This window comes from Capricornis sumatraensis, chromosome 13 (assembly GCF_032405125.1).
Source record: "Capricornis sumatraensis isolate serow.1 chromosome 13, serow.2, whole genome shotgun sequence".
In the NCBI taxonomy this organism is placed as follows: Eukaryota; Metazoa; Chordata; class Mammalia; order Artiodactyla; family Bovidae; genus Capricornis; species Capricornis sumatraensis.
Genome location: NC_091081.1, coordinates 60,690,175 through 61,266,890, shown reverse-complemented (window position 1 = coordinate 61,266,890; position 576,716 = coordinate 60,690,175). Strand labels below are relative to the sequence as shown.

Genomic DNA, 576,716 nt, shown 5'->3' with positions numbered 1-576,716 from the left:
GGGCTCGATAAAGGACAGAAATGGTATGGACCTAACAGAAGCAGAAGATATTAAGAAGAGGTGGCAAGAATACATGGAAGAACTGTACAAAAAAGATCTTCACGACCCAGATAATCATGATGATGTGATCACTAATCTAGAGCCAGACATCTTGGAATGTGAAGTCAAGTGGGCCTTAGAAAGCATCACTACGAAAAAAGCTAGAGGAGGTGATGGAATTCCAGTTGAGCTGTTTCAAATCCTGAAAGATGATGCTGTGAAAGTGCTGCATTCAATATGCCAGCAAATTTGGAAAACTCAGCAGTGGCCACAGGACTGAAAAAGGTCAGTTTTCATTCCAATTCCAAAGAAAGGCAATGCCAAAGAATGCTCAAACTACCGCACAATTGCACTCATATCACATGCTAGTAAAGTAATGCTCAAAATTCTCCAAGCCAGGCTTCAGCAATATGTGAACTGTGAACTCCCTGATGTTCAAGCTGGTTTTAGAAAAGGCAGAGGAACCAGAGATCAAATTGCCAACATCCGCTGGATCATGGAAAAAGCAAGAGCGTTCCAGAAAAACATCTATTTCTGTTTTATTGACTATGCCAAAGCCTTTGACTGTGTGGATCACAATAAACTGTGGAAAATTCTGAAAGAGATGGGAATACCAGAGCACCTGACCTGCCTCTTGAGAAATCTGTATGCAGGTCAGGAAGCAACACTTAGAACTGGACATGGAACAACAGACTGGTTCCAAATAGGAAAAAGGAGTACGTCAAGGCTGTATATTGTCACCCTGCTTATTTAACTTCTATGCAGAGTACATCATGAGAAACGCTGGACTGGAGGAAACACAAGCTGGAATCAAGATTTCCGGGAGAAATATCAATCACCTCAGATACGCAGATGACACCACCCTTATGGCAGAAAGTGAAGAAGAACTAAAACGCGTCTTGATGAAAGTGAAAGAGGAGAGCGAAAAGGTTGGCTTAAAGCTCAACATTCAGAAAACGAAGATCATGGCATCTGGTCCCATCACTTCATGGGAAATAGATGGGGAAACAGTAGAAACAGTGTCAGACTTTATTTTGGGGGGCTCCAAAATCACCGCAGATGGTGACTACAGCCATCAAATTAAAAGACGCTTACTCCTTGGAAGAAAAGTTATGACCAACCTAGATAGTATATTCAAAAGCAGAGACATTACTTTACCAACTAAGGTCCGTCTAGTCAAGGCTATGGTTTTTCCTGTGGTCATGTATGGATGTGAGAGTTGGACTGTGAAGAAGGCTGAGCGCCGAAGAATTGATGCTTTTGAACTGTGGTGTTGGAGAGGACTCTTGAGAGTCCTTTGGACTGCAAGGAGATCCAACCAGTCCATTCTGAAGGAGATCAGCTCTGGGATTTCTTTGGAAGGAATGATGCTAAAGCTGAAGCTCCAGTACTTTGGCCACCTCCTGCGAAGGGTTGACTCATTGGAAAAGACTCTGATGCTGGGAGGGATTGCGGGCAGGAGGAGACGGGGACGACAGAGGATGAGATGGCTGGATGGCATCATGGACTCGATGGACGTGAGTCTGAGTGAACTCCGGGAGTTGGTGATGGACAGGGAGGCCTGGTGTGCTGCGATTCATGGGGTCGCAAAGAGTTGGACACGACTGAGCGACTGAACTGAACTGAACTGAATGTTGACTATATAGTTCCACAGATAAGCAATATAGTTATACGAATAGATCAATAAAATTAAGCAACAATTGCCATTGCCTTCTCCATGATTTGCCCCTAAAAGGCATCAAATAAAACTTGTAAGAGTAATGTTTTTTCAATAAGAAAATATATAAATTATTTGATTGTTACAAAACTCAGAACTATATCAAATTTTAGCATCTATTTTCCCCCTAAAGAATGAAGAAATATGATTTTCATAAAGTCACAAGATACTATCTTTCAAGAATTAATTAACATTGAAGAATTGTGTATTTGGGGCTTCCCTGGTGGCTCAGACAATAAAGAATCTGCCTGCAATGCAGGAGACCTGGGTTCAACCCCTGGATCAGGACGATCCCCTGGAAAAGGGAATGACTACACATTCCAGGAAATGGCAACCCAGTCCAGTACTCTTGCTTGGAAAATCCCATGGACAGAGGAGCCTGGTAGGCTACAGTCTATGGGGTCGCAAAGAGTCAGACATGACTGAGCAACTTCACCTGCTCACACATTCCAGTATATTTGCCTGGGAAATCCCATGGACAGAGGAGCCTGGTGGGCTACAGTCCATGGTGTCACAAAGAGTCAGACATCACTGGGTGACTAACACTTTCACTTTTTAGTTGTGTGCTTTATCTTCGGACTTTTTGGAGTCAGAAAATAAGGATTAATTTTGTGCTTAATTAGTGGAGAGACAAACAGCAGATGGACTGGAACCAATGTGACCAAAAAGTGACAATGCTGTCACAAAGTAACTATGCTTGGAAACAGTATACTTGCCAATTTTAAACTAATTTCTGGCACTAAAAGAATCCTTCATAAAGTGCCATTTCCACCTCCAACCAAGTTTATCTGTATTCTCATAATAATACACTCTCAGTCATATCTTTACTTTTTCTTCATGACATTTGTGATATTTTAAATTAAGCAGTCATTTGCATAATACCTAAAGACAAGAGACTGTAAGCTCCATTGGGGTGGGGCTCTCCATCTGTCTGTGTGCTCAGTCCTGTCCAACTTTTTGCAACCCCAAAGACTATATCCTGCTAGACTCCTCTGTCTACGGATTTCTCTAGGCAAGAATACTAGAGTAGGTTGCCATTTCCTTCTCCAGGGGATCTTCCTGACCCAGGGACTGAACCTACAACTTCTGCACTGACAGATAGATTCTTTACCACTGAGCCATCTGGGAAGCCAGGGTGGGGCTACATCTATCTTGTTCACAGTTGTTTCACTGGTACTTGCAACAGTACGCTTTTAATAACTATTTGTCACAGGAGCATGTATAACTTAGTAGACCTATGAATGAATGCAATACAAACAGGTGAGGTTGTCAAAATGACAGACACAACAGAAAGAAGACCATAGTTCAAGGTCATTTGTCTGTCAAAAAGTGAAAAAAAATTAAAAAACAAACAACCTGAGGCCCTTCGGAAAATGATTTATTCTATTTCCTAGTGGAAATCTACCACCTAGTAAATTCAATCTATTTTTAAAAATAGCAAATACCTGGTTCATACTGTTTGGTCAGGAAGCAATCTGTAAGACTGTTTTTCTTTTCTTTTTTTTTTTTTTTTTGTAAGACTGTTTTTCATATTACTGTATGACGTAGCTTCAGGGTTTACAAATATTTCAAAATAATTTAAATGAATGAATCAGGAGTTTTTGAAAACTCAAACTGTAGCACAAAAAATCATGGCATACTGTAAAGCTTATGAGAGAACATTAAGTCATGATTTAAATATTTTCTTACTCACTAGATTATTAACGAACTTGATTCTTTGTGAAAGATGTATTATTGAGAGAATTTTCTGAATGAAAGCAGTCAAATCATGAAAATGTATCCTAAAAGTTTAAATTATTTCTCAGTGTGGATAACAGAGTTATTTAGTTTTAAAGAAAAATTCAATGCAACTATTCAAAGACATCTTGTAAGAAAAGAGATTGAAGGGACATTATATGCTTCATAATGCAACGCATACATTATGTTTTCCTTCTCATCCTACTTCTTTTTTGGTTTCTTAAAGCTGATTTTTGTTTTGTTCACATGGAATATAGGAAAATGGCAGAGATAAACCTATTTGCAGGGCAGGAATAGAGACACAGACATAGAGGACAGACAAGTGGACACAGGGTAGGGTAAGAGGGATGGGATGAATTGGTAGATTGAGATTAACATATGTACACTATCGAGCATAAAATAGGTAGCTGGTGGGAAGCTGCTGTATAGCTCAGGGAGCTCAGCCTGATGCTCTGTAGTGACCTAGATGGGTGAGATGGGAGGTGAGAGGGAAATCCAAGAGGGAGGGGATGTGTGTGTGGTAGTTGCTCAGTCGTGTCAGACTCTTTGGGAGCCCATGGACTGGGGCCCACCAGGCTTCTCTGTTCATGGGATTCTCCAGGCAAGAATACTGGGGTGGGTTGCCATGCCCTTCTCCAAGGGATCTTCCCAACCCAGGGATCAAACCCACATCTCCTGCGTCTCCTGAATTGCAGGCAGATTCTTTACCACTGAGCCACTCTGAAGCCCTAGTATGCATAAAGCTGCCTTACTCATAAGAATTCATGCTAGATAATCCACCCCCAGTTTTGCTTAGGTTTTTGCAAATAATGTATATTTTCACTGTTAGAATTTCAGCCTGGTAGGAGACAGTTTAACTTGCTGCACAGGTGAACGTGGACAGTTGCTGTGCAGATGCAATCTCTGGACCATTTTGACTTTTCTGATCTCAGTAACTTCCCTTCTTCTGAAATACTTAGTCAATCACAAAAACTCAGCAATAGCTATAAGAAGTCCTGAAACAAACACTCAAGGGCATGAGAATAGCAACTGTTTAGCAGGGCCTCGACAGGAAATTTTGACTTAGAAAGGCAGGAAACAGCTGCTGAAGATAGTTCATGACTTAAAAATAAAAAAACTGTATGGGAGATTAATAAAAAATAATTTGGTCTCAAGCAAATGTTTGAGCACTTACTATACGATGAACCTCACAGAAATATAATCACATACAGTAAAATAACAAACATGAAATGAAATGCCTATTTATTGTGGTAAGTTTTTACAATTATATATACCCATGAAACTGAAATTCCTATTGAGCCTATCTATAATCCTATCAGGGCTCCCCTCATGGCTCAGATGGTAAAGAATCTGCCTGCAATGAGGGAGAACTGGATTCAATCCCTGGGTTGGGAAGATCCCCTGGAGAAGGGAATGGCAACCCACTGTAGTATTCTTGCCTGGAGAATTCCATGGACACAGGGACCTGGCCAGTTACAGTCCATGGGTTCAAAAAGAGTAGAACATGACTGAGCAGCTAACACACACAACACACATAATCTTATCTATAATCCCCAAATGTTCTCTCAAGCATTTATGCCCTTCACCCATAGGTACCGCCATTCTCATATCTTCAATCATAAATTAGCAGAATCACACAGTATATAGTCTTTTGCTTCTGGCTGCTTTCACTCAACATAATTTTTTGAAGTTTATCCACATTGTTGCTAATATCAGGAGTTAGTTCTTATTACTGATGAGTTGAATCAATATATCATATGATTGATTATACCATAGTTCCTTTATCCATTCTCATGTACTTGGATATTTGAGTTGTTTCTAATTTTTATTTATTTATGAAAAATTTGCTTGGAACATTTTCATAGGAGTCATTTTATGTGCATGAGAAAAATATTTCTCTTGGATAAATGCCTAAGTGTAGGATTGTTGATCATAGGGATGGATATATAAGAAACTGGTAGACAAATTTGCAAAGTGGTTATATACCAATATACAAGTCCTTTTTGGCAATGTATGACAATTTTTGTTGCTTCATATCTTCTCCAACATTTGGTGTTGTCATTCTTTTTAATTTCACCATTTTAGTGGATTTAGTCCTATCTCATTGTCATTTTAATTTACACTTCACTGATGATTAATAGGACTGATCACTCTTAATGTGCCTATAAATTTTGTGCATATCTTTCTTTACAAAGTATCCATTCAAGTCATTTACTTATTTTTATTGGATTGTTTGTCCTATTATTTTTGAGTTGGAGGTATGTTTTTAGGTTTTAAATCAAAGTCCATTGTGGTGCAAATATTTTCCCCAACCTGTGGCTTTCATACTTATTTTCATAATGTTAGCGTGGATAAGAAGAAATTTTAAATTTTGATTAAGTCCACTTTATGGCTTCCCTCGTAGCTCAGTCGTTAAAGAACCGGCCGGCAATGCAGGAGACCAGGGTTTGATTCCTGGGTTGGGAAGATCCCCTGGAGAAGACAATGGCAACCCACTCCAGTACTCTTGCTTGGAGAGTCCCATGAACAGAGGAGCCTGGCAGGCTATAGTCCATGGAGTCGCAAGAGTCGGACACGACTTTATGATTAAGTTACCTCCACCAAAGTCCACTTTATCAAAATTTCCTCTTATGATTAAAACATTTTATGCTCTAAGAAATTTTAGTCTCTTCAAGGATTGCAAAAATAATCCTCTGCTTTCTTCAAGAAGTTTTAGAATTTTATCCTTTACATTTAGGACTACAATACGTCTTGAATTAATTTTAATGGATGATGTGGGGTATAATTACAGGTGCATTTTTGATTTCTTAGAAGTTGTTATCTTTTGTAGGACCATTTGTTAAAAAAAAAACAACTTTCTTTACCCTATTAAATAATGTTGGTACTTTGATTGAAAATAATAATCAAGTGACTATGTAAATATGGACATGTTTCTGGATTTAATATTTACTTGAATCTACTGTAAGTCTCTATGCAATATCACACCATCTTGATTACAGCAAGTTTTGAAATCAAATAGTATAAATACTTCAAAGCATTATTTTATTTCAAGATTGTTTTGAGTATTCTGAGTAGTTTTTATTTCCACATAAATTTTAGAATCATATTGTCAACTTCTATTAAAAAAAAAACCCTGCTGAGATTTAGTTTGGGAATGCTTTGAATTTATAGATATATTTAGACAGAATTCACATCTTAAAAAAATCAAGCCTTCGTATTCATGAACATGTTATATATTTCTATTTATTTAGGTCTTCTTTAATTTTTCCCAGCAATGTGCTTTAGTTTCAGTGTAACAGATCTTGAATGTATTATTCTTAACTATTTTACATTATTTGCTACTATTATAAATAGTATATTTTTATTTTATTTTCCATTTGTTTTTTGCTGGCATATAGAAATAAAAGTGGTATTTTTATATTGACCTTGTATCTGAAACATTGCTTTAATCACTTGTGAGCATCTGTAGTGATTTTTTTAGATTATTTAGAGTTTTCTACCCACATGATCATATTTAGTTCAGTTCAGTTTAGTCGCTCAGTCGTGTCTGACTCTTTGTGACCCCATGAATCGCAGCACGCCAGGCCTCCCTGTCCATCACCAACTCCTGGAGTTCACTCAGACTCACGTCCATCGAGTCAGTGATGTCATCCAACCATCTCATCCTCTGTCGTCCCCTTCTCCTCCTGCCCCCAATCCCTCCCAGCATCAGAGTCTTTTCCAATGAGTCAACTCTTTGCATGAGGTGGCCAAAGTACTGGAGTTTCAGCTTTAGCATCATTCCTTCCAAAGAAATCCCAGGGCTGATCTCCTTCAGAATGGACTGGTTGGATCTCCTTGCAGTCCAAGGGACTCTCAGGACTCTTCTCCAACAGTTCAAAAGCATCAATTCTTCGGCGCTCAGCTTTCTTCACAGTCCAACTCTCACATCCATACATGACTACTGGAAAAACCATAGCCTTGACTAGACAGACCTTTGTTGGCAAAGTAATGTCTCTGCTTTTCAATATGCTATCTAGATTGGTCATAACTTTTCTTCCAAGGAGTAAGCATCTTTTAATTTCATGGCTGCAGTCACCATGTTACCTGTGAATAAAGAAACTTCTTCTTTTCTAATATTTATTAGAAATCAAAATACTTCTTTTCTACTTTTTCTTTTTTGTTCATCTTCTAGAACTGACTGAAACTTTTAGTAGGATCTTGAATATGCTGAACAAAAAACACATTCTTGTCTATTTCCCAATATTTGGGGAAAATTTTGTGTGAAAGAGATGGCCAGATATATATTGATACATGGACTGTGGCTAATGGCTTAGTTGGATGATCATCAATGAAAGGGAAGATGATTAGAAAATTGATGATAGTGAGATCTGAGAAGAAGTAGGTGGATAGATCTAGGCACAGATCATCATCAGGATAGTTCAGTCCTACATCAATGCTCGCCAAAGAGTTGTTGATTTGTAAACTGGCCCCCGACAGGGAGTGAAGAGAGACCAAAGAAAGAAGACTTCAGGTTGGGAGGTGGTAGTTTTAATAAGTAAGGGAACCTACTTAGGACATTTCTCTCCACATCCACCTGCCATAACCTTAAAAGTTTACATAGAGGCCTTAACCAGGTTCAGAAACATAAACAGTTCAGATGGGCTCAATGACACATTACTTTCTAAAGGCTAAGTCACTGGGACACCTTCTACAGCAGGGAAGGCAAGTAGAATGCACATGCCAAGGACCCAGAAAGGGTGGGGAGACGCAGACTGTTTGGGTCCAGCTCACAGCCTATCGACTGGTAGTTACATCGTCTCATGAGCTCCTCCCACAAGAGCCGCTTGAGCAGCAGAGGACATGATGATCCACTCTGTGGGCATAAATGAACCTATTTTTCAGCTATCCTTGTCTTTGTCCAGTGGGCTTAGAAACAAAGGGGCTTTGGGGAGCAGGGAAAGAGGTTTTGCATAGGCTAAGCAATGTACACTTTCTGCATCAAATCGGATTTGACGACAATTACTGCTGAGTGCCCAATCAGTGGTCAGAGATTAACACTGAGTCTCAATATGACACCATTTCTGGGAAGATCAGTCCAGCTACAGGGTAGTAAGAAGATTATATTATTTCCATCCTAAAAGGTGGATACTTTATTCTCACTGGAATAGAAGCTTAGTATGAATATGCATTTGCCTTTCCTGTCTACAGTGCTTCTGCCAAAATCACTGTCTGTGGACTAATGGGATGCCTTATTCTTTACCATGATATTCTACACAACATAGCTTCTGACCGAGGAAATCACTCTACAGCTAAGAAAGGTCAGTCCGAGGTCTGTGTGCATGAAATTCACTGATATTATCTTCTCCATCACCCAGAAGCAGTTAACTTGATAGAATGATCTTTTGAAGACTGGGTTATGATGCCAGATGGAAGACAACACCTTGAAGGGCTGGAGTAATGTTATCCTGGAAAGGGTATACAGTCTGGACCAGTTTGGTGCTTTTTCTCTCATAACAAGGACTCATAGGCCTGGGAATCAGAAGAGAAATGGAATGGCTCACGTCACTACTGATTGCTAATGAAAGTGAAAACTGAAAGTCAAAGTCATTCTGTCCTGTCCAACTCTTTGTGACCCTATGGAGATAGTCCATGGAATTCTCCAGACCAGAATACTTGAGTGAGTAGCCGTTCCCTTCTCCAGGGGATATTCCTGACCCAGGAATTGAACTGGGGTCTCCTATGTTGCAGGCAGATTCTTTACCAGCTGAGCGGAGTCACCAAAAAAAGTATATCTTTTCATCTCCATAAACTTTGGTTCTTCTCGTTTAAAGGCCTTAGTTTTCAAGAAAGGAATGATTCTACTGGGAGACACAGAAATGGTTCCATTAAATGGGAATCTGACACTGTCATTTGACCACCTAGAAATACTCATAGTAGTGAATCAGTGAGTTGAGAAGAGGGATTTTAATCTGGCTGAATTGATTGATTCTATCAAGAGGATAATGAAGTTTCCACTGCATTTAGGATGGTAAGGAGGAATATGTCCGCAACTCATGAAATCTCTCAGGACACATCTTTGTACTTCCATGCCCTGTGGTAAAAGGCATTGAAAAACTGTAGCTAAACTGCTAATGGTTTATATCCTTCAGGAGTGAAGGATTGGTTTATCCCACTAGGAAAATAATTATGACCAGGAAAGATGCTTGCTGAAGACAAAGAGGATATGGATGGCAAAATGAAGCTTACAAATACTATGTGAAAACATACGACTAGTAGCAGAAATTAAGACTGTAATAGTTGAGCATTTCTTTCTTACTTTTATATGAATAACTTGCATTTTCATTCACCAGCTATATTTTTTCTCCCCTTCCCCCCTAACATATAAGATATATTAATAGCAGCTAAGCTTGTATCTCAGGATTTAAGTCAGAGAATATCAAAGAGCATCACGGATGCAATGGACATGAACTTGGGCAAACTCTGGGAGATTATGAGGGGCAGGGAGGCCTGGTGTGCTGCAGTTCATGGGGTTATGAAGAGTCAGACACATCTGGGCGACTGAACATCGACAGAAATATCAAAGAGAAATGAACATTAACCAAAATTGAGTAAAGGGATTTGTATCTTCTTTTCAGGAGAGAGTTAGCATTATTTTATTTGTAGATCAAATACTTTTATCATGTATGGAGAAAGATGTTTTTACTGTTATCTTTATTTGGAAATTAAGTATGGTTAAAAGAGATATATATGGCAGCCAAGTTGTGAAGGGATGGAGTGTGCTAGCTTTGGTTTGTGTCAGTTTATCTAGATTTGAACTTTTTCTCAGAGTTACACTGCTTGTATCATTGGCCACAACAGAAATAGGCATGAGATTAGGAAGGCAGAAAAGAGAATAGCCAGTTTCCACACAAGGAAGGTTGGCATAGAGCAAGGCATGTTGCAGCTTGTGTGTGCAGTTACTGGTCTGCTGGCCCACCTTACTGGTGTTGAGGGGCAACAGCAGGGCTTACAATTCTAACCAGAGCTCCTTTTTCAGATCCTGTGAACCGCAGTCCTCATCATGCACATTTTCATTAAGAAAGTTGCCAACTTAGTGTGCAGATCACTCACATTATCAAAATTGAAGAGGATGAGACAAACACGCATTCATATTTGTTCTAGTGGGTTCTAGTTTTTCCTCATGGATTTCAGTTTTCTGCCACAGGTTTCTTTAAGGTTCATCTTTGCTTTCTTCCACTTCACATCTATATTTCCTTGTAGACTTCAGGTGCAATATCAGCACAGATGCAACGGTCTTATTGACTGCTAACCAGATCCCATAACTGAATAAGATCAAATCCTCAAAATAAATTCCTTATGTATATCACTTACCCCTGGCGTGGAAGTGTTACCTGTTACCCCTATGAAAATGCACCCTACTCCAGTATTCTTGCCTGGAAAATTTCATGGGCAGAGGAGTCTGGCAGGCTATAGTCCATGGGGCCACAAACAATAGCACAGACCGAGTGACTGAGTGTCGAAGAATTGATGCTTTTGAACTGTGGTATTCGAGAGGACTCTTGAGAGATCAAAGCAGTCAATCATAAGGGGAAATCAACCCTGTATATTCATTAGAAGGATGGATGCTGAAGCTCCAACACTTTGGCCACCTGATGCAAAGAACTGACTCATTGGAAAATACCCTGATGCTGAGAAAGATTGAAGACAGGAGGAGAAGGGGATGACAGAGGATGAAATGATTGGATGGCATCACTCACTCGATGGACATGAGTTTGAGTAAGCTCCAGGAGTTGGTGATGGACAGGGAAGCCTGGCGTGCTGCAGTCTATGGGATCGCAAAGAGTCGAACATGACTGAACAACTGAACTGTACTGAACTGAGTGACTGAGGACACACACACATCACTTACAGTAGTTCTTTGACCTGATTGGATCTTGCTATTCCCTGGTATGGTCTTCTTTGTGTTTATTTTGCTTGGAATTTGTTGAGTTTCTTCGATATTCTTGAAATTATACCATAAGTTATGGAAACGCCATTACTATGTTTCAGCTGGCTTTTTTCCATGTTTCAGTTTTGATAATTTCCACTGCTCCATCTTCATCTTTACTGCTTGCCTCTTCTGCAGTATTTAGTCTGAGGTTAGGCCCATTCACTGAGTTTTTAGTTGTTGATATTGTATTTTTATCCCTAGTATTCCTTTTTTTTCTATAGTTTTCATTTCCTTATTATTTCATATTTTCCTTTTTAAGCCTTTTTTTCCCCCCTTTAAATTCTTCAATATCTTTATAACAGAGCTTGTAAAGGCATGGTCTACTAATTTCATCATCTGTGTAATTTCTGGGTCTGTTTTTATTGAATAATTTCTCATAATGTTTATGGGCTATATTTTCTAACTTCTTTGAATGTCTAGTTATTTTTTATTATACACTGGACATTATAGATGTTTTACTGTTGACTGGATTTTATTATTTTCTTTAATGGAATGTTGAGTTTTGTTCCTATATGCAGTTAATTTACTTGCAGTAGAATTTGATTCTTTCAAGTTTGTTGTTAAATAGGTCAAGAATAACATATTTCTAGGACTAGATTAGCCTTTTTGGAGTTTCTACATAACCTGCATTGTTCATAAAGTGCTTTCATCTTGGCAGGCAAGAACACAAATATCTACCTGCTCTGTCTAGTTCTAAATCAATCCTCGGCCCTTTGGTATTTTTTCTTTGTCCCACCTCAGGGAGTTTCAACCTGCATATACACTGCTTACTATGCAGTCAAAGATTCCAGGGGCCCCATGCATATTTCTGGAACTCCTTCTTTGCATAGCTCACATCTCGCAATAACTGTTGTACACATTCCAGCCACCTCAGTTCAGTTCAGTCGCTCAGTCGTGTCCGACTCTTTGTGACCCCATGAACCACAGCACGCCAGGCCTCCCTGTCCATCAGCAACTCCTGGAGTCCACCCAAACTCATGTCCATTGTGTCGGTGATGCCATCCAACCATCTCATCCTCTGTAGTTCCCTTCTCCTCCTGCCCTCAATCTTTCCCAGCATCAGGGTCTTTTCAAATGAGTTAGCTCTCTGCATCAGGTGGTCAAAGTACTGGAGTTTCAGCTTCAACCTCAGTCCCTCCAGTGAACACAGACTGATCTCCTTTAGGATGGACTGGTTGGATCTCCTTGCAGTCCAAGGGATTCTCACCTCACTGACTGTGAATTTTGATTTCTGTCTCCTTAGCTCAAGGAGTGCTTGAAAGGGTGCTTTCAGATGCCCTGGCCACAGTCTAGAAAGTGATGCCAGGCAGAAAACCAGTAAACTTGCAGGGTTCATTTCATTTTTGAAAAAAAATTTTGCTGTTCTTTCAGGAATCAGTCTTGTGCTGCCTTTTGTTCAACATCTAAAGGAAGTGATTTCATATATTTTTTCCAGTTTTATAGTTGCTGATGACAGGAGGCCTACTGTGATACCAATTCCTTCATCATGGCTACAAGTAAAATTTATTTGCTCTACTCTTTTTTAATCCTGACAACAAATAAATCTATTTACATATATCTGTTTTTAGAGACTTAACATTAAACCAAATGGCATAAACTTTGCAGCAAGAAGAATCACTTAAGATTCATCTCACACCTTCCTCCTCACCCCAAACTGCTGAGGATTTGGTAATCTTAAAAGCAGAATCATTTGAATGCTCAGATATTTGCATGTAAATTTTTATTTTGTTCCTTTTGTTCTGCTCAGTGGTTGTCAAATTTTACCGTGCATAAAAATGACTATACAAATCAATGATCCCCTACTTAATGGAATAGTTAAAGGTTGTTCTAGGATAGTTTTAACATAATGTATTCAATTTTAGCCCCAATGTAAAATGTGAGTTTGTTGTATGTCTCTTGTAGATGCTGGGGTAGACTACATGCTGATTTGTTTTTCCTGAGAAAACTATCAAGGACAACTCATTTCTGTGGATAGGAAATTTTGTGTGTGGAGTACTTAGAGGGAAAAAATCCACAGAGGGAAAGCTAGAACTGAGATAGTAGATCTTAGAAAGAAAAATATAATCTAGGCCTTAATTTCTCTTCCAATCTAGATTTAAGAGTATATATGTATATGAAGATGCTCTAGAAAAGCAGAGTTAAAAATATTCACCTAGACATGGAGGAAAATGAACGAAGATGTCTGATCTTATCACTATATGCCACTATGAATGTATGTGTATCCTTAGTATTTGTTTTCCTGTTGCTGTTTCTCAACAATCTTTTTGATTATTTCAGCTTCCAAGCAGCTTTTAAAGAATTCTTTAGTTTTTTTCAAAGTATAGCTTGAAATAATTATAGACTTACAGAAAAAATCGGATAGTGCAAAGAATTCTAACTTTGACTCAGATTCCCCCAATTATACTTCATCTTATTTGCTTTCTATGTATATATGTATATGTGTAATTTATCTGAGTTTTTGAGAATAAATTAAAAACATAGTAACACTATCCTTAAATGCTTTCATGCCCAGTCACTCAGTCATGTCCAACGCTTCATGACCCCATGGACTGCAGCTCACCAGGCTCCACTGTCCATAGAATTCTCCGGGCAAAAATCCTGGAATGGGTTGCCATTTCCTACTCCAAGAGATCTTCCCATCCCATGGATCCAACCCATGTCTCCTGCATCATAGGTGGATTTTTTACCACTAGCGCTACCTGAGAAACCCAAATGCCTTCATGCTGTTTTCTTAAAAATAAGGATGCTCTTGTATATAACCACTGTACCTGATCTAGGATCCAATCCAGAGTCACAATTTCCTTTTGTCTTTAATCTTTAATTTATGTATTTAATCTTTTTTAATCTATTATAGTTCCTTAATCTTTCTGAGTCTTATGATCTTGGTCACTTTATAGAATGTAGGTCATTTATTTTCAAGGATATCCCCCAACTTGGCTTTGTCTGACATTTCCTCACTAGATTCAGGCTGTACATTTTTGGCAGGAATATCACAAAAATAACCTAGGTGCATCTCATCAGGACATTGCCATATGGTGACCAGCTCCACTTAATTTTTTAGGAAGAACATTTTTATCATGATTTACAAGGTCCCACATGATCGGGCCTCTGCTCAGTGTTAGATTTCACTCACTGTGCTATCTCCTCTCACTCTATGATCCGGCACTGGACATACCTGTTACTTAAAGAAAAATGTTGCTGGAAAAACGCCAGCTTCTACAATGGTTACTGTCTCTAATGAGATCTAACATATGTTAAAGTTATGTTTTAATTTGGCACACAGCATGTTCAATGATGGCTATTCGCCTAGCATGAGAAATGGAGAAGAAACCTTTGGATACAAAGCAGATGATATCTCCTTCTGGTTTGTAATATATTCTGGCATTATTGCTATTTTTTGTTGTTGTTGTTCTCTTTTGATGCAATGGGAGTGGGCTAAAGCCATAGGAGGAAAAATGTGGTATGTGTGTGTAGTATGTACTATTTTATCTTTTTTTTGTAAGGAAAGTTGAACTGTTTTTGAAAACATGAATAAATGGTGGAAAATGCTAAAAAAAAAAAAAAAAACCTCCTTGAAAATACCATGTTCTCCCGCTTCCCTGGTGGTACTGTTGGTAAGAATCTGCCTGTCAATGCAGGACACCTGGGTTCGATCCCTGATCCAGGAAGATCCTACATGCCATGGAGCAACTGAGCCCCTGAACCACAACTGCTGAGCCTGAGCTCTAGAGCTTGGGAGCTGCAACTACTGCTAGAGCTGGTGCTCTGCAGCAAGGAAAGCCACCACAATGAGTCCCACATACCGCAACAGAGTAGCCCCCCTCCCCACAACGAGGGAAAGCCCATGCAAAGCAGCGAAGATCCAGTGTAGCCAAAAGTAAATGAGTTTAAAAAATCCCAAAATACCATGTTCTCTGAGGCCCTTTGTACTTATGGCCTACCTGAGCTACTTCTCCCTTACCCCTCCCAGCTCCCTATTTACCTGGCTGATTGCATCATCTGTCAACTCTTTATTCCCTGGAAGAGTTTTCCTGTCTGTTCTCCTACCTGCTCTAACCCTAGCAAATTCTTTGACAATTTTAACTACTTGTTTTATGTTTTTCATCCCTGGTAGACACTAAATTTAAAAAGAGTGATATTGATATATTCTTAGCACCTAAAATCCTAGTACTGTATTTGGCACATAGAACATTTTAAAATATAATTTTGAGTAAACTTCTTTTAGGGCGTAATTCTTTGGGATGTTTGGGAAGAGGAAGTTCAGGTGTAAAAATTAAGGATGCAGACATTGAATTAAAGCTGAATTTGTACCTACTTCTACCACTTCTTAGTTCAGTAACCTTGGACAAGTTCATCAGTCTTCATGGATCTCTCTTTTTCTTATCTGGAAAAGTGAAAATAATGACTCTTATTTGGGATTAAATGAGTCAGTGTATGACAAATGGTCAGTATAAATGCAGATAATTTGAATAGTGCTCCATAAGCAATGGCTACTAATACACTTGTTATGAGTCTACCGTGCACACTTGGACCATAATGTGAAAAATAGCGTAAAAACCTGAAGCCACAGTGAAGGAAGTGGCATCTAACAGGTAGAAACCTTAAAGCAAAAGCAACCTCAGGGATGCAGAACAGTCCTATGTGCAGTCTTTCTGTTCCTGCTTAGGCATTCTCTTGCACGAGTCAACTTTGAAGTGAAGGGTTTTTGATTATTGCAGTTAAAGGTAGCCATATGATAAATGCTAACTCTAGAACAGTGATGATTAAACAAAAGACAAAAGACTTGGTGTGATCAAGCCTACTCAATCCAGAGTGACATCATGCTGGAGGGCCCACTTCCTGAGTTCAGTTCAGTTCAGTTCAGTTCAGTTGCTCAGTCGTGTCCTACTCTTTGCGACTCCATGAATTGCAGCACGCCAGGCCTCCCTGTCCATCACCAACTCCCAGAGTTCACTCAGACTCACGTCCATTGAGTCCGTGATGCCATCCAGCCATCTCATCCTCTGTCATCCCCTTCTCCTCCTACCCTCAATCCCTCCCAGCATCAGGGTCTTTTCCAATTAGTCAACTCTTCGCATGAGGTAGCCGAAGTACTGGAATTTCAGCTTTAGCATCATTCCTTCCAAAGAAATCCCAGGGCTGATCTCCTTCAGAATGGACTGGTTGGATCTCCTTGCAGTCCAAGGGACTCTCAACAGTCTTGTCCAACACCACAGTTCAAAAGCATCAATTCTTTGGCACTCAGCCTTCTTCACAGTCCAACTCTCACATCCATACATGACCACAGGAAAACCCATAGCCTTGACTAGACGGACCTTAGTCGGCAAAGTAATGTCTCTGCTTTTGAATATGCTATCTAGGTTAGTCATCACTTTTCTTCCAAGGAGTAAGTGTCTTTTAATTTCATGGCTGCAGTCACCATCTGCAGTGATTTGGGAGCCCAAAAACATAAAGTCTGACACTGTTTCTACTGTTTCCCCATCTATTTCCCATGAAGTGATGGGACCGGATGCCATGATCTTCGTTTTCTGAATGTTGAGCTTTAAAGCCAACTTTTTCACTCTCTTCTTTCACTTTCATCAAGAGGCTTTTTAGTTCCTCTTCACTTTCTGCCATAAGGGTGGTGTCATCTGCATATCTGAGGTTATTGATATTTCTCCCGGCAATCTTGATTCCAGCTTGTGTTTCTTCCAGTCCAGTGTTTCTCATGATGTACTCTGCATATAAGTTAAATAAGCAGGGTGACAATATACAGCCTTGACGTACTCCTTTTCCTATTTGGAAACAGTCTATTGTTCCATGTCCAGTTCTAACTGTTGCTTCCTGACCTGTGTATGCCTAATCTATGGTAAGATTGTCTGGTTGGTGTCTGTATTCTCTGCATCAGAAAGTGAATGTATGTGACACAGAACCGCATAACACAGTATGGGCTCAGAAGTCAAAATGCCTTTGAGACCTTGGACATGTGTGACATCCAGTGTCCCTCTTTTTTTTTTTTTAAATTTCTAAAATCATTAGAAGAATAGTTTCCGGGTTGGGAAGATTAAATGAGCTAGTCTGTGTAAACTGCTCAGCCTTGACAGAGTAAGCATTCAAACATGTTAGCTATTATTTTTCTGTGTGTGAGTATATGTGAGTTTGTGTGTATGCAGCTACAGTCAGTATCACTGGTCTTTAAGGGAGACACATCATGCAGCGATGTCCTTGCTTTTCAGCTTTATGTAAACATCCTGGTCTATTGGTTTAGCATCCATGTTTAGATTGATTTTCTCAAATATGCTCATTTGTGGATTTAACATTCTTCGTCAGAGAAACACTGTGTTTTTTAATGCTTTGTTTTGGATACAGTAGAAGCATCTGATTGGAAATATGCCAAATTTTCTGTCATAAGCCTATAATCAGCAGCTGGTATTCTTGGCTAAATATTTGTGGTAATGTTAATGTGAAGTCTTTCAGCGTTTAATAAACAAATAAAAAAATACAAATAAATTTAACTTATGGAAGTGAAGTTTCCTAAATAATTTTTTAAACTATTTCAAGATTATTGTCTGCAATACACATTAGTTCTTTAGTCAACACATTATATACTAGGTTTGTAGAATGTAGCTTTTTCATTCTTTTTCCCTGGAAAGAAAATTTTTGGATATGCTTATTCCCAATGGTCTGGGAAAATATTTGTCTTCAAATCCTCCAAGATCAGAACTTTTACTTCCAGTAATTGGAGTCTCAGCCAGTTTTATTTGTGTTTTCTGAGAAAAAGGTGATGTTATTTTTAATGGGTTTAGTAGAACCATTTTTGCATATACTATCTTTTTTAAAAAATATTTTTGAGAGAACTATATACTTTTTACAATTCCAAGAACTCAACTGCTGTGAAAGTCTGTGCTATAGAGGAGAAAAACACAAAGAATGTAGAGAGGTTTTCATACACTTGCTCATTATATTAATTTAAAGAGAAATATTCCATATGGTTCTGAAACCTTAAAAGTGCAGTTAAATCACGAGACACAGAAAAACTCTCTTGGTCTTCCTAATGTACTCTTGTTTCTGGTTGAATCGAGACTAGAAATCAAATTTTCTAAAGCAAATTTCTCTTGTCTTTGTGCTTGCAGAAATTTATAACTCCTAATTCTGTTCTACATCCTCAACAAATAATTAGAGTACCTGGGATAATTTTAGGATTCACTATTCTTATTACATCCAAAATATGATGATATATTAATGAGAATATTTAGTGGAGTTTCACAGTCTGAGTCATTATGCAATAAAATTTTATTGCCTTAAAATGAAAATTCAAAAATTCAGGTTATACAGAGTCTTCCATTAATGAATAATTGAGCATTAGCTAGCAGGGTGATAGGTATTCTTCAAAATAGATTATTTTGAAGAAATAAATGAATAGATAGAAATTTGCTAATATTTATTATGATTCTATTTTCTATAATCTGATAGAGATAAGCATAGCAAACCAAAATCCAACTTTTGGGCTATGAATCTGCTATTGAAATAATAAAATACTGATTTTAAAAGTGTGTTATTTAAATAACTCTCCATATATATTTTTTGTGTGTGTTTTGAAAAAAATTATCATAAGCTAGATTAAATTCTAGTCTTTTTCAGTTCAGTTCAATTCAGTCACTCAGTCGTGTCCAACTCTTTGCAACTCCATGAATTGCAGCACACCAGGCCTCCCTGTCCATCACCAACTCCCGGAGTTCACTCAGACTCACGTCCATCGAGTCCGTGATGCCATCCAGCCATCTCATCCTCTGTCGTCCCCGTCTCCTCCTGCCCGCAATCCCTCCCAGCATCAAAGTCTTTTCCAATGAGTCAACTCTTCACATGAGGTGGCCAAAGTACTGGAATTTCAGCTTTAGCATCATTCGCTCCAAAGAAATCCCAGGGCTGATCTCCTTCAGAATGGACTGGTTGGATCTCCTTGCAGTCCAAGGGACTCTCAAGAGTCTTCTCCAACACCACAGTTCAAAAGCATCAATTCTTTGGTGCTCAGCCTTCTTCACAGTCCAACTCTCACATCCATACATGATTACTGGAAAAACCATAGCCTTGACTAGAAAGAGTATTTGGTACATGTTTTTTAACCAGAAATAGAAACCAATATTATGACATATAACCTAATGAACAAGGCAAAATATTCACAATTGAGAAATATGCTAACCATAAATTTAATTTCTCTGTGATGGCACTGCCCTGTGGGAAAATCATTATTTTTCAGTAAAATAGATGATACTCCTTGAATTATGTTGGCTTCAGAACACACAGACTCTCTTAAAACTGGCATTTCTCATTAGTGGGGAACATTTATCTCAATCTGTGGAATTGGCTTAATAATGTGAAAAAGCTCTGTTTTTTATTAGCTTCAAAATGGGTGTGGTAATAAAATTAAGCTTATTTCAGTAATTATAGTTGATATAGGTCAACATTTTTAAACTTATGATGATTCCCCCAAATAGGGTTAAATTTATCTGCTTATTTTTAAAATGAAGAGCCTTATGAAATATAGTTATTATTATTATTTTCAACTCTTTTCCCATGATATTGTATAAAGAACATATATTGTCATGCCTAGCATTTGATTGATATTTTACATTTTTCAAACGGTTTTAAAATATGTAAAACATTTGATCCTTACCACATACTTTAGAGTAAACTAACATAGATATTGTTAGCCAGATTTTATAGATAGTATATTATTCTAGATGTATATGCTATTTTGTTCCCTAGATATATCTGTGTGTGCATGAACAATATACATGTAAATGACAATGTTTGTTCTACTGTAGAAATTACCAATGGAGGAAGAAATGGCAACCCACTCCAGTATTCTTGCCTGGAGAATCCTGTGGAGAGAGGAGCCTGGTGGGCTGCTGTCCATGGGGTAGCACAGAGTTGGACACGACAGGGGTGACTTAGCATGCATCCATGCATTGGAGAAGGAAATGGCAACCCACTCCAGTATTCTTGCCTGGAGAATCCTGTGGACAGAGGAGCCTGGTGGGCTGCCGTTTATGGAGTTGCACAGAGTAGGACATGACTGAAGCGACTTAACAGCATCAGCAGCAGAAATTACCAAAATTATATGAAAAGCTCCAAATTCCATTAATATTAGAAAACTGATTTTATCACCTAACACTTAATGTTAAAAATTCATTCTATAAACATTTATTATTGAGAGGTCAAAAGCACTTTTGCTTATATCTAATGGAAATATATATTTTACAAAAGATCTACCAAAATTCTAATATTTACAGAAGTAAGGAAATATTCTGGAATCTTTGGAAGAATTCATGTATGAAAACAGATTGTAATCCATTCACTTAGCCAACAAATATGTTTGAACACAAACTGCATGCTGTTAGTATTCTAGGTACCAGGACCAGAGTAGTGAACAAAAACAGACAAAACTCCTGGTAATCATGGAGCTTGAACTGTTTCCTGGTCAAAACTGGCAAAAGTGATTTTCTGGGAAGTGTGTCCATAGAAAGGATCAATGTAAAGTCTTAGTTAGGATCACATTCCTACTTTCTCTAACTGGCAGGTCCTCTAGCAGCCCTTCCCTGGTGGCTTAGATGGTAAAGTGTCTGTCTAAAACGTGGGAGACCTGGGTTCGATCCCTGGGTTGGGAAGATTCCCTGGAGAAGGAAATGGTAACCCACTCCAGTACTCTTGCCTAGACAATCCCATGGACGGAGGAGTCTGGTGTCCATGGGGTTGCAAAGAGTTGGACATGACTGAGCAGCCCTAGGAAGCAAATATTTAGGAAGAAAGAAACCAAATTTTACCCCATCTCTATAAATATGCAGACTGATCCCTAAATTGGTAACAGAAGTGGCACTATTTCAGGAATGTTACACCAAAACATAAATGTACACACTAACAACTGATAAACAATATTGAAGAAATGTTTGTTCTTTCTATACTTAGAGAACAGAGCCTGCAAATACCATCCTTTATTCAGAAATACTAGAGTGTTACAGATCTAATCGAAATCCCATTTCCAGGTGGAGGATCAGGTTAAATCTTGTCTCAGTAAAAGAGATAATGAATACGGACAGTTTGCAACAATCTCAACTAGACACAGAAAGGGAAAAACAAAAGATCAAGGTCTTTCCAATTGACTCTATCATTTGGCTGATTATTTGGGGATATCGTTAAGGTCCTTTCCCAGGAGACTTCCTATACAAATAAAAACTTCAATTTAAAACACTAAATGAAAACACACTGAAGATATAGCTGGTTTGCTTAGAAAGCATTTCTAATGATAAAGAACAAAAGTGAAAAAAGAGACTATTTCCAATGATGTTTATTGTTTGACCTTCCTTATGGGCTTTGATCTCTGGTATTTGTATTCAAAAATGTTCCTTCTTCCCTCTTCTCTTTTCTCACCTTGAACTATTATCATCTTACAGTTAAGAACTGAAAAGCTACAGGACATAGGGAGGTGATGTAGTCATGTAAGCTTGGGCCATCCAAACTTTTTGAGAAAGATAAGAAGCCAGCTTCATTCTCAAGATGTTCAGAAAGAGACACAGAAACTTTTCTTTGCAACCTATGGTAATGTTTAAGAACTCATAAAATTGGGGAAGTGAGCCTAACTAAATCTCCATTTGTGAAGGCATAAAACAGTTCTCATGTATCACATAAAAGCTAAATCACTTTTCTAGCTTCAAGCTAAAAAACCTTGCTCTCTTTAAAGTTTCTTACTGTGAAATATTTCAGAAAAGCCAAAAGGTAGAAAATGCTTACTGTAATAAACATCCCCAAATCTACCACCTGGTATAAAAATGTTAAACATTATCAACATAATTGAATATTTCTGTCTTTCTCTCATTACAATTCTCTTTTCTCTTCCCTAGCTATTAAAACAGTATCATACCAAGTGTATTGGGTTTCCTGGATGGTGCTAGTGGTAAAGAACCTGCCCGCCAATGCAGGAGACATAAGAGACATGGGTTGGATCCCTGGGTTTGGAAGATCCCCTAGAGGAGGGCATGGCAACCACTCCAGTATTCTTGCCTGGAGAATCCCATAGACAGAGATGCCTGGTGGGCTACGGTTCCTAGGGTCGCAAGGATTTGAACATGACTGAAGTGACTTAGCACATATGCATCAAGTGTATCTCCGTGCAACTTTGTTTTTTTCAATGTAATGTTTTGGAGATATTGTTATTGAACCAAACTGGTCTCCAAATTGGTGGAACCAATTTATATAACTACATCCTTCTTTGTGTAATTTTTTTAAATTCCAGGTATTTAATACTATTTATGTTAAATAGGAAAGGATAGAGAATCATAACTGAAAAATAATGAATCCATTTTCCCTTTTGTCTTTCTTTACTTGATCTAATTTATTGGGGTTGGGGAATGGAAGAAAGATGACTAGAAAGTGATATCATTTCTATTGGATACTAAATTTTCTGTCAGATTGGTGCTTACATTCTTTATGTTTTGTTCTCAATATTGAAACAAAACAAAATCAAACAATGATAATGACCAGGAATCTCATAACTGAAAGTGACATGAACATGACTTCTGGGTTATTATTACATATTTAGACTACATATTTTAGGATCGTAGAATAATGATATTTGAATTCAGTGTACCTGACTAGTTGAGTTGCCACATGTTAGTGATGTGAAGACAAAGGAACAAAGAGGCTACAAGTCAGCACTTTGATGTCTGTTTGGGACAAGCACTTGAGCCATTGAGAAAGAAATGATAAATGCTTATTCCTGATTCTACATTAAACAGTACTATCTATAATTTATGATGTATATCTCACTTAATTCTCTTATTCAATGGTTTTTAAACTTGTTTGTTACCATGTAAATCAGGCTTCCTTGGTGGCTCAGATGGTAAAGAATCTGCCTGCAATGCGAAAGAGCAGGGTTTGATCCCTGGGTTGGGAAATCCCCTGGAGAAGGGAATGGCAACCCACTCCAGTATTCTTGTCTGGAGAATCCCATGGACAGAGGAGCCTGGTGGGCTATAGTCCATGGGGTCACAAAAAGATTTGGACAAGATTTAGTGACTAAAAAACAACAAAATATATAAAATACATTATGTATAATACATAATGTATATTATATACATAATCTTTGAGTATGATATATTCATTGGTGTGATGTTCAAATGCATGGTTAAGATGATAGGCAGGTACTTTTTCCTTGTTGAGTCTTAATATTCATGGGGTTGCAAAGAGTTGAACACAGCTGAGTGACTAACACACACACACACACACACACACACACAAACACGCCATCTGAATCAGTGTAGATTCAAAATATGGGGAAGTATCTTTTCTTAGTTTCCAGCACTCTTCATTATATGTTCAGTGAATGATTCATGAGATCTGTCTTTATATTCTCACATTTCTTACATGCAGAAACATCACTACACCTGAGTTATCTTTAAAGAGGATTTTTGACCTGATAGTTCTGATAATGATTGAAAATTTTGATAAGAAATTGTTCGTCTACACTTGGAAACTTTCATTCCTAATGTGAAAGTGAGAGTGAAGCTGCTCAGCCGTGTCTGACTCTTTGCAACCCCAAGGACTGTAGCCTATCAGGCTCCTATGTCCAAGGGGTTCTCCAAACAAGAATACTGGAATGGGCTGCCATTCCCTTCTTCAATTCCTAGTACAGGAACAGAATAAAATCAAAGTAGCTTTGGGGAAACTGGCACATTTGGAAGCATTTAGCTATTTAAGATAATCTTAAACTTGGAGGCTGACATATCTCTAATTTTTGGCTTCTCTGGCTCTTCAGGATCCATGAAAAATGGCCCTTTTCGCATCACTAGCCATGGGAAGCATTATGTTCTAGTGTTTATATTGTATCTGGGTTGCTTCTGAACTACTGATCAAAACCTTGACTTGGTGGTTTTCATATAATTTTCACAGAAACATTAAGAACAGATGTATGGGCCAATCAAAAGGCAGAAAATATGTAAATATGACAATTAAATCAGCATAAATAAAAGAGTAGTCTACATTTTTCCTGATTACCACAAAGAAATATACGATTATTATTTACTCGTTGGTATAGAAATACGTTCTGAAATAAAAGCAAAGGCGACATGCCTATACTTTTTACAATCTTACATAATTCAATGGTATTAATGGAAATTACTATAACTAAACTATATGCTTTTTCCTAAAATATAATCAGTATCAATTTCTTTAACATTACTTCAATATAAAAAATGATTTCAATACACGGATCACATGTCAAATGTTAAAAATTGTTGTATATCTGTATAAAGTATATGAATATAATTTAAGTAATTTAATAAATTCTCTAAGTAAATTTTCATCACATGTGTGTGTTAGAAAATATTTTGAAATGCTCAGTAAGGAGCAGTTACTTTTGAAATTAGTTTTCTTCTACTCTACATCACAATTTCAGGTAGTGAGAGGATTTTAAAAGTAAAAATGTCCTTCAAGATTAAATTCAGCTACTTATTTTAGAAATCAGACAGACAGCTGAACAGTTAATTGAGAAACAAATAATCACATTTTAGTTAACTGACCTCTGGTTCTCTGGTACCTATTATTTAGTACCTGTGAAAGGGTACAAAATAAAATTCTAATTATTAAGTTTTCTTCTTTGATCACAAGTCTAATAGCTTGTTTGTCTGGCAGTGAAGGGAGAAATTTCAATGATCCATTAAACTTTACAGTTGTCAAACATGAATTCAATTACTTCTTTACTTTCTATGTTTCCTGTTGATACAGACAATAGGAACGAAGTGGAATGAATGGCTCATAAAAAGTAATCAAAACCAGGGGGCAGAAGTAAGCAGTACTTACAGACAAACAGATTTCTTGGTATTTTTTCATTGCCAATAATGACCAACTTTAATTTTAGGTCACGTGCAAGGCAAATGATCTCTGTGTGTTTTTAAAAAATTGACTTTCACACCAAATGCAAAAACCTCTTTATAGCTGACTGATTCCTGACACCTGCCTTATTTCAAACTCAGCTGCCGAAGAATTGTAATACTTATTATATACTATCATGCTGATCAGACTTTCTTGAGTAGTAAAATTTCAGTTAATCTCCTTTTCATCCTTCTGTGCATTGAAGCAGTCAAAAAAATGCTTAGTTCACTGAAAGTTGAGCACTTGTAACTACAGTTTCTTCATTCCACACATATATGTAATTCTCACTATATGAAACATTTGAGGAAATTTGTGATTTATTTATAACTAATATGGAGGTTTGAAAGATATTTATTAATTGGCATTTTGGTGAAGGAGTACTGGGGCAAGAGGAAATTGAAGGGACTACCTCAGATAGACATGGAATTCTTCACATTTGGCAGTTTCTGATTCAAATAATAAGTGGGTCACATTAATATAGAATAATAGCTTACATATACCTTAATTATTGAACGTATTCTACTATACATTATGACTCAACTAAAATCAACTCTATTGAAGTATAATTTACATCAATAAACTATGACATAAAAAACTCACACTGTACTCATTTTATCTGTATAGTGTGAATTATGACAAATGTAAGCATTTGTGCAACTACTCAAATCAAGTTGTAGGACATGTCCATCACATCATCAGGTTCTCTCCTGTCCCTTTCACGTCAGTTCCGTACACTTCCCTTCTCAGCCCTAGGCCACTACTGATATGTTTTCTGTCACTACAGATTAATTTTGCCTGATATAGAATTCTATTTAAGTGAAATCCTGGAAGACAGACTTTTAAGGCTGGCTTCTTGGGCTCACCGTAATATCCTCTCAATTCATCCATGTTGTTGCATGTAACAAGAGTTTCTTGTTTTATTGCTATTATTGAATTAATAAACCAAAAATGTTTATTCATTCCTCTATGCATAGACATCAGAATTGTTCCCACTTTGGCTACTGTGAATAAATCTGCTATGAATATTGTTGAATATATCTTTTAATGGATATGTATTTGGGGTAAATACTTAGAAATGGTCAAAAAGTAGGCATATATTTGACTTTATAAGAAACTGCAGAGTTCTCCAAAGTGATTGTAAAAATTTATACTTCCATCAGCAATGAATGACAGTTCCAATAGCTCCATATGTTTTCAACAGTTGTGCTGGCTTTTTTTTTTTTTAATGTAAGTCATTCTTGTGGGTATGTAATGGTATGTTATTGTGGCATTAATCTGTACTCTCTTGATTACAAAGGATATAGAGTATTTTGTAGTCTCCCTTTTGGCCATTGGTCTCATTTGCTTTTTGTTTTTGCCTTCCTTCTTTCCTATTTTCAATTAATTTTTAGTATTCTACTGTATTTTCTATTAGATTATTAGCTATATACCTCACTGCTTTATTTTTAGGTGACTATTCAAGAGATTACAATTTTTAACCTTCACCTTTTCACAACGGACCATAAAATTTTATACCAATATTTGAGACAATGTGATTAAAAAATACTATACTCGTTTCTCTACTCTTGCCCTTTGTAGTATTATTTTCATACATTTTAAACTACAATATAATATTATTATTTCTTATGTACCAATTTAAACTTAAAGAAACCATAGAAAGAAAAATTACTATTTAACCACATATTTGTAGGTAAAGAAGAATCTTCGTTCTGTAAATTCAAATCTCCATTTGGTAACATTTTCTTCAGGTTGAAGAAAAGTGACAAATTCTCTCTTCTTTTGTTTATATTAAAATGCCATTATGTTATCTTAATAAGGATATTTTCACTGGATATAGACTTCTAGGCTGGCAGTTTTTTTATTTTATTGCATTAATGTTGTCATCCCATAGCCTTCTAGCTTATAATTCAGTTCAATGATAATTCCTATTTTTGTTCTCCTGTATGTAATATGTTTTTTTTCCTTTGTTTCAAAAGATAGTTTCTATATTACTGGTTTTCAAAAATTGATGAAATATGCCTTGTATGTCAGAGAAGGCAATGGCACCCCACTCCAGTACTCTTGCCTGGAAAATCCCATGGATGGAGGAGCCTGGTAGGCTGCAGTCCATGGGGTCGCTAAGGGTTGGACACGACTGAGCGACTTCCCTTTCACTTTTCACTTTCATGCATTGGAGAAGGAAATGGCAACCCACTCCAGTGTTCTTGCCTGGAGAATCCCAGGGATGGGGGAGCCTGGTAGGCTGCCGTCTATGGGGTCGCACAGAGTTGGACATGACTGAAGTGACTTAGCAGCAGCAGCCTTGTATGTAGCCCATTCAGATAATTTTTCATTTCAGCTTTTTTAACTATAGAAATTCGACCTTTAAAAAATATCCTTCATTTCTCTCATAAACAGCTAAAATTTCTGCATAATCATTTTTAAATTTTTATATTTATTTAGCTTTTACTTTTCTACAGAGAAAACAATGTTAAGATTTATTCTTTAAAAACTTCAGTTCAATTCAGTCATTCAGTCGTGTTGGACTCTTTGCAACCCTGTGAACCGCAGCACGCCAGGCCTCCCTGTCCATCACCAACTCCCGGAGTACACCCAAACCCATGTCCATTGAGTTGGTTATGCCATCCAACCATCTCATCCTCTGTCGTCCCCTTCTCCTCCTGCCCTCAATCTTTCCCACCATCAGGGTCTTTCCAAATGAGTCAGCTCGTCACATCAGGTGGCCAAAGTACTGGAGTTTCAGCTTCAGCATCAGTCCTTCCAATGAACACCCAGGACTGATCTCCTTTAGGATGGACTGTTTGGATCTCCTTGCAGTCCAAGGGACTCTCAAGGGTCTTCTCCAACACCACAGTTCAAGAGCATCAATTCTTCAGTGCTCAGCTTTCTTTATAGTCCAACTCTCACATCCATACATGACCACTGGAAAAACCATAGGCTTGACTAGAGGGACCTTTGTTGACAAAGTAATGTCTCTGTTTTTCAATATACTGTCTAGGTTGGTCATAACTTTTCTTCCAAGGAGTAAGCAGCTTTTAATTTCATGGCTGCAATCACCATCTGCAGTGATTTTTGGAGCCCCCAAAAATAAAGTCAGCTACTGTTTCCACTATTTCCCCCATCTATTTGCCATGAGGTGATGGGACCGGACGCCATGATCTTAGTTTTCTGAATGTTGAGCTTTAAGCCAACTTTTTCACTCTCCTCTTTCACTTTCATCAGGAGGCTCTTTAGCTCCTCTTCACTTTCTGCCATAAGGGTGGTGTTATCTGCATCTCTGAGGTTATTGATGTTTCTCCTACAATCTTGATCCCAGCTTGTGCTTCTTCCAGCCCAGCTTTTCTCATGATGTACACTGCATATAACTTAAATAAGCAGGGTGACAATATACAGCCTTGATGTACTCATTTTCCTATTTGGAACCAGTCTGTTGATCCATGTCCAGTTCCAACTGTTACTTCCTGACCTGCATACAGATTTCTCAAGAGGCAGGTCAGCTGGTCTGGTATTCCCATCTCTTTCAGGATTTTCCACAGTTTATTGTGACCCACACAGTCAAAGGCTTTGACATAGTCAATAAAGCAGAAATAGATGTTTTTCTGGAACTCTCTTGCTTTTTCCATGATCCAGCAGATGTTGGCAATTTGATCTCTGGTTCCTCTGCCTTTTCTAAAACCAGCTTGAACATCTGGAAGTTCACGATTCACTTATGCTGAAGCCTGGCTTGGAGATTTTTGAGCATTACTTTATTAGCGTGTGAGATGAGTACAATTGTGCGGTAGTTTGAGCATTCTTTGGCATTGCCTTTCTTTGGGATTGGAATGAAAACCTTTTCTAGTCCTGTGGCCACTGTTGAGTCTTCCATATTTGCTGGCATATTGAGTGCAGCACTTTCACAGCATCATCTTTTAGGATTTGAAATAGCTCAACTGGAATTCCATCACCTCCACTCACTTTGTTCATAGTGATGCTTTCTAAGGCCCACTTGACTTCACTTTCCATCATGTCTTGCTCTTGGTGAGTGATCACACCATTGTGATTATCTGGGTCATGAAGATCTTTTTTGTACACTAGTGTACTTTATTTATTTTTATTTATTTTTTTACTAGTGTACTTTAAACAATAATGCTTATAAAAATTTATGTATGTATTTATTTATTTTTACTTGAAAGAAAATTGCTTTATAATGTTGCATTAGTTTCTGCCATACATCTGTATGAATTAGCCACAGGTCCCCTCCCTCTTGAACCTCCCTCCCACCTCCTACCTTTTCCCACCCCTCAAGGTTGTTACAGAGCCCGTTTGGGTTTCCTCAGTCATACAGCACTGGCTATCTATTTTACAAATGGTAGTGTATATGCTTCCATGCTACTCTCTCCATTCATCCCCTGCATAGTCATTTTTTTCCAACTTGGCCAAAATGTCCACCACTCCATAAAAGAATCTTAAATAGTATGTTTATGGTTAGCATTAAGTTTTTGTTTGTATGTTTGTACTGCAAATTGGAATTCCTACCTTTTGGAATCAGAAAAGCTGTCTGTGATTTGGCTACAACCTTTACTATTCATTGACCATGAACAATTTAACTTAAGTTTTGGTATCCAAAATAAGTGTAAAAAATCCCATTCCGGTATACTGATTTGACAGAATAATATGTGTGAAACTATTTTGTGCAAGGGCTTGCTCAGTAGGTAAAGAATCCGCCTGCAATGCAGGAGACATAGGAGATGCGGGTTCAGTCTCTGGGTTGGGAAGATCCCCTGAAGGAGAGCATGGCAACCCACTCCAGTATTCTTGCCTGGAGAATCCCATGAGCAGAGGAGCTTGCGGGGCTACAGTCACAACAAGAGTTGCACAAGACTTTGCGACTGAACAACAACAAAACAGATAAAATACATTACATATAATACATAATGTATGTTATATACATAATCTTTGAGTGTGATATATTCATTGGTGTGATATTCAAATGCATGGTTAAGATGATAGGCAGGTACCTTTTCCTTGTCGAGTTTTAATATTCCAGGGCAACAAAAATAAGGATATGTTTGAAAAATAAAGACATGTTTCTTTTCATTTTGAGTTTCAAGAAAATTCAAAGACAAATCTTAAAAACCGCAGAAGGCAGGTAGGAAATGTGTAGCATTATTTGACACAAAATTAGGGCTATTTTGGGATTAGCTGGCTTATTACTATATATTCCCAGGTCCTATAAAGCTATAATGTGTGGGAAGTTACACACTTTCATGTTTTTTAATAAAGGTTAATGTTATAAAAGGGTTTCTTTTTCACAAACAGTTGCCGTCAAAGTGACACAGACTCTGTCCTTCTTTGAGGGAGAAACATTCTCAGCCAGAATCCTTCTAAGTATCCTGCGTTTACTGTGTTATCAGTGGCAAGATTTCCCTTGATGCAGTTGAACTGAATTTAGGCTTCTGAGTCCACAGAACCCTTGACACATGAATCAAAGAAAAATTGAGTGGAAAAGATCCTGAGACATAACAAATCTGCTCACAGTTAAGTTAAACATCCCATGTAGGAAGTTAGTTCCATTCAAAGATAGAACTGTAGAATATGTTACACAGAGTCAGGCCAAATTCAAGGTCTTAAAAAAATATCATGTAGAGTATAAAATTGCTTTGTGTCTTGTAAATGTACAATGACCCTTGGTCGTATAATAAAATGAAGTATAGCATTTCTCTTTTTACTTGAACTCATACAATAATTTCTATCTACAATTCTGAATTTGTACCTATACTCCAAATTACTTTACACATTAGTTGCACATAAAGATGATTCTTTTGTTAAAAGACCGAGGTAATTATTTCTATTTGTCTCTTCCTACAGTTTTCTTTTTCTTGTCATCTGTGATCCAATCCCCAAACCTAAAGTTTTGTTTTGTTTTTTTTCTCTTTAAAACACTTCGCTGGGCAAACCAGTGTGATTCTAGTTCCCATCTGTATGTTTGGATCTGTCTGCAGATTGATTGTCTGAATAAAGAGAATGTTCGCAACATAGAACTGTGACTCTGCAATACCCCATTCTCTGTGCTTGTGCCTGCCCGTGATGTTACATAATAAAACATGTCACTGCAGCACCAATGGACACATGTCCCAGAAATTCCCTACTGGGCACTCTGCCTTAAGATGTGGTGCTAAGATCTGCATGCAGGTGATGACAGAATCTATAGCACTAGTCAAGATTTCTTCCAATCTTCAAGATTGCTGGCTTCTCGAGGCCAAATTTATGTGTATGACAATACAAGGTTAAATATTTCTCTGCTTAAAAGTAATATTTAAGAAACTATTTCTACTTTGACCTATCAAACAGCATCCTGTATTTCCTCTGAAGTCCTGATCTTTCCATTGGCAGACTAAGTGAAACACTTCTGAAAACGGTGATTAGTAGTGCATACTTTTTCCTCCTGCTTTCAAATTGTCCACCAGAGTAGCTGAAGCATTTCTTTAATTACCTTTTCTGGTATTCTCCACTCACATTCCCTGTAATATTTTAATATGGATGAGCAATGAATTGTGAATACTGTGTATATCTGAGGTGCATGTAAACTTGGAATCACAGAAAGCTTACTGAGTTTGAAACTATCCTCCTCAAATAACTGGCCTTTGCTTGGATCTCATCTAGCCAAGTGGCAGTTCTGTAGACATCTGCCTCTCCTTTCTTTCAGTCCTCTCCTGCGGGTGCCCCTCTCACATGGCTCACCAACTCCAAGCCTTTGCAAATGTAAAAAATATTTGAGCATTCTTCCTTGGCTTCCTTCAGCCTGCTTTCCGGGATTCAGTTTGAATCCTCTTCTCCCCTTGATCCAAATATCCACAGCCCCAGGAGAGAGGCAATTCTGCCTCTGTTTTTGGCCAAGAGGACCCTTGTTACATAGGTCAACTTAATCCAGCCTCCCCATCTGGGGCAGGGAAGCCAACCAACACATGCTTACTGATGTATAGAAAATCATTATTGGTTACACAAAATTGGAACATCTATAAGGTAAATGTTTCATGTAACTAATATTATCATATAGTCAAGGGAAGTGTTACTGTTCTCAGTTGATACTATGAAGGAATAGATGGAAAAAAATGTAACAGATCAAGAAGGGGTTCTGAGAATCCTTTAAAGACAATTATATTCATAGCTCAGTGTATATTAGTTAGCTGTCTCTATCTTTCCAAAAGAGATGCTTTTTACATTCAATACTGGCATAGATATTAAGCAGAGACATTACTTTGTCAACAAAGCTCCGTCAAGTCAAGCCTATGGTGTTTCCAGTGGTCATGTATGGATGTGAGAGTTGGACTATAAAGAAAGCTGAGCGCCGAAGAATTGATGCTTTTGAACTGTGGTGTTGGAGAAGACTCTTGAGAGTCCCTTGGACTTCAATGAGATCCAACCAGTCCATCCTAAAGGAGATCAGTCCTGGGTGTTCATTGGAAGGACATGCTGAAGCTGAAACCCCAATACTTTGGCCACCTGATGCGAAGAGCTGACTCATTTGAAAACACCCTGATGGTGGGAAAGACTGAGGGCAGGAGGAGAAGGGGACGACAGAGGATGAGATGGTTGGATGGCATCACTGACTCAATGGATATGGATTTGGGTGGACTCCAGGAGCTGGTGATGGACAGGGAGGCTTGGCATGCTGCGGTTCATGGGGTCGCAAAGAGTCGGACATGACTGAACAACTGAACTGAACTGGCATAAAGATGGCATCTTTGTCAGTCACATGGCTGTACCCAACTGCAAAGGAAGCTGGGAAATGTAGTATAACTCCATGCTCATGAAGAAGAGGAGATATATGTTGGTGAACTACTGATATTCTCTTTCATAGTTTTATGCATTTACCATATACGCTGATTTTATGCCTATGAAAATATACTTGTCCTTAAAATATCACACCATAATAACAAATTAACACTCTATCTACATAAATGTTTAAAAAATCATGATAAAAAGATAAATGAAGATCAAAGTAACAACAGTACAGAGAGTCTAACAACAGAAGAATGTATTTTTCAGGCTAGCACACATGCCCTGATTAGATGACACCAGACACTTTCATCACACAAAAAAGACAAATACTTTATCAAAATACAATTTCTAACCCAAGATTATCAAGATAATCTTCCTTATTTAACGTTTTAATTACAGAATTTCTTCACAGCATGCAGTTCTATTTTTCATTTATTTTACACAGAATTTCCTGAATATTGAGACTACTTATATACTTTTTCTGACTTTAGTGAATTCTGTATTTTTACTGGCAATAGTATTTCATTCTGTAATTCTATGAAAGCTCTATTCATAAAATGTCAATAGACTAATCTTTATCAACATCACATATACTTCATACACTAATATGTAAAATATGTGTTCCAAAGGAAAGTTTTCAATGCATGCACAAATTATTTTCTTCTATAATAAAGAGAAAACAAAAATGTTCACTGAAATTCCTGTCTCTCGTATCCCCTGAAATATTGTAACACAACTCTCTTTTTGCTCTTGGTCCTATAGGTGGCCTATAGTTTCACCCTCTTGAAAATGTGATTTCATTCAAAAAATAATTACTGCTTGGAGTGCCAGGTTCTTTATGTTTCCCTTCTTGCTGCCAGACTTACTTAGTCAGTGTGTTACAATATTAGCTTTTGTGTTTTAAATGTATTTGTTATACACACTTCAAAAGCACAAAAAAGAAAACAGAATATCGCCCCTTCTAAATAATCCAAAAATTGAACACAGCTGAAAAATGGAAATAAGACAATATATTGCCTTCAGGAATCTAGTCAATTTTGAAAAATCAAAGCAGATTGAATAACCACAAGAATATCATAGAGAGCTCTGAAACTGGAGGAAGAGCTTCCTAGAAAAATAAATAACTAAATGGCTTTCAACATGTGTCTCATTAAGTATGAAGTATTAAAGAACATAAAGACACTAAGAATAATTTAAAAAAATTAGTTTAAAAGCCAGCTAAAAGAAAGAGTCATAGGTACAAAAGGGATGCCAGTATTTTGTCTCCCAGGCCTTTTTTCATCCCATTTTCTTCAACTTTCTCTTTTGCCAAGTAACATGTGTCATGATCTAATTCTCTCTCTTCTTTCGGTCTTATTTTCTTTGCCAAAAATTGGAATGGAATGTTTCCTTCGGAAGTTTCAGTTTCCATATGCTCCATAATGTCATGCTTAAGATTATGAACCTCTCTGTACCAACCATAAACTTTGCCTAAAAACATAGCTTTGACAGCAGTCATGCTGGGAAGGGCAGACTCCCACTGCTTTTACCTGGCGTCCTTCTAATGAAGCCAGTGGCTTGAGCAGGAAAAATAAACCATTCTCATACATATCCTCCCTAGAAAGGTGCAGGGACGAATAAATAAAGTACACAATTATCTTAGGCAAAAGAGCACTCTAATAAAAGGAAAAGAGAAGGGAGTTCTCTGGGATCCGGGAGGGGGTGTGTATAATCGACAAGGGAACAAGGTATAGGAAGGAGCCAAAGCCTCAGTGAAAATAACGTATTTGAAAGTTCACAGAACATGGCCAAGTAGCTTTTCTGAGTGTGTTGAGCAATGTCTTTACTGTTTCACTTTATTTGCTGAATGTACATTTTGTACTTTTTATCCCCAAATGCATACACATCATTGGAATGCCAATAAAATACATTTATAATTTTAAACTGAGAAAATATTTCCATGGCTAAAGTTTTCACACACTAAATAATTACTAAATATTTAGCAGCCCACATTTCCCTCTTCAGTTGGCCCACCCTGCCACATGGGGCTGCTCTGTCAAGTCAATGAGCTCACTCCTCTTTTCTACTTGCTCGGTACAGTTGTTTAAATCATCTTTATTTGTACCAGCTTACTCCTCCTTAAAATGGTGTCTGTGACTGTCTGCCTGATTGAGAGATCAGTTGGCTATAAAATGCTTCCTATGCATTTTTCATTCAGATTTCTAAAGACATCTTTTTTTTTTTTTTAAAAAAAAAGGGCATTGTAAATGCCACAAAGCCTGCAAAAACCAGGGAACCCATAAAGTAATTTAAATTTATTTCTAGCAAAAGTAGGCTTAATGCATCTCCAACTGACTCAGTATTAGTTGTTCAGTAGTGTCCAACTCTTTGCAACCCCATGAACTGGTAGTGCACCAGGCTTCTCTGTTCATGGAATTCTCCAGGCAAGAATACTGGAGTGAGTAGCCATTCCCTTCTCCAGAGGATCTTCCCCACCCAGAGACTGAACCTGGGCCTCTTGCATTGCAGACAGATTCTTTACTGTCTAAGCCACCAGGGAAGTCCATGCTTGATCCAGGCGAGGATAAAAGGGAGTAGAGATATAGTAGAAAGCAATGAGCAAGAAGAGATAAAAGTTGGAATCTCTCTCATCTAAATCAAAACCCATTTAAGACAAAATTTTGAAATAATAAGTTGGTCTGCCACTAACCTCATGCCTTTTTCTATACTCCAGTCCCAGTATCATGCTACCCTAATAACTTCACGGTCTTCCCAAGTGGCTTAGTGGTTAAAAAAATATCCACCTGCCAACGCAGGAGACATAGTGTCAATCCCTGGGCCGGGAAGATCCCTTGGAGAAGGAAAGGGCAATCCACTCCAGTTTCTTGCCTGGGAAATCCCATGGACAGAGGAGCCTGGGGGGCTACAGTCCATGGGGTCACCAAAGAGTAGAACACTACTTAGTGACTAAAACAACAATAAGAACTTCACATACTAACATCTTTTTACCATCCTATCTTCCCTGTTCTTTCTCTCAAATTAAAAATCTTATTCTCTCAGTGGGTGATCTCAGGTAGGAATTCAGAGCAATTGATTGCTTAAAATAATTTATACAAACTTAAAATGATTATAAAATTGTATTTGAATGATATTTGCAATTTTAAAAGAAGAGACTAGTTAGTCTAAATGGTTCATGAATTTGAGATGTTTCAACTGATTCAATAAAATAGAAATTCCAAAATTTCTAAGCTTTTTCTAGAAGACATCAATTTCATTTTAGGACTGAGAGAAAACATGATAGGGTAAGGCTATGAACAGAATGGAGGCAATCCAATAGTGGTCTTTGAAAGTAGATGAGGTCCCTGTTACTGGTTTTTTATAATAAAGGACAAGAGAAGACTGTATGGTGTTTTGTGTTGTTTTGTTTCTCAAAGATCATAATATTTCTTCAAAAGGAAAAATTAGTGTCTAGGGGAAAATATTATCACACAACTGATCTTCCAGACTTAGAGATGGTTGCTTATATTTTGCAGGAAAACTTTTAGAGAACATCTAGAATAAGGCTAAATAAAAAAGGGATGTATACAATGAGATAGATGACTATAAGTTATTTGAAGCCTACCCTGTCTGAGTGAACTCCAGGAGTTGGTGATGAACAGGGAGGCCCGGTGTGCTGTGATTCATGGGGTCACAAAGAGTCGGACAGGACTGAGCGACTGAACTGAATTGAACTGAACTGGAATTCCAGTTGTGCTATTTCAAATCCTAAAAGATGATGCTGTGAAAGTGCTGCACTCAATATGCTAGCAAAATGGAAACCTCAGCAGTGACCACTGGACTGGAAAAGGTCAGTTTTCATTCCAATCCCAAAGAAAGGCAATGCCAAAGAATGCTCAAACTACCGCACAATTGCACTCATATCACATGCTAGCAAAGTAATGCTCAAAATTCTCCAAGCCAGGCTTCAGCAATACATGAAACATGAACTTCCAGATGTTCAAGCTGGTTTTAGAAAAGGCAGAGGAACCAGAGATTAAGTTGTCATCATCCCCTGGATCATCGAAAAAGCAAGAGAGTCCAAAAAAAAACCAACAACAACAACATCTATTTCTGATTTATTGACTATGCCAAAGCCTTTGACTGTGTGTATCACAATAAACTGCGGAAAATTCTGAAAGAGACGGGAATACCAGACCACCTGGCCTGCCTCTTGAGAAATCTGTATGCAAGTCACGGAGCAACAGTTAGATCTGGACATGGAAAAATAGACTAGTTCCAAATAGGAAAAGGAGTACATCAAGGGTGTATATTGTCACCCTGTTTATTTAACTTCTATGCAGAGTACATCATGAGAAATGCTGGGTGGGTCAAGCAGAAGCTGGGATCAAGATTGCTGGGAGAAATATCAATAACCTCTGATATGCAGATGACACCACCCTTATGGCAGAAAGTGAAGAACTAAAGAGCCTCTTGATGAAAGTGAAATGCGAGACAGCAAAAGAGACACGGATGTATAGAGCGGACTTTTGGACTCTGAGGGAGAGGGAGAGGGTGGGATGATTTGGGAGAATGGCATTGAAACATGTATAATATCATGTAAGAAACGAATCGCCAGTCTATGTTTGATGCAGGATATAGGATGCTTGGGGCTGGTGCATGGGGATGATCCAGAGAGATGATATGGGGTGGGAGGTGGGAGGGGGGTTCATGTTTGGGAACTCATGTACACCCGTGGTGGATTCATGTCAATGTATGGCAAAACCAATATAGTATTGTAAAGTAAAATAAAGTAAAAATAAAAATTAAAAAAAAAGTGAAAGAGGAGAATGAACAAGTAAGCATAAAGCTCAACATTCAGAAAACAAAGATCATGGCATCTGGTCCCATCACTTCATGGCAAATAGATGGGGAAACAGTGGAAACAGTGTCAGACTTTATTTTTCTGGGCTCCAAAATCACTGCAGATGGTGATCGCTTACTCCTTGGAAGGAAAGTTAGGACCAACCTAGACAGCATTATTAAAAAGCAGAGACATTACTTTACCAACACAGGTCCATCTAGTCAAGGCTATGGTTTTTCCAGTAGTCATGTATGGATATGAGAGTTGGACTGTAAAGAAAGCTGAGCACTAAAAAATTGATGCTTTTGAACTGTGGTGTTGGAGAAGACTTTTGAGAGTCTCTTAGACTGCAAGGAGATCCAACCAGTCCATCCTAAAGAAGATCAGTCCTGGCTGTTCACTGGAAGGACTGATGTTGAAGCTGAAACTCCAATACTTTGGTCACCTGATGGGAAGAATCGACTCATTTGAAAAGACCCTGATGCTGGGAAAGATTGAAAATGGGAGCAGAAGGCGACGACAGAGGATGAGATGGCTGGATGGCATCACCAACTCAATGGACATGAGTTTGAGTGAACTCCGGGAGTTGGTGATGGATAGGGAAGCCTGGCATGCTGCGGTCCATGGGGTCACAAAGAGTCGGACACGACTGATTGACTAAACTGAACTGAACTGGTGGCTCATTCAGTAAAGAATCTGCCTGCAATACAGGAGACCATGTGCAGTGCACATGACCTGGGTTCGATCCCTGGGTTGGGAAGAGCCCCTGGAGAAGCGAATGGCAACCCACTCCAGTCTTCTTGCCTGGAAAATCCCATGGACAGAGGAGCCTGATGGGCTACAGTCCATGGGGTTTCAAGAGTCGGACATGACATAGTGACTAAACCACCACCACCAGATTGATTTTAGGCTTCAGGCTTAAGGTCAACACTGATCAAAACTATATATAAGAGACTTTCCTGGAAGTCCAATGGTTAGTACTCCATGTTCCCAATGCAGGGGACACAGGTTTGATCCCTGGTCAGGGAACTAAGATCCTGCATGCCACATGGTACAGCCAACGACAACAACAAACACTATATATAACTACAACTATGGTCTGTTTTATTCAGTTTTCAAAGCTATATTTTATGCTTTCAGGTCTCTATTCCTGCGCTTTACTCCAATTAAAGACACATTTATTTTAAATAATTGATGAGTGTTTTCTTAGGCATATGTGTATTTTAATTGAAAATATTAATCAATCAAAGTGATAAATTCTTAACTATGGTATTTCAGAATTCACAGTGTTTGGACCCACTAATGGGGGCGGTGGCACCTGAAATCACCCCTTTTGCGTGGCTGTACCCTCACCTACCTAAAGGATATCCAAGCTATTGTACTGATCACTTTTATAATGTATTTTGGATGAGTTACCAGTAATGCACTATATGGGCCCATTATGTCCTTTGCTGAAGTTTTAGAGCATAAACAATTTTTAACTTTATTGACCCTTAATCAGTGTTAGAAATAACTTTTCACACTGATTCTCTGGCAGTACAAAAATAGTAAAACTTGTTCACATAGGAAAATTTTCTCCACTGCACGTCTTTTGTAGTTTACTTTTAAACTTCCCTTCTCTAAACAAAAAGCTGGATCTAGTGCTATTTATCCTAAGAACACAACCCATCACTGATATGTTAATTTTTTTGTATTTTTAAAATGATAAATCTGGCAGGTTTTCTTTCTAAGAAAAGTTCAACTTGCAATTGCAAACTCTAAAGGATGCTGGAAACCTCATTCAGGCATTTCTGTTTGCTGCCACAAAATCTTCAATGCTGTTAATATGTCGTTGTTTAGTCGCTAAGTCATGTCCGACTCTTTTGTGACCCCATGGATGGTAGCCACCAGGCTCCTCTGTCGATGGGATTTCCCAGGCAAGAACACTGGAGTGTCATTCCCTCCTCCAGAGCACCTTCCTGACCCAGGGACTGAACCCCGTCTTCTACATTGATAGGTGGATACTTTATTATTCAGCCATACTTACTTTCAATTTTCATGTTAGAAACAAGCTCATCTTCTTATTACATTTTCTGCTCAGTAGATTCTTTTCTCAAGTAACTTAGATTTCACAGAAGTCTGAGTTAAACATATAAGGTGTTAGCTATGATATTTGCCATCAAAGTTCAATATAAGTTTATTACACATCACTGATTTGCTTATGTTAGTAATTAAAGGCAAAGTTCTGGAAACTAATATTTTGTTGCTTAATACTGAGGAAGGAGGAGAAGAAAATTAGTATCACTTTTTTATAGGAAATTACTTTATGAAACATAAATTGAATCACAGTTGCTACATCTTACCATTATGATTTCCTTTCCTGCTAGGAAATCCATTTGGTGTGGCACAGAAGTAGAACTAACTACATTTTAAACCTTGACTAGTTCACTTCCACAAACATGGAGCACTTATTATGTGCAAGGCACCATGAAATACTCTGCGGGGGATTCAAAGATAAATAAGACAAAATTCCTGCAGCCAAAGAATTCACCATTTACCAGAGAAAACAAGAAAAGTACAAAAATAATAAAACACAAGGCTGCCTACAGAGAGCTGTTTGGCTCAATGCAAAAAGCACAGTCTTTATACCCAAACACACTGCTTTCAAACTTGGCTATGACATTTGCTAATAGAGTGTCTTTGCACGAAATACATACATATTTTGAATGTCATTCTCATCTTTTGAAAAACAGACATGTCAGTGATTACTTACATCTTATGGCAAAACTTTTTGGAAGCAATAGACATAAAGTGTCCAGCAGACAGAAGATGTTCCAGGTTAGTTTCCCTGGAAAGAGCCTCTGAAATGGAAACTTCCATTTAGGAAGTTTATTATGGTGTGCTCTCAGAATTGACGTTGCTGGGAGGGAAGGAAGCAGGACGAGACAGAGGGAGAAGATGGGATATGAAGCAATTTCAACACAGACTTCAGCACAGCGAGCTCTGGAGCTAGATGGCCCTGCAGTGTGCTCTCAAACTGGGTCAAGGGAGTTGGGCCTTTAGAGCCCTACAAATACAGCCATGGGAGGTAAAAGTACCCACAGGCCAGGAGCCTGATCTTGGAAAAAGCAACTCTTCAGCTGCTGCTTAGTTTTGGTAAAGGGGAGTTGCTGGTGTTGAGGGAAGGGGTTAGTCTTCAGGACCTCCAGAAGCAGGGGAATAAGAGCTTTGGTCCTAAGAGATGAAGTAGTGGGAGAGAAGAGGGGGAATCTGGGCAGTATACCAACCATAGTTCAACTTTTCTGCCACTTTAAAAAATTTATAAACATGACTGGTTGGATGGCATCATCGACTCAATGGACATGAGTTTGAGCAAACCCTGGGGGATAGAGATAGGGAAGCCAGGCATGCTGCAGTCCATGGGGTCACAAAGAGTCGGACTCAACTTAATGACTGAACAACAACAATAACACGTGCTCAGGAAAATTTGGAAAATGTAGAAAAGTGCAACATTTAAAAAATTTGTGTAACATTAAAAAATGTTAATTTGCAACATTAAAAATGTGCAACATTAAAAAATTATCTGCTGTAATCCTATAACATTATTGCTAACCTTTTGCTGTATGTCTTTCTGGTATTTTAGGTACAGTTACCTTCTCTGAAATAATGGCACTATACTGGGGAAAAAAATTATTTTATGTCCTTTCTTATACTGTGAATATTTTCTGATGTAAAGATTTTATAGGATTGTTTTGGTTTTTATTGTCTTCTATTATACTATCTTCCAAAATTTGTCAAACTGAAATCTCTTTAGGAAAAATTCACAGAAATCAACATTGTTATGTCAAAGACTATTTACATTTTTAAGGCTTTGATACATGTTGTTGTTATTCTCTATATATTTTTTTTATTTTTATTTTTTTTTTAAATCTTTAATTCTTACATGTGTTCCCAAACATGAAACCCCCTCCCACCTCCCTCCCCATAACATCTCTGTGGGTCATCCCCATGCACCAGCCCCAAGCATGCTGTATCCTGCGTCAGACATAGACTGGCGATTCAACTCTTACATGATAGTATACATGATAGAATGCCATTCTCCCAAATCATCCCACCCTCTCCCTCTCCCTCTGAGTCCAAAAGTCCGTTATACACAGCTGTGTCTTTTTTCCTGTCTTGCATACAGGGTCGTCATTGCCATCTTTCTAAATTCCATATATATGTGTTAGTATACTGTATTGGTGTTTTTCTTTCTGGCTTACTTCACTCTGTATAATCGGCTCTAGTTTCAAGTTATTCTCTATAAATTCTTACCAACAAAGTGTGAGACTTTCTTTTCCCTAGCCCTTACCAAGATTGGGAATTATCATTCTTTTTAATCTTTGCCTGCTTTAAAAATAGATTTTCATTATTAATGAATATATATGCAATGAAAGGAGCAGAAATCAAACAGTATGAAGATTCAAAAGTGGAAGAGATTACATGAAATCAAGTAAAATGAGAAAAGACTGCCAAGAAAAAAAAGGACTTTAAATAATAGACGGAATTTCAACAAATAAAATGTAAAGGATCTAAGAGAAGACATCAGGAACAAAGACAACATTAGGGAACAGTGAATACCTTCTTTGGTTAGAATGGAAGAGGGGAATAAGACCAAAAGTAGAGTGAGACTATAAAGTCAAAGTGAAGTGAAGTCGCTCAGTCATATCCGACTCTTTGCGACCCCATGACTGTAGCCCACCAGACTCCTCCGTCCATGGGATTTTCCAGGCAAGAGTACTGGAGTGGGGTGCCATTTCCTTCTCCAGGAGATCTTCCTGACCCAGGGATCGAACCCAGGTCTCCCGCAATGCAAGCAGATGCTTTATTCTCTGAGCCACCAGGGAAGCCCCGAGACTATAATGAAGCACAAAAATGGCAAGTAAGTTCAAATTTGAATAATAAGCAGTAAGTGCCTGACACTGGCGTTGATAATGAGATTCTCTGATGCTCAGCTGGTAAAGAATCTGCCTGCAGCGCAGGAGACACAGGAGACGTGGGTTCAATCCCTCGGTTGGGAAGATCCCCTGGAAGAGGCAAAGGCAACCCACTCTAGCATTCTTGCCTGGAAAATCCCATGGACAGAGAAGAAGCTATCATGAGAGTCATTCATTTGTCTAAGAAGCTTTTATTCATCACCTACAATATGCCAAGTGCTTGTATTACTGATGGAGGCACATAGGAATCCTTACCAGTCTGGAGTGAATAGGAAGAAAGCACATAGAAAGAGAAGGTCATTCAAGAAGAAGAGCATTATGTTTGCAAAATGGGAGAATAACAAGCCAGATAAGAGGCAAAGAGAGTGTAATAAAAATGGCAGCCAAGAGACTGAAATGCCATGGACACAGAAGGAGGAAAATTTGAGAAGGACTAGGAATCAATGTGGAGAACTGAGGAAGAAAAAATTGAGGAAAAATGATAGGACTTGGCAATTCAGGGATCACGTGTAGCAATTTAAAGAGTTCTTTTTACAGTGATGGAAAAGGAGGCCACTTGGTATGAGAACAAAGTAAATAGTGTGGGAAAGGGGGAAATACTAATAGAATCTCCAAACTGGTCATTCAAAAAATGGGCAGTTTATGGAAGTAAGAGTAGCAGAATGAGGGCAGGAGAAGGAGCTATGCTGAAGAAAAGGTTTTCAATTAAATACGAAGTACCTAGGGATAAATGTAATAATACCAACAACAAGGAAATCAATCATATGACCTACCTGACAGGCATAAAAGAAGACTTGAATAAGTGGAGAGGATACTATGTGCACAGATGAGATGATTCATCACATTAAAGATGTCATTTTTCTCCAAACTAATATACAAAACAACATAAAACTAAACAAAAATGCCAACAAAATTTTTCTTGGAAGAAGTAAACTTGGGTGGGTAGGGATAAGGCAGACTTATTCTACTAGATAGCAAAACACACAAGCAACAGTGTAGGATTGGTGCAATATTAGATAAAACTACCAAACAGAATAGACTCATGCCTATAATGGTATTGATATATGAAAGGGGTAGCATTTCAAGAAAATGGTAAAAGATGAGCTATTAATAAGCATGAGCTTCCCAGGTGGCTCAGTGGTAAAGAATCTGCCTGCAATACAGGAGACATGGTTTCGATCTCTGGGTTGGGAAGACCCCCTGGAGTAAGAAATGGCAACCCACTCCAATATTCTTGCCTGGGAAATCCCATGGATATAAGAGCCTGGCGGACTGTAGTCCATGGGGTCACAAAAGAGTCAGACATGACTTAGCAATTAAACAACAGAAATAATTAATATGGATAAAATAAAAATTAGACACCTACATTAAAATATATGAAAAAATTAATTTCAGAAAGCATAAAAATAGAATAAAAGGTTTTTAAACCTAGAAAAGCCTCAAAAGGGGAGCTGTAGTATCAGTTCATGACCTCAAGTAGGAAAGGCCTTTTGTATTAAACAGGATACAAAAGCCAAAAAACTATAGTGTAAAAGATTGATTACCTTGATTATATTAAGATGTTAAAAAGATACCATATATATAGTTGAAACACAAGAAATAGACCGTCAGTTCAGTTGAATTGCTCAGTTGTGTCAGACTCTTTCCAACCCCATGGATTGCAGCACTCCAGGCTTCCCTGCCATCCCAGAGCTTGCTAAAACTCATGTGCATCAAGTCAGTGATGCCATCCAACCATCTCATCCTCTGTCGTCCCCTTCTCTTGCCTTCAATCTTTCCCAGCATCAAGGTCTTTTCCAATGAGTCAATTCTTCACATCAGGTGGCCAACGTATTGGAGATTCAGCTTCAGCATCAGTCCTTCCAATGAGTATTCAGGACTGATTTCTTTTAGGATTGACTGGTTTGATCTCCTTGCTGTCCAAGTTTTCTCCAACATTTTAATAGACTGTGATGAAATAAAAATTATACAGCAAGAAATGAAAGATTAGCACTTAAAATGTGTAAAAATTTGTATCAATCACTGAAAAAGAGACAAACAGATGTGAGATTGATAGCTCACAAAAATGAAAGGCAAACAATTGATAATACTGAGAAATATGTTCTGCCATACTGGTGATGATGGAATAAAGTAATACACCAATTGAAAAAGTGATATGCAATTTTTAAATGAACAGATTATTTAAAATTTTAAAATAACAAAAACTGATGAGGCAGAATTTGAGCTTAGGTGTCTTTCATTCCAAAAATCCTGATTTTAACCACTTATTTCTCTGAGCGAATATAAGTTTTGTTACTGAACAAGAATAGTGACTCAGAGGGCAGTTTCCAGAGCCGCAGCAACATCACTCAAAACCTGTTAGAACTGTAAATTCTCAGGCCCCGTCTCAGACTTATGGAATCCAAAACTCTGGAGGTAAGGCCCACAGACTATAGTTCAACAAGTAATTAGGATATACACTAGCGTTAGAGGGCCACTGAACAAGAAGATTGGAGGATCATTAGGACCTGAGGCAGAAAAGATGGATATCCAATCGACTAGTAGAAGTAAGAAAACAAATGGAGCCAAAACAAAAAAGCTTTTGAGGGGGAAAAATTTTAAAAATGTAGAGTTTGGGATACTAGCAATAAAGTAGGACTAAATGATGATGAAATTTAAATTATTATCATAGAGTGACTAAATTGAATGGAGATAGAAATCGTGTGTTTTATAAAGATCAGAGAGTTGGAAGAAAAACTGAGTAGTGTTGAAGTCATTGCATTGCCAAGAAGGATGAAAAACAGGTGTGTGCTTCCATATTGAAACTACAGAGAAATGGTGGAGTGTTCCCTGGATATCAGCTGACTGTGCCAATAAAAGACAAGTGTTCTGTTATTGGGCTTCCCTGGTGACTCAGCGGCAAAAAAAAAAAAAAAAAAAAACCCACCTGCCAATACAGGAGATGCAGATTCTATCCCGGGGTCAGGAAGATCCCTGGAGAAGGAAAGGGCAACCCACTCCAGTATTCTTGCCTGGGAAATCCCATGGAAAGAACCTGGCAGGCTACAGTCCATGGGGTCGCAAAGGGGTTGGACACGACTTAGCAACTAAACAACAAATCTCTTGTTAGATGAAATTCACTTAGAAAAGTCTGGGATGTTTAGTGATGTGGTTGAGCAAATATGCAGGGCATGAGAACCTCATCCCCATGGTTCATGAATCTATAAAAGGGACAGATTTCCACTGGAACGATCTTTTTGCAGTATTCCATGACATCGAAAATTATAATAATTTAATTATTAATTATTAATATTAACTAACATATAATAGCTAGTTATTAACATTTGTTAAGATTAAAGACTATAACATAATATTGACTTCATTTTATTTTGAAAGTGAAGTCACTCAATCGTGTCCAACTCTTTGCGACCTCATGGTCTGTAGCCTGTCAGTTTCCTCCCTCCATGGGATTTTCCAGGCTAGAATACTGGAGTGGGTTGCCATCATCCTGACCCAGGGATTGAACGTGGGTTTCCCACACTGCAGGCAGACTCTTTACCGTCTGAGCTACCAGGAACACCATAGTAAGTTTACATCTATTGAACATCAGTAGTTGGAAACTACATTTAACACACAATGGAATATGTTAACCAAATGTACGCCTTCTCCATACATTGCTGCCAATTCTCTGTGTCTCAGATTTTGAAAAGTTTAAAGCTTAGGAAAAAGTTGAAAAGTTTTTTTAATTTTTTTTTCAAGTTGAAAAGTTGAAGTATTTCTACTCTTAAACTTTATTCTGCCAAACATGGCAAAATTACCAGCAGTCTCTTCAAGGAAACTTCTTCCTTGTGTTCTCAGATCTTTGGTTTCTGCCCTTCTGCCTTGCTATTCCTGGTGGCCTAATCAGAATCTGCTGATCATAATCCTAATTATAGACCTGGGAGACAAATTCTTAGAGTGATGTCTCTTAGAACAATATTTTTAATCTTTAAGAGTTAAAGATTTATACTGAAAACTTCAGTGGTATACACTGTAGGTCCTGGGCAGTTACCAAATGCAACCAGGAAGTGAGTGTGTCACAGCAAGGCGGCACCACCCTCTCTCATCAATGGGGTAGTGAAAAGGACATTGCAACGTGCAAAAATCCACAAAAATGTCACCGTTTTAGAGAAAATTCTTCAAAATCCAAACTGACTGCTGTGCATCGGGAAGAACTTGTTTTAAAAGTTCTTCCCCCCAAAGACTATGGAGGCAAGTTTCCAATGTTCACCATGAAACAGTGTGTGTAAAGACTGCAAGATCAACCCTGGAATTAAAAAGCAAATAAACAAAACACTTTATAGGGTCAGACTCAAAAAGGCTGTACTGTTCTCTGGACAGAAATGAGGCTGCAGGTTGGTATTTCAAAAAAGCCACAAATTCTGTATCTGTCCCACATGGGAAATAATAATTTTATTGAATAATAAATTAAAAATGAATCCACTTCTTTCTCCTTATAACTTTAGCAAGTACTTATGATGTGGTCTTTGTAGCCAGAGTGCAGTTCATCAGTTAATGAATGAAAGAAGTGTTTTATGAGTTGTGTGTACAATTATCCAAAGTAAAAGTTAAGAACAAAGTAAAAAATATTTCAAGCAACTTAATTTTTGAAAGAAAAACAAACTAATGTCCTTCAGGGTTTCAAGTATGTGGGTGGTGTTGGCACGGGCCCCATATGATTTTAGGCTCCACAAGCAACAAGCACAGGACAGCTTTGAGTCCCTTGCTATCTCCATTTACAGGAGGAAAATACAAATAAGTTCATAAAGATCAGTTTAGGATTTTATCACTTTCAGCCAAAGACCATTTGAACTCTTGTAAAGTCAATGTCATATGGTTATTTAAGTAAATAAAGAGAGAACAAAGATGAATGCTTCCTCAGTAGGTAATGCTTCAAAATAAATTTAATAAGAAAGATGAATAACAGTAATAAATGATTAGGATATTTAGTTGTAATATGAAATTTTGATTCTTACTCTTATAAGAATCAAGATATATCGGCATTTTGATGATAAGATATAGTTTTTATCACACAATAAATAATTTACCTTTTCTACTATAGTTTCCAGTAAATGCTAATTTTATTTATGTTCTCAAGTATTCTGGCTTTGTTTCAAATACACATAGAAAGTTAAAATTTGATGTGAAAGGCCCACTTAGCCAAAGAGCTTATATACATAGAGTTTTGAAATAAGAAGTGTGGAGACACCTATTTTGAAATGTCATCTTGAACAGGATTTAGAACAGGTTACCAGAAAGCAGTTTTCCTTGGGCCTTAGAGGGTCACAGACCACTTTAAGAATTCAGTGAAATATGGATCCTCTTCTAAGAACAATGACTTCCCTGGTGGCTCACACAGGAAGGAATCTGCCTGCAAATGGGGGAGATCCAGGTTCCATCCCTGGGTCAGGAAGATCCCCTGCAAAAGGGAATGGCAACCCATTCCAGTATTCTTGCCTGGAGAATCCCATGGACAGAGGAGCCTGGCAGGCTACAGCCCATGGGGTCACAAAGAGTCAGACACGACTGAGTGGCTAACACTTTCACTTTCATTTTTCCAAGAACAATATATGTACAAACACAACATCCTGCACAGCATCTCATGGGGTTCACAAATTCTTTGACACCTATCCATGGACCTTCTTAGAGCTCAAGTACTCTGGGTAAAGAATGCCTGATGGCTTGACTAGGTTCATATTGTCAGCCTGTCTAAATAGGACAATCTGCTGAAATATATACTCATTGTAGAAAACGTGGGAAATACTAAAAAGCACATATGATCCCACGTAAGTAATAAAATCATGTTTCCAGCATTCTGCTGAACAATTGGACATATATTCTTCCAGTCCCTTTTCTAAGTAAAAATACATTTCTCCATAAATAGATTCATACCACACATAGTAATTTACTATAGCTTTTAAATTCAAATATTGTGATAATATTCTCATGCTATTAGCATTCAGTGATATCACTATACATTTATATTATTTCTAATTTTTTTTTACTTCAACAATCACTATTGCTATGAAAATAACTTTTGTGTGATCCATGCTTATTTACCAGAATCATTTTATCTTTTATCTTCTAAAGTGAAAGTGAAGTTGCTCAGTCATGTCCAACTCTTTGAGACCCCATGGAATGTAGCCTACCAGGCTCCTCTGTCCATGGGATTTTCCAGAGGAAAATGGGCTGGAGTGGGCTGCCATTTCCTTCTCCAGGGAATATTCCCAACCCAGGGATTGAATTCTGGTCTCCTGCATTGCAAGCAGATGCTTTACCATCTGAGCCACCAGGGAAGCTAGTCTTCTAAAATCACGTCATAAAAAATGACCAACCTATTGAACACAAAGTTTGAATCAGTCTTTGTTACATGTTCATGTAATACCATGTAAATATAAGAAAGGAAATAATAAAATTTGTCCCCAGTGGGTTTCCTCTAAGAACTTACTAATCAAGATTTGGTATAAACTGAGCAAAAAATCCTCAGTGATCACTTTGGTGGCAATGGGGGGGAAAGGCGGGATGTTTGGTTGGTTTTATTTAATTGCTGTGACATAGTCTGGATTTTTAATTCTGTAATTATTTACCAGTGGGTTCTAATTGAGGGGAGTTCAAATTGAATCTATACAGATTCAAGTTCCTTTGACACTAAAAAATAAATAATGAAAGTTTGTGTTCTCTTTCTTATCCCTTTTTATGCTTTTCATATTTCCAGCCTGGTTTATCCTCCCCAGCTTGTTCTTTCTTTCATCCTTTTCAGAACATATTTAAATTCATTCCAAGGGCTCTCTTAGTGCTAAAAATTTTTATTCTAGACTGAAAGGAAATCGATACATCAAAAGAACACTGGTTGTTTCTGAATAGGGGAGTATGTGTAATATTTTCTTTTTAATATGTTATATTCTAACTTTTCTAAACGAGCTTGTATAAGGGTGAACATCAAAACACACACACACACACACACACTCACACACACACACAAGGCAAATATTGCATTCGATGATTCTACTGGAACAATACTAATTTCATGTTTAATTGGTTTTTCAGTACTAATATCTCATAGCCATTTGATACCCCAAATAATAGGGTAATTTTCCATAAAAAAACAATGTTTTGCACTCTAATTAATGAGCAAAATCTATGAACCTATATATCTACCCTAGTTTTAAATTTCCAGAATAGGTCTATCCAAGACACCATGACAGAAACAGGGAACCATTAAATGCCAACGTTATGTCCAGTCTTTTCTTTATTCTATATACATGTTGGGTCTGAATGAAGATAAAAGAAATGTACATGATGAAACTGAAAGCTCTTGAACAAGAAGAAAGATATTGTCTTACACAATCAATCAGCTGGTCCTAAAATTTAAGGTGGGTTCATTCCAATATTGGTCCATTCATTCTTTCATTCACTGAATATTTGTTTGAGTTTTCTAAGTGGCAGGTGGTGTGCAAGGTGTAGAATATAAAGTAGTGAACAAAACTGACATGGCCCTTGCCTTCATAGCAATAAAATATTAAACAGGTAAATATGTATATGAACATATAAATTCCATTATAGATATAAATGGCTTACATTGCTCAAAAACTTCTAGGTACCATACCTGGGAAGTACACTATCTGGTAGGGAATATTTAGCATTACTGTAGATTTCAAAGTGTCCTGACCTCAATTTCACCCAAATTAATTATTTATAAGTAACTTCCTTGGAAGGAAAGTTATGACCAAACTAGACAGCATATTCAAAAACAGAAACATTACTTTGTCCACAAAGGTCCATCTAGTCAAGGCTATGGTTTTTCCAGTGGTCATGTATGGATGTGAGAGTTGGACTATAAAGAAAGCTGAGCATTGAAGAATGATGCTTTTGAACTGTGGTGTTGGAGAAGACTCTTGAGAGTCCCTTGGACTGCAAGGAGATCCAACCCATCCATCCTAAAGGAGATCAGTCCTGGGTGTTCATTGGTAGGACTGATTTTGAAGCTGCAACTCCAATACTTTAGCCACCAGATGTGAAGAGCTGACTCATATGAAAAGACCCTGATGCTGGGAAAGATCAAGGGCGGGAGAAGGGGACGACAGAGGATGAGTTGGTTGGATGGCATCACCAACTCAATGGACATGGGTTTGGGTGGACTCTGGGAGTTGGTGATGGATAGGGAGGCCTGGCGTGCTGTGGTTCATGGGGTCACAAAGAGTCGGGCATGACTGAGCGACTGAACTGAACTGATTTGCTTTATAATACAGCTCTGAGATTTATTAACTATAATAGATTTGGAATAATGAGTCAAGAGGTCTTAGTTTTGCAGGGCTTTTTTTTTCTGTTATTGCTGTGCTTTAAAATAGAGTCCTCTGCAGGGATGGCTGTCTGCCCAAATCCCAAGTGGTCACCTCCTCAATGGCTATCTGGGGCACCGTATCATCAGTGGTCTCTTGAATTCATAACAAAGTCTACCAACCCAATGCTCTCAATCCAAGGCAGTGCATCTAACCATAACCTGCAAGGGGGATGGTGCTTGAGGATGATGTATTAGAAAGCAAGCAAAATATGTTCAATATTCACATCTGTTGAGTACTTGATATCAAAGGATTTAGGGCTGTCCTTGTAGAGACAAAAATAAATGAGCTGATGGACAATTAAAGAAACATGTATACAAGCACAGATTAGAAAAGAACCTGAAATCTTTCACATGCAGTTTTCCCAAATGAAAACATATTCTATATCATGAACCATATAAGTCCTTCACAAATAGTCAGATTTTAATAATCAATTATTATATGTTTAAATGCCAAAAGAATTTACTGTATACAGCATATAAAGCAATATATTCTGTTTTTTCTTTCACTAAATACTATTTTGTAAGCATTCTTCTCTTTCATTAAGTAGTATTTTAAAAATTCTATCACACGGTATTATAATTTACTTATTGATTATTCCATCATTGAACATAATGATTTATTTCTGATTTAATTTATAAATAAAAATAGGATCTTAAATATAAGTATTGGTATACTTCATTTTTTTTAAGAATAGATTGATAACAGTTCAAATGTATGATTTTCTTAAAGCTCACTTTCCAGAAATGATGTACTCATTTCTCCTCCTAGCAGCAGTATAATAAATGACCATGTTATTATACTATTGCCTGAATTAACTACTATTATAAGCAATTCTTATATTGATAGAGGAAAATAGCATTTTTACATACGTATTTTACTTAATAGTACATATTTTAATTGGCTCTTTGTATTTATTTAAATTGCTTTCTTTTTATAAGGGTGTTTTCTTTCTATCAGTTTTTGAAACTCTTGATATATTAATTATATTAACTCTTTTGCTAGTCATATTTGGTGCCTTTTTGCATATTTTTGTTTGTTGTCCTCATGTTTAGTCACTCAACTGTGTCTAACTCTTTGTGACCCCATGAACATAGCCCACCAGGCCCCTCTGTCCATGGGATTTTCCAGGCAAAAATACTGGAGTGGGTTGCCGTTTCCTCCTCCAGGGAATATTCCCGACCCAGGGATCAAACCTGCATCTTCCACATCTCCTGAATTAGCAGGCAGATTCTTTACCACTGAGCCACCTGAGCTTCCCATTTTTGTTTATTCCATTTAAGTAAAAAAATTCTGGAAATAATTTTGGTTTGTAATATAAGTTTAAAGTCTGATTTGAGTTTTTTCTGAAAAGCAATTTCTAGCATCATTTATGCTGTGGCCTTTACATCATCACTGTTTGAATGTATATGTGCTGTGGTATATAAACTAGGCTGAAGTGTTCAGGAAGAATTTTTAGGATGAAATATTGTATTCAGCTGATCTACAGATTGATGTACTAGTCATATACTTTTTTCTTTATGCACTGTATCTTGCTTTCCAAATTTTTCATGTTATTTTCATATATTCATTCTTCTCAACAATCCATTTAATATCATGTTGATTATAATTGAGTTCTATCAATAAGTTGACTTGGGAAATGTTGCTTTTTTTTTTAATATATATTCAGTTTTTTTTTTTAATCCAGAAAGCTTATTCTAAACTTTCTATATATACCTAAGTAAAATTTTGTAACTTTCTTCAAAATATTCTAATTTAGTTTTACTGTAAATTTTTCTCTACTGTTTTTGCCATTGTGAAGGCAATCTATATTTTATAATTATTATTGATAAATATAAAAACTTTTATGAATTTTGCACAATTTTCTATACATGGCCATGCTACTGATGTAAACTATCGATTCTAAGGAATTTTAGTTGATTCTATTGAGTTTATTGACTATCAAAAATATTAATTTGACCTCTACATAAATTCATTCTGTAAATATTCACCGAGCATTAGTGGCGACCAAAACGGATCCGTGGAGGCTATTACCCTTTAAGATGAATAGACTTACTGTATTTAAAGTCTTGTCACACTGAAGAAAACATGCACAAAAATACCAGTTCAGTTCAGCCACTCAGTCATGTCCTACTCTTTACCACCCTATGGACTGCAGCATGCCAGGCCTCCCTGTCCATCGCCAACTCCCAGAGTTTTTTCAAACTCATGTCCATTGTGTCAGTGATGCCATTGAACCATCTCTCATCCTTGGTCGTCCGCTTCTCTTGCCTTCAATCTTTCCCAGCATCAAGGTCTTTTCAAATGAGTCAGTTCTTCTCATCAGGTGGCCAAAGTATTGGAGTTTCAGCTTCAGTATCAGTCCTTCCAATGAACATTCAGGACTGATTTCCTTTAGGATGGACTGGTTGGATCTCCTTGCAGTCCAAGGGACTCTCAAGAGTCTCCTCCAATATATCAAATAATCAAACACCACAGGCATTGTTGTGCTATCTTGATTAAGCAGCAACTCCTATAGTATTTTTCTTTCTAAATATGATGTTGGGTCCTGACTTGTGGGTAAGACTGCTGTCCAAAGCTGCTGTGCAGTATACAGTCGCAGGGACCAGATTCACAAAGATCATGACTCAATCGGGACTTTTGCACTTATATCTTTACATAAAATGAATCTAATGTTTTGTTTTATGTTCTACTTCCAACTCCTTTTTTACATACATATTTTCACACAGACAGGTTACTACCTACTCATCATAGCACACTCTTATGGAACTGTCCTAGCCACAGCTCCTAGTATTTAGGTGATCATCTTGATGGCTAGGACTCTTCTCTCCACAGCAGCCAAAGAAGGGCAAAATGTGATGATCTGAGCCAATCAGACTTCCTTCTTAGGAATCTGAATTCAAACAAGGCTCAAACAGACAATGGACACTGTGGAATTAAGACTGGTGGTGGTCAGGCGGGGGCGAGGGTGGTCAACGAAGCTGTATACATAAGCCAAGTTCTGAGAAAGCAGAAATTCAGAGGGAGGAGAGGATAGGACTGGTAGAGAAATTCAGAGTGGAACAGCAATATTAAGAGAGAAATGATGCAGCCCAAGAACGAAGATCTAGTCCCAGGGCTGGTGCAAGCTTACTTAACAGGAAATGCACATTTTTGTGACATAATGTCATCAATTCTCTCTTCCTTTAGAGAAAAAAAAAAAACCTACATAGAACAAAAATCTTTGCAACTTCTGAGAATGAACTGGGCACTCCGCATACTTTCCTAGGGTGTGGGATTAGTTGTATGTTTCAGAGTAGTCATAAACCTTGAGAGTAATCACTGGCAATAATACTGATAACAGGTAAAACTTTTCCCACATTACCTGGCAGGCTGCTCTAAGTACTTCACATAGATGAACTCTTTTAATAATTACAAGGGGTGCTCCTTGCAAGGGCAGCAGTCACAGCAAGAATGCTGGAGCCACATGGCTTACTTGACGTGCTGGCTCTGCAGTGGAAAAGAATGTGTATGAAGAAAAGTCTTGACCAACAAAAGACTAATCTGATAAAAATCTATAAAAAATGTAATTGAAAGTGAACGTTAGCAGTATTCCTTCTAAAGTCAGGAATAAGATAAGGATGCCCTCTGTTGTGGGCTGTATTGTATCTCCCTGCCCCCAAATTAACTGTAGTCTTAACTCCCAGGACCTCAGATTGTGACCTTATTTGGAGATAAGGTTTTTATAGAAGCAGTCAAGTTAAAATAAGGTCATTAGGGTGGACCCTAACCCAACATGACTGGTATCCTTTTTAAAAAGGGGAAATTTAGAGACAGATGTTTACAGGAAGAGTGTTACTATAAAGCCAGTCAAGGAAAGAAGCCTGGAAGAGAAACTTTCCTCATGTTCAACCCTGTCAACACCTTCATTTCTTTTCAGTTTTTGGCCTTACCCCACAGCACTTGGGACCTTATTCCCCAAATCAGGGATGGAACCCTGCACCCCCTGCATTGGAAAGGGAGTCTTAACCATTGGACCACCAAGGAAGTCTCAACACCTTGATTTCCAACATCCAAAATGGTAAGAGAATAAATTCCTGTTATTTAAGCCAATCAGTTTGTGGTGCTTTGTAAACTGCAGCCCTACTGTCTATGAGCTACCCAGGTGGCTCAGACCGTAAAGAATCTGCCTAAAATGTGGGAGACCCAGGTTCGATCCCTGGGTCAGGAAGATCCCCTGGAGATGGAAATAGCAACCCATGCCAGTAATCTTGCCTGGAGAATTCCATGGACAGAGGAAGCTGGCAGGCTGCAGTTCATGGGCTGCAAAGAGTCGGACATGACTGAGCTACTACCACACTTTCATATACACTACCCTCTACACACTCACAACTTCAGTGAAATATCTAACTGGAGGTATTAGTCATCTCAGTATAAATAGAATAAGAAATTAAAAAGTATAAAGATTATAAAGAAACATTCAGTTCAGTTCAGTTCAGTCGCTCAGTCGTGTCCGACTCTTTGCAACCCCGTGAATTGCAGCACGCCAGGCCTCCCTGTCCATCACCAACTCCCGGAGTTCACCCAGCGTCCATCGAGTCAGTGATGCATCCAGCCATCTCATCCTCTGTCGTCCCCTTCATTACTGTTACTGCAGAAAATATATAGAAAGCCCAAGAGGATCTACCAAAGAATCATTAGAATTAATACAATGAATTAGAGAGTTCAACAAGGTGACTAGATATATATTAGTATAGAAATCCATTACATCAATAGAAATCTGCAACAATAGAAAATGAAATTATAATATACTATAATAATTACTTTCCATAATGATTCATAAAGTACTTTGGAATCTAAAAAGTGAGCATGTCTTTATAGATATAATTATGAAACATTTTTGTAAGTCTTTAAGAAGACCTAAAAGTGAAAATTAAATAATCCACATAGTTTAGAGAAGATGAAGGACCTTATGAGCACTCTGTAAATTATAGCTATTATGTTTGTTATATTTTTATAGTTGTGATTTTTTTATTAAATATTTAAAGTCATTTTGTTTTAGGTGCATTTCTTATAAGCAGCAAATAATTGTTACCATTTTGCATTTTGGTTTTACTAAATTTACTAATCTTTCTAGCCTTATCACACACAGTCTTATTACAGGGGCTATTACAGGCCAAACCCTCTAGGCAAATATCTTTTGTTACATTCCTCAAATACATTTATATAAGGCTTTAAAACATGCAAATAATACTTCCTATGCTTGAAAAAACACAGAAATATGCAGCAAAACTGGAAACAAATTTACATTAGAGATAGCTCTGTAGAGAGAAAGAAACACAAGCAGAGAGCAGTACACAGCAGGTCCAACAGAATGTTTTAAGTTTCATTTTTCAAGCTAGAGGCAGATATCTGGGTATTGATTATTTTATCCTGTGTTTTTTTGATATTTGGTATATCTGATATATGTCATAATAACTTGATTGGAAAGAGACCTGGTCATGGCTCATGTGAAACAAAACAAAAGTTGGGGAATTCCTTTTAACCGTAAGCTCAGTATGAGTCATCAGTAAGATGTGGTTTTTCAAAACTACAGCAGTCTTGGGCAGCACTAAGGAAACCACTGTCTCAGTCAAGGCTGATACTAGGGACTCTGTTATTTACACATTCTCATTTATTTCCTTCTGCTAGACTGTAAGAGATCTCTGTGTATGTGTTCTCTGATGTATGATGTGTCTAAAGTTGTTATGTGGCTGCTAGGCACATACAGGCTCAAAAATGTTTGTTAAACGGTGAATGAGTTTGTCCATGTGTATAAATACAAATATGTTTTTGTTTGGATTGAATTTGCTATTATGCTGTTTAGAATTTCTCCATCTATTTCATAAATCATATTATTTCTTTCTCATACAGTTTTCTTTGGGTGTTGGTATTAATGTTATTTTAGCCTTATGTGTGTGTGCTAAGTCACTTCAGTCATGTCCAATTCTTTGCGACCCTTTGGACTATGGCCCCCAAGGCTCCTCTGTCCATGGGATTCTCCAGGCAAGAACACTGAAGAGGGTTGCTGTGTCGTCCTCCAAGGGATCTTCCTGGCTCAGGAATCAAACCCGTATCTTTCGTCTCTTATGTCTCTTGCTTTGGCAGGCAGGCTCTGGGAAGCCCTGTTTTAGCCTTATCACTCTCTTGCTCTGGAATAATTTATGCAAGTTTAGAATGAAGTGATCCTTGAACACTGGTCAGAGTTGTCTATGTAATTGGGATGTATGTGCGTGTGTTTCAGTGGGGAGGATTATAACAGCAGCTATTGTCAACATTCCCTAAATATCATTTGCTTCCCACACAGAAAGTTTCTTTGTCTATCTTCACGTGTGTAGCAATTGGATGCTAGTCTCAGCATCTCTATTCCATAGCTCTCTTCCTGCTTTTTCTATTGGATGGCTCTACCATCTAAACTTTTTTTTCACCTTCAGCTGCAAGTGAAAGTAAGCCAAGAACTCTAAGAAAGATTTTGGGTGGCAGTCCTTGTGAGTGTTATACTCATTTTTGTACTCAACTACTACATGGCAAGAGTGAACACCAACATTTTAGGAATCAGTGAATTAAAATGGACTGGAATGGGTGAATGTAGCTCAGATGACCATTATATCTACTACTGTGGGCAAGAATCCCTTAGAAGAAAAGGAGTAGCCATCACAGTCAACAAAAGAGTACAAATGCAGTACTTCGATTCAATCTCAAAAATGACAGAATGATCTCTGTTCATTTCCAAGGCAAACCATTTTATATCATGGTAATCCAAGTCTATGCCCTGACCAGTAATGCTGAAGAAGCTAAAGTTGAATGGTTCTACAAACACCTACAAGACCTTCTAGAACTAACACCCAAAAAAGATGTCCATTTCATTATAGGGGACCGGAATGCAAAAGTAGGACGTCAAGGAACACCTGGAGTAACAGGCAAATTTGACCTTGGAGTACAGAATGAAGCAGGGCAAAGGCTAATATAGTTTTGCCAATAGAACGCATTAGTCATAGCAAACACCCTCTTCCAACAACACAAGAGAAGACTCTACACATGGACATCACCAGATGGTCAACACCAAAAACAGATTGATTATATTCTTTGCAGCCAAAGATGGAGAAGCTCTATACAATCAGCAAAACCAAGACTGGGAGATGACTGTGGCTCAGATCATGAACTAATTGCCAAATTCAGACTTAAATTGAAGAAAGTAGAGAAACCCACTAGACCATTCAAGTATGACCTAAATCAAATCCCTAGCGATTATACAATGGAAGTAAGAAATAAATTTAAGGGACTAGATCTGATAGGCAGAGTGCCTGATGAACTATGGATGGAGGTTCATGACATTGTACAGGAGACAGGGAACAAGACCATCCCCAAGAAAAAGAAATGCAAAAAAAGCAAAATGGCTGTCTGAGGAGGCCTTACAAATAACTGTGAAAAGAAGAGAAGCCAAGAGCAAAGGAGAAAAGGAAAGACATACTCATTTGAATACAAGTTCCAAAGAAGAGCAAGGAGAGATAAAAAAGCCTTTGTCAGTGATCAGTGCAAAGGAATAAAGGAAAACAATAGAATGGGAAAGACTAGAGATCTCTTCAAGAAAATTAGAGATACCAAGGGAACATTTCATGCAAAGATGGGCTCAATAAAGGACAGAAATGGTATGGACTGAACAGAAGCAGAAGATATTAAGAAGAGGTGGCAAGAGTACACAGAAGAACTGTACAAAAAAGATCTTCATTACCCACATCATCATGATGGTGTGATCACTCACCTAGAGCCAGACATCCTGGAATGTGAAGTCAGGTGGGCCTTAGGAAGCATCACTACGAACAAAGCTAGTGGAGATGGTGGAATTCCAGTTGAGCTATTTCAAATCCTAAAAGATGATGCTGTGAAAGTGCTGCTCTCAATATGCCAGCATTTTGGAAAACTCAGTGGTGGCCACAGGACTGGAAAAGGGCAGTTTTCATTCCAATCTCAAAGGAAGGCAATGCCAAAGAATGGCCAAACTACCGCACAATTGCACACACCTCACACGCTAGTAAAGTAATTCTCAAAATTCTCCAAATCAGGCTTCAACATTACGTGAACCATGAACTTCCAGATTCAAGCTGGTTTTAGAAAAGGCAAAGGAACCAGAGATCAAATAGCCAACAACTGCTGGATCATGAGAAAGCAAGAGAATTCCAGAAAAATATCTATTTCTGCGTTATTGACTATACCAAAGCCTTTGACTATATGGATCACAATAAACTGTGGAAAATTCTGAAAGAGATGGGAATACCAGACCACCTGACCTGCCTCTTGAGAAACCTGTATGCAGGTCAGGAAGCAACAGTTAGAACTGGACATGGAACAATAGACTGGTTCCAAATAGGAAAAGGACTACGTCAAGGCTGTATATAGTCACCTTGTTTATTTAACTTATATGCAAAGTACATCATGAGAAATGCTGCCTAGATGAAGCACAAACTTGAATCAAGATTGCTGGGAGAAATATCAATAACCTCAGATATGCAGATGATACCACCCTTATGGCAGAAAGTGAAGAGGAACTAAAAAGCCTCTTGATGAAAGTGAAAGGGTGAAAAAGTGAAAAAGTTGGCTTAAAACTCAACATTCAGAAAACAAAGATCATGGCATCCGGTCCCATCACTTCATGGCAGATGGGGAAACAGTGGAAACAGTGGTAGATTTATTTCTGGGGGGTTCAAAATCACTGCAGATGGTGACTACAGACATGAAATTAAAGACTCTTACTCCTTGGAAGAAAAGTTATGACCAACCTAGACAGCGTATTAAAAAGCAGAGACGTTATTTTGCCAACAAAGGTCCATCTAATCAAGGCTATGGTTTTTTCAGTAGTCATGTATGGATGTGAGAGTCGGATTGTAAAGAAAGCTGAGCACTAAAGAACTGATGCTTTTGAACTATGGTCTTGGAGAAGACTCTTGAGTGTCCCTTCGACTCCAAGAAGATCCAACCAGTCCATCCTAAAGGAAATCAGTCCTGAATATTCATTGGAAGGATTGATGTTGAAGCTGAAACTCCAATACTTTAGCCACCTGATGTGAAGAGCTGACTCATTTGAAAAGACCCTGATGCTGGGAAAGATTGAAGGCAGAAGGAGAAGGGGACGACTGAGGATGAGATGGTTGGATGGCATCACTAACTCAATGGATATGGGTTTGGGTGTACTCCTGGAGTTGGTGATGGACAGGGAGGGCTGGTGTATTGCAGTCCATGGGGTCGCAAAGAGTCAGACACGACCGTGCGTGACCGAACTGAACTGAACTAGCTGGCACCCTACTTATGGATTCAACCTAATTGGAAGGCAGATATATCAATATTTCCAGGAAAAGGAAATAGCCTTGCTCAGTATCCAGCCCATCTCTATCATATGACCGATATCAGTTTCCATATTACTTATGATTCTACTTAGGCCTTCTCTTTCTTTCTGAGTCAATTTTGTAAGCTATATCTTTCTAGGGATTTTTTTCTCCCGATTTTTAAAATATACTGCCATAAATTTGTTTTTAGAATTACATTAAAAAAGGATAAATCTTTGTTGTTTCTATAGCTATGCTGCACTTTAAAAAAAATATTATTTGTGTCTATTTCCTATTTTTCCTTTGCCCAAATTCATTACAGCTCTATCACTTTATCAGCTTTTTAAATCATATTTTATCATTATGCCGTGATCTTCTTTGAACCTAATAATATTTTTATTTCAAATTTTCATTTGACTGTAAAACAGCTGCACTAGGAACATGATTCATTAGTGTTTTCTAAGTATAATTTTTCTCTAGTTTTATTCTCAATCTATGTTTTTACACCTTAGGTAAATCACTTTTAAACAGCAATAATTGTACTCTGACTTTTCACTCAACTTGACAATCTAAGTTGAGAGTTAAATACATTTATAGTTTTATTATCACTACTAATATTTTTGGAATTATTTCTACCATTTTATTCTGTAACTTCCACTTCATTTTGCTTTTATTATTGTTTCTTATTTTCTCCATCTATGATCACTTTTAGATTTTTTATACATTTTTCCTTCTGTATTTAGGAAGTTACATATTCTATCTGTTCTTTCAAAAATGGTAGCTCATAAAGTTTAATATGCATACGTCATTTAAAATGTTAATCAGCGTTTCTACCTTCCTGCAAAAAAGCACATCTTAAAATGCTTTCATTTCAAATGCCTCCCTCCCTTGCCTTACACTTTTGGTATCGGTAGTAGTTTTCTGTTGCTGCTGTATCAAAATTTCACAAACTTAGCAGCTTAATAAAAATTTTATTATCTTAGCATCTGTGGACCTTAAATCTGGCACAGATCCCAGCAGGCTAAAATCAAGGTGCTAGCAGACCTTAATCCTCTCCTACAGCTTCTTGCAGCTGTAGCATCTGAGTAGCATCTTGTTCTGTGCTTTTTTATGCTTCTGGAGGCCACTTGTATGCTTTAGCCCAAGGCCTTTTCCTCTATCTTCAAAGTCAACAAAGGCTGTCAACCCTTTCCCACAGTACATTCCCTCTTACTTTATCTATAGTCACATTTCCCTCTCACGGACTCTTTTCTGTTTTCCTCTTCCATGTTCAAGAACCTTTTTGATTATATCGGATCCTGGTGATAATACAGAATGTGTGTGTGCGTGCACACACACATGTGTGCTTAGTCAGGTCTGTCTCTTTGTGACCCCATGGGCTGCAGTCTGCCAGACTCTGCTCTCCATGGAATTTTTCAGGCAAGAATACTGGAGTGGGTTGCCATTTCCTTCTCCAGGGGATCTTCCCGATCCAGAGACTGAACCCTCATCTCTTGCATCTCCTGAATTGGCAGGCAGATTCTTTATCATTGTGCCATCTGGGAAGCCTTTATACAGGATAATCTTATTTTAAGGCCAGCTGATCAGAAACCTTAGCTCCATCTGCAACCTAAATTTCCCTTTGCCATATAATGTAATGTTCATAGATTCTGAGGAGTGAGACATGGACATCCTTGGGAATTCATTATTATACCTACCATGGTAACTTATCTTTTTTAACTTCCAAAAATAACACATTCTATAATATGCTTGTTTAGCTTTTCTACAAGTTTACAAATTTCTTTGTTCTCTATTCTTGTACCTCATTCTTTTCCTCTGCATTTATTTTTCCTCTTTTAGAAAAATATTAATTATAAAACGACTAGTGATCAACTCTCAGTTTTGGTTTATCTGAAAAATTTCACAGTTTTTCCTTGCATCTTGAAAGTTAGTTTTCTGAATATGTTAATATAAGATGACAAATTTTTCCTCTCAAAATTTGAAAGCCACTATTACACCATCTTCTGCTTCCATTTTTGTTATTGAGAAGTCAGCTCTCGGTCTAATTGTCATTCCTTTGTAGATAATCTATCTTGTCTGTTTAAGATTTTATTCTTGCCTCTGATATTCTACATATTTTTATCATAATTACTCTTTGTGTGCGTTTCTTTTAATTTCTTCTCTTTGGGATTTGTTCTGCTTTCTGAATTACGGATTAAAGTCCTGCACTGCATTTCCTAAATTCTCACTTTCTAAAATACTGAGATGTTAATTGCACCAAATAATTTAACTCTTCACATTCCTTAACCTCTCCTTCCTAGTTTTCATTATTTCCATTTCTCTCTGGTGCACATTGGAAAATACATTTAGAATGTATCTTATATTTAATTGTAGCTTCCCTGATGGCTCAGTGGTATAGAATCCACCCCTGTAATGCAGGAGTCCCAGGTTCGACCCCTGGGGCAGGAAGATCCCCTGGTGGAGGAAATGGCAACACACTCCAGTATTCCTGCCTGAAAAATCCTATAGACAGAGGAGCCTAGAGGGCTACAGTCCATGGGGTCGCAAAGAGTCATACACGGCTGAGTAACTGTGTATATGTATATGTATATTTAATTAATTCTATTCAGTTCTATTTATTGTGTAACCCATTCAATGAAAATTTCAATAATTTATGTTAATTTTTAGAAATTGTATTTGGTTCTTACATTTGTCAGTCTTTTTTGAAATATCCTTTTCCATGCTAATGTTATTAAATTACTGTATAATTCCCTTAAGTATTTTAAACATTTTTATCTTGGCTATAGCTTACTCCTTGGAAGAAAAGTTATGACCAACCTAGATAGCATATTGAAAAGCAGAGACCTAACTTTGCCAACAAAGGTCCGTCTAGTCAAGGCTATGGTTTTTCCAGTGGTCATGTATGGATGTGACAGTTGGACTGTGAAGAAGGCTGAGCACTGAAGAATTGATACTTTTGACCTGTGGTGTTGGAGAAGACTCTTGAGAGTCCCTTGGATTGCAAGGAGATCCAACCAATCCATTCTGAAGGAGATCAGCCCTGGGATTTCTTTGGAGGGAATGATGCTGAAGCTGAAACTCCAGTACTTTGGCCACCTCATGCGAAGAGTTGACTCATTGGAAAAGACTCTGATGCTAGGAGGGATTAGGGGCAGGAGGAGAAGGGGACGACAGAGGATGAGATGGCTGGATGGCATCACGGACTCAATGGACGTGAGTCTGAGTGAACTCCGGGAGATGGTAATGCACAGGGAGGCCTGGTGTGCTGCAATTCATGGGGTCGCAAAGAGTCGGACACGACTGAGTGATTGAACTGAACTGAACTGATAATGAGTTCAATATCTGGAATCCTTGGAATCAAATTGTTCTCAAGCAAACAAGTTCAACATTGTAAGCTTGCTTTGTCCTGCGAGTTCACGTTTTTCTGAGCTCTATCTGTGTTAATCCTGCAAGGCGTTCACAGTAGGTGCATCCCTCCTGGACCTAGTTAGATTTTTTTCAAAGGGAACTCTGGGGCACTACCAGGTCAGCACCACCTGAAGTCAGTATCCTCACTTGGGGCTTTTCAAATTGTGCTATTAAGACAAGCTTGCAGTTACCAATTTTTAGAAGGGGATTTTCACCCCCTAGATTCAATGAGTTGAGTCTTCTGCCTTTATTAGTAGTTAAAAAGTTTTTGTAATCCACAATTTCACTGACTAAATATGTAGTTTTAGAAGATTTTGACTTTATATGGGGTGACATTTCTTCACCTTGCGCTGACCCAAAGCTTTAACAAGTGCACCCATAAAAATCCAAGACTCTCAGTTACTGAGAACAATTTATTCTCCCAAGATAGCTTTATATCGAGTGTAAGTTTACCATTCTGGTTTCAAACTTCCCCTTTAATCCCACGCTATTTGCAATTTCACCTTACTTTTTTGCATGCTCAAATATGTATTTAATATCTGTCATACTTTATCCTGTTTTCTAGTATTTTGTGTGGAAAGGTTTTAGAGCATCTTATCCACACTGATTCTGGAAAGGAGGCCCCCTCAGATGGGATATTTATATTCTGTAATTGGCTATAATTTATTCTTGAACATTTTATAGCTTTTCTCCATCATATTCTGGCTTGTACTATACCTGTATTTTTATACATCTTTGTATCCCTATGTGGTGGTTAAGTTTCATGAAAAGGAACAAAATAAAAGAGCAATGCTTTCCATTTACTTTGCTCATTTCAACTGTGACCATGGAGAAGTGAATGTTTGCATCTATTTCTGAAAATTTGACATTTTCATATTTTATTACTCTATTCTTTCTATTCTGGGGCATTTTAAACTGAACTGTTCTGCTCTGTAATTCAAACCATGTCAGAATAAAAAGATCCTTAAAGAAGAAATATTACCAAAGGCTAGACTGGGACATGAAAGTAGGCTAGAGAAGGGGGAGTCTTTTATTCTTTCAAAATATTGAACTTTTATGTGATATACAAATGTGACCAAGAAAAATTTTTACCAATAGCCTAGAGGTGGGTAAGATGAAATTCTATTATACATGGCATGCAACCAGGCTGCAATCTAAATGCTATTTCTGTTCCTCTCTCATACAGAAATTTGATCATGATTCCATTAAACCTTATACACTGGTATGAAAGGTACATGTAATTTAACCACATATAATGCTGCCCTAGTGCTCAGAAGCGTTTTCTGCTTCAAAGATGGAGCCTTTTGTTCCAATACCACCTACAAGACAACTATTTCAGCACTTTTAAAGCTGGACCAGAAAATAAGCATGCATTTGCTAAGCAACAAGAGTACCTCAACTGCCTGGGATTTAAGCCACTGACGTCAGTACACATTAGCCAAAATACTTTCCCCTCCTCCACACCCCAACTGTAAACACCCAGCTTGTATGAAATTGGCCTGACAACAATTTTGGAAGAGTGAACAAGAGAATGTGAAGTGCACTTTCCCAGCATGACTGCCAGGTTGCCAGAAAGCATCTTCATTCCACTAACTCACAAAACTGTCCATGTTTACTGGTGCACAGTATGTAGCAGAGAGAGAAAAATCTAAATGACACAACCCTGGACACAGATGTAAGACCTGACCGAAAGCCCCGTCCAGGCTGAAAAGAATGCCCTTCATTTACAAGCAAGCATAATTTCTTCATTTCAATATTTCTGCATCTTCTTATGCTTTCTGTCTTAACATTTTAGGACATTTATGTTAAAGGATGAGTATATTATATTGCTTTTATGCAGCCTGATCACAATGACTTGTTTCTCACAGGATTTTTATTCACAGCATTGCCTTTCTTATTTTATTTTTTTTTTTTTATTAAATTTTAAAATCTTTAATTCTTACATGTGTTCCCAAACATGAAACCCCCTCCCACCTCCCTCCCCATAACATCTCTGTGGGTGATCCCCATGCACCAGCCCCAATCATGCTGTATCCTGCGTCAGACATAGACTGGCGATTCAATTCTTACATGATAGTATACATGATAGAATGCCATTCTCCCCAATCATCCCGCCCTCTCCCTCTCTCTCTGAGTCCAAAAGTCCGTTATACACAGCTGTGTCTTTTTTCCTGTCTTGCATACAGGGTCGTCATTGCCATCTTTCTAAATTCCATATATATGTGTTAGTATACTGTATTGGTGTTTTTCTTTCTGGCTTACTTCACTCTGTATAATCGGCTCCAGTTTCATCCATCTCATCAGAACTGATTCAAATGAATTCTTTTTAACGGCTGAGTAATACTCCATCGTGTATATGTACCAAAGCTTCCTTATCCATTCATCTGCCGATGGACATCTAGGTTGTTTCCATGTCCTGGCTATTATAAACAGTGCTGCGATGAACATTGGGGTACATGTGTGTCTTTCACTTCTGGTTTCCTCGGTGTGTATACCCAGCAGTGGGATTGCTGGGTCATAAGGTAGTTCTATTTGCAATTTTTTAAGGAATCTCCACACTGTTCTCCATAGTGGCTGTACTAGTTTGCATTCCCACCAACAGTGTAGGAGGGTTCCCTTTTCTCCACACCCTCTCCAGCATTTGTTGCTTGCAGATTTTTGGATCGCAGCCATTCTGACTGGTGTGAAGTGGTACCTCATTGTGGTTTTGATTTGCATTTCTCTGATAATGAGTGATGTTGAGCATCTTTTCATGTGTTTGTTAGCCATCCGTATGTCTTCTTTGGAGAAATGTCTATTTAGTTCTTTGGCCCATTTTCTGATTGGGTCGTTTATTTTTCTGGAATTGAGCTGCAGGAGTTGCTTGTATATTTTTGAGATTAGTTGTATGTCAGTTGCTTCATTTGCTATTATCTATAAGGAATGCACATTAGGAAATTCTTGGCTTGTCATTTACTGCAATACAACACAGATTACATCAAATGTATGAATAATCTTACATAAGAATGGATCATGGGAACAGAAATTGAAATGACCTGTTGGAAACCTAAAGGTGTTACCCAGAAATGAGGAGGTCTCAACCCTCCTGCCAATTTTCAAAACTCTGCCTAGTTCCAGAAAAGATTGAGTGGTTGTTAATATAGAAGGATGGGAGATTACTCTTGAGGTTTCTTTCCCATAGCCAAAGAATACCTTCTATAGTTACCTGTTAGGAATGGATGCATGTCTAGTCACCATGGAAAGAGGAGTAGTAAATGTCAAAGAGAGAGGAGCTTACCATTGGAACGTTTTGTTTAATGCTAGGTTCTTGAAAACATACAATATTTCTTCTCTCTTCTACATGCAGAGAGAAAGTTTACTGAATCTTTTCCATTTTTTTCTCCTTGTCAGTATTAAAGTACAAATCTCAAAGGATCCACCAGCTAAAATATCATGAGAAACAGACACAAAATTCTAGTATCATCTCACAATTCAAAGTCCTTAATAGCACAAGAGAACAGTAATGATATTGATACTTAAACGGCATGCTAGACATTATTGGGACTTTTTAGAATACAGAACTCTTCTTACTAAATGTGCCAGAATCAAACCCAATACACACATGGTCAGGACATTTGTGGGAAATCAGAACATTATATCTGTGCTATTCTGAGAGGCTCACAAGCCCCAGAGTTAAGCAAAACTATATTGGAATCCTCACTCTGCCTTTTACTAACTCTACAAACCTGCTCTGCTAAATGAGTTATAGTTTTTAAAATGAGAATAATAATTTCAAGAAGCATTGCTGTGCAGATAAAGAAAACACATGTCAATTTCTGGTATATGGTACATGCAGATAAGTGATAGATTTTATTCACATGTTGTTGTTGTTCAATTGCTAAATTGTGTCTGACTCTGCAATCCCACGGACAGCATGTGCCAGGATCCTCTGTCCTCCGCTATCTCCTGGAGTTTGCTCAAATGTCTACTGACTTGGTGATGCCATCCAATCATCTCATCCTCTGTCACCCCATTCTCCTCCTGCCTTCAATCTTTCCCAGCATCAGGGTCTATTCCAATGATTTGGCTCTTTGCATCAAGTGGCCAAAGTATTGGAGCATCAGCATCAGTCCTTCCAGTGAATATTCAGAGGTGATTGCCTTTAGAATTGACTCTTGATCTCCTTGCAGTCCAAGGGACTCTCAAGAGTCTTCTCCAGCACCACAATTCAAAAGCATCATTTCTTTGGTGCTCAGCCTTCTTTACGAACCAGCTCTCATATCCATACATGACTAAGAGAAACACCATAGTTTTGACTAGATGGACCTTTGTCGAAAAAGTATGTCTCTGCTTTTGAATACGCTGTCTAGGTTTGTCATAGCTTTCCTTCAAGAAGCAAACATCTTTAAATTTCATGGTTGTAGTCACTCCTCAGTGATTCTTGAACCAAAGAAAATAAAATCTGTCACTGTTTCCACTTTTTTCCCCTTCTGTTTGCCATGAAGTGATGGGACCATACACCATGATCTTAGTTTTTTCTTTCCTTCTTTTTTTAATGTTGAATTTCAAGCCAGCTATTTCACTCTTCTCTTTTATCCTCATCAAGAGGCTCTTCAGTTCCTCTTCACTTCCTTCCATTATTCATACAACAAATGTTAATAGATTACTTGGTGTTGAATATTTGATGCACATCTCTGTTATGCAAGGTTTCTCAAACACCTGGAGAGTTTATAAAAGCAAGCCAGATTCCCAAGGTCCATCTTAGAGATTCTGAGATTCTCCAATCTGAACCCGTCATGAAGTTCCACAGATGTTCCTGCTGATTAGCTAGGTTTGGGGATCCCAGGATAATGAATCCATATGAGAACTAAGTTCTAAAATTTGGTTTGCAGATAGACAAGAATTCTGGGAAGTGATCTGGGGATACACATTAGAGTGCAGTCTTGATGCAACCAATAAGAAAGATAATTGTATTTATCAAAGTGACTTAATTCATCTCCAAGGGCTAATTTCTCATCAAGTTCCTATTTATTAATATAACCATCTTTATCCATTGTGATAGCCTGAAGACAAGTGTCCATGCCTCACACTTATTTTAGGAAAGTTATGCTCACCGTTTAAAATTTCTAGAATAGCATATGTACTCCAAGCCCATCACTAATACTCTTAGTATGAGTGCCTTCTATGATTTTTCAAGCACAATTATGACTAATAATATGAATTTGAAAATTATCAGCTATTATTGGAACTTTTGGACATGCTGTTGCTCTGATTATGTCTGATCCAGGTCTATCTTTTCTATGTTTCTACTTCTCACAACCTTCTTCAATACTCCTTGGTTAAAATGCTTCTTCTATCTTCTGGCTTTCCCAATGGCCATTTCCATTTATAAGATCTCCATCTCTGGTTACTAGTCTGAAATTAATAAACTTTTATTCTAAACATCTCAAAATGCTCTGCAAACTTTAACATATCCTCATATCCTAAATGTAGCAGTGATGGAGGAACAGATAATCACTCTCTTAGGAGCAACTCTGGGCTATCATTCCAGATCATATGTTTCAAGATTGCTGCAACATCCAAGATATATTTATAAAAATCATAAAATATGACTGTACATTTACATTAAATGTGAAGCAATTACAATGGAAAAAATCATTTCAATGTATTTTTTAAAAGTTTACTTTAAATATCCAGTTTTATCGAATTCTTAAAATTTTGGAAGAACATTTTTGGGTCCAAACATTTATATTTCTGATCCCTGGTCTTTTTCCAATAAACAATTGTTCTGGAAAATTTGAGTAAGGTCTGTTTAGTTGTTTTCAAATATATAGTGAGCCAAAACAGAAAGCGAACAGGGATGCAATAGGATAATTCAAAGCATATTTTTTAAATCGACATTTTGAGTGGAGATCATTTCTCACAGGGGAATACTCTTTTAGCAGTATTTTTTCACAGAGAATTTTCTTTCAAGGTAATATTTTTGAGAGGGAAAACTCACATCTGAAAGCACAATACATGAGGCAGAATAACAAAGCTGTTCTTATTCCAAAGTAACATTCAAGAAGATAGAAGAGTTTTTAACTTCTTTTCTCAGCATAAGCAATCATTTGCTATTAAAAACATATTTCTCTTTGCATAAACATTAATACAGATGAACGGCATGTTGATTATTGCATCCAATAGAAAAATTTCAGGACGATCTACCGCACATAAATGTTCCAAATTTACACTTCAGTAAAGTAAGAAAAAACGTTGGTTACTTTTAGAACGAAGAGTTCAAAGTTTTTATTTAAAGCAACACACTCACACAGACACAAAACCACACAGCCAATATAAGGTCTACTTGACAATCATATGTAAATGTCCAAGAATATTTGTGTGCTTTTTTTGGCTTCAATTCTCATTCAGTATTCTCACGCCACATAATGTGAATTGAATGGAAAGTCCTGTGGATTTGTATTCCTTCCAAGTTAGTGCTATCACAATTGATCAAGGGAGTCAAGGGAAATAATGAGATTTGATATTTTTAAACCTTTTATCCCAAGAGTACTTTTTAATAGATTGTAACATTGTAACTTCTAGGAAATAAGAGATATATATTTATATTTATGAACTAACTTTTTTTTTTAAATCACTCTTGATGCTACCAAATGAAGTCTATATGAAACAGACTTTAGCCACTAACACATAGAATAATAGAAAAACATTCATGTTTTCACCAATAATTGAAAACTGGTAGCATTTTCTCATATTTGCTTTATCCCCCAACAAATACTGCACATGAAGTTGAAGTCTTCTTTGACCACCATCCTTTCCCTATCCCTCTTCCCAGAGGAACCACTAGCATGAGTTTGATGGGCCACAGTCTGGCCCTCTAGGTTTCATGGCTCCAAACTTGGGCTTAAATTAGAGCCTTGGGGATCCTGCTCCACACAAATTGTGTATTTTGAACCCCATGTAAAGGAATTGGGCCAGGAGCCAATCCTTCATGGTGATTCTTTGTTCTCACTGAGTGGAAATAATTCAGTCCCCCATTCCCCATAAGATTCCACCCCCCTCAACACACACACACAGCTTTCCCTGGTGGTCCCCCTCCACTCCTCCACTTTGGCCAGCAGACAGACAGCTCCGTCTCCTGAGTGGACACTGAAGCCCCAGCCCCTTCTATCCTAAACTGGTCCTGGCACGATGTCAGCCATGCAGTTTTAGGCCCCACTCTGATGGACTTTCTCTTTCCTGTTGTTTTTCAGTTGCTAAGTTGTGTTCAACTCCTTGTGACCCCATGGACTGCAGCACACCAGGCTTCCCTGACATTCACTATCTCCTGAAGTTTATTCAAATTCATGTCCATTGAGTCAGTGATGCCATCCAACCGTCTCATCTTCTGTGGGCCCGTTTGACTCTTGCCCTCAATCCTTACAAGCATCAGGGTCTTTTCCAATAAGTCAGCTCTTTCCTTCACTTCAGTTGCTCAGTCAGGCTGACTCTGCAATCCCATGGACTGCAGCACACCAGGCTTCCCTGTCCATCACCAAATCCTGGCATGTACTCAAACTCATGTCCATTGAGTCGCTGATGCAATGCAACCATCTCATCCTCTGTCATCCCTTTCTCCACCTGCCCTCAATCTCTCCCAGTATCAGTGTCTTTTCAAATGAGTCACCTCTTTCCATCAGGTGGCCAAAGTACTGGAGTTTCAGCTTCAACATCAGTCCTTCCAATGAACACCCAGGACTGATCTCCTTTAGGATGGATTGGTTGGATCTCTTTGCAGTCCAAGGGACTCTCAAGAGTCTTCTCCAACACCACAGTTCAAAAGCATCAATTTTTCAGCACTCACCTTTCTTTATAGTCCAACTCTCACATCCATACATGACCACTGGAAAAATCATAGCCTTGACTAGACGGACTTTTGTTGGCAAAGTAACATCTTTGCTTTTTACTATGCTGTCTAGGTTGGTCATAACATTTCTCCCAAGGAGAAAGCACAATTTCATGGCTGCAGTCACCATCTGCAGTGATTTTGGAGCCCCCCAAAATAAAGTCTGAAACTGTTTCCCCATCTATTTGCCATGAAGTGATGGGATCAGATGCCATGATCTTTGTTTTCTGAATGTTGAGCTTTAGGCCAACTTTTTCACTCTCTTCTTTCACTTTCATCAGGAGGTTCTTTAGTTCTTCTTCACTTTCTGCCATAAGGGTGGTGTCATCTGCATTTCTGAGGTTATTGATATTTCTCCCGGCAATCTTAAATCAGGTTGTGCTTCTTCCAGCCCAGCGTTCCTCATTATGTACTCTGCATATAAGTAAAATAAGCAGGGTGACAATATACAGCCTTGATGTACTCCTTTTCCTATTTGGAACCAGTCTGTTGTTCCATGTCCAGTTCTAACTGTTGCTTCCTGACCTGCATACAGATTTCTCAAGAGGCAGGCCAGGTGGTCTGGTATTCCCATCTCTTTCAGAGTTTTCCACAGTTTATTGTGATCCACACAAGCCAAAGGCTTTAGCATAGTCAATAAAGCAGAAATAGATGTTTTTCTGGAACTCTTCCTTTGCCTTTTCTAAAACCAGCTTGAACATCTGGAAGTTCACGATTCACGTATTGTTGAACCCTGGCTTGGAGAATACTGCTGAATTTTCCAAATTTGCTGGCATAATGAATGCAGCACTTTCACAGCATCATCTTTTAGGATTTGAAATAGCTCAACTGGAATTTCATTACCTCCACTAGCTTTGTTCGTAGTGATGCTTCCTAAGGCCCACCTGACTTCACATTCCAGGATTCTGGCTCTAGATGAGTGATCACACCATCGTGATTATCTGGGTCATGAAGATCTTTTTTGTACAGTTCTGTGTATTCTTGCCACTTCTTCTTAACATCTTCTGCTTCTGTTAGGTCCATACCATTTCTGTCCTTTATCGAGCCCATCTTTGCATGAAATGTTCCCTTGGTATCTCTAATTTCTTCAAGAGATCTCTAGTCTTTCCCATTCTATTATTTTCCTCTATTCCTTTGCACTGATCACTGAGGAAGGCTTTCTTATCTCTCCTTGCTCTTCTTTGGAACTCTGTATTCAAATGAGTATATCTTTCCTTTTCTCCTTTGCTTTTTGCTTCTTTTCTTTTTTTTTTTCGGTGAGTGAGGCCCGTAACTTTATTTTCAAAAGGGGCTTTTATACCCTGACTTGTACATAGAGGAAAATGAAAGATGCAAGGTCATGCAGAGTCAGCTCAAACACTCCAGCAGTTTTGCCCTTATCGAAACCAGTAAGGCCTCCTCAGACAGCCATTTTGCTTTTTTGCATTACTTTTTCTTGGGGATGGTCTTGCTCCCTGTCTCCTGCACAATGTCATGAACCTCCATCCATAGTTCTTCAGGCACTCTATCAGATCTAGTCCCTTAAATTTATTTCTCACTCCCACTGTATAATCGCTAGGGATTTGATTTAGGTCATACTTGAATGGTCTAGTGGTTTTCCCTACTTTCTTCAATTTAAGTCTGAATTTGGCAATAACTAGCTTACTCCTTGGAAGAAAAGTTATGACCAACCTAGATAGCATACTGAAAAGCAGAGACATTACTATGCCAATAAAGGTCCATCTAGTCAAGGCTATAGTTTTTCCAGCGGTCATGTATGGATGTGAGAGTTGGACTGTGAAGAAAGCTGAATGCCAAAGAATTGATGCTTTTGAACTGTGGTGTTGGAGAAGACTCTTTTTTAAAAATTTCATTATTATTATTTTTACTTTAGAGAGTCCCTTGGACTGCAAGGAGTTTCAACCAGTCCATTCTAAAGGAGATCAGCCCTGGGTGTTCTTTGGAAGGAATGATGCTAAAGCTGAAACTCCAGTAGTTTGGCCACCTCATGTGAAGACTCATTGGAAAAGACTCTGATGCTGGGAGGGATTGAGGGCAGGAAGAAAAAGGGACAACAGAGGATGAGATGGCTGGATGGCATCACCAACTTGATGGACATGAGTTTGAGTGAACTCCGGGAGTTGATGATGGATAGGGAGGCCTGGTGTGCTGTGATTCATGGGGTCGCAAAGAGTTGGACACGACTGAGCGACTGAACTGAACTGAACTGAGTTCATGATCTGAGCCACAGTCAACTCCCAGTCTTGGTTTTGCTGACTGTATAGAGCTTGTCCATCTTTGGCTGCAAAGAATATAGTCAATCTGTTTTTGGTGTTGACCATCTGGTGATGTCCATGTATAGAGTCTTCTCTTGTGTTGTTGGAAGAGGGTGTTTGCTATGACCAGTGCATTCTCTTGGCAGAACTCTATTAGCCTTTGCCCTGCTTCATTCTGTACTCCAAGGCCAAATTTGCCTGTTACTCCAGGTGTTTCTTGACTTCCTACTTTTGCATTCCAGTTCCCTGTAGTGAAAAGGACATCTTGTTTGGGTGTTAACTCTAGAAGGTCTTGTAGGTCTTCGTAGAACTGTTCAACTTCAGCTTCTTCAGTGTTACTGGTCAGGGCATAGACTTGGATTACCATGCTATTGACTGGTTTGCCTTGGAGACAAAGAGATCATTCTGTCATTTCTGAGACTGCATCCAAGTATTGCATTTTGAACTCTTTTGTAGACTATGATAGCTACTCCATTTCTTCTAAGGGATTCTTGCCCGCAGTAGTAGATATAATGTTCATCTGAGCTAAACTCAGCCATTCCAGTCCATTTTAGTTCACTGATTCCTAAAATTTCAACGTTCACTCTTGCCATCTCCTGTTTGATCACTTCCAATTTCCCCTGATTCATGGACCTAACATTCCAGGATCCTCTGCAATATTGCTGTTTATAGCATCAGATCTTGCTTCCATCACCAGTCACATCCACAACTAGGTATTGTTTTTGCTTTGGCTCCATCCCTTCATTCTTTCTGGAGTTATTTCTCCAGTGATCTCCAATAGTATATTAGGCACCTACCAACCTGGGGAGTTCATCTTTCAGTGTCCTATTTTTTGCCTTTTCATACTGTTCATGGTGTTCTCAAGGCAGGAATACTGAAGTTTGGAATACTGAAGTAAGTTCAGGAATACTGAAGGTTTGCCATTACCTTCTCCAGTGGACCACATTTTGTCAGAACTCTCCACCATGACCCATCCTCTTGGGTGGCCCTACACAGCATGGCTCATAGTTTCATTGAGTTAGACCAAGGCTATGGTCCATGTGATTAGACTGGTTAATTTTCCGTGACCAATCCAATCAATCTAACCAATTGGTTAGCGCTCTTTCCTAGCCCCTGACAATTGTCTTCTCTACTTCTGAGCAGAATGGCTTGTATTTAACATTTGTAAAAATAATTCTGATTTTTTGTGTCAGAGGATGGCAAGTGGTTTTACTATATCTTCGATTCCCTTCCTGACCAAAAAGTCACTTCTTATCTAAAGAATTACAATGGGTTTTAAAAGTCTAGAATGAAACAGAACATCTTAATTAAAATACATACATATATATTTTACAACTACTGTAAATACTATCATTCACTCATCAAACAAATAGTTATGGAACATTTATTATGTCCCAAGGACTTAGCAATGAAATAAACAAGCGTAATAGTGATGAAATATAAATAAAACTGGTCTATGTTTGGTATAGCAAAGTTAAAAGAAGTTTACTAATTCAGACAAATCAATCAAATCCAATCAGTTTTCAATCACAGAAGGATAATTATCACTGTATTAACCCAAATAACTGAGTAATAATATTTGTAAAAAAACAAATTTCAGATTAAGCTTTATATTCAGTAAAAATTATTTTATGAATTAATAGATTAGATCTTACAGTTTCATTTGCCAGTTCCATCTGACAAATACTTCCACAAGCATATTTTCATCTTGTCAGAATCATAAAGTTACAAAAGAAAATAAAAAGCAAACATTCATTGAGTGTCTCCTATATATTCCTGGTGCTAGGCTGGTGACTTGCCACAATTTGTCTCTAGAAACTGAAGCTCAGAAACTTCTCATAGTTCAGAAATTAGAAAGTCTTCAAGTTTGCATTGTAACTCAAAATCTATAATACCAAAGCTTTCTCCCTTAAAATACCATGTGTAAAACTCTTTATGCAGAAGGATAAAGAGCAAGTATGTTCAGAGGCTTCTTCTAATGTGTCAACTTGACATTTTCTAGAATGCCTATTGTATTTGAGAGCTTTTAACTAAAACTTGCCTAACTAAGATATCTTTTGCCAAAGTTCCAGGACGTGAGAGAGTGATTTCCTGCTAATAACTTCTAACTCATCTGGGCACTGAGAGTCTAATAGAGTGCCTGGAACATCGGAAGTCCTAGTTCACTGAATGGATGAGAAAATTGGAAAGATCTCAATCACTGGATTTGGTGATAATGGAGCCAAAGGTTCTGTTCGTGTTCTGTTAATTATTATTATTTTTACTTTCTGTTATTTTGTTTTCTGTTATTTCCATTCCACCTTCTGTGAAATAAGACAACTTAGACAAGATGGTACTTTCCAGTTCCATTTAGATTCTAAATGTTGGTTGGATAATTAAGAATCTTAAAGACACTCAGCCTAGATTTTAAAGATCTAGGGGATGAAGATTTATTTGGTTGGGGATTTACTGACACAAAAATCTCACTTACAACAAAAGTTATATCCAACATTCCTGAGGTTAATCTGTAATCAGAATGTTTATCCAAAGTGTATATTTGGAAGAACCTAAGAAAGTTGATTTTTTCCCCTGTATTAAAGTTTACCCCTAGTTCAAGAATGAGGGCAAACTAAAAGACATGAATGTATAAAACTTCTAAAATGTCTAAAAGCCTATTCAAAAGTAATTTATTTCCAAAGTATTGTTAGCTTTTCCTCCCTACTTGGGCTGCTTTTGTGATGTCTATAATTTCCTTTGGCCCCAACTGTGCAATAGATGGGTTCATAATAATTATTTGACTCATTTGTCATGCTTCTTGGGCTATCCTTGGTAGCTGAGTTGGTAAAGAATCCACCTACAATGCATGAGATCCCACTTCTATTCCTGGATTGGGAAGATCCGCTGGAGAAGAGAGAGGCTACCCACTCCAGTATTCTTGGGCTTCCCTTATGGCTCAGCTGGTAAAGAATCCATCTGAAATGTGGGAGACCTGGGTTTGATCCCTTAGTTGGGAAGATCCCCTGGAGAAGGGAAAGGCTACCCACTCCAGTATTCTGGCCTGGATTGGACATGATTGAGTGACTTTCACATTCATTTTGTCATGCTCCTCTACCTCACCCCACCCATAGAGGGGTCCCTGGTCTCATCTAGTTACCCTCTACCTATAATTTCTTTATTCTTTTCTTCATTAAATACCATCTACATTTACCTTCTTTATTTATCTGTTTATTGTTCTCTTGCCTCTCCTTTCACCTAGATGAAGCCTACCAAAGCCTTTATTCTCTGCTGCATTTCCACACTTTTAGTAGATACTAAGTGAATATTTTATCGAGTGAATGAATTTCTCTAGAGAAGAAATTACCCTTGGATTCAGACGCAAAGCACAGTAACTGACATGTGGTGGGCACCCAATAAATGCTTAGGTGCCATAATATGAGATAATTCTAAAAGTAATTTTTAATAATGACAAGTTTATATGTGGAAGCAAAGAAATATCATTTTGGAGATTTTAAAAAATTCTTCTCCTTGAAAAGTATAATTAGTTTTATTGGAGCAAAATACTTTTTTCCTGAGTGGGGAAGAGATAAGAGAAAAAATTAAGTCTACATAATTATCTTCATAATATAAACAATTTATACGTTGCAAAATTATGTGACTCTTCTATCTCCTTTCATAATAATAACTTCTATTTATTGAACAAAAACTATATGCTGGGGACTACTATATATATTACATATATATATTAGAATTGTCTCATTTAACCATAAAAGTTCTCTAAAGTGGATATAATTAACCTCAGTATGGAGCTCAAAGAAGTAACATGGTGAAAGTCACAGAAATTTGGTGAGTTTGGGTTCCAACACAGGTCCCCGCATGCCACAAGGCCATTCACCTACTCGTAGTCCATGCTTCAAAATCAGAGCTGCAGAATTCTGTACACTCCACACAACCTGATTTCTGCAGTTTTTCTCAAAATTCATCTCCCTACCTCCAGAATGGCTGAACTGGGTATTCAGCAATCTAAAGGGGATATTCCAAAGAAGGGTCAGTTTTTAACAGTTTAAAATGGGGAGAGTTTTTAATTGACTAACTGCTGTTTCCTCTTCTATTATCTTACTCCTTTATATGATTCCAACAACTCCTTATGTGCTACCAGTGACCCCCAATGCCTGCATCCACACCTCATTGCCAAAACGACTCCAATCTCAAAGAAAGGCAATGCCAAAGAATGTTCAAACTACCCTACAATTGCACTCATTTCACATGCTAGCAAGATCATGCTCAAAATCCTTCAAGCTAGACTTTAGTAGTACATGAGCCTAGAACTTCCAGATGTACAAGCTAGACTTAGAAAAAGCAGAGGAATCAGAGATCAAATTGCCAACATCTGTTGGATCATAGAAAGAGCAAGAGAACTCCAAAAAAAACTATTTACTTTGGCTTCACTGACTACACTAAAGCCTTTAACTGTGTAGATCACAACAAACTGTGGAAAAGTCTTAAAGAGATGGAAATACCAGACCACCTTACTTGCCTCCTGAGAAACCTGTATGTAGGACAACAAGCAACAGTTAGAACTGGACAGGGAACAACAGACTGTTAGAAACTGGGAAAGAAGTCCATCAAGGCTGTATACTGTCACCCTGCTTATTTAACTTATATGCAGAGTACACCATGCGAAATGCCAGGCTGGATGAAGCACAAGTTGGAATCAAGATTGCCAGGAAAAATATCAACATCAGATATGTAGATAATAGAACTTTAATGGCAGAAAGCAAAGAGGAACTAGAAAGTGTCTTGATGAGAATGAAAGAGAGTGAAAAAGCTGGCTTACGACTCAACATTCAAAAAACTAAGATCATGGCATCTGGTCCCATTACTTCATGGCAAATAAATGGGGAAAACAGGGACAGACTTTATTTTCTTGGGCTCCAAAATCACTGTGGATGGTGACTGCAACCATGAAATTAAAAGATGCTTGCTCCTTGGAAGAAAAGCTATGACAAAACTAGGCAATGTATTAAAAAGCAGAGACATCACTTTGCTGACAAAAGTACACATAGTCAAAGATATAGTTTTTCCAGTAGTCATGTACGGATGTGAGAGCTGGACCATAAAGAAGGCTGAGTGTCAAAGAACTGATGCTTTAGAACCGTGGTGCTGGAGAAGGCGCGTAAGAGTCCCTTGGGCAGCAAGATCAAACCAGTCAATCCTAAAGAAAATCAGTCCTGAATATTCATTGGAAGGACTGATGTTGAAGCTGAAGCTCCAATCTTTTGGCCACCTGATGCAAAGAGCCAATTCACTGGAAAAGACTCTGCTGCTGGGAAAGATTGAGGGCAGGATGAAAAGGAGGATTAAATTGTCAGATGGCATCACTTGATTCAATGGACATGAGTTTGAGCAAACTCTAGGAAATAGTGAAGGATAGAGAAGCCTGGCATCATGGGGTCACAAAGAGTTGAACACAACTTAGCAACTAAACAACAACAACTCCAACTTTATAAGACCCAGAGACACATCCAGAATTGAACTTGACGTCCTCACCCATAAACTGTCATACTCCCTATTTTTCATACTTTGGTCTATGCATTGCTGTACAGTCATGAAGCTAAAAACTTTAATTGTTCTTGGGTCTTTTCAATCTTTATGTTATAATATCAATCAGTCATCAAGCCCTATTCATTCCACTGCCTAGATATTCCATTTATCTATTCAGAAATATATTTATAGAGCACTCCTTCTGTGTCCAAAATGCTGCCCTGGTCATCTTTATCTGCCCTCTGCCGCATCCTCACTGTCTCTGCCCTGATTAAGGTTTTCACCGCCACTTCTTTCAATCTATAAAATACTGTCCTAGTTTGCACACAAGCTTCCAGTTTCCTGACACACCTCGTGCACATTTTCTCCTGTCGCAAAAATTATCTTCCTAAAACACAAGTCTAATAAGTTTTGGCTGGCAACCATTCCTCTCTTCTCTGGAGTCCATAAGGTTATGTCTTGGAACAGCATTTAAAGTCCATGACATTTTGATTCCAAGCTTTCTTTCCTGGCTCATCGTTTGCTCCCCCACCCTCCTAGGCTCAAGCTTCTCTCAAAGGTCACTGCTTCCCAAACACTACTTGCCTGTTTGTCTCTTTGCAAATGTTGTAATCTCTGGTAGCAATTTCTTTTCATATTCCCTCTGCCTTAGATTTCAAGATTTATCTCAAATATTGCCTTTAGTGTGAAGTCTTCTCAAATATCCCCAAGAGAACAGAATCACTCTTTTCATTATACACTCAGAAGAAAGAGTGTATCACTATATCATTTATTACTAAGGCACTGAATACACAAACAGATGATGGCCAGACCATATGTGAAAACAGAACTTTGACTCAAAACCTGGCCAAAAAATCAACCCCCTTATTCACAAGAAGTAGGCGAGGAAGCCAGCTTACCATCCATCAGACAGTTATCTCTAGTAACTATCCAGGAAGCTAAACAATTACTTCTCTAACAACCAGCTTCGAATGTCCAGGACTTGATTAATAACTGACAGTTTCCTTATTTTCTGTCCCTGCTTCCAACTTAGGATAAACCAGATTAAGTAAAATTTTCACCCTGAATTAATCATGTAGAATGTTTTGCTTCTAGCTATTCAGCCTATAGCTTCCCCATGCCAATAGCCTCCAGTTAGGACATATCTGAAGATTTCCCTTTTATCCAGTATTAAGTTCTATGACTCTTCTGCCTGTCTTTGAGTATCTGCCAAAATGCAATTAATAGTGATTGGTTCTCTTGGTATAGGAATCTCTGAATAAAATAGCCTTTGCTTTCCTCTTTTGGTTGGTCTTTATTTCTACCTTGCTTGGTGGCTCACATGGTAAAAAATCTGCCTGTAGTGCAGGGTATCCGGTTCCATCCCTGGGTCAGGAAGATCGCCTGGAGAATGGAATGGCTACCCGCTCCAACATTCTTGCCTGGAGAATTCCATGGACAGAGAAACCTGGTGGACTACAGTCCATGGCATCACAGAGAGTCAGACAAGACTGAGCAATTAATGCTTTTGCCTTTCACACTTCTGACTGGTCTTTATTTCTACCTTGCCTATTCAGGACCTGCTGCAGAAAATCATTCAATAAATGCTTTATTGTTGGCATCTTGCTGTTTTTTGGATGGCTACTGCCATCACAGGTTATTTTCGACAACAACTTTACAGTCATAATTTTTAAAATTCCCTTTTTATCCAGTTGAAGTCTGTAGGGTCTATAGTTATTGTCCTTTGATTCCTGATACTGACAATTTATGTCTTCCCTCTTTTTCCTTCATCAACTTAGTTAGACATGTCAAAGACTTGGCTTTGGGTCATGAGTTTCTTCAATATTTATTTGTATTTTGATTTCTGCTCTTACATTTTTAATTCTTTCCCTTACAATTAATTTACATTTGATTTTTCTTCTTTTCCTAGTTTCTTGTGGCAGAGACTAATAGACCTTAATAAATTTAAAACATTTTTGTTGACATTTATTCTTTTCTAAGAATACTTACTTACTTAGATCACTTTGAGGCTTGTTTTTAAGTTTTGTTTGGGTGGGTATGAAGGAACATTTGGGCTTCCCAGGTGGCTCAATAGTAAAGAATCTGCCTGCCAATGCAGGAAGCGGCAAGAGATGTGGGTTTGATCCCTAGGTCGGGAAGATCCGCTGGAATAGGAAATGGCAACTTGCTGCAATATTCTTGCCTAGAAAACTGGATGCACAGAGGAGCCTGGTGGGCTACAGTCCATGGGATCACAAAGAGTCAGATACAACTGAGGGACTGACAAAACACACACACACACACACACACACACACACACGGGACATTTACTCCAGTAATAATTTACCCTACTAGTAAAATACAGCCCTTCTAGAGTCACTACAGCATTCCTCAAGGGATCAATGAGGGCTCTTCATTCTATCTGATAGTAATATAAGTAATTCCCAGGCCTGTGTGAGTTGTGGAAACCTGTTCAGCTCACAACTTTCTGGTGATTTTTCTAGTCTTGCAGAGTTTCACCCTATTCATGCACGTCCTAATATTTTTCAAAGACTCACAGGCCCCCATATATGTATTTCTAGAATTCTTTCCCTACGTAGCTCCTTACTCTGCCCCAACATTTACAAACACCGCAGACTTCCTAAACTATTTAAATCCACTTCCTCATTTACGTAAGACAACTGTTCCTCCCTGCTCTGCAGTGTTGAATGTTCCCCCAGAAAGAAATCCTGCACAGTCGTGGGGCTTACCTCCTTCGTTTCCCTTTCCTCAGGATTCCCTGTCCTGTGCTGCCTGTCATCTGGTGTCTGAAAGAGTGGCTTTTATATATTTTATTCAGTTTTATGGTTGATTAAGACAGAAGAGTAAATACAATCTCCTTCGTTCTTGATCCCCCAAGTACAATCCCCCCAACGCTGCTTTCAGAAGGATTATTCTAAAATGAAAATATTAATATCTCACTTTCTTGCTTAAAGTTGCCAATCATTCCATAATCTTACAGGGTTCATAATCTTGGATAAGTGCCAAATACCTTCGTACACCATGAAAGATAGTTATACTTCAAACCCTGCCTTCTCTTCTAGCCTGATCTCTTGCCAGGCACCCCTTCCCACTTCTCTCCCCATACCTTAAATTTTGGCCACATTTTTAGCTCTTCATATTCTAATCTTTTTTCATCTTTGGTCATTTCTGTTTGTTTCCTGCTCCATTTATCTGGAATACAACTGAGGGACTGACAAAACACACACACACACACACACACACGGAACATTTACTCCAGTAATAATTTACCCTACTAGTAAAATGCAGCCCTTCTAGAGTCCCTACAGCATTTCTCAAGAGATCAATGCGGGATCTTCACTCTATCTGATAGTAATGTAAGTAATTCCCAGGCCTGTGTGAGTTGTGGAAACCTGTTCAACTCACAGCTTTCTGGTGATTTTTCTAGTCTTGCAGAGTAGAGTATCCACCCTTGAACTAAAACTGTGGAACTAATGCTAACTACTAGTTCTTCCAGGAAGATATAGCTGATCTCTGAAGTCTACACTCGAGCTCCCTTCCATGTGCTTCCACAGAACACTGTGATACTGGGCTAGAACACTTGCCACACTGCCCTGTAGTTATCAGTGGTCTCTCTGATTCTACAGGACTATAAACTTCTTGATGCAATGTCCTTGTCTCATTTATTTTTCTAGACCAGGCACCTATACAAATGACTCACACCTATCAAGAGCTACATAAGTGTCTGTTGAGTAAATGAAAACGTGAACATATTTTTCAGTTACAATAGGCATCTAGTTTCCAAAAGGCAGGCTAAGCTAACAGGATAAGAGGAAAAATAGCTCTAGAACAGCAGTCAGCAAATCTGTTCTGTAAATATCCAGATGTATGTATTATAGACTTTGAATAGTCTTCTTCCCATTTTTAAAACAACTCTTTAAAAGTATAAAAAAATTCTTATTTTGCCAACCCCTATTATACAATTACACAGCCCGATTTGAACCTTGACTCTTAATCTTGTTAGCCACACAAATGTTGCCATTTACCAAACTTTTTTCATCTACCATATGGGAAGAGTATAATAATACTTATCCTCCAGGGATATTGTAAGGATCAAATAAAATCATGTACGCTAAGGGTACAACAGGGCTTGGCATGTAGTGGTTACCCACCCGACCCCTCCCCACCACCCTCTGCCCAGGCTCCTCTGTCCATGGAATTCTCCAGGCAAGAGTACTGGAGCTGGTAGCCATCTCCTTCTTCAGGGGATCCTTCCAACCCAGAGATAAAACCCGGGTCTCCTGCATTGCAGGCAGATTCTTTACTGTCTGAGCCATCAGGGAAGCCCATAGTGGTAATGTCTGCTATTTATTGAACACTTATCATGTGCCAAGTACCATCCCAAGCCTTTTATATCATTAAGCTATCACCACAACCCTGTGAGATAAGCACCATGGTTATCTCCATTTTACAAATGAAAAACAAAAGTAGAAATGATGTAACTTGCAAAATGACAAATAATAAATAAAAAAAATTGCATACAAACTTAGTTTTATCTTTTAACCTTTCAGCAATAAATTTTTTGGAGTAAAAGTTACTTCTGGAAATCTCTTTCTGTCTCATGATTATATATTCCAGGGCTTTCAGTTCCTATCAACTTCCTATAAAGATCTTTCTAGTTCTTTAAAGACGGGGAAGAGAAACAAGATTTAGTACAACGATTATGTATGAATTTGAACATTTGAGTTCTAGTCCGTCATTCTGTAATTTTGAAAAAAGCACTTTACTTCTATGAACTTCAGTGATCAGAAATCAGTGTGTGTATCACAACCTAATTAAAAATAACACAGATGTATTATCAGGAGTATCATATATATGTGTGTCTTGGTCTCTCAGTCATGTCTGACTGTTTGTGATCCCATGGACTGTGGTCCACCAGGCTCCTCTGTCCATGAAATTCTCCAGGCAAGAAGACTGGAGTGAGTTGTCATTTCATTCTCCAGGGGATCTTCCCAACCCAAGGATCAAACCGAGGTCTCCCATATTGCAGGCAGACTCTTTACCATCTGAGTCACTAGGGAAGCCCCCAGGAGTGTTATAAATCTATTTAAAAAACAAATCTAGATCTATGGCTTTATTACAAGTCACTGATCACTATTATCTATTTTAATGAAAAATTTATGTTCAAAAAATCAGACTATTGTGGTGAATTCTGGAGCACACACAGGACACACTTAATACTGAATTACTCATGGTAGATCTCAGCATAAAGTTTAGCAGATTTAGAGGGATTATCAAGTTTGCCTAAATTTGGCAGCATAACTAGAAATCACAGGTTGATTTTACATAGCCAGTTTTAAAAACTTCAGGGTTTGTGTTCCAGTCAATCACATGCTATAATATCGACATTTTTATGAATACTCATCTAGTATCATGTATTTTCATACCCAATCTTTTTTTAAAAAAAAAAGTATTAAAATAACTTTCTAAAAAAAAGTTTTTTTTTTTAGAAAAAAACCCAGTCTTTCCTTTGCAAATGTCTTCCCAGATTCCAAAGAGTGATCTCAACTTTTCCATGTTAAGGCCATGCTTTGTTAATTTGCTTCTAGAAATATGGTTAGGTCTTAACCATGTGAACTTGCTAATTTGCTTATTAAAAGTGAATTTCTGCAGTTCTCACCTGCAAGGACAGATGCCCCTGCAGTCTGCTTATGTGGCCCTTTCCACTGATAACATTCTGAGAACTTGTTCTTTGGCATGGAATGTATTCCAGTTCCTCATCGCTTTTCACATATTTAAAATACTGTATACTAATCAGGGTTACCATTTATATTTGCAACTGAGATATTTATATCATTCTTATATTGACATTTGAAATATATCACATTCTTAGTTGCAGTTTACCTTGCATTTTTGTTTCTTGTCATCATCCCTCCTACTTTCCATCCAGAAGACCCAGGGAAAAAGAAGCAGAGATTATTGATAGCATGTACCAATGTATCCAAGAGTAAAATGCAATTTGATTTCATTTCAAACTATCATAATTTGGAACTTGATTCCAAATGAGTAAAAATGAACTTCATTCTCTTTTTGATGGCTCATTTTCTAATAGACTTGCTCCCCTGTAAATACTACTTACAGATTTATCAGCCAACCTTTATTAATTGCCATTATATTTCCGACATTCATAAATTTCATTGAGAAATACTATACATGTGTAACTTTTTCTTCATGGGCAAAAACATTAAATGATCATGGCACAAGTATATTTGATACTATATAACAAATATATATTTGATACTAAACAATGCATCAGCATAGGTAGTTCCATGAAAAACAGCCACATTTTCAGTGGTAGAAAACTGTCTTTTTCTCCCCCTGGCTTCTGTTCCCTCCTTGCCCAACAGTTAGACCACTTTCATTCTTACCTCCATCTCTATTTGCTCTAGTTCCAAAGATAGGTCTCAACCATAGATATGGAGGATTAACTAGCTCTAAACTATCAGCCTCTTCAGCGTTACTGGTTGCCAACAAAGGTTCATCTAGTCAAGGCTATGGTTTTTACAGTGGTCATGTATGGATGTGAGAGTTGGACTGTGAAGAAACCTGAGTGCCGAAGAATTGATGCTTTTGAACTGTGGTGTTGGAGAAGACTTTTGAGAGTCCCTTAGACTGCAAGGAGATCCAACCAGTACATTTTAAAGGAGATTGGTCCTGGGTGTTCTTTGGTAGGAATGATGCTGAGGCTGAAACTCCAATACTTTGGCCACCTCATGCGAAGAGTTGACTCACTGTAAAAGACTCTGATGCTGGGAGGGATTGGGGGCAGGAGAAGAAGGGGATGGAAGAAGATGAGATGGCTGGATGCCATCACCAACTCATGGACATGAGTTTGGGTGAACTCCGGGAGTTGATGATGGACAGGGAGGCCTGGCATGCTGCAATTCATGGGGTCGCAAGGGGTCAGACATGACTGAGTGATTGAACTGAACTGAACTGAAACTATCAGCATGGGGCTCAACATCATTTTACCCCTTTGCCTGGTCTCAGGCTTTAACAGATTTTTTCCTGGTTCCTCAGCCTCAATTCTCATCTTGCCTCCAGGCCTGACAGCTAGATTACTATCTTTTCTCTGTGTATGACAGGCTCTGTCTTGGAGATCCACCTCCTTATCTTTCCCAGGACCTTCCTTCCTTTGAAACCTACTAGGTGGCTAAGACCCTGTTTCACACTAGCAAACGTCCCTAAAGTAGTAGCTTGCCTATGTAAATTTCTTAGCCCCCTTTGTAAATAATCCAATTTTTTTTAAAAGGTGACCCTATCATTTCATATGTCACTCTCAATACATACTTTTTCTATATCTATGGACACTGTATTCTGCTAAGTAACTTCCACATCTTCAGTTCAGTTCAGTTGCTCAGTTATGTCTGACTCTTTGTGACCACATGAACCGCAGCACACCAGGCCTCCCTGTCCATCACCAATTCCCAGAGTCCACCCAAACCCATGTCCAATGAGTTGGTGATGCCATCCACCTATCTCATCCTCTGTCATCCCCTTCTCCTCCTGCCCTCAATCTTTCCCAGCATCAGGGTCTTTTCAAATGAGTCAGCTCTTCCCATCAGGTGGCCAAAGTATTAGAGTTTCAGCTTCAACATCAGTCCTTCCAATGAACACTCAGGACTGATCTCCTTTAGGATGGACTGGTTGGATCTCCTTGGGACTCTCAAGAGTCTTCTCCAACACCACAGTTCAAAAGCTTCAATTCTTCGGCACTCAGCAGCTTCCCATATCCCAAAGCTAGGTTCACCCTCCCCACCACTCTCACTCTACCTTCGTGCCTTATATAGCTGACCAAGTTCTAGCTCCCAGCTTTTCTGGCTATGCTCAAGAAGGCTCCTTGAGTATTCGGCCATGCACTGAGAGGAAAAAACTGAATACCTCTGAAATTTTACACTGAAGATAATTTCTCTAGGTATCCCATCTAGCACAACTATCAAATATTACAAAATTACTTTCCTTAATACAAAGATGTAATCTTCTGACCAGAATGTCTTTCTGGAGTCTACAATTATTCCCCAATGGCACATACCTCCACGAGGGAGCCTCATTACTGCTGTGGGGGCTGGATAAGGTGTATTTTGAGTTTCCTGAGTCACCATCAGATGCATTATACTTTGCCAGAAAAATAGTATAGTATTATAAAGTACTGTTATGTGTAATTGATAGCACCATTCTTCCTATCCTGAATCATATAATATATAAATGTGGGATTTGTGATAAGGCCCAAGAATCTAATCAACATTTGAAATATTGTTTCAGTGGAATATCATTTTGATTTCCAAATAACCAACTAAAGACTAACATTTTGTCTGTAACATTCATGATATAAGACATTTCCCAGTTTGGTTTCATAGGTAGCCAAAATTATTTCCACAGTGATAGCTGTGGATGTATATTGTTGAAAATAGTTCAGTTGAACATTATAAGAGAAAGCAGAAGCCTTGATGCAGGCGTACATGAAATGGTTAATTTGAATCTGGGTTTGTCTCATTAAAGCAAACTACCTTATAATCCATGTTAGTCTTAATTGTCCCATTGAGACAAAAATATAATGATGCATGAAGGCTTCTAAGTAATGAGAAAGAAAATTCAGATTTAGCTTTCAATCTTTCTACCAAAAGCCATAGATGGTACCCAGTAAATATTTATTATCCCTATTTTGCAAATGAGAAAACTGACAATAAAATAGAAATATCTGAATCAGAAATGAAATGGACACAAATTTAGTATTTTATACAACAATTATACTTTAGTACACTGTAAAGCATTAAAAGAATCAATTCAACCAAAATTAAAATGCAAAAATTTAAACCATCAGTTCAGTCAGTTCAGTCGCTCAGTCGTGTCCAACTATTTGCGACCCCATGAATTGCAGCACGCCAGGCCTCCCTGTCTATCACCAACTCCCAGAGTTTACCCATACTCTTGTCCATCAAGTTGGTGATGCCATCCAGCCATCTCATCCTCTTTCGTCCCCTTCTCCTCCTGCCCCCAATCCCTCCCAGCATCAGAGTCTTTTCCAATGAGTCAACTCTTCACATGAGGTGGCCAAGGTACTGGAGTTTCAGCTTTAGCATCAGTCCTTCCAAAGAACACCCAGGGCTGATCTCCTTTAGAATGGACTGGTTGGATCTCCTTGCAGTCCAAGGAACTGTCAAGAGTCTTCTCCAACACCACAGTTCAACAGAGAATTCTTAATAACTTTACTGTGGGAAGACTAACTAAGAATGATACAAACACAAAGCTGTAAGTAAAAAAGAAATTGATGAATGTGACCACATAAAAATGGATAGTTTTAAACTACTAAACAGCGGGGGGGAAAAAAAGCGAGAAAGAGAAAAAACATTAAAAAGTCAAAAAAACAAATGACACATTGGAAATAAATATGTGCCACTCACATTCTTGTAAAGAGCTAATTTCTTTAATTGCTAAAGAACTTCCAGTTATTAATGAGGAGAAAAAAAGACAAGCCCAAATAAAAAGTGGGCAAAATTAAGTATATGTAGTTGATAGCAAAATAAATGAGGGAATTTTAAGCATTAAAATGAAGTCCAACCTCATTTACAATAAGAGAAATAGAAATGAAAGTACAACTGTAGACCGTTTTGTTCACATAAAATCGGCAAACATCAGGTGGAAACCTCGTGTATTGTCAAGGGTTTGGAGAAATGGGCACTCAGATTTTCACAACGGCAACAAATTGATTTCCAGGAAAAAAGAGAGATTTACTTTGCAACCATAAACTTTTGTACCTTTTACATTTTTCATCATTTGTATATATTAATTATTCCAAAAACTGGATAAAATCTGTTTACTTGTTATTGAACAGAGATACCTGAATTATGTAAGACATACAATTTTTAACTATAATCCTGGAGCCTAGAATAATTAGACAAGTGAAATAACACCCTCAATAAATTTTCTCCAACAAGCCCTTTCCCTGTTTGTCTGTGATGACCCATGAACTCTGGTCTTTCATTACAGATGACGCTGCTGTCTGCAGAATGAGCCATTACCTATAGCTTAGTCCCAGCCCCAGGTTTACATCTTGGGAAGCAGGTCTACACATATTGCCCTAGTTTAATTTTTTAAATTTATTTTACTGAAGTACAGTTGATTTATAGTGCTGCATTAATTTCTGCTATACAGCAAAGTGATTCAGTTATATACATTCTTTTTCATATTCTTTTCCAATATGGTTTATCACAGGATATGTGGGACACTTGGGTTTGATAACTGGTTCAGGAAGATGCCCTGGAGTCGGAAATGGCAACTCACTCCAGTATACTTGCCTGGAGAATTCAGTGGACATGGCAGGCTACATGGGGTCCATGTGGTCACAAAGAGTCAGACACAACTGAGCAACTAACACACACTTACCACAGGATACTGAATATAATTCCCTGTCCTATACAGTAGTACCTTGTTTTTTATCTATTTTACACCAACTAGTACATATTTTAAAACAGGCCCATACTTTTTGATATCCTTTCTTTCAAGAGGTGGAGTTTAATTTCCCTTACTTTGAGTGTGGGATGGACGTAGTGACTTTCTGGTGACTTCCAGTGGAGGTGATACTGCTTCACTTCCAAGGCTAGGTCATAACAAAACCCTGCAGCTTCTGTCTTCACCTCTCTCTCAAGAGTCACTCTGGGAGAAGCCAGTTTCATGGTTTGAGGAGAGTTTCAAGGTTGAGGACCTGAGGCCTCCAGTCAATTGCTGTATAAGTAGGCCATTTCAGAATGGAGGTGTCAGTCCCAGCTTCAGATGACGGTGGCCTCAGCTGACTGCCTTGACTGTAACTCCATCAGGGACTCTGAGACAGAACCGCTCAACTACAGCCTTCTCGATTCCCGATGCTCAGGGACTGCGTGAGATAAATGACTGTTGTTTTCAGCTGCTAAATGTTGGTATAATTTGTTATGCTGTGGTGGATACCTAATATACCTATCTTCTGCTCTCCTGCCTGCTTCCCAGAGAATAGATGTGTCTTTAAACTCACCACATTGCTTGCCCATCTGTTTGATCCATTTCCAGGGACACTGAACTCAGATAACTTCAACAAAACAAGTGGGAGAAGAAGAAAAGGTCAAGAGAAGTGATATAATCACTATAGGTTCTGGCAGAAGAGGGAAAAAACGAGGGGAAAATACATGTCAGAACATTTCTGACCCAATCCTCAATTTACTACATAATAAGTTTTCTCAGATTCTGCTGACTTGAACAAAACATCTAGTTGGTTTCTTTCAGGACACTTCCAATCATTTGCTTCCCCAATTTCATCTTCCTCCTCCTAACCCAGGTAGTATGCACTCTTAGATAAGAGCTACAAATGTGGTAAGATTCAGGGCTTATATAATATTGCAACATCAACAAAGAAAACAGATGCTAGCACATTTAGCTACTTTTTCTAAACTGCATTTTGTTATCAATATGTAAATTTTGTTCCAATAAATTTCACTCTATGCATTCTGGGAGTCATAGTCCACAGCGTAAGTAGCAATCAACACTTTGCCTTCTGGCCTTCATATTCTACCCCTTCCCTGGCCATCCCCCTTCTCCCTCTCCCCATGATTTGGCAATATTCATTCTGAAAATTCCTCTCTCTCTCAATGGAACTGCACTTTTAAAAAACTATAGAAGCCTTCTGGAAGTTCAAAATTGAAAGACATGTATTTCTTGCTACAGAGGACCATTCCTAAATGTACAGGAAAGCATGGAAAACTGTAAAATCACTCCCTTTGGCATGCACACTTCTATTTTTTCAGTTTGCTTACTACTAGAAAAACAACACTGTCTAGGCATTATTTCTGCTGAGACTCACACATCATAGTTTGTCCTTTGGCCCAGCTGCTGTTTTACCTGACAGAGGAAGGAAATCAGCAAACTCATTTCTACCATCTAGTGAACTGAAATCTCACCATCCTGCCAATAGAGCCCATAGCCAGAGTGCCAGAAATGAAGCTGTCCCCAAGCAGTCAACAAACTGCCACCATACTCCTCGGGTTTTTACCTAGTATCTAGGTCTAATATACTACGTCTCTATCAAGACCACCGATCTTGCTCAGAACCCTTACCTGCATGGTTGGGAACTGATTCAATAAACCAAAAAGATCATGCCTACTTCTATATATCTGGCATCACTCCCCTGGAACATTTCCTCCTCCTATCAGGCTGGTTCTAATGTCTGTGCTTATTGGGACATCCTGCTTTGAGCTGCAAAACAGCAGAGGCCCAGACCCTGAGGTAACCTGGGATCCCAGCTCTTGGACTCCAAATCTCCTCCATCCTCTTCCCTGTCTACAACCGAGTGCCCAGCATGTTTTGTACTCAGCCTCACTCCCATTTCATCACCCCTGCCCCCAGACTGAAACTGACTCCAGCCATCCTTCCAGGTACAGGCTGGTCATGAAAGCTTAGTCATTTCCCCCACTGTCACAACAGGAAAAAATTCACTAGTGCTTCAGAAGTTTTGTTTTTAAAAAAGGGATATTTGAAGGAGAGGAAGAAGAAGAGAAGGAAAATAAAACTGAATATGAAGAGTAAGCAAGCAAAACAAGAGCACAGAATAATGTGAGCCCTCTACTCTTACAACCACCTTCCAGAAAAGTGTCAGGGAGAAGACAAAGTGTGTCTACATGTGGCCTGATTATTTTAACTTTTTTCACATTAGGCATATTTCTAAATATCAAGATGAATAAAAAAAAATTATGAATATCAAGTTTATTAGCATAGGCTTCCTAAGCGATGCAGTGATAAAGAATCTGCCTGTCATTGTAGGAGATGCAAGAGACCTGTGTTCAATCCCTGGGTGGGGAAGATCCCCTGGAGTAGGAAATGGCAACCCACTCCAGTATTCTTGCTTGGAAAATCCCATGGACAGAGGAACCTGTCCATGGCAGGCTACAGGCTCATAGGGTCCCAAAGAGTCAGACACAACTGAGCGACAAAACATGCATGCACACACACACACACACACACACACACACACACACACAGAGTTAATAAGCACTTCTGCAGTAGTAATGTCCCATCAGCAAGATAGTGACCAGAATGCTTCTGTTCACAAAGTTTCCAGAGCTCACCATTGCTCACAACACAAAACATCTAAGCCTCTGCATGTCTCCTCAGGCCTCTGACAGCTTCTGACTCATCTTTCCTGACATTCACGCCCTCCCATTCCCACCAGACTCTCTGTTCTTACACACAGAACGATTTGTAATTCTCAAAGAGGGCCATGCTCTTCTGTCTCTTGGCCTTTGCATGCTCTGTACTTTCTAAAAGGCTCACCCTTCCCATCATCGCCACCCCTCCCAACCCCACCTTGTTTAGCTGGGGAACTGTCACTTGTTCTTCAGGGCTCAGCTTCTGAGTCAGGTCCTCGGTTAAGGCTTTCCTGACACTTCACGCTCTGACCTGAAAGAGCCCAACATTCCCTTCACATCAGCTTTATGCCTGGCGCATACCTTCAATACATACCTACCTGCCTCCATGTAGAGAGCTTCCCAGGTGGCTCAGTGGTAAAGAATCTGCCTGCCAATGCAAGAGATGCGGGTTCCATTCCTGGGTCAGGAAGATCTTCTGGAGAAGGAAATGACAACTCACTCCAGTCTTCTGGGTCCTCTTGTTCGTAGCTCTGAAACCGAACTCTAGCTCTGATAATCCTTAGTAACATCCATTTTCCCTATCTTCAGGAATCAAGGTTGTCTACAAGACTTGCTGCGTCTTCCAAGTGGCACAAAGCCTAAACAGTAAGACCTTTGCCTGAGTTATTTTCTAGGAACTTGGAGTCCGCTGCAGCATCTAATTGGAGTTAGCTTGCTGAACCGTCCAGGACCACCAACTCTCCACCTGGGCACACGTGAGCTTCTGCTAAGTGACCTTTTGACACAGAGGACTGAAAATTCCACCCTCGGGTGGTGTTAAGCGCCTGCATATTTTGCAGACCTATAACTGTTACACATGTGCACAACACCAGCACCACTTTCTCCAGTCCACCCCCCACGCTCTGCACACCGCCCACTCCCCCTATGTGCCCACGCCCACGATACCACCCCTCGCCCCAACCCCCACACTCAGACGGCCCTCTTCTTTATTTTTATCTCATGTAAACCTCCAGGCCGGAGAATCCCAGAGGGGCCTGGTGGCCTACAGTCTATGGGATTGCAAAGAGTTGGACACAACTAAGCAACTAACACACACACACACACACACACACACACACACACACACACCTCCAGGGAGGCCGATTTGAGAGTTGTTCTGTCTCCTGGCTTGGCCGCCTTGCGAATAAACCCTCTTTGCCACAAATCTGAGCATCTTAGTGCTTTGGTTTACTGGGCAAACTAAACATGGTCCGGTAACCCTTTTTAGTGGCTAGCTGGCACTTAAAAGTGTTCAGTAATCATTTAGTAAAAGGACGGGTGGATTTAGTAAAAGAATGGTGAAGAGTAAGGATTTTCAAGGTTTTCCAAACTAGCAGACACTGAGATACTGTGCTAGGTTTTAGAGAAATGCTTTTTACCTGTATAATCTCAGCGAAAAAATAAGGAATCTGAGGCTCAGAGAGGTATAGTCACATGTTAGGTTCACAATTAGTACACAGTGGCATTGGAAAGGTAATAGTAACAATAATAGTAAGTAGTAGAGTAGGTTAGTTTTTCTCCAAAGCCAATAGCCTTTTCACAGCACGATAATTTTTTATCCTACTGAGTATAGCTGTGACAGAAATAATACATTCAACAGGGTATTTTAAAACATAAATGTCCTGAGAAAAAGAATGTGGGGGGAGGGGCTGCTATAGCTTAAAGGAAATAGTTACTACCTAGCTGGGTTTGCTTTGCATCTTTTCACACCAACAACTTACCAAACTGTAAGGTAGCCAGCCTCCTGAAAGACTTTCCTATCAGGTGGTCATTCCTGAAAATTACTGGTGTCCAGTGTTAACTCTCACTACAAAGTCCTAGGAATCTTGTCACCAAGCACATATAGGTTGCCAGTTTTTAAATCAGGTTTATTTGTCTTAATACAAAGTGATGGTCTATAGGGCCATCAGTAGTGTATGAACTGTGGACAGAAAGAGGCTAGGAGACAGAGCTGCCTCCGTTCCAAGTGTGCAGGGTTAAGGACCTGATTGACAGTATACCACTTGAAGCCTGGTCTGAAAAGTAAGCTAGTGGGCACCATTCTCTTCCAGATGCAAAAGTCTCTTAGCTCTGACAAGCTGGAGGGCCTGAAGAAGTGGTCAGCTGCACAGCAGTTTGTTTCTAAGATGACAAAGAGCAGAAAATACAAACAAGGCAAGGTTGGAGACCTTGGTCAGAGGCCCTGGGTGATCCCAGTGTTGCCAAGAGCCTGAACTTGGTAGTGTAACTTCTTTGCTTGAAAGCCCTCAATCAAGCGGGACCTCTGAGGCATACAACTGTAATTTCAAACCACAAAAGAAAACACAACCCTCTCAAACTTTTATTTTGCTGAGGAAGCGGATGATTTAAATAAGTCTGTTTGACACATGCCTATCTGACTTCCCAGTTCCCTTAGGTTTCTTGCAAGTCAGCCATAAAGCTATTCCCCACTTGTTCTGACAGAATTTATGCATTCTACATCTGGTATTCAGCAAGCATATTTTTCTTCCTTTTTCATTGAACTTCTGCCCGTACACACATACAGGGTCTCATTTTAATAGTGGGATTATTCCCTGTGTATTTAAATACACAGGAAACAGGAAATCATCTAAAAGAACACAATGATCTCATGGTTATATCACTTTCCCCCACAAGTCCATTTGGAATCAGAGACAAAGAGAAGATTCTGGAGCTTATAGCTTAAGAGTTTCTCAACCTGAGAGGCTGACTGACCTTAAGTTCCCTCTTCTGGTTCTTAACATGGCTCAAATTAACAAAATGAAATAGCACATTATTCTAAGACAAAAAAGGGCTTTTTAAAAAAAAAAAATAAATCTGTGTTCAGCTCTCAGAAAAGGAAAGAGGCTTCTCACATTTGGTTGGCTGACTAAAGCAGGAGTCTAAAAGTCTAGCAGTAGCCCTCTCCCAAGGAAGCAGCGAAGGTCCCCAGACATTCTAACATAGTTCACAGTTGGATATAGGTTCTCTCCAAGACATACTGAGAATGTAGAAACCTGTGTTTACTGAGCACTAACATGTCTTGACCGGGATTCCCTTGTGGCTCAGCTGGTAAAGAAACTGCCCACAATGCAGGAGACCAGGGTTCGATCCCTAGGTTGGAAGGATCCTCTGGAGAAGGGAAAGGCTACCCACTTCAGTATTCTGGCCTGGAAAATTCCACAGATTGTATGGTCCATGGGGCCACGAAGAGTTGTGGGCTTTCCTGGTAGCTCAGAGGTTAAAGCGTCTGCCTGCAATGCAGGAGACCTGGGTTCGATCCCTGGGTCGGGAAGATCCCCTGGAGAAGGAAATGGCAACCCACTCCAGTACTCTTGCCTGGAGAATCCCATGGACAGAGGAGCTTGGTAGGCTACAGTTCACGGGGTCGCAAAGAGTCGGACATGACTGAGCAACTTCACTTTCACTTTTCAACATGTCTTGACCAGGTTCCATTTAATCCTTACAAAAGCCATATAAGCTAGGTATTATTAGACCCATTTAACAGGAAGAAACCGAGGTTGAACTCCTAAAGACTCAATACATTTTAAGGGAGAGCGCTTCCCCCAACTAGCAATTCTCTCCATGGGATAGAGTTTCTTAGGATGCCGTTACACCACAGCCCTGGGAAAAGGCTTGTGAGCATTCTTGTCTTATAGCACCCTGGGAACAGAACTTACAAGCTCCATGCCTGACTCTACCAGAATCTCACCAAAAGTGCTCAAAGTGATGGCTATGAGAAATGGCAGCTCTAGAAGTCTTTTCTTCATTAAAGAAGAAAGAAATTAAGTTCTGTATACTTCATAATTTAAATGAATAGTTTTTCCAGTAGTCATGTATGGATGGGAGAGTTGGATCATAAGGAAAGCTGAGCACCAAAGAATTGATGATTTTGAACTGTGGTGTTGGAGAAGACTCTTGAGAGTCCTTTGGACTGCAAGGAGATCCAACCAGTCCATCCTAAAGGAAAACAGTCCTAACTGTTCTTTGGAAGGACTGATGCTGAAGCTGAAGCTCCAATACTTTGGCCACCTGATGTGAATAACTGAATCATTGGAAAAGACCCTGATGCTGGGAAAGACTGAAGACAGGAGGAGAAGGGGACGACAGAGGATGAGATGGTTGGATGGCATCACTAACTCAATGAACATGAGTTTAAGCAAGCTCCAGGAGTTTGTGATGGACAGGGAAGCCTGGCGTGCTGCAGTCCATGGGGTCTCAAAGAGTCAGACACCACTGAGCAACTGAACTGAACTAAACTGATTACTTTATATATTGGTATCTCTTTTTGGCATCTGTGTCTACCCTGTTAATTTGGAAGTTTGATTAATCTGAATATTTTGTTCTCTAATCATGCCAGAGAATAAAACATCTGTGAAAGCAGGATACCTTTGTTTTGCTTCTGGAACAACCACCACCCTACTCCCAACTCCTTAGTAATGCTAAGGTCTATCCCCATCTCATCTGATTCAGACATTTTGCTGGTTCTTTCCCCACTTCCTTTTCTGTGAATCTTCTTTTCTATTCATCTGATGCTGCCAGCCTCAAAACCTGGTTCAAATCTCCCTCAAAGTTTCTACTATTGGCCCCATGAAATTTTTAACGTTTTAAACATACTCTCTAATTCAGTCTATATAATCTGGGAACTATATTACTTTGAACTGATTCTCAACACTTTGTAATTAATCTCTGGTCATTTTCCCTACAACATTCTTTGTCTCTCTAACCTTATTAAAATTCTTTGCAGAGTGGAACCACATCATTTGCTGTTTTGAATATTGAAACAGGGTGTGCTTGAAGTCACGTAGAACCAGTGGTGTGCTGGGGCTGGGCTGTGTCTGCTTGGGAGAGTCCATTGTGTGCAATACGCTCACAGTCTCTTCTCAACTTAATTTTCAGTGACATCATGCTGGTAGCTTGAACTTGGCCATTGTAGGAGTATTTATACCAGGGAAATTAGCAAATGCTACAAATCAAGGCTTTGTTTTCCTCCTTTGAGGAGAGCCAGTTTACCAGCAGCATCCTTCAGAACAGCAGCCTCTATCACTTGGGAGCCTGTTAGAAATACGAAGTCCAGGATCTCACCTCTCACTTCCTGAATCACATTTTTGCATTTTTTTAGCAAGGGCCTTGAGGGATTTTTTTGCATCAAAACATGAAACAAGGAACTTCTAAAATCACTCCTTAAAATCTAGAATTGATTCACTATATATAGATGGTGCCCCATAAGTTTGTTACATTGATTGAAATCTACAGTGAGAAACTGTTTCAGTTCTCAAGGCTGCTTGCCAAAGGCTGATATGTATTTGTCCTATTTACATAGTTGTTGTTCTAAAACTATGATAATTTGTTTTTAAAAGTTTGAAATGGGACGATGTTAAAGAGCTGGAAGAAATCTGGATTTTTAGTACTGAATTAAGGGCACACCAAACTAATAAAGGGAACTATAAAGAGTCTTAGACATGAAATGTAACAGAGATTTGGGAAGGGACATAGAGACTCTTTTCTTGCTTTTACATGCAACTCTGATGAATTTTACAGAATGTAACACAAATCAAAGAAATTTTGAAACCATGGGCTAATATTAGGAAAGCAACTGTAACATCACTTTATTAATGGCTTCTCCAGTGCAGCAGAATATTTAATTTAATTCAACTAAACATATCCAAAATATTATCACTTTAATGTATTTTCAATATAAAAATTGAGAAATTTTACTTTTTTTTGGTTACTAATTCTTTGAAATCTGGTATTTACCACACATGCCAATTCAGACTGGTCATTTTTCATGTACTCAGTGGTTGCATGTTCTTGCTGCTGCTGCTAAGTCTCTTCAGTCGTATCCAACTCTGTGCGACACCATAGACGGCCACCCACCAGGCTCCGCCATCCCTGGGATTCTCCAGGCAAGAACACGGGAGTGGGTTGCCATTTCCTTCTCCAATGCATGAAAGTGAAAAGCGAAAGTGAAGTGGCTCAGTCGTGCCTGACTCTTCGCGACCCCATGGACTGCAGCCTACCAGGCTCCTCCATCCATGGGATTTTCCAGGCAAGAGTACTGGAGTAGGGTGCCGTTGCCTTCTCTGCTGCATGTTGCTAGTGACTACTATGTGGGTAGTGTAGTTTTAGGCTATTTAAGTGCATATCTTTTGGGTCTCTGCTTATTCTCTCCTTCCTCCAGGAAGCCATCTCTTTCTGCCTTCACACGCTGTTCATAAGGTGCCCCTTCTCTGTCTCTTTCCATCATCAGTGCAGATCTCTGTGTACAGAACTGAGGGGAAGGGCTGTGTCTCCTTCCACCATTAAATCTTTACTACTGCACCTGCCAGTAGGTACCAGGTACATATTTGCTGGACAAGTGAGCAATCCTAGGTCACTAGTTAGTTGCAAAAGTTGAACAATAATGTCATGTGTGCTAGTAAAGTAATGCTCAAAATTCTCCAAGACAGGCTTCAGGAATACGTGAACCGTGAACTTCCAGATGTGCAAGCTGGTTTTAGAAAAGGCAGAGGAACCAGTGATCAAATTGCCAATATCCGCTGGATCATCGAAAAAGCAAGAGAGTTCCAGAAAAACATCTATTTCTGCTTTATTGACTATGCTAAAGCCTTTAACAGTGTGGATCACAATAAACTGTGGAAAATTCTGAAAGAGATGGGAATACCAGACCGCCTGATCTGCCTCCAGAGAAATCTGTATGCAGGTCAGGAAGCAACAGTTGGAACTGGACATGGAACAACAGACTGGTTCCAAATAGGAAAAGGAGTATGTCAAGGCTATATATTGTCACTCTTCTTATTTAACTTATATGCAGAGTACATCATGAGAAAGGCTGGGCTGGAGGAAGCACAAGCTGGAATCAAGATTGCTGGGAGAAATACCAATAACCTCAGATATGCAGATGACACCACCCTTATGGCAGAAAGTGAAGAAGAACTGAAGAGCCTCCTGATGAAAGTGAAAGAGGAGAGTGAAAAAGTTGGCTTAAAGTTCAACATTCAGAAAACTAAGATCATGGCATCCAGTCCCATCATTTCATGGGAAATAGATGGGAAAACAGTGGAAACAATGGCAGTCTTTTATTTTGGGGGGCTCAAAAATCACTGCAGATGGTGATTGCAGCCATGAAGTTAAAAGGCACTTACTGCTTGGAAGGAAAGTTATGACCAACCTAGTCAGCATACTAAAAAATAGAGACATTACTTTGTCAACAAAGGTCCATCTAGTCAAGTCTATGGTTTTTCCAGTGGTCATGTATGGATGTGAGAGTTGGACTGTGAAGAAAGCTGAGCCCCGAAGAATTGATGCTTTTGAACTGTGGTGTTGGAGAAGACTCTTGAGAGTCCCTTGGACTGCAAGGAGATCCAACCAGTCCATCTTAAAGGAGATCAGTCCTGGGTGTTCATTGGAAGGACTGATGTTGAAGCTGAAACTCCAATACTTTGTCCACCTGATGCGAAGAGTTGACTCATTGGAAAAGACCCTGATGCTGGGAAAGATTGAGGGCAGGAGGAGAAGAGGACGACAGAAGATGAGATGGCTGGATGGCATCACTGACTCAATGGACATGGGTTTGGGTGGACTCTGGGTGTTGGTGATGGCCAGGGAGGCCTGGTGTGCTGTGATTCATGGGGTTGCAAGGAGTTGGGCACAACTGAGCAACTGAACTGAACTGAGCTGTGTGATCTCTCACTGTAGAGTTCTTTCCATGGTTGCCACCTCCTTTGGTATCATTGGTCACACAAGATCTCAACTCATGGTGGATTCTGGCTGGAGAGCTGGATCCCAGATCCATCTTGACAGCATCTGCTCTTCACTGAGCCCTTATCAGGGCCTGGGCACTGTGGTAAGGATCTGACATACATTCTCATCTCTAGTTCCGCCATGTTGGCTCTACTGTGATTAGTCTTACCTTTTAGATAAGATGTTCCACAAGGTTGTAAGAGAGATTGCTGAGATTAGAACCAAGTCTTTCTGGCTCTAAATCATTGTTCTTAAATAAACAGCTCCTTTGAAAGATACCTTTATGTGTATCCTTAGTCAAGTTCCACCCTCTCTTCGATTTCCTCAGCTATAAAGTGACAGGTTGGAGTAGACAGGTGAAGCAGCAGGGGTCCATAGACACCCAAGGTCTTAGAACTTTTGGTAAAGATCTGTAAGACTCATGTTACACAGTCAGTCCATGGGTCCACATACTGTCTCTGAAACCCCAACCGCCATATCGCATATTTAGGCAAAGAGCAAAAGTCATCATTATGTGAAAGTAGTGGCTACGAACTGGCCATTAAAAACAAAAAAAACCATTTCCCCTTCGAACATTTCTCCTCACTAACATCAGTATCCAATCTGAGCCATTGAGTCATTATACACAAAAGATATGCCTTTTGCTGAGTTTTGCAGGTAAGTCAAGGTAAATTCAGCCTTCCCCAATGGCTCAAGTGGTAAAGAATCCACCTGCAATGTAGGAGACACAGAAGACGCAGGTGTTTGATCCCTGGGTTAGGAAGATCCCCTGGAGGAGGAAATGGCAGCCCACTCCAGTATTCTTGCCTGGAAAATCCCATGGACAGAGGAGTCTGGTGGGCCTCAGACCATGGGGTCGCAAAGAGTCAGACACGACTGAACATATACGTGCAGACATGCAAGACAAATTCTGTCCAATATAATGGACTGCATAGAGAAGTTTCATGTTTTGCAGAAGATCCAGGATGTCACGTGCTCAAAGGCACTGACAACTTAGGATCCAACAGGCTTAGGCCAGTTAACTATAAAGATACGAAAACCAACAAGGATTAAGATACAAACATTTCGTTAAAAATGAATTAAAGCCCTCACAGGTAACAAAAAGAATTTTGTGTGCTGTGTAATTTAACATCAGGCGAAGGATATTGATTGTGCTGTCAAACCATTTTGAAAAAATTATGATTGCTGCTTTGTTCAAATCATTGGTGTGTAGTTGCAGTTAGAATCTAAGTATTTAAATATGAAAAACTGTAAATTTCTATTTCATTTTTTATTTATTTTTAAAAAACTTTTTAAATTTAAATTTATTTATTTTAATTGGAGGCTAATTACTTTACAAGGATGGGGATCACATGTATACCTGTGGCAGATTCATGTTGATGTATGGCAAAACCAATACTATATTCTATTTCATTTTTAAAGTAGAGCCTCAATCAAATTTTTCAATCTACAGCCTACTCTTTTTTTATTAATTTTTATTTTTATTTTTTTATTTTACTTTACAATACTGTATTGGTTTTGCTATACATCAACGTGAATCCACCACGGGTGTACACGTGTTCCCAATCCTGAACCCCCCTCCCAAATCCCTCCCCATACCATCTCTCTGGGTCATCCCAGTCTACCAGCCCCAAGAATCCTGTATCCTGTATTGAACCTGGACTGGCGATTCGTTTCTTACATGATAGTATACATGTTTCAGTGCCATTCTCACAAATCATCCCACCCTCTCCCTCTCCCACAGAGTCCAAAAGACTGTTCTATACATCTGTGTCTCTTTTGCTGTCTCACATACAGGGTTATCGTTACCATCTTTCTAAATTCCATATATATGTGTTAGTATACTGTATTGGTGTTTTTCTTTCTGGCTTACTTCACTCTGTATAATCGGCTCCAGTTTCATCCACCTCATTAGAACTGATTCAAATGTATTCTTTTTAATGGCTGAGTAATACTCCATTGTGTATATGTACCACTGCTTTCTTATCCATTCATCTGCTGATGGACATCTAGGTTGCTTCCATGTCCTGGCTATTATAAACAGTGCTGTGATGAACATTGGGGTACACATGTCTCTTTCAATTCTGGTTTCCTCAGTGTGTATGCCCAGCAGTGGGATTGCTGGGTCATAAGGCAGTTCTATTTCCAGTTTTTTAAGGAATCTCCACACTGTTCACAGTGGCTGTACTAGTTTGCATTCCCACCAACAGTGTAGGAGGGTTCCCTTTTCTCCACACCCTCTCCAGCATTTATTGCTTGTAGACTTTTGGATCACAGCCATTCTGACTGGTGTGAAGTGGTACCTCATTGTGGTCTTGATTTGCATTTCTCTGATAATGAGTGATGTTGAGCATCTTTTCATGTGTTTGTTAGCCATCTGTATGTCTTCTTTGGAGAAATGTCTATTTAATTCTTTGGCCCACTTATTGATTGGGTCGTTTATTTTTCTGGAATTGAGCTGCAGGAGTTGCTTATATATTTTTGAGATTAGTTGTTTGTCAGTTGCTTCATTTGCTATTATTTTCTCCCATTCAGAAGGCTGTCTTTTCACCTTGCTTATAGTTTCCTTTGTTGTACAGAAGCTTTAAAATTTTGTTCCATGTTTTTAAAAAGTGAATCCACTTTAAATGGCCTTTATCTTGGTTCTAATTATTCTCAGCCAACGAGCCTCTGGTCTGCAGGTGGCCTTCTCTTAGCCTGGAAGGTGAGAGTAGAGGCCAGGGCTAAGGTCAGGGCAATTCCCAAGTGGTTACTAAGCTTTCTCTCCCCTCTCTCCATAGACTGTGAACAACATGAGCAGGGAGGAGGTGAACAGTGGCTGCTCTGTGTGAGACAGGGAGGCTCTGGTGAAGGCGAAATATCAGAATGAGCTGAACCTCAAATTTGAGCAGATGAAGCAGTTACCAGGTGAGCCTGATCTCCATGTGTGGAGGGTCCTGAATGGGACTCCTTCCTCTAGTCCCACTTGGGAACCTGGCTCAGGGCAGGAATAAATCAGCACTGAGCTATTTCCTACTTTATGTGTAAGAATGGAGAAATGACACAATGCAATTGCCCAGCTGTAGGGGTGCTGGTTGGGAGTGCTCTTGGCTTTTTAAAGACTTTTTTAGAGCAGTTTTAGGTCTGCCTCCAATGCGGGAGACCTGGGTTCAATCCCTGGGTCAGGAAGATCCCCTGGAGAAGGAAATGGCAACCCACTCCAGTATTCTTGCCTGGAGAATCCCATGGGCAGAGGAGCAGGTGGGCTACAGTCCACGGGGTCACAAAGAGTCGGACACGACTGAGCGACTTCACTTCACTTTCACTTTAGGTCTATAGTAAAGTTAATAGGATGGTACTGAGGTTTCCCACATGCCCCCTGCCCCCACTCATGCAAAGTCTTTCGCATTATCAATACCCTCCACCAGACAGGTATGTTCATTACAACTTATGAACCTGTATTGACAATAATATGTATTTAAGTTTCTTCTATGTTTTTTAGGGCTTAGTAGATCATTTCTTTTTAGCTGAATAATATTCCATTGTATGGTTGTATCAGTATATCCATTCATCTACTGAATAACATCATGGTTGCTTCCAAGTTTTGGCAATTATGATTAAAACATACATATGCAAGTTTTTGTGCAGATGTTAAGTTTCCCTTTGGGTAAATTCAGCATGAGCTGAAATTACCCAAATTCCTTTGGGTAATTCCTTTGGGTAAATATAAAAGAGAGTGATTGCTAGATGTTACTGTAAGATTGTATTCATTTTTGTAAGAAACCATTAAATGGCCTGCCAAATAGGCTATAAATATATATATATATATATATATATATATATATATATATATATATTCATTGGACTTCTGGTGGCTCAGATGAGAAAGAATCTGCCTGCAACGGGGGAGACCTGGGTTCAGTTCCTCGGTCTGAAAGATCCCTGGTAAAAGGGAATGGCTACCCACTCCAGTATTTTTGTCTGGAGAATTCGATGGACAGAGGACCCTGGGGCCATAGTCCATAGGGTCACAAAGAGATGGACATGACTAAGTGACTAACACACATATATTCATAAAACATAATGCATCAGACTCACCCAAAGCAATTACATTCAGAATCTTGGAGCAGAAAAGGAGGGTAGAAGGGGAAGATGCAGAAATCTTTACTTTTATAAGCTCCTCAAGGGGAGTATACTTTACCAAAGGTTGAAAATCTTTGCTGTAATTTCGTGCCCTGCGTATTTTTATTGCCTAAAAGTTCGAATAGAGTACTAGTGACAGCAACGTCCTTTATTTTTCATGTAGCATGGCATGTTTGTATTTACAGGGAACCAGAAAACTGCTTCTTTTCTTAAAACACATTATAAAGGCCTATATTTTCATTGGAGTGAATCGTAAATAACAGCAAGAGAAGGTTGGAAGGAAGTTTAAAATGCAGTCAGTTGATACCCTGCTATTCCATCTTGAAGAGTATAGGTAAGAAAATTTTAAGGACCTCTAGAGACATTTCAAACAAAGCTAGAGGAGGTGATGGAATTCCAGTTGAGCTGTTTCAAATCCTGAAAGATGATGCTGTGAAAGTGCTGCACTCAATATGCCAGCAAATTTGGAAAACTCAGCAGTGGCCACAGGACTGGAAAAGGGCAGTTTTCATTCCAATCCCAAAGAAAGGCAATGCCAAAGAATGCTCAAACTACTGCACAATTGCACTCATCTCACACGCTAGTAAAGTAATGCTCAAAATTCTCCAAGCCAGGCTTCAGCAATACGTGAACCGTGAACTTCCTGATGTTCAAGCTGGTTTTAGAAAAGGCAGAGGAACCGGAGATCAAATTGCCAACATCTGCTGGATCATCAAAAAAGCAAGAGAGTTCCAGAAAAACATCTATTTCTGCTTTATTGACTATGCCAAAGCCTTTGACTGTGTGGATCACAATAAACTGTGGAAAATTCTGAAAGAGATGGGAATACCAGACCACCTGACCTGCCTCTTGAGAAACTTATATACAGGTCAGGAAGCAACAGTTAGAACTGGACATGGAACAACAGACTGGTTCCGAATAGGAAAAGGAGTACGTCAAGGCTGTATATTGTCACCCTGCTTATTTAACTTCTATGCAGAGTACATCATGAGGAACACTGGGCTGGAAGAAACACAAGCTGGAATCAAGATTGCCGGGAGAAATATCAACAACCTCAGATATGCAGATGACACCACCCTTATGGCAGAAAGTGAAGAGGAACTAAAAAACCTCTGATGAAAGTGAAAGAGGAGAGTGAAAAAGTTGGCTTAAAGCTCAACATTCAGAAAATGAAGATCATGGCATCTGGTCCCATCTCTTGATGGGAAACAGATGGGGAAACAGTGGGAACAGTGTCAGACTTTATTTTTGGGGGCTCCAAAATCACTGCAGATGGTGACTGCAGCCATGAAATTAAAAGACGCTTACTCCTTGGGAGAAAAGTTATGACCAACCTAGATAGTATATTCAAAAGCAGAGACATTACTTTGCCGACTAAAGTCTGTCTAGTCAAGGCTATGGTTTTTCCAGTGGTCATGTATGGATGTGAGAGTTGGACTGTGAAGAAGGCTGAGAGCTGAAGAATTGATGCTTTTGAACTGTGGTGTTGGAGAAGACTCTTGTGAGTCCCTTGGACTGCAAGGAGATCCAACCAGTCCATTCTGAAGGAGATCAGCCCTGGGATTTCTTTGGAAGGAATGATGCTGAAGCTGAAACTCCAGTACTTTGGCCACCTTGTGAGAAGAGTTGACTCATTGGAAAAGACTCTGATGCTGGGAGGGATTGGGGGCAGGAGAAGAAGGGGACGACCGAGGATGAGATGGCTGGATGGCATCATGGACTCGATGGATGTGAGTCTGGGTGAACTCTGGGAGTTGGTGATGGACAGGGAGGCCTGGAGTGCTTCGATTCATGGAGTTGCAAAGTCGGACATGACTGAGAGACTGAACTGAACTGAGATGGGGAAACAGTGGAAACAGTGTCAGACTTTATTTTGGGGGGGCTCCAAAATTACTGCAGATGGTGATTGCAGCCATGAAATTCAAAGACGCTTACTCCTTGGCAGGAAAGTTATGACTCACCTGGATAGCATATTTAAAAGCAGAGACCTTACTTTGCCAACAAAGGTCCATCTAGTCAAGGCTATGATTTTTCCAGTGGTCATGTATGGATGTGAGAGTTGGACTGTGAAGAAAGCTGAGTGCTGAAGAATTGATGGTTTTGAACTGTGGTGTTGGAGAAGACTCTTGAGAGTCCCTTGGACTGCAAGGAGATCCAACTAGTCCATTCTGAAGGAGATCAGCCCTGGGTGTTCTTTGGAAGGAATGATGCTAAAGCTGAAACTCCAGTCCTTTGGCCACCTTATGCAATGAGTTGACTCATTGGAAAAGACTCTGATGCTGGGTGGGACTGGGGGCAGGAGGAGAAGGGGATGACAGAGGATGAGATGGCTGAATGGTATCACCGATTTGATGGACATGAGTTTGAGTGAACTCTGGGAGTTGGTGATGGACAGGGAGGCCTGGCATGCTGTAATTCATGGGGTCGCAAAGAATCGGACACGACTGAGCAACTGAACTGAACTGAGAGACATTTTCTAAAGCTTTCCCAGTAATAAATTCTGTAGTTGACATAATTTAATTTGCAACAGTTTATTTATAGTAACCTAATTTCTTTTTTCTTTTCTTATCCAAAGTTCTCTGAGTTTAAAAATAATGTTTTCAACAAATATGAAATTCAATATTTAGGCCTTCACTGAAGAAAGGGGGAAAGCATTGACCATATTCTTCCCTTAAATAAATCTGCTCTAAACATTATAAGCTTTTCAGAAGTCATAGTTTCCAAACTTTACTCCTTTGCCAGTCAATATTTAAGGATACAACTCTCCAAGAAAAAAATGACAAACAGGGATTCCAGGCACACAGGATGATTTGTGATCTGTCCCCACATAGCCAGCAACAGGGTTTCAGCTTGTAAGACAACCTGGATTGGATTGTGGGTGAAGAGAGCAGAGTATACAGGTATGATGGACCAGCTAAAATGGATTTGGGAGTCAGTGTTTTTTAATTTACATTTAATCCATATCAGATGTGTCCACGTTCAGAGAGTGGTTGGAAGCCATCCTTTTAAATCTAAGATTAGTGGTAATAATGGAGTTTCCAGAAAGAGAGGCTTAGAGGAACTTTATAATCAAACTATGACAAAATAGAAAGGGCTTGGGTTTAGACTGCCAGCAGGTTAACCAACACTGCTGTTTTCCCTCTAATTCCAATAAAATCTAAATTCTCCCAGAGAACCCTAGTCAAATGTTTCTAATGTAGGGTCATAGGAGGACAGTAAGTTTCTTAGTAGCTTAAGACTACTTTGTGACTGGAGCAAGTTAACTAACACTTCTGAATCTCAGTTTTATCCATTTGCAAATGGGAAATAACTATTGTAATGATACCATAGGGTATTTAGGTATTAAGTAAGACATTTGTGAAGAATAAGAACATAACTTCTCATAAGAAATTATATAATAGATGTTAGCTAATATTTTTACTAAGGTACTATCATATGATAGGGGCACTGTGTGTTTTATTCACAAAGTATGGGAGAGCAGGGGTTGGCCCAGCATATTTGTATCTGGAATTAAAGGTCATTTACATACACTTATGACTGGAAAGGTCCTAACCTTACCTGAATTCTATTTTCTTCGTAGACTCTGTTACTATAAAAAGACATCCCTTAAATTTCTACCAAATTACACATCTAGGACTCTTTAGAACAGTGTGTTTATTTTTAATTTGAAGGTGCCCTTGGGTGTTCCCATGTTCACAGGCAAAGCCAAAGACCTCAAAGTGTTCAAGTTTTTATTGGTTGGTTCTTGTTGGAATGTAACCTGCATCCCATACCTTCCTGAGTTCCTTTGGACTGGAACTCAGAAGTAGTTCCCTGTGAAAGTGACTCAGAAGATCAGCTGGTGTTAGTTCATTTACTCAGGACCAAATCTAAGCAGATATCTGCAAAAGTAGCTAAATTTCCCCACTAGTTTAAGACAGCTTCTCTTGTTGGCACAAACACATTCCCTTCAGATTTTATCTATTATATTAATTCTATACTGCTTGAAACAAATTCTTTCTGTTCTCCTTCAGTAACCTAGGACTTGGAAATCTCTCTGGCCTTATAAATTTATTAATACAGAGTAAAATGATTAAACATGAAACAAAGGAAAACAAAATTTGAAAAAGAAATCCTGTTTTTCTGGATACTTGGATCTATTTAAATTAAACCTGAAATACTGCAAACTCTCCTAGAAATGGGTGATATTAAACATCTTTTCACATGCATGTTGGCCATCTATGCATCTTAAGAAAAACATCCATTCAGATTCTCTGCATATTTTTAAATCAGGTTCTTTGTTTTTTGCTGTTGAGTTACATGAGCTCTTTCATATTTTGAATATTATTATATATATGATTTGCAACTATCTTCTATATTCCCACAATGAGATATTACCTCACACCCATTAGAGTTGCTATTATTAATATTAAAGGGGGAAGAAATAACAAATGTTGGAGAAAAGGAACCTTCATATACTGTTGGTGGGAATGTAAACCTGTGCAGCCACTGTGGAAAACAGTATGGAGGTTTCTCAGAAAATGAAGACTAGAACTACCATATGATCCAGCTATTCCACTTCTGGTCATTTATCCTATGAATATGAAAACACTAATTAGAAAAGATATATGCACCCTTATGTTTATCACAAAATGATTTACAATAGCCAAGGTATAGAAACAATCCAAGTGCACATCAGTGGATGAATTAATAAAGAGGCTGTGCAATGAAATACTACTTTGCAATAAAAAAGATAAAAATCTTGCTATTTGTGACAACATGGGCAGACCTTGAAGCTATTATGCCGAGTGAAATGTCAAATGGATAAAGACAAGTACCATATAATTTTACTTATATGTGGAATATATATAGAGAGAGATGACCAAACCAAACAAAAATAAACACATAGATACAAAGAACAGATTGATGTTTGCCAGAGCAGAAAGGGATGGTTGGAGGGCAAAATGGTTAGAGGAGTTTAGCTGCATGGTGACAGATGGAAACTAAACTTTTGGTGGTGAATCTTGTGTAGACAGTGTAAACAGAAGTCAAAATATGATGTTGCATGCATGAAACTTAAAAAATTTTAAAATAAAAGTATAATAGTATAAAATGATTATTTCTAGTATATTTTTTATTTCAGTCATTCTCACACTAGAAAGTATTTATTTGAATACCCAATTCTATATATATATTACTGTGGAGAAATTCAAGAAGCTTAAGAAATAGCCCCACATCTCAAAAATTTTATAATCCCACTAGAAGACAAATAGTCTGAAAGCAATTATTTAGAAAATATTAAGTATCAAAAGATGTAAGAATCGAATTGCCAGTCTATGTCCGATGCAGGATACAGCATGCTTGGGGCTGGTGCACGGGGATGACCCAGAGGGATGTTGTGGGGAGGGAGGTGTGAGGGGGGTTCATGTTTGGGATCACATGTACACCCGTGGTGGATTCATGTCAATGTATGGCAAAACCAATACAGTATTGCAAGGTAAAATAAAGTAAAAATAAAAAGTTAAAAAAAAAAAAAGATGTCAAAGGAGTACAAATAAGGAAGTGATTAGAGGTTAATTGGTCCTTGGAGGGGGAAAAAAGCACTGAAGAGTTTACCTTTAGCAAGCCCTCAAATCATGGAATGTTAGAATAAATTTCCAATGGGCAGTGATAATTGGAGAGATTATTCAAAATGGAGATAACAATAGAAACAGAGGACTACATATTTAGACAGTTAATAACTACTAATAGTAGGCAGTTTTCCAGCTAAGATCAATATGTAAATTCCCAACTATATAGAAATAAGGACAATGGGCATTTTTAGATATTAGATATATCAGTCAATTCAGCCGCTCAGTTGTGTCCGACTCTTTGTGACCCCATGAACTGCACCGCGCCAGGCCTCCCTGTCCTTGGAAGAAAAGTTGTGACCAACCTAGATAGCATATTCAAAAGCAGAGACATTACTTTGCCAACAAAGGTCCATCTAGTCAAGGCTATGGTTTTTCCAGTGGTCATGTATGGATGTAAGAGTTGGAGTGTGAAGAAAGCTGAGCACTGAAGAATTGATGCTTTTGAACTGTGGTGTTGGAGAAGACTCTTGACAGTTCCTTGGACTGCAAGGAGATCCAACCAGTCCATTCTGAAGGAGATCAGCCCTGGGTGTTCTTTGGAAGGAATGATGCTAAAGCTGAAACTCCAGTCCTTTGGCCACCTCATGCGAAGAGTTGACTCATTGGAAAAGACTCTGATGCTGGGAGGGATTGAGGATAGGAGGAGAAGGGGACGACAGAGGATGAGGTGGCTGGATGGCATCACCAACTCGATGGATGTGAGTTTGAGTGAACTCCAGGAGCTGATGATGGAGAAGGAAGCCTCAGTTCAGTTCAGTTCAGTCACTCAGTCGTGTCTGACTGTTTGCGACCCCACGAATCGCAGAACGCCAGGCCTCCCTGTCCATCACCAACTCCCAGAGTTCACTCAGACTCACGTCCATCGAGTTGGTGATGCCATCCAGCCATCTTATCCTGTTGTCCCCTTCTCCTCCTGCCCCCAATCCCTCCCAGCATCAGAGTCTTTTCCAATGAGTCAACTCTTCGCATGAGGTGGCCAAAGGACTGGAGTTTCAGCTTTAGCATCATTCCTTCCAAAGAACACCCAGGGCTGATCTCCTTCAGAATGGACTGGTTGGATCTCCTTGCAGTCCAAGGAACTGTCAAGAGTCTTCTCCAACACCACAGTTCAAAAGCATCAATTCTTCAGTGCTCAGCTTTCTTCACAGTCCAACTCTTACATCCATACATGACCATTGGAAAATCCATAGCCTTGACTAGATGGACCTTTGTTGGCAAAGTAACGTCTCTGCTTTTCAATATGCTATCTAGGTTGGTCATAGCTATATAGCAGAACACAAAAACAAAAAAAGAAATCTCCACATGCTAGAAATAGAAAAATGAATCAGGAACAGGAGAGATTACAGGTCGCAAAGTCTGGTATTTACATGGACATTAAAGGCCAGAATCTGGCCCAGGAAAACATGTGCATGGCTGGCATCAGAACTGGGATCCCTGTGCAAAACTGGCAGAACCCCAGAAACCAATACAGAAACCATGAAGGACCCAGAACATCTCTGCCAGCAGACCCAAAGTAGCTACTGGAAATAAGCCAACAGCCCCACCCTGTGGGTAAAAAAGGAGTCTTCTAGGAATATTAGAACCCCAAGACTGAGCGATTATGGGAGTGGGAACTGGATTCTTATTACAGGTTGTGCTCTCAAGAACTAACACACAAAATAATTTGGAATAAATGTCTTAAAAGTACAGATAGATATATCAGTGGAAATCACTCCAACATGGTTATCAAGATCTCCAGAAAAGATAATTCCCTCTGAAAGAAAGCTCATGTATGATAACCCTAGAACAAAATAGATCACTCAACATGAAAGACAGTTCATAAGACATGAGGAACTAGCAACAGCAGAACAATATTAAAGGGAGTTTACAATAAGTATGTTTACAGTATTTAAACTATAAAGGAAGAATTTTCATCTGTAAATTAAAGCCAGAATGTTATGAAAGATCTCTGAAACATCAAGTTACAGTATAACCATTAAATTTAAATTTCAGGAAAATGATTATAAAGCAGGTAAGTCATATTCAAATGCAAACTCAAAGGTAGAACAGAACATCTCACTAGTATGTTGGAGAAAGATAAAACAATGAAGGACATAAAAAAGAAGTCAGGGATCATGGAAATTCCCATATCTGCCTCACAAAAATTCCACATGTATGAACAAAGATTGGATATATAATATCTAAGATGTAATGATGGAGAATTTCCAGAAATAAGAACATATAAGTCCTCAGGTTGAAAAACATCCACTAATAATCAAGTAGAATAACTAGAAATACTATGGGGGAAGATCTAAGTGAGGCAAAAATAATTGTGTCAAAGATTAGTGAGTAATATGCCTGAGGAAGTCACTTGGGGTCAAATTATAGAGGATTTGGAAACCAGGCTAAGAAATTTCAACTTTATCTTGTGGGTGATATTAAATCTGTGGCTGGGCCACTACAAGAAAAGAAAGATATTTTAAACAGGAAGACTGCAGTGATATTTTTCATTAAAGAAGATCTTTCTATCCAAATTTTTATTTTATAATTTCTATTTTATATTTTAATTTATATTTTAAAGAGTCAAAAAGTCTTACCTAATATTCTGAAATGCTATTTCCAAACATTATGTTTACAAGGGTTATTGAATTCTAAAAATACAAAAAACAAAGAATCAAAGCAATACAAACAAAACCTTGAAGCCATTTTGTCTATATTTAATGACCAAATCTTTTCAAATGAATCAAGGAGATAAAAATCTATTGCTTTCAATAATCTCTACAAAGGAAAACATTCATTCATGTATTTGTTAAAAAAAACAAGTTGACGGCCAAGTACAGGGCCAAGGTCTCAGGAAACTGAGTTGATGAGCCAGCCCCTAACCCAAGGTGCTCTCTGCAGTGGGGAGACAACCAAAACATCCATTAATACAACAGTGTGGGAAATTCACTGTCAGAGAAGAATGCATTTCATTGCTATGAGAGCCAGGGTGGAGGACTCCTGAGTAAAGGAGCAGAAGTAGAGGAACATTCTAACAGTAGGTTATGCTGATGCTGCCTCTGAAAAGTTGAATTAGCCAAGCCGACAGCATTCTGTACCTTCAAGGCATTACAAGTGCAAGTCATTTGCCATGGCTGATGCACAGGCAACAAATGAAGGTGCCTTGAAAATGGAGCAGGAGAGAGGGAGGTAGAGGCTGGTCATGAAATGCTTTCTAAGTGCCCTTCTATAAAGTTTCATTTTATACTGAAGGTGATAGGAAGTCAATAAATACCGTGGAGAAAGAAAGAAATGCTAGGACTGGATTTGTGTTTGAGCATGATCCCTTTAGGAGCAATATGGCGGGTGGATTACAAAGGGAACATGAGGTAGGGGGACCAATTGGAAGAACAATAAAATCATCCAAGCAAGAAATGTTGAAAACCTCAGCTAAGTCTTCTAAACCTTGTAACTGGAGAAGCAAATGTTTTTGTTTTTGTTTATATTATTGATAGTGTGGAACTGTCTAGCAAATGAAATCTTAAATGGTGTGAAACAAGTAACTGCCGAGCTGGTGGAGGTGGAAGTGGAAGCCATGAGTCGCTCTGCTCCACCATCCCCTGCATCCCACAGCAGCTACTGGGGACCCTCCAAGAAACACAGTGTGAAAATGTACATGTACAGAGAAGGAGCATCAGTGTTTCGACCCATTGTATTTAATAAACTCTTCTAGTGTCTAGTAATCTGTAGTGTCAAGCTGTTCTTCGTTATCTAACATAAATCTCTACAAGAGTTCATAAGAACCCTTGCTTTATTTCATTAGGTATCAAATAAACACTCAATAAATCTCGCAGTGTGTCTCTGACCTCTGTAACCATACATCAAGACCCAGTTAATGATAGTCTTGAGTAAGTAGACGTTCTGACTCTCGACTTCCTGCATCAATCAGAGAGTGATGACTCTGGATCCAGAGTGCATGAACAATGTAGCAGTTTAGATCTCACTTATTCTCATACTATATCCTCTCCTTTAGAAGAGTCATCCGCCTGTGCCTTTTAAATCTCCACAAATATCAAGAGCTAGCCCTGACTCAGTTTTGAGCTCCAGACTTGCAGTTACCACTGGACATATTTCATCAAGCTGCACAGGTACCAGTACTGGCCAAAATGAACTTTATCACTCTTCACTCCACAGCTGGGCCTCTCTCAGTTTTACTAACTAAGTTGAGGACACTGGCAGCACTTAGTACTTATGCAGTAATCATCCTCTGTTATTCCTCTCTCCTCCCCACAAAATTACCTTGGTTGTTGTTTCTACCACCTGAAGACCACTCATGCTGACTGTGTTTTCTCCAGTCCCATGTGCTTAGTTGCTCAGTCATGTTCAACTCTTTGTGGCCCCATGGGCTGTAGCCTGTCAGGCTCCACTGTCCTTGGAACTTTCCAGGCAAGAATACTGGAGTGGGTTGCCATTTCCTTCTCCAGGGGATCTTCCCAACCCAGCAATCAAAACTGCATCCCTTGCACCTCCTGCACTGGCAAGCACATTCTTTACCATCCCATAGCAGCCTTCATCTTGTTATCTGAACTTACTGTGGCAAAGACCATGGTATTCGGCAAGCATTCCATCTGCTCTCCTCCATTTCTCAGCCTCCCGTGATCAGGCAGAGCCATGTAACTTGTGATTATATGAAAATGACACTTATGACCTTCATCCCAAAGCATCCCAAAGAGCCATTGCACAACCTTATTTTTTTTAGTTAACTTTTACCTCATTCTGGTGATGGAAAAGCTGTGTGTTCCAGATGGTGCAGCCAAAACATGGTGGAGCCTGCGTCCCTGAGTGACGTTGTGGGACAGAGACCCAGAGATCTGTGTAGAGCTCACAGAACAAGTGGGTAATACCCTTTGGTTGCACTGAGTCACTGAGATTTAAGCAACGTTTGTTACCACATCATGACTTAGCTTATGCTGACTAACACAAGATTGGTCTCCTCAGCTTTGGAACAGTCCTGCTTCAGTATTCTACACAAGCTCAGAAGTGATCTTTCTAAAATGAATATATTAACGTGTTTCAAGCACTTCACCCGCATGTCCTGCACAAAACTGTTCAGGAACTCACACCACCTACACCACATATTCCAAAATCTCTGCCCTGGTTTGTGAAGGGCCATGGTCTGAAACAGCTTGCCTTAACGGCTTCACGTCCCAGGGCCATGGACACACTCGCTGAGTCCAGCTACCTGCACATCCTCAAGTGGGCTAGTTCGCTCACCTCTGGGCCTTGAAGTGTGTTGCTGCCTGCATGTAACATTCTCCCCCATCCTAGCCCTAGACTGCCTGGCAGACTTTGATCCCATATTCAGGACTCATCTCCAACACATCTTTCCTAGGGATGCCATTCTGACTCCACAGGGCCAGGAAAGCCCCACAGTATTCTGTTCTGAGCTCTGCAACCCACCACACAGAAGCTCAGTCCCTTATTTTCTTTCTTATTCCCTGTCCCCCTGCCTTTTGGGCTTTTCCATACTTAACGCTAATTCCCAGTCACACAGAAATCCTTATAATGAGTGCCATGAAAACAACCCAGCAAAACAAAAATCAAACACAGAAACCAATACTAAAGTTTTTACTAACTACATTTCATAGGAATGTAACAGGTTGCTTTCCTTTCTTTTCAATTCAATTTATTAAAAATAGGGAACATAGAAAACACAGGATAATTTCATATACATCTAGATATTTGGTTAATTTCTTTTTAATGATGAGCAGAATTATATAGAAGGGAATCTGAAGAAAGAGGAATTAAGTGGAGATATGATTTTATCTATCTGACTACAATTTGCTACTGATGTGCAAAGCAAAGCTCAAGCAATTATCATTATCTATATCTGGGAGCTTCCCTGGTGGCTCAGATGGTAAACAATCTGCCTGCAATGCAAGAGACCTGGGTTCAATCCCTGAATCAGGAAGATCCCCTGAAGAAGGGAATCATTACCCACTCTAGTATTCTTGCCTGGAGAATTCCATGGGCAGAGGAGCCTGGTGGCTACAGTCCATGAGTTGCAAAGAGTTGGACACAACTGAGGAACTAACACTTTCACACATCTAAAATTTAACTCTCACAACAATGCTTTTGGCTTGGTAATGAGGAGATGTGCTTTTAAAAAACTTGAATATTTTCTATTCTCTTAGTCATTATGAAATTTAAAAATAACTTATGTTTAAAAATACAATAATTTTGTCAATTTTTGATCCATCACAAAAATATGTAATGCTTTGTCATGAATATGTGTAGAAAATATGTCTTGGAAAAATAAGAAGTTGATTAATTTTTCCTTATTTCTGGCCAACCAATTAGTGGAACTATAACCATGAAATTGATTCTCCTTCTGCTTTAATTTTCTGACCAGACACTTCTAAGGATTTCTTATCTAGGGATCCTTAAAATCACTTGCTTTTCAGCAAGAAAATGGGATAGCCTCTGAAACTAAAGTCTTTATGGCTTGATAATAGTCTAAAGAATCAAAGGTCTATGAGTTTAAAAGTCCTTTATGAGTTTTGACTCTAAAACAAATGCATATAAAACAAAACTTTGAAAAAATGCAGAAAGAGGGAAAAAAACAATTTAGAAATTAAAATCAGTTGAGGGAAAAGACCAACTTAGAAATTAAATCAGTTGATGTCTACTAATTGGTCATGGAATCACCTGACATGGTGTGTGAAGTTGCTCAGTTGTGTCCAACTCTTTGCGACCCCATGGACTGTAGCCTGCCAGGCTCCTCTCTCCATGGGATTCTCCAGGCAAGAATACTGGAGTGGATTACCATTTCCTTCTCCAGGAGATCTTCCCAACCCAGGGATCTTACCCGGGTCTCCTGCATTGCAGGCAGACGCTTTATCCTCTGAGCTACCAGGGAAGCCCAAGACATAGTGGTAGGACTAGTTAAAATTAAATCATAACAGAAAGTGATATCTATTCTAAATCTAATAGAATTTCCCCTCTGTGGGGATGAGGCAGGGACAGAAGCAGACTCAAATGGTCAAATTGTCCTTACTCTTTATTTCTGAATTCTGATATTCACCTATCTATTTGTATTTATAGATCCACGTCCTTTCTTTCATTAAGTGACTATCTATTGACCAACTGTATTGGATAAAACACTGGAATAGACCCCTTCAGCCTGGATAGCACCTGACCTAGTTCTAGGTTGAAATTTATAGGCATTTTTAATATATTAACACGTAAAGACTTATATTCTCCAACACTCAACTACAGTCATGCAAAAGAAATGCCAATGATCCTCAGTGATTCCCTCTGCCCACTCTCCAGGATATGCCTCATTCTCCATGTCTCATCCATTTAACTGTAATTTACAAACCTTCTCATTAGCTTGGACCATTTTGGCAGGGATTTGATTTGGCAGCTTAATGTAAAGGCTTTTTATGCCCTTGAAAATGTAATGTAGTACTCTGTAGACATAATATATTACCAGCTTTCATGATCCATATGACATATCTGAGTGCAAATGTAAACACACTGGAAAAAGATGGAAGGACAAAGGAGCAGAACTGCAGAGAGAGAGCATGTCCACAGCTCTTGTCTCTCATTCTGAAGTCCTGGCACGTGAAAGAGCCTTGTGCAGGGTGAGTGCCAGCTGGCCAGCAGCACCTCTGACTGCGGAGGCAGAGGCCATTCCACCAAACTGCATCCTCTCTAATCCCACAGCTTATTATCCAGTCCCCTCACTTGGCTGTCCTTATGCTCTGTTTTCCTCATTTCAGTATAGAGGAAATCAATGTTAAAAGTGTTCTATGCATATCACATTGACTTTATTTTATCCTGATTTATACTTTTCTCTCTCTCTCTCTCCCTCTCTCTCTCTCTCTCTCTCTCTGAGGAAAATGGCATATGGTCTGGTTTTCTGATTTGTGTCCCTAAAACTCTCTGTTCTCTGTCAGGTCACTTAATCCCAGGGAGGTTCATGATAGGTGTCTATGTGCTGCTTCAGGTTATTCTGTACCCTGTCACCTTCATTTCCTCTTGGAATCATGTTTTGTTGATTCTACTTCAAATTAGGAAATGGATTGCTCCCCAGAGTATATGACATCATTGAATTTTTAATGGATGTGACATGGAAATTAAATGCTTTTAAACCCTTCTGAAACAGTAGTAGGATGGATCCATTACCACACTGATTCCATTTCTTGTAGAACATTTAATTTAAAAATTTGTAGCAACATGTCAGTAAGTGGCAGGCTTCCAGCTGGGGCTTTGTGGAAACCACCGTCTGGAAAGAACTGTGTGGACAGAAATGGAAGACACTCTTGTCAACCTGCCCTCCTGTTGTATATGACACAAGGGCTCCTAGAGGACAGAGAACTACCTTTTTCCTTTGCCACAGCCCTAACACCTGGCTCAGGATCTAGAGCATAGTGGGTGCCTAATAAAAGTTAACTGAAAGAAGAAAAACTGATGGAACACATATAACTTGAATACTCATTTATGGATGGCAAAAATGATGAAAGATTTTTTTTCATTTTCTCAAGGCAAACACCTTAATATGATAAAAAGCTTTCTTTTTTTCCTTTCAGAAAATGAGAATACATGATTGAATAGTTTCCATCTCTCTGATCTTTCTGGATAAAGTGTCCTTTGGCTACCTCTCTGACCTAATTCCCTACTGCTCCCGCCCCTACTCAAAATTAATTCCAGGCCCCTCGCCTCTTTGCTATTCCCTGCAAACATGCCAAGAACACTGACACTCCAGAGCCTTTGTTCTTCCTGTTCTCCTGTCTGGGACTGTGCTCCTTCCAATATCCCTCTGGCATGCTTCCTGGCTTCATTCAGGTCTCTGCTAGAGGGTAACTTCAGAGATGTTGTCCCTAATCACCCTAATTAAAAAGCATACTTTTCCCATCACTTTCTCTGTGGTACTTGTTGTCATGGGACATCATATATAGTTATTTTCTGTTTCTGCCTCTAGGACATTAACTCCATGAGATCAGAGACTTATCTATCTTATAGTATATACTCTGCATCCAAAACAGTGCCTGTCAATAAGTACTTGGTGGACATACAAATAAATGTACGTGTTTTCAGTTAGCAAGATATTTAATGAAGAGGTAGTATTTATGTTGGGAAGAAAACTAGTCTGTGGTGAGAAGGATTCCATTTACCACTTACTACTTGCAGCCCTGAGACTTGTAAGAGAATGAGAGTGAAAAAGGTAAATAATGTTTTGAAATTGTTATGAATGTATGTTCAAATTTTTGTACTCTCTGAAGGGCCTCAGAGGTGCTCAGACACATGCAAACGTTTGTTTGTAAGCTACCTGATTACCTGCTGGACCCACTAACTTGCACTAAGTAATCAGGCGCTTACAAGCAAATGTTTGAAACACACTACATTCTAAACTGGGGCCATCAAGAATTGTTACCACTGTAAAAATGTGTATGTTTGTATATGTTTGTGTGATGTATATGGTATTCATTCTGTTACAACACAGTAACAATTTTTAAAGTACTTCTGAGACTCTTTCAGAGAGTACATAAGGTTGAACATACTTTCATAGTAATTTCAAAACATTATTTACCTTTTTCACTATCATTCTTATACAAGTTTACAGTGGAGTTTTCCAGAAGCCTAATGATGTATGATGTCATAATAGATTAAATGAAGAAATAGATGAGAATCTAGTGTATCCTACTGAACTGAACTGAAGAGATTTGCAAAATAAAATATCAAACAATGACACTCTTTGAAAATTATAGTTATTCTTCATAAAATATATCTTATTTGTACTAACATGAAGTGATTATATTGTCTTTTTAAATGAGTAATAAATACAGATTTTTAAAAATTTATCAGTTTTAATTTCTAATCTGATAAATATTGATGGGTATAGCTCACATTAATAAAAGAGTCTTGAGGTTCTCAATAATTTTTAAGATTGAGAAAGGCTCCAAAGATCAAAAAGTTGAACAACCACTGAAAAAAGATTCAGGTAAATATTTATTAACTAGATATTATAGAATTTAGCTACAAAATATAAATTCTCTATATTTTTAGAAGTCTAAAAGTTACTTGTTGAGAACTTCAGAAAGAGATTCTTATTATAATTTATTAAAATGGTTACTTTACATGTCTAAATTGACTTTAAAGTGTCTCTATGAGAAAACACTCATTTGCTAGAGCTTACTGTTATCTTTAACACACCCGTATTCTTCAAAAGAAGTTATTACTGTTATTATTACCATTTTGCAGAGTCAGAGGCCAAGCCTAGCAATATCATTGAGAGCAAGTGTTGGCAATTGTTTGTTTAAAAAGACCAGGTTATAAATATGGTCATCTTTGCAGGACATGTGACTTTTTTCTTCAAATGCTCAAATCTGTCACTGTAGCATGAAAGAAGCCATAGGTAACCCATCCAAATGTACATGGCTGTATTCCAGCAAACCTTTATTTATGAACACTGAAATTTGAATTTCTCATAATTTTCATGAAATGTTATTCTCCTTTGGCTTTATCCATGTCGTGAAGTATTATTCTTTGATTTCTAATCACCTAAATACCTAAAACCGTTTCTTGGCTCATGGGCAGTATGAAAACAAGAGGTGGGTTGAATTCATTCTGCAGGGTGTAGTTCGCCAACTGCTGGTCTAAAGCATGTTCTACGGGACTTTAATCCTTTGAATCCTCTGTGACAAAGGGTTCCATGTCTAAATTAGTTTGGGAAATGTCACTGTGGATATTTAAACTGCATGCTATAATTCAAAGTCTCTGAAATATCCTTCAAAATTTGCTTTTGTTTCATTCAAACCTAGTGGATCATAGAAACATTTTTTCAGTTAACACTTGATATTTCCCTCAAAATATTCTCCATAGAATTTACATTGGGAATTACTGCTCTTAAGGATTCCACCTCTTGAGAAACCTGTATGCAGGTCAGGAAGCAACAGTTAGAACTGGACATGGAACAACAGACTGGTTCCAAATAGGAAAAGGAGTACGTCAAGGCTGTATATTGTCACACTGCTTATTTAACTTACATGCAGAGTAATCATGAAAAACACTGGGCTGGAAGAAGCACAAACTGGAATCAAGATTGCCAGGAGAAATATCAATAACCTCAGATATGCAGATGACACCACCCTTATGGCAGAAAGTGAAGAAGAACTAAAGAGCCTTTTGATGAAAGTGAAAGAGGAGAGTGAAAAAGTTGGCTTAAAGCTCAACATTCAGAAAACTAAGATCATGGCATCTGATCTCATCATTTAATGGCAAATAGATGGGGAAACAGTGGCTGACTTTATTTTTCTGGGCTCCAAAATCACTGCAGATGGTGATTGCAGCCATGAAATTAAAAGACACTTACTCCTTGGAGGGAAAGTTATGACCAACCTAGACGGCATATTAAAAAGCAGAAACATCACTTGTCAACAAAGGTCCATCTATGACTAAAACCATAGTCAAGGCTATGGTTTTTCCAGTAGTCATGTATGGATGTGAGAGTTGGACTATAAAGAAAGCTGAGTGCTGAAGAATTGATGCTTTTGAACTGCGGTGTTGGAGAAGACTCCTGAGAGTCTCTTGGACTGCAAGGAGATCCAACCAGTCCATCCTAAAGGAGATCAGTCCTGGTGTTCCTCGGTAGGACTGATTTTGAAGCTGCAACTCCAATACTTTGGCCACCTCATGCAAAGAGCTGACTCATTTGAAAAGACCCTGATGCTGGGAAAGATTGAAGGCAGGAGGAAAAGGGGACAACAGAGGATGAGATGGTTGGATGGCATCATCGACTCAATGGCCATGAGTTTGAGGAAGCTCTGAGAGTTGGTGATAGACGGGGAGGCCTGGCATGCTGTGGTTCATGGGGTTGCAAAGAGTTGGACATGACTGAGCAACTGAACTGAACTGAACTGAAGGATTCCACACTCAAATGCCTCTAAGTATGTTGTGTGATACCTATGTATGATATAGAAACTGTGTAAGAAGATAGGAATAAATCTTTTCACACTTGCCCATTAACACTGCCTTTTAATCATGCAAGACAAACAAAATAACCAACAAAATATATCTTCATTCTATTCGCAGCCCTGAGGCACCAGTTTCCAACCATTGTTATATTGGTAGCGGGAATAACTTCAATATTTCACGATTCAGTACACAAAGAAAGGTAGCTCAGACAAGCTACAAAAGTGAATGAGCCAGGCTTCAACAGTACGCAAACAATGAACTTCCATATGTTCAAGCTGGATTTAGAAAAGGCAGAAGAACCAGAGATCAAATTGCCAACATCTGCTGGATCATCGAGAAAGCAAGAGAGTTCCAGAAAAACAGCTACTTCTGCTTTACTGACTACACCAAAGACTCTGGATCACAAAACTGTGGAACATTCTTAAAGAGACGGGAATACCAGGCCACCTGACCTTCCTCCTGACAAACCTGTATGCAGGTCAAAGAGCAACAGTTAGACCTGGACAGGGAACAACAGACTGGTTCCAAATTGGGAAAGGAATACATCAAGGGTGCATATTGTCACCCTGCTTATTTAACTTATATGCAAAGTACCTCATGCAAAATGCTGGGCTGGATGAAGCACAAGTTGGAATCAAGACTGCAGGGAGAAATATCAAAACTTCAGATATGCAGATGACACCACCCTTATGGTAGAAAGCAAAGAAGAACTAAAGAACCTCTTGATGAAAGTGAAGAGGAGAGTGGAAAAGTTGGCTTAAAAGTCATCATTCAGGAAACTAAGATCATGGCATCTGGTCCCATCACTTCATGGCAAATAGATAGGGAAACAATGGAAACAATGAGAGAATTTATTTTGGGGGGGGCTCCAAAATCACCACAGATGGTGACTATAGCCATGAAATTAAAAGACTCTTGCTCCTTGGAAGGAAAGCTATGATCAACTTAGATAGCATATTAAAAAATAGAGACATACTTTGCCAACAAAGGTCCATCTAGTCAAAGCAATGGTTTTTCCAGTGGTCATGAATGGATGTGAGAGTTGGATTATAAAGAAAGCTGAGCACCAAAGAATTGATGCTTTTGAACTGTGGTGTTGGAGAAGACTCTTGAGAGTCCCCTGGACTGCAGGGAGATCCAAGCAGTCTATCCTAAAGGAGATCAGTCCTGAATATTCATTGGAAGGACTGATGCTGAAGCTGAAACTCCAATACTTTGGCTACCTGATGCAAAGAACTGACTCACTAGAAAAGACCCTAATGTCAGGAAAGACTGAAGGCGGGAGGAGACGGGGATGACAGAGGATGAGATGGTTGGATGGCATCACTGACTTGATGGACATGAGTTTGAGTAAGCTCCACAAGTTGGTGGTGGACAGGGAAGCCTGGAATGCTGCAGAGTCGAACACAACTGAACTGAATTAATGATACTATATGCAGCCATGTCCTCATGGAATATTCAGAGAAGGACTCAGTAAAGATAAAATGAAAGAGGTTATAATATTAATAATTGTGCTTTTGCCAGATTCTGTGTGATTTTTAGGATGATGTTTCCCAAACTTTGATGTACAAACAAATTACCTGGGATCTTGTTAAAATGCAGATTCTGATTTAATAAATGTGGGTGGTACCCAAGTGTCACATTTCTAACAAACTCCAGGTAATGCTGGTGATCCTTTGGGTCAGAGTTCAGGAAGGGACTGCTTACATTGCACAAATTCAGTAAAATTCAGTGACCTACTGAACAGAAGAATTTGCATGTTCACAAGATTGCCGGGCAATTTATGTCACATTCAAATCAGAGAAGCACTGCTCTAGAGCCAATTTCCACGAACACATTCTTTGTGCATTGGCAAGTCAGTCCAACTGTACAAAATAATCTCCACCAATAGAGAAATATAGACTGAGTATCTTCAAATAAGTAAGGAGAACAGAAAAGAAGAAAATTCTTCCCTTCCAAAACTCTGTTAAGGGAGAATTGCTTCACCTTGAAAGACTGGTTTAACATCTAATGAATCCACGTTTATATTCAAGAGACAAAAGGAAATACAGAGCAAAAACTCAGAGGTCAGTTAAAGAAACTTTTGATATCAGGAACTGGCAAAGAGGACTCCATAGTAGAGCCACAAAAAATCATTTTAGGAATGCAAAGTTTTGATGGAAATATCCCCATTAATGAAAACTGGCAGGGTCACAAGTAGTGAGTAATCAGTAAAACCACACCCTACGCCTACAGCACATCCTTTAGGAACTTGGCATGAGGTGGTCATCAAAAGCTAGGTGCTTTTTACCCAACCAATGTCACTGAATAAGGACACACATGCTGAAAGGCTTACAGATATTATACAAGGCACATGTACATAAAACAGAAACCATATGAGGATACTTGATAAATATTTGTTGAATGAGCTCAAGAATATCTGACTTGTGTTCTGAATAAAAGAGTTGTAATTTGTGTGATTGCTTTTCTAAATTTTTGGGTGACAACTGTAACATTCCTTGGACTCTGGAATGCTGTATCTTGGCATTTTGATTTGGTGGGTGCTGAAAGCAGGACTTAGGAAGGATATTGTGTTTGTTAACCAAGTATTAAAAATCAGCAAATAATGTTTGAGACACTATGCTAAGATGCTATGAGGGAAAGCCATGTTCTTGTTGATAAGAATACTAAAATGTCAAGAATGGGACCAAGAAAATTGATCTGTTGAGAAGTGGTCGCTTATGGGCAATAAACAAAGGCACCCACTCAAATGACAGAGAGCAGCACAATTATATTTAGCTTAGAGTCTAGCCTTACAGAGTGGTGCCTTTGCAGGCCACTTGAACCCTGGAAAGCTTTCCTAGAGCCCTGCATGAAGGAAGGGACTTGTACATTCTCTCTGTTCTTAAGTCACCTAACTCTTTTATTATCTATCCCTTCCTTTGGTTTTTTTTTCCTCCTTTGGCTTCAGGCCTGACTTTTCCCCCTCATCACAATCAAGTTTTTATCCTTACACTTAAAGCACATTCTCCCTCTTCTGCTCATTACCCCAGTCACTCATGACAATAGTTTAACTCCAGTTTTTTCAGTGAATTAATGAACTTCTTTGGTAATGTCTCTCTTTATTTCACCTGCTGCTGCCAAGTCACTTCAGTCTTGTCCAGCTCTGTGCAACCCCATAGACAGCAGCCCACCAGGCTCCCCTGTCCCTGGGATTCTCTAGGCAAGAACACTGGAGTGGGTTGCCATTTCCTTCTCCAATGCATGAAACTGAAAAGTGAAAGTGAAGTCACTCAGTTGTGTCTGACTCTTAGCGACCCCACGGACCACAGCCTACCAGGCTCTTCCGTCCATGGGATATTCCAGGCAAGAGTACTGGAGTGGGGTGCCATTGCCTTCTCCGTTCACCAGCCTCAGCATCCTTTAATAATTTGCGTCTGGTCCACTTTGTAAGCAGGGTCAAAACAGATTTCAGGTCTGATCAGAACAGACCATTTAATAGTCTATTATCTGTAGTTGACCCTAAGCTCTCATTTTGCATCTTTTCTTGTATGTTTTCAGTTGTATTTCTCTTAATTCCACCATTAGATCGTTTATTACATGGGAAGTCTTCTATTATTTTGTTAACTCACTCAGAAAGCATATAGACATCCTATATTCAACCAAGTACATCCCAAACTTTGATGATTGAGTGATTCTTTGGAAACAGAAATATATCTTGTATATGTACTGTGCTTAGCCCTCAGTCATGTCTGACTCTTTGCTACCCCATGGACTGTAGCCCACCAGGCTTCTCTGTCATGGGGATTCTCCAGGCAAGAATACTGGAGTGGGTTGCCATGCCCTCCTCAAGGGGATCTTCCTGCCCAGGAATCAAACCCTGGTCTCCTGCATTACAGGTGGATTCTTTACCAGCTGAGTTAACAGGGAAGCCCTGGCCTATATTGTACACAGGCCCAGACTGAAAATAGTTACATAGCCTTTGGCTAACACGTTCTCTAAAATACAGAGAGAAATCATTCATTATGAAACAACATACCTTCATCAATGGCTAACACATTAGTACATTTTTATTTAAAAGTGGTTTTTCTAAAAGAATATATAGATAGAAATTTTATACAGTCTGAACATCTCTGTCTTTTACTTGGAGTATTTAGTTGGCGTCAATTTAAATTTAATGTAATTACTAATATGGTTACGTTTTATTTTCCCATCTCGTTGTCTATACCATGTAACCTTTATTCCATTTCTCTTTTCTTGCCTTATTTTTGAATAAAGTAGTTTTCAGTATTTACTCTATTCCTATCAGTTGACTCTTTTGATATGCTTCTTTGCTTTTTATAGATTGCTTAGTCTAGAGATAATAATATATCTTCAGGTTTTCACAGTTTAATCTGAATAATATTATGGCACTTCACAATGTGAGAACATGATAGTTGTAAGCTTGTAATTGTAAAATGTTCCCACTTTCTGACTTTTGTACTGTTTTATTCTACACTTGAGATAGACCCAATAGATTGTTATTATTATTGTATATAGTCAATATATTTTTGAAGAAACTATAGTTTCAGTATTTTAATTTTCATTAAAATATTGTTTTAGCATTCTTATTTTTAATATGTGCATATATACATTAACCAAATATTTACTCATCCTGGTGCTCTTCACTACTCACTGTAGGTCTAGAGTTGTTCCATCTGTTATAACTTCTCTTAATTCTGAAAACCTCTCAGAATTTTGTATAGTGCAAGTTAACTGAAAACTAAAACGCTCACCTTTAGCCTGTTAAAAATGCTTTGGGCTTCTTCTTTTTTTGCTTTCAATTATTAGGATGTTTTTTGGAAATAAAACTCTAGACTGATTTTTTTTCTTTCCGTACTTTAAAGATTGTATTTTACAGTCATTCATTGTTTCCATATGTAATATGTCTTTTTCCTCTGCTTACTTTAAAATTTATTCTTTATTCTTGGTTTTCTGCCATTTAAGTGTGTTGTACCAATAAGTGGTTTCCTTTATATTTGTTCTACCTAGGATTTATATGCGTATTAGGCAGAATTTTTCTAGGAAATGCATTGTACAAATTCGAATATATTAAATAGAACGTAATGAGGAATACTTTCTGTCCCAGATGTTCTACAAATCCAGGTTTGTTTTATTAGAGAGTAAAAGACTTGTAGGCACAACAGGTCTCTGAGAGCGCCAGGTTATGACACTCTTAAATCATAGTGGCCAGAAATCTCTGGAAAACAAATTGCTGTTTTGGAAAAGACAAGACAAACTTTTAAAATATGTTGATCTCTTATATTAACATTAGGAAAATGAGAGGTCAGACTAGCAATCCAAAGAACTAATTTGCATATCTGATATTCTTTAGGAGACTTTGTTTTGGTTGTCACATATGCATTCTTGGAGCTGGTAAAACAAAACATTACACTTTGTATGGTTGGATGGCATCACCAACTCAACGGACATGAGTCTGAGAAAACTCCAGGAGATGGTGAAGGACAGAGAAGCCTGGCAACCCACAGTCCATGGGTTGCAGTCAGACACATTGAGCGACTGAACAACAGCACTTTCTATAAGTATGGTAGGTAGTTCTAGTCAAAATACCCTTCAACTGATGCAGTCATGTCCAGGCAACCAGCAAGGAGTTAGCCCTTAGCAGTGGACAGCCACAGTAGCACGTCAGCCTGGATCTGTGGTGTGTGGAAAGAAAGAAAAGACTAAATAGGTATAAAACAGACCTTAAAAGGCATGTTCTTTTCTACCTCTGATTTTGTATTTCTCTTAGATAAATTATTGTTGTTGAGTCACTAAGTCATGTCTGACTTTTTGTAACCCCCAGAAGCCTGCCAGACTCCTCCGTCCATGGGATTTTTCAGGCAAGAATACTGGAGTGGTTTGCCATTTCCTTCTCCAGGGGATCTTCCCAGATGAGGGATTAACTCACATCTCCTGCATTGGCAGGCAGATTCTTTACCCCTGAGCCACCATGGAAGATCCTTTAATAAATACCTACCTTGTTTCTCAAAAATATGATTGAGGAAAAAAATATGTAGTCCACATTAGGAGTTTAATTTTTAATCTTTATACTTAGGCAATAATTGATCACATTTTGACAACTTTTGTTTTGCAATAACTAGTCAACCTAAGTGATTTCAAGGTGAAATAACAATATTCTTTAATATTAGAACTGCTAATTAATTTTTTTTAAGTCTTGATATAAATCCAGTCTGGAAGAACGAAAGCCAAAGTGAACATCCTGTGAACTCTAAATGAACAGTTCATTTATATCTGGATGTTCTGATTGAATTTGAATAGTGCTTTCTTTTATCCCAGGAGAAAAGAGCTAAGTTCATGTCTATGCTGGTTTGTATTCAAACAGAAAATAAAATAAATATTAATTTTGGCATATAAATTTATTAAAATTATATATTTTTGTATTTTTCTCTATAAGAAATGCTGATTTGAAAATATCACTTTGTAGATAGTAGTAGGGAAACATACTATGGAATAATTGTTCTATTTTCCTTGAACTTTCAAAAATTGTGTCTTGCAATAATTAATGGGCCCTGAAATACTGAACAGCTGCAGTGCTAATCTCAAATCAATATTTATATTTGCTCTTACAAATAAATGGGATGATTTTTCATGCCAATAAATTCAAACCACAAATAACTGTTGTTATAACTTAACATTTCATGTTGTTCTTTAATTTGCTATATATCAAAATATATTTTATCACATAAAACTTATAACACATGAGATGGTAAGGTCGACACTACTTTAAAAATAGTCTCAAATGTTGAGCAGTTTGCTTACTATAAAAAGTGTAATTTACAAAGTCAAAATAAAAATTCAGGTTTCTTTCTGTAATGGTTATGGAAAATTCTATTCCTCAAAAACAGAGCTATAGCAAAGGAATGAGTTTAAGGATTCATTCATTTACTCATTTATCCCACCAATTGTGTTTAGCATGTTTAATGCTGAAGATAAGGTGGTAAACATAACAAATACATTCTCTGCCTTCCACGAGCAACCAGAGTTGCCTCGGGGATAGATAATAACTAACACATTGTGCAATTAACTGTGTAATTAGAATTGTTGTAAGTGAAATTAGGCAGAAGTGCATAGTCCCAAGGAATTTCCAGTTTCTCTTGGAAAATGACATTTCAACTCAGATCTGAAAGATGGGTAAGAGTGAGATGAAAGGAGCGGGAGGTATTTAGGCAGAGGGTAGATGACAGGAGCAGGCTTTCCCAGGTGGCGCTAGTGGTAAAGAACCTACTGCCAGGGCAGAAGACATGAGATATAGGTTCGATCCCTGGGTTGGGAAGATCCCCTGGAGGAGGGCATGGCAACCCACTCAAGTATTCTTGCCTGGAGAATGCTAAGGACAGAGGAGCCTGGTGGGCTACAGACCAAAGTGTCACAAAGAGTCAGACATGACTGAAGCAACTTCTCACGCACACGCACGGGTGATATGGGCAACAGTGCAGCCACTAGAAGGAGCCTCGAAGAATAGAGTATTTTTAGGTCTATATGAGTGGAACGCAATGATAAAAGGGGGTATGTCAGAGGTGATGCCTGTGAGGTTAGCAGGGGCCAAATCCCACTCCTAATAAGTCACTACATGTCTTAATAGGAATTTCAGTCTTTATCGTCAGAGCAATACACTGATGGTTATTAAGGAATCTCAAGTAGGGAGAGGCATGATAAGATTAAGCATTGTAAAAATCATCCATTGGCAAAATAGTGGAGAATATAGTGGTCTGGTTAATAGTAGATGCGGGAGACCACTTAAGTGTGTTCTGGAAGTGCAGCCCAAGAGAGGAGAGTAGTCTGATGAGGGGTGACAGGGATACAGATTAAGAGCAATGTTCAATTTAGAGATACTCAGGAAGTAGAATCACGGAGAAGGCAATGGCACCCCACTCCAGTACTCTTGCCTGGGAAATCCCATGGACGGAGGAGCCTCGTAGGCTACAGTCCACGGGGTCGCTGAGTCGGACACGACTGAACGACTTCACTTTCACTTTTCACTTTCATGCATTGGAAAGGAAATGGCAACCCACTCCAGTGTTCTTGCCTGGAGAATCCCAGGACGGGGGAGCCTGGTGGGCTGCCGTCTATGGGGTTGCACAGAGTTGGACACGACTGACGCGACTTAGCAGCAGCAGCAGCAGCAGGAAGTAGAATCAACGATAACTGGAGACTAGTTAAATATGGAGGTTAAGGAGACTGAGAAGAGAATGATGCCCAGGTGTTGATGTTTGCAATTAGTGGATATTGGTGTTATTTCCTGGGTAGCAGCATGAGCAGTGGCTCACAATTTGCTTTTTTTGAGCAATGGGAGATAGACAGGAGACCTAGTCAGGAATTTGGGTTTTGGCACATTGAAACATTCAAGTGGAGACAGTAAGTAAGCAATTTTATACACCCAGAACTATGAGGAGACATGAGTTTGAAAGAAGTGAAGCCTATGAACAGGTGAGATTGTCTCTGCAGAGTTTCTCAGTAGACCTGCAGCATCTGAGGGTCTGTGAGATATCACAGCTCCTATGTGAAAGAATGATTGAAAAAACACTAAGCATCAGTTTTTGAACTTTACATGCTGCATGATGTAATGGGTTGTGGCTGAATATTCTGATTAACAAATTTTTTTAGAGAATATTTGGCCCCAACAGCAAGTAGCCAGGGGGATAGATAGCATCCATCAGGATGAATTCATGCTCAGAATTTGATGCCAAGTTGGGGAGGGTTTTGAAGTCTGATGAGTGTGCTTGTTACACAGACTAGAGGAAGGTAAAATGATGTCAATATCTCCTCAAATTACGTTCTGCAACTCCCTTTATGTACAGCCAACCGACTTAAGAAAGCAAGTAAGTTTTACTCATATAATAGAAAATCAAAGGGAAATTGTCATTCTAAAGAAGACACATTCACACCAACAGTAATATGCCTCCTGCTGCTTCATATCAAAAGTAAAGGCTGCCAAATGGCGACTCCATTGGTTAAAAGTAAACTGTATTGTGAGGTTTTCCCATTTCTTGATATATTTTCTCACTTAGTTGTTATTGTGCCTGTTTCATATTATATTTGCATTTGTGTTTCACAAATATGCCTGATGGTTAGAAAGGGTGATTTCTAAAGATGAGGTATGAGATGGAAAAAGAGGCTTCTAGGCTTAAGTCTATGGACAGTTTTGATAAGGTTGATGAGGAGTTATCTTCTGAGTCAATTCACTGGAGGAGTGCAGCAAGGGACCCAGAGGAAGTTCACATTTATGACAAAAGCTACTTACTGAGTTTTACATCCCAGCTGTCCTATCCATTGTATATAGTCTATGGCGAACAGCTAAGAAGGCAGCAATAACTCTAGTAAAATTGAAAAGATATATAAATCACAATCATTTGACAAGGATTTGAATTTTGAATCTCAAATAAGATAACGATTTTGGTTAAAAAAAGAAAGTTGCTTTCAGTGAAAATTTTCTGAAAGTAATTTAGGAGTTTTTGTTCAGTCACTAAGTCTGATTCTTTGTGACCCCATGGACTACAGCATGCCCCACTTCCCTGTCCTTCACTATCTCCTGCAATTTGCTCAAATTTATGTCCATTGAGTTGGTAATGCTCTCTAACCATCTCATCCTCTGTCGCCCTCTTCTTCTTTTGCATTCAAACTTTCCCAGCATCAAGGTCGTTTCTAATGAGTCTGCTCTTTGCATCAGGTGGCCAAAGGACTGAAGCTTCAGCTTCAGCATAGTCCTTCCAGTGATATTCAGGGTTGACATTCTTTAGGACTGACTGGTTTGATCTCCTTGCAGTCCAAGGGATTTTCAGGAGTCTTCTCCAGCACCATTGTTCAAAAGCATCAATTCTTCAGTGCTCAGCATTCTTTATGGCCCAACTCTCACATCTGTACATGACTACTGGAAAAAAACCATAGCTTTGACTATATGAATCATTGTTGGCAAAATGATATCTCTCCTTTTTAATAGGCTGTCTAGGTTTGTCATAGATTTCCTTCCAAGGAGCAAGTGTCTTTTAATTTCATGGCTGCAGTCAACATCTGCAATGATTCTGGAGTCCAAGAAAATAAAATCTGACACTGCTTCCATTTTTCCCCTTCTATTTGACATGAAGTGATGGGACCAGATGCTATGATCTTAGTTTTTTTAATGTTGAGTTTTAAGACAATTTTTTCACTCTTCTCTTTCACCCTCACCAAGAGGCTCTTGAGTTACTCTTCGTTTTTTGCCATTAGAGTGCTATCATCTGCATATCTGAGGTTATTGATATTTCTCCCTGCAATGTTGATTCCAGCTTGTGCTTCATCCAGCCCAACATTTCGCCTGATGTACGCTGCATGGAAGTTAAATAAATAGGGTGACAATATACACTATTCCTTTCCCAATTTTGAACCAGTCAGTTGTTCCATGTAAGTTTCTAACTGTTGCTTCCTGACCCATGTAAATTTCTAATTGTTGCTTCCTGACCTACATACAAGTCAGGTGGTCTGTATTCCCATCTTTTTAAGAATTTTCCAGTTTGTTGTGATCCACACAGTCAAAGCCTTTAGCATAGTCAATGAAGCAGAAGTTATATTTTATTTATACTGTTTTGGCTTATGATTTAAGGAGGTTTATTATTCATCATTGACAATAAATCTTTGTATTATAAAGAACAATTAAAATCAATTTAAATTTTATTTGAATTAAATGGATCAAGTTTACTTTTTTAAAAGTAAGTCTAGTTTTGGCTAAATTTGTTATTTCATAGAAACTTATCCTGTTTGCCTTATGAAGTTTAAAAATTAATGAAAATAAAGCAATTAATTTTGTAAAGGTAAGCTAATAGCAAGGAGAGATAAGAAAGCCTTCCTCAGGAAACAATTCCATTCACCATTGCAACGAAAAGAATAAAATACTTAGGAATATATCTATCCAAAGAAACTAAAGACCTATATATAGAAAACTGTAAAACACTGATGAAAGAAATCAAAGAGGACACTAATAGATGGAGAAATATACCAAGTTCATGGATCGGAAGAATCAATACAGTGAAAATGAGTATACTACCCAAAGCAATTTACAAATTCAATGCAATCCCTATCAAGCTCCCAGCCATATTTTTCACAGAACTAGAACAAATAATTTCAAGATTTGTATGGAAATACAAAAAACCTCGAATTGCCAAAGCAATCTTGAGAAAGAAGAATGGAACTGGAGGAATCAACTTGCCTGACTTCAGGCTCTACTACAAAGCCACAGTCATCAAAACAGTATGGTACTGGCACAAAGACAGACATATAGATCAATGGAACAAAATAGAAAGCCCAGAGATAAATCCACACACATATGGACACCTTATCTTTGACAAAGGAGGCAAGAATATACAATGGAGTAAAGACAATCTCTTTAACAAGTGCTGCTGGGAAAACTGGTCAACCACTTGTAAAAGAATGAAACTAGATCACTTTCTAACACCGCACACAAAAATAAACTCAAAATGGATTAAAGATCTAAATGTAAGACCAGAAACTATAAAACTCCTAGAGGAGAACATAGGCAAAACACTCTCAGACATAAATCACAGCAGGATCCTCTATGATCCACCTCCCAGAATTCTGGAAATAAAAGCAAAAATAAACAAATGGGATCTAATTAAAATTAAAAGCTTCTGCACAACAAAGGAAACTATAAGCAAGGTGAAAAGACAGCCTTCTGAATGGGAAAAAATAATAGCAAATGAAGCAACTGACAAACAACTAATCTCAAAAATATACAAGCAACTTATGCAGCTCAGTTCCAGAAAAATAAACGACCCAATCAAAAAATGGACCAAAGAACTAAATAGACATTTCTCCAAAGAAGACATACAGATGGCTAACAAACACATGAAAAGATGCTCAACATCACTCATTATCAGAGAAATGCAAATCAAAACCACAATGAGATACCACTTCACACCAGTTAGAATGGCTGCGATCCAAAAATCTGCAAGAAATAAATGCTGGAGAGGGTGTGGAGAAAAGGGAACCCTCCTACACTGTTGGTGGGAATGCAAACTAGTTCAGCCACTATGGAGAACAGTGTGGAGATTCCTTAAAAAATTGCAAATAGAACTACCTTATGACCCAGCAATCCCACTGCTGGGCATACACACCGAGGAAACCAGAATTGAAAGAGACACATGTACTCCAATGTTCATCACAGCACTGTTTATATTAGCCAGGACATGGAAACAACCTAGATGTCCATCAGCAGATGAATGGATAAGAAAGCAGTGGTACATATACACAACGGAGTATTACTCAGCCGTTAAAAAGAATTCATTTGAATCAGTTCTGATGAGATGGATGAAACTGGAGCCGATTATACAGAGTGAAGTAAGCCAGAAAGAAAAACACCAATACAGTATACTAACACATATATATAGAATTTAGAAAGATGGCAATGACGACCCTGTATGCAAGACAGGAAAAAAGATATAGCTGTGTATAATGGACTTTTGGACTCAGAGGGAGAGGGAGAGGGTGGGATGATTTGGGAGAATGGCATTCTATCATGTATACTATCATGTAAGAATTGAATCACCAGTCTATGTCTGACGCAGGATACAGCATGCTTGGGGTTGGTGCATGGGGATGACCCACTGAGATGTTATGGGGAGGGAGGTGGGAGGGGGGTTCATGTTTGGGAACACATGTAAGAATTAAAGATTTTTAAATTTAAAAAATAAATAAATAAATAAATGATAAAAAATAAAAAAAAAGAAAGCCTTCCTCAGTGATCAATGCAAAGAAATAGAGGAAAACAACAGAAAGGGAAAGACTAGAGATCTCTTCAAGAAAATTAGAGATACCAAGGGAACATTTCATGCAAAGATGGGCTCGATAAAGGTCAGAAATGGTATGGACCGAACAGAAGCAGAAGATATTAACAAGAGGTGGCAAGAATACACAGAAGAACTGTACAAAAGAGATCTTCATGACTCAGATAATCATGATGGTGTGATCACTCACCTAGAGCCAGACATCCTGGAATGTGAAGTCACGTGGGCCTTAGAAAGCATCACTACGAACAAATTTGGAAAACTCAGCAGTGGCCACAGAACTGGAAACGGTCAGTTTTCATTCCAATCCCAAAGAAAGGCAATGCCAAAGAATGCTCAAACTACTGCACAATTGCACTCATCTCACACGCTAGTAAAGTAATGCTCAAAAATCTCCAAGCCAGGCTTCAGCAATACCTGAACCGTGAACTTCTAGATGTCCAAGCTGGTTTTAAAAAGGCAGAGGAACCAGGGATCAAATTGCCAACATCTGCTGGATCATTGAAAAAGCAAGAGAGTTCCAGAAAAACATCTATTTCTGTTTTATTGACTATGCCAAAGCCTTTGACTGTATGGATCACAATAAACTGTGGAAAATTCTGAAAGAGATGGGAATACCAGACCACCTGACCTGCCTCTTGAGAAACCTATATGCAGGTCAGGAAGCAACAGTTAGAACTGGACAAGGAACAACAGACTGGCTCCAAATAAGAAAATGAGTACGTCAAGGCTGTATATTGTCACCCTGCTTATTTAACTTCTATGCAGAGCACATCATGAGAAACGCTGGGCTGGAAGAAGCACAAGCTGGAATCAAGATTGCCGGGAGAAATCTCAATAACCTCAGATATGCAGATGACACCATCCTTATGGCAGAAAGTGAAGAGGAACTAAAAAGCCTCTTGATGAAAGTGAAAGAGGAGAGTGAAAAAGTTGGCTTAAAGCTCAACATTCAGAAAACTAAGATCATGGCATCTGGTCCCATCACTTCATGGCAGATAGATGCGGAAACAGTGGAAACAGTGTCAGACTTTATTTTTGTGGGCTCCAAAATCACTGCAGATGGTGATTGCAGCCATGAAATTAGAAGACGCATACTCCTTGGAAGGAAAGTTATGACCAACCTAGATAGCATATTGAAAAACAGAGACATTACTTTGCCAACAAAGGTCCATCTCGTCAAGGTTATGGTTTTTCCAGTGGTCATGTATGGATGTGAAAGTTGGACTATGAAGAAAGCTGAGCACCGAAGAATTGATGCTTTTGAACTGTGGTGTTGGAGAAAACTCTTGAGAGTCCCTTGGATGGAAAGGAGATCCAACCAGTCCATTCTGAAGGAGATCAACCCTGGGATTTCTTTGGAAGGACTGATGCTAAAGCTGAAACTCTGATACTTTGACCACCTCATGCGAAGAGTTGACTTATTGGAAAAGACTGATGCTGGGATGGATTTGGGGCAGGAGGAGAAGGGGATGACAGAGGATGAGATGGCTAGATGGCATCACTGACTCGATGGACGTGAGTTTGATGAACTCCAGGAGTTGGTGATGGACACGGAGGCCTGATGTGCTGCAATTCATGGGGTCGCAAAGAGTTGGACATGACTGAGCGATTCAACTGAACCAAACTGAAGCTAAGTTTAATTACCCTGTTTTTTCCAATAAAGGTAAACTAAAAATTCATTTTTGGTCATAAATAGGGAAAATACACTCTTGCCATACACTATATATCATATATCACATCTAATTCAAAATTTGTGTAGCAGAAACTTGTTAAAAATCATTTAGGTCTCGGATGAGGTTTAAAAAAATCAAGTAGGAAACTTGAAGAGAAAGAAAAAAATGAATGTTTCTTCTATTACCATTCAAATTGATATCTTTAGTGAGAACAGGAATGTACAAGATAAATAGGCTGATAATAAGTTGGTCAAAATAAACATATCAATAGAAAACTGTCATTCTCTCCTCAAAGAGCATTAATGTTATTATTGGTTTATTATACCTACAATTTACTGATCATACTAATTTACCAAGAGATGTAAGAATAATCATTTTTACGTAGGGATTCCTCAGACTGGGAAACTACTGAATAAGGTTGGTATAGGGAAAACAAAAGAGGTCTAGGACTGAAGATTTAAGTTTAAACTCACAGACCAAATGGATGAAGATTCACTGGTAAAGGAGAATGAGCAAGTAGAGAATTTGTGGAAATTTGAGGCTCTGGTGTCATGAGAACTAAGGCGGTAAAGTTTTCCACCTGGATGGAATGATTGGGTTTATTATACTTTGTTAGGAGGTCAAGTGATATGAAATGTTAATAATGTGTGCTGGACTTAGCACTGATCAGAGAAGTGATTAATGACTTTGGTTTAGCCTTTCAAAGGAAGGTTAATTAGTAAATGCAAGCTAAGGAAATGGAACCATTCAGTTAAGACAAGTGTTTTCTTTCTATGTTATTTGCTGTGTGCAGGTAAATAAAGAGTAAGGGTTGTAACTGGAGGGAATGAAGAGATGTTTAAAATTAAAATACATGTACATGTGTAAATACTGATAGGAAGGATCAATTAGAAAAAGAGATGAGAAAAAGGATAATAGAAAGAAGAGGGATGGAATTTAAGCATGGTAGGGTGGTTGGCCCTGGTGGCAAGGAGGGTCCCCTCCTCCACAGAAGTGGGAGAAGCAGGGATCAATGGGTAAAAAGGAAGATAAACTTTTATGGTGAAGGATTGTTGGATTTAGGAGACTGGAACCCCATCTTCTTAACTTTTAACTGTGTGCTCTATTACATAACAATGCCTAAGTATAAACTAAAAATGAAACTTTCAGGTTTAAAATAACTTCATTTTACAGTGTTCATAACCCTCTCCTTGTTTGCCCTCCTTATCCCTCCCACTGCCCTTCTGAGCTCCCCGTGTCCCCAAGGGACCAAGAACAATGAACTCTTTTAAGGCTGTTAAATAGAGTCAATAATCAAAGCCTTTTGCGGACTTCTGTAGTGGTGGACACATTTGCCAGGATTCATAACCACAATCAGACTTGAACAAGAACAAAATCCATATGTGGTTGCTTTATCAAGCTTAAATCAAAAAGATGGGGAAAAAAGCTCTGAATTAAAGTACACACGTCAGTCCCCATTCTAGTACCATTCTAATTTCATGCCCCATGTCTGTGTATATTATGAAAGCTTTGGCATTGTAAGTATCTGGTAAGTGAAATTGTGCTTTGAAAAGGGGATATGGAAAGTTAAAGACTAATTGTTTCTACCAAACAGGAAAAAAACCTGGTCTGCTATTTTTCTCCTCATTTTAATTTTAATTATATATTAGTTTTTAAAATCACAATAAAGTAGACAAATAAGTAATTCTTTATGATACAGCACAAGGATGAAGAAATCATATGTTACTCTGGGATACTTAATGTACGAAACAAGTTCCTCTAAATGAGACTCGGTATCAGGGAAACAGTTCCATTACACAGAAATATTTTTGACCTACAGAATTTTATATTCCCATGGCCACAAAATTTTAAGTTGGTATAAAGAAAGCTGAGCACCAAAGAATTGATGCTTTTGAACTGTAGTGTTGGAGAAGACTTGAGAGTCCCTTGGACTGCAAGGAGATCCAAACAGTCCATCCTAAAGGAGGTCAGTCCTGGTGTTCACTGGAAGGACTGATGTTGAAGCTGAAACTCCAATACTTTGGCCACCTGATGTGAAGAGCTGACTCATTTGAAAAGACCCTGATGCTGGGAAAGATTGAGGGCAGGAGGAGAAGGGGACAACAGAGGATGAGTTGGTTGGATGGCATCACCGACTCGATGGACATGGGTTTGGGTGGACTCTGGGAGTTGGTGATGGACAGGGAGGCCTGGTGTGCTGTGATTCATGGGGTCATAGAGTTGGACACAATTGAGCAACTGAACTGAAGTGAAAAGTAAAATTTTCAAAGACATTCCTTTGTTTATCCGTCTATTTTATATTCTACTGAAAGTTCTTTAAAGGAGAATTTTTTAAAATAAATTGAACTATTACAAATTTTTTTTATTTTTCAGGCAAAGAAGGCAGAAGTATCAACCTAATATCACAAGCACTTGGCACATGAGAGCCTCATGATAAATTCTTAATAAATGGATCAGTCTGAGAATTCAGGCATGTAATCTACTCTATCTGGGAAACTCATTATAGAATAGGACATCATCACCAAGTCAACTTCAAATATTCAACAAAACAGTATATGATTATAAATTAACTACTATACAAACACAAAAACTTATAATAATCCAAAGAGTTCTTGAGAATTTCTAATAGTGTCAATGAAAATCAACTGGGGAGAGGCCAGAGTAATCACTTGGTTGGCATTCTAGAAATGCCAGAATTGTAGAGGGCAATGAAACATTAGCCAAAGGGAGAAAAATCCATGCTTAACGATTTACCTTCAATTACTGAAAGTAACTTTGTTTTTTTTTCCAATTTCATTTTCAAATGAAAGGAAGATAAAACACCAGAAGAAGTCCATGAACTCTGAGATAAATAAAATTTAACTTTTCACAAGCAATTGTTTAATTTATACTTGAAGTATTTATTATACATCTTCTGACAGTTTTTAATTTAGACATACTAAATAGGAATTTCAGTTTTCAAACAATTTGCAAATTTAGACTTTAGAACTAGCACCCAGTTTAAACTTGAGAGCATCAACCCCTCCTTCACACACACAGCCCACTCAGTATCACATCACCCTACTTTACTTTTTTATAACACGTATCACTATTCAAAATAAATGTTAGTTGACTAAATGGGTGAAGGTGAAGATGAAGTCGCTCAGTCGTGTCTGACTCTTTGCAACCCCATGGACTGTAACCTACTAGGCTTCTCCGTCCATGGGATTCTCCCGGCAAGAATACTGGAGTGGATTGCCATTACCTTCTCCAAGGGATCTTCCCAACCCAGGGATCGAACCCGGGTCTCCCGCATTGGAGGCAGACACTTTAACCTCTGAGCCACCAAATTGAGGGAGGTGGGAGGTAGGTTCAGGAGGGGAACACATGTACACCCATGGCTGATTCATGTGAATGCATGGCAAAAACCACCACAATATTGTAAAGTAATTAGCCTCCAATTAAAATAAATTTTAAAAAATTTACTGAGACCCTATCATATTAAAATAACCATCTCCATTTCTTAATTATAAAATGTGTTTCTCAAATGATACTTCTAATTCAGGAGGCAGAAAACCTTTCTTTTCTTTTGATCTCACTGTGTTGAAAATATAAACTGCAGGAACTTCCCTGGTGATCCAGTGGCTCCCAGCACAGGGGGCCTGGGTTCAATCCCTGGTCAGGGAAGTAGATCCCACATGCTCCAACTAAGAGTTCATGTGTCACAATTAAGATGCAGCACAGCCAAATAAATATCTAAATATTTTTTAAAATATAAACTGCATTATGTGACAAAAGCTGATTATATCAATGGTATTTTGATAGAGCCACAATAGATTATAACACTAATTTTTAACAAAAATTTTTAAAAGCCATGTGTGCTCATTTTTGTAAGCAAGTACTATGCTGAGATGCTTCAGAAGCTCCTCTAGCTGGTCACTGTTGAATCTGGACCCCCACAAAATATTATGAGAAATGTGATAATCATACCTGCCTCATCTCTTACAATTCTTGTAAAAATCCTTTTTAATTGGTGCTAATATTTACCACTATTTAATTCATGAGGAAATAGAAGCTCAGAAACATTAAGTAACTTTCTTAAGGTGACTTGACTGTAATTCATATCCACACTGCATCCCAATTCCTGCCTTTAATCTTTATATTATATGGCTTCTTATTAAGAATAAAAGAAAGAGATGTTTAAATAATTGAAATATTTTTCCCTATAGCCTCACTCTACTTCTTGATATATAGTGTTTTATACCATGTTTAAGAACCTGAAAGGTTTACCCAAGTTCTTGGCTCCCATTCACATATCATTCTCTTTGCCTCAGAGCTCAGGTCTGCCGCAGTTCTCTTTAACTAGAATGACTGCACCCTTCTCTCCATCTAAACATATTGTTATTCTCCTCAACTTTTCTCAAGACTCTCCTCAGTGAAAGGATTCCTGAATAGCCTTCCCTGACTCCGGGGCAAAATAATGTCTGCTTATCACTACTGAGCACCAGCACACTACAAGGCAGTGAAGGTTGGATCTATCTTTGTTTTTCTCCCCTGAATTAGCCAGTAGTTATCTTCTCCACCTTATTAAATTGGAGATTTTCCCTGGTGGCGCAGATGGTAAAGAATCTTCCTGCAATGCAGAAGACCCAGGTTTGATCCCTGGGTCAGGAAGATCCCCTGGAAAAGGGAATGGCTATCCACTCCAGTATTTTTGCCTGGAGAATTCCAAGTACAGAGGAACCTGGTGGGCTATAGTCCATGGGGGTCACGAAGAGTTGGACATGACTGATTGACTAACACTTTTCTTGAAAGTAAATATCCTGCAAGAAGTGGGTTTGTTGTTATTGTTTGTTGTTTTAGTCACTAAGTCATGTCTGACTCTTTGCAATCCCATGGACTTCCCAGATCCATGGGATTTCCCAGTCAAGAATACTGGAGTGGGTTGCCATTTCTTTCTACAGAGGATCTTCCAGATCAAAGGATCAAACCTGCATTTTACTGCTGAGCCACCAAAGAAGAGCCAGTAAGTGTTCCCAGTAGTTATTCGCTGAGTTCAGATTGAAGTTTGACAAGTGATTGTATCATTCTGCTGAAAAGCAAAACTCTGTTGACAAGGTCACCAAATCCCTTCCCACTTCAGGCTGTTTGCTTTTACTGGCTGCTCCATATCCCTGTGCCACCTCCAAAACCAGGAAGCACATGGTGTTTCCTGTCCCTCCTGCTACCTTGCAGGAAATTCCATGCTTTGGGTCATCTGAGATTCACTGGCTGGACATGCCAGCAGACGAGACAGAGGAGGAGCTGACAGCAAATGCAGACAGCGGAGGGACTTTTGCCTGGCCAGGGGTTTGACTGTCTCTACTATCCTTTTGCTGGCCCTCCTCAAAGTCATGTCTACATATATATAGTGATCCTGTACACCAGTGTAGATTTTACTTGTCCATTTAGATGTAAAGTCGAAGATTAAGTGATATGAAATACTTTCACTTAAAATATTCTTCTTAAAATTCTTCAGTAAATTCTAAACTATCATTCTTCTAAAATAATGAGTTGCTTTGTAACAGAAAGGAAGATCATTCCTACTTTTTCCATTAAAAATTAACAAAATTCCAACCCACTTTAACTATATATCCATCAACAGGAAGAAACTGTTCATAGAAAGAAAGCAAATTAATTTGGAATCATAAAGGGAAGAGTAAAACAGCTAAAATTCAAATAAATAGGGAATGTCTATTGTTCATTTATCCCTATGTCAATTCAGATCATCCAAGAAGCAGACATCAAGATAGGATAAGATGGGAAAGACACATGCTGAGAGAAATCCTTGTGAAAGAAAGAGGCAGAGGAGCTGGTGAGAACCTCTAGATTGAGTTGCAGCTTCTTATGCTTTTCCTATTTAGATCTGAATGGAATTCCCAGAGTTTTGACAATTTTTAATGTATTTCTAGACCCTGATGCCGGGAAAGATTGAAGGCAGGAGAAGGAGGTAACAGAGGATGAGATGGTTGGATGGTATTATCAACTCAATGGACATTAGTTTGAGCAAACTCTAGGAGACAGTGAAGGACAGGGAAGCCTGGAGTGCCGCAGTCCATACAGTTGCAAAGAGCTGGACACGACTGAACAACTGAACAACAAACAACAAAGCTTATTTTATTCCTGATTAATCAAAAAATACCCAGGTAGTGTGCCTTAAAAATAGTCACAACTGAAATTAGTATGTGAATTTTTTAAATTGTAATTTCAAAACTAACACCAGTATTCATAAAATCATAGGATGGAAGTAAGTTTGAGTGCCTGGGACCCTTGAGGTCATGAAACTGAGTTTTCCACCCAGACAGACATGGCTGTTCAGCTTTTCCCTAAACATTACCCTTGTGAGGAAATAGCTTCATCACAAAGCAATCCAAATTATTACTAGAGAACTTTAATCATTAGAACATCTTATTTTATCTATTTTTATGTAGCCTTTAGGAAAATCTTATAACCTTCTGCCTAGAGCTTCAAGAAGAGACATTAGAAGAAAGTTTCTGGGAGCCTCCTTCTCTGGCCTTGGATAATGAACCCTAGTTCATCTTACCATTCTTTCCATAATATTGTTTCCAGAATCATAAACACTTTAGTCACCCTCCTCCAGATGTGCTATTAATTTTCCAATATCCTTCCAAATATATGGCAGCCAGAACTTGATTGTCCAGCCAAATGAAGTGACTGGTGTTGAATACTGTGGGATGATCTAGTCTCTGTATTTCTCCTAATGAATTAAATTTTGGGCATCATATGTCACAGCATTGCTTCATGTTGAATTTATGCTTAATGAAAACCTCTAAACTATAAAATTATAAAATTAAATCCAGCTAGAACTCCAAAGATGATCTTATCCTACATCCTCTTTCTCGGATAGAGAAAGTAAGAATCTAAAAAGATTTGGTGCCAACAGTCACACAGTTAATTTGTGACCTAAACAAGATTAAGTTTTAAACATCTGAATACAACGCTTCATTTCGCTTTTAAAATTTTTATTTTCATAAGTGCCTTGAGCTTGTTCTTCCTCCTCATTTTCCACTTAAGTAGTTAGTCTCTTAAGCTAACTGCAAAATTTTCCCTTCTGCATGTGATATTTATGGCTTTGCAGACTCCATGAAATTTCTAGTCACTGGAACTTTTTAAAAGGTTAAGTGAAGAAGATTAAGAAAAGCTAGTGAAAAACCCATAATCTTTGTATTAAAATGGTTTTCTGGTTTTTCGATGGGAAATGTTATTTAATCCCATTCGCCTCTTGAGGGCAGCCCTGTGTACTGCTCTGTCTGGGTCAGTGCCTTCGTCTTGCTTGATCTGATAGCAAAACATCTAATATTAGATAATACTTCTCATTCACTTGTTAGCCACTGACTATCCTTGTCTTCATCCAAGGAACATATGCCGTCCTAGAAATGACTTCGCCTCTGTTAACCTTTGAGTCCTTAAGTAATATCGCCTCCTACTAACTTCATTCAGTTGGATCTCAGCAATGATTGAGCATGATGTTTTATTAGTTCACTCCACCTTCCCAGAGGCCTGGGTCTCAATCCTCCCCAGTAAAATCTCAGAGTTTGGCACCATGAATCCATCAGTTTATCTCCACCTATTCATGCTGCTGCTGCTGCTGCTAAGTAGCGTCAGTCGTGTCCGACTTTGTGCAACCCCATAGACGGCTGCCCACCAGGCTCCCCTGTCACTGGGATTCTCCAGGCAAGAACACTGGAGTGGGTTGCCATTTCCTTCTCCAATGCATGCAAGTGAAAAGTGAAAGTGAATTCACTCAGTCGTGTCCAACTCTTTGTGACCCCATGGACTGTAGCTCACCAGGCTCCTCCGTCCATGAGATTTTCCAGACAAGAGTACTGGAGTGAGTTACCATTGCCTTCTCCACCTGTTCATGTCCACCTACATTTTCTCAATTACTTGTAGCATGTCAACTATGTAGAGCACATATTAGATGTCATCCTATTTCACTTAGTTCCTTGCTTTGGCTCTTTAAAACTATTGTCAAAGCTACGAATTTCTTCTAATTAATATACAAATACATATTAAATCAAAGAAAACCAATGTGTTATGCATACATCTTGAATGTATACATTATCAATTTTTTGCATTCAATTGCAAACATTGTCTTGTAAAGTATTTCATAGTACTCTTGCTAGAGTTCCTTGCTAGAAGATACTGACGGGAGCTACCCTATAATAAGGAGAAGGAAATGGCAACCCACTCCAGGATTCCTGCCTGGAAAATCCCATGGACGGAGGAGCCTGGTAGGTTACAGTCCATGGGGTCACAAAGAGTCGGACACGACTGAGCGACTTCACTTTACCCTATAATAACATGGCCTGCAGAGCCCATAGATTAAGGTGTCATGACATAGTTCCCAGTTGCTAATTCAATGACTTCATTTTACCTACTGTGTGCTTATTATTAGTCTAGTTTCTATTCCTGTTTATATTCCTAGCCCCTCACCAAGAATAGCATGGAGATTATTTCTTTCCATATTTTGTGGCAACTATGGTTGAGAAGAAGAAAGAAAATGAGCTGGATAGCACCTCCTCTCTCTACAGCCCCTCTTCCTTGCCTATCAAGGATTGACTGTGTGTGTGCTCCGTTGCTCAGTCATGTCCAGCTCTTTGTGACCCTATGGGAGGTAGCATGCTGGGCTCCTCTGTCCAAGGAATTTTCCAGGCAAGAATACTGGAGTGGGTTGCCATTTCTTATTCCAGGGAATCTTCCCAACCAGGAATCAAATCCATGTTTCCTGGGTCTCCTGCATTGGCAGGTGGGTTCTTTACCACTGAGCCATCTGGGAAGCCCTTATCAAGGATTGAAGTGAAGTGAAGTGAAGTCGCTCAGTCATGTCCGACTCTTTGCGACCCCATGGACTGTAGCCTACCAGGCTTCTCATCCATGGGATCCTCCAGGCAAGAATCCTGGAGTGGGTTGCCATTTCCTTCTCCAGGGGATTAGGAGAGGACAAAAATATTAAAATAAAAAAAAGAAAATCATTTAAAAATTGCTTCATAGCCTCAACAAACCATGGCAAGTTGAAATGTTATGTACTTCAGTTCTCTTTCACTTATCCATTCATCATCTATTTATCCATCCAAATCTACAAGCAAAAATATTTTGAGAGCCCCGACTGTGGTCTCAGCTGTTTGATCTAGTTGATTTAAGTGAATATCAGGGTGAGATAACCTTTTAAGATTCTGAAATTTATCAAAAATTCACATGAGAATTATGAGAATTTTGCCCTTGTTTTTAGAAAAGATGGTTCCTATGAAACATGTCAATTACTGGAGCCTGATATAGTTAGTAATCTCAGCTCAATGCTCTCTGCATTTGGTTGGCATTGCCTGGTATACCCTGATCTGCCCTGGTGGGCTAGTGTGGATTCTTCATTCTGACTTGGCTGATCCTCTACGTAGAAGCATTGCTAACCCCACACTATTGGTCCTTAGGAATCAAAAAAAGGTTTCCACTGGTTGAGAGGAAGTCAATCACACATTCAAACAGAAGACTCACAGAGGCATGTGTCACTAGAGGAATCCTGAAATCACAAATTTAGTTAATACTTACTTCCTGTAACAACTCAAGGCAGTCCAGTGCAGGGTAAAGAGCTACTTTTCCTGCATTCAGATCCTAGCTCTGCCACTTACATATTGTAGGATCATGGACAAGATTCTTAACATTTCTCTGTCTCAGTTTCTTTAAGACAAGGATAGTAATAATACTTAATTATCAAGATGATTAACACATTGATACACACATAGCATATGGCAAATATTGTTATCATTTACTCACAACCAGCTAATCATAAAAATGAAAATATAAACATATTCCATTATGTTCCAACATTGTAACTTGTGAATCCTGAATGGTGATACTGATATACTATCCATATGTCTTTGGTTTATAATTCCATGGTCTCTCTGATCCCAAACAATATTCAATGGGATAAAACAAAGGATTTTCTCCTGTTGGTGAAATTCTGGCATCAGGCCAGTGAAGGCATGAAATAACAGAAGCTGCTAGTACATGAATACAGTTTATTATTATGTATAAATTTGTAGGTAAATGGCACCCCACGCCAGTTGGAGAAGGCAATGGCACCCCACTGAGTACTCTTGCCTGGAAAATCCCATGGATGGAGGAGCCTGGTAGGCTGTAGTCCACGGGGTCGCTAAGAGTTAGACACGACTGAGCGACTTCCCTTTCACTTTTCACTTTCATGCATTGGAGAAGGAAATGGCAACCCACTCCAGTGTTCTTGCCTGGAGAATCCCAGGGACAGGGGAGCCTGGTGGGTTGCCATCTCTGGGGTCGCACAGAGTCGGACACAACTGAAGCGACTTAGCAGTAGCAGCAGCAGCTTCAGGGTCCAAGTTTCCAACTTTAATGCTAAGTGGGAAACTGAGACAATCATATGTTTGGCAGACTAGTGAAGGGCATATGAGAGAGGTGAATTTTAATTAGCTTATTAACTCATTCAACATTTTCCCTCACTTGAACACGGGGCCCATTCTGAGCAGGCTTCAATAAGCCTTCACATACTCATAACAGCAATTAGAGAAAACATTTTAAACATGTTAGATTAAACTAAAAATCTAAAAATAAACAAAATCCCAACCACTGACCTTGAAACTACAAGCAATAGTTCATTATGCTTCAGAATCCCAAGTGCTATATAAACTTAAAGTAGAGAGCTCATAAAAACCACAATGGAAAGGAAACAGCTGGTTAGCAGCTACACAGTAATACCATAGGTTAGTTCTCATGACAATGAAAAATAAAACATTTAATTAGAGCCTATATGCTCAACTTCTTATCCCTGGTTATTCTGTGGCTAAACAGGAAGGTTCTCCCCTGTTTTATTCCCTTTACATTTGGGCCCAATCCTATAGCTTTAGATAAAAAGCAAAGACACAAGTATCAGCCACATTATCTTCTTTCTAAATGTAAGTTCAAAACTCTAATTCATTCAGAGTAAATATGCACAGTACATCATGAGAGAAAGTGTTTTGTTCAGGGAAACCCAAAGAAAGCATGTTAATTATAACTTATATTTTCTTAGCACCTAACTTAGGAGGAGTTCAAAGCAAATGCATGTGTGGAAAAGGTCAAACTCACCAGCCAAACAGGAAAGCTGTGGAGCTTCTTTTCCATTCTAAGTCATCCATATAAGGTGGGGTTTCCTTTTGTATTTAAGTTTAGACAGCATCAGAAAAGTCAAACCACAGGAGAATGATGAAGGTTGTGCTAAAATGTGGCTGATGTTTATGTTGTCTATGCCCAGCACAACTCTTTGGTGGAAAGTCTGAATCAGCTTCTCTGAGAACTTTATTACATGACCTCATCAAAAACTTTTATTGTTTAAAAAATTAGCACACTTGATTAAGCTCAGCTTGGTACCTAAAGAGCCAAATAAATCACGAGTTTCACATAAAAGGCTGTTAATGACAACTCTTTAAATCCTGAAAATGGCAAGTAGAATAATGAATCAGAATCCATTCTTGTTTCCTTTTGAGAATAAAGGAAAGTAATCATTTAACAGCATGAATTTAGGGGAACATCAATCCCAGGGAATCTGGGATTGATCTCAGATTTTTGGTAGGCACTTTGAGAATATAAAGTTAAATCTCAAAATTCAAGAAACACTTAAGATACAGGAGCCATAGATAGTTTTTATAATCAAGAAAGGACATAGCACTATGTGAGTTTACCGCCCCCCTCCCCCAACACACACACACAAAACAACTTTAGTTCTGTGGTAGGAAAGGTCAAATATATCCACAGCCATGAAGGGCAATCATTACTCAACAGAGATGGGAAAGAGAATTTGAAAAATACTTTCAAGGAGGATATTATGACGATAAGGCAAGACCATGACGTGGAAAACAGTATGGCATGTAAGGGGAGCAGTGAGCTACACCATGTTATATATCAATTATGTCTCAATAAAGCTGGGGGGAAAGGGAGCCAGTGAGTGGTCCAGTAGAGTTAAGGATGGGTTAGGTTCCGAATGATGACAAGCAGTATATTATTGGACCTGAAAGTGAGGATGTGAATTCCAGCTCTATCACTTACGGATCTTGTGACACTGAATAAGCTGTGCACGTTCTCAAGCCTGTCTTCTCTTTAGTAAAGTGGAGTTATTAACTGTACATACTGCATACAATTTCTGTGAAGATTAAATGAGATAATCACTGTGATACTCATAAATGCACACAGTATGTCATATTCATCTTTATATGACCAGAAACAAGCACAGTGCTTCAAATATAGTAAGTGTTCAATATATGTTAGCCTCCCTGATTGTTATGAATTTTCAGGTAAAACTAGAAAGGTAGTTAGATCCACACCAGCAAGGCCATGACTGTCAGACAAAGGAGTTTGAATGTACACAGAAAAATAGAGAGCCACTGGTAGCTTTTGCAATCAGAGCATTGGGTAAATTAATCTATAAAATAGATTGTAAGGAAACTAGAGTTAGGATTATACTAAGGAAACAGAAGAGAGCCTAATCTAGGTTGGTGCTTGTAAACAAGGAAAAGAGGAGAAAGGTAGAAGAGATATCTTGAAAGACTCAGCAGTAAACCATAAGAAACTCAGAGAAGATTCTCTGTATCTTCATAAAAAACAAGTGAAAGGACTGAATTCAGAAATGACTTGAGCTCAACATTAGACTGACCACTGGGTAATAAAACATTCTCTAGGGCTTGAATATCCTTAAGACATAAATTCCAAATAAATGAGACATTTATTGGCAGGAAGCTTCTATCTTAAGTGAAAAATAAATAAATAAAGCCAGGAAAACAGATTATTTCTATGACTTAGATCTAAATCTAAATCCTAAGGGAGACATTTATTTAATGAAGTAGTTAAGAGTGCTGACTGCCATACGGCCAGCATTCAGTCCCAGTTCCATCGCTTTCTGGCTAGGCAGCAAGTTATTTAACCACTCCATGCTTCAGTCTGCTTTATCTGTGAAATACTTGGACCTACTAGAATCTAATGTCAATGTCTATTTCAAGAGGTTTCTTTAGGATTAATGACTTCTTACACCTTAAATGTGTAGGACTGTGCCTGATACACAATTAGCTACAAATAAATGTTAGTTATCTTAATTCCTAAGTTATTTCTGTTTGATCTAGGTGGAGATTTACTGGTGGCACATGGATCACTCACAAATGCTATACAACTTCCCTGTGTCTTGCAAGGATTGACTCATATACCACAATGCACTTCTACTCTAATAAGACTGATTAATTTTCCACTTCACCCCACCTGCCACATCCCAAAGATATAAGATTTAATAATCTTACATGTAATGTGAAATATTATTCCTCCTTGCATGCATATTCATATCATACGGTGAAAGAGCTCTAGAGACCAAGTATTACAGCTTCAGATGACTGATAACAAACTATTAAAACAAATTTCTTTTTCAGTTTAAAAATCTGAAAGACCGGGAGTTCCCTGGTGGTCAAGTGGCTAAGACTCTGCACTCCCAATGCAAGGGGCCCAGGTTCCATCCCTCGTCAGGGAAATAGATCCCACATGCTGCAACTAAGAGTTCACATGGTGCAACTAAGAACCGGAGTAGCCAAATAAATAGTATTTTTTTTTTAATCTCAAAGATCATCAATAATACTGTGATTTTAAAAAGTGACATTTTCCAACATGTATTACAGAACCAAAACCCATATTGAAAGTTTCTCCTATATATGAATTTAAAAGAAAATGAAACAACTTTGTGTTATCTTCTTGGTTAATGAATTTTAAAATAATGTAAAGTGTTCTGCTGTTTATCACCACAAGGCAGACAGTTATTGTGTAACTAGTGTATAAAGATATAAAATGTAGATAATATGTTCATAAATAATGAAACATTATACTATTTATCACTACAAAAATACTATAAAAATAGAAAATGCACATCAATTCAAGAATTTTATATTACATTCTAATATACAAACTTCCCATTGCTTGTCATAGGCCTTTTCAAGCCTTTGGCAATTGATTATTGTTTAATGATAGATGAGCTATTCTAAACAACTCCTTAAATTGAAACTATATTTTGGATCAATAAAGCATCTGCTGAAATTTTAACTACCCGGAATTATTAATTTAGTGTTGTCATGGACATGCTAAATGAATTAATTCCTTCACCCCAATTGGGTATAAGCTAAATGCATTGGAGGCTTCCCAGGTAAAGAATCTGCCTGCCAATTCAGGAGACATAAAAGATGCTGGTTCAATCCCTGGGTTGGAAAGATTCCCTGGAGCAGGAAATGGCAACCCACTCCAGTAGTCTTGCCTGGAAAATTCCATGGACAGAGGAGCCTGGAGGGCTACAGTTCATGGTGTTGTAAAGAGTTGGACATGACTGAGTGACAAACACAGACGTAAGTGCATTGGAAATCCCTGTTTCTTGATATCTGAAAAAAAAAACAAAGGAAGAATGAGCGACAGACTTTAAAAACATCATTCAGAAGGCTAATGAGTGAATTATTGCAAGTTACCACAATTTCAATTTCTAGGCAACTACTTTATTGACTTAAACATTCTCCTTTAAAGCAAAATATAATTAAATGTATCTTGACCTGTTAAATGGATCTCAACCTGATCTCACACCGATCGGGAAGTGACAATCATGAATGCCAAAAAAGATCCATTGGAAGTCCAGGTGACCTTTCCAGAAAGTATTTGTGTAGTGACTCTGTAAGTCAAACTAAAAGACCATTCATGATAATTTCATAAAACTACATCCGTCTCGATAAAGCCAACCATGTTTTTACATCACTTCATAATAGAAAGGAACATGATTAAGTGTTCACACCTGTTATCCTCTTATTCATCTTCTTTATCAGCAAATAAAACAAAACATGAAAGAAATGAGCTGATCTTTAACCAAAGAAAAAAGAAAATACTCCACCTTTTGCTTATCAGTACTGGCAAACATATTGCCAAGCTCTAGACTCAAGAGACCTTACAATTACCTGCAGCTAATGGACAGTAACAACATTCAAATTCCTCCCAACAGAGCTACCCAGATGCAATTTATCTCATTACCTCTTGGAAACTGGGTGTTTATGTTTTGTTTGCAGAGTCAGTTCCATCCCTCTTATTCTTCAAAGCAGGAAATTAGCAGAAAGCAGTGGGAACTTAAATAACTCAAGCTTCAGTTAGAATGCACTTACATTCAAATCCTAGCAGCCATATTTATTAAATGTTTGATACTGGGCAAGCCAGTTTTCTAAACCTCAGCTTTCCTCTACAAAGTAGATGCATGCAAAGCGTTTAGCACATACCCTGGTCCAACATAAGCCCTTCAGTTCAGTTCAGTTCAGTCGCTCAGTCGTTTCCGACTCTTTGCGACCCCATGAATCGCAGCATGCCAGGCCTCCCTGTCCATCACCATCTCCCAGAGTTCACTCAGACTCACGTCCATCGAGTCAGTGATGCCATCCAGCCATCTCATCCTCTGTCATCCCTTTTTCCTCCTGCCCCCAATTCCTCCCAGCATCAGAGTCTTTTCCAATGAGTCAACTCTTCACATGAGGTGGCCAAAGTACTGGAGTTTCAGCTTTAGCATCATTCCTTCCAAAGAAATCCCAGGGCTGATCTCCTTCAGTAAAATTACTATTACAACCTAACTCCCTCCAAGAGAAAAAAAAAGAAATATAGCCTTATCAGTTGTACTTAGTCAAGAGCGGTAAATTTATTTAGCATTAAAGGCATGATGATTTGTGAGTGGATAAGAGCTTTTGGGTTAGTTACTTTCAGTTAGAAGAGACAGCAGTAGAGAGATAAGCAAGGTCAGGATTCAGTTTTTAGGACTGAATAAGATCTCCTAATCATTGTAGCCATTGTGTGTGTGTGCTCAGTGCTGTTGGACTCTTTGTAATTATGTGGACTGTAGCCCACTGGGCTCCTCTGTCCATGGAGTTTTACAGGCAAAAATACTAGAGTGGATTGCCATTTCTTACTCCAGGGGATCTTCCCAACCCAGGGATTGAACCCATGTCTCCTGTGTCTCCCGCATTGATAGATTCTTTACCATTGAGCCACCTGGGAAGCCCTAGAAGCATTAATTTTTTAAATCAGTTACATAAATGATCAAAATTATTCTAGTGGTGAGTATAGCAGAAGACACAGATGAAGAAGGGATTGAAGACTAGGGCCCAGTTAGAAGTCAACAGTAATAAATCAAGCTAGAGAAGCTGAGGAACCAAACTAAGGCAATGAATAAAATTAAGTAAAATGCAAAAATCCTGATGCAATTTCAACACATTTGTTGTAGTCAGATTCTGAGTTCTTAGCCTTAGGTCTGTGGGGAATATTTGTGTACATTATGTGAGGAAAGGAAAAAAGCAATGCTCATAGTGAAGTTCAATATAAAACTAAATCACTTTGCTATACACCAGAAACTAACACATTGTAAACCAACTATACTTCAATAAAATAAATTTTAAAAATAGACCAGTACTCAATTGTTTCTTAAAAAATAATATTGATAAATAGGGTAACAAAATGGTGCCTTAGTTATATATTCAATAAAATGAGAATAATAATGGTACCTGACTTATATGTTATTTTAAAGACTATATAAATTAGTATATGTAGAACATCAATGCCTGATATATACTAAATAATTTTAGTTATTCTTAAAATAATGGTAGTGATAACATTGTTGTATAGATTATGAACCAGATAAGTAAATGACCATAGATTTCATCTTAGCATTCCATTCAAATCTTTATTGTTTTTAACATATAATTCTTAGAAAGCTTTAAAAAATCTTATTATCTGAGTAAAACTGAGACAAAAAGAATGCTAAACATGAAAACTAATGAGTGCTGAGGAATAAAACAGGAAAGCTAGAAAGTAAAACACCATAGGAAAAGAAAGCTAATGTTTATTAGGGCAGTTGCTTAATATATATAGATTCATGTAATCCTCAACTTTTTCATTCCCAAATTTATCACAAAGGAGACATTGATCAGCCAATTAGACACGGGAAAAAAAAACCCTGAATTTAGAAGGAAAAGACAAACCAGAGAAATTCTTCTAGAACTCAGATCACAAAGGAAAAGAGATCGAATATAAACCAATAAAAGTATAGATAAAAAAAAAAAACCCAATCACAGTATCAGTATAATAGGAACTTCTGAATGAGAGCAGGGGAAGCATGGATATTCAAAGGAATAATAGGAAAAAATATTTTCTGATGTAACAAAAAAAAAAAGGCTTTAGTCTGAAAACTGAGAGTACACATTGTACTTTAGATGAACTTCATGAAAACAGAACCACACCTACATGAATCTAGACCTAACCCATATTTTTTACGGGCTGAAGTTCTACTAGTATGCATGGGCCTGGGCTACTAATAGGTGTGCAAGAGACCACCAAGCCAGTAATGATTTGTGCAACAATCTCACACATTCAAAGCATCTCAAGCTCTTCCTAGAATGAGTTTGAGTTGTAAAATATATGTGTGTGTATGTGTGTGTGTTTGCATGTACACACCCATGCATGCACACATTTTTGTACTCAGAGGGAACAAAGATGGGGAAATAAAGACTGAGTATACCTTATTTTCAAGTAACAAAACCATTTCTTAAAAAAAAATTCTTATCTGTAAGCTCAGTACCTATTCAATATGATAAGATTGATAAAGAACATTTTTGCTTGAACTTGGCGGAATGAACAATTATTCATTGTGATTGATTAAGAATCAACAGCTGAAATAACAGATTAAACTAGAAAGACATTTATTTCTCTTGATTTTAAGCAGTCCTGGGCTGTTATGATCAGGTACTCAAATTCTATATTACTGATCTACCATCCCTAAGGCTCTGCCCACACCTCACAGAGTACAAGATGGCTTACCACCGTATCCACATTCTAAGCAGCAGAATGGAGGGACACACCATTCCCTTTAGGGAATTCACAACTTGTTCTTCAGAGCATGGTCATATAGCCATATGCCACTACAGAGGAAAATGAGAAATATAATATTTAGCGGGTCAACCACATGCCAAAATAAAATTCTATGGAAATAAGGGAAAATAGATTCTGGGTAGATAGCATTACTTTACCAGCATGTGAGATGAGTGCAATCGTCCAGTAGTTTGAGTATTCTTTGGCATTGCAATGAAAACTGACCGTTTCCAGTCCTGTGGCCACTGCTGAGTTTTCCAAATTTGCTGGCATATTGAGTGCAGCACTTTCACAGCATTATCTTTCAGGATTTGAAATAGCTCCACTGGAACTCCATCACCTCCACTAGCTTTGTTCGTAGTGATGCTTTCTAAGGCCCACTTGACTTCACATTCTAGGATGTCTAGCTCTCGGTGAGTGATCACAGCATCGTGATTATCTTGGTCATGAAGATCTTTTTTGTACAGTTCTTCTGTGTATTCTTGCCACCTCTTCTTAATATCTTCTGCTTCTGTTAGGTCCATACCATTTCTGTCCTTTATCTAGACCATCTTTGCATGAAATGTTCCCTTAGTATCTCTAATTTTCTTCAAGAGATCTCTAGTCTTTCCCATTCTGTTGTTTTCCTCTATTCCTTTGCATTGATCACTGAGGAAGGTTTTCTTATCTCTCCTTGCTATTCTTTGGAACTCTGCATTCAGATGCTTATATCTTTCCTTTTCTCCTTTGCTTTTTGCTTCTCTTCTTTTCATAGTTGTTTGTAAGTCCTCCCCAGACAGTCATTTTGCTTTTTTGTATTTCTTTTCCATGGGGATGGTCTTGATCCCCGTCTCCTGTAATGCTCAAAATTCTCCAAGCCAGGCTTCAGCAGTACGTGAACCGTGAACTTCCAGATGTTCAAGCTGGTTTTAGAAAAGGCAGAGGAACCAAATTGCCAACATCCGGTGGATCATTGAAAAAGCAAGAGAGTTCCAGAAAAAACATCTATTTCTGCTTTATTGACTATGCCAAAGCCTTTGACTGTGTGGATCACAATAAACTGGAAAATCCTGAAAGAGATGGGAATACCAGAACATCTGACCTGCCTCTTGAGAAACTTATATGCAGGTCAGGAAGCAACAGTAAGAACTGGACATGGAACAACAAACTGCTTCCAAATAGGAAAAGGAGTATGTCAAGGCTCTATATTGTCACCCTGCTTATTTAACTTCTCTGCAGAGTACATCATGAGAAATGCTGGGCTGGAAGAAGCACAAGCTGGAATCAAGATTGCCAGGAGAAATATCAATAACCTCAGATGTGCAGATGACAATACCCTTATGGCAGAAAGTGAAGAGGAACTAAAAAGCCTCTTGATGAAAGTGAAAGAGGAGAGTGAAAAAGTTGGCTTAAGGCTCAACATTCAGAAAACGAAGATCATGGCATCTGGTCCCATCACTTCATGGGAAATAGATGAGGAAACAGTGGAAAGTGTCAGACTTTATGTTTTGGGGCTCCAAAATCACTGCAGATGGTGATTGCAGCCATGAAATTAAAAGACACTTACTCCTTGGAAGGAAAGTTATGACCAACCTAGATAGCATATTCAAAAGCAGAGACATTACTTTGCCAACAAAGGTCTGTCTAGTCAAGGCTAAGGTTTTTCCAGTGGTCATGTATGGATGTGAGAGTTGGACTGTGAAGAAAGCTGAGCGCTGAAGAATTGATGCTTTTGAACTGTGGTGTTGGAGAAGACTCTTGAGAGTCCCTTGGACTGCAAGGAGATCCAACCAGTCCATTCTAAAGGAGATCAGCCCTGGGTGTTCTTTGGAAGGAATGATGCTAAAGCTGAAACTCCAATACTTTGGCCACCTCATGAGAAGAATTGACTCATTGGAAAGGACTCTAATGCTGGGAGGAATTGGGGGCAGGAGGAGAAGGGGATGACAGAGGATGAGGTGGCTGGATGGCATCACCGACTCAATGGACGTGAGTTTGAGTGAACTCTGGGAGATGGTGATGGACAGTGAGGCCTGGCATGCTGCAATTCATGGGGTCGCAAAGAGTCAGACACGACTTGAGTGACTGAACTGAACTGAGACAGCTACTACTCTCTAACACAGTTGTCTATCAAACTTTCACCTAGAGAATTCTGAGGCGCTTTTGCAAATGTCTCCAGGACACAGCACGAACACCTAAGTGACACTAACAGCACATTCATCCAAAAATTGCAGTCAACTCATTCTTAAAGAATGGTCCATGAGCATTTGAAAGATTGTGTTTTCTACCATTGTTGGGCCATATGTATAAAAGTTGGGCCACTAAATATAATTTTAAATAATTAAAATGGAAAAGATTTATATTCTCTGACAAAACTAGAGTTAAGCTATATATCAGAAGAGGGAAATCTGTGAAAATCCCCAAGTATTTAGAAATTAAATAACAGTCTTTTAAATAACCCATGGTCAAGGAGAAATCACAAAAGTAATTAGAAAGTATTTTTAACTAAATGACAATGAAAGCACAGCATGTCAATATTTATCCAGTTCAGCTGAAACAGTGTCATGGGAAAAAAGGTATAATGTCAAGTGTTTACATTAGAAAGGAAAAAAGTCCTAAAATTCAGTCTAAGCTTTCACCATAAACAACTTAAGCCAGTTAAAACGAAAGTAGAGAAAAGAAAAGAATGAGAAATTGAGCAAAACAATCAATGAAATAGGAAATAAACAATAGAACAGTGAAATTAAAAGTTCAGTTGTTTTAAAAAAATCAATATAGTTGATAAGCATATAGCTAGACTTATTTAAAAAATAAAGTATTAATACCATGAATAAAAGAGAACCATCACTACATGTTTTTTGGCTAGTAAAGAGATAATAATGGAATATTATAAAAAACAGAATACAGTATTATCTATTTGCTTATTTAGATAAAATACTAAAATACAAGGAAAACTTAGGTTCAAGTGGCTTCATTAATGAATTACATCAAATATTAAAAAATAAATTATATCAATACTACACAAATTTGCCTCAAAAATGTCTCAACTCATTTTAGAAGATTAGCATTTCTCTAACACCAAAACCAGAAAAAGCATTACTGAAAATATTTTCTAATTTAAGTAGCAACTACAGACCAAAATTCTCATGAATGTAGTTGCAAATATTCATAACAGAATATTACCAAATTTAACACAGCTTTATATAAAAATGACAATACATCATAAATAGTTTATTGCAGAATTTCAAGGCTGTATAACATTTGAAAAATCAATAAATGTAATTCAACACATAAATAAAGGAAGAATCATAAAGTCATTTCAGTTGGTACAAAAACTAATACTCTTTCGTGATAAAAACTCTCAATCAACTAGGAATAGAAAAGAATTCCCCTAACTTGATAAAGGATTTTTTGACTCTTACAAACTAGTATCATACTTAATGTTGAAATATTAAAAACTCCCCCACCACAGCCCATAACTTGGAACAAGAAATAATGTCCACTTTCATCATTTCTATTCATGTTTTATTGGAGGTCCAAACCAGACCAATAAGGGGAGAAAGAAAAATAAAAAGTATGAATATTGGAAAGAAAAAAGTAAAAGTAAAATGTCTTTATTTTCAAGTAATGTACCAAATCCCAAGAAATCTACTAAAAGCCTACTAGATTTAATAAATCAACTTATAAAGGCAGCAGATTATAAAATCGATATGTAATAAGTATTTGTTTCTACTTACTAGCAAGAAACAAGTGCAAAATTAAAATTTTCAAATGTTATTTTTAGTACATCAATAACCATGAAATTCTTAGAAATATATAACACAAAATATGTGCCAGACTTGTACAAGCAAAACTATAAAAAATTGCTACAATAAATGAATGAAAAATTAACTAAATGGAGACATATACTATGTTCATAGATTAGAAGACTCAATGCTGTTAAGAGGTCAATTCTTTTCCAAGAGGTTTACCGTTTCAGTGAAATTCTGGTAAATATTCAAACAGCTTTATGATAAAAATAGGCAAGGTGATTCTGAGATTTAAATCAAAATGCTAAAGACTTCAAATAGCCTAGACTAAATTTTTCGAAAGAACAAATTTTAAGCACTTACTCTTTGATTTCAAGATTCATTATAAAGCCACAGTCATCAGGACAATACAGTATTGATTTAAGGACAGGCACATAGATCAACAGTATGAAGCACCCATAAAGGGGCTTTCCTGGTGGCTCAGGGGTAAAGAATCCTCCTGCAATGCAGGAGCTGCAGGTTCGACCACTGGGTTGGGAAAATTCCCTGGAGGAGGGCATGGCAACCCACTTTAGTATTCTTGCCTGGAGAATCAGATGGGCAGAGGAGCCTGGCAGGCTACAGTCCATAGGCTTGCAAAGAGTTGGACACTACTGAAGCAACTTAGCACGCATGCACATGTTCCATAAATGGACCCACACATATATGGTCAGTTGACTTTTAACAAACGTTCCAAAGTACTTCAGTGAAGAAAGAATAGTGATTTCAACAAGGAGTTCTAGAAACTGGATATTCATGTAGGAAATTAAGCCTCAACTCATTTTACACTGCAAATAAAATTGAATTTGAGATTGATCACAGACCTAACTATAAATGATGAATCTATAAAATTTAAAGAAGAAAGTAGAGAAGAGTTTTACAATCCTTGGTTAGAGAATTACTAGACAGAACACAAAAAGCATACATCACTCCATAGACAAATGGGGAAGTCTAAATTAAAAAGAGACAATTCCACGTGCTGGTGAAGATATAAAACAACTGGAACTCTCATCCATTTTGGCTGGAGGAGCAAAGAGATATCAGTTCGGTAGTGTCTTGAGTGACCTCAGAAAATCATAAACGACTCTATGGAGTCCCTTCCCAAACTTTCATTTGGTATAATATCCCCTCTACTCTGTGAGTTCCTGAAGCTCCCCTTTTCAGTTCTTCAGTAAAAAAGCTGGCACTTTGTTATCCCTCTCTGCCACTTAGTACTGTGACTGCATGCACCTCTGGACTCAGCGGTGGGAGGACAGATATAGAAAAACAACAATAAGGGTTTACCCCCTCTCTTGGGACCGTACATCCTCCAATCTGAGAAGAAAGGTCCATTTCCCCAGAGTCTGAGGCACCTATAAACCTTCACTGACACCACTGACACTCTGCCACTTTCCTGATCCTATACTTTGGACTAAAAACCTTTTGAAGCTCTTCCTGTTCACTCCTCTATGGGCACTTTTAGATTCTGGTTTCCTTGAGCCTAAGCTAAAGGATACCAGAGGAAAAAATGATGAATTTAACCACTATTTTCTTCAAATTGTGGTCTCCTTCCCCACCACATCTGCTACCATTTATTTTTTTAGGATCTGCAAATACTTGTTCTATGCATTCAGTCCAGGATTTATAGCTGCATTCAGTGGGAGAGACAAGGCAGAATGTACTCTAAATGACTCTCACCATATTCACTCCATCTCTGCATACAGACTATGGCAACAAAGAACTGTGCTTTATTAAGTATTTTAGTGTTGTTAAGTGATGCTAAATTTTCATCTTAGAGAATAAAAACAATCTGAATATTCACCAAGTAAAACCATATACAACAGAAATAAAATTGTCCCCAGACAACACTATCTAGCCAATAAATACTTAATAAAGAGTTGAGTAGACCTTTTTTTGGCAGGGTGGGGATTCTTCATTAGAAGTACACATAAACTTTTTTAATTGCCAAAATGTGGTTTAATGGTCAAAATATAGTAAGTCACTTTTTTATATAATCAGTAAATTATTTTCACAGGTGGACTTAATAAACCCTTCACTGATATAAAATTTGTAGTGTTCAACACCACTGCTTAGTCAATAGATGCCTCTCGGTGCCTCCTTCAGACATTATAGTGAAAAAGTGAAAGTGTTAGTCGCTCAGTAGTGTCCAACTCTTTGCGACCCCATGGACTATAGCCCACCAGGCTCCTCTGTCCATGGAATTTTCCAGGCCAGAATACTGAAGGGGGTTGTCATTTCCTTCTCCAGGGTATCTTCCCAACCCAGGGATTGAACCCAGGTCTCCCGCACTTCAGGAAGATTCTTTACCATTTGTGCTACCCAGGAAGCAGGTAAGTAAATGTTATTTCCAATTCTAGAGTAGGATTCTAAGAGGTGGAAGAGATGTGAGGGAGAACTCGTTCAAATACATCTTCCAGTTTAGGAGCCAGGCAAGAAGAAAATTCTCCCAAAGGAGGGGCAATTCTTTTGACTTTCACCTTAACTGTTCTTGATTGATAATGCCAAGTGGATGGCACCAATGGTTCACTCCTTCAACCCCGCATTTTGGAATGAGGCTCTCATCCCACGAAGCTGCTGAGTTTGTCCACCGCCTTGTCCCCACCCCTCTGGGACAGCCCACTTTGACCTAAAGACAGTCAATGTGAGAAGGGGGTTCCCAGGGGCAGGAATGGGGTACAAATCTTATCCCAATCCAAGAAAAAAATGAAGAGCAACCTGAACTCCTTGGGATGGCTGAAGACCACAGTTTCCCTTCTGCTCAAGTCTGCTTCCAGTGTTGTGCTGCTGCTGCTGCTGCTGCTGCTGCTGCTAAGTCGCTTCAGTCATGTCCGACTCTGTGCGACCCCATAGACGGCAGCCCAACAGGCTCCCCCGTCCCTGGGATTCTTCGGGCAAGAACACTGGAGTGGGTTGCCATTTTCTTCTCCAATGCGTGAAAAGTGAAAGTGAAGTTGCTCAGTTGTGTCCGACTCTTAGCGACCCCATGGACTGCAGCCCACCAGGCTCCTCCGTCCATGGGATTTTCCAGGCAACAGTACTGGAGTGGGGTGCCATTGCCTTCTCCTCCAGTGTTGTAGCTGAGACCATTCTCCAATAAACTTCCCTCAAACAAACCTCTATCTCTATAAACTCTTTTCTCAAATTAGCCTAAGACAACTGAGCAAGAGAGCGGGATAGGGAAAACACATTTACACATACTACGGTGTGCAAATTAGTTTATCAGATCAGTTTTTCTTGCTTTGCAGAAGGAAATTAAAGTAACACCAAAGTATTAAATCACCTAAGAGGGGGCAGAGTATGGGGTAAAATGCAAATCTTTTGATTCAGTAATTTAACTTCAAATGAAATATCTAAAGTAGTTACCAGAAAACCACATGAATATTTATGTTTAAAAATGTTTATTGAACCATTATACATAAAAGTGAAAAGTGTGAAAAATCTAAATGACCAAGATGAGACAGGGGAGTTCAATAAATTATAGAAATCTCATATGATGGCTGTTCCCCATTAAAGAGCAAATTATATAATGTTAAGAGAAAAAAATTTAACATACATGATCCCAATGGCATTAAAATGTTTATAGATATGCATTTTTAAGATAATTTGCTACTTGTTAAAAACATTGATAATTTTTCTTTTCTTTATATCCTATAAATATAGTTGTATTGTTTATAACCAGAAAATAATCATGATTTTATAAAAGTTAGTTTCAACAAATATTTATAGCAAATTTCTTAACTAGCAAAAATTACTAAAATGAAAGGAAAAACATACTTTCTAAAGATTTGTTATGCTTTTAGCCATCTTTTAGACATAAAGACAAAAATAATAACTTCGGCAAGATAGTGGACTTCCCTGGTGGCTCAGAGGTTAAAGCGTCTGCCTCCAATGCGGGAGACCCGGGTTCGATCCCTGGGTTTGGAAGATCTCCTGGAGAAGGAAATGGCAATCCGCTCCAGTATTCTTGCCTGGAGAATCCCATGGACGGAGAAGCCTAGTAGGTTACAGTCCACGGGGTTGCAAAGAGTTGGACACGACTGAGCGACTTCACCTTATTCCACCTCACCTTAGGCAAGATAGTGAACCTGTAGAATATTTCCACAACTGAAATTTATACTTGTATTTTCACACTTATTAAGAGAAGGCTCCTTGTTTTGTGGGGCCTGATGGAAACTAATTCTATTTTAAAATTGAATCCTCATAAAATGTCTACCTGTGTGTACTTTTGAGTTTAAAGGAATTTCTTTTGTGGATAAAGCAGCTTGACACTCATGACTTTAAAATACAGAACAGTGGTTTAATCACTAAGTTTGTTTGACTCTTGCGACCCTGTGGACTATAGCCTCCCAGGCTTCTCTGTCCATGGGATTTCCCAGACCGGAATACTGGAGTGGGTTGCCATTTGCTTCTCCAGGGGATCTTCCCAACCCAGGGATCAAAGCTGTGTCTCTTGCATTGCAGGCAGATTCTTTACCACTGAGCCACCAGGGAAGCCCGTAGAAGACTAAGTATACCAAATAATCCTTCATAAGAATATATTATGAACATATAAAGACAGTGGGCAGGGACTAATTGCCTGTGGGATTATCTTTTATATAACGAAATAAGCAAATATTAATAAATATACATTTAAGAATTTTACACAAGAAGTGCAAATGAACTATCAATAAAAAAATGTTACAGAAATGGATGTGTATTCTCTGAAGACAAGACACTTCAAATGATAACCAAATATCACATAAGATTTATGATTATGATAATTACTTAACAGATTTGAACTTACAAGGTCTGTATACATATTCAGTTCAGTTCAGTCACTCAGTCGTGTCCGACTCTTTGCAACCCCATGAATTGCAGCACGCCAGGCCTCCCTGTCCATCACCAACTCCCGGAGTTCACTCAGACTCAGGTCCATCACGTCAGTGATGCCATCCAGCCATCTCATCCTCTGCCATCCCCTTCTCCTCCTGCCCCCAATCCCTCCCAGCATCAGAGTCTTTTCCAATGAGTCAACTCTTCTATATAGGTATATATATACACATACATATATGGGCTTCCCTGATGGCTCAACTGGTAAAGAATCCTCCTGAAATGCGGGAGACCTGGGTTCAATCCTAAGGTTGGAAAGATCCCTTGGAGAAGGCAATGGCAACCCACTGCAGTACTCTTGCCTGGACAATCCCAGGGACAGAGGAGCCTGGTGGGCTGCTGTCTATGGGGTCGCACAGAGTCGGACACAACTGAGTGAATTTCACTTTCACTTTCATACACACATATACATTTGTAGGATGTTCTTCAACACAACAAAGCTAGTTTTGCTTGAAGTTTAGTCAAAGGATGAGAAACAATGAAACAACAAAAGCAACAGTAGATTGTTTTAACCAAATGATATCTTGTTTCCTCATATATAGCTGTTTTTGTTGTTTTTACTAAGGAAATGAATTTCCACACCAAAATTTGGAAAAAAAATCACAGTGAAGAATGTAAATGGCAACATTCAGGATGGATAGGAAGCAATCATTGGGAGAAGGGGTTGGTCTTCATTTCACTGAGACCCATGGAAGATGAAAAGCAGTCAACATTACTAATTCTACTATCCATAATCTAACTGGTGTGTTATCTCAAGGGCACATTATCTTTAGTAGGAGAGGGAGGGTAAATACTCATGGAAGTAGCTATGGGTCACACAGAATAGACTCTTCAGAAAAATGCACTGTGTCTGAACAGTCAACACGCGTAAGTAACTAAGCACAATGCAAGTGAATAAGAGGACAATGAGTCCCACCCCCTGTAATTATAAATCCCACCTTGGAAAATGTGATTTTGCTATATCTAAGGATAATGATGATGCATTTGTAATTCTCAAGTATTTTTAATTGACTTATCTAGGAATGATTGAAGGCGGGAGGAGAAGGGAACCACAGAGGATAAGATGATTGGATGGCATCACCAACTCAATGGACATGAGTTTGAGTAAACTCCAGGAGTTGGTGATGGACAGGGAAGCCTGGCGTACTGCAGTCCATGGGGTCGCAAAGAGTCAGACACGACTGAACTGAACTGAGACAAATTCAATTCATGGTTGAAAAATAATATTTAAGATAGAAAAAGAATTATGCCATATCCAGTCTTATATAAAAACAATTTTTAAATCAACTATGTTGCATGTTAGTGTGTTGTGTGTGTTCTCAGTCATCTCTGACGCTTTGTGACCCCATGGACTGTAGCCTGCCAGGCTACCCTGTCCATGACATTTTCCCAGCAAGAACACTGGAGTAGGTTGCCATTTCCTCCTTCAGGGGAGCTTCCTGATCCAGGGATCGAACCCATGTCTCCTACAGCTCCTACACTGAAGGAGGATTCTTTACAGCTGAGCTACCAGGGAAGCTCTTAAATTAACTACTCATGCCTGCTAATTTGCTTCAGTTGTGTCTGACTCTTTTTGACTCCGTGAAGTGCCTCTGTCTATGGGATTCTTCAGGCAAGAATACTGGAGTGGGTTGCCTTCCCCTCCCCCAGGGAATCTTCCGGGCCCAGAAATCGAACCCATATCTCTTCTGTCTCTTGCATTCGCAATCAGGTTCTTCACCACTAGCACCACAAGGGAAGCCCTAAAACAACTCTATTTAAATTTAAATACATAGATAAATAGAGATTTAGATGTTAACCAAGCCCTTTTTTAGGTGGAAGTCTAATCAACTTTGCTTCCACCACACCACTAAGGAGATTTTCTAAAAAGTACACATTGCACAGTGACCTTAAAATAGCAACCAGAAGCATCTGACCAGATGAATTCACTGGTAACCAGCCCAGCACCTGCCTGGGGTTCCAAATTTACACAGTGAATATAAACATAAAACTGTTTGTGAAACAATTCCAGCCTAGAGAGCATTTTTTAGAAATTAAAAGAAAAAATTTCTAAGATTTTATGAGAGACTAGAGCTTGAGTAGGAGAAGGCAATGGCAACCTACTCCAGCACTCTTGCTTGGTAAATCCCATGGTTGGAGGAGCCTGGTAGGCTGCAGTCCATGGGGTCGCTGGGGGTCAGACATGACTGAGCAACTTCACTTTCATGCATTGGAGAAGGAAGTGGCAGCCCACTCCAGTGTTCTTGCCTGGAGAATCCCAGGGACGGGGGAGCCTGGTGGGCTGCCATCTATGGGGTCGCACAGCGTCGGACACGACTGAAGCGACTTAGCAGCAGCAGCAGCAGCGGAGCTTGACATCTCACTGAGATTTTTAGTTCATTAGTACTATAAACATTTTTTTAAAAAATAAAAATTAAAGATTTTTTTTTCCAGCTTTACGGAAGAAGTAGAAGAAGTGAAGTCGCTCAGTTGTGTCTGACTCTTTGTGGTCCCATGAACTGTAGCCTGCCAGGCTCCTCTGTCCACGGCATTTTCCAGGCAAGAATATTGAAGTGGGTTGCCATTTCCTTCCCCATTACTGAAGTATTATTGGCAAATAAAAATTGGGTATATTTAGATTATGCAAGATGATTTTTAAGGTGTACAACATAATAATATACATTGTGAAATGATGACAACAATCAAGTTAATTAACACATTCATTACTTCATATGGGGATTCCCTGGTGGCTCAGATGGTAAAGAATCTCCCTGCAATCTGCAGGATACCTGAGTTCCATCTCTGGGTTGAGAAGATTCTCTGGAGAAGGAAACAGCAACTCATTCCAGTATTCTTGACTTTGTATTTGTACATGTGTGTGTCTGTGTGTATGGCAAGAACACCTTTAAGATCTACTCTCTTAGTGAATTTCAAGTATACAGTACAGTATGATTAACAATAATCACCATGATGTTCATTAGATCCCAGGAACTTATTCTCTGTATAAACGAAAGTTTGTATTCTTTGACCAACTGCTCCCTATTTTCTCCAACACGTAGCCTCAAGCAACCACTATTACACACTCTAGTTTCATAATGTAGACTTTTTCAGATTCTACATATAAGTGAGGTCATACAATTGGTCTTTTTGTTTCTGGCTTAGCATGCTGTCCTCAAGGCTCATCAATGCTGTTGAAAATGGCTAAGTTTTCTTCTTTTTTATAGCTGAATTATATTTCACTGTGTTTGTATGTGTGTGTGTGTGCTCAGTCATGTCTGACTCTTTATGAGTCCATGGAGCTCACCAGGCTCCTCTGTTCATGGGATTTTACCGGCAAGAATACTGGAGCAGGTTGCCTTTTCCTCTTTCAGGGGATCACTTTTATTAGCCATCAACTAACATTTAGGTTGTTTCCATTTAATGGCTATTATGAATAATGCTACAATGAACACGAAAGTGAGTGTGAAGCTGCTCAGTCACGTCTGACTCTTTGCAACCCCATGAACTGTATCCTACCAGTCTCCTCTGTCCATGGGATTGTCCAAGCAAGAATACTGGAGTGGGTTGCCATTTCCTTCTCCAGGAGATCTTCCTGACCCAGGGATTGAACCTGGGTCTCCTACATTGTAGGCAGATGCTTTACCATCTGAGCTACCAGGGAAGTCCTTATATCTCTTTGAGATACTGATTTCATTTCCTTTGGCTATGTATACACTCGGAAGTCAGACTTCTGGATCTTATGGTAGTGTTGTATTTAATTTTTTGAGGAATCTCCATACTGTTTTCCATAATGGTGTACCAATCTACATTCTTACCAACAGTTTACCAGGGTTCCATTTTTCCCACATTTTCACTGCATTTCACCAATAGTTATATTAGAATTAACCAAATGTTTCATGAAAGCAATACACTATACAAAATGAATTCAAGTCAAGAATGGCATTAAGATTTGTGAAAATAAAGAAACTTTATGCCCGCAGTCCAAAATTATAGGTCTTCAGTATAACATTTAAAGTTACAAATATATCATTTTCCTGCTATAGAAATAAAACACATAGAGAAGTTTGCACAAACATACTCCCCACACTGATCTTATAAAATTATTAAATAAAACTTTCATACTATTCTGAGTACTTACTGGTTAGAGTTTGCCTTTATTAAACATATTCGCACACAAGGCTACTGTTTTGAGATCAGCCATTTCTAATAATAGCAATTTCAGTGGAAGTTTTTAGGAATACTATGAATTACATGCTATGATTTCATTGGTTTGAAGCAAGCTCAAACATAGAGAACCAAGATGGAGAAGAGGCAGTCTGCCCAGGTAGAAAGTGCTTTGGAGAAGGAATAGGAGGAGGAACAGAGACAGGTATACCATTGCTTGGGTGGTTGTTGAACCTCTCTGAGTGTCAGTTTACTCATGAGACAAATGTGGTAATGATATTTATCTAGCCAAGGTAACAGGATTGCTATAATGACCAAATGTGTCAGGAAAGCACATGCCATTACACCTATCAGGTACTAATCACTGAGCTTGAATGGGACCCTACTCTGAACCTCAGTTTCTTCATCAATACTCTGTGGAAATGAAAAAAAATTAGAGGTTTTTCAAAATTAGTTTTGAAATAGACTCATTTTTCAAGCCAAATCTCATATAGAAGTTTGAAATACAGAACCTATCGAATACTAGTCCTAACCTGGCAAAATCTATCACTGAAATTATGGTTTTTTCAGTAAAAATCATCACCTGTATGCCTGCCTCTGCTCCAATAGCCTCTCATTACCTGAAAATATAGAACAAAATTACTTGCTGCTGCTTTTCTTTAAAAAAAGAAATATATATATATATATATACATATGTTTAAAATGGCTTGTTAAGCTCTAAATTAATTTCCTTTCTTTGTTCTCAAAAGCAGAAAAGATTTACTGGATCCTCAAAGAGTATAATAAAACAAAACTATTTTAGATGGTTTTATTTTTCACTAGTATTTGCTTATTAAATGTCTATGTTAAAAGAAAATGTTCTTAATACCTTCGGTTGATTAATGACTCATGCTAAGGTGAGGATCCTTCATCAAAGTCACGTGACAAATGAAAAGCATAATGAGAAACAGGAATATTTTCTGACTTCTAACAATGTTCCATTCATCAGATCAGGCTCACTTTTTTATTAAGCCTGAAAGAAAGCATGACTAATGTGGAATCTTTTCCAAAGCAGCCTTCTATACCTCCAAAATGACTTTGCCATAAATTCTGAAATATTTCCTCCCTTTACAGAACCAAGCAAGCATGATTTTTATAGCAACCATGGCTGGGTGTATATAAAACAGTATATGTTATCCATACCTTCCTTAGTAATACTCTACTTTTTATATATTTGACTTTCTCCTGTTAATTTTATTAAGAGTCATGTCCCTCTGCTCCAAAGAGAACAGGCTATCATTTGTGATGTGATTGCATGTCTCCTCTTTAAGAACTGTAGATATTTTCTATAGTTTTGACTCCATAATAGAGTATCACACCCATACATTTTCCCCAAAATTAATTATAATAAAATTCTCAATATCACTTTTTAAAAATAGAAATAGGCTTTCAGTCTTTTTTTGGTTATAAAAAATGCCTTTTAAGTGCATGAAACTACAAATAAAATGTGTAAAAAATAGTAAGAAAATAAAATCACCCATAATCCTCTACTTAAAATATTTTGATAAATACCTTTGTATATAATTAATGCACATGCAACTATGTATATTATTGAAACAGGCCCCTATTTTTCACTTATCAATATAGCATGAATTTATTTTATGATAAAAAAATATAAGCATCTTAATAGTTCTCTAGTAATGCATTGTGTGGACATATCAACATACATTATTACCAATTTTATATTAACAGACATCACAATATTTCTAAGTATCTACTATTATAAAAGATTTGGTGATTAATGTCCTTGCACTCTTGAATACATATATTCAAAATATATAAACAGGCCTAAGTAAGCATCAATCAAACAATCAAAACTGATGCCAGCTACAGAAAAGGTAAGGCATATATGCACCTTACACTTACATATGCAGCTAACAGGGTCCACATGAGTCTGGTTTATACTTTGCACATTTACTTTGTATAGAGAATTTCCATAATTGAATAGTATAATCCATTGATTCCAGGGCACACTTTAAAAAACCCTAACATCTTTGAAATTAGAATACATCTTACAATGTGTGTGTCATTATTTAACTGGTGGCATCCTGTTTCCTGGGGCTTCCCTGGTGGCTCAGCAGTAAAGAATCTGCCTGCAATGCAGGAGACACGGGAGACTTGAGTTCAGTCCCTGGGTTGGGAAGATCCCCTGGAGGAAGGCATGGCAACCCACTCCAGTATTCTTGCCTGAAGGATCCCATGGACAGAGGAGGCTAGCAGACTGCAGTCCATAGGGTCCCAAAGAGCTGGACATGACTGAAGTGACTGAGCATGCACTCATTCCTTAGTTCTTAGTAATATTAAATAATCATATCAAAATGAATAGTATTTATTTGTTTAGTTTAAAAATGATTATGTGGCATTTTATAAAGGATCCTTTTATAAACAATAATATTTCTCTAATCTAGACTTTTAAAATCAGTGGATTGCAATATTTTAGGAGTCATCAGCTCCTTTTTCTTTGTTTTATTGGTTTTGGCTGCATGGCTTGTGGGATCTCAATTCCCTGACTAGGGACTGAACCCGGGCCATGATGGTGAAAGCACAGAATGCTAACTATTAGGTCACAAGGTAACTCTCAGGGTTTATCAGCTCTTTAACAAAGTAATTGATAGTAATTGATGGCTATGATAAAAAGAGAAAGAGGAAGTCCAGTAAAGGGACCATCCCTCACAGCTTAATTTCTCTTGGTATATTAGGAGATTTTGATGTTGTAACAACAAATTTATTAACTTTACTAAGATATCCTTTAATTAATTTTATCAGGAGATAATTCTAAATATTCTTGAATTACCAACAGATTTGTAGCCTGGCTCACTTATCCTTGCTGAGTTATAAGGTCTCAATTATCTTTCTCTTCCTTCACCAGTTACTATGAATTAAAGATGTACAGTGTATTATAGGCAAGAGACAGGGGTTCCATCCCTGAGTTAGGAAGATCCGCTGGAGTAGGAGATGGCAACATGCTCCAGTACTCTTGCCTGGAAAATTCCATGGACAGAGAAGCCTGGTGGGCTAGAGTCCATCGGGTCACAAAGAGTTGGACACAATGGAGCAACTGAGCACAGTGTATTATATTGTCCTTTCTCACTTTAAAAATACCACAGAATGTTCTCAGGCTTTAGAAAAAGTGCAGCTGAACAATACTACAAAAAGGGAGATAACAGTAGGAGCAATTGAGGGTTCTTGTGTGTGTTTATGTGTGTTGTTGTTGTTTGTTATCTTCATAGTCTCAAGAGCATTATCCTACACTCATGATTTCTCATTTTATTTTTTAAGTTTTTGCTTTTCCTTCTTCTTCATGGAAAGGCAAGCTAAACTTACAAAATTACTAAGTACCAGCATTTTAGAAGAGTTTTACTTTGTTCTATATCTGGAAAGATAAACTGACCCACAGTCTTTTGCACAATCTATAACTCTCCAGACCTGTAAGAAAACCAAAGAAACAACCACATTTATGCACATCAGCGTCAGAGCTCACCATGGGAGCTACAAAGTGGAAATAACAGGCTTGGGCCAGTGCTGTTGGAATGTACTTGTGACAGAAACATCTAAAAGTGACCCTCCAAATGAAGTCGCCTGAACAGCAAACAACATTTAACCTGTGTGTTACATAGCATGTTTTTAACTCTTAAGAGATAATTAATAGAATTAACCTATTAACTATCAAACTGGCCCCAGTCATTTTACTAAGTTTCTCTAGGTAACTGACATATTAGTCTCCTGTTTACTATGCAAGAATGCCCATTCATTTGTTTCTGCCATTATTGTGAATAGTTAATAAAAACCAGTATTACCAAACAGTGTGTATTTGATTCATTTGTGACAATGGAATTGGGACCTCACCAGCAGATGGAGGCGATGCTAGGTAGTCTCTTGATTACTTTGCTTCAGTAAGGCAATCTGTGATTTATACAATCTCTGTCTTGAACAGTGTAGTTCTTGGTTCTTAGCAGGTAGCTCTATCAGTTCCCCTGCTGGAATGCTTTTTCACTGATTCTGTACAAGCGGTTCCTGCAGGCCATTCAGGTCTTCCTTGGCTACCTCCTCCAAATGAGTCCCAGCTCCCTCCCTATCATAGGCCTCTGCTTTATTTCCTTCAAATCACTCATCACTATCTGAGATATATATATATACACACATAAAATGTTGAATACTTTCTAGCTTTCCCCATCAAAGTGTTTCCTTTAAAAGGGCAGGGACCTAACTTGTGACCAACTATATTTCCAGCCAGAAGAGAGCTTGGCCCATAGAAGTATTTCAATAAATATTCATTGAGTAAAAGAATGAGCCATTATAGCCAAAGGAATCAACTTTTAGGAATATCTAATAGTCTGATGTGTCAAAGTCAATATTAATCTGCAATGAGAAAGCTGTGGTCAGGTAGAATAATTTGTTGTAAAGGAAAACCTGGGCATTTATAAAATCTGCCATGTTAGATCTATTTAGATTAGAACAGGTTTATTTATCTTGTATTGCTCATTTTCATTTATTCCACACAGAAAGAGCGAATTGCCTTGGCCCCAACCATTAAAATTTGACCCTGTGGTTCTTATGCGTTAGGCCAAGCCAGGGAAGAATATCCTAATTTTAAAATGTTAGAGATGTTTCTATTCTTGCAAAACACTTACTCGCTGATTTCCAAACAAATGGGTTTCAACTGAAATTTTTAAAATATTGTCATATTTTTGGTGCTTACTTTATTGCCTTGTAACCTTCTACAAATTTGTCTGTTTCCAAACTTAAGGGCTTGATTCCAAAAGAAATTTATTCACCGCTCAGCCTTTCAATTTCAGAGGTTTACAACCATCAACTCTCAAGAATCTCTGTGGTAGCATTTTATGCTGTGTAAGTTTGAAATGTAGCCTCCCCCAGAGAGAAATGAACCTCACCAAGACAGAATTCTGAATCAGTTGCCTTTTCTGCTCAACCTAGGCACCAGAACCTCTCTTTTTAATATTTGGGATGGCTCATGTGATCCAGATATCCATGAATATCCATGAATATCACTACCTGAAACTGTACTTTGCCTTGATTACCTGCAAATGACACACACACAATCTGTTGCAAGATGCTGAATACACACTCTAAAATGTTCTCTACCTATACTCTCCAAACTCTATAATGACTATACAGGTTCTGATGAGTTTCCAATTGCTCCTCACATAAAGTATGAGGATGACAGGCAGTCAGTCTGGAAAGGCAGTGTACGTGGTGATTAAGACAGCTGACTCTGGAGTCAGACATCTGGGTCTGAATTCAGTCCTGCCAGTGGTCTGCTGTGAGACCTTAAGAAAAGTGCTTAGCCTTTCTGAACATCAGTTTTCCAAATGAGGGAAATAATAGTACCTACCTCAGGGCTGTGAGAAATTAAATGTACCAAGGCAAACTGGTACAAACTTCTCAGCACAATACTGGACACAAACTCAGAAAGAAAAAACTGTTAACAGTTCAGTGGCCACTATTTTCCCAATTTGTGGCATATCCTTGAATCATATTGATTATATTAGTAATATAATGAAATTTTCATTTTATGAAAGTTTCATCCAATCTATCATGTATTTACAATTCTTCAATTTTAGCTGACTTCCAGCTAACTATTAGTACCAGCTGAGGGCTCAGTACTTATGTCATTGGGGTCCTTTCATTGTGTACCACCCCTTCTTACTCTTGTACCACTCTAATGCATTGTTTCAGCATCTTTGTGTTTTTTCTTTCCATTTTAGTCCTTAATCACTCACTTTCCAGGTCTTCCCTTGCGGCTCAGCTGGTCAAGAATCCGCCTGCAATGTGGGAGACCTGGGTTTGATCCCTGGGTTGGGAAGATCCCCTGGAGTACAGAAAAGCTACCTGCTCCAGTATTCTGGCCTGGAGAATTCCATGGACTACACCCCATGGTGTCGCAAAGAGTCAGCTATGACTGAGCAACTTTCACCTTCATATTAACTTTCTGAATCATTAGGTAGTATTAGCTGATTATTGTTGAAGGCTCTGAATCTTGTCTAAATGCATTCTGCCCAACAGTTGCACCCAGTATCTCCCTGTGATCAATCTGTCTTCTCACAGCAGACAGGCCCTTCCACTCCAGCCATTGCTTTCTCTCTGTGACATGAACTTGGCTTTTCTTATGTTTTCCATATAGAAAGGGGGTTTGGAATTAACACACACACTACTCTATGTAAGATAGATAACCAACAAGGACCTACTGTATACTACAATACTCAGTATTCTGTGATTACCTATATGAGAAAAGAATCTGAAAAAGAATGACTAGATGTATAACTGAATCACTTTTCTGTATACCTGAAAATAACACAACATTGTACATGCACTCTAACTGCAATATTTTTTTTTAAAGTCAGTGAATGGAGAAAAATATACCATATTAGCATCAAATGAAAGAAAAAAAGGTGGGGAGGATTTGGTAGAATGATACTTCTTTTGGCAGAAAGAGGCATTTCATTGTTGAAATTAGAGCTGAAGACAGATTCTCTCTGCCCTTACTGCCCACAAAAGTGAATGTCATGACATTTCCTGTATGACTCCTTTAAGTATCTCTCTATCAATGCTTTCCCCCAATAACTCAGAATGTTACCAGCAAATTACTACTTGTTAATGTCATGTGATCACAGATTTGATTATAGCAAAAGCATGAACTCCTCAGTAGCTTCTCCAAATACAGTGATAAATATGCCAAAAAAACAGAAATTTTGGTTTTTTTCTTTTCAGGAGTTTGTTTAAAAAAAAAAAGGACAAAAAATTATCAGTATTATAGTACAAATTGATACTGTTAGTTGAGAAAATATTAACAAGATTAGTTTAAGTGTTTTAATCAGTTACTATTTCTATTAAGATACAATTAATAACTATTTGGTACAACTTGTATGGATGTGAGAGTCGGACTGTGAAGAAAGCTGAGTGCCGAAGAATTGATGCTTTTGAACTGTGGTGTTGGAGAAGACTCTTGAGAGTTCCTTGGACTGCAAGGAGATCCAACCAGTCCATTCTAAAGGAGATCAACCCTGGGATTTCTTTGGAAGGAATGATGCTAAAGCTGAAACTCCAGTACTTTGGCCACCTCATGCGAAGAGTTGACTCATTGGAAAAGACTCTGATGCTGTGAGGGATTGGGGGCAGGAGGAGAAGGGGACGACAGAGGATGAGATGGCTGGATGGCATTACTGACGCGATGGATGTGAGTTTGAGTGAACTCTGGGAGTAGGTGATGGACAGGGAGGCCTGGCGTGCTGCAATTCATGGGGTCGCAAAGAGTCGGACACGACTGAGCAACTGAACTGAACTGAAATGAAATGAATGCTGTGAAGAGAAGGGAAGCAAAAGCAAGGGTGAAAAGGAAAGATATACCCATTTGAATGCAGAGTTTCAAAGAATAGCAAGGAGAGATAAGAAAGCCTTCCTCAGTGATCAATGCAAAGAAATAGAGGAAAAAAATAGAATGGGAAAGACTAGAGATCTCTTCAAGATAATTAGAGATACTAAGGGAACATTTCACGTAAAGATGGGCTCAATAAGGGACAGAAATTGTAGAGACCTAACAGAAGAAGATATTAAAAAGAGATGGCAAGAATACACAGAAGAACTGTACAAAAAAGATCTTGACGACCCAGATAATCATGATGGTGTGATCACTCACCTAGAGCCAGACATCCTGGAATGTGAAGTCAAGTGGGCCTTAGGAAACATCACTATGAACAAAGCTAGTGGGGGTGATGGAATTCCAGTTGAGCTATTTCAAATCCTGAAAGATGATGCTGTGAAAATGCTGCACTCAATATGCCAGCAAATTTGGAAAACTCAGCAGTGGCCACAGGACTGGAAAAGGTCAGTTTTCATTCCAGTCCCAAAGAAAGGCAATGCCAAAGAATGCTTAAACTACCACACAATTGCACTCATCTCAAACAATAGTAAAGTAATGCTTAAAATTCTCCAAGCCAGTCCTCAGCAGTACATGAACTGTGAACTTCCAAATGTTCAAGTGGGTTTTAGAAAAGGCAGAGAAACAAGAGATCAAATTGCCAACATCTGCTGGATCATGGAAAAAGCAAGACAGTTCCAGAAAAACATCTATTTCTGTTTTATTGACTAAGCCAAAACTTTTGACTGTGTGGATCACAATAAACTGTGGAAAATTCTGAAAGAGATGGGAATACCAGACCTCCTGACCTGCCTCTTGAGAAATCTGTATGCAGGTCAGGAAGCAACAGTTAGAACTGGACAAGGAACAATAGACTGGTTCCAAATAGGAAAAGGAGTACATCAAGGCTGTATATTGTCACCCTGCTTATTTAACTTCTATGCAGAGTACATCATGAGAAAGGCTGGGCTGGAGGGAGCACAAGCTGGAATCAAGATTGCCGGGAGAAATATCAATAACCTCAGATATGCAGATGACACCACCCTTATGGCAGAAAGTGAAAGAAGAGAGTGAAAAAGTTGGCTTAAAGTTCAACATTCAGAAAACTAAGATCATGGCATCCGGTTTAATCATTTCATGGCAAATAGATGGAGAAACAGTGGAAACAGTGGCTGACTTTATTCTTCTGGGCTCCAAAATCACTGCAGGTGGTGATTGCAGCCATGAAATTAAAAGACACTTGCTCCTTGGAAGGAAAGTTATGACCAACCTAGACAGCATATTAAAAAGCAGAGACATTACTTTGCCAACAAAGGTCCATCTAGTCAAGGCCATGGTTTTTCCAGTAGTCATGTATGGATGTGAGAGCTGGACTATAAAGAAAGCTGAGTGCTGAAGAATTGATGCTTTTGAACTGTGGTATTGGAGAAGACTCTTGAGAGTCCCTTGGAACGCAAGGAGATCCAACCAGTCCATTCTAAAGATCAGTCCTGGTGATCATCAGTAGGACTGATTTTGAAGCTGCAACTCCAATACTTTGGCCACCTCATGCAAAGAGCTAACTCATTTGAAAATACCCTGATGCTGGGAAAGATTGAAGGCAGGAGGAGAAGGGGACGACAGAGGATGAGATGTTGGATGGCTTCATCGACTCAATGGACATGAGTTTGGGTAGACTTCCGGAGTTGGTGATGGACAGGGAGGTCTGGCACGCTGCAGTTCATGGGGTCACAAAGAGTCGGACATGACTGAGTGACTGAACTGAACTGAACTGAATGCCAGGCACTGGTAATCAGTTTTGACCATTCAGTACTCAGTTTGCTTTGATAATATTCTTCTAAAATAATGCTTGTATTTTACTGATTACAAAAGAAATATATATTTGTTGTATATTTTTAACATGTAATGATGTACAGATAAGAAAATTTAAATAGCCTGGGCTTTCTCTGCTTCTTCTTAGACCATTCCCCTCTCTGGTCACTGTCAACACTTCTAATTATGAGGCTGAATTATCAAGCCATATATTGGGAAGCAGACTTTTATTTTCATGATCTTTGAAACTGTTTTCTGTCTCAGGTCATTTTGGTGGTAGAAACATAATATTAGCCAACACATGATACAGTTAGTTTATTCTAAGTTTTTCCACAGTAAAATCAGAATGTTCCTACTTACCTTCTTTTTTTCGAGATTATAGTTTCATTCAAGAGGCTTCAGTTCAGTTCAGTTCAGTCACTCAGTCATGTCTGACTCTTAGCTACCCCATGAACCACAGCATGCCAGGCCTCCCTGTCCATCACCAACTCCCGGAGTCCATCCAAACCCATGTCCATTGTGTCAGTGGTGCCATCCAACCATCTCATCCTCTGTTTTCCCCTTCTCCTCCTGCCTTCAATCTTTCCCAGCATCAGGGTCTTTTCAAATGAGTCAGCTCTCTGCATCAGGTGGCCAAAGTATTGTAGTTTCAGCTTTAACATCAGTCTCTCCAATGAACACATAAGAATGATCTCCTCTAGGATGGATTGGTTGGATCTCCCTGCAGTCCAAGGGACTCTCAACAGTCTTCTTCAACACCACAGTTCAAAAGCATCAAGTCTTCTGTGCTCAGCTTTCTTTATAGTCCAACTCTCACATCCATACATGACTATTGGAAAAACCATGGCCTTGACTAGATGGACTTTTGTTGGCGAAGTATTGTCTCTGCTTTTTAATATGCTGTCTAGGTTGGTCATAACTTTCCTTCCAAGGAGTAAGTGTCTTTTAATTTCATGGCTGCAATCACCATCTGCAGTGATTTTGGAGCCCCCAAAAATCCATTTCCTGTTTCCACTGTTTTCCATCTATTTGCCAAGAAGTGATGGGACCAGATGCCATGATCTTCATTTTCTGAATGTTGAGCCTTAAGCCAACTTTTTCACTCTCTTCTTTCACTTTCATCAAGAGGCTCTTTAGTTCTTCTTCACTTTCTGCTGTAAGGGTGGTGTCATCTGCATATCTGAGGTTATTAATATTTCTCCTGGCAATCTTGATTCCAGCTTGTGCTTCCTCTAGCCCAGCATTTCTCATGATGTACTCTGCATAGAAGTTAAATAAGCAGGGTGACAGTATACAGCCTTGACGTACTCCTTTTCCTATTTGGAACCAGTCTGTTGATCCATGTCCAGTTCTAACTGTTGCTTCCTGACCTGTATACAGGTTTCTCAAGAGGCAGGTCAGGTGGTCTGGTATTCCCATCTCTTTCAGAATTTTCCACAGTTTATTATGATCCACACAATCAAAGGCTTTGGCAATAAAGCAGAAATAGATGTTTTTCTGGAACTGTCTTGCTTTTTCCATGATCCAGCAGATGTTGGCAATTTGATCTCTTGTTCCTCTGCCTTTTCTAAAACCCACTTGAACATCTGAAAGTTCACGGTTCACGTATTGCTGAAGCCTGGCTTGGAGATTTTTGAGCAGTACTTTACTAGCATGTGAGATGAGTGCAATCCAGAGGCTTACACAGGAACAACATATCCGGAAGGACATGAGTGTGGTGGGTCTCTGGTCCTCAGTCACCATGCCCCAGGCCAAGTCCAATAGATGCTACTGCTCATGTCCACAGCACCATGTTCATGGCCACCACAGAAAACTGCTGCCAGGAATCAACCCTAAACTGCCTTCATCCCAAAGAAGCATACTACTTGGAACATTATCTTTTCCCTAAAAAAATGTCTTAGCTTGGATTATCATGCCTGGAGAAGGATGAGGGTACAGACCGGGATAAAGTGTAGCAAGCCAAACTTCTATTCCAAGGAGTAAGAGTGAGACAGGGAAGGATAAAAAGCCAACATAAAGAGCTGTTACTGAGATAAGTGCTATCCCCAATGGCTTTTTAAAACAATACTTATTCATTTGGCACTGTCGGGACTTTGATGCGGCACATTGCCTCTAGCTGTGGCACATAAGCTCTAGAGTGCAAGGGCTCAGATGCTTCATGGCATGCGGGATTTTACTTCCCTGAACAAGGTTCAAAACCATATGCCCTGATTGCAAGGCAAATTCTTAAGCAATGGACCACCAGGGAAGCTGCCTACCAGTGGCTTTTAAGAGAGAGAAAAACAGCTTCTGACATGATTGACCTAGAACTATCAGCTACACTAATATCTGGTACTCATAGCTAGGTCTTGGTATTCTCCTCCTAGACACAAATAATTTCATAGAACATCAACAACAGACAAGGCTACACTGCAATTAAAATAGGTTAGAATAGAAAACTATTATATCTGAAACATAATTGTATCTGAAAACAGGCAAAATATGAACACTGTCCAAACAATAAGAACCACAAAGCATCTCTCTAACCTTGTCAATGTGACTGCTACTTCTTTACCAGTTATTGACATGACTTCACTTTATTCCTCCCACATTATAGATAAGATATAAAATACCTAATCATAGAATTATCCTCACTTCCTGATAGCATTGGATTCAGAGCCAAGCTTCTGTGTTGACCACTTCTCAAAGTACCCAGCACAACTAAAAATTCTCTAAGGAAACCTGTACACAGGTCAAGAAGCAACAGTTAGAATTGGACTTGGAACAACGAACTGGTTTCAAATTGGGAAAGGAGTATGTCAAGGCTGTATATTGTCACCCTGCTTATTTAACTTATATGTAGAGTACATCATGCAACATGCTGGGCTGGATGAAGCAAAAGCTGAAATCAAAATTGTTGGGAAAAATATCAATAGCCTCAGATATGCAGATGACACCACCCTTGTGGTAGGAAGCAAAGAGGAACTAAACAACCTTTTGATGAAAGTGAAAGAGGAGAGTGAAAAAGCTGGCTTAAAACTCAACTTTAAAAAACAAAGATCATGGCATCTGGTCCCATCACTTCATGGCAAATAGATGAGGAAACAATGGAAACAGTGACAGACTTTATTTTCTTGGGCTCCAAAATCACTGCAGATGGTGACTGTAGCCATGAAATTAAAAGATGCTTGGTCCTATGACAAACCTAGACAGCATATTAAAAAGCAGAGACATGATTTTGCCAACAAAAGTCTGTCTAGTCAAAGCTATGGTTTTTCCGGTAGTCATGTATGGATGTGAGAGTTGGACCATAAAGAAAGCTGAGCACCAAAGGATTGATGCTTTTGAACTGTGGTGTTGGAGAAGACTGTTGAGAGTCCCTTGGACTGTAAGGAGATTAAGCCAGTCAGTCCTAATGGAAAGCAACCATGAATAGTCATTGGAAGGACTGATGATAAAGCTGAAACTCCAATACTTTGGCCACCTGATGCAAAGAGCCAACTCATTGGAAAAGAAACTGATCCTGGGAAAGATTGAAAGCAGGAGGAGAAGGGGATGACAGAGGATAACATGGTTGGATTGCATCACCAACTCAATGGTCATAAGTTTGCGCAAACTCCAAGGGATGGTGAAGGACACGGAAGCCTGGCAGGCTTCAGTCCTTGGTGTTGTAAAGAGTTGGATACGACTGACAAACTGAACAATGACAACTTCCTCACTGCCTTTGACAGAGCTGTTCCACATTTCCTCATCTGGTATGTTCTCTCTGACTGTAGCCAGCATGAAACCCAACTTGCTCAACTACAGCTGTGTTCCTGGTGGTCTTTGGTTGTGTGGTATTGACACATGCTCTTCTGGGACCTCCTGATGAGTTTACAAAATGCCTCCCAGACTTGCCCATGAAAGAAGGCGGCAGGGATAGTGTGCATGGACTCAGACCAAGCAAGTTCCCATGAACTTCCTTGGTAATAGAGGAGCCATGAGGTAGAAAGAGAAGTGAGCCAGCTTTCCATGCCAGCCATCTCTTGAGTCAAAGGTATGAGTCTCCACCATAATTTTCTCATCAGCTCTTGCCACAGCACTCTGATCTTCTATAGACACTCTCAGTAACATGGGATTCCCTTGGACATTAGAGCCAAGTGGTTGGGCTGCTTACACTGCAGCCTGAGCCAGTTGAAGAGCCTTCTCTTACTCTGGACATTACTTAAAGTTGGCAGCTTTTTAGGTCATCCAGTTAATAGATTAGGCAGTATTCCAATATGTGGAATAAACTACTTCCAAAATGTAAACAGTCCTGTTTGTGTGTGTACTCAGTTACTTCAATTGTGTCTGACTCTTTGTGATCCCATGGCCTGTAGCCAGCCAGACTCCCTGTCCATGGAATTCTCCAGGCAAGAATACTGGAGTGGGTTGCCATGCCCTTCTCCAAGGGATCTTCCTGACCCAGGGATCGAACATGCATCTCCTGCAGCTCCTACATTGCAGATAGATTCTTTACCATTGGGCTGCCGGGGAAGCCCTTCAACCGTCCTACTAAAGGTTGAAGAGTTCATTTGTGAAGATATCTATCTTTCGTGCCAAGGACTTTTGGACTCCAAAAAATGTACTGAGGTGTCAGACCCCTGTATTTGTAGAAGTGTGTGTACTCCAACACACCCAGCAGACAAGCAAATTTTCCTGTCCTGTCAGCATGATATCACCAGTGCAATGAATGTGTATGAAGTCCTATGAAATGGCCAATGCCTTAGGAACTAATTAACTCAGGCAGTCTACAATGATTTATTTGGTATGTTTTATATTTTGACATAGAAAAAAGAAAATATTTGTAATATCCCAAAATGGATATCAGAAATGGAACAGTTGCTGTAAACAGAGTGACTATTTGATTTATCCAGCATCATTCTCCAAAGCTAGTCATCTTTGATTCTGGCCAAACTACAGAATTAAAAGAGCATATGAAGAGAATCTCTATTCTTATATCTTTCATGAATGCACTAGTCTCTGTAATTATCATTTAATTTCTATTTTGAGAAAGAGGGATAAATGACAAATTTTGTGTAAGATGACAAACATCCTTGAGAAAAATTAAGTGGTATACATAAATGGATAAGATATACATTTTTACTGAAAATAAAAAATCTTGCCCTGATTATCTCTTCTACTCTTAGAAGGAAAAAAAAAAAATTTCTAAAAAGTCACTTTTGTTCCATCTTCCTCATGGAATCAACTCACTGTTTCATGATGACAGAATGAAAGTTAGTAACATAATATTGTTATGCCCTGTCTGGTTTCCAGTGCTCCTTTCATATTAAAATTGCTTCTTAAAAGCATTGCATAATTTCTGCCTCTTTTAACTAGACTGGCAATTTCATATTTGTGAAGTACCCAAGTTGCAACCCTAGAGACTCATAAGTGCCTGCATGTTCCTAAAGAGTCATTAAACTCACCAGGATTTGTTCATAGTAACTCCCTCTTGCCAAGCCCTCAATGAGTAATTCACTCTGCTGACCCATCTCTATATTTGTTCAAAGATAAAAATCACTTTGAGAGGTGCTCAGACCTCTAAGTCTGTTCACCAAAATAGTGCCACGACTGATGCTGTAGTAGTAACCACTGTGGGATGGCGGTACCCTCATGACTTTATTGTTGTTTTTTAGTATGGTTGTAAATGGGCCATGGCATTTCACTTTCCCACAAAAGTCCCATATGCACAAGGTGGCCAATAATGTTCCTCTCCAATGGCAACCAATAGTAAAATAAAAAACAAGTCTCTCAAAAATAAAAATTAGATGTGAATATGTGAACACAGAAAACTCCTATGAATTTTTAAAAAAGACCACTATAATGGAAATCCTAAATCACAGAATTTTTAAAAAAGAAATTGCATACTATAGCCCTGATTGATTTGTATTAATACATTTGATAAATGACTGAAGGGATTAACAAATTTGCCATCAATAAAATAGCTTGTTTAACCACTGTCTCTCAAACTCACAAGATTTCCTGTAATTTTATATAAATTGTTACATTGATTTTCAAACTTTTTCTTCATAGTTAGTACCAATTTAACTTCTACTGAAGTGAGATATCATAAATTAAGAATCAGTGGTAATCTTACTCTAAGAGTTTTTAAATCTTTGAAGATGTTGCTTTTTGAATATACAAGAAGGAAGTTACATAAAAAGACAAGCAATTAATCCACCTTCCCAAATACAATAGAGGGATTCCCAGGTGGCGCTACAGGTAGAGAACCTGTGTGCCAGTGCAGGAGACGTGAGATGCGGGTTTGACCCCTGGGTTAGGAAGATCCCCTGGAGGAGGGCATGGCAACCCATTCCAGTATTCTTGTCTGGAGAATGCTATGGGCAGAGGAGCCTCGTGGGCTATAGTCCACAGGATTGTGAAGATTACAATCAAGAAATTATATTGATATTCAACTTTCAGACTTATCCTTGATAATTTGAATGTACCTGAAATAATTTAAATAGCTGTGAAACACTAATTTTTTGCCAGTGTTGTATAAAGCAGAAGCTCTCTGTCTAATCTACATAGGTGAACATAGTAAAGGGCTCAAAGTAAATTGCATCATTGGGCCATTTTTATTGACCTATTGCAAAGTGACTGGATTGTGAAATCAGACAGTCCTTAGTTTGCGTTACAGATACATTTAGTCCCTGTGCTGAGAATGATGCTGGTTGGCTATGTTTTTCCACAGTAGAAGATAAGGACTTACTTGTAACCTGTGAAAAAGTCCCTCTGGTGCACACAATTATCTCTTAACCATGTGCTAATCACCCCTCAGTTTCTCATTATCCCTTGTAGGACATCAATACAGTTTTGCAATAATCAGCCCTCTGGCTGTCTGGTTTCCCAAATCACAAATTGAAATCTTAAGTAACTGGGCCTCCAGCTGTACCAGGCCTCACTTTCCTCTCACGATGAGGTCCGCCTAACCTGGCAAAGAGCAAGCCAGTCCCCAGGTCCCATCTTAGTGCCTGTTTCCTCAGAACCCTCCCACCCAGCACCCTGTGCCCACTTATGACCTCTAGGAAGCAGGGGTCAAGATAAGATTAGACATGCAAGGTATTTATTGGGAGAAATGTCTGTGATGCATAAACAGGAATAGAGCAGGATTACGTAGGGAGACCTTCAGGCTGGAGTGCTGACTCGACACTTGAAAGGAGAAAGGGAAGGGAAGGATTTGGTAAGAGATTCCCAAACAATACCATCGTAAGAAATCTTCAGCTAAGCCAGTGAAGATGGGAATCCCCAGGCAAAGACTGCTCACTGTTACTAGAGCAGAAAGGGGACCCTGATCCCCCTGCTATGCTCAGTCATTGGCTGGGAGCAACTCAGGGAAAGAGCGGCCTAGTCATTCATGGAAACAGTAACTACAAGTGAGCCTCATGCACCCTGTAGCTGGTTCTCTCAACGATCTGAGCAGTGCATGTCTGCAAGCACCACACTTGGTGTGTTTGACCATACTGAGTAATGAGAGGAGACCTGAAGTCCTGTTGGGGAACTTGGGAATAAGTGAATGATATGTGTACGCATAGGAAACTAAATTTGACAAAAGTCGGTTGTGAAGGAAAATGAGAAGTTGTACAAGAAAGAAATATGATAATAATTCCCTATGGCTCAGTGGTGAATTATATTTGAATAACCATTATAAGTATGAAATTTAACCAGGAAACATGCACCAAACGATTTAACAGAAAAACTATCATTGGAAAGATTGGAAAAGGAAAGTATAAACAGAGAAGCTAGGATTGGAAGAGACCAAAATTCATATCTTTTATAATAGGAAGTCACAGTTAATGTATAAGAATGAAAATTAAGAAACCACAATGTAAGCAGTTTATTTTTAAAATATTAAAGTAAATAATAAAGGCTACGACTAAAATGATTGAAAGTGGTGTCTCTAGGGAGCTGGAATCTATGGTGGAAAGAGGTTTAGCAGAGAACTGCTATTTTCTTTTTTAAGCCTGTGGTATTGTTTGACTTTTTAAACTCTTATCAATGTTTAACTTTGATTAAAATATTAAAATTAAATTTTAAAAGGCAAATAAAGGCTATCCAATATTTTGTTCTAAATTCCAGTGAATGATTTATGCAGTTCTCAGATATTCTGCTATGAAAAGTACATCAATATTTCTGTTGTGTACCTAGCTCACATTCATTAAAGGGGCATACTCTTGCTTTCAATTCATATTTCTGGAAGTGTGTTTGCATGCAAAACTTAAAATATTATCAGTCATTAACCGATTTCAAAAGGAATGTTTTCAAGTCAGGCAGTGGGGAGTTTTACGGGGTTTTTAGCTCGTTTTCTGATAATACACACTTGGCTTAAGATCCACATGTGTCAGCTGTTATCAGCTGCCTGTGTGCGTCACTGAGTTCGCTTTGTGGTATTATCTGCAGCCAAAGGAAACACAGAGGAAATCATCACAGCAGCTCCACACATTTTAATCAGTTAAAAAAAGAAATCTGCTCCCCTACTGGTATTTTCACACATACTTTCAACAGCAACTCTATTATACTGTAGCAATTTTTAAAATGCAAAACAAAAAATTGTGTATGGATTCTGATAGTTACTAATTCAGCCTTAAAACAACAATTTGTATAAAGTCAGTAATTCTAGGAAACCTTCCAAATTTGCATTGATCTTTCCCACAATATTGTCACTTATACTTGTGCTCAGAACCATTTCCACAGTCTTTCCCTCTTTCTCTAACGCCTGATTCGGGGAAAGCTTTGTCTACCATTAGGTAAAATTAAAGCCCCATCCACCTAAAAACAGGTCTTGTGAAAATCAATTTTGAAAATAAATGGTAAGCAATATATGCACCTCATCACCCTTCATCATATGTATGACGGATAAATTGCTCCACAACATGGTACTAGAATTGTTTGTCCAGTGGTTCAAATTATTCCTAGATCTGAGTCCCCAGCCAACTCAGTGGGAAAACAGCTGATCAAAATCACCTATTAGTATTTACTTCCATTCTCTTCCAGGAACTGTACAAGGACCCCAGGATTGAAAAGGTCCGGAGGAAATGGGGAGGGCCCAGATTCTTATCCCATTGAAATTGCTATCTTACTGTTCCTCTTTTGAGGACAGCCTTCTGCCATGGAACACTTATTCTTCCCCATCATCAAGGACAGTTGATGAAGTGGCCTGCCGAAATTAAAAAAGTACTTTTTCTCTGTCTCCCCAATGGGCATCACCTTAACCGCATAGACTCTGATGGCTGCCCACAGGCTGTAGCTTCAAGGATTTCACTTTCACAAATGCTTTCAAGACAGTCCTCCCTGTGAGCTGACAACTTCTTTTTTTTTTTCTTATAAGTATGCTCCAATAGGATAGGAAAGAGGTGAGGCATAGGGGAAATCATTTCATTAAATTATTAATGCCTTGTCCTGCCACCCATATTAAAATGTTTTCAGTTACTTATCCAATTTTCCTTAAGGTAATGAAGAGTGAGTGTATAAATGTTTATTTTCATTCCTGAAATAATTACAGTAATCTTTTGCCAATACTGCTTTTGAAAATTTCTGGAGCTGGTAAAACGGTTAGAAATATTTTTTCATAGAAAATAAAAGGTCGAACAGGAAAAAAATTTAACTAACTAAATATATATAATATTTTAAAGCAAAGTAAGTAAAAATCTGGAAGACATCTTGTCCAAAACAAGTCAGATTTGTTATTAAAAGCCTGTCCTGGTAGGAAATCTTCCAGGAGATCCTTCTTCACTTGTTCTAGAACCACTGCTGCTTTCCAGTGATCTGTTGAAGTATACAGCCTACCATCCAGTTAAAAACAAATCAAGAATCATCACCCACTAGTTTGAAATTTAATATCTTACATTTACATTCTTTCTATATATAAATTCCCAAATCCCTGCCTGATACAGGCCTCATGAAAATCAGCACTACATATAGTGTTTCACAACATTTGCGGTGTTAAAACTGTCAAATTTCTTTATTTCTTTATATTAACTAATACCTGACTGTGAACTTCTACTCACCAAGGATGGCAATCACTTCTATGTTAGTTATTATTGGTGCTCCTTTAATTCGCTTTTACAAAATGCTTACATCTTTTTAAAATTTATCAAGATGATTAAGAAATATTATTTTAGAACTTCCTTGGTGGGGAAACTTTAAAAATAATAATAAAAGAAGTATTATTTCCCTAAACTAGTCTACTAAACATTTGTCAAAAGGGAAAAATATAAAAAAATCTTTTTTCTTTGTGTGACCCCTCCCAGAGATATACATACATATCTGAAAGAGAAAAATTAATCAGAGGTTTTACTATTCCTTTGTTGAATAAGGATCATTGAAACAACTACTCCAATACTAATATTTGGCTGCCATCCCTGGAGAGTATGATTTAAATGGTCTGGGGCAGGGCCCAGAAATTTGCGTTTTGTGTATTATAAACCTTAATAATGGATTTTGATAGCCAGATATGGAAACATGTGTCAAGGATGGAACTAAACTTTATATATGTAAATAACCTCAGATTTTAAATTTTCTTATAAAAATTTAAATCACTATAAATGGACCCAAGAGTTCCAAAAGCTGTATCTGGCAAGAGATTACTATAATTTGGGGGGATACAACTTCATTTATATGGCCGTCAGCATTTTGTTATTGTGACAAAATATACATAACATAAAATTTACCACTTTAACTGATTTTACGTTATAGAGTTCATTCATTAAGTGCATTCGCATAGTTATGCAGCCATCACCATCATACAGCTCCAGAACTTTTCATCTTCCCCAACTAAACCTCAATACCTATTAAATACTAACTCCCCATCCTCCTTCCCCACAGCCCCAGGCAACCACCATTCTACTTTATTTCTCTATAAATTTGACTATTTAAAGTACCTCATATAAATAGAATCATAACAATATTTATCCTTTTGGGGCTGGCCTATTTCACTTAGCACAATGTCCTCAAGGTTTATCCATGCTGAAGCATGTATCAGGACTTCCTTCCTTTTTAAGACTGGATAATATTTCATCATATGTATATATCACATTTTGTTTATCCCTTCATCCACTGAAGCACCCTTACTTTGCATCTACCTTTTGGCTATTGTGAATAATGCTGCTATGAATGTGAGTATACACCGAGGAAATCAGAATTGAAAGAGACACATGCGCCCCAGTGTTCATCACAGCACTGTTTATAATAGCCAAGACACGGAAGCAACCTAGATGTCCATCAGCAGATGAATGGATAAGAAAGCTGTGGTACATATACACAATGGAATATTACTCAGCTATTAAAAAGAATACATTTGAATCAGTTCTAATGAGGTGGATGAAACTGGAGCCTATTATACAGAGTGAAAGTAAGCCAGAAAGAAAAACACCAATACAGTATACTAACATATATATATGGAATTTAGAAAGATGGTAATGATAACCCTGTATGGATGACAGCAAAAGAGACACAGATGTATAGAACAGTCTTTTGGACTCTGTGGGAGAAGGTGAGGGTGGAATGATCTGAGAGAATAGCATTGAAACATGTATATTATCATATGTGGAACAGATCGCCAGTCCAGGTTCAATGCATGAGACAGGGTGCTCAGGGCTGATGCACTGGGATGACCCAGAGGGATGGGATGGGAAGGGAGGTGGGAGAGGGGTTCAAGATGGGGAACACATGTAAACCCATGGCTGATTCATATCAATGTATGGCAAAAACCACTATAATATTGTAAAGTAATTAGCCTCCAATTAAAATAAATAAATTTAAAAAAAAAGAATGTGAGTATACAAATACCTATTCAAATCTTTGCTTTCAGTTTTTCTGAATATAAACTCGGAAGTGTAATTGCTTTAAGTCTTCTAATACTCTAAATAAAATGAAGGCATACTAGCATGTATTTTATCCTAAAATTCTTGGAAAAAAATTAAATTTTGATTTTCTGAGGTGACAAGTATAGACTGTTGTGATATTTGTAGACTAAAGCAACAAGATAGACAACACAGAACTCACAGTCACAAGTTTTCTTTCCACTTGCTCCTTCTTTTCAGGTCTCCACATCTAAGTTTGTTTTTAGTTTCTCCACCTTCAGCATGATCTCCCACATGTTCACCATTCCCATGACTTCAGTTATTTTCTGTTGCTCAGTTTTCAGATCCACCATCAATCCACACTGGACTATCTCTTCGTATTGCCCAATCAGTCATACTTGTGAATTGTGAATAAGAGCATTGTTCTATTAGCCATTCCCTCTCTCTCCTGGATCTTTAACTTCTCTGGTTCTACCAGCTCTTTTCCCATCGTCTATAACTCTACTTACAAATAGAAACTCCTTTTTTTCTTTAAAAACAGAAACACTCAAGGCTTGTTCAGTTTAGTGGGTCACCACTTCTATTTCAAATACTGGACATGGGCATGAGCGTCCAGACACACACACATATGCACACAGTCTTGACCTTTGCTCTAATTAGCACACCGGATAATGTGTTCATCTTACACTTTGCCCTAGCAAATAGACCCAGCAACCAGAGAAACATGTCTAGTTTTAATCAAGACAGAAAATTAAATATCTTTCAGTAAAGACTAAACACAAAAAACAGAGCTATATTGATTTCCTCACCTTATACAGTATTACCTAGATAACAAACATAATTCCAAACCCCATTACTTCCCTCTCCAATGTATGTGTGTGTGCATGCACACACACACACACACACACACACACACACACTTGTCAAGGTGGCAGACCATCACAGACTTTCCCTCATGCCTGAAATACAGTAAGTCCCTGCCAGGTCCCATTGTCCTGCTCACTGCCAATTGCAAAAGTAATTGAATTGCTTACTATAATTGACCAGTGGTCAAATTGCCTAAGGCTATTTGAAGTCCTAGGTCTTCCAAGTACCAGAAATTATAAAAAATAATACTTGAAAAAAAAAATTCTACTAGAGTCTCCAAAAGTCAGACTTTCCATTCAGATGTTGCCTCCTCCTCAGGCAGGACTCAGAAAGCATTTGCAGAACTTCCCCTGCACTAGAGGTGTGACAGTGTGAGTGCACAGAGAGCCCGGGTGAAATGTCAGATGAGACCCTATCTTCGGCTAACACACACAAAACAGAGTCTGAGGGGATTAAAGTAATAAATCTCTTATTAAAGTGGCAGGTGGTAGAGATTATTTCTTTTCTTCCAACAAACAGGAGAACATGACAAATTTTAAAGCCTGAACCAAAAAGCAGGAGGAAAGCCTGGAATTCTGAATGGAAACCCTTCTGTACTCCATCTGCATCTAGCTGAAACACCTCATTCGTCACCCTCCCCTGGCCTTTACTGGTAAAACCCACCGAAACACCTTGGGTCTCTTGCTTCATTCTCTCTAACCACAACTGTATTTCCACAGCAGTACTGGACCTATTCTGCAAAGAATTTAGACAAAATCCAGAAAAGTATATCAAGTCTATTAAATTAGTTTCTTTAATAATTATATTTTGATGGTGGTGCAGTGAAACTGTCAGATTCATAGATTGCTAATGGCACTCTGAAATTGCATAAAAGTTTTCTAAGGCAACGTGGCTATATGTGTCAAAAACCACAAAGCATATTACACCCTTTAACTTAGTAATTATCCTTCTCAACAGTATAATCCAAAATGGATAAAAATGATTATCTATACATATATATGTATAAATCAATACATATTTATTATAATTATATTTCAGTAGAAAAATGGCAGACTCTCCAGCCAGTGTGGAGAAGGAACTGGCAACCCACTCCAGTATTCTTGCCTGGAGAATCCCACAGACAGAGGAGCCTGGAGGGCTAGAGCCCATGGGGTTGCAAAGAGTCAGACACAACTGAGCTACTAACACACAGAGACATGCATCTAGCCAATGAGCAATGTTTAAGCAAGTTATAGAACAAATACCTGGACTAGTAAACTACCTCTGCCGCTATAAATAAGTAAAATATAGCAAATGCAAAACGTACTTTATAGGCTATGGACTACAGATTCAACTATAACTATGTAAAAATCTGCCTAAGACAAAAACTTGTGATAATGGATGGTAAAATTTACACACAGTGTGTTAAGGTAGTGCTCTTCCCTGTATTGGAATGGTTTGTAACATTTTTGAATTATTTTTTATAATAAAAAGTGTCTGACATTTTTAAATGGTTAGCATTATATGGCCATATAAAATCATTAGTAAGACAGCTTTACAATGATTATGAATACACATTCTCTAATACAGAGCAATTTTAGTTTCTTTTTAATGCATATGGATTATTTTTCTCATTCGGAATTCATCTAAGATGATTTCAAATGATCTAAAAATCTAATGCATTTACTCCATTTAGTCTGCTAAACCAGCTATTTTATAGTCTATTGCCCAAATGGATGTCTCAAATATGTGCAAATACAATACAGTTTCAAGCTCATTCAATTCCTAACCATATATCCTGACTGAGGCTTGAAGTTTATATTATATTTCAGATACTAATGAAATGGTTCTGTGTAATTTTCAACAAGACCAAATGAAATCTGCACAAATTATACATCTGTGATGCTTTTTTCACTATTACTTGTAAGCGTTAAGTATAAAGTAACAGTAGAAAATATAAAAAATAAAAGGAGCAAAGGTGAGAGATTTTGTTCCACAGATTATGGTCTGAATGAAGAAATGTGAGAGGTGCAAATTGACAGAGAAAAGCTTTTGTTTATTTAAAGATAATAAAAAACTTACTATTATAGCAGAATGAATCATGTAACATCTCATTTTTGCTTGCAGAGAATATAATGAAAGATGCATTGAGATCAGAGCATAACATAGAGATCACATAGATCAGGATGAATAAGTTATCTGAGGAGGCAATTTGGGGAGAACGAGAAAGTTGCAAAACAAGGGAACATATAAACTACCTTTCACCATCCACTCCTTCCCCATCTCCTGCCTGAGCTAAAGGACGAGGAAAATTCTTCACAGACAGTTGGTGAGTTTCAGAGCTCTCCAGTCTCTTCTATCTTTTGCAAATGAGTTGTTGTTCTCAAGAAAAAAAAAAAAAAGAAAATGTTTGTATTCAAATGTTTGTGTTCAAAGCACAGGCTTGTGGAGTCTCAGCAAATTCCCATCTGTTTCCTCTTTGCCAGTGAAAAGCTCAGCTGAAACCAGTTTGACCTTTCTCGGCTTCTTAATTCCCTAGTTTCCATTCACACAATCATTGCACCAAAAAGGATTCCCTTCTCTCCTCAATGTCTTCTGAGCAAAAGTCAGTTTGAATTTTTGTACTACTTAAATCTAAATTTTTAAAGTGATTTTATGATAATTAGTCTCATGGCTTTCTCTTAAATTTTTGTTGTTGATGATTTCCAGCATTTTTCTGAGAGTCAAGTTAAACTGTTGTGAAAAGTTTCCCATTACATCCAGATCATAGCACAACATAGGTGCACACATACATAAATGTATGCCATTTTTTTCTGTATATTTATGTACTGTTTGTACACCAACATATATGTGCCATATAAATTTAAATGCTTTAAAAATTATGGACTGATTACACCAAATGATGATATTTATCTCTAAGTCATGAAATCATGGGTGATTTTTGCTTTTTTCTTCATGCTTTCTATATTGTTTTATACTTCTTATGAGGTTCTGTTGTATAACCAGTGAAGACAGTGAAGCTCCATTCTGAACAAAATAAATTAAAAATGTAGACACAAGTTCCACCCAGTTACTTCTCTTAATGAGGAAAGCAAGCTTAGAACTTAACAACAAGATTTTCTTGCTGAGAATAGATGTGAATCATTATAAATAATCGTATTAGAGACAGATTGGTAAAAAAGTAGAACCATTCTATAGTTCAGTCAAGAGCTGAGAAGAACCTCCCTCATTCACAGATCAGTCATAATTTTTTTTTAAGGAACAATCTGGGATTGAGGCAAAATGCTTTAATAAAGAGATAACAAAGACATATTACAAAAAAAAAAAAAATAGACATAAGCCCACAATACACACTTCAAATATATTGCCATGAAGCTGGTGAGGGCTTTGAAAAAATCCTCCTGGAAATCAGAGAACTTAATGAAATAATGGCATCTATAAATGCTGGAAAAAATGAGGGGGAGGCAGGTAAATACGATCATCATAAAAATGAAAGTCCCATTTGGGAAGCAACAGAAAGGAGAATAAATAAAACAAAATCAGAACCATGAAGGGAAAACTTGAGAACACTGAGTCAAACCGAAAGAGTTTTAAAAGCAATTTATAGATTCAATGCAATCCCTATCAAGCTACCAATGGTATTTTTCACAGAGCTAGAACAAATAATTTCACAATTTGTATGGAAATACAAAAAACCTCGAATAGCCAAAGCAATCTTGAGAAAGAAGAATGGAACTGGAGGAATCAACCTGCCTGACTTCATCAAGACAGTCTGGTACTGGCACAAAGACAGAAATATAGATCAATGGAACAAAATAGAAAGCCCAGAGATAAATCTATGCATATATGGACACCTTATCTTTGACAAAGGATGCAAGAATATGCAATGGAGTAAAGACAATCTCTTTATCAAGTGGTGCTGGGAAAACTGGTCAACCACTTGTAAAAGAATGAAACTAGAACACTTTCTAACACCATACACAAAAATAAACTCAAAATGGATTAAAGATCTAAACGTAAGACCAGAAACTATAAAACTTCTAGAGGAGAACATAGGCAAAACACCCTCTGACATACATCACAGCAGGATCCTCTATGATCCACCTCCCAGAATACTGGAAATAAAAGCAAAAATAAACAAATGGGACCTAATTAAACTTAAAAGCTTCTCCACAACAAAGAAAACTATAAGCAAGGTGAAAAGACAGCCTTCTGAATGGGAGATAATAATAGCAAATGAAGCAACTGACAACTAATCTCAAAAATATACAAGAAACTCTTGCAGCTCAATTACAGAAAAATAAATGACCCAATCCAAAAATGGGCCAAAGAACTAAACAGACATTTCTCCAAAGAAGACATACAGGTGGCTAACAAACACATGAAAAGATGCTCAACATCACTCATTATCAGAGAAATGCAAATCAAAACCACAATGAGGTACCATTTCATGCCAGTCAGAATGGCTGCGATCCAAAAGTCTACAAGCAATAAATGCTGGAGAGGGTGTGGAGAAAAGGGAACCCTCTTACACTGTTGGTGGGAATGCAAACTAGTACAGCCACAATGGAGAACAGTGTGGAGATTCCTTAAAAAACTGGAAATAGAACTGCCTTATGGCCCAGCAATCCCACTGCTGGGCATACACACCAAGGAGACCAGAATTGAATGAGACACGTGTACCCCAATGTTCATCGCAGCACTGTTTATAATAGCCAGGACATGGAAGCAACCTAGATATCTATCAGCAGACAAATGGATAAGAAAGCTGTGGTACATAAACACAATGGAGTATTACTCAGCCATTAAAAAGAATACATTTGAATCAGTTCTAATGAGGTGGATGAAACTGGAGCCTATTAAACAGAGTGAAGTAAGCCAGAAAGACAAACACCAATACAGTATACTAACACATATATATGGAATTTAGAAAGATGGTAACGATAACCTTGTATGCGAGACAGCAAACGAGACACAGATGTATAGAACAGGCTTTTGGACTCTGTGGGAGAGGGAGAGGGTGGGATGATTTGGGAGAATGGCATTGAAACATGTATAATATCATATATGAAATGAATCATCAGTCCAGGTTCGATGCATGATACTGGATGCTTGGGGCTGGTGCACTGGGATGACCCAGAGGGATGGTATGGGGAGGGAGGTGGGAGGGGGGTTCAGGATGGGGAACACGTGTATACCTGTGGTGGATTCATGTTGATGTATGGCAAAACCAATACAATATTGTAAAGTAATTAACCTCCAATTAAAATAAATAAATTTATATTAAAAAAAGACTACAGAGAAAATAAAAACTAAAAGAGACAAAAGAAATCAAATTTATACTTATTGATATTTCTGGAAAAGAAAACAATAAGGCACAAAAAAGTATTCAAAAATATAATTCAAAAATTATTTTTAAAATAAATATTCAAATCTATCAATTCAAAGGGTGTTTGAAACATTCATGGTGTTTCAGCAAAAACCCACGCAACCGATCAAAATGGTTCAGTGTCTTTCCTGGTAAAGATACCAGACATCAAAGATAAAGCTATCTATGAAGGGTAAAAATCAGGTAAGCTTTGACTTTCCCAACATGATATAATGTTGAACGATGATGGAGAAATATCAAGTCTTCAGGGAAAAGATCATGGACTCCAGAGATTTTTAGTCAAAGTACTGTCTAGGCACAAAGAGACCAACCTCAGACATTCCAAACATGGATGAACTCAGGAAATACACTCCCATGAATACTTCTATAAGAGCACACTTCAGTCAATCAATAAAAGGAAGAAGTTGTGGCAAAAGTGACATCACTAAGCTGTGAGTCCATCTGAATATAAAACAGAGATTAAACTGCTGTGACAACGGCAGTCAAGGTCAGCCTATAGACTTGATTGACCGTGTGATATCCAAAGGGTCATGATCCATCTAAGTAAGAAGATTACTAAGAAAGAGGCTGATGAGTCAGAGGGGCAAACTGATAAATGTGGTTGACAATAAACAATTTATGTACAGTCTAAACAATACTCTGTGAATACTGTTTTATGGTATAAAAAATCTTACTAGGAACCTAAGAATATACATCCTTTAGAAAAAAATAAATGAAAAGGTAATAAAAGACAATCAGATGGGTTACATGATATACTGAAAGGGTAAATTTAAAACAGTGACACTGTAAAATTCAAAAATTAAAAAACCAGCAAAGCCTACCTGGAAAACAAACCAAAAGAAAGCAGAATCACGATAGTAGTATCAAATGATCTTGAACACATGTTAAAGAGCCCCAGATATGGTACAGAGATCACTTTAGAACAATAACTACATTCCACAATATAGATCTGATAGTCATGAGTATTTATGCACTGCATAATAACATAATATCTTTAAAAAAAAGCAAAAAATACAAAAAGAAATACATATAGACACAAATAGATATAGGAGACTAATTATATCTCTCAGTGATAATAAATTAAGTAGAAGAAAAAATAATGATGAACCAGATGACTTAACCAATAAGACACACATGTTAATTTAAATCAAACTCAATGGACTTCTCAGGTGCACATAAAACGTTTTTGAAATTGACTACATATTAGACAACAAAAATACTAATAAGTTCCTGGAAGTTTATGTTCTTTTTACGAACATAGATGATGTTTTCTTCTACAGCAAACATAGAAACTAATCACAAAATTAGGAATATTAAATAATCTTCTACATGTAAATCAAATTTTTCTAATATAAATTTTTTACCAAAGAAAAAAATTTTTAATTGAAATCATCAACCATCTAATAAACAGCAATAGTTCTAATACCACATATCAGAAATAAGATACAGTTTTAGCAGCACTAATTTATGTACTTAAAAAATATATCTAAATCACTAAGAATTGAAATAAATTGATAAGGCATCAAATAAAGTTGGGAAAAATAAAATAAAAAGGGAGCCATAAGAATGAAAACAGAAAATAATGAAATGGAAAACAAAATTAAGAAATAAATAGAAGAGGTCAGTCTTCAGAAGAAAAAATAAATTTCATAAATTATTAACTAAGCTGATAAAGAGGTGGCGCAGTGGTAAAGAATCTGCCTGCCGATGCAGGAGACAAAGGAAGCATGGGTTCAGTCCCTGGGTTGGAAATATTCTCTGGAGGAAGAAATGATGACTCACTCCAGTATTTTTGCCTGGAGAATCCCAGGGACAGAGGAGCCTGGCGGGCTACAGTCCATAGGGCTGCAAAAAGTCAGACATGACTGAGCACCCACAAAAGCTAGCAAGCAAGCTAACAAAGAAACCTGATAGAAGGTTCAATACGTAAACAACAAATAAAATAGATGGCAGGGTCTACCACACATACAAGTGCTCAGTAAATGTTTGCTGAGTGATTAAAGGAATCAACGAAATTAAACTATCTCAGATAAAATTTTTTAATTATCATATTTCATTCAATTCTCAGATGCACATTTTTAACATCTTTGAAGCTGAGACTTTACTTTCTAGGATGGCATCTTACAATAGCTATGGATGAATTTGGTTGTTGTTTTTGGTACCATGGCTGGATAACTACAAACCCTCCACATCTCCCTCAACTGCAACCATTTCCGAAACACTTAAGAAACACAAGTTCTACTCATTGGCTGAGCTCCTTCCACTGTCACCTTCTAGTAAGACAAATACTATCATCAAAACATGCAGAATGGGTAGAAGATACAACTTGGAAGAAACTCCCAGGGGTGATAGTAGAGTTTTATTTTATGAAGCGTTTTATCTTCATTTCTCAGTTGGCACAAAAAACAAGGTTGTGTGGGAAAACATGGCATCAGTGAATTTGCCTCAAAGAGTAAATCAGAAGAAGTCAGACACTGGATATCAAGTTTCAGTAACTGCCTTCAGAACCTAACTCCATTTCCTCTCCAGTTTGTTTGACGCTGTAGTCAAGTTTCTGATATGGTAACACAACATGTCTCCCAGCACAAGAACCCAAACTGACTCTTGCATTCCTCTAACGACAATTCCACAGCCATGCTCTCAGACTCAGTCTGGTGCCTGGCATTCTGTATCCTCTGGGCTCAATCCTGGAAACTGACCACCAGACCTCAGGATGTCCAAGTCTCATTAGTCCTTGTGTCTCCAAGGCTGAATTCCACTCTGCTGGTGGAACATCCTAACAGGGCTTTGTTGTCAATATATCAAACTGTTTGCCAGAATTGTGACTGGAGATGACAATATCCTTGGAGTACCAGTCCTAGCCAATCTCCTCCATGGTCTGGACTCCTCCATGTTACACAAGACCCAATTCACTAGAAATCCTTCGGCAAGATGTGACTCTTGGCTCCAGCCAAACAAAACAGTAGGGAGTTCACACTTGGCATGAGACCCGCACATCAGGGGGCTGAGAAGAAGGCCCAGGAAAAAAGTATTGAAACTATTTAAGTTTTCTAGGGCTATACACTGATACTCAGGGTTCATATTTTGAGTAAAGAGTAATCAAATGTTATAGTTTTAATATACATTTTTTTGCATTTTGAGAAGTTGAAACTAAAATAGTGGGCTGTAAAAGCTGTACTTTTGATGACAAACATTCAAACTGATGAATAAAATTGAACACTTTGGTAGCAATATGATTTTATCAATAAGCTAAGCTTTGCTGATAAGATCTCTATAAAGGACAAATAAATGTAGGTTAATAAAGCAATGGTAAATATTGTTTGGAAATAGATGGGGAAACAGTAGAAACAGTGTCAGACTTTATTTTTTGGGGCTCCAAAATCACTGCAGATGGTGACTGCAGCCATGAAATTAAAAGACGCTTACTCCTTGGAAGAAAAGTTATGACCAACCTAGATAGCATATTCAAAAGCAGAGACATTACTTTGCCGACTAAGGTCCGTCTAGTCAAGGCTATGGTTTTTCTTGTGGTCATGTATGGATGTGAGAGTTGGACTGTGAAAAAGGCTGAGCGCCAAAGAATTGATGCTTTTGAACTGTGGTGTTGGAGAAGACTCTTGAGAGTCCCTTGTACTGCAAGGAGATCCAACCAGTCCATTCTCAAGGAGATCAGCCCTGGGATTTCTTTGGAAGGAATGATGCTAAAGCTGAAGCTCCAGTCCTTTGGCCACCTCATGCGAAGAGTTGACTCATTGGAACAGACTGTGATGCTGGGAGGGATTGGGGTCAGGAGGAGAAGGGGACGACCGAGGATGAGAAGGCTGGATGGGATCACGGACTCGATGGACGTGAGTCTGAGTGAACTCCGGGAGATGGTGATGGACAGGGAGGCCTGGCGTGCTGCGATTCATGGGGTCGCAAAGAGTCAGACACAACTGAGCGACTGAACTGAACTGAAATATTGTTTGATTGATATAGGAATCATTAAAAGCAGTATCAATATGATTTATTTACTTTTTTCTATGTAGGGATTGATAATTCAATTTTAGCATTCTTAACGGGAAAAATTTGATACAATATTTGTGATGATATTTAGAAATGTCTATTACAATTTCGTGTTAGTCAGTCATGTCTGACTCTTTGCAACATCATAGACTGTAGCCCGCCAGGCTCTGCTATCCATGTGACGCTCCAGGCAAGAATACTGGAGCAGATAGCCACGCCCTTCTTCAGGGGATCTTCCTGACCCAGGGCTCGAACTCAGGTCTCCTGCACTGCAGGCAGATTCTTAACTGTCTGAGCCACCAGGGAAGCCCTTAGACTCTGTAAACCTTCCTCTAGAAATGTATCTGGCAGAAAACATTTGCATAAGTATACAAAGATGTATGATCAACAATATTCAGTGTCAGTCATTTCTTATATAACTAAAAATTTGGAAAACAAAAACAAATGATCTCAGTTAAGGATTGGTTAAACAAGTATGCTATACTCATTCAGTAGAATACTAGGAAATCAATAAAAGAAATTAGTAGCTCTTTATGTTCTAATACCAAAAGATGTCCAAAATGCACTACAAGATTAAAAAAAAAGAAGAAGAAGAGCTAATTGCAGGAGTATGTACTATATAATTTTCATTTTTATTAAAAACACATATTCCTATATAGATATTTAAAATAAAGATTTAAATATCTGCTAAAATTGGTTCTTTCTGTGGCGCAATATAATATTTTTGTTTTCTGTTCATAATGTATTTTTTACATTAACTTATCACAACAATTTTAAAAAAGATTCATAAATAATTTTAGACTCTATTCCACTTACCTTTACTGAGCATTTTCTTATAACCAAGATCCCTGAGAAAGAAGACACCTGTGTGGTACTGCTACTACAAGAACAATGCTGGAAATGTCACTTCTCTATTCGAACCCTCTGTTATGGGTTGAACCATATCTTCCAAAACTTCATATGCTAAACTCTTAACTCCTAGTACCTCGGAATGTGAACTGATTTGGAAACAGGGTCATTGCAAGAGTAATTAAGTTAATTAGTTAATATGGAGTCATTAGGGTGAGACCTAATACAATACGATGGGTGGCTCTAAGAAAAAGGGGAAGCTTGGACACAGACACATAGAGGAAGAATGCCACGTGAAAATAAAGAAAGAGAGTGGGGTGATGGCATCTACAAGCTGAGGAATGCCAAAGATTGCCAACAAACCACCAGGAACTGGGTGGGAAGCTTGGAAGAGAGGGTCTCTCACAGCCCTCAGAAGAGACTCTGCCTCCAGATGTAGAAACTCTGTATGAGTGTCAAGGCTTTGGACTCAAGACCAGAGCATTAATTCACTGAATTCACTGAATCTTCAACTTGCCAATTTGCTCTACAGATTTGGGATTTGCCAGCCCCCAAAATCATCTGGCCCGATTCCTTAAAGTCTCTCTCTTTCCCTCTCTCCTCTAGATAGATGGATGGATGGATGGATGGATGGATGAAATACATACCTTAGTGTTTCTGTTTCTCTGGAGAGCCCAGTACACCCTCTTCCTTCCCCTCATCCCACTTGTGCTGTGTGGACTCAAACTCCATAATCACTGTTGAAGACCACTCTCACCTGGCCCAGGATATCTTTTCCCCAGGAGTTCACTGGTCTATACAGTCCAGCTGGGTAAAAATAGCCCCAGCTTTACCACACCCATATTTGTGTTTACAAATTATTTCCACTCAGTATAAAAATAAATTATACTCTGTAAAAAGAGCATGACAAACTGTGAAACAAAATCGTGGTCTTGTTTTGTGCTTTTAAAAAACATAATATTGATTTCACAGGATTTTATTCTTTCCTTAAAAAGTAGAAAACAACACACTCCATTAAGACAGTCTCCCTTTAAAATTCACCTCGAATATAAAAGAATTATCCAGTTCTTCAGATATTCCCTCCTGTCCTCCTTTTTCAAGACATCTATGTGCACCCTCTCAGTCTGTAATCTTCCCTACCCAGGGATTGAGCCCAGGTCTTCCATGTTGTAGGCAGACACCTTACCCTCTGAGCCACCAGGGAGGTCCTCAACCTGTAAACACCCTGCCATTCCACTAACTGGCTCGAATCATAACTCCTTTCCTGATTACCTCAACCTTGGTGTCTCAACCTTGACATAATTGTTGACATTTGTTGATCAGTCGCTGAGTCATGTCCAAATCTTTGCAACCCCATGGACTGCAGCACACCAGGCTTCCTTGTCCTGTATCAGTTCCCAAAGCTTGCTCAAACTCATGTCTATTGAGTCAGTGATGCCATCCAAACATCTCATCCTCTGTCATCACCTTCTCCTCCTGCCTTCAATCTTTCCCAGCATCAGGATCTTCTCCAATGAATCAGCTCTTTGCATCAGGTATTGGAGTTGGTACTGGGACTAGAGAGTTTTCTGTTGGAGGTGGGGCACTCCTCTGCTTTGCAGGATGTTTTAGCAGCATCTCTGGCCTCTTCCCACTAGATGCTAGTGAGACAGTCAAGTCCTAGGCAGGCTGATAAGAAGTCTGGGATTCTCAAGGAGGAGACAGGGGTCTAGAATTCTCAAGGAGTAGGAAAGGATGAAGGAGTTGGAGAAGGAAATGGCAATCCACTCCAATGTTCTTGCCTGGAGAATCCCAGGGATGGGGGGGCCTGGTGGGCTGCCATCTCTGGGATCGCACAGAGTCGGACACGACCGAAGCAACTTAGCAGCAGGAAAGGATGAACATTTTTTTTCCTACGTTCCTTAGTCAATAAAACGTTTTTCTCCTTTAAGCCCACAACTGATGATTACACAACAAACAACTCAGTTTAAACTCTGTTCTAAGGATTATATAACAACAGTGTATCCTGCTTGAGGACAGTTTCTCCTTCCTGAAAACCTTCTGGCTAATCCTGTTATCTTAAAATGTAAATTATGGGAGTGGGTCTAGTAAGAGACCACTTGTCTCATGGTTGTCTCATAGTACAACCATGAGACATTCTTTTGATTTATTGTAATAACTAATTTTAAAAGTATATAACTCCCTTGCTTAGACTAGCGAAGGGGGCACTTTCTGTCCCCCTTCTGATGTCTATGTCAGAAATTTTCTCTGTCCCTTTTTCACTTTAATAAAACTCTGCTACACAAAAGCTCTTGAATGATCAAGCCTGGTCCCTGGTCCCAAAGCTAAATCTTCAAAGATCACGAATCCGACATCCTTCACCGTAAGCTGTCACTAGTAGCAACCTCTCCACTTTTTCCCGCCTGTAGGGATGTCCAAATATGTCTCCAAAAACTGTCAAATACCCTCTTGTACAAAATAAAACCGTGAGAACACATACATTTTCCCTTGGACCAGAATAACATCAAGGGCTCTCTTCTGCTTTGCCAAAGGAAAGCTTTACCATAGCTCACTTATTTTCTCTGCTTGCTTTTTTCTCAGGTGAAGGATGAGAAAAACAATATGAGAAAACGGAGGAGCTCTTGGCATAATCCCATTGCTCTTCAGTTGGTTGAAGAATTATTCAGCACCGCTGTTACATTAATATTTCCACAAAACCTGCTACATATTAGAAGAGGGAAACAATTATATAAGATAAATGTGTTCTTGTTCTGTTACTTCATTGGTTCTATGTTAAAGAAAATGAAAATCTCTCTCAAGAGCTTGCTAATGAAACCCAGTGATTCACCCTGTCTCAATTAAGAATAGACTTCATAATCAAATGAATAAAAAGCAGTTCTTCAAAATGAACAACAGTACATTGCAATGAAGCAAAATCTAGCAACACAAAATACAAATAACCCGTTCTAACACTTGCTTGCTGTTGGCTGCTGGTGCTCAGCCAAAATGTAACCGTCGTGCTTGGGATAACTGAGAAGTGAAGTCAGCTCTTGATTTTCCACACTGACAGAAATGAATATATCTGACCAAAAAGGTCATCAGTCTTCATCCATAAACTCAGGTGTGTGAGAAACTGTTTTATTTGACTCTGCCTAATTTCTACGTCAAACACAACAAACTCTGATGCTGCAGCAGGGGTAGAAGGTTGTGAAAATTCTATTCAAGAAATTTTGAATTTCTTTGAATCTCTCCCACAGTTCTGCCCTGGACCTTCGGCAATTCCCTGGGTTTCTGCCAAAGCAGAGCTCGTGAACTCATCTGTACCACCGAGGGAGAGAAGGAGGGGGACAAATGGAGTTCTGAGGGCTACAGCCCATCTTCCCTCCCTGCACCCTCACACCACGTGCTCTTGCCAGCTTCCCTGGGATCCACTCAGACCTGCATATTGCTGTGTAGCCCATGCATCACATGGTAGAGGTCAGAGAAGGTACAGGAAGCTTCTTGAACCCAGCCACAGAATCTGAGAAAGATGCCCCAACCAGGTGTCCAACAACGCAGAAGCCCTCTGTCTGGAGGTCACCTGTATGTACTGCTATCACCTCCTTTCTGTTTCATGTTCCCTTCCTTTACATGGCTTCCCAGGAGGCACAGTGGTAAACAATCTGCCTGCCAATGCAGAAGACGCAAGAGACATGAGTTCGATCCCTGGGTCAGGATGATCCCCTGGAGTAGGAAATGGCAACCTGATCCAGTATTCTTGCCAGGAAAGTTCCAAGGACAGAGGAGCCTGGGGGGCTACAGTCCATGGGGTTGCAAAGAGTCAAACACGACTAAATATACATGCCCTAAGTAACTTACTTTATATTCTCTAGAGACTCTTTTCCTGTCTAGTAGGAAAAACAACCTTTATCCACAAAACTTCAGTCAAATAATATGTCTACACCCAGAGAACACCATCACCTAAACGATGTGAGCTTTTTGCCAGAAGTTTTCTGGGTTTGTGGGGTTTTCTGGTTTCTCTGTTTTGTTTTGTTTCTACCATGTCAAAACCTTTCCCTAAGATATAGAGCAGAAAGCAGTTTTGCAGTTTAAATGGCAGGGTGTAGAATTAATAAGAGGGGAAATTTGATTTACATTTCCAAAAATATTACATGTCTTTATATTCTTTTTTGATTATGAGCCTATATCTGATAATGTCTAGTATTTTGAATATTCAATTCAAACAGAATAATGGAACATATTACAAAGATTTTCCCTCTTGAACACCTTCATGCATTTCATTTGAATTTAAAAAATACAGTAGTGCTGCTACTGTGTACATAAAAATTGAAGAGTCTATATGAGATAAATCACATATGGGTAGTTCCAATAAGAGGATATAAAAATACCAAGTCCTGAAGTCTCTTGGTATTTATACCTAGGGAAGACACAGACTTGCTCTAAACTGAAAGTCTTAGACACTAATTGCATCTCTTGAGCTTCCAGGATTTCTCCCAGAACTAGACAAAGTCAGGTCATAGAGGGTGCTATTAAGACAGATTTCCTGTCTTCCGCCAGGCATCTGCTGTTTTCACCGTAAGACAAAGATCTTGGGAACTAATTAACCCTGTACCCTACATACCTAAGGTAGGATTTCTTCCAAATGGCTTTATCACTTAAGATTCTCTGGCTACAAGCAACAAAAACCAATTCCAGCTAATTTAAAATGAAAAAGAAGGTATTCACGTGCATCACTGAGGATTCCAGAGTTGGAACGGTTTCAGACAAACTTGATTAGGACCTCATCCTTAGGGGCCACCTGGCAGTTCTCAGCACTCTTAGGGTCTCACCTGAGGCAGCAGAGGAGATAGCTAGTTTCCTCAATAATTTGTACAAAGGTCTGGACATGTAATCCTGGGTCTTGTGCTAAACCACCCACTGCAATCATGAGATTACAACCATATACTGATAGTCTAGGGTAGGGGAGAGCAAACATGTTCTGTAAAGAGCTATTACAGTAATAGTAATAAATAATACTATTTTTTGTAAATAGTAAATATTTTTGACGTCACAGATCATGTAGTCTGTCACAACTACTTTACTCTGTCCTTTAGCACAAAAGCCACCACACAGGAATGAACGATCATGGCTGTTACCATGAAACTTTATTGTGGACACCGAAATTGGAATTTTGTATAATTTTCACATATCAGGAGATATCATTCTTCTTTTGATTTTTTTCTGACCATTTAGAAATATTAAAGGAACCCTCTATTGGCTCAGTGGTAAAGAATCTCCCTGCCAACGCAGGAGACATGAGCTCAATCCCTGGGTCGGGAAAATCCCTTGGAGAAGGAAATGGCAATCCACCCCAGTATTCTTGCCTGGGAATTCCCACGGACAGCAGATCCTGGCGGACTACATGGGGTCTCAAAAGAGTCGGACACGACTGAGTGACTGAACATGCACGCAGTGATATAAAAACCATTCTCAGCTAACAGGTTTTTATGAAACAGGTAGCATGGAGGGCTTAGCCCATGGGCAATAATTTGCCAACTTCTGCCCTGGGGAACCCACTCCCCTTGAAGTACATAGACTGAGAATGTGGGTCCCTCTAAGGAAATTAGGGTAATGAGTGCTGAGCAACAAACACAATATATCTTCACCTGACTACTGTTATGCTTCACAATTTTAAGCTAGGAAGGGTTAAGAAGCTGCTGTCCAATGAACTCTTAGAATTCATCCAAAAGCTAGAAGCTTAATGAATGGCCCATCTCCAGTTCCTCTATGCTGCTTCTAAACCCCCATCAGTCACCACTAGAGTTGTCCGGGAACCAGCGCACATCTAACTGTCTATTTTCTGTGGCATCAGCAAAACAAGAAAGTCACCAATCAGAATAGCTCTGCACATTCTGGATGTGGACCACGTGGTCAATGCCCAGTTCCCAGTGTTACTGACATCAAGAATTTGAGGCTAATCCAAGTATCCTTTCATTTATCCAACAAAGAACTAGTTATTGATTGCCACTCTTTGTTCTAGGCTCTGGGAATATACCAGAGAACAAAACAGGGGAAAACCCTGCTCTCTGGGAGCTTATTAATTAACAGTAAATGGGGAAAAACAGAAAAATAAAGCAAGAATAGGAGTTAGGGAATGCTGGGTGTCATTTTAAATAAGTGGCCAAGGAATGCCTTGCTGCAAAGACAACATTCAAGCAAAGAATTGGAGAAGAATTCTCCAAGTAGCTGGGGGAAGAGTATTTTAAATAATGAGACTAGCAAGTGTAAAGGGCCTGGGGCAGAAATGTGCCTGGCATTAAAGTGGTGGGAGCACAGTGAGTGTGGGCATGAGCAAGAGAAGATGAAGTCAGAGGAGGAGAAGGGAAGAGACCACAAATCACTAAGTGCCAGGGAGCCATGGTACCACCTTTGATTTTCACTCTGAGTAGAGGTAGCATAGAAGGGTTTTGAGCAGAGAAGACATGATTTGACTCACTCTCTTAAGTGATCATTTCAACTTCTGTGTTGAGAATGAAGTTGTTGCCAGGGTGGAAGTTGAGGGGGGGCATTGGCCGGGGGTAGGGGTGGGGGAAGGATGGAAGCAGGGAGACCAGCTACGAGACTATTGTAATAACCTAAGTGCCTTGGCTCCACTCTCAAGCAGAGAAAATTCCATGGGTTGAACTATAAATCAGTCTTCAAAATAATAAGCCTCCATGTGCAACCTATCATAGACTGAGGTGTCACACAGCTTTGAAGAAAAGATCACGCACAGCTGGCCCAGACACACACTACCTCAAGCTGGAGCCCATGTGAGTGGACGTTGTCAGAGGGCCCCAGTCAGCATGCCCTGGCGCTGCACTCAAGGAGCTGAGAATAGTGATATTGGTAACCTGTTGCCTCCCATTACCCTCAGCCGCTGCAAACCTCCTCCTCCTCTCATTCTAGAACGTGCCCACGCCACTGTCTGTGGCCAGCATTGTGAACATTCACGCAAGTTCCTCACTGAGCTGTGTTTCTCACTGCTGGGACTGAGCAAGGTTAATCAACAGGAATCGTATTTGTGTCAAAAGGTAGCAGAGATGCCACCAGTCATCTCACCATGAATGAGTGCCCACTTTCTTAACCGGCACACATATGTCTTGAGCTTAGACACCAACCTTTGGCTATTTCTCCGCCCCTGGAAGAGCCCCCTACTGTGTGAAAAGGAGGAACCGGGCTCTGCTCCCTCTACCACATCCAAACCCTGACAGGACAACTAGCTCAGCAGCACCACCTTGAGGCCTGCTATGGGAAGTGCATCTCTAAGGGCCCGAGTGTGAAAGTTTCACATCCAAAACATCCCCTAGAGAGATCCGTAATCTTAGCCTGAGAGGATTTCACCAGTCAGAGACGTCTGGTGAATCCCAAGGCTCACAAGATAATGGCAGAAATTCATCCCCCATTCCTCTCTACAGTAACTGCCTTCATCTAAAGGGACAAGAATTTGAATGGTGCTATACTTCCTCTGTGGATGGGCGCTGAAATTCACATTTACAGCTCACCAGTTGCTCATCGACCCTAGCTCACTCTGATCCTGAGCCTGTGTCTTTAGAATAAGCTGCACGGTAGTATCACTGGGGAGAGGGTAAAGAATTCCAATGCCCATGCTTCTCCCCACTGCGGAGTGAACTCAGAATTTCTGTGAGTGCAGCCCGGGCACCACTGAGGGGGATAACAACGTGCAGACAGGTAAGCTGTCAAAACTAATGCTTCCATTCCTTAAGTGAGGCCAAACTCGCTCAGGAAAACCCACTGAGAGAGTTACCTTTGTCCCTGAACCTAATTCAACAGAAAACTGGTTTCAGGCAAGGTCAGGTCTCCCTGTGGGCTTGGGAGCTGTTAGCTACCAAAGCTGCCTTTGAGGTATGGAGGTACTTCCCTCTGCTCTGTAACAGCAGCAAAGGCAAAACCGTCAACTCAATTTCCTCTGCTTGCATCTCTGCCCTCCCTACCCATTCCCCACAGAAAAAAAATTGCTTCCATTTCTCCATCTGCTTCCTGATCAGCAGCCTCATTGCCCTCAGTTGTAACTCCCTCTTCTCGGAATGCTCCCCTTTCGGCGGGTCCCTCTGCATCACTCCCTTCTCCACCTAACTTCTGCTCAAGGCAGTAAATCTTCCCCATTACAACAGACAAGTCTCTTGTTTGCTCTAGAGCAGGCCCCACTTCTTGCTATTATAGTACCTAGCACACTATGTTTTGCGGCTTTTCATCAAGTCTAAGACACCATCAATTATGAGATACACTGTGATTTTTAAAATTTATTTATTTTTTATTGAAGGATAACTGCTTTACAGAATTTTGCTGTTTTCTGTCAAACCTCAATGTGAATCAGCCATAGGTATACATATATCCCCTCCCTTTTGAAACTCCCTCCTATTTCCCTCCCCATCCCACCCCTCTAGGTACACTATGATTTATAAGAAATGCTAAGGAATCAAAAAAAGCTGTCAATAAAATTACAACAATGCTTTCTTGTAACTTAGAATTTTCGTTTCATGCATACTGAAAGAATTATTTTAGTGCAATTTGGAGATAAATCAAAAAGCCCAGGATTGGTTAGTCTTTCTTATCTAACCAACTTTCTTTAGTAGAATCACATGTCACAGAAAGTTAAGCAGCTGCTGTTCAAACTCAGCAGGAAGTTTCTGATATTGGTGTTTGATCTCTGAATGACAGTCCTGCCTGACGAATGAATTGATCACAACTCTTTGTTTTGAAATTTCTTCCATCTCTTCAAAGAGATTAGACAATTCCTCCTTCCTCTAGTTGACGGGCTTAGCATGTGATATCAGTATTTCTTAGAATTTTATGTGCAGATGAGTCACCTTGGCATCTTCAAATGCACTTTGTGATTTTGTAAGCCTGGCATGCAGCCTGAGATTCTGCATTTTTCACAAGTTCCCTGGTAATTCTGGTGCTCTTGGTTCAGGAACCACACGAGGTGTAGCAAGGTGACAGACAATTCTTTATGCATTATCTCATTCACAACACCTTACACAAGTAGTTTAACTTGTATTTCCCATTTTTAGGACTCATCAAGCATTTCATTAATTTGCAAGAAAAATAAGACATGGGGATCATCCTTCCAATAATAGTTACCTCACTGATATCAAATAGACATCCCGCTGCATAGTTTCTAGCCTTTCTATACACACAATGACTTTTCGTTCTAACGATAAATAATAGTGTAATTTTTAAAAAGCATTTCCAATGGCAGTTAGCTCAGTCATACAGTATCAACAAAGTATGTATCAGTGAAGGAAAAACAAGGAGAACTGCTGTGGCCAAGCTTTCTCTTGCCTCTTTTCCCCAACTATACTACGAGCTACTTGAATGCAAGGACTAGGAAAACCTCTGTCCTAAAGCACAGAACTCAGTGCCAAGCAGCAGGTAAGTACATGAGACGTTAATGCAGTCCTAATACTCTGTTGACCATGTGTCAGAGGCTAAGAGTCAGTGACCTGTGTTTATTTGTAACATATATATTTGAAATCTTCTCTAGCTGTGCCAACTCAGGGATTTACTGTGAGTAAATTGGGACAAATAATGTGCCTTGCGAGCTAACACTAGTTTGGGGTGGTGGAGTAGATACGAGTGGTATTTATCAATAAAGAGGCTAATTGTGTGGTTCTTTGTGATTTGCTTTCTTGCACATTACGACTGGTTCACTCCCACTCTCCCGGCTAGCTTGTGTTTCATCTAGCCTTTTTTTCTGGATGATGGCTCCAGTCAAATAGAACTCAGCATTGCTAGTCTACTGCCATACCACCCTGAATGTGCCTGATCTCCCCTGATCTTGGAAGCTAACCAGGGTCGGGCCTGGTTAGTACTTGGATGGGAGAAATCAGCATCCCTGTATTGACTACACTAAAGCCTTTGATTGTGTGGATCACAACAAACTGTGGAAAATTCTTAAAGACATGGGAATACCAGACCACCTGACCTGCCTTCTGAGAAACCTGTATGCAGGACAAGAAGAAACAGTTAAAACTGACATGGAAGAACAGACTGGTTCAAAACTGGAAAAGGAGTATGTCAAAGTTGTATATTGTCATCCTGTTTACTTGACTTATATACAGAGTATCATGTGAAATACCAGGATGGATGAATATCAATAACTTCAGGAATGCAAATGGCACCACCCTTATGGCAGAAAGCCATACTAAAGTTACTAAAGAGCCTCTTGATGAGGGTGAAAGAGCAGAGTGAAAAAGCTGGCTTAAAGCTCAACATTCAAAATACTAAACTCATGGCATCTGGTCCCCTCACTTCATGGCAAAAAATGGGGAAACAATGGAAACAGAGAGACTTCATTTTCTTGGGCTCCAAAATCACGCAGATGGTGACTGCAGTTATGATATTAAAAGATGCTTGTTCCTTGCAAGAAAAGCTACAACAAACCAAGACAGCATATTGAAAAGCAGAGAGATTACTTTGCTGACAAAGGTCCGTATAGTGAAAACTATGCTTTTTGCAGTAGTCATGTACAGATGATGTGAGAGCTGGAACATAAAGAAGGCTGACTGCTGAAGAATTGATGCTTTTGAACTGTGGTGTTGGATGAGACTCTTAAAAGTCCCCTGGACTGCAAGGAGATTCAACCAGTCAATCCTAAAGGAAATCAACCCTGAATATTCATTGGAAGGACAGATGCTGAAGCTGAAGCTCCAATAATTTGGCCACCTGCTGCAAAGAGCCGGGTCATTGGAAAAGACCCTGACACTGGGAAAGATTGAAAGCAGGAGGAAAAAGGGACGACAGAGAACAAGATGGTTGGATGGCATCACCAACTCAGTGGATATGAATTTGAGCAAACTCCGAGAGATGGTGAAGGACATGAAAGACTGGCGTGCTACAGTCCGCGGGGTCTCAAAGAGTCCCCATGATTAAGCAACTGAACAACAACAGTCCCTGTATTATTATTTACTTGGGGTTTTTCAGTTTGTGAGCATCTTGATACAAATCTCTGAGTCTTGTATACTCCAAAAAGAAATGATGGAAGAAATTATGCTAAGCATATTACAAAAGCATTTCATGAAACAGCATATTCATTAACACAGAAATTGGAAATATACATTTAAAAATTGCCAAGGAAATCACTAAACAAATCTCAGTAAGTGTAGAAAATTAGATTTTCGTGATCTGAATTTTAACTCTCAAGCCAAGACAACTTTAACTCCCAATAAGACAGCTATCCAAACAGAAAGGCACTTCACCCAAAGCAATCTCACTGAAATGGAAATGGACATTTTGTAGTTCAAAATATGGAATTTAAATAGTTATTATATTTCCCAGCTGGAAAGGATAAGGGAAATAATCTTATCTAAATCCCTTTATGTTCATAGGGTTGGAATCTTTACAGATCTTTTCATCCTTACAATTCTAATTTTCTTTATAATTTTAACACTATTGCTATGAAAACACTGGGTTCCCTGGTGGCTCAGATGGTAAAGAATCCACCTGCAATGCGGGAGACCCAGGTTCAATCCCTGGGTTGGGAAGATCCCCTGGAGGAGGGCAGGGCAACCCACTCCAGTATTCTTGCCTGGAGAAACTCATGGACAGAGGAGCCTGGAAAAAGTCGGACATGACTGAATGACTGAGCACACGACACACGTATGGAAATATTAGTGTTCAAACACTTGATTCACAAAAATAAAACTTTTCATATACATTTAAATTGCACTATTTTAAGTTAAATATTTAGATAAATATTCAAATATGTATTTAGATAAATAAAGTGAAAATGTCATTAGAGTAGGTTCTGCCTGTACCCCCAACACCATATAATATATCCATTAAAAAAATATAACCAGTGACCCTGGCTAGGAAGATGTACAGTTAATAATGTTACTATTCAAAAGTCCTAAAACAAATATCAATTCTTCTAAGATCTGGGGAATGGAGAAAGCAAAGAAAGATCTTATTTTTATATTAGGGTTCTATGCTTCTAAGGGTGTGCAGGATATATTCAAAAATTAAGCTTACTTTTCTCTAAAATGCAATTTTAAGTGTGTTTTTTCACATTCTGTTTTGCTATGAAGAAAATAGAGGTTGTTCCTAAAAGAACACCTTGTTTTAAACCAAATTCTTTATAGGAAACTGACTGCATGTCTAAAAATCCTCCCAAGAAGTAGTTAAATCTAGCAGCAACTTTCCATCACTGAGAGTACTTTCTGTATTTCTTTATTCAGTCTTCTCCAGGCAGTTATTCCTTGAGTTCAGGCTTCTGTTAGATCTCTGTTCTATCTTTCTGTTATGTGCAAGAATCTGGAATGTCAACCCAGGGCCTTTAAAAGGGTCTAATTTATGGCTAAAGGAGCTGAGTTGTTGAAGTCAGAAGGTGCCTGATTGTGTTTCCTTTTCTTTTCAAGTTAGTCCCTCCAGTGGGTCTTCAGACAGTGGACAGCCCCATGGAATGGCAATGGCTGGCTACACATCTCCATTAGCTGCCCTGCCCCTAACTAAACCCTGCTTCTCAGTTACTTACCTTCAGGTAAAGCTGGAACAGACTAGCAGATATGCCTACTGAGTAGGCAGGAAACAAAATCATTTTCAATTCCTTTGTAGGAAGGACGAAAAGTCGAAATATCACACAACAAAAAATAGGAGGGGGGAAAAAAATCACACTTCAAAAAAAACTAGAGTTTTGGTGACCTCTTGTGGGATAATTTATTAGTGTTCTTATGTTATGTTTGGAGAAGGCAATGGCACCCCACTCCAGCACTCTTGCCTGGAAAATCCCATGGACAGAGGAGCCTCGTAGGCTGCAGTCCATGGGGTCACTAAGAGTTGGACACGACTGAGTGACTTAATTTTGACTTTTCACTTTCATGCATTGGAGAAGGAAATGGCAACCCACTCCAGTATTCTTGCCTAGAGAATCCCAGGGATGGGGGAGCCTGGTGGGCTGCCGTCTATGTGGTCACACAGAGTCAGACACGACTAAAGCAACTTAGCAGCAGCAGCAGCAGCAGTATGTTATGTTAAATTCTCAGTTGTGTCCAACTGTTTGCAACCCTATGGACTGTGTAGCCCACCAGGCTCCTATGTCCATGGAATTCTCCAGGCAAGAATACTGGAATAGGTAGTCATTCCCTTCTCCAGGGTATCTTCCCAACCTAGGTATCAAACCCAGGTCTCCCTCATTACAGGCAGATTCTTTACTATCTGAGCCACCAGAGAAGCCCCTAATCTGTTAGTAAAAGTGAAAGTGAAAGTGAAGTCGCTCAGTCGTGTCCGACTCTTTGTGACCCCATGGACTGTAGCCTACCTGCTCCTCCATCCATGGGATTTTCTGGGCAAAGGTACTGGAGTGGGTTGCCATTTCCTTCTCCAGAGGATCTTCCTGACCCAGGGATTGAACCCAGGTCTACCTGCATTGCAGGCAAACACTTTACCCTCTGAGCCACCAGGGAAGCTAATTTGTTAGTAGTCTATAGTAATAAAACAGTTCCAGAATGGAATCTGAGACAAGTTTTCTCTACAGGTCTAGTACACTGATAGGCCTGCTGAGATGCAATGGTCCTGAACTACCTATACATACATGAAGTGTTAATAATTGCATTAGTTTATATGTTCAAGAGAGCTTTTCTGTATATCAACATACACAGGGGAGGGGGGCAATTTTTTTTAAGTGTTAAATGTATTAAGACATCTTTAAAACTTTTATCCACAGGATAGGTAAGAACCTTCCAATCACCAATCAAATATTTGATGTTCGTCTGCAAGAGATTGAAACACAGGGGAGTTTGGAAGGAGACTGTGAATAAATCAAAGCTGAACTACCAAGTGTAAGTGCTCAGTAAATTAATTAATAAAAATAAATAAATAAAATAAATCAGCTTCATACTTAATATTAACATTAATATCATTGGTATCATACATGAGGACAAGATTCTAGACTCAGTGAACCAGGGTCCTAGCCAGCAGCATAATCACTACGGTAATTCTAATGTTCTTTGTGATTAGCAAAATACATGCAAAATTTAAAGAATAAGTCAAATTTGGTTTTTCTTTCAGTTAATATTTAACCTGTTTGTTATCTTTACGAGGTTGCTAAGTTAAAAAAACAATTACTGTTAATCAAGAAATTTATTTTCAGACTGATTTGGCTTAAGTATGGTCACTTGGACTTTGCTCACTGGCATTTCATCAGAATATCTCAATTTTCCATATACTCTAGAATATCACATTTCAGAATCCCCTCTCAAAAGCGTTTCTTTAAGAATCAGATTGGGTGTTGCTGTTTTTTTTTAATTTTTGATTGAGAAATCTAAAATATACCTAAAGTTGAAATAATTAACTCTTTCTTCTTTTCTTTTCTCCTTAAAATCCATTTTAATGTCTGCTTCAGCTTTACATGAAGGGAAGTAACTGAGAAGCAGGGTTTAGTTAGGGGCATGGACTCTGAATGTATCAAGCAGATATCTGAAATTTGAGTATTTTAGAAGAGAGATAAGTAGAAGCAAAGGCTGTTGCAAGGCTAAGAACCAATTTATCTAATAAAGTTATTCAGTATTAACAAGTTTTCCTCTATTTATACTTAATTCTAAATCTGTTTATTGAAGAGATTATGCCTTCAATACAAGCCATTAGAAACTACCTGAAAATAATATTTTCTATTTAAAAGAACCTTATTTCAACCTTGGAAGTCAGAGTGTGTTAATAATTTATAGCTTAGTTTTAGAATTAACATGTAAGAAGAACAGTTTAAGAATTTAGTAATTGCTTTTCCTTTGCTTGGAGCATTTATGTTGATTTATACAAATATAACAATTTTAATATCCTAGTACTAATATTCATTAACCAGTTCAAATAATTTTAATTTTTAATAATCTAAACTTCCAAAATTAAAAAGATCAGTAGATTTCACCACTGAAATATAATTATCTTCACATTTGCATATTACCTTTCAGTTCTTATTCAAAGACTGTCTTGCTTTTGCAAGGTTGCAGTGCTAGAGCAGATACATCCCACATCAAATAATTTATTTCTACTTCCATATTTTCTACTGTCTTAAGTCTCACTGTGGAAACAAGTAATATTTTACCCTGTAGATATAACATCATTTATTAATCATTTACTTTATGGTTATATGTTCTTGAATGTATTTGCTATTGAATAAGCTGCTACCATGAACATCTTTTTAGTTTTGGGGGGGCTTTACTATTACCAATACTTTGTGCTATATCTCTTCTGAAATTGTTTAGGAGCTGTCAGAGTCACAGAAAAAAACTGATGGCACACTCCAAAGGTTTTGACTCAAGAAAATTTAATGAAAGGACTATGTACCAGTGTGGGGGCAGGATTAAGGGCGAATTGATGCTTTTGAACTGTGGTGTTGGAGAAGACTCTTGCGAGTCCCCTTGACTGCAAGGAGATCCAACCAGTCCATTCTCAAGGAGATCAACCCTGGGATTTCTTTGGAAGGAATGATGCTAAAGCTGAAACTCCAGTACTTTGGCCACCTCATGCAAAGAGTTGACTCATTGAAAAAGACTCTGATGCTGGGAGGGATTGGGGACACGAGGAGAAGGGGACGACCGAGGATGAGATGGCTGGATGGCATCACGGACTCGATGGACGTGAGTCTGAGTGAACTCCGGGAGTTGGTGATGGACAGGGAGGCCTGGAGTGCTGCGATTCATGGGGTTGCAAAGAGTCGGACACGACTGAGCGGCTGAACTGAACTGAACTGAACAAGAAAAGTGAAATACATAGAAACCAGCAAAAGTAAGATACCATTACCAACCTACTAAAACTAAAGCGCAAAGATAAGGAGCCTAGTGAGAAGTAGGAATTGTAGACAAAGGGATACCCAAAGATGAGTTGTGATTATTGAGGAACGCAGACATCACTAGAACTGCGGTGAAGGTAGGAAAGGAGGGATAAACACAGCTCTTTCTCTCTGCTGCGTTCTCATCTCCTGCCTTGCTACCAACTGGATGAACTCAAATGGAAGCCAGGAAAGTGGGGGGTGGGGGAGGAGAGAGATGGGGCCTGGTGATGCAGTACATAGTAGTTAACTTCCTGGGGCACAGAGAATTTATTTGCATGATGAGGTGGGATGGTAGACAGCAACTACTAGTACAGAAGCCCTGTGCTTAGTCACTCTGTTGTGTCTGACTCTTTGCAACCCCGTGGGGTTGCCCTTTAGGCTCTTCTATCCATGGGGATTCTCCAGACAAGAATACTGGAGTGGGTTGCCCTGCCCTCCTCCAGGGGATATTCCTCACCCAGGGATAGAACCCATGGATTCTTTCCCATTTGAGCCACCAGGGAAGCCCAAGAATACTGTAGTGGGTAGACTATCCCTTCTCCAGGGTATCTTCCCAACCCAGGAATTGAACCGGGGTCTCCTGCATTGCAGGTGGTTTCTTTACCAGCTGAGCTACCAGGAAAGCCCTACAGAAGCGCTATATTTTATTTATTCAAAAATTGAAGCAGAATAACATTTACATTAATTTCAAAAGTCTCTCAATGCTCTCTGTCCCCTTTCCTGATTTATTTTACTGCATTGCACTTGTCCTGCTTTAACATATTTTATAATATATTACTTTATTTTATTTTCTAACTCTCTCACAAGAAAGCTCTTTGAAGGCAGAATTTTTTTTTTTCTCCACTGCTGTGACCTCAATATGACTTTGTTGAATGAATGAATATATGAAATGTGCTTAGCGAACTAAAGAAGAAATCTTCAGATAGGAATCTTTAAAAATATCAATAACTAAAAAGTAAAAGTAAGACTCACTCTGAGTGTTTCAAAGTTATAATATGGATTTTCAAAGTCAAGTCATTGTATTTGTGCCTTTTTCAAATGCACTGTAATATACACAACAAATAAATGGACTCAAATTTAACATAACATGTAAAAATATCTCTACTACTACTACTACTAAGTTGCTTCAGTCGTGTCCGACTCTGTGTGACCCCAGAGATGGCAGCCCACCAGGCTCCCCCGTCCCTGGGATTCTCCAGGCAAGAACACTGGAGTGGGTTGCCATTTCCTTCTCCAATGCATAAAAGTGAAAAGTGAAAGTGAAGTCGCTCAGTTGTGTCCGACTCCTAGCGACCCCATGGACTGCAGCCTACCAGGCTCCTCTGTCCATGGGATTTTCCAGGCAAGAGTACTGGAGTGGGGTGCCACTGCTCTACCATAGTAAAATCAACAGAGTGCTTTCTTACTTAAAAGCAATGCCGTTAATATAACATAATGCCAAAAAGAATTAAAAACAGTACAATAAATAAATGCTTTATGTGAATTGATTGTCCTTTAGAATGGCATATCTCTGAATTGAAAGTTAATACATACAGGGACTTCCCAGGTTGTCCAGTGGCTAAGACTTCACCCTCCCAATGCAGGAGACCCGGGTTCAATCCCTGGGTTGGGAGGATCCCCTGGAAGAGGGCATGGCAACCCATTCCAATGTTCTTGCCTGGAGAAGCCCCATGGACAGAGGAGCCTTGTGGGCTACAGTCCATGCAGTCGCAAAGAGTCAGACACAATTGAGCAATTAAGCACAACACACCACAAGAGAACTAGCTCCCACATGCCACAGCTAAGAACTGGTGCCGCCAAATAAATAAATAAAAGTTAAGATACAAATCACAGTTTTAATGCTATTGCTTTTCTGTGTAAGCTCAGATCTTCTGTTCACTTGTTTTTCATTTAAGATTAAAGTTTTGAGAGACTAATGGTCCAGCATGAAGCAGATATATAATGTATATCCAGTCCCTACTATGTGCCAAGCACTCTAGTGGAAACACAGCACACAAATTGTGGCAGATTGATGATAATTAATGTGTTTCCCATTTCACCCCCACCTTCACCACATCTCTAGACACTAGAATTTAAGCTCCATAAAAGCAAGACCTTATCTTTCTTGTTCACCATTGTATGACCAGTTGCTCCAGTTGCATATGGCCCACAGTTGATGCTCTATAAGTATTTGTTTGATGAAAGTTTGCACTCTTTGGCAGCAAAACTATATCAGGGAATTTGTAAGTCATTTCATTAATATCAGGATAGCAAATTACTTTGTGATTAAATCAGCAATAATATAATCAGTGTATGAGACTTTTATAATACATTAGGCAATAATCAAGTGAACCAATCACATTAGTGATCTTATTTAACCCTTAAGAAGTAAAAAAAAAACTATTACCATAAACTATTACCATATACCATAGCATATTTATCACTACATTTTTATTGACATTCTTCCACCAAACATTTGTAGAATCTTACTGCACCCAAGGTAAGTGATGAACATTAAGATTTAACAGGAAGTGGTCTTTCCCTTCAATGAGCTTCTGAGTTAGTAAAGATGAGACATATTTGTGTAAGAGAAATAGAAGCAAGATGCTGTTGGTACAGAGGATGTTGAGTGAGATTACCTGGCTCAGGATCCCCAATTCCCCACCTGGTAGCTGCTTGTCCTTAAACATGCTACTTTTCCTTGCAGCAAAAAGATTCAGCAACATTAAAACAAGGATAACAATAGCACATATTTCACAGTGAGAATTAAATAAAATATAAAGAATATAATGTGCTTTTTAGCAAAATACCAAACAAAGAGAGAGAACCTCAGTAAGTGCCAATCAACTGTTAGTGCTTCAGTTCCTATTAAAGGATTCTTCAACTTAATTAACTTCCATGAAGTTTGTTTTACATAAAGTCAATAAAACATTTGCTAGTATTATCTCTGATAATTGATAATAAAGACCCATTCTTATGTTACTAATTATTAATAGTCTGATTTGACAAAAAGTAATCTGCATCTCAGCTTCACAGTACATGTTTCAACAAACAAGAAAATTATTACTAATTAACATTATTGAGTAAAATGTGACAATATAGGAATAAGTAGCTTTCCCCACTGAATTATGGGGAAAGCAAAGCTTTCACTAAAAAGGGAGAATCATTAATGAAACTAGGAATCTTTGCTGATCTGTGGAAATTATCTTTAATCATGAAAGTTTAGCTCACTAATCTGCAGAAATGTCAATTATGTAATACTATTTTTCATATACTTGCTTCTGGCACTATTCAAGATCAAATGCCTTCTTCTACAAGGCAACTATGCTTTGATTTATAATAGTGTCTTTAACCATAAATGTTTGGGTCAGAAAATCTTACAGAGCAAAATACTGTAGGAAACACCTTGGAATAGTATAATAATTATATAAAACATGGACCATTTATTAGTACTTGAACAAGATATTTTTCCTGGAAAGTAATAGTCTTATAGGTTTTTATGTTCACAGATGTAACATGTAAAGTACAGAATCAAAAGACTGATATTTCTAATTCAGATATCATCACATAAATATGTAAAACCATTAAAGAGATTTGTCTGTTTTCTGCCTTATCCCACATTTCAATCTGTTTTCCACTAATGAAGAATCTAAGAAACAGAACCCAAAAAGTCCTAATTATTCAAGCATGCAATTAAAATTCAACATTAGAAGCCTTCTGAAAGAAGTTTGACAGTGAAACAACTGGCCTGGTTTTAATCCTATACACACACAAAAATGTTGTCTTTTCATTTATCTTTATTATAGTAAGAGTATTAGAACATGTGGGAGGGAAATGGCAACCCACTCCAGCATTCTTGCCTGAGAAATCCCATGAACAAAGAAGCCTGGCGGGCTACAGTCCATGGGGTCACAAAGAGTTGGACACAACTTAGCGACTAAACAGAGGCATTATAAAATGTAAATATGTGTTAAAACTGCTAAAAACCCTGGAACAATATTTTTTAAATTTATTTATTTTTAATTTAAAAAGTTAAAGTTGATTTATTCTAGACATCATTGATAGAGTAAATCAAAAAGAAGTAACATATTATGAGATTCTTGTTGCAAGTCAGATTCATATATACTTTCAAAGGAAAAGTGAGCATCTTTAAATGTCTTCAAGATTAATGGTAAGACACTTTGAATTGACCATGTCACAAAATAGCAGAGGAATGTGTAACTTACATAGTCTTCACATATATATGCTATGGTTTTTAGAGACAGTTTTCATTTTGGCTACTTATTCATACAGTAATATGCTCTGTTAGTCGCTCAGTCATGTCCATGTCTTTGTGACCCCATGGACTGTAGCCCACCAGCCTCTCAAAAAAATAATGTTTCATTTTATCATCTTGTTTTATTCAGATTTAAGCACATAGCAATGGCATGTTGAGTTTTAAGGAGCAAAGTCGGGCCAATTTAATGAGTTTGGGCTTCTTATTCCATATTTGAATCTATTTTTCCTGGAAAGGAAAAATAGTTATAGCAGCACCTGGTATGGTACCACAAACATAGAGGAGGATTGATAAATATGTGTCACTGTTGAAATTAGAAGTACTGATCTGTACTCTCACGGGTATGCTGGAATAGGACCATACTGCTTGCACAAAAGTATAAACGTTTGGTGTGGCATCTGATCTTTAGACAATTTTTGAAAATCATTATTTTGCAGGAGGGCTAATCTGCTACAGAAAGTTTAAAATGGTATTGATGACTATGATTAAGATATATTAAAATACAAAGAACTGTTTAGAAAAGCAAACTCCACAGTCTGCTGAGAATTCTTACTCTTTTGTGTTGTGATCTGACAGGCCTTAGCAGCAAATCCAGAAGAGAACCCCAGCTGCAGACCTGTAGGAGAGAGAGGAGTAAGCCAAGACTGTGGGGGCAGGGCCAGCATGATGGACAGAGCTCCCCCCAATTTCAGCCTTGAAGCAGACTCAAAAACTTGAGTCCAGTCCAGATGAATGTTGATAGCTATCATCTCCAAAGTGCTGAGGGGGAGCATGGCACTGGAGAATGGTTATGTGGGAAATGTTATTATCCGACGGATGACAGTTTTATGTTTGCAGAGGAAGGGGATGTCTGGCTTGTAAGAGGGCCTCAGCCAGTGGGCGGCAGAGAGGAGAACATCAGGATATCATCCAGATCCCCCAGAGAGAAGGAGCTGGCAAGACGAGTGAGGCTCTGAGGCCCAGATGATTTGGCCAGAGTTCAGGGCTGCAATCCATTACCCGCAAAAAACGAAGTGCAAATGCAGAACAGAGGCAAGAGTCTAGGTACACAGTGGAGCTGGAGTCAGGACCAACAAGCTTACTACTGGTGGCCACATAGAAGTTTACACGGGTTCACTCAATGAATGGCAGGCTTAGGACAACAGACGAGTTCCAGACATTGTTTACTGACAGGAATGGAACTCCTGACATCCTGCCAAGCTTGAGTCTCATCTGAGTAACAACTTGATGGTGTTGTGTCTATAGGTTGGTGTCATGTAGTAGCTGCTTGTTGGGCATAGCTATGCAGGGGCTGTCGGTCTTCCTTGGTGGCTCAGCTGTAAAGAATCTGCCTGCAGTGCAGGAGACCCGGATTCGATCCCTGGGTTGGAAAGATCCCCTGGAGGAGGGCATGGCAACCCACTCCAGTATTCTTGCTGGCGAATCTCATGGACAGCGGAGTCTGGTGGTTACAGTCCGTTGGGTCACACAGAGTCGGACACGATTGAAGCGACTAACCAGCAGCAGCAACACGCAGGGGCTGTCATTAATTGTTTATTTTGGAATAAATTTAAATAAATCAAAAACTGTATTAAAACTGGAGACTCGTTTATACACTTGAACAGTAGATACACAAAAAGAACCTTTGCCCTTTTGTTCACTGAAGTATGCCATGCACCTAGTCGGCACATGGTTAGCATTCAACACATATTTGTCAAATTAGAGAATAAATTAGACAAATATTAGGTGCTATGCAAATGACCTGCAAGCTTCTATGTGTGCCCTGAAGGCGACCCTTATCTCCTGTAGCCACAGAGCTGAAATCGCCAAAAATCAAACTCAGAACTCCATGGACAAAAGCAACGGGAAGGCCAGGTTGGCCATCCAACATTATGCCACCTTGAAGAGATAATCTCTGATGGCAAAGGCTAGTAAGGAAGGGAAAAATTAAAAGTTTTATTCCCCCTCAAGTTCATTTCAGTTGTTCCGTTTCAATATCAGATCTTATGATCAATAATCAGTCCTCTATAGTCAATCTAAGAAATCTGCAAACTGAACTTATTGATACTCCTATACAGGGCCATTCATCCATAAGACTGAGATGGGACCAGGAGATAATTTTTTAAGTGGCATAATATGAGCTAGAAAAAAGTATCATCACTACTTTATTTATATAAATTACTTACTTTTCTCACATATAGGTTCACATTTAAATGAATGGGGAAGAAGTAAGAATAAAAACTTTTCAACTTTAGTCCCAAGGCTAACCTTATACATCTTAATATTTTCAATCCCATTTGTTAAAGATTCATATTAAGGGAGGTTGAAACATCAGGGGTACCAGGCATCAGAAGGCATCATCAACACAGATGTACGCCACATCCATTAAAAGCAGCAAAGTTTGTCCAGCAGCAGTAAATTGGACCACATGGCATTTCTTCCATATGGCCTATTTCCTGTTACATTATCTTTCTTGCTGCTTCCTATTATTTAGATCCCATTTGGGGTTTCTGTGTTTTTTTCTATTTGACTTTCAACACTGCTCCCTCAATAACATAATAATTGCCTCTGAATCTATCACACAGTCACTTTCCCCTTACATTATTTCTGAGGGCACCAGCAGATTGCTAGGACTGATTGCAATGTGCCTAAGTCTGGTGTTGCTATGGTCTGTGAAGTATATGGTATTAGGATCCATGAGTGTGCCATGGAAAATATATCAAGATGGGCATAAAATGTGAAACTGGATTACAGTGATCATTACACAATGTATACATACCATTGAACCATATACTTAGAACAGGTGTATCTTATGATTCATAAGTTATACCTCAGTAAAGCTTAGAAGTGATCAATGCAAAGAAATAGAGGAAAACAACAGAATGGGAAAGACTAGAGATCTCTTCAGGAAAATCGGAGATACCAAAGGAGCATTTCATGCAAAGATGGGCTCGATAAAGGACAGAAACAGTATGGACCTAACAGAAGCAGAAGATATTAAGAAGAGGTGGCAAGAATACACAGAAGAACTGTACAAAAAAAGATCTTCATGACCAAGATAATCATGATGGTATGATCACTCACCTAGAGCCAGACATCCTGGAATGTGAAGTCAAGTGGGCCTTAGGAAGCATCACTATGAACAAAGCTAGTGGAGGTGGTGGAATTCCAATTGAGCTATTTCAAATCCTGAAAGATGATGTTGTGAAAGTGCAGTACTCAATATGCCAGCAAATTTGGAAAACTCAGCAGTGGCCACAGGACTGGAAAAGGTCAGTTTCATTCCAGTCCCAAAGAAAGGCAATACCAAAGGATGCTCAAACTACCGCACAATTGCACTCATTTCACATGCTAGTAATGCTCAAAATTCTCCAAGCCAGGCTTCAGCAGTACGTGAACTGTGAACTTCGAGATGTTCAAGCTGGTTTTAGAAAAGGCAGAGGAACCAGAGATCAAATTGCCAACATCTGCTGGATCATCAAAAAAGCAAGAGAGTTCCAGAAAAACATATATTTCTGCTTTAGTGACTATGCCAAAGCCTTTGACTGTGCAGATCACAATAAAGTGTGGAAAATTCTGAAAGAGATGGGAATACCAGACCACCTGACCTGCCTCTTGAGAAACCTATATGCAGGTCAGGAGACAACAGTTAGAACTGGACTTGGAACAACAGACTGCTTCCAAATAGGAAAAGGAGTACGTCAAGGCTGTATATTGTCACCCTGCTTATTTAACTTATACGCAGAGTACATTATGAGAAATGCTGGGCTGGAGAAAGCACAAGCTGGAATCAAGATTGCCAGGAGAAATATCAATAACCTCAGATATGCAGATGACACCACCCTTATGGCAGAAAGTGATGAAAGTGAAAGAGGAGAGTGAGAAAGTTGGCTTAAAGCTCAATGTTCAGAAAACTAAGATCATGGTATCTGGTCCCATCACTTCATGGGAAATAGATGGGGAAACAGTGTCAGACTTTATTTTTTTGGGCTCCAAAATCACTGCAGATGGGGATTGCAACCATGAAATTAAAAGACGCTTACTCCTTGGAAGGAAACTTATGACGAACCTATATAGCATATTGAAAAATTGTTATAAAGAAACATTACTTTGCCGACTAAGGTCCGTCTAGTCAAGGCTATGGTTTTTCCAGTGGTCATGTATGGTTGTTTGAGTTGGACTGTGAAGAGAGCTGAGTGCCAAAGAATTGATGCTTTTGAACTGTGGTGTTGGAGAAGACTCTTGAGAGTCCCTTGGATTGTAAGGAGATCCAACCAGTCCATTCTGAAGGAGATCAACCCAGGGTGTTCTTTGGAAGGAATGATGCTAAAGCTGAAATTCCAGTACTTTAGCCACCTCATGCGAAGAGTTGACTCATTGGAAAAGACTCTGATGCTGGGTGGGATTGGGGGCAGGAGGAGAAGGGGACAACAGAGGATGAGATGGCTGGATGGCATCACCGACTTGATGGAGGGGAGTTTGAGTGAACTCTGGGAGATGGTGATGGACAGGGAGGCCCGGTGTGCTGCGATTCATGGGGTCGCAAAGAGTCAGACACGAGTGAGCAACTGAACTGAACTGAAAGCTTAGAAAAAGTTTGTTCAGATAATGGATGTAGGTGGGACAAGGTTGGACTGATACTGAATTTGTCTGAAGAATCAGTCAACCTACAGGATCTATCATCAAGACAAGGGCTGACTACACAGAAATCTAGCTTGTTGGAGCAAAGCATGGGATCTGTCAGTTACATCAGTTCCCAGTCATGGGAAGATTGGGGAACTATTGAAAAACCCAATTGTTTCGGTATTGGTCATTCAGCATAGTTGACACTGGGACTCCAACACTAGGTCTCCGTCGCTGGGAAGAACAGTGCAACAAGAATAATGCAACAAGAATTTGCACTTGTCAGTTTGAGCTTTGGTATGTAAAGCAACTCTGTCTGATGTAAGGACACACAAAAAATCATTTATTACAAAGGTATGTTGGGCTTCCCTAGTGGCTCAGCTGGTAAAGAATCCGTCTGCAATGCTGGAGACCTGGGTTCAATCCCTGGGTTGGGAAGATCCCCTGGAGAAGGGAAAGGCTACCCACAGTACTCTGGCCTGGAAAATTCCATGGATTGTACAGTCCATGGGGTCGCAAAGAGTCAAACACCACTGAGCGACTTTCACTCTTGTTGTTGTTGCTGTCCAGTTGCTAAGTTCTGTCTCTTTGAGATCCATGGAATGTAGCCGCCACCAGGCTCCTCTCTCCTTGGGATTTCCCATGCAAGAATACTGGAATGGGTTGCCATTTCCTTCTCCAGGAGATTTTCCTGACCCAGGGGTCAGACCTGTGTCTCCTGCACTGGCAGGAGGATTCTGCCGAGCCACCAGGGAGGCTCCTTGCAAAGGTATGAAGTCATTCATAGAATGGAATACAAAGCTGAACAATCAAGCACTGGTTAGAACACTACAGGAAACAGGACAATTCCAATAATCCAGTAGTAAGAATTAATGAATTGTCTCTTTGGAGTATAGCCATCAGTCTAATCATCAGCAACTGTGTTACTCCATTCAAGATTTAATTTCCAGAGAGAGGTTTGATTGCCCTTGCTTAGTTCAGATGTTCATGTCTTGACCTTAAAAGGGTAAAGTTCTTTCACTGACATCCCCTCCAAAAGCACATGCAATGGGAGAGGCATGCTTTTCCATAAGGAAATCAATGTATTTTCACCAAAACAAGAAGGGAGAGGTGTTGGGCAGAAAACACACACATGCACATGTCCTTTATTCTAAGATATTTCCAATGCATGAAATTTGAAGTTTATTTTCTACATAATCTGACCATGAAAGTCAGGCCCTCTGCACCTAGTATAAGATTAGAAGAATTGCTCTAGTTTCCCAGAAAAGAGGCTAGAAAGAACACAACTGGGCCTCAATTCTGTAAGAGTACTGGAGTTGCTGCAAGAAAAACTAGAGGTTGGGCATAAAGAGTTTAATTTTATAAATAGGGTGAAGAAGAGTCATGGGATAAAGATTCAGATGCCCAAATCTCAAGAGAAAATAAACGAGTAGCTATGACTCGGAGAGCAAAGACAGAATGTGATGATCATTCCAGGGCAACAAGTGTCCAGCATACGTTAGACCGGTAGTCAGTCCAGAGCACCTGCCTCTGTCCTCTCTCATTACTCCCAGCCAAGCTCCCAGTGGGTTTGTCAGTTTAATCAAGACTTTCTTCCAGTAGAATGAGCTCAGTAATTAAGGATCAGCATTTATTAGTAAATTCAGTTGTATTTCTTCCAAGAAATTTTCAATGTGTTTAAGAAATTAAAGTTCTTGAATTTCTAAGAAGTATAGATTAAAATAAAAACTAGTGGTAAGGAGGTTTTGAGTTTTTAAGAATTTTTACAGAGGCTTTGACATTTTCTGAGTGATACAGAAAGAACATAATTCAGTCAAGATAAAATTAGTTAGTGCCTGTTGTCTATAGAGCATTTGACAGATACTGGAAATATAAAGATGAACAACCACCATCATTACCCTCAAGGTACTTGTTAGAGGCTGACTGTTGGCATGCCTGCCTCCCCCACTCCAATATTCATATGCTAAATCTTAATGTCCAAGGTGACAGTATTTGGAGATTGGGCCTTTGTGGGTGATTAGGTCATGAAGATAAAAAAAATCATGAACGGGTTAGTGCCCTTTTAAGGAGGCTCCAGAGAGCTCCCTTGCCCCCTCTGTCATGCGTGGACACAGCAAGAAAACAGCAACTAGGGAGTGGAACCTCACCAGATATCAAATCAGTCAGCATCTTGGTCTTGGACTTTCCAGGCTCTAGAACTGTGAACCAGTCCATCCTAAAGGAGATGAGTCCTGAGCGTTCATTGGAAAGACTGACGTTGAAGCTGAAACTCCAATACTTTGGCCACCTGATGCAGAGAGCTGACTCATTTGAAAAGACCCTGATGCTGGGAAAGATTGAAGGCAGGAGGAGCAGGGGCTGACAGAGGATGAGATGGTATCACTGACTCAATGGACATGAGTTTGGGTAAACTCTGGGAGTTGGTGATGGACAGGGAGGCCTGGTGTGCTGCGGTCCATGGGGTTGCAAAGAGTCAGACATGACTGAGCGACTGAACTGAACTGAACTGAGAAATGTGAAAAATAAATTTTTGTTGTTTATAAACTGCTCAGTCTCTGAGCAGTTTATATTCAGAGGAATTCCCTACTCTGAGAAATCAGGGACCACATCAAAGGAGAGGTGACAGGGAAACATGGCAAAAGAAACAGGCATTTTTTTTTACTGAGATATAACTGATGTATAACATAATAGTAGTTTTATGTGTAAAACATAATGATTGATATCTGTGTATATTACAAGATGATCACTATAAGCCTAGTTAACTTCAGCCTCCCATGTCGTTTTTGTTTAGTCATGAAGTTCTGTCCAATTTTTTGCAGCTCCATGGACTGTAGCCTGCCAGGCTCCTTTGTCCATGGGATTGTCCAGGCAAGAATACTGGAGTGGCTGTCATTTCCTTCTCCAGGAGATCTTCCCAACCTAGGTACTGAACCCACATCTCCTGCATTGGCAGGTGGATTTTTTACCACTGAGATACCTGGGAAGCCTTCTGTCATCATATACAGTTACAAGAACATTTTTCTTATGATTATGAGGACCTTTAAGATCTACTTTTCTTGGCAACTTTCATGTATGCAATGTATTATTATTAACCATAGTCACCATGCTATACATTAATGCAAAGGACTTATTTATTTTATAACTGGAAAATTTTACCTTTTGACTCACTTTTAATAGGCGGACAATGTAAGCATAAGCATTCCGGCCAGAGCAAATAGTATGAAAAATTATGAGAGCATGTGGTATGTTCCTCCTTTAAGTATAAAAGAAACTAACATCACTGAAAGGACATAAAGCATAATGTTTCTGGGGAAGGGATCGGGGAGGAATGATGTGGCCCGGAAGGCTCACTGAGGGTCTTGCACATCAAGTGGTTGAGGCATGCCATTGGAAAATACAGACCAGGAAAGCGACATGTTCAAGTGCTTTCAAAAACCATAAGGAGGATATTGATTAAAGGAGGATGAGACGTTCTGTTCCCAAAGGCTTCTTCATCATGCAGGTAAGACATGATGAGTGGACACAGAGAGAATGGAATAGATATTTAGTAGGTAAAATGGACAGTCATTAATATAATAAAAAAAAGTTAACATTTATAAAACTCTATTTGCTGGACACTGACACTGTGCAGAATGTGGTCCAATGGAGAAGGGAATGGCAAACCACTTCAGTTTTCTTGCCTTGAGAACCCCATGAACAGTATAAAAAGGCAAAATGATAGGATACTGAAAGGGGAACTCCCCAGGTTGGTAGGTGCCCAATATGCTACTGGAGATCAGTGGAGAAATAACTCCAAAAGAATGAAGGGATGGAGCCAAAGCAAAAACAATACCCAGTTGTGGATGTGACTGGTGATAGAAGCAAGGTCCGATGCTATAAAGAGCAATACTGCATAGGAACCTGGAATGTCAGGTCCATAAATGAAGGCAAATTGGAAGTGGGCAAACAGGAGATGGTAAGAGTGAACATCGACATTCTAGGAATCAGCGAACTAAGATGGACTGGAATGGGTGAATTGTTGGCAAAGTAATATCTCTGCTTTTGAATATGCTATCTAGGTTTGTCATAACTTTTCTTCCAAGGAGTAAAGGTCTTTTAATTTCATGGCTGCAATCACCATTTGCAGTGATTTTGGAGCCCAGAAAAATAAAGTCTGACATTGTTTCCACTGTTTCCCCATCTATTTCCCATGAAGTAATGGAACCAGATGCCATGATCTTCATTTTCTGAATGTTGAGCTTTAAGCCAACTTTTTCACTCTCCTCTTTCACTTTCATCAAGAGGCTTTTTAGTTCCTCTTCACTTTCTGCCATAAGGGTGGTGTCATCTGCATATCTGAGGTTCTTGATATTTCTCCCGGAAATCTTGATTCCAGCTTGTGCTTTTTCCAGCCCAGCGTTTCTCATGATGTACTCTGCATAGAAGTTAAATAAGCCAGGTTACAATATACAGCCTTGACGTACTCCTTTTCCTATTCGGAACCAGTCTTTTATTCCATGTCCAGTTCTAACTGTTGTCTCCAGACCTGCATATAGGTTTCTCAAGAGGCAGGTCAGGTGGTCTGGTATTCCTATCTCTTTCAGAATTTTCCACAGTTTATTGTTATTGTTATCTCATTTAACAGATGAGTAAGCTTTACTATATTTAGATTAAGTTTTGGGTTGGGCAAAAATCCATTCAAGTTTTTCCATAGCATCTTAAGGAAAAACCCAAATGAACATTTTGGCCAACACAATATTCCCAAGGATAAATACCTTCTATACAAATGTATTTCAAACTTACATTTGTCTACTCTAGAACATGAACATATAATTTCTAGTAAATGACTCCAAGTCATCTAACAGACTAGTCTCAGTGATAGAAGCTTGAGAGAAAGCAGAAAATATCTCAGTTTATTGATTATCTGTGTATGATATGAATGTCTTATTCAGGTTTGGTCCTAACATAATCTGTAATGCTAAGGATTTATTAAAATACTGACTTTACCCTCCTACCATACTCTCTTCCAAAAGAACATTCCCTCTTCTCTAACAGTCCATGATGTACCCAGTTATAAACTAGGGGTATGTAACAGACCTGGAGGCTGCATTGGACAAACTGAATTTTCTTTCTTGAATATCTGCACTGAGAAAGTTAGTAGATAACAAAATAGATGGTGGATGGAACATGCCATTTAAGGGAGGGAAGCAAAGTTCTGTTTCAGGTTAACAAGATTAAATCATAGGCAAAATATGGAAGGCAGACTAAAAGTTCTGATCTTATACTGGCAAGGGAAAAATCACCAAAGATTCTGAGTAGGAAAGTCACACTGTGAACATAAATAAGGATATTAAATTTACAAGGTACATAAGGTGAACTAAGGCCAAAGAGGTCAAGTTTATTTGGAACATAAATTCTTGGATCAAAATACTGCTCTGATATGCAAATAGTTGCAAAGGCTTTTCTGAGGGAGAATTTATAGGACTTCGTGATAGTAAAACATTTAAGGTAATTTAAAAAAGGAACAAACAATGATTAAAAGACTCAAGTTTAAAGTGCAAATCACTATAAATATAGAATCTAAGAACCAAAGATGCTTTTAGGGCATTGAGTTAAATTTTTTGACACTTTGAGTTTCCAGTAATACTGGAACATTTGAGAGCAAATAACTAGTGGGATGCTTGACATTAAAGCTAGAAAGTATATTAGAAATTGTCATAGTCCAATTGCTTTACTGCTTAAGTGAGAAAACTGAGATCTAGAAAGATAATTTATCCGACACAACACAAATAAGATAGAAATAGGACTAGAATTCAAGCTTTTGCTCTTTGGAATAGATTGCACTGCCTTCTCTAACTGATTGGTAGGAATAGAAGATATACCAAAATTACACTGAGAGAGATCTACAGTGATAAATTACACTGAAGTCTTGAGATCTGCAGAGAGTTTAGAGCAGAGATGGCAGACAATTTTCAACTTATGTGCCAGTTCCAATAAGTAAGAAATGACTGCATGGATACTGCAATGAAAACAATTCTGGAATCTGTGTCCAGGCTTACTGAAAACAAATGATATAACCAGTAACAATCCTGGCCAACAGTAAAACTGAAGAGGTAAGCAGCTTATAGGCCACCTATTGCCATCACTGGTCAGAAAGAAAACTGCAGTCATAAACATGAGAAAGAACAGAAAACATTCTTAAAAAGCAACAGCCTGAAAAATATCAAAATGATCAGCTTTACATAAGGTGATAACATTTCCTTTCTATTTTCTAGTTCCTATCCTAAATGAGAAGTATTAGATAAACTGCTGAATAAGTTTATTGGAAACATGAAGGTTCTGAGTATTTGGGCAGTTAGGATGGAAGAGGCTGAAAAAGATAAAGACAGAGACAGCAAAGTAAATTATTCACTGAATTTTTAACATGAATTGACTTATTTGTTCACTATGTATCCAATTCTGTGTGACACTATGGACTGGAGCCCAGCAGCCTCCACTGTCCATAGGATTCTCCAGGCAAGAACACTGGAGTGGGTTGCCATGCCCTCCTCCAGGGGATCTTCCTGACTCAGGGATTGAACCTGCATCTCTTGCATCTCCTGCATTGGCAGTTAGGTTCTTTACCATTAGCACCACTTGGGAAGCCCTAGTATGTTACTAGACTTTAGCTTAATTTGATTTTATATTAGAGACTACCTAAAGGAGTCAGACAGGACTGAAGCAACTTAGCGCAGCACACACAGAACACAATAAAAATTTATCTGAAATTTTCGGCTTTTTACACATGCCAAAGTCAAGATTATGAACTGACCACACACATTTATCCCCTTCTTTTCCTAATAACCCAGGACATAGTTATGAAGAAAACACACACACCAATACACATTTATACATATGTAATATGTATATGAATATGTACACAAAATCAATAAAGAAGCCAGAAAGGAGACCATCAACAGACAAGAAATGTCACCAAATTTCTTAAAGAGAGTAGCATTTAGAAGAGTAGTATAGTGAGTTGAATGGTGGTCCCCTAAAAGATATGTCCATATACTAACTCCCAGAATCTGTGAATGTTACCTTATTTGGAAAGGAAGGCCTTTGGAGAGGTAATAAAGTTAAGTTAAGGATATTGTGATGAGATCATTCTGGATTTTCCTGACAAGCCCTAAATCTAATGACAGTATCCTTCTAAGCATGCAGCAGGGGGAGATTACCCAGACAGGAAGAAGGCCATGTGAAGACAGAGATTACAGTGATGTGACTACAAGCCAAGGAATGCCAACAGCCACCAGAAAACTGGACAAGGTAAGGGACATATTCTCCTCTGAGCCTCTGAGGGAGCAGGGTCTTATGACACATTGATTTTTGACTTCTGGCCTCCAGATGTAAATAAAGGTGTGTTATTTTAAATTACCAAGTTTGTGTGAATTCATCATTACAGCCACAAGAAATCAATGCAAGTGATTTGTAAACAAGCTGAGAAAACTGGCCTTGCAGAAATATAGACAGGCTCAGAAAACAGCAATTGGCAGCAGGGAGTGGAATGTTGAGTTAAGATGGGGGAATAAATATAAAGTGAATATAAATTATAATTGTCCCTCCCATCACTCCCTCATTCCAACAGGGCGAATGCCCAGCAGGCAGCCATTCTTCTCTACAGAAATTGCACTGTCAAGAGAAGCAGGGCAGCTGGTGTGGTCATTCCCCAGCTAAACTCTCTAAAGCAAGGTTGGCAAGCCTCAATTGGCAAGTCTAGTCCACAACTCTAGATAGCTCATTGCCTTGTTGTTAACAGATAACAAAGAATGAAAGTACACTAGCCATTTTTAAAGATTCTAGAATTAAAGATAGGGCAGGAGTAAACAGGGGGAAAAAGTCCACAATGAAATTTGAAATAATTCAAGTAACACGAAAGGACTAAAAAAATAGAAGGCAGTCTATTTATAGAATATATTATGTCGTTATTAATTTATTGTCTCTCAGCTCCAAACTATGTCAACATTTGAGTGCGGCTTGCTTGCTAGAACATTTTTAGGATTTAACATTTTGCACATACAAGTCCTTCTCCAGGGGATCTTCCCAATTCAGGAATTGAACCCAGGTCTACCTCATTGCAGGTGAATTCTTTACCAGCTCAGCCACAAGGGAAGCCCAAGAATACTGGAATGGGTAGCCTATCCCTTTTTCAGGGGATCTTCCCGACCCAGGAATCGAACCGGGGTTTCCTGTATTGCAGGCAGATTCTTTACCAACTGAGCTACTAGGGAAGCTTTGGTTTAAAACTCAACATTCAAAAAACTAAGATCATGGCATCCATCCCATCACTTCATGGCAAATAGATGGGGAAACAATGGAAACAGTGACAGACTTTATTTTGGGGGTTTCCAAAATCACTGCAGATGGTAATTGCAGCCATGAAATTAAAAGACACTTGCTCCTTGGAAGAAAAGCTATGACCAACCTAGACAGCATATTAAAAAGCAGAGATATTACTCTGCTGACAAAGGTCCATCTAGTCGAAGCTATGGTTTTTCCAGTAGTCATGTATGGATGTGAGAATTGGACTATAAAGAAAGCTGAGCGCCGAAGAATTGATGCTTTTGAACTGTGGTGTTGGAGAAGACTCTTGAGAGTCCCTTGGACTGCAAGATCAAACCAGTCCATCCTAAAGGAAATCAGTTCTGAATATTCATTGGAAAGTCTGATGCTGAACTGACTCATTGGAAAAGACCCTGATGCTGGGAAAGACTGAATGCAGGACGAGAAGGGGATGACAGAGGATGAGATGGTTGGATGGCATCACCGACTCAATGGACATGAATTTAAGCAAGTTCCAGTAGTTGGTGATGAACAGGGAAGCCTGGCGTGCATCAGTCCACAAGGTAGCAGAGTCAGACACGACTGAGCGACTGAACTAACTGACGCTTGCTAGATGTAGGCTCTGCCGATAGAGCGCGCTGTAAGGACGGGAGGGGAGGTGCTTTTTGTTCTATGTTCTTTTACTCCTGTAAGGTCCTGCTGTGTGCCACTCTGGCAACCACACCTCCTCCTCACAAGTCTGAATCTCTGCCTCTGGACATCCTCCTCTGCAGGTTCCAGGTTCTTTCTTTATTAACTATTCCTTCAACTTTGGAGTAGTATGTGCTCTGCAGTTATTACTTCTGTATACCTTAGAGTTCTCTATTACTCCTTGCAGTAGTGAATATATCTTTTACTTAGTTCACAATTTACTTAGTTCACAGTTACTTTCTTAAATCAAATTACTGGTGTGGTAATTTTTGTCCCCTGACCATACCCTAAGCAACACAACAGTAAGGTTTTGAATCTTTAAAACCCTATAAAAATAAACACTAAAGATCAGGTAAAACTCTCAGACTGCTGAAGTAAAGTTTTCAATAAATGATTAGACAATAAAATTGAGAAAAGTTTCCAGAAAACAGAATATCCAGTTAAAAGATGGAAAATATGGGAAGTGAGACTGAGGTGTGTATGGAGTAGGGGAGAGTTGACGGCGGGGGGTGAAAGGAAAGCATAAGGTTGCCAGGATCTTCATCCTAAAAGATGTGGTAACAAGATATACAAAACGTACCTGACCAAAAATAAAGGAATATGGGGAATTCCCTGGAAGTTCAGTAATTAGGACTCCAGATTCCGCCCTTTCAGCTTCCCTGGTGGTTCAGATGGAAAAGAATCTGCCTGCAGTGTAGGAGACTGGGGTTTGATCCCTGAGTCAGGAAGATCCCCTGGAGAAGGAAATGGCCACCCACTCCAGTAGTCTTGCCTGGAGAATTCTAGGGGCAGAGAGGCCTGGTGGATGGCATGGGGTCGCAGAGTCCGACAGGACTGAGTGATTAACACTTTCACTTTCAGCTTGGTTCGATCCCTGCTTCAGGGAACAAAGATCCCATAAGCCACAGCATGACCAAAAGGAACATGCATACTATTTAAATTTACAAAGATAATAAAAAAAAAGAAATTAAATATAATAATAGTAATATTTTCTTAGTGCTTTATATGTATTGGTCCATTTATTCTCCTAATAGTCATTCTTAGGAATGAACTCCTATTTTCTCCATTTTACAGATGAGGAAAAAGATGCAGAGAGGCGGAGCAACTTGCCTAAAGTCACAGTTTATAAACTGCAGAATTCCAGGGTGTCTTATCTATTATACTCTACTGTCTTGTTTTATGATGTATTGGGAAGAGATGGTTAAGGAAGTAGAAGGTGATGCACATGAGTTAAACTGTCTCTCTTAGCAGTAGATTAAGGCGATGTTTAAAACTGTCAAGTTAAGAAATGGCGATAAGACATAGAGAAGTAATCGCTTGGGAAAAAACAACACAGAAAATGTTTAAAGTGGTTTACTTTCAAGAGCAGCACTTTGGGAAGGAAGTGGTGAACCAGGGATTTGTCATTTTCCTTTGTAAGTCTTTCTGTGCTGTTAACACTCTAATAATAAAGTGGGAGGAGAGAAATTTTCCTCTATCCTTCTAGGTTCTGCTGCCTGGCCCAAGAATTAAATTGAAAGGAGATAGATTAAGAGGACAAAATCAAACCAAAGTTCAATAACCTTTATGCATGGGAGAGACTCAGGAAAACAGAATAACTTACCAAAATGGCTAAAGTCCTCACTTTAAATATCATCTTCAGCTAAAGACAAAACAGGATGTTGGGACAGTGTTTTGGGACTTCAAAGAGGAGGAAGGCAATTGACAGGGAGATGAAAAAGCAAATGTTTGATATACATGGGACACAGAGTATTCTCTGAGCTCTAAGTCCTACCTGAGTCTCCCCCACCACACAAGTCCACACTCTTGGCAGATATGCCTGGTGATTGCTGGGACAGGCCTTCCATCTAAATTTTTTTAGGCAGTTATGGGAAAGTCAAAAAGTTCTTCTTGAGTCTTTTGGGCCTTGATTGTTTTCAGCTTGAAATAATCCCCAAGCCAAAGAGACATTGTGGGATAGCAAATTTTGCTCTCCTGTATATAAAATTATAAATTATTTTAGTAAGCAGAGAAAAATTGGATCATGAAGTTACATTATACACAAAAAATACATATTTAAAATTTTATATGTGAAGTGTACCAAGATAATCTTACATCTGAAAACAAGGAAAGTCCCTTCTCACTTGCGGTAGAGGTATCTGACCTGAGGCCCTCAGAGGAAGCCTGCAATTAGTCATAGCAGGACTTGGGAAGCCCCTATTTTCACACTTCAAAAGAGAGATGAAGCTAGTTTTCAATCTAGTAAATGGACACCATTTGAACAGTAAGATAAAAACTTAAACATTAGCAACCACTAAAGGTCTTGTAACTCATGCAGAGGAATGAGTGTCCAAAATGTGCCTTTTATCCAACCAGAGGGCCTGTGGTCATAGATGAAAGATAAGCTTAGAGAATGATCTTTAATGACAGGGAGGGCTCTGGACTCTTGTAAGTGCTGCTTAACAGACTCTGGTGGTATAAGCACCATTCTCTACAACATTTATTAATCCAGAAATTATATTTTCAGCCCTAGTGTTAAATGCATCTCATCAACTCATAAATTCAAACTAGTAGTAGGTTAAACATCAGCAAATTGAGTTTTTTTGATAACAAATGGGTGCATAAGGCTTTATACATTTTTTAAACTGGGGTCTTTTACGCATGGGTAATAATATAATCTGGGACTTCCCAGGTGTTTCAGTGGTAAAGAATTCATCTGCCAAGCAGGAGATATGGGTTTGATCCCTGGGTTGGGAAGATCCCCGGAGAAGGAAATGGCAAGCCACTTGAGCATTCTTGCCTGGAGAATCCCATGGACAGAGGATTCTGGCCGGCTACAGTTCATAGGGTCACCAAACAGAGTCAGGCAGGACTTAACTAGTGAATGATATAATATACATCTATTTGCTGCCATCTAGTGTTCACTGCACATGGAACAACAGACCGGTTCCAAATAGGAAAAGGAGTACAAGGCTGTATATTGTCACCCTGCTTGTTTAACTTATATGCAGAGTACATCATGAGAAATGCTGGGCTGGAAGAAGCACAAGCTGGAATCAAGATTGCCAGGAGAAATATCAATAACCTCAGATATGCAGATGATACCACCCTTATGGCAGAAAGTGATGAAAGTGAAAGAGGAGAGTGAGAAAGTTGGCTTAAAGCTCAACGTTCAGAAAACTAAGATCATGGCATCCAATCCCATCACTTCATGGCAGATAGATGGGGAAACAGTGGAAACAGTGTCAGACTTTATTTTGGGGGGCTCCAAAATCACTGCAGATGGTGATTGCAGCCATGACATTAAAAAACGCTTACTCCTTGGAAGGAAAGTTATGACCAACCTAGATAGCATATTCAAAAGCAGAGATATTACTTTGCCAACAAAGGTCCGTCTAGTCAAGGCTATGGTTTTTCCAGTAGTCATGTATGGATGTGAGAGCTGGACAGTGAAGAGAGCTGAGTGCCGAAGAATTGATGCTTTTGAACTGTGGTGTAGGAGAAGACTCTTGAGAGTTGCTTGGATTGCAAGGAGATCCAACCAGTCCATTCTGAAGGAGATCAGCCCTGGGTGTTCTTTGGAAGGAATGATGCTGAAGCTGAAACTCTAGTGCTTTGGCCACCTCATGTGAAGAGTTGACTCTTTGGAAAAGACTCTGATGCTGGGAGGGATTAGGGGCAGGAGGAGAAGGGGATGACAGAGGATAAGATGGTTGGATGGCATCATCAACTTGATGAACATGAGTTTGGGTGAACTCCAGGAGTTGGTGATGGACAGGGAGGCCTGGCGGGCTGCAAAGAGTCAGACACGACTGAGTGGCTGAACTGAACAGAGTGTTCACTGCTACAGAGACTTGGATTGAGTATGTTGATTTTTTTTTTTTTTAATTCTTTCCCTAGTCTCTGCAGCAGTTTGTTTTTCATGGGGCTCTCTTAGACCCAAGTCAAAACATTTTCCTAATTAAATGGTAATCGTATGCAGACAAATCTATATATAGCTTTATACTCTGTGGGAAGTTCAGTGAATTCTGATCTAACCCATATCTGCAGGTTCATCAAATTTTCTTAGCATGTCACCACACAGAAAGTTTGTAAAGAATGCTCAATTACTTCAGTAAGTCATCTGCTAAACTTGAATGACAATCAGTTTTGCAAGGTACTTACTATTAATTCATAAAATTCCCTTCAGTGTGTACTAAGAATTAAAGGGGGAGGAATTCCTTTTTTACCAAACATGTCAAAGAGATACTCTGTGGGGAAAAATTGTGAAAATCAGTGAGAAATGCTGAACTAAATTGCATTGTTGAACTCACTGAAAAGCAGATGAAATTTTCAAGGACTCAGAAAGAGAGAACTGAAACAAACGTGGTAAGTAGGCGCTGAAGACAAGCCTACCCTTGAAGCATTTGCTGATACCCTGAATGTAGTCGGAGAATGAAATGGATTCCCAGACACATGAGATGAGGCCTTGTTCAGCGTAGGAAGTAAAATCTTTGTTAAAACAAACAAACAAACAAAACCTGGAATCCTCAAAAAGTACACTAACAAAGTGAGACGAGGCTTGAATGCTTTGGCTAGATTCTGGGTAAAAAAAGAAAAATCTCCCCTCTGAATTATAAATATAGCCTTTTAAGCTTGTGTTTTGGGTTTAAATCTAAACTAACCTGATAGAATGCATATGGAGTATAAGACAAGGAGAAAGGTCAAAGATTACCTTTGGTATTTGGTGTTTGGCTTGAGTAACTGGAAAAAAATGGAGTTGCTATTGTGTGAGACGGAGAAACTGTCAAGCCTGGGGAGGCAGAAGATTAGGAGTTCAGTGTCAGAAAAGATAAATCTGAGATGCTGATTAGACATCTAAATGGAGATGTCTAGCATGAATTTGGACATAATGAGTCTGAAGTTCAGAAGAGAAGAATGGGCTGGGGAGCTATCTTTGAGAGTAGTCTCTATGACCATGGGACTACACAGACTGAGAGAAATCACCAACGGGGTAAGTATAGAGAAGAGGTCTAAGAGGTTAGTCTAGGATGTACCAATACAAGAGGTAAAGAAGATAAGTAAAAACTAACAAAGGAGACCTAGAAGGAGAAAAAGCAGAAAAATATCCAATCAAGAAAATACACTAAGAAAATTTATTGCATTAAAAATGGCACTAAAATCATATGAAATACTGAGGAATGAATCTAATAATGTGAAAGACTTTCATGAAATTTCTCTCAAGTTTAAAAACCCACCAACATGAATGAAATAGATATGTATTACTAACGTAAAAAGCCTCTGGAATAATGTGCATGTGAGCTGTGTGTGTTAGTCATTCAGTCATGTCCAACTCTTTGCAATCCCATAGATTGTATGTAGGCTGCCAGGCTCCTTTGTCCATGGAATTCTCCAGGCAAGAATAATACATGCTAAACACAAAACCAACATAGCAGCTAGGAAAAAAAAATCTATAGTATGATGTTGTTTTTATAATTAATATGTTTAGTATACACGAAACAAACTCTGGAAGAATGTATAAAAGACTAGGACCAGTGATTAACTTTTGTTTCTATTATAAACATCTGGACGATTGAATTTTTTTGTAAAAATATATCTTTTAATAAACATCAAGCAGTACAGTGCAGTTTTATCAAGGTTTTACATTGTAGTTTAGAGCAAACATATTATCTATTATAATGAATATTTATTTACAAATATAGTAAACTCATGAGCTTTTTTCTCCCATGGCTGGATAACTAAATCTGGTACATCATACTACATTTAAGGTTTTCCAAGCTTCTGCAAAAGGCCTTTAAAATTAATAGACTTATAACAACACACAACAAAATCCCCCATCACAATGATAGCCTGATGAATGCTCAAAAGTTAATTTTAAAAATTCATGTCAATATATGGCAAAACCAATACAGTATTGTAAAGTAATTAGCCTCCAAAATAAATAAATTTATATTAAAAAAAGAAAAAAGAAAAGAAAAGAAATCTGAAAAAAATTATATATAAATACTTGGATTCCTTTGATGGCTTTGAAGAATGGCTCCTGATAGCAAATCTGAAATATTAACCACAACAAGGGAAAAAATTGTTTCTTTCACCAAATGAACCTATTAAAAAAATACTAATTTGAAACAAATACTAATTTGAAATAAATTATGAAAAAAATCCAAAAAATTCTTGTAGGAAAGGTTTAACACATTTTATATATATGATCCCATGGACTAAAAACTGTCTAGAATATTAATGACTGAGTCTGCTTTTAACGTTGTTTATACAAAGAACAGTGGAATTCTTGACACTTCTGGACAAATTCAGTGAGACAGGGGATAGAAATTAATTAGCAAAGAGGAAAATTAATATTAATCTCAAAATTCTACCTGCTGTTGTCTTGGAATTATCAAGGGACGAGTTGAAAGGAGAACTGAAAGAAATCAGAAGCTATAGCTAAAAAACAGAGTTTTGCATGTTTTCAGCTGATGACATTTAAAAATTATACAACTGGATATACTTGCTACATACAAAAACCAGCATTTGGAATTAGAAACAAAAGTACCGCTTACATACACAAAAGTACCAGAAGCATACTCAGATTTGAAAAAGAGGCACAATAACCTGTTAATCATGCAACTAGTCTTTTTGTGAAATTTGTAATAGGTAATAGAACAAATTCTCCATGAACATAGTACTAATGTGTAATAAATTAAATCAAATAAGTAAACAGCTCCAATTCCTACAAGTATATACCCAATATATACCCAATTAAGGGATATTCAATATCCCTGAATTTCTAAGCATTAATCTTGGTGTTAACATGGTTTCCTCTAAACATTACCCCATCAAAAGAGATTTGAAATACTCCTCCTTCTTTAATACATCATCATATTTTTGAAGGTGGAAAGGGAGCAATTAAATTTTTTTTTTTTACCACTTCTTCCCATCCATTCTCAAGAATCTGATATCCTGTTATTACAGCATCAAGGCTAAGGCAGGTGCTCTAAAGGGTCCAGTGAAGTGAATTTCTGGGTTCCAAATATAGCTGGTATTTATAGTAAGCCTGTCTGCCAGACAGCCACGTCTCTGGGTGAAATATATTCCTGGATCAATGATTGAGAAGTGAAGAGCAGCTGCCATGGAATCGATCCCTGTGTCAGGAAGATCCCCTGGAGGAGGGCATGGCAAGCCACTCAAGTATTCTTGCCTGGAGAATCGCATGGACAGAGGAGCCTGGAGGGCTAGTCTGTGGGGTCATACGGAGTCCGACATGACTGAAGCAACTAAGCAGCATACAGCATATATAATTGCACAAAAATGAAAGTAAAACAAAATATTAATTCAAGAAAGCATAAATAAACATCTTATATATGATATGATATGACCAAAGTTCAAATATGTATGAGAAACAGACTGTAAAAAAATTGCCAAAAAAAAAATTTGAAATTGTCTTTGAGAATGGTACTGATTACTTTTTCCTTTTGCCTTGGTTCTATATCTTTTAAACTCTCTGTAATATGACTTTTTCTATTTTTGTTTTTCCTGTTTACTAAAAACATTTCTAAACACACAAGGAAAAAGTATAATAAAACACCAGGAATCTATCAGCCAGCTTCAACAGCTATCAAAATTGAGGTGTGTATGTCTTATCTTTCCCCCATCTGCTTTTATTTTTTCTGGAATATTTTAAAACAAGTCTCAGATATCTTGTCATTCTATATACTTTAAAAGATATTCTTACATAGCCACAATACCATTTTTTCATCTATTAAGAAATAAACAAAAACTTCTTCATACTGTGTAATACTTAACCCATAGTGGGAAATCTGGGATTGCCTAAGACATGTCTTTATACAGTTGGAGTTTTTTGAATGGGAATCCAAACAAGGTCCAATCACTGGATTCTGTAAGCGTCTTGAACCCTACTCTAGCAATGTTAAGGGCTGTGTTGTCCCCCCAAATTTATATACTGAAATCCTGGTCCACAGAATCTCAGAATGTGACTATATTTGGAGACAAGGTCTTTAAGGAGCTAAGTTAAAATTACGTCATTAGGGTGGGTTTTAATCTAGTGTGACAGATATCCTTTTAAGAAGGGATTAGGGCAAGTACACACAAGTACAGAGGGAAGACTATATGAAGACTCAGGGAGAAGGCAGCCTTCTACAAGCCAAGGAAGGGGAGAGGCCACAGAAGAAAAACAACCTCTTGCTGATACGTTGATCTTGAACTTCTAACCTCCAGAACTGTGAAAAATTAAGTCTATTGTTTAAGCCACCCAGTCTGTGGTACTTTGTATAGGAGCCTTAGAAAACTAATACAAATAGTAAAACCAACATTTCTTCTGATTGGTTTAACACGGTCCTGTCCTGGGGATAGTTTATATATCAACCATATTTATGTTTTATTCAGTAAATTCACTATTTTTATTTATTTAATGTTTGTGAAGTGAAGTGAAGTGAAGTCACTCAGTTGTGTCCGAATCTTTGTGACCCCATGGACTGTAGCCTACCAGGCTCTGAGGAGCCTCTCAGTCCATGGAATTTTCCAGGCAAGAGTACTGGAGTGGGTTGCCATGTTTTGAATACCCTACATCTATTTTCATGAATGATTGGCCAATTATATGGTAATTACTACCACCACTACTCATAATCGCTCATCTCTCCTAATTCTAATAGAGTGAGTGACCTCAGTCTTAACCTTGGTTAATGAAAGTAAATAAAAGTAGCATATTTGCTTTTTCCAATTTGAATGGGACTCATGAATATGTTAACTGTATACTCAAATGCCTACTGGATATATCCTACTGAAAACATCTTTTCCTCCATACCTGCTGTTCTGCATTTCCATTGTTAATTAATTAGCCATTCTTCAACCAGATATCTAAGCCAGAAACCTCAGTACATTAAAACCATTTTCTATAATTTTAAAATGTTGTTCAATTACAGAAAAAAACTGCAGGAATAGTAAAAGGAACACCTTTGCACAAATTCTCCAATTGCTGATATATTACACTTGTTTCATTGTTCTGTGTGTCTGTATATATATAATTTATATTTTTATATACTTATAAAATTACATTATTATTTTTCTGAACCATTTGAGTAAGTTGTAAGCCTACAGCTTCATGACCTTTAAACACGTCTCTGTGTATTTTCTAGAAATGAAGGTATCTCCTAAAATCAGGAAACTAACATTGTTAAAATGCCACTATTTAGTTCACAGACCCCATTCACATTTTGTCAATGGTCCCAGTAATATCCTTTATAACAAACAGATCCAATTCAGAGTCATATGGTCCATTCAGGAGTCATGTCTCTTTAGTCTGTTACAAACTGAAGATGTTTAGGCATTCCTTTGTCTATCATGACCTGGACACTTTTGAAGAGTACACGTCTATGGCTTTGTAGAACGTACCTCAGTTTGGAGTTGTCTTATCTTTCCTCATGATTAGATTCAGGCTATGCAGTTTTTGAGCAGAAATATCAAAATAGTGTGTTCTAAGGATCTTTTGCCATATACATATATTTATGCATATGTGTGTGTGTGTGTGTGTGTGTGTGTGTGTGTGTATCTCTTACAGCTCTCACCTTCTAGTTTTAGCATACATTGAGGATTCTTGTCTGAATCAATCTGTACTATAAAGGTTGCTAAATAGTGATGTTTCTATCTAAATCATTCTTTCTACATGTATTAGTTAGCAATCTAATGTAAGGAAGAGAATTTCTTTATCCCCATTTTAATTTTTTTATTTTTAATAATTAAATTTTATCTATCATATCCTTTATTATAATAAATTCTCTTTGTAGACAGCTTAATAATATACCTAACATTTCCATATAATTTTCTCAAATAGTCTTGGCATGAGCTGCTGCTGCTGCTGCTAAGTCACTTCAGTCATGTCTGACTCTGTGTGACCCCATAGACGGCAGCCCACCAGGCTCCTCCGTTCCTGGGATTCTCCAGGCAAGAATACTGGAGTGGGTTGCCATTTCTTTCTCCAATTATCCCCATTTTTAAAAACTCATATATATTTATGTCAGTATGGACTCAAGTATTCTTGCTGCTGCTGTTGCTAGGTCACTTCAGTTGTGTCCGACGCTGTGAGACCCCATAGATGGCAGCCCACCAGGCTCCTCCGTTCCTGGGATTCTCCAGGCAAGAACACTGGAGTGGGTTGCCATTTCCTTCTCCAATGCATGAAAGTGAAAAGTGAAAGTGAAGTCGCTGAGTCATGTCCGACTCCCAGCAACCCCATGGACTGCAGCCTACCAGGCTCCTCTGCCCATGGGATTTTCCAGGCAAGAGTACTGGAGTGGAGTGCCATTAGTGGATCATAATTTATTAACATTATTATACATATGCGCAGATTGACCCAAAGGTGGCAATGCAGGCCCTTTCAAGCTGAATTCCCTGTCCCTTTGATATGTTCTGGGTTTCCCTTGAAGCTTAGCTGGTAAAGAATCCACCTGCAATGTAGGATACCTGAGTTTAATCCTTGGGTTGGGAAGATACCCTGGAGAAAGAAACGGCTACCCACTCCAGTATTCCAGTCTGGATAATTCCAGGGACTATAGAGTCGGTCGGAGAAGGCAATGGCACCCCACTCCAGTTCTCTTGCCTGGAAAATCCCATGGATGGAGGAGCCCAGTAGGCTGCAGTCCATGGGGTCGCTGGGAGTCAGACATGACTCAGCGACTTCACTTTCACTTTTCACTTTCATGCATTGGAGAAGGAAATGGCAACCCACTCCAGTGTTCTTGCCTGGAGAATCCCAGAGATAGAGGAGCCTAGTAGGCTGTCGTCTGTGGGGGTCGCACAGAGTCGGACACGACTGAAGCAACTTACCAGCAGCAGCAGGATAGAGTCCATGGGGTCACGAAGCATCAGACACGACTGAGTGGCTTTCACTATTGATATGTTCCATCATTTTGTGAGAAGTTTTTTCACATCCATTTTTGTTTAATTTCTAGTGCAAGAAGATTTTCCAAGATCATGTTACATTTGCCAAGCTCCTGCTCTGGATTAGTCATTTCTCCAGGGCCTCAAGTTCCTATCAATGGAGAATAGTGTTAAGAAACCAAGGTCTGGGTGCTATGTACTCATTGCTTCTAAGGTATCATTGCTCCGAGAGATTCTGAACAGAGAGCTAGGGGAAAGATAGATAGATAGGAGATATATATATATATATACACATGTACACAAGTACTTTATCTGTATTTCTGTATGTGTTTACATATATATTGAAGACGGTGAGTTCAATTCCAATCCAACAACACCATCACAAAAGTCATTCTGGAATTCCTCTTTTTCCTATTTGTAACTCCCTTCTTCATTAAGGAGAAGATTGCCTCTCCTTAGCCCCAACACACTTATTTCTTTACTCCTCTTTTATGTAACCATTATGGCCCTGACATGCTCGCTACCTCTTCATCAGGCAAGGGAAAAAACTGTTTATCATTTTTTATTCTTTCCTATCACTCACTTCTCCATCCAATCAATCACCAAGTCCTAACATTTTCTACCTTCCAATAATGTCTTCTGTTCATCCTGACCACTTCTAGTCTTGCCCCTACCACTAGCATATCTTACATAGTCTACAACAACAGAATCTTAATTAATATTGCTGGATCTATATTTGTTTTCTTCCCATCCATTTTTCTATACTGCAGCCAGAGTTATCTTTCTGAAATTAATAGCTGACCATTTAACTGCATTGTTAAAACAACCTCAGATATGCAAATGATACTACTTTAATGGCAGAAAGTAAAGAACTAAAGAGCCTCTTGATGAGGGTGAAAGAGGAAGAGTGAGAAAGCTGACTTAAAACTCAACATTAAAAAAACTAAGATCATGGCATCTTGTCCCATAACTTCATGGCAAATAGAAGGGGAAAAAGTAGAAATAGTGACAGATTTTATATATTCTTGGACTCCAAAATCACTGCAGACAGTGACTGCAGCCATGAAATTAAAAGATGCTTGCTCCTTGGAAGGAAAGCTACGACAAACCTAGATAGCATATTAAAAAGCGAAGACATTACTTTGCCAACAAAGATTCATATAGTCAAAGCTATGGTTTTTCCAGTAGTCATGTACAGATGTGACAGCCGGACCATAGCAAAGACTGAGTGTCAAAGAACTGATGCTTTTGAACTGTGGTGCTGGAGAGGACTTTTGAGAGCCCCTTGCACAGCAAGATCAAACTAGCCAATCCTTAAGGAAACCAACCCTGAACATTCATCGGAAGGACTGATGCTGAAGCTGAAGCTCCAATACTTTGGTTACTGGATGCAAAGAGCCGATTCATTAGAAAATACACTGATGCTGGGAAAGATTGAAGGCAAAAGAGAAGGGGGCAGCAGAGGATGAGATAGTTGGATAGCATCACCGACTCAATGGACACAAATCTGAGCAAACTCTGGAGACAGTGAAGGACAAGGAAGCCTGGAGGGCCACAGTCCGTGATGCTGCAAAGAGTTGGCCATGACTTAGTGACTCAACAACAACAACAACAAAACCCTTCAATAGTACCTCACTGACTTCACGATACACTGTTTGGATTGCCTCAAAACTTGCTTATCTTTTGTCTTATTTCCTCCAAAAGCCCCCTTTGTCACTCTCAGCATTTCAATAAGCCATGCTGAATTTACTTTGGTTCTTGGATTACGCCAAGCTTTCTTTTAGTGAGAAATACACTCCATCTTTTTCTACCCAGAAACTCTTCCTAACCTATATAACTCTACACATTGTTTAGATTTTTACTTAAATGTCACCTGTTGTGAATTTTCCTTGATCACTCTTCCCCTCTACCACCACATACACACACCTCTCTCTGCAAGCTGTTGTAAGGTTTAGGCAAGAGACTTTATTTTTCGGGGCTCCAAAATCACTGCAGATGGTGACTTCAGCCATGAAATTAAAAGACGCTTACTCCTTGGAAGAAAAGTTATGACCAACCTAGATAGTATATTCAAAAGCAGAGACATTACTTTGCCAACAAAGGTCCGTCTAGTCAAGGCTATGGTTTTTCCAGTAGTCATGTATGGATGTGAGAGTTGGATTGTGAAGAAAGCTGAGCGCCCAAGAATTGATGCTTTTGAACTGCTGAGTTGGAGAAGACTCTTGAGAGTCCCGTGGACTGCAAGGAGATACAACCAGTCCATTCTGAAGGAGATCAGCCCTAGGATTTCTTTGGAAGGAGTGATGCTAAAGCTGAAACTCCAATACTTTGGCTACCTCATGTGAAGAGCTGACTCACTGGAAAAGACTCTGATGCTGGGAGGGATTGGGGGCAGGAGGAGAAGGGGATGACAGAGGATGAGATGGCTGGATGGCATCACTGACTCGATGGACATGAGTCTGAGTGAACTCCGGGAGGTGGTGATGGACAGGGAGGCCTGGCGTGCTGCGATTCATGGGGTTGCAGAGTCGGACACAACTGAGCGACTGAATTGAACTGAACTGAACAGGTATACATCTCAGCCAGTCTAATATACTGTGGAATGTGTTATTAAAATGTGTAATAATGAGCTAGAATTATAACCTGTCTTTGTAAAGTGAGTACTTACATCACAGCTGTGAGGATAGATGAAAAGTGCATGAAATACCTGAATTGTAATGCCAATATATGTCACCTATTACTCATTCAAATATGTTTATAAAGTATGAACTACCTGATATGTATTCTGGTAGACACTAGGGCTTGGGAAATTAATGTATAACATAAACAATTAAAGTATAACTTATAGAATCAGTGTCCAAAGCATTACAAGATATATACCAGGAATACTTGGTGAAATTAGTTAACCTGATTAAGATTCAAAGCATGGACAACATTTGGGTTGAGACATGGAGGAGTAGGATTTTACAAGGAAGGATTCTTCAAGGAGACAGGACAGCATGTGCAAGACCTAGGGCATGAAAGAGTATGAATTATCTTGCATGGTACACACAATTCAATATAAATTGAAGCATGACTGAAACAAGGCAATGAGAGATGAAACTAGTCAGGTAGATCGCGTGTCTTTTATCCTCGGCAGAGTAACACAACTTTCTTCTACCGATCATCTTTGAACAATTTCCAGGACAGTGGTATCAAATTCACATTTTCAGTGAGGTCAGTATGACAGCAGTGTGGAGAATGGAATTCAGGGATCAAAACTGGAGTCAAGGGACTGGTAATGAGGCCATCTCACAACATTCCCAATGAGAAGTGATAAAGCTGAACAGAAGCCAGTGGGAGTTAAGATGGACAGATCTTACCCTGGGGATGTTAGAAATGTAGAATGGACATGATTTGATGTTAAAAGCCATTTGGAAGGATCTACAGGAATTTAACTAGAAAACTGGGAGGATAAAGCCAAGATAGAGACCTGGAAAGAGAATTAAATTTTAAGTGGAAAGATGGGGATCTACTGGGTTGGTTAAAATTTATCACTAACTTCTCACAGGATTTGGAGAAACAAATGAGATATGCTTTGAAGTGTGTAGAGAGGCAAATGCGAATGAAAAAGCTGGACTCCAAATAAATATGCATAATGCTCTTACCACACGAAGCAACAGGTTTTAGTGTGACTGCAACTGCAGAAAATGCAAGAGTCCTGGAGTGACTTGACTAGTATTTTTCCATCCCTGGTGACTCAGAGCTAAAGATGGCGCCTGTGGCAAAAATTAGAACGTGGGAGGGGGCACTGGGTGTAGCAGAAGACGACCTTTTGGGGGTTGCTGTTCTGTTTTAAACACATAGTTATCTCACTATAACTGTGATAACTCAGCCCCAGATGAATAATTTTTTTCCCTAAGATTTGATCTGTGGTACAATTCTGTATTCTTCACGCTTAAAATGACGTTTCATTTCGTGGGCACGATCGCGTGGGGGAGGGTGGTGGTGGTGGCTTGACAAGTGTATTTCTTTGCATCATTCATGTTTTTTTGCCTTGGCGGGTTCCACGACAGCGTTCGTCTGGCTTTGCCCCCTGCCGTTTTTCCCAGAGCTGGCTACAGTTCTGAAGAGCAGAGCGCTTCTTCCGGGTGACAGACGGGACGGTAGCAAGCTCCTTGAAGCACCTGCGTATTCCCAGGGTTCCTTCCAGCTCCAAGGAGAACAGATTCCCTTTCGCGGCCCGCACGGGCCCGAGGAGTCCAACGCGCAGCCCCCGAGCGCGCCGCACCATAGTCTGAGGGCGCGCGCGCGCCGCCTCCGCCTACGCCACACAGCAGCGCCTCCAGACCCCGGAGAAGGCGGGGCTGCGGGAGGGGCGGAGCCACGGTGGGGCGCCGAGGCCGGCCGAGGTCCAAAAGGAGAGCAGGACCCGCATCGGTTGTCATGGGGACGGCGCCGTAGGCAGGCGCTGACGTCGGCTGGAGGCGCGCTGCCAGCCCTGCGGCACCCGGCGGGTACTCAGAGCCTGGGAGGCGGGCGGCTGGGGTGGCTGGGAGGCTATCTCACTCCCAACCCGCCCCGCACGGTCCGGGTGGTGGCTCCCTAGGGACCCGTTGTCGGCAGTTCTGCGCCCTCTTCTGTGTGAGTACCCTGCAGGCTGGTAGTGGCGGGATCCCGGGCCCGGGAACTCGGCCTGCCCTGCCCTCTCTGGGGACAGCAGCGTGGAGGGCTGCTCAGATCCGAGGGCGTGGGGGCGGTGGGCCCAGCAGGGCGGACGGGGGCCGCGAAGCGCCACTGCAGTCTGACCGGCCCAGCGCCGCGGAGTGGAGAGATGTGGTTTTGAGAGTTACCTCTGCGTACTTACTTTTTTTCTCCTGTTCCTGGGCGGATCTTCTCCGGAGCGTTGAGCGTGTTGTCCTGAAAGAGTGAATGCAGTCTTTGCCTTTCCTATTCCTGATTCTGGTTTCAGTTCAGTTCAGTCGCTCAGTCGTGTCCGACTCTTTGCGACCCCATGAATCGCAGCACGCCAGGCCTCCCTGTCCCTCACCAACTCCCGGAGTTCGCTCAGACTCACGTCCATCGAGTCAGTGACGCCATCCAGCCATCTCATCCTCTGTCGTCCCCTTCTCCTCCTGCCCCGAATCTCTCCCAGCATCAGGGTCTTTTCCAATGAGTCAACTCTTTGCATGAGGTGGCCAAAGTACTGGAGTTTCAGCTTTAGCATTATTCCTTCCAAAGAACACCGAGGACTGATCTCCTTTAGGATGGATTCTGGTTTAACAGCATACATGTAAATCAGATGCTACATTTATTTCCTTTTAGGGTGTCATCTTGGTGCTGAGTCTTGAACCTGTGAAATGCCTTAATTACATCTGAAAAAGGGTGATCGATCTGTTAGGTTTCTAAGAGTCTAGTTACATTAATAGGGTTATTTCAATATGTATACAAATAAAAGGAAATATATACTATTTAGGAATCTCTTCCAAATGGCTGTGCTACTTTTCAACATTACTATAAAAACATCTACTGATTGGAGTATATGACTTTTCCTTCTTCTGAGAGAAGGATGCTAACCGTTTTTTCACTTGTTGCACTTATGATTGCTGTTACTGCTTGGTCTTATGGAAGAAGATTGCTTGTTATGAGGACTCTGTGAAGTTAAAAAGTATATATGAAAGAAATTTAAATGCCCAAAATTTTTCATTGTATTTATAATCTTACATATTTATAAAGACTATCTTGATTTATTGATTGAATATGTATACGGGTTTTTGTTTCCTTTTTTCCCATGCTGTAAAATTCAGTAAGGAGTGAATCATCCAAGCCTCTGCCTGTTTTTTCCTTGATCTTTAGTCATTTATTGGCTGATAATGAGGTGTTTAGAGAAAAAATAAAATGAGATGAAATGTAACAGTTTGTTTTCCTATTTTGTATTAATGTCTCTTAGCAGGTCCTGTTAAAGGGATTGTGAGGGAGAAGTTTTTAAATATAATGACATATATGAAGTTCACAATTTCTTTTTAAGTTTGACCTTAATTTTCCTTGATGATCTTACTTATCAAATATAAGTCATTATTTAAGTATTTGCTATAGTACACATTACTGCTTAGAGATGATTATTTCTGTAATGTATTTGCTGTGTTCATCATTGAATAATATTAGTGTTTACTAATTGGATTGTACATTAGACTATTAAATAATAGTAAATAATATAAATACATAATTATGTTTTGTCTATCACATAATTGTCTATTTTTGCCTGGAGAATCCCTGCGACGGGGGAGCCTGGTGGGCTGCCATCTATGGGGTCGCACAGAGTCGGACACGACTGAAGTGACTTAGCAGCAATGCTATAATAATCACATAAAGTAGTGGGCCATCCACTGTGCTGGTCACTTTTCCTTTTCAGTATTTCCTCTTCTTATAGTAAAGGAGGTGCCATTTTCATTTCCTAGGCAAAAAAAAAAAAAACAGAACAAGCCTTAGTGAGATTAAGTAGCTTGCTCAAAGCCATACATTCAGTAATTATCAAAACAAGAGCTTATGCCTGACTCATTTTGACCCTATTACTGCCCCACCCCCTTTTAAAATGGGAATACAAAGATGAAGAGAGCATAGGCCTAGCCCTCTCACAGCTAGCAGTTTGGTTGGGGAGGGGTGGGTAGTTTATCAGAGTGAAAATTCAGGAAGCAGAAGGAGGAATGAAGATCAAGGCCCTTCGAGAGCACAGTGTAGACCACTTCTTTCTTGAAACTCTCTTTTTCCTTTGGTTACTGCTCCCAGTTTTTCATTTTCTGCCTGATGTCTTTTAGTTTATTTGTGGGCCCCAAATTTTCTTTTCAGCATTTTTTTCTTGCAATCATCACAAATATAAATAATGCCCAAATTTTCATCCTCTGTCTCATCACTGGATTGCTATATTCTGTTGTCTACTTAACATAAATGGATTATATGTATATGTATCTCCATCCTTACACACACCCACATATATATATATATGTATATAGTAATAATAGCTATCATTTTTGAAGAGCTTGCCATACTGTAGACATTGTGCTAAGTGTTTTACTTGCATATTTTTATTTAATCTTTATAGTACCCGATAAGTCATTTATTACTATTATTCTCTTTTGAAAGATGAGGAATTGAGGTTCAAAGAGATTAATCTACTGACGGGTAGAACCAGGAATCTAACAATAGAGCTAGTGCTTGTAGCTGCTTAATATCCATCAGGTATCAGCCCAGCATGTTCCACCAAGTTCACTGAGTGTCCCTGTAAGAAATATCTATTATAGTTGTGGCTAATGTTGATGTCTGTTCTGAGGCACTCTTTTAGCGTTTTAATCGTTTAACTCTTAACAATAGTCCTCTGAATAGTTGCCCTTAGACTGACTTTACAGATAAGGAAACAAATTGCCCAGCCCAACTCTTTGGTGGCTCAGAGGTTAAAGCATCTGCCTGGAATGTGGGAGACCAGGGTTCGATCCCTGGGTTGGGAAGATCCCCTGGAGAAGGAAATGGCAACCCACTCCAGTACTCTTGCCTGGAAAATTCCATGGATGGAGGAGCCTGGTAGGCTACAGTCCATGGGGTTGCAAAGAGTCAGACACGACTGAGCGACTTCATTTTCACTTTCTTTCTTTCATACAAGTAACTGTGGGAGATGACAGTAATTGTGTTTTAAGCAGCTCCGCTATACTTGCCGGTACTGTTGCTGCTGCTGCTGCTGCTAAGTCGCATCAGTGGTGTCCGACTCTGTGTGACCCCATAGACAGTAGCCCACCAGGCTCCCCCGTCCCTGGGATTCTCCAGGCAAGAACACTGGAGTGGGTTTCCATTTCCTTCTCTAATGCATGAAAGTGAAAAGTGTGAAGACACTCAGTCATGTCCGACCTCACTGCAGCCTTCCAGGCGCCTCTGTCTATGGGATTTTCCAGGGAAGAGTACTGGAGTGGGGTGCCATTGCCTTCTCTGACTTGCGTATACTGTGCTATACTCCAATGAATAATACTACTGGTCTGATTATTCAAGTCTGAAAACCATGAGAATCATCCTTGATTCTTTGTTCTCTTTAGGAGTTTTAATTTAATAAATTTTCTGCTCAGGATAAAACAAAAGAAGTAAGCCTTTCTTGATGGCTCAGAATCATAGTTCAGCTGTCTTCCTGATTGTTGAATCACTATGAAGTGCTAGTCCCTCAATTTTGTCTGACTCTTTGTGACTCTCTGTAGCCCCACCAGGCTCCTCTTTCTCTGGAGTTCTCCAGGCAAGAATACTGAGGTGGGTTGCCATTTCCTACTCCAGGGGATCATCCCACAGGGACTGAACCCAGGTCTCTTGCTTTGCAGGAAGATTCTTCACTGTCTGAGCCACCAGGGAATCACTATGGAATATTTTAAATATTAAATCTTTATTTGCTTTATATTTTTTCCTATTTATGTGCGGCCAGGTTTCAGTTACTGATGCAGTTGGCTTTGCAGCCTCTCTATTTTCTAATCTGGGGTAGATTGGAAAGTTGATCAGCCTTATTAGATCTAAATCATCTAGAAAGAGTTAATGCTGGTCCGTATCAATAAGGAATGGGAGGTTTTACTCTGTGGATTTAATGATATCTATTTTGTCTCTGTACTGGATAGTTGTTACAGAAGTTAACTCACATAATTAGTTTATTTGTATAAACATTCTTTTTAGCATTTCTTATCAGACTTTTTTGTCCAAAGTACCACTAATACTAAAAGAAAATGGATGTGGATCTCTGGGAGTCTAGAACCTTAACTGATAACTGTTGAACCAAATAAAAAGAATTTTTTAAGTCTTCAGTTTTATTCTTAAAAATATATGCACATTATGTTTTAATGTGAGAATTAATGTTTTAGACACTCTCATCTTTTAAAAAATAAAAAATTTAAGAATATATATACTGAGCTTATCCATGTTTTAGGTACACAATGATACACACCCAGGTATTGATCTGAGAAGATGGAATGAATGCTTGTACTAAACCTTCTGTTGTAGCAGTATTTTCAGTGGCAGGCATGGAAATTTTTAAATTCATTATCTGTGAATGTGCCACCCAGAAGTATACTTTACTAGTGCAATAATGTATGCACTTGGGAAAATCAATCCTGGTATGGAGTTTAGTTTCTCAGAAGTACATAGAAATGTCCATTTATTTACTTAAAATACTTTAGTGTTAGTCACTCAGTCATGTCTGACTCAGGGACCTCATGGACTGTAACCTACCACACTCCTCTGTCCATGGAATTCTCCAGGTAAGAATACTAAAGTGGGTTGCCATTCCCTTCTCAGGGGATCTTCTTGACGCAGGGATCAAACTGGGGTCTCACATTGCAGGCAGATTATCTACCATCTGAGCTACCAGGAAAGCCCAAATACTTTAAAAGCATACTAAGTTAGATACTTGTTGCCTTTCAATAATTAAAAAATTTTTTTTCTCAATATATACATATTTTACTCAATTTTGATCCAGTTTGCTTCACTTTAAGACTCTAAACTGATTTAGATGTATTTGAGTTGTTTGTATAAGATAGGGATAAGAGAACTTAGTTTTATTTTTAACCTGTTGAGATAGTGGACAATCACATAATGCTGCATGAAGAATATTTTATAACTTTTATTTGGAAAATCCATTTTACAAATAAATCTCTTTGTTTTAATAGGATCCTGACTGAATCAGTGCTTTATACTATCACTCAATGCTCTCCGTAAAGCTGAGATATGCCCACTGGTAAGATTTCTATTTTTTATATGCAGTGCATATTATTTACTTTAAAGTGTGGATTCTTTTAAGGGATTCTTTAACCAATTAAGGAGTAAAGTAGATATCATCAACCAAATATAACATTTATAGATACTTCATGGTTTGATATTTCTTTCAAATGAAATGTTGGTAATTAAGGTTAATATGTGTACTCAGTGGCTGGCAATTTGGGACTCAGCTGGGCAGAGTAAATAACATATGGTTAGTTTTTATTTTTTATTATCAAATGGATATTTGACTTTAAAGTAGACTTTGGTGAACTTTTTCCTAAAAGGCAAGCTAGTAAATATTTTAGATTTGGTCTCTGCTACAACTTCTCAACTCTGCCATAGAAGCATGGAGGCAGCCATGATAATTCTTAACAGAGTGGGTATGGCTGTGTTTCAATAAAACTTTATTTATTAAAACAGTTGACTGGCCTGCAGGTAGTTTCCCAATACCTGCCCTGGGGCATTGATTCATTCAGCATTTATTTGAAACATGTTTGAGTATTTACTCTGTGCTAGACCCCGTAATAATAGCTAGGGATGTCGTTATGAACTACTGGGTATAGTGGGAGAGTCACAGTATATTTATATATATATATAGAGGTATACAAATAATTATGCAAATTCAAGCTGGGTTAAGTGCTGTGAAGGAAAAAAAGTCTGCGGTGTGAGAAATGGAGAAATATAGATGAGGTTGTCAGGAAATGTTCACTTTACAGGCAACATTTAAAACAGGCATATATTAACCCCAGCCAGGTGTGAGGAGTTAGAAGACGTCTTGCACAGGGTAGAAGCAGCTTCATGTGGGAAACTGCCTGTTCTGGCAGTAGAGCTAAAAAAGAAAAAAAGGTATGTCTGGCTAGAATGTAGGAATGTCAGGGGCTATTTTTTTTTAATTGAAGCTATAGAGGTAGACAGGCCAGGAAATGAGAGCCATGTAGGGCATGTGAATGACTTCTTTTATTTTGTTCTAAGTGAACTGGGACACTCACAGTCTTAAGCAAGGACTAGCCTGATATGATTTATGTTTTAAAGGGGAAAACAACTTTCAGTTTTTAATATTTGTTGAACGCTTGATTGTTGGCCAGTCGAGCGTTAGTCATTTTTCATGAAAAACTGACCTTTGACTTAGGATTTTTCTGACTTTACACATAAGGAGAATGAAGTTTAGAGATGTTAAGTGACTTGTTTTAAGGCCACATAACTAACAGTGGCAGATGCTGTGTGCATGGTAAGTAAAAAGTTAACTTAGCAAAGGAAACTTTTGGAGGGAGTAGCACGAAAGGTAAGTGAGGTATAAGTGAGTTTGGTGTCACCAAATCCAAAAGAAATGTTGTTTAAGAAAGGACTCGTCAACTGTTTTAACTAAAGCAGGTATTTGCGAGGCTGTGGGGTTTTATTTTTTATCGTGATGTATGTGATAGTAGAGTTGCAGAGAAAATGACATGAGTCATTATCATTTGTAGTTGAGAGTGAAGCTAAAGTGAAGACCAAAGTTCGCTTTGAGGAGTTGCTTAAGGCCCACAATGATCTAATACGTGAAAGAAAAAAAACGAAGAAAAAAATTGTCCAATCTGGAGAAAAAATCTCAGTGAGTAATTCATCACTTGGTAATGTTGAGTTGAATATCTGCCTAAAACCAAGAGTTTCATATGAAAACTCTAAGGAACTTTGGAAATTAAAAACAGCAAAATGGTCAATCACATGGTAAAACAAAGCTTGCCTTCGAATCAGCCTCACTCTTGGAGTATCGAGTTCTTGAGTGCGGCCCTACAAGAATAGCAGACCAACTGGTTGAAGTGACCAAGGATACCAGGGACATGCAAACTAGCCGTATTACACGGTCTTGCAGAAAACCCTTATTTTTAACCCAGAATTGTGAAGAGTTTAGGAAGTAATATCTTATTTCAGATACGTAATGGCTTATCTTCACATAGACTTCTTCATCTGATTTTACCCAGCAGAACCAGGGGAAATCAATGGAATCTTAAAGAAAGAGTTACCCTTTTGTACTTGAGATACCCTTTCAAATGATAGAATTTTTTGGTCCCTTGAAGGGACTGAAAATACAGAACTCAAAGAAATACTAAACAAGTCAGAAATTAACTACAATCTGATTCCCAGGGTATTAGAGTCTGTAATAGTATCCCAGTTAAGGCACTATTCACTCTTCAAACCTGTCTCGCTATTTCTGTTTCCATTTCATACAGTCCTTTGACCATAATCTCTATGTACTCACAGATACACACACAAGCACAAATAAGTAACTTCATGCAAGTTCTGGCAGTTGGTACTTGCATGTTCCGGTAATTGATGAAAGGAATACACACATTCCTTTAACAGGAGTTTTATGAGTTATATATATCCTACATTTTACTTGTAGCATGTTTTAACCTAGTCTGTATTTTGTCATGAGACCTGTTTATTTTAGTGTTCTGTCTAGCAGCCATCAGTGTAATAATTATTTCTTCAGTGAAACAAAAAATGTAATAACCTTGGTTAGGATCCAGCTGCATGCATGTAAGGAGTTCCTGGCACCACAGTATACACTGCATACGTATACACGCCTTACGAAGTAAGAACCACTGACAGTTCAGTTCACTCGCTCAATCATGTCTGACTCTGTGACCCCATGAATCGCAGCACACCAGGCCTCCCTGTTCATCACCAACTCCTGGAGTCTACCCAAACCCATGTCCATTGAGTCAGTGATACCATCCTGCCATCTCATCCTCTGTAATCCCCTATGTCCTTCCCAGCATTAGGGTCTTTTCCAATGAGTCAACTCTTCGCATGAGATCACCAAAGTATTGGAGTTTCAGGTTCAACATCAGTCCTTCCAGTGAAAACCCAGGACTGATCTCCTTTAGGATGGACTGGTTGGATCTCCTTGCAGTCCAAGGGACTCTCAAGAGTCTTCTCCAACACCACAGTTCAAAAGCATCCATTCTTCAGTGCTCAGCTCTCTTCACCGTTGAACTCTCATATCCATACATGACCACTGGAAAAACCATAGCCTTGACTAGATGGACCTTTGTTGGCAAAGTAGTGTCTCTGCTTTTGAATATGCTATCTAGGTTGGTCATAACTTTCCTTCCAAGGAGTAAGCATCTTTTAATTTCATGGCTGCAATTACCATCTGCAGTGATTTTGGAGCCCCCCAAAATAAAGTCAGCCACTGTTACACTGTTTCCCCATCTATTTCCCATGAAGTGATGGGACCAGATGCCATGATCTTCGTTTTCTAAATGTTGAGCTTTAAGCCAACTTTTTCACTCTCCTCCTTCACTTTTATCAAGAGGTTTTTTTAGTTCCTCTTCACTTTCTTCCATAAGGGTGGTGTCATCTGCATATCTGAGGTTATTTCTCGCAGCAGTCTTGATTCCAGCTTGTGCTTCCTCCAGCCCAGCGTTTCTCATGATGTACTCTGCATATAAGTTAAATAAGCAGAGTGACAGTATACAGCCTTGATGTATTCCTTTTTCTGTTTGGAAGCAGTCTGTTGTTCCATGCCCACTTCTTACTGTTGATTCCTAACCTACGTAAAGGTTTCTCAAAAGACAGGTCAGATGGTCTGGTATTCCCATCTCTCTCAGAATTTTCCACAGTTTATTGTGATCCACACAGTCAAAGGCTTTGGCATAGTGAATAAAGCAGAAATAGATGTTTTTCTGGAACTCTCTTGCTTTTTCGATGATCCAGCAGATGTTGCAATTGGATCTCTGGTTCTTCTGCCTTTTCTAAAACCAGCTTGAACATCTCGAAGTTCACAGTTCACAAATTGCTAAAGCCTGTCTTGGAGAATTTTGAGCATTACTTTACTAGCGTGTGAAATGAGTGCAGTTGTGTAGTAGTTTGAGCATTCTTAGGCATTGCCTTTCTTTGGGATTGGAATGAAAACTGACCTTTTCCAGTCCTGTGGCCACTGCTGAGTTTTCCAGATTTGCTGGCATATTGAGTACAGCACTTTCACAGCATCATCTTTCAGGATTTGAAATAGCTCAACTGGAATTCCATCACCTCTACTAGCTTTGTTCATAGTGATGCTTCCTAAGGCCCACTTGACTTCACATTCCAGGATGTCTGGCTCTAGGTAAGTGATCACACCATTGTGATTATCTGGGTTGTGAAGATCTTTTTTGTATAGTTCTTCTGTGTATTCTTGCCACCTCTTCTTAATATCTTCTGCTTCTATTAGGTCCATACCATTTCTTTCCTTTATCGAGCCCATCTTTGTATGAAATGTTCCCTTGGTATCTCTAATTGTCTTGAAGAGATCTCTAGTCTTTCTTTCTTTGCATTGGTCACTGAGGAAGGCTTTTTATCTCTCCTTGCTATTTTTTGGAACTCTGCATTCATATGGGAACATCTTTCCTTTTCTCCTTTGCTTTCCGCTTCTCTTCTTTTCCAGCTATTTGTAAGGCCTCCTCAGACAGCCATTTTGCTTTTTTGCATTTCTTTTCTATGGGGATGGTCTTGATCCATGTCTTCTGTACAATGTCACGAACCTCCGTCCATAGTTCATCAGATACTCTATCAGATCTAGTCTCTTAAATCTATTTTTCACTTCCACTGTATAATTATAAGGGATTTGATTTAGGTCATACCTGAATGGTCTAGTGGTTTTTCCCTACTTTCTTCAATTTAAGTCTGAATTTGGCAATAAGGAGTTCATGATCTGAGCCATAGTCAGCTCTCTGTCTTGTTTTTGCTGACTGTATAGAGCTTCTCCATCTTTGGCTGCAAAGAATATAGTCAGTCTGATTTCAGTGTTGACCATCTGGTGATGTCCATGTGTAGAGTCTTTTATTGTGTTGTTGGAAGAGGGTGTTTGCTATGACTAGTGCATTCTCTTGGCAAAACTCTATTAGCCTTTGCCCTGCTTCATTCTGTACTCAAGGCCAAATTTGCCTGTTATTCCAGGTGTTTCCTGACTACCTACTTTTGCATTCCAGTCCCCTATAATGAAAAGGACATCTTTTTGGGATGTTAGTTCTACAAGGTCTCGTAGGTCTTCATAGAACCGTTCAACTTCAGCTTCTTCAGTGTTACTGGTTGGCGCATAGGCTTGGATCACCGTGATATTGAATAGTTTGCCTTGGAAATGAACAGAGATCATTCTTTCATTTTTGAGATTGCATCCAAGTACTGCATTTCGGACTCCTGTTGACCGTGATGGCTGCTCCATTTCTTCTCAGGGATTCCTGCCCACAGTAGTAGATATAATGATCATCTGAGTTAAAGTCACCCATTCCAGTCCATCTTAGTTCGCTGATTCCTAGAATGTTGATGTTCACTCTTGCCATCTCCTATTTGACTACTTCCAATTTGCCTTGATTTATGGACCTGACATTCCAGGTTTGTATGCAATATTGCTCTTTACAGCATCGGATCTTACGTCTGTCACCAGTCACATCCACAACTGGGCGTTGTTTTAGCTTTGGCTCCATCCCTTCCCTCTTTCTGGAGTTATTTCTCCACTGATCTCCAGTAGCATTTGGGCACCCACCGATCTGGGGAGTTCATCTTTCAGTGTCCTATCATTTTGCCTTTCATACTGTTCATGGGGTTCTCAAGGCAAGAATACTGAAGTGGTTTGCCATTCCCTTTTCCAGTGGACCATATTCTGTCAGAATGGAGCAGATTAGGTGTACCATAGTGGATGCTGCTCTAAGATAAAACATGATGCTTTTGGTGTATGGTAGGGAATAGTGGCATATGGACAATGAACATTGCTTATTGGTATATGCCCTCACCTTGAGGAAAGTGGTTTACATTTGGCAAACCAGAAAGAACCCTGGACGCAACCGCAGAGTATTTTTATGGACTCAGACAAAGTGGAACTCATACTTTCTCTCTCTGTCAGAACTGAGCTTTGTGAGCATGAACACGGTACATTTTACGCCAGGGATGCTAAATTAAATGGATAACCAGAAAATGGGCAGAAGATAGGTCACTTATCTAAGATCCAGTTTAGGTGTTGGGACACATAAGGGATAGGTGATTAAAAGTAATTTACCCAGTCTCTTTTGGCACACACCAGGCCATCCACAGTCTCTCTTAATTTAAAGATAAAAGTATTCAGGAAGAATTTTTCAGCTGGACAGAAAGTGATAGGACCTCTTTAGAACAAGAACTCCCATGTGTAGAACAGGCTGAGACTAAAAAGGAAGCAGGCTTAGATAAGAAAATTAAGCAAAGGGAAAGCCATAGAAGAATTCATAATAATGGAAGGTTTATCTTACTGTTTTTCAACAGTGTCTATCAGGCACTCTGATAAGGTTTTTACAAATTATCATTTCTGATTCTCCTGTTAATCATGAAAGTAGGTATTAGAGGTCTTATTTTGCATATGAGAAATTTTATAACCATCTGAATAGAAAACGACTTACTATCTCTGCCAGGTTCATGTAGCCAGAAATAGAGTAAATTGGAGTTATTTATTTATATGTAGGTGGTGCTAGTGGTAAAGAATCCACCTGCCAGTGCAAGAGACTTAAGAAACACAAGTTCGATCCCTGGGTTGGGAAGATTCCCTGGAAGGGAATGGTTACCCATTCCAGTATTCTTGTCTGGAGAATTCCATGGAAAGAGGAGCCTGGTGGGCTATAGTCCATGGGGCTGCAAAGAGTTGGACACAACTGAGCACACACACACACACATTTTTTAATGTATTAACATGTATCAAAAATTTTATTTAGCCCACTGATTAATGAGGGAACCAGTAAGATGTTATAACCAGCTCAAATGGATGTGATTTACAGAGATTTATATTATTTACCAGACAAAATTCAGTTGCATTATATATTAGTAGAAATCATTTACACAGCTTTCCCTCCTCCAGCGGATCTTCCCAACCCAGGGATCAAACCGTCTCCCATATTTCAGGAGGATTCTTTACCAGCTGAGTCATGGGAAAGCCCATATTATTATTTACCAGACAAAATTTAGTTGCATTATATTAATAGAAATATTTTACATAGATTACATACATAACAAAAATCTTTTACGTTCCTGTGGACAGGAAACATTTGCATTGCTATGAGTTTTCTACATGTTAACCCTTTTTCTCTACCAAGTTGTAAAACAGTCAAAGACAATGAAAGCAGAAATAACCAGAATGGATGAGCTAATTTTCACCCACTAGATTTCAAAGACTTTTACTCCACTAAAGTAAAACCAAAACAACCTGAATCCTTCTATTTAGAGATAACCTACATATACAAATTTTGTGCCATATTTTTTAATATCATGTAAGAATTTTAGAATCTGGATTTAAAACTATAGTCTCTCCTTGATTCTTTCTTCATTGCTGCCTCAAAAACTGTACCTCAGGCCTAAAATAATAGAATTGACACTAAGGAAGAATTTAGTGATTGAGCAACAAATATGAGAGAAAATGGCTGAAACTAAAATGAAAGATACAGTAAATAAGGACATATAGAAATACTTGACTTACAAGTCTATGTTCCCAGACAGCACTAATGGAGCAGGAATAATAAAAAGAGCATGAGGAGGAAACTTTCCCGAGAATGAAAAAGGATGTGGGAAGAGATGAATCCATCTTGCATTCCAGGTAAAGTTTGAGATGAGAACTCTATCTGGAAACTTAAATTTCAAGGGAGAGAGAAATTTTGCTAACATCTAAACAGAAGAAGAAACATATAGTATATTTCCAGCTTCTCTCCAAAAACACTTAAGTCCAAAGACAATGGAGCAATATCCATACAATATTCAGGGAAAATAGTGTTCCAAGGAATGTACTTGCCTACATTGTCAGTCATGTATGAGGGCAATAGGGAGCGTGTGAATTGGGAAAGAATTATGACTTGTGTTCCCTCCTGAAAGAATCAATAAAACTATGGAAGATAGATTAGTTGAGTGTGTAGTACCATCTCCAGATACATGAATGAAAACAAAGTATTTAGGAATAGAGAATTTATAATCTGAAAATAAATTTGGATGAGCCTTGAAACCAGTTATGTATGTAGAAGTTTTGCTATTGTTTCTGCCAGGTGTTTCAAGAAGCTATGGTACAGGGTCTAGTAGTGATAACATTGCCTTAGCTTCTAGGGAAAAAGGTCATTTACAGTTTCATTTTATCTCACATTAAATTACATTTCAGGTATCTTAAAAAGTTAAGTGTAAAAATCTAAATTAATAGACAAATATTTAAGTAAGAAAATAGGAGTGGGCTGGTTCAGTTTTCCAGTGTGGGAAGATAATCTGATCTTAAATGAAAGACATCCCAAATAATAAGAATATTCTGTCTGCACACAGAAGACCAGTAAGTACTTGTTGAAGGAAAAGATAAATCTGAGGTAGAAGATACTTTGAGTCAGAAACAAATACAACTTAAAGTTAGCTAGTTCATTAAAACTATGATTTTTTGTAATAGTCACAGATCTAGTACTCATATAGCCAATAACATAGTAATAGCTAAAATTTATTGAACACTTGTATTCTGGAATCAGAGTTTCTTTTTAGCATTCTATTCCCCTATCAATCTAAAGAACAACCTATGAGTAAGTTCCATTCCAAATGTTAATAAATAAAGAAATGCTACAAATAAATGCTTTGAATAGTAAGATACTATATCTCTTAGGGCTTTCCAAGTGGTGCTAGTAGTAAAGAACCCACCTGCCAGTGCAAGAGACATAAGAGATGTGGATTCGATCCCTGGGTTGGGAAGATCCCCCGGGGAAGGGCATTACAACTCACTCCAGTATTCTTGCCTGGAGAATCCCATGAAGAGAGGAGCCTGATGGGCTACAGTCCATAGGGTCATGAAGAGTCAGACACAACTGAAGCAAGTTAGCACGCAGGTATCGTAAGTGAGCAAAAGGTATGAAAAAAAATTAATTACAAGAGAAAATGACATCAACTAATAAAAATACAGGAACACTTTAAAAGCTATTTAGGTTGGAAATCAGAATGGTATTTTTACTTACCAAGGAAGTATTCAAAAGTTAATTACCAGGGTAGAGAGCAAAACTTTTTAATATACTGTTCATAAAAAGATGAAGCAGTACAAGTATGGACAACTTTTTCAGAAAGTTTAACTATAAAAAGGAGTATTTTCAGTGCTGATATTGGGTAAGATAGAAAAGGCAATGGCAACCCACTCCTGTACTCTTGCCTGGAACATCCCATGGATGGAGGAGCCTGGTAGGGTGTGGTCTGTGGGGTCACTGAGTTGGACACAACTGAGCGTCTTCACTTTCACTTTTCACTTTCATGCATTGGAGAAGGAAATGGCAACCCACTCCAGTGTTCTTGCCTGGAGAATCCCAGGGACGGGGGAGCCTGGTGGGCTGCCATCTATGGGGTCTCACAGAGTCAGACACGACTGAAGCAACTTAGCAGCAGCAGCATTGAGGAAGATAAGGGAGAGATTTGATGATACAGGACAGGAAAATTTTTTAGAACACAGGTTAAGACCCACCTCTTTCTAATGAGAAGGAAAGAGGAAAAGATTGTTTAGAGTACATGAAAATTTGTAGATTTGGTAGTAAAAAGTTGCAGCTTTCCATTTGATGGCTTTTGACTCACCTGTGAAAGTGAGTCAATAAGTGGCAACATTGAACATCAGAGGTAAGTGAAGACAACTTGAAATAGCCAGTGTGCAGAAGGTACAGAATAATGCATACAAACAGATTATGCAGCATGGGAGAATTGTTTGTAGCTTTGAGGTCTCAGTTGAATTTATTGGCCATATCTTTATAATAGTATCAGTCTTTGAAGTGGTTCAGTTTCTTCAGGCAGCATTCAACAGCCTGGTTATAGATATAGAGATGAACATCACTTAATTTGAACAGTGCCTGGAGTTTTTTCCAGACAGCTGTGATGGATAAAAAGTACATGGTAATGGCAAATGATGAATGAAGTGACAGATTATGAAATCAAAGCATTTAAGAACTAGAGACGAGAGGCATGATAGATAAGGAGGATATATTGAGTTCAAACCGTAATGAATGATTTATTGTGGTATTTATTTTATACCACTAAGTGGTATTTTATATCACTAGTGGTATTTATTTTATACCACTAAGTCTGGAGTGGTTTGATATTCAGAAGTAGTAGCTGGAACTAATAAGCATAAATTGTTAAATAGAGAATAAATACTCAAACTGTGGCTATTATTAATTTTGAAATTACATCTGAATTTTTTCCTAATTTAAAGGAAGGAATTTAAATCATTATCATTGTCAATCCTTTATCATCTTGATTTCACTCTTTGATTTTCTCCTATCTCATTTTATCCTAATGTTATTTCATAGAGGTGATAACTTCTTTTATGAATAACAGTTTCTAAAAATGTTTTATGTGTTAAATTAATTTTAAAGGGTGGAAAATATACTAGATTTTCTTGTTGTTCAGTCACTCAGTTGTGTTCAACTCTTTGTGACCCCATGGCCTGCAGCATACCAGGCTTCCCTGTCCTTCACTATTTCCTGGAGTTTTCTCAGGCTCATATCCTGAGTCAGTGATGCCATCCAACCATCTCATCCTCTGCTGCCCCCTTCTCTTGCCCTCAATCTTTCCCAGCATCAGAGCCTTTTCCAATGAGTCAGCTCTTTGCATCAGGTGGCCAAAGTATTGAAGCTTCAGCTTCAGCATCAATCCTTCCAATGAGTACTCAGGGTTGATTTCCTTTAGAATTGACTGGTTTGGTCTCTATACTGTCCAAGGGACTTTTAAGAGTCTTCTCCAGCACCACAGTTCAAAAGAATAAATTCTTTGGCGCTCAGCCTTCCTTATGGTCCAGCTCTCACATCTGTACACGATTACTGGAAAAGCCATAGCTTTGATTCTGTGGACCTTTGTCAGCAAAGTGATATCTCTGCTTTTTAAACATTTCTAGGTTTGTCATAGTTTCTTCCAAGGAGCAAGTGTCTTAATCTCATGGCTACGGTCACCATCTGCAGTGATTTTGGAGCCCAAGAAAATAAAATCTGCCGCTGTTTCCATTTTTTTCCGTTTGCCATAAAGTGATGGGACTGGATGCCATGATCTTAGTTTTTTGAATGTTGAATTTTAAACCAGCTTTCTCACTTTCTTTCACCTTCATTGAATCTCTTTAGTTTTTCTTCACTTTCTGCTGTTCAAGTAGTGTCATCTCCCTATCTAAGGTTTTTGATATTTCTCCCTGGCAATCTTGATTCCAGCTTGTGATTCATCCAGCTTGGCATTTTGCATGATGTACTCTGCATGTAAGTTAAATAAGCAGGATGACAATATGCAGTCTTGACATACTCCTTTCCCAGTTTTGAACCAGTCCATTGTTATACGTTCAGTTCTAACTGATGCTTCTTGATCTTCATACAGATTTCTCAGGATGGAGGTAAGGTGATCTATTATTCTCATCTCTTTAAGAATTTTCCACAGTTTGTTGTGATCCACAGGGTCAAAGGCTTTAATGTAGTCAATGAAGCAGATGTTTTTCTGGAATTCTTTTGCTTTTTCTGTGATCCAATTGACTGATGCTGGCAATTTGAGCTTTGGCTCCTCTGCCTTTTCTAAGTCCAGTTATTCATAATATTCTTTAGTTAGTTCATGTATTCATTCACCTTTTTCAGGCTCAACATTCCAGAAGCTCAGAGCTCTATTCTCAGGAGCCAGCCAGAGCTGATCCTGCAAACAGGCCTGGGATTTGCAGGATTTGAGGGCTGCTGAATTAACCCTTTTCTTCACAACCTCTAACCAGACTGATCAGAAAAACAAGGAAAGAAGACAAATTACTAATACTAGGAATGTAAATGTAATTCACTGCAGATGTGTTAAAGATCTAAAAAGGACAATAAAGGAGTATAATGAATAACTTTATGACAATAAATTTAGGAACTTAGATAAAATGTATAAATTACTTAAGGATACAAGCTACTGAAGCTCACTCAAAAAGAGATAACTTGAACATTTTATATCTTTTTAAAAAATTTAATTTGTGGTTAAAAACCTGTGGGAAAAACTAGGTGGCTAGTTTTCTCAGCTGACTTTATTAATTTTACCGAACATTTGAGGAAGAAATCATATTAATTCTATATAAACTCTTTCAGACTGTGTAAAAAGAGGGAATACTTCTCCATTCTTTCGGGGGGCACAATTTTAAATTAATCTAATACTAAGAGAGAAAGACATTACAGGAAAATTACACCAGTATCCCTTTTGAACCCAGAGCAGATATCTTCCACAAAATTTAGGGAGTCAGTCTTATATAAAAATAATTACATACATTATGTAATTTATCTCAGCAATATAAGTGTTGAAAAAAATCAATGTAATTCACCATAAAATTAAACAAAACCATATGATCATCTCAATAAATGCAGTAAAAGACTTGACAAAATTTGTCACCCATTCTGATAACTAAAACGGAAAGAAAAGGGAACTTCTTCAACTTGATAGAGGGAATCTACAGTAACTTACAGTTAAGATCATACTTAGAATTAAAAAGCTGAAAGCCTTTGCTCTAAGCTTGAGCACATCACCATAGATATTCATAATTGTATAGGTAACCAATGCAATAATGCGATTTTTGAAAAAAGTATAAAGATTGTAAAAGAAGTAAAAGAATCTTATTCGCAGATGACAGAATCTCAAAAAAATGCTATTAGAACTATTTAATGAGTTAGCAGAACATAAGGTCTAAATATAAAAACCAATTGTCTTTCAGTACCAGCAGTGAATAATTTAAAATTTAAAATATCATTTGTAATAGTAACCAAATATGTATCTAGGATACATTTATCAAAATATATGCAAACCTGGATACTGAAAATCCCTAATCTGCTAAAAATCAAAACCAAATAGATATATCCATGTTCATGAATTGTAACTATTGTCAGATAATTATTGACAGATTATTATTATCCATTCTCTGAAAATTTGATCTATTGATTCAATGTAATCCTAATCAACATGCCAATAGACTTTAAGAATTAAAAATCTGATTTTCAAATTTATTTGGAAATATAAACAACACACTTAGAACAGCCAAAACAATTTTGAAAAGAAAGAACAAAGTTGAAGGAATTTTATCATCTGATTCAAAACTCATTGTAAAGCTGTAGTAACCAGGACAACCTGGTATTGTCATAAAGGTGGACATGTAAGTCATAAATCAGCAGAGAGTCTAGAAATAGACCCCAGTGTATGTGGTCAATTGATTGTTGCCAAAATTACCAAGATACCTCAGAGGGGAAGAGGATAATCTTTTTCAACAAATTTTGCTGGAACAATCAGATATACAGTATTATAAACTATGACCGTATCATATTCAGAAATTAAGTAGAAATGGATCAATGACTTAAAAAATTTAAGAGCTAAATTCTACATATATAACTTGTAGAATAAGCAAGATAAGCTTGGTAACCGTGAGTTATGAATAGATTTCTCAGGATACAAAAGTATGAACCATAAACGAAAAGGGGGTTAAATTGGGCTTTGTGAAAATTCAAAACATTGGCAAGAAAATCAAAAGATAAAATTATAAGTTGAGAGAAAATATTTACAACACATTGATAAAATGTATTTAGAAAACTTTGGGAGCTCTCAGAACTCAATGATGTGAAACAACGTTGTGAAAATGGGCAAAAGAGTTGAACACTTAACCAAAGAGATACTGATAGGAAATAAGCAAGTGTAACGATGTGCTTAGTACAGTGTGTATACTGGGTTGCTCAGTCATGTCCAACTCTGCGACCCCACGGACTGTAGCCCATGAGGCTCCTCTGTCCATGGGATTCTCCTGGTAAGAATACTGGATTGGATTGCCATTTCCTCCTCCAGGGGATCTTCCTGACCCAGGGACAAAGGTATCAAACCTGCATCTTCTGTGTCTCTTACATTGCAGGTGGATTCTTTACAGCAGAGCCACGGGTGAAGCCTGCTTAGTAATGCCATTAATAATTAATTTGAAAACAGTACAGAGTGTTATGCCCAGAGTCCAAGTCCCCAAAACTGAGAGAATAAGACGTCCACAGCAATGCAAAAGCATAAAGGGGTTTATTACTAGCTCGAGCCAGGGCCCAGGTTTCATCCAGCACAGTGGAATCCGACAAGGGCCCTGAGTTCTGAATCCCATATACTTTTATACTGACGGTTCTTTGTTTCTGTAACAGCATAGCTGATTGGTTAAACCCTACGCGCGCGGGACTTTTAAACCTCGCATCCCTATCTGGATTGGCTCGGGTCTGGCACGGGCGGGGGGCTACGGGGATTTTTTTGATTGGTCTAGCTACACTGCCTGTGGGCCTGCCCCTTAGAGCCTGTCCTGGCTTCAGTTTGGTCCTAACATTACCCCCTGTCTTCAGCTACATAGAGGAATCTTCCTCTTTATTTTGGGGCAGGGCCTGATACTGTTGCCTCAGTTCCATCAGTTGGACGGTATTGACGCGGTCTTTTACAAAGGCAACAAGCTTAGTTATTATGCATGGACCAAAAGTAAGTATTAATAGTAGCACTATTAGAGGGCCCACCAGGGTAGAAATTAGCGTTGTTAACCACAGGGACTGTTGGAACCAGGACTCAAATTAATTTTGAGACTTTTTTTTTTTTTAGCCCTTTTTTATCTTGGCCAGGGACTCCCTGATTACCCCTGAGTGATTTATATAAAAACGTTTTTCCCCTAACACAGCACATAGGCCACCTGAGAGACTTCATACTCAAGATACTTTTTGGGAATTGGGGCGGAGGTCTCTTTCTTCTGTAATTTCTTCCTGCTGTGCATGGGCGTAGGCCTGCCTAGCAGAGCAGAAGTCTCTCTACCTGATCTAAGTTGGGGTTTTTTACATCTGAAACCAGCTTCTACCCTTGTAGTTGCAGCAATTTAGTTGGCCCCTCTCAGAGATGAAATAGACAAGGGCCAAACAAGAGACCTAACAGGATGGTCATCTCTGGTCCCTGGAAACAGAAGGCAACATTTGGGGTGAGGGTTACAGGGTTTGTGACCCCTTCTGATTGGTTGGTGGTGAGGCAACAGAGCAGTGCTCCAGGAATCTTGTGTTCAGTCTGAAGTTACCATCCTCCACCTGGGTGGGGGCTCAAAGACATTGTTATGCATATTTCTTTGAGTAGGAACCAGGACTCTGTCTGGAGGCTGTACCAACCTTTGATAGTTTTTGTTTTTGTATCCCCGCCCTTCCCTGATTAGCAATTGTTTGAATCTATGCTGTGGAATTCAGGGAAGGCCAAGGAGGCTGAACAAAGTCTATATCCTACAGATAAGAAATGGAGAACACAGGGCAGATCTGTACTCCAGAGCCCCACAGAGTCCCACTCAGTTTTAATTTTAGGGAACTAGGCAACAATGACTATGATAACTTTCTGTCAAAATGGGGCATAGGACTGCCCCAGCTTGGAGTATAGACACTGAGTTCCAAGTTTTAGATCTGAGTCTTCTATGATTAAAATCCTAATCTCATTTTTTTTTTTTTTTTTAGAAGAATAGATCTGAAACCCAGTCTGGACCTGGCACTTCAGGGAGACTTGTAGCCATGTAGCCAGTTGCCTAGTTTTATAAAAAGTAAGGTTAGTAGCTTCCAGCAGACATTGTTTTGAAAATGGTGGCATCCAAGCCTGACATGACTCAGAAAACTCAAGTGTTTAGCAATACAAGGTCTAATCTGAAAGTACACCCATAGCATCACCTAGTTATTTTCCAGGATACCTGAACCATAGCTACTCTATTTTGACTTTTAATTTTAAACTATTTTTTTAATAGCCAAAAGCAGATTTTACTGTTAATGACGTCTGTGTTTTTCTAGATATGAGAAGATGCAAGAATTGGGACTCATAAAATCTTTTCCTGAAAAGATCTAACTATCTGATGGCCTGTTTTGCCAGTTTTTCCCAGAGCACAGAGTGCCTCATTTCTGATTTTTACCCTGAACTCCTTTCAGGGGCGTTGAAAGTCAGCAGTTGCTTTGTAGATGCAGATGGCGAGTGTCAGTCTTCAGTTGGCAGAGCCCCTTTTTGCTCATAAACTTGACCATGATTATGAGGGGGGCACTTCATGACCATTTTATCCCGTGGTGCTGAGGGTGTCCATTTTCAGGTAAACAGGCCATTCAATGTGCTGTTACTGGACTAGGCCATGAAACAGTATCTAAACTTCTCTGGACTACCTGTCTTACTAGCTTTTTGGTCTTGTTGCTACTTGCCATATCTAGAGTTACACTGTTACCATCATCGATCTCATATGGGACTGTATATTATTCTATTAGAAGCCTCACACACATACAGTGTAAGAAACAGCAATTTTGTAAAACAGGTGAAATACAAATAACATAGCCAGCAGTATTAGTAAAGTCACAAGTAAGACTTATGTTAAGAACTTTCATTAGATGTAGCCCAGTATATCTTCAGGTCATCTGACTTAGTCTGCCCTGTAGAATCTTTATCTTTCAGGAAAATTATATATTGGCACCATCTATAAGGAACATAGCCCAGTTTTTTAGTGTCATTAGACTGATTATCTTTAGTAGGATTTAATTTATTAAGTAAATTTTCTCAGGGCCAACCAGTTAAAGTCTGGTAATAGAGAAATTTACCAAGATAACCCAGAACTAGACACAGGTTATTGACCACAAACCCAACAATTGGATTGATTTTGAAACTAGCATAGGATCAGGCCTATGATAGAAAAGCATTCAACTTATATGCAAAGGTCTAAGAAGTCAAGAAAACATAAATGATCATACGAATCAGGTCCAGCATCTCGGGGAAGCTGTCTACCTCTGATGTCGTCGTCTTCTCATCCTGGTGTACTGTAGTTTCTCCTGATAAAAAAAGTCTTTCCATCCATGTTGGAGACAGTCCCTTAAATTATGTCTTTTTCCAGTCCTGGTTGCAGGTCATGAGGCATCTGATCTTCATCCAAAGATAGATTAGTGAGATAAGCTTCAGAAACAAACTTAGGGTGTTCTTTATGAATTTAATTAAATTTTATATTAACATCTCATAACAGCAAGGAACTAAGAGATGAGTCTTACTAGATGCAGACCTCCATTAACAAACTGATATTTAATATTTTGAAATATCTTTTTTCTCCTTAAAGTTACCCTTATTTTTATTAAATATAACCACATTAAGGCTAATTTGTTTGCAAAATAGGTCTGTTCTCACTGATTTTGGTCTGATGATTTTTATAACCATAATTGATTATAGGATTTTTATTTTGCTGAAACATTTATAGAGTCTCAGACTGAACTTTTAAAATAAAACAAGGCTGGGAAACTCACACCAAAGGCTTATCACAGATTTTGCCTAACAAATCTAGGTGAATTTTTCCCTTTTTAAGGTCTCAAAAATTTCTTGAGATTTTTGTATCCATGAGATAACCTTCCTAACTCATTTGATAAACTTACTGGAAACCTAAGAACTTCCAATTTTTGGAGGAGTCAGATAGAAAATATAATTGTTTTGTTTATAACGTTTAATTTTACCAAAGTATTGTCATAATTAGTTTGAGAGGAAGATTTTCCCTACTCCCTGAAAACATAAGATTCAACCCCATAATTTTTTAGATAGAAACCATAAAAGTTATAAGCATACTCACTGGTTCATTCAGTCCTTTTGCTAACTTTTGTGAAGTCATCAGATTTTTCATTAAAATACCAGGACATATCAGAATGTTAAAAACTCCATATAATTTTTAGGATATCTGTATTAGTAATTGTACCATACATTATAACCTGAGCGGATTTATTACTCATTTGATAATCTTTTTTTTTATGTAATTTAACCAACCTAATAAACACAGTTTAATATCTCTCTTTGGGATGTTTCAGGGGCTCTCTGAAGCATCCCAGAGTTAGCTAGAAGCCAAAAGTGCTTCATAGAATGATTTAGGAAGTTTTGTCAACAAATATCAGAAAGGTTTCGAGCACTCAGTCAGATGGGACTATAGGTCACTGTGAAACAATAGCTATTCACTCAGCCAAAGTAACAATATGGGATTTCAGAGGCAAATACAGACCATTTAAGGAGCAAATGAACTTAAATCTATTGTCAAATGCAGTTTAACATCTGAAGAAAGTGTGTCCTTTTAACAGAGAGAAAAGCCAAATTCAAGTTTTTGCGCCAGCTTATTTTTAGTCATTAACAGTCCCAAATTTCTTTAGCTTCTTTGTAAGAGGAAACTAATGTTCAGTAGTAAATGTTTCAAAATTTTACTCTATTTGGAAATGAGCTAGCTAGTCAGTGAACTTCCATCACTTAGTTTAGCACAACCCAATTTAAGTTACCCCAATTTGGACAGACTATTTCAGACAGACATTCCTAAAGGATAATTATTTTTAATAAAGTCCATCTAAAAGCTCATATCTCATTTGCATTTTTTTGAAGTTTCTTTAATTGAGGTAATTTTCTTATTGACAAACTTGTAACAGATATAATATTTAACATATTAAACCTAGGTACAATGAAACTTTTTTTTTAAATGTTAAGTACTCTAAGACATGTCTATATTAAATAGGTCAACAAACAAACATTAATATCAGGTATTCAACATTGAATATTTTCCAGTTTACATGAACCTGGAATTTATTGTTTAATTTAGAATTACTTGATTTGTAAGTACTTACCTTTTTTAAGCCAGATAAATAGATCTCATATACAAATTAACCTCAAAAAAATTACCCAGAGACAGAGACATACCAAGACATATTTAGACAGACACAGTGCAAGATTTAGCTTTAAGTCTTTTTTTTTTCCTCCTCAGTGTCAGGAGTTAGAGATAGTCTAGATAAGTGTTCTTAAGAGCCCTGGTCTCAAGGCACAGGGAAAAGAAAATCAAGTTCTAACAAATGGCGGCAGGTCTAAACCACATGGTGGCCAGCAAAATGGCCATCAAAAATCACTACACAGATCACAGAGTTAAAACACACACATATAACCCCGGCAGTCCTCATCAAAGTGAAGGTGAAGTCACTCAGTTGTATCAGACTGTTTGCGACCTGTGGACTGTAGCCCACCAAGCCTTTCCGTAACATCAAAGATTTTAAGGGAGGAAAGGAAGCCAGGTTGAAAGAAGAAGGGGGAGGAGGCGGGAGAGGGGGCAAAAGGGGTGGCCTTACAGACGTCTCCTGGTACCTACAGATACCCAGGCCTTACGGGACTTTTCCCTGGGCTTCCAGAGAAGGGAGGACTGGAACTCGGCCCTACCAGAAATCAGAACCAGAATTTGAGTTTTTTTGCCAAGAGGAGGTGATCAGTCTCCAATCCTCAGCTCAGGCTGAGGACCCTTCAGCCAGATTTCTGTGTCTAGGACCAGGGGACTAGAAAAACAGGGAAGGATAGGAAGGGTTCAGGAGAGGAGACAGAGAGGGAAGGGGAGAGAGAGCAATAAAGTTTTTTTGTTTCTTACCGGTCGGGGCACTCTGGCCAGTTTTCCGCGTCAGGAGGAGACCAGGGACAAAAGGGTCCCAGTTGCAGCCACTGGGTCTGGTCCATTGGCAGGCAAGCTGGCCCCTGAGTACCCCGAATGGTCAGGATGTCAGTTTCAGCGAAGAAGAATCCCACCAGAGTCACCATTTGTTGCAGGAAGAGGGACCCCTTCCAGGGCCTGAAACTGGGCTCTTGCCTAACACTCAGAAATGAATTGTCCGAGGAGACATATGTGCTGACAAAGCAAGAGATTTTATTGGGAAAGGGCACCCAGGTAGAGAGCAGCAGGGTAAGGAAACCCAGGAGAACTGCTCTGCCATGTGGCTCACAATATACAGGCGGTGTCTCCTTTAAACCTTTCCCGAACTCTTCCTGTTGGTGGAGGCTTATTAGTTCCGTATTCTTTATCAGGATCTCCTGTCATAAAACAACTCATGCAAATTGTTACTATGGTGCCTGGCCAGGGTGGGGCGGTTTCAGTGTGCTTCCCCTAACAATTCCCCCTGCAAGATGGGGTATATAGCGGCGCCGTTGATTCAGGATCCTTGAGATTCTTTGGATTCTTTCTTACATGTGTGGCCAACACCTGAGGGGTAGAAAATCCCTGTTGAGGCAAAAAAGGTTTTACCCGGGGGGGGGGGGGTGAGGGGGGTGGGGTGGGCCTTGGTCAGGGTGTCCAATCCGCAGTTGGAAGATGATATCTCGGACTTGGTGTACAGTTCCCAAGTCAAAGGTGCCTTCTGAGGGCCAGCCTACATGGAAGGTCGGCCATTCTGCGCTGCAAAAAGTTATTCATTTGTTCTTCTTCACCAACACCGATAGATTCTGTGCTCTAGACTTAAAATCAGAAAAATGGTCAGTCCTAACGGACAACGGAGTGGAAGTCTCTTGCCCCATAATTACAGGATAGAACACAGGAGATGATGAACGCACAGAGAGCAGTGACAATGCCGGCACACACAAAGATGCGACGAACAGAGGAGACAAACCTCGGCCGAGAACACAGTACTAGGTCTTCCTGGGCCCCCTGAACCCTCCTATCCCTCTAGGTTATCTTACCAACAAGGCGTTCACAGAGCCAGCCGCCTTCCCAGCACGATGCCGGGCCTCGGCCTTACGCTGGCTAAGACGACTGATTCGCCCCTGATTAAGCCTGACAGGAGCTCTCTTCTCACCACAGCCAGCTGCCTTCCAGCGCGTAAGCTGGGCCTTGGTCTTACACTGGCTAACCAAACTTAACACCGGTGTTCAGATAGCTTTCCTCCAAGTGAGGAAACCCCTTCTACCGGGAGAGTGTTATTCTTCCCAGTTAAAGGGATCCCGGACGAGCACCCAAATGTTATGCCCAGAGTCCGAGTCCCCAAAACTGAGAGAATAAGACGTCCACAGCAATGTAAAAGCATAAAGGGGTTTATTACTAGCTTGAGCCAGGGCCCAGGTTTCATCCAGCACAGTGGAATCCGACAAGGGCCCCGAGTTCTGAATCCCATATACTTTTATACAGACGGTTCTTTGTTTCTGTAACAGCATAGCTGACTGGTTAAACTGTACGCGCATGCAGGACTTTTAAACCTCGCATCTCTATCTGGATTGGCTCAGGTCTGGCCGGGCGGGGGACTACGGGGATTTTTTTGATTGGTCTAGCTACACTGCCTGCGGGCCTGCCCCTTAGAGCCTGTCCTGGCTTCAGTTTGGTCCTAACAAGAGATACCATTACATACCTATTAGAATGTAAAAGGATGAAAATTGACAATGCTAAGTGCTGACAAGTGTGTTAAATAATTGGAACTCACTCATTTGAGAGTTTGAACTGGCACAGCCATTTTAGGAAGCCGTTTGGCAGTTATTTAAGAACTTAAGCGTATACTTAGCATATAGTGTAGCAGTTGCACTTGTGGATATTTACTCAAAAGAAATGAAAACATAACCTGCAAAGCTAGAAATAACTCAAATGTCCATTAATTGGTATATGGAGAAATAAAATGTATCTTTCCATACAATGAAAATACTGGTCAGCAGTAAATGGAATGTTATTCTAGATGCAAGTACATGAATGAATCTCAAAGCTTTATGCTGAGTGAAGGATACCAGAAACAAAAAACTATCTTCTATATGCTTCCATCTATATGAAATTCTAGACAAGACAAACTATAGTGAAAGAAAACAGATCAGTGGTTGGGTGGGGCCAGGACTTGGAGGGTAGGGATTGATTTTGTGTAGGCTACTAGAAATGTTTAATATCTTGATAGTTGTACAGTCAGGTGGTGTCATAGCTGTGTATGTTTGTCAGAATTCATTTAAGTATACACTTTCAGCCGGTGATGGTTATTGTAATTCATATAATTTGTTATGTCTCAATAATACTTATTTTTAAAAACAGACAAGCTAAAGTAAAAAATGATGCAGAGATGGTAAAGATAAACAGATGGTTAAAGATAAATAGAACATGAACAAATGTATTTGAGAGATTTTAAAATTCAGTGACAGTCCATGAAATGTGAAATTCCATGAAGTAGACTTTTTACAGTATGACAAAACTAGAACAACAAAAACTTTAAATTTGTAAATTACTTGGTAATGTAGAATCTATCTCGTGAAGCGATTAGCAAGAAAAAGGAAATACAAACCACAAAAACAGGAATTTAAAAGGTACTGAAACTATCATCTCAATAGAATTGTGGAATGCTACCAAAGGTGCTCTAAGGATTGTATTTAAAATGATGTTATTAGTACAAAGGTTGACAGATCAGTGGAAGAGAATAAATAAACCTCTTATGAGCTTCACATGATGAGATTCCCCAGGGTTTTCATTTTCAAAATCCTTTCTTCTAGACTATAATTCTTTCTTCTGTTTCTAATTTTTGGTTATCTTTTTCCATTTATTAGTGTCCTCACAGTTTACCTTGATTGCCACTACATTCCTGGTACTGAGAAAACAGAAAAGTTAGCATTTGCTCTGTATTGATGTAATGGAAATTCAAGGTTATTAGGTATGACTGTCTTCAGAGAAAGGAGACAAAAGTGAGTTTCTGAACAGATTATCATTGACTTTCCTTGTGTGAGGCAATCTAGGATTGAACTTTGGGTTTTCTTTTTTAAGTAATTTCTGAATTTTTTTCTATTTTTAAATTTTCTCTTTTCTTACTGTTTTATGGATATATTGCTTCTAGAAACAGAATATGTGAAAATAAACCTTTAAGAAGATATTTTTATTAAATTTGATTAGGAAAGATTTTTGGAGGCTATGGCTTCAGAATTTATCCTTAAGGATTAGGTAGAATGTGGAAATGTATTTTAGGTGAGCAGAAGAGTCTTAAAGATGGTAAAATATTGGGTATGTGGTGGAATACATTTTTCCATCTTTTCACGTATATTAGATATTCTAACTACTTTGAAGCATGAGGGTTTTCAATAATTGAACTTCAGTCTTCACTGGTTCCGTCATTTCTGGGAGAATTCTCTGACTTCAGTCTTTTATCCCTATGGTTTTAGCCATTCTGTTTTTGAACGCATCCCTTCAGCTTTTATTTCTGTCACTCAAAATTTTAGTTCTAACATCTGCAGTTGTTTTTCATCTCATATCTTTTTGAGTTTCTTAATATTAATTCTACTTATTTTAAATTATTTTGTTGATGCTGTTTGTTTTTCTTCCATGTTAATTTTTCTGTTTTATTGGAGTTGGTGGACTTCTCGATGCTGCTGCTTTCCCTCAGTGTCAGTTCTCAGTTGTTAATCATCTTTGTGTTTGAGAATTTTTTTCCTGCCTATTGGTTGTTTTCAACATAACCCGCTTCTGCTGGTGGTGAGGGTTGTGCCTACCTGAGACAGGAAGCCATATGTCTATCTGTTCAGCTGTTTTGTTCTCTGGGTGAAAGGCACCGTGTAACACAGCTGGAGGAGGGGAACAGAGCTGCCCTCCCAACTCCTTAGTTGGTCATCCTCAGGCTTATCCCTTCTTTTCGTATTCCTTGCCTGAGGTTATGGCTTCCCCAGAGCCAGCCTTTTCTCTGGAGAAGTCTTTTCCTACAGTCTGTGGTTTTCTCTGGTAGTTTCTGAATGGGTTTCTTAATGGATCTAATCCTGCCTGTCTTGCATCCTTGGGGAATTTCTCAAAATATTTATTTTATTACTAGTAACATTCCTTTTTGATTTCTAGCGTTATTTTCTGTTTATTTCTTATTTTAAATAAGTTTAAATGGAGAAAGTTATTAATACAAGTATGTGCTTAGTCTGTCATTTGATTTAACTTGATAATATTTAATACTTAGCAGCCTTTTCAGTGAAATGCTTAGACTGATTGCACGGTAATCCTAGAGCTGTAAACCTTTGGTTTTTGAATTTAATTATGAAGCAAGATAAATGACCTGTGTGTGTTTTCTATTAGAGAACATGAAATACTTTAACCATAGCTCTTCTAGCAGTTTCACTGATATCTCTTAATTAGGTTAGAATATGGATCATTTTGCCAGAGGAAAGTAACATTTGAGATTTGAGCAGTTAATTCACTTTTAAAAAGTCATTAACATGTTCCCCATGTTAGTTAACTCCTTTGATCTGAATTTATTCTCAAGATTGCTGGTCTAAGACTGGGAGAATAAGCAGGAAAGCGCTCACCAAAGGCCCTAGAACGGTGTCACAGTACTGGAGTAGAAAGTGAAATATTCTTTCCAGTACTGCATATTGTGAAACAGTCAACATGATTTTATCTGCAGAGAACTAAACTGTGCTTAGTTGACACTCTGTTACTGTGTCTTTTCCTAGCTTGATGCTGTTACAAGCAGTCTTCAGAAAATCAGGGAAGCTGAAAGTGATGCTATAACTGCTGCTAACACTAAGAACCCAGAGAACAGTAAAACAGTAACTAAAACCAAACCAAGGGATCCGCAGCCAGCAACTGAAGACCCAGAAAATGATGTTCGTGTGGAGGATGACAAGCAAGAAAAGGCAAATAAAAAGGTTACGAAAACCGCGCTCCAGGTGACTGCACGAGAGACGGAGCCAGAAGCTCCTGAGAAGGGAGATGCGACGCCTCAGAAAACGCGGACTAAGCCACAGCCAGGAGTGGCTCGTGACAAAGGTGGAAAGGCCAAGGAGGGAGGAGAAGACAGTGGTTTAGATGAGGAACAACTGGTGCAGGTATACCAGCTCCAGGTAGCGGAAGAAATGGCAAAGGAGATTAAGAAGAAAATCCGAAAGAAACTCAAGGAGCAGTTGTCTTACTTTCCCTTAGATTCTTCATTGCATGATGACAAATTGAGTGGTGAAACACGAGAAAAGAAAAAAAAGAAAGTTCCCCCCTTGTCTAAATCTCAAACAAGGTATGTTACACTGATAAATATACAATGTTCTCTTAAAAAAACACTATTTTCAGCTTTTGAGTGATTTCTAGAGTTTTGTTACTAAGTCCAAGCTCATAGAGCTTCCCTCATAAAAGGCCAATAATTATGAGAGACCAGTTGTTGGGGCAATGAATGGCAACTTTACTCAGAAAGCCAGCAAATTCAGAAGATGCTTCATGCCCCAGATAACCATCTTGCCTGAGATGGAATTCAGGCTCCTTCTGAGGAGGAGGGAGTACTAAATACTAAAAGGAGAGGGAGTCAAGTCAAACACTTTCTGGTTCCCATAAGCCTCCAGAAAGGGTCTGTTCATTTCTTTCTCCCTGCAGTCATTCATAGGTGGACCTGGTAAGGATGTTTCCTCTGAGCTAAACAAAGGTATTTTAGCTTAATTTTCATTACTTGGGGAGCAGTGTTTCCAGAGATGGGCCATTATGTATAATTTAAGCACACAGGCAACATCCTTTTAGTGATTAACTTGTAATAGAATACAAAAGGTTCTTCCTGTTAACAGTTTGCCCTGTCGGTGTCCATACCTCAGTCTTGTGGGATAAGGGACAAAGACCATTCTGCTGAATGGAAGTGACAAATTTCCTTAGACTCTTCAGTCAGTCCTTTTTGAAATCTTTAGTCAGTCCTGTTTGAACCCGATGAAACCTCTCACCACTTTGTTGTCTAATTCATAATAACTTGTGGTTTGGTTCTAGTTCCCAATACATATATCAGATTCCTATGCTATTTATTTGGACAAAACTGAACAGATTGGTTGCCCCTTCTCCAGCTGTAATGGAATTACCATCTACTTCTATTGGATAGACAGACCTGTTGGAGGCAAACTCATGAATAGTGTAGTAGAGAAGTTTCGTATAATTGGCAACTACTAGGTCTTTAGCACTTTTAGATTCTCCTACTTGGGCGGACACCTGGAATGGCCTACCATACAGTATTTTAAAGGTGCTTAATTTAAGCCTGCTTCTGGGAGCCATTGATCCATAGCAAGGCAGCTGGCAAGGCCTTATGCTAAGTTAAATGTCTCTTGACATTAATATTTTTAGCGACATTTATGGTTTTTCCTATTGATTGTGGTCTCCAGGATGAATAGTTTTAATGCTTATCCAAATCAGGATGATTTCCCGAAGGAGGGCTTTCAGAGACTCTCTGTTCATGGAATATGCTTCCACCCACCCTGAAAAAGTATCCACAGCAACACTATCAGGTTACCTGAGATTTCTTGCAATTGGGGTATTTAAGTGAAGTCTCTTTTTCAGTGCAGGGTGGGGCAGGTTCCTTTGTGTTGAGTCCCCATCTGGGGCGGGATGACAGCAATCTTTGGGATTTTTTTAAGATCTTGGGGGAAAGAGCTCTGTGTGCTTTTCTGGGCTTTTCATGAACTCTGTCTGTAGATTTCCAGCATTCTGATGGGACTCTGTCAAACTTTTCTGGTGAAAAACTTCACCAGAGTGAGGTCTATCAGAAAATTAATCAACTTACTCCCCACTGTCAATTTTACCTGGAGTTCCTGTGGAGAATTCAATTTCTCAAGTCCAAGGGAACCCTTGGGCCTTTTCATTCAGAGTGTCCCTGTCTGCCATATAAGAGGCTCTCATCTTTTGTTGTTCTTCGTTTTCAGCCTAGAGCAGTTTCTGTTTTCCAGAGTTCTTCCTCCTTACAGTAAACGCATCATTCCTTCCCCAGTGGGGACTTACCTCTCATCTAGTTACCTTCTGGGAATCCAGTGCCTCTGCCAAAAAAGTGATGTTTCATTTTGCATCTTTCTTCTGTTTTTCCCTGTTAAATAGTTTAAAAAAGCAACATCTACTAATTAAGAAATGTTCATTCCAAATGTTCCATCTAATTTTTATAACTTTCTCCTGATATCTGAGACACTTTGCCCCAAAAGGTCAAATTTGCCATTCTAATATTTTCAGGATCTGTATTAGTATGATGTCTGTAGGTCTGATAAATCCTTTCCAAAAATTCAGAGAGGTCTTCATTTGTTTTGCTGAATTTCCTGAATATTGTTCAAACCCTTTTGCTTTGGTGTCCCTTTTCAAGGCCCTGCCAAGATGCACTAACAAGTCGTGCTCTACTGAGGAGGGCCTTCTTCCCTTGCTGGGATCCTAAGTTGGTTCAGCTGTGGGTGCTGTCAAGTGGACTCCATGTATAGATGATCCTCCCTATGAGAAGGGTTGCAATCTTATGAGGGTTGGGATCTTTCCAATTAAACAAGTTTGAGAAACCCAGCCAGCTGGCTGTTTGCATTTAGGCTCCCTATAAGATAACAGCATAAGGGAAATTACCCTGTTCCCATAGTAGCTTCTGGCCCAGTTGAGTGCCCTGTCTGGTCTTAAATGGCAATATCAGAACAAGTCCCTCTCCTCCAGAAACTAACACAGGATTTTCTAACTGATCCCTGTAAGGAGGGGAAGTCCTGAGCCCCAGTGTCAGAAATTGGGACTAGGTAGGAATGGAAAATGGTAGGAAGGATGGATGTATTGGTATAGTGGCCAGATTGGCTGGGTCAGTTAAGGTTTGAGGAATTAGGGTTTGAAGCGACATCTCCTCACTTTCATTCCCTTCCTTTTCTTCTTTTCTGATAATAGTACAGATGCTTGCACATAAAGGATTATCATTCTTCCCTAATTTTTCACAAAATACCTGTAGAGTCATTCAAAATCCTCTGTAAAATAGCAGTTTATCATTAAAAGGATACCTTTCTGCTTTAGCATCAACCAACTGGGATTACAACATGCATTTGAATAGAAATCTGATTAATGCCGTGACAGACAGTTTAAGACAACACTGAAATTATGAGTAATATCATTTACCAGGCTATACCAGAATGTTAGGAGCTCTATATAATTTATAGAATATTAATATTAATAACATTTACCCATGTGATTGGAGAGGGAAATGGCAACCCACTCCAATATTCTTGCCTGGAAAATCCCATGGGTGGAGGAGCCTGTAGGCTACAGTCCATGGGGTCGCAAAGAGTTGGACCCAACTGAGCAACTTCACTTCACTTCTTCACCCATGTGATACAGTCTAAGAAGTGTTAAGTGTTATTTATTTAATAATGCTTCCCATGCAATTAAACGTACCAGATAAGCCCAATTAGTTCTATATTCCTCTCTGAGATGGAGAGAAATAATTTGAGATGTTCCAGAGACCCTCTGAAAAACTCCAAAGTTAGCCAGAGGTCAGATGAACTCCACCTAAAACTTGATCTTTTTGGAAGTTTGTTAAAAAATATCAAAAGTTAATCAATGATGATTAAAGATCTCAATGGCAAATACAGATCACTTAAACAAAGAAACTCACAATTACCAAAAGTAGTTCAATATTTTAATAAAACTTTATCCTCCTAGAAAAAGAAATTCAGATTTTTACCACTTTACCTTTAAGATTTCTTAATTAAGTTCAGTCTTACTTTAGAATTTGGTTTAGTTTCAAGTTATGAAAATCTGGAGAGACTATTCTAGATAGACATTTCCAAAACATTATTCCCATAGAGTTTACTCCAGAACTCTTTACTTCATTTACTTATATTTACTTAAAGCTTTGTCCCATTATTTTACTTTCTGATAAACTTTGTAACAGGAATAAGATATTTTTGATTTCTGGTGAACCTAGAGGTACAAAAGTATTGTACTTAATGTGGATGACTCTAAAGACATGTCTATATAAAAACAAGTTTAAGCTAACTTTTCATACCAGATATTATTTCCTTACTAAGTATTCCCTAGATCATGTGAACCTGAAACTTGTTCTGACCAGTTTCACTGTATTTGAGTATTTGTTTAAGCACTTAATTTCCATTAAGCCAATTAAATAGTGCCCCTTTACAAATTAATTTTGGCAGTGCCACACATCTATAACACATGTGCAAACACACAAACACAGGGACCTCATAGTTCCCATTCCAAAATTTTAGCCATGAATCTGATACGACAGTGTAAAACCCAGTTGTAAAAGAGGGTAGATTCAAATTGGGTTTCTGGCAGACAGAACAAATCAAGGTCACCTGTCTACCTGGTGAAACCATTTTACTAATATTTATGGAAAAGACACTTCTGTTTCTATGTGTAGTTTTTGGTGATTTTAGGAACCAAGTACAACATCTTTCTCCTTGGACTGTCCCACTCTTGGACAGGAACAGATTTTTTTTTTTCATTTTCCCAATTTCATATCAGTAAAAGTTTTACATATCACCAACTGATAAGGCTGCAAATGGAGAAGCAAAAGCACACAAGATGAAACAAAAAACCCAAAGAACAAACAGAAAACCCAAAATAAACCCTCAGGTTTGGTCCTGGGAGTTTTACATGCACTAACAACATAATAAATGACCAAAAATGACATAATTAACATAGCAAGAACAGAAGTATATAGTGCACAGGGTCCCAAGATGAAGATCTTAAGAGGTACTGGGGCCACACATTGTTAGAATAAGATATCATTTTCCTTTCACCCATGGGTTCAGAGCAATAATAGGATCCCTTATGCAAAATGCACTTCAGAGGACTTTCTTTAGGGATAGATGAAACATTCCTTCTTTTCCAGGACAAACAAAACACAAACAAATGCTAGCTAGCATCCAAAGAAACCAAAAAACCAATTCACAGATCAGGTAGAAGTCTTACAATTCTTTCCTCTCCCCAGTGGCTACTGCTGCTGCTAAGTCACTTCAGTCATGTCCGACTCTGCGATCCCACAGACGGCAGCCCACTAGGCTCCTCTGTCCCTCGGATTCTCCAGGCAAGAATACTGTAGTGGGTTGCCATTTCCTTTTCCAATACCCAACAAAGTAAACTGACTTATTCCTGAGGGAAAAAAAGCCCAAAGGTGGGGAGGAAATGAAGTTCCTGGCTGTACACACTGGAGCAACTTACCCTACCATATAGAGCCCTTCAGCTCCCAAATGTTGGTTCCTTGCTCCAGTTGCCAGGTATTGGGGCAGCCAGTGCCACTTAAGGGAATTTTGGAGATCAGATCCTCAGGACAGGTGGTCTTGGCAGCTACAAGGCTCCTGGCTGGCTTCACCAAAATTTGTTACCAAGCTTAAGCTTGTACTGCTCACTGCACGACAGGCCAATAATTGGTAGACAAGTTGCTGGGGCAAGGAATAATTGCTTTATTTGGAAAACCAGCAAACTGAGAAAACAGTTGACTCATACCCCCCCAAAAAACCATCTTGCCTGAATTAGAATTCAGGCTCCTTTTATACTCAATGGGGAGGGAGGAAAATCAAACACGTCCTGGTTCCCATCATCCTCCAGAGGGAGTGTGTTAATTTCTTCCTCCCTGCAGTCACTCACAAATGGACCTGGTCAAGATGTTTCCGTGAGCTAAACAAAGGTATTTTAGCTTAATGCTCATTGCTTTGGAAGCAGGATTCCCAGAATTGGGCCATTATGTATAATTTAAGCTCACAGGCAACATCCTTTAGTGATTAACTTGTAATAGAATACAAAAGGTTCTTCCCTATTACAGTTTCAGAAAGAAAATGTTTAGTCCTCCTTTTGGACATGTGTACTGTGCGTGCTCAATTGCTCAGTCATGTTTGAGTCTTTGAGACCCCATGGACTCTAGTCTGCCAGGCTCCTCTGTCCATGAGATTTCCCAGGCAAGAATACTGGAGTGGGTTGCCATTTCCTACTCCAGGAGATCATCCTGACCCCGGAATTGAATCTGCATCTCTGGCATCTTCTACATTGGCAGAGGGATTCTTTACTACTGCGCCACCTGGGAACCTCTTTTGGGAACATGGGCAGTACAGTACTAACAGCTAAACTTTATGTGGCCCCTTCTTGTGTGCTTAATGCTTTACAAGGAATATGTGCTTTTCCCCTTTCGACAACTCTGTCAGGAATAGTACTATCATCCTATTTTGCATAATTACATCCTTCATTTAGTTAATAAATACTTGTTTAGATAAAGAAAAATAACATTTTCCCCTTATTTTACAAATAATATTTATTCACTGTAGAACATACAGACACAAAAATGAAAACATAAGTAATCCACCCATCCAGAGATAATCACTGTTAGCAATTTGGTATTCCTTTAGTTTTTTTTTATATACAGTACTTATATGTATATGCTTACATATACAGTGTGAACTTCCTTGAGTAGATATGTCTCTCCTTGGGGTAAACAAGGGCAAAACTATCTTTTAACTACTGTAAGTTTGTTTTTTGTAATCTACATCTGCATAAACAACTTGAGATGGAAACACTTTTTTTTTCCCCCTGTATTTGACAATTCTCTGATATTCAGGGTCAGTTTCCTTTAATGTCCTCATCTAAAAATAGTTACCCTCTTATTAAAAGCTAGACAACCAGTTGTAACAAAGAGAGGGCAAACAGAGTTGCTAACAGGCACATGCATTAAAAATTAGCCCAGAATTTAACAGCTCAGAACAACAAACATATATTGTCTCCCAGTTTCTATGGCTCAGGAACCTGAGTGGCTTAGTGGGTATCTCTAACTCAGGATCTCTCACAGGCTGCAGTCAGGATGTCAGCCCAGGCTGTAGTCATCTCAAGGCTTGGATAAGGGTGGATCTGCCAAGTGACATGCCAGTTGGAAGATATGGGATGGTCCACTGCTAAACTCACTCATGTGGCCATTAGCAGGTTTCAGATCCTGACTGGCTTTTGGCCAAAGACATCAGGTCCTTACCATGTGAACCTCTTCACATGGGCTACTCACAACAGGGCCACTTGCTTCCCTTGAACAAGGGCTCTGAAAGAGAAAATGCGAGACCAAAGTCACAGTCCTTTGGGAACCTAATCATAGAAGTGGTACCAATTACTTTTATCATAATCTGTCTATAAGAAGTAAGTTATTTGGTCCAGTCCACAATAAAGAGAAAGGATTACACAAAGATATGAGTATCAGGGGGCTTCCCTGGTGGCTCAGTGATAAAGAATCCACCTCCCAACACAGGAGAGACAGGTTTAATCCCTGGATTGGGAAGATCCTCTGGAGGAGGAAATGGCAGCCCACTCCAGTATTCTTGCCTGAGAAATCCCATACACAGAGGAGCCTAGTGAGCTATAGTCCATGGGGTCACAAAGAGTCAGACATGCCTTGGTGACTAAATAACAGCATGAGTATTAGGAGGCATGGATCATTGGAGGCCACCTTAAAGACTGCTTACTGCAGTACACCATAAATCTTATTTCTTCACATAGTTACTGTATCTGTTACGAACTGTAAGTCATACTCACTCTTAGTAAGGTCAGTTTATGAATTTTAAACAAATCCATGCTTAAACATGACAAAAAAATACAAAGGGTAACTTCTCTTTGAATAACAGTATTTGATGATATGATAAAATGACATGACTTTCTAGAATGACTGCTTTGAAATATTTCTTTACTCTTTATTTCTCACCCCCTTTTTGAAATATGACTAAATATATTGGAAGTAAATTTTTGATTATTAGATGCAGATTCCTTTTTTATTTGGTAAGTCACAAGCGTTAATAGGCTGATTTCTCCGTACAGATCAGTGTGCTTCTAGGCTGCTACCCTTTACCATTTAGTATTAATAGTTCATGTGATGCAGATTTTAACTTTAATGATAATCTTCTGAAAACATAGTGGCACATAAGCCACTGGAAAACAGAAGCAATTAATTTTTACCTAGAAATCAAAAGTTGGATATCCGAAGCCTCTTGAAAACAAAACAAAATTAGAACACCTTTTTTTTTTAAATAATCTATAGAGATTTGTTCATTATTCATTTACTTGTCAGTAGAGTAAGGATGATTTTATCAATCCTAAGTAAAAACAGATCCATTGAGTATAAAATACAGTTTCATTTTCCCCAGGAGTTTAGAGATGAGTTTAATTTGGCTCATGGGATATATAACATCACCAAGGGTAAATTAGTACACATAATACTTAGTTTGACAGCTAACCATTTTAGTGTGTAACAAAATATGTGTATCTCCCAGCAGAAAATAATACTGATATTAGGATTGTCCTTGCCTCTAGTTGCTGTTAACTTTGCTGCAGGGTAATAATGATAATGGTCCATTTCCAGTGGCTTGAACTCGGATTATATTTGCAGTACATCGAACATCTCTGATGACCCAGTTGAAGGTGAACAAAAGAAAGAAGCTCCAGTTGGAGCAGTTACTTCAGAGACTCATCAGGATGATGATATGAAATCAAAGGAACAAAATGTAGAAGACAACATGCAAGATGACACAAAATCCAGACTGAAAAAAAAGAAAAAGAAGGCTAAAACAGGTTTGTTATCCAAATTAAATGGAAAATGTGTGCCTTGGTAGGCATAACTTGATTCAGGGACTTTTAGTCCTTAAAACTAAAGAAAATATAGTCCCAAATGGTATAATTGAAAAAATAATCCAATACAGAATATTTGATACTTAGGCTTAGATTTGTCTAGATTGTAACATTCATTTATTTACAACTGTGGGTCTCTGTGATGAGTTTGTCTAACTTGAGTCATTATTAGTAATGTTGTAGTTGCTATTGTGACACAGATTTCTTCTGTATGTTATTGCCCCTAAGTAATGACAGCATTGAAAACTGTAAATAGTCAACAGCTAGTAAACATTTCAGATGTTTAAGTTGCACCCCTCTGTCAAACTTGCTGTCTTCACAGTTTCTCGTAATTCAGCTTCCTCCTGCCCACTTTTTATTTCACCTCTTGCTTTCTACGTTCCTTTCTGCTCATTTCTTTTATCTTATTTTTCATTACTTATTTTGACATTTTTCTGCTTCTTACATTTTCTTCTTTTTTTTTTCAATTTATTTGGCCAAAATTTGGGATTAAAAAATGGGCAGTTTTAGAATTTATGGTGCTTATTCATGCCGTTTATGGTGTTTTGTGGTTCCAGTAATTAATTTTTTAAAAAGAAAAGTGTATGTATTACATGTATACTACTTAGTGAACTTTCACAAACTGGACATGTCTATAAAGTCATCATGCAAATCAAGAACCAGATCATTAGCACTCAGAAGCCCCCCACTAATTCCCTTCTACTTCATTGTCCTACAGGAGTAAATACTATCTTAACATCTAACACAAAGTTGATTTTCCCTGTTTTTCTATTTTAAGATGAATAGTTAGAATTATAAATACTATGCTCTTTACTTGTGGCTTTTTTTGCTCCAGATGATCTTGTGTGAGATTTATATTGTCGTTGCATGCACTGAAGCTTATGTATCATCAGTCCTGTTTTTGTACTTAGATATCCATTGTGTGAATATACCACGATTAATTACCTATTCTATTAACATTTGAGGTGTTGCTAGTATTAAGCGATTATAAGTAAAGCTATAATGAACATTCTGGTCACATTTTTTTAATGAGCATGTGTATACATTTTTTGTTGTTGTTGGACATATTCTTAGAGTAGAGTTTCTGTGCCATAGAATATATATATTTTTCACTTTAACAGATACTTCTCATTTCCACACTTGGTTTATCAGTAGATGCTAGCAGTATTTGAGTTTCCATTGCTCTACATCTTCACTAGTATTTATATTGTCAGTATTGTAAAATTTTAGTCATTCTTATAAGTGTTTAGTGATTATTCCATTTTGACTTTGATTTGATTTCCATGGTAACTAATGCAGTTGAGCATCTTATTCATGTTTATTGCCTACTTGGATTCCTTCATGGTAAATTTGTTCAAGTCTTTTGTGTAATTTTTTAAGAAATGGAATTGTCTGCCTTTTTCTAATTAAATTGTGAGAATGTTTTATATAAATAGATAATTTTTCATATATATGTAAGAATACATTTGCCATATATATGTATATCACAAATACCTTCTCTCTCTGGGTTTTATTATTTTTCTCCTACTGGTATTGATATCTTTAGTAAAACAAAATTTAAGGATTTTATATAGCCCATTGTATTCCATTCTTTTCCCTTTGATTTTAAGTGCTGTGATATAAGAAATCTTTCCCAAGTCCTGAAGGTGTTTCTCTATATATAATTTTCTAAAAGATTTTTGTTTCAGTTTTCACTTTTAGATTTGCAGTTTACCTGGAATTGATTTTTATGTATGGGGATAGGTAGTGGTCCACACCCATTATTTTCTCATATATGAATATGTACTTGACCTAATTCCATTTACTGAAGAGAGCATCTTTGCCCCTGCATTTCAGTGTCACTTTTATCATGAATACGGTGACTCTGTAAGCTGGTCATTTTCACTAATCTCCATTCTTAGATGGTTTACACTAGCATCACTATCATGTCTTAGATACAATAGCTTTATAATAGATGTTGCTGTTAATAATGATAGTTTTATTGCTTCTTTTTTTATTCTTATGTCTTATTCCTTATTTTTACGTTGATACACTGCCTAGAATTTTGATTATAGTGTTAAATAGAAGTGGTAATAACAAATACTCTTCTCTAGCTGCCATCCTTAGGGGAGAGCATCCATTATTTTACCACTGAGTAAGACTTTGCTATAGACTTCTTTGTAAATACCCCTATTGGATTATTCCTAATTGGTTAATTGTTTTTTTTTTCTTTTAATCATTCATAGATACTGAATTTTATCAAATGCTTTTTCTGCATCTGTTAACATAATCATATTAATTTTTTACCCTTTTTTCTATTAATGTGATTGTTATTTGATTATTAAGCGATCTTTGTACTCCTGGCAGAGATGGAGGAGGCACCTACTTTGTTGTGATGTATTAGCTTTTTTTTTTTTTAATGTATTATTGGATTTGATTTGCTCATAGTTTGTTAAGAATTTTTGTACCTGTGTTCATGAGAGAGATTTGTTTGTACTTCTCTGTTGTTGAAATACCCGGAATTAGCATCAAAGTTTTGGTGGTCTTAAAAAGTATTGGGAAATATTTCCTTCTTCAGTTCTCTGTATTTGTATAAACTGGTGTTATTTCTTCCTTAAATGTTTGCAAGAATTTGCTAATAAACGTTTTCGGGCCAAGATTTTCTTTGTGGGAAGAATTTTAAATCAGATTTAGTTTCTTTAAGAAACATTAGATTCTTCATATTTTCTGTTTATTCTGTCAGCTTTGATAGACTGTATTTTTTGAGAAATTTGTCCATTTAATATGGATTTTCAAATTTTGTATGTCTATGGCATCTGAAAGGGTACCCCTTGATACTGGTAATTGGATTTCCCTCAATTTCTTCATCAGTCTCAGCATTTTCAATTTATAAATACTTTTAAAGGACTTTTTAGCTTTTGTTTTTATTCTATCATAGATATGTATATAATTTTAGTGATTTCTTCTGTCTGTATTATTTCCTTTTATAAGTTTCTTTGGGTTTGATTTGCTGTTGATTTTTAACTTTCTAAGGAGGATTTTATAAGATTTAAGTCATCCTTCACTTCTAATACATTAAATGACCATCTAAGCACTACTTTCAGAGAAGGCAGTGGCACCCCACTCCAGTACTCTTGCCTGGAAAATCCCATGGGCGGAGGAGCCTGGGAGGCTGTAGTCCGTGGGGTTACTAAGAGTCGGACTCGACTGGGCGACTTCACTTTCAATTTTCAGTTTCATGCATTGGAGAAGGAAATGGCAACCCACTCCAATGTTCTTGCCTAGGGAATCCCAGGGATGGGGGAGCCTGGTGGGAGGCCATATATGGGGTCACACAGAGTCGGACACAACTGAAGTGAGTTAGCAGCAGCAGCAGCAGCAATCACTACTTTATCTGCATCCCACAAGTTTTTGATATGTTCTATATTCTTATCATTCCATAAAAGTATTTCTTAGTTTCCATTTAAATTTCTCCTTTGATCACTCATTATTTGGAAGTGTTTTGTTTGGTTTCAGGCAGCAGGTGATTTTCTAGTTATCTTTTGGTTTTGGGTCTTATCTTCCATTGTCAGTGAACATACTGTGAATTATTTCAGTCTCTTGAATTTATTGAGGCTGTCTTGTGACCACCTTATGATGAGTGTGCTAGACGTGCCATGTGCATGTGGAAAGAATGTGGATTCTGACGGCGTTGGGTACGGTGGGGCCCTATATATGTCAGATCAAGTTTACTGTATTCTCATCTTCCTGATTTATTTTTTTTTTTTGGTCTGCTTATTCTATCAGCTGTTCGATGAGTATTAAAGTTTCTAGTATTCTTTTACATTTCTGTTTTTGTGTCATTTTTCTCTTTGCATATTTTGGAGCTTTGTTATTGAATATATATACATGCTTAGGATTGCTTTGTCTTCCTAACCAACTGACACTTTTGTCATTGTCATAGTCCATTCAAGCTGCTACAACAAAATACCTTGACTGGATGCCTTAAATTGTAAATATTTATAACTCATGGTTCTGGAGGCTGGGAAGTCCAAGATCAGATGCTAGCAGATTCAATGTGAAAGAGGCAAGAGGGCTTTCTGGGTTCTGTTTTATAAGGGCACTAGTCCCATTCATGAAGGCTCTACCCTCATAATCTAATCATCTTCCAGAGGCCCAACCTCTTAATACTGTCACATTGAAGGTTAGGATTTCAGCATGTGAATTTGGGGGAGACATAAGCATTCAGTCTATAGTAATCAATATACAGTGTCCTTTTTAATATCTAATGATGCATTCTTCATTATGGTTTGAGTTTGCATAGAACACTGTTAACCTTTCTTCATTTCTCCATCGTCTTCCACACACAGTGTGCCCCTAAGTGGTGCCAACCTGGCTGGGGAGGGACAGCCTTTCTCTGCTTGGTCCATGGTCCCCAGGTCTAGGTGGGGCCAGATAGCACTCTATTCTTCTGCCTCCACATCCCCGAGGCTCCCTGCCTGTGCTGCTTTGCAGAGCCTTTGTTTGAGCCACTTTGTGTCCATATACCTTTCTTTTTTGCCTTCACTGGTTTTCCTCCCCTACTCCGGCACACGTGGGATCTCAGCCCTCAGGCAGTGACCTCCTTAGGGACAGGTCCCCAGTAAATGTGAAGTGTTCTTGTGCCCCACTCCCGGGTATCTTCTTGTTTATGATCTTTCTGTGTCCTATGTTCATCACATCACTGTTAGTGTTTCTGTACCATCTAAGTGTTTCATGTTCCTTATGCTCCTTGGCTTCTTTTGAGTTGTTGAGGTTACTTATAAAGATTTGTTCCTTCTATTAACTTACTAATTACACATTCTTCTACCTTTTCTTTTGCTCATGCTCTGAGAGCAGTAAGTTTATTCTTGACTTATGGTCTAATACAAACTAACTGTCTAACAAAATATACTTCTCCAACACTGCTAAAACAGTAGAATATTTGACTCCATTTGAATCTTGTCAGGTGGTTTCTCTGCATCTGTCTCACTCCTGCCTTCTAGTTTCTCATCATGTATCTTAGGACTGCATGCATTTTAAGCTTCACAGATTTTACAGTTACCATTTTGTACAGTTGATATTAATTTATATTCATTCCCAAATTTCCTTTTTCCTTTTTTTTTTTCATTTTTTATCTGCGCTAAGAATTCAGTTTATTCTTTCTTTCAGTGCAGGCCAGCTAATTCACTCAGATTTTGTTGTGTTAAAAATGCCTTTACCTTCATTTTTGAAGCATATTTGCTAATATATAATTTTAGGTTGCAGGAAGTCTTATTAATACAGTTGTCTTCTGGGCTCCATCATTCTTTAATCCCAACTGTAATCTTATTTCTGTGCCTTTGAAGAGTCTATTGTCTTTTTTTCCCCCTTTGCCTGCTCTTTAGATTTTCCATTTATCTTTGGTTCAGAATTTTATCATGCTGTGCCTAAATATAGCTTTGTTGGAAGACACCCTGCTTAGAATTTACTGACTGATATCATGTATCACTTGTGGAAAATTCTTACTCATTATTGCTTTGTATATGGCTTCTTCATCATCCTCTCCTGTTTTTCTAGATATTTATAACTTCATAAACTCTTTTAAGTTTGTCCACATGTTTCTTTGATTTTTTCCTGATGTTCTTTTTTTTTTTTTTTTTCATTATGCTTTGGTTTGGATATTTATAATGATTTTTCTTCTGGTTCACTAATCATGCCTTCCTTTGCATCTAATATGCTTTTTTAGATACATCCATTGAATTCCTAATTTCAGGTGATATATTTTTCAGTTCCATAATGCCTGTTTTTTTTATTAATCAATTTCAATTCTCTGTAGAAAGTCTCCATTTTTAAAAATTATTTTGTCCTTCTTTCCTTTTTTTCTTGAGCATATTAGTCATAATTATTTAAAGTCCTTGTGTGCTAACTCCAGTACACATCATCTGTGGGTCTGCTTCTGTTTTCTGTGTTTTCTCTTGGATATTGGTCATATAGTCTTGTCTCTTTTATGTCAAGTAACTTTTTTGTTATTTGCTGGACATTGTATGTAGAATTCCAGAGTCGCATCTGCCACTAGAGAGGGTTTTCTCTTTCTACTCTTAGGCAGACAGAGTTCAGTTCAGTTCAGTTCAGTCGCTCAGTCATGTCCGACTCTTCGTGACCCCATGAATCGCAGCACGCCAGGCCTCCCTGTGCATCACCACCTCCCAGAGTTCACTCAGACTCACGTCCATCGAGTCCGTGATGCCATCCAGCCATCTCATCCTCTGTTGTTCCGTTCTCCTCCTGCCCCCGATCCCTCCCAGCATCAGAGTCTTTTCCAATGAGTCAACTCTTCTCATGAGGTGGCCTGAGTACTGGAGTTTCAGCTTTAGCATCATTCCTTCCAAAGAAATCCCAGGGCTGATGTCCTTCAGAATGGACTGGTTGGATCTCCTTGCAGTTCAAGGGACTCTCAAGAGTCTTCTCCAACGCCACAGTTCAAACGCATCAATTCTTCGGCACTCAGCCTTCTTCACAGTCCAACTCTCACATCCATACATGACCACTGGGAAAACCATAGCCTTGACTAGACGGACCTTAGTCGGCAAAGTAATGTCTCTGCTTTTGAATATACTATCTAGGTTGCTCATAACTTTTCTTCCAAGAAGTAAGCGTCTTTTAATATCATGGCTGCAGTCACCATCTACAGTGATTTTGGAGCCAAAAAAAAAAAAAAGTCTGACACTGTTTCTACTGTTTCCCCATCTATTTCCCATGAAATGATAGGACCAGATGCCATGATCTTCATTTTCTGAATGTTGAGCTTTAAGCCAACTTTTTCACTCTCCTCTTTCACTTTCATCAAGAGGCTTTTTAGCTCCTCTTCACTTTCTGCCGTAAGAGTGGTGTCATCTGCATATCTGAGGTTATTGATATTTCTCCTGGCAATCTTGATTCCAGCTTATGTTTCTTCCAGTCCAGCGTTTCTCATGATGTACTCTGCATATAAGTTAAATAAGCAGGGTGACAATATACAGCCTTGACATACTCCTTTTCCTATTTGGAACCAGTCTGTTGTTCCATGTCCAGTTCGAACTGTTGCTTCTTGACCTGCATACAGATTTCTCAAGAGGCAGGTCAGGTGGTCTGGTATTCCCATCTCTTTCAGAATTTTCCACAGTTTATTGTGATCCACACAGTCAGAGGCTTTGGCAGAGTCAATAAAGCAGAAATAGATGTTTTTCTGGAACTCTCTTGCTTTTTTGATGATCCAGCAGATGTTGGCAATTTGATCTCTGGTTCCTCTGCCTTTTCTAAAACCAGCTTCAACATCAGGGACTTCATGGTTCACGTATTGCTGAAGCCTGGCTTGGAGAATTTTGAGCATTACTTTACTAGCATGTGAGATGAGTGCAATTGTGCGGTAGTTTGAGCATTCTTTTGCATCGCCTTTCTTTGGAATTGGAATGAAAACTGACCTTTTCCAGTCCTGTGGCCACTGCTGAGTTTTCCAAATTTGCTGCCATATTGAGTGCAGCACTTTCACAGCATCATCTTTCAGGATTTGAAACAGCTCAACTGGAATTCCATCACCTCCACTAGCTTTGTTGTTAGTGATGCTTTCTAAGGCCCACTTGACTTCAGTTTCCAGGATGTCTGGCTCTAGATTAGTAATCACATCATCATGATTATCTGGGTCGTGAAGATCTTTTTTGTACAGTTCTTCCGTGTATTCTTGCCACCTCTTCTTAATATCTTCTGCTTCTGTTAGGTCCATACCATTTCTGTCCTTTGTCGAGCCCATCTTTTCATGAAATGTTCCCTTGCTCTCTCTAATTTTCTTGAAGAGATCTCTAGTCTTTCCCATTCTGTTGTTTTCCTCTACTTCTTTGCATTGATCGCTGAAGAAGGCTTTCTTGTCTCTTCTTGGTATTCTTTGGAACTCTGCATTCAGACGCTTATATCTTTCCTTTTCTCCTTTGCTTTTTGCCTCTCTTCTTTTCACAGCTATTTGTAAGGCCTCCCCCGACAGCCATTTTGCTTTTTTGCATTTCTTTTCCATGGGGATGATCTTGATTCCTGTCTCCTGTATAGTGTCACGAACCTCATTCCATAGTTCATCAGGTACTCTATCTATCAGATCTTGGCCCTTAAATCTATTTCTCACTTCCACTGTATAATCATAAGGGATTTGATTTAGGTCATACCTGAATGGTCTAGAAGTTTTCCCTACTTTCTGCAATTTGAGTCTGAATTTGGTAATAAGGAGTTCATGATCTGAGCCACAGTCAGCTCCTGGTCTTCTTTTTGTTGACTCTGTAGAGCTTCTCCATCTTTGGCTGCATAGAATATAATCAATCTGATTTCGGTGTTGACCATCTGGTGATGTCCATGTGTAGATTCTTCTCTTGTGTTGTTGGAAGAGGGTGTTTGCTATGACCAGTGCATTTTCTTGGCAAAACTCTATTAGTGTTTGCCCTGCTTCATCCCGCATTCCAAGGCCAAATTTGCCTGTTACTCCAGGTGTTTCTTGACTTCCTACTTTTGCATTCCAGTCCCCTATAATGAAAAGGACATCTTTTTGGGGTGTTAGTTCTAAAAGGTCTTGTAGATCTTCATAAAACCGTTCAACTTCAGCTTCTTCAGCCTTACTGTTTGGAGCATAGACTTGGATAACTGTGATATTGAATGGTTTGCCTTGGAGACAAACAGAGATCATTCTGTCATTTTTGAGATTACATCCAAGTACTGCATTTCGGACTCTTTTGTTGACCATGATGGCTACTCCATTTCTTCTGAGGGATTCCTGTCCACAGTAGTAGATATAATGGTCATTTGAGTTAAATTCACCCATTCCAGTCCATCTTAGTTCGCTGATTTCTAGAATGTCGACATTCACCCTTGCCGTCTCTTGTTTGACCACTTCCAATTTGCCTTGATTCATGGACCTGACATTCCAGGTTCGTATACAATATTGCTGTTTACAGCATCAGATCTTGCTTCTATCACCAGTCACATCCACAACTGGGTATTGTTTTTGCTTTGGCTCCATCTCTTCATTCTTTCTGGAGTTATTTCTCCACTGATCTCCAGTAGCATATTGGGCACCTAATGACCTGGCGAGTTCCTCTTTTGGTATCCTATCATTTTGCCTTTTCATACTGTTCATGGGGTTCTCAAGGCAAGAATACTGAAGTGGTTTGCCATTCCCTTCTCCAGTGGACCACGCTCTGTCAGAGTGGACAACTAATTTCAACTAATCTAAGCTAAGTCAGGGAGAAGGAAATGGCAACCCACTCCCGTATTCTTGCCTAGAGAATCCCAGGGATGGGGGAGCCCGGTGGGCTGCCATCTCTGGGGTCGCACAGAGTCGGACATGACTGAGGCGACTTAGCAGCAGCAGCAGCAAGCTAGGTCAGATCTGTGTTGTAGTTTTGGTAAGACCCTATCTCATATTTGCCCAGTTCCTAGAATGTGGCCTTCCAGGTGTTTCAAATTGAGAGCCTGGCAGATATTTACCTTGTTAGCCCTTGAGAACTTAGGGAGAGTCAGCTTTGCCTGTCAGAGGTTTTCAGCTTAGTCCTTTAGCCTTCTGCCCCATGCAACTTCAAATTTTGGCAAATGTCATGAGGGAGAGCCTGGCCATGTGGTTGAGGCCTCTCAAGTCTCCTGGTTTTGCCACTCCAGCTCCATGTGAACACCAGAATCTCTGCTGGCTTCTCTGTCCCCCAGTAGGGGCCTTCTGCCAGGGGCCATGCCTGGATTCTCAACGCTAGATATGCCCAGAATTGGTGAGTGACCACAGGTGAAAAGTGGCTGTAGGCATAAAATCACCATGCCCTCCAGGGCTTCCTCCTTGCCTGGTTTTTTTCAGGCCCTTCCCTCTGGTGAGTCCTTGTTCGCTGAAACAAGACTGGGAGGTTTCACTCCTCTTTAGCCTCTCCCACTGGCCATGTGTTTGAGGCCACATTTATCACTTAACCCCTGCACAATGACTAAAAATTTTTCTGGTTACTCTTTCTCCCAGTGGTGAACTTCTGCCTTTGTCCTCTTCTCATATCCTGATCAGAAAGTGTCCCCAGACACTGAAACAGCTGCCAGTCTATCAGCTTACCCCGGATTGATTCTCCCTCTCTGGATTTTTAGTCCATCTGCTGTCCATTATTTTTGTACTTTTCTGATGCCTTTAAAAATAAGGTTTTGCAATTTATTTGGCTTTTTCAAGTTGTTTTTTTACCAGAAACATTGACCTGCAACATTCCTGCTGCATTCTACACAGAAACAGAAATTGCAGTTATAAACAATTTGAGTGATACATGTTCCACTTAGAAAATACCTAGGTAAAATTACTTTTTTGTCTTTGGCTCTCATTTTTTTCTTTCTGTGTTGTTGGTCCTTGTTAGGGAAAACAAAGAAAGATACCTCACCCTATTTTAATGCAGTAGTAAATAAAGCATTGACTCTCAGAGCATAGTCTGCTATTGTTTGGCTTTTTCTTTGTTTTTCCTTGAAGTGTCTTTGTGAACAGAGATAAATAAGCATGCATCATGAGCATTAGATTGTCTGTAAATTCACTGTTTGTTGTTGAGTATATTGTTATGGGAACAATTAATTATCACATTGATAACATTGATTTTCTTCCATACATGTGCTTTCAGATGATAACGAAGATACTGATGGTGATGGTGTTCATGAAATAACAAGCCATGATAGACCAGTTTATCCCAAATGTTTGCTTGATGATGACCTTGTCCTGGGAGTTTACATTCACCGAACTGATCGACTTAAGTCAGATTTTATGATTTCTCACCCAATGGTCAAAATTCATGTGGTTGATGCGAATACTGGTCAATATGTCAAGAAAGATGATAGGTAATTTTTTAAATTGTACAGCCAATTCTTGAAACTGTCTACTGTAGAAGTCCTTTTTCTGCCACTGATGGTCATTCCCTGACAGCTCAGTTGGTAAGGAATCCTCCTACAATGCAGGAGACCCAGGTTCAATTCCTGGGCTGGGAAGATCCACTGGAGAAGGGAAAGACTATCCATACCAGTATTCTTGGACTTCCCTTGTGGCTCAGATGGTAAAGAATCTGCCTGCAATGCAGGAGACCTGGGTTCCATCCCTGGATTGGGAAGATTCCCCTGGAGAAGGGAAAGACTATCCACTCCGGTATTCTGGCCTGGTGAATTCCGTGGACTGTATGTATAGTCCATGGGGTTGCAAAGAGTCAGAACTGACTGACTGAGTGACTGTCACTTTCAGTTTTCATCCTAATTGTAGGTGTTCTTCAACTACTGATACTGATCAATATGTTTTATAGAGGAAATGAAGTGACTGTGCTAATTGAGTAATTAATTTTAAGTGGAGGGGAGTTGAGAGAGTTTCTCGGAAGCTTAATGACTAATTTATGATATTTAGGTTACATTGTAAGTTGTCTCATGTTACACTGTAAATCCTGTAGTTGTCTAACCTCATATTTTCATATATATTTTCTTTTGAATGTAATGTATTATCTGTCCCTCAGGTGAGGCAGATGTCTTGAATTTAATTTTTCCTAGTATTAATTTTGTAGCTAATACATGCTTAAGGCCCAAATACAAAGTATAATAAATGACTGTACTAGAATTCAAAAAAAATTATTTGCCTGGAAAAATGGCAGAAATTGGAAACAAGAAAATTATCAAAAAGGTTATTCACTTATTCATTTATCTTGGAGCATAGAAAGAAAACATAACAAACCTTGAAGTACATATAATCCTGTTGTGCTCAAATTTTGTTAATTAAATCTAATGTACTAACTTATCACAAACTCATTTAATATTCTGAAGATGTTCCTTTATTCTAGCTTTATATGCGGAAGGACAAATCATACCTCTCACTTTATATTTAAATAATAAAATAATTCTTTGAAACTGAGAGTATGTAAATGAAAGATGAACTGAGATACTGCTGCTTTTCAGCCTCATAAAATTTGTAGCTTTCTAGATACATAACATAGTTTTTCCTGTGTATCATGGCTATTTATTGTTTCTGATTACCTCACCTTGAACACTCTAGTTTTATTTTTTTCTCGCCTTCTCACAATTACAAAGAACTGTGTTAATGGCAGTATCTTTTTTGAACAGTGAACGGCCTGTTTCATCTTACTATGAAAAAGAGAATGTGGATTATATTCTTCCTATTATGACCCAGCCATATGATTTTAAACAGTTAAAATCAAGGCTTCCAGAGTGGGAAGAACAAATTATATTTAATGAAAACTTTCCCTATTTGCTTCGAGATTTTGATGAGAGCCCTAAAGTCATCCTGTTCTTTGAGGTATGAATTGAATAGCGCATAAGTTATAATTAATATTTTAATAGCACAAATATAAGTTTTTATTTTGGGGCTTACCAGGCACTAGTGGTAATGAACCTGCCTGCCAGCGCAGGAGACTTAAGAGATCAGAGTTTGATCCCTGGGTCAGGAAGATCCCCTGAAGCAGGACATGGCAACTCACTTTAGTATTCTTGCTTAGAGAATCCCATGGACAGAGGAGCCTGGCAGGCTACAGTCCATAGGGTCACAAAGAGTCAGACATAGGTGAAGAAACTTAGCACACGATCTATTATTTTAGTAGGTTAGTAATACAAAAAGATGGTTGAGAATTTGAGGATAACTTGATAATATCCATCAGAAGTCCTTAAAGCTGTTATTCCAACTTTTGGTATTTCTTCTAAAGGATAAGTGGCAAGTACTCAAAGATGTGTATGTAAGGATATTTATTTAAGCACTGTTTATAATAGCAGAAATTTTAATTAAATAGGTCTCTTCAATTAGCAAGAGGTTTGGTTAAATAAATTATGATTTTTATTAAGTTTATGATATATACATGATGATATACATATTTATATATTGACTTGAGCTGTCCACTACATATTATATGATAATAGTTTACAAAATAGTGTTGGAATACATAGAACAAGATTTAAATACCTATAAACTTGATGTTAATGTTTGTCAGCTATGAGTCTAGGCTACAAGTTGTTTTTACTTTGTTATATATTTTCCTTATACTGTCAGTGTTTTTTTTCATTGGGAATGTATTACATTGAAGACAAGTTTAAGTATATAAAAAATAGGAATAAATTGGAGTATGTATTATTTTTTAAGCAGTCTTCTATAGATTTGTTACCTCAGCAGACCTTTTGATAAGCACCAGTAGGTTCAAAGTGGTAGTCTCTGACAAGTACCTAGAATACATGTAATCTCTGTGGCTGGCTGGTTGGTTGGAATCCATGAAGTTTAATATCCAGACAAGATGGAGATATAAAAGAAAATCTTTTGAGAAGCCTAATAAAAACATATATCTAAAGAGAAAATACCCAAGTTAGGAAGTTGATCCAAGGAAGAACCTGCAGATAAGGCCATGAGTTTATTAAACAGACAAGTCTTTGAAGTCTGTGCTCATACATGCAAAAATGAGCAAATCCTAAGAATTCTGTGCCTGGTATATTTTTGCCAGGACTATATTTGAGATAATACTTTGTCTTGAGTTTTAAATAAATCTTAAAAGATTGATTGATAAAAGATAAAATGATCAGAAACAGACCTTACTAACTGGATGAATTAAAAGTGAGCGAGATGAGGTAAAAATGTTTTTCTTCTAAGTGAGGGTTTTTAAAATTTTAGTAATATTTAGAAAATACTAAATTTTAGATAACCTAGTATACTGTGAAATAATTTTTTATGCTTACTTACAGATTCTTGATTTCTTAAGCATGGAAGAAATTAAGAATAACTCTGAAATTCAAAACCAAGAATATGGCTTCCGGAAGATTGCCTGGGCATTTCTCAAGGTATGTTTTTCAAATCTTCAAATGTTATGGGTTATTTTTTTTTTCAGCTCAGTTTGGTGTCATATAAGGAGTTAGGATAAGGAGGTAAGATTGCCGTGCTGGAGACGTATTAATTCAAACTCAAATGATGCTCATTCAGATTCTTAGATATTTTTCAATGCTTAGATGTGTGCCAGATACCCTTTATGCTCTGTGGACCCAGCATTGAAAAAGACACACACAGCCCTGCCCACATTTATTCAACTCAGCAAATTATTTACTGAACCCTTTCTATGTGCCAGCCGCTGTTCTATTCAGTGAACAAAGAAGATAAACTCCTTGACCTCATGGCCTTCATATTCTAGCAAGAAAAACAGGCATAAAACAGTTGATCATAGAGCTTACCATTTATTATAATTTTTATGAATACTATCAAGATGATGAAAGCATCTGTGGTATCAGGTAAAGGTCTCCTACAGAAAGGACATTGAACCTGATCATGAGCTGGATGGCAGGAATGAGAAAGAGAGTTCTCGGTTAGGTGCAGAGTATGCAAAGACCCTGATGTTGGAAGGAGCAAGGAATACCGCGATAACCGAAAGAAGGCCACTGAGAATGGAGGACAGAGACTGAGGGAGAAAACGGTGCCTGAAAAGCTTGCCGAGGTAGACAGGGCCTTGATTACACAAGGTCTTCGAGCCCAAGCCATTATAGCAACTAGCCACCATTATAGACTTTAAAGAGTAATGGGAAGCCATTTAACGATTTTAAACAAAAGGGTAAAATAATCTGATTTATTTTTTATAAAGCTTACTTTGCTGGGTAGAGAATGAATTAGAGAGGTCAGAAATGTAGATACTGGAAATCAAAGTAGGAAATTCTTGCTGTAGTCTAGGTATAAAATGATGGTATCTTTGACTAGGATGTTTCAACAGAGACGAAACATGTGGATAGATTGATGTTTAAAAAGGGTAAATTTTAATTTCATCACTTTTTAATTTCTGACTTCGAACATAAATTTGAGTTCTAAGAAGTCTTGAGTAATTAACCTGTTGTGTATTATTTTATAAAATTTTTCCATTTGTGCATCCATTCATTCAACAAATATTTACTAAGTGTCTATTTGTAGATAAATTAGACATTGTCCTGGCCCTCCAGTTCAGTTTCTCTGTAAACTGAACTGCCTGTATGATTGTGTGCTATGGAGCAGATGCTGTGAAAACCCAGATGAGACACTTAATCCATGCTGAAGTTTAGAGGCTTTAGAAGAGGTACAGTCTGCTTGCTGAATGGCAGCAGATTGACTGTGGTGAGGAAGTCATTAGTTCTAGAGTAGTTTTAGAATCCCTCGGTCCGTTGTACCTTCTAAAATCTCCCTTCTATAACCTGTTATACCTTTTTCTAGACCCCATCTCATACTAAAATAAGTAAATAAAAACAAAAGACCAGAAAGGGTCGCATTCACAGAGTGAATGAACATTGCCACCTTGTGGTCTTATTAGAAACTGCTTTCATTACTTTCATGCTGCGGTCTGTGCAGAACTGCCGTATTTACTGTCAGTTGCACTTGGGAAACAATGTATTTCACAACATTTTTATCTTTTAAGTGTTATAAAAATGTTTGTTTATTCATGCAATCAGAAGTAAAGGGTACATTATTGTATGTGCGTCCTCTGTTGTAAACATGTTATCTTTCATTAGATTGTGAATTTTCAAGTCATTGGCAGTTCTTTTTGGCCAATTTGTTGAACATATTTTATTCTGTATTTTACCAAGTCTCTTTGCATTTAATATATTACTCTTGAAATTCTCTATGATATCATTCCCTGCATATGAATAGCACACAGAAAGTGCTCCATGAGTATCTACTGAGGGAATTAATAAATATATGGAAACTGACTAAAAAAGCCTCATCTTTGAGGAAATAACATGAATCAGATTATAGTACACATGTTTTAATACCTGTACCATTGGTTCTAGGAATGTCCTAGGTAATTGTGAAGTTATCATAGTGGTCCAAATGAACCCGAAAGAACTTTGTCCAGATATAAATGAGACTTTATCCTAATTCTCAGGTAGAGGCACTTTTGATTCTTTAAGCACATGTATATGACTAATCTGTTAAACTACAAAATAATAAAACCTTATTTGTTCATGCTTCACATTATATGTTTTGTAAATGGCAGGATTTGGCTGAATTTTAGTTGTTTACTCATACTAAGCAGCATACTTATATAAACTAAATTGGTTAGTGAATATTAGAACAACTTATGGAAAGTATGATTTAGAATCGGGGGAATAAATAACCTTCTAAAAATGATATTATTGCCTTATGATAAGCTTCAGGCAGATAGTACAGTTTATGAAAGGAATCATGAGTGCTTAATATTTAATGACTAAACATCTCAATTGCTCAGTTTGAAACTATTTTTTTATCCCTCTATTTCATAATGTCACCCCTCAGCTTACAACCTATGTTGACTTTACATCCTCTCCTACAGGAGTAGGGAAAAGATGAGTTGTATTTTTGCTAACTTTTGTTTCTTTATTGATACCTTGTTCCTGAAGACAGTGCAAATCTGGGTTTTGCCTCAGCTAATAAAGCTTCTATTTGCCAAATTATTGAACATTTTCTAGTTCTTTTACAAGTCATACTTATGTGTGTAATACCATGCTTTTGAAGCTCTTGATACCTTGATTTTTCTTGACACCATTTTTTCCTGATTTCCTTATCGCATTCCTTCGGTTTCCTTCCTGGTCTTCCACCTATCTCTTTAATATCAATCCTGCTCATGATTTCATCTTTAATCCACTTTTCTTAGACCCGCTTTTCCTGCATATGCTTCAAAATTCAGACATTTCAGCTTGGGCGACCCATAGCTATCTGACTCCCCCAAACTGAACATCCTCCGTAAATCTCTTGGCATCTTCCCTACCTGCTGCCTCATTTGGTAGCACCGCCATCTGCCCAGTCTCCCAGGCTTACCGCCTTACAGCTGCCCTATCTGTTTTGGTAGCTACAAGTCATATGTGGCTGTTTGAATTCAAATTAATGAGCTAAAATTAAATATAATTAGAATTTTATTTCCACAGTTGCACTAGCCCCACTTCAAGTGCTCAACAGCCATAAGTGACTAGTGGACACTGTCTTGCATGGCACAAGTTGAGAGCATGCCTGTCATCACAGAAAGTTCTGTTGGACAGTACTACGTGAAGCATCTTTCTTGGCTCCTCCCTGTTTACTTTCCAAGTTGCATGATCAGTAACAGTTATTAAATGTTCCCTGTACTCTGTCCCTTCCTACTTTTCCAGTTTTTTACCTCCATGTTCTGCCTGAACTGATGCAGAAGCTCTCAACTGTCTCTACTAATTTGTAAAGGACACAAAGGTTAACAGAGGTATTTTCTACTTAACGGTCACAGTCTAGTGAAAGAGAACCTAATTTTGAGTTGGTGAGATAATTTTTCTCCTAAGAATGTCCACTTATTTAGTTTAAACGTATGTTGCCTTGTTTAATAGTTTTTTAAATTGAATAGACCTTTTTAAGAAGATGGACCAAAACATTTTAAAAACATAATATGGAGCTCTCTTTTAGAATACTTTTGACTTTTTGAAAGTTTAACCATGAAATTTCACCAGTAAAAATACTGATGTTGAACAAATGGGAAATTTGTTTCTGTGTTTAAATAATATGCATTTTAATCTTTATCAGTATTGTTACAAACAGATGTATGTTGATCACCTTATTTGTACAAAGTAACACCTGCCACAGTAATGTTAATGCTTTACTAATGGTCTGAAGTTGTATAGGGGAAAAGACAGCTCTTAGGATGTCATTTGGCTTACCTTGTCAAAATAATCTGAAACTGTGCTTAACCAACTGTGTCAGTGTTCTTTGCTTTACAAATCTGAGGAACTTCAGCATGCCATATTAATCTTTTTAAAATGAATTTTTGACTGTCTACTGTTGGTTTATTGGGCATCTTTTCAATGAGAGTAATGTTTCATTTGAATCGTCATTTTAAGCTTCTAGGAGCCAATGGAAATGTAAACATCAATTCAAAACTTCGCTTGCAACTGTATTACCCACCTACTAAGCCTCGATCCCAGTCAAACGTTGTTGAGGTTTTTGAGTGGTGGTCAAAATGTCCAAGAAATCATTATCCATCAACGTTGTATGTAACTGTAAGAGGATTGAAAGTTCCAGAATGTGTAAGTTAATAGCACATGCAGAAAATATATCTTCGGTTGTTGAGACTAAAGGGAGGGTGATGGTTTCTATTTCTATACAGATGAAAACTTTAGAATTATTTTAATAGATATCTGAAGTAGAAAGGAAACATCAGAGATTATATATTAAGCCTGTAATAGCTGATACTTAAAAGACATTTTAATGAATTTTAAGTCCTAAATATAGATTTCAATTTTAAGATTTAAAAAAAAATACTAATCTTTAAATATTAAAGATAAAAGAATGATTTAATGTGTGGTGGTGGCTTAGTCACTAAGTCGTGTCTGACTCTTGTGACCCCATGGACTGTAGCCCGCCAGGCACCTCTCTCCATGGGGTTCTCCAGGAAAGAATACTGGAGTGGGTTGCCATTTCCTTCTCCACGGGATCTTCCCGACCCAGAAATCAAACCTAGGTCTCCTGCATTGCAGGCAGATGACTTAATGTGGAAAGTGACAAATAGGACCAGACAGTAAATAATTTAGGCTTTACAGGCTCTGCAGTCTCTGTCGCAGCTACTCAACCTAAAGTGAAAGTAGCTACATACACATATGTAGATGATAACTAAACAGATGGTTTTGGATGTGTTTGAATAAAACTTTATTTGCAAAATGTCATTGGGCTACATTTAGATCATAGCTTGCAGATTTTTTACACTATTATTCAAATAATCAACAAGTAATATTTCTACTTCTGTTGTATATAGATTAAAATTATGACTATCTTAGCAAACATTTGTCCTAAAATGAGGTGAAACTTTTGCTTTTGTCTCATTGATACAAAACATTTCAGGCCATTCTGCATATTCTGTATTGATATAAACTATGACCACAGTGTTGGTTTTCATTGGTTTGAATGGAATTAAATCTATTTTAAGAAATAGAGAATTTAAAAACATTAGGTCTTTATGTTATGATTCTAAAGCCAGAGATGCCGTAGTGCAATGCCAGAGCCATAATATAACATCTGGTAGGTACTGGTGAAGAGGTAGAAACAAAGGGACAGAGTGACTTAAACTATTTCGTTGGAGTTCTGTTTTAGCCTTTCCCTCTTTTAAGGCTTTTGGGTTTAGGACTGTAATTTCAAGCAACTTTCATTGTATTTAAAGTGATACTGAAAGTTGTTCAGTCATCTCCAACTCTTTGTGAATCCATGGACTATACAGCCCATGGAATTCTCCAAGCTAGAATACTAGAGTGGATGGCCTTTCCCTTCTCCAGGGGATCTTCCCAACCCAGGGATCAAACCCAGGTCTCCCACATTGCAGGCGGATTCTTTACCAGCTGAGCCACAAGGGAAGCCCAAGAATAGTGGAGTGGGTAGTCTATCCCTTCTCCAGCAGATCTTCCCAACCCAAGAATCAAACTGGAGTCTTCTGCATTGCAGGTAGATTCTTTACCAACTGAGCCCATTCATTTTATTTTATTTAAATAGTGTATAAATAAGAGTAGAATTTTTTCTGGATTACATTTTGAAACATTTTCATGTTATACTGTTTGTTTCAATATTTTAAAAGCCATATATGCTAGAAAAGAGAAAAAGATTAACATGATACATATATTTTCTCATTTTCTGTACATACCTAGGTAAAGCCATCTTACCGTTCTATGATGGCTCTTCAGGAAGAAAAGGGTAAACCAGTGCACTGTGAGCGACACCATGAGCCAAGTTCAGTGGACATAGACCCTGGATTAGAGGATTCAAAGGAAGTGGTGAAGTGGAAACGGTTGCCTGGGCAGGTGAAGTGTTCACTGACACTGGATTCATTTAGATATTTATTTTAAAATGCGCCATCAGCTCCTAGGGTAAATAGCTTGCTACTTAAAGCTTTCAGGTTATCCTTGTTTTTAGCCATGATCTTGTCTGCCTATTAATTCATTTGGTAAATAATAATAGAGTGCCTAGTGGGTACATACAGATATTATCTTAAGTTCTTTGGGGATATGGAGAGTTTTATTAGTTTGTCAGAGCTGCCATAAGAAAGATCACAGACAGGTTGGCTTAATCAATAGAAATTTATTTTCTGTTAATTCTGGAGGCTGGAAGTCCCAGATGAAGGGTTGGCAGGCTGGTTCATGCTGAGGCCCTTCTCCTTGGCTGGCAGATGGCTGCCATCTTACTGCTTCTTTGTGGTCTTTTCTCTGAACGTGTACATCCCTGGTGTCTCATCTTCTTCTTATTAGACTATGGCTCACCCTAGCAACCTCATTTTAGCTTAATCTGCTGTGTAAAGACCTTGTATCCAAATACTGTTACATTCTGAGATACTGGGCTTAGGGCTTCAATATAGGAATGTGGGGGGATACAGTTCAGGCCATAAATCGACAGTTTTTGGATTCATGAAATTCTCAGTCCCTGGCTTCTTCCTGAATCATATTTTGATAGAGACAGGTATATCTATATCCTTCTACCAGAAGTTGAGCAGTATTTAAGTTTTCACTAAAATTTTTTTGTACTTGGCTATCATATTTTGCTGTGGCAAGAAGCATTACTGGTAAGGTTTTGCCAGTCTTTTTTGTTTCCATAAAGAGTGGAGTGCTTCATTTTATAGACTCAGTATATACATAAGAGTGACTATTTTCCTAGACTTTTTCACGTTCTGTTTGCATCATATTTAATTTTCATTTTGAGGCCAATTTTACAGATACATCTTAAAGTCACTTTTAAACACTTTACACGTAATAATATGGAGAGAATAATACTTAGACCGTGCCCTTGGGGACCTTTCACATCAGTTGGGAACATGGGAGTTACTGTGCTGTTCACTATCAGGTATGCTGCAAAGAACTCTTCAGAAAATATAGATATAAAAATAATTGTTTAGATGAGCAGTTCTCAAAAGTGTGATTCAGGCACTGCTGGGAGTCCTCAGACCCTTTCAAGGGGTCTGTTGAAGTTAGTCTATTTTCAGAATAAGATTAGAATAATTCTAATGATTCTGTAACAATTTAATCTGTCTTTTTGACTTTCATTCTCTTGCAAGACTTTCATTCTCTTGCAAGACTTTCATTCTCTCACACTGGAGTTTTCCAGAGGCTAAATGATATCTGATATCACAAGAGGGTGAATGCAGAAGCAGTTTTGCTTTTATTAAGCAAATCCAGCTACCATGTATTAAGCCAGATATTGAAAAGATTAGCAAAAATAATAGAACAGTTCCATTTTATGAACTCTTTCATGAAAAGAAATTATGTTAACATTTAATGGACTTGCTCTGTTATTTTTTAAATGATTAACAAATAGTTTTTTAATTTCTTGGTTTTAATTTCTAATATAAATATCTGTAGATATAGCCACAATTGGGGATCCTCAAAAAATTTTTAAGACTGTAAAGCACCCTGAAATGAAAGCAGTTTGAGGATTTCTGATACGTAAATGGTGATCTGGAGTGATGGAAGAAGGGTTCATTCAACAGGTTGGTGGAGCCTGTGACAAACTTTAAAGAGTGGTCAAGTTAGGAGTGAGTGAAGAGGACAGGGAAGAGTATTTCATATTGGGGCGATGTTGTAAATAAATGGAAAGCACCTGTTGTATTCCTCAGACACTCAAAGCTTGGTGGGTGGGAAATCCAAGTTTGTGTAAGTGGTGATGATAGAGAAGGCCCACATTCTGAAGTGGCTCAAATGGTGGGTAGCCTAATATTTGATTGTGTGGGACTGAGGAAAAGTGGGAGGTTTCAGGTGAGAAGGAAGTATGATAGCAATGGTATTTTTGTCCCAGTGCTGGCAATGGCATGTAGTAGACCTTGAAATGTGAGAAATGAGACGTGAATACGAAAGTAGGAAAGACCTAGTGTGACTGAGTGACTGACAAAGCAGTAGAGAAGTGGAGAGTTGAGGGTGTTGAGGCCCTTTGTTGCTGTTATTAAATGTTCATCAGGTGCCTCTTCTGAGTATAGCGTCTTACTCTGGGGATGCAAGTTAAATGATGGTGCCTTTAGTGTTTCGGCTTTAGTGATGAGACACAGTGTTCTTTAACTACACCTCCTCCTCTACGAGCAGCAGTAAGTGATTATGAAACCTGCTAACTTTTTCTTCAGTTTTTACCTCTTTTTATCCCCCTCTCCCTTTTCTAAATCATCTGGATGGAAAGATGGTATCTGGTACATTATTGACATCTAATAGATGTCTGTTGAATTTTTCACCTTTCTAGTAGCTGCTCATAAATCTGCCTCTTCATATTGCTGCTAAATTGTGATGCTACTTGTGAGAACTTGGTTCCCGTCTAGAAAGCAGGTCCTTGAGTCCATAGTCTTTGACTGACTCTGAATAATACTTATTAGCTTTATATACTACTAGTAGTTACTCTGGAGGAGGCAATGGCACCCCACTCCAGTACTCTTGCCTGGGAAATCCCACGGACGGAGGAGCCTGGTAGGCTGCAGTCCATGGAGTCGCAAAGAGTTGGACACGACTGAGCAACTTCACTTTCACTTTTCACTTTCATGCATTGGAGAAGGAAATGGCAACCCACTCCAGTGTGCTTGCCTGGAGAATCCCAGGGACGGGAGCCTGGTGGGCCGCCGTCTATGGGGTTGCACAGAGTCAGACGTGACTGACAGAACTTAGCAGCAGTAGTTACTCACAGGTTTGCTGTGATGAATGTGTGTGTGTGTGTATGCTCAGTCACTCAGTAGCATTTGACTCTTTGCCATCCCATGGACTGTAGCCTGCCACATTTCTCTGTCCATGGGATTTTCCAGGCAAGAATACTGGAGTGGGAAGCTATTTCCTAACTCCAGGCCATCTTCCCAACCCAGGGATTGAACCCACGTGTCCTGTATCTCCTGCACTAGCAGGCAGATTCTTTATCACTGAACCACCTGGGAAGCTCATGATGAATATATAAAAAGATATTTGTAATAAAAGTACCACATTCATGGCATGTCATAAGGGCCAAATATAAATTTTTTTTTTCAAATATACATTTTGAATAATAAGAAAGAAATACAGGAACTAAGGCTCACCAAAGTTTGAAAGAGGTAGAATTAGGACAAATAAAAGCAAGTAGTATTTTCTACAATAGATATTAATACACAAAAAGTTTTGGTTTCATCTGGTAATAAGGCATGAAAACATAAAAATGATGAAGGAATTTTAATAAAAGTTGTGAATGAGAAGTCAATAGGAAGTGATTGATTTATTTTGGTCTATTTTGCTATAGCAGTTCTTCTGTACATAGTATTTGAAACAGCAGTTGGTTTTACCACTAGGAGGAAGTAGAGACTTGTGTTGTTAGAAGGTTTTACTGTATACATAACATATAATGCATTTTGGAAGGCTTTACAAATGATGGTTATTGAAGAGAAAAAAGAAAAAATGAATATTTATACATCTTGGACTTCAGCTTGGTCTGTATGTCATCTGTAGACTCAGGACAAGTTTATGGTTCCACAAAAATCACTTATTAGTTGCTGTCATGAAAGAAGGGTGTGACACACATTCCCTTTTGTGGCTATGTGAAAATAATCTGGCAGTGACAGCTTTAGAGTATCAGATCTTGAAAGTTTGTGTTCATCTTCTAGGTGAAGAGTGCTAGTTAGGCATGGGGTATAAATTCACTCAATGTTATGGAGAATTAAAACTGATTGTCTGCTTTGAAAGTGAAGTAATTTACTATGGTTTTCCATCATTCTGCTTACTTGCTTTCTTCCTCCTCTGCCTCACACTAAAGGGACCTTTTAAAAAACCAGAAACGGTACCAGCTACAATAATTGAAATTAACAACTAGCTTTCATATTTAATGTTTCTTCATCTGTATTTGCAAAATGTATGTTTTACAGGCCTGCCGTATCCCAAACAAGCACCTCTTCTCACTAAATGCAGGAGAGCGAGGATGCTTTTGTCTTGCTTTCTCCCACAATGGAAGAATATTAGCAGCAGCCTGTGCCAGCCGGGATGGATATCCAATTATTTGTGAGTAATGATCCTATCTGTTTATCCTAATATTAGACTATGAGAGGATTTTTTTTTTGTTTTTTAAAATTCATTGAAATCTTAATTTGTCATCCACTCATAGTACTGAATTAAAATAGATTTCCTCAAGTAAAGTCACAATTCTTTTTTAATAATTTACACTATACAGTATATGTCCAGGAATAAAAATGAGAATGATTAAATGAAGGATAATAAATTTTTAAAAATATTCAAGAGGTACTCTTTGTGTATTTTCTATTTTAAGTACAGAAATTTTGTAGCATGTAGGATTAATAAATCTCTTGAGGAATTTTAGTCCAATTTTAGTCCTTTGATAATAGTGAGAATTTGGTTATGAAAGCCCTCAGATTTGTTATGTGCTAAGACAGTAAAAATTGGCTTAGGAATACCAATGAAGAATTTTAATTATAGTAACTCAGCAGAAAGTCCAAAGACCTACTCTTAAAGTACCTTTAAAAAATGGAGAAACCATGTTGACAAGTTATTTCTGTAACATTAGAGATGTTTTTTTCAGTGGGTATTCATGCTCTTCTAGTCATAGAGGCATGAAATACTTTCCCTTCTTGTTTAATGGTGAAAACCAGCTCACCTCAGCAGGAAGTAGCCAGCTCTTCACAGGCGTCTGCCCCGAGCACTGACTTTGAGAACGTCAGTTTATTATTCTGGGGCTGATTGGCTCTTTTTTTCAGCAAGGACTCATAATTGGCTTGATTATCAGCTATTAAGTAAATATTCTTCGTCACGAAATAATGTTCACTTTAGATGTACAAAGTTATCATGTAGTTTGATTATGACTATGCTATTCTGCTATTGTTAACAGTCACTAAAAGCTATGCATTGGGGAAAAAAAAGATTCTTAAGAAAACATACCCCCAGAGTATTAATAGTAATTTTTTTTTCACTATGCACTGGGCAGTGAAAGAATTATTTTCATTCTGATGTGTATGTTTTTAACATTTCCAGGATAAATATGTGTTACTTCATACTTTAAGAAAAACTTAAGTTTAAATATACCTACTACTGCTTGAATCTGAAAAAATTTTTTTAAAAAGAAGAATCTTTGTCTTTGATTTTTGATTATGATGTATCTGCCTGGAATTCATTCAGCTCATAGGATGTACAGATTAATGTTTTTCACAGACTTTGGAAGTTTTTCATCTTTATTTCTTCAGATGTTCTTTCTGCCCCCTTCTGTTTCTTCTCTTCTTCTGAGACTCCCATCATTTCTGTGTTGGTGCACTTGATGGTATGCAACAGGTTTCTGCACCTTTATTCATTTTCCTTCATTTTTTACTTTCTGCCCCTCTGACTACGTAATCTTAATTGAACTGTCTTCATGTTTAGTGGTTATTCTGACAGTTCATATCTGCTATTGAGCCCCTCTAGTGAATTGTTTATTTCAGTTATTGTACTTTTCAACTCTAGAATTTCTACTTTGTCTTTTTTTTTATACCTCTAGCTATTAATTGGTAAGAAATAATTCTCACACCTTCATTCTTTAGATGTGGTTTTCTTTAGTTCTTTGAACATACTTTTAAGAAAGGATTTAAAGTATTTAACTAGGTGTCATAGACAGTTTCTGCTGACTGCTTTTTTTTCCTGTGTGTGGCTGTACTTTTGTGTTTTGTGTATATGTGTGTGTCTCCCTTGAAAACTGAGTATTTTATATATTATAATGTGGCAGCTCTGGAAATCAGATTCCCTTACCCACCTCCATCTGCCCACCTGGGATCTGTTGTTGTTATCTGTATAGTTATTTTCCTAGTCTTTATTTCTTGTGAGGTGCTACCCCTGGAATTTTTGCCTTGCTAGCTTGGTGGTCAGCTGATGGTTAGAGAGGGATTTTTACATATCCTTGAGTAAACAGGTCTCCCCGCCAGTGCCGAAGGGCGCTGTGTGTGTGTGTGTGTGTGTGTGTGTGTGTGTTGGGATAGGTTTCCAGTGCTAAAGTAGAGAGTTTACAACTCCACCTTAGCCTTCACTTTCTGTTTGCACAGAGCTTCCCCGGGGCAGTCACAGTAAGATACAAGGCCTTTCAGGTCTGTCTTGCACAAGTATGTGCACAGCCATTGATGTGTATGTGTTCTTCTCAATTCCCTGGAATATACTGGAGCTTTTCAAAGTACCCTATGGACATCTCATTCCCAGTATTTCCTTTTAAGTTCTTTGATCAGCTTCTTCTTCCTGGTATCACTGCCTCAGAGGGCCACACTGCTGATTATTTTATGCACCCCAGGGTTAGGACTCTTCACCCAGAGCATGCTCAGAACCAGGTCAGATAAAGCCAGGCCCTGAGAATGGAGCTTTGCAGGAAGCTGCCAAACTGTCTAACAGTTTTGTCTTGGGGATGGGCTTTGGAGGTCTTCAGGCCTTTTCTGCCCCATCTCATAGATGCGAGGCTACTATTCTTTGTAGTTTCAAGGCTGTTGGTTTTCAAGGCTACTCTGGAGCTTGGGAGAGGAAAATGGGAACAGGACAACTTAAAACACCACGGAGCTCACTGTTGTTGCCAATATTCATATGTTTTTCTTTAGTAAAATGCTCCTCGGATTGTTATAAGCCTTTAATTCCCAAAATTTTGAAAAAGTTAATTTTGACAATTTTTGCCAGTGTTCTCATTGCTTTTATGGTGGAGCAGATTTTCCAAGGTCTTTATTTTGCTATAGGGGCTTCCCTGGTGGCTCAGAGGTTAAAGCGTCTGCCTCCAATGCGGGAGACCCGGGTTCGATCCCTGAGTTGGGAAGATCCCCTGGAGAAGGAAATGGCAACCCACTCCAGTATTCTTGCCTGGAGAATCCCATGGACTGAGGAGCCTGGTGGGCTGCAGTCCACGGGGTCGCAAAGAGTTGGACACGACTGAGTGACTTTACTTACTTTACTTACTTATTTTGCTATAGCACTTCTTCTGTACGTAGTATTTTAAACAGCAGTTGGTTTTACCACTAGGTGGAAGTAGAGACATGGAAACTGTTCTGTGTTGTTAGAAGGTTTTACTGTATACATAACATAACAATACCACAGTGCCTTGTTTATCAGATTAAATCTCTATTAATTCCCCTATCATTTTTAGTATTAGAATTTTTCTCTCACAGTAGCAGAGTTTAAGTTTCTCACTGCTTCGAATAGTTAAATTTTGCTTGAACTTTGATTGATTTTCAGATAAAATAATACTTTATTCATAAAAATTGCAGTGAATTGTAATTTAAAAGTTATCTGTTTAATAAGTTGATTATCAAAGATTATTAGGATTGCTTTGAAAAGAGATCAGAATAATTGTTAATTGTAGCATATTGTAAAATTTTAGGTATTTAAGTTCTTGTATCTAAAGCAATTGAAATCTTTTAAGTAGATTTTGACCTTTTTTCATACTGAAAATGGCTTTGGTGATAATATTCTTATAGACAGTGCTTACCTTATGTATAAATTATTATAAATTATGGATTTTTATATTATTAAGTTAAGAATCCTCTGTCTGAAAACTTACTAATTTGGGGAATATTTTCATTAGTATACGAAATTCCTTCTGGACGTTTCATGAGAGAATTGTGTGGCCACCTCAATATCATTTATGATCTTTGCTGGTCAAAAGACGATCGTTATATTCTTACTGCATCATCTGATGGCACTGCCAGGTTAGTATACTTCAGAAGTACTCACTTCTGTGTATGCTTGTTGTTGTTCAGTCACTAAGTTGTGTCTGACTCTTTGAAACCGCATGGATTGCAGCATGCCAGGCTTTCCTGTCATTCAGTGTCTCCTGGATACTCCTGGATGCTCAAACTCAAGTCCCTTGAGTCAGTGATGCTATCTAACCATCTCATCCTCTGTGTATGCTGCATGCCCTCAAAGAGAGGAAATAGAATGTGAAGTGATACAACTGCTCGTATGCTTCAATTATGTCTTTCTTATCAAGGGACTGTCATAAATATGCATCATACAGACTCACTGATTAAATAAGTTATGAAAACTTTTTCCTAAACACATGCTGTTAAATATATTTCATTTATATGATATACAGTGTTTCTAATCCTCAGCCTTTAAATGGTCATTTTGTACAGTTTTGATTAATACTTTGAAGTTATTAAACAACTGAGATTTTTTTTCCTGGAATACAAGCTGTTGATGGCAGGGATTCCATCTGTACTGTTTAGCTGGATCCAGGGACCAAGACATGGTGCTGCTCAATGCATAGTGTAGGGTCAGTAAATTAATATGCATCTTGCATTTTAAGAGTATAATAGATTTTCAAATATTTGCATTTTTCAGAATGTCAGTCTTAAAATAATGTAACCCCTTCCAATTTAATAAGTAGTAGTGTTAGTCGCTCAGTCGTGTCTGACTCTTTGCGACCCTATGGACTGTAGCCCAACAGGCTACTCTGTGTATGGGATTCTCCAGGTAAGAATACTAGAGTGGGTCACCATGCCCTTCTCCAGGGGATCTTCCTGACTCAGGAATCAAACCTGGTCTCCTGCAGTGTAGGTAGATTCTTTACTGTCAGAGCCACCAGAGAACTAGAAGCCTACTATTAATCCCTCATAGCAATATCTTCAATAACCCATCTGGTTTCTTGTTCTTTCAAGTGTAACCATTCTGTCTGACACCAGGGTATGCTAGAGAAAAAGGCACAACCTTGGTAAGACCTTGACTTTGGATTTGAGAGTCGTAAAAAATCCATAAATTCTCATCTCTGCTGAGCAGTCCTTTTGCTTATGTTTATTTAGCTATTTTTTTCTTATTCCTCTAGCAGCAGATCTAACCAAATCTTACCGTGCTTCAAGTTCTTTGCACAATCTTAAGTTCTCTATACAGTCTTCCCACTTTCATTAAGTGACTACCTTCAATTTACAGTGTAATTTAACCAGACATGAAATTCCTGTATTTATCTCTGGTTTACCACCTAATATCCATAAATTTGGGCTTCCCAGGTGGTAAAAAGCCCACATACCAATGCAAGAGACATAAGGGTTGTGGGTTCAATCCCTGGGTCGGGAAGATACCCTGAGGAAGGGAATGGCAATCCACTCCAGTATTCTTGCCCAGGAAATCCCATGGACAAAGGAGCCTGGCAGGCTACAGTCCATAGTGTCGTAAAGAGTTGGACATGACTGAAGCGACTTAGCACGCACATTCAGAAATTTACCCTTGTGTATCTCTATTCATGTCTCTTAACAAAGAGATATGGGTCCCCACGATCCTTTATTCAGTGTGTTCTGTGGTTTGGTGTGCTTATCCTGCTCTCTCTCATCTTTTTCAGCTTTGACTCTCATTTGTATGCTAATAACTTCGAGCTCCTTCTCTTTTTCAAATTCAGCTATTAACACACTTCTGCCTGGATTGCCCAGTGGTACCACAAATCCAAATCTGAAATCACCAAATTTTGTTTTCTGTTTTTAACCTTCATATAGTTTTTGTTTTGTTCTTTTTTTAAAATTTAACTATTTTAAAAAATTTACTATGTGGTGTTGGTTTCTACCATATAAATCAGCCATAATTATACATACATCCCCTCCTTTCGTAGCTTCCCTCCCCTCCCCCATCCTATCCCTCCAGGTCATCACACAGCACCAGACTGGGCTCCCTGTGCCACAAAGCAGCTTCTCGCCAGCTATCCATCTTACACCTGATAGTGTATCTGTGTTGATGCTTCTTGTTCTACTCTCTCCCTCTCCACCATGGCCACAAGTCCATTCTCTGCATCTCCACATTTTTAAATGTGTCTCCTTATCTACCCTGCCTCCCAAGCTGGGAACTCAGAATAGTGCTACTCATCTTTCTTTTTCACATCTAAGTAGTTCTGAAGTGTATCAATTTTCCCTCCTAAAAGGCTCACATTCTGTCACATTCTTTCTGTCTTCACTGCTGTTGCCTTAATTCAAGCCCTTGTTATCTTTTTGCTTCAACTGTTGCTGCCAAGCTTTGCCAGTATTCACCCTCTAGCTCCTCCACCCCTGCTATGCTAAAATTCTTTCCAAAACCATCTTTCATAATGTCTTGACTTAAAAAAAAATCTTTGATTGCCAAAAATTTAAATTTTTAAAAATGTCATGGATCCGTAGCGTGGCATGACAGACATGGCCCTCACTGACCTCCCATTTTCTCTTGTGCACTTCCCATAGTACCCTCTGCATCACTCACACAAACTTCTGAAATGCACTTAACATCTCATCTTCTTTGGCATCTCCCTGTTACCTTATCGACTCTCCCTAGGCTTCCTGCGCTTCTCCTCCCCTTCCTGCCCAACTCATTCACCCAACAAATATCTAAGTGCCTATGGTAAGCCAAGGTGGGCTCACAGTCATCATTTAAGACCCAGCTCAGGTTTTACCTTTTTTTTTTTTTTTTAGATTTTACCATTTTTTTAAGTCAACTTGGATTTCCTCACATAACATATGTTGTATAAAGTATACGTTTTCCTTTGTGTAGCTTTGGGGTTGATCCTAATTTAGGACTGTTGGCATCCTAAAAGACTATTGTGAAGGATTAACTGAGTGAAAAGAGAATCATTGTGGCTAGAAATAAAAAGATAGTGGGATTTTGAAAGAGATAAGGAATGCTTGCAGAAAGCAAGGGGCAAGAAATTGGGTTTTTGGCCAGGTCTTCTGTCTTCCGTTGAGGTCACCATCACCTGTTATTGTTAGCATCTTCTGAGTAACTGTTTTCCACTGGTTAGCTCTCTACTAAACGGGTTTAATTTAAATCTCCATCTTTAGTTATCTTCAGTAAAATTTGAAGAAAAAGAAGAACAGCAGCTCCCAATATAATCAGAAAAACTTGTCCATGAGTAATGGCTCTCAAATATACCAATATGTTCTCACTCCATCCTCTCTTCACACCTACTGTTTTAACTTTGGTATATTCTTTTCTTTCCAAATTTAAATAATTTTTTGTATGTTCATCTAGTCTTTACAGATTTGTGTATAAATGTTTTCTGCTATGATCAGCCTGATTTTTTTTTTCACAAACCCAGTAATACATTTCTTTTGATCTTAGATTCTCCCATTGCTTGCGTGACTAAAGCCATCACTGATACCAGTTCAGCATTTATATAAAAAGCTTCATTCTTATGTTAAAATATTGTGTCTGTTCAAATTATATTGAGCTCTTTTTACAATACACTTGTCATTTCTTCTTGTTATATAGCATTTCAGATGACGCTGCTAAGATTTATTAGCAGGCAACTGAAGTTTTACTTTCAGCATTCTCCTTAATATTCCCTCAAAATTAGTGATTTTTTTTTCCCACTAAGTACTGTATTTCATGTTACATGAGTTCATTGACAGTTTCACGATGGTAAAAATGTTTATGCAGTGACACATGTGTTTTACTTTTACTTGAAAACAGTCTTTCACTTCCTTCATCACTAGTTTGGATTCTTAGTAGTTGAAGATCATATCCTGTATTTTTAAGCAGCTGCTGAGAAAGCTGATAGAATGTTATTCTTGAATAGCAACTGTAGTTTTTCTTCTATAGTTAATTTTGAAAAAAACTTAATTTGCTTCATTTCTTAGATAGTAATAGAAAGGATAAACTGTAAATCCCCATGTTAAAAAACAAATTCTTCTAATTCTGATAACCTAAGTTTTTAAAAATCAGGTGCTTCACACTCATAAAGCACCTGTTTGTTCCTAGATTTTGTTTGTTTTTACACACTGACTTTGGAGAAGGCAATGGCAACCCACTCCAGTGCTAACCTGATAGTTTAACTCTTAGGGTTTACTTTTGTCAAGACTATAGCAATAAAAATATTAATTTCTTTTAAATCACCTGTTATATAAAGGAAGAGATAATGAGTATTAAAAGTGAGTACTCAGTGTTAGATACCCTGTTTCCTATAAAATATTGTAATTATTTTAGTGTTATTTTGTTCAAGTACTTATATAGTCATTTGAAAGTGACTTCTAAGTCTTTGAGATCTTTATGTTAATTGTGCTTTGAAATTAAAAATAAAAAGTTAATGGAGTACCACATTAAGTCCTCAACTGTATGCACTTTGGAAAAGCGATATACACAACCTAAATGAGAAATCATTGAAGTTTCTTCCTCTATTTTATTTTTTACTTATATTTTATTAGATGCAATATTTTACCAGCTATGCATTGTGTTTAATCAATGTCAAGAATAGGTTGGTTTAAAAAAAATAGAGACATTTTGCAGTATAGATTGCAATTAGTAGATGAATTAACATAATACTTGAAAATAACTGTAAAAGAAATAGCTTTGTCAAAATGTAAAGAAGTCTGGTCATCAAATAATGTGATCAGATTATTTTTATTATTAGAAAATTTACCATTGGTTGTTGTCATTTGCTTACTCATAAAGTCCATTGCTGTATCGGTTCTTAGAGAAACGTATGCCTTTCAGAAGCAATATGTAACATTTTCATCCTTTTCCAGGATATGGAAAAATGAAATAAACAATACAAATACTTTCAGAGTTTTACCTCATCCTTCTTTTGTTTACACGGCTAAATTCCATCCAGCTGTAAGAGAGCTGGTGGTGACAGGATGCTATGATTCTGTGATACGTATATGGAAAGTTGATATGAGACAGGATCCTGCCGTATTGATCCGACAGTTTGACAATCACAAGAGTTTCATCAACTCTCTCTGTTTTGGTATTGAAGGTATGTCTAAAATTATATTCAAATTGAAGGCTAGTTATGTGAAGAATTTTTTAAAAATTTTGTTTCACTAGGATAATAATTATTTCAGCTTGAAAGGAACTTTTTGTATTAGATAAAATTAAATATGTTTGTGCATATTTAGATTGTTTGTGCAGATCATATGATAGACCTGGTCATAAATTTGGCACTGCAGTAGTTGTTTGTTAGTTAATTTTAAAGTCAGTACATTTCTAAGCATTTTGATTCCACTAATCTTTGCTGTAACAACCAGTCCTGTTCCAAATTTATGAATATATTCCATTGGATTGGTGATTGTTCCCTTAGTAGTTTTCTTAAAGGACCCTTTTCTGTAAATGATAAAATTGAGGAAGATAGGAGGAAAGATCCCAGAACAATGTTGAAAATATGTATTTTAAATGTGGCAACAAGATTTTTTAAGTATATAAACACATGTTTATGGAAGGGAAATTTGCAATTATTTAAGGTTTAATCTTAGAATATGAGTATTATAAATGATGTTTCAAGGATATAAAATATAATTATTTTATCAGCTGAAAGACTAAAATTTGTTGTATCTATTAAATAGTCACCTTTTCTGTTATTTCAGACATTAGGTTTGTATAGCTGTAAACAATTAGTATGGGATCATATCAAAATAATAATATTTCTAATGTGCTCAATTCAACCATAAGGATGTTTATAAGCAGGAACCCCTTCAGGAAAGGTCAACCAAGGATAGAAAGGCATCTGAAAACTGTCATAGAAGAAGTAGCTCAGATTATAAAAGGGAGATGAATAATTTCTTCAGGTATTTGGTTAAGGTGTGAAAAAAGTGAAGTCCTTCTGTGTTACTCCAGTAGGTAGAAATAGAGCCAAAGCTACAGAAAACAGATTTTCCTTTGCTTAGAATGAGAAAGAAGATTCTCACATGCAGAGCATTTCAACAGTTGAATAAGCTAAAGTGAAAGTGAAAGTGAAATCTCAGTCAAGTCCGACTCTGCGACCACATGGATGATAGCCTACCAGGCTCCTCCATCCATGGGATTTTCCAGGCAAGAGTACTGGAATGGGTTGCCATTTCCTTCTCCATGAATACACTAAATGTTAATACTTTGTGTAAAATATTGCATTCACAGTTGCTGAACAGCCATCTGTTCATATGGTTTCTAAAACATGCCTAATTGTTTGTGAAGTTGAATCTGATGGCCTTTGAAGTCCCATTTAACTGTAGGATGGTTTGACTTTCAGAATTGATGTTAAACTGGAACACCTGTTACTTATTATTTTATTAATTCTCTAATCATTTATTGAGTTCCTACCAGGTCTCAGGTATTATTCTAACAGTATATATTAGAGCATAGGTGTTTCTCCAGGAATGTGAAATGGGTTATATAGGTTAATAAAAGTGAGCAGTACAGATCATATTGGAAAATTCAAATAATTTGTTTTGCTTTGGAATTTGAGCCATGTACACATGAACTGAGATGCTCATTTCGTTTTGTTTTCAAATTCAGGTAGGTGACAGAAGAAATCACAAGTAACTCAAAAGGGTGAAAAAAATTGGGATCTGATTGTTTGCCTTTTGGGCTTTTTTTTAAACTACAGTACCTTTTAATAGCACTTCAATTTTTTGTCTTATTGGGATGTGTTTGCCTAATTTCATAATAGTTGAAACAACTTTTGTGTATCATTTTTACCTACATAATTTTATTTTTTTAAATAGGTCACCACATGTATTCAGGAGACTGCACAGGGGTGATTGTTGTTTGGAATACATATGTCAAAGTCAATGATATACAACACTCAGTGCGTCACTGGAGCATAAACAAGGTAGAGTTTCACTTCATACTTGGGGATTTATTTGAAAAAAATTGGGGAAAATCACATGACTTAAAAGATGCAGGACATTCTGTTCACTCCTTTCAAAGGAATTAAGTTTTTCTCAGTCCCTCAAAAGTCAGTTATTGTGTTTTCCTGATAGCTAATTGATAACATAGTGACTTAATGAAAATTTTCTTCATTTTGGTTGGGCTTTCCTTTCACATTTTTGAGCCTTAGGTTGCACTCTGGTATTCAGGGATCCATTGGTAAAATTTATGCAAAATGAGGTATATGTTATGTTATCGTCTATACATAACAACTTATATTTTCTGCTATTCATATTCTTTTTTTTATTTGTCCAATAGCAAGCATCACTAGAAACACCATTCTTAAGGTTTTGTTAACAGTGCTATCTCTCAAAATTATGTGATCAAGATTATATATTAATAAATATGAGGAGGTCTGTCATTTAATCACAGTAATTGTCTCATTGAAATATACTAAATTGGCTAAAACAAATGAATAATCTCATTTTTTAAGCAGAGTGTTTTTAAGATGGCTTGTATACCAAGCAACTTTGTTGGTGTATATTTAGTATGTTTTAGCTAAAAATACAAAACAAGTCATTAAACTTGAGTTATATATATATATATGTCATATATATAAATATGCTATAGCTGTGTTCTTTGGTTTTCTTGTTCTTCATAATAGATTGTAGCAGTTGTCCCTGTTTGAAAAAAGACATGTGAAAAAGAATTTCCATCAACTTTAGTTAAATCTGTTGAGTCTGTCAGATCAGTTTAAAACCCAGTCTATTCTATTTTTAGTCATTCTTATCTAGTCTGTCAGATTAATGAATGATGACTTGGGATTCATGTTGTAGCAATTTCATACACTTTGAAAAGAACTTTCTAATTACTTATATATTGATATATTGGCAAGGTTCCAAAGGCAACATTTCTAGTCATTTGTTTCTGCAATACAGAGTCTGCTATTTATATTAAAAATCATGTGTTTTCTTTCCTTCTGTGTAGTAACCAAGAGGCAAATACACCTGGAAATCTGCCACTTGGTGGTTACTTGAGACAGTCAAATATAAAAAGTGAGGAAATGAGGGATGGGACGTCCTTTTAACAGCTTATGCCTGGGACAGATGGAGACTGCGATTTCTTACTTGGTTCTCTTCCACCAGTGGAGTGAGGGATGCTAGCTTATGCTCATTTGTCCCTTAAGATGAAGCGTCCATGTTGCTTGCTCTACTCCTTGGTGTAGAGTGTGGTCTTTAACACCAGACCTTGAGCATGAATATGAAAAAATATGAAGGAAATCATTAACAGATGCTACAAACACTAAATCTGCCAACTCTTTTCTCGAATTTATTCCTGACACTTGTTATGCAGACTTGTTTTTGATTTTGCATGTTTGCATCTGTGTAAGTGTTGCTCCAGGTGCTCAGACCTTCATCAGTGCATCTTCACCTCCAAATCATTGTAGTTGGGCTCAGTAAAATCCCCATCTGTGGTGTCAGTGTTTGACTTTATTCTGGAACTTGTAAAAAAGTGGTTGGCAGCCGGTTTCAGCACCAAACAGCAGAACCGGGGATTCTACTGCTGATATTAGGATTATAGCAGTTTGTACCCCACCTGTATTGGTGCCAACCCACTTCTGAAGAGGAGACCTTCTAGGAGAAGTGAGCAAAATAATAAGGGGACCTCGAGGGAGAAGAATGCTATTCAGAATTCTGACTGCAGAGTAAAGCAGACCTTCTCTTGACTCTTCAGACTTTAAACAGTTTTGTATTTGCAATTGTTTTCTTTCTCCTGATAATCCAAACAAGAAGGATTTTGGAAATTGTCCTTATTTATATATGGCTTGTTCAGGCAGATTCTCCTTCAGTGTTTGTGTCTTTCTTGACATCAGTAGTCAGGTCTACTTAAGAGACTTCTTCTGTAACCAGAAGATTTAGCTGCTTTAAGTATCCAGAAAAACCTAAAATTACAATCTAAACTAAATTGTTTCATAATAAGATGCTGATAACTTATCTTTTTTAGGACAAGTGGAGGTAAATGCATGAAGAAATCATCTGAAACTGAAATAGAACTGAGAGCTAATTCTACACTTAATTTTGAACTTAGAAATTGAGATTTCTTAAATGATGATAAACAGACAATGTAGTAATAAAAGACATGTTTGCAGAAAGTGCTTCTTATTTGAGAATATACTAGAAAAACACGAAATATAGTGTTACTTAGCAGCCCCAAACTACATTTTATCAGCTTTATTTTCATCCTTAACTTGAACTTACTTGGAATAATTTTGCTAACAATTTTAAAACATCTTGCATTGTGCAATTGAAAATGACTTCTTAAAATTAAATTTGTATACTTAAAAGGGCTTAACTTTAGACAAATTTTGTAGTTGTAATATTACATAATCTTTTTAAACTCATTTTAGGAAATTAAAGAGAGTGAGTTTAAGGGAATCCCGATAAGTTACTTGGAGGTTCATCCCAATGGAAAACGTTTATTAATTCATACCAAAGACAGTACTTTGAGAATTATGGATCTCCGAATGTAAGTATATTTCAGTATTTGCAGGTTAAACACTCATAGAATAAGTAATGATTTAATTCATATTTATACAATGCAGCTGTGGTTCTCAACTAGAGAATTTTGTCCCTCAGGGGACCTCTGGCAGAGTCTAGAGACACTTAAATGTTTATTCTAGTATCTAGTGGATTGTACTCAGTTACTCAGTGGTGTCTGACTCTTTGTGACCCAAGGGACTGTAGCCTGCCAGGCTTCTGTGTCTCTGGAATTATCCCAGCAGGACTGATGGAGTGGGTTGTCATTACCTCCTCCAGAGGATCTTCCCTACCCAAGGATTCAACCCGTGTCTCCTGCTGCTCCTGCATTGGCAGGTGGATTCTTTACCACTGAGCCACCTGGGAAGTGGATAGAGACGAGAGAATTATAATGAGCATCCTGCAGCATATGAGACAGGCCCCTGCAACAATTATCTAACTGCAAATGTGAACAGTTTTGAAGCTGAGATGTAGTCAACTGCTTTTTATTTTCACATTAAAAAAGGAGAAACTTCTGCCATGGACTGTCTTTTATCTCTGTGATATTGGTCTAGCATAGTAGTATGATCTAGTATCATGCCTGAATGAGAGGGCTTTTGACTAGCATGACAGTGGCATGGATGCTGTGGGAGAATGATAAGCAGAATTGGTTCATCGGGAGTTTAGAATGTAGATGTACTCTCCAAAATAACTTGCAAAACACTTAATTAGCCTACAGTGTGACATCTTCAAGGACTATTATAGAATCTGCTATTCTTTTTTTTTCTATACATCATACCCAACATCATACCTGGCAGGTAGCAAGTACTCTATAAGTATCTTTTAATGAATATAAATATATAGTAAAAGGATTATGTTTTTCATGGTAACAGTGAAGCTGAATAGCTATAATAAAGCCTTACGTTCAAGGCTCTATGGAGAATCTGGTCTTTGAGCTCAATCTTGAAGGGTGGATAGAATTTAGATAAGATGGCAGTGTCCTCTCTAGGGTAGAAAGCCTGGAATAAAGTCAGGATGTGGGATAATAGAAGTTGTGTTCAAAGCAGAGTGAGTTAGTCCATATGAGCTTTGGTTTCTTGCTAAGGAATGCTGAGAGACTAATCAAATAGAGATTTGAGCCAGATTTTTAGAAGTCCAGGCCTGCAGAGTTTAGTTGTTCTCTTTTTAAGTAGTATAGTATTCAGCCCATGATCATACTTGGGCTCTGGAGGAAAACTGCTTATAGTCAGATACTGCCTGTTCCATCCCTTGAACTAACTGATTAGTCTCTTTTCCTCCTCACACAAATGGAAGAGTACTACACCATCCTCGTAAGTGTTTTGTGGGTAATAAACTAGTTTATAGATGTAAAGTATTGGGTTGGCCAAAAAATTCATTTGGGTTTTTCCATAACACCTTACAGAGAAACCCTGACGAACTTTCTGACCAACCCAATACTTAAATTAACAGAAATAGCAGAAGTTTTGACCCAGTAACCTTGGGTTTAGGAATTTATGTTAAGAAAATAATTGTGAAACAGTGCAATGTGTGTGTATACACACACACACACACACACACAAGGTTGTTCATAGAAATCATATTTGTGCTAGGGGAAACATGTTGGATAACTCTTAGGATGCTGGAAATACCCTAAGAGTTACCCAACAATAGAAAATCTCTTAAGATACATTTAGGCAATGATATAATATATGCCTGTTAAAGTGATAATGCATAATTTTTATTTTCTGACATGAAAAGCCATTATTCATGGTTCATTGTTGACTGAAAAAAGCAAATAACAGAGCAGTATATGTAATATCCTCTCTGTAAACCAATGATGATGATAGTACCTGTGCTGAGCTGTGCTGTGCTGTGCTGTGCTTAGTCGGTCAGTCATATCTGACTCTTTGTGACCCCATGAACTATAACTTGCCAGGCTCCTCTGTCCATGGGATTCTCCAGGCAGGAATACTGGAGTGGGTTGCCATGCCCTTCTCCAGGGGTTCTTCCCAACCCAGGGATTGAACCCAGGTCTCCCGCATTGCAGGCAGATTCTTTACTGTCTGAGCCACCTGGCGCATAATTAAGCACTGAAAATGTTAGCTGTTATTATTATTCACACGTTTAAAAGCCCAAAAGCGTACATGCGATATTTAAGAGATGATTCAATAATGGTTTTTCTAATATTTCTGCAGCAATCAAGTATTCATTGATTTTAAAATTTTTTCGCATGGGAAAAATATAAGAATATAAAAATTCTGTTCATTTTTGAGTTACCAATTCAAATGCATCTTCTTTGCTCCGTAGCTACAAATCATCTCTCTCTCTTATCCAAATCTGCAAAGGACTTTTTCTGTTCTTCTTTTGTGGCACTTTCTACATTCACTTTCTATTCTTCTTTGGTGCATTTCTTCTCTCTCCTGCTAAATTATAAGCTCCCTGAGCTCTGGAACTCCCTCTCCTTTATTCTCTATCCCTCATGGAATGTATCCTGTGTAACAGATTCTCACAAGTTGCTTGTCAAATGCAAATGAAGTATTGAAAAGTTTTTCTACCACTAGTCATTGAAATGGGTAAGACAAGTTACGTTTATAAAATCTTTTTGTTTCTAGATTAGCAGCAAGGAAATTTGTAGGTGCAGCAAATTATCGAGAGAAGATTCATAGCACTTTGACACCATGTGGGACTTTTCTCTTTGCTGGAAGTGAGGATGGTATAGTATATGTTTGGAACCCAGAAACAGGTAAATAGCATTTCATTGAACTTTAAAAAGATTTGTTTTGTTTTTGATGAAGTATAAAAACTGCCATTTTATGGAATAATTTTCAAGGAAATTCTGATTTTAAGTTCTCAGTTATGTTTTTCAAAGTTGGAAAGCTGATAATGAAATTCAGCTACAGTCTGAATTTATATTAATTCTATTCTTTGTGGTTTTGATATCTTCATGGATTTAGAATTTTGCATTATAATTTAAGATTTATTCTTTCCTTGCTGGTAATGAGATATTGTTGATCTCACAGAAGTATTTAATGGGGACTGTAATACAAAATTCAGTTCTGAACTGAATTTAGAGTTCAACTAGGTATACAAATGGTTAACCATCTACAGTACATTTTTATTAGAAACAAACATATTCTTATCAGAGTTTTGGATATTTGAAACTTAATAGCCATTTACCTGAATTACTATAATTCAATTTATTCAATAAAATAAACTGTTACATTGGATAGTTCATTTGTGCTTTACTTTGCTTTTTTGAAAGAAAAACCAAAACTTCATAAACATTTGTTTAGCAATAGAATTATATAAAATTTACTTTAAATTTTTTTTAATGAGCATTATTTGACTTCATCTTTATTATTTTCATCTCTCCCTTTAGGCGTTTTTGACTAATCAGTTCACTTAGGATTTCATTTTTCTTCTTTGCTTTTTGAGTTCTGATTTTCAAAACTTCTATTGTAGTCATTAATAGTATGCTGCTGCTGCTGCTGCTAAGTCGCTTCTGTCGTGTCCGACTCTGTGTGACCCCATAGACGGCAGCCCACCAGGCTCCGCCGTCCCTGGGATTCTCCAGGCAAGAACACTGGAGTGGGTTGTCATTTCCTCCTCCAATGCATGAAAGTGAAAAGTGAAAGTGAAGTGGCTCAGTCGTGTCCGATTCTTAGCGACCCCATGGACTGCAGCCCACCAGGCTCCTTTATCCCTGGAATATTCCAGGCAAGAGTACTGGAATGGGGTGCCATTGCCTTCTCTGCATTAATAGTATATCTATATTGTATACATAGTATAAATATTTAAGGCAGATGGTACATCAAACAGCCTCTGGGGGAAAAAAAAAGAAAAATTAATTCCTCACTGAACTTCCCCCAACCAGAGAATTTCTTTAGTTTTAGTCCTGATATTCCTCCCTGATAGTTCTCCATGGAGTTGTTTCTTAGCTGGCATTTGCTCAGCTCTATCAGATCTCAGATCTCTACAGATCTCTACTTCCAAGCTTTTTGTCTTTAGTTTGTGTCTTGAAACTCCAAGACACTGGACTGAAAAGAAGAAAAAGGAAGTCTAAGAGAATGAAAAATAATTGTTTAATATAGTGGTTGCAAAAGTCGGACATGACTTACCAGCTAAACAACAATAGCTCAACTATAAGTATTTAAGGTTTTCCTGTAAATAGCATGAGGTTTATTATTACTTAACCATAAATCTTTTTTTGATAAGTTGCAGGATTATCTTCTAATGAGAAATATCTGAGATAGTACAAATTATTGAATGTCTTTTCTTATTTAGGAGAGCAAGTAGCAATGTATTCTGACCTACCATTCAAGTCACCAGTTCGAGACATTGCTTATCATCCATTTGAAAATATGGTTGCATTTTGTGCATTTGGGCAGAATGAGCCAATTCTCCTATATATTTATGATTTCAATGGTAAGTCGACTGCTTGATAAGGGGAGAATATTTAGAGTAACCTTTACCTTTAGGCTGAATTGGAAATTATGAGCTCTGTGAAAACTGTCATTCTTTGTATTAACAAAACTCTCTTGAATGTATTATGAAGGCCAAGCAGCTTTAAAAAGATCATATTATTATAACATTTTATTTTGTCATGAGCATTTTTATTATGGAATTTAAATATTGTCAAAAGTATACATAATGGTTGTGCTCTTGTATTGTAATCATAGAAAGGTGGTCATTCTCTTCATAGATCAATTTAAATAAATAAAATTCACCTAAAAACGATTTGGGAGTATCTCTAACTTTAAAAGGTAAATAACATTTAGGGCATGTGAATCTGTAATGTTTTTACTTGAATATTGAGTTAGTTTCTTATTCTTTGTTTTTCTTTTTAACTAAAGCACAGTTTAAATGAGTTATGATTTTCTGAGAGTTTCTTAACATAAAAAAGAAGACCAAAAAATCACTTATAGTTGATTGACTTTGTTGTACAGCAGAAACCAACACAACATAGTAAAACAGTTATTCTCCAAGTAAAAATAAACTTTTAAAAGGAAGGGAAAAAAAGTCCAGCCTCAGCAAAAGTGCCTTTTTCTACATTAAAATCACACTGTTCTTTAATTTTGGAAAATAATAAGGAAATAGACTTTGAATACATTTTTAAGGAATAGTATGGCATTATTGGCAACCCACTTCAGTACTCTTGCCTGGAAAATCCCATGGTCTGTGAAGCCTGGTAGGCTATAGTCCATGGGGTCGCAAAGAGTCCGACACAACTGAGTGACTTCACTCACTCTATGGCGTTATTCGAATCATTTGGATTTATTCTGTTTTTCATATATTTCCTTAATTTCTGACCTGAAATTAGGATTTCGTTGTTCTGTGTGGTATTGATAGTGATGACACTCTCAAAATTGCAGTTCCATTTTCTTCATGTGTTAATTCTTATACAAAAATAAATGGTTTTTATACTCTTTAGTTTGTTTAATATACCATTCACCATTCTTGCTAAGGTGATTTACACACAATGTCATAAGTACATAAATAAATAAATATGCATTTAGATAACGTTGTGAAACTATTTGGACAGAATGTTTTAAATTAGTGAAATGCAGGTGGTTAAGCTTCCTACATTAACACAGTGTGAATCGGTTAATGTTTGTGATAAGTGCTAAGTTGTTAGACAATTGAATTAAGCTGTAAACCTGAAATTTTGATCATAGTATGAATCTTATTTCTTTATAGGTGAGTTATTTTAGAGAATATATGTAAGTTTGAGATTTATCTTGTTTTAAAGAATTTTACAGAGAAGAAATAATGAATTTCTGTAACACATTCAAATTTACAGAACACTATTACTAATGGTGAATTGTTAAACAACACAATACCATTTACTATTACAATCAATTTAGCAAAAGTCAATACTGCCTGATCACAGGAAAAGACAAGTGGATTTCTCAAATCATCCAGTGTCCAAATTTGTTGTCTAGTTCAAACATAGGTCCTGAGACAGGTCTTTCTTTTATACATTTTTACTCTTCGCAGAAAAAAAAAGAGTTATACCTCATTACTTTGTAATTGGGGCTGTTATTCAGGAAATAGGTATACAGTTATTTCCTCAAACTCTTAAGGAGTTTCACAACAGTTTTCATTCAATTTCTAATTTGCTTTTGAAATTTTCACTACAAATGCAATTTCAAGCTCCACCTTTATCTTTTTTCTTCGGTTTGCTTTTTGTCTTTGATACAAGTTCATCATTAGATTAGGTTTGTCCATTTATTTTTTCAACAGTAGGTTTTTAGACTAAGGAGTCCATTCTAGAATCATATGTAGGAAGAGCCAAGTATTTGAAAGCATTGGTTTTAGGCTCCGTTCTCTTTCTTTGGTGATCTTGCACAAGCCTTCCTGGTGCTCCGATTTCCCTGTCTAGTGAATGGTCCTACTGTTGCTGTTCAGTTGCTCAGTTGTGTCTGACTCTGCAACTGCACGGACTGCCAGGCTTCCCTGTCCTTCACCATCTCCCGGAGCTTGCTCAAACTCATGTCCATTGAGTCGGTGATGCCATCCATCCATCTCATCCTCTGTCGTCCCCTTCTCCTGCCTTCAATCTTTCCCAGCTTCAGGGTCTTTTCCAGTGAGTTGGCTCTTCGCCTCAGGTGGCCACAGTAATTGGAACTTCCACTTCAGCAACAGTCCTTCCAGCGAATATTCAGGGCTGATTTCCTTTAGGATTGACTGATTTGACCTCCTTGCTGTCCAGGGGACTCTCAAGAATCTTTTCCTGCACCACAGTTTGAAGGCATCAATTCTTCAGTGCTCAGCCTTTTTTATTATCCAGCTCTCAGATCTGTACATGACTACTGGAAAAATCATAGCTTTGACTATATGGACCTTTGTAGGCAAAGTAGTGTCTCTGCTTTTTAATACGCTGTCTAGGTTTGTCATTGCTTTTCTTCTGAGAAGCAAGCGTCTTTTAATTTCATGGCTACAGTCATCTTCCACATTGATTTGGGACTGTGGTCCTACTACTACTGCTATTACCTGTCCTGCCTCTGAGAGTTGTTTGTGAAGATGCCATGAGATAGGAACTGTGAAACTACTTTGTAAGTTGGTAGAAAGTGAAAATGAAGTTGCTCGGTCATGTCCAACTCTTTGCGTCCCCATGGACTGTGTAACCTACCAGGCTCCTCTGTCCATGGGATTTTCCAGGCAATAGTACTGGAGTGGATTGCCATTTCCTTCTCCAGGGGATCTTCCCAACCCAGGGATCGAACCCAGGTCTCCCGCATTGTAGACAGACGCTTTACCGTCTGAGCCATCAGCAAAGTCGGGTAAGTTGATAAGGACCATATTAAAACAAAGAAGATAAAATGGACAGTTATGCTCATCCAACCAGTATACACTTGACTTTATGGGAACTTTTGTTTTCATATGCTGATAGCATCTCTTTGGAATGAAACTGAAAACAGGGTTTTTTTTTTTTCTTTCTTTCTTTCTGTTAGTCAGCCTTTTCCTTTTATATCTTTCTAGCTCAGTTGTTTTAGAAAATAAATGCATAAAATTAAGAACATCATGTTATTTCCACACTGTCTTAATGTAGAGGAGGGATTTCCATGGTGTTTTAGAAATTTAAATGTTCAAATAATACACATATTAAAATTATTTTTGCAGCGTCAGTTCATTTTTGATATACTGACTTATCTTTATGAGCAAAACTCAAAAGGCTTCAACACATTTTCCCAACTCATCGCTGCCTATCTTTAAAAAGAAGCATCCTAAGAAAACGTTACGTACTATCAAGCAATTCAAGATTTAGCACAGTTCTCATAAATGGTATATAACTATGAAAAAAAGGAAAGTTGTTTCAGACTCTGTTTTACTCATTAAATACAAGCCAGAATCGTGAAGTCTTTGAATTTTTTTCAGTGAAAATTATGGTATTTATTACTGATCTATTATAGTTTTACCTTACATTTTATTTATCTTTTAACACAGAACTATTTTGCTCAAATTTTCTTGTCTGAAAATAAAGTTTGCATGTAGTTTTACATAAGTGTTTTCATGATATTAAAATTGAAAGATCTAAAACAGTTACATGATTTTTTTAAATAGTGTTTATCAGAGCCACTGATACATTTAGGCAATTTTCAAGGAAAATGGAGCAAGTTCTTTCTTTTTTTTTTTTTTTATCAGCTAAATAAGCTGTGAATGAGACCACAATGGTAGCTAAATGTATCATCCATCTTTCAGTTCTAGCAAAATCTGTGAAGAGTCAGCAAGCATCTTTCCCTGTTAAGCATATGTTCAGGTTGTGGTCTTCTGGGTCTTTCATTCTACTGACTTTTTGCTTTTTTTGGTAAGAAATATGATTTTTACTTTCAGAAGGCTGTTGTATTTGCCTGATGTTGAAAGAGTTAATCATCTAGTAATACAAAATTTAGTCACAAGGTACCACAAATAATGTACTTTTAGGATTCCCATAATAACAGAGTACTAGTCAGAGAAACGGCTTCTCCTGAATTAAATTTATGAAGCTAGACTTTAGCAATTAATGTTCTGTTATTAATCAATACTTGCCTACCTCAGAATGTAGGATCCTGTTCTACATTTATTGGTAATTACATCTGATACGAAGCGTTTTGCATGGACCTGGTACTATTTTAAGCACTTTACATGTATTTAAGTTTTCACGATAATCTTATGAGGTTGGTACCATAATTATCCCTCTTTTATGGGAACCAGGACTTGGATCCATACAGTCTGGACTTGGAATACATGCTTTCATTTACTACACAAAACTTTTTAGCAGATTTCCTGAAATATTAGCTTTTGATTGTCTAATATGCAAACCTTTTTTTGTTCCTACAAAACCATTTATTCTTCGTCTCTGTGAAACGTGATTTTTTTTGTATTATCTGTACTTTGTGGGAAGTAAAGTTGGAGACCTATTTGTCTTTTTTTTAAGTGGTACCTAGGAGAAGGCAATGGCATCCCACTCCAGTACTCTTGCCTGGAAAATCCCGTGGATGGGGGAGCCTGGAAGGCTGCAGTCCATGGGGTCACTGATGGTCAGACACAACTGAGCGACTTCACTCTCGCTTTTCACTTTCATGCATTGGAGAAGGAAATGGCAACTCACTCCAGTGTTCTTGCCTGGAGAATCCCAGAGACGGAGGAGCCTGGTGGGCTGCCGTCTGTGGGGTCGCACAGAGTCAGACACGACTGAAGAGACGCAGCAGCAGGCAGAATGCTGACATGTATTGAATATACATGTAGTATTTTATGTAGGATCAAGCCTAGTTTTCAGAGTTGTCAGCATTGTATAATAATTCCAGGTAATGAGCCTAATTTTTCTCTAGGTGGCAGTATGTCCTCTGAGTCAACATTAACTCTGGAGTGCTTTTCCGTCATTGTGTTTGAGACAAAGCAGATCTTTATTGAGCATCTATTGTGTGCCAAGTTGAACAGGGCTGTGAAACCCAGGAATCAGAACCATGTGCTTTTCCTATCTTTTATACTTCCTAAGTAGTTCATTAAACCTCTGGGAGAATTATAGTTGAACTGAAAAGCAACCTACTGTTGACACTAAACATGATTTTATTTATAGAATTCATATTTATTAATGATCACCTCTGTTGGTTGATAGGTGTATTTTTCACATTGTGACATGCTTTACCAGAGTTCATGTGATATATACCTTTACATTCCTATAAAATTTTTGTTATAGAACTTGCCTAGTAACAAGGCCATGGTGTTTATTTATAAGGTCCTATACCTAACCTGTCATATTACTGATGTGCAGTAAATCCATAGAACAGAATTATCCACCCTTAAATTTTATAAAAATAAAGAATGAAAGACATGATCAATATGATTAATTAGTAAATTTGGGTCTAATAATAATAGTGGTAGTTGTAGTAGCTAACATTTATCAAGTATTTCTGCTATCAAGCATTTATTTGTTTATTTATTAAGTATTCCCTACTCTAATTAGCATTTTACATGCATTATCTTTACAGTCTTTCCCAGTCCTCGCAAGGTAGATGCCAGTATTATCCTCATTTTGCAGATGGTAAAACTGATGGCCAGGGAAATCAACCTGAATGACGTCACACAGTTGATAAAATGATGTCACTTGCCAGACTGTCTAACTCCAGAGCCTGTGTTTTTAAAACATTAAACTATCTGCTACTAATAAACTACTAATTTAGTTTTTGTATTTCATATTTCATGAAGTAACTGAAGAAGGTAGCCATATATACCTGTGGTGAAATGTAGCATTTGTTTTCAATTTTAATATTTAGGAAGACCCCTAAAAATTAAAACTTTGGCTGTCTAGTATCATTATTAATTGTTCACTCCTTTGCAAATGTTGGAGATAATTATAATACATTAAGCCATTATATTCTCAGTATAGTCCAAAATATGAATTTTATTTATTATGTAATATTAAATTTTATTTTAATTAATATTTTAATATAACTACTTTTACAGTATCTTTGCAATAAAGTAGTGTCTAGTTGAAATTTGACATCTGTGGTTTTGTGTATAAATTAATGGTGTTCTTGAAGTACAAATTATGAATGATTCAAAAACAGATATTAATATTTTGGATAATATTACCCTTATATATTCTATAATATAAGGATAATATATATATCCTATAATATAAGGGTAATATAATCCTTATATTTGGATAAGATTAAGCTGTAACATATATAACTGTCTGCAGGTTAACATTTTGGATATCTGTTATTAGATTAGTAGGAGAAATTAAGATCGCATGACAGCCTACTCCAGTATTCTTGCCTGGAGAACCCTTTGCACAGAGAAGTCTGGTGGGGTATGTACGGTCCAGAGCATAGCATAGAGTTGAACACGGCTGAAGTGATTTATCACGTATGCATGCCAAATGTTAAGACATATTAAGGCCACCTGTTTCTTGGTCATATCGTGAAGCATCTGTTTTAATATTACAGATAAGATGAATACTCTGATAGAAAGCTTGTGTCATTTAAGGATGTAGAGCCTGTGGAAAATGTAGTCAACTTAATGGATTTGAGCACAAACCAGAGCGCTGAATTCCTGTCCAGGCATTTTGTTATTCTTACATTGGTGCTTTTTAAAATACCCCCAAAACAAAAAAAATGGTACTGTTCAAAATAGACAACAGTGTGGAGGGAAAGGCTGAAGAAGGAACTAGGGCATTTTGGTTCTAGACAAAAGGATATCACTTTCTATTTGACACTGGTCAAAAAATTTATCATTTCTACATGTGTTTTTTCACCTGAAAAATTAAAATAATTTTCTATCTTATCTCAGTGTTCTGTTAAAGGATAAAATGAAACTAGAAAGCAAAGATATGGAGCATTGATATACGGAGCAGTCTACAGCAGGGAAATCCTAGCTGTTTTCTGTAGCAGTAAACTATTTATTTCTCTAGTTTTGAAGTCTGGGAAGTCCAAGATCAAGGGACTGACAGATTCCGTGTCCAGTGAGAGCCCACTTTCTGATTCATAGATAGCACCTTTTCGCTGTTACTTCATATGGTGGAAGGGGCAAGGGAGCTCTCTGAGGCCTCTTATATAAGGGCACTAAGGCCATTCATGAGGGCTCTGCTCTCATGACCTAATCACCTTCCCAAAGCCTCACCTCCTATCATCATCATGGGAGTTAGGACTTCAGGATAGGAATTTTAGGGGAACGTAACATTCAGACCACAGAAATTCTCTTCAGGAAGCAAACGTGAAAGGAAAAGGAGGAGGCTGCTACATAACTGCAGAACACTGAGACACTAAAGCAGTAGACTCACCAGCTTATAGTAATAGTATCATAATTAGAAATAGAAATATTTATAAGGTATCTGGGCTTCCCAGGTGGTGCTAGTAGTGAAGAACCCGCCTGCCAATGCAGAGACAGACAAAGACACAGGTTCAGCCCCTGGATTGGGAAGGTCCCCTGGAGGAGAGCATGGCAACCCACTCCAGTATTCTTGCCTGGAGAGTCCCATGGACAGAGGAGCTTGGTGGGCTACATCCACAGGGTCACAAAGAGTCGGACATGACTAAAGCGACTTAGCATGCATGCACGCATAAGGTATCCAGTAAGATAATTATGTACAGTAACAGGGCTACATGTAATAACAGATGTTGACCAAAGGTATTAAATGTTGAACCAAAAGGAAATCTTACTGTTAATATAGTGTAAAAGAAAGACTGTGCTATTTTTTAGTTATATTTTTATTATGAAGTTAATAACATAAGTACACATAAATTTTAATAATGACAAACCTTGTATTCTCTTCAAATACAAAAGGCACAGGATTAAAATATCTTATTTCCTCCATTCTTCCTCCTATAAAGATAAAAATCTCCTGAGCAAACCACTTTATTTTTTATGATTAAGCCCAGAACATACACAAAAGCACTGAACTTATATATATAAATCAGGATAGAGTGTCAGTTGTGAAAACATTTTAAGAACTTTTTTTTTAATTAATTTTTTTTTATTTAATTTTAAAATCTTTAATTCTTACATGTGTTCCGAAACATGAGCCCCCCTCCCACCTCCCTCCCCATAACATCTCTGTGGGTCAGCCCCAAGCATTTAAATTATGTAAAATGTAGAATCCTAAATTTTATATGAAAGAAGATAAAGTTAGAAGTATTTTGGATATAGGAAGGAAAGGAAATGACACAAAAGTTGTTCACCTTTGTGTTCTCAGCACCTTGTCCATTGCTTTGCAGTACCACTCAGCACACAGCATGAATTTCTTGTTGACCTCCAAAACTTCAGACCCCCAAAAGGCAGGCAGTGTCTTTGTATTCCCAGGGCCTGCTCTAGTGTACCTCTCAGAGTCATGGAAGGATAGGGATGAGGCTGTTAGAACGGTGAGTTTTCAACATAATTAGTTAGGTTAGAGCTAAACTAACATGAGAAAATGGCAAAGTGAAGAGGTACAGTTATCAAATTGCAACATCATACTCTAATTGTGGCCTATATAATAATGATTTAGAAAGCTTTAAGTGTTAGAAGCATAGAGCTTAAAGGAACTTCAGAAACCACCTATTATAATCTATTTTATAATGAAATAATCTGCACAGTCTTGTACAAATAGATATTTCTAGTGGGTAGAGAAGGGGAAAGAATACAATAACTAGTAAGCAGCCTGTTTGTAGTACCTGAGAAACTGGGTCTTTATGAATATTACTGGACTTCCCTGGTGGCTCAGACGGTAAAGCATCTGTCTACAATGCAGGAGACCTGGGTTCAATCCCTGGGTTGGGAAGATCCCCTGGAGAAGGAAATGGCAATCCACTCCAGTACTATTGCCTGGAAAATCCCATGGAGAGAGGAGCCTGGTAGACTACAGTCCATGGGGTCACAAAGAGTCGGACACAACTGAGCGGCTTCACTTTCACTTCACATGAATATTATTGGAGATTGTTTTATGACTCTTCACAAAACTAGAGGAGCTAAAGATAAAGTAGAGTGTTAATTTGACTCCTTGAAATCTAGTCAGATAGCTTTTCTACAGAAAATTCCCTTTAGACAATAGAAATAAGAATTCATAATTGCATGGGATTTATTTTTGTTATCTGCATCCATTTAGGCCTTTTTAATCCTTTCTGAAAGGCATCTTAATGCCTGGAAAAATAAAGAAATACTTAGGCAATGCCTTTTGTAATTTTACTAGTTAGATAACTTTCTTTTTTAAAAAAGGAAAAATGTTTAGCATAGCATAATGCTTAAAAAATACAGTCTAGCAAAAGGAATAAAATATTACCAAAATCCTACTATCCTACTATTCTGTATAGCTGTTGCTTATATTAGCATTGGTGCTTCTAATGAAGTGAAATCATGTTTGACTAATGTGTATTTGTGGGCTTCCTTGTTGGCTTAGTGGTAAAGAATCCACCTGCCAATGCAGGAGACGAGGGTTCAATCCCTGCATTGGGAGGATCCCCTGGAGAGGGAAATGCAAACCACTCCAGTATTCTTGCCTGGGAAATCCTATGGACAGAGGAGCCTGGCAGGCTATAGTCCACGGGGTCGCAAAAGAGTCAGACACAGCTTAGTGACTAAACAACCCAAGGAGTCAGAAAATGCCATTAATTAGTTAAACCCAGTTTTACTTTCCAGTCATAGTAGCAGAACCTGATGAAATGTTAAAAGGCCAATTTTATTTTTTTAACTTTTTATTTTGTATTGGAATATAGCCACTTAACAATGTTGTGATAGTTTCAGGTGGACAGCAAAGGGAGTCAGCAGTACAAAACATGTATCCATTCTCCCCAAACTCCCACCACCCAGCCTGCCACATAGCACTGAGCAGAGTTCCCTAGGCTATACAGTAGGGAAAGGACAATTTTAGAAAGCAAAGATCTTTGCTCATTCATCCCTGACTGATACTAGTGTTAAACCTCCAGTCTTTGAGCACTTTTCTTCTACAGCTTCAAAGTTTCTCTTTGTTCTTTAAACAGTCTTCTATTTGAGGTAGATAAATGTTCTGAGTGTTAGGAAAAGAAATCCAAACTGTACTGAAAGATAATAGTCAGACCCACAAAAATCTAAGTGTTGACACAGCTACACTTCCAACTGAGAACAGTAATTGGTGCTGAGGAATGCACATCACTACAAGGGTGAGTGGTAAGGTGGTCTCCTTCAATTTCGTCCCCTGGTTCTTACCACTATCAAAGTCTGCAGGCAGAGAGCCCCTACTGTCCTTGAGCTATTCCTCACTTAGAACCTGTGAATGAAGTAGTCAGAATGAAGTAGTACATGAATATAAAGATTAAGGACCTAAAATTGTTTATACATGCTCTCTCAAGTCCATACTTCTTGAAACCAAGGTTGATGACTTTTTTAAAAAGTGATCATCTTTTTGTATATTCATGATATTGCTTTATAAACTTTTTTCTTCTGATTAATAATAAATTGTGAGAAACTTTCCATCGTGATAATTATACATATGTACATAATTTTAGCAGCTGAATTCCGTTTCATTAAATGAATACACTGATTTATTTAAACAACTGTTGTTGCACAATTCCACTGTTACATGTTTTTCATGATTTTAAGCAATACTTTAGTACACACCTGCCTACCCTTACTCAGTTTATTCCTTGGGAACAAAATATCTTGAGGTACAGTGGGTTAGTGGAATAGGCAATAAAAGAAACAGAACTTTCCAATTTGCCTTTTTCTCCTTATTTCTGCTTTAATTATTAGTAAGGTTGGCTATATAGTTCTTGTTTTGTGATTTTTCTATAACTGTCATTTGCCCATTTTTCTGTTGTTTATTTTTAATTGATTTGGTGGAGATTCTGAATAATAACCCCTTCTATCACTTTCTGTTAGCAGTTTTATCGAGGTATAACTGACAATAAACTGTATATATATATTTTTTCTTTTTAGATTTTTTTTTAGTGTGGACCATTTTAAAGTTTTTATTGAATTTGTTACAATATCATTTCTGTTTTATGTTTTAGTTTTTTGGCCTCTAGGCATGTGGGATTTTAGCTCCGTAACCAGGGATCCAACCTGTACACCTTGCATTGTAAGGCAAAATTTTAATCACTGTACCTCCAGGGAAGTCCCCCTAAACTGCATATATTTTAAAAGTACACGCTGATAAGTCAAGTCATATTTATATACTTGTAAGACTATCACCTCAAGCAAGATAATGAACATATCCATCGTCCCCCAAAGTTACTTTGTGCTCCTTAGTCATCTCCCTACCTCCTCCTCCCATGAGGCAAACACTGAATTATTTTGAATTTTCTAGATTTGTATATAAGCGAAACAGTATATGCCATATGCTCATTTTGTTGTTGTTGTTCTGGCTTCTGTCACTCATACTTACTTTGAAGTTTGTATTACTTTGTGTTTTAGAGTTTATCAATAGTTCTTTTTTATTTCTGAGTATTATTTTATTGTACTGCTATATCATGGTTTGTTTTTCCATTCACCTGTTGATGGGCATTTGAGTTTTATTTAGTTTTTAGCTACTACAAATAAAGATGCTATGAATATTCATCTACATGTGTTTGTATAAACATATGTTTTTATTTCTCTTGAGTAAATTCGCAAGAGTAGAAAGGCTGGATCTCTTTGCAGACGTATGTTTTAAGAAGCTGCCAAACTGTTGTCTAAACTGGTTGTATCATTTAATTTTCTTACCAGTAGTCTGTGTTTCAGTATCTCTGTATCTTTTCAAAATTTGAAATGGGTAATCCTTTTAATTTTAGACTTTGTAATTGGGTAGAGGGCTATTTCATTTTGATTTTAATTTGCCTATCTTTAGTGACTAATGATGGTAACCACCTTTTTGGTACTCACTGACCATCCATATTTCTTTTTCAGTGAATTGTATGTTCGAATCTCTTGCCTGCTTGTAAAATGGGCTTGTTTGTTCTCTGATTGTTGACCTTTGAGAGTTAGGTTTCCTTTGTACACGTGGTGCTCTGTCAGATATGTGACTTGCAAGTATTTCTCCCTGTCTTTGGCTTTTCTTCTGTCTTAAGAGCTTTAAAGAACAGACTTTGAAATTTTTATGAAGTCCAAAACTGCGATTTTTTCTTCTATGGATTTTTAGGTTGCATAATTATATAATCAAGGTAATACTATTTTAAATGATTACTTTTTTTTTTCCTTTGTACTTACAGGCATTTAAAAAATTTCAAATCCATTTATTTTAAATGAGATGCCTGTGAAAGCATCCTGAAAATCACAGAGTTACAGTAGAGGTGCTATTTCCTTCCTCCTCCTTCCCCTCCTCATCGTCCCTGTCATCAAAAACATTCAACTTGTGAGCCATCTGTTCCACTCTGGAGAATTAATCCAAAGGAAAACCTCCTTTAAAAAAACAAATTACGAAAGCACTTACTCACATACTTCCCAGGTGGCTCAGATACTAAAGAAACTGCCTGCAATGTAGAAGACCTGGGTTTGATCCCTGGGTCAGGAAGATCCCCTGGAGGAGGTCATGGCAACCCGCTGCAATATTCTTGCCTGGAGAATTCCATGCACAAACAAGCCTGGTGGGCTATAGTCTGTGGGGTCGCGAAGAGTCAGACTCAGACCGAGCAATTTAGCACTTTCTTTCACTTTTCTTTACTTACATATGGTCTATAATGAGGGAAAATAGAAAACATTGTAAGTATTTAACAATAGGAGAATACATAAATAAACTGTGGTGCTTCTTTCAATGAGATATTGTAAGGCATTTATAAATGGTAATTATACAGTTGTAGAAATAGAAAAAAGTTACATTTAAATTGAAAAACTGTTAAATTGTGTTTAAATTGTGTTTATGCCTTACATAAAATGTACATATGGATAAAGATTAGGAGGGGCATAGAAATATGAAAACAGTTGTTTTAAAAGATAGGTTTGTGAATAATCATTTTTATTGTTTTTATATTTTCTTTAATTCTATTTTGTGTTTTTTTTGTACTGTGTGTTTATGTATCTCTTTAAAGCTAGGATCTTATTCCAGTGTGTTATATTTACCAGTCCCAGATACTGCTTGGCCTTCCAGGCTCTGTTATACTGCCTGACATGAGGTTACCTGTGAAATCAGTTTGTTTCCTTCTTTATGGTTTTGTCAGTCATGTTGTATTATTATTATGCAGTATTTAAAATGTTTTATGCACTTTCTGATCATGTGTTTAATGCTTCCGTTTCATGGCTTAATTTTTCCATTGTGCTTTTACTGTGATGATTAACTAATCATGGACTTGTTTTTTTTCCCAGTTGCCCAGCAGGAGGCTGAAATGTTCAGACGTTACAACGGAACCTTTCCATTACCTGGAATACACCGAAGTCAGGGTGCTTTATGCACCTGCCCTAAACTGCCTCATCAAGGATCCTTTCACACTGATGACTGTGTTCCCACTGAACATTCTTCAGTGAAGATGCAACAAGTGAAACAGAAAATCGATTCTGTCACAGTATGTTTATTTCATTTTATGCAGTAGACAAGTTGGAAACTTTAAAACTATTTCAATCCTGTTTTACACACCCATGCCAATAAATATTAATTGAATGGAAAAAGTGAGTGTTAGTCACTTAGTCATATCCAACTCTTTGTGACCCCATGGACTATAGCCCGCCATGCTCCTCTGTCCATGTAGATTCTCCAGGCAAGAATACTGGAGTGGATTGCCATGCCCTCCTCCAGAAGATCTTCCCAACCCAGGGATTGAACTCAGGTCTCCTGCATTGCAGGCAGATTCTTTGCCACCCGAACCACTAGGCGATTCCAGTAGTTACTTAAAACTAGGCCTTCTTCTACGTGCATAGTTACTTTCTGGTACTTGTTTTAAAATCACTAACTTCAGTAAGCAAACTAAACTTAGGATAATCTATTATGTTTTCCTGGCCTGATAGATTCTGTAACTATCAGCCCAAGACCTGTTTCTCTATTTCAAAAGTATGTGTCTATAGGCACATATCCAGCATGTAGGCACACACGTGTACGACAACCAACCAACCTGGAAAAATACTTAAAATATAAAAGAAACAGCCTTCTTAATATGCAAGAACTAAAAAACAAAGTAGTGAGACTTTAATTAGGAAATGGATAAAAGAAATAAACATGTACTTCCATAAAGAATAGGTGCAAGTGTTTCATAAACGTATTTTAAAGTTCCATCTCACTTCTAAGAAAGGTAGTGCCGCCAAAACCAGATATTTGCTGCAAAGCTGGAAAATAGATGATAAAAATGAGAAGGACAATGCTTGGTTAAAAGTCCTGTTTTAGTCTGTTAGTGATAAATTACTATACAGTCTTTCTCAAAGTTAAGTGGTAAAATGTATTGAGAAGGTAGAACATCCTTAAAAATCCTTATACTCTTTGACCATAATAATTCTTTCACTGAGAATTAGTATTAAAGACATGGACTTCACAGGCCTGTTTTTTGTTGTGTTCCCCCTTTTGGTGCATTGCCTGGCACTTAATAAATCATCCCTTCTTCTCCTCCTTTGATAGGAATATTGACCAGTTTTAAACCAAACATAGGAAGAACTACATTGAGACATCTTTAGTTTGGACTGTATTTTCTACCTCTCTCCTTTTCCTTTTTTATAGAGTTATAGAGTGTGAGTTATGCAGATCACACAGGCAAGGGGGGTTAGGTTTAGTTGGAATATGGGGGAATTTATATGTCTCATGTAAATTTTAGAATATATGACTATAAATTAATGATTTCAATGTTGTAAATCTGTATATTTTAACATTTTAAAATAACTGAATAATGCATTGTGTTCCAAATTTTAAGAGGAAGTATGAATAGATAAATGGAGTTTTAAAACTTAGAGAAAAATATTTATTCAGTAGGGGGGAAAAAAGGTGGCCTTGTCTAAAATATTGCATGGCAATATGACTTCATCTATAGACCTAAGAGCAACTCACAGACAGACATACAAAAAAAAATTTTCCTACAGCCTGTCAGTCTTTACACTGTAAAGCTTAACATTCTGGAATCACCTTGGTCTTGGAGCTTTTTACCTGCACTCTTTTATAGCTGTCATCCTCAGATAAATGAAAGGATGTAAGAACAAATGAAAGTAGATGTACAGGAAAAAAATTTTTTAATGTATTTCAGAAAAATATTTTCTAAGATATGAAATCAAAGGCAAGGGGGAAATAAACTGATACTTTATTATAAGCGAAAAGCTTTTTGTCTTAGAATCATTGATTTATTTAGCTTTTGCTAAACTTTACTTTTAAAAATTATTCAGATGTACGCTTTGGGATTGAGGTAGATCGAGGCTTCCTTTGGAAATGAAAGCCTTGTCTATGTGCTGTGGTTTTGTAAAACCATATATTTCCCGTGTTAAGAGAATTCTTTGAACTTTTTTTCAAATGTTCTCTGCAGATTGTTTTCTCTCAGAATGTAAGTAGTATGTATGGGAGTAAAAACAAAATGTCATCTTTGTTCCCACGGAAGCTCCATTCTATTTACATTTTGCAGGCATTTAGGTTCACTAGATTCCCACCTTTGGTCACAGTGCCTTTTCTCATATTTCCTGAACTGTGTTTTGTTTGTTATTGTTCAATCACTTAGTCTTGTCCGACTCTTTGCAGTCCCATGGACTGTAGCATGTCAGGCTTCCTTGTCCTTTCCTATCTTCTGGAATTTGCTCAAACTCATGTCCATTGAGTCGGTGATGCCATCCAACCATCTCTTCCTGTCACCTCCTTCTCCGCCTGCCCTCAGTCTTTCCCAGCATCAGGGTCTTTTCCAGTGAGTTGGCTCTTTGCATTAGGTGATCAAAGTATTAGAGCTTCAGCTTCAGCAGCAGTCCTTCCAATGAATATTTAGGGTTGATTTCCTTTAGGATTGACTGATTTGACCAGGATTGACTGATTTGACCTCCTTGCTGTCCACGGGACTCTCGAGAGTCTTCTCCATTTCAGTAGACCCCAGATTCCTTTTTCTGTTAGGTTTCTGTTATTTAGTTTATAAGAGACTCTGTCATTGGTCTTTTATGTAGAAGTCTAATAGAGAAAACTGTATTACTTCTATATTATATAAGACTGTATCCCTGATTATACTTCATTCTTTGTAACCACAGAAGGAATATTTTTCTAAGAAAATATAGTTCAAGTTTAGGGTGTGATTTGTGTATGTGTGAATTTTGCATAATAAGTTCAGCTCCTCAGACATTTCATAGGTGTTTACTCATGAATGAGTAAAAGTTGCCAAAAATAGATAATTTGCTGTTCTTGGTAGCTTTATCATTTACTCATAATAAAACTCAGCTGTTTCATACTTAACAGAGCCAGCACTGTGCTACTGCTGCAGCATCACCTACAAGGCTCTGCAACCCAGCGAAGACCTCACAGGTAGACAGAATCTTGAGAGCAGTGACACTGCTCATTCTAAGGTTTCAGACTCAGAATTTTGGTCTTATCAGTATATCCAGAGATCCTCAGAATCTGGGGTACCTGCTAAGAGTAAGCGGTCCTACAAAAAGTTGCTCTCCTATAAACTTAAATACCTTATAATGAAAAGTATACCTCTTCAGCTGCCTGAGCACTCAAGACCACTCTCCCTTTTAAAAATTTACCTACCATCTAGGTCAGTGATCACAGAGTCATAGGGTTTGAATGGGTTTAAAAAATGCTTTAGAGACTTCCCTGGTGGTCCAGTGGAATAAGATTCTGTGCTTCCAGTGTAGGGGGCACAGGTTTGATCCCTGGTTGGGAAACTAAGAATCCCATGTACTGCATATAGTGTGGCTGAAAAAATCTTAAATAGAAATTAATAACTAAAATACTGTATGCCAGTTTTGGAAAAAAAAATGATTAATTTTCTCTATCCCACGGGAGATTTCATCTTATAATAATTAGTGATAGTTAACTCTTATTTCAGAGAAGGCAATGGCAACCCACTCCATTACTCTTGCCTGGAAAATCCCATGGATAGAGGAGCCTGGTAGGCTGCAGTCCATGTGGTTGCTACGAGTCAGACACAACTGAGCGACTTCACTTTCACTTTTCACTTTCACGAATTGGAGAAGGAAATGGCAACCCACTCCAGTGTTCTTGCCTGGAAAATCCCAGGGACGACAGAGCTTGGTGGGCTGCCATCTATGGGGTCGCACAGTCAGACACAACTGAAGCAACTTAGCAGCAGCAGCAGCAGCAACATCTATTTAATTATGGTTAGTACTGACATAACGAATTTCCAGTACTGTGCTGAGTGTTTTACATGTTCATTGTATTTAACCCTCAAAACCATCCTATAACATAGATGCTAGTGTTATCCCCATTTTAGAGAAGATTCTAGTTGAGGCTTTCAGAGATCAAGCAGTGTTGCCAATCTTACACAAATGGAAACATTGGAGCTGAGATTTAGTCCAGGCCATCAGAATCCCATGCCCCAGTCAGTTTTACTGTGTCCTTTTAGTGACTGAGATTACTGATATCCTTTAGATGTAGGGTATGTCCCTTCACAGTTTCTGGATTTGAAAAAAAAAAAAAAAGGATGTTCTTTTTCAGTTCTCTTTTTTTCTAAACTCCACATTGTTAACATTTTTCTCTAGTTCTATACTAGACTGATGATACATGCTGGTTAACTTTAACTGGACTTGAGTATTATTTGTATCTGTTTAGCAGCAAATTTCCAAGTCATTTATTTTATGTTGACTGTGACTAATTTCTTTTTTCGAAAGTGACTTTTTTTGGTCTTATCCCATGAGTTGTAGGCAATTCCTTTCTTTTGCTCCTCCAGTCATATACTTTACTCTTCAGAAATGTTTATTATTAGATTTCCTCTGGAGTAAATTATTAATGTGAGAATTATATGTATGGGTATTGTTATTTATAGAGATAATTCTATACTGCAGTTCAGACTGTGTCTTTTAGATATGTTAGTATTCCAGTACAAAATTTTAGTGTGTATGTTATGTTTATTGAGGAGACAAACTTTTCTCCTGCGAGGAGACACAGGCAGATACATGTGGGCCCTCCAGAGTCTTCTTTGTCAGTGCTTTTTCTTTTGGCAAGTTAGATTTACCAAAGTCATGTCACCGAGTCTCTTAATTTTACCCCCTCCGCAGCTCATTGGAACAGTGCGGAGTGACACCTGCATGTGATAGACTAAAAAACACTCTCCCGGATGTTGATTTTGGTTTTTAAAAAGATTAATAGTTGAATGTGTTAAAAAGAATTGATATTTTTAAATGAAGTTATGGCTGTCTCTTTACTTATTTTATTGTGTTTCTTTTAGGAGGTGATACAAGCCTGTGCAGCGAAGGTAAGTGGTTTTTTTATGCCAGGAAGGCAACTTCAGTTTCCATTGTGATGACCCACAGAATTGAAATGTACCATTCATAGTTTTAATAGAACTTTTGGAAAAACTTCTTCTGATACCTGTTTGTTACAATTGGTGTTGAATTTATCAAGGACTCATAATACTAGAACCTGAGAATTTAGCAAGTAGCTTACTGTTTTTGAAGATTTAAGAATATTAAGGAATTGGGATGTATCAATACTTTCAGTAAAGGGTGAGTAAGATCATTTCCTTCTCTGAGAGAAATACAATGTGATACTTTATAGGTAAGAGACACCAACCCAGTTCCAGTGTGTGAATGGGGTGTAAAGTGTATAAGCCTTGAAATGAATGGAAGCTGTGCACAAATAGTAATAATATATTGTGCTCTGGATTATTTGTGCCTTGTTTCATACTTCCTTTCCCATTTCACTATGTAACAGTCCTGAGAGCCAAGTTAGAGATGATTGTTATTCCACTTTTAGAAAGAAGGAAAATGAAGTTGAGAGAGGTTTAAGTGATTTGCCCAAGACCCCAAAGTCAGTCTGAAAATGGAGATTGATATGAAGAGGCTCTTGGTTGGTAAACAATTGCAACTAAACTATATCTGAGTTGCTTTCAACCTAGCAGCTTTCTTTAGTTTTCTTCCGTTTACCAGCAAGGTTATTTTACGTACAAACTTCAACTCAGTTGTCAAGAAAATAAATTTTATTTAAAAGAGTTGGAATGACACCACTTGTCCATTCTTCCCTCTTATTTTCTCCTGTCCATTTCCAAAATTCAGGTGAATCATGAGATATCCGTTTATTTGTCATATATGGTTATATATTGTCACAAAGTAAAAGGGTGAGGTCTCCGGAAGGGGAAGAATTAAAGTGGTATTAGTACAGTCAAAGCCTGCTTTATGTAATGTCAGTGCAATAGAAATACTGTCTTTACTCAGCGGACACCTCCTACCACGTGGCAGGTGCTTAGAATACAGAAGTTAGTAGGCTATTGTCTCGTTCCACATGAGGCATCTTGTGGAGGAAATGTGTCAGAAAACACTAGGCTTATCCCATCACTGAGCTGTCCAGTATCAGTCAGGACCCATCACTTTTTTACCTAATTATCACAAGTCAACAGGAAATAGAATAGAGACAGGGGGAAGGAAGATGAGGGGAAAAAAAGAGAACAAGCTTTATTCTGACTTGAGCTGCAGATGTTCAGGAAACTTGTTCCTGATAGCAATGATTGGTGTAATGATTGTAGCTCCAAGATTACTAAATGTTCTTAAGTATGTATAGTGTATAAAACTGGAGTCAAAAAATAGTTTATCCTCTTGATTAGCAGTTCAGAGCTATTTCTCTTTATTTTTACAAATATGTTATGTACCCCTCTTTTGTAATGCTGTCTGAATGCCCAAAGAGTAAAGTGTTCTGCACATATTTGGCAAGGCTTTATGGAGAACATCCTCTGCTAATCTGGAAACTTCCTGAGGGTAGAGGTTCATGTCATTCATCTTCGTGTTCCTAGTACTTAACAAAAAGTAGAATAAATTATGATTCCAAATATGACATTTTTGGAAATCAGTCAAGGTATGGAAAGATTGGGCTTCCCAGGTGATGCTAGTAGCAAAGAACCTGATTGCCACTGCAGAAGACATAAGAGATGCAGGTTTGATCCCTGGGTCAGGAAGATCCCCTGGAGGAGGGCAGAGCTACCCACTCCAGTATTCCTGCCTGGAGAATCCCATGGACAGAGGAGCCTGATGGGCTACAAAGAGTCGGACATAACTGAAGAGACTTAGAAGCAGTAGCAGGAGCATGGAAAGATTAACCTACTAGTGTCTTTAGTTATTTTCTTTTTTTATGGCAGTTTTATTGATGGCTTCCCTGGTAGCTCAGACAGTAAAGCATCTGCCTACAATGTGGGAGACCCAGGTTTGACCCCTGGGTTGGGAAGATCCTCTGGAGAAGGAAATGGCAATCCACTCCAGTACTATTGCCTGGAAAATCCCGTGGACAGAGGAGCCTGGTAGGCTACAGTCTGTGGGGTCACAAAGAGTCGGACACAGCTGAGCAACTTCACTTTTATTGAGATATAATACACATACCACAATAGTCATGGTTTCAAAGTGTACAGTTTACGGGTTTTATCATATACATAGAATTGGCAACCGTCACTATTGTCTCTCCAAAAAGAGAGATTATTCCCTCGAAAAAGAAACCCCATTTTCTCTTGGCAGTCATTCTCCATTTCTGGGTAAGGACATGCACACAGGCACACACACGCACACACACACACCCCCAAACAAAGCACTCAAACTCCTGGTAACCAGCAGGAGTGGTTTATACTTTCTGTCTCTATATATTTGCCAACTGGTTATTTAATATAAATAGATTCGTAAAATATATGGTCATTTATTACTGGCTTTCTATAGCTTAGAATAGTGTTTTCTTGAGTCCACTTGATAAGAAACTGATCCTGTCCTGCGAAAGTTCTCATCTAGATATTAAACTGGCATGCTGAAGGAGCAGAAAGAAGATCACTAATCTTAAGTGGGATAGTGAGCAAGTGAGGAAGAGCAGTGTTTCATGACAGGCTGGGGAGAAGCTCAGGAGATCAGGCCAGACTTTTAAACGGTCTTGTAAGCATGGTAATGTAGAGGAGGAAAAGCTTTACCTTCTGCCCTTATAGGTTCTGTGACTGGTCTAAGGATTAAATTGGCATAGACAGATTAACAGGAGAAAAAAAATGCAGTGTTAATTTCATACATATGTGAGCCCCACAAAGATGTGGGATGCCAAAGACTGTCAGTTAGCTGGGACTTATATACCATCCTAAGCCTAGAAAAGGGATGGAGGACTCTGACACTTTTGGGGCAGAAGGCAACTCAAGAGAAGGTAAGAGAAGGAGCTGATTGGTAGACATAAGTCTCTCAGGTGAAAAAGTTGTTCCTAATGATAGATGGCTTTTTTCCTGGTATAGAACCCCATTCTAATGTCTGTTGCTTCTACTCTGTGTTCAGAATGCCTGTGTTTATAGTTTCTCAAAATAATCCTTATGCAAAAGAGGCACATTTTTGGGTGGCATAGTCTACTATCCTTCAGTAAGGAGTTTAGGATATTAGAGAAACAAGTGACTGAGATGTTAAGCTAGAAAGAACGTGAGAATGGATTTTATTTTATTTATTTATTTATTTATTTTTGAGAATGGATTTTAAAAGGCGAGTAACAGTCTTCAGTTCAAGGAAGAGGAGATTGTGGCTTATACTAAGATGGTGTTACAAGGTAAACCGAGGCATATTAAACATTTTAGGAGGGTTTTCTTTGAGCAAAAATCAAATTCAAATTGGTTAGGGCCAAGCCTAGGGTCATTTAGAAGCTTTTCACCAGCAGGAGCTGGGGAAAGACTCCTAGAGAGAAAAGGCAGAAGCAGAACAAGGAAGTTACTGATTGGCTATATTTTAAAGCCCAGTTGGCTATTGGGATTAGTTGTCCTTAGGTTTCAGTGTTGAAACCTCGAAGTATTTACAGGCTTAGATTTTGGTTTGCTTATGTGATCATAGGCCACCTGGCATTAAAGCCACTTCAGTCTAATCCTTGAATTGGTTTAAGAGTTGTAATAATGGGAGTGCAAGCAGTGGACAGATTTAGGATGTATTTTAGAAGTAGATTCAGCACAACATGGTGATGGATTAGATGTGGTGTAAGTGAGAGAAGGAGAAATTAGAAATCACTTCTGTGTTGCTGCTTACAGCCACTGTGTAGATGCTGGTAGAGCTTTTTAATGAGATGAGGACTGCTGGAATGGAGTTTTCTATATGAATGTAGCTGAGAAGTAAGCAATTGGATATTTGAGTCTTGAGCCCTGGGGAGAGCTCAGGGTAAAAGCTGTATTTGTTCTAAACTGTCAGATTTGGTACGATCACCTGGAGAGAGAGTATAGCTAAGTACCTGAGACCCTGAAGAGAGTATGTCAGGAAATCTCACAGGAAGTATTTTAAGAAAGAGGAGTGATAAGCAGTCACATGCTATTGAGCAAATGAGTAAAACGAGGACAGAAAATTGGCAGGATGATGTCCTTTGGTTTCCTAGATGAGTGCTGTTTCAGTGAGTGGTTGAGAGAAAAGCTCAGTTGAAGTGGGTTGAAGACAGAATGGGAGTCGATAAAGCAGAGACTGTGTAGACCATTCTTTTAAGAAATTTTGACTGAGGAGCAGAGAAGCAGCAACTGGAGGAGAACATTAGATGGACAATATTAAAGTATGTTTATTTGCTGCTGGGAATAATTCAATGGTGATGGAGAAATTGATAACGTCTCATGGAGGTGGTTATTGCTGGACTCAAGTCCTTGAAGAAATGAGAGGGAATCAAATTCTGAATGCCAGTGGAGAAACTGGCCTTTAAGAGGAGTGTTCATCCTCTCTGATAGGCACATAGGTAGAAACTATGGGTAGATGCTCAGATAAAGATTTGATGATGGAAAGATAAAAAGAGTTCTCATCTCATTACTTCTAAGACAGTAATTGGTATTAGAAGTCTTCCATTGCTCTCACATAAACTTATAATTTCCAAATTTCCTTGCTCTTTCCTTTGTTTAGAGACGGATTGAATCATATTAGAAATGGTATTGCCTGGAGGAATCTCTTTCCATTAAGCTTTGTATGATTCCTCACAGATGGGATTAATCTGTTTTTCTCATGTTCCCAGACACATTGATTCATACTTGGCATGTTATTTAATTGAGTTTATTCTGCCTTAAATTATAATTAATTTTGCCTATATTCTCAGAATTAAAGTGAATTTCCTCAGGGAGGAACAATTCTATTCTTTCTTTCCTCTCATCTTCCTCTCCTCTCTTCCTTCTTTCTGTTTTTTTAGATTTTACATGGTATTGTTTCCAGCTCTAATCTTTACATGTCTGAATTTCCCTACTTCTCTGTAAGCTTCTTGAAGCCGGAGGACTTTTATCTTTTTTTTTCAATTATTAATGTCATGTGTATTCAGTTCAGTTCAGTCACTCAGTCATGTCCAGCTCTTCGCAACCCCATGGGCTGCAGCACGCCGGGCCTCCCTGTCCATCACCAACTCCCGGAGCTTGCTCAGATTCATGTCTATTGAGTCAGTGATGCCATGCAACCATCTTATCCTCTGTTATCCCCTTCTCCTCCCGCCTTCAATCTTTCGCAGCATCAGGGTATTTTCAAATGAGTCAGTTCTTCGCACCAGGTGGCCAAAGTATTGGAGTTTCAGCTTCAACATCAGCCCTTCCAATGAACACCCAGGACTGATCTCCTTTAGGATGGACTGGTTGGATCTCCTTGCAGTCCAAGGGACTCTCAGGAGTCTTCTCCAACACCACAGTTCAAAAGCATCAATTCTTCTGCACTCAGCTTTCTTTATAGTCCAACTCTCACATCCATACATGACTACTGGAAAAACCATAGCCTTAATTAGATGGACTTTTGTTGGCAAAGTAATATCTCTGCTTTTTAATATACTGTCTAGGTTGGTCATAACTTTCCTTCCAAGGAGTAAGCGTCTTTTATTTTTATGGCTGCAGTCACCATCTGCAGTGATTTTGGAGCCCAAAAAAATAAAGTCTGCCACTGTTTCCACTGTTTCTCCATCTATTTGCCATGAACTGATGGGACCAGATGCCATGATCTTCGTTTTCTGAATGTTGAGCTTTAAGCCAACTTTTTCACTCTCCTCTTCCACTTTCATCAAGAGGCTTTTTAGTTCCTCTTCACTTTCTGCCATAAGGGTGGTGTCATCTGCATATTTGAGGTTATTGTTATTTCTCCTGGCAATCTTGATTCCAGCTTGTGCTTCATCCAGCCCAGCATTTTTCATGATGTAGTACTATGCATATAAGTTAAATAATCAGGGTGACAATATACAGCCTTGACGTACTCCTTTTCCTATTTAGAACCAGTCTGTTGTTCCATGCTGGGTCATATGGTGGTTTTATTCCTAGTTTTTTTTAAGGAATCTCCATACTGTCTTCCATAGTGGCTGTATCAATTTACATTCCCACCAACAGTGCAAGTGCATTCCCTTTTCTCCACACCCTCTCCAGCGTTTATTGTTTGTAGACTTTTTGATGATAACCATTCTGACCTGTGTGAGGTGATATCTCATTGTGGTTTTGATTTGCATTTCTCTAATAATGAGCGATGTTGAGGATCTTTTCGTGTGTTTGTTAGCCATCTGTATGTTTTCTTTGAAGAAATGTCTGTTTAGGTCTTTTTCCCACTTTTTGATTGGGTTGTTTGTTTTTCTAGCACTGAGTTGTATGAGCTGCTTGTATATTTTGGAAATGAATCCTCTGTCAGTTGTTTCATTTGCTGCTATTTTCTCCCATTCTGAGGGTTGTCTTTTCACTTTGCTTATAGTTTCCTTTGCTGTGCAAAAGTTTTTAAGTTTAATCATGTCCCACTTGTTTACTTTTGTTTTTATTTCCGTTACCTCTAGGAGGTGGGTCATAGTGGATCTTGCTTTGGTTTATGTCATCGAGTGTCCTGCCTGTGTTTTTCCTCTAAGAGTTTTATAGTTTCTGGTCTTACATTTAGGTCTTTAATCCGTTTTGAGTTTATCTTTGTGTATGTGTTAGGAAGTGTTCTAACACTCTTTTACATGTATCTGTCCAGTTTTCCCAGCACCATTTATTGAAGAGACTGTCTTTACTCCATTTAATATTCTTCCCTTCTTTGTCAAAAATAAGGTACCCATAGTACATGAGTTTATTTCTTCCTCTCCAGTATTCCTGCCTGGAGAATTCCATGGTAGGAGGTTACAGTCCATGGGGTTGCAAAGAGTCAGACACAGCTGAGTGACTAACACTTTAGCTTTCAATTTCAACTATGGAATCAGAGTCAAAGATAAAATAGAAGAACAAAAGATGCTCCTAGTGCTCTTATCACTTAAGAAATGACAACAGTTTTAGGAGTTCTGTGCCAAGAACCAGGGCCAGAGACCTATATGTATATATTTTTCTATTATTTCATACCCCTGTTTCTAGATTTAAATATGGGTATTGAGTTTCTTACTTTTAAGCCCATTATTCTATAATTCTTATCATCAAAAAGTCAGTTACATTTGAGAAGTCTTGAATATAAATACCACCTTAAATTTGGGTAAGGTTTTAAAACATGCACTGCTTTCATATGTATTAATGAGTTTGACTTTTTATAAGGTTATACCAGCCATTTACTTAACAAATGTATATAAACAAAACCTGTCCCTTACCTTCAAAAAGATTATAGTCTCAGGGATGATAGCTTACTAAGTAAGCATCCTAAAGTACTACCAGTGCCATGATACTATAAGGTGTGGGAATAGTGGGGAGACAAAGAAGGAGGTCCATCTGGTCAACAAAGGTCAGTCTAGTCAAAGCTGTGGTTTTTCCAGTTCTGATGTATGGATACTGCAAGGAGATCAAAGCAGTCAATCCTAAAGGAAATGTGTCCTGAATATTCATTGGAAGGACTGATGCTGAAGCTGAAGCTCCAATACTTTGGCCACCTGATGGGAAGAACTGACTCATTGGAAAAGCCCCTGATGCTGGGAGAGATTGAAGGTTGTAGGAGAAGGGAACGACAGAGGATGAGATGGTTGGATGGCATCACCGACTCAATGGACATGAGTTTGAACAAGCTCCAGGAGTTGGTGATGGACAGGGAAGCCTGGTGTGCTGCAGTCCATGGGGTCACAAAGAAGTTGGACACGACTGAGTGACTGAGCTGACTGAAAGTAGGAGGAGATAAGTTCTAATGGGAAAGTCTGAAAGACTTTTCGTGCCTGATGTAACACTTGAGCTTAGGCTTGGAGAAGAAGTCAGTATCAAAAAGGAAGATGGAGCCAGGAAGGAAGCACATTCCAGGAAACAGGAAACACATGAACTGAGTCACAGAGACATGAAGCAGTGTGGAATGTCTGGGGAGCAATATGCAATTTGTTGCAGCTGGAACATAGGAGATAGAGCTGTAAGGCTGGAAAGCTAGTAGTTGTTATAATATAGAAAGCTTTGTTTGCCATGCTAAAAAGTATAGATTTTATCCGGTGGAATAGTTGATGATGGGTTTTAAACAAAAGTGTTTCTCGATCAAATTAGCATTTTAGAAAAATCACCCTGGTAGCAGTATAGAAGAAGAATCAAGAGATAGGAAAACAAATCAAGAGACTATTGCAGTGGTAGCACTGATGATGGAGAAGAAGTGGAATCAGATGCCAGAGCACCTGACTGCCTAAATGAGCAACTCTGTGTGGAGTGGGAGGAAGCTGTCCAGGGTGATGCCCATCTGTCTGGCTGGAACAGCAGAGTGGGTGATGAGAGCTTTCCCCGAGGAAGTGAAAAGCATAGGAAAGGTTAGTTTGGTTCTGAACTTACTGACCAGAAGAGTTTTACATGAAAAAATTGTCAGCATGAATGGCAGATGAAGCGATGAAACCATACATCTTTGCCTGGAATAACCGTGTGGTGTGAGGGAAGTAGAGAACCCAGTGGGTCTAGCAAGCAACACGGAGAAGCAATTGCAGGATCACCAACAGAAAATGGTTTCCCAGAAACAGGAGAGCGATTGACAGTGTCAGATGTCTCAGAGGCCTGAGTGAATCTGCCAAATCTGATCATTTGAAGCCCATGATGACTTTAGTTTCAGATTTCGTGTTCTGATAGATACAAGCTTTGTTGTAGCTGCATGAAAGTGAATGGCTGAGCTATATAGATAGCAGTTATTGGCTGTTTTTCCAGAACTTAACTTTCAGTGAAGGTTAAGGAAATTTATGGAATCATAGTAAGAATTACTTGTTTTCTGTTTTGTAGTAAAGTGAAAAGATTAATGCTTATAGCCTGTAGACAAACAGCCGGTAGAGAATTTGGAAGAGCCTTAAGGATAGCCACATGAAGAAGGAAATGAAACCCACTCTAGTATTCTTGCCTGGAAAATTCCATGGACAGAGGAGCCTGGCAGGCTACAGTCCGTAGGGTTGCACAGAACCAGACATGTCTAAGCATGCATGCAAAGATATCTTCAAGGGAACAGCTGGAGGATTAATTTTAAATGGAAGAGTACCTCTTTGTCTGGGCTTCCCTGATCGCCCAGTTGGTAAAGAATCCGCCTGCCATGCAGGAGACCCCGGTTTGATTCCTGGGTCGAGAAGATGCCCTGGAGAAGGAAAAGACTAGCCATTCCAGTATTCTGGCCTGGAGAATTCCATGAACTGTATAGTCCATGGAGTCACAGAGTTGGACATGACTGAGTGAATTTCTCTTTCACCTGTTTATCTGACACTGGAAGAAAAGAGAGGAGGACAGGTTTAAGAGGTGTGTTCTTGGAAGTGAGGATTTCAGGGGATTCAGAACCAAATTTTCTCTCTGGAGTAAGGAGATATACTAAGAGAGAAAAGAGGTGAAGGTTTGTATTGTAGTATGCATCAGGTTAATTGGATTTCTCTGAGGCATATTACTACTGGGTAAGTGATTTGAACCAGTACTAGATCTTAATTTTGAGTTTTACACAGGGGAATATATTAGTAATCTTTGAACCATCAGCCCTTATACTCAAAAAATCTTGATTAAATATTACAAAATAAAATGTTGTGATGACTGATCCCCACTTGAATTCTGGTTTAGTTAATACTGTAGGAGTGAACTAATTTGAGGAGAGATTTTCTAGCTCATTACCCCACTGTAAAAATTTATCTTTAACAGTAACAATGTTTCTTCCCTATCCCTCACTCCATTGTCCCAGTTTATAAGGGCAGTACCTAGGACCTAGAGAGATCATGTTGTGTTTCTCTTTATGACATCATGGCCTACTCATTTCTTAGGTTTTACTAACCTAGATATCACAGAAATGTAAGCTGCTTTTAGAACTTATGAGGTGTTCGGATAACTGACTTCAGATAACTTGAATCTCACTTTGGCTCAAGTTTTCTGTTTAACTTGTTTTGTAATACTGGGATTTTAATTTTTACAGCAGACATATAATTTGCAACAAAAAATTTCCTAGGAGCTGGTTTTAGAAATGTTTTCAAGTTAAAATGTTATCTGCATTGTTGTTCAAATTTAGTTTAAAAAAAATAGCTGTCCAGAAGAAGGGGGGCACATTTGTTAACATAAGTATTATAAACAGTGCTAATATATTTTCTGTTACCATTAAAAGAAAGTTTGAAGTGTCTTCACAAGTTGAAACTTTGAAAACAATTCTTCAGGTGAATAAAGCATATAAAGTTAGCTAAAAGTATTAGACTTGTAAGTATATATGGAAATGAGTGTTACAAATCTCCCAATGGTTTTACAATTTAATCACTAAAAGGTAAACTATTGCTATCCTGTTTAGCTTTGTGCATTCAATTTGAGGTTAGAGCAATGACTTTTTTAACATGAAAATTAACTCCTCCTAGAGAATTAGTATTTGCATATTTTACCAAAACTGATTATACCCTGAAAGAACAGGCAAAACAGATTTTGTGATTAACTAGGCAGTTCTAGGTGGGTTTTTTTTTCTTTTCTTCCATTATGAATTTTATTAAATTTTTATGCTTTTCATTTTCCACAGTATGGAGGTATTAAACTGACTTTGGCAGACTGTGGTTTTTGCATGAAGCAAGCAGAAAAGTGTTTTGTAAAAAGAGGATAGATTGTTGTAGGGTAGACTATCTTAGCCAACCTTTCTGTTGTTGTAAAATTATTAAGCAATTCTTTTCCACAGCATATGTTTCAAAAATAGATATTGCTTCACTCTGTATAATGGTTGTTATTATTTTTCTTCCTTTAAATGAATTAGTGAATATGTATAAGCTCACTTAGAAAATACTTTGAGTTCTAATTTCAGATCACTATCAGTTCAGTTCAGTTCAGTAGCTCAATTGTGTCCGACTTTTTGCAACCCCATGAATCGCAGCACGCCAGGCCTCCCTGTCCATCACCAACTCCCGGAGTTCACCCAAACTCATGTGCATCGAGTCGGTTATGCCATCCAGCCATCTCATCCTTTGTTGTCCCCTTCTCCTCCTGCCCCCAATCCCTCCCAGCATCAGAGTCTTTTCTAGTGAGTCAATTCTTCGCATGAGGTGGCCAAAGTATTGGAGGATAGTGAATAACAATTATCCCACACCTTAGAAACGGAGTTATCCTCCCTGTTATGTTGCCACTTATCACTTCATGAACATTTGAATAGTCTCTAAAGATATGTCAAGAGAGGGCAGAAGTGTAGAAATGCTTAGAAAAACCATGTAATTGTAGATCATAGTTGGATTTTTTAAAACAGCATTTTACTTAGAAGAAGTGGCAAGTCTCAGTTTGAGTGGAGTCATTCAAGTATCCTATTTGAGCTTTCTTAGTATTCATTTTTTGCTTTAGCACAAGTAATTTTCTGAAGAGGAAGACTGAAAAGCAAATTTGTGTGTATGTGTGTGTGTGTGTGTGTGCACATGTGCGTGTCCAGCATACACCTGCTTTTTTGCACCAGATTTCAAAATGCTTTGTTTGACAGGTAGGATTAAAATTTTCAAGAACACAGAAGTAAAACTGAAAAATGATTCTAAAAAAGAGAAGTGAATTAAATAGTTGTGATAAATATGTCATTTTGTATATAGTACTTCCATATAAAAGCATAGCATTCTGAAAAATTTACTGCATCATCTTACTGCATTACATATTTTAAAATTACCCTTGCTTGTAGTGATGTTAATAATAATAGCTAATATTTATATAACACTTGATTTGTATAGCACGTTAGGATCCCCTTTGCGGACATACTCTGTTTAATCTATTTCATTAATGTTATTTAGTGCTTTAGGGCTAGCCTGTGTTTTAATACCAATTCATTATTGTCAGTCTTCAAGCACATTTCCTTTGAAGTTTATTTACTGTTTTTATTATCAATGTAAATAGTCAACTTTAATTTTGGTCAGTGTTTAATAATGGCTTCTTATAGAATTTTTCTAGCTGGATAATTTTTCTTAGCATTGATGTAATATTTGACCCCATCTAATAACTAATCTGGAAAATATTTTTCTTTTTCATAAGATGATACCACAATAGTTTAGGAACCTTAGAGCTATACTCGCACATGATCTTAATTGACTTTTTCACAAAATTATCTTTCTTTCAAAAGAAAAACTTAATCTTATATACCATTTACTGTCACTATTTGAAAGAAGAGAAGCATTTACAAATATTATGTAAATAATGAGTCAGAAAAAGGGCATGTAACCACAACCAGTACTGTTGTTCTATGTATAGAACATCAAAAGGGAATTTTTAAATACTAATACAGTGGAAGTCCTCTGTATAGTTTTGAGTATTTCAAAAAAGAGAGAGAAAGGAGCTACTTTCCTATACTAATATTTACATACCATAAACTGTCATTTTTAACAGTTTGTTAATTAATTAACAGATTACTTTTTTACAGAAAATTAGAAATTTAAACGTTTCCATTTTTTTTCAAAATTCAATCACGTTTTATCATGCTTTTTGAAAGTGGTAAAAATAAGATATAATGATTGATTTATTAATAATGAAAAAGAGACTAGATTGCTGCTGAAATTATCTGAATTGCAAGATGAACTTACTAATTTACTAAACATTTAAGCCTTTTTCTGTGAAGTGTATTTTTCATACCCTTACAATGTTACAATGTAGTTATAATGTAGTTACAATGTTGCACTTGTTATGCATTTCATTTCATTTCATTTCTGAGTACAGACCATAGTAGTTGGGCAATTGTAGTAGAATGGGCAATTGTAGTAGAATTTTTGTGCTGTTGAACATTGTATTTACTTATAGAAAATTTGCCTGTTCATAATTTGAGTTGTTTTTTGAAAACTGTCTTAAGAATAAGATTTTTTGATACAGTAGAAACTATTTCACTTGCCTAGTTAAGTTGCAGCTGTGTTATCTGTGTCACTGTGATACCTATAAACATGAACATTACAGGTGCTTTCTGTACAGTATCTGAAAAGGAAGTACTTGTTCTTTCAAAAATGCTAAGGAAATGTGCATGTGAAACATTTAAAAACTCTTTCTTAATTGAAAGCAGTCCAGGAGTCACTTATTTTTTGCATTTTTTAATTTTTGGCATATTTTAAGACCACTCTAAGTTACTAATAAAGTCAGTTCCATGATAAGCAAACTTGTTTTCAAAGTAAGGCTGATTGTAAAAACTATAGTTTTGTAAACTCTTAAAAACTAAGCATATAAATCATTGTCACTCCTTTTGATATGTTCCCTGGTTTGCATCGTAAGCAAATATTTCTCATCCACTATTTGCATCAGTAACCCAGGAAATTACGCTTTCATTTCTGATTTGCCTTTCCTATTTCAGGTCAACAAAAATCTCTCATTCACTTCGACATCAGCCTCCTCACAGCAGTCTAAGTCAAAACAATCAAACGTGCTGGACGCTCATCAGATTCTGCGTCAGTTCGGTTTCACTCAAACCGGTGAGCCCCTTTCTTACTTTGACTATTCTGTAAATGTTCAGATTCTATTTTTTAATGGATGTCATGTATTTCACTTCAGAAGTACGGCTCATAGCATTATAACGGTCAATTTTCACACTTGGTGAATTATATTCCAGCATTTTTTTCTTTAAAAATCACTAAATTATTTCAAAAGCAAATTTGAATTTGGTAACTTTAATGGTAGATACTCTCATCTTCTATTCTTTTGAGCAGATAATAATTGAAAAGTCACAGAACATGAGTTTTATATCTGATTCAGTTTCCTGTGGGTAAAGGAACCATAGTTTATGGATAATCAGATTTTGTAATTCATTTCAAAGAAAGCCCAGGTAAATGCATTTTGGTAGAAACAGGATGCATCCTGCCAAAATATCACATTTCTTCAAAATTGGAAAATTAACAAAAGATGCAAAGAAGCTAGTTATTAAAATGTATATCAAGCACAGAGTTGAAACAAACTATACAATTGCAAATTTTAGGCGAATATTTTAAATTAATTTGAATAAGGTTTTCAAAGAATCTCAAAGAAAAAGCATCTAAGTGAGAAGTGTGTATTTTTGGTATTGAAAGATGTCTGCTTCTATTCATTAGCTTTTGGTATTTTATAATTTTTTTTTCTACTGTGGAAATCTTTCAGAAAGATGAGAGAACTGAGAATAACAAAACAGTTGTCTTTGACAGAGACAAGAAGAAGCTTGAGCTTGACAAGATCAGCTTAAGTTATTTAGAACTTTAGGAACAATATTACTTTTCTACTTTGAAGGTTTTTGGAGTTTGCCTATGAAGTTAGTGTAATATTGCTGAGTTACATATTTGGTTCAGTTCAGTTCAGTTGCTCAGTCGTGTCTGACTCTCTGCGACCCCATGAGCATAGCAGACCTCCCTGTCCATCACCAACTCGCGGAGATACCAAAATTCACGTCCACTGAGCCAGTGATGCCATCCAACCATCTCATCCTCTGTCGTCCCCTTCTCCTCCTGCCCTCAATTGTTCCCAGCATCAGGGTCTTTTCAAATGAGTCAGCTGTTCACGACAGGTGGCCAAAGTATTGGAGTTTCAGCTTCAACATTAGCCCTTCCAATGAACACCCAGGACTGATCTCCTTTAAGATGGACTGGTTGCATCTCCTTGCAGTCCAAGGGACTTTCAAAAGTCTTCTACAGCATCACAGTTCAAAAGCATCAATTCTTCGGCGCTCAGCTTTCTTCACAGTCCAACTCTCACATCCGTGCACCACTACTGGAAAAACCATGGCGGACCTTAATTGGCAAAGTAATGTCTCTGCTTTTTAATATACTGTCTAGGTTGGTCATAACTTTCCTGCCAAGGAGTAAGCGTCTTAATTTCATGGCTGCAGTCACCATCTGAAGTGATTTTGGAGCCAAAAAAATTAAAGTCTGACACTGTTTCCACTGTTTCCCCATCTATTTCCCATGAACTGATGGGACCGGATGCCATGATCTTCGTTTTCTGAATGTTGAGCTTTAAGCCAGCTTTTTCACTCTCCACTGTCACTTTTATCAAGAGACTTTGTAGTTCCTCTTCACTTTCTGCCATAAGGGTGGTGTCATCTGCATATCTGAGGTTATTGATATTTCTCCTGGCAATCTTGATTCCAGCTTGTGTTTCTTCCAGTCCAGCGTTTCTCATGATGTACTCTGCAGATAAGTTAAATAAGCACGGTGACAATATACAGCCTTGACATACTCTCATTTTCCTATTTGGAACCAGTCTGTTGTTCCATGTCCAGTTCTAACTGTTGCTTCCTGACCTGCATACAGATTTCTCAAGAGGCAGGTTAGGTGGTCTGGTATTTCCATCTCTCTCAGAATTTTCCACAGTTTATTGTGATCCACACAGTCAAAGGCTTTGGCATAGTGAATAAAGCAGAAATAGATGTTTTTTTGGAACTCTCTTGCTTTTTCCATGATCCAGCGGATGTTGGCAATTTGATCTCTGGTTCCTCTGCCTTTTCTAAAACCAGCTTGAACATCAGGAAGTTCATAGTTCACATATTGCTAAAGCCTGGCTTGTAGAATTTTGAGCATTACTTTACTAGCATGTGAGATGAGTGCAATTGTGTGGTAGTTTGAGCATTCTTTGGCATTGCTTTTCTTTGGGATTGGAATGAAAACTGACCTTTTCCAGTCCTGTGGCCACTGCTGAGTTTTCCAAATTTGCTGGCATATTGAGTGCAGCACTTTCACAGCATCATCTTTCAGGATTTGAAATAGCTCAACTGCGATTCCATCACCTCCACTGGCTTTGTTCATAGTGATGCTTTCTAAGGCCCACTTGACTTCAGTTTCCAGGATGTCTGGCTCTAGATGAGTGATCAAATCATCGTGATTATCTGGGTCATGAAGATCTTTTTTGTACAGTTCTTCTGTGTATTCCTGCCACCTCTTCTTAATATCTTCTGCTTCTGTTAGGTCCATACCATTTCTGTCCTTTATCGAGCCCATCTTTGTATGAAATGTTCCCTTGGTATCTCTAATTTTCTTGAAGAGATCTCTAGTCTTTCCCATTCTGTTGTTTTCCTCTATTTCTTTGCATTGATCACTGAAGAAGGCTTTCTTATCTCTTCTTGGTATTCTTTGGAACTCTGCATTCAGATGCTTATATCTTTCCTTTTCTCCTTTGCTGAATTTTTACCCCTCTTCTTTTCACAGCTATTTGTAAGGCCTTCCCAGACAGCCATTTTGCTTTTTTGCATATCTTTTCCATGGGGATGGTCTTGATCCCTATCTCCTGTACAATGTCACGAACCTTATCAGGCACTCTATCAGATCTAGTCCCTCAAATCTATTTCTCACTTCCACTGTATAATCATAAGCAATTTGATTTAGGTCATACCTGAATGGTCTAGCGGTTTTCCCTACTGTCTTCTATTAAGTCTGAATTTGGTATGAGGAGTTCATGATCTGAGCCACAGTCAGCTCCTGGTCTTGTTTTTGTTGACTGTATAGAGCTTCTCCTTTGTCATTTTAATGAGCAGGAGGGAGGAGGGAACCTGGCTCCACCACTTGATGCCTATCTTTCTGCTGAGATCTCAAATTCTTCCAGGAACAAATCTTGCCTTCCACATTTCAGGATTAAGAGTGTAAAACATAAGTCTGATCAAGTTAGCAGACTGATTAAAGTTCATTGAGTTCAGTTCAGTTCAGTCGCTCAGCCATGTCCGACTCTGCGACCCCATGAATCGCAGCACGCCAGGCCTCCCTGTCCATCACCATCTCCCAGAGTTCACTCAGACTCACATTCATCGAGTCCATGATGCCATCCAGCCATCTCATTCTCAGTCATCCCCTTCTCCTCCTGCCCCCAATCCCTCCCAGCATCAGAGTCTTTTCCAGTGAGTCAACTCTTCACATGAGGTGGCCAAAATACTGGAGTTTCAGCTTTAGCATCATTCCTTCCAAAGAAATCCCAGGGTTGATCTCCTTCAGAATGGACTGGTTGGATCTCCTTGCAGTCCAAGGGACTCTCAAGAGTCTTCTCCAACACCACAGTTCAAAACCATCAACTCTTCGGCACTCAGCCTTCTTCACAGTCCAACTGTCACATCCATACGTGACCACAGGAAAAACCATAGCCTTGACTAGACGGACCTTAGTCGGCAAAGTAATGTCTCTGCTTTTGAATATGCTATCTAGGTTGGTCATAACTTTTCTTCTAAGTTCATTCAAGTAGTCTCTTTAGTTTATCAGCCAACGGGATGTAGATAATAGATACAAAATTCTTTCTTTTTCTGTAATAGGAAAGAGCAGAGAGGATAGATAGGAAGGCTTTGAAGTGGAAGAATGATTACCACTCTGACAGATAAAGAATAAAAGGAAAACCAGGTATGATAAAGGCAAGCCTTGCAAACTTCAGTTTTACCTTGGATTCCCCTCCTTTACCTTTAGCTTTCATGGTCATATAGGGCTTGAGTGGGACTTTTAAATAATGCATATCCCTCGATGTGAGCACTGTCCCAGGAGCATGACAATTAAGCCATGTAATACCTGGTAGGACCGCTTTGCTCGATTTTTAGTTATTCTCGTTTTAAGGCATATCTTTCCTATAAAATTTGTTGAGAGACTTCTGTGGCAGTCCAGTGGCTAAGACTTCAGGCTTCCAATGCTGGGGACATAGGTTCAATCTCTGGTCAGGGAACTAAGATGACACCTGCTGCACAGCCAAAAAAGAAAAAAGAAATTTTTTGAGATATCATTGTATAGAAAACTTATAAAAGCAGAGTATGTAGTCCATTGCAAGGTGGCCAAATCCATCTTATTCATTAAGAAGCCAGTCTTTGTGAAAAAAAAAAAATCCTGCACTAGGAAACAGGTGAACTAGTTTCTATGCTTGGCTCCACTTCTGAATGACTAGAATTTTTAGCAGTTTCTTTAAGCTTCAGTTTTTTTCCTCCCTGCAGGTAAATGAGGACTCTGGATTTGGTGAGTTTCTGTCTTAAAAATTCTGTGAGTCTATTCAATATTCAAAACAGTTTTAAAAGGGGACAATAATTAAGCGTTCTTGACCATACAAATAATCTATTAGAATCTGAAATGAAGGACTATGAAAATAATATAGATAGGATATTTTAAAATAAAAATCTTACTGAAAAGCTGTCTAAATATCAAGTCTTATGTGCAGCTCTTTCAGTTTGTACAGTATAAAAAAATACAGTTTACACAGGACTAGTCAGTATGGCCTACTGACCTTCATCCCAGAGGCTTAAGAGGAGACCTTGATTTGATACATATTATATATGTGAGTTTATATGCTGGAAGATTAGAGCCAGGGGTGGGTTTATGGTCTGCTATCACTTCTATTTGGAGAAGGAAATGGCAACCCACTCCAGTATTCTTGCCTGGAGAATCCCATGGATAGAGGAGCTTGGTGGACTACAGTCCACGGGTCACAAAGAGTCAGACATGACTGAGCGACTTCACTTTATTGACCTCATTCCAGGTGAGTTCTGGGTAATGGAGATGGCAAGGAAAGTATTTGTTTCTTCTTTGGTCTATTTTCTGTAGAGTTTCTAGAATACTGTCTTTACTTATTCTCAAATCATTCTAAATAACTACTTTGCTTAAGGTCCTTACTTAAATATATGGACTAAATAAGACAGTCTCTGTCCTCAGGGAGCTTACCGTCTGGTTGGGAAGGCAAATGAGCATGCAGCAAATTACGTCAGAGTGTGATAAATTCTGAAATCACAGTATAAACAAAGTATCGCTGAAATATAGAGCTATAAAGCAGTGGGGCGATTTCTCATACTTTACATGTCCAAGCAAAACTCTTGCCCCCAAACCCTTCCCTGCCCCACACCAGGTCTTCCCACCAAATACTCAGGTACATGTACCCCGTCGTTTAGGGATCCCTCTTTTCCTTCCACTCCCCTACTTCTGCTCCTATCCCTTAGATTATTCTCCCCATAGCAGACAAGATTCTTTGAAAAACAAATTAGATTCTATTATTTCCCTATTTAAAACTCTTAAGTGGCTTTCTCCAGCAATCAGAATGAGTTCCAAAGTCCTTATGAAACCTTCCAGAGTCTTGCCTCTTGTCTTTGTCACTGGCCTCATCAGCAGGTGGGCTTTAGAAGGGCACACTAAGCTGAGATGGTTGTGCGCTCAGTCTTGTCCAGCTCTTTGCAACCATATGGACTATAGCCCGCCAGGCTCCTCTGTCCATGGGATTCTCCAGGCAAGAATACTGAGTGAGTGGGTTGCCATTTTCCTCCAGGGGATCTTTTCAACTCAGGGATTGAACCCGTATCTCCTGTGTCTCCTGCACTGCAGGCAGATTTTTTACCACTTGAGCCATCAGGAAAGCCACACTGAGCTTCTGAACAAACAATTGGAAGAGAGCCTGACTTGACTGCTCAGTGGTATGAGGCTTAGGTTAGCTGGAGGAAATGATGAGATGGATGTATTTAGGAAGACCTGAGCTGCAAAGGTAGATGAGGTCAAATTGTGCCCTACTGAGGAATTCACATTTCATTCTCTAGTTAAAATAGAGCTATCCAAAGGTATGAGGATGAAAGAGTAATAATAAAATATGTTTCTAGAAATACCGCTGGTGTCTCAGTGAGAGGTGGGTTAGAGAGGAAAAAAGCTGGATACAACACCTATGAGATACTTACTTCAGCAACTGTTTATTAGGCTATTGTTCCAGGTACCTAATGAACAAAATAATCAGCTAATTTTATTAAAGTTAAAACCATAAATATTTTCTGAGTAATTTGTATAAGAAATAAATTTATAAAAATATATTCACCAATTATACCTAATGGCAACCCACTCCAGTACTCTTGCCTAGAAAATCCCATGGATGGAGGAGCCTGGTTGGCTGCAATCCATGGGGTCACAAAGAGTCAGACATGACTGAGCAACTTCGCTTTCACTTTTCACTTTCATGCATTGGAGAAGGAAATGGCAACCCACTCCAGTATTCTTGCCTGGAGAACCCCAAGGACGGAGGAACCTGGTGGGCTGCTGTCTGTGGGGTCGCACAGAGTCAGACAGGACTGAAGCAACTTAGCAGCAGCATACCTAAATAAAGCTGGGAGGGAAAAGAAATTTTAATTTTAACATTTTAAATTAAAATGTAGGTTCAGTTCAGTGTCTGACTCTTTGCGACCCCATGGACTGCAGTGTACCAGGCTTCCCTGTCCATCACCAACTCCCAGAGCTTACTCAAACTCATGTCCATAGAGTCGGTGATGCCATCCAACCATCTTGTCTCACCACATAATGAACATGTTATACTGTTCCTGTACTCCCTTAGTATAATGAAGAAAATCTGTAAAATAACATGTGTGACTTCTACTTGTATCAAAAAATTTATTTATATACATCTTCATTTGATCCTCAGCAAAATCCTCAGAGAAATCAACATTAAAATCACAGAGTGTAAACTCTTTTGAGAGCTTCTTGGTAAAGAATCTGCAGGAGACCAGGTTCTATCCCTGGGTCAGGAAGATCCCCTAAAGAAGGGAATGGCAACCCACTCTGGTATTCTTGCCTGAAAAATCCCACAGACAGAGGATCCTGGTGGACTACAGTCCATGGGATTACAAAAAGTTGTATACAACTGAGCGATTATTTGTTGTAAGATCTTAAAACTTTGACTTTCAGTCCCTTTACATCAAAACTGAGAAGCAGAGGGCCTGAAATGAGAGTTCACATAGCTGGTGGCATTCGCATCTAGAGAAAGATTGCCTCTCTCCTGGTTCAGTACTTCTCACACTCCCCGCCCCATGCTGCTTCTGCCTCTGCAGAGAGGGGGTACTAGTTCAAACGTGAGGTGGATCCTTGGTGATGCTGTGCCCGGATCCATTCCTCATCCCTGGCCCATTGTCCTCCCACTCTGTCCAGAGGTCCCTCTGGCCATGCGTGTGACTTTTGCTCCCTAGCGTTGGAGGTGTGTGATATATTGCAAACTAGTAACCTACACAGTACTATTTGGAATAGGTGTAGTTGTTAATACTGAGGTGTCATGAAAGTAATTTTCTAAGAATTCATGAACTTATCTTTTTACTGGGCCTTGATATACAACTCTGTCTTTGCCAGTTACTAGATTTCTTAAAGCCTAGTTCCTGTGAAACTGTGGTATTCAATCTCCAGTCATATCAAGAGATTCTCGAGAAATTTCACTCTGGTCATTGGTCTGAATCCCAGATCCCATTCAACCATCTCGAGAGTTCTTATGATAGTAGTGAATTTTAACATGTGGATTATTCAGTAATGAGTAAAATCAATCACAGTTATGACGGTGGAAGTTAGAAAGTGCTATCATCTTTGTATGTCTATATTTGAAGCACAGCACCATTCATTTTTGTGTTCCTAATGTGTCTTTTCACTGCATTGTACTAAATTTAATTCATATCAATAGGTAAGTAGAATCATGTAAAATAAAATGATTCATTTTTATTAGTATGACTCTTCATGTAATCTTTTTATCATGTTTTAAAATTGTAGACTGGATTGATGGAGAGGCAGAATGTGACATGGCTTTTAAAAAACAATCAGTAGTTTCTGTCTTCTCCATAATTTATTTGCACTCTCCTTTACAACATGTTAACATATATTAATGTTTTTATAATACCCTAAACCATCAAGATATTTGACTTAAATCATAAAATAATTCAGATAACTTTAGTATTGATTGAGAGATCAGTGAAGTTAATTTTTGTACTTCCACATGTTGGATAATGTTTGAAAAATGTATTTTTCTATTTATTTCAGCCAAATAAAAAGTTATTCCCTTGAGCAGTTCTGAAAATTAGGAGCTATTTTTCTAGTTAAATTTTAATTTTATTGTTTTCAATATGTCAATATTTTTGAGCAAGGTTTTAACTTTTTATCAGTTCAGTTCAGTCGCTCAGTCGTGTCTGACTCTTCGCAACCCCATGGACTGCAGCATACCAGGCTTCCCTGTCCATCACCAACTCCCAGAGCTTGTTCAAACTCATGTCCATCAAGTTGGTGATGCCATCCAACCATCTCATCCTCTGCCGTCCCGTTCTCCTCCTGCCTTCGATTGTTCCCAGCATCAGGGTCTTTTCCAACGAGTCAGTTCTTCACATCAGTTGGCCAGAATATTGGAGTTTTGGCTTCACCATCAGTCCTTCCAATGAACACCCAGGACTGATCTCCTTTAGGATGGACTGGTTGGACCTCTTTGCAGTCCAAGGGGCTCTCAAGAATCTTCTTCAACACCACAATTCAAAAGCATCAATTCTTTGGTGCTCAGCTTTCTTTATAGTCCAACTCTCACATCCATACATGACTGCTGGAAAAACCATAGCTTTGGCTAGACAGACCTTTGTTGGCAAGGTAATGTCTCTGCTTTTTGATATGCTGTCTAGGTTGGTCATAGCTTTTCTTCCAAGGAGTAAGCGTCTTTTAATTTCATGGCTGCAGTCACCATCTGCAGTGATTTTGGAGCCCCCAAAAATAAAGTCTGACACTGTTTTCCATTGTTTTCCTATCTATTTGCTATGAAGTGATGGGACCAGATGCCATGATCTTAGTGTTCTGAATGTTGAGCTTTAAGCCAACTTTTTCACTCTCCTCTTTCACTTTCATCAAGAGGCTTTTTAGTTCCTCTTCACTTTCTGCCATAAGGGTGGTGTCATCTGTATATCTGAGGTTATTGATATTTCTCCCAGCAATCTTGATTCCCACTTGCGCCGCATCCAGCCTGGCATTATGCATGATGTACTCTGCATATAAGTTAAATAAGCAGGGTGACAGTATACAGCCTTGACATACTCCTTTTCCTATTTGGAACCAGTCTGTTGTTCCATGTCCAGTTCTAACTGTTGCTTCCTGACCTGCATATAAATTTTTTAGGAGGCAAGGAAGGTGGTCTGGTAATCCAATCTCTTTTAAGAATTTTGCACAGATTGTTGTGATCCACACAGTCACAGGCTTTGGCATAGTCAATAAAGCAGAAGTAGATGTTTTTCTGGAACTCTCTTGCTTTTTCAATGATCCAACGGATGTTGGAAATTTGTTCTGTGGTTCCTCTGCCTTTTCTAAATCCAGCTTGAACATCTGGAAGTTCTCGGTTCACGTAATGTTGAAGCCTGGCTTAGAGAATTTTGAGTATTACTTTGTTAGTGTGTGAGGTGAATGCAGTTGTGTGGTAGTTTGAGCAATCTTTGGCATTGCCTTTCTTTGGGATTGGAGTGAGAACTGACCTTTTCTAGTCCTGTGGCCACTGCTGAGTTTTCCAGATTTGCTGGCATATTGAGTGCAGCACTTTCACAACATCATCTGTTAGGATTTGAAACAGCTCAACGAATTCCACCACCTCCACTAGCTTTGTTCGTAGTGATGCTTCCTAAGGCCCACTTGACTTCACATTCCAGGATGTTGGCTCTAGGTGAGGGATCACACCATCGTCATCATCTGGGCCATTAAAATCTGTTTTGTATAGTTCTTCTATGTATTCTTTTGTGTAACATTTTAGAGAAGTGCACAATTTTTTAAATAATGTAACTGAAATCTAAGGCCTGCTTGACTTCACATTCCAGGATGTCTGGCTCTAGGTGAATGATCACAGCATAATGGTTATCTGAGTCATTGAAATCTGTTTTGTATAGTTCTTCTATGTATTCTTCTGTGTAACTTCTTATAGAGAAGTGCAAAATTTTTTAAATAATGTAACTGAAATCTATTATTTGTGTGTCATAAATTCACCAGAGAGTCTGTGATATCCTTATATAAACCCATTATCAAAGGCATATTACATGTAAACTGGAAATATGATGGTTCTTGTATTTCAAAGGGAGAAAAATAAAACATTTACGCAAAAATTAGGTTAAAATAACTCAAACACAGGTGATGGTAAAAGGGAGTTTCCATTTTAAGGAAGGTGAAATGAGTTCAAAATACTCTTTCATACTATCAGAATTGGCAGAATTTTCTGATAGTATTACTTAATGAACTTCAAACTATTCATTGAAGAAGAATGTTTCATTGAATTCTGATTTCAGATCTCCAGAATTCCAAGGCTTAAGTTCAGATATGGGTTGGTGAAAGGAATTAATTCACTACTGTAGATAATTTACAGAATTAACTGATTTTCTGTAGACAGATGTCCTTCCATTTGCCTTATGCTGCTAACCAACCACTCTTCTGAATCCAGCCCTTGTGTATTTTGGTGGAAAAAGCACTCGACCTGGGGTCAGAAGGCCAGAAGGGTTGGGCCTGACTCTTAATTCTGCCCCTTCACAGCTGTTACCTTGGGTAGTTTCTCTCTCCCAGTATAGTGTCTCTACTTTCCTCTTCAGATGATTTTTCCACTTCATAGAATTGTGAGGGTATGAAGGGTATTTTTAATACTTTGAAATCCATAAGATACTGTGAGAATAAACATCATGAGATTCTATGGGAGATTCTTTTTAAGTTTGAAATTATACAGTTTGCACTGTGGCCAAAGGAATGGAGGAAACCTTAAGACATGATTTAATAAAATGTGTTAAGTGATGATAGAGAAAAGAACATGTCAGAAAGGCAAACATGGATTCTCAAAAGAGAATTTTGAGAAGCATGCCAAAAAAGACAGTAAGTTGAAGTAATTAGAAGACAAGTTTTCTTTTTTTTTTTTGCTTTTATTTTTTTTAATTTAAATTTTATTTTTTTACTTTACAATACTGTATTGGTTTTGCCATACCTTGACATGAAACCACCACAGGTGTACATGAGTTCCCAACCCTGAACCCCCCTCCTGCCACCCTCCCCATATCATCTCTCTGGGTCATCCCAGTGCACCAGCAATAAATGCTGGAGAAGACAAGTTTTCAAACAAATATACCTCAAATATATATAATCCAACTAGAAGCTACTTAACTTTTGATACTTTGGCTTTCCATATAAGTACCAGCCCACACAAAACCCCTGCAGATGGGATTGTTTTAATATTTGGATTTTTCTGGACACTGAGAAAAAGACCTTGATCACATGGATTTTTTTCTTTAACACAGCATCACTATTTTATATTCCTTTCCACAAAGAAGAGATTTCATTTGTTAGATATTTTTGTTGTCATTAGTAATTGGATGCTCTAAAGCTGGTGTTTGATGGTACATTAAAGGTATAAGATGCTGTTTTAATAACCAATATGAGGGTGGCTCAGAGGGTAAAGTGTCTGTCTGCAGTGCAGGAGACCCGGGTTCGATCTCTGGGTCGAGAAGATCCCCTGGAGAAGGAAATGGCAACCCACTCCAGTACTATTGCCTGGAAAATCCCATGGATGGAGGAGCCTGGTAGGCTACAGTCCATGGGGTCGCAAAGAGTCGGACACAACTGAGCGACTTCACTTCACTTCATGAGGGTTTTACTGAGTGATTCTCCAGTGATTTGAGTTAATCTACTTGTTGAATATTGAAGCATATCTGTACTTGTAATAAAAGTGTGTATATTTCTTCAGTAATATCACTTGAATTAGTAAACTGTTTCTAACCATGTTCATAACTTAAAGTATATTCTACATATTTGTGTGTGTCTGTGCTATCACTTCAGTTGTGTCCATACTCTTTGTGACCCCATGGACTGTAGCCCACCAGACTCCTCTGTCCATGGGGATTCTCCAGGCAAGAATACTGGAGTGGGTTGCAGCGCCTTCCTCCAGGGGATCTTTCCAACCTGAGGATTGAACCCACATCTCTTATGTCTTCTGCATTGGCAGGTGGATTCTTTACCGCTCGAGCCACCTGGGACGCCCATTCTACATATTCATTCTTTACTAATTTGAACATCATTTTTATCAACTCAAGTGAATGTTAACATACTTAATGAATAATCTTCGTGCACAAGGTTATTGAAACTTCTCAAGGTCTGCATTGAGATTTCTCCTGATACCCTCTAAAGAGAAAATATGAATGCAAGCATTTCTCTTCATCTGAATCTGCTGATTTGAATGAGCTTAAATTTATGGACTATTTTCTAGACATTTATTTTGTAAGAAGCTATTTTATAGAATATTTATATGGTATAAATGGTTCAAACTTTACAATTTTCAACCTTTTTCTCCCATCCGTTAAAAACAGAAGATTTGCTTTATGTTTTTCTTCTTTTTAGATACATTTCTCTGTGTGTGTGTGTGTTTTGTTTAAGAACCTACTAAATTTAGTTGTAAAGTATACTGTGACACTTGCCCAGTGGATTAATTTTTAAAGTAAAATAATTAAGTTACTGAAAAATAGCAAGAAAGCAACTGAAAACCATAAACTATAGGAAATTAAAATGAGATCTTATGGATTTAATGAACATGAAAACTACATAATTTCATTGTAACATAGCCAGAGTACATGCCAGATCACTGAATTTGTATTTTATAGATATTCTGATGTTTACCTGTTTATCAAAGTTTTCCAATTGATGTGATAACAAACGCTTGATTTGTCTTTTTTATATTTTAAAGATTTATAGAAGCTATTTGCATAAGACATCTTTTTTTAAAAGATCAAAATACAAAATTTCTGAGAGTTTGAGCAAAGTTAAATAGCTATTGTAGTTTATGTGGCTCTGAAATATGAAATCTAATCTCAGAAGAGATTTTCAGCTTCACACTTGTGTTGTGAGATATATTAGGTTGATGCAAATGTAAATGTGGCTTCAGACCGTGAATTTCAAATCACTGTAACTAGGCTCAAACACGTATTTATTAATCAAAATAGGAACCATTACAGTCAACACATCTTTACCAATGAGAAATAAGTTTGTTTATTCCTGTAGCATAAAAGGTCCATACTTCAGGATTTGAAAAATTCTTGGAAAGCATTTTCTGCTTCCTCTTGGTTGATGTGTTTTGCCTGCAAAAAGTTGTTGAGATGCTCGGAGAAGTGGTAATCAGTTGGCGTGAGGTCAAGTGAAAATGATAAATGAGGCAAAACTCCGTAGCCCAGTTCATTCAACTTTTGAAGCGTTGGTTGTACGACGTGTCTTCGGGCATTGTCATGAAGAAGAACTGGGCCCTTTCTGTGGACCAGAATCGGCTGCAGGAATTGAAGTTTTTGGTGCATCTCATCAATTTGCTGAGCATACTTCTCATATGTAGTGGTTTCACTGGGATTTAGAAAGCTGTGGTGGATCAGCTGGGCACAGACAGTCAAACAGTTCAGTTCAGTTCAGTTCAGTTCAGTTGCTCAGTCATATCCGACTCTTTGCGACCCCATGAACCGCAGCACAGCATGCCAGGCCTCCCTGTCCATCACCAACTCCCGGAGTCTACCCAAACCCATGTCCATTGAGTCGGTGATGCCATCCAGCCATCTCATCCTCTGTCGTCCCCTTCTCCTCCTGCCCTCAATCTTTCCCAGCATCAGAGTCTTTTCCAATGAGACAACTCTTCACATGAGGTGGCCAAAGTATTGGAGTTTCAGCTTTAGCATCAGTCCTTCCAGTGAATACCCAGGACTGATCTCCTTTAGAATGGACTGGTTGAATCTCCTTGCAGTCCAAGGGACTCTCAAGAGTCTTCTCCAACACCACAGTTCAAAAGCATCAATTCTTCGGGGCTCAGCTTTCTTTATAGTCCAACTCTCACATCCATACGTGACCACTGTAAAAACCATAGCCTTGACTAGAAGGACCTTTGTTGGCAAAGTAATGTCTCTGCTTTTTAATATGCTGTCTAGGTTGGTCAGTGACCATGACCTTTTTCTGGTGCAAGTTTGACTTTGGGAAGTGCTTTGGAGCTTCTTTTTGATCCAGCCACTGAGCTGGTCCTCACCAGTTTTCATATACAGCCCATTTTTTGTTGTACATCATAATGTGATGAAGAAATGGTTTGTTGTTGTTGCATAGAATAAGAATTGTTCAAAACGACAATTTTTTTTTAATTTCAGTCAGCTCATGAGGCACTCACTTACTGAGCTTTTTCACCCTTGCAATTTGCTTGAAATGTTGAACAACCATAGAATGGTCCACATTGAGTTCTTTGACACGTGTAGTTGTCAATAAACTCCTGGACTCTCTGTTCAAGTTAATCAATACTGCTTGTTAATAACATCTATGCAATCATGATGATGAAATATCATGAAATCTTCAGGATGATATATTCAGGAATAATTTGGCCACCTCATGTGAAGAGTTTTTGATGATCCTCTCAGTTGGTGGTTGTCAGCTTCCGATGCCGGCCACTGCACTCCTCATCTTCAAGGTTCTTGTCTTTGCGAAACTCCCTGAACCACCGCTGCACTGTATGTCCATTAGCAGTTCCTGAGCCAGATGCATTATAGATGTGGCTCTGCTGCTTTGCCACCCACTTTGAACTCGAATTAGAAAATTGCTCGAATTTGCTTTTTGTCCTAACATCATTTCCATAATCTAAAAAAAAAAAACACGCAGCAAGTAATAAGTCATTGGCAAAAAACATAAAATGAGAAATACGCATTTAGACGATGTATAACATAACCTGCATTTAAGAATGTATTCCAATATCAAAAGACAGAGATCAACCAAGCACAACCGCTATTACTTCTGCACCAATCTAATATGTGCGAACCACTTTTTGTCATATATGTGATTGAACTGTAATCATTGCCATGAGTGAGGTTGAGTTTCCTGAAAGGAGTTTCTATATTTTACTCTTGATATTCGCATTACCATTTTTCAGGTGGAAACTTTGGACTCCTTCTCCTTTCTGTAACTAATCAGCCCTCTCATTCCTTTATTCTAAATCTTCCATAGTTCACCAGTCATCCATTTGACCTTCATGGTTTCTTTCTTGCCCTGATTGTTCCTTTTTCCTAGTATCAAAGTTCTGCGGATGTCATCATATCTTCCTAAATCTCTCTAAGTTCTCTTCTCTGAATTGACGTTTCCTCTATGTTCAGTTTTTTCATCTGTTAATATATCCTGTGCTTTTCTTTTATGCTAGTGATTTTTCCTTTATATCTGATGATCCTTGGTATCTGTTTTTTTAAATGAAGGACTGGGTGCAAATATGGTGTTCTTTCCTCTTCTGTTGTGTAAGTAACTCTATAATTAGCTATTTTGTCATCTGAGCAGAAAGCCTATCAAGAACTTTGCGTATGTGGCTAAAACATATTAACTGGCAGCTTATATTTAGGGTAAACAGGCAAAATAAATGAATTCACCTGTCAGGCTGTCAGACTAATTGCCAGTAAGAGAATAAGCAGAACAACAGTATCCACTCTGAAGGTCTTCACTCTTTCCAGATGGTTTGTTCAATATTTTTTCTCAGAGACAGTACCACTTTGTGTGTGTGTGTGTGTGGTTAATGCTCAGCAGTATTCATTTTATGTGGGATCTACATCCTGTTTGGCCCAAGTGTTTTACATATGAACCTTCGATGCTTTCTCCTGGGTTATATTTTATTTCACCACCTTCCCAATACGCTGATTCAGTGTTCGCAACTCCTCTTGAGTTTTGTTGTCCAGTAGATTCTATATCTCCTTCAGCCCACGGTCATGTTTTCAGACAGATGTTTCGAATCACTTTTCATCTTCTCTAAGTTTGTTGAAATCTCTGGTCTGCTTTTTCAGTCTCACCAGTGACCTGTCCACACCGCTAATTCCAGTGGTCAGCTCTCTGTCCTTATCTTGCTTGACCTGTCAGTGGCATTTGACACATTTGATGGGTTGTTAACACATGGTTTCCAGGCCACCGCATTCTCGGTCTCTTTCTCTTATCTCATTAGCCACTGCTCTTCATCCTTCTTTGCTATTCTTCCTCTTCTCTTCCATGTCTTCTTAGACTGCTCCACTGCAATCTGATCCTCTCTCATTCCCTGTATATAATATATTTTCACTTCCTTGACGATCTCATAACTAAAGAAAACCCACACGCCCAGTGATTCTTAAGTGTTAGTCTTCCGCCCAGACCTCTTTGCTGAATTCTAGACCAGCACAGTCTATATGGGAGCCTCCAGTCTCATGTGGAATACTCGAAACGTGTTTTGTGTGACTTAGAAACTAAATTTTTAATTTTCCTTTGTTTCCATTTAAATTTAAATAGCGACACATGGCCAGTAGCTGTCATTGCGCACAAGTTTAGACCTATATCTACTTTGATGTAAATCTCTATTATCTGACATCAGACAAATCAGGTGTTACAATATTAAGACTAGATTACCCATTTTTGATTAAGTACAAATAATGCTTTTAATATTAAAATTTTCCTGAATATATCATCCTGAAGATTTCATGATATTTCATCATCATGATTGTATAGATGTTATTAACAAGCAGTATTGATTAACTTGAATAGAGAGTCCAGGAGTTTATTTTTCATATTTAAATTAGTACCACATAGTCTAGTAGCACTTAGCCAAGAGGTCAGAAACACCTGAATTTAGATTCAGATTTTGTTTGAATCTAAACAAAAAAGATTTTGTTTGCTCCAGGAGCAAGTTATTTCATCTTAGTGACTCGTCATTTGAGAATAGAGGATAGGAAAGTGTTTACTGCAAGTGAAAGTTTTTAAATACCAACCTATGTTTGACTTACAATGCAGTAGAGTTATAGATAGTATCTTTATGACTATATCCAGAACTGTTTTAATCACTGAACTTTTTGATTTTTAACTTCCCACTAAACTTTTAGAAAGAGAAATCACTATGCTCTTACAATTAAATTTAGTGAATGTCTTAAGTTAAAATCCATGTTCTTTTAGTACATATTTTTTTTCAGAGTACAACTTCTAGGCATACTAATTAAGATATTTCCAAGACAAAAGGAGTTTTTATTACATAATCCTAAGGTAGGAGAAGTTGAAGGTTTCAGCTTCCCTATCAGAACATAATTCATATCATGGTGGAAATCATGAATGTTTTGTACTTTACTGCTGTGCCTCCAGGGAAAATTGATAGTATCAGCAACCAATCTACTCAGAGTGAGGATTAGAGGAAGGATTACCACAACTTTATACTGGCTGCAGCAGGCAAGGTGGGAGGGCAGGTTATAAAATGGCAAAATTATTTTTGACCAGGCCTAATTTATGGTCTGTTTCTTATAGTTTCAGAAAGACTACATTTAATACTGTTTAATATCAACCATAAGATACATTTTACTATTTTTATAATTTCATACTGAAATTGACAGTTTTTCCATTTTTAAGGTAGTTAGGCATACAAAAAGATGTTGTGGGATATATTCCCGAGTATGTTCTTGCAAGGTTTTTTGTACATTTTTTTTGTGATAATAAACTTAGTGCCTGGTCTTAAAGAAAATGAGTATTCTATAATTTCAAAGCCTTTCTTCAGTTGCTAGATCTTATGATTATTTTTAGTTTTTCAGCACTATATAAATATATCAAATGTTGCCCATATCTCTGACAATGAAGAATAGTTTAGTTCATGTTTAAAGTAGAATAAATTTTACTCCATGTTAATCATGTATGTGCATTCCTTTCCTTTATATATCTATACATTAGCATTTTCACATATTTCCCAACATTGTCCATTTCAGTCTTTATGTTCTGTTATTCTGTGAAAAGTTATGACTTTGAAAAATTAGTTATATTTTTATTGACTGATCTTGCTTAGAGTAGGCACTACTTAGAATGAAGAAAGCAGCTCTTTATGTTTCCCTTCCCCTGATGATGGGAAAAAATGAAATACCATTTATATCATAAAAATGATCATTTTTATTTAAATTTCCACCTCCCAAAGTAACTGTTTTGTGATTTAAGTCTATGACAAGAAATAGGTTAGTTTTTAAACATTTTGGTTGTGTCTGCTGAAAGCCCTGGAAATTCAGAGAAGGAGGGTTATATGAATGAAATTTTCATTTACTCTTACTCAGTTAGGTTATACTTTTCTAAGTTGTACTCAGAATAGCTTAAGGCTTCTCATAGAGAAGCTAACTGCATGCTTTTGCATTTTGTGGTTTAGTCAGTTTGGTCTGGATAGTGAAGAGACTGTGATATCATAGAGTTTACTGGCAATGTTTTCTGGAAATGAATATCCATCACTTATTGAAAATGTCAACTAACAATGGAAATTAGGTTGAGGAATCAGACCTTCTGGTAATGATAGAGATATCTAGATAATGTTGATTTGTATTTTCCAGAATTTTAAACATGTGTTTTCAGGAAGCTTTTTCCTTGAGTAAAAAGTGAATGAAAATGTAAAGAATTACTCTGTTTTTTTTTTTTTTTTTTTCTGCACATCTGAGAGCAAAGTTGATGACAAATATGGAAACTAATTGACTAAGTGGAATGACTGGTCATTTTTTTAAAATAATTTAAGCGGTTTTTGCAATGTAAATGTTTGACAAGTAAAAAGAACATTTTTCTAATGCTCTAATTTCAGTCAATTTACTTTTTTTTTTCAACTTTCTTCTCTGAAAAAAATTCAAATTATAATAATAATGTAATAAAATTGAGGATGATTTTTGACTAGTGTCCATCTTTTCCTTTTTTTTAAAATCAAAACCAGAAATACTATATTTTAGTAGAAGCACTCTTAAAAAAGCTGTTACTGAGTTTAAAAAATAAAAAATTTTTTATACTTTATCAAAAATTAATTCATTTAGTTTATCAACCAGTGTGTATGGTGAGTTTACTATGTGTTAGGGACTATGCCAAGCCCTAAGGAAATGGAAGATGAAAGACTACCCTCAAAGTCCTCCCAGGCTAGTTGGGGAATATAGCAGGCAAAGAAATAGTTATAAGATATTGGAGAGATGATTTCAACAGGAGATAAGCTTAAAACACTAAGGAAACACAGAGAAAGGAATCGGCTTAATTAAATGTATTAATTCTGTGTTGTCTTTACAGTATAGAACAATATTATCCGTTTAAGACTGCTCTAAATGACAGCTTAGAGTTAGGAATCTGAATTTTGTTGCTGGCCTTTTATATGACTAATATGTCACAAGTCATGTCATAACCTTAATTGCTATGTTACTTCTTTCAAATGTGTCTCCCAGGACTATTCTGGGAATAAGTGAGTTAATACATAGAAAACCCTCCAGTTTCTTTTATATTAATGTGTATGAGTGACACTGTGTGTGTGTGTGCTGTGTATATTTGCCCTTCTTTTGAAAGAAATCCCAGTCTTTCACATCTCAAAGCTATTAAACCTAATTAGGCAGGTTTTGGGGTGTTTTTTTTAATCAATTTAGAATTAACAAAGTTTGGGAATTTTTGCAGAGGTGGTTTTGTTTTCCTTTTTTCTTAATTTTTCCTTTATTTTTGTAGTAATGTTATGAGACTTGATACTTAATGTCATCTCAGGCTTTTCAATCTGTATATTTTCAAGTGAAGATTTAATGAAGAGTTGAAAATAAAACACTTTAATGTTAAAGGCAGTTGTAAATGCACAGTATAGCAATTAGGCAAGTTAATGTACGTCTTAATATTCATTGGACTTTGAACAGGGAAAATATTAATACAATATAATCATATTTTTTAAATGACTTCTCATTGCTTTGAGTGGTCAAAAACATCTTCTAAACCGTCATGCTTATGTTCAAAATTTTCTTATCTCTCCCTAAAATTTAAATTGTATCTTTATGACTAGACCTGGGAAAATGAGTTCTCTCTTTCTTATATTTTCAATACCATACCACTGTAGTAGATGAAAATAGCTTTCCATTATTAAATCCTTTCTAATGTTAATTTTCTTCTTTTGTATGTGTGCTTTGTTTTTTTTTAATTATAAGTGAAAGTGAAGTCGCTCAGTCGTGTCCGACTCTTTGCAACCCCGTGGACTGTAGCCCACCAAGCTCCTCTGTCCATGGGATTCTCCAGGCAAGAGTACTGGAGTGGGTTGCCATTTCCTTCTCCAGGGGATCTTCCCGACCCAGGGATCGAACCCAGGTCTCCCGCATTGCAGGCAGACGCTTTAACCTCTGAGCCACCAGGGAAGGGTGTTTAATTCCTGTACATGCAAAAACTGGGAATGCAAGATGCATTCATACATTCAGTAAGTACCCAATGCATACTTACTTTGTCCCAGGCATAGTTCTAAGTGTTAGTAAATACATCAGTGAACCAAATAGATAATAATTCATGTGAGATAAGCTAGAAGAGACGAGATCAATAGCTTCGATATTTGCTGCCTCAAAAGACAATAAAGGAAACACTGAAAATACAAGCACGTACAGAAAGCTTTTTTTTTATGTTAAATGTCTTTTTAAAAATTCCTCATTGCAGCAACAAATCTGAATAAAAACGAAATAAACTGAATTGTATGATTACCCTTCATCTTTTTGTAGCTGTACTTGTGATTTGCAAGAGACTACATGACATTGTTCAAATAAGTAATAACAGTATTAAAGACAGATTAAATTATATTTTAATGATTAAATACCAGAATTGAAGTGTTTTGTCCTTGTCTCAATTTTGTTAGAAACATACTTGACTGTCCTCAGATTGGATATCTAGAACATATCACAAAAGATACGATTTGCACAGACTTCAGTCTCTTTCATCAGAAATTGATGAAATACTAAAAATTCTGTTCAGTTCTTAAGTAGAAATAAGAACTGTGGGATTTTGAGGAGTGATTAGCTATCATAATTAAATTATTTGTGTATCAGTTTATGAGTCAGTTAAAGAAATACTAGCTTTATATATTCATTGGATCAGTAAATTTAATTTTTGACTGATATTTGGGAATAAATAGCACAGATCACTTAGAGACTGGTATAGCGAGGAAATCTTCCCAGAGGGTATGAGATGGAACTGAAGCACAGAAAGACTGAATTATACCCACTGTTGGTGGTGGGACTGAAGACATGAGTCACATTGTCTGAGCGATGTATTCTTCACCATATAGCTACTCACTTCTCCTTGCTTGCTTTATACTTTTTCACAAGCATTAATTTACTAGACTCAGAATTTATGGACCTCTTTTACCCTACTTCCTAGTATCTTAGGTGCTCATTCATGTTTACATGTTTACATACTTCTGGTGAGTGGCTTACTACCTGATGCCATGACTGACACAGGAAAGCCTACTAATTGTGGTTTGAATATTTGCTGCTGTACCTCTGTCTGTGATGTACAGATATCCAAACATTGTGGATTCAATGGCTGTAGGCTTTGATGTTTCTGAATTTGGAGAAGTTTTTCCTTATAATAAATGAAAAATGCAGTTTTCAAAGAATATTCTCTTTCTGAAATCTTTAAAATGTGTAGAGGGCTTTCCATAGCATCCTGAAAAATCTGATATGAAATAAATATTAACATTTTACCAGGTTAAATGAGGATAAGCCACTTTTAAAATTCACATTTATGGCTCTTTGCCGCATCTACTGCGAGAATGAAGACCATTCTCAGCAATCAGACTGTCGACATCCCAGAAAATGTCTACATTAACTTGAAGGGACGGACAGTTATTGTGAAGGGCCCCAGAGGCACCCTGCGGAGGGACTTCAATCACATCAATGTAGAACTCAGTCTCCTTGGAAAGAAAAAGAAGAGGCTCCGTGTTGACAAATGGTGGGGAAACAGAAAGGAACTGGCCACTGTTCGCACAATCTGTAGTCACGTACAGAACATGATCAAGGGTGTTACACTGGGCTTCCGTTACAAGATGAGGTCGGTGTATGCCCACTTCCCCATCAACGTTGTTATTCAGGAGAATGGTTCTCTTGTGGAAATCCGAAATTTTTTGGGTGAAAAATACATACGCAGGGTTCGAATGAGGCCAGGGGTTGCCTGTTCAGTATCTCAAGCCCAGAAAGATGAGTTGATTCTTGAAGGAAATGACATTGAACTTGTGTCAAATTCAGCTGCTTTGATTCAGCAAGCCACCACAGTTAAAAACAAGGATATCAGAAAATTTTTGGATGGTATCTATGTATCTGAAAAAGGAACAGTTCAGCAGGCTGATGAATAAGATCTCAGTGATCTGCAGAAACAACAAGGTAGCAGATGGTTCTATGGACTCAGTTGTGATCCTTTAAAGAGACAATAAAAACTCTTGATTTGAAAAAAAAATAAAAAATAAAAAAAATAAAATAAAATTCACATTTATGATAAATTCCATTTTAGATGAATATTTAGAAAAATATGTGGAATATGGGATGCCTATACCTGTGGAGAATCTGTAGCCAGTTCTGCAGCAAAATATTTTTGTAATTCTCATTTTCTCTATTCATATATTCAGTCATTCAACACACGTTTATTGAAGATGAACTGTATGCTGCAAGAAACTAAAACAAGTTTTATTAAGTATAGTGATAGAAATGCTGTGATAGAGGATTGCACAGGAATACTAAGGGAGGGAGACATGTCGGAGGGCATCTAAGTCAGTAGTTGGGTGAGGAGAAGAAAATCACCTAGTGTTTCCTGGAGAGCACAATGCTTGCTCTGACTTGAAGGGATGTCCGAATGGCTTTGCAGGCTGGTTTGAGTTAAGCAGTTCTCTGGCAGTGTGGGATGTCATTGGAAAGTTCATGGAACAAATCAGGGAGTTGGATTAGAAAGCTGTTTCAATAATTCAAATGATGAGTGTCCCAACAAGTAGTGAGATAGAGAGGAAGGAGCGGGCTTTATTTATATTTATTTGTATATATGTATATATAGACATACACATATATGTGTGTGCATATATCTATATGCACACACATATATATGTATGTATGTGTATGAAGTGAAGCGAAGTCGCTCAGTCATGTCCGAATCTTTGCGACCCCGTGGGCTGTAGCCTACCAGGCTCCTCTGTCCATGGGATTTTCCAGGCAATAGTACTGGAGTGGATTGCCATTTCTTTCTCCAGGAGATCTTCCCAACCCAGGGATCGAACCCGGGTCTCCCGCATTGTAGACAGACGCTTTACCATCTGAGCCACCAGGGATATTTTATAATAAATTTTTAATAATAAAAATTTTTAATTAAATGCATGATAAAGTCAATATTTTCTCCTCAGGTTTTATGAGGCAAGCCATTAAGTTCTAACAAGAACTCATTATTAGAATTACCAAACTTTGTCCTATAAATATTTAATTATATTGCTTGAAAGTGAAAGTGAAAGTCACTCAGTCATATCTGACTGTTTGAGACCCCATGGACTGTAGTGGAGTCCAGGCCAGAATACTGGAGTGGGCAGCCTTTCGGGGATCTTCCTAATCCAGGAATTGAACCCAGTTCTCCTGCATTGCAGATGGATTCTTTACCAGCTGAGCCACAAGGGAAGCCCTAAACCTTAGTTCTACATGTATTTAAAGGCTGTTGAAAATATATGGCAAATATAGAATTTTTTTAATTGAAGTATACTTGATTTACAATGTTATGTTGCAAGTATGCAAAGTAATCATTCAGTATTTTTATAGATTATATTCCCTTTAAAGTCATTATAAAATATTGGCTATCTTCCCTGTGCTATACAGTATGTCTCTGAGTGAGTGTGAGTGGTAGTCGCTCCCTTGTGTCTGACTCATTTGCGACCCCATTTGCTCTATAGCCCACCAGGGTCCTCTGTCCATGGAATTCTCCAGGCAAGAATACTGGGTTGCCATTTCCTTCTCCAACAATATATCTTTATAACTTATTAATTTTACACATAGTTTATACTTCTTAATCCTCTCTCTTATCTTGCCTTCCCCCTCTTCCCTCTCTCCACTGATAACCACTATTTTGTTCTCTATATCTGTGAATCTGTTTCCTTTCTTTATATTCACTAGTTTGTTTTACATTTTAGATTCCACATTTAGGTGATATGATACAGTATTTGAGTTTCTCTGACTGCCTTATTTATTAAGCATAATATCCTCTACATCCATCCATGGAAATTAACTTGTTTGAGGCTGGGTAATATTCCATTATACGCACACACATATACATACACCACATCTTCTTTATCCATTCATTTGTTGATAGGTATTTGGGTGGCTTCCATACCTTGGCTAGTGTATATAATACTGAAGTAAATACGAGGGTGTGTGTATCTTTTTGAATTAGTGTTTTTGTGTTTTCCAGGTATATACCTGAGAGTGGATTTGCTGGATCATATGGTAGTTCTAATTTTAGTTTTCTGAGAAACCTCCATACTGTTTTCCATAGTGGCTGCACCAATTTACATTCCCACCAACTATGTACTAGAGTTCCCTTTTTTCCGTATCCCCACCAACATTTGTCCTTTGTGGTCTTTTTGATGATAGCCATTCTGACAAGTATGAGGTGGTATCAGATTGCAGGTTTGATTTGCATTTCTCTGATGATTGGTGAGATGGAGCATCTTTCCATGTGTCTGTATGTCTTCTTTGGAGAAATTGTCTATTCAGGTCACCTGCCCACTTTTTAAATCAGGTTATTTGTCTTTTTGATATTGAGTTGTATGTGCTGTTTATTTATTATGTATATTATTTATTGGTCATATCATTTCCAAATATTTTTTCAGTAGATAATCTTCTCATTTTGTCAGTGGTTTCCTTGGCTATGTAAAACCTTTAAGTTTAATTAGGCTCCATTTATTTATTTCTGCTTTCTGCATCCTTTGCCTTAGGAGAAGATGGGGAAAAAAAATTTGCTTCAATTAATGTCAAAGAGTGTTCTACCTATGTTTTCTTCCTGGAGTTTTATGATTTCCAGTCTTTAATTTAGGTCTTTCATCTATTTTGAGCTTTTTTTTCTATCTGATGTGAAGAAATGTTCTAACTTCATATTTTTTTTACAGTTACCTGTCCAGTTACCCCAGTGTCACTCATTGAAGAGTCTGTCTTTTTTCCATTGTTTATTCTTGCCTCCTTTGACAGACCTGTCTGTTATAGGTCAGTTTGATCATAAGTGTATGGGGTTTCTTCTGGGCTCTCTATTCTGTTCCATTGATCTATGTGTCTTTTTGCGCCAGTACCATGCTGTTTTGATTATTGCAGCTTTGTAGTATAGTCTGAAATCAGGGTGTATGATACCTCCAACTTTATAAAGATTACTTTGGCTGTTCAGGATCTTTTGTATTTCCATATAAATTTTAGGATTATCTTTTCTAGTTCTGTGTCATGGATATTTTGATGGGGATTGCTTTAAGTCTGTAGGTTGCTTTTAGCAATATGGACATTTTAACAGTATTATTAGTTCTTCCAGTCCATCCATAGTATCTTTCCATTTCTTTGTATCATCCTGAGTTTTCTTTATCAGTGCTTTATAGTTTATAGAGTGTAGATCTTTTACTTCCTTGGTTAAGTTTATTCCTAGGTATTTTATTCATTGTGATGCAATTTTAAATGTCATTATTTTCTTGCTTTCTCTTTCTGATAGTTCATTGTTGTTGTTGTTTAGTCACCAAGTCATGTCCAGCTCTTCACGACCTCATGGACTGCAGCACACCAGGCATCCCTGTCCCTCACCATCTCCTGGAGTTTGCCCAAGTTGATGTCCTTGTATCGGTGATGCCATCCAACCATCTCATCCTCTGTCACCTTCTTCTCCTTCTGCCTTCAATCTTTCCCATGAGGGTCTTTTCCAGTATGTCAGCTGTTCGCATCAGGTGGCCAAAGCATTGGAGCTTCAGCTTCAGCATCAGTCCTTCCAAACAGTATTCAGGGTTGATTTCCTTTAAGAATAACTGGTTTGATCGCCTTGCTTTCCAAGGGAATCTCAAGAGTCTTCTCTAGCACCACAGTTTGAAAGCATCAGTTCTTCAGTTGATTACTACAGTATGGAAAATCAACAGATTTCTGTATGTTATTATATCCTGCAACTTTACTGAATTCATTTATTAGTTCTAATAGTTTTGGGTGGAGACTTTAGGATTTTCTGTTTATAATATCATGTCATATGCAAATGGTGACAGTTTTACTTCTTCCCTTCCAATTTGGATGCCTTTTATTTCTTTTCCTTTCTTTTGCTTTTTCTGTTTTGTTTGATTGCTGTACCTAAGACTTCCAGGTGAGGTGAAGTCGCTCAGTTGTGTCTGACTCTTTGCGACCCTGTGGACTAGCACCTACCAGGCTCCTCCGTCCATGGGATTCTCCAGGCAAGAATACTGGAGTGGGTTGCCATTTCCTTCTCCATGGGATCTTCTCGACCGAGGGATCGAACCCAGGTCTCCCGCATTGAAGGCAGACGCTTTAACCTCTGAGCCACCAGGGAAGCCCAAGACTTCCAATACGATGATAAATAGAAGTAGTAAGAGTGGGCATCCTTGTCCTGTTTCTGATTTTAGAGGGAAAGCTTTTAGCTCATCACCATTGAGTATAGTCTTAGCTGTAGGTTTATCATAAATGGCCTTTATTATATTGGAATATGTTCCCTCCCATGTGGCACAGTGGTAAGAATCCATCTGCCAATGCAGCAGACACAAGACATGCAAGTTCAATCCCTGCATCTGGAAAGATCCCTTGGAGTAGGAAATGGCAGCCAACTCCAGTATTCTTGCCTGAAAAATGCCATGGACAGAGAAGCCTGGTGGGCTACAGTCCACAGGGTTGCAGAGTCAGACATGACTGACCAACTGACCATACACACACACACGTACACACACACACACTAATTTTGATGAGAGTTTTTATCATGAATGGTTGTTGAATTTTGTTTTTCTTTTTGCTATTCTGATCGGATGATTTGCATTGTTCTAGCTTTCAGATCATTTATGCATTCTTCTATATTACCTTGTCTGCCGTTAATTCTTTCGAGTATGTTTTTCATTTCAGTTATTGTATTCTTTAGTTCTGACTGGTTCTTTTTTATGATTTCCAGTTCTTTGTTAAAATTCTCACTTGTTCATCTATTCTTTCCCAAGTTCAGTTAGTATTCTTATTACTAATAATTTGAACTCTTTTTCTGGTAAATTATCTGTTTCATTAGTTGTTCTTTCAGGGTTTTTTTATCTTGTTCATTCACTTGAAATAAAAACGTCTGTCCTATTTTGCTTAACTTGCTATGTCTGTATGAAATTAGGTGAGACAGTTAACCATTACAGTCTTGAAGTCTTGAAGAGGTATTCTTGGATGCGAGCATCCTATGTACTATGTTTGTGCCCACTGGCTTTGATGTTAGACTTGGATCTGAAAGGAGCAAGGGCTGTGCTTTGCCCTAGGGTATAGCAGCATCTGTCACCTTGGTGGGAACTGGGGCTAGAGATGCAGGGGCTAGAGCTAGAGTCACATGTGAGCATGGGCTTCTCCTTTGCTCAGTGGGCATCACCACCGTATCAAGAGTGGGGATGGGTCCCAAGGTTATGGAACAGAAGCCCTAAGGGGCAGATCTGGGCTTATTCTATTTCAAGTACATTCTCCCCACTACTGGCAATGGCACCTTCTCCCCGGAAAAGAGCAGTGCTGGAGCAACAGGAGCCAAAGCAGACATCCACTGCCCCAGGCTTGGGCACGTGCTGGGATGGTCACGGGACACCAGTCAGAGCTCCAGACCACGCCTGATCTGCTGCCTTCGTGAGTGTCAGCCACGGTCGCCTGCACCTGTTCACATGTGTGTCGGGTCCAAGCCAGCTCCATCCCGCCCAAGAGACCACTCTCCTCAACATGAGCACCTCTGAAAGCTGCACCAGACAAAAGGGGCTGGAGCAGGCATCCGGGGTGGGCTGGGTCAAGCGCTGAGGCAGTTGTGAGCCCTGGGCGGTTTCAGTCGGGTTCCTCTGCCTTTTTCAGGGAGTAAACACACAAGCGCATGCTCTTCTTGAGTGAAGCCTCAATTTCTTACAGTCCTCCTGTGAGTCCCACTGGTTTTCAAACTCCGCTAAGGGGATTCATCTTCCTGATTTTGAACCCAGAGGTGGGATGCCAATACATGGTTCAAACCTCTTACTCCCCAGGGAGAATCTTTGAGTCGCTGACATCCCCCTCCTCTTCTGTGTCCCCTCCTTGGGGCACAGGTTCCAACCTGACTGCTTCTCCTCCCTTCCTCTGCAAATCTGTGTGATCTTTCTCTACAGGCTTGGGTGTAGAAAACCAGTCTCTGGTTTTCTTTCAATGAGAATACTCCACGTGTAGATGTTTTTTTGAGGTGTTCATTGGCAGAGGTGAACTCAGCATCCTTCTACTCTGCCAGGTTGATCTCCTTCTGGCTCGGATATTTTAAACATTAAACTCAAAATAATCATCCTGAATATATACAATTATGTTTAGTGTTCAGTATGCCAGGTACAGTTTGAAGTATGTTTTATATTAATTAGCTAGTTGAATCCTCCCATCAGCCAGTGAGCTTCCCGTGTACTGAACGAGGAAATGAAGGCATAGAGTGGATAAATAACTTGCCCAGTTATCAGATATATCACATACCTGATCATTGCAAGAGCCAGTCTTTCTCTGAATCACAGAATAGCTCCAGAGTCAGAATGTAGTATACTAATAAATTGTCCTTTAGAATGGATTTTTTTCCTAATTGTAAAGGACCAAAATGTAATAGTAGAGAATTATAAGAAACTCATATCTCTGAATGGGACAGTGATTTTCCCAGAAAGTTATTATTTTTAATAAACATAGTAGATTTATTGAGTGGAGCTATCAACATGTAAAATATAGTACATTCTTGCGTTAATTGTGAAGTTTTCTCTCATTTTTAGGAAGGTGTTGTAATCAATCCAGAGTGAGTGTTTTGATTTTTTGTTGGCTCTTTGTTTTAAATAATTCCAAGAAATTTTTTCAGTAAAAATTTTAAGCCTGTTTACTCTGCTTATATGGAATACTTTAAAATTTTCAAAACCATTGAAAACTTGCTTGCCTACTTAAAGTCTATTAAGAGCCTACAATCCTTTCTCAAACTTCATTTTGAAATATTTTAAAACCACAGAAAGGTGGAAAAAAATAGGTAAAATGAAACTTGATTTGCATCTTGTTTTAAAACCTCATTCATATATCTGCCAAAAAGAAGGATATTATTTTAAATAACCATAGTTTCATCATCTGGAGAAGGCAATGGCAGCCCACTCCAGTACTCTTGCCTGGGAAACCCCATGGACGGAGGAGCCTGGTAGGCTGCAGTCCATGGGGTCGCTATGAGTCAGAAACAACTGAGCGACTTCACTTTCACTTTTCACTGTCATGCACTGGAGAAGGAAATGGCAACCCACTCCAGTATTCTTGCCTGGAGAATCCCAGGGACTGGTGGGCTGCCGTCTATGGGGTCACACAGAGTCAGACACAACTGACATGATTTAGCAGCAGTTTCATCATCACATCTGGGAAAATTAATGTACTATAATATCATTTAATAAGCAGTTCATATTCAGATTTTCCTAATTATGCCTAAGATGTCTTAAGTAATTTTTTAAATTTACTTACCTATTTCATATAACATCTAGTCCAGATTAGCACTTATATTGGTCATTATTTCATTATAGTCTTATTTAATCTCAGGTCATCTAGAACCTCTTTTTGTTTCTTTGTTTTTCATGAGTTTAACTTTTCAAAGAATCTGCCCAACCCAGTTATCCTATAGAATGTCCACCATTTTGATTTTGTCTTGATTAAATCCAGGCAGTACCTTTTTTGACAAGAATACCGTGAGTGGCATGCCTTCTTACATCATTGTCCTACTATTGGGTTGCTATAGTTAGGCTTGCATCTTTTTCTGAATATTTTAATATATCCTGTTAGTCTATGTGTCTATTCATGTGTCATCCCCACATTGCTTTAATTACAGAGGCTTTTATAATATATATTAATAGTATTTTTTTTCAATCATTGCTCTCCCCCACCCCCGCCCAGATTTTTCTAGCTATTCTTACATGTTCTTCTATATTTTTATTTTATTTATTCATCTTGGCCTCACAGCTCTGCATGCAGGATCTTAGTTCCTGGCCAGGGATCAAACCTGTGTCCCCTGCTGTGGAAGTACAGAGCCCTAACCACTGGACCATCAGGGAATTCCCTATTCTGTATGAATTTTAGAATCGACTTGTCTAGTGCTAGGGTAAAAAATTTTTTACTGAAATCACCTTAAATTCACGTTCTGTTACATCGTCTTAGAACAAGGGATGTCTTTCCATTTGTTTAAGACTACATTTATGTATTTTAGAACTGCTCTAACATTTTCTTCATACTGTTTTCTCTGGAGAAGGAAATGGCACCCCACTCCAGTATTCTTGCCTGGAGAATCCCATGGACGGAGAAGCCTGGTGGGCTACAGTCCACGGGGTCGCAAAGAGTCGGACATGACTGAGCGACTCCACTTTCACTTTTTTGGTATTTATTCTGGTGTTTTCTCTGTTATGATAATCTTGTAAATGGGATATTCTTTTTCACTGTATCTTCTAATTGGTTGTTTGAATATATAAAGAGTATTGATTTTGTATATTAAATTTCATATCGTGCTGACTTTCTGCTTTATTAGTTCTGTTACTGGCTCTGTTTTAGCATTGGTTCTTTTGAACTTTTTGGGTGTGAATTGTATCATCTGAGTAAGTTTTACTTCTTTTCCACTTCTTGAGAAGGGCCTGCAGTTTCCATACGGACATCTTTATATTAAATTTGGCAAGAAAGATCTTTGCCTTTTTAAACTGGTGTATTTTACTGGAATATAATAAATTGTATTTCATTTTCTCCTAGCCATAGATAATCAAAGCATAATTCTCCCTCTGCCCTATGTAGAGATTAATGGCAGTTTCCAAATTCATTTAGGATGATAGTTCTAGCAAAAAAAAAAAAAACAACTGTTTAGAAGGCTTTATAGAAGGGAAGGAGAGGTTCTCCTGTCCTCAGTGTGGTGTCTTGTGCTTGATGGGTTGCCCATAATCATTTGGTGATGATACATAAGATTGCTGGAAATATGTTCTGACTTTAGAATGTGACGTTTATTCCTGCCTGCTTTGTTTTTGCAATAAATCCAGTCATATTTTTCCTTCTTTCCTTTGATCATGGTCCTGACTTGAAGGTTGATAGAGTTTAAGGAAACTAAAGAATATATAATTCTGCTATTGGAATCAGTCAAGTACGAGTGGTATGAAACGTCATGTCCTGATTTTCCACTAAGTAAAATACCTAAAACATCTCTAGAAGCATAAAATTTCTTTATTATCTTTCTAGGGTATATTAATGTCTGGAAAATCAGGAAAAATTTTAAGTGATACTTTTCAGTTTTACAGTAGGTAAGGAAGTAGTTAATTAACCTTTTTAAAAAGAGTTCTAGAACATCGATTCAAACATTCTGATGACTAATGTACACAGTTAACACTACATTGTAGAATTTTAAGCCAGCGGCATAGCTTAATTCATTCGGTTAACGTTTGAGTTAACTCTTGAGCACCTTCTGTGTTTCAAGCGGTTGGACCAGGCCCAATGGATAGAAAAATGAATTAAATCAGATCCTGACCACAGGGTCTAAACAAACACACAAATGGATCTGGAGGGCGTGTGACTTAAATACCTGGGTTTCAGCAATTGTACTGCTGTTCCTTGTTTTTGTACCCCATCTTCAGATTTGCTCTCTGAAAGCAGCTGTTTCTTCTCTTTAAAATGGGGTTATCTTTGTTGTTTATTAGTTAACTTTGTTAAAATTCTTAATAGTTGTCAAGTTTTGTTTTGTTTTGTTTTTTTAATTTAAGGGATTCTCTAAGTTTCCCATTGTTATCAGTGGCACTATTAGTTGACTTCCCTGGTGGCTCAGATGGTAAAGAATTTGCCTGCAAGGCAGGAGACCTTGATTCAACCCTTGGGTTGAGAAGATCCTCTGGACGAGGAAATGGCTACCCACTCCAGTATTTGGCTAGCCGCTCCAGTATTCTTGCCTGAAGAATTCCACGGACAGAGGAGCCTGGAAGGCTACAGCCCATGGGGTTGCAGAGTTGTTCAGATGACTAAGCGACTTTTACATTCACCAGTTGTGTAGGGTTATTTGCTGCTTCCCTGGTAGCTCAGCTAGTGAAGAATCCTCCTGCAATGCAGGAGACCCCAGTTCGATTCCTGGGTCAGGAAGATCCCTTGGAGAAGGGAAGGGCTACCCATTCCAGTAATCTGGCCTGGAGAATTCCATGGACTGTATAGTCCATGGGGTTGCAAAGAGTCGGACATGACTGAGCGACTTTCACTTTCAGTTCAGTTCAGTCACTCAGTGGTGTCCAACTCTTTGTGACCCCATGGACTGCAGCATGCCAGGCCTCCCTGTCCATCACCAACTCCCGGAGTTTATTCAAACTCATGTCCATTGAGTCAGTGATGCCATGCAACCATCTCATCCTCTGTCATCCCCTTCTCCCCCCCGTCTTCAATCTTTTCCAGCATCAGGGTCTTTTCAAATGAGTCAATTCTTTACATCAGGTGGCCAAAGAATTAGTTTAGCATTTCAACTTCAACATCAGTCCTTCCAGGGAATATTCAGTACTGATTTCCTTTAGGATGGACTGGTTGGATCTCCTTGCAGTCCAAGGGACTCTCAAGAGTCTTCTCTAACACCACAGTTCAAAAGCATCAATTGTTCAGCACTCAGCTTTCTTTATAATCCAACTCTCACATCCATACATGACTACTGGAAAAACCATGGCCTTGACTAGCAGACCAAGTAAAGTCTCTGCTTTTTAATATGCTGTCTAGGTTGGTCATAACTTTTCTTCCAAGGAGCAAACGTCTTTTAATTTCATGGCTGCATTCACCATCTGCAGTGATTTTGGAGCCCCCCAAAAGATAAAGTCAGCCCCTGTTTCCACTGTTTCCCCATCTATTTGCCATGAAGTGATGGGACCGGATGCTATGATCTAAGTTACTGAAACTCCTTACCAGAGTTAGTTTTCTCTGCAGGCTCATGACTGTGGTCCCAGCTGTACTGCTGGATGTCTGAGCTATAGCATAACAGTGAAAGGGAACCTGTGCCACTGTTGCTGCTCTACTGAAGCACAGGAGTAAGCGTCTCCTCTCAAGTCTCATCAGTGGCAGATTCAGCCATCTCCCAGTAATTGGCCCTGGAAGCAGATTCCTCCAGGTGGATGGAGCCCTTGGTACATTTGGCCCCCTTTGAGGACCATTGCGGTCCATAGGATCTGCCAGGCCCTAGGTGCACTACCAACATTAAACTGACAAAATAGCCAGTTACCCAGAGAAAAAGGGGGCAACAGAGGATGAGATGGTTCAATGGTATCACCAACTCAGTGGACATGAATTTGAGCAATCTCCAAAAGATAATAAAGGATAGGGAAGCCTGGGGTGCTGTAGTCTGTAGGGTCACAAATAATCAGGCACAACTTAATGACAGAACAACAACAGAGGATTTATAGCTTCTGCTGGCTGAAAGACCTCAGTGAACTCTGGAAATCCCATTTTCTGCCCACATCTTGAGAAGAGGCCTGTTTTCTGTGCACAGGTCTTTGCTCAGCACCAAAGAGGATGCAGTCCTCCCATCCCACCCCCCTGCCTGATCCATAGGCTGTGAGATCCCAGAAAATAAACTTCATCCTCTGAGATATGTCCAGTTGTGCCATTTCTTGTGCCTTAGTCTTTGTAGGCCTCTGGAAGGGAACTAAACATGATTTCAGATTTTAAAAGCATTAAGCAAAGTGAAAAAGAAGATGCTCACCTAGAAGATTAAGTGAACGATTTTCAAAAGATAAAAATTAAGAAGGTAAAAATAAAATGAGGTGAAGAATTAAATAAAATAAAGTTTCCCAGAGAGGAATAATAAGATTCTGCAGATTAAAGGGCTTATCAAGTCCCCAAAAAGATTAATTATAACAAAGACATGCTTAGACACACCCTAGTGAAAGTAGTTAGTCTTTTTTTCAGGCCTTCAGCTGGCTTGATGAAGCCCAGTCCCATTGTGGAGGGCAATCTACATTATTCAAGGTCTGCTCATTTAAATGTTGATTCCATCCAAGAAATACTTTCACAGAAACATCTGGAATGTATGACCAGATGAAAGTGAAATAAAATATAAATATAGATATTTTAGGTAAAATTTACTTAAAATAGCAAACTATTTGGGATTGTTTTTCCTTAAGCTTATTCCTTTCTGTATATTCTCTGTTGAAAGCTTGAACAAACATGTATGATTTATTTCCAAATGATATAATTTTTGTAGGCAATCTAAATTGAAAACTAAGCTTATGTCTATAGATAATCCATTTTGAAATTCTAGTTTTCAACACATTCTTATCCTGAAGTTGAAACTGTAAAATACGCATTTTTTTCTTTGTACTTTCATAAGCTAAGGATGTAGATTTTAGGGGGGTTTAGTTTTTTTATTTTTTCCATCACTTTGAAATTACTCTCTAATTGGATAAGAAGTTTAAAATCAGTAATCAGCCAAGGCCCGTTTTATGGCAGTCAGATTATAGTAGTGAGAACACATATGTAAGATGTTGCTAATTCCTGAACCCTGTGGTATGACCACTCTCATTTAAAAGCCAGAGTGTTGTGCCACTGTTCTTAGTGGTTGCAGCTAGAGACGATTGTGAGAATGTGGGGGCTGGAGAGATGAGGATTTCACCATTAGTTCTGTATACTTCAGTGTCATTAAAGTCTGCAGTAACAGTCAGCATTATTTTAATATTTTCAAATGTTTTACTTGGGTTTTTAAATTGTTTATTCAAGGCCAGTGTTATCTATAAGTAAAAATGTCTTTCCATCAAAATTAAAGACACAGTTATTAATACATTTAAGACAGAGCTGTTAATTTGCTATCTAGTGTTTCTTCAAAGGACACCTGTTTTACTAGACTCTTAAGGTCAGAAATCATAATTTATCCTTTATAATATTATCTTTTTTATTTTTTATATGGTTTTTTAAAAATCGGAACATAATTGCTTTACAATGTCATGTTAGTTTCTGCTGTACAACATCTTGAATCAGCCACATGTGTACATATATCCCCTCGCTCCCACCCTCCCATTCTACCCCTCTAGGTCATCACAGAGCACTGAGCTGAGCTCCCTGTTATAATTTATCTTTTCCCACTGAATTCCAAATAGCTACTTAAAACTGTAATAAGTATTAGTTGAGTGAATAAAGAGAGTATAATAGTTTATACTTCACTGGCTAACAGTAGATATTAAAAATATTTTTTAAACGAAACAAATTATTTTTTAAATCATGTTTAAATCACTTTGTTCATTTTGAACATACTCTTGCAAAAGTGATCAGAAGCTATTTCTTTGTGTTCATCTCACTTATTTGTTGTCCTTAAAGAAAAATGAGTTGAAGGCCTACAGATGAGAGTATCAAGTGTTTTGTTTCAGCTAGGAATTGTGCTATTTGCTATTGACAGTACTTTGCAATTCTCACTTCTAAGCTGCTCTGCATGACAGCTTTTAGCATTATTTAAACAAACTATTAAACTCCTCTCATGTTGGTTTGCTGACTGACAGAGATTGAAAAGTAAATGAGAGCCACACCTGCGTTCATTTTAAACTTGACCTTGACTTTGAACCAGTATCTTTACAGATGAGATGCAGTATGTTACATCCTTAGAAGATGTTTATTACAAAGGAAGGTAGTAGAGGACAGTGGGAACAAAAAGATAAATCTATGTATGATAAAATGATTTTTCTCAAGGTTAACAGTCTATATTGTCATTTTAAAGGAGAGAATGAAGGGAACTTTTTTCCTTCAAGTACCTCTGTGGTGATTGAATAAATAGCTGACTATCATAGTAGGAAGTCAGATGATCAAAGGGAAATTTGAATAGATTTATTTATTCTTTTTGAGAAAATAAGAAAGTGATTCTTTTCATAGACTTTTCATATTTCTCTATGAAAACTTGATGACCTCAAGACAGAAGCAAAACTTTGATCTAAGAAACGCAGCAGAGGAAGATAATGGTATAATTTTTGAGCTGAGAACAGTAAGGACACATCTTGTGCTATTGCTGTATGACAGCTGAATGGGGAAATTGGCTTTGCTCTCCTTAAGTCAGGTCTCTTAGTTAACTAAGCTCTCCAACTGTTTCTGACCAGAGAATTCATGATGCCACTTTAAAGGATTCTGCCATCCAAACGAGGCTTTTTCCTTGTAAGCTGTAGGAGTTATGTCTTGCTGACATAAATGTTTTTAAAATAAAATGTTTAGGTGTAATAAGCAAATGTTCACAATCTTTTCATTTCACAGGGATTATGAGCATAGAAAGAAAGCCTTGTAACCACCATGCAGATACAGCACCAACGGTAAGGCAGTCTGTTTCTACATTGCTAAAACTGTTAAGAAGGCACAAAATGATGCTGGTTGTAGTGACACGAAATGTCATTGTAGAAAACTCTTGTAACCTACCTTTTGCCAAGAGTTCTATCTCTTTAAAAATTAACCTTAATGAAGAAAAACTACCAATTTTTGCTAAGATACAGGAAAGTAAGATGCTCTATCAATTTTATAAGTACTTATTTATATTAGTGTTATGATAGAATGGTTTTTAATTTAAGAAGCTTTATACTTTTGATAAAGTACTTAACATCTTTATGCAAATTGATTTACACCCTTGTGAAAATGAGCGTTATTTTGTGCACTAGCATCATGATTTTTAGAGTGAATGTTTTGTAATAGTGAAAGTAGGCCATTATGCTTCATTTCTCCTGTAGATTACTATGCTTTATTACTATAGAAGTGAAATCTAATCTTTTACCCCTCTTCTATTATGACCAGACAACAAAAGATGTTTGATAATTATGGTGTCTATTTACTATATTAAAAAGAATTATAGAAGATAGTATTGAAGAAAGACAATTAAATTTCCCTTTTAATCTCTGTACTTAGTATTTGTATGTATGAAATATACAGCAGTTGCTGGTTCCCACTTCAAAGATTTATATAAAATAGACTAGAGTGTATCTCTTACTAAACACATTATTGTTTCTTATCCTTTCGATATAATAAATCTTTCAAGTACTCCATACAATTCAGCATTTCCTATTGTGAGGAAAGCTTTACTAAAATACCATTTTTAAGAAAATAAGAAAGTATTAAGCTGTATTTTATTGATAATCAATATTTTTCTCACAGACAAATTGATTCCATTGTCTGTTTGTAATAAATCCATATAATTGATTCAGCATGTTTGGTAACTTAATGTGTGGGACTTCAGAAAAGACTGGTGTTTGAGGAATTAATCATCAGCATAATCATGAAAAGTACGTGCGCACAGTGTGTTCCACTTATCCTTTAGTGAGTATGCTAAAACAATTACATTATGTAAATTTTATTCATTAATATTAAAAATAGAAGGCTATAGCAGCCAATTACTCAAAACCCCCTTCTTCAGTAGGAGCAAGGAAATGGGTTGAGAAGGGCTCACAGTAGGCAAAAAAAAGATGGCGGCAGCAAGAACTAGAGTCACCAGATCATTGTATCAAATAATGCTACTTTCGCCCTTTGTGTTTAGAATATTGGGAATAAGAGAATGGTGTTTCAGCCATATTTCTAGATACATCATCAGTCTGGGATGAGAGGTGCTGACACCATAGCTGATTCTACCAAACTGAAGAACATTTAATAAAACTAGACCCTGTATGGGATGAACAATGAGGAATGAATGTTGTAAAATTAACCAGTACCTACCATGATGCTGGCATATTTAGGACATGGTCCGTTGTTTGAACTTAAAGATTAAAATGGGTCATGGACTAAAAAGAAAAAAAAGGAAGGCTAGCAACTGTAGAAAATTATTATTTTAAGCTATTTGAATAATTACTCATTTGGTTATATACTTTTGAAATTTATTTTATTCCTGTAGGCTGCTCTGCAGCACCATGTTTACATTTCTAGGTGTTTTGTACATTTTGGAACTCAGAAAAGTGCAACCTGGAAGGTGTTTTTGTCTCACTCTGTAGGCTGATGGGAGATTCCCATGTTAATGAAATGATAATAGAACCAAATATTCATGAAATCCTGAGAAATAATGATAGTACCATTTGCAGAAATGCCCTAATCTCAAAATGACACCAGTGAATTAGGAACAAAATCGAATGCATAATGGTTTAGATATTGTGGGTCTTCGCCCAGTTGGATTATTAAATGGTGGCTCCTAATATATTCATAACATATATATTCTGTGTAGTCAATAAGTTTGAAAATACTTCATTTATACAGACACTCTCCAAACACTCATTACTTCTCCAGGTTCGATTTGAGCCAGTCTTCCTTTCTGACATCTCTTTCTGAGCTCTTCTCCTCCTGTCTCTCTTTGGCAAATTAAGCTTTCTTCTCTTGCCCACAGTTCCGCGGCTTGCTGCCTTACCAAAGTTACCCTTGGCCCTTTCTCCATAAGTGCTAAACAGAATCACAACTCTGTTCATTACCCAATCTCTTCTGGGCCCCAGGGTAGGTAAAGTCTAATTTTCATAGAAATATAATTTTACCTAATTTCCATCCTTTGTATCAGTGTGCCCTTATTTTCCCTAAAGAGTTTAACAGAAGAAAATATTTAGAGATAAAAGAAATAAGAAAAAGTCTGTCTGAAAATTTAACAAAATGTGATACATATAAGTTCAAACTTTTCAGCCAGTACTGGCTGAAAAGGAGAGATACTCCTTGTGCCTGGGGAAAAAAGTAAAGGGGAAATGGGCTAGGATTTCAGAATGGCTGAGGCTCTGACTGACCCTTGGTCTCATACCTAGCCACCAGTTTCTAGCCAACCTCTCTACGTTTTCTCTTCATCCAAGTACTACCATGAAATGGCTGGGGTCTAAGAGGGTGCTAGATGCTAGGTATGACTATTCAGCAAGGGAAGGAAACAAGACTTTCTCAGGCCTCCTTAAAGGAGAAAAATGTGTTTCTTAATGTTTCAAGTTAGAATGAACCTTTCTGTAAATATATGGTTACAGAGAACCTGTAACCAGGTTGATCCTGTAGCCTTATAGTGGGATGCACTATAAGTGGGATGCACCTATATTAAGTGAATATAGGTTAGCCTAAGAATAAAACCCCCTTTGTCCCTTGGTTCTGTATTCTTTCTCACTCAATTTACTCATTTCCTTTTTCCACTTACTACATGAATTTTAATTTACTTAGATTTTTTTTTTTTTCTTTTTGACATGCATAATACCGTATCTGTGTTTGGCGGTGTCTTGGTGTCTTCGATACAAAGTAAAACAGAATGTCCCCTAATGGCATGACCTTGTCCACCAAGAAGAATCAAACCTCTCTTCTTCACTGACTATAATCACTACTTTTCTTTTTTTTTTTTTTTTTGCATTCAGAATTCTGCATTTTTTCATATCCAGGAGTATATTTTCAAGTTTTTTTTTCAAGAAATATAAATTGAAAGTTATATTACCTCAATCTGCACATTTTAAAATATCTCTCATTTGTCTTTGTACAAGACAGCTTGCCAGGGGTTTTAGTCCTTTTCCCTTCAAAACACTTGGAAACTGATCATCTTAAGATGCCTTCTGTCATTTAGTATCTTGGGAGACAGTAAATATCAGTATGATAGTTATCCCTTTGTATAGGTAGTCTGTTTTGCCTGTTCACTTACTACAGATTTTTTTGTATTTTCTTTATACCGAATATCTTAGCTCAGATTTGACGCATAAACATGTGGCTTTCCTTTCACTGATTTTTGGCCTGAATGGTATTCAGTCAGATATGTTAGGTTACTATTATAGGAAAAGCAAATAAGACATGATACAATCATAATATTAAGATCATTGTTATTGTTTAGTCGCCAAGTCATGTCCAACTCTTTTGCAACCCCATGGACTGGAGCCCTGCCAGACTCCTCTGTCCATTGTCTTTGCCAGGCAAGAATACTGGAGTGGGTTACCATTCCCTTCTCCAGATCATCCCGATCCCAGCTCAAACCCAAGCCTCCTGCATTGGCAGGCAGATTCTTTACTACCAAGCCACCTGGGAAACCCTAATATTAGTTTATGTGAAAATAATTAGATCATGCCACTTTAAGAGCTAGTTGCTGCACCTGCTTATAACCTATAGCAAGTTAAGGATAATATCAAACTCAGATTAATCAGAGGTCATTGTCCGAACTCTGAAAGGCAGGTGTAAAAGTTAGTTAATAGTTAAATCAGCATGGGCTTGAGTCCCTATGTTACTTTAAAGTCCCATAGTTACTTTAAATAAAGGACTTATTTGCAAACCAAAGAGAAATAGCAACTAGCATAAGGAAGTCTTCCACCCACATGTTTGGTCTTTTCTTATTGTAAGTTGTTACATGAGAAACATGGTTAAAACCTACCTGCCCTTTAATGTACAGTCGTATGCACAGCAGTTCCCGTAGCTTTTCCTATTTTCTGGTGGAATTAAAACATGGTAAACCATGTTGAACGTATAAAGAATTTTTAGTGATTTGAGGAAAACTGTTTTTGAATCTCTTCCAGTGAAAACAGGTAAGATAAAATTCAAATAACATCAATATGGCCTATTGTAGTCAATCATTTTTGTAAAGTTTCTCCTGAGACGTGAAAGTATTAGTTTAGTCACTCAGTGGTGTCCAACTCTTTGCAACCCCATGGACTGTAGCCCACCAGGCTTCTCTGTCCATGAGATTCTCCAGGCAAGAGTACTGGAGGATCTTCTCCAGGTAATCTTCCCTACCTACGGATCAACCCCAGGTCTCATGCATTGCAGGCAGATTCTTTACTGTCTGAGCCTCCAGGGAAGCCCAAAACTTCTGTTCATACATTCCAAACATGTAATGCTAATACTATTTCTTTGTTTAAATTTATTCAGTGATCTCACAACCTCCATTAATGAGAACCACTTTTCTTTTAACAGGGATTTTTTGTCCATTTACAAAATTACAGCTTATGTTTTTGTAGAAGTCTGCACATCTACCACGAGTTGAAACAAACTCCAGGCTATCTCATAAGAATTATACCAGTTATAGAACACTGTTGCCATCTGTCTAAGTGTTGCATAAATTATTAAGAATTAAAATATCCTAGCTTGATTGGAAATTTAAATGTTGATTCGTTTTTCTTCATTGTTGTAAGACCAATTTAACAAGCTATTCATTTATTCCGCAGTTAAACTCCCTCTAGGTTTTCTAAGAGTTTGATTGATAAACTTTCATTACATGATTTTTCATCAGTGGTTAACTTTACTGTGTTTTAGAGTATTTTCCTATTCTGAAAATATATCTGGGATATTTGCAGTGTTGCTTGCCCTTAACAGTACACTTGTTAATAAATATACATACAAATTAAACTTTTTTCTGGGCCTCTTTTGGATTATATGATTATGGTTTGTATGATATTAATTCTACAACATTTTGAGTTGTTTTTGTTGTTAGATTATTATCATTGTTTATCTCACTGTGTTCACAAGATTGCTACATATTGCATTATCACATATTAGCTTAATATACTTTATACATATGTTTACATAAAATATGTCTTTCACATTTTAACATACTGTCAGAGGCAGCTTGTTTATAGATAAATACATGAGTTCAAGTGAAATGTCTTTGATCCAAAGAAGCACTTTATTTTCTCTAATCTATAGAATTTTCCAGGAATTCATAGTATGTAAACTACGGTGAATGTGCCCCTATAAAACTCATAAAATACAGCCTATGGCCAATCTCTTCCTGAAGGTAATTGCAGGGTGGAGAGGGAACTGATAAACTGTAAGCTTTTATAACTTAAGTCATAAAAGAATCTGTTTTCACTTATCAATAAAGTAGCAATTCAGAGCAATTCTATTGAAATTCAAGTGTAAGTCCAAAATAGGTTTCTCCAAAGACCACTTGTGAGTTGTCTATAACATTTTTCTTAAGTATCTGCATGTTTTTCTCCAGACATTGTAAATTATGAAGCTTATGTTGATTTTTCACATTAGCATACTCTACTGACATCTGTTTTTATCAGATTTTTCCCCAAATCTCTTTTGACTTTGCTAAATTCCTCTACCTGACAAAGTTTTAAAATTCTGAAAGTGTCATATTCCTGGAGAACTGTCATACAACAGTGGCATAATAGGAATGTATTTCCTAAACCATCAACAAACATTAGGTATACAGTACCATAGAACAGTACAATACCAAGTGCTGGGTGGTTATGAGAGTTGTATGGGGGAAAGTAGCAATGTAGAAAAGTATAAACATGTTTTGTGTCTCTGAGTAATTCTTGGTCTAATTTGAAAGTGAAGTGAGATCAAAGTGTTAGTTGCTCAGTCGTGTCCAACTCTGCAATTCCATGGACTGTAGCCCACCAGGCTCCTCTGTCCATGGAATTCTCCAGGCAAGAATACTAGAATGGGTGTCCATTCCCTTCTGTAGGGAATCTTCCCAACCCAGGGATTGAACTCGAGCCTCCTGCTCTGCAGGCAAATTCTTTACTGTCTGAGCAACCAGGAAGGCCTGTAAGCAGTTAAACCTCAACACATGAATTGAATATAAGTTCAGAGCAATGAATACAGATGTCATGTCACTAAGGCAACTTGTACTCAAGTATAGGAATATGGTATGGGATTTGAGTGCCATAGGAATTCCCAGGGCTTGAGTGGTTTGGGAAGGCTATGTAGAGTAGGAAGGTGCTTAACTGAATCATAAAGGAAATATGGGATTTTTAAAAGGAGTAGGATACTGGAGTAACAGTGTGACTGAAGATAGAAGGAGAAGGAAAGTACACAGTTTATAGATGGAGACAGTTGGCATGAAGCAGAGCTTTTCAGAACTCTTCTTAATCAGAGATAGATTAAGAAAAGGTAATTCGGGCATGATTTATCAAGATCATTGGATGTTAGACAAAGAATTGAGAGTTTTATCAGTATAAGCAACAGTAAGGCATTTGAGCACGAGAGTAATATGACCAAGGGGTGATTTTTTTTTTTTAATTAAAATAAAAGCACACATGAAATTGTAGGTGGTGGAGACCAAAAGAAAGTAGGTGCTCTGTGAATCTGTTATAATCCACTTTCCAAGGTGTTAAGGATCTGAATAAGGAAGGAACAGTGGAAATGGAAATAGAAGTATGCTTATGAGAAATATTTGGAAACTAGAGTCAATGATGGAAACTCAAAAGAAAAGAGGTAACATAGGAGACAGACATAGGTTACTGAGAGTATGATGGCTGTTAACAGATTTTTTTAAAATAGGGATACAGGATGATGTTTAGAGAAGAATAGATTCTGTATTAGACATGTTAAATTTCACATAACCATAGGCCATGTACAAGTAGAAATGTTCAGTAGAGAACTGAGAATATAGGCTTGGACCTCAGAAAAGAGGATGAGTTTGAAGATCTGCATTTGTTCTGATTGAGAGAGCCACACTGCATAGCTCTGGGCTCCAGAAGGGAGGTCCAATGGTCAGAGGGTCCAGGCCTCAGTTGTGGGAATCCCATGCATCATCATGGATAGGGAGCAAGCAGACTCTTCACAACAGGTGTCCAAAGGCCTCGTCCTGGAAGGAGGCAGATATCCAGTCTTTAGAAAAAGCTCAGTCAGAAACCAGTCTGTTTCTACTCATCTCCCAAGTTTGTTCTCCACAGAGTTATTTATCTATCCAAGGCATTGGTGGTGGTGTTTAGTTGAGAAATTGTGTCCAACTCTTTGTAACCCCATGAACTGTAGTCTGCCAGGCCCCACTGTCCATGGGATTGTCCAGGCAAGAATATTGGAGTGGGTTGCCATTTCCTTCCCCAGGGGATCTTCCTGACCCAGGGATTAAACCCACGTCTCCTGCATTGGCAGGAGGATTCTTTACCACTGAGCCATCAGAGAAGCCCATATCCAGGGCATAAATATGATCATATGTTAAAGGTCTTGGGGTGCACCCCATCTCCAACCAGTTGAAGGCCAAGCTATGTAGCATGTGATTTGAAGCCTTTTGCTACCTTTTGAGACTTACTTCCAGCTCTTTCCTCATGCTCACGCTGACTGCTCTGAGCTACTTTTAGGTCCCTAAACATGTCCAGGTCTCTTGCAGTGAGGAGTAATTTTAGAAGAGGGCTTAGAGAACACTGAGTCCAGACTAGATGTCCTGGCTTGAAGTCCTGCTTTGGCCACTTTTACTCCGTGTGACTTCAGACAAGATTCTTTATCTCTTTATCTGCAAGTGAGGGTAATACCTACTTCAAGGATCATTGTGAGAAATGAATGAGTTGAGACACATTCCACTCAATATGTTTCTGTATAACAGATATTGAATATTATTTCATCACAGGAGATGGCCAGATAATAAGAACAAGACCATGTCCCAAACCTAAAGTCAAGAATCCAAGGGAGGACCCCAGAGTCGCAGCTAGAGCTGGGAAACCAAGAGCAAGGAAATCTGATAAATGTTGCCTCAAAGGCCTACCTGTGTCTTGATCAACCTCCTTTCTTTTTCTTTTTTCATTTTTTAAAGTTTTTTATGTATGTATGTATTTATTTGCATATTGTGACTTTTTCTGGCAGTTAATGCAGAAATCCAGTTACACCAGGACACAAACATATAAACTAGAACTGTCTTGGACAATCATTAATGTGTGAGCACCTTGTCCATCCATTCTGTAAGTCATAGCAGCCAGAGTGATCTTTCTAAAATGAGAATCAGAATGGATTATCTTTCTCCTTTTTAACACTCCTCAATAACTTCCTCTTACATGTAGAATAAACCCCAGATCCTTTCCTGGGGCTTACAGGGCCTTGCATGATTTGGTTTCTGCCTACCTCTTCAGCATCAACTTGTGATATTCTCTGCTCTGAGTTTCTGGAACACAGCCAGCCTTACTCACACTCACCTATCAGCCTTGAACATTTGGCCTTTCTGCCAGGAATATACACACCCTTTGGCATAATGGGCTTTTTCTTCAGATCCCAGTAAATGTCAGGCGTTCAGAGGATCTTCCTTCAGCACTCTATCTGAAGTAGATGTTCCCCACTTAGTCTTTTTTATTGCACTTTTTTTCCCTTCTTAATGCTTACCTCAATTTGTAATTTTTTGTTCAGTTATTTTCATGTTTATCTTTTTGTCTTCCTCAGTCAAATGGATGTAAATTTCCTGAAAGTAGGGGCCATGTCTGTTTTCATCACCATTTCTTACAGATTGTCAGCATATACAGTTTAAATGAGTAAAGGCTGAAACTATAGAAATAAGTGCAAAGAGCTAGACTAGACCTCAGGGATGTCCTTATTCAGAAGGTTGGAAAAAGCCCCGTGGAAGACAGATAGAGAAGAGAGACATAGAAAGTCAGGAATCGTGTAGCATCTTGGAAGCCAGGGGACTCTAAACAGAGGGTGTTTTTGTGCTGTCATGGGTAGTCAGAAATGTTTGGGAGATTGGGAGCAGAATGGAAGCATGATAAACTGGAAGCAGTTTGGGAAACCTGTCTTGAGAGGAGGATGGAAAATGCAATAGCAATTAACATAGCCTTGTGTGTTTATTGTTGACTTACACAAAAGAAAGTAATGTTGTGTCAAAGGGCTGCCATGAAAGGAACCTATGTAGAACTATTTAGTAAATGTTTCTTTCTCAATGTTTCTTTCTCCACATTCTTCAAAAGTGAAAAGTTAAGGTTTTGTATTTATGTAACATTATTACTTTAAAAACATTTCTCAGAGGAAAGGAAAAATCCAGGAACCTCAATGGAGAGAAAGATGCAGACTGTATTTTGGCATTTGGCAAAGGAGTAGTGTGAGGGCAGTTGTAGCAAGATTCCTTTATTGTGTTGTTCAGTCACTAAGTCAAGTCCAACCCCATGGGCTGCAGCACACCAGACTTCCCTGTCCTTCACTGTCTTCTGGAGTTTGCTTAAACTCATGTCCATTGAGTTGAGTGATGCCTTACTAAGTACTTAAAACTTTTCTAGTTGGTAAAATGAGGATGTTTGAAGAAGCTGATCTTTTAGGTATACTTCTGGGTCTTTTTTATCTGCTCTTACTGTTCCAAGAAAACATATTAAAGAAGAAAACCTAAGCAAATTTCTGATAGTCATCACTTGAATAATCACTGATCATTTCTCTCATTCTTTCTGTTCTCAGGACTCAGAATTCACCCATTTACTGTATATCTATAATATATACATAGAACTCAGTTTTGTCCACTGAATCGACTGACAAGTGCGCATCACCACCATTGCTACTAGAAATTTCATGCTGCTTAATTAATGGACGTGGGTTAGTTGTCCTTAGTAGATCGAAAACCTAAGTCCTTTCACTACCAACCAAATCTCTCCACTTTCGCGAGCCCAGTGCTTGGTGAAATGATGCCAAGCAGTAGGATATGGTGTTCAGATAACTGTTTAACTCGGCAGGGGTTGGAGAGTATGTGCAGTACAGCAGGGAGAAGAAGGGACACTGGTCCTGCTGCCTGGGGCTCTACTGAAAGAGCACCCTGTAATCTATTTTGCTCTTTTCAGTCACTGACTATCTTTCCTGTACGAATAAAAACATGTTCAGTCATATAAACTGGTAGAACTTGAGGAATCGGCTCATCAAAACTATGAATCAAGAATAATTCAAAAGTACATAAATCTCCTAAAACAGTACATCCAAAGCATTAAAAAAAAAAAGAAAACTAAAATGAAAATCTTTCTTTCCATTTTAGATTCTAGCTGAAGTACTTTCTTAGTTAAGCTAGTGAGATATCTAGAAGTGTGAACACATGGTTCCCTTGAGACCTGACTCCAGAGGAATTATTTTGGTCATATTTTTTCCCCCTGAAAACAGCAAAAAGAGCAAGTGCTGGAAAGGTGTCTGTTCCCTTGGGAACTTCAACTGGGAAGACAGGAAGACAGGAGCCAGAAGGCAGGAGCTCTATTAAATGCCATAAGGGGAGGTGGCGATATGCCCCACTCGAAACATTTGCTACGCCCTCTAACCTATTTCTTTGGAGTAGTACTTACTGTCACTATAAGTGCAGTCGGTGTTTCTATAAAACAAATTAGCCAACATGCAGTTAGTAAATAGATGAACGATGTCAATAAGATTGCAGAAGACTTTTTCCTGCATGGTTTAAGTTCACAGCCATCAAAGGCAGGCTTTTCTCATAACCAGATGGAAAGACTGAGTAATTTTAGAAAAAAAGCTGAAATGCCTTTTGCTAATAGCTGATTTAGTAGCTTCAATAGCTGCTAGTACAAATGAAGAAGCTGCAAAAAACATTTCCCCTAATTTCAGAAAAAATCATTTTGTTTGAGAGATGAAGAAATCTAAAACCTGATTGGGTTTTTAATTTTGATTAACTGGTCTCTACTGAAAGTAAATTTTTTCATGGACCTGACTTAACAGTAATGCTGGGTGCAGATACCAGCAGAGGTTTAATACTATATTAGTGCTTTGATTAGAATTGTTAGTTTCTATCAGCACTCTAGTTATAAGTTCCATAGATTTTAAGTAGTCTGCAACAACTGCATTTTTCATAAGCCTCATTCTACAGAATGCAAGGCTTTATAGCAGAAAGGCCTATAAAAATTATGGAATTTTGTCTCCACTAATAAAATGTGAACACCACTAAAAGAGAGGTTTTCCATGTTCTTGTTCAGCACTACAATATGAGAACTGTCAAATGCGTTACACGTGGTATCACTAGCTATTATTTATACTACTAGTGTTCATAATGATCCCAAACCTCCAAGATTGTTCATCATAATTATACGTGTATTGACTACTTACTGTGTTGCCAGTGTATCTTTAAATTTACTTTCTTTTCATCTGTGTAATTCTTCAATAAGTATTATTATCCCTTATTATCCCAATTTCATAAATTACAAGTCTGAGGCACTGAAAAGATAAGTGTCTTCCCTGCTGCTGCTGCTGCTGCTGCTGCTGCTGCTAAGTCGCTTCAGTCGTGTCCAACTCTGTGCAGCCCCATAGATGGCAGCCCTAGGGTCACATAAATAGTAAATATAGAGCCAGGAATTTCTTTTTCCTTTTAGTTAACATGTTACCTAAGAGCCTCTGGAGTTCATATTTGCCAGAGACTGCACTGTTTGCTAATAGTGGGATATTTTGATGAAAGCATTGCAGTGTTTCTAATCTTTACACGTTTTTAGCCATTTAGCTTCAACATATGAGAAGGATGTATCACTGGTTACTAAAAAAAAAAAAAAAAAATAGTCCCCTTGCTTGTGGATACATTCTTTCCTGGAAAACAAAAATTACTTCTACTTTAGAAACTCTATGTTTTCGTTAATTACTCAAGTTTTGTGCTTTACTACAAAAGATTAGTATCTTGATTTTGCTTTGCTTCTAGATCATTACAGAACAAGTCAGTTTCCTCTTCTATAAACATGGCTCTTGAGATTCTTGGGCTTGTCTGTCTTATCTTGACTTTTTAAAGATAGTTCCATCCACTTAATCCCACTTCACCTATACTGAATCCATCCAGTTTGTTCACATTCTTTAGAAAGTGGCATCCAGAACTGAACTTATTCTAGCTGTGATATGAAAAAGAGTGATATTTTGGGTTTCTGTCATCTGGATACTGTGTTTGATATTGATTTTAAAAATAATTTCTTGATATTTTAAAAATTTACTGTCAAACCTGTCTTCCCATTATTTACCTGTTTGTCCCTCAGTATGCCCATCTCTTGAAAGGAGGTAATAATAGCACCCACCTCAGTGGGTGGTGCTGTTCACAGTACTGAGCTCAGTACTGTCTAGCTCACAGTAATCTCTCAGCTTTCCACTATTATTGTTTAGCCCTAAGTGCTGTGGTCCATTTATCCTTGTTGAATTTCAACAGTTTATTTTTTACTCACTATTCTTTTGAATCCTGATTATTTTTTTCAGCCGTGGTCACTCTTCAACTCTGTAACATGAGCAGATTTTGTAATGCCCTTTGTTAACTGTCTTTATTCATAACATTAGAAAAATATTGACCAACCAAACAAAATAAAAAAGGCAAAATTTTCTTTATCTATGGTCAGTTAAAGTTTTTATTTATCAACAAAATGCCATATAAATCAAAGCCATTTTGCTTGGGGGATCAGTTCAGTTCAATTTAGTCACTCAGTCGTGTCCAACTCTTCGCGACCCCATGAATCGCAGCATGCCAGGCCTCCCTGTCCATCACCAACTCCCAGAGTTCATTCAAACTCATGTCCATCAAGTCAGCGATGCCATCCAGCCATCTCATCCTCTGTCGTCCCCTTCTCCTCCTGCCCCCAATCCCTCCCAGCATCAGGGTCTTTTCCAATGAGTCAAGTCTTCACGTGAGGTGGCCAAAGTACTGGAGTTTCAGCTTTAGCATCATTCCTTCCAAAGAAATCCCAGGGCTGATCTCCTTCAGAATGGACTGGTTGGATCTCCTTGTAGTCCCAGGGACTCTCAAGAGTCTTCTCCAACACCACAGTTCAATAGCATCAATTCTTCGGTGCTCAGCCTTCTTCACAGTCCAACTCTCACATCCATACTTGACCACTGGAAAAACCATAGCCTTGACTAGACGGACCTTAGTTACTGTTTAAAAGCAGTTTCAGTGTAACATTGCATTGTCCTTTTGCAAAACATTTACTTACCTGTCTATTAAAATAAGATTTAGTGATTACTGGAAACTTCCCTTTTAATCAATATAAAATTTGATCCCTGTAAGGAAGCTTTCAGTTCAGTTCAGTTGCTCAGTCGTGTCCAACTTTTTGTGAGCCCATGAATCACAGCATGCCAGGCCTCCCTGTCTATCACCAACTCCCGGAGTTCACTCAGACTCACGTCCATCGAGTCAGTGATGCCATCCAGCCATCTCATTCTCTGTCGTCCTGTTCTCCTGCCTCCAGTCCCTCCCAGCATCAGAGTCTTTTCCAATGAGTCAACTCTTCGCATGAGGTGGCCAAGGTACTGGAGTTTCAGCTTCAGCATCATTCCTTCCAAAGAAATCCCAGGGCTGATCTCCTTCAGAATGGACTGGTTGGATCAACATATTATATAACTGAAACCAAAACTTGAGTCGATCATGCTATAAAATGAAGCAACTACCTAGAAAAAAATTTCAGACTTATCATTTTTGGGGGGTATTGTTTTCTATTTGGGGAAAATTTAATCATAAGTTATCAAACTAGTCCTCTGTGTTTTCTGCCTAGATGGACATTTGCTATCTCCCACTGCTCATCTTCCACAGATTCTTTCATCACCTTGATAAACATACATGAGTTCACCAGGTTTTTTCTTCCTGTGACGCCCTTTATCCTCCCAGTTTCTCAGTGTCCCCAGAGATCAGTCTTCCAAGAATGCAGACACCTTTTGTTGTAACCACATTATTGGGTCACCCGTTAGTTTGATACATAAAGATTAAGTAGATAAGCCCCTAGAGGGATTGAAACTTCTTGTTCTGTGTTTTTAATTAAACTTTATAAAATTTTCTTGTCAGCATATCTTGGCCTGGTAATGTGGTGACATGAGCAGACTTCTCTTAAGGGCACTTTTTGGATTCAAAGCTTTTTTGACAAACTGGGAAATAAATTTCCTTTTCAGAAATGGAGTTGGAATTCATAGATCTGTATTTTGTTTGGAAAATATGATTATATTTAAAGTACTACAGAAATATTTTACTGCAAAATACCATTGGTGTTTGATAAAGAACTTTAGGAGTTGAGTAATAACAACCGTACCTAACATTTGTTGGGCACACACTGTGTACCAGTCACTATGGAAAATGTTTTATGTAGGTTGCTTCATGAATGTCATAATTCTGTAAGATAAAAGCATTATCGTCATCATCATCATCATCATTTGCCAGTAGAGAAACTGAAACACAAAAGGCCTTTAAGAGTCTTCTGGAAACATTTTAATTGAATGCATTAATGCACTGTGGTAGATGAGCCAAAAATATTAACTCCCTAAGAGCAGAATCATTTTATACTATTAAACCATCACACTCAAATGTCAGTCAATGGCACAAAGTAGATTCTGTGGAAAGTGGGAGCAGCTCAGGTAATATTAGCAGCGATTAACACCTGTAAAAATAATTTTTAAGTTTTTAAAACCCTGCTCTGTAGTGTGTATTATCTCATCCTATCTTAGTATCATCACTGTAGCTTGTAATGGCATTAGACAGGGGTGGTAACGAAGAGAGTAGACAGCTGAGCAGTACTGATAGAACTGACCAGAATGACAGCTAAGAAGAGTAGGACTTTGAGGATAGGAAAGAGCCAAATACAGATTCCTCCCTCTTCATCATCTACCATGGATGTTACCTAAGAAAGCCAATTGCAAACTTTGTTTCTTGGAAAACATCCCATCTACCCATCAAGAAGTTTTAATCAGATATGATTTGAGGTTAGTGGATAGGGCCTTAGATTTCCTCAGAATAGTGGCACTTCAGTTCTCATAGCTGTGGGGTGGGTTAAAGACACATAAGTAACGAGAGTAATCTGGATGTGAGAAGGGGATCTTGGGGTTTGGTGGGAAGAAAGGGGCCCAGAAGCTGTGGTTTTTCTAGTGCACTGGCAGAGTCACCTGTGACCTTGAGAAAGGAAATTAACAAACACCTGCTATGCTTCAAACTATGCTACCCGCATGCCACAGACAGCTGTTTGAAGAACCGGACTAAAAAGAACAGGAATGAAAAGGTAATCGCCCAAGAATGAGGTGATTGGACTTTTTCCTTCTTCCTTGAGACCTACTTTTAAAACTCAAGTGTCAGCTGGTACTTAAGCATGAATGACTCCTTAGTTGATGTTTCTAATCTTAATTATTCTTTTCTTTCTCCATTCTACTAGAAGATCTTTATAATAAATATATAGGCTGTTAACCATTTGGTAACCAAAGAACCTGAAAATGAGTACAGCTCAATAAAATTACCACCTTCCTTGGGACTTATTTAGGTCATAACTGAATGGTCTAGTGGTTTTCCCTACTTTCTTCAATTTAAGTCTGGATGAAGCACAGGCTGGAATCAAGTTTGTCAGGCAAAATATCAATAACCTCTGATATGCAGGTGACACCACACTTATGGCAGAAAACGAAGAACTAAAGAGCCTCTGGATGAAGGTGAAAGAGGAGAGTAAAAAATGTTGGCTTAAAACTCAACATTCAGAAAACTAAGATCATGGCATCTGGTCCCATCAGTTCATGGCAAATAGATGGGGAAACAATGGAAACAGTGACAGACTTTAGTTTTTTGGGCTCCAAAATCACTGCAAATGGTGACTGCAGCCATGAAATTAAAAGATGCTTGTTCTTTGGAAGGAAAGTTATTAAAAAGCAGAGACATTACTTTGCCGACAAAGGTGCATCTAGTCAAAGCTATGGTTTTTCCAGTAGTCATGTATGGATGTCTTTCTTTGGACTATAAAGAAAGCAGAGCACCAAAGAATTGATGTTTTTGAACTGTGGTGTTGGAGAAGACTCTTGAGAGTCCCTTGGACTGCAAAGAGATCCAGCCAGTCCATCCTAAAGGAAATCAGTCTTAAATATTAATTGGAAGAACTGATGCTGAAGCTGAAACTCTAATACTTTCGCCACCTGATTCGAAGAACTGACTCATCTGAAAAGACCCTGATGCTGGGAGAGATTGAAGATGGGAGAAGAAGGGGATGACAGAGGATGAGATGGTTGTCCAACTCAGTCATGTCTGACTCAATGGACATGAATTTGAGTAAGCTCCAGGAGTTGGTGATGGACAGGAAAGCCTGGCATGTTGCAGTCCATGGGGTCACAAAGAGTCCCACATGACTGAGTGACTGAACTGAACTTGGGACTTACATGTCACTGGTACTACCAGCTCCCTGGAGAAGGGAGTGGCAACCCACTCCAGTATTCTTGCCTGGGAAGTCCTATGGACAGAGCCTGGTGAGCTATAGTCCATGGGGTCGCAAAGAGTTGGACATGACTGAGCAACTAACACTACCAGCTGCTTAGTTCTTACTGACAAAACCTTGGTGATATATTAAGCTTATCTATTTCTCTTATGTTCGACATACATTGTTTACTCCTGCTGTTACATTTTCACAGTATGACCTCTTTTGTGCATTTTCACAGCCAGAATCAAGGCTCTTCTCTCTGACATGAATTGCTGTGGTCTCCATCTCTGTGTTGTTTTTGCTTGTATCTGTTCCTTTATTCATCATGGCTAACTTCACTTTTTGTAGCCATAATTTTTATGATGTTCTTTTTTTTTTTTTTCTAGTATCAGCTTTATTTGGATATCATTCACATAGAAAAATGTTTATTCTTTTACAGTCTCCAGTTCATTGAATTTTAGTCTATTCAGTTTTGAAAGCATCATCAGTGTCCAATTTTAAAACATAATGCTCACCCCAAAAAGAAATCCCATACCCAGTAGTAGACACTGGCCCACTCCATTGCCTTCTCTCCCTAGCCCCTGGCAAATAATAATCTGATTTCTATCTCTGTGGATTTGCCTATTGTGGACATTTTACATAAATGCAGTCATAATATGCATGACCTTTTGTATCTAGCTTCTTTCACTTGGCATGTTTTCAGAGTTCATCCATGTTATAGTATGAATCAGATTTTCATTCCTTTTTATGGCTGATAAATAGTCAATTATGGATATGCCACATTTTATTTATTCTTTTATTCATTGATGAGCATTTGGGTTGCTTCCAGTTTTAGCTGTTTTGAATAATGCTGTATGAACATTTACATACAACTTTTTGTGTGGACATAGGTTTTTCATTTCTCTTGAGTGTATATTTAGTACTGAAATTGCTGTGTCATATAGTAACCGTGTTTAACATTTTGAGGAACTGCCAAAATGTTCTCTAAAGTGCCTGAACCATTTTACAATCCCACCAGCCAAGTATGAGAGTTTCAATTTCTCCACATCCTCACCAACACTTGTTAGTGTCTTTTTTATTATAGTCATTTTATTGAGTGAAAAGTGATATCTCCTGATTTTGATTTGCATTTTTTAATGATTAATGAGGTTAGCATATTTTGTAGTGCTATTTGTATCTCTTATTTGGAGAATTCATTCAAATTCTTTGACCATTTTCTAGTTGTGGAAATTATAATTATATTTTACTATATAATTATCTAAATTAGATATATTCTAATGAATATGGTATATATGTATATATGTAGGGGATTCAGATCTTATCATACCAAGGGTAGAAATACAGTTTTGTTTTTAGAAATGGAGTTGAAGTTAGCACATCTACATTTAATTTGGAAAATAGGATCACATTTATAGTTGTGAGTGCCCTATAGAAATATTTCTATTTTAAAACACCGTGCCTCTGATAACTCAAAGAACTCTAGCAGTTGAATCATAATAATTATACCTGAAACATACTGTATGCCTTTCATATGCCAGGAATATAGCATGTAAATCAGTTCAGTTCAGTCGCTCAGTCATGTCCGACTCTGCAACCCCATGAACTGCAGCATGCCAGGCCTCCTTGTCCATCACCAACTAATTATGTAACTCATATATATAGCTATGATATAGATATATTCACATCATTTATATCTAGCTGGGTTTTCTTTTTATTGACTTCTAAGTGTTCTTTATATACTCTGGGTACAAGTCTCTTCATTCTGTAGGTTGCCTTATTCTGTTTCTTGATCATGTCCTTTGAACCACAGAATTGTTTTTTAGCCTTTACGAAGTTCAGTTTTCCTATTCTTTTCTTTTGTTACTTTTGCTTTTGGTACCATGTCTAAGAAACCATTGTCTGATCTGAGGTCACAAAGATTTACTCCTGTGTGTTCCTGGAGAGATATATACATTTAACTCTTACCTCTAGGTCTATGTATAATCCATTTTGAGTTAATTTTTATATATGAGTTAGGGTTATAACTTTATTTAGTGCATGTATCTATCCAATTTTCCTAACACCATTTGTTGAGAAGGCTATTATTTCCCTATTTAACGGCCTTGGCACACTTTTCAGTTTTTGACCATGAATATAAGGACTTATATCTGGACTCTTAATTCTATTGCACTGATCCATTTGCCTTTCTTTACATTAGTAGTCTGCTGTAGCTTTGTAGTAAGTTTTAAAAGCAGAGTTTGTCCTCCAACTTTGTTCTCTTTCCATATTATTTTGCTATTCTACGTCTCTTGCATTTCCATATGAATTTTAAAAATCACCTCAATTTCTACAAAGCTTTTGATAGAGATTGTGTCGAATCTGTAGATCAAAATTGAGTATAGTATTTTTCCAATCTAGTAACATGGGCCTTGCAATTTATATAGGTCTTCTTTAATTTCTATCAGTGACACTTTGTTTTCAGTATATAAGTCTCGAAATTTTATTTCAAGTATTTTCTTATTTTTGATACTATTGTAAATGGACTTGGTTTTATTATTTAGATTGTTCATTCCATGGGTATAGAAATATAATTCACTTTTTATATTCAACTGTATTCTATAACCTTAGTGAATTTGTTTACTACTTCTAAAATATGTTTTGAAGTGTTTTTTTATGGATTCCTTGAGGTTGTCTATACACAAGATCATGTCATCTGCTAATATAGCTCTACTTCTTTCTTTCCATCTTGATGCCTTTCTTTTTTCTTGCCTAGTTTATTGGCTAAAATCTTCAGTATGATGTTGAAGTAGAAAAAGTTGTGTCTTTGTCTTGTCTTGCTCCTAATCTTAGAGGAAAAGCTATCAGTCTTTGACCAGTAAATATATTGTTAGCTGTGCATTTTTGTGCATAACCTTTCTTTTATTCTCACTTTATTGAGTGTTTTTATCAGGAAAGGATGTTGGATTTTGTTAAATGGTTTTTCTATATTTATTGAAATGGTTATGTGGGTTTTCTCCTTAGTGCTATTAATATGGTCTGTTACATAGACTGTCATATGTTAAGCCAAACTGTCATTTCTATGATAAATCCCACTTGATCATAGTGTATAATCTTTTTATATGTTGTAGATTCTGTTTACTGGTATTTTGTTGATGTTTTTACATCAGTATTCATAAGAAGTGTGTAGTTTTCTTGTCCAGCTTTGGGATCATGGTAATACTGACTTCATAAAGTGAGTTAGAAAGTGTTCATTTCTCTTTTATTTTTTGGAAGAATTTTGTAAAAGATTGACATTATTTTTTTTAACCTTTGGTACAGTTCACCAGTGTTTCATTCTGTACTTAAGCTTTTCTTCATGAGAAATTTTTGATTGCTAATTCAGTCTCTTTAGTCTTAGGTCCATTCAGATTTTCTTCTTCTTCAGTCAGTTTTAAGTTGTGTCTTTCTAGGAATTTGTCCCTTTCATCTGGGCTATTTAATTTGTTAACATACAGTTAATAATAGCACTTTATTATAATCCTTTTTTTCTCTAAGGCCAATAGTGATATCTGCTCCTCATTCCTGATTTTTGTTATTTGGGGTGTTACCTTCCACTCCACCACTTTTAGTTAGTCTGGCAAAAGTTTTAATTTCCTTGGTCTTTCAAGGAACCAATTTTTGGTTTTGTTAATTTTCTCTTCTTTTTCTGTTTGCTGTTTTTTATTTCCATCTTAATGTTTGTCATTTCCTTCCTTCTGCTTGCTTTGGGTTTAGTTTTATTTTTTCAGTTTTAAAGTATAAGGTTACCTTATTGTTTTGATTTTTCCTCAGTGAAAACATTTCCACTACAAAATTTCCTCAAATCATTATTTGGCCACTCCACATACATTTTGGTATGTGATGTTTAATTTCCCTGGTGTTCTTTTTTCTCACCCATTGGTTATTTAGGAATATATGGTTTAATTTCTACACCTTTGTGAATTTCCCAAGTGTCTTCCTGATTCTGAGTTCTATTTTCATTTCATTGTGATTGGAGAACACATTTTTATGATTTCTGGGGTTTTTTAAGGCTTATTTTATGGCATCAGTTCAGTTCAGTTCAGTTGCTCAGTTGTGTCCGACTCTGCGACCCCATGAATCGCAGCACGCCAGGCCTCCCTGTCCATCACCAACTCCTGGAGTTCACTCAGACTCACGTCCATCGAGTCAGTGATGCCATCCAGCCATCTCATCCTCTGTCGTCCCCTTCTCCTCCTGCCCCCAATCCCTCCCAGCATCAGAGTCTTTTCCGATGAGTCAACTCTTCGCATGAGGTGGCCAAAGTACTGGAGTTTCAGCTTTAGCATCATTCCTTCCAAAGAAATCCCAGGGCTGATCTCCTTCAGAATGGACTGATTGGATCTCCTTGCAGTCCAAGGGACTCTCAAGAGTCTTCTCCAACACCACAGTTCAATAGCATCAATTCTTCGGTGCTCAGCTTTCTTCACAGTCCAACTCTCACATCCATACATGACTACTGGAAAAACCATAGCCTTGACTAGCATATTGTTTATTCTAGAGATTGTTCTACATGTACTTAAGAAGAATATGTATTCTGCTCTTATTAGGTAGAGTATTCTATAGTTGTCTGTTAGATCTAGTTGATTTTTAGTGTTGATCAAGTCTTCCATGTTGATCTGCCTAGTTCTATTCATTATAGAAAGTTAGAGTATTGGAGTCTCAACAGCTTGTTGTTGAATCATCTAGCTTACCTTTAAATTCTGTCTTTTTCTTTATGTATTTTGAGACTTTTTAGTTGCATATATATTCATACTTATTTATGGCTTCTTGATTGATTGACAGTTTTATCATTAAAATGTTCTTCTTTATCTTTACTGACAATTTTTGTCTTAAATTATATTTTGCCTTTTATCAGAACAGCCTCTCCAGCTCTCTTTTGGTTTCTGTTTGTATGGCCTATTTTTTCTTTCTTTTCAACTTTATTGTGCTTTTGAAATGTTCCTCTTGTAGACAGCAGATGATTTGAATATGTCTTTTTTCCATTCTTATAATTTCTGCATTCCATTTGGAGTGCTTGATCGATTTCCATTTAATTTAATTATTGATAAGATAGAATTCGGTCTATAATTTGGTTTGTTTTTCTGATGTATTTTTTGCTCCTTTCCTCTTTAATTACTCTTTTTTGATTAAAGTAATATTTTTTAATACACCAATTTAAATCTCTTTACTTTTTATGTTATACTTGAGTTATTTTCTTAGTAGTTACCCTGAAAATTGCAACTTACATCTTAATATAGTTTAGATTAGTACCAACTTAATTTCAGTAGTGTGCAAAAACTTTAATTCAGTTCTTTTCCTTCCTGCCTCCTTTTTGCTATTATGGTCATAGAAATTTCATCTTTATACACTGTAAACCATCAGCACATTTTATAATTCTTCATGAAGTTACCTTTTAAATCAGGCGAAAAGTTGCTTTTAAAAAAGGACACATACTGTCTTTGCATTTACTTCTGTAATTACCTTAATCAGTGCTCTTTATTTATATGGGTTTGAGTTCCTGTCAAGTGCCCTTTTATTGCAGCCTGAAGGGCTCCCATTAGTTTTTCTTAAAGGGCAGGTCAACTAGCAACAAACTCTGTTATCACTTATCTGGGAACATATTAGTTTCGTCTTTTTTTTACATGGTAATTTTGCTGGATATTGAATAGTAGATCGAGTTTTCTTTCCACACTTAATGTTGAAAGCATCATCTTACTAACTTCTGAACTCCAAAGTTTCTGATGAGAAATCTACTGATCATCTTGTTGAGAATCCCTTCTGTGCGATGAGTTGTTTTACTTTCACTGCTTTCAAGATTTGTGGTCTTCAGTAGTTTGGCTACGATGTATCTAGGTGTGGATCTTTCTTACACTGCATGGATTTTGTGTAAGCTCTTGAATGTGCAGATTAATTTTTTAAATAATTTTTGGGAAGTTTGTGCCATTATTTCTCTAAATCTTCTTTCTTCTCTTTTCTCTCTTCTGTGCTGTGTGCTAAGTCACTTCAGTCATGTCTTACTCTGTGCTATAACCCTATGGACTATAGCCCACCAGGCTCCTCAGTCCATGGGATTCTCCAGACAAAAATACTAGAGTGAGTTGTGTTTTCTTCTCCAGATCTTCCCAACCCAGGGATTGAACCCACATCTCTTAAATCTTCTGCTTTGGCAGGTGAGTTCTTTACCACTAGCGCCACCTGAGAAGCCCTGTCTCCAGGCAAGAATACTGGAGTGGGTAGCCATTCCCTTCTCCAGGGAATCCTCCCAACCCAGGAATCACACCTGGGTCTCCCACATTGCAGGCAGGTTCTTTACTGTCTGAGCCACCAGGGAAGCCCCTCTAGTGAATATTGTACTTTTCAACTCCAGAATTTCTATTAGCTGATTTCTATTTTGCCATTTGAAATACCGTTTGGGAAGTTTTAGAACCTCTTACTCAATCATCTTCATCTTTGTATGTATCACAGTTAAATTTATATGCGAAAGTAGAGACGTTTTCCACCCAGCTTCTTCTTCTGTAATTATATTACTATCTTCTTCCTCTTTAAACCAAATACTCACATGTGTATACATGAACTTTTCTGAGAATTTTTGGATTATCATTGGAATTAGAAATAGACAAGCCTCAGTGTTTAAATAAGATGAGCAGTTACTTATTGATGTCTTACTATCAGCGCCTAAAAAGCTTTTCTTTTTTTTTTTAATTTTTATTTTTACTTTATTTTACTTTACAATACTGTATTGGTTTTGCCATACATTGACATGAATCCACCACGGGTGTACATGCGTTCCCAAACATGAACCCCCCTCCCACCTCCCTCCCCATAACATCTCTCTGGGTCATCCCCGTGCACCAGCCCCAAGCATCCTGTATCCTGCATCAGACATAGACTGGTGATTCGTTTCTTACATGATAGTATACATGTTTCAGTGCCATTCTCCCAAATCATCCCACCCTCTCCCTCTCCCTCAGAGTCCAAAAGTCCGTTCTACACATCTGTGTCTCTTTTCCATTTAAATTTATTAAGATTCCTGCACAGAGTCTTCCCAAATAAACTGAGCTTATAGTCATTTCAGTATAAATATAAACTGTAGTGATCAGATGGACACACATGTTAGTATACATACATCAGCTGTCACTTTGGCCTAATATCTGTTTACCATATAACTCCCTAGTTTGATGGCTTCAAGAAATTGTAACTGAGAAGCTAATGTAAAGAAGAGTGCTTTGATTATCTTCTTCAGGTGCCATCTGTAATAAAAATACCAAGTCTTAAAGATCCTCCTTTGGGCATAAATCTTAGCGAAAGCCAAAGTCAGTGAACCAGACGTATATTTACTTGGTTCCACGCAGCCCTCTAACTTCAAACTTAAATATGTAAGGTTAGTGATTAACAGCATAGACTTAGGAGAAAAGCAAACCTGCTAACATTTAGAATCTGCCAAACTCTGTGATTTAGACAAATAATAATCTTTTAGTTTATAATTGAGGAAACAAAAGCATATGTATGAACATGAAAGTTCCTCAGTCGTGTCCGGCTCTTTGCAACCCATGGACTATAGCCTGCCAGGCTCCTCTGTCCGTGGAATTCTTCAGGCCAGAATACTGGAATGGATAACTGTTCCCTTCTCCAGGGGATCTTCCAAACTCAGGGGTCGAACCCAGGTCTCCCACATTGTAGGCGGACTCTTTACCAGGATTCATCTGCCTGCAATGCGGGAGACCTGGGTTCCATCCCTGGGTTGGGAAGATCCCCTGGAGAAGGAAATGGCAACCCACTCCGGTACTCTTGCCTGGAAAATCCCATGGATGGAGAAGCCTCGTAGGCTGCAGTCCGTGGGGTCACAGAGAGTCAGACATGATTGAGTGACTTCACTTTCACTTTTCTTTACCAGTTGAGCCACCAGGGAAGCCCAAGAATCGTGAAGTGTGTAGCCTATCCCTTCTTTAAGGGAACTTCCCAACTCAGGAATTGAACTGGGGGTCTCCTGAATTGCAGGTGGATTCTTTACCAGCTGAGCGGTATACCTGGGAAGCCCATACAAAGGCATGATAAGTACTAAATAGGGTAGTTATGGATGTATATGTGAACATGTGTGTGCATGCAAATATATAATGTGTGTGTATATTTGTGTGTATACATACAAACACGTACATATATAGTGTAAAATGCTTAGCACATGCCTGAATAGTTCTCAAAAATATTAAGTACTATAACTCTTTGTATGCATTGTATAATTGCTTCTTCTTGTTGAGTCACTGAGTTGTGCCTGCCTCTTTTGCGTTCCTATAGACTGGAGCCCTCCAGGCTCCTCTGTCCATGGGATTTCCCAGACAAAAATACTGGAGTGAGTTGCCATTTCCTTCTCCAGGGGATCTTCCCGACCTAGGGATCAAACCCATATCTCCTGCATTGGCAGGCAGATTCTTTACCACTGAACCACCAGGGAAGTCTCGATTTATTAGTATAGTAATAAAACAGTTCCAGAATGGAACAGTATAAGTCTGTTTGAAGAATGCAGTAGAATAAAAAAATAATATTCCATTTTTCATAAGGAGTATAATTTCTGTGTATAATCTTTATAAACCACTGCTTTGAAGTATGAAGTATAAAATTTATAACTACTAAGACAGTGCATAAAACTGAATAATATGTTTGCAAATACTCAGATTTACATTTGTTTAAAAATATTGTCTTCAACTAGTTCTTTTTTACTGATTTTACATTTACTCATAGCTCATGGTTTGTTAGGAGAATTTTAAAGTGATTATACTTTTTAAAGTAATTCATAAATTATTATTTTAATATTCATTATTAGCAGGCACCCTAGTATTCTTTATTGGCAGTTTGAAAGTAGAGAAACAGCAGAGTGACTTATGCAGATATTAAAGGTATCCCTTTTGTCAAAAGGGCCACCAGACCAAAAACAATGACACATAAAACGGAAACTCCCAAGGACAGGGCTGTGATCACTTTTTTCTCCCCAGCCTGTAAGAATAGCTCAGACACAGTTGTATCTAATAATTATTGCTTGGTGAATAGGTTTAATCTTTCAATTTTGCTTGTTTTTCTATTTTAAAAATTTCTCTAATCCTTAAGAGGTTGTAGGGAAACCTAAGAAATGTTTACTATGACTCCTAGTTGCAGTTTGAGCATGAGCTTGTTGAAAAAAATGATGAAGTAGATGTTAAAATTACTCAAATCTGGAGCTAGTCAGCATTTCAGTGAGACGAGGGAAACTGAGAAAGATAAGTAAAATAAGAAAGGAGAAACAAGTTTACTTTTTATAAGTTTTTCCAGTAACAGTTTATTATAAAGCTTGATTTTATATTTTAAAATGATTAACCAAATGTTTGTTAACCATGTAGTCACATATTTGATATGTACAGAAAATAAACATACATGTTTTATAAAGTAGGTCATCAAAATAAAGTTAACTAAATCTTAAAGTACATCAGAATCACCTGGCAGGCTTCTTATAACAGATTTCTGGGTCCATCCCCAGAATCTATGGTTTTAGTTGGCCTGGAATGAGGCCCAAGAATTTGCATTTCTAACCGGTTTCCAGGTAATGTTGTCATTGCTAATCTGGAGGCCACACTTTGGGTTGGATACCCTCATCTAAGCCGATGACTCATAATTCTCCTCTTGTTATCCCTTCCAAGAAAAATAAAGTGCATTATCATTTTTCTTCACTAACAACAACAAAAATAATCCGCAGTCCAATCTATGAAAGTCTGCATCATTTTCTTGTGTTTTTTTTTAAGGAAATAACCAATACAGAGATGTATTTTAGAGCCTTTTTCAACAAAGCACTAATAATTCACTGTAACAAGGTATGTGAATGGTGATGTCCAATAAGGTGTTTAATTAATACCAATCATTGTAAAAAACCAGTAGCTTTATTTATAAAGTCCAAAATCTCAGTCATTCCTATTTGTCAAAGAAGGAAGAAGTATTTCCAGCTGGTAAATTCCAAAGAAATGCTTTATCACTGTTCTTCTTTAATTATGACTAGCAGGCTTTTCCTGTGTGGTATTACAGCAATCAAACAAGCTTTTCTGGTTCACGTGTGATCACAACGAATACAGTTACACTGTTATCCACAAATCAGTGTTTTGAATTCATATTAAAATTTGTGAATGCTGTTCGTTTGTAATAAGTATTTGAATACCTGGCATGACAGAATTTTAAAAATGGAAGGCATACCACCTAGCATCTGGTCCAGACCCCTTAGTTTACACACATCCAGTTTGTGTTTTGTGGTATGTTTTAGCTTTGGAGGCCCAGTCAGGACTGAAAACTCACTATCTTGATTCCTAGTTTAGTATTTTTTCCATTAACCTTTACCAGAAGGTATTAGAAATTAAATATTTTCAGTTATCTGTTTAATGAAGCATTTAAGGTCCATATATATTTATATAGCAGATAGTTTGATACAGAGACAGTAAACTTTGTGCAATTACTATTTGCTTTCTTTATCTGTTTTCTTAATCATGCTAATCTTTCTTATTATCCAGATAAGATCAGTTAAACATAATAGGACTTTAGTTTGTCTTATTTAGTGTTCATGGAAATAATTGTAAGAGACTGTGTATATTTCTACCACATGATGCTAGAAATAGGGCTGTATGTTTTTCCATTTATCTAATGAAATAAAATACAATCCCAGTGTCACTATTAGTAAAGGAGTCATTTGAATGTTTAGTAATGTACTTCTGTACAATTGAGGATTTATTGTTACATTTGATTTTCTACTAAAGTTTTTAATCTGCTCTTTTATTCTGTTTTAGTAATAAAGACCAAATAGTCCTTGTCATAACTGAGAAATGAGACTTTCTTACAGTTTAATTTCACTTGTTAACTGCTGGGAGGCAGCAGGCACGCACAGCTGGTGAAGGGACCGGTAGAGTAAGGGGACCATGCCCAGTACGGCTCATGGGCCGGGGCAGTGATTCTCAGGTGTGTAGTGATTGGCGACTGGGCAGTGGGCAAGACGCACCTATATAGGAACTGTGCCAACAGCATCTTCCTGGAGAATTACGTGCCTGCCATCTTCAACTAGTACACAGTCAGCGTCACCATAGGCGACAGCTAGTACCTCCTGATTTTCTATGACGTGGCCAAACAGGAAGACTAAGAACAGACAAGACTGATCATCTGAGGCTTTTATCTTATCCGATGCCTGATGTTCTCCTTATATGCTTCTCTGTGGTAAATGTAGCCTTATTTCAAAATGTGAAAGAGGAGTGGGTAACAGAACTAAATACACCCATTGTATTAATAGGAACTCAGATCTCCAAGGTGATTCCCCAAACAAGACAAAGATATGAAAGAAAAACCTGTGTCTGGGATAAGGGTGGAAACTAGAAAAAGAAATGGGAGCACACTGGCTATGTGGAATGTTCAACGTTAACACATCAGGGATTGAAGTGTTTAGTGAGCTATCATAGCCATTTCAACTTCAAAGAAACAGTAAAAAAAAAAAAAGTTCAAGATGTATAAATTGTTTCATTTCATAAGAAACATTTCCAGTGGCCAAGAAAACAGTCCATTTCTCTCAGAAAGCATATGAAATGCTACAGCTATCCTCAGACCTCTTGTATATAATGAAGCAGTTTAAAACTTGAGAGTATTTAGAAAACCCTTTTGTCAGAGTTCTATAAAATTCATTAAGAATGTTTTCCTAAAAACTGAAAAAGCAGCAAACCCATCTAAAGCCACAATCTATTCTAAATACTTTATTTCAAGTAGAAAGTACTGTCTCTCAGGAGTTTCCTAGTTAAAAAGCTACAATCCCCTCATGTTGTAACTAGGTGGAAAACAGTGCTATAAAGATAACGACCTGGCTTACACCATCCATGCTTTTGCATAGTCTTTCTGGAATCTACACAAAGAAGCGTCTTCTCCCTCCCTTTGCTCCGATTACTTGTTCTTGTGTGTAAGTTGCTTTCTATTTTAATATATACAGAGTGGTGAAATAACAAGGCCAACCATGTAGCCAAAGGTCACTCCAGGCCTGCAAGAGATGGACATCCCAGAGGAAACAATGTATAAGATCAAAGAAGAATAAAGGTTTTATCGCCACTTGAGCCAGAAGTGTAACCTAAATATTTCTAACACCTGATGTGCTTTCTTTGAGAATACCAAGAGTGTAATAAAGTCCCAATTGCATTTATCATGAAAACTAAACATGTACACATTTTAGTTAATGTGCATTAAATACCTGTAACAAGGCTTCTGTCAAGAAAAATAAAATAGTTACTGAGGTGTTTCTTTTTGTTTCATCTTATATTAATTGATAATAATGCTGCCAATAACCATAAGAAGTGCCCTTAATAAGTCTTTGGCTGAGTACTGATCTGCACCTGCATGGGGCAAAACTCCATAAGGAAAGAACAGTCAGAAATGAGTAGGCTACTCAACAGAAAGAGAATAGTTGTCAGTCCTGCCAGCCAGATGGAAAAGTCCCCTAATATGTGGGGCGTCGAGGGAGAATTATCAGGAGAATCACGCCTTGGTAGTGGAGCTTATTGAGTCCTTAGAGAAAAGTCTTCTTGAATATGCTCTAACAAAACTTGTAAGCAAACCTGAAAAGGGTCAGACCAATCTCAGGTCACTACCTGCCAGAAAAATGTCCAACACTCTTTAAAAGAGCATGAGAAAATCCAGCGCTCACCATAGTAAGCTACATACACATTAGTTTTCCAGGACTGTTAGTCAAATTAGCATGAACATGGTGCGGTTTAAAACAAGAAAAATTTATTCTTTCACTGATCTGAAGGACAGGATTCTGAAATCAAGGTAGCAAGAAAGAAGCAAAAGAAAGAGGTGCCTCATTGGCTGCAGTCTGGCACGAAGAAACTTCCTGACACTTACGGACCCGCAGGAGCAGTGTTGGAGGAGAAAGTGCTCAAGTGTATGGAGCTTAGTTGGTTGCATGACTTGGGGTCATTGTGAGTATTAATTTTTGGATTGCATCACGGATAACATTGCAAGGAACATCGGCTGTTGAGAAATACTAGTTAATGTTCCTTCAGCACAGTGGTATCCATTGAGAAGTCTTCAAAGGCAACTGTTTTCATGAAAAACCTTGCAGAAGATAATACCAAGAGGAATTCACCTAAATGTCTTATGGTAGTCTAGCAGACTCTGCCTAAACCAAGATATAGTATCTGGCAAGCACTGCTAAGAAGTCTGAGAAATATGTCCAAAAACAAACAAAAAAGCTTGCCAATGACCCTTCTGCCATGAGTGATTATGCCCAAGCAACTCAGCACGCTTTAAGTAAGGGAGAGAACTCTGTTACAAATATGTCAATAATAGTCAAAATGTGACCAAGTGGATTTTGTGGAAGATTTTATTTCCTAAACTTGTCATTACCAGTATGAGCACATAAACACATATTTTTTAATTTCTGTCAAAAAAGAAAGATTGCTAAAAAGATTTCATAAGTCAAGATAATTTCACAAAGATTTCATCAGTTCAAGATTTGGGTCATAGGTGGCTCAGAGGGTAAAGTGTCTGCCTGCAATGCAGGAGACCTCGGTTCAATCCCTGGGTCAGGAAGATCCCCTGGAGAAGGAAATGGCAACCCACTCCAGTTCTCTTGCCTGGAAAATCCAAAGGACAGAGAAGCCTGGTAGACTACGGTCCATGGGATCGCAGAGTCGGACACGACTGAGCGACTTCACTTCACTTCACTGAGGAATGAGGGGTTTCCCAGTGGTAAAGAACCCTCTTGCCAATGCAGGAGACGTAAGAGATGCAGGCTTAAGTCCCTGGGCCGGGAAGATCCCCTGGAGGAGGCCATGGCAACCCATCCAATAGTCTTGCCTGGAGAATCCCCATGGACAGACAGGCCTGGTGGGCTACAATCCACGGGGTCGCAAAGAACCCGACATGACTGAAGAATGATATTTTGTCACACCTATGTGCAGACTACCATATGCATAAAATGGTACATTATAGAAGATACTTTATAGGAGGAAAATAGAAATAGTATTAATTCATGTCAAAACTGCATTAAATTGTGTCCTCCAATGCTTGGAGAATAAAGCTCCCAGTATGGCTTTACTTTATCCTAAAACAGTGAGATGACAGTGAAATCTAATTGGAGATGGGGAAGACATACATGACTTCTGCCGAAGCCACTGCCAAATTAAAAGAAGCAGACTTTACTGTGTATACTGTGATGCTCAGGAGAGAGTAGTCGTGGTGAAAGTGTTAGTTGTTCAGTCATATCCAACTCTTTTTGACCCCATGGACTGTAGCCCTCTGTCCATGGAATTCTCCAGGCTAAAATACTGGAGTGGGTTGCCATTTCCTCCCCCAAGGGAATCTTCCCAACCCAGGCATCAAACCTGGGTCTCCCACACTGCAGGCAGATTCTTCACTGTCTGAGCCACCAGGGAAGCCTCAGAAGAGGGTAAGTGATCTTCAAATGAGAAGCTAATGATAAAAGCACACAGTGGGACTTCATTGGTGGTACAATGGCTAAGACTCTGCACTCCCAATGCAGGGGGCCTGAGTTCAATCCCTGGCCAGGGATCTAGATCCCACCTGCTGCAACTAAAAGATCCTGCCTGCTGCAACTGAGACCTGGCACAGCCAAATAAGTAAAGAAAAATAAATATTTCTAAAAGAAAAAACCACACTGGAATACAAGCAGATTCTCATGATCCATGTAGCTTTTGTCACGTGTCTTCAGCATGATGATAGAATGGTCAATATTATAACTCCACTGCCGCCCACATGTGGGCTGTTGGCATGTGAAACACACTGAGTTCTCAGTGGACAGCAGTTTTTCACCTAAATGTCAGTAATGGTGTGACAAAACACGGCAGCTTTGGGAAATGTAGTCTCTGTCCTAAGGGTGGTGGTAGTTGCAGAGTTTAGTGATGAGGACATTGTTTCTGTATCAGGAGATAGATTATAAGGGTGTGGAACACAGTGCCGTTAGCTGGGTGCCAATGAGGTATTGCCAGTTTGCAATACCATGAGAGGTTGGTAACTCATGATTCGCTTGACATCATCAGCTTATGAGACTGTAACAGCTGTAACATAGAAGGGTACCTAAACAACAAAAATGTATTTGCTCACAGTTCTAGAGGCTAGAAGTCCAAGATCCAGTAGCCGGCCAGGCTGGTTCCTCCTAGCCTCTCTCCCTTGCTGGTTCCTCCTAGCCTCTCTCCTTGCCATGCAGACGGCCACCTTTTCGCTGTGTCCTCAGGGGGACTTTTTCTCAGTGCACGTGTGCTCATGGTATCTCTTCCTCTTTCTACAGGCATGTCAGGATGAAGAACAATAGGAACAAATCCCCAGGCGGGTTCTGGGACGGGGTCTTAGGTGCCCTGAAAGGGGCACGGTGGGCCTGCAGGTGACCCAGGGGTCAGTCTTCTCAGCACAGCCGACTGCCCATGTGCTACTGTCGAAAAATGTGCCTTATCTCTCATGAGTGATTAGGGTATCATGTCCCTCGTCCTGTCCTCTGCTGCTTCTTTCCCATGTTCGATACTAGACAAAGATGGCCTATACGTGTATTTCGTTTAAAAAAAAATACGAGTTTAAATCCTGATTCTACCACTTACTAGTTCAGTTTAAGCAAGTTACTAAATTTCTCTGTATATCAAATTTCTCATTTATGAAACTGAAATAAGACTTTATGCCCTCAACAGGATTGTCACAAAGGTTGAGTAAGAAAATTCACATAAGCAGCTAGCAAGGGACCCAGCACATGGCAGGCACATTTTAATTAGCTTTCCTCTTCTGTGATAGGGCAACACAAGAGAATTCAGGAGAAGAGGTTTGGAGAAGGAAGAATGGAGGAAAAAATTAAAAGTCCCACTTGTACATGAGTGAGTTGGCATCAATATACTGAAAGTTACAAAAGATTTGTCAACTTTAAACAATATCCTACATAACAGGTTGTAAACTAGGGCCTATGCAAAGCAGTACAATAGGAATTGTATTTTTTACCATTTAATATGATCATCATTACTGCCCTTATATTGTATAGTGACAGCAGTCAATTCCAAATGTATCCATTAAAATCTTCTGGTTAATATGTTAATAAATATTTTAAATTAATTAAAGGCACCACAAAGAGTTTTATAAGCTGTTATGGAATTTCTAGCTTCCTATGGCCCATAATGTAAGTCTGAACCTTCCAGCATGTATGATCTGGCACCTACTTACTCCTGAAGCCTCAGCCTTCCCACTTTCTATCCAGATTCTTCCCTCTAATGCCAGACTCCCACCATATTGAACTATTTTGGGTTTCTCCCTGGACTCTCACACATAGGGTGCAGTGCCTGGGACATACTTTTCCATCTTTTCACCTGGCTATTTCCTGATTACCTGTCATTCTCGGCAAAGCCTAAGCAAGGTATCCTATCCTTCTAGAAGTTATCCTATTTATCACTGTACGTTCAGTCCCTAACACAGAACCAGGCACATTAGGATTTCAGTAAATACTTGTTAGGTGAATAAATCAGTACTCAACCTAAATGCTATGAGTCGGACACGACTAAGCGATTTCACTTTCACTTTTCACTTTCATGCATTGAAGAAGGAAATGGCAACCCACTCCAGTGTTCTTTCCTGGAGAATCCCAGGGACAGGGGAGCCTGGTGGGCTGCCGTCTGTGGAGTCGCACAGAGTCAGACATGACTGAAGTGACGCAGCAGCAGCAGCAGCAGCAACCTAAATGCAAAGGGTCGTAATGATAGTTTTCCATTACATTACAGTTGTATAGCCTGTAAGTTTTCAAATTCTATTTGCATAGGGAAAAAAGTGGAAGTAGTCTATTCTTTATATTATATTATGTGCTACTTTATACACTGCATCATGTCTGAAGTGGGTTGAGGTTTGCTTCCTTCTTGTAACTGCTGTAAGGGATTTGTAGATGCCTCTGCAGCCATTCATTTTGAATTTGGTTTTTCAAAAGAAAAAAGAATCAAATATAGTGACTACTGTAACATAACAGAGAAAGAGGGTTCTCATAGGAAGGCCTTTCCTCTTAAATTTGTGTCTCTTGAAAATAAGCTTATCAAGGTATTTTTAAAGGTAGATTTAGATTGTTGATATAAAATACCAGAAAAAAATGGTATTTGCATAGAAGTACATCACAAAAAGATACATTGACAGTAAACCCAGATGATCACAATGAAATTATGTAATCTGGTTGTTCCATTGCATTTTTCCTATTGTATAGAAGTGTTGACCTTCTGGAGATTTTTTTTTTTTTCTGATGCCTCTGCTTAGCACAGGGAATGAGACCAAAGGTAGAATGAAACAATTTTAACAGTGAATGATGTGTGAGCTTCTTTTTTTTTATTTGCTTCACAAGTAATTTACTTAAAAAAAAAATTAACATCTGCTATTTTGAAGCTAATCTTAGTGTATTGAATGCGCATAACCATTTCTCAATCCCACAGCCTTTTATCTTGCTTCTCCTGCTGTGTTCCCACCACCCCTGATCCCATTAGCAAACCTTGAGACAGCCTCAGACTCACCAAAGTACTGCTTTGGTTTCAGCTGCTCTTCTGCAAGAGGAAGTGAATGTTGGGGGTTTTCTCTGTGGTACAGTTGTGATAAAGCTGTGGTGGTCTTATCTCTCCCTTAGGTAGTGGCTCTTTATGACTACACAGCGAATCGATCAGATGAACTAACCATCCATCGCGGAGACATTATCCGAGTGTTTTTCAAAGATAATGAAGACTGGTGGTATGGCAGCATAGGAAAGGGACAGGAAGGTTATTTTCCAGCTAATCATGTGGCTAGTGAAAGTAAGTTTTATGCTCCCTTCCTGGTTTACTAATATGGTATAACTGATAGTCCCAGATTTTATCATCTTCTGCTCTTTAACTTGCTGTCTTGTTACTTTTGCATATGTTTACCAATGGGGTATTGCTCTTCATTCTCATGTTGCAAAAAAAAAAGAGGGGGGCATTAGTACACTCAAAAGCTATGACATTCTGAGATTGGAATGCCGGCTTCATGGACTTCCCTTCCCAGGGGACCTGCCCATCTCGCTGCCAACCTCCTTCAGCCCCTTTCCTGGCCACCTGCTGCACACACACTGACGTCACCCTTCCTCCTGCCACTCCTAGGCTGACAGGCACCTAAGAACCTCTAGTTCTTCAACTCCCATTCTTTTTACGTTGTATCCCCAGGCTTAACTGGCACCTGATCAAAACAAAAAAAAGGCTGCAATAGATTGTTCCATTCTCAAGTAAATTAAGCCCTCATTTGTGAAAGGAAAAAGAAATGAGCTGGAGAAGAAATTCTAAATCCAAGTTTCTGAAAGCTGTAGATTTGCTACCAGGCCTTGAGAAAAGAAAACAGAAGTAACACAGACAGCTTGAAAACAAAGGGTAAAGACTATGAAACAAGGGGATAGTGTAGCAGCGCTTCTTCAGAGAAACATATCCCATGGATTGTCAATTCGCTGTGGGGTAGGAAAAGCAGAATGCTCAGGGGTCAGGAGAGCTGAGCGCTAATCCTGGCGTCACAGCTAAGACTGCCATACCTTCGTTTCTTCCCACAGAACAAGGAAGTCGAACTCCATTATCTCTAAGCTTTCTTCCAGAAGCACTAAAATCATATAGTTCTATTAATTAAAAATAGAATAGAGGCAGCCAAGAGAACACTCTCCATTTTGAATATTTACCAAGTCTTTTGTTTCTGCAAAGTAATTATTAAAATAATAGTTGGTTTGGGGCTAGTCTCTGAAACTCCATTCAGTCCAAACTATGGCTCAACAAAAGCACTATTAATTTCTAACATCAGTTCTAAATTTTTAAAGGAAAAGAAATAAAGGAAAGGAGGAAGAATTTCTTCCATGAATCCTGGGTGCTGGGGGCTAGGCCCAGATAAAATTATTTCTCTTGGGGCACCACCTTCCAGGTCTGCACCCAGCCCTTCCCATGGCTCCCTCCCCAAGAGCCCTGAATCTCACTATAACTCCTTCCCCTCCCTTGTTTATCTGCAGCTTTCAGGAAACTCCTCCCCTCCAAAGTGCTAAGTGTCTCGAAAATTACCCACTTTTCTCTCCCATAAAAAAATTCTTAATTTCCTTTGTGCCATGGTTTTAATTCTTTTTATCTGAGCATTAAATGGCTAATGACTCTTAAACTTTATCTGAAATATACTTCTATGTTTAAAGGAGTATGCAGACTGGAGAAAAGTTACAGCAGTGTGGAAGGAAGAAATCTGGAGACAGGTTAATTCCCAGGCCTCTCCCCTCCACTCAGCACTTCTCACTTCCCAGTCATCTCGGACAGCCACCTGGATGACCCAGTGATGGCTTCCCACAGCAGCTGGAATTCTGCAGGGGTAGCTGCTGTTTTTAAACCAAGAGATTTCTGCACAGTCTTAGTCACTCTGGAGAATATCTTTCATTTTAACTAGATATTATAATCAGTTATTTCTTCCAGATATAAGTGGAAACATTTAAAGTATTTTTCCACTTGATGGTATAAAATGATTCTGTATATCCAGGCAGGAGGGTATTAGATGCTAACTTTAGAATCTAGTTAGTTTGCAGAAATAACCTCTTAGGTTTGCACATGTTGAAAAACTATAGATGTTTGATCCACAGGGGATTAAAGATTCAATAAAACTTGGTTTTATTCCATAAGAAGCAAAGTGGGACTTACAAAGCATACTACAGTAACCATGCTTGGTGGCTGTGTGCAGAAAGCAGTTCCATGTCTCAAGAAGTGGATGTCCTTCTGATGCTGTGATTCCTTATTGTACTTCAGAATAATTGATGGGGGTTTTTTTGCATTAGTCATTGCTTATTGAGAAAGGCTTGCAAAGGCCAGAACAAACAAAAAATTTTCAGACAACCTGAGAATATGACTGAATTCTCAGTTCATCAGGTGTTCTTTTCCTTTCTTTTTATCCTGCTTTTTACCTGAATGTAACAAAAACTCACCTGCCCAGTTTTAACATTTGAGGGAAAATGACTGTCAGCAGCATATTCCACTCTGAAAATAGTAGGAGAAATTCTCCTTTATCCAAAACCAGTTATACAAAGCAGATGCTCTGAGGGAGCATGTGTGTATATGTGTGTGTACATACACACATAACCTCTTTCAACCATTCAGTTGAAAGCCCTATCCAATAAGAGAATGGTATAATAGAAGACATTGGTACCTTGTTATCACAAAGGACATTTCCCTTGTATCTTAAGCCACTGGAAAGGGAAATTAGATCAGCCTCCATTAATCACATCTAACATCCTTTCCAGTAAGAGACAAACCCATAATAAAATCAACCTATATACAAAGCCCATTAATGTAGCTCATAATTTTAGAATTTTGATCAGGTTCAATTTTGGTTCAATTTTGAACTCTTTGTCTCAATTCAGAGTTGCCCATCATTTAACCAAAACAGATTTCCTTTTTAGCCTTTTAAAATTCCCACGTAACTGTTTAGATTCAACACCATGCATATAAGTGGATTATACCTTAGATTATAACCTTAGATTATAAGAACTTTAGACCAAATACCATGAGTAGATTCTGTGTCATACATACTCCCAGTCCCATGTTTGTTTATTTCATACCATATTTGCAAATTATCCTTTATCCACCTCCACCTGGCAAAATCCTACCTATCTTTTAGTCTGACAGCCCTGCTGCTTTTTCCATTAAGCCTGTACCCTCTGCACATCAGAACTTGTCTTTGTTACTGTCTCTGTTCAGAACAGTATCACACTCTGTTGTATATTGCAGTTCACTGTGAACACATCTGTCTCGGACTAGATTGTAAGCTCCTTGAGAGCAAAGACTGTCCTTGGTCATCTTCAGAGCTCCTCCAGCAGTACCCGGCCGATGATCTTGCATATAGCAGGTTCTCGGTAAATGTGTATTAAGATAAAACGAAATAAGCAGCTGCATGACCGCACACATAGTCAGTAAAAATGAGACTTCCTACATTTCTGAAACCGGCTGATCAAGACTTGCCTATCGTAAGTTGTGCTCTTTGGATAACGAAGACTGTGAGTTGCCTTAATGAAAAGTGCTGGGACACCTTATCGTGACATCAAGGACATGAATAGCAGTGTCTTTAGTAGCCTGTCTGCTCCTCTCCATTGTTGTTTTGCCCCCACAGAACGGCGCTCCTCAATTTGATGATGTGAATTCTTTGTTCCATTCTAGCACTCTATCGAGAACTGCCTCCGGAGGTAAAGGAGCGATCCCCTCCTTTAACCCCTAAGGAGAAAGCCAAAATGGAAAAAGCTCTTCCAGCTCCGCAGAAGGTAAATGTTTTCGAGTATATGTATTCCATGTACTTTGATTTTCACCCTCCCTGGATGAAATACTACTTCATTTTTCATGCTTATACCCTTCATTGCTTATATTATTATTTCTTCTAATATTGCCACCAACATTATGAAATATATAAGGCAAATCTTTATTATAGCCATTTTCCAGATAAGGAAACTGAGGAGGCTCAGAGAGATTAAAGTAAACCCCTAAGTCACAGCCCAAGTGATAGGATGCGAACCCAAAGCGGAACTTGAAACTTTTAGTGTCATGCTATTTCCGCTCAATGCACGTTTCTGTTACTGTGATACTGACACTGTCAGCAGCCTCACCTGAGGGGTCTACAATTATGCTAAAAAAACACTGGGGCCCACAGAATAAAGATGCTCTATCTTTCTAGAGCATTCCTCTTACTTGTTAGTAATTTTAAATGTTTTCAGGTTAAAATAAACATGGATATATAGTCAGCCAGAGAAATGTCATGATTTTTTAGCCTGTGCGATCAACTCCTTAAGGATATCAGGCAGAATTCTGATGCCGGTAGTGCTTTGGTAGAAAAGTTTATAAGCACTGTACCACCATATATATTACTTATTTAACTTATTATGAGACATTAACTCTTACCTTAGGCTGAGTAACTTTGGTTCTTTTTGACTCCATAAACTGGCAGGCATGTACATGTATATATATATATATATATATATATACATGGAGAAGGAGATGGCAACCCACTCCATTGTTCTTGCCTGGAGAATCCCAGGGACGGGGGAGCCTGGTGGGCTTCTGTCAATGGGGTCGCGTAGAGTATATACACACACATATATATATATAAATAAATACCATGTCATGATAGGCTTTCTGACAGTTGAACCTGTCATGTATTTTTCTGCCATTCATTCTGTATTTGTTGAGTGCTTACTTCTGTGCTAAGCACACTTTAGTCCTCACTGAAACAAGATTGAGTAGCCAAGGCACCTGCCCTTGAGGAGCCTACAGGCTGATGGGTGAGACCTCTGCAAGCAGGCGATTTCAGCAGACTATGGTGGGAGCTATAATGAAGATCTAATCCTCTAAATATGCCCTAGGGAGTCCAGGAAGAGTTCCCGGAGGAGGTCAGGCTTGAGCTGAGGCTTATAGGATGAAAAAGGATGTGCTAGGTAAATGATCTTAGAAAAAACATTCTAGTGGAGGGAATAGTTTGGGTAAGGTATGATATGGGATAGTTGTGTGTAGGGAGCACAGGGCCTGATGAAAAGAAGGGTAAGTGAAATATAGGAGCCAGGCCTAGCATGCTCTGCTCAGATGCTTAGACTGTAGCCTTCAGACAGAGGGGATTCCCTGGAGAAGGAGTGACATGTACAGATTTGCAGGAGAAAAATACCCTTCTGGTGGCAGCATGGTGGTTGGATTAGAGGGAGCTGGGAAATTGGTGAAGAAGCCATTGAAAAGAATACATAAAAACCTGAACTATTAGAGATGGAGGGGAGATGTCATAAGGTAAAGCTGACAGGATTTTATGATTGATTAGATATGATTAATTAAGTTGGAATCTAGGATTATGCTAAGGCTTATTATACAGCTACAGGGATAGTGGTACCACAGAAATAATAAAGGAATAAGGAGAATTTGGGGAGATAGAGAAAGGGAATGTTGGGAGTAGGATGTGATGAGTTGTTATAGGTATCTTGATTTGTTAGTGGTGTCTCTAGAGCTCCAGATAGAAATATTCACTGGGGAGCTAGTAATTCAGGACTGAAATTTGAGAGACGGTAGAGCTTCAGAATAAAATGAGGGAGTTAATGTATTCATTGAATTACATGAAGAAAGTTGAAGTTTGTAATAAAGGAGATAGCATAGAGCAAAGAGTTCTGAGAGAAGGCAGTCAAGGACAGAATCCCAGTTGAACATTAACTAGGATTTAAGGGACAGTCAGGTGAAGGGCTTCCCCTGTGGCTCAGCTGGTAAAGAATCCACCCGCAATGTGGGAGACCTGGGTTTGATCCCTGGGTTGGGAAGATCCCCTGGAGAAGGGAACGGCTACCCACTCCAATTCTGGCCTGGAGAATTCCATAGTCCATGGGGTCGCAAAGAGTTGAACATGACTGAGCAACTTTCACTTCACAGGTGAAGGGAAGATTAAGAAAGAATAATCAAAGGAGAAAGAAGGGGAAAAAAGAAGTGGCCTGGAAGCCAGGGGGAAAGAGAGGTTCAAGGAGGGTACAGTCAAGAGTGTCAGAAACAGCTGGTCATGTGGGGTCTCAGCATGTAGTCACCAAGGACCTGGCACACAAGCGGTAGTGTCAGGGACTGACAGTACTGTGATGAGGATTGATGAATAGAACAGGCCTCCGCAGGTGAACCTGTGGAAGACACTCCCAGAGCCTCACTTAGAGAAAACCAAAGTGGTGGCTAGAAGGATGACCTGGTTCCAGGAATTACTTTCTAAATACTGGAATGACATAAAAGCACATCCGGAGTTGTCAAAGCCAAGGGGACAGGTTCACGTTGAAGGCAGATAAAGACAGCACACGTGGATCTTAGCAGAAGCAGGAGCTTTCCATTGGAGAGACCGGTTGATAGATTAGTCTTGGCTTAGAGCAGTGGTTCTCCACCGAGGGTGATTTTTGCCTCCCAGGACACATCTGGCAATGCTTGGAGAAATTTCTGCAAATATCAGCAAGGTGAGGGGTGCTACTGACGTCTAGTGGGTGGGGGTCACAGATTTGGCTAAACATCATAGCATCCCCAGGACAGCCCCCTCCATAAAGGAGTGTTGTCTGGCCGTGCTGAGCATAGAGCTGCTGGTGCTGCTGCTGCTGCTAAGTCGCTTCAATCGTGTCTGACTGTGCGACCCCATAGATGGCAGCTCACCAGGCTCCTCCGTTCCTGGGATTCTCCAGGCAAGAGTACTGGAGTGGGTTGCCATTGCCTTCTCTGGAGCATACAGCATTACCCCTCTAAAACAGGTAAACATAAAAGAGGATACAGGTAAGTTGATAGCGTGGAAGCTTAGAAATTGAGAAGATCTCCATGTTCTCCAAACCAGGAAGGTGGGTCTGCTTCCAGTGTGAGGGTCATAGGAGTGAGACAGGAAGAATAGTGACTGTGAGAATACCTGTAATGACAGCAGGAGCAGGGCTCACTGGGGACAAATAAAGAGATTCCTGAGTAGTTCTGAGAGCTACTGTTTGAAGACCATAAAAGCCTTGGTGGCACCTTTCCGTGTTGTTGGGTTATCCCTTCAGTAATCCTCAGCCTCTAGGCCTGGCAGTGGAGAAGGCAGATTTGGTCTGATGCATAATTGGAGGTTTTGTGGGTGTGACGGAGAACAAGAGGAGAAGAGACTTGATAGCATTGGTCAAGCAGTCGCAGGAGTGACCCACCACGGAGGATCAGCCAGATAAGAAAGGACGTGGAATTGAGAGAACACTGGCAGACTTAGCAAGGTTGCAGCAAGCCACCCACACTCCAGGGGCAGCATAGTGTGAGACAGGAAAGGAATTAGCCAGCTGAAACGATGACCTGTAAATCCAGGAGCTATCTTGCTTATTTAATATATCAGATGCCGGGCAGCTCAAAGTTATGATAAATCCACTGAGTTGTGTATAAGAGCTGGGGTGAAATTGAAGGACATGTCAATAGAATTGAGCTGGTCAAGGAATTAGAGTTATTGGTTGGGCAGGTTGTTCTCTTCGACGTTAAAATTCCAGGACAGTCATAAGAGTTGGGAGGAAGAGGGTACAGGTGAACCAGGAGCGGAAGTTCTTAATTCTTGTGTAAAGCAGATGTTTCAACCTTAGCTTCACATTAAAGTCACCTGAGAAATTTAAAAAAAAAAAAAAAGGCCTGCATTCACATCCACAGATTGATTTAATTGGGCTGGAATAGGGCCTTGGCATGGGTAGATTGCAGAAACTTTCCAGGTGATTTTAATGCACAACCAACATTAAGAACCATTGTGTAAGAGTGACCACAAGTCTGAAGGAAAGAGCTGCAAAGATACATACAGGATGTTATAGCCAGATGTCAAGGTATAACATAACAGCCTAAAATCAGCAGTGGAGAGCTAAGAGGAGACTGCTGTTAACTCCAGCCCCCATGGTTCATGGCTGGCTTATGTGTGAATGAACAGCTTATGCTGCAGAGAATTGAAACACAAACAGTTCTTGGTAAAACTCCAGTTACAGATCCAGCAAGGATTTATGGCAATGGTTGCCTATAATAGTATGGGGAATACAGTGGATGCAGTTGGAAGGATTGGCATAGAATTTGGCCGTGGGCAGATGTCACATGTGTAATAGTATCCATTGTTTGAAATTCACCGTATTTGAGAATTTAGGAAGATGCTAATATAAATTTAACCTAAAGACATACATGCAGTGAAAGCATTTAACACATCGGCATGGAGTCATCATAACAACCAACAAGATTTGTATTCTGTGTCAGGAACTGGATGAGATGCTTTGAAAGACACGGCCTTTACTTACGTTGGCTTACTGGTATTCCCCACCTGTGCCTCAGGCTGAACTTGGACACTGAACGCACCTTAGTGTGTTCCTCTCCAACAACCCTGAGCTACTTCTCCCTCAGCCAGAGGAGTTACAAGGAACTCCGGCAGTGCCTCACTGGCTGCCGCGCCCTGATGCGCCTGTGCTCCTATGGAAGGAGACCTCTTCCTGCCTCTGAGACTCCCCGGTTCTCGCTGCCTGTGCCGCGCTTGCCGCACCGTAGTCTCAGTCTAGACTGTAACTGATTTTTTAAATTGTGTGTGCCTTGTCTTCTCACAGACTGATCTTCATGCTGGAAATAGACCTTTATATTATATCCCAACAGACAGTTCTTCAGATACCCCACTTGACCCTTGAGATCTGCTTCAGGCTGTCCCACTGCTGCCCAAACCCTAATTCTGGTAGATCCAAAGAACTTGTAGATGTGCTCGTAAAACATTTAAAAACATAAATAGGTAGAGTAAGGATGTGTTAGAGGCTAGGAATACATTTAGGGAAAGAAGAAGAAAAATTCTCCTGGAGAAGATGGAGCTCAAATAAGGCTTTAAGGCTTAAGATACAAGGATTTCTTTTGTTGAAGAACATAATTTGATCTACTTTATCTGAATCCATGTATTAGACTACCAATCAACCAGTGAAGTTGCTCAGTCATGTCCAACTCTTTGCAACCCCATGGACTGTAGCCTACCAGGCTCCTCCATCCATGGAATTTTCCAGGCAAGAGTACTGGAGTGGGTTTCCACGTCCTTCTCCCAACCCAGGGATTGAACCCAGGTCTCCCGCATTACAGGCAGTCACTTTACTGTCTGAGCCACTAGAATCTTACATATATGTATTTGTCTTCACATGTGGAACATACCACATGAATAGTTAGACACTGTTTTACATCCCTTTTGGAGAAAGTATAAAGAATGATCTAAGCTTATGTGAGAAGTTCCCCGGGAAACGTTAATGCTGTCCCAGGTAACCAAAATGCCTTGGGTATACTCTTGAGTCATGACGCAAACAGCCAGCCCTTGAGAAATGTGTAACTGGGCTTCCTTAGCACCTGGCATAGTTGCATTTCTTCAGTTTAGTTTCTTTATCAGAGTATGTATGGTTTGATTTTATCAAGATCCTGCCTTATAAACCTACCACAAATTCTATCAGATGTTTAATTTCATGTGCAAGTTTTATTTTTATTATCATATATGAGATAAGTTTTTTCTTGAAAAAAGGACATGAAAAGTGATCTCTGATAAGTGACTAGAATTGAGGGCGAATTGGAGAGTGGGTCCTAAGTTCATAGAACTATAGAATTGGTGACATGGAAGGAACCTTAGAGATCAACCCTGGTGATTCTAGTCAGCTCCTTTTTGTAGATGAGGAAACCAAGATAGATCCAGAGAGGTTATAAGGAGTTCGTTCAGAACAACCTTGCTGGTAGAAGCCCAGCCTCCGTGCTCTCAGGCCAGACCCTTCGACCTCCACGTCTAGTCAGCAACACAGGCAGACAGCTGCTGCTGCACAGCTAGCCACGTTTTGCATTACATTGCCTTTTTTTAACATGATAAGTTTGCTTATTGGCTGTGCTGGGTGTTTGTTGCTACACGGGCTTTTCTCTAGCTGTGGAGAGCAGGGGCTACTCCCTAGTTGCTGTGCGCAGGCTTCTCGTGGTGGCTTTGCTTGTTGAGCAGTAAGGGCTCTAGGGTGTGTAAGCTTCAGTAGTTGTGGCCCATGGGCTCAGTGGTTGCAGCTCCCAGGCTCTGGAGTGCAAGCTCAGCGGTAGTGGCACAGGGGATTAGTTGCTTTGCAGCATGTGGGATCTTCCTGGATCAAGGATCTAACCGATGTCTCCTTCATGGGCAAGTGGATTTTTTACCGCTGAGCCACCAGGGAAGCCCTCTTGCTGCATTTTTACATCCCTTTTTATGTTTGTTTCATTGTACCCTTTCTTCATGTGGAAGCCTGTAGAATCATATTGTCTGTACTTGTTAAGAAAAAAAGGAAAGAAACCCCTTCAATAGTTTGTTTTTTTTTTTAATTTCTATTCAAACTATAGAATAAGAAGTAAAATTATACCATTTGGCAGCTGCTAAATCTTCTAAGTCCTTCCAAGTGGAACACACCTGTTGTGTCGCTCAGTGTACCAGATACCTTCCAACATTTCATCTGGTTCATTGAAGTGCTGGCAGGTGATGGCAGCATTTGGCTTTTCCTCTGCAAGAGGAGAGGATGAGTCTTGTTCATTACACTCCACAAATGGCCAGAGATTCCCCAAATTAACATGTACCACAGGGGTATAGGAGAATGTTTTCTCAGCCTCATTCTAGAAAATCTTCATCGTAGCATGCTGTAAATTTACATCTTATAGAAGGAAGAGTATTGGTGCTATCAGGGAGAAAAGCAACTCAGGAGGTTTGGGAAAACAGAAGTGCTGACAACTTTCATTTGTGTTTATACTATGAACTCTTTTTAGGCTTCTTATTTTTGCTAGCCTAAGTACTAACCTACATCATTCATGTATTAGTGGAGGAAAGTTGTAGTTAAAGTTCCTTTTGTAAAATTTTTATTTATACTATGAAAGTAATATATGCTCATAGTTTTAAAAATCCAAACAATAGAGAATAGTGTAAATGAAAGATAAAAATTCCTGTATCCTGCTAACATTATCTTTACTCTGTTTCTTGCATACCCTGTTAAAGATGTTATCTGAATATATGGATACATGTCTGTTCATGTCTGTTCTTTGTTTTGATGAAACTAGGATCATAATATTTTTATTTCACCAATATATCTTTGACATCATTTTTAATTTTTTTGAAGTATAGTTGACATACAATGTTAGTTTCAGACGTGTGACATGGTGATTCAACATTTAAATATATTATGAAGTGATCACCACAGTAAATCTAGTAACCATCTGTCACTATACAAAATTATTATAATCTTATTGACTATATTCCTTATGCTGTAATTTATTTCGTAACTGGAATTTTGTGCCTCTTAATCCCCTTCACCTGTTTCTCCCATCCCCCCTCCCGTATGTATCTGAGCCTGTTTTTGTTTTGTTTGTTCATTTGTTTTGTCTTTTCGATTCCACATGTAAGCGAAATCATAGGATATTTGTCTTTCTCCGTCTTACTTATTTCTCTTAGCATAATACCCTCTAGATCCATCCATGTTTTCACAAATGGCAAGATTTTATTCTTTTTGTGTCCATTATATATACCACATCATCTTTGTCCATTCATCTGTCCATGGACACTTAGCTTGCTTCGTATCTTGGCTATTGTAAAGAACGCTGCAGTGAACGTAGGGATACATGCATTTTTTGAAATAGTGCTTGTGTTTTCTTCAGGTAAATACCCAAAAGTGGAATTGCTGAATTATATGGTAGTTCTCTTTTTAATTTTTCGAGGAACCTCCCCTACTGTTTTGCCACAGTGTCTGTAAAAATTTACATTCCCACCGACAGTGCACAGAGGTTTCATTTTCTCTGCATCCTCGCCAACACCTGCTATTTTTTGTCTTTTTGAGGATAGCAGTTCTAATGGGTGTGAGGTGATATCTCACTGTGATTTTGATTTGCATTATCCTGATGACAACTGATATTGAGCATCTTTTCATGTACCCGTTAGCCGTCTGGATGTCTTCTTTGGAAATATATCTGATCAGATCCTCTGCCCATTTTTCAATTGGATTGTTTGTTTGTTTATTAGATATTAAGATGCATGTGTCCTTTTGAATATTAACCCCCTATTGGATACATCACCAAACTATCTACTCCCATTCAGGATGCTGCCTTTTCATTTGTTAGTGGTTTACGTCACTGCACAAAAGCTTTTTAGGGAGATGCAATACCATTTGTTAGGGCTTTCCGGGTGGCTCGGTGGTAGGGAGTCCACGTGCAATGAAGAAGACGTAGGTTCAATCCCTTAGTTGGGGAAGATCCCCTGGAGGATAAAATGCCAACCCACTCAAATATTCTTGCCTGGAAAATCCCATGGACAGAGGAGCTTGCTAGGCTACAGTTCCTAGGGTCACAAAAATAAAGTCCATAGCATAGGGTCACAAAGAGTCGGACACAACGGAGCATGGAGTACATTTGTTAGTTTTTGCTTTTGTTGTCCTTGCCTGAGGAAACAGATCCAAAAATATTACTAAGACCCACGTCAGAGTGTTTACTGCCAGTATTCTCTTTGAGGAGTTTTATGGTTTCGGGGCTTACATTTAAGTCTTTAGTTCATTTTGAGTTGTTGTTGTTGTTTTTTTTTTTAATAAAAATATCTAGGTATCTGTTCTTATTACCAGAGGTAATTCTGTTCTTTTTATACTTTCAAGATACTGAAATATCTAGTTATCTTTTTTTAATACCTAAAATGCCCAGGGTGTATTTTTTTTACATTTCTGAGAGTGCTTAGTTTTCTTCTTTTTTAATTTCTAAAAAATGAAACCTATAATAAAAGAGTACCTTCTAATATCAGTAAATTTTCAATGTTAATGCAACCAATTATGTTTTTGTGTAAGTACCAGGCATATAGTAACAGTTATGCATAGGAATATTAGATTATTTCTATGAATGTGGAGAAATTACTGTGATGTTTTATGTCTTTCTCTAAAAACTCATTAAATGAATAATATTTTTTTATTCTAAGATAAGTGTTAAAATATCCATCATAGCTCATCTCTTCATGAGAGAAAAGTGTTTTAATTATTTTCAAAATTTTACTTTAGCATATAGAGTCAAAGAGAGCAGGCTTGGTTAATTCAGAAGAGCTGACTTCCAAACTGAACTGCATGCTCCACTTATATTCAGGAACAGCTGTTTTCTTGTCTAGTCCAAAATAAGAACAGAGAACCCCAAAGCATCAGATAACTCCATGGTAGTTCCTCTTCCAGCTGAACACATGCACACAAAATTTTACATTGATTATTCTGTCAACCTATCAGGAAAATAGTAGGCAGTGAATAAGTTGCCTTCGGTGTACATGTTTGTGCCTTATTCTACAAAATATCGGACTTTTATTTACCCTCTTCATCCCCAAAGTAGACTTTATTAAACCCTGGATTAATTATGCTCTGTATCACTGTTTTTAAAAATCACTTCAAATAGAAAAAAATTTTCTGTTTACTTCTCCTTGTAACAGAAGTATATCCGTATTATTTTTTTTTTTAAATTTTAAAATCTTTAATTCTTACATGTGTTCCCAAACATGAACCCTCCTCCCACCTCCCTCCCCATAACATCTCTGTGGGTCATCCCCATGCACCAGCCCCAAGCATGCTGTATCCTGCGTCAGACATAGACTGGCGATTCAATTCTTACATGATAGTATACATGATAGAATGCCATTCTCCCAAATCATCCTACCCTCTCCCTCTCCCTCTGAGTCCAAAAGTGGGAATTATATGATTTTATTACTGTGCTGATGTCCAACAGCAAATTTATAATAGACAGTGGTAGATTTTTCCAGCTACCTAAAAGTTAGTTAACATACACTAAATCATTGAATACAATCGTAACACGACTGAAGTGACTTAGCAGCAGCAGCAGCAATGCTAAAGAATAAAATCAATTTACATCTTTTCACTTTAATAATTCATTTATCAAAGAAAATACAGTTGATTAAACCTCTAATTTATTATATCAGATAGACAAAAATTACTATATGCTTAATTCACTTTAAAATTCAGGGAATATTTGAACTTTTCTTTCGTTATCTGAAGAGAACTAAGTCAAAATTTTAACTTATAAGTAAATAAGCATTCAAGTGCTTGTTGGTTTCCCCTAAAAAATCTCAGTGCAGACACTGATATTTCTTTTTCTCTCCATAATTTGGTTCAATAACTTATAAATATTTAAAGGAAAAAAATGTCAATTGTTTTAAAAAAGTGTTATTTACATTTGAAAAATATATTTAGTCTAGAGAGATACGATGCCCTGCAAAGAAAGTGAGTGGACGACTTCCTTGGTGGTTCAGTGGATGAGAATCTACCTGCCAGTGCTGGGGATATGTGTTCAATCCCTGGTCTGGGAGGAGCCCACATGCCATGAGGCAGCTAAGCCGGTGGGCCACAACTACTGGAGCCCGTGGTCCAGAGCCCTCGAGCCGCAGGTGCTGAAGCTCGTTCACCTAGAGCCTGTGCACCACAGTGAGAAGCCCATGCACCACAGTGAAGAATAGCCCCTGCTTATCTCAACTGGAGAAAGCGAGCACACAGCCACAAAGACCCAGAGCAGCCAAAAATAAATACATAAATGATTTTTTAAAAGCATTTTTAAAAAAAGGAAAGTGAGTGGGATCCCCCATGATATTACAGTAGCAAAGCCAGCGTGAGTCTCCTCACAAGCACAGATTCCACTCCCAATAATAAAGTCCCTAAACGTTCTCCATACCATTTCTCTCCTGTATGGAGCCCATCTTTGCATGAAATGTTCCCTTGGTATCTCTGATTTTCTTGAAGACATCTCTAGTCTTTCCCATTTTATTGTTTTCCTCTATTGCTTTGCATTGATTGCTGAAGAAGGCTTTCTTATCTCTCCTTGCTATTCTTTAGAACTCTGCATTCAGATGCTTATATCTTTCCTTTTCTCCTTTGCTTTTCACTTCTCTTCTTTTCACAGCTATTTGTAAGGCCTCCCCAGACAGCCATTTTGCTTTTTTGCATTTCTTTTTCCTAGGCATGGTCTTGATCCCTGTCTCCTATACAGTGTCGTGAACCTCCATCCATAGTTCATCAGGCACTCTATCTATCAGATCTAGGCCCTTAAATCTATTTCTCACTTCCACTATATAATCATAAGGGATTTGATTTAGGTCATACCTGAATGGTCTAGTGGTAGTGGACATGGAACAACAGACTGGTTCCAAATAGGAAAAGGAGTACATCAAGACTGTATATTGTCACCCTGCTTATTTAACTTATATGCAGAGTACATCATGAGAAAAGCTGAGCTGGAAGAAGCACAAGCTGGAATCAAGATTGCCGAGAGAAATATCAATAACCTCAAATATGCAGATGACACCACCCTTATGGCAGAAAGTGAAGAGGAACTAAAAAGCCTCTTGATGAAAGTGAAAGAGGAGAGTGAAAAAGTTGGCTTAAAGTTCAACATTCAGAAAACTAAGATCATGGCATCCGGTCCCATCACTTCATGGGAAACAGATGGGGAAACAGTGGAAACAGTGTCAGACTATTTTTTTGGGCTCCAAAATCACTGCAGATGGTGACTGCAGCCATGAAATTAAAAGACACTTACTCTTTGGAAGGAAACTTATGACCAACCTAGATAGCATATTGAAAAGTAGAGACATTACTTTGCCAACAAAGATCTGTCTAGTCAAGGCTTTGGTCATGTGTGGATGTGAGAGGAGTGGACTTTGAAGAAGGCTGAGCGCCAAAGAATTGATGCTTTTGAACTGTGGTATAGGAGAAGACTCTTGAGAGTCCCTTGGACTACAAGGAGATCCAACCAGTCCATTCTGAAGGAGATCAGTCCTGGATGTTCATTGGAAGGACTGATGCTAAAGCTGAAACTCCAATACTTTGGCCACCTCATGCGAAGAGTTGACTCATTGGAAAAGACCCTGATGCTGGGAGGGATTGGGGGCAGGAGGAGAAGGGGACGACAGAGGATGAGATGGCTGGATGGCATCACCAACTCAATGGACATGGGTTTGGGTGAACTCCGGGTTTTGGTGATGGACAGGGAGGGCTGGCGTGCTGCAGTTCATGGGGTTGCAAAGAGTCGGACACGACTGAGCGATTGAACTGAACTGAACTGAAACGTTCTCCACAGAGGAACTCTAAAAACCTCCAGAATCTCTCTTGCCCTCCAAGAACCCGTGAAATCTTAATTCTGTTGAAGGTCTGTCACAAGTTTTGCTATTCATTCTCCTCTTGCACCTCTTCTGCAGTCAGTGTCTGTTGATGAGGGTAACTTAGCCTGTGCGTTGTCTCTTCCCCTGCAGCTCTGTTTCTTGCTACTTTGGGCAGTGCTCTTAACCCCCCACAGAGTGAGACCCCACTAATTCCTTGTCCTCTTAATTTCTCTCTCCTAGATAATTGCTAGTGGTTTTAGTCTCATCTCCCCAAAGTAGGTTTGGGGAATATTTCATTTTCCAAGGGCTTCCCTGGTAGCTCAGCTGATAAAGAATCCACCTGCAATGTAGGTGGTTCAATTCTTGGGTTGGGAAGATCTGCTGGTTCACTTCTTGGGTTGGGAAGATCCGCTGGAGAAGGGATAGACTACCCACTCCAGTATTCTTGGGCATCCCTGGTGGCTCAGCTGGTAAAGAATCCACCTGCAGTGTTGGAGACCTGGGTTTGATCCCTGGGTTGGGAAGATTCCCTGGAGAAGGGAATGGCTATCCACTCCAGTATTCTGGCCTGGAGAATTCCATGGACAGAACAGTCCATGGATCACAAAGAGTTGGACAAGACCGAATGACTTTCACTTTTCACTTTCATTTTCTTTGATGTCTTCCTAACTCCCTCACTTAAAATGTGTACAAAACAATGTTAGGGCAAAGTTGTTTTGCAGTGTAGCAACCCACTGATTTTCAACTGGTTTGAGTCTCTGAGCCCATCTCATTTTCTTATACAAATCTTCCATGGAAACTTAGTTTAGAGAATAATATAAATTCTCAATTATGTCTTCATAATTGTTTCAATAAACCGTGATAAGTATTTGAAGGACTCTTTCATGATTCTGAGAAGGCAAGTTTAGATTCTAATCTTTGAACAATGAGACACATAAAAGTATAAAATACGTGATGCTGTACTGGATGAAACCAATGTGCTTCTTGGCCCACACTTTCTCTGACAGTGATTTTAAGTTCTGTTTGATAGTATAATACAGTCTTTGCTCTCCATGATGATCAAAAGTTAACCGTAACATCCCTCTTATAATCTATTACAAATCTAAATTTTGAAAGATGTCATTGGGAAAACTTCCCACCAGTTATTCCAAGCTGTAAATTGCCCTTTAGATAGTGGTGGAATTGATTGCTATCACTCCCCCTGTCTTTTGACTTAACAGTCAGCGTGACCCTTGTTTTAGAAGTTCTGTGATACCCTAACTCTGCTGTCCTCTTGTTTTGTCAGGCAATTATGTGTTTCTCAGCCTGGGCACCGTTGGCATTTGGAGCCAGACAATTCTTTGTTCAGAGGGAGTGTGTTGTGTATTGTAGGATGTTGAGCAGCCTTCCTGGCCTCAACCCTTTAGATTCCAGAAGCACTAACCCCCTCCAATTGTGACAATCGAAAATGTCTTCTAGACATTTTCCCTGGGGATCAAAATTACCCCACCCATACCTGAAAGCAACTGCTCTGTTTTAATAGAAATATATATAATATTTTGTATACATATGATTATATGTGTTTTTCCTCAAATTACAATTTTGATTTTAAGATCTTGATATAGGAAACTTTGCTTTTATTTTCCCATTGCCTGCAAGTATGTAAGTAGTGTTGTTGGAGTTACATACTACACAACTTAAAAACGACAGCTTCACATAAAGATGTATCTAGGTATGTGAGGCTCAGTGTGATGAATGAATATAAAGTGTGTCAATTTGCATTCTATCATGTATACTATCATGTAAGAATTGAATCGCCAGTCTATGTCTGACGCAGGATACAGCATGATTGGGGCTGGTGCATGGGGATCACCCACAGAGATGTTATGGGGAGGGAGGTGGGAGGGGGTTTCATGTTTGGGAACACATGTAAGAATTAAAGATTTTAAAATTTAATAAATAAATAAATAAAATAAATAAATAAATAAATTTATATGTCACTTGACTATCTTTTATTTCCTTTGCTTAAGAAACTTGGCTGAATGCTAATCTTTACATAAGCTGTGGAAAATTAACTATTTGCTAATGTTCTTATTGTTGCCCTCCCCTCCTCTTCGTATGGTAAAGATTCTGCCTGCAGTGCAGAAGACCCAGGTTCTATCCTTGGGTCAGGAAGATCCCCTGGAGAAGGAAAGAGCTACCCTGCTTAAGTGTTTTTGCCAGGAGAATTCCATGAACAGAGAAGCCTGGAGGGCTGTAGTCTATGGGGTCACAAAGAATCAGACTTGACTAAACACACACAAAAACATTGTTCTTAATTGTTGCTACTTAGCAATCCCAATAACATGATTGTGGTTGTCCCTGATTTTAACATGGTTCTCCAGTTGACCTAAAAAGGGAAGAGTCTTTTTCTATTTGAATGTCTTTTTTTATTCTCATAAACCATGTGTACAATGGAAGCCCTCTGAACATATTGGAACAGATTTGTTTTTTATCACTCTCTTACTAAACGTTTTTGCACTTGATGAGTCTCTTCTTTCTTTTACTTCTGTTTCTGCTTCCTCGTTACTTTGGGTGTGTTTAAACGGCACCCTCCTACCCACTGCTGTATCTCCCACAAAGGAGAGAGGGTGTTTGATCAACCTCCAAAGGTTGGCATCTCACTTGTAAGAAAATGCTCTCTCCCGCCAACTTGCAGAATCACTGACCGAAAAGCAGTTTCGATCCCAAGATCACAGGAGAAAACAAGCCTGGGCCAAGACCATGAAGGCTATATATTGCCCTGTCCTTAAACTCACTGGCAGGTACAGGTCTAAATTGCACTTCAGATTGAATTTTTCCATGTGAATCATCTTATTATATGGGTCACATTTTTTATCACAACTTTTGTAATTACCTCAAATACCGTGTATGTTTATTTAGTCTGCTACAGCCAATAAATGTGTACCTTATAAATGTCAAAAAAAAAAAAAAGTGTGATTTTTTTACTTGGGTACACATGGTTGAAGAAGACAACAAAAGAACAAATTTAAAAGCAGCATGACCAAGCAATTGTGTTTAAACTAACATGAACAGAATACATATGTACACATACTGAGATAATGAGGAAGAGGAATAAGGAATAAGACTGAGCTGCAGAAAGGCCAGCTGGAACCTCCATTTGTTCAGAGAAATCGCATTTTCTCCCAAAGTCTTGTAGCATATTGTTTGTCTCTTACCACATTTTTCACCTACTTCCTTTGTGCCAAGTCATTTATATGTATATTTGCCCTCAATAAATTATGAGCCTGATACTGTGTCTGTGTAATGTTGCTTATTGGGAGGGAACTTGAACTCCTTGATGGACAGTGCTGGTAAGAATTGAGATTCCAACCAGAGGAAGGGAAGAAGGAAAGAAAGCGAGGAGACCATAGAGATCACAGCAAACCATGCTCACTGGCTACTAAGCCAAGTCAGCCTCATACACACAAGTCAGGAATTAGTCCTGAGCTCTCCAAGCCCTGCAAATTACTGGTTTGATATATGCTAGAGTAATAGTTCTCAAACTGCTAGGCTTCAGTATCTCCCTGGGCACTTGTGTAAAACTACCAGTGCCCAGACTCTACCCTAAATGTGCTAATCTTTGCAAAATAATCCTTTACATTTCTGAAGGCCCCTTTGTAGTCACAGAGTTTCGGAATTTGCTAGAGAATGTTCTTCCAGCCTCATCGGTGGAATAACGTATCTACTTCAGGCTCTTTGACCTCAGGGTATAAACTTCCAGTTGACCTGACTGAATAGAAGGAGTCTATAAGCCCTTACACACAGCCATGTGAAACTAACAGGAATCAACTTTCCAACATTTGTATTCTTCCCAAAGTCCCCATCTTAGTACTGTACATGTAGGATATTCTCAATGAATGATTATGATTTGATTGGGACAGAGCTCCCCCAAACTTCATACATTTGTCAAGGAATAAGATTCTGAAAGGTGGCAACTAAGACTAGTAAAATAGTAATCTGGTTGGTGCACAGAAGCCATGCTGGAAACTCCACAGTCAGTTCTCCTCATTTACAGTGCTTATGTTCTGTAAATTCACCATGAACACTGAATTACTGAATTCTAAACCAGCGCTCCTAGAGCAAATGCAGGATTAGGTTCTTGAGAGCCTCTGGTCACAAGATTTTCATCAACCCACCAGTACATAACCTTGTTTTATATGTATGTCGGTCTAAAAACACTGTATCTAATATAGTCAAGTTATTAAAATTGAACTCATGGAGTACAACTTGCACCTGACCAAAGCCTAACTAGCACACAAGGTTTACCTGTGAAGCACCTCAGCCCTCTTGCACTTAGTCACATGGGTCAGCACTGCAACAATAGGCTTAGGGTTCCTTTAAAACGGCAGAATCACCAACAAAAAGCACAAAAATGTGAAAAACATGTCACTAAATAGATCAGGAAAAGGACGCTTGTTTTCTGTATGAGAACTGATGCAGTAAGTCAGAGCATTAGAAACGTGCCAGGCATCAGGAGGTTCTAATGTTCCTCCCTCATCTGGAACATGTGCACTGGGCAGCTCACGTGTATCACCACTCTGCACCAGTGCATGTGTTCAACTGCAGAAGCACCACACAGGTCGATTTGGAGATTACAAATAAATTTTAGCGAGTAGGAAAATTTGCAAATAGGGATCCACAAATAATGAGGATTAGCGGTATTTTGAAACTTTAGTAAAAGTACAAACTCAGTCGCTTCAGACTCTTTGCGACCACATGCGTAGCTTGCCAGGCTCCTCTGTCCATGCGATTTTCCAGGCAAGAGTACTGGAGTGGGTTGCCATGCCCTTCTCCAGGGAATCTTCCCTACCAAGGGATCAAACCCACGTCTCTGGCACCTCCTGCATTGCAGGCTGATTCTTTTACCACTGAGCACCAGGGAAGCTGCTAAAAATACACAGTCATTTTATAAAACCTGTTAATCTTTATAATAAAGATAGAGACACAAAAGGTCAAGCATAGGGTCAAACGGAAAAATGTAACCTACAACTCCAGCGTGGTTCATGTGTATGACTTTTGCCTTCTGTTCTTGTCTTCCCTTTTGGATGTAAATAAAAGAGCTAAAAGTTCCTTGAAGGCAGGGACTGTGACTTATTTAAAATTGAATTCCCAGCATCTAGCACAAAGCAGGTATTCAGTAAATGCTTATTGAATGAAGGCTCAGATAAAGAGGAGCAGCTGTACTGAGATGTAATACTGAGATGTATTAATCTTCCAAATCAAACCTGACCCTGTCAAACATCAGCAGTGATGATGTTGCTCATGAGCAGATGGTCAGCAGTGCGCAGAGGGCTGCAGTGGGCTTGATAAAATGCCATGTCTCCCTCAGTCTCCCAGTTTTCTTCCCACATCACTCATCTAGGAAATAGTTCAGTCCCCAAAGAGGCAGTGGCTGACTCAAATGATTCTTTAGTTTGCAGATTTTTTTTTTAAGAGGAAAGAGGTGGCACTCTGATGTTTCCTGCCTTCTTGGTTATCTGCCATTGGTTTTTTGTTTGTTTGTTTGTTTTAATTTTATTTACTTTTGGTTGTGCCAGGTCTTCTTTGCTTCTCGAGCTTTTTCTCCAGTTGCATTGAGAGGGGGTTTTTCTCTGGTTGTGGTGTATGGGCTTCTCGTTGCTTGGGTTCTCTTGTTGCAGAGTAGGCACTTGGGCTTTCGTAGTTGCAACATAGGCGCTCAGTAGTTGCGGCTCCTGGACTCTAGAGCAGAGACTTAGTTGCTTCACAGCACGTGGGCTCTTCCTGGACCAGGGATCGAACCAGGGTCTCCTGCATTGGCAGGCGGATTCTTTACCACTGAGCCACCAGGGAAGCCCCTGCCGCCAGTTTTCACTTTCCCCAGACCAACTCTTAGACCACCAGGAAATAGATGCATGAAAGCAGCAGTCATTTAGCAGTTTGATGTCGTACACATAAATGGCTCTCCGAGTGTGTGACTTGGCATACAGGGCTTCCCAGTCCCCAGCCCTGAGAGTAAACCAGTTGTCCGTTTCTTTCACTTCTACTCTGGAATCTCATCACTGCTGAAGAACAGCACCTAACTGTAGTGGTTATCTCTTTGTCATATTTGATTCCCAGCCTGAGTGAGGCCCATGGTCTTGATCGTCTTTTTGTTCTTCCTGACTCCCTACCCCATTCTTTACAGAGCCTGGTCAAAATAAGGTCCACACTCCTCAGAGTCTTAAAACAGGCTGACTTTGTGCTTTCTCTGTGTTTCTGTTACTTCCCCTTCCTTCTCTAGCGGCTTTCAGATCTCAAAGAAAGATGTGCCCTCCTTTCTACGGCCGACCTCTCCACTTGTATTTTGGGTCATTATCCCTCCCACGTTCTTCTGGCCCTCACTCAGCCAATGATCCGCATCCTCATCCCTCCACCCCTCTGGAGCCTGTGATGTTTATTCACTTAACACACATACATTGAATGCCTGCTGTTGTCCCGCGGAACTGTGGTAGAATGTAGTCTGGGTAGTGTAGTGGTGAATTAAACAGAAAACGTCCCTCACCTTACAGAACTTACAGCCTGATGAGTGAAAGTAACTGTAATTAATGAGTCATAAAACTAAACATAAGCAGTGAAAGGACTGAAGGGAAGCTGTGAGGCCTTGTGGTGAGAAGTGGATGGGTTAGTTTTTATGAAGGGCGGAGGCGGGGAGACCAGGAGGATACATTTGAGGCATTAGAAGCAGCTTGTGCAGAAGCCCTCAAGTGGTCAAAAGTGCTCCTCAGAGAAACTGAAAAACCAGCTGATCACAAGGGAAGGAGACTCGGGATAAAGCGCAGGATGGAGGGAAGGATCATTTTCAGCAGTTTACAGGCCATGTAATGAAATGCATAGGCCAGCATCCTGGGTCATTAACACCTCTGCTTTTTTTTCTGTTTCCTTAATGTTTGCAACAGTGCGCTTACCTCTCCTCTGTTTGTATCTCATTCTCTAACTTTGCTTGATACCATAATACAAGCCTTCATGAAGATATATATGGTACATCTTTTTTTTCTCTAATATTTCTTTCTCGATTATCCTCTACCTCTATAATTTCAAACAGTTTTTTGTTTTTTTTTTTCTGGAGCAGAATGTTGTATTTTATTTTTTTAAAGTAAACTTTTAGTTTTTTATTGGGGTATAGCCAGGAAGATCTCCTGGAGAAGGGAATGTCTACCCATTCCAGTATTCTGACCTGCAGATTCATTCACTTACGTATCATTCTGGAATCTCTGGTCCAATATGCCCAAAACCAAATGCATTTTTAAAAGCCCAATTTTTTCCTCTCTCCCCTAGTGTGTCAGTGGAATTGTCATCTACCTTCACCTTTAAGTAAGGAGTTCTCTCTCTCTTGAAAGAACAAATAGTCAAACAACAGGGGTTTTTGCAGCATAGTAGTCTTAAGTGTTTTGATAAATTTCTATATGAAATGCAGGAAAATAAATAGAACTGGCCCCTGATGACCTAAGCTTAATGAGGTCAGGAAATGCTTTCCAATGGGGTTGATTTCTAAATTGAGTTTTATGGGAGGAAGGGCATTCCAGGCAGACTGAACAAATACTAAGGCATGACACACAGGCTGTCACAAATATTTCATCATGGCTGGAGCTAGGCTACAGAGTTAAAAAACAGGTAGAGCTGAACCTGCATAAGGGGACAGGATCAAGAAGATCCTTACATGGCATGTGAAGGAGCTGGATGTGATCCTGAAGGTGCTTGTGAGCCACTGAGAGATTTAAAACATGGCGGATGGCATGATCAAGTCAGTTCTTTCAAAAAGTCATTCTAGAAGGTCTGAGATTAGAAGAAGGAAAATAAAAGCAGTACTGTATAAGACCAAGAGAAGCTGTTGTAGCAATCCAAACCAAACATAATGAGAAAGTAGGATGTGGTGACAAAGTCCATATGAAGGAAAAGGAACAATCTAAGTTTCTAAGGTGACCACCTCTATATGTGAGAACAAAAGGGGGCTTCACCGTGAGAGGCACAAAGTGTTAGTGCCCGTGCAGCCGCCAGCGCAGCAGAGACTGGCTGAGAACTCAGATTGGCGAGATAGTTCTGAGGCAGATGTATGGTTCCAAGCATATTTTTATTTGCTGAAAACTAATGAAACTGCCAAACCATTTTGAAGAAAACTGAAGATTGAGGTTCAGGGTATTGATTTAAAAGTCACTGGCATAAACATATGGGTTGAATCCATGGGAACAGAGGAGTATACGGAAGGAAAGGACAAAGACTAGAAAGTGAAGAGGCGCCAGTTATTTTAAAGTGCGCACTGCAGGAGAGGAGCCTGGGAAGGATGACGTGAAATACCCCCAACCCCTGCCTGGGGAGGTCGCCAGCTCCCATATCCCAGTCTTTACTGCACTGTTCACCTGCCTACCGGAAGTACACCATTTTCTGTTCCTAATATAGAAGTCGAGTCATGTGGTTTATCAGCTCAGAAATCTTAGTTGGTGCTCTATTTGCCTTTAAAGTCCAAATCTCATAAGTTTTAATCTAGCTCTCATCCTTTAATGTTTGAATAGACATTCTGACCAGTTTTTCCTCATCTCCCAAATCATCCTCCTTGAGTACACTGCCTTGCACACACAAAACCTCCAGCCTCTGCTTACCCCGGTTTCTCCAACGGTATAGTTTTTGCACCACTCCGATGATCACAGTTTCAGTGTATTCCATGGGAGTTAGGCTAAATGTTTCCTCCTCTGAGAATGCTCCTCTGAAGCCTCCAGTTGCAGTTCAGGGCTTCTGTGCCTTTATATCTGCACATTTCTTTTTATCGTAATGTGGGTCTTCCTCTGCCTCATTGCTTATCTCCATGCCTTTCCCTGTTAGAGTGTAAGTTATTAGAACCGGCTTAGCTTTGCATCTCCAGGGTGTGTAGCATACTCCTTGCCCCTAGAGTGGCATTCTGTTATTTGGCATAACATCTTACAAAAAAGCCCAAATTTTTTGGCCAACTCAATATTTGTTTTTCCTACCTGGCATAATTAGTATCCAAAAACTACAAATCATGAGTCAAGATGAAGGCTTTCACTTTTTTTTATATACTTCTAGAAGGGGCTTCCCTGGTGGCTCAGTGGTAAAGAATCTGCCTGCCAGTGTAGCAGACGTCGGTTTGATCCCTGGGTCGGGAAAATCCCCTGGAGAAGGAAATGGCAACCCACTCCAGTATTCTGGCCTGGAAAATCCCATGAACAGAGGAGCCTGGCAGGCTACAGTCCATGGGATCAGAAAAGGGTCAGACACGACTTAGCGACTAAACAACAACATACTTCTAGAAACAACATCTTAATACAAAGGAATATTTTATTCTTAAGGAAAAGCATATTTGGAAGATTGAGTGCCAAATGCAGCTCATAGAACCAATAATAAATTCTAAAAGAATCAACAGCAAACTTATATGAATATTTAAAATCATAAAAGTATGCCCCCCCCATCCAAACACAACTTTCAGTTCAGTTCTGTTCAGTCGCTCAGTGATGTCCAACTCTTTACGACCCCATGAATTTCAACACGCTAGGCCTCCCTGTCCATCACCAGCTCCCAGAGTTCACTCAAATTCATGTCCATCAAGGCGGTGATGCCATCCAGCCATCTCATCCTCTGTCGTCCCCTTCTCCTCCTGCCCCCAATCCCTCCTAGCATCAGAGTCTTTTCCAATGATTCAGTTCTTCGCATGAGGTGGCCCAAATACTGGAGTTTCAGCTTTAGCATCATTCCTCCCAAAGAACACCCAGGACTGATCTCCTTTAGAATGGACTGGTTGGATCTCCTTGCAGTCCAAGGGACTCTCAAGAGTCTTCTCCTACACCACAGTTCAAAACCATCAATTCTTTGGCGCTCAGCCTTCTTCACAGTCCAACTCTCACATCCATACATGACTACTGGAAAAACTATAGTCTTGACTAGATGAACCTTTGTTGGCAAAGTAATGTCTCTGCTTTTGAATATGCTGTCTGGGTTGGTCATAACTTTCCTTCCAAGGAGTAAGCAGTAGAGAAAACCTGAAAGAGCTTGTCTAGTTGAGCAGTTTGTAAACTCTTCTCTGTAGAACCCTGTTACTCCAGGCTCTGGAGAGTCAATCTAGTAGGGAGGCAAGGTTTCCCTGGCCTCCAAACCTCAATTCACCTAGAAAAATTCTAGGTGTTTAAGTGTTTGTATGTGAGGCTTTCAAACAAAATTGTACTGAAAAAGAGTTTAGCTGTTAAACTAAACTGTTAAATCAGTTTGAATACTGGATTATAACCTTCAGGCTACTTCTGTAATCCAGGTGACTCTGGGCCTCCATTTCCTCATCTGTAAAATGCAAGAATGGTGCTATGATAGTTCACGCTTTTATTCTGAGCACCTTCTGTGCTTTTTCAAGTAGGAAACAGACCTCAGGAGAAGTTAAGTGGCTTCCCTGGCCATATAGAGTTAAGGACAGAATCAAGATTATAATTTAACCAACAGCCCTAGTTGTTGGGCTTTCTTCCTCTTTTAAAAAAAATTCCTGGAGACTTCCCTGGCAGTCCAGTGGTTAAGACTTCACCTTCCAGTGCAGGGACTGCAAGTTTGATCCCTGGTCAGGGAGCTAAGATTCCACATGCTTTGTAGCCAAAAAATCAAAACAAGAGAGAAGCTATATTGTAATAAATTCAATAAAGACTTAACAAAAACAAAACTTGAAAAAAAAATTCCTACAAAGTGAGTATAAAAAGAAATTGCTGTTATTAATTCTTTGGAAAAGGTAGCTATCAGGAGGTATATAAATAGCACATAAAAATAAAGCTATATTGTATCATAAATTGGCTTATTTAAAGCTGGTGTGCTACTGCAACAAACATTGATCAAATATCTACTTAATTTTATATTCATTCTTCAAGTTTATAAAAATATTTGGGTGAGTTGTTTGCATGGCCTATGTCTCTTTTGCATGGTTTTTTATGAGTTGCTCCTCAGTAAATCTCCGTGTAATCAAGGGAGGCACTGAAAATCATTCCATTAATCATTCCTTTCGTGTTTGTCTCACTGCATCTAAATGTACGAGCATCACTAGAAATCGTGAGGGTTTGGGAAGCAAGAGTCTATAGATTCTGATCCTTTCATTCATCTCATCTTCCTCTCTTCATCCCCTCCTCTCCGTATCAAGGGTATCCATGATGAGGAAATTAAGTCCCCAGACAGGTGAGAGGTGTGAGCGGACAGGAGGGAAAGAAGGGCAGTCATGCTCCTTGGCCTTGATTGTTGGCAGTGTTGATGGGCTGATTGTCTCATAGCTTTGGGGGCATTTTCGTTTAAAGACAAAGTGAAACAAAACAGCTCACAGAGATACCTCCTTCTTCCCCCTCCTTTTGCCTCCATGAATAACTACCCATATGGCATGCTGGTGCTGAGACCAAGGATTGAGTGAGTAAAGGTGTTTAGAAGTGAAGTTTTGGTCCTAATTAAATAAGTGTCCTTTTACAAATCAGTGTTAAAACTTTGCAATGTGGATCCCCTACTAATTTGTGGTTCATGGAATTTGAACCCAGGATGTGCCGACCATACTAATGCAGTAATACAGTAGGAATCAGGGCAAGGACATGCTTAACCTGCTTCAGACAGATTCTGAGGACATCGCAGCACCCATTTCATAGGAAAAGTCTATTAAAAACAGGTTTGCTAAGACCTGCATGTGGCCATATGCTGTTACTCGTTTGTCAGGGTCACAGCACACAAGAAAAAGCAACACTGACTTGACAGTGATGGATAATTCAGTCTGACTTCTCTTCCCTCAATCTCTGGAGTAGACTCAAATTCTGATTAGAGCCATGATTTGGGTTTGTTTTTTTTTTTAATCCCCTGGTTTTACAACATTTCATGTACATAGTCGGCCTTCCTTACCCACAGGTTCTGCATCTAGAGAGTCAACCAATCATGGTTCACAATTACATGGGAAAAAATTCCAGAAAGTTCCATAAAAGCAAAATGAATTTGCCACACTGGCACCCATTTACTTAGCATTTACATTGTATTTACAACTATTTACATAGCGTTTATATCATATTAGTTATTTATATGGAGAAGGCAATGGACACCCTCTCCAGTACTCTTGCCTGGAAAATCCCATGAACAGAGAAGCTTGGTGGGCTGCAGTCCATGGGGTCTCGAAGAGTCAGACACGACTGAGCAACTTCACTTTCACTTTTCACTTTCATGCATTGGAGAAGGAAATGGCAACCCATTCCAGTGTTCTTGCCTGGAGAATCCCAGAAGCAGGGGAGCCTGGTGGGCTGCCATCTATGGGGTCACACAGAGTCGGACATGACTGAAGTGACTTAGCAGCAGCAGCAGCAGCAGGTATTTGTAAGTAATCTAGAGATGAGTTTAAGTATACAGGAGGTTGTTAGGTTATATGCAAATACTACACCGTTATACAAGGCACTTTTAGGATCTGTAGATTTTGGTATCTGGGGGGTAGAGTGTCCTGAAACCAATCCCCCTCAGATACTAAGGGACAACTGTATATATGTACGTTTATTTAAGATGTTACTCTTGCATTGGGCAAAGAGATAGAAGTAATACTTAGACCATGTAAAAGAAGCATCTTACCATGAATTTGATTGCACTGTTTGGAATTTATTCCTTAAGCATGAGAAAAAACTGAAAATATTAGGTTATAATTGATGCTTTCTGAGAGGTTTTGATAGTTTTCTTCTTGATGGGTTGGCTCGAGGGCAGGTAGACTATTCTGCAATCTGCATTTGTCGTTGAATTTAAATTTTCTGTGTACGTGTACCTTTTTTCCCAAACACATTTTAACTGAGTCAGATTATCTTCAAATAGTTGAGAAAAATAAAAGATTGGTTCTTTTGATGTTCTTTAAAACACTACAACATCCACCTTTCACCACTAAGCCTCCTTGTCCTTTAACTCTTGCTTTTATTACGTGCTTGATTTAAAGCTATATAGCCAGCAATAATATCACATTATTATGGTCCAGAAAAGTACAAAATCCTCTTGAAATCTTTATGATAAGAAAAGTAATACTTGTTTAAAGGTGCTCAGTGCCAAATCTTGCTGAAATCTGATTGTGAAGGAGGAAATCTAAAAAGGCAAAGCAAGTTTCAGTAGAGATAAGCCTGGGAAAGCAGTAGTTACTCAAAGAAGTTAAGACTGAAACAGAAAGTTTTACCCCTTTCCTTTCACTTCATTTTGTTTTGTTTTTTTTTTGTTTTGTTTTCTGGACTTTTAAGAATTTAATTAGATAGTTATGGTATATCTCTTTCATTCGTATGTAATTCAAAGCTTTAACACAGAAACATTTATATTTTCTATGTGAAGTTTAAGTAGGTCATTTCCATAACATGTAATTATCTCTAAATAAAATTTCCAAGTCTGTTTTATGGCAACATTGAATTGGTTTCTAAAATACTGTCTCATATCAAACACCATTGCTCCACAGTCTACTTTGATTTGGAATGGGGCTTCCCTGGTGGCTCAGGTTGTGAAGAATCTGCCTGCAATGCAGGAGACCCGGGTTCAATCCCAGGATCAGGAAGGTCCCCTGAAGAAGTGAATGGCTACCCACTCTAATATTCTTGCCTGGAGAATTCCATGGACAGGGGAGCCTGGCAGGCTACAGTTAATGGGGTCACAAAGAGTTGGATACGACTGAGCAACAAAGAACAGACAAGCAGAGGAACCCTCTAACTAACTCTCAGTGTGTACTCTGGTACCACTCAAAGTGCTTATTTGACTTCCTCATGGAGGTGCCATCAGTAAAACAGACTGAGCAAAGTTTGTAGAAGATTTAAAGAGCTTTCAGATTCAGAATTTTATACATAGTTCAGTGTGTGGCTTCATGAAAATAGAGTGTCGTGGGAAGATTACAAAGGAAAGATGCGATGGTGAAAGGTAAACGCGTAATGACACAGCATTACTGACTTAATTTAGGCTGATTCACAAGTGACTCTTTTTGACACACACCTAAAAGCTCACTTCATTTACAAAGAGTGCTTAACCAATCCGAAGAGCTGTTTCCTTGGTTTTCTATGGGAGTGAATACGTTATGCTGATAAGACACTTGTGCTCAGAACAGGCCTGCTCTCTACTCATTCAGCCAGTTGGTGGGTTTTCAGCATGTGAATATTCCCAGTGTTGTCTTCTGTGATTTGTGACTTACTCTTTGTTTTTCTTTCACAGCAGTCATTCAAGTCCCAGGATTTCAGACTGAACTCAGAGTCTTTGGCACAGTAAGCAGCTTTTCCTCCTAAATAATTTGCAGTGATAAATAGTTGGTGTTTCTTTTAAGGACAGTTTCTCCATTTCTCTCTTCATAGCACCACACTACAAAAGTTATGAAACACCCATTTCAGGGCATTAATGTATAAAGGCTAATACCTAGGACATTATCCTTGTATATTTCTTACAAATGCCTTAAGTATTTGAGCAGTTTTTAAAGTGTTTATTTTAAAAAATCTCTAGGAAGTTTTTGTATTTTTCTTGGTACTTGCTATTAATACATTACTTAATACACAAATGGGAAATCTCTTTTACCTCAAAAAAATATTGGAAACCTTTGCAAAGTACGTCTCAGTTTTTATCATTGCAGAGCATATTTGTACCTAATTTGAGGCCAAAACTTCATATTCGTACATCACCAGCAAACTGTCACCTGAATGTAACAACCTTGAGCAGCTCAGGTATCTGCCATGCCCTCCCATCCCACATCACTATTCCCACATCTGGGTACAAAACCCACTCCAGTACTCTTGCCTGGAAAATCCCATGGATGGAGGAGCCTGGTAGGCTGCAGTCCACGGGGTTGCGAAGAGTCGGACACGACTGAGCGACTTCCCTTCTACACACAGGGAATCCCTACTGAGTGTCCTCAGGAAAACATTTATTCAGGTTAACCCTGCTAAACCCACTCCAATATTCTTGCTTGGGAAATCCCATGGACAGAGGAGCCTGGTGGGCTATAGACCATGGGGTCGCACAGAGTCAGACATGACTGAAGCGACTTGGTCCTTCTGCATTGGCAGGCAGCTTTTTTACCACTAGCTCCACCTGGGAAGCCGTCTAGGACTGTGTATCATTATATGTCATATATGAAGCCCTGTGTTGCTTCAGAGCATAGTCACTCATCGTCACATTTGAGTCTCCGCATTTCCCTGCAGACCATGGCTCTCACCCCTCTTCTGCGTGTGGAGGAACAGGGCCTCAGAGGTAGGAAGAGGCAGACCCGGTCCCAGCACACAGATCCTCTGTTTCCTAATCTGTGTTCTTCCCATAATTCACTCTGCCTGTCACATGACACAAACACATGTTCCAGGTCTTTCAGTTTTTTGTATTTTATTGTATCTGCAAGGTATGTTTTCAGTACCAATCCCTGAATAATTGAAAGTTTACGTTAGTAGTTGATGAGATAATAACTGACTCTGAGGAGTGTATACTCAATGACAGATCACACATATGAAAAAATATGCTGGATCAGTACAGACAAAAACTCTGTTTCAACAACCAGAAGTGATCATATTTGAATACATTATGGGAACAGTGCTGTCTTTGAACATGTTTTATAAAATACTTTAGAACTTTTCCCTAAGATGTGAATGAAAGATTCTGTCCTCCCTCTGATCACTTTGGATACATATCTTCAGATGATGTGAAGATGCCACACAGTGCTCTCCAGATGAAAATTCAAAAAAGCCTCAAAAAGCATCCCAGCATGTCAGGGTAGCTTGGCTTCTCTTTTTGAACACAGAGTACTTAACAAGCTTCTGAAAATAAATCTTCATGAGAAGTTCAGTTATGTCTCAATGCTCAGGTTCATCTAAGGCCTTTGGGCTTTCCCTATACTCATAATTTCTTAGAAGTAAGGATGAATTAAGATACATTTCTCATGATTTCAAAACTGTAGGCGACTTGAAGATGGAAATGCTATAGCCCGGTATGTAACAAAGTCATTTCTTTATTTCTCTAATTTACTTAAATGAGTCCATTGTACCCAAGTAAATGGATAGAAGTTAATTTTTTTTTGTTTCTTTGCAGTGTTGCCATTCAGTTCCTAACATGTGCTTATTAGCTGATTGACCAGGCTATGTAAATGAGCCACGTTAGGACTGCCTGTCACCACTTTCCACTTGAATTTCTTGTCTCATTTATACTTAAAAAAAACCTTTTTAAGAAATGTCAGTCACTTCTGTGCAAACAATCTTTACACATTTTACTTAAAGCTACACTCTTGATACTAAGAAGAAATTGTATAGGTTAATTTTAAGCCTTTTTCTTCAAAGTCTTAAACTTTTACATTTTGTATCTCATGTGTCTATGACGTGTTTATCTGCTGCCCAAGTCAGAGTTTTTTATGAAGCTTCTACAAATATGTTTTAATCCTTAAATAATATTAGTGTCCCCTAGTTGCTAATGTTTCTTATATTGAGTTTGGGGGTTTCTTTTGAAACATAGAATATTTTACTTCATTAACAGCTTTGATCAGAGAGAATTTAATTCAGATGATCAGTAATATTAAAGGCCTTTATTTGTCAACACTCATATGTGAACTGAATGAATAAATGAAATCTCTTCTTAATATAATGTAGTCATAAGTGTTAACTGATTATCCAATCTCTCCTCCACTATATATTTTTCCATCTTTATAATCACCACATTCCAAACTCCTTCAATTTCTTCTTCTTTTCATGAGAAGAAATTAATTCTTACTAAGTGTCAACCATTCTTGAATAAACATTCTCCAGGTTACTACAAGCTATTGGCTAATTTCCAAAATTTTTTAAAGTTAAGTTTTAAAAAACCATTTTTGCCAGTTTTCCCATAGCTTATTTGGAGGAGAAGTTTTTCAGAAGTCCTTCCACCACTGTTTTTGCTGATATAACTCTTTCTTCTTCACATGTTGAGTAGACTTACTAGTAGAGCTATCAGGGCCTGGAGAAGATTTCTAACTACAAGTTCAATGTGTCTAATGCAAGTGCAGCCATTAAGATTATGTATTTCTTATATTGCTGATGTTTAGTTGCTAAGTCATGTCCAACTCTTTGCAAATGCATGGACTGCAGCACTCCAGGCTTCTCTGTCCTTCCCTGTCTCCTAGAGTTTATTCAAACTCATGTCCTTTGAGTCAGTGATGCTGTCCAACCATCTCATCTTCTGTTGCCCTCTTCTCCTGCCCTCAGTCTTTCCCAGCATCAGGATCTTTTCCAGTGAGTAGGCTCTTCACGTCAAGTGGCCAAGGTATTGGAGCTTCAGCTTCAACACCAGTCCTTCCAATGAATATTCAGGTTTGATATCCCTTAGGATTGACTGGTTTGATCTCCTTGCAGTCCAAGGGACTCTCAAGAGTCCCAGCACCACAATTCAAATGCATCAATTCTATGGTGCTCATCCTTCTTTATGGTCCAACTCAACTCTTACATCCATACATGACTAGTGGAAAAACCATAGGTTTGACTGTATGGACCTTTATCAGCAAAGTGATATCTCTGCTTTTTAATACACTATCTAGGTTTGTCATAGCTTTTCTTCTAAGAAGCAAACATCTTTTAATTGCATGACTGCAGTCATCATCCACAGTGATTTTGGAGCCCAAGAAGATAAAATCTGTCACTGCTTCCACTTTTTCCCTTTCTATTTGCCATGAAGTGATGGGACTGGATGCCATGATCTTAGTTTTTTGCATGTTGAGTTTTAAGCCAGTTTTTTCACTCTCCTCTTTCACCCTTATCAAGAGACTCTTAAGTTCCTCTTCACTTTCTGCCATTAGAGTGATACCATCTGCATATCTTCTCCCAGCAATCTTGATTCCAGTTTGTGATTCATCCAGCCTGGAAATTCACATGATGTACTCTGCATACAAATTAAATAAGCAGGGTGACAATATACAGCCTTGACGTACTCCTTTCCCAATTTTGAACCAGTCTGTTGTTCCATGTTCAGTTTTAACTGTTGCTTCTTGACCTACATACAGATTTCTCAGGAGACAAGGTGGTCTAGTATTCCCATCTCTTTAAGATTTTCCAAAATTTGTTGTGATCCACACAGTCAGAGGCTTTAGTGTAGTCAATGAAGTAAAAGTAGATGTTTTTCTGAAATTCCCTTGCTTTCTCTGTAATCCAACGAATGTTGGCAATTTGATCTCTGGTTCCTCTGCCTTTTCCTTTCTTCTTATATAGGCAATGATAATCTGTGTCTTTCACAGAACTTCTCCATTTCATGCAAGTGATTGAATTTATTGACATAAAGTATTCATAATATCCCCTTATTATCTTTTTAATATGAATAGAATCTGTAATAATGTTGCCTCTTTAATTCCTGGTGTTGATAATTTATTTCTTTACTGTGGTTTCCCCAGTCGGCCTGGCAAATGATTTATGAATTTTTTTGAAAATAACAAGCGTTTTTCCATGGATTTCTCTTTATTGTTTATCTATTTTCTGTTTCACTGATTTCCACTCTGATCTCTATTTCTGATAATTTTGAGTTTAAGTTGTGCTTCTTTGCAGCTAGATTTGTTAGGTGGGACTTGAACAGTGTTTAGTTTTAGACTGTTTATTCCTCACCACTGATAAAAATCCCTTTTAGATATTCTCCCTAATGCTTTCTGAGTTGTGAGATTTTCCATCCTGGCTGATGGAAGTAGGTACTGTCCCTGGCCTCAGGACATGTCCTCAGATGTATACGTTCACCTGTACTCTGCTGAATATTCGTATGGGACCCTGACGCTTGCAAGTCTTCACGTTCTCCTACTCTCTCCTCTGTGGCAGTCTGTGAGCTATAGCCTTCCTGATCCCCTCAGACTCCGAGCCCTCATTCAGGGAGTCCACCACGTTCCACACCATTTTCATCATCCTGTGCTGCAGCCTGGAAACTCTCAAGGCAGTAAGCTAGGCGATCACAGGGCTGATCTCATTTATTTTCCATTTCTTTGTTATCACTTTCTTTTGTTGCCTGTGGTTCAATGTCTTGAAAATGGTTTCATATGTTTTATCCAATATTTGTGGTTGTTTTAGGTGAGCAGTTTACCTGGTCCATGTTACTCCATCTTGGAGGCAAGCAGAAGTCCAAATGTTGTATTTTTCAGGGCAGCTTTCTGTTAGATTGTATGTACATTATAAGGGAAAAAAAGGTGGAAAGGATCACTCAGTCTGATTTTTCTGCAGTGGTTAGGAAAAGCCAAAGATGTAAGAGCATTTAAGTCTTAAAAACCACGTAAAGACAAGGTGAACAAAAAAGAAAAGGACCTAGAAATCAGAAGAGGGGCAGGAGCTAAGGCACAATTGCATGGAGGTGCCTGGAATACCGGGAAGCCAGCAGGGTACCCTATGACTGGAACAAAGTGGGGTAGGGAAATGTGCAGAGCAACAATGTTAAAAAAAAAGTGTTTTAAACAATTTTTAAAATAATATTTAAAAGACAGAAAAACAACTGCTAGCAAGATACAGTCCAGGTCCACTGTGTCATATTTCTTTTGAATCTCTGGACCACAGCTCCACTTCTTCCCGGGCTTCCCTCCCCTGGTACTGGGATAGTGGTTGCCTCCCTGAGATGAGTCATCCGCTCTCAGTTTACCGAGTCCTGTTGTGTCATTCCTGGGCTGCTTCCCTCATTCTCCTTATCACCCTGGCATCACAGACATTTGAGTTTTTTCTGTGACGCTAGAGTATAGGTTCCCTGAAGATAGTAAGCTATCAGTGCTTTTTGGGTCAGAGCTCCACCTTTCCTTTCTGTCTCCTCATTTTCCTACTTTCTGCTGCTAAGTCGCTTCAGTCGTGTCCGACTCTGTGCGACCCCATAGACGGCAGCCCGCTAGGCTCCTCTGTCCCTGGGATTCTCCTGGCAAGAATACTGGAGTGGGTTGCCATTTCCTTTTCCAATGCATGAAAGTGAAAAGTAAAAGTGAAGTCGCTCAGTCTCTTAGCGACCCCATGGACTGCACCCTACCAGGCTCCTCCATCCATGGGATTTTCCAGGCGGGATTTCCCAGGCAAAAATAGTGGAGTGGGTTGCCATTTCCTTCTCCTACTTTCTAAATGTGCCCTATTTGTTCTTTTATCTTTGTGACTTCTCATCTTTTCCTTCTCAGTCTTCTGACTTGACTTCATTTACATATGTGTGTGCTCAGTCATGTCTGACTCTTTGTGACCCCAAGGATCATAGCCCACCAGGTTCATCTGTCCATAGAATTTTCCAGGCAAGAGTACTGGAGTGGTCACTATGCCCTCCTCCAAGGGGTCTTCCTGACCCAGGGATCAAACCCACATCCTCCTGCATTGGCAGGTGGATTCTTTACCACTGTGCTTGCTGAGAAGCCCTTTACTTACACGTCTCCCTATAGATTTCTCTAGCTGCTGTAACAATACCAGAGACTTGGTGGCTTAAACAATGTAAGTGTATTTTCTCATAGTTCTGAAGGCTGGGAATTCAAGATCCAACAGGGCTGAGTGCTGGTGAGTCCTCTCTTCCTGGCTTGCAGGCGGCCACCTCCTTGCCGTGTCCTCACATGGCCTTTCCTCTGTGTGTGTGTGTGCGTGTGTGTGTGTGTGTGTGTGTGGAGAGAAAGAGCTCTCTGGTGTCTCTTCCTCTTTTTATAAGGACACCATCCTGTGGCTTAGGGCCTCACCCTTATGACCTCATATAACTTCAATTACTTCTTTAGAGGCCCGACCTCCTTTGTAAGATGTATTAACTTTGGGGGCTTCACCCTGTGAAAGACACAATTCAGTCCACAGCAGTCACTGTTCTGTCCTCTTTATTGCCTCATTTTTAAATTCTCGTACCATTTTTGAGCTCTGTCATGATGTCTTCCCTGATAGCTCAGTTGGTAAAGAATTTGCCTGCAATGCTTCTGGTTTGATCCCTGGGTTGGGAAGATCTGCTGGAGAAGGGATAGGCTACCCACTCCAGTATTCTTGGGGTTCCCTTGTGGTACAGCTGGTAAAGAATCTGCCTGCAATGCGGGAGACCTGGGTTCAATCCCTGGGTTGGGAATATCCCCTGGAGAAGGGAAAGGCTACCCACTCTGGTATTCTGGCCTGGAGAATTCCATGGACTACATCCCATGGGGTTGCAAAGAGTCAGACACAACTGAGTGACTTTTACCTTCACTTTCTTTCATGATGTCTACCACCATTCCTGGACATCCTAGAGAGGAGACACTGCCTTCCATTCTTTGAATTTCCCTTTTTCCATGATTTCTGTATTTTCTTTTCTCTAACATAATTTGCATTACTATATATGCATCCATAAAATATTCCTCTTCTATGTTACTGTTACTACAAAACCATTTGAAACACTGCACTCCATTTGAAATACAGGTTGGGATATCACTGTTTTCTTTATGTAAACTTCTTCATCCCTTCTTTGTCACTAAGGGATCTCCTGAACTTTTACACACACATACACACACACACAATTTGATAAATTTTCTGGCTTTTCCAAGGCAGCTAATATTTTTCTGAGATAAGTAGGTTTTATTTTATTCTTGTCCCTTCATACAGTAGAAAAAGGAGCGCAACCAGCTAAGGTTTGTAATCTCTACATTATTTTCAGCAACTCCCCGCTTCCCAGACACACATATAACCACTCAAGCGGTCTGCTGAGTATTTTTCTCTCAGACCCTCCCATTTATCTCCCCTTTTTATTCCCACTGCCACTTCGCTGAATCAGCGCCCCGTTTGAGCTGTTGCAGCAGCTTTCTCACTCGCTCCTTATCTCCACTCTTCCCCTCCTGCAGTTCTGAAGCGGGCAGAGAACAGAGCCAGGAGGACCGAGGACCTGTCATGGACACACAGGGGAAGGGGACGGAGCAAACCAGCCGGAAAGTCACCCTCATCGAGGTGAGAGGAAACCAGGAGAGAGTCACGTCACAGAGTCCACAGGAAGGTTTAGGAAAGGCACAGTCAACAAGGCCACATATCAAAGAGAGCAGAAGCAAACAGGGGCTGAGAAATGCCTGTGGGTTTGGCGGCCAAGAGGCTGTGGCCTGGGAGAGGCAGGTTTTGAATGAGAATCCTGGAACGTGAGACAGATTGTCTCCAGCCCACGGGGAGAAGACCTGACAGAAGAGGCCACTTCTCCCAAATGGTGGACTTGAAAGAAAAGGCTGAACAGTAGGTAGTAGAAATCACAGGATATAGAGAAAATCTTTATATCAGAGGGAATTACAAGAATATTTATAAACCCAGAGCCAAGAGTCCCTTGAGAAGAGCCGGTCAACATATATAGGATAAGGGGAATAACTAAAGAGGAGAATTTGAGACAAGAAGGCAGGACTACTTTTTCCACTGAGAGAGGTGAGTGGGACACAATGATGTTTTCTGGTGAGAGATGAAGAAGGACAGGAAAGGACTTTCTAAAGAAGGTGACCTCTGTTTTCTCTATTAGTAGAAGAGAAGTTTGGCTACTAAAAGTGTAATGTTAAGCTCTGTCACATTACTTTTCTCATCATACAGAAAGCTTATAAATCAATAACTGTAGGATCATGAGTGTTAAGGAATGACTTTTACTATTGATATCAGAATTAGAAAACATATTTTGAAACAGGTTTTTAGATCTAAATAACAGAACCTTTAAAATCCTCTATGTCAAGAAGAAAAAAATGCATAAGCAGAAGCTGTAAACAACCAGTGACCTGGGATCAGGAAGAATTTCACAAAATGTATGACAAAGGGTTAATATCCTCAGCATGTAAAGCTTGAAAAATCAACAGGGAAAAGATTATCAATACGAGAACTGACCCATAGGATACATAGAACATTCTTAAAGGGATACTGATTGTGAAGTCACTCAGTCGTGTCCGACTCTTTGTGACCCTATATATATCAGTGAAAATCTGAAATATGTCCAATTCCAGTGATCAAAGTAATAGAAATTAAATCAGTAAATGAGATGGTATTTTCCCTTCATGAAATGGCAGCAGGCTTCAGACTTACACAGCCTTGTGTTGATGAGAGTGTGGGGAAGTGGGTTTTCTCATATACTGCCGGTAATAGTATTAAAATAATCCTTTGTGGGGTATAGCTTTTTCTTAAGTTTTCAAATTGTTCATATATTTTGACCTGACACTTCTACCTCTAGGAATTTACTGTAGGAAAGTATTTAAGTATATATGTAGAGATTTAATTAAAAGGCTACTCCTTCAAGTTTTCAAAATGTAAGGGAAAAAATCAATTTCTATGAATAAAGGATTGATTATGAAATAGAATACCATGTGACTATTACAATAGTAAAAATATTATAGAAGTATTTTCATAGACATGGAAAGATTGATGATAAATTTGTAAGTTAAAAATGAAAGATGATAAATTTGAAAGTTAAAAATGATTATAAAATAATTTTTATATAATATACATAAAATATGGGACAATATACATCAACAAATGTGGGTGGTTATCTCTAAATGATGGAACTGTAGTGATTTTTTATCCTTCATTTTACTGTGTGTATTTTCTGAATTTTCTACTCAGCATATTTTGTTATATATACTACTTGATCATTTCTTTTAAAAACAAAAATAATTTCAGAAATTTTCTAATACAGCCCTTTCTTTCTACATGTAAAGAAATTAAGGTCTCAGATCCAGAGTTTAAAAGTGCCTGAACTAGGACTCGATCTTCTGGCTCTGAGTTCAAGTTATTTCTGTTACACAATGCTTTGCCTTTTAACTCTGATTAAATGGTAATATTTGGTTGGCCAAAAAGTCTATTTGGGTTTAACCCAATACTTCAAGGCAGGGGCTATAATATGCTCACATTTTCTCCCCCGGGTAATTCTCCTGATGTCTAGCCACACAACAAACCTTTGGGGGATACTCACTGGATTGAATTTCTTGTGGAATAGGGTGCAGTATTTTTATGAATCTTATTTTTCATAACATACACACAAAGAGCGACCTGGTTTCCTATTCATTTTTAAAACCTTGCTACGAAATCTTCCTTTCTCTTTTCATATGATTTGCCTTTAAAAGGCCCTCACTTTGTTGCTCTGTCTCTGTTACGTTATGGGGTTCCTTAATGAGGAGATGCGCAAAGAAAGCCCGGGTTCGCATTCATTCCGGTCTCTTGGTGAGATGGCATCTACCCCCTTGGCAGCAGGCCTCCGCCGTCTCCCAGGCGCTCAGTCCCTGTGCCGTCAGCAGCCAGCCTCGTGCTGAGGCCCCCTTGCTGGTGCCCTGTTATTTGTCCAGGGTGTGCACCTGACTCTCTCCTCCCCTTCCCTTTTATTCTGTCCCCTTGCTCCCTTTCGTAGACAGTCTTTGACATTCTGTGTTCAGTGTTCCTTCCTCTTCTTAATCTGAGTCATTTCACATAAGTGTGCTGTCTTCACTGCCTACTTTAGCTTATTCTAGTTCAGTTTCTCCTCAGGTTCCATCTCCTGAGGGTCTTCCTGGCTCCTCTATTTATGATTTCTCACCATGCAGTCTTGTCCCATCGTACGCAGCATCCAGCTCTCTCATTTCCAGCTGTTCTCCTCTCCACTTCCCTTTTCTGTTTTTCTTCCTCGTTTTTGTCCTGCCGGTATCATAAACTCCTCCTCTCACTCGGTTTTGCCTCTTTACCCCTCTGAGATCCTTTACCTCTCTCACTGTTCCTTACAGATGTTTATAGGGTCTCTGGGTGACTTGTGCTCAGCCTCCATTTGAGCCTCAGCCCTTGCTATCAGACCCTAATCTGAGGCAAGCCTTACACACTGTACCTGTATACCCACCAGGACGGAATGATACCCTTTCTCGCCCCTGGTGAGATTGTACCTTGGCACACCATACCTGCACCATTTGAAACTCCACCTCAGTTGCATTTGTGAGCATCTTCACTGGAAAGATTTCAGGGCTTCCATACATAGTGCTAATTTAGCAAATTTAAAATCAGGAAACAAGGACTGACAGAGGGTTTTTCCCCTCGTGTAAATGTTTTTCATATGAAAGGGTAGTACAGCCATTTATTTAAGATTGGGCCATAAACTGTAATGGAAAAGAATATGAAAAAGAATATATGTATATATATATATGTGTGTGTGTGTGTGTGTGTGTGTGTATAACTGAATCACTTTACTGTATAGCAGAAATTAACACAACATAGTAAATCAACTATGTTTCAATAAAATAAATTTAAAAAAATACAAATAAAAGATTGGGCCTGACCTTAAAGGCACAGATGTTCCCTAATCCTTCTGGTTAGGGTTCAGCAATGGTTATTAGCACATCCTTTTTTCCAACATAATGCTCTAGCCTCTGCTTTTCTCAGGAGTGATCAATGGAATTGACCACACCTAAGCAGTTGGCCATCATCCTTAGACTGAAGTTTGTCTCCTGAGAGCAACTGTTAAGCCATTTCTGCTTAGAGGGAAGACAAAACAATTTTGTGTAAGTCCAGATACTCATTACTGATACATGAACAATTGCATTAAAAAATTTCAGGTTCAGTCCCTCGTTTATCACCCTGTAATCGTGGTATACTTACCACATGGCCTCTAAAGAAGCAACTTCTTGTTTCATCTGCCTGTTGGTTCTGGATTTTTATTAATAGTATAATTTGTTTTAGTTCAAAGCTGCATCTAGATATATAGTTAACCATCACTATCTTGCTCAATCAAAAATTATGCATGCCATTTTGGGGATTTATTGGAAAAACTATAATAGTTAACCCACTTCTAAAAGTAGACATAGTCATGAACTGAATGAAAGAGTGCTGTTGAATAAAATGGCCTATGTGCTTTCCAGTCACTAACCCTGAAGCAGGATCCATGACAGTTTTTTTTTCCAGTGAATGAAGAATTTCATAAACTCTGATTGCCTGCACTAAATTTTGGAAGTTACCCAGGGTTTGGAATGCTTATTGTATATATTTGAGAAATGTATTTCTTTCTTGCTGAAATTAACTGATCGGTGCTGGAGCAGGCCGTAAGCAACTGCTGATGATACTGAAAGACTCACAGTTTGTTCAAGAGGCAAGCTAGACTTTAATTCAAGAAGACAAATCAGTATTTTGGTCCTCTGGTTGTGTGTGCACATGTGTGTCTTGCACACTGTTTTATTACCTGTGCTATTGCCTGGGCACGCCAAGATTATTGTGATCAGAAGACATTAAGTTCATGTAGTCCATTGTGTGTCATTTTCTCCTAGTAAAGAGTTGAAGAATGAAGAGGAAAAGAACCAAACATATAGAAAGGAAGTGACAAATTAAACCAGATGGAATTTCTCTTCAGAGTTCAGAAATCTCAGATGGCAAGGAAGAAAGGCTCTACTACGTTTTATCCTTATGAAAGAATCTAGAAAAATCAGAAGCAAGGTATGGGTGGAAAGGTAAATGTGGCCTTTTGAGCTTGTTGTAAACCATCGTGTTTGTTGTTGATCAAAATAATGGCACTTGTGTTTATTAGTAATTGCATCAAAATTACATTACCATTGTTGGAAAATCAATAAAGAAAAACTATAATTGCTACTCAGCAAATATGAAGAAAAAGTGTTGGTATTGCTAGAATGTTTGTTAAGTAATCATTTAATATTATTATATCTGTAATGTGGTTATATGTGTGATGTTATGCTCAGAATTGAAATATATGCTATTGAAACTTAACTTTATTTAAAATAAAGATAAGCAGCTTCAGGATTTTGTATATTCAAAATGTTCCAAATAAGAAAGGCATTAAAAGGTAACGTGTTTGTTTTGAATGAATCATATGTATTAACTTGATACACATAAACTAAAAATGACTTTTGTCTAGACTGGCAACAGTTTTCCAAATATTTTTTTACTTTTTAAAAAAAGGCATTTCATGTTGAAGCATGTGAGTGATTTGTAGACTTAAATTGTTTTAATATTTATTTTAGTCTTAACACTTGTTTTTAAATTTTTACATTGGATTATTTATTCCTTTAGTTCCAGAGTAACAGTGTCATATTTGACTATGTATTTTGAAGTGTGAGGTTATAAAATAGGAAATTTCATCTCTTTGTGTTTTACTTGGCTCTTCTTTTTCAACTCTGTGTCTGTAAGTCTGTCAATAAATATTTAACCTCAAGAAGGTCAAGACTAATATAAAATTAGAAAACTTATTTACCAAATTAGACAACTGATTCCATTAAAATAAGAAGTGAGAAAAACAGTGTTGGGCACTGAGGTGTAAATTTGGCCCAGATGTATACCCAATGTGAAGAATCTTCTAGTAAAAATATATTTGACTCTTCCCCTGCACGTGTTGTAAAAGTATGAAAATTAGTAAATGTGCCCCCACTGTACAGAACTTGGGGCAGGGGGTTCACTGGTGAAGTGATGAGTGGCAATGATAACTACTCGGGCCCTTGGCGATAAGCACAGAAGTGTGTTCTGATAGCACCAAGCTCCCCTGTTCTGGATGCATGTGTCTCTGCTTCAGGTACAGCTGGACCCAGGCAGCCTAAGTCACCCTTGCACCGGCCGGTTTTTTCTGTCTTATGAATGTACTTGATAATTAAAAAATAAAAACATGTGTCTCTCTGGAATTTTAGCTCATAGTTTTGAGATCGTGTTGGTTCTCTGATTTGGGCTTTAACCAAATTGCAAAGAATTTCAACAAGTTGCAAAAAGATTCTAAATCAAGATGATAATAAAATAATATGTCAGAGGACCTAACATTTGCTGAGATCCCCACGTTCATATGAAAACTAAAGAATTATTTTTATATTGCAATGTCTAAAGACAAACTAACAATTATGACAAACACCAGAAAAAGTTGTTTCTGCTCAAAGCCCATTTCTTTTCTTTTCTGTCCTGTTGACAAGACAAGACTTGGGTTATCCATGAAGACATAACAAAAAGTCTTCACCACCCTTGCTAACGTGAGACAGAGTAGGGTGGGGGAGATAATAAAAGTGCCCTCCAAGTAATAAGTCCAGATTATAATTAAGCAGAGAAATCAGACATAGGAATCCATTTGAAGGGCTTCCCTGGTGGCTCCGTGGTAAGAAATCTACCTGCCAATGCTGGAGACGTGGGTGTGATCCCTGAGCTGGGAAGATTCCCAGTTGCCACAGAGCAGCTAAGCCCATACACCACAACCATTGAGCCTGCTCTCCAGGGCCTGGGAGCCACGACTGCTGAAGCCCACATGCTTCAGAGCCCGTGCTGTGCAACAAGAGAAGCCACCGCAGTGAAAAGCTTTCACACTGCAGCTAGAGACTAGCCCCTGCTCACCACAGCCAAGGAGAGCCCACACAGCAGTGAGAACCCAGCACAACCCAAATAAGGAACAGTGATTAAAAAGAATCCACCTGAAGATTCATAATGCTACATATTTCAGTTCAGTTCAGTTCAGTCGCTCAGTCGAGTCCGACTCTTTGTGACCCCATGAATCTCAGCACGCCAGGCCTCCCTGTCCATCACCATCTCCCGGAGTTCACTCAGACTCACGTCCATCCAGTCAGTGATGCCATCCAGTCGTCCCCTTCTCCTCCTGCCCCCAATCCCTCCCAGCATCAGAGTCTTTTCCAATGAGTCAACTCTTCGTATGAGATGGCCAAAGTACTGGAGTTTCAGTTTTAGCATCATTCCTTCCAAAGAACACCCAGGGCCGATCTCCTTTAGATAGACTGGTTGGATCTCCTTGCAGTCCAAGGGACTCTCAAGAGTCTTATAAATTAGTTTTGTTTTATTTTTATTCTAAAATGACTAAATTTTATCCCATTTTATAGTCTCTTTTCTCCAAACAAGTAACAATTTGACACTATCTTTTCTAGATATAAATAATGTCATTCTTTAAATTTATTTCCCAATTATTCATTCCACTATATGTTGAAGATTCAAGTTTCTTCAGTACCAAAATTATACAATGAATAGGATTTATAAAGCTAGAATAAAAAGCAAGTTTTATAAAGATTTAAAACATAAAATATTTTATACATATGAATGCAATTCATGTTTAAAATGCATCTTTTAAATATTAAATTAGTGTTTTTAAATGGCAAACACTTCATACTTTTGAAACATTGTGTAAGGTTTCTTTCCCCAAAAAATGAATACTTGACCTTAATTTTATTTCTGTTATAGAAATGTTTTATCAAAGAAAGATATTTTTCTCTTTAGGAAGTTCAGCAAGACTATCTGGGAAATAATTTAACATTTTGTAACTATATATGACGTGTTATCTTAGTCATATATTTAAATGACAAATACTATTCAGAGGGTTAGAACGTTCTAGAAACTATAATAAAAAGTCATGACCTTACACATAATTTCAATGATTTCCACCTGAGGTCCATATCTGTTTTAATTATGGGAACATTTTTCACCAGTCCAACTTTTTAAAGCTTGTATTTACTGATTTCTACCTCGTTGAACTTAACTAAAGAAGAGAGTTCCCAGATCTGCACTTCATGTACATGACCTCATTTACTCTTCACTTTAAACCTAGGAGGAAGATAAATCTTCCATGCTGCAGATAAGGAAACCAGGGCTTTGAAGGTTAAGTAACTTGTCCAAATGCACACGGTCAGTAAATGCTCACTGTCCATGGAAGTTTGCAGACTCCACTGGGAGGTCTTGAAGTGCCCCACCCACCTCAGGTACTGGGTAAAGTGAGGCAGTCACACCTAGAGTCTGTCTGCACCCACACAAGATTAAGGAAAGCACCCTGATGCACCTACAGCCACACTCTGGGACTGGAAACATCTCCTGCGTCTTTCATGCAGCAGTGACCTACATAAAGTGAAATACCATCTTTGAGTAAAATTAAGAAAAAAAAGAGCCCTGATAATGTCTTTATCCCATAAATGTTTTGCAAGATCCTTACTCTGTACTATAATTCTTACTTTTTTCTAAGAAATCAATTCTATGGAATCAAACTTATACATGTACAGTAACATATTCTTCAAGAAAACAGAAAAGGCGCCATCCCAGTCACATAAGAGAAAATAAAAACATCAAGAGTCACGTCAATCAAAAGGCTCTGCTGAGTGGCAAACTCAGTCTATGGATGGACCCAATTATCTGCAGGAGAATTGGATGTCAGCATCATTTAGGGTTAACAATGGACCTACTAGGCCAAAGTGGACAGCTACTCTCTTCAGAGACCCGGAAAGCGAACTTGGTAATGAGGTACTGCATTCATCATATCTTTCTGCTCTAGTTATTAAAATGAATAGGAAATACTTTTAAGTTAAGGCGGGAACTGGATAACATAAAAACATCTGTTTTGTAAACACAAAGAATGCTTTTTTCTAATGATCCTCTTCAAATCTACATCAGGCATATGTTGTGAGCCCCTTCTTTTCGAAAGTTGCTCTTCTAACACCTCAAATTCATGCTGATTATGGATGGGTTATTTTGACGGTCTCAGAACAGGGAGGATAAAGCTGCCAAGAATGTACAATTTTACCCTCTACTCACAATCTAAAGGGGGTTCAGAAGTAAGTACGTATAAAAGAACCATGCATATAACGCATTCTCCCTCTATTACCAAATGGCCCAACTTTATATACTTCAATGTCTTTTCTGTCTAAAAGTACTAAACAGTTTGATTTTTACTCATGATAGTTCACTTTTTCTTAAATCATCACTGGGTTCCTTGTGAAGAATTGTGAAAGAATTTTGTAGAGGAAAATATAGGAATTTGTTTTAATGCAACAGTTATATAAGTACACCAACATTGCCAGTCTTTAAAGTTGCTTGAAATGAGATGACTTGAGAGGGGACAATCATAGTTAAGGAAAAAAGAAAGTCAAAAGGAGGAAACAGTAAGCAGGTGAGGAAAACAGATTGTTGCCATGTTAAAAATGAACAACTGAAGCTTGTGAAAAAGCAGTCTCGAAACCAAAGGAAGAAGGTTCCCTGAAGAAAAATGTGGTCGCTTCAGTTGTTCAGTGTTTTCAATTGAGAATCAATAATTTTTTTTCTATTTGTTCCTGGGACCATTTTATAGAAACACTCCACACAACTTTTTACCAAGATGCAGTTCTTCAGTTTCAAATAAATGGAAGGTGGCTAAGCACTGTGATGTTTTTAACCATCTCTGCCTGTTTTACAGAAGTTAATGTTCAGAAGTTTCTGCAGATGCTACTTTTAGCAACTAAATATTTCCATAGTGGTAAAGAAATGTCAGCGAAATCTATGTACTTTAAGAACATCAAATTCTTATTATACTTATCATGTGTGCAGGCAGAGTACATAATAAACTAGTCTATAGCAGCTGTAAATTTCTGAGGATTTATCTAACCACAAATACATTGAAATGGGGAAATGGGGCTATATTAAACTATGCAAGATGCTGCTGGAGCTTTGCCATTTCTGCAACATCCTGTAATTAATTTCTCATGACAGGTCTGGCAAACTGAAACATCCAATACACTTGCGACAGACTGTTAGACTATAGTTGCTGCAAATCCTACAGTTCCATGAAGTGAACGTAGTTTCTTCTTTCAAACATGAATGTAGATAGAGTGTCCTATGGCCAAGGACAGACTTGTCACTTTTTAATTTTAAAATAAAAAAGATCTAGAATATAGAAAAGATCCTGAGCTGAGAGATTGGCCTGTTCTCTGAGTTGTGTGCTCTTTTTCTGAAGACACAGCCCTGGGCAGGGGAATTATACAGTCAGGTCACCCTTGGCATGCATGTCTGGAGTAGATATGACAGGATTCTCTCCTGGGAGATTTGAGGTCAGTTCTGTCGTGAACTCATCCTCTGCCTATAAACAAGACTCACAAGAACTCCTCCTCCATCTGTGTGTCATCCCCTTCTGATAGCCACACTTCTGCCATTTTGCAAACTTAGAGCACAAATAAATACAGGAATTATCCCTGCTCGAACCTAGAGAAAGAAAAAAATTTTCTTTTCCAAGAAAAGTAATTTTTTTCCAAAATAGATTTTCCTGTATAACAATAAATTCTTTGTTCATATTGGTGTGAAAGAATTTCCTCTCTACTTGATGTGTATAATTTGATATAGGTGTTAAGTGATTGGTGTTAAGGATGGACCCTTAGCAAACAAGGGTCCTTCTTTTGAGGGAGTGGAGATTTTGCACCTAAAAAAACGAAATCAACAGTGTATCAGTGTCCACAGTCCTTCCTTTGGAAGGTCAGAGTTTCTCAGACTACAAGCAAGAGAACCCAAGGAAGTCTGGGAACCTTGAATCTGGAAGTTTTCATGAGAAGGGAAAAGTTCCAGGTGGTAATGAATAGGATGCGTCTTGCTTGGTGGAGAGGTGTTCTCACCTCTCAGGCAGGCAAGGGGCGGTGGTTCCAGCCCAGCTGCCAAAGGCTCCCTGTAAACACAATGACATTTGTAGCTTCTCCAGTGATTGTCTTTCCCTTTATCCTTGCTACTGAAAACATATCCTATTCAGAGGACCTGAGAAGTCTGTTCCCTGGGCCAAGTTTTAGAGAAGAGCAACCATAGAACCCCAAACTGAATAACCGGAAGGGGAAAATGAACAAGAGACCATGCAGGAATGCTTCCGTATCCTTCCACTCTCCTTTCCATGAGAAAAACTCCCGTCAGAGCTCTTCTATGTAGAGCTCTGAAAATGGAAGAGAGAGGGATCAGAACATAAAAAGAAAGATCGTTCTTTCACATACTTGTCCAGGGTCACAGAATCCAGGGGTAGGACCCCACCTTTTCCTGTTTGCTGAAGAATTATTCCTATAAATTCAGTCCTGTGCTCTCTGATATCACAGCAAACTCTCAAATGAAATTCAGTCACCTTGGAAGTGACAGCAAAAGTTAGAAGCATGGTTGATATCTGAAAGTCCACACAACTGAGCATAGCAAAGACCCCCCTTACCCTCAGTTATTCATGTCATGACTGCATGTGGACGCCCTCAGTTCATACTGCAGTGAGACCATACTACTGTCCCCCAAGGACCATAGCTTCCTCAAACCCTTGACTTGTTCTCGACTTCAAAACCCTTTTTCCCAAAGCCTCTGCTGAATATGTATATGTTTCCATTTAAGTTTCATCTCAACTTAAACACTAAGATTCATTTCCTAATTACTAACAATGGTAATTATATCCTTGTAGTGTCCTATATCTATTGTCTATAAAACCACTTAGCTCATGACATGGAAACTGATAATCTATTGATCAGTGTACTATTTGACTTTAATTAATACATAATATATCAACCAATGTAGTATTTCTTGTGGGCCTGAGATAATGCTTTTTTAAATTGAACTAAAGTGAAGAGGAACAAAAAAAGCCTCTTGATGAAAGAGGAGAGTGAAAAAGTTCAGAAAACGAACATCATGGTATCTGGTCCCATCACTTCATGGGAAATAGATGGAGAAACAGTGGAAACAGTGGCTGACTTTGTTTTTTGGGGCTCCAGAGTCACTGCAGATGGCGATTACAGCCATGAAATTAAAAGACACTTACTCCTTGGAAGAAAAGTTATGACCAACCTAGATAGTATATTGAAAAGCAGAGATATTTCTTAGCCAACAAAGGTCCATCTAGTCAAGGCTATGGTTTTTCCAGTGGTCTTGTATGGATGTGAGAGTTGGACTGTGAAGAAAGCTGAGCGCCGAAGAATTGATGCTTTTGAACTGTGGTGTTGGAGAAGACTCTTGAGAGTCCCTTGGACTGCAAGGAGATCCAACCAGTCCATCCTAAAGGAGATCAGTCCTGGGTGTTCATTGGAAGGACTGATGCTGAAGCTGAAACTCCAATACTTTGGCCACCTCATGAGAAGAGTCGACTCATTTTAAAAGACCCTGATGCTGGGAGGGATTTGGGGCAGGAGGAGAAGGGAACAACAGAGGATGAGACGGCTGGATGGCATCACCGACTCAATGGACATGAGTTTGAGTGAACTCTGGAGTTGGTGATGGACAGGGAAGCCTGGCGTGCTGTGGTTCATGGGGTCACAAGAGTCAGACACGACTGAGCGATTGAACTGAGCTGAACTGACTGATAGTGGTTTTATGTATTTATTTAGCATATATATATAGTTGTTTTGTATATATATATATATATTCTAATTCTGTGCTTGTGCTCAATATTACAGGATATTCTCAAGTAGAATTTAATCTTTTTAAAGATCTTAAATGCCCAACAAGACTCGGCAATTTAGGAAGAAATCTAAGAAGGAAGCCCAGGTGGTAAAGAGTCTGCCTGCAATGTGGGAAACCCAGGTTTGATCCTTGGGTTGGGAAGATTCCCTGGAGAAGGAAATGGCAACCCTCTCCAGTGTTCTTGTCTGGAAAATCCCATGGACAGAGGAGACTGGCAGGCTACCTCCATGGGGTCACAAGAGCAACTAACACTTCACTAGTCATTCTTCCACAATCAGCTGTCTTTTATCTTTTTTTTTTTCTTTTCTCTTTCTCGCTGAGTGTGTGCTCAGTCACTAGTCGTGTCCAACTCTTTGCAACCCACCAGGCTCTTGGGTCCATGAGATTTTCCAGGCAAGAATACTGGAGTGGGTTGCCATTTCCTCCTCCAGGGGATCTTCCTGACCCTGGGATCCAACACGTGTCTCCTGTGTGTGTCTCCTGTACTGCGAGCGAATTCTTTACCGCTGAGCTTTTGGGGAAGCCCTCTTTTTCTCATACTCTTCCTTTTTCTTCTTTTTTTTTCTGGCTCCCTTTGTCCATCTTCCCTGCCTGACATCAGCAGCGGCATTCACTGAATTCAACATTAAACCGTTAGAACCATAGCTGGCCACCATCTCAAGTCTGCTGCTGAAACTAGAAATCCAAGATGGAGGGTCCCTCCTGGTGGTAGCTTTGCCTGCCTCTTCTCAAGCCCCAGTGCACTTTGAGCAACGCTTTATTTACATGAAAACACAGTCTTTAAATGTGAATGTAGTCTTCCTTTCATGTCTTTAGCTTTTTTTATTGAGGCAAATTATCCAGAAGATAAAATCTGATTTGCATAATATTTTGCATTCCCATTCACCTGAAGGGGGAAAAAAAAATCCTCCAAAAGCCTTCTAAAATCGGCCTGTCTGAATCCTGTTGCCTGTGAATCTGATATCTTTGCCTCTCTGTTCTTATAATTGTGATAGTTTCCTGTAGAAAAGTTTCCTAGACTCATAAAGTGCATGGTGTCACTATGCCTGAGTCTAAGCATCAATTTTAAGAATTCACTGCTTCATGTTATGTATGTTTACGCCAGGAAGTGAATCTAGGCATTTTCATTCCCTGTATTTTTATCATCTAAAGCATATCTAAAAGTTTCAAACAACTCTTTGTTCAACAAGTAAGACCAATATCCAGCCCAGCCGTGTTTACATTAGAAAGTTCCAGGAGCCCCCCAGTGCCCCAAGGCAGAGGTGTAGGAATCACACACAGACCTGGCTGCCTGGGGTAGATGGATGGGCTCGACATTTCTTGGCTTGGGTTCAGTGAATTCAGGTCTGCTGATGGTCATGACAATTTGCATTCAGATTTCTAAATGACTGACGTTAGAGATGTTATTGAACATCCTTACCTTTTACTCCTGATGTGCTTTCAAGTTTGGATCTTCCATTTGTCCTTAGGATTAGTGGAGCTACTCCTGAATATAAACATTAGTCTGGTCAGCTTCTTGAGAATACAAGCCATTGTGGGTAACCCCGCTGTGACACTCATGCTAACTGCACAGCCAGGGAAATGTGATTTTGACATTTATCCTCTTAAATAAATCATTCTTCAGCACTATCAGATCATGCCACTCAAAACTTATTTAACCTTTTTAGTAGGCTGTAGCCATTAAATGTACCCACACAAAAAATGATCATTATTTCAATTCACTTTGTCCTGTGTAGAGTCATAATTTAACAGGGAAAGGAAAAGTATTTATTACTAGAATTATTCATGAATAGCCTAATTTTAATAATAGCCACCATTTGCTGAGCATAGGCTAGCTACTAGGCTCCTTGTCAGGGACTTTACATGCATAATTATCTTATTTAATTTTTAAAATAAGCTTACAAATTAGATATCATTATTACTCCCATTTAAAAAAAAAAAAAAAAACAACAGAGACTTTCCTGCTGGTTCAGTGGTTAAGACTCTGCACTTCCAATGCAAGGGTGTGTGGATTCAATTCCTTGTCAGAAAACTAAGATCTCACATGCCATGCAGCATAGCCAAAAAAAAATTTTTTTAATAAAAACAAAAACTCAAGTTCAGGAGAGTAACACTATGTGTCAGAGATCACACAGCTTATAAATTGGGATGTCAGGATTTAGATCTCTGGTTTGTCTGAATCCAAAATTTCCCTCTTAATTATTATACTACTGCCCTTGAGTTTGCCAAGCTACAGATTGTATTTTATTTTAAAATGAAGTGGCTTCTTTTTAGAATGCTTTTCCCCCTCACAGTTGACAAAAAGTGACATTCTGTTATTTAAAAAATGAAAAAGTTAAGCAGCATAGTATTTTCCAAATTTCTACTGCCTTTTGCAGAAACATCTTTAAAAAAAATAGGTTGATAAAAAATTAATCTAATGCACCCTAATGTTCACAGCAGCAGTATTTACTATAGCTAAGACATGGAAGCAACCTAAATGTCCATTGACAGATGCGTGAATAAAGAAGATGTGATACATAGATACAATGGAATAGTACTCAACCGTAGAAAAGAATGAAATAATGCCATTTGCAGCAAGACACATGGCCCTGAGATTATACTAAGTGAAGTAAATCAGAGAAAGACAAATATCATATGCCATCACTTACAAGTAGAATGTAAAAAAATGATACAAATAACTTTATTTGCAGAACAGAAACAGACTCACAGATACAGAAAACAAACTTAGGGTTAACAAAGGAAAAAGATGGGAAGGGAGGGATAAATTAGGAGTTTGGGATTATAGCCCTACTATATGGGCGACAGTCCATGGTGTTGCAGAGTTGGACACAACTTAGTGACTAAACAACAACATATATAAAATAGATAACTAACAGGACCTACTGTATATCACAAGGAACCCAACTCAATATTCTGAAATAATCTATATGGGGGAAAGAATTCAAAAAAGAGTGGAGACGTATATATACACACACACACATACATATATATGTATAACTGAATCACGTTGCTGAAACTAACACAACATTGTAGGTCAGCTATACTCTGATATAAAATAAACATCATTTTTAATAAAATTAAAAAAATCTCAAGTTGCATGTTGCCTTGGAAATATTCACATCCACCTGTAGCATTTAAGAAAAAGGTTTTCTTTCCAATATTTATGTTCATGGCAGCACCGTTTACTATAGCTAAAACGTGGAAGCAGCAGAGATGTTACCCTAGTCCAAAATGAATGAATAGGAAAAGACCATCACCAATGCATTCCAGATTTTTGTCTCTTGGTGTTGCTTTTGGGGTGAAGAAGAGGTTTGTGTAAGGTCTTCTCTCATTTCCTCTTTAGTCTCCCTTCACCATTCTAAGGGGAAATAGCTGGCCCTTTATGTCATCATGGCCCATGTACATCATCATGGCAGCCGTCTCAGAAGTGATAACTTGCCATCTGACTATAGGATGACAATATCTTTTCATCATTTATCCCCAGTGTTTACTTTAGTACTTGGTGCATAATAGGCACATTCAATACTCAGCAAGGTGGATCACAGGACCACAGGCTTATTTTCTGTATATCATTAAGTTGAAGGTGAAATGTAGGTAGGTATATTAACAGATCATGGAAAATACATATCAAGTATCACACCTACCCAAATTTCTGTGTATTTTTCTATTTCCTCTAATAAATCTATTTCCTTTCCCCTCTTTTTCCCCTCTCCCTCGCCTCTACATGTATCCTGTCTTTTAAACTCTTCAGTTCTTTATTTAAGTTAAAATTGTTTGCAATGCCCCACACCTTCTGGCTTCCAGCTGGTACTTGTATTCAGGTGCAAACAAAAGCAAGACAAACACAGGTTGCATCTGTACCTTGAAACAGCCTCAATTCCAGGTGGTTGAAAGGACTCCCTGGGGCACCTGAAACTCAGGTGGGGCCATAGCAGTGTTTCAAGTCCAGCCTGTCTGTAATTCCCCTTTCCTCTTGGCTGCCAGGCAGGCAAGAACTGGGTGTGCAGGACTGGTGGCTCGAGTTCTATCAGGTGTCGGCCTCTGGCGTGTGCAGTGGTGAGAGACAGGCTGATGCTACAAATTGTCTTCAGCCTGCACTTCACTGAGGTCACAGCCCCAGGACCTCATGTGTCCACATCCATTTCTCAAAGAGCATTTTCCTCCTGGATTGAAGAGGACAATCCAACTTCCTATGGTTTTTCTCCTGAAGTAGTGTGCATTAGGGGCTTCCCTGGTGGCTCAGTGAAGAATCCACCTGCAATGCAGGAGATCTTGGGTTCAATCCCTGGATCAGGAAGATCCCCTAGAGAAGGGAATGGCAACCCACTCCAGTATTCTTGCCTGCAGAATTCCATGGACAGAGGAGCCTGGCAGTACACCTACTGCTAGAGAGGCTGCTCTCTGGGAACCAGTGCACTCACTCGTTCCAGGCCAGGCTGGGGTGCTCGGTGGGCCCCAATCTCCCTGTCACTCCTCTCCTTCCCCTTGCAGTGCCTGTGGATTCTTGAAACATGTCTACATTGTCATTACAAGTTTTTCTTGTCGCTGATTTATAGTATCAGCATGAATAATCATCTGGCCTTCATCCTAGCAAGAATAAAAAGATACGGGGTGGTTGTCAAAAAGGTAACGTGTGTATTTCGGGATTAGCTAATTATTTTCTGACTGGAGAACCAGATGGACTGCAGCAACACTATTTCTAACCCCACGGCCTAACCACTTTCCTAAGTGGACAAGTGGATGTGAATCAGAAAGAAGAGTCAAGTGAAGTGGGCTTGAAACATAAAGACCTCTTTTTGTGTTTGGCTTTAGTTCCTTTCTGCCAAGAAATGAAGAAAGCTTCAGAACACCTTACACAACATTTCCCGTTTTCTTCATTCTACCAAAATGCTTTTATTTAGAGTTCAGTTTTTAAAATTGGCAAATCGAGTAAGAAAGAAGTCTATTTCCTTATGGCACAGCTTAACAAGAGACCCAGGATGGCAACCTCTGCAGAATCCTCATTCTCAGGACTATGGGGGAAAAAAATTTACAAGATTTATGCAAAACTTCAAAGCAAGCCCCTCCCTGCACACACCTCCCCCTTACGTGGGTGTTTCCTTCACCCACTGCCACCAGTGTTGGTTTTTATGTGAGCATAATTGTGCTTTTGTCTTGGAGTTGGCTCACCTCAATACACTCTAGTCTGAGATCCCCTGGCCTCAAGCCCAGGGTGGGGCTTTGCCCTCAGTACTGTAAATAATGGTAATTACCTTTACAAACTTAAAAAAAAATTTTTTTTCCCAAGGCCAAGAATATTCCAAAGTCTAGGGCATTCTGTACAACCCGTTGTGTGTAAATCTGCTAGAATCTGTGTGGTGATTAGGAAGAGTTTCTCCCTCATGGAATGAATGTCTAGGGAGAAAAGACTCACCGGTGCTCAGCTGCCCCGTGGGTCACTCTGGGCCCATGTGTTCGCTGCTTCCAGATTGTAATGGTGACATAAGGCCAAATGAAGGGAGTAAATATTGAAGGAGAATTTAGTGTTGATTCTCACTGCTGACGCAGACGTTTTTGTGAACCAGCTTGAACAGAAACGTGTTCCATATGCCCGCTATAAACTCAGATGGAGAGGAGTAAGGCCGCCTGATTCTAGACTGTGCTATTTCCAAGGCATCACTTCCTACAGTGTCCCTGTCTGCTCGACAGCACCTATTGTTCAGATGAAGTTGACATGCATCCAAGCTTTTGCCTCATTAGATTATCACCATGGCACTGAGGCTATAATTTCTGCATAATCTTGGGATTTTATTTCATGCACAATCACTAACTAGCAGCTGTTATCCACATCTAAGATCAAAATAATGAATGAAAATTCAAGAAGTTTAAACTCACTAGTTTTTGGCCACACAGATATATATCCAGACTTATACAAAAGGTTTGATTTATGAGTGAGATAGATTGCTTTCCAGGTCACAGGGTTTCTTTGATTATTTTACTTCCAGATTAACTGGTTTGAGTGTGGAGACCTGAACATCTGTACAGATGCCCTCAGCTTAGCATGCACTCTTTTCAAAGGCATGTTAAGGCCAAAGACACAGAGTGGGAAGCTTTTTGGGCATGTGTAATAGTTGGAAATTTACAAAGACTCTCGAAGGAAGTGTCAGAGTTGTCTGCATGTCATTTTTTCCATTCAGAAGTCAAACCATTTCTCCATGGCTATGAGAGTTATTGAGGTCATGCTCTGTGCTCATGTTGTGGTGTATTTTGGGCATTTAAATGATCAAGAATATTCATCAGTGAGGTTTCTTGTGCTAAGAGAAGGTAATTTATAATGTACTTATCAGAAAATGAAGCTATCTGATCTGTAATAGCATCACTTCTTTAACAGTTGTTTTCCCTTGGCTCAGGACCCAGCTGAAGATCCAGAAGTGTCCACTTGTGGGCTCTGGAGCCTTCTCCCCAAGGGCTAACTTGTAATCAGCAGTAACAAACTTCCCTTCTCACTAGGCGGGCTTGATGTTTAGGAGGTAATTCCTCTTTTGCACTTGGCCTCTTTCCACATGTTCAGAACATCTTGTGGAGGTTCTGAAAGCTCTTCGTGCAGCCTTCCCAATGTTCGCTCTTTTGTTTGTTAAAGACTGCCCTCGTCCCCAGACAACCCCTCAATCCATCCACTATGCAAGTTCCAGAGACTGCTGGAGAGAAAACCATGCAGATGGCTGTCTGTCTGGACTCTACACAAATTCAACCCCTCCAGGGGGACTCCCCAAGTGACTAATGTCCTTGTGCACAAGTATGAAAAGTAACTCCATGTGAGGTACACTGGTAGTTGTCGTGGGGGAAACAGACACATCAGCACAGAGCCGATGAGGCCAGGCAGCCCCGTTCACCATCTTTGGAAATTTTAAAGCTGGGCTGCGTGACAGTGTCTCTTCTCTCTGCTGCATAGCCTCTAAAATAACTTGTTTGATGGTGATGGAAAAAACCTGAGGGCAAACAGGAATTGGTTTTCTAGGTCAGGTACTCTAAGACTTACTGAACATCTAGAGAATTCAACACACAATGTCACCTTCATTCTAGAGGAGCATCCATCAAGCACCATCTCTGAGGGTCTATAAATACAAAAGGAATATCTCTCAGCCTTGGCATCAAAGCTGGAAATACCTAAGGATAATTTTTCAAAACTTCTGTCTGAAAGTGTTCTGTTCTTTGTTTCTTAACAAAGTACTATCGCCATCCATTTGTGTTGCATTTCTTTACAACAGACAGAGGGGTGGGAATTGTTTTCTGAACCATGAGACTTGACTCTGGTTCACTTAGGAGAAAAAGGGTTAAGTCCTTTGGGTAAAACATTGTCAATCACTAGTGACTGCCACCAAGATGAAAAACAAGCTGCACCTGTACATGGGCAATTTAAGAGATTCTGGTCAGCTATTTTTCTCTGCTGCTTTGTTCTGCCAGCTGCCTCTGCTTTGGATGCAGGTGGAAGCATGGACTTTGCTATCTATAAAAAAATTTAATGGTGAAGATCAACTTCCGCTTCACCTCCCCAGGGATCAAAGTTTTGGGGCTCTTTTTTTTTTTCCTTTCCCTGAAAGACTAGTAGAGCAAAGCTCAGATCAGACAATGGATATTGTCTGTTGAGAAGCCCACTCTCCCCTGAGAAGTAGCAGATCTTTGGTGGGTTATTTTTTTTCCTTCCCAGTTTGAAGAAAATAATAGAAGCAGGAGATGCATGCCTCCACAGGGTGAGGTCAAGCATCTGCTGAGAAGAGGGCTGGGGAGGGACAGCTGGGGGAACCTCGTTACACCGACCACCATCGTGAGCCTGATGGGGAGCATCAGATGTGACATGGAATTGACAGGATCGGTGCCTGCAGTGGGAGAGATGTGCTTCCGGGCAGCCTCATCTCTATGGAATTGGGTTGTTACAAACCTCATATGGGTCAGATTACTTTCTGTTCCACAGTGACCAGAAAAATGTATAGGTAGAGAAGAAGCTTAAAAATCAAATGCTCTGGACTAACCCATGCAAGAAACTTTTAAGGGACTTGCCTCACCAATGACGTTCTCAAAGTTCTGTCATTAATTCTACAAACATTTATTGCTACCATGTGTCAGGTACTAAATTAGTTACTGGACACACAGTGGTTGTTATGAGCTGAACTATGTCTACCCAAAATTCATATATTGAAGTCCTAACCTCACCCCCACCCCTGGCACTGTATTTAGAGGGAGAGCTTATAAAGAGGTACCTTCAAAGTGCCTGCATACCTAGTCATGTCCAACTCTTTGTAACACTTTGGACTGTAGCCCATCACGCTCCTCTGTCCGTGGGATTTTTCAAGCAAGGATATTGGAGTAGGTTGCCATTTCCTCCTCCAGGGGATCTTCCCAACCCAGGGATCGAACCTTTGTCTCCTGCGTCTCCTGCATTGCAGGCGGATTTTTTACCAACTGAACCATCTGGGAGAGATAATTAGGTTAAAATGAGGCCATTAGGGTGTGTGCTAATCCAATCTGACTGATGTCTTCATAAGAAGAAGAAATTTGGACATGCAAGGAGACACCAGGGGCTCACACACAGGAAAGGCCAGATGACACAGAAAGAAGGTGGGTGGCCATCTGCTCACCAAGCAGGAAGACCTCAGTAGAAACTCAATCCGCCACCATCTTGACCTTGGACTTCCAGTCTCCCTGACCTCTGGGAGAACAAGTTTCTGTTCCGTAAGCCACTCAGTCTGTGGTGTTTTGTTATGGTAGCCTGAGTAGATGATGACAGCAGTGAGTAAAGCCAGGTCCACTGATCTATCAATCAATTGAAGAGCTCACCATCTCATGCTTATTAAGCAAAGTGACTAGGGTGCTTTTAGACATTGCCTGGCAAGCTAAACTTGGTAAATGTACCAGGACCAGGAATTCCAGCTAATCTTTGGACATATTTTGTTATGGCACCTACGGTCATTACCCTTTGTATTTGAATTAAGGGCAAACGGAATTATCATTGGCTTCTAACATACGAAAGCAACAAATACTGCCTTGATCATGTGGTGGGGAAGGGAGAAAACCGAACAGATCTGACCTAAAAGGTTAAGTGGAAAAGAAGCATGTGGCTAGATGAGCATCACATGCAAACACATCACAAATTGTGTGGGCTTTGACATTACCAGTAGAAGGAAAGGAAATCTGTGTATTTTTATAATCACTACACAGGTGCTTATTTTAGATTGTTTTCTTGAAAGCTGTTATTCTTTTTTTTTTTACCTCACTGCCCTATACTTGTTGCCTCAAAGGAAGCATAACATGAGATAAAAATACAGAAGCTGCTCTCTGGAGTTCAACAGGTTAAAACAGAGCTGAAAATAGCTTCTAGGCATGTCATATGGTTGGCTGACTATTTAATCCCCTGATAAGTATGAGACATGGAAGCCTTCTTTTATCTGCATATCTACCAACTGTCCATGAAATTTTACTGTCCTCGGGATTTTTGAGGACATGGTCATGGGGAAATTGAGTTTACTAAGCCAGTGAAAATTACAAAGTTCTCCTCTGCTGATGGACAAAACCTGTGGCAGAATGTGTACTTTCTGTTTTGTGGATGAGACATCTTGTATGTTCAGATATTGTGATTCTGTTCAGGCAGATAAGAAGCCCTGCATGTGTAGAATTGAAATTAGGTAGGGTCTCAGATTCCAATTCTATACTCACAGAGGTCCGTGACTGTTTGGGCAGAATCACAATACTGGGCTTCCCAGGTGGCTCAATGGTGTAGAATCTACCTGCAAAGCAGGAGATGCAGGAGACATTGGTTTGATTCCTGGGTCGTGAAGATCCCCTGGAGGAGGAAATGGCAACTCACCCTAGTGTTCTTGCCTGGAAAACCCCATAGACAGGGGAGCCTGGTGGGCTACATAGAGTCCATGGGGTCTCAAAGAGTCGGACACAATTAAGCGATAGAGCACTTGCAGCAGAGGGTCTCAGATAAAGGATGAACTCACTGGGACAGTTATAAAAATGCCACTCAACCCTGAGGGTGGTGTGGAGACCTCAGGTTGGAACCCAAAATAAGGATCTGATGGAAAAATCTTAGGCAGGTGACAGAGTTAAAATCTCTTTCTTGGTCTTAAGTAGGGTTGCCAGACAAAATAGGACCTACCAGTCAAATTTGAATTTCCCATGAACCACAAAAATAATTTTTATTATAAGTATTGTAAGGATATCTGATGCAATATTTGAAACAAACTAAAAAATTCTGTTATTTCTCTGAAATTCAAATTTAACTGGGCATATATATTTTACTTGCTAGATCCAGCAATGCTGTTTTAATGGCATGTACTAGTGTGGAAAGGAAGTAAGATTTTGTCATCTCTGTTTGGGGAGCTGGGCCTAGACCTGGGTCATGTCATCTGTGAAACTATGAGCATCTTTCTGGATTGGAACTGAGTAGCCTTTCTGCATCATACATGGCACCAGAACCAGGAAGGATGAGAAGATAATTAAACTATGCAGTATAAACCTAACAGCTTGTTCTATTGAATTCTCTTTATATTCCCTCAGCATGCAATGCATCTTCAAGAATCCTCAGGCCTGTGAATTCCCAGCTCTGTCAAAGTTACAAACTTAAGGAAAGAACCTGGGACCATACTTGGCAGGAGCGTTAAAAGCAAGTCCCCCTGGGGACAGCAAGTGCTGAAATCAAGGAGACAAAATTGCAGTCAATTGGCCAGTCCCACCTGGGAGTCTCCGGGACTTGTTTTATGGAGGGAGGCCAGTATTGCTCTCAAGTGTGAAGAACTGTGGCAGAATGCTAAGGCTCCCTGGTTTTGCAGTGGCCACTCCCTCCCCTTCAGCTGAGGGATTCCTTGAGTCATCAACCAATACTTACAGAGGATCCACCCTGTGGGCCAAGCACTGTGCTAGGGCTGGGAATATAACTACCCCCAGGCATCACCCTCACTCCAGGGAGCCTCTGGTCTGTAAGGGAAGATATTCATGCTGCTGTTCATAAACTCAGCCCTGGGCCTGGCCTGGCCATCCAGCTTGCAGCTCCATTACACAGGCTCATTTGGTTACAGTCTACCCCTCTTCAGCATGAGGAATCAAGGAGCGCATCACGGACGCATCGCACTGTGCCTGGGGTCCCTGTAATAACTCATCACATGGGTCTGGAGCTCTTTACTTTCACTTTCGCTTGCAGCCAAACACAAAAGCTCAGCTTGCCCCTCACCCTAAGGCTATCTGTCTGGTCCCTACATTTAAATCGGTTCCAGATGTGTTCAAGTTGATAATCAGATCTGGGGTAGACCTCACTCCCTACTCCATCACATTGCCCTGTTTCATGGTCCTCACTGCATCTATCACTCTCTGGAATTGTTTTCTTGGTTCATTTGTGTACTTTTTAGCACCTCTTCCTAAACTAGAACGAACACATTTTGAAAGAAGCAGACTTATCTCTCATTCACCAATGTACCTCCAAAACTCAGAATAGTATCTGATACTGGTGGACACAAAAGTCTATTGAAGGGGTGAGAAACTGAATGAATGAATGAGCAAACAACCAAATTACCTGTTCCAGGTCACCTGTGTCGTGCATGGAGAGGGTCTCATGCATGGGGACAAAGCTGCATGGAGAATATATTAAACTGTGTCTTCCAAGGATAAGCATGTGCTATGTTTTCTTATGGGGTTATCTGCGCTGTATCTGTCTTCCTTATCATGGTCAGGGCCATGAGATGGTCACCCATGCTGGGAAACTAGAATCAGTACAATCTCCTCCTCTCTTTTCCTACCTCCACAGTGAAACTACAATTGAGCACAACTAAAACGTCAGTAGTGGTAGAGCTAGTGAACCGGCTCTCTGCCTCCCCTCCCACCTCCTCCAAGTATTCTAGGCATGGTTCTTCAGAGAAACAGAACTAAGAGGATCACTAGGTGTGTTGTACCTATATGTAAGTCTGTTTTTTCTCTTTTTATTTTTTGTATTTTTAAAATTATTTAATTGGAGGCTAATTACTTTACAATAAAGACAAGCTACAGAGGAGCAACCCCACATCCAAGGAGCGGTGGCTGCGCGGGCACAAGAGGGCCGAGAGGAGCTACTCCACATTCAAGGTTAGAAGGGGTGGCCCTAAGGAGATACCCCTCGTCCAAGGTAAGGAGCACCGGCTGCGCTTTGCTGGAGCAGCTGTGAAGAGATATCCCACATCCAAGGTAAGAGAAACCCAAATAAGACAGTAGGTGTTGAGAGAGGGCATCAGAGGGCAGACACACTGAAACCATTATCACAGAAAACTAGCCAATCTAGTCACACGGACCACAGCCTTGTCTAACTCAGTGAAACTAAGCCATGCCCGCGGGGCAACCCAAGACAGGCAGGTCATGGTGGAGAGGTCTGACAGAATGTGGTCCACTGGAGGAGGGAATGGCAAACCACTTCAGTACTCTTGCCTTGAGAACCCCATGAACAGTATGAAAAGGCAAAATGATAGGATACTGAAAGAGGAACTCTCCAAGTCGGTAGGTGCCCAATATGCTACTGGAGATCAGTGGAGAAATAATTCCAGAAAAAAAGAAGGGATGGAGCCAAAGCAAAAACAGTACCCAGCTGTGGATGTGACTGGTGATAGAAGCAAGGTCCGATACTGTAAAGAGCAATATTGCATAGGAACCTGGAATGTCAGGTCCATGAATCAAGGCAAATTGGAAGTGGGCAAACAGGAGATGGCAAGAGTGAACGTCGACATTCTAGGAATCAGCAAACTAAAAATGGACTGGAATGGGTGAATTTAACTCAAATGACCATTATATCTACTACTGTGGGCAAGAATCCCTTAGAAGAAATGGAGTATCATGGTCAACAAAAGAGTCAAATGCAGTACATGGATGCAATCTCAAAAATGACAGAATGATCTCTGTTCATTTCCAAGGCAAACCATTCAATATCACAGTAATCCAAGTCTATGCCCCAAACAGTAACACTGAAGAAGCTGAAGTTGAATGGTTCTATGAAGACCTACAAGGCCTTTTAGAACTAACACCCAATAAAGATCTCCTTTTCATTACAGGGGACTGGAATGAAAAAGTAGGAAGTCAAGGAACACCTGGAGTAACAGGCAAATTTGGCCTTGGAGTACAGAATGAAGCAGGGCAAAGACTAATAGAGTTTTGCCAAGAGAAGCACTGGTCATAGCAAACACCCTCTTCCAACAACACAAGAGAAGACTTTACACATGGACATCACCAGGTGGTCAACACTGAAATCAGATTGATTATATTCTTGGCAGCCAAAGATGAAGAAGCTGTATACAGTCATCAAAAACAAGACCGGGAGCTGACTGTGGCTCAGATCATGAACTCCTTATTGCCAAATTCATACTTAAATTGAAAAAAGTAGGGAAAACCACTAGACCATTCAGGTATGACCTAAATCAAATCCCTTTTTATTATACAGTGGAAGTGAGAAATAGATTTAAGGGACTAGATCTGATAGATAGAGTGCCTGATGAACTATGAATGGAGGTTTGTGACATTGTACAGGAGGCAGGGATCAAGACCATCCCCAAGAAAAAGAAACACAAAAAGGCAAAATGGCTGTCTGAAGAGGCCTTACAAATAGCAGTGAAAAGAAGAGAAGCGAAAGACAAAGGAGAAAAGGAAAGCTATACCCATTTGAATGCAGACTTCCAAAGAATAGCAAGGAGAGATAACAGAGCCTTCCTCAGTGATCAGTGCAAAGAAATAGAGGAAAACAGTAGAATGGGAAAGACTAGAGATATCTTGAAGAAAATTCAATATACCAAGGGATATACCAAAGATGGGCACAATAAAGGACAGAAATGGTATGGACCTAACAGAAGCAGAAGATATTAAGAAAAGGTGGCAAGAATACACAAAAGAACTATACAGAAAAGATCTTAATGACCCAGATAACCATGATGGTGTGATCACTCACCTAGAGCCAGACATCCTGGAATGCAAAGTCAAGTGGGCCTTAGGAAGCATCACTATGAACAAAGTTAGTGGAGGGGATGGAATTCCAGTTGAGCTATTTCAAATCCTAAAAGATGATGCTGTGAAAGTGCTGCACTCAATATGCCAGCAAATTTGGAAAACTCAAAAGTGGCCACAGGACTGTAAAAGTTTTCATCCCAATCCCAAAGAAAGGCAATACCAAAGAATGCTCAAACTACTGCACAATTGCACTCATCTCGCATGCTAGAGAAGGAATGCTCAAAATTCTCCAAGCCTGGCTTCAACGGTATGTGAATGATGAACTTCCAGATATTCATGCTGGATTTAGAAAAGGCAGAGGAACCACAGATCAAATTGCCAACATCCACTGAATCATCAAAAAAGCAAGAGAATTCCAGAAAAACAGCTACATATGCTTCATTGACTATGCCAAAGCCTTTGACTGTGTGGATCACAATAAACTGTGGAAAATTCTGAAAGAGATGGGAATACCAGACCACCTGATCTGCCTTTTGAGAAACCTGTATGCAGGTCAGGAAGCAACAGTTATAACTGGATACGAAACAGTGGACTGGTTCCAAATAGGGAAAGAAGTACATCAGGGCTGTATATTGTCACTCTGCTTATTTAACTTATATGCAGAGTACATCATGAGAAATGCTGGACTGGAGGAAGCACAGGCTGGAATCAAGATTGCTGGGAGAAATATCAATAACCTTAGATATGCAGTTGACACCACCCTTATGGCAGAAAGTGAAGAGAAACTAAAGAGCTTCTTAATGAAAGTGAGAGTGAAAAAGTTGGCATAAACTCAGCATTCAGAAAACTAAGATCATGGTATCTGGCGCCATCACTTCATGGCAAATAGATGGGGAAACAATGGAAACCATGACAAACTTTATTTTTTGGGGCTCCAAAATCAGTGCAGGTGGTAACTGCAGCCATGAAATTAAAAAACACCTGCCCTTGGAAGAAAAGTTATTTCCAACCTAGACAGCACATTAAAAAGCAGAGACATTACTTTGCCAACAAAGGTCCTTCTAGTCAAAACTATGGTTTTTCCTGTAGTCACGTAAGGATGTAAAAGTTGGACTATAAAGAAAGCTGAGCGCCAAAGAATTGATGCTTTTGAACTTTGGTTTTGAAGAAGATTCTTGAAAGCCCCTTGGACAGCCAGGGCAACCAACCAGTCTGTGCTGAAGGAAATCAGTCCTGAATGTTCATTGTAAGGACTGATGCCAACCTGAAACTCCAATACTTTGGCCACCTGATGTGAAGAATTGATTCATTTGAAGAGACCCTGATGTTGGGAAAGATTGAAGGCAGGAGGAGAAGGGGATGACAGAGGATGAGATGATTGGATGGCATCACTGACTCAATGGACATGGGTTTCAGTAAACTCCGGGAGTTGGTGATGGAAAGGGAGGCTTGGAGTGCTGCAGTCCATAGGGTCCCAAAGAGTCGAACACGACTGAGCACCTGAACTGAACTGATAAATATATATAAGGAATTTGCTCAAAAAATTGAAGTAGAGTTCCTTCCTCTTCTGAGGACCTCAGTTTTTCTCTTAAAACTTTCAACTGATTGGATGAGACCTCTCATCTTATGGATGATAATCTGCTTTAGTTAAAGGCTTAAATGCTAGTCCCATCTAAAAAAATACCACCACAGACTGGTGTTTGACCAGACAGGTGGGCACCATAGCCTCCCCCTGCTGACACGTGAAATTAACTGTCAAAGATGCCCTTCTGCCTCCATGCCAACCTCCTCCAGCAGAGGATAGAAAGATAAAAATTAAATTTCTAAGACTCCCTTGCAGCTAGGTAGGGCAGCTCAGGCACAAAATTTGGGATTATTTAAACAGTAATCAAGATAAATAGTAAGTATTTTAAAATTAGCATATAATGCAACATTTCTGGGTTTTTTGTCTTTGTTTCCAGTATGGTTTTGGCATGGCACTCAGTTCTTAACATGATTAGGTTCCATCAGTGGATCCACTCGTTTATCCAAAAGGCAGAAATGAGGTGGAAGATCTCTTTCTGTGCTGGTCAAGCTTAACTGTGTTCCAGCATGCCATCACTTGCTTTAATGAGGGTTGCAAAGTGTGGGCTAGGGTATGTACCTTTTTCTGTTGAAGATGGAGTGAGCACAGCAAAGTTCTAGAGCCACTACTTACAGTGACTGCAGCTCCTGACAACAAAAATTGAAGATCTTGTGTCCCACAACTAAGACCCAGTGCAGCCAAATAATTAAAAAAAAAAAAAAAAAAAATGGCCAGGGCATTGCCCTGGTGTCTCAGTGGGAACGAATCTGCCTGCCAAAGCAGGAGGCACAGATTCAGTCCCTGGTCCAGGAAGATCCCACATGTCACGGGGCAGCTAAGCCTGTGGGCCACAACTACTGAAGCCCATACACCCTAGAGCCCAGGCTCCACAACAGAGAAACCGCTGCAATGAGAAAACCATGCATGTCAAAAGCCCATGAGCAGCAAGGAAGACCCAGTACAGCCAAAAATAACTAACCAAATAAAAATTTTTTAAAAAGAACAAAAGTGTCTAATGTTCAACTAAACATTGTAGATGGACCTCGTATGGAGGAGGAACTCTAGCTCCAGGTTGCTGACTGTGTTCAAAATTCAGCTCTACTGCTAGCTAGCTCTGCAATTAGCAAGTTACTTCGTCTCTTTTGCTTTCTTTTTTTTTTTTTTTAATAAAATGGATAAGAATTGTTCTTTAAAAAGCCTATTTGCAATGACTACTGAAGGATTAAGTAAGCTAATATAAGAAAAGTGTCAGAAAAAACAAGTCTGTTTTCTGGGAGTGTTGCTATGATAATGTTAATGATAATGCTGAACAGGTGCTGTTACTGCTGCCATGTAAATCATCATTATATCTCAAAATCTTTATTAATTCTGTGGATTTTATTTGAAAATAATAACTGCTGAATTTCCCATTCTGGTTGAAGTAATAATGAAAACAAGGGCAAGCGAATTCATAAACTGACCTAATGCAGCAGAAGCAATTGCTGTTTGGCATGAGCTTGCTAGCTCTGTGGGGAATAACTGAAATCCTAAGACTGGGGATGGACGGCTGAGTCAACTGCACCCACACCTGAAAGGGCAGGATGAATCCAGCTGATACCGGAACAGTTTTTGCACATTCACTAGGGAGATGGTCATTGCATTGCAGGCAGGCAGGCCCTTCCCCACTTCTGTGGTTGTACTGGCAGTGCCACCATGTTGAGAAGGATTCTGAAATCAGGCTCAAACTCAGCTTGAATTGTTAGGTCCTTGACCAATTAAGGATCCTTGTCATGACCCAGAAATACTCTATGTCTGGGATCATCAAACGATAGGCCAAGGTCATCCTACCACATGTTTTTATATGACCCATGAGCAAAGAATGTTTTTCAAATGGTTGAAAAAATGGTGGGAAGGGATGGGAGGTAGAAGGGAAGTTCAAGAGGGAGGGGACATGTATATACCTCTGGCTGATTCATACTGATGCATGGCAGAAACCAACACAACATTGTAAAGCAACTATCCTCCGATTAACAATAACTAAACTTTTTTAAAAGCTAAAAAAAAAATACTATTTTATAGGGCATTAAAATGATATGAAATTCAGATTTCACTGTCCATAAATAGTTTTGAATTTGGTCTATAAAAAAAGTGGTGGAAAATTATTCTTCCCTCTTGTCATAAAGATTCTGGAATTTTCTTTTGGCTCAGAAAGTCTAAAATATTTACTACCTGGCCTTTTCCAGAAAAAGGGCCTGCCGCCCCTATTTTACCTGATCCAGAGGAACCCAGTGTATTCGCACAATGTGTCTTCTCTTCCTCTCCCCCTCAAGGCTGTTCCTACTTCTTTTTATTGAAGTACAGTTGATTTACAATATTGTGTTAGTTTCAGGTGTACAGCAAATTATACATATATATATATTCTTTTCAGATAATTGTCCATTGTAGGTTATAATAAAATATTGAAAATAGTTTCCTGTGCATATGTGCTAAGTCACTTCAGTCATGTCTGACTCTTTGCTACCCTCTGGACTATAGCCCACCAGTTTTCTCTATCCATGGGATTCTCCAGGCAAGAATATTAGAGTGTCCTTCTCTAGGGGATCTTCCCAATGCAGGGATCGATCCCATGTCTCCTATGTCCACTGCACTGGCAGGTGAGTTCTTTACCACTAGCACCACTTGGGAAGCCCTTTGTTTTCTGTGCTATGTGGTAAATCCTGTTGCTTATCTATTTTATGTAAAGTAATTTCTATCCATTAATCCCATACTCCTAATTCATCCTTCCTCTCCTCCCTTTCCCCTTTGTTTTCTGTGTCTATAAGTCTGTTTCTGTTTTGTATGTAGACTCATTTGTATGTGCTTACTATTTTAAACTTGATTTTCTTGTACTAGTACTGTGGGTAGGAGCCCAAGAGGCCTGTGGATTTTCTTTCCTTTGATAGAAAATTTCTTGTAAAATTATACTTGTGGAAAGTATTTGGTTTGACTTTTGTTTTTATCAAATACTTGAAATGAGTTGGTGGCTCTCATTGTCTTCTATGTTGACTAAAGTATAAGACAGCTCCACAGCATTCTCATGATGAAACATTCTTACTGCTTCTACTTTCGTGGTGACTGCCAGATCTATTTTATCTAACTTCCTTTATCTAACTATCTAACTTTTATGCTTTTACTTAAAAAAAATAAAAAACTTTCTTAGACTTTGCCCACTACCACCCACGTCTCCTCTCTAATTGCAGACACTTGAAAAGTATTTGCTTCTGATAAATTATTTATTTTTGGTTGCACTGGGTCTTTGTTGCTGCCTGTGGGCTTCCTCCAGTTGCAGTGCACAGGCTTATCATTATGGTGGCGTCTCTTCTTGCTGAGCACAGGCTCTAGGCACATGGGCTTCAGTAATTGCAGCACTCCGCCTCAGTAGTTGTGGCTCATGGGATCTGGAGCGAAGGCTCAGAAGTGGTGGTGCATGGGCTTAGTTGCTCTGTGGCTTGTGGAATCTTTCCAGACCAGAGATCAAACCCATGTCCCCTGCATTGGCAGGCAGATTCCTATCCACTCTACTACCAGGCAAGTCCAGTATTTGCTTTCTTGGTACAGTGCTTTCCCTACAGCCTGGACCTTGAACATTCCCCCTTCCCAGAAGTCAGGCACCTTTCTCTTCAACCTGAGCTACCCAGTGACCTTTCTCCAGAAAAACTGTGTGAACTTTGAATTTTTTCAAAGTAATAATTTTCCTGATAATTATAATACCGCCAGAGCTTATCTTTATTTCTGATTGATCTTCAGTTGGCACCGACTCCTAAAACTTTCTCCTTCTAGGCTCCACCTCTGTGTCCTGCACTGCAGTTAATAATCTATCAATATTAACAAATGCATAAGAGTTTTAATAGAACTGCCTTTTAGAAAGAAGCCTGTAGAAATTCTTGCAGGAGAGAGAAAAATCCTTAAGAGAGTAAATAGTAATACTGTAACTGTATGTTCTGGGGATTTTTATTTTCTTCTTTTTAGTATTTGCGTGACAGCCACAATATCCCTTCTTTTCTGAAAATGTGTCTCCTGAAGCCTATTTACTCATTCATCAACCATTTACTTTATTTTTCTTAACTGATTTTTACAAAAGCAACATTCACTCTTTGTGACAGTTATAAAGAAAAATCACCCTTCTCCTTTCTTCAACCTCACTTGCCAGGTTAACCCAGGATTGCATCTAGGATTTCTTTCATCCACTTCACTATATTCAGATAGGCAAAAACAAATGTAAAGAGTTTTTTTTTTTCTTTGCCTTTTACAAAGAATAGAGGTGTTCCGTACATATCACTATGAAATTATAATCAATATGCATGCATGTAACTCATTCTTCTTAGTTGTATATTTCATGGTAGCACTCTTGGTGTCTCTGTTGATAAACTGTCAATCCAACAAAGATTTACTTCACACAAAATAAATGCTAGACACTTCAGTAAATGCTAGGGAGAGAAAAATGAATAGCACATCACTTTTGATGAAGTCAACGTCCCGTGGAAGAAATTAAACAAATGATTTCATGTGAACATGAAGTGCTACGATGAGAGGTGTACTGTTATACAGAGAAGAAACAGAGAAACAGAGGGAGATTTAGATTCATCTAGGGGTTGCCTGGAGAATCCCAGGGATGGCGGAGCCTGGTGGGCTGCCATCTATGGGGTTGCACAGAGTCGGACAAGACTGAAGCGACTTAGCAGCGGGGAAGAAACTAACAGACAAGGGGGGAAGGCACAGGTTTAGGGAACAACATGTGCAAAGCCAAGGAAGTCTGATGGAACACGGCACCCCCAAGAAGCTGCCTAATGCACAGTATGGAGCAGCTGGAAAGGGCAGAATGGTAGGTTGGCACAGAAGTGAATGGACTTGTATACCAAGCGAGAGAATCTGGACACATCCAGTGGGGGCTGAGAGTAAAGGAAAGACATTCCAGGATCTTAGCCTGGGAATAAGGTCCTGGTTTTAGTCACTTAAAAGATACCTGGCGGTGGGAAGTTGTGGAGCAATGGTTTTATCTTCTATTAATAAATCTTGATAATAGCAGTTGTAAAGAGGCTTGGCAATGGAAAGAAAAAGTAGTTTGAAATTCTATAATTTGCATATGAAATAAGTACATCAAAGATAAAATATTATGGTTAAAAATGATACCTGGCAGATTAACTTGTGAAGAAAGACCAGATATAACAGGGGATGGCAAGAAGCTATTGACAGAATGTAGTCAAGAGGATTAGGGACTGAGGTGGGCCAGCAGCCAAGAAGGGAGGGAAGAGGATCGGATTCATTTTTTGAGGTTGACCCAGTAGGACCTGTGGGTGGTCTGGAGAGTGGTGGTGCAGGATCACTTTTTAGCTTGGGCAATCGGATATACCCATTGAAGGAAGCACAGTGGAGGCCAGTTCTGCCCAGGAGAGGTGATAACTTCTGTTTTGTACATGTTGAATTTGAGGTGCCTGTGGAAACATCTTGGGCTCTGAACATTTTCCAAATACGTGGCAGTGATGGCCCTTCTGAAATATTTCATTTAACTTTGTGATAGGTTTTCCCCCTTCACAGAGAAAGAGGAATGAAATGACTCAGTAGGGTTGCAACCACGGACTCCAATCTCAGGAGGTGGGAGCCACATGGCCCCAGGGACTGCACACTCAGTGCCCCTAAGTGAACTCACAAATGCCTCCTCTAGCTGACAATCTGCAAAAACATGACCTCTGGGTAGATCAGTCAGTAAACGGCATCCCTCAACTGGGCTGAGGCACACATGGCAGAGGCCGTGGCTAGGAGAGTGGATTGTGGATAAGATTCCATCAAGCCACCCTCATAAGTCAGGCACTTGTGTGCAGGTCCCAGCCTGCACAACCATAGGCAGTAGCCCACGGTCATTAGAGACCTCTTCTTTAAAATAATTATTTTTAATTGGAGTGTAATTGCTTCACAATGTTGTGTTAGTTTCTGCTGTACAACAACATGAATCAGCTCTTTAAGTATATATATATATCCCCACCCTCTTAGGCCTGCCCCCTACCCCACCCCACATCCCATCTCTCTTCGTCATCACAGAGCTCCGAGCTGAGTTCCCTGTGATATGCAGCAGCTTCCCACTAGCTTTCTATTTCACACATGGTAGTCAATGTATGTATGTTAATGCTACTCTCTCAATTAATTGCCTAATCCAACAGATACTTATCAATCCACCTCTTATTTTATTCAGTACGCACACAATACTCCACTCTGGGCCAAGCACGTTGGACACCAGGAACACCATCATGAGCAAGACTTGCCCTCAAGTTGCTCTCAGACCAGTGCGGGAGTCTGAAATGACAACCCCTAAATCCCACTATCACATGATGAATGATTTCAAACCGGTGCAAAGTATAGCAGTATGAGAAAAAGAAAAGCTCTTTGGGGCAGAGTTACAGAAAGCTTCAGGGAGCAAAAGTCAGTGAGAATCTTCTGAGGTTAGTGGGAATCCCCAAGACGGACAAGATTCCCAGAAGGATCTTCCACAGAAGGGAAGGCTGTTTGTTCCCAGACATGATCAGGAGAATCATCTGGAGAGCTTTTTAGGATATCAGCAAAGGAGATATTTGCAACTTAAAAATCTGATGGTGTACAGAAAAATTAAAGAATTTATCCTTGGAGAGCACTGCTCTTTCTTATTTGGGATCGACACATACTAATATTGTCTTTTTAAGTGCAAGGCCCAGGAACTTGGGTGGAGGGCAAGACTAATGCAAAAAGGGCTAACCTTGTCTGCAAACCAAGGAAGATGCCTCAATTCCTGCGTCTTCCAGATTGTTCCCAGAGAAACACCTCAAATAGGAGATGATATTGGAAGGTTGGAGAGGAGAGGCAGTGACCTATTGGTTTGGGCATCTATTACAAATTACTGTAGACTCCAAGGTGGCACTAGTGGTAAGGGACCTGCCTGCCAGTGCAGGAGACATAAGAGACTTGAGTTCAAACCCTGGGTAGGGAAGATCCCCTGGAGAAGGAAATGTCAACCCACTCCAGTATTCTTGCCTGGAGAATCCCATGGATAGAAGAACCTGGCAGGCTACAGTCCATAGGGTCACACAGAATTGGACACCACTAAAGTGACTTAGCATGCACATGCATGGGTCCCACAGAGTCAAACACGACTGAAGTGACTTAGCATGCACATGGGTGGCTTAAACAACAAATGTTATTTCTCACAGTTTTGGAAGCTGAAAGTCTAAACTGCCAGTGGATTCAGTTCCTGGTGGGGGCTCCCACCCTGGTTTGTAGACAGCCACCTTCTTGCTGTGTTCCCACACAGAGAACTCTGGTCTCTTCTCTCCTTACAAGGTCACTAATCTTATCTTAGGCTCCATCCTCATGACCTCATCTAAATCTAATCACCTCCCAAGGGCCCCACCTCCAAATAGATACTCCTCACATTTGGAGGTTAGGGCTTCAACAAGTGAATTTGGAGGGAATACATTCATTTGACAGCAGGAAGGAACCTGAAACTGGGGGAGAGGGAAGGAGAAAAGATGGAAAGAGGGCACTCTGGGGGCAGGGAGCAGGTAAGATCAGGGCATAAAGATGGCAGTAACATCCTGTTACTCCTCTAATGGTGGGAGAGGCCAAGTCCTCCCAGCAGCAGTGGTGCCTGAGAGTGAATATTGTCTTGTTTCCTGTTCTACCTTTCGTCTTCCCCATTCAGTTATTGTTGTTGTTTTTTAGTTACTAAGCTATGTCTGACTCTTTTGCAGCCTTATGGACTGTAGACCACCAGGCCCCTCTGTCCATGGGTTTTCTCAGGCAAGAATACAGGAGTGGGTTGCCATTTACTTCTCCAGTGGATCTTCCCAACTCGGATTGAACTCAGGTCTTTTGCATTGCAGGTGGATTCTTTACAGTTGGAGACACCAGGGAAGGCCCCCCCCCCCCACCATTAGTTAAGCTTTATTATCCACTAATTAGGACATGGAACAACAGACTGGTTCCAAATAGGAAAAGAAGTACATCAAGGCTGTATATTGTCACCCTACTTCTTTAACTTATATGCAGAGTACATCATGAGAAACACTGGGCTGGAAGAAGCACAAGCTGGAATCAAGATTGCCAGGAGAAATATCAATAACCTCAGATATGCAGATGACACCACTCTTATGGCAGAAAGTGAAGAGGAACTAAAAAGCCTCTTGATGAAAGTGAAAGAAGAGAGTGAAAAAGTTGACTTAAAGCTCAACATTCAGAAAACTAAGATCGTGGCATCTGGTCCCATCACTTCATGGCAGATAGATGGGGAAACAGTGGAAACAGTGTCAGACTTTATTTTTTTGGGCTCCAAAATCACTTCAGATGGTGATTGCAGCCATGAAATTAAAAGATGCTTACTCCTTGGAAGGAAAGTTATGACCAACCTAGATAGCATATTGAAAAGTAGAGACATTATTTTGCCAACAAAGGTTCATCTAGTCAAGGCTATGGTTTTTCCAGTGGTCATGTATGGATGTGAGATTTGGACTATGAAGAAAGCTGAGCACCGAAGAATTTATGCTTTTGAACTGTGGTGCAGGAGAAGACTCTTGAGAGTCCCTTGGACTGCAAGGAGATCCAACCAGTCCATTCTGAAGGAGATCAGCCCTGGGATTTCTTTGGAAGGAATGATGCTAAAGCTGAAGCTCCAATACTTTGGCCACCTCGTGCGAAGAGTTGACTCATTGGAAAAGACTCTGGTGCTGGGAGGGATTAGGGGCAGGAGGAGAAGGGGACAACAGAGGATGAGATGGCTGGGTGGCATCACTGACTCAATGGACGTGAGTCTGAGTGAACTCCAGGAGTTGGTGATGGACAGGGAGGCCTGGCGTGCTGTGATTCATGGGGTCGCAAAGAGTCGGACACGACTGAGCGACTGAACTGAACTGAACTGAGCTGAATTAGTGTCTGCCTAGTGGTGGTGATAACCCTGGGGAAAGCAGGGAGTGGGTGATCTTTTGAAACAAATACAGGATAGGGAGACCACCAAACTGATCAGGGAAAAAGTGTACATATAGTTGATTCACTGCATTGTACTTCAGAAATTAACATTTAAAGCCATTATATTCCATTGAAATGTGTGTGTGTATGTGTGTGTGTGTGTATATATAGAGAGAGTATAGCAAATAAATAAAATATTTTTTTTAAAGGGAAAAAGCTTGGATAATAGGTAAAAGAAAAAACAAGGAAAATCTCTGAATCTCCTTCCCTTTAACATAGGAATCCTCAGACGCATGTAGGAGGAAAATGGAATTTCCATGGGAACATATATCATGGAAGCTTGAGTTCTTTCAAAGCTAAAGTAAAAGTAAAGTGTAAATAAAGATTTCCTTTCTATGTCTGTCTGCCCCCGAAAATTCTGTTTCTGAAGGTTTGGGATGGGGTTGTGCCCAGATGGCCCTGATGTACCACCAGGTTTAGGGACCACTGCCATAGACTGTGGCTTCCTAGGTGGGTGGCTCAGAGGTAAAGAATCTGCCTTCCAATGCAGGAGTCACAGGTTCGATCCCTGGGTGGGGAAGATCCCGTGTAGGAGGAAACAGCAATTCACTGTAGTATTCTTGCCTGGAAAATCCAGAGGAACCTGGTGAGCCACAGTCCATGGAGTTGCAAAGAGTCAGACCATAGACTATGGGGACCAGGAGAGTTTCAAGGAAGTGTGTTTTTTAGAAAGCTAAAAAAGTTTCTAAAACTTTTTTTGTGTATTTTAGAGAGCTCAGCCTGGGGCAGGGAATGGATGGTGCAGAGACTGGTGTAGAAGGCTGAGTCATGAGACCTAGAGGTAGTCTGAGCAACGGCCCCTCCTGAAGCTTCCTGCATGTGCCCCCACCATGCATCCGCCAGTTTGCATTCCCATCGTCTCCCTGGGAAGGAGCATTCTCCCTGGCAGCAAGGTATCTTCACTTGAATTCCCAGTGTCTGTTGTGGAAGGAAGATAAAAGCATCTTTGTCATGTGTTTGTCATCCATCAGGACCCCATCTCTGAAAGACAGGGGCAGAACCAAAGCCACTTGGACCTACTCCTGGCTTTGGGATCCTGTTAGCTTCTTGCTTCTATATCTGACCAGAAAATCAGGAGGAAATTGCTAAAGCTAATACCTTCCATTTGCATTAAGCTGGGTGTAGATGGGTTTCCAAAGAGGGAGCCTGCCTCCTCCTTATTTCTCTACTTTTTAGTAAAGCACTAAAAAGAAATTCAAGATGCTGCTCTTCTTACAAAATGATATTTTAAACTTGTCCTTAGTTAAGGCAGGTCTTAAGCGGAACTTGACTGAGCAGGCATGCACGCACTCACACTGGGGAAGCAAACCCTTGTGGGGGTCCTTTTTGCCTTAGAAATGAATCCTGAGCTCTAATAGTGAGGGACAGAACAATTACTGGGCATAATAAAAGGAATTACCCCTAAACCTACCCAGCCTCCCCGCCCCCCCGCCCGCTCCCCCCCTTCCTTTCTAATGTAAATGTGGGCAATACCAGGAAACGAGCTGGCACTGTATTTGCTGTCTTCATATCTCCACTCTGTCTATTTGGAGTCTTGGATAAACATGCCCCCAGCCACAGAGTTCCACTGATGGTGAGCACACAACCTTGGACATCAGGCACCTTCCCTGTAAATTCTGATTAACATCTCTGAAATCCATAATACTTTCTGAGTCAAAGAACTAAAGAGACTGTCCTGAAACAAAACAATACGTGTCTCACACAGGAAAATTCTTAAATAAATCATTCTTTTCCAAAAATCAGGAGAAAACTTCTACTTTAAGAGTCATCTCACTGTGCTCATGGGGACTTAAACACATAAGTCTCAAATATATTTATATATATACTAGGAAGCTGTATATAGTGTAAGTATAGATAGGGTATTATTAGTGTTATATAATCCTTTGGCTATAGGATGAAGTAATACATGTATCATATATGAATACATGCCCCATAATGTGGAGTTGTTACACACCATGCTAAGATTTGTACTATTAATAACTATATACCATTCCAAATGCTAATTGTCATTTTTCAGAGTCCAAGCACTTGTTTTGGAAGAACAAGGCCACAGCTCACATTGTTCTAACCGTGTGGCCAGCTGCTGGCTTTACCACAATGAGACCCATTGTTGGGTAAATGGAGCCCCTCAGGTGAATGTAATTATGCAAATCCTTCCCTAACTACCAGCACTCTCTGGTCCTCTCCCCAGGGCCTCCCACCAGTGGGAACACTGTCACATTTCATTATGGGAGGCCTCGCTTGTTTGCTGGGAGTGTCCCCACCACGTTCTCAGGCCTGATGGCCAGAACCTGCTGCTGGCTCCGTTCTAGAAGTTCTGCCTGGCCCACTAAGCTGCTGGTAGAAGACCAAACTCTTTTCACCAGCTGACACATTTCTTTACAATATGTCACACATTGGCAAACCTATCCTTTAATTCCCTTGTGTGTCTACCCTGGATTCAAGGCAGGATCAGTTCAGTTCAGTCGCTCAGTTATGTTTGACTTTGCGACCCCAAGGACTACAGCACTCCACGCTTCCTGTCCTTCACCAACTCCTGGAGCTTGCTCAAACCCATGTCCATTGAGTCAGTGATGCCATCCAACCATCTCATCCTCTGTGGTCCCCTCCTCCTGCCTTCAATCTTTCCCAGCATCAGGGTCTTTTTCAATGAGTCAGTCTCATCAGGTGGCCAAAATATTGGAGCTTCAGCTTCAGCATCAGTCCTTCCAGTGAATATTCAGGACTGACTTCCTTTAGGAGTGATGTGTTTGATCTCCTTGCAGTCCACAGGTAATTCTAAGGCCAGAGGCCAGAGAGGTAGGGAAAAATGCTGGAAGTTATGTAGCTCCAAGGTCGAGTGTCTCTCGTGTCTCTCGCTCTTTCTCGCTCTCTCTCTTTCTCTCTCTCTCTCCCACAGACACACACACACACTCACACACATGGTTACTCTTCATTTACTCCAGAACAACCCTCAGTGGTGACTGAATATGAGCATTCCCCATCCACAGACAGAAAACTGAGCTGCATTTGCTTGTTTATTGACACAACCAGAGACATACCTAGAAATAGGGAACCTGGACAAATAGATCTCTTGAAAGTCCCCACCTTTTAAAACTTACATGAGTCACTCAGTGTGCAGGGGTCAATTTTTCCACATTTTTGGTGATTTCCCAGAGTCACCAAAATAGAACTCTGCCTACAGCGGGTCCTGCATACATGCGACGGAGCACAAATTAACCCCTTTTTCCTTTCTAGAACTAGCTCAGTGAGACAAGAATAGTGGCTTAAAATTGCTTCTCAACATTCTGTATGTTGTTATCTTACCCTCTGCTAAGTTTTTTATTTTATTTTATTTGTAATTGGGGGATAATTACTTTACAGTATTGAGGTGGTTTCTGCCATACATCAACATGAATCTGCCATAGGTATACACATGTCCCCTCCCTCTTAAACCTCCCTCCCACCTTCCTCCTCATCGTACCCCTCTGGGTTGTTGTCACAGAGCACTGGATTTGACTTTGGGTTCCCAACATCATACAGCAAATTCCCACTGGCTATCTATTTTACATATGGTAACAGACATGTTTCAGTACTAGTCTCTCAAGTCATCCCACCCTCTCCCTCCCTGACTGTGACCTAGAGTAAGTTCTTTATATCTGCATCTCCTTTGCTGCCCTGAAAATAGGATCATTAGTACCATCTTTCTAAATTCCATATATATGCATTAATATATGATATTTGTCTTTCTCTTTCTGACTGGCTTCATTCTCTATAATAGGCTCTAGGTTTATCCACCTCATTAGAACTGACTCAAATGCATCCCTTTTATAGCTGAGTAATATTCCATTGTGTATACATACCACAACTTCTTTATCCATTCATCTGTCAATGGACATCTAGGTTGCTTCTGTGTCCTCAGTTCAGTTCAGTTCAGTCGCTCAGTCATGTCCGACTCTTTGTGACCCCATGAATCACAGCACGCCAGGCCTCCCTGTCCATCACCAACTCCCAGAGTTCATTCAAACTCATGTCCATCAAGTCGGTGATGCCATCCAACCATCTCATCCTCTGTCGTCCCCTTCTCCTCCTGCCCCCAATCCCTCCCAGCATCAGAGTCTTTTCCAGTGAGTCAACTCTTCACATGAGGTGGCCAAAGTATTGGAGTTTCAGCTTCAGCATCAGTCCTTCCAATGAACACCCAGGACTGATCTCCTTTAGGATGGACTAGTTGCATCTCCTTGCAGTCCAAGGGACTCTCAAGAGTCTTCTCCAACACCACAGTTCAAAAGCATCAATTCTTCGGTGCTCAGCTTTCTTCACAGTCCAACTCTCACATCCATACATGACCACTGGAAAAACCATAGCCTTGACTAGACGGACCTTTGTTGGCAAAGTAATGTCTCTGCTTTTGAATATACTATTTAGGTTGGTCATAAACTTCCTTCCAAGGAGTAAGCATCTTTTAATTTCATGGCTGCAATCACCATCTGCAGTGATTTTGGAGCCCCCCAAAATAAAGTCTGATACTGTTTCCACTGTTTCCCCATCTATTTCCCATGAAGTGATGGGAACAGATGCCATGATCTTCATTTTCTGAATGTTGAGCTTTAAGCCAACTTTTTCACTCTCTTCTTTCACTTTCATCAAGAAGCTTTTTAGTTCCTCTTCACTTTCTGCCATAAGGGTGGTGTCATCTGCATATCTGTGGTTATTGATATTTCCTCCTGGCAATCTTGATTCCAGCTTGTGCTTCTTCCAGCCCAGTGTTTCTCATGATGTACTCTGCATATGAGTTAAATAAGTAGGGTGACAATATACAGCCTTGATGTACTCCTTTCCCTATTTGGAACCAGTCTGTTGTTCCATGTCCGGTTCTAACTGTCGCTTCCTGACCTGCATATGGGTTTCTCAAGAGGCAGGTCAGGTGGTCTGGTACTCCCATCTCTTTCAGAATTTTGCACAGTTTATTGTGATCCACATAGTCAAAGGCTTTGTCATAGTCAATAAATCAGAAATAGATGTTTTTCTGGAACTCTCTTGCTTTTTCGATGATCCAGGGGATAGCGGCTGTGTCCTAGCTATTGTAAATAGTGCTGCAGTGAACACTGGGGTACATGTGTCTTTTTCAATTGTGATTTCCTGAGGGTATATGCCCCATAGTGGCATTGCTGGGTCACATGGAGGTTTTACTCCTAGTTTTTTAAGAACTCTCCATACTATTCCCCCTAGTGGCTGTACCAGTTTCGTCTGTTAAGTTTTAACTGTTGAGAGAATTTGAATGTTAAGTCAGATGTAAAGACAGTGAACCAAAGAACATTTTTTTCTGGAGAAAACAAAATAAAACACAGAACCACTACATACAAATGTTATTTACTTTCAATCTAACTTAGCCTTGATATCAAAATGATCATCAAAGAATCAGATATTCTAAATGTCGGAGGCTCTGTCAAATTTTCACATCATGAGTGAGGATACAGACTAAGCTTTGGTTAGGAGAATGAGAGGGGAGGAAAGAGGTCAAACTTACTGGCAAAGAATTCTCATAATTCAGAGCCAAGACCATATATGAGGGAGATTATCAGGGAAGATGATTGCTTATTTCTTCAGTCACACAAAAGTAGTGACTATTGTGAAATAGAATTGGAAGAAATAGAATATATGTATGAGTAAATGAATAGGATTTTGTATATTTTTAAGCTTTCCTGGAATCTGTCATTCTAGTTTTAAAAAAGAAAAAAGATTTGGGCTCTGGTAATAAAATATAGTTCAATATTTTTCATATTATTTCAAGGGCTTTTAGATTTAGGTAGATGAAGTCAAAATAAATTCATGTATTAGAATCTACTGCAATAAATTCAAGATTTTTAAAAGGGGATCTATCACATGTAGGAAAAAGCAGATTTTCTCATTGCACAGTTTCATTACAACCAGATTATGATATCGTAAATATGTTTTCATATGTCATTATGTTTTATCTGTCATCTTAAATATGTTTTCATATCTTTCATTATGTTTTACCTGTCATCTGTTTAGTCCTCTGCACTGGCCATAAACTGTGCCAGGTACTTTATTCATTCATTGGAAGCTCTTTATTTCTCCAAGCAATCACATGAGGGGTAATGATTTCCATTTTACAGAATTGGAAACTGGGCCCAGCTACATCAAGGAAAAAGCATAAACAAGAAAGGAAATAAATCCATCATGAAATGGGCCCTAACACTGAGCAGATCCTGGGGATCCTTGCCTTTTGTCGCCTCTTCTCTAATGTTCTCTTATGGAGAGTTTGGTGGAAGTATGAGCACTCTGAGCACAGGAGTTTGGAGCATGGAAAGCCCACATATCAACTGTCAGAGTCTCAAATGAAGATAAACCTCATCAGCCCTTGCTGAAGAGTCCACCAGTAAAACCTGCCAAGACGTCATAGGCACATCCTGCCATCAGTCCCTGCAAACTGAACTTCTTTTTTTTTTTTTTCTAAAATTGCAACAATAGGGACTTCCCTGGCTGTCCAGTGGTTAAGACTTCGCCTTCTAATGTAGGAGGTGAGGATTCGATCCCTGATGGGGAGACTAAGATCCCACATACCTCATAGCCAAAAAACCAAAACAAAAAACAGAAATAATATCTTAACAAACTCAACAGACTTTAAAAATGGTCCACATGAAAACAAAAATTTTTTAAATCATCATAAAATTGCAGCAATATTAAGATGTTTTTAATATTAAGATTTCTTAAAACTGCTTTTAATTCTCTTTAGTGTCATGATTCCATTTGGCAATTTTTCTTGTTTCCTGTAATACTTGGTATGTTATGATATGTTTATAAATAAAATAAAGTAAAAAACTAGAATAAGGGAAAGAGAGCACTTTTATTTAAAAAAAAAAAAAAAAACTGCCCTGGTGAGGCAGGCAAGAAATTGCATTCAATATTCCATACATGAAACACAACTTTTCATCTTTTTTGACTGATTGCCTACATGGATTTTAATCAATCCTGGGTGCAGCACTGTATTTACAGTCAGGATTCTTGCCCTAAGTTTATTATCCATATCAGTTTCATTAAGGGAGTGAATTCTTTACCAAGAGCCAAATCATATCAGCTCTTTAGTACAGAACAGCAAATGATCTGTCAGTCTCAGGCAAGAATTGTACTGAGAGTATAAGGCCCATAGGTAGTTATTTATATGAAAGTCTTACTGCACTAACACCTTGCTAGCAAACAACCACTTCTTTCCCCAGGACTCCTTTCCAGAATCACCTCCTCAGAGCCCAGCACGTTCTGGGAGATCAGAGCTGGAGCTTTGCTGTCCTCAGAAAGCTAAACTGTACCTGGCCTTTCAAGGTATTCTAAAACCATGAATGTGAGTGCTTAGAAAAACAACCCACATCTCAATTATAAAGATAGTAATAAGCCGTCAAAAAGACAGGTTTGCGACTGTGGGAGTAGGAGGCAGGAAATAGAACTCTCTTTCTTGTGCTGTAGTTTTGGACTCAGGTATTAAAAGGAAACAGGCACTTGTAGTTTTCACAGTGGAGGAGGCAAAAGCAGGCATGGTTGTGAATGACATCTCTTCCATCTAAAGTTGTCAGCTCAGAAACACTGCAGCCCATTGATCCCAAGCCAGAGCAGCGGTTTCTGGGGTTGTTTGAGGGGTTTTTTTTTTTTTTTTTGGCTGCCAGGCTGACAGCAATGGAAAGCTTAGAAATGACAACTGAACAATAGAAAAATTCCACCATGTTGCTATTAATCATTAAAAAGGAAAGCCGGTTCCCTGATACCAGCTAGAAAAACCTTCCACAGGGCAGTCATTCCCTTTGCACCCTCCCCTCTGACCACACTGGGGAACCAAAGCAGTCAGAGGAATCTAAGATGGATGAGAGGTGGGAGGAAGTCTGTCCAAAAGGCCAGATTTTCCCATACTCTAGAAAAAGTCTCTTTGTAACTAGGGTGAAGTACATTGTTATCAGATAAAGGCCAGTGAAGCGTGTACAATGGAGTGACTAAGAAATAGTTTATTATTTGATGGTGATGATTAATACAACAAAGTGCCAATAACTGACTCAATTCTCAGTCTCTATTCAGAAGATTTTATCAAGTGCTTTCCTGAAGCTTGCAGAGAGATGTGAACAATTATTTACCTGAATAATTTTCTTTCATATGTATATAGAAAGTCCATGCGCTTAGGCATCTCCTGGCTTAAAAAAAAAAAAAAAGTAAATAAAACAATCTATTTCTTTTTATTTTTTCCTATTTTTTTTCTTTGTTATCCCTATTCCAGAAACTTCTAGAATCAATTGAAAGCTGTTCTATGAACAATGAAGAGTTGGTGATTGCATCAACTTTCTCCTCAACATTGCCTATGCTTTAGTACTATTGTTAAGGAAATATAAATTAACAGTAAAGAAAATCTGAAAGATAGAGCAAATCCCAACTATTTTCACTGTTTAAAATTCCCTTCTAATGCTAATGATATGCATGCTCTGTTTTTGTATGGTAGGTAGTTTAATACCTGCCAAAGAATATACGCTACTTTCTTTTACTGAACATTGCATAGTAAGCATTTTACTTATCTTTTGTAGGTTACATAGAACTTCATAGGCCACATTGTTCCATAATTTAATTAAGGCCCTAGTGTTTTCTTCCTTTCCTTCTTCTTTCCAACTTAACTTCCTACTCTTTTCCTCTTTCCTTTCTACCTATCACAAGTCCCATCGGTTCTTATTTATTTAGTCTTTTTTTACACTGAGTTTCCAGAAATGTGGTTACTATGTGAAGGCAAATGATAATTATTATTGTTCTTTATATATAGTGCTAACTTGTTTTCCAAGATGGTTGTAGCAATTCACACTGCCAGCAGTGGTAGATAAGTGTATCAAATTCCATAAGCCTCTCTTGACAGTATGTTTAAATTGTTCAAAAATCCTAATTGTTATTTTTATGTATATTTTAAAATTTTTTGCAAGGTTCATAATTTAAGTCTTTTTGTTTGCTAATTATGGTCCCTCTTGTTCAAATAATTTATTTATCTACTGGGAGTTTTTGCTTGCTTTTCTTGCCAATTTGTATGAAGTCTTTCAATTATAAAGAATATGCTATATTTATCACATGTGCTCTATACACCTTTTCACAGCTCTTTGTTGAGGAAGGTGTTTTTAATGAAGATGTAAAGATTTGCAAAGTCTCTTTAGCTTAATCTATAAACTTCCAGTTTTTCAATTCCATCTTTTACTTTGAAGGTAATCAAAAGCAATCCAGGGACTTTCCTAGTGGTCCATTGGCTAAGATGCAAGGGGCCTGGGTTTGATCCCTGGTCAGGGGACTAGATTCCACATGCCATAGCTAAGATTTGAATGCTGCAACTAAGACCCAGAGGAGCTCAATAAATAAATATTTTTCAAAAGCAATCCAACATTTAGACATTTAATAAATATTAAACTCTTCTTCCATAAATTAAAATATTTAGTTTTTTACTGTATTATTGAGTGCACAATTCAGATACAAAAGGATTTTATGCTCCAATCACTACCCACTAACCGCTATGTGTTTCTTTCCTGGTCACTTCATGAGACCTGCTTTGTGACATATTAAATTCTTATTGCCGTGAAGCTGTTACAGCCCAGTTTAACACATGTATTTATTGTGGCTAATATAGGGCAGTGCTGCTCCCTTTCATAGTCTTTTTCTTTTGTATAATATTCTCTGATACTTTTACCTGGCCCTTCTTTGAAAGAAAAGTTTAAAATATATTATCAGGACTTGTCTGGTGGCTCAGTGGCAGAGAATCTGCCTGCCAATATAGGAGACTCAAGTTCGATCCCTGGTCCAGGAAGAATCCACATGCCGTGGGGCAACTTAGGCCCTGTGCCACAATCATTGAGCCTGTGCTATAGAGCCCAGGACCTGCAACTATGAAAGCCTGTGCGCCCTAGAGCCCATTCTCAGCAACAAAAGAAGCCACCACAATGAGAAGCCTGTGCACTACAACTAGAGAGTAGCCCCAGCTCGCCGTAACTAGGGAAAAACCTTCATAGCAATGAAGACCCAGGACAACCAAAAATAAAATTATATTATCAGACTTAAAATCATCATGCTGGAATTTCTTTACACCTGAGAAATTCTTTCTTGCAATACTTGAGATAAAGCAGCATGTGACGACTAGGGTATTTTAGTAACAGATGACCTGAATTAAACTGGGCTCAGTGAGTATTTTTACTCTGAACAATCTGAAGAAGACATGAACTAAGAAGCCGATATAAAGTATAGCTAAGGAGAGGATTCCAGATCCATATTCAAGGAAAATCTAAAGAATCAGGTCCCAGGGGACTGAGTTAGCCTTGAAAAGTAGAAAGGGCACTGAGAAACCTAGGATCCAGGAGAGCAAGAGTAAAGCAGTAAACAGACTTCGCCGAACCATGGGTACCTAACCAGACTCCTGGTTCTTGGTATTTTTCTACAAGTTCATTGAGTTTCCCTTTGTATCAGCAGTGTCATCCTGAGCCTGGCCATGTATTTTATAAACTAGAAAGAAGCTTATATAATCCTGTGAACTGTCAATAAAATCCAAGCATCTGTCAGATTTCCAGAGTGTTTGATGTGTTCTGCAGGAATCTTACACAAATTCTCAATGAATCTTCCAATGCAGGTCCCAAACAGGAAAAGGAGTACATCAAGGCTGTATATTGTCACCCTGCTTATTTAACTTATATGCAGAGTACATCATAAGAAACTCTGGACTGGAGGAAGCACAAGCTGGAATTAAGATTGCCAGGAGAAATATCAATAACCTCAGATATGCAGATGACACCACGCTTATGGCAGAAAGTGAAGAAGAACTAAAAAGCCTCTTGATGAAAGTGAAAGAAGAGAGTGAAAAAGTTGGCTTAAACATTCAGAAAACTAAGATCATGGCATCCGGTCCCATCACTTCATGGCAGATGGATGGGGAAACAGTGGAAACAGTGGTGACTTTATTTTTCTGGGCTCCAAAATCACTGCAGATGGTGATTGCAGCCATGAAATTAAAAGATGCCTACTCCTTGGAAGGAAAGTTTTGACCAACCTAGACAGCATATTAAAAAGCAGAGACATTATTTTGCCGACTAAGGTCCATCTAGTCAAGGCTATGGTTTTTCCAGTGGTCATGTATGGATGTGAGAGTTGGACTGTGAAGAAAGCTGAGCTCAGAAGAACTGATGCTTTTGAATTGTGGTGTTGGAGAAGACTCTTGAGAGTCCCTTGGACTGCAAGGAGATCCACCCAGTCCATCCTAAAGGAGATCAGTCCTGGGTGTTTATTGGAAGGACTGATGTTGAAGCTGAAACTCCAATACTTTGGCCACTTGATGTGAAGAGCTGACTCATTGGAAAAGACTCTGATGCTGGGAGGGATTGGGGGCAGGAGGAGAAGGGAACAACAGAGGATGAGATGGGAGGATGAGATGGTTGGATGGCATCATCAACTTGATGGACATGGGTTTGGGTGGACTCTGGGAGTTGGTGATGGACAGGGAGGCCTGGCGTGCTGTAGTTCATGGGGTTGCAAAGAGTCAGACACAACTGAGCGACTGAACTGACTGAACTGTCTTAGTACAGACTTTTAAATAAGCTGAAGAAACATTTACTTTGTGATATTGTGCAATATTTTGTTTTGAAATGTATACTCTTGAAATCAACAGTAAGTCATAATAGTGGCCTTTATTTTCCAACTTCAAAATTGCCTTTTTTAAAATCAGAAAGGAGTGTGATACCCTCTTAGCTACAAACATCATTTTCTAAGAAATAAAATACCCTCAGCAACAAATTTCAAGCATGTTTTATTTCCTGAAATGTAGATCAAAATAATGAAAATAATATGCCAGATCAGTTCTACAGAAACCTGTCTTTATTCAAACATCGCTATGAGTTTAAGTACATTTTATTTATGAATGTTTTTGATAATTTCCAGAGCTTTTTCTTTCCATTAGAAACTCTTCATTCTAAATGACATCTCTACAAGCAGTTATTATTTAGAGGAACAAGTATTATAAAGAAGAGATTATTGTATTCTTTATAATACCATCTTCTTGGGCTTCCCTGGTGGCTCACATGTAAAGAATCTGCCTGCAATGCGGGAGACCCAGGTTCAATCCCTGGGTTGGAAATATCCCCTGGGGGAGGGCATGGCAACCCACTCCAGTATTCTTGCCTGGAGAATCCCCATGGACAGAGGAACCTGGTGGGCTACAGTCCATGGGGTCAGAAAAAGTTGGACATGACTGAAGCAATTTAGCATGCACACACGTTCTTTCCCCCATCTCTGCTCGCGAGCTCTAAATAGCAGCAGACAGCATTTATGTAACCCATACACTTGACCACAGTGACTGCTTAAGAGAAAATCCCTGAATCAAATGAAGATGCATTGACTCCCAAGACACGGAGTGCAGCACTTCATCCTGGGAAAGCCACATGTAACAGAAATTCTTGGAACTTTGCACCAATCCTCTCTGGTATCTATTTTTGTGTGCCCATGCCCTGGCTTTGGTGCACTTTGCCTCTAAGAGCTTGCATCTGTGATTCTCTTCTGAGGCCTGTATGGGGCTACTGGAGATACTTTGCTTTCATACATCTGCAAGCAAGTGCAGAGAGTCAGAAGCATCTGGAATGGGGTGCCTTTAGCCAATGACCAGCTGTTGTGCGAGTTTAAAAGTGCGACAAACTTGTCCTATGTCTGGACAAACCTTGAATGCTATTTGCACTCCAGAGGTTCCCCGTAGGATCCAGCTAAAGCTGGAATTTTGTCTGAAATTATATTGTTGTTTGGCTTCCTTCCTCTTCCCTGTCCTGCTCCCTCCTTCCTTTTCTCCTGAGGGCACTTTCATTATAAATGACTTGAACATAGAGCCCCTTCACAGGCTCTGCTGCTAGTGAACCTGGCCCAAGCCAGCATGGCCTCCCCTGAGATCCATGAGTTTCTCTCTGAGATTTTCACACATGGGGTTGGGAGGTAGGAAGCTTGTCGGGATGAGCCTGAAGCTGACCCACAGGAAGCTGGGAAGACAACCCTGAAAGGCTACAGTCTCCACCTCCATGTGATCTGGAGGCATCTCAGAAACTTGCAAGGTGTGCTTGAGATAGAAGCTGTGGTTCAGATAGTTTATTCCACCCTTCCCATTTGCACAAAGAAAATCTCAACTAATATCATCCAGACAGAAGAACCCTCAAATGCTAAAGGCCCTCTCCATGGGAAGCAACAGTTACTCCAAACATCGTACATAATTTCAGGGTTTCACAGCCACAGTCATGAATTCTTTATGGCTCAACCCCACCTTCTATTAACGTCATCCAAGCACTTCTGTTTATGAAAGTTAAATGCTCACAGGTTGTTTATTACTCATCCTGGCAACAGTGCTTGCCTTGATGGATAATCCTTTAGACATGTGTGAGAAAAACAATGACCAGGACTCTTCTGTTTGGATTTTTTCCCAAGTAAACACATATACAAAATCACAGCTTATAAAGTCAATAAATAAGGAAGCAAAAAAAAAAAATAGTACATGCCAAGTGGAGCACCTACTTGTAGCTGTGCAAATGTCCCCATGAACAGAGAGGTCATGAAAACAAGTGGGCAGACCAGAGAAAGATGGTATCCTTGAACTATCATCTGACCCTGAGCATTACCTAAGGAATAGTACTTCTCTGATAGAATTTTATGCTGCTGCAAGATCAGCGAAATTACAACTTATGCTCCATAATTCACTTACCTGATTTTGCATATTTTATCAGTTCTGCCATGTGTCCAAATGAAAAAAAAAATTCTTCTCAGGACAGCTGGGCAAGCTCCTGTCTTCTCCCTACTCTGCACCCTTCAGCAGCCCTGTCCTCATGCTACACACAGTCCATTGTGTTAGGAAGATGAAGCAGCCTAACATTCTCAGGCCCATAGTGGCAGCATCCAGTAAATACCTACAGGTGTGTTTTAGTCCTGGACCTGTGCTCACATGCACCTCATACTCTATTCTCTGAGCCCTTTAAGGGGCCCCGCTGTCACAGAAGCCCCTCTGGGTGTGGATGTCAGGTCAGCCAGAAGCTGAGTCTAAGACGGGTTCCCTTGGGACATTTACCTTGAAATACCATCATCTTACGGAAAACACTCAAGAATGTTCTGGGATCATTTTGCACTAGTTCCTTGACCTTGGTAAGCAGAGCCAGGCAGAGGGGACAAAGGAGTTCTTCATGCCTGGCAGAATCGTCACTCTAAGATGGCAGTCATCTTCTACAGTTGTAGGTAAATGTCCCTAAATTGTTTCCCAACAAAAGTTGGGAAACTTTTGGGGATCTGGGAAACTTTATTTCCCTCTGACTGTGTTATCTTCTGCTTTATGAAAACCCATCTTTGGAGTGGTAGAGAGGGTGAATTGGATGAAGCCAGCCAAAACATACAGACTCCCAGTTAGGAGATAAATAGGTACTAAGGATGTCATGTACAACATATTAAATGCTATAATATGCTGTATTTTATGTGGGAAAATTGTTGAGAGTAAATCCTAGGCATTCTTACCATAAGAAAAAATATATATTTTTAGTTTTCTTTTATATATCTATATGAGAAAATGGATGTTCACTGAACTTACTGAGGTATCATTTCATCATGTATGGAAGTCAAACTGCTATGCTGAAGTGCTGTGTGTCAATTATATCTCAATAAAACTGAAAGAAATCAATGGAAAAACTATCTTTATAATAAGTTAACTTCTATTTGCCTATCCCTTGATTTTACAAAAGAAAGAAAGAGAAAAAAAAAAAAGAAAGGAGAGCAAGTCAGACCCTACACTTGATAATGGTGCCTGTCAGCATCTTTCTGTTGAACACATCATCTTCTCATTTTGACAGCATATGGCAAACGTTAAGGCTGCCTCCACCTCTGCGCCTTAACTGAAACTTGGTTTTGCCTGATGACGGTGTTCCTTATAACCAGTTCTCAAGAACAGAGTACTCCTATTCCCTCTCCTCTTTAAACTTCACACCTTTAAACTACAGAGTCATATGTTGCTGCACAACAGATTACCACAAGCTTAGCAACCTCAAGCAATGCCTAATTATTAGCTCACAGTTATGCGGTCAGCAGTTTAGGAGGTTCTGACTGAGTTCTCTGCTTAGGGCCTCACAGGCTGAAGTCAAGGTGTTGGCCCAAGTCAGCTTTATCTGGGGGTTCTGGGGAAGAATCTGCTTCCAAGCAGATCCAGGCTGTTGGCAGAATTCAGTTGCTTGGGGGTTCTCATTTCCTTGCTGGCTGTCAGGTGGAGGCCTTTCTCAGCTTTTAGCAACTTCTCTCTGTCCTTGGTATGAGGCCCTGCTCTATCTGCAAAGCCAACAAGGAGTGTAAATCCCCATCACATTTTCTGACTTCCTCTTTTGCTACTTTCTGGAGAAAATTCTCTGCTTTTAAAGGGCTTATGTGTCTGGGTCCAACCCACCAATAGAATCTCTGACTTGGGGCTTTAATGGCAGCTGCAAAATCCTTTCAGAGCGACACCTAGGTGAACGTGCCATTGAACAACTAGGGCACGGACATCCTGAGGGAGAGGTCATCTTTGGAATTCCGCCCACCATGGCTACCAACTTAGAAGCACTTCAGCCTCGCTGAGGGTCTTGGATTAATGTGGAAACGTTCACAGCTGGGATGTGTAGTTTCTCCTAGGGCAACCTCAGCTTTTGGAGATATTTGCAGCTCACTGTTTGGATTTTTGTCTGCTACGCTTCTTCATCTTATGTCTCCTTTGAGTTTTGTGGAAGGTTTAGAGATTTCATTTACTTTCTTGTGAGGCTAAAAAGTTCTTTAAAAATTATGTTTGTATAAATTTATATAGGATTTAGTTATGTTTTGGTAGAAAGGCATTTTGGAGTAGATAATCCCTTATAATGATGCATTCACTGCCCACAGATTCTTTAATTATATGTGTGTGTGTGTGCTTGTCAATGATACAGCGTGGCTACTGAGCATTCAGAGTGGATTCCAGCCATGAATGCCCAGTACAACTAAATAACAGCCTTGCTATGGTGGCTCAGTCCATGGGGTCGCTAAGAGTCAGACACAAATGAGCAAATTCACTTTCACTTTTCACTTTCATGCATTGGAGAAGGAAATGGCAACCCACTCCAGTGTTCTTGCCTGGAGAATCCCAGGGACGGAGGAGTCTGGTGGGCTGCCGTCTATGGGGTCGCACGGAGTTGGACACAACTGAAGTGACTTAGCAGCAGCAGCAGCAGCATGGTGGCTTAGTGGGTAAAAAACCTGCCTGAAATGCAAGAAACATAGGAGGCATGGGTTCAATCCCCAGGTCAGGAAGACCCCCTGGAGAAGGGCAGGGCAATCCACTCCAGTATTCTTGTCTGGAGAATCCCATGGACAGATGAACCTGGCATGCTACATAGGGTCGTAGGGTCAGGCATGACTGAAGCAACTGAGTACACACGTATGCTCTAATATCAAGGAGGTATGTTATAAAGTACTATGAGAGACTCAAAGATGAATACAAAAAGATGTGAAAGTCTTGTGAGGAAGAAGAGCTATGTATGTAAAAGATAATAGAAAAATTTGTGTTAAAAGAGATAAAAATAAGATATTTTGCATGGGAGGGGGAAAGATTGTTTCTAGCTAAAGCAATCCAGAAGATTCCATGAGAATACTGCTCATGAGATGAGACCTGTGGAAAACAGGCATCCCAGGCCTTTCACAATCTCACCTAGGGAAAAATCATTTTTCAAGACCCTGATGGAGTACCCCCTGTAACATGTATGTTAATGTTCTGGCAAACTCTTAAAGATAACTTTTGTGTCTGCTGCTGCTGCTGCTGCTAAGTTGCTTCAGTCGTGTCTGACTCTGTGCAGCCCCATAGATGGCAGCCCACCAGGCTCCCCTGTCCCTGGGATTCTCCAAGCAAGAACACTGGAGTGGGTTACCATTTCCTTCTCCAATGCATGAAAGGGAAAAGTGAAAGTGAAGTTGCTCAGTCATGTCCAACTCTTAGTGATCCCATGGACTGCAGCCTACCAGTCTTCTCCGTCCATGGGATTTTCCAGGCAAGAGTACTGGAGTGGGGTGCCATTGCTTTCTCTAATGCAGGTATAATCCTATTTTCTGCATTAGATCTAATTTTGATTATTAAAAGATAAACCATGACATCAAGACATCAAACATGTATACTATCATGTAAGAATTGAATCACCAGTCTATGTCCGATGCAGGATACAGCATGCTTGGTGCTGGTGCACAGGGATGACCCAGAGGGATGTTGTGGGGAGGGAGGTGGGAGGGGGGTTCATGTTTGGGATCGCATGTACACCCGTGGTGGATTCATGTCAATGTATGGCAAAACCAATACAGTATTGTAAAGTAAAATAAAGTAAAAATAAAAATTAAAAAAAAAGACATCAATTTCATGACATCAGGGGACTCAGAGACTAGCCATAAGGCTATCTATTGCTTATTAATCTCTGTCTAAAGTAACATAAAATATCCAGATATCATCACATTATTTTTTAGTTGAAGTATAGTTGACTTTCAATAGTATCATAGTTTTAGGTGTACAACATAGTGATTTGATATTTCTATAGATTATATTCCATATAATGTAATTATAAAATATTGTCTATAGTCCCTGGGGTATACATTATGTCCTTGTATCTTACTTATTTTATACAAAGTAGTTTGTATCTCTTAATCCCCTTCACCAGTCTTGCCTGTCCCCCTAGTCCTCTCCCCTCTGCTAACAGATAGTTTGTTCTCTGTGTCTGCTTTTGTTTTGCTATATTTGTTCATTTGTTTTATTTTTCAGATTCTACATATAAGAGAAAAACACACAGTATTTATCTTTTTCTGTCTGACTTGTTTCACTAAACATAATACTCTCCAGGTCTATCCATGTTGGTAGAATGGTAAAATTTCATTCTCTTTTATGGTTGAGTAAAATTCCATTATACATACACACACACACACACACACACACACACACACACACACACACCCCACATCTTCTTTATCCATTCATTGGTTCATGGACAGTTAACTTTCTGTCATATCTTGATGATTGCAAGTAATGCTGCTGTGAATATTGGAGTTCATGTATCTTCAAATCAGTGTTTTCATTTTCTTGGGATTTATATCCAAGAGTAGAATTGCTGGATCATACGATAGCTCTATTTTTAATTTTTTGAGGAACTTCCATGCTGGGTTTTTTGTTTGTTTGTTTGTTTGTTTACAGTGGTTTCACCAATTTACATTCCCACCAACAGTGCACTTGAGTTCTCTATTCTCCACATTCTTGCCAACACTTATTCCTTGTCTTTCTGACAGTAGCCATTCTGGCAGATGGGAGCACATTGAGTTTTCATAGCTGGGGCTCTCAACTTTTGATCGTCAGTCTTAAAGCAGAGGATTTGGTTCATGACTGCATATCCTCTTTAAAAAGGAAGATATCCTGACACTTTCAGCAGCATCTTTCAGGGTAAAAGTGATGGATGTGTTGGTCGCTTTGATAGATTGCAAAGGTGGCTACAATTATTTGGCTCTCTTTGCAATGTGACTTTGTAGCCCTTTCCATCAAGATGGGGGGGGGGGCTATTTTCCCTCTCCCTGACTCTCAGCTGAACTTGTGACTTGCTTTGATCAATAGAATGTGAAAGAGGTGACATCGTGCCTGGTCTCCAGAGACTGTGCCTGCTGGCCTGCTCTTTTGGAACTTTCTGGAACCACAAGTGAACAAGTCCTGTATCCCATGCAGCCAAATCCAGAAACAGAGCTGGATTTTAGGTGCTTGAGGAAGCACAGCTGAGATCAGCAGAAGTGTAGGCTCCCAAGAAAAAAAAATAGTGGCTGTTATTTGAAGACACTACGTTTGGAGTTGCTTTGTTATACTATCATAATTTTATTTCTCTTCTGAGGCAGGTTAAAAGGGCAAGTCACTCCCTGTTCTTTAGTAGTAATATTACTTAGGGATCTGGGACAAAGATATCCTTCAGGAGCTTTGCAAAAATATTTCATTTGTTTCAATAATGTGCAAATTTTCTTTCTGTGATAGATACACATAGATTCTGGGTAATTTACTTAAGAACTACAGCTAAACTTCACATTTATTTTATTTCCCTCTTTTTTTCTCTAAAAGTGAAAAAAAAAAAAAAAAAACACCACACATTAAATGTGTAGTAAGCTCCAGAAGAAAAATGAAGTGTTTAATTAAAAGTCTCCTGATTGTCTAAGCTTCCCAAAGGCTCCAGCAGTGCTATTACATTACATAGCATTGGCCAACTGGGGGGAGGGGGGTGGGGGGGCAGGTGGAGGGGAGGGATGGTGTGTAAAATATCTGAAAAACATAAATGTCACTTTAGTTTTTGTGATGCTAATAGTGGATTTCTTTTTCTAAGTAACATTTATAACTTTTAAATTGTAAGATGTAGGCATTATTCTTCACTCCTGCCCTCCCAGCTCATTTTATGCATAAGGATACAAGGCTCTGAGAGATTAAGTCACTTGGTTTAATGATACTGGTATGTTATTTTCCCATTACCATCTGACACCCAAACCCAGGCTTTTCCCACATGTTAATAAATGATCGCTGTTGTTTTTTAGTTTCTTCAGTCGTGTCTAACTCTTTTGCAACCCATGTACTGTAGCTCACCAGGCTCCTCTGTCCATGGGATTTCTAGGCAAGAATACTGGAGTGGGGATCTCCGTTTCCTTCTCCAGGGGATCTTCCTGACCCAGGGATAGAACCTGGGTCTCCTGCTTTGGATTCTTTACCACTGAGCCACTTAGGAAGCCCGATAAATAATTAGTGGTTTGAAATTTGACAGCACGTTTCATCTAAGATATTTAAAATGTTAATAACTTTTCTTCTTCCATAACATCCATTTTTTTATTTGGAAAATATTGAATAGAGAAATAATTATTATAGCAATATAACATTTAATTTAAAAACCACCTCTATGATAATCTTTCAGGCTAACCTCACTGCTAAAATTGTGTTCGTCTCCCCACCCCCAACTTTTGGTTTGTGAATATTTTAGACATTCAGAAAAGTTGAAAAATTTTTAAAGCAATCACCCATTTTGATTCTGTAATTTACATTTTATAATACTTGCTTTACCATATCATCTCAGTTATCCTTTCTTATCCATCCTCCAACCAATTTTTGTGTATTCCCCTTTAAAAGGATGGTTCTGTGGCCCAAGACAAAACACTGTTAAGAACATTGCTTTGTGAGCAAAGGTTTGTCATCTCACCTTGGCACCAAGGTCTGCAGACAAAACCACTGATGATCTGAAAGCCAGCTTCGAAGGAAGGATGCCAATAAAAGAGCCAACTGCAATCAGTTTCAAAATGACTTACGTGGTCTGAATGGAGGCATTGCCTGCCTGCTAATCGGAAGGGTTGGCAAGAATGCAACTCCTACCCACTGGCCTAGAGGATGTTTTTTCACTGTAGCTCTAATCCTGAGTCATGTGTTGGCTCTTTCCCTTTATTTCCTTCTTTCCTTCTTTTTTGTCTTTCTTTCTTCTTAGAGAAAGACTTTTCTCAAAGAAGGGACTTTCTTAGAGAAAGTTTGGGCTTTCTTCTCAAGAATGATAGAAACAAAAATAAAAAACCATGGAAGGAATCATGGAATCACAGGATATAGAAGGACAGGAGAACACCCGACTCTGCCAAATGGGCCAGGTCCCTGAGATTAAGGGTAAAGATCACTGAGCACAGAAAGCTCAAAAAAAACATGCACAGTGTTGGAGAAAAGAGGAGAGGCAACTCCAGAAGAGTGACACAGCTGGAGGTTAAGGAAAAGTGGTTAAGGTGCTGCCAAGAGTCTGGAAGAAAGGCCCTACAAATAATCCATCCACTATTGTTTTAAAACCATAATGCCCACATAGGCTGGTAACTGATTTTTTTTTTTGTCCCTGGAACATGCTACTTTATACTTTGTTCTATTCACTAAATACAAGTATTGAACCAAAAGGAACCAGTCTTACAAATGGATTTGAAATCTATGGCTTTGGGAGGCCCAGAAATTCCAGTGTATGCAGAGAGTTTTTATAAATCTTGTGGGAAGTTTTGTGGCTGCATGACCCTGGCTGCTGGGAACTTCTCCAGTAAGTGAGGCCCACTGACTCCCCCCACGACTAAAACCACAACCATCCTTTCGGGGGATAAACAGATAAACAAATGTCACTGCTTACCAAGAGAGCACTCAGAGGGGAGTGTTTAGAGAACTAGAAAGAGGGAATTCTGGAGGAACTTGAGCAACTGTCTTACAGCATGAAGAGTAAGGAAAACTCCTTCTTGACCTAAGGTTATTATAGATGTGGTTGTTATTTATGGATTTCACCAAGCACAAGATTACTTGGACCCTAGCTTATAAAATGAGTGTTTCCGATAACAGCAGAAAATAATTCAAAAATTAAGCCTAGGACAAAAGAATCATGTCATTTTATTGTTAGAGAGATAATATGAGGCTCTATCTATTGTGAGAAAAGTGGACCAGGGCTTGGACATTCATGGAGGGAAGAGCTATAGAACCAGAGTGGCTGGGACAGAACAGCCACTGAACCTTGGGAATGGAAGGCTACTTAGGGCAATTGGGCCATCACAACTGCCTTGACGTCCCATAACCATCTAGCTCTCTGAAGCATCTGAGTCTGAATGTGTCTTTTAAAAAATATGTATTTATTTATTTGGCTACACCAGGTCTTAGCTGTAGCTCGGGGGATCTAGTTCTCTGACCAGGGATCGGACCCAGGCCCCCTGCATTGGAAGTGCAGAGTCTTAGCTACTGGACCACCACGGAAGAAAGTCTCTGGTCTTTATAGTCTTAAGCAGCTCAGACAACTGAAAAATGCTGACCATCTCTCATTCCAAGCATCCCAGAAGCTCTATGTGTGAGAGAGGAGCAGAGAAATGAGCCATATTACTCATACCTCTGTGTTTTTCCTCCTAGGAAGTATTAGGATCTCAGAAATATTAGAGACAATGTAATTTTATGGTTGATTATAAACCTGTATTTGTAGTCAGTGGTTGCTATAGACTGAATCATGTCCACTCAAAGTTTACATAAAATGTATCTGTTGAAGCCCTAAGCCCCCTTGTGACTGTATTTGCAGACAGGGTTCTTGGGAGTTAATTAAGGTTAAATGAAGTCTTCAGAATAGGGTCCTAATCTGACAGGATTGGTGGCCTTTTCAGAAGAGGAAGATAAAGAGACCTTTTATTCTCTCCCTGTACACACACTGAAAGGCCTTGGAAGGACCCATGAGAAGGTGGCCATTGATAAGATGGGAAGAGGACCTCCAAATCCTGACCATGCTGGCACCCTGATCTCAGACTTTCAGCCTCCAGACTGTGAGGAGCCTCCACACTTCAAACAAAATAAATTTCTGTTAAGCCATCTAGTCTGTGGCATTTTGTTATGGCAGACTGAGCTGACTAATACAGTGGGAACAACACCAAGGTAGGAACCTAGATCTGACTCCTGGTCAAATACACTTTTTTGCTCTTTTTTAAAATTTATCCACCAGTTCTCTTTCATTTTTGTTCTCTGAGTGTCGTGTTCTTGTATCTCTTCCAGCTGACCTCAGGATGACAGAATGTGGCAACATGGAATTTAAAAGGGATTTTCAGAGGTCTAGGAACCAGTATGCAGAGAATTTCTGTGTGCTGCTACAGCAGTCCATATTTTCCTTTGTAGTACTCATATTTGCTCTTGAAGATCTGTATTTTCCCTAGAGCAGAAGCTCCATGAGGACAGAGGCTTTTTAACTTATTCATTGCTATATCTTTAGCCTCTAGCACAGAGAAAAATCATCAACTGTACCTTCTGTCACAATTCTCCCATTTATCTGGTTTAGCAAGCATTCACAAAGGACTCACTAGAACCTAGGCTTTGTGCCATGGCAGACAGTAATAGTACGCGCTCAGTCGCCTCAGTCACGTCTGACTCTTTGTGACTCTATGGACTGTAGCCCTCCAGGCTCCTCTGTGTGATTTTCCAGGCAAGAATACGGCAGTGGGTTGCCATTTCCTTCTGCAGGGGATCTTCCCAACTCAGGGATCAAACCTGCATCTCCTGAGCTGGCAGGCAAGTTCTTTACTGCTGAGCCACCAAGGAAGCCCCCTGTAATGGTATAGTGTTTCTCAAAGTGTGAATGCTGAACCAAAAACATCAGTATCACCTGGGACCTTGTTAGAAATACAACTTCTTGGGCCTGGCCTCAGGCCTAGAAATCAGAAACTCTGGGTGTTGGGCATAGCATCTGTGTTTTCACAAGCCCTCCAGGTGATTTAACTCAGGTTCAGGTTTGTAGTAGTGATTACGTCAGTCGTTTATTCCATTGCCCCCATTCTTCTATCTCGGTGGAAGACGTCCTTAATGCCCAACACCTGGGTATTGCCAACAGCTCTTAGTAACTCTGAGCTGCTAAAGCCTAACTCAATGTGCTCAGTCACACTGGAGTCACGCTGGGCTGTTTCCCAAACGTGCTGAACACCAGGCTCTTCTTTTAGAAGCTCTGCTTTAATTAGTTCTGCCTGTGACCTGAGCAACAATGTTTTAAAAGTTCTCCAGGTGATTGTAATATGTAGTCAAGCTTGAGAACCACTGAGATAGTTGGAAGACTAGGAAGAAGAGGAATTGAAACTGAGCACGCTGAAGAAGGTTGAAGTTTTAGATTGAGTCACATGAACCTGCCATAGTTATAGGTCAAACTCTGTCAAATATTGGTAATTATATGTAGTTTGACGTGTTGAATGTTCTCAACTCCCAAACAAAAGCAGTCTTGGCACACCCAACCAAAGGGCTCAGAAATAAAGAAATTATTATAAACTCAATTTGTTCAACTGAAGCAAAATGCATTATCTTCATCATTAATAATAGAATTGCTGAGAATTCCCTGCTGGTTCAGTGGTTAGGGCTCTGCATTTTCACTGCTGGTGGGTTCAACCCCTGGTCAGAGGAACTAAATTCTACAAGCCGTGTGGCACAGCAAAAAAAAAAAAAAAAAGGAACTGCTACTGTGATTTTTGATTACTTTTCTCAAGAGCTGGGGTCACAAGCTTTTCTGCAAAGGACCTACTAATAAATATTTTAGGATTTGCAGGCCACATGGTGTCTCCTACCTCTCCTAAACTCTACCATTGTTGTAGGGAAATCAGCCAGAGACAACATGTAAACGAAAGGGCACAGCTGTGTTCCAAGAAAACTGTATTTACTAAAACAGGCAGATTTGACCAGGGGCCATAATTTGCCACCTCCAGTTCTATGTTATGAATTTTCTATAACAGTGTTAGATAAAAGTTGTTTAAGGCTTTTGCATGATGAAACAGCTGCCTATTGACTTAAGTAAAGTTATACAAATTAGCTATAAGACACAAAGAGAGCCTCCATAATGTCAAGTAGTTTGCAAGTGCTACAATGTAGTGTTGCTGAGTTCCTTGGAATAGAAGGACTCCCATTTAAACAGCAGTTGTGAGGTGTGGGGACAGAGATGGGAGACGTCCTAAAGTATGAGAAATACTTTTCCCTTCCTATACAATTAATGTTTAGCAAATATTACTGTATTAGTTTGCTAGGGTCATCGTAACAAAGAACCGCAGATTGTGTTAAACAGCAAAAATTCATTTTCTCACAATTCTGGAGGCTGGAAGTCTGAGAACCAGGTGTTGGCAAGGTTGGTTCCTTCTAAGACCTTGGCTTGTGACTGGCCATCTTCTGCCTGGGTCTTCACATGATCTCTCTCTCTGTGTGTTCTCATCTCTTCTTCTTATAGAGACACAGGTCTGATTGGATTAGAATCTACTGGTATGACCTCCTTTAACCTTAATTATCCCTTCAAAGTTTCTGTCTACAAATATAGACACATTCTGAGGTACTGAGAGTTAGGACTTCAGCACATAAATGGGAGTGGAGGCATATGTTCAGCCCATAACATTTATCAAATGCATTACCTTCATGACCAACACACATGTCAAGTAAGTTCTCTAAAATCACTATAGTCTCTGGACAGTGTCATACTGAGAGAAGTAAGTCAGAGAAGGAGAAACATCGTATGACATCTCTTATATGTGGAATCTAAAAAGAAATGATACAAATGAACTTACTGACAAAACAGAGACTCACAGGCTTAGAAAATGAACTTATGGTTGCCAGGGGGAGGGGATAGTTAGGGAATGTGGGATGGTCATATATACACTGCTATATTTTAAATGGATAAACAACTTATTGTATAGTACATGGAACTCTGCTCAATGTTATATGGCAGCCTGGATGGGAAGGGGGGTTTGTGGGAGAATGGCTACATGTATATGTATGGCTGAGTCCCTTCTCTGTTCACCTGAAACTATCACAACATTGTTAATTGGCTATATATCAATACAAAATGAAAAGTTTAAAAAAATCACTGTAGTTTCCCATTTGCCACATCCTAATGACTTGTCCTACTCAGAGATAGTTACAGCTGGAAGGAGCCTGCAGCTGAGCTTATCCAAACTCATTTTGTAGCTAAGCAAACAGACCCAGAGAGATGCCGTGGGTTACCATAGTCATACCAATAGGCCAGAGGTAAGACCGTGTCAGGATGCTGATTCATGTTCTTACATGAATTTTCCAAGATGAATTTCTTGAGCACCTACCACATGCTGGGCATTGGGTTAGATGCTAGAGATAAAGGGAGTTCCCACCATGGAGTGGTTTAGACATGTACCCATCCATGAGTTAAGCATGTGGCGCTGGTGTGCCTGGGAAAAGTGGACGAAGTTTGTGGGGATGTTGAACACCTGTTGTTCATCTCTAATTTCAACTCTAAAGCTAGGGAGCTCTTTCTGAAACTTTTGTTTTCTTCCTTTATTTTATGATATCATCAGCTATATGGCTATATGCATTTAATAGCAATTTTCAAAGAAAGAAAACAATCAGACAATGTGAAAGATATATCCTGATGTAAAGTGTTGAAACATGAAAAAAGGACATTTTAGATTTAGAGAAATAAGATTATGGTTGTGAAGATTTAGAGAGGAGTCTGAAACAGTACCTTGGGGATATCCAAGATAACATTGTTCTGCCAGTAATTTGAAAATTATATATATCAAATTATGTGTAGTTTTGAACTCTGTCTTACCTGAGAAGTTCCATATATATTTGTTGGATAAGTGACTTAGATTAGTGGTGGATGTCTCATACCTGTTGTTTTTTATCCTCTCTGCCTTGTTTATTTATGCCCCTGTTTTCACTCATTGTCATTTGGAGTTTCCTGGTGGGGAGTCATTAATTCATGTCTTCAGTGCACTATATTTAACCAGAACACATGTTTCTAGTGTCTTTTTATTCTGGAAGATTTGAAACAGAGGAGGGAAATGGGTTTGGGATGATCTAAGTAAAGCCAAGTGGCTACTACCTTACATAATAACCATTTTTACGGTGTGCTTCAGGCTGTTCATCAGTCACTGCTTGCACTAATTCAGAAACTGACCAATGAAGGGAAGGTGAGAAAGTCTTCCTTTTGTTAGGTCGTTGGGACCATTAAGAAATAGGTGAATGAATTTACATTCTTTAGGTGAGTGAAAAAAATCTTAGCTCTGTCCTTAACATCCGCTCCCAGAAACAGGTTAAAGGTGATTTATTAACTTTCAGATTCAATTCAGAGGATGTTGTCTAGCAGGAAAGCCCAACAATTCTATCCTAAGTGCTCCAGAGTCTTTGGGTTACTGAAGCTTTCTTTGAATTGTATTTGTCTTTGATCTGAGGACCTCTTGTGTGCTTTGTAACTATATACAGGATTAAATACTTCCTCCATTTATATAGAAATCCCAAAACACAGAGGTGTAAAATGATTTGAACAATAATTTTCGGTAAGTTGATTGGAGACTGGTTTAGAACCAGGGGCTTCTGGATTAAAAGTGTTGTTGTTTTGTTTTATTAATATGCTAAACTTCTTGAGTTATAAAATCCCTTTTGATAGATTATGTGCAATAGAATCATATTATTAAAGAGATTCAGATACACTGTGTATAAAAGTATGCTTTCCTACATGTTGTAAAAATCAAACAAAAGATGGCTCTTGAAGGCCAAAGTTAGCCTTAATTAACAGTATCTATCACATAGTAATTCTCTGGATTTAAGAAACTCTTATAGTTATGGGCTTAATATTTTTCTAATATTCTATAGACCAGTGGGCATCTTAATGAAGAATTATGGACTCCACTGGAATTGAAAGCTATGGGGAGGGTTAGAAGGAAAGCACAGGTTTGGGGCAGTAGAAGGAACCCACTCCAGTACTCTTGCCTGAAAAATTCCATGGACAGAGGAGCCTGGTAAGCTACAGCCCATGAAATCGCAAAGAGTTGCTGTGCTGAGCCCATTCCAGGATGTGCATCCACAGCACAGGCTGCTCTGACCTTTGTTTTCCTTATCTTTGGCTAGAAATACTGACTTTTATCTCAAAGGGGGGAAAATTTTTTTTTCTTTTTGTAAGTAAAGCCATCAAGAGGCTTCCCTGGTGGCTCAGAGGTTAAAGCATAAGCCTGCAATGCGGGAGACCTGGGTTCGATCCCTGGGTGGGGAAGATCCCCTGGAGAAGGAAATGGCAACCCACTCCAGTATTCTTGCTTGGGGAATCCCATGGATGGAGAAGCCTGGTGGGCTACAGTCCACGGGGTTGCAAAGAGTCGGACCCGACTGAGCGACTTCACTTCACTTCAAGGCTTTTCCTAAGGTGGGGTTTTTAGTGTGAACCCCTCAGACTACCTGCCTTAGAATCACCTGGAAGCTTGTTGAAATATTTCAAGGCCTACACCTGACTCATAAATCAGAATCCCTTTGGGTGAAGTCAAGAATCTTTATTTTAAATAAGTTCTCAGTGTGTTTCTGAAACCCCCAAAGTTTGAAAACCATTGGACTGCAAGAATAGGAAATTCCCTGGTGATCCAGTAGTTAGGACTCAGCACTCTCACTGCTGAGAACCCGAGTTCAATCCCTGGTTGGGGAACTAAGGATCCTGTAAAGTGTGTGGTGGGACATAAATAAACAAACTTTAAAAAAAAAAAAAAAAGAATATGTTCTAGATTAAAGAGTATAATAAAAGAATTGTAAAAGTGAACTGAAGATGCCCTTAAGATAATATTGGCAGGATTCCTTAATGGGCAAAAATCTCAGGCAAATCAAGGATTATGCCTTATTTTTAAAAGTCACTTGGGGACTTTGCTGGTGGTCCAGTGGCTGGGACTCCACACTTCCAATGCAGGGGGGCCCAGTTTGATCCCTGGTCAGGCAACTAGAAGGCAATGGCACCCCACTCCAGTACTCTTGCCTGGAAAATCCCATGGATGGAGGAGCCTGGTAGGCTGCAGTCCATGGGGTCACTAGGAGTCAGACACGACTGAGCAACTTCACTTTCACTTTTCACTTTCATGCATTGGAGAAGGAAATGGCAACCCACTCCAGTGTTCTTGCCTGGAGAATCCCAGGGACAGTGGAGCCTGGTGGGCTGCCGTCTATGGGGTTGTAAAGAGTCAGACACGACTGAAGTGACTTAGCAGCAGCAGCAGGGAACTAGATCCCACATGCTGCAACTGGGGGTTCATATGCCACAGCTAAAGATCCCTCATGCTGCAACCACAAGACCTGGCATGCTGAAACGAGGATGGAAGACCCCACATGCCACAACTAAGACTCGGCACAGCCAAGTGGATGAATAAATAAAATAAATATTTTTTTTTTTAAGTCAGTTGAAGTTTTGGTGTTTGAAAACAGCAGGGAAACATTTAGATAAATTGTTGGCTGAAAATATTCTGCTCTTAAAGGAGAGAAGTGTTTTATGCAAACAATTCTTTTGAACTACTTTTTATATGATAAGATATGAAAACCCCTTTTATACACTTCACATCAAAGGATATTTTTCAATAAGATTTTCTGGGATTAAAGCACATTCCTTTGAAATTAAGAAGCAGTAGGAAGTGTACTATGTAAAATCCAATTAACTGGGTATAAAATTGAGACTCTGCTATCATTTGGCCCCTGCAAACCTGAGGTTTAAGTTTATACCATGTATGAAAAAGGGATTTGAACTGAATGATTTCTGTAAATCAGGTGTAAACTAATCATCTTATTTCCCTAACATCATTCGATGACCCCCCATATCTCTAAGGACAAGGTTCAAAGCCTTGAAGAATATTCATAGGACTTCCTTCTCCAGTCTTACGTCTTCCTCCCAGGTTTCCCTTTTAGTTTCTGCTCATTCTGACCTCTCAGATCTTCTCCTCAGATCACCATTCTTCTTGCTGCCAGCAACATTCCCTTTTTCTCCCTTCTTCTCTAGAATGTAGTGAGCACATATTTTATTATTATTAATATTATCATTACTGACAATGAAGAAAAGTGTACATGTTAAGATATATTTTCAAGGTAAACTGGTCTTTCTGAGCCCATGGGTTTAAGAGAGGTGAGAAGGTATAGAGAGACATCTAGGATGATGCTTAAATTTTTACCTTGAGAAATGAAGAAATTAATTTAACAGTTAGGGCTAATTACTGTATATGAGAAAACAAAGAAGCCCTAAGTGATTACCCATTTTGTTTTATTCATGCTAAATTTAAGTTGCTCATGGGTTGACGGGGAGAGATGTTAACATGGAATAGAAATCAGGCGTCTGGACTTCCAGGTAAGAGTTGAAGATAGAGATATAGTTAAAGCAACAGCAGTAATGGGATGTATTTAAACATAGATTTAAAGGTATCTAAAGCAACAGCAGTAATGGGACTTCCCTAGCAGGCCAGTGGTTAGGACCCCATGCTCCCCATATAGAGGGCACATGTTTGATCCCTGGTAAGGGAACTAAGATCCTGCATCCTGCATGCCACACAGAGCACCCAAAAGAAAAAAAAAAAAAAGCAACAGCAATAAAGAAAACCCTTGGAGAGAATGATGTAGAGAGAGGTGGAAAGGGCAACTTCAGGCCCAAGGAGAGGAGGAATAGCAGCAGAGGAAGCCAGTGGGGAAGGAAGAAAGCTGGAAGAGTGGTACCCTAGAGTGAGGAGAGGCAAGTGGTTCAAGAGAGTTGGGGTGTCAATTCTGTTGAAGACTGCCAGTAAGAAAAGTAAAATGAGGCTTAAGAAGTGACCTCTGGATTCAGCTACATGCAGGCCACTGGTGACAATGAAAAGGAGTAGGGGAGTAGGGGTGACGGAAATTCGTGCTGCCTGGGCTATGGGAAAAGGCAAGAAGAGGAAATGGTGACCAAAACTGTATAAGATCCCTTACGCAGTTTTGCTTGCTCCTTGGAAGAAACCTTATCTAGATTTTGTCTAGACCAACCTAGACAGCATATTGAAAAGCAGAGACATTACTTTGCCAACAAAGCTCTGTCTAGTCAAAGCTATGGTTTTTCCAGTGGTCATGTATGGATGTGAGAGGCAGACTATAAAGAAAGCTGAGCACCAAAGAATTGATGCTTTTGAACTGTGGTGTTGGAGAAGACTCTTGAGAGTCCTTGGACTGCAAGGAGATCCAACCAGGCCATCCTAAAGGAAATCAATACTGAATATTCATTGGAAGGACTGATGCTTAAGCTGAAACTCCAATACTTTGGCCACCTGATGTGAAGAGCTGACTCATTGGAAAAGACCCTGATGCTGGGAAAGATTGAAGGCGGGAGGAGAAGGGGATGACAGAGGATGAGATGGTTGGATGGCATCACCGACTGAATGGAAATGAGTTTGAGTAGGCTCTGGAAGTTGGTGATGGACAGGGAGGCCGGCGTGCTGCAGTCCATGGGGTCACAAAGAGTAGGACATGACTGAGTGACTGAACTGAACTGAAACAGTTTTGCTGAGAAGAGGAGCAGATAAATGAGGCTGTGTGATGATGATACAGGATAAAAGGAGTGTTATTGTTTTACTGCTAGCAGATATACACCATGTTAACGTGGTAAGAATGATTCAGGTGCAAGGAAGACACTCACATATAGGTGAAAGATAGTATCTGCAGGATGAGATCTAGAGGATACAAGGGTTACAGAGATCAAATAGAAGGATCAGACCATGTTTGCTGCCAGGAGTGTTCATCCATGCTAACAAGGAAGGAAGGATATGAGCAGGTCTGTGGATGGCTTTGGTGTGGGAAGAACACTTCTATTTTGTCACTGATGTATGAGTCAAGGTATCAGCTGGGAACTGGATGAAGATGTGATGGATGGAGAGGTCTGCAAGAAAGTGGTATGAAATGGTTGTCCAGAGGAAGAGAAAAATATATACTAGAGAATATCCTCAGACAGTACCACTGCCTAAGTGCCCATCTGCAATTTGTTATCATGAATTAAAGTAAGACAAGTCATGCAGTTGGGTGTTTTTCTCCCCAAAACACCTAATCTTCAGATGTAATGTTCAGATGCTACCCTCACCATGCTGCCCCTCCTTAGCTTGGCTTTCAGTCCTGCTAGATTCTTCTGTGGAAATCCATGTGGCTCCTCCAAGTCTAGATCAGGTGCTCTCTAATGGTCTCTGTTATTTACCTCTATTATGAACATATTTATGCATCTGTACCTCCCATCTGAACATAAGCTCACAGAAGGCAGATATTTCTTAACCGATGTTGTTCTAACCTCAACCTCAAACACAGCACTTAGCACACAATAGGTGCTGAATACATACTAGTTGAATAAGAGAAATATGGTCCATAAGACAGATATCAGTCTCTGCAGTTTCCACATTAGCACCAAGAACATTTGTGTTGAGTGTTAATTAAAAAGAATTTTAACCTATTTATTGCTAAAACAGTGACAAATTTCCTAAGATTTACAGTCCAGCTTCTTCTTGCTTCAGTTTCCAAAATTAGTATATATAATTGTACACAAGTTTATTTCCCAGAAGTTTTGGCTTTTAGCTGATTGCTTTCCTTTGCCTTCTGAAATGGAGAATAAGGAAGACTTTATTTTATAATAGCAAGATGAAAGGTGAAAACTAAGCACCAAACTTATATTTTCAGTGTAGTGTAATGGATCTGCCCATTACATTTTATCTGCTAGACAGTTTTCTTTTTCAAATTAGAAACCTACGTGTTTAAGGAAAATACACCTTATATTTCCCACATAATTTGTACAAGAAGGATAAACATATATTTAAATATATTTAGGAATATTTTGAATAATTAGGAATATTTTGAAAAGAGTATAATATATATTTAAAGTTTCCCTTTAAATATAACTTATATTTCCCTTGTGGCTCAGCTGGTAAAGAAACCACCTGCAGTGCAGGAGACCTGGATTTGGGAAGATCCCCTGGAGAAGGGAAAGGCTATCCACTACAGTATTTTGGCCTAGAGAATTCCATGAACTATACAGTCCATGGGGTCGCAAAGAGTCGGACATGACTGAACGACTTTCACTTTCACTTAATGCGAAGGACAGATTCAACACACAATCAAGGATGTGGGCCTCAATGGTACCTCATCAATAAGAATGGCAATATTTTACAAAGATGCAAGAATGCATTTACTATCTCACAGAATCTTCACAATACTCCTCAACCTTGAGCTGTATTTTTAATTTCAGTATATGTAAAATGAAGTTTAGAGAGCTACAGTAAAACTCTTACCAAGTCACAGAGCTGCTAAAGGGCAGAGTCTGAACTTAAGCCAAGACTGGTTGGCTCCAAAACTGATTTTCTGTTCTAAAATGGAATGTGGAGAATCCCTTATTGGATGCCCCTTATGATGTTGAAGGTTGCTTGCAGTTCTAATTTTGCATAACTTCTAAAGAGAAAAATAAGTTTCTCTTGTACATCTTACTTACTTTGAATTAGCAGCCCCATTAGTGGCTGGGGAATTATTTAAAATATTCTCAATGTTTTTCCTACTCTCCAGATGTGGATCCGAGCTTTACATGTAGTGGCTCAAAGGGACAATGATTTTTTGGAGAGTAAATAATACTGCTTCCATTTATTTTCACTACTGGAACCTCTGCTATAGAGAACAAGAGGATTTAAAAAATGTCCAGGATAGATAAAGGTTTTAGAGGTACTTGCAAAATGGGTATTATATGATCATAAAACCTGAATTTACACTTCTTTTCATTAGTTGAGATTTTTAGTCTCTAGTTATTAGGTTATGTATTTATTGCAAAAGTAAATATTTATTTTAGTTCTATAGAATGCTAAGTTCAATCTTGCCACTAATTTATTTCAACAGATATCCAATGACCCCTAAGTTGAACTCTACAAATGCCAATGCACATTATGGACCAGATGAACATCTGACACATCACACAGCGTGTATCACTTAATTATAGAAAGCTTATGTAATAACAAACTTTTATATAGTGCATGTTTAACAAGAGAGCATGTAGGAACAAACTCATTTTACAGATGGAGAAAAAAGGCTCAGAGAGGTTAGTGACTTCTCTAGGTTCAAGCTCCTAGTAAGTGGCAGAGTTAGCACCTGGAAATACTCTGAGGGTGCATGACTATAATAATCTTCCTAATACTGGGGTGATGTGTTATCATGTATTAGAAAGAGAACCAAAGAATACTAAGTAGTCTTAAAGACTAGTAATTAGGGGCAACAAATCCTTGGCTCTAGGAATACCAACTGCATCACTTCCTATGAGAACTCAAAGTCTGAGCTGAAAAGGAGTGACTAAAGGAAATTGTAAGGAACCTGTATGAAAGGGATATTGTACCACAGTGAGAACACTGAGCTGAGAGATGGAAGCCAGTGGAAATTCATCCATAAAACAGGAAGTTGCCCAGAATGGATGACTCCGTTGGGTTGCTTTGTCCTTACCCCAACAGAAAAATGTCCTGGTTCTGGTTCTGTCCTAGGTGACTGACCAGCTGTTACATCCAGGTGCTCCCATGCCTTCTGGCTTCTGGCTGGTTCTACCAATGGGGACCCTTGGTAGAGATGGGAGGGATGCACTGTGCTGTGCTTACTCAGTCGTGTCTGCTTCCATGGACTATAGTCTGCCAGGCTCCTCTATCCACAGGGATTCTCCAGGCAAGAATACTAGAATGGGTTGCCATGTCCTCCTCCAGGGGATCTTCCCAACCTAGGGATTGAACCCAGGTCTCCCACATTGCAGGCAGATTCTTTACCATCTGAGCCACCAGGAAAGCCCAAGAATACTGGAGTGGGTAGCCTATCCCTTCTCCAGGGGAACTTCCTGACCCAGGAACTGAACCAGGGTCTCCTGCACTACAGGTGGATTCTTTATCCGCTGAGCTACCAGGGAAGTCTGATGGGAGGGATATGGGGATTTAATGTTAAGGCTGACCCTTGGCTCTCCTCCTGTGAGGATTCCAAAGGTCACTGCTCCTCTTAAAGGCTCCTGCTTACAGAAATTCCCTGGTGGTCCAGTGGTTGGGACTTTGTTTTTTCACTGCCAAGGGCCTGGGTGTGATCTCTGGTTGGGGAACTAAGATACCACATGTCGTGTGATATGGCCAAATAAATAAGCAATAAATTTTTTTAAAAAGGCTCCTGTTTTCCGTGACTCTCCCCTCCACATGACATTATTCTTCAGGCCTGCATTCGTGTGCAGGCCCTACCATCGCTGTCCTCCCACCCGCTGCCCACATCCGTGGTACTGGTACCCTTGTAAATGAACTCTCTTTGCCTTATCCCAATTTAAATGCTTCTGGAAACCTGACTGATTCTAGAAGATTCTGAACTAGATTTTGGAAGATTCTTCCCAGCTGTCTTTTGGCATATGATCATCTGTGAACTAACTTGGCTTGCCTGTTCTTTCTCCAAAGTTACAATTCTTGAATTCTTCAAGTTCAGATGGTGTGCCAGTTATTAACAGAGGAAAGCGCTCCTTTGTTCACTTCATTTTCCTAAAAGTATAACTACTGTCCACAATCAAAAGTAAGACAGAAGTCAAAAGTAAGTAAAATAAGGGCACAGCTTTATTTCACTACAAGGCAGTAAATACACTGTCATATCAAAAGTTCAGTACCAGCCATCTTGCACCAAAGGTTCTTAAGGCAGCAACTGGCTATCGATCCCAGCTGCAAACACATAGGTTGTGTGTGGCAGTTCTGAGACCATACACTTAAGGACTCTGGGGAATGCTGATTAAACACATAAGCCCTGAATTAAAGAACAGTCAGGCTGAACTCAAAACAAAACACAGGACATCAACAACACAGATCTCCCAATAAAGAAGTGCAATGCATCCTCTTATAAACCAACAAGAACAAAAAAAAGAAAAACAAGAAACAACCACAAATGCAAAATCTCCCAAATAAGTTTTCCAATGTATTACAAAAGGAAAAAAGTATATATATATATGTATGTATATATATATATATATATAAAATAAAAAAGTTTGACAATACTAGTGCATAGTCAATTACCTAACACCAAGTTTCTTTTCTCTCCCTCCCAAGCACTACTACCCTTCTGATACTAGCAGCATGTCTACAGGCTAAGTCCATAGCAGCAAAACACATTTTTTTTCATTTGGCATGTACAAAATTAAATTACTGAATAAAAATATAATTTTTTTATAAAACTATTTCATACAGTAATAATTTTTAAAGCAAGCTAACAACAACAAAAAAAACCCTCATAAAATGGTTTGGTACAATAAACGTACCTCCAATGTTATTGACCATAAATGAGCATTTACAATATTGATTACTTATTCCACGGTGTGAAGCCAACATTTATAGTAATGCATTGTGTTTAGTGATTGAGAAAAGTGAAATATTGGAGTACCTTTTTGTGCGTTAAATTTCAAAAAACTCATCACGGAAAAAATACTGGTCTGTTGGATCCTCTTAAAATACAGATAAATCATTTTATGTTTTTTTTTTAAAAAAAAAATCTGCATTAAGATACTTAACCACTGACTACAATCCATGACCTAATAATTTAGGTAAAACTGTTAAACTTATTAATTAAAAAAAAAAATCCGTTTAGTTGGGTGAAATCTCATACGATTTCACTCACCTAAATGCACTTGGTGCTGCTCTCAACTGTTGTACCACAACAAAAATAGGCTCTTCTCCCATTCATGAACAGTTTCATGTAGAGGAATGCTATATCCCAAGTCAACTTGAAGTGTTCTGAAAACCATAATGCTTGTCTGCAAACGTCTCACATGACCAGAGTCCGGGTTGAGAAGGCATTCACATATTTCCGAGGCTGACCGGAAGCTGTCATCTGATCGTCTGTCTTCCCACAGGATGCAGATTCCCAGGCACCGTTACAAGGCTAATGGGAGAGGAGAGAGAGGGTAAGGGCAAGGTCAGACTGGGAAGCACATGCTTTAGCCCACGGATGGACTCCCAACCCCACCTGGCCCAGCAGGAAAAAATGCTGACCTCCAGATACCAAGTAGGAGACACGGGGGAGCCTTTGTCAGATAAAATCTTCACTCTGACAACCAGGAATTCAGCATTCTTAAGTGATATTAATTATCAGAAATTGTCGTGAAGAGAGAAAACCCACTCCAAGCAGTATGATAAGATCCAGCCGTATCTTGATGTTTGAGTGCTTTTTGTCTATTAGCAGATTTTACAGACTTGGAGACAGGAATGAGTCCAGTCCCCCACATACCTAAGGAGCTGTGGGCATTTACTCTTTGAGCGAACTGGTGAGTGCTTGAGCTGCCCACTGAAGAAGCTCCCATAGGTGCTAGAATTGATTAACACTTACTAAACATAGTACATGTTTTTAATCAAGTTAATTACATTTAAGTTTAGTTATGAATATTTAAATGTATCAACTAAAATGGATATTGATCAATTAAATAGCAATTAATTAAGTAATATCTATTTATTAGAATAGCTTACTTTTTAAAGATGCATTGAAAGATACAGGATGGAACTAATATCTCACAGGCAGCATCCGGATCCAGATTCTTCACACACATGATCTCATTTACACAGCACAGCCACCCTGGGTGGGGGTTCATTCTCTCTTTAATTGAGCAGGAAATGGAGACTCAGAAAGTGCAGAAAACTTGCCCAAAGCCAATCTATGGGGAAGTTGTGGAATGGTTTTGAACCTGTGTCTGTCTTCTGCCTAGCCCCAGCTCCTACCTGTCCTCCATGTGTGCGTGTTTAGTCATGTCCAACTCTTTTTGACCCCATGGACTGTAGCCCACAGGGGTCCTCTATCCATGGGACTTTTCCAGCAAGAATACTGTAGTGGATTGCCATTTCCCCTTCCAGAGGATCTTTCCGACCTAGGGATCTAACCCCGGTCTCCTGTGTCCCCTGCATCCTAGGCAGATTCTTTACTGCTGAGCCACGAGGGAAGCCATCTGCCCTCCATGCTGCTTCAAACCAAAATATGCAATATTTGTACAAGGCCTCTGCTCCTTAGAGCCTTAAGTTTGCCCTACTTAGCTCCCAAGAGTATTGAAGATGCTTACAAAATGAATATAAATGAACAGGATTTAAAACATGGATAAGGGTGGGTCACCAATAAATGTGGAAAAAATAAACAATACAAAGATGAGGTGAGATTTCGATTCAAAATACTTGCCATAAACCAAAATGCACCAACAAGATGTAAATCTCAAAACTAACTCTGAGCTCTTTAGCAGTCAATGCAAAGAGGGAAACAGAAACACAAGCAGTTGTAAGATTTGCTGTCCATAAGCTCAAAAGTCAGTCAGTGGTTTAGAAAAAGCACAGCTATTCCTAGTATTTATATCTAAGTGGGATGTGTCTCATGGACAGAAGAAGAATAAGAAAAGAAAGCCCTCTGCTCTTTAGAGCCTCAAGTGTCCCTCAGGACAGTGGTCCCTAACCTTTTTGGCACCAGGGACTGGTTTCATGGGAGACAATTTTTCCATGGACCATGGGCAGGGGAATGGGTTAGGGATAATTCAAGCACATTACATTTACTGTGCACTTTACTTCAATTATTATTACAACAGCTCCACCTCAGATCATCAAGCATGAGATCCCGGAGGTAGAGACCCTTGTTTAAGAGACAAAACCAACACCTGACACCGGTGAAGTGATGACAGGCAGATGAAAGGTCTGTGGTGCCACAGCCAGATGAAGAGGAGATAAGACGCCAAGCAACAGCCAGGGCCATGCTCTAGGCAAAGGCATGAATAGGCAGGATTGAGATCGACAGGTGGTAAAGAGGGTAACCCATGTGGCAAAATAACATGAAAGAGTCAGGAAGCTGCAATTTGTACATTGCTTGTGGGAGGGACTGGGAGACAGAGAGGCAGGAATAAGTGGATTAAACATGAGTACCACACATGTTTCTAAGTATTTTGCATGTATCATCTCATTCAATTCTCACAAACACCTGTGGATTAGGTAAGGCTCATTACATCTGTTTTACAGAGCAGGCAATTTTACAGGAAGAGAGAACTTAGGCAACATCCTTAAAGTCATCCAGCTAAGAAGTGATGAAGTGATGAAGTAGGAATGTGAATCCAGGCTCTAATGAGTATAAGCTGCTGCTTTGTTTAGAGTTCTTATGAGTGGGAATTGTGTGGTCTGGTCAGCAGAGCCTTAGAATGCAGGAAGAAACACTGAGATGAGGTGTTAAAGTCATCAGACTATTTAACAGAGAGGTAGGATAATTCTGAATGAATATGGTGTTTGCATGATGGGACTTCTTTGCCTAGGGTCTGGAACAAAGTTTCAGCGACATAAGATTTACAGTGCCATGTTTCTAACTTGTAAACTTTCACAGGCCACAAACTAGATTTCCCAGTTTCTGCCCAATCTGTTGTGCCATCTCACTGCCAACATAAAGGTACCATCCAAGTTTACACATGTTTACTCTCAAGGCTCAGAGGCTGAATACATAACTTGAAATACTACATAAGCAAGATTGATTATCATAATATTTTCCTGTAACTGTGAATCACAAAACGACAGGACAAAGATGACATCCGTTCTGGGCTGACTTCTAATACTGAGTCACATTTCATGTTTTCTAAATAAAATCACCAGGGTAGTTTAAGCATTCTATGATACAGTTCTGAATACATGGTGTTTCTGTAGTTTGACTCATTGGAAAAGACCCTGATGCTAGGAAAGACTGAAGGCAAAAGAAGGGGCAACAGAGGATGAGATGGTTAGATGGCATCACTGACTCAATGGACATGAATCTGTGCAAACTCCAGGAGACAGTGAAGGACAGAGGAGCCTGGTGTGCTGCAGTCAGTGGGGTTGCAAAGAGTCGGACGTGACTTAGCGACTAAACAACAACAAACTCTAGTTTGAAGGAAGTGGATTAAATATATATATATCTCTCTGGTGTAAATCTGTCCATTCAAATCCCATATTTTAGTTTAGTTGATTGCTCACATGTTGTTGCTAACATATTTCAGTGCAGCACTGGAACACCAAAATGACACAAGAAACCCAATTAACAAAATAAAATTTAATGGAATCATTGTAATTATTGAGCTTGTGTTTGTAGTGACACACATAGAACATATATGATACTGTGACATCTAACAACAATGTGACATCACATGACAATGTGACATAAAATAACAATATGACATATAACAACTACCATTTGAGAGTGAATAATTAAAGATGATGGCTGTCCACCATGAGTACTATGCAGGGCTTAGAATCAATGATGTACACAGAACAAACTGCATTGATAATAACATCAGATGACTAAAAATGATGCAGAATATTTTAATATACTAATCTTATATGTAAACATAAAATAAAGATACACACAAAACTCAAAAATGTATGTTTTGAAAGAATACAGACAGACAAATGAGAGGGAAAGGAGAATAAAAGTGCAAATGGAGGTGAAAGTGACAAGCAAGGAAGAAAGGGTTGTTTATGTTTTTCTCTAGCTAAAAATTTTTCTACTTGGCTATGCTTCAATTAATACAGAATAAGTTTCTATATTAAATGAAATTAAGTATCTTAAAGTACCATATTAAAAGACTCTTATCCTTGCTTTTGGACTTTCCAGGTTGGCTGTGTGGTAAAGAATCTACCTGCCAATGCAGGAGACATGGGTTCAGTCCTTGGGTCGGGAAGATCCCCTGGAGACGGAAATGGCAACCCACTCCAGTATTCTTGCCTGGGAAATCCAGTGGACAGAGAAGCCTGGCAGGCTACAGTCCATGGGGTGGCAAAGAGTTGGATACGACTTAGCGACTAAATAACAACATGCTTGCTTTTACAATGCCTCTTAATAAAAGTCAGACTCTGACCCTTGACAATATGATACTTAATTCAGAATTTCCAATGTCTGTTCAGGAAAATCTAGTACAATTATCACCCCCTAGTATATTTTCAACTTGAATGTCATGTTTTGTTGGATCTCTCAGATGGCTCATCATTTTATTCATGTTTGGCTCTTCCTCCAGGACCAGATATTTAAAACAAGATCAATACAAAGAATATACCCTATATTTTAAATTAATTTTTTGAAAAAAATTCAATCAGCCTCTCCCAAGTAGAAATGAAATTTATGAAGAAATAAATCAAATTAACTGAAATATCCAAATTTCAGAAAGCAGAGCATTTCAGGGGCACCTAAGTCCTGAGGCTCATAGCTGAGAGCGGACAAGGTGATTTGGAACACCTAAATCTCCCAGTGTAGACAGACACCAGGACACAGTACCCACTCTGTGCAAGAAAAACAAACCGAACAAAAAGGCGAGCATTGAGTGGACAGCTCCTTTTCTGCATCATGAAAGTACAAAGCTAATACTTTTTACAACCATGAATGGAAAAACTGGTCAGAGCAATCACATACCTACTTCACGAAAGCAAAGTAAGAGCAGAAGAAAGCAGTAAGAAAAGAAATGTTGAAGTCCACCAGCCAAAAGGGCAGCTGTCTCTTCTTGCAATTTCTTTCTCCCTCCTTACCTTGAAGCCTTGGGGTCCTAGGCCAACTTTTCAAGCAGATAGAATAGTTTTGACAAAGGAAGATTAAATGTCTTCATGCTAGAAGGATTTTTTTTTTTAATACTGTCAAATAGATCCTTGTGCATCCTCCTTATTCCCTCTCCTTAAATGTTAGTTTCACTTACACTAAAGAATTGGTAAGAATTTCTGCACATTGAATCCTTGTTAAATGACTAACCCATGGTGCTGTTGCAGACATGCCACTCTACCCTAATTCATTTCAAAGTTAATAATCCTGCCACACATCCTCCTCCTCTTGCCCGTGAGTCATCTTACTTATCCACGATGTACCTCTGATCGCCCCTGGGCAGAGATGAACTGTAAACAGACTGTCAGAGCTCTAACTGGGATATCCTGCTGAAGCACTTTAAATAAATACTCTGAATCCTCGGCAGAAAACTGAAGAAATCAAATGAGATAAAACCATGTCCACAGGTGATTCTCTGTCGGAATTAGATTATCTTCATATTTTTCACTAAGAATATGAATGGTTTTTTTCATCACGCTAAACAAGAACCACTATTGTTGTGACATTCATAGAGCAACTTCACACAATAACTGCTGATATCAACAGCCTTGGCAGGGTATGTGCTGTACAATTTACAAAGCTCTTAAGAAACTTGTATAAGTCATAAAAGAATGATTTTGTAAAACCAAAGCAACTTATGAGATGGTTTTACATTTTTCTGTTTCATTTTTTAAAATAATAGCAGACATAGATGGTATCCAAAAGACTTAAGAATTATTTGATTATTCCATTTAATCTATCCATAGAAAAGACTTTTAAAGTGAAAGTGAAGTGAAAGTGAAGTGAAAGTCGCTCAGTCGTGTCTGACTCTTTGCGACTCCATGGACTATACAGTCCATTGAACTCTCTAGGCCAGAATACTGGCGTGGGCAGCCTTTCCCTTCTCCAGGGGATCTTTCCAACCCAGGATCAAACCCAGGTCTCTTGCCTTGCAGGAGGATTCTTTACCAACTGAGCTATCATGGAAGCCCCCACAGAATTAAAATTCTAAAAATCAGAACTCATTCTCAGAGAGGCATCTTTTACAATGTATTCACTATAAGAGATAACATAGAAATCTTTAGTTTTATCTTGAAAGTCAAGAATAAACCTGAGATGAAGGGTCACTGAGGTAAGGTTAGTTGTTATCAAACTCTTCTTATGCATAAATGCTGCACAAAACAATCAAATAAGCCCAACTTCAGGATTGATAACTTTTCATAGAAAAGAGCCCTAAAAGTTAAGGGATCAAAGGTGCAGATGGTGCTGGGGGGTGCCCCATCCACTGGTGCTTCCACATGCCACCCAGACCTAAGTTAACAATTACTATGAAGAATGGCCTTTCTCCAAATTTGGAGTTTGTCCCCAGTGTCTCTAGGGATCTTTCCATCTTACTTGTTGACAGATTTCCCAACATTTTTAATCACATAACCTCAGGTGTCACAATTTTTTGGAAGAAAACCTCTTTCCTTAGTAATGTATTAGTTTTAACTATTAAGATTAAAGCAAGTGCCAATTAAAGTGATTATACCTTTGCTGGCCCAAGGAAAATCCAAGATTACGGTGTTTACCAAACCCAACCAAACAAACAAACAAAAAAAAATCCAACTCTTGTACTCTCTGGGGTAGGGCACTCTGAATTTGAGCTCAACTTCCCTTCCTCACTCATTTAGCCTTTCTAGTTCATCTCAAAACTATACATGGCAAAGTTATTTTATAAGATATATTGAAAGCAGTCTGCTGAACTATTACTAACAGCTATATGAAACCTTGCCAGGGCAAGTGGAAAAAAAGTGACCCAAGGGAGAACTAAGTGAACACAGAGGTATCCAGGGAAGCAGGTCAACAACAGCATACCAACACTAAGAAATGCCTGGAAAGATCTGTGTCACACGGAGACGGACTGTTTCTCTGTCTGTTGACATGCCAACAAGGGCAGCAGAAAAATAGAGAAGACCAGTAAATCAGTTGTTTGATCTCCATAATACCGAAGAGACCTGACTAACTTTTTTTCAGGAATCAGCTGAATCAGCAATCTCTTTTGGTGAGCCACTGATACAGTTCTGCCAGAGTGGAAGAAGGAATGAGCAAGAACAGGTGAGGGGATGATTGGGGAGAACGGCATTCTATCATGTATACTATCATGTAAGAATTGAATCGCCAGTCTATGTCTGACGCAGGATACAGCATGCTGGGGGCTGGTGCATGGGGATCACCCACAGAGATGTTATGGGGAGGGAGGTGGGAGGGGGTTTCATGTTTGGGAACACATGTAAGAATTAAAGATTTTAAAATTTAATAAAAAAATAAAAAAAAAAAAAAAAAAAGAAAGAACACGTGAGAGGAAATAATACACCTCAGTGCAAGCGGACCTGGCTGTTGGTGAAGCCTCCTTGCGTACGTGTCTAAGGACAGGGACTATCCAAAATAGGTACCACCAATGTACACTGGCAAGTGTGCTGCCATTTTGAAAGGAATATTATATCCATTTGATCTTCACAGCAACCCTGTGTGATACATGGAGGACAAACTATAGTCCCCAGTGTACAGATGAGCATTTTCGTTTGAACTAATTAAAACCATGCAATTAGAAACTGGGGAAGTCTGGATTAGAACCCAGGTGCCTGTTGTGTGCATGCTAGTGTATTACACTTCTTAGCCATGCCGATCAAGCAAAAAGGGTTTGCCTCATTGTTTGAAAAATTCATAAACAGTTCATAAGAAGTTAGGAGCAATCCAAAGCACATGGAACTGGAAAAGTGAGTTTCAGCTGCTTGCAATAATACTGTAAGATTCTTTGATACTGTGCAAATGTGTTTAAGTATTAATAGCTTGACAAATTTACTTAAATTAAACTCACTTTTAAAAAAAAAGTAAGGCGAAGACAAGCCAAGTCAGGAAATTAAAATTTAAGGCTGTCACTCTGTGGTTACAAAAAAGAGGAAAGAGTGAGTAAAAAGCATATGAACATATCTTTTATATTGGGGTTTTAAACAGGAATAAAAGAAAATTATAATTTAAGAGAAAAATACACAAGTTCAGAGGCTTTTAACTTAAGTGTAGTTTTAGATCTACCAATGAAAATGTTTACCTTAGGAAATGTTTATTGGCAAAATGTATTTATTTCAAAATGTAAAGCAAATTGAAAGCACAGGCAGTTCTTTTCTCCTTACTGAGGGAGTTCTGTGCATGGCACGTGTGTGTGTGTGTGTGTGTGTGTGTGTGTGTGTGTGTGTGTGTGTGTCTGCCTGCCAGTCTTGGGCTCTTTTAGAGTAACTTTCAAACATCAGGATCCAGAAGGGTTCCACAGTGAACCCGTCTTTTCCATCCCAAACTGCAAGTATTCTAAGCTGAATATCTATTTCCTCATTTGTGATCATTTTATAAGCTTCTAGACTCCATTCTCTACCACTATACAACACAGAGAAAATGGCACAATGATCTGAAAATCTCACATATTCTGAGCTACCTGAAAGACACAAATATCAAAAAAGTCTCAGAACATTTTTATTAGGAGTCCTGTCCCTGTTTGTTTTTAAAGTTAAGGCAACTAAAAAGAAGAAGAAATCCAACTATACTATTTTGCAGCTGCTGCAAATTCCTTTTTAAAAAAAATCAAGCATAAATAATTTAAAAAACAAATATAACATTGTTTGTGCATAATGGCTTATACTTGCCTCCAAACATTATAGCTTATGGACTAGGGGATACATGGAAAGCTCAAGCTATTAAAATTATTTGCTTCTCAATGACAACCCACATAACACATGGGCATATCTAGCAGCCTGAGTTTGGTCTCTACATACCATTTCCCACTAAAAGATCACAGCACCTAGGGGAAATGGCTGGTTCCAAGCAGAGAGGAAGGAAATGTAGCTATTACACGTATTCATGTATAAGCAGGGCTTCCCAGGTGGCGCTAGTGGTAAAAGACCCTCCTGCCAATGCAAGAGACATAAGAGACACAGGTTCAATCCCTGGGTAAGGAAGATCCCCTGGAAGACAGCCTTGCAACCCACTTCAGTATTCTTGCCTGGAGAATCCCACAGACAGAGGAGCCTGGCAGGCTATAGTCCATGAGGTCACAAAGAGTCGGACACGGCTGAAGTGAGTTAGCACGCATGCAGGCACATATGTAAAAGCATACGCATTTACACGTGCATTAGACTCTTAACTATAAAATCCCAATATCTGGGGCCTCAAAACAATAACTTCTCTGTTTAAAGTGTTGTGGGTATAATTAAGCCAAGGATCATTAACACTGAAATGACAGAACACAGAATTGCACTGTTAGTTTAGTCTTCAATTAACTTTTCTTGTACCTAAGCACATGTATTTAGTCAGTTAGATGGACAATCATTTGCAGTATTCAACTGACAAACATTCCATATTTTACAAGTATCAGAATTTTAAAATATTTTAGGAGTGAAATTTAGTTGTTTCAATTAAATGCACTCTAACAAAATGTCTAGGTTGTTTGGATAAAATCCCATTTAACATTCGATATATTTATTAAAAGTACAAATCATAAAATTTCTAGATTATATAAAGTGCTCAAGTTGAATAGCCAGGTCTTTGACGAGTACACAATATGTTCAATAGTACCACGCATGAAAAATCTGCCCAATTAGGTCAAGTTGAATTATCAATGGAAATATATGATAGATCATAACGGTTTTAACAAAAAGATTACCAAATTGCTTAAAAATCTATATAAATATTATTGAGTCAGGTTTATATGAAATATAGGCAATATATGCTTGAATATTTAGAATGACCTGACGCATTTTCTAATTTGAAACATTTTAGAAATCATATATTTCTATGGTATTAGAAGCTAGGTTTCCATGACACAAAATGGAGATACTCGGTAGGTGCCGTTCACTCTTAAAATGAATGTTATCTATTATAGCAAGTTATTAAAATATATTTAAGTGGTGTACATCAGTAAAACCATATAGTGTATATGAAAACACTGACTCCAAAATCAGCTTATCGTGTCAATTATTTAGGTGGGTGGAGTTGACAACTGTTACCTTCACCATTTGATGTATGTAGGTGGCTTAATCTCAGTATACAATGATAGAATCTGAAGAGTACCAAATATGACTCATTGATATGCTAGAAAATACAGATTAATAAAAACAGAGCTACTACTTAATACTGAGCTTCAAGGATGAGGAATATTGGGTTGGCCAAGAAGTTTGCTTATAAGATGTTATGGAAAAACCTGAATAAACCTTTCAGCCAACCCAATATTTTCATTAAATAAAATACAATGATAATAAAGTTCCATATTTTTTTAAAATTCAATAGCATTAAAACATTTAAGGTAAGAATTAGCCAACCTATTTTTATAAACACTGATATTGTTGCCAAATTTTATATAATACATATTTGATATCTGTACTGTGTTTGGCTCAATATATTTTATATTTGCACAAAAGTTTAGATTTAGGTTTTGCTGAACACTATCTAGTTAGGCCAAAAGCTTTAGGATTTAAGTTTTAGGGAAAGAACCAGGGGTTTTCAACTTCATAATGATGACTGTCCCCAAATATATTTACATGTTGCAATTTAGCACTTAGAAGGCACTTTTTCATACTACTATAAATATAAGTCAGATCCTAGTCTAGGTGACAAAATTACACAAAACAGCTTAATTAATGCACTAATAGCACTACCCAAATCCTATCTTCTGGAAACCCAGGACCAAAAAATTCAGGGAGAAAGAAGGCAAGAAAAACAAACAAAAAAAGCGTTTTCATTCTGAATCTAGGAGCAGCTCTAGGTAAAATTTGGTAATGGGTGACCTTTGCATTCTTCTAATCTCCTTTCTGGGTTCCCCCTTATGCAGAGTTTGTTCTTCTCCTCATCTCCCAATTCTGTGCCATATTCTGAGTCTTCTTCACACTTCTACCCAGGCTTGATCAACTCAGGAAAGACTCTGGATTCCCTCAAGGACTGTCTTTCCCTAGCCCATACTCCAGTCAGTGGTCACCTTTCATCAAAGCAGTTGGATCAGACAGAAGCCACAAGGAGAGCAATCTGATGGAATTAAGACACAAAGTGTGCCTACAGCCCTTCCAGCTGTATTTGCATTTCTTAAAAATAATGCTAAGTATCACAAATGCTTTAAAGGCGGGAGTTTTAAGATTCTCATAATTTGGAGAGTGCAGGCCTACCACAGTGACAAGAAAGCCCATCCAGGAACAGGACATTCTTTCAGATCATACCATCTCATACGGTGCCTTCCCTCACAGGACAAATATGCCATTTCACTTCTGAATCCAAGTTCTCTGTATGCTCCAGGGTTTATGGTTTTTCCCTCAGTGTGGCAAGGTGGGGATGAAAGGGAGGGCTCTGCAGGTGACTGGGTATTGTGTTATTTAATGTTGGGAACCGCTGTAAATAATTTAAGGGAGCAAATTTGCATTCTTATTTACGTTTGGTTCAGGATTAATTTGGAATTTGTTGTATTTCATCAACATACACCTACTTTAGAAAAAGGGAAATCTCTTTTGATATTAAAACCCAAGAGCAGATGTTCAGCTAGAGATTAGCCACATAACACTGACAGTTGACTTTCTCATTCTGATAGTCAAATACGTTGTAATTCTTTTCTAGCTATCTAATTTCAAACTTCTTTGAAAATCTAAACAAGGTCTGAGCTTTGACAGCTTAGTGAGGGAACAGAAAAGTAAAAATTTTGAAACTAAAAGTAAACTATATCAATTATTTAATAAAAACTTTAAAAGCAGAAGAAAGAGATACTGTCACATGTGATTAACAATCTTAGTCACAGTAAGAAATGCTTCACTTCATCATTCTTTGGAAGCTTGCTCTAATAAAAAAATTTTCAGTGAGTCTCATATGAATGGCAACAAGGAATCTTAGAGGAGTCTTTTAGACATTGGGAGTTATTTAAAAGCATCACTTCACTATGTCTAAAATATGTGTTTTTTTTTTAAGTTTTATAGTGAATGACTTTTTAGATACCAATGCTGGAATAGTAATTACCTGCAAGGGACTTGCCAGGGACCTGTTTTTAGGTACTGTAAATGCTTTGAGAACATTGTCTTCATCTTCTGATACTGGCGTCATTAAAACGGAACTTGTAAGAATATTCTAAAGGAAAAGAGAATAATTTGAAATTGAAACGAGGTACGATAATAAGGGGACTGACAGAATTCTAACACTTGAAAGAGCAGATTACTATGAGTTGACACACATTAGCAGGAAAAAAAAATGCAGGTATCTGCCAGAAATTCTCTTCCCAATGAGCTAAATGGAGAACTCAACTCTGCACTAACCCTAATCCCACTGGCAAACATCACTAAAACAAAAAGCTTCGAGGCCCCACACAGTTCCAGGAATGAGGCAGGGCACTCAGAAACATCTGCTAAATGAGTTAATAAAGACATATCTTTAAAAGGAAAGATTTACTAAGCTCTGGTGAGAGAACTGTTCATTTCATATAATGGTAAGAAACCTTTTCGAGTTACAGATTAATGGTAGTATAGTTTAAAGGTGAAAAGAATGGAATTTAGAACCAAAGTTCTAACCCAGAACCACCACTTATAAGCTATACAATCTTGGAACAAGTGACTAAGCCTCCTCATGCCTCAGTTTCCCTACTAGTATAATGGAAATGACAATGTTACCAACCTTGTAGGGTACTTGTGAGGGTTAGATATCTGAGTTAATGCATCTAAAGCTCTGAGACTATTAATCACCACTTTGTACACACTGAATAAATATTAGCAATTGCTATTACCTCTGATTCTTTGTAAGAGAAAAGGGTAATCATTCACAAATTACAAACTTTTAAAATGGCACCCACTCCAGCACTCTTGCCTGGAAAATCCCATGGGCGGAGGAGCCTGCTAGGCTGCAGCCCATGGGGTCGCTAAGAGTCGAACAGGACTGAGCGACTTCACTTTCACTTTTCACTTTCATGCATTGGAGAAGGAAATGGCAACCCACTCCAATGTTCTTGCCTGGAGAGTCCCAGGGACAGGGGAGCCTGTTGGGCTGCTATCTATGGGGTCGCACAGAGTCGGACACGACTGAAGTGACTTAGCAGTAAGAGGAAAACAAAGGAACACTACCAAGCTATGAGAAGACACAGAAAACATTTAAGAGCATGTTAAGAAGCTAGTCAGGAAGCTTCATACTGCATGATTCCAGTTATATAATATTATGCAAGATGCAGAACTATAGACTAAAAAGATCAGTGGGTGCCAGAGCTGAGGGGGAGGGAAGGATAACTAGACAGAACATGGAGGACCTTCAGGGCTGTGAAACTAGGTTCTATTATACTATAATGGTGGATAAACGTCAGTATAAATTTGTCCAAATACATAGAATGTATAACACCAAGAGTGAACTCTAAGGTAAAGTATGGGTTTAGGGTGACAATGTGTCAATGTGGGCTCATCAGTTGTAACAAATGTAACCCCCTGGTGGATGATGTTGCTAAGGGGGAGGCTGGGCATATGTGAGGGTGAGGATACATGGAAAATCTCTGTATCTTTTGTTCAACTTTGCTACTAACTTAAGACTGCTCTGAAAAATAGTCTTTTTAAGAAAATGGTTGTAACCAAAGCAATGCAACATTGTGTATGATAAAGGGCATTTACTACATATAAAGAGTTGGACAGGACTGAGCATGCATGTACACACTCAGATGCTACATAAAACCAAACAGGAGACAACTTACCAAGGAGGAAATACAGGTATCCCCTGCTATTCAAAAGTTCACTTCACACCACTTCACTTTGATGAAAGTCTTACATTAGTAGTTATTTTCATGAATGGCTAACCAATAGAAATCCAAAGAGAATTTTTGCTTTTGTTTTGCAGCCAACTATTATAGAGGCAGCACATACCCTGAGTAGTTAGAGTAGCACCACCAAGTTCCTTCCCCAGGCAGTACACTCAGCATCTCAGCACCAAGTGCCACAGTTTAGAACTGGTACGAGCATCTTCATCTCAATTTATTTATTTTTATTCATTTTTTTACTGAATCATAGTTGCTTTAAAATATTATATTAGTTTCTGATATACAATATGTATAATGCTAGATATTTTTATACATTATACATCATACACAGTTATTATAAAATACTATCTTTCTTGTGCTACATAGTAAAAGCAAAAAATGAAAGTGTTAGTCACTCAGTCATGTCCGACTCTTAGTGACCCCATGGACTGTAGCCCACCAGGCTCCTTTGTCCATGGGATTCTCCAGGTGCTATACATTATATCTGTGTAATATTTATAACTGGGAGTCTGTACCTCTTAAACCTCTTCACCTATTTCATCCTTCCCCCCATCCCTTTTCCCTCTGGCAACCACTAGCTTGTACTCTGTATCTGTGAGTCTGTTTCTATTTGTTTCTTTGTTTTGTTTTCTAAAATTCGATTTATTTTTTGCACCTGTTAGTAAGATAAGTCCTAAGGTAAACTACTTCTTTGCTTTATGGTGGCTCAGTGGTAAAGAATCTGCATGCTATGCAGGAGACTTGGGTTCAGTCCCTGGGTTGGGAAGATCCCTTGGAGAAAGAAATGGCCACCCACTCCAGTATTCTTGGCTGGGAAATCCCACGGATAGAGGATCACCAGAGTCAGACATGACTTTGTGACTAAACCACCACGGAAGGTTTCACAGGAATGCTCTACTTTCAAATAGTAGGAGAAACTTGTACTACTTTTAGAAGAAAAATAAGTAAATTAAAAGATAATGTAAAAATTAGCATTGTTTTCATGGAAATATGTATTTCCATGCCATTGATTTTTTAAGCGGCCAGGACTCTCAACTTGAATGAACAACAAACAAGTCTGCAGTAGAACAGAATCTATTTCCAAAACGTGAACAAAATATCATCGTATACTCAACATTAATGATCATAAAAAAATAATCATGTGAGAGAATATTGAGAAGTATGATGCACGAAAGAGTGGCAAAACCACAATGGCCCCACGTGCCACACACTGAATTCTGTGAGCCACCAACATCTTATAACATGGGGGTATACTTACTGGCATGTCTGCCACAGGCGATGCCTGTGTGAACAGCTGAGTGTTCAGACTATCCCCTTCCCAGTGGTTTGAGCAGAAGAAGTTTCCTGCTTTATCAGTTGGAGATTCCACCTAAAAGCAAACAGGAAGTGCTTTGTTGTTTCTAGAGCTAGAACTTCCCAAGAAACAGTTACACTCAAGAGTCAATTTCCGTAAGATGAATAAAGTCTGAGGATCTAACGGGTAACGTGGTGAGAGTAGCTGATAATACAATATTGTATACTTGAAATTTGCTAAGAGAGTAGAACTTAAATGTTATCACTGGAAAAAAGGTAAATATGTGAGGTAATAGATATGTTAATTAACTCAATGGGGGAGAATCCTTTCACAAAGTACATGTCTATCAAAACATCACATTGAAAAAAAAATCACATTGTACACTTTAAATGTCTTATAATTTTATTTGTCAATTATATCTCAGTAAAGCTGAAGAAAAAGTCAATCTCTAGCCAATCTCTCAACCTCTTATCCTTATATGAAAATAAATTCAAAAGGCCCGGTATCTAACCTGCTGGAAATGCTTCTTGACATCAAGCTAAAACTTTGATCTTGGCAAGTTAGATTCCCTTTCTTTTACACTATGAATTAAAGAGACCATTATTTTATTAGTTTCAATTCTCCATGATATCCAACAATTAAACATCTATGTATCAGTCAGTCATCTATCCATCTTTATATCAGTGATTTTAAAAAGTACAATACAAAGCTGCTTCCTTCTCTTTCCTCTATACTTTCTAGCATCTTTTCTGTTCAAACAGGAAGGAAATAGAAGTGGCTTGGCTTCCCAATTACAAGGTGGCATGCATGTGCTGCCAAGCCTGGCAGTACCTCTTAACAGCATCTTATATGAAAATATTGTATGAAACATGGTGTTACACAGTGCCCACACCAGACACATCAAGCTGCCCACAAGGAACAAAGGCAGCAGCATTGTTCTTTTCAAAGGATCCCATGTTTACCTCTTGTTTAATCTTCTTCAGTAAAGGTTGTCCGTTTTCTTGAAACTCAGCAACAATCCCAGATTCATCAGATTCCTGTTTGATCACATCCTGTAGGTCTTCTACTAGATGAGATGGTGTCTGAGGCTGAAGGAAAGATTGGGTACATTTGCATCAGAGGAAATTTTCTATCTGTATTAATAAACCAACTAAACCCAAGAAATTTACTAGAACTTACTAGCATCTTCAGGGGACCATATTTAATTTCTTGAGCTGTGAGTGCATGTTTGAATGGTGTAGGAGTTCTTGGAGAGCTTTCTAGAATTGACCTTTTGATAGCTGGAGTTCTGAAGCTTTAAAAAGAAAACAAGAATTGGTTCAATATGAAAGATCATATGTTCTTTATGTTTCTCTACCTATTAAATGTAATTTCCTCTACTAAATACAATAAACTCTTATTGATATAGAATAGAGTATGTTTATGGATCATATATGTATTATTAAGGAAAAGATAATATGTCTATCAAGTATTTCCAAATATTTCAAACTATCATACCCCAAAACTAAGAGCATTAAAATATTTCTCATCTTTCTTTAATCATTCTGAAAATACATGCAGTGACTCTAAGCCTTTAAAATGAACATAAGCATTATGAAGATCTGATGTCACTTACAAATCAGCTTTATCTATTCATTATCTTTTATCTATCCACAACAGCAAACATGCTAACCTCTGAAAACTAAAAGGTTTTTAAAACTGTTTCTAAAATATATTTATGGTTTCAGGAATAATAGAATTGTATTTTTTAAAGGTTTATTACAATTCATATTGATGTTCTCTGGCATTTTTTTTTGAATTGGTTAAGCCTTTATTGAATATAAACAATGGCTTAATCATTCCTTGGCTTTTAATCATCTACTTTTCCTGGGGATGGCAAAACAGGTCCATTCGATAGATAAATTTCAGAAAGAAAAAATAAGATTTAAAAATATAAACTAAGTAAAGAACCATACTTATTCTTATTCCAAAGTTTATAATTAGAGCGGAAAGGATGTTGAAAATCTTGTTTTCAATGAAAAAGACTTACTGAACAAACAGGAAAACTGAATGGAAAAGCTATATTAAACCTTCCTCTAGATATACAGGAAACTGAGAATTAGAAAAGATAGTTTATTCTCCCCCGCTTCCACCTCTAGGTAGCTCTACCATGTCCAGGACAGACATATTCAATGTGGAAATACACATGATTATGTACATAGAAGTGGATCAGTAAAATTATACACATATAAGTAGATCAAACACTTGGGGACTATTTTCTATTAATTAACTACAGGTAAATAAAATAAATAATTTTTTTCTTGAAACAAGGACTTACATAGTATTTTCCTTTTGAATTTTCACAGTCTGGTCTCTATGAAATGGAGTTGTAACAGTCAATTTGTGACCATTTAGTGGGGTGGAAGTTAAAGAAGGCATTTCCAAGTCTAAGTTTTCATGGTTATTGGAAGTATTTAAGAACTAAATATGAGAAGAAAGAAAAAAATACTTAAGTTAAACAGTGATTCTTTACTTAGCCCAATTTAAAAATCGATGTTAACAAATAGGTATGTTTTACTGACCCACTATATGAAACAATGATGTTAACAAGCACATAGTGTTTTATTTCAATTTAGCACCCAAGATTTGGAATATGATTTCCAAAGAAAACTTGCAAAATCCTAAGAAAACATTCTCAATAAATGACACCTGTCACTAAAGAGAATGAGATGCACTTTTTATTAATGTTAAAAGTGTTGAAGTGACTTCTTTTGGAAAGTAATAATTGTTTTTCATACTTTTTCTCTTTAGTCATCTAGGAAACATCATTGTATAAAATTGACATTATGTGAAAAATTCTTGAGAAATAACCTGTATCTCTCAAAACACTGATGTTCTGGGAAAAGTAATTGGTGTTCCTCAAATGGTTTCAAGGTAAAACAAATTAGGAAAACATACTGCAATCTCTTGGAAATTCACAATGCACATTAGTGTATTTAAAACTTTGAGAGATCCTGCAGTAAAGAAACTGCCTTAATTTTGTTCAATTCAGTGTTTCCCAAACTTATATATCTGTATATTTAGGTATTTTTCTGGAGTATCATTAAAGTCTTACAGAACTAATATACTCCAGAACAGAATTTGGAAAATACAAATGAAAAATAAGATTGGTTTTTAGTGGGCATATCATTTGCTCACTCTTAGAGTTGTTCTTAAAACAGACTCAACAGACATAACTGGAAAAATGTTTTAAAGTGCCAAATTAACTTTAAATGTTTACATAATTAAGGAACACAGTCTTTGATAAGAATTATAATTTCTATGCCTTAAAAATCTATATGAAATAAGAACATTCATTGGCAAAAAAAAAAAAATGTGCTAATAAAATATTATGGCATGACTCAGAAGAGCCAATGTTGAGAAAGTGAAATTAAAATGTACGTTATTTTTCTTAAGCATTTCTTCCTCATTTTCTTCCAAAATTTTTTCACTTAAAGATGGATTGGAACCTTTAAATTGCCTAGTTGCACTTCAAAGTTATCTAAACATTTGGTCCCCTCCTCCCCTGGGTCAGTGAATCATGTAATAATAAGTGAACAAAGAGACAGAAAATCGGTTAAAGTTTTTAAAGGGAGGGAAGGGATGGGAGACAAGGAAGAAATAGAAATGTTAAACTCCAGTGTGGAAGGAAGTAAATGCACATCCCATGCAACTAACCATCCTTCAGATCACCAGAAAGTCAGAGAGAGAATTATGACAAAATCATCAGTCAGTCTACAGACAGCCTAAACTCTCGGAGGCAGTATGACTTAGCAATAGCTAGAGGCAACAAATGGAACGAAATCAGTGAAGACAACAGTAATTAGTCATTTGTTCCAAAGGATTAGTTTCTAGATTATTAAGGCTCAGGTGTCTGTTGAAAATTAGTAACAGCTGTGCAGAAATTGTGCTCTACCTGCGAGGGGGAGAATGGTAGGCTTTTGACAGGGGAACGCTTGGGAGTTGAACTGCTGACGTCAGCAGGTATCAAGGAACTAGACTGTCCAGTGGCTACGGAGCTGGCCTGGCCCCGCTTTTTTCGAAGGATGACCCGTGGAATTGTGCTGGGCCTCGCAGGAGGGAAGGGCTTGGGCAGGTCAAGTGAACCCTCACTCAACTTGCGTCTGTTCGCCCTCGTGCTAGGCTCTCCTGCAGGTCTATTCACACTGCCCTCTCTCTGCTGAAGCTGGAGGGCTTTGCCTGCATCGTGTTGGCTAGGTGAAAAATCTGCTTCTTCAAACAATTCAAAACTGCTGAGATCACCCCACGATGAAGCATCCTGAAACAATGTGGGAGGCACAGAACTTTGAGACAGTGTGTGCATGGTGTGTGCCATCACCTGTAACACAGCACTGAGAAAGATGCTGAATGCAAAGAGAACACCTGGCCCCCTTGCTAGACTTCCTGTGAAACAGCCTGGAGATTGAAACAGTTGTTCTGGCACAGGGCATGGGGTGTCTCCCATGCTGCCTCGAGGCTGGCCCTCCCGGGCACTGCAGGAAGTTCCCAGTACTCTATCATTTGCATGCAGTTCAAAGCAAAAAGAACACCTCTTGGGTGGCACATCTTGGCAATGTTCATCCTCTGTCTGATGGGGATGCAATAAATGCTTTTTAATCAACTGGGAAACAAAGGAAATGAATTGTCAGCTTTTCTGATGCTGAATTCAAGTTTGTTTCACCGGAGATGGTTTGTGTCAGTGAACTAGTTGGGACCAGTAATCAATAATCAATGTTTGTAGAGAAAGCCATGTACCACCAATGAACTTATTACCACTTCAAATATATTGGAAGATTGCTTTAAGTTCTAAGTATTTCTTAACATAATTCTTAATGAGCTATCCAAAAGCAAAGCACAGTTCTGGGAAAACACAAAGGAATAAACAAAGTTAAAAAAAAAGTTTAAAATAATCCAAATATTCCTATAGCCCAAGCTCTACTTAAAGGTCATTGACTTTACTGTTTTTATAAATATGCATTTTGAAGGAAATGTGTGAAAAGCTACCTTTTATGTGGGTAGCCTAAGAAATCAGATATTGAAGATACACACGAAAAGTAAAGTCACACTTATACGTTTATATTACTATATGCTAATAACACAATATTCACTACAGAAAATGGCCACGATTTGAGAAGTGGGTTTCCTAATTCCTCTTCCCAAAACATTAACTTGCCTTAAAAATTCTACTTACAGAATCTATAAATTGAAGTGTTTCTGCAAATTCTAAGATGTTCTTAACATTGTCCAGGATGGTGCCTTGGTGGACGATCATGCACCTGGCAGGAGAGGCACTTTCTTCAGGTAGGGAGCCGGGATCTGCGGGCAGAGATGGAGTGGAGTGGTGCTCTTCCAAACAGGAAACAGGTGCACTGTCTCCATGAGGTCTGGTGTGGTCGGCAATGGTGGTGCTGTGCCACCCGGGGTAGCTGCATGTGTGGTTCTGTGTCTAAGGAGGGGGGTGGGGGAATAAAGAAAGAGCAGGGAGAAGAAAGGGAGAAGGAACTTAGCAATGAAGTTGCATAAGGTATCAGATGCTGTTAGAGGAAAGATAAAAGCCATTGCATCATCCAGAACTTGCGCCTATGAAACAGTTGTCAAGATGTTTCCTTTCATCAATGCAAGACCCCACTTTTCAGTAGTGGTATATAGCCTGTCATCTATGGATGACCTCCATTGTCATCATTTTGTTGAAATTGCAAACAGAGGAACTCTCTTACAAGGAACAACTCTCACATGGAATGTCTTAAAGATCTACTTGAACATAATTTCCAAAAGGACCATAAATGTTTGTTGTGAATTAAGTGGGCTATTATTCTCACCCTAACCTACACAAGGGCTGGAAGATTCAAAAGTTAGAGTTTCTTTTATCTGTGTATATTCTTGTGTCTTTTATTCCTTTTTAATGCTACAGATTGCACTGATGCAGTAAAGAGCTGCCAAATCAACGTGGTTACAAAAGCAGAAGAGCAAATTAACAGAAGTCTCCTTTCAGCATGACCACGCAACAGGAGAAATTGCAAAACACTAACTAAAGTTAAAAAGTGGTCGAACTATCAAAGGCACATAATCATTTTATTATTTAACCAAAAAGAAATCTACTCCTGAGGATACCTACTGGGTATTGTATCTTTTATTCTCTTTGTTGGTTAACTACATATGTTACAAAGTACAAGCCGCTTTCCCAGTTTGTCTTCCAGTCACTAGAAAAGATGTCAAAATTCAATAATGGTCCACACGGCTTTTGTGCATGCAAACAAAAGAGGGTCACTTATTTATGGAGAGATTTGATATATATATATATATTTTTTTACATGGATATACTGGGCATACATCAAATTATGTTTGAAATGATAAATATGAAAATCTAGCTTAAGTAATAGAAAAAAATTCAATGAATAGGCACCAGACACACAGCTTTGTAAAAAAAAAATTGCAAATTTTCAGTTTTTTCTCTGCTACTCACTAAATTGATTATAGTCCTCCTGAAGAAAAGAAAATTGAGGAAGAGACTCACAAATGTATATTGAGGTTCTACGGCAACACAAAAGGACGGCTTCCAAGTTAGTCAACACACATTGTGATACCGATTGCATTTTGTTACAAGCAACCTCTAGTGTTTAAACATTGTTAGTGGATATATGGAGTCTTGATTAGTGTGATAGTTAGAAGATAAAGGAAAAGATATAGAAGAACACTGGGGTCAAGCCATTATCCACCGCTTGGATCAAGCATGCAGTGACAGCTTACTGGAAGTGTCTGCTGTCCTTTGAGTTCATTCTCAGTTGACATTAGAAGCAACTCTAACTCCTTTATTCGCTTTTCTTTCTCAGGGTCTTCATCATTATAGTGTCTCTGAAATGAAAAGTTAAGCAAGAAAAAAACACAAAGGCCTGGTTGGTAGCTGTAAATACAATGGTCATGGCCTGTGGTTCACAAGGAACCACACAGAACCCAAAGAACCCTGGCATGGAACCAATGCCAACCGAATCTGGCCACTATAGAAATCTCTGTGAATGTTATCCCAGACATAAGGGAGGGATGTGAAACATGAGGCTCAAGGAGATGCTGACAGAGGGGTTGTTTCAACTTTCAACATCAGAGAACCAGAGATTCCCATGCTAATTCAATCCGGAAGTGTAGACTGCTGGCCAGAGCTCCGCCCATTTTTTCACTGTCCCCCATTTTTTTAACTTCAGTGGATCAGGTGGAAATAAGTGTTTGGATGAAAGAACCAGAGCTGTGCCTTGAGCAGCTAATGAGCTTCTTTATGAAATGATCTTACAGTGGGCTTACCTGAATAGCTGCAGCAGCTGGCTGAGGGACATTGACTATATTTACATGTAATGCTACAGGATATGGGACGTGACTGGAGACCTACATCAAAAATGCAAAACAAAGGCCGAGTCATTCATGGTTACACATGCTTCAGGGGACTTGCTGGCTTCCTCAAGTTTCACTCTAAGACTAAGAAAAAAAAGCACTTTTCTGATAAAATTCACAAAGCAAAATGAAATCCAATTCTAATTTGAAATTTTAGCCATACATTTAATAATATTAAAGCAACATAGTGAAAAAAATTTTTAATGCTATCAATTATGACAGTTTTCCTTAGAGAAAACTAGAAGCAAAAATATAATCTGAAATACATTCATGAGTGTATGAAAGAAGTTTTGATGCCAAAAACAGCTGGCACTAGCTGTTTATAAATAAAAATATTCTTCTGTGAATTATTATGAGTTTTTTAGTAAAGAGTACAGCAGCTCTTAGGATAGTTCATTCATCTGAGACTTTTCAGGAAAGTCTGCAGTCAAATTTACAGAATAGACAGAGAAAGTAAAAACTGCTCGGGAATACGTTTTGCATAGAATTTGCTTATGAGCTCTGAATTCTTGGATAAATTTCACCAATTATTATTGTTAATTTTAAGATTCAAGTCTTGCAATCTTGACTTTTTTCTCTTTATTATTTTCTTACCCATTATGAAAATTTCTTTCCATAAATATAAATATCAAGAAATGAAGAAAGAATCACACTGATTCAAAGGAGGATAAAAAACATCAGATGTCAGTCATGAAACTGCTCTTGATTCTCGGTAAGAAGGTAAACACTTACTGAATGAATGAATAAATTAAGACCTTTCAGCTAGATCACTACCAGAGCTGAACTTACAATCATCTGTTAAATTTCAGTGTCAAACTATTTCCCCTGTAAATGTAATATTACACTCACTTTTTCTTTTGGCAGAGAAAAGTACTAGGTACAACTGCACCTCCATGCCCTCATTCTTCTTCAGCAATACCTTGTTAAGTAAATTTACATTCAAAAGCTAACTTCAAATTAGATTTGGAGCAGCAAGTTAAAACCAAACAACCTGGATTCTAGTCTGGACAATCTCTATGAGCTGTGAAACCCTGGACAAATCACTTAACATCCTCATTTCTGGATTCATATTAGGGATAACAACACCTACCCTTCTCAGTTGATCATGATCATGTTTGTGAAAACTAAGTATTCACTAGAAATTATCATTATTACCTGGAACTAGTAATAAAATAACCATCTCTCTCATTAAACTGAATGCTCAGGAACAGCTTACGTTTTGTGCTTCAGAAATGTGGTAATAGGGATAGTCACTGTTAACTGAGGGTTGGCCAGTTGGAGGGAGTTGAGCTGAAGGTGGAGCATGCGTAAAGCCCATCAAATGGCTGTTCTTCTGAAAGCTTGTGGTCACTGGTGGCTGGCTGGCTTTAGAAGACTCCTGCAGATAACCTTCCTGCTCGACCTTACGACGCATTGTAGAATTCCAGTGGTTCTTGATAGCATTATCAGTTCTGCACAGAAATATATCACATATTCATTTTACAAACAACAATTTCAACTCAGATTACAGTTAATTGACAGAAAACTGTTTCTAACAGAGACCTTTCTTTTGGTCCAGTACTAGTGTTTTTTGCTTCTGTCTTCCCTACCTCCTTAAAAGCATGCTACCCCAATTAACTAATTAAAAATCCATAGATGTCTCTAAATTACATAATATGGAAATTATATAGTTTTATACAAATTTTGAAACCTCTTAGACATTTGTTTCCTTGTTAAGTGTATTTTCAATACAATACCCTTCATGTTTATTCTGACTGTGGTATAAGACTCTAATACAACTTAAAGTCCTGGTTGTTCTAGAAAATTACTCTTTTGAGTTGTGGACCTACATACACATCACAATAGGCACTCATTAAAGTTGGGTGAGCAATAATGATGTTGCTGCTGCCTCAATGTCCACTCTTTATCTAGAACAGTACTAGTTAGAGATTTTGAGTAAAAAATCCTTCCACATTTCAGAAGCCACCTGAAATTATTCCAAAGCGGGCAGAGATGAAAATGTAAAATGGCATCCAGAAAGGAAAGAGGCTAACTCCCAATATATTTTTAAACTGCAAAGCATTTTTACTAAAGTTTTTCAATTCTCAGGAAAACAGTTTCTCAATTCAAAAAAAAAAAAGAACAAAACCGTTTTAAGCCTCTCTTTTACTATTTCTGTGGGGGTGGGGGAATGCATGCTAAAGAAAGAGGAAGTTCAATCGCCCCTTAAAACTTTAAAAGAATCAACAACATATCCTCTCAGACCATATGGGAGAAAAGGCCTCCCTTTATCAACCTCTTGAATTCTCTGAGCTTATACTGGACCAGGAGAGAGGAAATGCTTCAGAACATCACAAGAGAAGACTGAATAGACCATCAGAGGCCTTCTTTGAAACGACCCTTTCTCCACTTTGGGTCATGAAGCTGAAGAATAAAAGAATTTTTATTTAATTTAAATAAAAATTATTTAAAATATTTCCTATCTTACAATATTTTTATGAAGATTTATAATAAATAGTATCTCCCCAATTAAACATCTGTTATAAACTGTTTAAATGGGGAAAGTGGGACAAAAATGAGCTTCCAAAGATATCCCTCAAAATGAGGTCATTTTCATGTCTTGTTCATGAAAAAGAAAGCATAACAACATTATTTCAAAACCTGAAAGCAGTATGATAATTCTAGAGATACAGCCTTTCTTTATTCAAAAGAAAAAAATTAAGCCAAGTGGTATAATGAAATGAACATAGTATCAGGAAAATGGTACCTGAACTCCTTCTGGTCACAACTAGCTGTATGAACTCAGACCAAACTATTAACCCTTGGTTTCCTTCTACGTGTTTAGAGTTTTGAAGTTTACAGAGTGCTCTGATATATTTTATTTGGTACTAACACTGGCCCTGAAAAGTAGGTTATAATCCATTTTGGAAATGGGGCAATTGAAGCTGAGGAAAGTTGGCTCAAGGTCACCATCGGGTGGATTCTGGAAGTCCTGAACCAGATAACCTCTAAAGTCTCTTCCAGTTTTAAAAGCTATGGATCTGGTTTATCTAATGAAACATACACCATCAATAAAACGTAATTCACTCACCATACATTTTAAAACAGAATGTTCCATACCCGTTCCCTCATTCTTCCCAATCAATATATTTTTTGACATATTATTACCGTCCAGGCAGTAGCTTTGCGATTTCTGCCCATCTGTTCCCCAGTCTCTTGTGTGCCTGGTAAATAATTCTGTCTTCCTCTTCTGTCCAGGAGGTTTTCTTAACTTCTGGATTCAAGTGGTTATGCCACCTCTCCCTACATTGTTTTCCAATTCTCCCCTTTAAGTGCTTGGCAATAACAGACCAACGTTTCGGACCGTATTTCTGTACAAGCTCTATCACCTTCAGATAAACACACAAAAATAACCTATGTTTTAATGTTATGTAATGAGTCAGCGTAATCATTCTTCATGTTATCTTTAGAAAATTTCTAAAAATCTTCTTTCATTCATGGGAAATATGGGAATGGAGACCTCAACTTCCTGTTTGCACACTTTACCTGTTTCTTCAAGCTGGGAAACATTCAACAATGTTGGGGGCTATTCGTAATTGTGAGTCACACACCAACGAATAAAGAACTTACTCTCTGATCTTCCTCTTTGGTCCAAGGACCCTTGATGAGCTCAGGGTTTAGTACTTTCTGCCATCGGTGCTGGCACTGCACATCTGTTCGATTCTAGGCAAATAAGATGAAGCATGCACTGTCACATAAGACATGATGTGAAGCACATGAATACTGTTGTCATATAAATCACACAGGGGCAATATACCATGACAACATTCACGAACATTTTAGGGCATGTTTGGAAAGCCCATTACTTATAGCTAAAGAACATACAAAAGAATACATCAAAGTTGTATCTAAAATTAGAAGTTCTCCATCCTGAGGGAAATGGTTCTGCTATGTGATCTAAAGGATCGTCATACAGCATACTTGGCTGTCAATTTAACTTAACCTTAATCTCAGTGTGTTGCTTTGGAAGTACCCACATGAATTAAGACTTCCTAGAGATTTTATATTGATGTTGGACCTTTATGTTGATGTTGGACCACTCTAAATGACATAAGTTTGATTCTCATTCAGGCTAAGAGATGTGCTTCAATTTAGGACCAAAGTGTTAATACTGCAGAAAAAACAAAGATGAAAAAAAAAAAAAGGGCCCTAATTTATAAGAGCTTATAATCATGTAAGTAGTAAAAGACGAACATATAGTTAACTAAGAAGGTGAAATTTGATTCACAGGCAAGAAGAGACCACAGCAAAATGATAGTGGGGTGGAAAAAAGGAGTGTCTCCTCCTGAGAAGCAGAAATTATGTTTCCTTAGAAATAGTCTGGAAAAGGTCTTGGCATAGACTGTGAAGGATGGATGGAACATTTTAAGAGGTGGCATCACCAGGGACACAAGTTCTCAGAAGGGAAAGCAGAAATGAATTCAACCAAACCTGCTTACAGAGAGGAAGTAGGAAACAGAACTATGGCTATTAAGTTGAGGCATATGGAAGAGCCTCCGTGTGTCAGGTCTAGGCAGTTTACTTAATGTGTGAGACTTGAAGTCACTGTTGCTCGTTTTGGAAAGCAAGGTAAAGCTGCATTTTATGAAGCCCCATCTACCAATGGTGTCTGGGACATGTGAGAAAGTGAAAAGCTACAAGCAGGCAATGCAGTTGTCCAGAGAAGAAGGAAAGGGGCCGAACATGTAAAACAGTGAGGAGAATGAACAAAGGCTTCCCAGATTCCTTAATCCTGGCTTTGTGTAGCGGACAGGGTGCGGGGGCTGGGTAAGTCTAAAGGAGCTCCAAAATTTTAAATCAGGATACCAAAATTATGGCTATTGAAAAGATATGAAATTGAAGAAAAGCAGACTTGGGGGAAATATGAGTTTAGTCATCTACCATACAACAAATTATCAAATTGCTAAGTTATATTATCCTAAAAATGAAAAGATAAAGTAAGAAGGAAGCATTTAAGATATGCTATAAAAAATCCATTAATAATGTCTTTAGAAATTTAATTATACGCATTACAATAGAAATATAAGTTATGGATAGGCATTTCTCCCTTACTTCTTACACATAAGCACATGTGTAATGTTTTAATATCATCTCCTAGGATATCTTATTTAAATCTTTGGGAGAAGATTTCCTTTTACAGAAAGAAAAAATTACTAACTTACCGGGAGATAATTAGCGATAACTTTCCAGTCATCTGTTCCATTCTGTTCCACCAGCTTCTTTAGTTTTTCATCCTAAGATATTTAAAGGTAATCCTAGGATATTAGTCATTTACTGTAAACTCAGACCAGAATTTGAATCTTGACTCAACTACTGATGAGTTATATAATCTTGGGTACATCATTTAGCTTTTCTGGGCCTTAATATTTGTCATCTGTACAATGGGAATCATAGTGTCTGTCAACAAGATTATTTGAGAATTATATGAGTTAATTATGCAAAACATTTAGCATAATGTCTGATACATTTAATGTTTAACACTTGGTGACTTTTAAAACTTCTACTTCATGGGAAAAATATGAACTCCACTGTTTGATTTAATAGACATTGAACTATGGCATTAGATAGGATCTCAATAAGAAACAGTTCAAGTTCTAGTCTAATATTTACTAAGTTCAATATCTTCATTTAAAAAAGTGGAGGATCACTTTTCTTAATTAAACTTGAAGGTATGATATAAGAAAATCATTTAGTTTTTGTATCAATATATTCACAATTTAAATGAGACCAAATTTATTAGAACACAGAAGACACTAAACATCAGGGTGGAATCTTTCAGTTCACAAGTGTTTTTCTAAACATATTCAAGCAAAAGAGAATCCTCATGTTGCTGCCAAGGTAACTTTCACACATGATGTGACCCCCATGGTATAACACAGACACAGGAATTAGGAAACCAGGGTTACCATCAGAACTTCTGAATCTCTAAGAATAATCCATGTGCACAAGTTCCACAGGTAAAATATACATTTCCCATGGACCTCATTGGAAATCCGGCCTGCCTGTCACTGAGAGGTCTGGTTTAAGTAAAGGAGGGCAGAATGAAACTGAAGAAGAGTCAATATAATTTATTCTAACATGAAATCCTCTACAATCAGTTGCAAATTTTGAGGACTTCAAAGAAAAAAGCAACTTTTCTTTTACATTAATAATTTTGCCCCCTAAGCATTTTCCCATTCCTACAAAGATCCAGCTTTTGATAAGCTCGCAGAAAAAGAGAGGTGAAAAGCAGACACATCTCCATCCATTTCTGAATGCTCTCAGAACAGACTGAGTGACTAACACTTTCAGAACAGACACCCAGGTATATTTCTCTGGGTAACATTATATGCCAAGAATGTTAAATGAACCTGTTACAACAAGTTCTATGGGTGTTGCTTTATTCTTTTGTTTTGTTTTTGGAAATAGCAATTTATTCATTGGTTCAGGGAACATTTATTAATATTCCACTTTGTGGCAATCAATTCTGGGTTCAGGAACACATAAATGAACAGATATTTAGCCCTGCCCTCAGCAGACTCACAGTCTGCAGGGAGAGGCATATATGTTACAGCAACAATAAATACGAATGTGCACCCAGTGGTTGGAGGATACCTCCAACGTGTCTAGGGAAACCAGGGACGGTGTCACAGAAGAAGCAACGTCTCACAAGTGACGAAGAAGTAGTTGTGGAGTAAAATGACAAGAACAGAATAGGCAGAGGGAAAAACAGATAAAGTGAGAAGACAAGAACATTCGAACAACTGCAAAAAGTTTGAAAAAGGATGGTACAGTGTTCATGTAGCAGGGTGGTAAGGGGTAAGCACACTAAACAGGCAGGCTAGGGTAAGAAACCAGAGAGCCTGCTAATAAGTTTGAACACCTGTAGTTTAGCTGAAATTTTGTTTTTCACAAATGGAAGCACTCCATGTTTTTCCCCCATGTTTTGATTACATAATTAGTTACCTCTTCCCTCGTCCACCTAGTTTTCCCCAAGTGACGCTTTCCGGACTTGGGAAGCAATCCATCATAATCGTGGTCACACATCTCAATGTCTTCATCATCCTCATCACTACTGTAGATGCTGCAGAAATAAAAAGTGGGCAGATGTCTACTGAAACAAGAGGATCCAAACGACACCAAGCAAAACTTATACCAAAACCTACACCAAAACTCCTCAACAATCTTTTCCAGGGTTACAAAGATAAACCTTTGAAAAGTTGCACGACAAGAGTGTTTTTGGCACTTTGTTGCTCTGGGATTGTAAACGAGTTTTGCTGTTATTGGTATCCACAGATACAGCAAAGGACCTGGCACTTTCTATCGCGCTGCATGTTTAAACCTGCTGTTAATGTTAGACCAGTGACAAATTACACAATTGGCAACCTTCCAACCAATGAAGGTTTAGATTTAAAACTTAATGTTAAAGACAATAAAAAGAATGAGAGCCCACATCCTTTATATAAGTACACTCAAAATCTTTGGCATACGTCACATCGTTTAAATAATATTTCCCAAATACAATAAACAACTCAATTGTGTTATCTTAATGGGACTGGTGTTTTATTAGGAGGAAAAAATTCAAGAAGTAATACACCCAACAATACAATTATAGTCATCTCTTAAAGATTAGAAGATTAAGAGAATCTAAGAGGAAAGGACTTAAAAACCTGAGAAAGGATAAGTGATCAAGTGATCAAACTGCATTGCAAATAACATTTATATCAGTTAGACTCCAGACCAGGTTGATCCAACCTGTGGCCATGTTTACAATCCTGTTTCCAGAGTAACCAAGTGAATAATTTAGGGCACATGATAGTCAGAATCTTACTTACTCATGTTTTTTTCTACCTCAGACTGAATGGTATTTGAAAGATCTTAAAATGCACCTAATTCAAAACTGAGGGATTTCCCCAGATGAGTTTAAAAGGAACTCATTACTGTTTTCAAAAGAACTTTTTCTTTTACTTACTTGACCAAAACTATAAATTTTGATGTCTTCTGAACTAACTCTATACTCAATATTTATTAATCATATAATGATGAATGTATCCCTAAAATAGATATGAGTCATTTTACAGCCAGTTTACTTTTAGTTATTATTTTACTTATAAAACTTAAGTTACAAGGAAAAATTATACTATCTTTAAAGAGTTACTAAAAATTTATCATTGCAATATTGAGAATTCCATCAAATTAAGATCAAAATAATTATATAAAGCAATATCATAATGCAAATCATTATTCTAAAAAATATAACGTACATTCTTATCTGGTCTTCCAGAAGCAAGTTACAAGTATGTATTACCCATCCCTTACAAACCAGAAAATTATTTCCCCCAAATCCTGAATTTGAGGTTCTTATAATTTAAAACTATTATTTTGGAAAACAACGTGAAGGTCCAGGATTCATGGTGACAAGCAGGATGTGATCCAAATTGAAAATGCCATCACACACACAAAAAAAGACCACTGAACTATATAATCAATAACCATCTTTCATTTAGGGCTATCCTTTTAAAGAAGAGCCTGATCCCGTTTCACACTATCAACAAAGGGCTCTAAACAATTTCTGATTAATAATTATAGTAGCTTTCCTTTAATAAAAAACACAAGCATCATAAGGTAGAAAAAATGTTATTATAATCCCAGGAATTTTGAAAGGTTCATAGAGAACTCCTTGAAAAGCCCCCCAGATGAAGTGGCACCCTTGTGAAATATCCGGGATACTAAGAAAGCCTGAGTCATCTGCAAGTGGAGTCATAGATTCAGCTGAATTTAACCTTGGGAGTCTCGCTGGATCTGGAGATCAGGTTTTCAGAACTGAGAACTACAAGTTCCAAACCAGTAATCCGACACCACTGTCTTGGCAACAGCTGAACACTCAGGAATAAGCAACAAATTCGGCCGCCCATAGGGGGCAGCCTACATCAGGTGAGAGAGCATAGACACTAAGGACTAGGCTTCTGGAGGTAAAGGTGCCAGTCCTAGTTCTGCCTCAACCTAGCTGCGTGACTTGGACAAATCACTTCCTCTCTCTCACGACCTCAGTTCCTCGCCTATACAGAAGGGCTTGGATTCTACTTCTACGGTACTTTCCATGCGAATAAAGGATAATTCCAGATCTTTCGTTGAGTCTAAAAATTAAGCAGAAACGTGCAAAATCAGAGATGTGCACAAGCAAAGTCTTGGGGGAAACCTGGTGTGTGACTTCCGCAGGTCCTGAAGAGGCCATTGAAGAGGCAAGCAGGGCTACTAGCCCAGGGCTGGTCACACTATCAGCTCCAGGGTCCATTAGCACGCGAGGCACGGGTCTTGCCTTTGAGCTTTGCATGCGATTTCCTCGCTCTGAACGGACCCGGTCGTCTAAGTAGGATGATTAATTTCTACTAAGGACCTGAAATAACTTTTCCTTTATCTGCTCTGACAAGATCTCAGACCCAACAGTCAGAAGACTTTCAAAGGCTGATTTCAAGCTTGATGCACCCGGCTCCCCACCTGCTAGACCTGGTGTGGTTACAAGAGTACGACTATGAATGTTACATTCTGTCAAGGAAACAAACCGTGCAAAGAAACGAAAAAGAAAAGAAGTGTTGGGGGTTGGGAAAAAGGGAGGGGAGCGGGAGGAAGTGCCTTGTGGCCGCTACTGTGATTCTAGAAAAAGGGTTCAGACTCATTTCGCTGACCTGGTTAATAATCCCTGCCGAGTCGACGCTCGCCTTGCAAGAAACGGCTTCGAGCCCACAGCCGGGTTTCTCTTCCCCCTGAGGCAGGTTCAAGGCTCCCGCCCGTCCTGGCCACCTCCCCTCGCCGCTACCTGGGAGCCGCCGGGAACCTGCGCGGCCCCGCCCCGCTGGGACGGTCAAGATCTCGGCGCGCGGAACCTGCCCCGCGCCTCCTCCCAGCACCGCGTCCCAGCTCCCTCCTTCTCCTCCTCCTCTTCCTTCTAGTTTCTGCTCCCGAAAAAAAAAAAAAAAAAAGATGACCCTGGCTGCTATACAGTTAAGTCCCAAAGGCGAAGGTGAAACCACTCAAGAGGCAACACCCTCGCCCCGCGCGCCCGGACCCGGGAGAGGCAGAGGAAACCAGCGGCACCCCCAAGTCGTCTCCCTTTTTCTCTCCACCACCTGGCCTTGCCTGGGCGCCGCTCCCCGGCCCGGCCAGGCCCGGCCGAGGGTGCTGCTGCAGGGCCCACACCCACGCTCTTTGCAACTTCCTAGCTCTGCGAGAGGATAGGCGACCTCCGATGCAAAAACGAATAAGTAAAAGAAAATCAAACAACCCGAGGAAAAAAAGCGTGGGTTTGCTTTGCCTCCAGGGACTTTTTTTCACCAGCACGTCTCGGCCAAGGTCTGTCCCCGCGTCCCCTTCTCCGTCCGGGGCGACCGAAGGCTGCGCGAGCAGGGCGCCGGGAGGAGCGCCGACCTTGGCCGCGTCCACGTGCGCGCCGCGCCGGGGCCTCCTGCACACGGGAAGCGCCCGCGGGGATTGCGTCCCTGTTGCGCGGCAGCTGCGTTGGGTGCTGCCCGCCTCCGTCCCCTTCCGTTGAGCTGCAACCGTGGCGGCGGCCGAGCGAGCCCCCGCACCCGGCCACTGGCAGGGAGCGCCGCCGCGTCCAGTCCGGGAAGTCCACAGACTGGTCGAAGCAGGAGCTCCAGCAAGTGACAGTTCGGACCAGTCTCTCCCCTCTCCTCTCCCTGTTTCCCTCCGATCCGCCAAAATGTAACAGCACTTCACTCCCGACACCAGGCGAGCCTCCCCAAGTGCACTTGACATGTGCGGCGCGGGCGCGTGGGGGTGGATGTACAATGTTTGCTCTAGAAATAAAAGCCTCCCAGAGAATATGGATTCGAACCTTCAAAACCAGAGCTTAAAACCATCTGCAAAGGTAGAGATCCTTTCCTCCCCTACAAGCTTCTTTCCAGCAGCCTGTCAGCTGACACTCTTCTTCGCCTCCATAAAGAATGAATGAAATTTAAATGAACTACCTGCAGCTACTAAACAATTCGGCATTTCCCCTATATCAGCCACACACCCTGCACTTCCAAGTCCAAACATATCGCAATGCATCCAGCAATTACGCCGCAACTCGCTCGCCGACACCCGCGGCATCAAGCCAGGAACGTAGTGGGCTCCCCGGGGCTGGTGGGCACCGCTCTGCCCCCGACTGGAGCGTGCTGCTATTTTCCCCCCTAGAGAGAAGGTACCCTGTGCAACTTGTAAAATGAGCCGCAGGGCGTGCTTTCCAACGTCCTAATGGATTTCCAGCACCGACTCTTCCATTCATCCGTCCCTCGAGTGGCTTCTGCTTGCCGAGGCAGCGGCTCCGGGTCCTCGCAGTATGACAGCCCCGCAGAAGATCCGGGAACGAATTCCCACCTGCTCCCCAAGCTCCTGGAGCCCAGCGCGCCCCTGCCCACGGCCGCCCACCGGGGATCTTCGTTACCTGTGCCGGGGTCTCCGGGCCATGGCGCGGCGGGCGCCGGGCTCCGCTGGGAGCCGCGGGAACCGCACGGGGCTGCGCCTCCCGCTGCCCGCCTGCGTCCCTCCCCGGCTGCGCAGTGGCGCTCAGCACCGCCGGGGCGAAGTTTCTCAGGAGAAAGAGGAGGAGGAGGAGGAGGAGGTCGCGGAGGAGGAGGAGAAGGAGGAGGAGGAAACAGGTTGATATTAAAGTGTAAACTCTGTAAACAGAGATGCCATCAAACAAAGAGCTTTGGACACTCCCCCTCCCGCCAAATCTGGCGCCCCTGCAGTGCGCACGCGCCCTGTCCGCCGCCTCCGCGGTCGCCTTGGCTGCCGCCCTCCGGGCTGCCTGGCCCGCGGGGCCGCGGCTCCCCTCCGACTCTCGCGCCGCGGTGCGGCTCCTGGCGCGCTGCGAGGCCGGGGCGGCGCGCGGGCGGAGAGCCCGAGGCCAGGGAGGGGCGACCGGGGCCCGCGGCGGCGCCTTTTCCTGAGCAAACCCCGCTCCCTGGTACCGGCTGCGCGGTCTCGCGCCGCGTCCCACTGATGCCGCCTCCCCTTCTTGGTGGCCGCACTATAGTCGCCCCACTCTGCTTGCCCCAGGGCCCCAGAACTGAGCTCTCCAGGCTCTGCCTCATTGTCGCGGGGGCGGCAAGGAACTGGGGCTTGGGGGGAGGGAAACTCCCGCATTCGAGATTGGATTTAGACAGGGTGTAAAACTCAGCTCCTTGGAGATGGGGGAGCGTTGCGTTGGGGGGTCGGTAGTAGGGGATGGGAGCATACGTTGGCATAGAATATTTGGCTAGCTGTTTTGAGTTTGTTGTTGTTCTGCTCTGTTTTTAAAGAACATCTCTAATTTAACTTGATAACAAGAGACACTTGAATACGAGTGGGGTTGGAGCTATCACCGCTCACACATGGGGCACCCCAGCGGAGTTTTCACTCTCCACCCAGATCCTGGAGCCGACACGCCACCTTCGCATTGTCACATGCCTTCAGTCTCACCCGGGCACACGCCCGGCCCCACCCACCCTGCCCGGGCCAGGCGGTGCCCACCACACACCTCTGTCCATGCAGAATGCCGCGCGCGCCCTGGACTACACACCTGCAAAATCCACAGGGTTCCAAACAGCCCAGCAGCCCCCAGCAGAACTCAGGAAGCCCCACGTGTGCTTGCATGGTTTTTAAAGTTCAACAGTTTGTGATACAGAGATTGGCACCCACGTTTAGGGTAGTTTAGGACTCTTGTTTTACCAGATAAAAATCACGAAAAGACTAGTGTTCACTTAACTAGAGGCTCCCAAACAATTAAAAGGAGAAGATAAATGCTGAATTTATAAGGATCGATGATTGGGGGATTTTAGGGGAGTTTTAGTTTTACTTCCGTTTATACACTTGTACCATTGGGGACTTTTTTTTTTTCTCATTCTCTATACACACTAATTTATTTTTCCTTTAATCTTATAGGAGTTTGAGACTTCTGCTGACTGGGTTTTGTGGGTGTCCCATGTGCCCTGGCAGTTCACACTTAGCTCAGAAAGCATTTTTTTTTCACTAAAAAAGCATTTTCTTACTGATATGAGTCATAATTTTATTAAATGGTGAGCATGCTTTGTTTCAAGACTTTATCTGGTGATTTACACATTGTTTCTTAACATTGTAATATAGTTTAAAACCTTATCAAAAAGTCTTAGTTTCTAGTTAGATTTTAGCATTCCTTTCTCCATAAAGAAAAAAAACACACTGAAACAACATTATTGTGAGATATTTCAGGTCACAATCTTGAAAGACAAGTTAATATATTTTTGAAGACAATATTCATTTCTAGATTCTATAATAAAATTTCTTTCTCCATATCAAAAATAAACAAAATCTAGAACAAACATCTAGATACCACCCTTATAGTAATTGCATCTGTCTTTGGGATTACTTTATGAATTTAA

At 38.8% G+C, this 576,716-nt stretch overlaps 2 protein-coding genes and 1 pseudogene across 7 annotated transcripts; 2 read left to right on the top strand and 1 right to left on the bottom strand.

Annotated features, from left to right (window-relative positions):
- The first annotated feature begins 253,783 nt into the window (after window positions 1-253,783).
- Window positions 253,784-486,235, top strand: AHI1 (Abelson helper integration site 1). Its single transcript, XM_068984959.1, has 26 exons — window positions 253,784-253,793; window positions 255,280-255,404; window positions 277,961-278,517; window positions 286,624-286,805; window positions 297,461-297,674; window positions 298,932-299,124; window positions 300,549-300,644; window positions 304,650-304,835; window positions 306,441-306,593; window positions 310,637-310,769; window positions 314,299-314,422; window positions 319,187-319,416; window positions 321,140-321,246; window positions 323,692-323,810; window positions 326,413-326,543; window positions 328,085-328,225; window positions 341,510-341,706; window positions 346,495-346,521; window positions 359,855-359,972; window positions 396,401-396,456; window positions 430,526-430,688; window positions 434,070-434,170; window positions 452,753-452,898; window positions 468,209-468,493; window positions 485,015-485,084; window positions 486,023-486,235. Exons 1-26 carry the CDS (start codon window positions 253,784-253,786, stop codon window positions 486,233-486,235), a joined length of 4,077 nt encoding a protein of 1,358 aa, XP_068841060.1.
- On the top strand, window positions 381,734-382,383 carry LOC138089708 (large ribosomal subunit protein uL6 pseudogene; annotated as a pseudogene).
- Window positions 486,236-541,039: 54,804 nt separating the features above from the next.
- MYB (MYB proto-oncogene, transcription factor) lies at window positions 541,040-574,782 on the bottom strand. 6 transcript variants are annotated; one of them, XM_068985066.1, is made up of 16 exons: window positions 574,760-574,782; window positions 570,280-570,397; window positions 568,497-568,568; window positions 566,905-566,997; window positions 566,443-566,663; window positions 564,512-564,746; window positions 563,209-563,289; window positions 562,663-562,767; window positions 561,107-561,361; window positions 559,832-560,194; window positions 558,215-558,357; window positions 557,077-557,191; window positions 556,860-556,985; window positions 555,862-555,972; window positions 552,839-552,946; window positions 541,040-541,156 (listed from the first exon to the last, which is right to left on the bottom strand). In XM_068985066.1, exons 1-16 carry the CDS (start codon window positions 574,780-574,782, stop codon window positions 541,040-541,042), a joined length of 2,286 nt encoding a protein of 761 aa, XP_068841167.1. The 6 variants fall into 6 exon arrangements, with proteins under 6 accessions (XP_068841167.1, XP_068841168.1, XP_068841169.1 ...); XM_068985067.1 differs by having other exon boundaries at window positions 561,155-561,361; XM_068985068.1 differs by lacking the exon at window positions 559,832-560,194.
- Between the last annotated feature and the right edge of the window lie 1,934 nt (window positions 574,783-576,716).

What these genes read in the sequence shown, in the direction of transcription:
- AHI1 (XM_068984959.1), top strand. An exon ending in TTGCCTGGGCATTTCTCAAG is followed by an intron (nt 300,645 to 304,649) that starts GTATGTTTTTCA and finishes CGTCATTTTAAG; the next exon opens with CTTCTAGGAGCCAATGGAAA. An exon ending in CCTCCACCCCTCTGGAGCCT is followed by an intron (nt 452,899 to 468,208) that starts GTGATGTTTATT and finishes CCCCTCCTGCAG; the next exon opens with TTCTGAAGCGGGCAGAGAAC.
- MYB (XM_068985066.1), bottom strand. Translation starts at nt 574,782, where the DNA reads ATGGCCCGGAGACCCCGGCACAG. An exon ending in ATTCAAAAGGAAAATACTAT is followed by an intron (nt 557,192 to 558,214) that starts GTAAGTCCTTGT and finishes TTCTTTTTAAAG; the next exon opens with CTTCAGAACTCCAGCTATCA. An exon ending in ATGGTCCCCTGAAGATGCTA is followed by an intron (nt 556,986 to 557,076) that starts GTAAGTTCTAGT and finishes TCTTTCCTTCAG; the next exon opens with CCTCAGACACCATCTCATCT.